We start from the raw sequence: 576716 nt of genomic DNA on the forward strand, positions 1-576716 counted from the left end.
AGGCGTTGAAGTTATCAGCTTCCTTAGAAGGGGCATGGGTCAGGGATATGAGAAGTTGCGTGTCGTCGGCGTAAGAGACAAGCTCTACGCCGAACGATTGCACCACTTCTGCCAGAGGGGCCATGTAGAGATTGAACAGGGTAGGACTCAGGGCAGAGCCCTGAGGAACCCCCTGTTCCAGCATCACCCTGTCGGAGAGGAAAGTCCCTCTTTGAACCTGGAAGGTCCTGTTAATCAGGAAAGATTTCAGCCAACCCAGTGCCTTGTTGGTGACACCCGCTTTATTTAGACACTGTAGCAAGATGGAGTGTGCTACAGTGTCAAAAGCGGCACTGAGATCAAGCATGATGAGGGCCATTGTCTTTCCCTTATCTGCTCCTTCACGTAAGGTTTCAGTGGCCCTCAGGAGAGCTGTCTCCGTAGAGAAGCCAGTTCTGAAACCCGACTGAGATTTATGGAAAACATTATGGTTCTCAAGGTGTTCCATAAGTTGACTGTTAGCGATTTTCTCTGCTAACTTGGCCACGTAAGGTAGCAGGGATATGGGTCGTAGGTTGTCCATTATGTCCAAGCTGATGTTTGATTTTTTCTTAATGGGTAATACTATTGCCTGTTTCCACTCCTCCGGAAGGCAGGAGGTAGTAAAGGAAGCGTGTAATAAGTGCCTGAAATGAGGCTCTAGTACATGAAAGGCTTCGGCTAAAATTTTCGGGGGTGCTGGATCCCTAGGGGATCCTGATTTAATTTTTTTGCACATTTTGGACAGGATTTCATAGGAAGGGACTGTAAAAGAGTTTAAACATACAGGTGTATTTACAAGTTTGTCATTTTCGATAAAATCCGTGGCCGAATCTGTCTGGTTAGAGAAACTAGAATAGATTTTATGTATTTTGCCTGCAAAATATTGTGCAATATTGTTGCACACTTCCACCGAGTCATAGTGCGCGGGGGAAGTCACGTCCACTATGGATATCTCTTTATATATCAGAAACAGTTCCTTGGAGGAATTGCCTGCTTCCATAATGCGGGTGTGATAATGCTCTGCTTTGGCCAAACGAACTGATTTATAATATTCTCTCTGTGTTGTTTTATATTGTGTTTTAATATCAGCACAGAGATTCTGGCGCCAAGCTCTCTCGAGTTTCTTACAAGCCGTTTTCATGGCTTGCAGTTCTTGGCTAAACCAAGGAGCAGTTTTCTTAGGTCTCCTGGCATTGGACAGGGTACGACTTGGGGCTGTGATGTCCAGGGCCTTGGTGACGATGTTGTTTAAGTTGTCATTAGCTGCCTCACAGTCGACCCCTTTGGGAGGGCCTTCGTCATGTACAATTTGCTTAAATGAATCAAGGGAGAAGTTCTTCCATTTCCTGCGTTTGTATCGCAGGGATTGATGCCGAACAATTTCCGTTCTGTCAAGCTGTAATGTGATGGGAATAATATAATGGTCCGACCAGGGTATGGGTATAGGATCAGAGGTATGCACTCCCTGCCAATTACTAAAAACGGGGTCTAGAAGGTGTCCTAATTGATGAGAAGGCTCATTATTTATTTGATCAAGCTGAATAGATTGCAATTCCATCCGGATATCATCAGCGTTTTTATCTAGATGATCTTCGAAATGAGCATTGAGATCCCCTAGCACTAACAGTCTGGATTTCCTCAGTGCTAGATGAGTGACCGCTTCCATTAGGGTCGATGTAAACTTATGTAGTGTACCTGGCGGTCGGTATATCAGAATGCCAGAGATCGAATGATTGGGGCCAGTGTTAATTGTGAAGGTGCCGGCTTCACTGTGATCAACCTGAGTGTGTACTAGGGAACAGACTAGAGGAGCTTTCGTGGCTATGGCGATGCCGCCTCCTCTGCCGTCCTGTCTGTCCAATCTAGCTAGGGAATAGCCGTCGGGCATGGCCTGGATGATGTCCGGATCCGAGTGATCATCTAGCCAGGTTTCAGTTAGAAAGAGGATCTGAAGATTTAGGTCTTCTAGTAAATGGTAGATTTCTAAAGCATGCTTCCGTAGGGATCTACAATTCAATAGTGCAGCTTTGATGATAGGGCCCGAGGTAGTGTCAGGGATTTGAGGAAGGGGTACAAAGTGGCACCTCGTGCATTCTGTAAGTGACTGGGCAGACATTGCGTGTTTGCAATCGATAGGTGTGTCTGGTTGTAGAGCAAGTAGTGCGTGTCTGCCATACCTTATGGTGTTTTGAGTTGAACTGCCAGGGGTTGTGGCCCCGAGCCCCGGACTGCCGCTGACGGGCGCAGACGGGCTGGACTTTGGCTCGACTTCGGCGCGCTTCCGGCGCGCCCGCTGCGCCAGCCCGCTGCGCCGTCTGGTTGGGTGACACATAATATGGGGAAGAGGAGGGTGGGAGGCCGGCCCGACTTGAGCGCTGACCTCGCCTTCCTCACCCAAGATGGCGCCCACCGCCGAGTGAAATCTCGAACAAAGCGGATTTAAGTTCAATATTAAGAGGCAAGGGTGTGTAGAGTGTCAGTGTGCCTGCTAATTCAATTCCCCATTCTAAAAGCAGCCCCCAGAATAAAAAGCGGTATAATGTTAAAAACGCTAAAAACGCTCTAAATTATTTTTTAAACAGCCTGTAAACAGTGCGCAAAGGTTAGCACTACCTCTTGTTTCTACTGCAGCTCGCAGCCCCAATAACCTCTCTAGGGAGAGCTACTGTAGGGCAGAGAGCACTGGGTAGGGCGCGCCTAAATACTGTGGGAGGGCGGGAGGCCGGCCCGACTTGAGCGCTGACCTCGCCTTCCTCACCCAAGATGGCGCCCACCGCCGAGTGAAATCTCGAACAAAGCGGATTTAAGTTCAATATTAAGAGGCAAGGGTGTGCAGAGTGTCAGTGTGCCTGCTAATTCAATTCCCCATTCTAAAAGCAGCCCCCAGAATAAAAAGCAGTATAATGTTAAAAACGCTAAAAACGCTCTAAATTATTTTTTAAACAGCCTGTAAACAGTGCGCAAAGGTTAGCACTACCTCTTGTTTCTACTGCAGCTCGCAGCCCCAATAACCTCTCTAGGGAGAGCTACTGTAGGGCAGAGAGCACTGGGTAGGGCGCGCCTAAATACTGTGGGAGGGCGGGAGGCCGGCCCGACTTGAGCGCTGACCTCGCCTTCCTCACCCAAGATGGCGCCCACCGCCGAGTGAAATCTCGAACAAAGCGGATTTAAGTTCAATATTAAGAGGCAAGGGTGTGTAGAGTGTCAGTGTGCCTGCTAATTCAATTCCCCATTCTAAAAGCAGCCCCCAGAATAAAAAGCGGTATAATGTTAAAAACGCTAAAAACGCTCTAAATTATTTTTTAAACAGCCTGTAAACAGTGCGCAAAGGTTAGCACTACCTCTTGTTTCTACTGCAGCTCGCAGCCCCAATAACCTCTCTAGGGAGAGCTACTGTAGGGATTACTGTGCAGGCTCTCGTTGGCTCAAGGCTAGACTACGCCAATGCCCTTTTTCTTGGCCTCCCTGATTACCTAGTCCAGCGCCTACAGGTGGTACAGAATTCGGCCGCCCGGGCTATTTTTGGCCTGCGTAGACGAGCCCGAGCCTCCGGGCTGCTACAGGCGTTACACTGGCTGCCCATCCGGAAGCGGATCCAGTTCAAATCCCTGACCCTGATGCACAAAGCCCTGCATGGATCAGGGGCTGGATACCTGCGGCGGAGACTCGCCTTCTATCGACCAGTCCGCTCATTGCGTTCAGAATCCCTTTATAAAGCGGTGGTCCCGCGGGTGAGGAAGGCTCGCGCGGGAGGGCGCTCTTTCAGCTGTAAAGCTCCCCAGCTGTGGAATTCGCTCCCTCTCACACTTCGCAGCACTGCCAATTTGTTCCAGTTCAGGAAGAGCCTGAAGACCTGGCTTTTTAATCTTTAGGCTGTTCTCACCGTTTTCTGTTTAGATCTTTTCTTGTATTTGCTGTGTTGTGTTATTTTTATCCTGAGCTGCTGGTGGAAAGCGCCGGGACACTCTTTTCGAGTAGCCGTGCGCTATACAAAAACGTTATAACATAACATAACAACATAACAGGTGAGTGCTGCAGCCCTAGAGGGACTGCAGAGGGGGCAGGGGGATACGTGTTGGTATAGTAGCTGAAGAGGACCTGGGATCCAGGGCTGGAGTCGCAGTAGTTTCAGATGGCAGTACTGGAGGGTTCATAAGTGACCCCGAGCAGTGTATAGAGCAGCAATAGTTGCATGACGGTTAGTCAGACAGCCCCGACTCAGGGCTGGCGCCCATTGGTAGTCCACAAGAGGTTGGAACACCCTTGGCAATGAAGCCTTATGTGGTGGGCAGCTTGACCAGCATTCTGCTGCGACTTTCCAATGTAGGGGGCATTGTTGACAATCCTCACAGATGGTGTGTCCTGAGAGTTGCCTGAGGAAGATATCTTGGTGAAGGTAAGGGGTTTGGTAGTTCTTTTTGAGAGGGGAAAACTGGTGCATGGGTCAGTGGTGTAAAATCCACCCCAGGTAACCCCTCACTCCAGGAATTGAGGGTGCATCTGCTTCAGCAACCCAGTAAACCTCACAGGTGGCAGTGGTAGGTTTCAGGCTTGCTCCAATGGTACAAGTGTCCCTTGGGACAGCAGAAGGTCAGACGTTTGTACTCAAGGAACTGGATTCAAGAGGTACTGATACCCACTTGCTTAGTATGGGGTTGGGTTCAGTTCAGTCCAAGCAGGATAAGATGGGTGTGAATGTGTCGTTAGAAATGGAAGAAAAGATTATGCAGTATGCATTTGTTGAGATATTTTATTTGATTTTAATGCCACCAATGGCAGATAAAACAAAACACTGTAAGGAATGCTCGCATTCTAGGGATTACTCACATACAACCACCGCAAGCCCAAGGTGGAGGACACTTTGACAAATTGAGTGAGAGGTTTTATGATTTTGCAGGCTTTATTGTTTGAGAAGTTTTCCTACTTGGGGCCACTAGAAATTTGGGGGCAGTTGTTGGTAGGAGTATGACAGGGGCATTATGTGGAAGAAGGTTTCATGACAGAGTTTATTTTGGGCTTGGTTGTGCTGTATGTTGCTGACAAAACTGGAGGGCTCCCCCATCAGCCCTTTCCACCTTCTCTGGGTGAGGAAGATGAAAGAGGCCTTCTAGGCATACAACTAAAACACATGAAGCAGTTCATCGCACATCTGCAAGCTCAAACACAATTGTTTGTTCTGTGGTTCGCTTTCCCATCCAGAATTTAAAAAGGGAGCGATAAGAGCCCTCAAAAGCAGTAAGGTGCATTTTCTCTTCAAGAAGGTTCCTTACCCAGGCTTTTAATGACCAGGCAGCGCAAGTGTTATATGATGGTTTTAGATTTGGCTTCAGTATTCCAGCCCAGGGTGCTGTTGGGGTACCAATTTGGAAAAAAACAGTTTCAAGGGAATTATACATGTGGAATCAGGGGTATAGTCCAAGGTTTGGAAGTGGTATAAGAGATTATTTCTGAAAACTGAGAGATCGTCTTAAAGTGTTAGTAGCAATGTCTAATATTGGTAAGTCTGATTGAGAATGATTGGGAGCAGAATTCGGAGTGGTCACTGTGATCGTCTAGATTCGGGGACTATCGTTGTCTTGATCGTCTAGTTCGAAATGACCAGGATAGCGATAGCTGCCAAATCTAGATGACCTATCCCCACTGACCACTCCCCTTCCTGGACCTTTTAGCTACTGGTAGGAAAGCCACCCTTGAGGGCACCACAACCTCCTTAGGCTATTTCTACACAGTTACAGAATTTGTGTAGCTTTATAAAATAACACTAGTATAAGTAAGAAACATTTTATAGTTCAAATTCTTTATTAAACATTAAGGCAAAATAAACTTTCTATAAAAGTAATAAATATAACAAACATAAGTAATGGCAATAACTTTTAACAAACTATATATTTAAATATACGTGTTTAAACAGTAAATTCAGCTCTTGCAGTGATTCATATTTAAATAATGTCATACCCTTTAATAAATCTTTAATACAGTTACTGTTATGGATGCTCTTAAATCATAAAATATTATTTAAAAAAAATAAAAAAATCATAAATAACAAAATGTTTCACAGTATGTTGTACAACATGTATAAGAATGAAATATTTTTTCATGTTAGAATACTTTTTCTTCTACTGGTAAAACAATATTGGAATCTTTCCTTTTCCTTTTAATTTTGCAGCAGTCAACGGATTGAGTGGAGGTGGGATATCAGCTTGAGAATACTAGTAAATTTGATGTTAATTTTGATCTAAAAAGAATATTAAGGTTTAGTGCTGGCTTTACTGTTATTTAGGGTGGTTCACTGTACCGTTAGTTATAAGCAGTTAGTCTGATTGAATATAAATTGTTGGATATTTGCATATTTTTGTTAGTGTTTGCTGGGGAGAGTGCTTGTTGTGCAATTGTTTTAATGTATGTTTTATGTATTTCCAACATTAGGTTTACCTACTTTAGACATTTTATTTGAAAACTGTATATGTTTTGGTGAAGTTGGGAATGCATTTGTTGCTTTTAATGGTAGTTTTTCTCTGGCATCCCCATTTTGATGTGTGAAATTAGTTTAAAGGAATTAGATACAATATTATATCGAACTATGCAAGTAATTCCTTTAATTGCGGTATACAGGATTTTTAATATATTTTTCATGTGTTCTTTACTGTAGGGGCAGCAAAGGTACATTAGGAAGGTTTCCCTTTTTGTGAGGTAGTCAAAAGGGTCTTTCTTAGGCATTTGCCCTGTAGCTAAAATGCTAATTGGGCAAAATAGGTCAATTTTATTTTTTAATGATTGTAATATATTTCTAATTGCTGCTTTTAGTATTTTGGATTTGATTATTAAAAGACGTATTCATTTTTAAATGATTTCCCAATCTTAAATCGCTACATATTTTATTTTTTGATATTTTTGGGGTATGGTTTCATACTGTAGATAGGAAATTGGATTATATTATATTTATAATATCTTTATATTTTGTACTTCAATATTTTGCTCATATAGATATGTAACATGACAATTTTTGAGTTTTTACTATTATTTGTAATGCACATAAATACCATTTAGACTCTATGGGCCCGATTCACAAAAGTAATCTGAGACAAAATCCTAACTTTACGACTTTCGTTATTCGCAAAAGGCATTTAGGAGTAGTAAAGTTAGGATTCCTATCTTTACTCTCCTAAAGTGAGACAAAATCCTAACTTTACGACTGTCGGTATTCACAAAAGGCATTTAGGAGTAGTAAAGTTAGGAATCCTAACTTTATTACTCCTAAATGCCTTTTGTGAATATCGAAAGTCATAAAGTTAGGATTTTGTCTCAGATTACTTTTTTGATTCGGGGCCTATATTTTGGTTATCTATGTTTTTGAGACAATTTCTATAATGATGTTTTTGTAGTCAGTATCCCACTATTAAACCATTTCAAGTCAATGATGGCTGGTGGAGGACCACCCAAGCAAACCAATCATTTGAAGAGGGCTAACTAAAATCGTACTCTAGGGGCGTTATTAATGAGAACCATGCATCACTTTTGCACCATGTAGAGTGGTACATGCATGACGTAGGGCTCTTATTTTAATTTATGAAGGCATGCAAAGCCACCTTGCGTAGCCTTGAGTGGCCTCATGATTCAGAAGTAGGGTGCCACAGTGCAAGTCCCTGCATCACCTTACTCTGCACCCAGGAGGTGTTCTCTGGGCATAGTGGTGAATTTTTCACGCAACACCCAGGGAATTTGATGCTGCCTAAGATTTACAAAGTAATGTGAACCTGGGGAAGTGCCAAATCCGTACGCCTCCCGAGATGAGCAGCAACGAGGAGAAATATTTTTATTTCTCCTTGCCTTTACCTCTTTCTATGCGTGCTGAATTCTGCAGCACACATAGAAAGAGGAAAACGCCGCTTAGGATTGGTTTTGTACAGGAAGATGCTAAAAAAAAAAACAACAATCCTGCATGCAACAGAGGCACCCTTGTACCATTGTGCTGTAGTGTAGTTCCTATATCCCTGATAGGCTCTGCGCATTGGAATAATATACACTATAGTTTTGACATAGGACTGAGGTCAGAATGTCTCTATCGAGTACATTAGACTTAATTACTTGTGTGCGCCGGCTAACTCAGAGGTCACTAGAAACTTTCTCGAATAAACAAGAAGGGATTCGTTTCTGACAGCCGCATAAACATGACAACTTTTTTTCCCTTAGAGTCGGAACAATATCTGCAGAGTCTTGGAAACAATAGATAACCATTTCACTCAATCATGCATGCTTCGTTTCTACAGAGTTGCACAGAAATTGATAGACGGGTGTTTCAATAAAAGGGTTTATTGAACAGTCTTATTTCTCATGCAAGAGATATGAACTGCTGCAATCGTAAGACAGAATGCGAAGTATAATGCATACATCATTAACAGTAATATAAAAAATACTGTAATAGCATGGTCTGTAGCAATGACATATATAAAAATACATACATAATAACACAGGCTAAAATACTCATCTGGTGCTTCTAAAAGAATCCTACCCCAGTGTACCTAACCTAAGTCTAGTACGAGTAGGTGCTGTTTTAGCTATAGTTTAGTTTAGTTTAGTTGTGCCAAGAATTGCCAAAGGTTTCTCTAGGTTCTAATCAGCTCTATACCTTAGAATGAGAGAGGTTGGTATCTCTTTCCCGGGACTCGATCTCCAAGGGGAGTCAGAAACACTGGAGCTGGCTTCTCGGTGAGAAAGATGACAGCGTCTGGTCAGCGCGTCAGTTGGGGAGTTGACTTCCTTCGGGACTTGCTGTAGCGAGCCGCAGGCCCGGACTGGCCGTTGTGGGCACCGGGCAATCCCCCGGTCGGCCGCAAGGTTGGGGGCCGGTTTTGGGCCCTGGGGGCCGTTTATGTTGCAGAGCCGTTTTTGCAGCATAGCTGCAAAATCGGCCCTGTAACAAAATCAGCTGAAAAGCGGCCCTGGCAAAGCGCTTGCCCCCCTCCCCCCAGGGGGCAGGGGGGCCGGCCGAGCACTTTGCCAGGGCCGGTTTTGGTTCCCAGTCCGGCCCTGGCGAGCCGCGTCGTGCATGTAGGTAGCCGCACTGCACGTGCCTTGCCATAGCAAGTGAAGGTATATTTATACCTTGAATATGTTCAGGAATGCCAGTATTGACGTAAAAGTCGGGCATAAGAATGTCATGAATGAACCACTAAGGAATAGATGTTCATGCATAATAAATGAGTTCTTGGAGAAATCAATTTTCAAGCAAGGGGAAGTCATAAAGGCTCAAGAGTCTGGTTTTCCAGGAACTCGTTGTGACGTAGATAAACGGATGTAAGTAGCCATGCCTGTATTTGGGTAGCATGGACTATGCCTAAATAAGGGCTGGATTTCTATGCCTAAATAAGGGCAAATGTGAATTGTAGCTATATAAAGGCATGAATCAAGAAATTCATACGGAATCTAAATTGATACACAACAGTGCAAGGGTGCCTACGTTGGTGCTAGGCTGCCAAAACAGTGTCAGCACAGGGAGAAAGTACAGGAATGCACTGTATTGCTTAAATACAGGGCATTCCTGCCCTTTTACTTTGCCTTGCTGTGCTGCCCTTTGCCAAAATCCCATAAATAAGCCCCTATGTGTATTACGCTCAAGAGTTTGTCTTTGCCATATCTAAAAAGGCACTTGCACAGAAGTGCAACAGTACTACAGTACTTGAAAAAGAGTGGTAGAGATGGAGGCCAAAAACTACTTTGATGGCAGGAGTATTGTGAGAAATAAACTAACTTATTTTTATTTCCATTAATTCACTTATAATTTTAAGTTTCTACGTTTCAAATTGCATTCAGCCTCACAGGTCCAAACATTTTCAACACAGTTGGCATTATACCTAGTGCTGTAATTAGGCGCAGTGCTCTCCATTTTGTCTGATTCGACCTCCTCTGTGCATGTCCCAGAGTGCTCCAGGGTCTAATTTTCTTGTCCTTTTCTCACCTTCTCTGATCTTCTGATTTGTAATGCTGTTCACGGTTTGTGCTCTGCCCATTCATGATTCAATCCATGATTCACCAGTCCCATCGAGGGATGCAAGAGATTTGCAGTGCAATATTTATGTTTTTGGAACAGCAAGAATCACTTTTATTTGAGAGTTCTGGAGCACTATAACTTGCTGTTAATAGTGAATTATTATGATAATCCAGAAGTCTTCAAACAAAAGCTATAACGTGAGATTGTTACTCCCAAAAGGACTGTTTGAGTGGCTAGTGGCTAGTAATTGTGTGTGTGGAAAATGTGTTATGTTGTTCATGGATTTTATAATAATATATTGTACCAATTCACAAAGATCTGTTCATCTTGCCCTTAATGCAAGGGCTGTACAAAAACAAAGACTTTGCACTAGATAGTTGCCATAAATAGGAGACGGATTGCCAAACTTGTTAAATTTCCGAACCTTCAGCTACAAAAGATATTTGAAGTAAAAAATATTTTTCACAGGATCATTTTCTTCTTAAAAGCTTGTTTTTGGAGGTTTCATCTGCTAAAAGTTTGTTTTTCGAGGAGTCTCTCTCGCAAACCAACCTTTTCTCCTATAATTTCTAGAAACGTTGCAAATTATGTGAAATTCATGAAAATTGTACGGTTTTATTAACATAATTACAGAGAAAAACCTTTATTCTTAGTTAATCTGAATGTCACCAATTGATAAAGGTTGCCAAGGAATGGGGTGGGATAACATGATCAATTCCAATAGGATGGCAGGAGAGAATGTGAGAAAGACAATCCCATGCAGTGAAACAAGCCTTACTGGCTAAATGATGTCCCAGAAAATGTTACCCATAGGTTATCTGTCGAAATCTCAGTTAAATATTACAATTTTGTAGAGTGAGTTTGGTACTGCTCAATGAATTATTTTTCGACCCATGCATTATTTTTGTTATGCGAGTATAATCTTCCATTGTTCCTGATTCCTGGGCTTCCTACGTGTCAGAAATGGGGTTGCCAATAACCCTGGGCGTAGTGGGCGTAGTGGGGCTCCGCGGAGCTACGTGAAGTGGGCGCACAACTACGCCCACCCACGCACTCCACGTAGCCCCACTCCGCGCCGCCCGCCTCCCTCCCGCCCTCACTAAATACATAAATAAATGAATAAAAAGCTTTTAAAAACACTTACCTTGTCTGCCGCGTTCCTCACGAGAAATGCGCATGCGCGGCCGCCCGCGCATGCGCATTAGGATCCGAAATGGCGGCGCGCATCGCGGGACGGCGAGAGGGAGTCCCGGGGACGCGGCAGACAAGGTAAGTGTTTTTAAAAGCTTTTTATTCATTTATTTATGTATTTAGGGAGGGCGGGAGGGAGGCGGGTGGCGGTCGGCTACGCACCGTGTGCGGAGCGCGCGTAGTGCCGCCTGGCTACGTCCGCTACGCAAAATGCGTAGGAGACGGCACTCTGTGCACTCCGTGCACGGAGCGTAGCTGGCCGCCCACCCTTAGTTGCCAATTCTACAGGGGGTAGCATGGAGCAGAGCGGGCAGGCCAAACTTCAGAGGACATGTGCAAAGCATCCATGCAGTACCCACAGACGACACACCAGGCACACCACAAAAGAGACACGACACTGCTTCTGGTTGGAAAAAGAATAAGTCTTGTATTATCTCCAAGCTGGAAAGGTAAAACACAACAAGAGCAGTAAGCACATGCGGGTGCCAACTGGCGCCAGAGCAAAGTATACCAGGGGGATTATTTACAAGGAAAAATGGGAGAAATAAGAAAAAGGGTTAAGGAAGTCCATTAGTGTCCAGCTGAAATATTATCATTGGCATGGAACCTTAGCAGAATACGTGAGGGAAAGGAATACTAATGCTGAAACCCAAGGTCAATACCGCAGGGCAAACTCAGGCCTTAATCCTTGGCCTCACCTAGACGTAAGCTGTAGGCGTAAACTAAAGCATTAGACATAAAATACACACTAGGTATGGAGGCACAGCCACACAACAGGGCCTGCATCCACGTCTCCTGTGAAAAGAAACAGGCGGCACCTGGCCTTAACAACTGGCATAGACATGCAAATGTAATATCAGGCCTGGGCTGGCATAATCACGCCCACCCTGGGGCACATACCTTTGGCACAGAACATATCAATAGTGGCCATAACACTAGGTATAACACAGCCGGCCTGGCCTTAGCACCTCCTGCAAGAAAAGAAACAATGGGTGCATAACATTGACATCGGGCCTACAACCTCAGTAGAGGGACCTCTGGGCGTCAGGCAGGAGCCTTATCCTTGGGCAGGAATCACAGTGCTCATAAGAATGGCAGAGCACACATCCACATTGGCTCAACTAATCGTGAGTAGGGGGCGTAGTGACCTAAGCACCCAGCCTTAACCGAATAGGGGCTCAAAAGCACCTCCCGGTGACATAAAAACACTAGGCACCCAAGACCGGCATTTCCCCCCCTCAACAGGGGTATCACACATGAGGCAGGACCATCTGCAGCTAAACTTCCATAGCCTGACTTTCCCTATTGGCCTGGAATCAGGCAACTCACTACTGCAGGCACAATCCAGGTCCCTGAACCACCCGTGGCCCACACCTCCGAGTCTCTGTCCTGGGTCTACTGGCCCAACGTTGCAGGTGCCCGCTGCCAGGTGGGGCACCTGGAGAACAATACTGTTCCTGGGGGTGGCAGTTTACCACGGAATGCTGGCACCGGGGGTTGGGCACCGACAGTATGCCCCGATACACCCCCAACACAGTCTGTTTGAGCCCCACACTCACCGGGCTCTTGGCAATGTCTCCACGCTTCTGCTCCTCGCTCTGGGCTTCCTGGGCAGTAGGGTGGGAGGCAGGCACCAACAATGTGCCTCGAGGCCTCACCAGACAGACGCAGACACTGCTCCCCGAGCGGAGGTGGGGTAGGCTCCTGCCCTATTTACAAGGCTGAGAGGCGGCAGGATCTGGCGCGGTAGTGCTTAGGAACACAAAAGCAGCCTCTTTCAGCTGCGCAGCGCTAGCCACCACACAACGCTTCTCCTCAGCCCAGCTCCTCATACAGCGCTTCTAGATCACAGTGCTTAGCAGGCAGCACTTATCCAGGGCCAGGCAGCCCTTCCAACAGTCCAGCGCTTGGTTGAAGCGGCGCTTTGCAGGCACACACAGCAGGCAGTACAGTTCAGGCACTTCAGGACTACCCAGGGCTTCTGCAGCACAGCGCTTCCAGGATTATAGCGCTTTGGCATGCAGCACCTCCTCCAGGCCCAGCACGTCCAGGAGCACAGCAAAAGGGGGGCGGACAGTCCCAGCAGCAGGCCCAGGGTAACACTCCACACCTCCTGGGTGGCGGGGTCCCAGATGCTCCTTCCCTTCTGGGTGCTTCTTTGTGCAGCGCTTGCGTAGAGCAGGGTCCCGGCAGCTCCAGGGACCTAGGGGCGCCCTCCTTCCTCAGGGGCCCGGGGAACAGAGCAGAAGGCACTACTGGGCCAGGTCAGCAGGTAGTGGGGGCATCATCAAAACAGGGTGGTAGGCTTTCACCATCCCCACTGCAGCGTGGCCCTCCTCCTACACAGCAGCCTGAACTCCTGAAGTGTGGCTTCACAAGCCCTGGGGACAGTAGGGGGGTCCTAGATGGGTGCAGGGCCCAGCAAACAGGCCCAAGTGGTCGTATCCCCTGACAGCAGGTCCCCTCACATTCCTGTCCCAGCTCTGTCTTTGCACATCACATCTCTACTGCTTTACCTATACCAGAAAGGCTGGATGCTTCTAGAAGGTCCCTCCAAATGCTGGGATTGCTGGGTACCAGACAACTGACCGCTAGCCCACCTCAGACAGGCAAACTAGTCCTAACTGGCTCGGGGGGGGGGGGAGTAGAGCACCCTGGGTGCCAGGCTTTCCCTCCAAATGCAGGGGTGGCTGGGTACCTAACAACTAGACTGCTAACCTCCTGCAGTCAGGTGACACAACGCACAGCCATGGCAGCCATTTCAAATGCAAAACACAAATGCAGCATTTTACCAGGGTACATGTTTACAATGAGGGAAAATAAATGTACACACCATTGCATGACAATATCACATTACACAGGGCATCTCATACCTCACATAGCCTATACACTTTATTCACCATGGGGGAGACATCCTACAATTAGGGGGGCGAAAGGTGAAAGATATTGGGAAAAGGGGCCAAGTCCAACACTACGACTTAGGAAATTTCCAGTTTTCTTTACGTTTGTGCGATCATGTTACTCTCACGGAAAAGCTGGCTTAAGGAGACATGCCTTGTGGGATATGTGTAAGAAACGTGTTATGTCACTCCCTGCGTGGTTGCAGAGGAGAGCTCTCTCCTGAAGGTGCTTTGTTCTCTGTGGACTGTTCTCTTTCTAATGTCTTTGTTTCTCCCCTGATATGTGTGGAATGCATAAAGCGCTGCATAAGGACCATTGGTGTTTTGGAGGATGTATAGATTGTGAGGTATTCAACAGTGAATTCGCAGGAAGGGGCACCTTCCTGCGCAAAAACAATCCTCAGACACATTTTCTTTTTTCTACGTGTGCTGCAAAATGCTGCACATATAGAAAGAGGAAATAACGAGGAGAAATTCACATATTTTCCCTCTTTACGCTTCTGTTGGAATTGCGTACAATTTGACGCAATCCGAGGTTTACTACCCTTGGTGCGTCTGCGATTGTGCCAGAATCCATGGGTGGTTGTGTGGGAATGCCTGCACTCCACTTATTGAATGACTTCCCAATGCAGAGTAAAGCAAGGTAGCGATTTGCGCTGCCTTGCATTACTCTGGATTTACTAAGCTACGCAGAGTCACTCAAGGTGCATTGAATGGCTTAGTAAATCTCACTGAAGCCCTGTGTTGCCTTATGCCACCCTGCGTGATGCAAGGGCTACATAAGTCTGGCTCTAGATATCCACTCTGAGTATGCAAAATCCACTCTCCACTGAGGGAAAAAAAAGAGTGTCTTGCACAAGCACGAGGGAACATACTAAAAAAAAAAAAAAATCTTCCAGTCATGCTCAGTCTTAGAGAGATAACTACCAGGAGTCAACTCTATGGTGAGCATAATCAGCACCAGGCACATATGGATGTTAGCCTCCTAGATTCTTCCAAACGTTTAGCATATCTCATACACCATCTTCTACTCTCCTACTCCATTGGGACACCATAGGACACTGTGGTGGTATGGTTTAGGAACTTTCTCAGCGAGGGATTACCCAGGGGTGTGGGTGGGGTTTTCAGTCGGGTATACTTGCCTCTGCAAGGCTGTTCTGGTCATGGGCTTTTCCTGGAGAGTGAAGGATGTAGTCTGACCTTCCTCACAGACCCAGGCCTGAACAGCATTAGATGCCATTGAAGATATTGTTGGTGACCCCTGAAGTAAACATTCTTAATGTGAGAGTGAGCAAAGAAAAGAATGGGACAATGGAAGTAGCACCAGTGTCATTTAAAAACCTACTGCCACTCAATGACATCAATGGTTTGGCTCCTTACCCAATCATCCATGAACAAAATATCTCCTTCCTTCTGTCAGGGTACCGGGAGGAGGGAAAGGCTAGCCAGGAGTACCCCGGGTGTTGTAGACCAAGGGAAACTACCAAAATATTACAAAATTCTTTAATTGGCTGCAAAGCAAAGAAGACCTGAGGAAACTGAACTGCACCCATGCCCTAAATACATGTAAGTGACCAACGCATTTATCTCTTCCAAGTCAGTTGTGCACAGAGAAATCTCAGACATGTATTTTGGTGCAACTTGAACTATTCAGTAAAATGCTCTAGAGAATGTCAAGATTTTGGTGGGATGCAGTGGAGTGCTGCAAATAAGTTAAATAGACAAAATATTCCCCAGTAGTACATAAAGGAAATTTACAACCCACCTCAGTGTTTCCTGACTTTACATAGCTATTGTGTGACTTGAATTATTCTTACAGAATGTTGTAGTCACTTATTTACCCCAAACAAACCTTGTTCATTGACCTACAATATATGGACAGATATCACTTGTACAACAAGATCTCTATTACAAGTGTGTGAAGTGGCAAAGCTAACAGCTTTTCAATTTTGGGAATGTTTGTTAAACAATTGATAGGTTTTGAGATGTACGCTGCTGGTAAAGTTGTAATAAAAGGAGAAAATAAGGACCCTGCCTGGAAGCAGGAATGTTTTGACTGCCAGTCGGGCCTATTCCCCATTTGTGAAATTCCCAAGATGCATCTGCAGACAGCTATCGGGAGCTGTTGTACTTCCGGTCTTAATTCAAACAGCAGTAAAAATAATTCCTTGCATCCTGATGTCCTACTGGATTTCAGGACTCATGAAATAGGATTATGATCCAACCGGCCCAGCAAACTACAACCCAACATCTACTTACCCTTTCTTGGTAAAGTATTTGAAAGAGTATTTTTTACTGAGCCTCCCAAGTTTACAGAGACAATAACTTGATCTCAGATTAAAAATCCAGCTTAAGACTAGCAAAGGCACAGTCCTCTTATCCTTTTGTGATGACTTAAAACTCACAGTAGACAAGAACAGATTGGCTACCCCATCATCTTGGAATACATGAAAATTCTCTAAAAATAATTTATTTTACATGAAAGACAGACAAAGCTTGGTATACTACCTTTCACATCAGCATCTCATATTCAGCACTGTGGCATCCCGTTGGAGCCCATCACATCTCCTTTATTATTCCTCTATTATTCAACATTTACCAAACCTTCTTACTGGTCCTGATTAGATTGTTCAACTTTACCAGTTAAAACTATGAAGATGATACACAAATTATTGTAAATATTGTAAATGTGGGTGTCCCGGATTTTTCAAATCAAAACTTGATGCCTCCTTTTGCATCATAAATGCATGGATGAGTAACCATCTAATACTCAACACCTCAAAGACGGAGATTTTATGTGAAAAGTGAAAAAACCACCAGCCAACCACTATATGGCCCAAGGAGTTGAGACCAATCATATGACATCAATAGAGGAAAGAAACCTAGGGGTAACTATTCATTTTGCCATATCCTCGATGTCACATGGTCACAAAGTCACAAAGAGGAATGACTAAACACTGTGACGCATTTTCCCTTACTTTAGATATCAAGTAAAACTACAAGCTATCCTCACACTTGTAATCCCCAAGCATGACTATGCCAACAGCCTATATCTGGGCAACCCCAGTCAAAGATAAACTACAAATAGTTCAAAACATTGCTGCAAGACTCATTCTTGCATGACTCCAATCACTCCACTGTCTTCTGCAGTTGGACAATCAATGTTCAAAGCACTCTGCATCATCCACAGAGCCTTCCAAAGAATATACTTGCAATTGAAATTCAAGCAATGCCATAAAATAGGACACTGTGCTCTCTGTTTATACAATGGGTCATCAGACAACATTACTAAATGAAAATCTTGGGAGGAAGAGCTTTCTCTGTACAAGCTGCCACGCTCTGCTACACACTACTGACCAATTCAGTAGCATTTACACTTCAGAAGAAAGTTTAACTTATTGCCATTTCCAAGATGTCTACATCATCCAATAACCCCGGGAACAATAACCTATCCTTCACGTATCCTCAGAAATGGAAACACCCAACCAGCACACAGCCAGCTATGTCCAGGTAAGTTATGAAGGGCTGACCTGCATCTAGCCTGTCTATTATATAGTAATATCAATTCTTTCTGGTTACTTTAATATAAAATAGATTTTCACTGCCAAGCATAATCTTTGTAGAGTGGACTTCTCTTTTTTGGTATGCAGGGAGGAACTGCTACAATTTTCTATAACGGTTCTCCCCATCAAAAATACAAATGCCAAAGTTTCACGTTCATTGTTTTATATCTCATTTAAGATAAAAAATTAAAGCATCTCATAAGGTTACATATATATTAACATTAATCCTGCAATTCATACATAAATCATTAGAAAGCACTTACACATTTTAAAAAGATCAAAACATACATATTTCTTTGGTGAAATCATAAAATTGATGAATTCATCTGGATTAGTTAGAATAAATTTTATATAGAACAGATTTTAAAAAGTTGGGAAAAAAGTGATTCTGCAATTACTGGTCAAACAAAAAGGACATCTCAAATCTTGTTTCCCACCCTGAAAGAGTTGACACAAAGTGCAATCGTTTTTGTGATCTACCCACTCACCTACATAGGCCTTCAATGTAAGTATGCCTGACGTTAGCAGTAGTATTAGTCTTCGGCACTATGCTCTAAAGAGAATATGCACCCCTATTTCAACCCATTTGCATCTTTGATATTATGCCTTTACTCCCATCCATCAGTACTTTGCACCAAGTAGATTTTTGCAGAACAATTATCTGTATTAAAACAATAAGAATCAGCAGCCATGCAACTGTAGCTCAAACAGGCTGTGTAGTAACATCCTTTTGTTGTTTGACCCTCTTACACTCTTATCTTGTACACACTCATAAGACCGAACACCCATGGGTCACTCACTGTACCTGTCCACAGCACCCATCACCAAATGAACAGAATTAATTGAACAAATCTGCTGCCTACCACTGGCCACAGAAAGATTCAAATTTATTCCATCAGTGTGGGTCGCCACAATCTAAATACTATGACTGCATCTTGACATCTTCCAATGATAATCATATAAAGATTAATACTGACAATGTCTATCCCATCAGATCTCTCCCCCATCTCTACATCAAACAATGCCTGCTCAGGACAAATAACTTTAAACTAAAATTCTTAGACTGGACTACCTAGCGGGGTGACCAGCTTAGTGGACTATGATCATAAGAAGTACCATAAAAGGACACGCAGATCTGTTCAAAGCTAACAGCTTGCTAAAAACCATACACTTTGTGCATGTCTCCCATATTTCACCGCTAAGTACAGTGTCTTCTAACACGATAACTGCACCATGGTGGTCATCATGCAGGACTGTGAATCACTTCCCACATAAGACCTAAAAAAGATAAATCACATCCAACCCAACCCACCACCTGGTGTGACATGCTCCTCATGAACGCAGTAGTAAGCGCTATATAAATTGAATAGTACAATACATTTTAAAAAGTCTCTGGCGAAGTGGAAAATATGAATGAAATGAAGGACTTCAACTGACCTCTCCAGATGGAGTTTGCATTTCACACACCTTAGTCTGTATGGATAAACACAGCTTAAGTTATTGTTGCAATAAATGTGCTGGCCCTTGTGCAGAAATGTTCCATTGTTGGAGGCACCAACAATTCTTTCTTTTTTCTTTACCACATGCACTTAAACCCTTTCCAGAGAGCTCTGGCACCCCACAGAGGCAGGCGTCAGCTGTGTAGAGGGAGCTCATTCTGGCGCCCAGAAGGGAGAGACAGGAATGGAAGAGCTGGCCACAGGAAGCCCAGCTACACGTGCAGCTGGGGCCATGCTAGAAATGGCTTCCCAGAATAGAACCATATCAAGATCGGCTGAAGGACAGGCCAGGAGGACCATCTGGGCCTTGGTTGTCCTCCAAGGCTGAGAATAGTGCTCTGTGTGTTTTATTGCTTCTCCCGAAATTTGGAATCATGAAGCGAAGCTGTTATAAGTTTATTTCAGTCTGAAGTACAATCTTTATTTTTGTTTTATGTCTCGGTTTCTTTTCATTACTGTGTGTTTGAAATGCTTGCCCCATAATCCCATTTTAATACCTCCATTTGGATGTGCCAAAGCATTGCTCAGTGTCCTGGAATGAACTTCGCCTCCTTAAAGGAAGAGAGCTCGTGAACACCTTCAGAAAACTGTGGTTCTTTTTTCGTTCACACCTATTCCCTCTTCTCTCTTCCAGCTTGTAGCAGACACGTTCCATATTCACCTCAAAGAACACCTTGTTTGCTGTTCCCAACATTTATGTCTCTTTAGAGTGAATTAAAAGGTAAGTGTCTTTTATTTAGCACCATGGTCACTGTCCAGGCACTGGTGCCCTTTTCCTGTGTTCAATGTAACACTTGACAGATTAGTAAGAGTGTAGCTGCTAGGTGTTTTCACTAGGACCTGAACTGAGAGAAACACTCAATTTCTTTGATTTGGTCCTCAAACAATACACACAAATACAAAAACATGTATACACCAACAAATGCCTCAAATCTGGAAAAGTTTCAAATGACAAATTTGGCTTTTTTTTGGTTATATATCATTTATTAATTTTAATTGATCAATTGTAATATTATTTAATTTTGTAAAACAGTTGTAGTTCCCCTAAAGAGGTCTCATGGACTCCCAGGGGTCCCCCGACCACAGGTAAAGAACCGCTGGCTTAGAATCAGTGCATGCTCATTTCCATATGTTGGGAGCTGACTCATCATTATAGTTGGAAGATGTGCAGACACGAAAAGACAGGCACACAGATGCTTTCAGTCAGAGGGGTGGATTACATTTTTAAAAGTACTGTAACATAGCCCCCCTCACCCCCCCACCCCCCCCCCCCCCCCCCCCGTAGCCTCTGCTGTGCGGAGTGCCTCTAGGTCCAGCCCCACCCAGCACAGTAACCTGGCCTGAGAGCTCTTGACTGACTCTGGAGGGAGGGCCGCCATGTGCTTTGCAGGGGGGCCCCCTCTACTTTCATGATGCTACTGCATTTTACAAAAGGACCACAACGTTGCCCAGCAACCAAAGTTGCTGCACTGTGTTCTGCTAGGAGGACAGCGCAGAGCCACATTGACTAAATATGGCTTGATACTGCTTTCTTTCTCTGCACTGGTGCACATCAGGCTACCCAGTACCCCGGGTAAACCTTTACAAAATAGTTCAAATGTGTGTTTGTTGTAAAGCATAGGTTTTGTATTGGAATAGCTCCATTCTGGTTCAGAGGTGTATGATTAGACCACTTTTTGTAATTTTTTCACACTTTGGATGTGTGATGTAGAGTGCAGCACACATTCATTGATCAAATGCTTTTAGAAATGTAAACATCTCGCCTACTTGACACCTGTTTTAAGGAGTTGTAATCATTTTTTTTTGTAATCAAAGCCAGGTGTGCAAGATCTGGCTTTGTGTCAAAAATCATGGGTGTTATCGTGAGAACACTGTAGTCCCACATATGGCACACCTAAACCCTACGCTCCAACCAAATGTGAGGACATGGAAGACCTTTCTGACTGCATGCCACCTGGGTCGGAAGTAAAGAGCCCTTCACCATCCTGTGGAAGCCATGACCATTTGGCATCTCCAGTGAGAGCCTCATGTCTGGAGCAAGAATCGACCCTCACAAACTCTTCCGCAGGGGAATGGCTCAGACAGATACCACGGGAGGGCAAACCCTGTACAATCGTAGCAGAATAAAGACTATGGCGCCTATTCTCAAGCCCCTATCGCCACAGGAACAACACTTTTTCTGATGTTCCTGTGGCGATAGGGTCAGCGCTTTATTCTCAGGGCAGCGTTAACCCACTTAACGTGGCTTTAAGCCACGTTAAGTGGCTTAAAGCTGCCTTGAGAATAAGGCCTCTTTCACGCTAAATTTAGTGTGAATGCGGTGTGCAGTGGCTGTTGCGGTGGGCATTCCACTGCAACACCCATTGTGATCGACGCCGCCACCTATTATCAAGGGCGGCGATAATAGGTGGCAGCACCGAACTTGAGACCAGGAAAACAATGGGCCCGATTCACAGAACTAACTTAAGACAAAATCCTAAACTTACTACCATTTTGGTATTCACAGAAGGTAATTACTCATTTTGGTATTCACAGAAGGCACTTAGGACCCGATTCACAGAACTAACTTAAGATAAAATCCTAAACTTACTACCATTTTGGTATTCACAGAAGACACTTACTCATTTTGGTATTCACAGAAGGCACTTACTCATTTCGGTATTCACAGAAGTTAGGAGTCCTAACTTTAGGACACCGAAATACCTTCTGTGAATACCGAAAGTCTTAAAGTTAGGATTTTTCTCAGTTTAAGGGTACTAAAGTTAGGACTCCTATGTTCAACTTATATTTATGTCTTCCTCAGTGGCGTAAATAGTCCCCACTGCCCCCGAACTTTAAAGGGCTCCCTCTGGCACTGTGCATGGGTGGCGACCCCTGGCCTGAGAGCTCCTGACTGGATCAGGGCAGGGGGGCCCCTCCATGTGCTTTGCTGGGGGCCCCTCAAATTTTGTGTCTTCCTGTTGAGCACAGGTGTTACATTTGGGGTCTCTAGTTGGCAGATGGCTTACTTGTGACAAATATGGACCCCTGCCTCTAGTCAGGGTAAGGTGGTACACTCCTAAAATAACCCCTGCTCAGCCCCTTGGTAGCTTGGCACAAGCAGACAGGCTTATCTCAGAGGCAGTGTGTAAAGCATTTGTGAAGACGTACAATAATCCAGTGACAACACTACAGATGGACACCACACCAGGTTTTGTATCAAAAATAAGTATTCTTTATATAAATTTAACAAAAGACCATAAACGACAAAAATCCACAATACTGTACTTAAAAATGGTAGTTTTAGCTTAGTTCAGTTCAGTTCTTAAGATGCGACACTTTGCGTCAATGTACCTTACGATGCGTTGCGGTTCCACAACTAGCAATGTTGCAGTGATGGAAATGCGGCAAAGTTCCGGTGCAAAGAAATAAAGACGTGAAGATCGTCCAGATGTGGCACGCTTCTCCGATGATGCGAGAAGTCTCGATTTGATGCGTCAGCTGCAGCAGTGACACCCTTGTTCCGCGATGCGACGGCAACAGCTTCGGCTGTGACACTCTTCTCCGACGTTGGGAGAAGCTTCTGCACAATGCGACAACTACAGCGGCGACATCCAAGATGCGACGGCAGCAGCTCCGATGGCGGCGCGCTTCTCCGGAGATGCGAGGTGCTTTTCTCTTTTTTTTATTTTTATTTATTTTTGCAAAATACATGAATTAGTCAGGAAAAGAGTCGTAATTTACAGAATACATATACACTATTAAAATTCATAACATACATATACATAAAACAGGAGCTAGATAGATAGAACACAAAAAAACAATAGCAGTGCATACATAAACATACATTAGAACAAAATATCAAGATTAACCATACAATAAAATAGTCAATTAATACAACTAATATCGGTACACTCAACATAGAAGAATAATTGATAAAGCCACCAATCAAATAACAGCTTCCAAACGGTTAGTGACTCTGCCCCAGATTTGTAAACCAAGCTTCTTTTTCCTATGCCCCTTGAGGGCATATAAACTATACTCCATATTATGAACTGCAAAGAAGCGTGCCCACCATAATTCGAAAGAAGGCGGTTCCTGTTGTAACCACCAGGAAGCTATTACAAGCCGATATACAGCTGGAACTAGAAATATTAATTTTACATGTTGTTGTAATAGCTCTGGCGCTAATGAACCCATTTCTACACCTAATAGTATCTGCGTAGCATTTAATTCTACTGGCCAACCCTAGATGACAGATAAATAATTCTCGATCTGAGATAATAAAGTTGTTAGTCGCGGGCACCCAAAAAAAATATGAAGGTCATCCGCAGATGGATATCCGCAACGAAAGCATTTCCCTGTAATATCACCCTACCATTTGGATATCTTATCGGGTGTGCAATATAAGTTAAAAATGGATTTATAATGCTGTGCAGATAGCTTTGCCGAAAGAAATAAATTCATAGCCATCTCCAGAGAAATTTCTATCCGTATATCCTGTCTCCCTAGTTTATTCCCCCATTTAAAATTTTGTTGATCTAAATCGTTTGGCTTAGTTCCTACCATTGCTCCCAAAGTTACTCAAAGGATTTAAGAGAACCATCTCTATAAAAATCCCCCAGCAACATTAATTCTTTTTTCTACCATACATACACCACCCGATCCCATAAGTCAATTGGCAAAAATATAGGAGATGTTAATGGTGTATACCAAGAAATTTTCTCTATACCAAACATTCTCCGTAGTGTTCTCCAAATCTTGTATGCAGCGATCATAACCTTAAAACGTGTACGTTTGTAGTAACTCCATTCCTGATATAAGAATAAACAATTTTTAGCCTTTACGCCTAATAACATCTGGTAAATTGACGGACTCTCTGCCAAATTCGAAGGACCTATCCCTGTTAACAAAACATTCATGCCTTGAAGCATATAGGCATAATAATATAAAGTGAAATCAGGAACCGACCAACCTCCTAAGGGCGATATGTATCAACATTCCAATGTGCGATTCCTAAATAGCGATTTTTAAGGAATCGCTATTTAGGAATCGCACAATGGTATGTATGTAGAAATCAGCTTCTTTTTAGCGATTTCTTAATATTCCTTAATTGCGATTAGCAAATTGCTAATCGCAAATAAGGAATAATTTCCCATTCATTTCTATGGGCCAGGAGGCCCATAGGAATGAAGGGGAAATGTGCGATTAGCAATTAGCTAATCGCAAATTGGGAATATTTTCAAGGGTGCAGGGGTGTCCAAAGGACACCCTGCTGCACCCCTGAAAATGACATGTGTGCGCATATGGCGCACATACATGCCCTAAGGGCATGTATGAGCGTCACATGGCACCTTTTGTTTTTAAATAAAATGCTTTTTAAAAGGAATTCGCAACTTACCACCAACTTGAAGTTGGTGGTAATTTGCGATTCCTTAGGAACAATTAGCAATATTTTATTGCATCATACATTGCATTTAAGGAATCGCACATTTTGCGATTCCTTAAATGCAATCGCAAAATAAGGAATCGCAAATTGTGCGATTCCTTATTTTGTACTACATTTGTGTCATACATACCATATTGAGAATTCGCATTCGCAAAGGCCAAAATTCTAAGAATTTCAGCCTTTGCGAATGCGAAAATGCTTGATACATATCGCCCTAAGTTTCTTGGTAAAATCATATAGCGGCCGGCACTGCGAGCCTTACCCCCAGCCCACATAAAACACATACAGAGAGAGTCTGCAGCTGTGCCAGGCTTGCTATAGAGATTTCTAAAGGAACACACCTGAAAAAATATAATATTTTGGCAATATCATCATTTTTAATAGACTACAGCGACCAAATAACGAAAGATGTAAGCATTCCGCCTGCTCTAACTGTTTCCGTACTCCTAATATTAAATCCTCCCAATTAGACTTAACCAAAGCCATTGGAGAGACCCTTAGCTTGATCCCCAAATAAATAACCTCTTTACAAACCCGCGAATCTGAGTATTTTGGCAGAGTAGCACATAATAGCTGGGTTTTGGCTGCATTCAACTTATAGCCAGCAACTGCCCCAAACTTCGCAGCTAAACATTCAATCTCCTGCATTGCAACTGCAGGGCATGGCGTGACGATTGCAACATCGTCCGCATAAGCTAGGACTTTTTAACAATAATTTTGTGTGACTACCGGAGAGATCCCAGGACTAAATTCCAGCATTCTTAAAAAGGGATCAATATATAATGAAAAGAGGGGAACAGGGACAACCTTGTCTGGTGTCCCTCTGTATTTGAACCAGATCAGACACGAGTCCCATTGTACTAATACGGGCAGTAGGTTGGAAATAAAGCGTCTGAAGTGATGTTATAAAATCAGGGCCAAACCCCCTTAGCCTCATTACGTCCCATAAAAAGCACCATGAGACCCGGTCAAAAGCCTTTTTGGCATCTAATAAAATAAACATAATGGCCCCTGAGTGACATTAACAAAATCGAATAAAGTAATCACCCGGCGGACATGATCCGCCGTTCCGCGCTGCGGGATAAACCCGTGCTGTGTGGTAGAGACTAAATTAGAAATCACACCGGACAGCCTATTCGCCAAGATCTTCGAGTAGATTTTCCCATCCGCATTCAAAAGGGAAATTGGGTGGTAGGATCCAGGGAGGTTCGCAGGTTTACCTTTTTTTATGAAAGACTAGTATACATGCCTCACTCCAGCTCCCCGGAGGTGCACCCGTTTGAGCAGATCTCATCGTTGCAAGGAGATCGGTTTTTAAAACAGAAAAACAAGTCTTATAAATTTCCAGGGGTAACTTATCTGGTCCTGCAGCCTTGCCGCTGGCTAATCCATTAACTGCCAATTCTAGTTCTTCTAATAAAATAGGTGCCTCTAGACTTTCTCTTTCATCATCAGATAGATCTGTCGTACAATATTGATCAATGAGAGTAGCAGCCCTATCCGTGTTATACTCATCTCCTTGATATAGTGATTCATAGAATTGCCTAAACACCTCTAGTATGCCAGTTTCGTTATCTACCAGATTCCCTCTTGCGTTTCTTATATTATATATCCGCTGTGTTACTTCCCTTAACCTTAATTTCTGGGCAAGGCATCTGCCACTTGCCTCCCCATACTCATACTGGATTTGTTGTTTAATGAGACATTTTTTTGCACTTTCCTGCAACCATTTCAGGTTAAGCATTGCCTTAAGTCTAGCCACTAACGTCATCTGATCCTCTATATCACCCCCAGAATGTATACCCACCGCCAATGATTCCTCAGCCTTTATTAACTCTTGATACAGCTCTTGTAGTTTTACCGCCTGTTGTTTTTGAATATATAAGCCAAAGCTCAGGGCCTCCAACCTAAATGCAGCTTTGAAACAGTCCCAAACATTGCCCACACTGCTAGTCCCCTGATTAATATTACATTTTTTTACAATCCACTGTTTCATATATTCAAGAAATTGCTGCTCCAATAATAACACCCTTGGTCTAATAGGAGTTATTATATCCGCTATGGAAAGAACCACCGGTCCATGGTCGGACGTAATTCTAGGATAAACCTGGATAATGGCGGATTTCAACAATGACTTAGGAGTTAGAAAATAGTCAAGCCGAACTAACTTACGATGGGGAAAAGAAAAAAATGTATACCCAGGAGCCTCACCCCTTAAAAAAGCGCATGCGTCCGTCACCCCATGTGCCATCATTAATGCCTGCAATGCCTTAAATACCCGTGGCTTCCGACCACTATACTTAAATTCTTTATTACATAGAATGTTCGGAGCTAAATTTATGTTTAAGTCTCCACAAAAAATCAGTGGTGTAGGCCAAGGGGCTAGTTCAACATTCAAAAACTCTAAAGTTAATGCTTCATCAAGATTTGCCCCATAAACATCACACACCGTAAAAGTTACCTGACCTACAACACACTCTGCGATTGCCCATCTTCCTAAATCGTCAGCTAAAATTTTACCTGTTTTGCCTATATGCCTCTTTCCCATAATTGCCACCCCTCTTGACGTACCTGAGTACTTAGTACAAGCAATAAGATTAAATCCCAACTCTTCAAGCAATCGGCGTTTTGACCATACAATATGGACACTTTCTGGCTCTATCGTGGACTCCACAAGCTGCTCAAGTTCAGTCAGGGCAGGTGCCCTGTTCCTTTCTCCTCCTGTCTGGCTGGCTTGTTTTTTAGATCAGTCATCTTCTGTTTGGTGATGCTCCTGATATCATACCGCCGCTTCTTGAGCACTTCATTGTCCCGGGGGGTCACTCCAATGACATTCACCTGTGTTTGGATTCCAAGCCAGATTTTTCTTTTTTCCGATTCAGCCACTTGCAGGGACTGCTTTCCAAACAACTTTGTATGCTGTTTTACTACCTCCTCCACAAGGACCTGTAGTTCCTTTTGACTGAATTTCTGTTTCCTCTTCCTCTCACCTCCTTCTCTTTCTGTGTCCTGGCTGGCCATTGTGCAAGATTTGCAGGTAAAGTTCAGGCAGTGGCTCTGTTGCTCTCCTCTACACTCCCAGCCTCTCCAGAAGGTTCTGATTGTGTGCACCTGCCTGGGTGTGGCCACTTCCTGGTTGGGAGGGGTGGTGGTTGCACAGGATTGGCTGATTCCTCAATTCCTGTTGTTTTGAATTTCCGATTCTGTATTTTCCAATTCGGTATTTACCGATTCGGTAATATTTACCGATTCGGTGTTTACCGATTCAGATATACCGATCGGTATTGTGGAATCGATAAATATTTACCGATTTTTACCAATTCAGTAAAATTTACCGAATTTTCAGGTACATCAGACATACCGATTTCTAAATACCGAATCGGTAAAATTCGATATTTAGGAATCGGTATTTCCAAGTTACCTACATATGGCCCTTAGTTCCTAAGTATTTCCTCTTTTGGAGGCACCAAGTGAAGTTGGTTCCATTGAACATATACCGATAACATAAGCAATTTAAGGGTAAAACCTCAGTTTTGGAAAAATTAAGTTTGTAATCAGAAACAGTGGAAAACGGAAAAAATGTCTTGTAAAAAATGGGGAAGAGAATTACATGGGTTGGACATATAAACCAGGATATCATCTGCGTATGCAGAGACTTTGATTTGATGACAATTGAGATTAAAACCAGTGATATCAGGGTTATGTCTAATATGCTCCAGAAAGGGTTCTAAACAAAGGAGAAAAAGTAATGGAGAAAGGGGAGTGCCTCTTTGCAAGTGGTAGTATGAGGAAAAAAGACCATTGACGAAAACACATGCACGAGGGGCAGTATAGAGTAACCTAATATGAGAAATGAACTTCTTTTTTTTTAGTTCAAGAAAAGTTTATTAATCATAATAGAAGGTAATAAAACAAAATACAATGAGATAATTATGAGGAAAGAGAGAAAAAAAAATAACATGGGGTGAAGAGGAGGGAAAGCATATAAGGAAAATCAGTATGCAATACAAGGATGGAGAATAAACAATGAACTCATTCTATGTATTAAGAAAAATAGTAAGAAGGGTACAATCATTAAACATAAACAGTAAATGCAAATGTGGTTATGCAGATAAGTATGTCGACAAAAGGAGTGGAATGAAAACAGGGCATCAAGGGGGTTTGGAAACTTCTTGCTGGGCAGGTCGTGGACGAAAGGAACGAGTCGTACAATTATCTAAATACATCGTAACAGGAAGCCACAAATCTGCACGTTTAGCTGCCATTTGGGCAGGAAAGACAAAATCAGTATCAAGCCTATGAATGTGACAAACATAATACCACCATGCTTGGAAAGTAATAGTGGAGGAAGATTTCCAATTAATAGTAATTTGTTGAAACGCAACTGCTAATAATAAATCAACAATACGAACAGAAGAATCAGTCACATCCCAGCAAGGTGAAAGACTTCCCAAAAAGACATGGGTGAGGGAAAAAGGAATACAGGTGTGAAAGATAACATAAATTTGTGCCCAAACCTGTAACCAAAAAGCATGTACATTTGTGCAAATAAATAACATATGAAATAGAGTAGCATTGGGTAAAGAGCAAGACCAACATAAGTCTGGAGTGGCAGGAAATCGCTTATGAAGAGTCGTAGGTGTCTGAAGCAGTCGATTGTAAATGAAAAATATAGATTGTGTCAAGGACACCGCTCTAGAAGTTTTACGAACTTTTATCCAAATCTTGTCCCATAAAGATTTCGGCCATGATGTAGAAAAATCATTTTCCCAGTGTTCCTCCACCTTGGATTTGGGTCTAGGGAGTGTATGCGCATGAAGGTGTTTGGAGAAATGAACTCCTGACCGAAGTCAAACCTTTTAAGAGTATTAAACATATAATGCCAATTATTCGATCAAAAGCTTTTTCAACATCAAGTGAGAGGGCAGCTAAGGGGAAGGAGTGCTTTTTTCCAAGGGCAAGACTATTAGAAAACATTCTAGCAATGTCAGAGGCGAGACAACCTTTAACAAAGCCAGCTTGATCTAGTTTAATAAGGAATCACCTTCTCAAGACGGGAAGCCAAAATCTTTGCAAACATTTTACAATCATAATTAATCAGTGAAATAGGTCAGACATTTTTACAAAAAGAGGAGTCTTTGCCCGGTTTGGGAATAACTCCTATAAGGGCTTCTAAAAAAGAGCCACTTGCTTTAGAGCTAGAAAGGAATGAGTTCAAAAGGTCTAGTAGTTTTGGGGCACAAATTGTGGAAAAAGTTAAGAAAAGTTCAATTTAAAAACCGTCCAGTCCCGGGGCTTTGGCCGTTTCTTAAGATTTAAGGGCATCAGTTATCTCTTGAAAGGAAATATCATTTTTTTCAAGAGATAAAAAAGTTTTAGGGAGGGAAGGACGTTTGGGAATCCCTTGCAAAAAAGTTTCGAGATCATTTTCAGATGAAGAAGTATCTTCTGTATATAAAAGTTCATAATATGATTTAAATGTATCTATAATGTCTGAATCAGAGAAAATAAGTTTATTGGTTGTTTCTGAGTGGATAGGGCCAATATTTTTGAGTTCAGATTACATTTTTGAATAGCTGACTAACATTTAAACTGCCTTTATTTATCCTCGGTGAAATTTAGATTTAATCTTAAGGAGAATGTTACATGCATCCACAGTAGCAATTTTGTTTAAGGTAGACTTAGCGTTGATCAGTTCTTGCAGGGTATAGGAGGATTTAGAGGAAAAATTATTTTGTTCCAGTGTTTTGATTATTTGAAGGGTGTCATGGTATTGAGAATTAAGTAATTTCTTTTCTTTGCAGAATGGTATAATCAGGTGAATCATTACCATACACCAATATAGAAACAGGCAAAGTCAATGAACAATAGTAACAATAGTAACAAAATAGTCCCAGTGGGTTAAAATAGATGGGTATAAGCACAATATATGATACACTTAAGAGCCTTCAAAAATTACCCCAATAAAAGAGGAGGAATCACCGCATCAGCAGAAGTCCAGCATCAGTAGGAGCAGAGTATGCCAAATCATGCAGTGAAAAAGAAGAAAAGTCTCCCTCCATACATAATATTGAACTGAAAGTAGCTGGTTGTGCAATTCAATACATTTCAGTAGACCCAAGAAGTTGTTAATTGATGAAACGTAAAAAAATCATGTTTCTACATATGGTACCCAGACATTACAGGTACAGAGCAAAGGATCTTTTAAAAATCAAGGTCCTATTAATAAGAAGAGGCTTCATGGTAGGAAATAATCTGTGAGAAGCTCAACCGTGAAGAAAAAACTGAGCGTGAGCGCTGCCATTCAAAATGGCAGGTGCTCCTTTTTCTGGTGAGAAGGAAATCACCGCCGCGGCTCCCTGGTTAAACAGAGATGCTGGAGGTCCCAGCCTGCAGACTCACCGCCACATTATTTTGATGGAGCCAGTGTCTGGGCTTGAGAAATTCCACGTTATGAGGCACTTATGGATGAAATGAGCTCCTCGTTCGAGCGCACCTTAGAGCAGGTCTGCCATCTTTCCTCGGTGTCTAAGCCTCGCCCCCCTAATTGGATATTTTTAAACCCTGTGATTGTCCAAATGTAAGTAGAGGACCTCTGGATAGCCGTAGATTTGTAGAAGCTTTCCAGCAAGGTGTTGCCGATAATTAAGCATTTTTTTATTAGCAACATATATTTTGGTTTCTGGTGATGACAGGGGACATTTCATTTGTTGGCATATACATAGGCCATCCTTAAGCCTCTTAGAGATAGAAAATGTATTGAGGCTCTCAGGCCAAGCCTTCAATTGTTTGAAGCAAAGGGAAGAAATTTAATGTGCTCCACTCTATGAATTTTTATAAAGGAATAGGTAGCAGAATGCACCTTTTCAATCACCATTCTATGAAAACCATGGATTCTACATACAGTCTTCCTTAATTAAAGAGACCTATAAGGATCTCACAGTTGAAGTGATAAGGTCTTTTGCCACTGTTTGCACCAACAGTAAGACCAGAAATTCATAGACCGGTTCAGGACAGGGGCAATTGTTTTAGCACCCTTCAACAACAGTTTCATTAGTGCTATCTTTCAATGGGAAAGAAATTAAAGAAATCACTCCCTGTGAGCAATTTATGAGTACTCAACTACAAAGTGGAATACAAGTGGAATACATCATTCAGGGAGGCTAATGATGCCAATGCTCTGGTGTTTAGGCCAACCTTGAAGGAGGCTTACGTGTCAACTGTAGTCTTTTTTCACTACCAGTCCCTTCTCAATTTATATTGGGAATGACACAAGTGGTAATTCTAGTGTTTCAGCTTCAGAGTAAAGATGACCCCATAGTTACTCATGAAGACCTGGAAGGCAGTAACTCCATGTGTCTGGGCCAAATGGATCTGGCCTAATACCTGCTTTGACAAATATCCATTCATCTCTGGATCCAGCTAATAGGCACCGTGGATCTTTTCTGATTTTTTGTTACATCACCTTTGAGATGATGGTATGCAACTTTCTCACACAGTAGGATTCCTCCATTTTGTGCGGAAACCAGAGTTGTGCTAAGAAAACAAACAGTAGATAAATATTTTATTTAACAGTTCTGTTTTTAGAACTGAATGTCTCCCAGGAGATTTAAGAGGATCATGACTTAGTTGGCATTATTGATAGAGGCACTATTTCCAGGTCAACATCACCCCAAGGCCCTTCAAAGGGGAAATATTGTCCACCCTCAAAGGTGGCTAAACATCTCTGGATCAAACCTCAAAGGAGTTTCAGTGATGAATCTTAAAGATGAAACCATGGAAAAGACACACTATTCACAGATCCAGACTGGATGTGGTCATAGGATATTATGCAAGCAGATCCATCTGGAATGCTATTCTGGATTCCTCAATTAACAGAAGGAGGTGGTCATGAAATGACAGTTACTGAAATGATCTAGCATAGCCAGTGTTAAAGGTGAAGATTTGTTCGACGAGAAAGAACTACATTCTCAATACATGCCGAACAACTGCTGCTCTCTTCACGGAAGGGATCAGAATCTTCAGGACAAAACAAAGATGTTTCTGAAAGAGAACCAGCTGGAGTGGACAGTGTAGGGGAGGAAGAAAAAGAACAAGGGGGGAATGGGAAGTCATGATGCATTAATCAATGGTAAAGAATGGTAAAATCGTAAACGTGTTATTACATATGATATCTCCCTCTGTATTGATAAAAGAGACTCAGGAATCAGATCATAATGGCAAACCACATCAAATTCAATGGCGAAGGAAAAATGTCACTAAATATGTATGAAATATGGTGGTTGTTTTACATGATCTTTATGTCATTGCTGGAATTTCAATATTCTACTTGACCCAGTACTTTCTGGTAGATTTAATGTTTTGGATTCTGTCCCATTCCCTCAGAATTGTTGTTGGCACCTTTATACTATTGAGTATAGAATTCAGAATGTTCATATGCATTACAGAATATTGACTTCAGGGGGGTTCTACATTGTCAGTTGAGTCTACAAGCTACCCTGGATGGTTGGTGTGACCTATGCATCATGCATGACATAAAGCATCTTGTGTTCATTATCTTGGATGGTGTCTTACTTAACACCAGTAGTGACTAGCTGCCTGGGAGGAGACAGGCATTGCCACCAACTTCTCCTTTTAGCTGCCCATGCATTTATAAGGATCACTGTATGCCAAGCAACCCCTTCATGGTACAGCAAAGGAATGAATGGTAATCGTGGCAGAATCATTGGGTAAATACTGGTGTGGTTTATTACAGATTGCTACAACAAGGCTTACCACAAGAAGAGAAAGGCATTATTGTTGCATGAGCATTTCTGTTCTTTGTAACAGCTGTGCATGCAAGCTAAAGCCGCCTTACAGCTGTGTGCGCGCGCGTGTCTCTTTCATCTGTTTCCTCTGTCAATACATTCTCGTCACAGTACGTGCCTGGGATCTGGCATGCTGTGCGTACACCGTCACACCTCCATTTTGTATTGGGTTGATAATACAACTATGGAGAATGCCACTGACCTGGATTTACATTAGGATACTACTTTAGATTAGATTTACACACAATTTGGGTAACGTGTATACACCAATTCCTGGAGCAACTTACATTTATAATATTGAGGTAACTTTGGTGTCTTACATGAAACCAGGGCAGCGGTTTTACTTGTGAAGAGTGGTGACTTGTAATAAAATAGTTTGCAAACTAACTTTTATAGTTCCAACTATGACAGCAAGCAAAATGTCACAGCCACCAGCTTTTCTTTCAGCGAAGGGAAAACCAGTTGTTCCTTAGAAGTGCTGGAATTCTTTTTTGATTCTTATCTGCTGGCAATTGGTGGTGGGAAATGTCGGGGGCTAGAAAACAAGTGGTACTACATAATTTAGGTGTGGAAGTAAGAGTAATTTATGAGAGTCTGGAAACCATAGCCATTGGTGAAGCAGGAGTTCCACGGGATATCAATGAGTTGTCCCTCATGATGTTGGCTAAGCCTTTTGATACCAGATTGACTGTAGTTTTCGAATGACACAAATATTTTGTACTGAGAATGTTGGAAATTACATTGCATGTTTGCGAACATGTGATTTTGGTATTTTAAATCACCCATTGATGAAGAGCTGTACCAACAGCAGGCATGTGCAAGAAAAATTGTTTAACAAAAAACCCAGATTTGAGAGAAGCCATTGTTATTGGACAAAATATGGAGAATACCAATAGCTGTTTACCAGAGATGAGTGAGGGTGGTTCATGTGATAGTTCAGTTGCTGAGGTTGCAGAGAGGATGAATGAACATGAGTCTATTCTCAAGGTAAATGTTGAGGGAAGAAAATCCTTAACCACAAAAGACAAGGACTGTAAGGATTCTAAATTGAAATGTTATCGTTGTGATAACCTGGGTAATTCTTCTTATAGTATAAAGTGTTATGCAAAAAATTCACCCTGCAGGAAGTGCGAGAAAAAAGGCCACTATGCACACGCCTGTAAGGGTGACAACTTCAGAAGCAGTGTCTGAGGGTGTGAGTGGGATGGTGTGCAATGGTAAACCTGGTGTATGTGCAGTTGATGAGGGTTCCATCAAAATGGATGAAGGTTACTTCAAATTGGATGATAAACCTATTAAGGTTCTAGTGGATTCAGATTCTCATATACAATGGGTGGGATAAGAATTGAGAAGATGAATTTGGGAATAATGGAATTTCTTTGTTGCCACCTGATGTCAATCCAGTGAGTTAGAGTGGTACCAAGATTGATGTTTAGGATAACTGTTATAAGGATAGAGTTTCAAGCAAAAGAAAGATTGGGAAGGTTTATGTTGCCAAGTGTGGTGACTTCATGCTGGGCTGGTGACCTCAAATGAATATGGGTATCATGTGGAAGCCAAATGCACCTCACCAAGTAATGTTAGTGAGTAATGATTTTGAACATCAGGATATTTATGAAAAATCGCTTATGGTTTTTTAACAACATTTTAGTTTTTTTAAAGGATTTGGAACATACAATCGTACTGAAAAAGAATGCCGCCCAATGCATTCACAAGGTTAGGAAAGTTCCCAACTAATGTTGAAGCCTCTCAAAAGTGAGCTCCTGCACAAGCAGGTGGAGACAGAGGTAATATAGGAAAGTGAGTCCATGGAATGGTTGGCACCGTTAGTGCTAGCCCCCAAGGACAGTGATAAACAGATTAGGATGTGTGTAGATCCCAGGGATTTTAATAAAAATATTTGGGTTCATCACCAACCATTGCCTACCATTTCTGAGGCCTTTTTGGTAAACTTGGTAGGGTGAAGTTTTTCAGTGTGATTGACCTTTCATCCGCCCATCATCAGGTTATGTTGCATGAGGTGTCCAGGCATCTGACATCCTTTGTAATGCCACTGGGAGCCTATCGTTTTTTATGAATGCTGTTTGGGTTAGCATCAGCGACAACCTACTTCCTGAGGATTATAAAGAAAGCGTTATGCAGAATCTTACAGATACTGTTCTTCCAAGAGGACATACTTGTTTTTGGAAGTGACATGGAAGAATACCATAACACTTTAAAGACGTGTTGAATATATTGGCTGTGTCTGGTCTTATGTTGAAGATGATGAAATGGAAATTTAGGGATACCACAGTCTCTTACCTGGGGCGTACTGTTTCAGGGGACGGTATTCGACTAGAGTTTGAATTGTTTGACTCTTTTGTCAGAGCACCAGAGCCACTGGTCGTTCTTTGTGTTGGCTGAATACTATTCGAAATTCATTGCCAATTTTTCAAGTGTGGTGCAACCTCTTTGACAATTACTCAAAACATATGTTTGTTTTAATTGGATGAGTCAATGTGCATCTGATTTTTCCTCTGTTAAAAACAGCACTGTTAGAAATGGGGGTCTCTAGTTGGCAATGGTTTGCACCTTTGTCCAAATAGGGACCCTTGCTTCTAGTCAGGGAAAGCGGGATACACTCATAAAATAACCCCTGCTCACCCCCTTGATTGCTTGACATGAGCAGACAGGCTTATCTCAGAGGCTGTGTTTAAAACATTTGTGAACACATACAGTAATACAGTGAAAACATTACAAATGGACACCAAACCAGTTTAGAAAAATAAGAAATCTTTATTAAACAAGACCAAATGCCAAAAAACCACAATTTAGTATCAAAAATATGGCTCAAGTGGTAGAACTAACTCACTTCAATGCAGATGGTAAATGCTACACGTTTCTCTCAAAGTACCTTGGATGCGTTTCGCAAAGCAAACAAAATGGTTGCTGGAAAGGTGATGCGCCATTCCTTACACTCAGGGAAGTGGATGCGTCGGTTCCTTACTGCAGCGCAGGGGAGGTGATGCTTCGCTTCCTTACTGTGTGGGGAGTTGATGTGTCTTTTTCTTACTGTGTTCCATTGACGATGCAACAAGATGGCGCCTCGATGCGATGCGACCATCTGGTGCGATGCGACAAGGATGGTATCGTAATGCTCTACGACGCCTCGTTGCGATAGGTGCATGCCCGATGGCCTTGCGTTGAATTCGGTGCGCCGGTCTTGGTCTAGGGGGATCGATGCACCCACTGTGTCGTGCAGCGACTTCTCACGCCGCGACAGGCGCTGCGACTCGCTTCTTCAGCGATGCTGCGGCAACAGCAGCTGCGGCGACATGCTTCCTTTGCGATGCGGCGGCAACAGCTGTGGGGGAGGCACACTTCTTCCTCGTTGCGTCGACTTTCCAGCTCCGAGCGACAGTCTCTAGAGGTCCTAAGCAGCAGCAGGCACCTCTCTGCAGGATAGAATTCCCAGCAAGGAAACTCAGGAGAGCTGGTAGGGAAGTCTTTGTGTCTATGAGACTTCAGAATAGGAGGTAAGCTCAGCTTCAAGCCCTTGGAGATCTTCCTCAAGATGACAAAGCAAACACAGCAAAGTCCTTTTCTCCTTTCCCTGGCAATGAAGTAGCCACTGCTGGCCAACCCCAACAGCAAACAGCACAGGGGCAGTAATCTTCCTTCAGCTTCTCTGGCTTCTTGATTTCCAAGAAGTGATCTAAAGTTCTGGGGGTCTGGTCCCCCTTTTTATACACACAAATTATTTGTTCTCAGAGAGTGTCTGTACCCAGCCAAAACCAGTTCTGTTCTCACTGTTGCAGCTTCCTGGCAGGAGGTGGAGACAGCATTGTTGAAAGCAGACCTAGCCCAGGCAGGTGAAAGGAAATCTCTTCCCCCTATTATAAATTCAATACAGGTCCCATTCAGCCCAGCCCTGACTCATCAGTCGGCGAAGCCGCAGCCCTCTTCATGCACATCTATTCTAGGGAATTCTAGTGAGGCGGGAGACTGCACTCACTACACCCCCGACGCTACACCGGGTGGTTCTTTTTCTCTACATTGCGCTGAAATTTTTAACAAAGCTTCTTTTAAAAATTGTAGTATTCCCTTTGTGTCCGACCCCTGATTATTTTATCCTGTGACTTGCACTTTAGACAGACTTTGCTCATTTTGCACTTACTTGGCACCACGCTCCTTGGAAACATTTATTGCCAACTTGCATACCTTATCCCCCACGATCCCCGGCGGCGCTGGGCAGAGCTGGTGAAGCCCCCGGGTCCCGGGCTCGTGACTTTCTGTGGCAGCCATCTTTGGTTGGGCCCCACGCGCTGAGCGCTCTAGTCGCCAGCATAAAAACGGACTACCATGCCTCCGCGCAGCGGACGCGGTCGGCGGACGCGCCAGAGCCGCGCCGGAGTCACGCCAGAGTCCAGCCCGTCTGCGCCCGTCCGCGCAGGGGCTGGGAACTCTGGCTGTAGTATTATCTACTCTCGGGACGACCTATGCCAACTCAATGGGGGAACACAGTCCCTAGATACAACGACACTAGCCATACTAGATGAGCTCTCCATTCGAAACCATCGTATAGGCAAGATGACTCCTCTTCCCCACATTCTAAAACTGGCTAGCCTAAACACAAGGTCTCTTTAATGTCACAGTCTTGAGGTTTTCACTTTGCTTCAAGATGAAGATATAGATATCCTCACTCTGACCGAGACCTGGCTTGGGGAAAACTCTTTACCTGACATTATAGCGGCTGTACCATCAAGTTATGACATACACTGGCATAATCGTGTTGGGAACACCCGAGGTGGAGGAGTGGCAATTCTATTTAAAAAAAACCCTAGCTATTACTAAAATCTTGGCAGAAACAGTGGACCTGGCCGACATGATCGCAGTAACAATCATGTTTGAAAACACATGCTTAATCATAGTCACTGTCTATCGTCCACCTAACTCCACTTCAGCCTTTAATGAGTTATTCATGGCCAGCACCTCCGACATATGCTCACGCTATAAGAACATTGTAGTCACGGGGGATTTTAACTTACACTGGGACAAGGAGAGAAAAGAGCCAGCAGCCAGCTCTCTGGAGATAACAATGACCTCCCTAGGCTTTAGACAACTGGTAAACTCCCCCACACATAGAAAGGGCCATACCCTTGACTTGATCTGGACCTTAGACCCCAAGGTCACTCTTACCAAAGTGCACCCTTGTATATGGTCTGACCACCACCTTATCTACTGCGAGGTCCCCATTAATGGCAAACCTCCACAACCATCATCAAACATTATAAAAACCCGTCAGTGGAAAAAGGTAGATTCACAAACACTGACTATGTCACTCAGTAAACTTATCCATCCTCAGGCCCTAGACACGGACATAGACCAGGAGTACAGGGAGATAACAGATAGCTTGTCGAGAGCAATCGACCAGATTGCACCAGTAAGAGTTCAAATAAAAAATGGTGATGGGAAAAGAGCCCCCTGGTTTACACCTGCCCTGAGAGACTATAGGAGAGAGCTACGTATCATCGAGAGAAACTGGAGGAATAAAAAAGATGAAGTATCCCGGGACCAATACAAGAAATCCCTTCGCATTTACAAAAGACATATACAGGAATCTAAAGCGTTATTTTATGAAACACGTATCAATAGAGCAGAAAATGTCCAGAAAGAGACCTTCAAAATTCTCACGGAACTTAGCAAGAGAACACAACACACGGACAACACAATTAGTTGCGATGCTTTCCTGACATATATATATATTTTTTTTTAAAGACCTTTATTGCACATTATCGTCAGGACACAGCTTAAGGCCTACAACCTCTGGGGCCGGCCGCGAGCATTCAGGTGTTAAATGTACAATGCAAAGAGTTACACAGCCGTTTAGCCGGCATCCCTGGGGCCCGGCGGCAAATATACATAGTGTGCTTTAAAGGAGCTGTTATTATTGTCTGAAGTTACTAAGGTCTGCTTTTTAAACTATAAAATCAACTGTTCATGAAAACAAGGGCACAGCTGTAGAAAAAACACAGAGCTATCCCAGAGGGTAAAGAAACATAGATCCTCAATTACGTTATCCGCAATATTAGGGATGCATTCCAGAACCATTTCCAGCACCTCCCTCTCCTGTAATGGTCTGGAGGTCTTCAAAGCTGCATGGCTCGCCACCACCCACAGCCACAGTTTAGTTGTAGTCCTCAATCCGACACACACTCATCTGAGTCCTCCCTCGGTGGTTCACAAATGTTTCCCCTATACCTGTACCACGCCCCCCAGATCAGTCCCCATTTCTTGGGGCAACCCCTCTGGACAAATACTGCCCTCTCAGCCACCATCGCGTCATCCATGTCGCTGCACCATTCTCTCAGTGTGGGTAACACAGGTGAACCCCACAGTTTAGCCACATTGCGCTTCGCGACCATCAGACCCAACATCACACAATCCTGCTGTCGATGGGTCAAGTCCGTTGCTTCCCATATGTTCAGTAAGCAGCCGCGCGGGTCGGGCAGCAGGGAGGTAGCCATAGTCTGAGAGATAGTACGCAGCACCGCCGTCCAATATCCCGCCAACCTCCCACAATCCCAAATGGTGTGATAGAACGTCCCCCGTTCTCCGCATCCACGGAGACAGTAATCGTGTTCAGCCTTCCCTATCTTGTGCAGGACCGTCCTGGTATAGTATGTACGGTGCAATATTTTCAGCTGTACCAGTTTAAGCCTGGAGGGAATCGCTGACTCGCGCGGTGACGAGAGAGCCTCCTGCCACTCCGAGTCGTCTAGGTCCCCTATATCCGCCACCCAAGTGGAACGCAGTTTGGACAACATGTCGGGGAGATTATTAACTAGTTTCCGGTATGTGTAAGAGGTGGCTTTTTGGGGCATGTGTTCAGTTAACAGTCTGTCTTCTAGGGGGGTAAATTCTTGCAAATTCGTTCCCTCCGGAACGGCTGCCCTCAGTGCATGCCTTATCTGCATGAACCTGTAATGTTCGGACATAGCCATACCGTAGTTGGTCTGTAAAAATTCAAAATCTACGACTTTGTGGTTCTTCCAGAGGTCCCCCACCACTGAAATGCCTATTGTGTCCCATGCCTTGAACCCCTTGGTATTGCCCATGTAACCCAACCTGTAGGAGTCCCACAGGGGCGTCATCTGTGTAACGGTGTTTGCACATTGAAGATGTCTGTGCGCTTTATACCAAATTTGGATTGTGTGACGAGTCGGGCCCAGTAGCTCAGTCGGGATGGTGCGGCTATAAAGGTTTCTCAGCAGGCCCCTGGGTTCGACATTCTGCCTGTCCGCCATGTAGGCTGGTTCCGTTTGTGAGGCGTGCAACCAGTAGTTGATCTGTTTAAGGTGGGCAGCCCAGTAATACAATTCAATACTAGGTAGCGCTATACCCCCATCGTACCAGTCTTTCACCAGCTTGTTCTGAGCAATACGAGCCGGTTTCCCGTCCCAAAGCAGATTAGAAACCGCCGCTGTGATGGCTTTCAAGTAAGAGGGGGGCACTGGAAACGGAGAGTTTTCAAGGAGGTACAAAAACCGGGGCAGTGCCATCATTTTAAACTGGGCGGCTTTGCCCAAAAGAGTGAGTGGAAGGGAGCGCCACACCTTGACATCCCTAATAAACCGGTCCAGGGGGGGTTTCAGGTACAGGACGTGGAATTCGTCCGGGCTAGGAGTGACGAACACCCCAAGATATTTAAAGGGGGTGGTAGTGTAATTTAACGGACAGTCCCTCGGCAGGGGAGGGGGGCGGCCAGCAAGTATGAAGAGAACTGACTTCGACCAGTTAATTCTATAGCCCGACACTCTCCCAAACTTCTCGCAAACATTGAGCAGTTCCGGGATAGATTTCTTAGGGGAGGTGAGATAAAGCAGGACATCATCCGCGTACAGTGATATCCGGTCTTCCCACGTCGGTGACCACCGGATACCCTTAATGGATGGTTCCCATCTGACCCAAATCGCCAGCGGCTCCAGGACTAGTGTAAACAGCAGAGGGGATAATGGGCAACCTTGCCTCGTCCCACGCCCAAGCGGGAAGTCCCTGGAGATGTGGCCATTAGCCGCCACCTGAGCCAGGGGGCCAGTGTAGAGCAGTCGGACCCATGCACAGAATCGGGGGCCGAAGCCCATGTGGCGAAGCACAGCGAATAGATAAGGCCACTCCACAGTGTCAAACGCCATAGTGGCGTCCAGGGAAAGCAATACCGCCGGTTCCTGTATACAGTCTCGGCGAGCCAGTACCGCTTGTAAACGTCGCAAGTTATGCGAGGTGCTACGATTCTGCATAAAGCCGAACTGATCCGGGTGTACCAGCGTGGCAAGGTGGGGGGCCAACCGCAGCGCCAACAATTTGGCAAGGATCTTTGGCTCCGCATTGAGCAGGGAGATGGGGCGGTAAGAAGTACACTCCTCCGCTGCCTTACCAGGTTTGTGGATCGGGATGATTGTGGCCAGACGTTGATCATTCGGTAGCATACCCACTTCCAGGCTGTCCCTGAACATGTTAAGTAGATGGGGGGCCGTCGTCTGGGCTGTTTGTTTGTACAGTTCCACCGGGAAACCGTTGGGTCCCAGTGCTTTTCCCGACGCCAGTGCCTCAGTCGCGTCCCTCACCTCCTCCACAGTAATATCGGCCTCCAGTGAAAGCGCTGTCTCAGGTGAGAGACAGGGGATCGTCAGATTTTTAATATAGTTGTAAGCCTCCTCCGCCGAGAACCTCGCCTGGGGAGAGTAGATCGCTTCGTAGTGATCAGCCAGCAAGTCAACTATGACGCCGGGGTCCGAGGTCGACCCTCCGCCAGGCAACGTCAATTGAGCAATGACCCTTCCCGCCCTTTCTTTTTTATCGAGCCAGGCCAGCATTTTTCCCGCCTTATCGCCTAGTTCATAAACCCTGTGTCGGGTGGCCTGAATCGAGGACCTAACCAATTCCTTCTGATATGCCATCCATTCTATTCGGCACAGCCGGACTGCCTGGGCAGCTCCCAGAGAAGGAGTGGAGTCCTGTCTAGAGATGGCCGTTGCAAGGGCCTCCTCCAGGGTGGCGAGTTCTTGCTGTTGCGTTCTCCTGTGGGCCGTTACCGACGCAATTGCTTGCCCCCGTAACACTGTTTTAAATGCTTCCCACAGGGTACTCCGGGAGTCCACTGAGCCTGCATTCTCACGGAAATAATGCTCAGTAGTAGCGGTGAGGGATTTTTCCAATGGGGCGTTCTGCAGATAAGTCGCATGAACCGGAAACATACGGCACTTATGAGAGCGGTGGTTCGTGTATGTGAGCAGTAGCGGGGAGTGGTCGGAGATTCCTCTGGGGCAGATTGTCACCTCTTCCACCCCCCGAAGTCCCTCCCCTGACATTAAGACGTGGTCAATCCGTGAGAGGCAATTATGTGTCGCTGAGTAATAGGTGTAGTGCCTGTCGTAGGGGTGTTTGTAGCGCCAGCAGTCTGTCAGTCCCAAGGCGTCCATCAGACCGGAGAGTCGCCTGCCTCCCCGCACCATCCCAGCCTGTGGGTGTCTATCAAGCGCAGAATCCACAACGTCATTGAAGTCGCCCCCTAAAACGAGTGTCGCCGTCGGTAGGGCAAGTAGAAAGGAAGCTAGGGCAGTGTGAGCCGCGGCATGCAGGCCAGGCGGGATGTAGACAGACACAAAGTTAAAGAGCTGGCCCTCCCACTGCACCGTCACTGCTGCAAAGCGGCCTTGAGGATCTATCTTAGTTTGCTGACATATCAATGGGAAGTTTTTCCGTATAAGGATCCCAGTCCCCCTAGAGCCGGAGGAAAAGTCCGCGTGAGTAATGAATTTGTATCCCCATCTGTCCATCGCTCTAGAGGCCGTGCCCACTAAATGGGTCTCCTGCAGCATGACTACCGCCGGTTTACAGCGCTTCAAATATTGCAGCACTAGGCCCCGCTTCACTCTATCGCCCAATCCCCGAACATTCCATGTGAGTGCCGTAAGTGTTGGTGAGCGGGAGGGGCGCGCCATGTGGAGCTCAGGTGTAACCATTGAGTGCGTCGCCATTAAGCTGGGTGTGGTATGTGTTCAGGAGGAACGATCCCAGCGGAGTATCGTCACCAATTAAAGTGTCACCCTCATGCAGTGCATTATATCCTGTGCTGTGCCATAAAATACTACAAGAAAACAAGAAAACCAGAACCAAAACAACCAGCAAACCCCCCCCCACCCCCCTCCCTGCCTCCCTGCTGCACCGGTCGAAAACCGCCCGCCTCCCCCAACTTAGCAGAGCGCTTTGTCCCATCCCAACCCATTGTACTTGCTTGTCGGGGTATGAAGCTCTGCAATCCGACGGCAGCTCCATGTGACCTCAGCCGCCCAGCTCAGAGCAGGGCCCAAGAGTTTTCAGTCAGTCTATGGCGCATGATCGCCGGCCCTCACTCCTCCGAATACTCTCTCTCCTCCTGACCCGGTTCTGCAAATAGGTCTTGGCTATGGCCTTGCGACGGCACCTGATCCGATTGATGCGTTGTTCCCCTCTCGCGTTGACTTCTGCCGTCCCATCTAGGTGCCTCCACACGTCTCCACCCGTCCAGCCAGTCCCTCGCCGCTTCTGGTGTGTCGAGGAACCATGCCTTGTGATTGTCTACAACTCTCAGTCTTGCCGGGAATAACATGAAGTATGGTATGTCCTTGGCCCTTGATGTCGACAAAAGTCTTTCGTCGTCGGGCCACCTCAGCTGTATAATCCGGGAAGAACGCTATAGTAGAGTTTAATACCTTAATAGGGGGGGAGATCCTGGCAGTTTGAAGTATGGCATCTCTATCTCTGAAATTAAAGAGTTTAGCCAACACCGGTCGTGGTGCCGCCCCTGGTTTCGGCGTCCCCCCGGGGACCCTATGCGCTCTCTCCACGGAAAAGAAACGGGAGAGCCCCTTTGGCTGCAACTTCGTCGTGATTAATTCTTCCACGTACAAGTCCATCGCGCGTTTGCCCTCCGATTCCGGTACGCCTAGGATGCGGACGTTGTTTCTTCGTGATCTTCCTTCTTGATCGTCCAGTCGTTCTTGCAGCTTCTTGGCTACCGCTTCCAGTCGTTCAGTGGCCAACTGCAGTTCAGAGGTGTCTTCCACCAGTGACTTAGTGACCACTTCCACCTGGGCCACACGCTCCGTCATTTTGTGGAAATCCGCTCTCAGTAGCCCAATATCGGTAGAGATTGCTCCCACTGTTGCCTGCACACTCGTAAGCATCTTCATTAAATCCTCCAATGTCACTCGTTTGGTGCCCTCACCTTCTGGACTCTTGCCCGCGGAGGGGCGACTCTCCGAGTGCTGTGTGGCAGTCTTGTCGAAGGCATATTTCTCCAGCTTCGCCTGCGCCGCTGCGTTCCTGGGACCTCTGTTTGCCATAGCTCCAGGTAGTCAGCACGTGGGGGGCCACTCCACAGTACAGACGTTAACAAGATGGCGCCGTTCGCCAAAGCTCCACCGCTCCACTAGGTGCGCAGATCAATAGCGCTGTCGGTCAGGGACCTGTGTGCAGTTCAACCTACACCTTCTCGTAATGGGCTCTGTCGGACCCCGAACCTCACGCTCCTGGGCAGCTCTTGGCGAACTTCCGTCTGCCGCTGTCGCTACTGCTTCACGCTGCGTACCGCTGGGCCCAGAGCAGAGCTGCAGCGGCCACGAAGGCTGTGGATGCGCTCCTAGATATGGGCGCTCGCCGGTTCCAGTGGCACATGGGCAAGTGCAGCCGCCTCTGCCCCCCGCACTCAGGGACCCCTGCACAATATTCGGGAACTCCGCCTCTGTCCGACGTGGGGGCCGGTGTCCACCACGCTCCGTCGTCCCCGCCAGTCAAAGGTGCCCTCCGCCCCCGGGCGCTTCACCTGGAGCCAAGCCGTCTTTTGCACGCGGGCCCTTAAAAGTGTTACTGCAATGTCCCAGTTCAGCCAGCAGTATCTTTATCCGTACAAGGCCACCAGGCAGAGCGAGTGTTCAGATTTCACCCTCTCCCTCCCGGCTCCGTATCGTCCGTGGAGCCGTGCACGGGCCGCTCGCGAGGTATCCCGATCTCAGGGCGGTGTGGGCGTGCAGCTATATCGTTCAGGGTGAGAATCTTCGGCCGTTATGACGCACCGCTGCCGGAGGGCAAAATCTACCGCTGGTGTGGTCCACCGCCGCCAGCGGTCCTTTCCGGTCCAGTCGTCCGGCCCCCGGTCACTTCCGGTCGGGCTGTAGAGATGCGGCAGGCCGGTGCTTGCACACGCGGCAGGGCCCTTCCCTGACCGTTTGATTTCCACCGGCTAGCTTCGCTCGATTTTGGCCGGGGATGCGTCAGCCGGCGCCGCTTGACTTCCTCTCTCAGGACCCACGTCTGATGGTTCACTAGTAGCGGATTAGCAGTCGGATCAATGACAAAGGAGCCGCCTCGGTGTCAGAGCACTCGCGCTACGCGGCCATTACGGTCGGCTCGTAGCCACGCCCCCCCTGACATATTTTTTAGAGAAAGTAGACATCATTCTGAAAGAAATAAAAAATACTGCCACTGATCCAACAGATCCACAACAAGTCAAAACCCCAGCAGGGATGTTTATGTCTAGCTTTCCGCTGATTGAACCACTAGACCTGGAACTCCTGATGAGGAATATTAAGTCAGGCTCCCCAGCGGACCCTTGCCCTCCGAGCGTGTTTCGCTTAGCCCGCCCCACTTTAGAAGATCACATCCTGTCCCTATTAAACAAATCCCTGGACATGGGGCAACTACCAGCTAGCTTCAAAGAAGCCCGTGTTAGGCCACTCATAAAGAAAGTGGGGTCAGACCCCAAAGTGCTAAAGAACTACCGACCAATATCCCAGCTGCCATTCCTGTCCAAAGTCTTGGAGCAGCACGTCCTGGAATCCAACCAGCTGCTTCACCAAATGCAAGCGGGGTTCCGTGCTCACCACAGTACCGAGCTGGTTATGCTCTCAGTACTGGACGACCTCAGAGGTATGGCTGACGGGAAACATCCAAGCGCCCTGATACTTTTAGATCTGTCAGCGGCGTTTGATACCGTCAGCCACACCCTACTCCTGGAAAGGCTGACAGGATTGGGGTTTCGGGATTCAGCTTATCTCTGGCTAGAATCATTCCTGTCCGGGAGAACGCAGAGGATCCAGCTGGGAGATGGGGTGTCAGGAGTGGGGGAACTCACATGTGGGGTACCGCAGGGCTCTGCCCTATCACCCCTCCTGTTCAACCTCTACCTACAACCACTTATAAGCGCCCTGGCAGAGATGGGTTGTCGCGTGTTCAACTACGCTGATGACACCGAACAGCTGTTGAGCATAGATGACACTGCACAGGCCCAGCTACAGGCGCAGAAAGTACTTAGGTATACTGTCAACTGGATGTCCAGGAATCTCCTGAAGATCAACCCGGAGAAAACCGAAGTGCTAATAGTGTCACATACTTGCTCCCCCTGGAGCGACCTATACTGGCCTCAGGAACTTGGCCCCACCCCCAACCCCGTCAACACGGTAAAAAGCCTGGGCATTAAGGTAGATAGTGCTCTTTCAATGGTGAGCCAGGTTTCCGCAGTGGTGGGAACTTGCAATGGGCTCATAAGACAACTGCGCAAACTAGCGCTGCTTCTTTCCCAGTCCATGCTCCGCACTGTAATTTCGGCCACCATACTGTCAAGGCTGGACTACGGAAACGCACTTTACCTAGGTCTACCAAAGGTACTAACGAACCGACTGCAAGTGGTATTAAACGATGTGGCACGACTTATTTTTAAACTTCCAAGAAGATCACGTGCATCCCCATTGCTGCAGAGCCTCCACTGGCTGCCAGTAACGCAGAGATCCATATTCAAAAGCCTCTGCATAGCCCACAAGGCCATCTATGGACAAGCCCCAGCCTACATTAAGAAAAAACTAGAGATCTACCGACCTGAAAGAAACCTGAGATCCTCGGAGGCCCAATTACTGGTATGCCCCCGATTTAGATTAGCAACAAAAGGTGGGAGATCTTTCTCGACCTTACTGCCAAAGATCTGGAATGAACTACCCGAAGCCTTACGTAAAGAAGGAAACCTGCTCCGCTTCAGAAAATCCCTTAAAACCATCTTATTTAGAGCAGCGGTAAATCATGTCTAGCTCCCCCACCGTTGTGTCACCGTCTAGGTTGTTGTGTCTGACAGTTCAAAAGCGCCCTGGGACCTGCAGGTGATTTGGCGCTATATAAGATGACTATAACAATAACAACAATAACAATAACATCGCAAACCTAGCAGAAGCACACTGGATGGTTAGGCAAGAAAATACCTACTTTCTAAAAGTGGTATTTTCAAACACAGAATGTTAAAATCACCCACACTAAAAGATGCATACTAAACTTTATTTTCCCATCTTGTTCCCTGGGTCAGTTATGTTTAGAAGACGTTATAAGCAAACTGCCAATTCTGGCCTATGGGAGCAGATAGCATTGCAATATTTAAAAACAAAATTGGCAGTATTTCAATATCAGGACATGCCGCACACATCAGGGCATGTCCTACCTTTCACATACAACGCACCCTGCCCACAGGGGTACCTTGGGCCTACCTTAGGGGTGTGCACTTGCCAAGTCGACATGGCAGTCCCAGACTGCACACAGGCTCTGCAACGGCAGGCATGCAACACATTTTACAAGCTGCTTCTGTGGGTGGCACAATTAGTGCTGCAAGCCCACCAGCGGCATTTGATTTATAGGCCCTGGGCGCACATTGTGAACTGTACTACTGTCTGACAAGTAAATCAAATAACAAATCATGGAATCGCTAATCCATACAACAATTTACAAAAGGGAGTATATGCAATTTAGCACTGAGCAGCAGTGGTAAAGTGCCCAGAGTCATAAAACCACCTACAACAGGTCAGAAAAAATACAGGAGGAAGGCAAAAAGTTCAGGGATGACCCTGCAAAAAGGGCCAACTCCAACAAACACCATTAGCATGCCTTTGATTTTTTTTAAAAGACAGTGTTAATTACTGATGCAGGTCTTAATATGTTGGGTACAGTGTTATCGTCAGTCATAGTACCCATGTGGCAATTGGAGGCAAATCCCTTGCTGATGAATAAACAAATTAAAGGTTTGTCATCAGTACATTCCAGGAAAAATAATATTCATATATAAAATCTGAAATATCTTGCAGCCTGGTAGCATGCAACATCTTCAGGATCCAACACATGATCATTTTTTATTTATCCTTTCAGTGACATCGATGCAAGTGCCATTGTTTTCTTGTTGCCCTCATGTGACGTGTGTTCGGATTGTCACGAGGTCCAGGTGCTAGCATCTGTTGTTAAAATAGAGTGCGTGTTCGCATAGTAATTACAAGGCTATGAGATTTTTTAAACTAAAAACCTAGAATAATGTTCTGCGAGGCCTGAGAATGACTTGAGTTCATACTTATCCTTTGGAGTAGGGTGCTTTCGTTAATGCTTCTACTTTGTCATTCTTTGACTTTACCCCATTTTCAACATGGTGTGCTCCAGGTAGGTGACAGATGCTACCCCTTTTTTCTACCTATCCACGTTCACCATTAGACCACAATCTCTTAGTCTTGTTGGTACACTTCACAAGGTACACTCAGGATTGTTATTGCTGATCTGTTTACTAGATAGTTGCCTATAATGAACAAACGATTGGGAAGGCCTTCCAATACATACCACTTGAGAAGCTGAGAAACTGCAGCTGCAGAAGCCAGTCCAAAAAGCATTCTACAGAACCTTTAAGATCCAATCAATGGAGTGTTGTGAAAGTGGTAAGATACTTTGGCTCAGCAAGGACCTTAGCCTGGTGGAAAGCCAAGAACAAATCAATTATACTAAAACAACCAGCATCTGCCAACAAGCTGAGAAAATCAATATTATAATTGGAGGGGGTGGGGGGGAAATGGGTCGCTATTCAGATATTGTGCAATCCCTTACATTCCCCCAGGAAGTAGAATCCCCCATCATCAAATGTTCTACCCAAACTTATGGGAGAAAACTTCTCTAGGGATGCTGTAGATTCAGTTACATCTTGTGCTTCCAACATGCACAGCTCAAAGTCATTAAATGTCATACAGGGCTTAGTTTGTTTATTGCACGGGCTACTTTTTCCTTCACATTGAATTTGGGCGGGAGGTTCTTCAAATAACCAAACTTATCCAAAAACACTCTAGGGAACTCTATGCATACATCCAATTTTGTGAGTTGTCTGTATGAATAGGAGATAAGCTACTTAATTTGGGTAAATGTAACTGCTAGTTATTTTTGACGTCTCAACCAAGTAGATTAAAACTCTGGCGGTATGGAGCTTTCACACAATGAATCTGCTGTTGGATAAAATGTGCATTCGAACCATCCAATACGAAGGATAGATTTCAGGGATAGCTAACATAGACTCATCCTAACCAAGCACTGCCTCAAAACCTCCACTTTCAAGTAAAACCTAGTTTGAGCATGAAAACCGCGGGGGTTTGACACACAATCAAATATAGTGACATTATTATTATTATTATTATTATTATTATACATTTAGAAAGCACATTGCTACCCTTAGGCATCCCAGCGCTAAACAACTGAGTAGAAAACCGATCAGTTTAAGAAGCTATTTGTTGGGATAGCCATGTTTTTAAAAGCTTCCGGAATGGTAGGATGTGCATTTCAGCATGGAGGTGTGATGGTAGCATGTTCCACAGTTTCGCCACATTATATGCAAAGGATCTTCCTCCGCTTCTTGTCCGTCAGATTTTGAGAACAACTGCAGGTTAAGGTTAAGTGATCGCAGATTCCTCCTGGGGCGATACGGAGTGATAAGAGGTTTGTTGATTGCCGGGCGTTTTCCCCACATATTCTTGTGGACAATGCACAGGGCCTTGAATTTTATTCTTTCGATGATTGGCAGCCAATAAAGGATTTTTAAAGCTGGTTTAGCTGACTGGGTTTTTGGGATTCCAAGTAGCATTCTTGCTGCACAATTGTGGCCTACTTGAATGGTGCCAAGTGTGCTCCCAAATAGAGGGAGTTACCATAGTCCAGGCGTGACAAAACCAACGCCTGGATGAGAATTCTACTTGCGGCCATTGGGAGCAGTGGGAGGACTTTCCGGAGAGATCTGAGAGTACCAACGCAGGCCCCTGTAACCTTTATTGCTTGATGATCAAACTTGAGCAAGTTGTCTAACCAAACGCCCAGACTCTTTATCTTGGTTTTGGGAGTAGGGTGCGGGCCTAAGCACTTCGGCCAGGTTTGGCTGGGGCCTACACTAGGGTGGTTACCTACGAACAGCAACTCAGTTTTGCCTCCATTGAGTCTGAGGCATGAGTGCTCCATCCACGAGGCGACTTCTCTACGCATAGTTCAAAGTCCGACGGGAGGTTGCTGGCTGTATTAAGCTTTATGACCAGCTGTGTATCATCCGCCTAGGTCACAATCTTAATTCTATGAGGCAGAATAATATCGGCCAGTGGCCGCATGTATACATTAAAGAGAGTAGGGCTAAACGAGGATCCCTGCGGGACTCCACAGTTGGGCTCGAGTCTCCGAGAGGTGGCGTCCACTGAACGTTTGTCCAGGAGATAGCACTATCTTGGATCCCCAGTCTCCTAAGTCTTCCTACTAGAATGGAGAGGTTAACCGTGTCAAAAGCAGAGCTTAGATCAAGGAGGATGATGGCAACTGCTCCTCCCTGATCCAGGATCTGCTTGGCGTCCTACATCACAGCAAGAAGGGCAGTCTCGGTACCACGGTTAGGACGAAACCCTGTCTGGGTAGCATGTAGAAGATCGTGGGTTTCTAAAAAATTGGAAAGCAGAGCGTTCACATATTTCTCCACAGTTTTTACAGTTACTGGCAGCAGTGAAATTGGGTGGTAGTTTCCTAGGTCACTGGGGACTATGCTAGGTTTTTTCAATAAGGCCTTGACCATCTCATGCTTCCAGGAACCTGGAACAGATCCTATGGACAAGGAAAGATTGATCATTTCCAGAATTCATAGCTGCAAATTCTTTAAGTATGTGCTCTGTATGGTATACGGCCGTCTCAGTGTCTGCGAGATCAAAAGGACAAGAGGGCTTAGGGAATGTGTTATAAAGCTTATCAACTTTTCCTTGGAAAAACTCTGCAAGTGCATTACACCGTTCTGGGGTGGCCTCAAGGGATATATCACTTGTTAGGAGCTCTAAGAGATCCTGTGCGACCCGGAACATTTCACCGGGAGTATTATTAGCTGATGTAATAATCTTTTCATAGTAGGTCACTTGCACTTTTTTATTTCTTTTGATAGATTTTTACAGCTTCTTTATATTTCCGTTTATTCATAACCTGGAAGTCCTTCCTCCATTCCCTCTCGAGTCTTTAACAAGTCTGTTTTAGTTCTCTCAATTCGGGAGAATACCATGTTTTTTTTTTGTCTCTGGCTTTATGGCTGGGTTAAGTTGGGATGACCGTGTCAATGAAGACTCAATCCATTGTGTAAAGTTTTCCGAAGCTTCAGGTTTGGGTTGGATTCGGATTTGAGAGTATTAAGTGCTAAGGTCCAGGATTTAATCGAAAGTTGAGCATAGGTTCGTACTTTCCTTTCCTTTTTTTTAATACTGGGAGTTTGCACTCCAGTTGTTATATGAAAATGGTTCAGAAAGTGGTCAGACCAAGGGATGGGTTTAAACTCGCTGACTAGTGTTCCAGGGTAGTTGCTAAAGATAGGATCTAAGCTATGGCCCTTTGTTTGTGTGAGGCGTGACACTTTTTGAGAAAGTTGGATCACCGAAAGATCATGAGCGAGCTCCACTGCGTCCACCTTATTGGGCTCATGAAAGTGTAGGTTGAAGTTCCCCATAAGAGTGGTGTTGGGGTAGGTGGCAAGTAATGTTGCAGCGACTTCCGGGATGGAATTTCTAAATTGCCCACACCCTCCTGGGCTGCGGTAAATAAGGACTCCACCAATGGAGTGGGTTAGGGAGAGTTCCATGTTGAACGAAAGGCTTTCACAATCCAAAATAATATTAGATTCCACATTGCACTTCGGTAAAGCCAATGGGCAAAGTTTGTACCAGGTCAGGTTCTGATGCACTGTGTAACCAGGTTTTCATCAGGAATAGTGCATCTGGATCCTCGTCTTCGAGGAGCATCCTGATCTCCAAAAAGTGTTTAGGCAAAGATCTACAACTGAGGAGTGTTAGGTTTGGGGGTCTCTAGTTGGCACAGGGAGGTACTTGTGACAAATAGGGACTCTTGCCTCTAGTCAGGGTAAGGGTTACACTCCTAAAATAACACCTGCTCACCCCCTTGGTAGCTTGACACTAGCAGACAGGCTTATCTCCGAGACAGTGTGTAAAGCATTTGTGACCACATACAGTAAACAACACTACAGATGGACATGACACAGTTATATATTAAAAATAAGTATTCTTTATGTAGATTTACCACAAGACCATAAACGACAAAAATACACACAGTACTATACTTAAGATGGTAGTTTTAGCTTAGTTCAGTTCAGTTCTTAAGATGCAACACTTTGCGTCAATGTACCTTATGATGTGTTGCGCTTCCACAACAAGCAATGTTGCAGCGATGGAAATGCCGCTAAGTTCCGGTGCAAAGAAATAAAGACGTGAAGATCTTCCAGATGCGGCACGCTTTTACGGGGATGTGAGAAGTCTCGGTTAGATGTGTCAGCTGCAGCGGCGACACCCTTATTCCATGATGCGACGGCAGCAGCTTCAACTGCCACACTCTTCTCCAACGTTTGCAAGAAGCTACCGCATGATGCGACAACAACAGCGCTCACATTCACGTTATGACGGCAGCAGCTCCGATGGCAGTGCGCTTCTCTGGGGGATGCGAGGAGCTTTCCTCGATGTGGTGAAATACGACAGCTACAGTGACGACATTCAAGATGCGATGGTAGCAGCAGCGACGGCGACACGTTTCTTCTTCGTTGCGAGACACTTCTCTCGATGCGGTGCAATACGTCAGCTACAGTGGCGACACCCTCCCTTGGAGTTGCGACGGCAGCAGCAGCAACAGCGACACGCTTCCTCTTCGTTGCGGGATGCTTCTCTCGATGCGGTGCAATACGACGAAGAGATACGCAAGGTCATGAACTCCATTCACTCAGGATCTCCGTCAGACCCCTGCCCACACCACTTGTTCAACAAAGCTGAAGCAACCATCGCACCCCAATTGCGGAAGATCATTAACATCTCCTTCGACACAGCGGCATTCCTGGAAAGCTGGAAACACGCCGAAATCAACGCCCTCCTCAAGAAGCCCAAGGCGGACCCCAAAGACCTCAAAAACTTCCGGCCCATCTCCCTGCTCCCCTTCCCGGCGAAGGTCATCTAAAAAATAGCCAACCTGAAGCTGACCCAACACCTCGAGGACAACAACATCCTAGACCCATCCCAGTCCGGATTCAGATGCAACCACAGCACCGAGACTGCCCTCATCGCCACCACCAATGACATCAGGCGCCAGCTAGACAACGACAAAACCTCAGCCCTCATCCTCCTGGACCTGTCTGCCGCCTTCGACACGGTATGCCACCGCACACTAAAAACATGCTTCCAAGAAGCCGGTATCCAGAAAAAGGCCCTGGACTGGACCACGTCCTTCCTCTCCGGCAGAACCCAGAGAGTCCGCCTCTCCCGCCCTTCCGCTCCGAAGCCACCGATATCATCTGCGGCGTACCCCAGGTATCATCCCTCAGCCCGACGCTGTTCAACGTCTACATGGCCCCCCTCGCACAAGTAGTCCGACAGCATGACCTGAACATCATTTACTACGTCGACGACACCCAGCTCATCCTCTCCTTCACCAAGGATCCACAAACCGCCAAAATCAACCTCCACGAGGGAATGAAGGCCGCCGCCGAGTGGATGAGGAGCAGCCATCTGAAGCTGAACTCGGACAAGACGAAGGTCCTCATCCTAGGCCCCACCCCCTCCGCGTGGGACGACTCCTGGTGGCCGACCACACTGGGAGCAGCTCCAACACCCACGGATCACGCACGCAACCTAGGATTCATCTTCGACCCCTCCCTCTCCATGTTTAAACAGATCAACGCCATCTCCTCCTCCTTCTTCAACACCCTGCGCATGCTCCGCAGGATCTACAAGTGGATTCCGACCGAAACAAGAAGAATGGTGACCCAGGCCCTCGTCAGCAGCAGACTGGACTAACACCTGCGACGACTACAACACATCCAGAACGCCTCAGCCCGGCTGATCCTCCACGTCCCCCGCCACAGCCACATCACCCCCCAACCAAGAGACCTGCACTGGCTCCCCGTCAACAAGAGGATCACCTTCAAACTCCTCACCCACACACACAAAGCACTCCACAACGCCGGACCAGCCTACCTGAACAACAGACTCAACTTCTACACCCCCGCCCGCCCGCCAGCTTTGCTCCGCCAGCCTCGCCCTCACCGCCGTCCCGCACATCCACGAACGACCTCCGGCGGCAGATCCTTCTCCTTCCTCGCCGCCAAGACCTGGAACACCCTCCCCACCCATCTACGACAGACCCAAGACCTGCTCACCTTCAGAAGGCTCCTCAAGACCTGGCTCTTCGAGCAGTAGCCGCACCCCCCCTCCCCCACAGCGCCTTGAGACCCTCACGGATAAGTAGCGTGCTTTACAAGTTCTCTGATTGATTGATTGACAAGTAAACCAAATCAGTCAATTATGGAATTACCAATTCATACCTTGATTTATGATAGGGAGATCACATGCACTTTAGCACTGATCAGCAGTAGTAAAGTGCTCAGAGTCATAAAACAGCCAACAACAGGTCAGAAAAAATAGAGGAGGAAGGCAAAAAGTTCAGGGATGACCCTGCAAAAAGGGCCAAGTCCAACAAGGAGGAACATTTTGAATGTCTGAGACTGCTGTACCTCAGAGCATAAGTCCAGGTGCGGATAGAAAGTAAATGAGCACCGGGGGCATTCTTGCTCTTTACTAACTGGAACCAGTAAGTTTTGGCAGCATTTGTTAGTGGGTGTCTTTAGCCCTAGAATCTCGTGTCTAGAGTAGATAATTATTCCTAATGCGGGAGGAGCAGGGGTTCTTGCCCCTGGTCCAGGCTGAGCACGTCCGGGCGCAAACAGCCTTGCCGTAGGTGCGCCTTTGGTGCGCCAGCAGCACGGCCGCGCAGCCATCCGGTCTAAGTAGCAGGAGACCCGGAAGCTTGTTGTGACTCCGCCTGCGACCCGCCTCCACACTCTCCACTCAATTGGAATAAACATGGTGGACCATGGAGCGAGAGGGTATGGTGTAGCAGTCCAGTAGCCGCTGTAAATTAGCAGTGAAATTACCGTTTTAAAAGCACAATGAACTCTCAACTGATTCCCAAAACTATAGCTCATCAATTTTTAAAAGGCACCGTAAACAATAAACACATATTTTAAAACTAAGGCTATTGCAGGTATCGGTGCGTGCGTTCTACTCAGCCGCAATCAAACTATATTCACACCTTCCTATAAAGTATCTTCATTATGTACCAGCTTACTTCTAGATTCCCCTCAAACCCTTGTGTAATGTTCCCTCTTTCTAAATTTCCTACAAGTAGAATGTTTGTCATAACAGAAAACACTATTGGCTAGATGATCATTATTTTTATCAGCAAGAAAAAATTACTTTATGACTTTCATAATAATTTCTTAATTTAATTATAATTCTTCCTTTTCATAACTACGTTTGTTCATGTACAGGATGTTCTACTGATGCCTTTAGTTCTTCAACACAGTGTCCAGTATGTTCAGTGCTTTTTGTAATCGCAATATCTTCCTTTAGATCAGGCTTGCGTGCTGCTACTATTTACTTGTACCAATTCCCAATGCCCTGTATGATGTTTTCATAGCTGAGACATTCATGCACAGGAAGAGGTTGATGATGGCAGTGATGTGCCCTGGACAGCTTTACAGGTCCTCGTCGCCAATGTAGTTATTCAGTATAGGCAGCTTTAAAGCCACATATTCAATGCACATTAAAGGCACACTCTTTAGCTATGATCATCAGAGTCTTTAAGGCAGAACAGAGAAAGTTCTACAAAATATACATCTGGGGGTACAGTGTAGAGGCAAGGAAAATGCTGTAATACATATGTGATAAAGTACCCCTGCTGTACATTATAAGGTTAGTGCAAGTCACTGGGGAGTTCCATGGCCATAAAGATGAAAGAGGCCAAAGCACAAGTTCATTTCTAAGGTTATGCAGCTCCAGGGTGACTTGCAATATACTTTTCATGTGTGGCATGGGTACTTTTATCCTTTTTAAATCCATTATTACACTTTCACCTTTCCCACAAACCACGTCCATCGTTGGTGCATAGCTTTTTCATATAAAAGATAGAATATGCTTGCAAACATGGAGAATATAAGTAGAATTGTTAGTGCAAAATTAAACACATCAAAAAAGCTGCTCGATATTTGTTACAAGACAAATATTAGAATCATTTTAATGCAAGTCAGCTTTAATTAAAAAAAATCACAGTTGCTCAGAATGTGCAGAAACCTGCAGAAAGATTCTATCTTTCCTATAATTAAAAATACACATGGTGCCATAAATATCTTCTTTTTGCTTGTCATTTTACAGGTAGAAAAACAGAGCAGAAGAGAAAAAAAATCCGCGTTTCATTTTCGCCCTGTCAACATCTGCTTTAACTAAGCTCCGTGACCTGACTTGCCTGCCTCTTGCAGTTTAGTTCTGGTGCAGTTTCTTTATAATAGGCAGCTGGGTCTCTAAAATGCAATTCAAACTTGACTCTTTTGACACTCTTGAAATCTGAAATACTTCAGCAATTGGATGTTAAAACTAGATGCTTCCAGCCATAAACATGCTGAGGGGTCAGGTGGAGATAAAGCTTTTAGAAACTCAGCTGAACAAACATAAATGCTTCAACATCACACATTCTGGGTTCAGACCCAACCACAGCATGGAAACTGCCTTCATCAGCTCCAATGATGAGGAGACACAGTGGCCCTCATCCTCCTGGGCATCTACACAACACTTGACGTGGTCTCCCACACCATCGTCATCCAGCGCCTACATGACATTGGAATCCAAGGAGACACACGCCAATGGGTCTGATCCCTACTGGCTGGATGGACCAAGTCAGTTAGGCTTGCATCACTCACCTCTAACTTCTGGGACCTCATCAGCAGAGATCCACAATGTTGTTCTGTAAGCCCAACCCACTTCAACATAATTTTTACCTCTAGCCAGGATCATCCTTTCTCGCAACATCAACATCCTCTCCCACGTCGACAGCACACTGTTCACTCTCTCTGTCAAGGACAAGACGTTTAGTACGCACATTAAGTTTAATGCCTGATTGACTGAAATCACACAGTGAAAGAAGAACACCAACAAGAACAAAATTGTGTTCTTCAGGAATAGCTTTTCACTTTATGACTCCACCTGGTGGCCAACTGAGCTATGACCGACATCCATCACCACCGCCACCACCACCACCCACAACAAGAACCTTGAGATCATCATTGTCATCGCCGTTGACAGCAAACTCGACATGACAGCCCAAGTTAATGTCATCACTTCCTCTAGCCTTCATACCCTGAAGCTGCTGGCTCCCGATTAACACCTGGAAAACAGTCACACACACCCTGGTTAAAAGCAAACTGGTCTACAGGAATACCCTCTATGCTGAGATCAACATAAAACTCACCTGGAGGCTGCGGACCATTCCAAATATGGCCGCTAGAATTACTCAGACCCTCCCACGCCACACTAAAATGATGCCACACCCGCAGGAGCTCCTCTGGATCCCCATGCACAAATCAGCACCTTTCAATCTCCTCACCCACACTTTCATGGCACTACATTACACTGGCTCAGCGTACCTCAACAATCGCATCTGCTTCAATAAACCTTCCAGACATCTCTGCTAGTCTGGACTCCTAGTTGAGCACATCCCACAAGTATGGAAAAGCATATCTGACAATCGTCTTTTCTTCTACATTGCTTCTAAAAAAGTGGAACCCCCTTCCGCTACACATAAAAGCCTCCTCCTCACTTCTTGATTGCCACAAAAAGCTGAAAACCTGGCTTCTCGAATAGTCCCATTAGGCCCTAGTGTTGGCTAGACTCACACCAGCTCAGTGCCAAAATGTGCTCTATAAATCTGCACAACATAACATACCATAATATATTTCTCCCCCTAAGTGGAAAGACACCAATTTGCTTTTCAGTGCCCTTTTGTGTTGAGTTGCTTTGCATTGAGACCAAGTACCTATAGTTATCAGCCATTGCTTTGGAACACCAAATATATCTCACAATAAATACTGGTATTTTTGAATCTTGTCTTCATGCTTGTACCTTTGTGATGCTAGTCATACTTGTTGTTGAGGTACGGAAAGTAAGAAGACCTGCATTAAAGATATGACTTCTGTTGTGCCATAAATTAGATTTTCTCAGCACATGGCCAAAAGAATCCCCATTGAACTGAGTTGTGTATTCTTTGAGACAGAGCTGTTCTGTGAAAACAAGGGGCCTCAATTACAAGCCCATTGCGCTCCCGTTGCATCACTTTTTTGATGTACCGCTGTGCAATGCGCTTGCCCATATTGACAGGGCCACATAAAATCACACAGTGTGACTTTTTATAGCCTAGTAAATATGGGCCCCTTTTATGCATTAGTCTGCGTGAAAGGGGTATTCCATGGGTTTTGCGGTGGGTGTTCCCACGCAACGTCCATGAACGTGACACATTCCCAGATTTACAACTTTCTGTAAAACTGGGAATGCGTCAGAATCCTATACCTCCCCTCCCCCGGGGAGGTGTTGGAGTGGCGCAACAAAGAGAAATACTTGTATTTCTCTTTGTTTTTTCCTCTTTCTATGCAGCATGCCATCAACGACCCATCCTGCACAAAAATAATCATCACCGCAGCGCAGGCACCATTGCAAAATTACTCAAGGGTGCCCTAGCTGGCGCATGGCAGCCAATTGTGGGCCAGCCCAGGGGGAAAGCACAGAGATGTGTTGTATTGCTTTGCTTCGAAAATGACACAGCTTGGTGCAGCAAAATGGCTTGTGACGCCCTGTTGCGTCATTGTCTTGTAAATGAGGCCTTAGGTGTGTTGTCTCATCATTTTTAGGTACCCGGTCAAAGGGGGGTTCAGCCTCATTTTCACCAACTCTACTTAAGGCCCATCCTACAGTCCAGGTGAAACATACTCTGCCGAACACATGGTGTCATGCTAAGTGAGTTGTTGGGGTGTATGTTTGGTGTCTGATGGCTTCTGAAGAGCATTTACCGGTTGCTTTGAAAAAGCCCAGACCTGGTGTTGCTGGATGTCTGGATGTTTGCATGTGGTGTGTCTTGGTGGCATTTGCAACTAAGAGCAAAGCAATAACTGATTAGAGTGCACAGGTGATGCTGGGATGCATGTGGGATGATGTTCTGCATAACATCCTGCGTCCTGTCGGTCTGAGTCGTCTGTGTGTGCATGTGCCTGATGTTTGAGTGTCTGGGGGCCATATTATCAAGAACGGGTGATACATTATCGCCGCTTTTATCGGCAGGAAACTGCCGCTAAAGCGGCGATAATGAGCTTGATAATATGCCCTTGTGAATTCCCATAGAAACCCAGGTTAACACCAGAACCTGGGCTTCTATGGGCATTCACAAGGGCATATTATCAAGCCCATTATCGCTGCTTTAGCGGCAGTTTCCTGCCGATAAAAGCAGCCATAATGTTTCGCCCTTTCTTGATAATATGGCCCTGGGTGTCTCCCATTGGACTCAGCAATTTAGTGCAGTTTCCTCGGCTGAAGCTTCAACGGAGAGCCCGATTTCAAAAGAAAGGAAAATGGAAACATTTTGCAGTACTTAAAAAGGAGGTTTAAATCCCTAACACTTGTTAATGCCCCCGCGTCTGCTTGGAACTTGCACGCTACGCTGGACTATTTCAGCATCGGCTCCTTTAAATCAAACCACAGCCCACATTTGAAATGCAAAGCAAACATGGTAATGAAAAGCTTTCATGATTTTGTTTTATGGTGGAAGATCTTAAAAATAAAGCAGGGACCAGGGAAGGCAAAGTTATTTTTTGGCCCCCTTGAAGCACAGCTGCTGAATTTAGCTCACACAAATCTTGAAAAGTTAGTTGGAAACATACCCGCAATTATAATTCTCAAGTCGCTAATCCTGTCAAGGAAAAGTCCATAAACTTCATTTATAATGTTCTTTCAAGCCAACCGATACCTTTGACATGTTTGTCTAGGGCAATGTTCCCCTGTCCAGTAAGTGCTGTGCAGATAACATTACTGGAAGTCTCACTGCTGCTGGAGTTATAAAAAGAGCAGTGCGAGCCTTGGAGGGTACAGGCCTGCTGAAAAAACAGAGCAGCCTTGACTCTCTGGGAAGTTTCACTGCCAGAGAGACTGGCCCCAACTAGCAACATGCATTAGCAAAGCCAATAAATCTCACCTATGCAAGAGCTACTGGGTTTATCAATATGTTATAGCCATGTTGGTCACCAGCTGCTATTCAGCATGGCTAAACGTTGATGGGTTAAAGGAGAGTGGTGTGGAGTGTTATGGAGTGGCGTGGAGTGATGTGGAGTTGAGTGACGTGGGGTGGAGTGAAGTAGAGCGTTGTGGGGTGGCATGGAGTGTTGTGGAGTGTTGTGGATGGAGTAGTGTCATTGAGATGAGGGTCATAGAGTGGAGTGGCATGGAGTGTCTTGGAGTGTTGTGGATGGAGTAGTGTCATTGAGATGAGGGTCATAGAGTGGAGTGGCATGGAGTGTCTTGGAGTGTTGTGGATGGAGTAGTGTCATTGAGATAAGGGTCGTAGAGTGGAGTGACATGGAGTGTCGTGGAGTGGTGTGCATGGTGTTGGATAGAGTGGAGTAGATTGTTGTAGAATAGAGTGGCGTAGGGCAGAGTAGATTGTTGTAGAGTGGAGTGGCATAGAGTGTCAGAAAGGAGTTGTGTAGAGGGGAGCAGGGGAGTGAAGTCGAGTGGAGTCGTGTTTCGTAGAAGAGTGGAGTAAAGTGGCATGGAGTGGCATGGCGAGAGTTGAGTAGAGCATTTTAGAATGGAGTAGTGCTGTAGAGTGGCATACGTTGGAGAAAAGTTTAATATAGTAGAGAGTCATAGAGTGGAGTATTATAGAGTGTAGTGTTGGTGGGTGGAGTGTCGCAGCGTGGAGTAGAGTGGCCTAGAGTGAAGTGGTGTAGCATACAGTTGTGCAGAGTAGATTGACGCAGAGTGCAGTGGCGTAGAGTTCAGTGATGTAAAGTAGAGTGGCATAGAGTGCAATGACATAGAGTAGATTGTTTTAGAGTAGGGTGAAGTGGGATATAGTGGAGTGGTTCAGGGTAGACTGGAGTGCTGTAGGGTAGAGTTCAGAGGTTTAGAGCAGAGTGGCATATATTGCAGTAGAGTGGAGTGTTATAGAGTGCAGTGGTGTGGAGTGCAATGGTGCAGAACAGAATACAGTGGCTTGAAGTGATGCAGTGTGTAGTGGCGTAAAGTGCATTGGTGTAGAATGCAGTAGAGTGGCGTGGAGTTGCCTGGTGCAGAGTAGAATGCAGCGGTGTAGAGTGCAGTGGCTTACAGTAGAGTGTCATAGAGTATATTGGTGTAGAGGGTGCAGAGTAGAGGGGTAGAGAGAGTAATGGTGTAGCGCACAGAGGTGTAGCGTTGAATAGAATTGGCATAGAGTGCAGTGACTTAGAGCACAATGATGTACAGTGACATAACATGTAGTGGCATAGCGTGAGTCATGTAGTGCATTGACAATGAGTTCAGTGGCTGAGAGTAGAGTGGCATAGAGTGCTGTGGCGTAGAGCAGAGTGGCATACAGTGGAGTGGCACAGAGTAGAACTGAGTGGCATTGAGTGCCGTGCTCTAGAGCGTAATGAGGCAGAAAGGCATAGCATGCAGTGGTGTAGAGTGCAGAAATGCAGAATAGAGTGGCATTGCGTTCAGTGGTGAAGGGTGCAGTCTTGAAGAGTGCAATGGCGTAAAATGTTGCACAGTAAAGTGGCAGAGAGTGCAGTGGCATAGACGACACTGTTTCAAAGGAGAGTGAAGTACTGCAGAGTGGAGGTGTGCAGGATACAGTGGTGCAGGCTACAGTGCAGTAGCATAGACTAGTGGCCTACAGAGCATTGCATACCATTACTTTGAAAGTGTTAATGTATACGAAGTAAAAAACTGCCTAGTAATAAAATGGTATGCGGAATAGCGTGTCATATTAAAAAAAGACATTCAACCCCTTTTTTAAAAAGTTTAAAATATAACACTACAATAAATAATACATAGAAATACACTAACCTACACATTTAAAAATGGAAAACACTACCAAAACACTGAAACACCCTACACTACCCTACACTAGTGAAACATCACTACCGTACCCTAAACCCTACATCACTACCCCCTGCAAGAACATACACATTCCCCCACTCGGGTTCCTACACTCATTCACGACCCATCACATCCTGACACTACACTAAACACTAAAACAGTAACCTTCACTACACTAACACCACAACACTACCCTAAACCCTAAAACACTACCCCAGGCACGACCCTGCCCTGTGCCCCAGTCCAGTCCGTACTCCCAAACACTACCCTGCAGGACCCCTGACACTACCCTAAACCCTAAAACACTACCCTACACTACACAACCACTACTACCCTATCCTTAACCCTAAAACACTACCCTAAGCACAACCCTGCCCCTACTCCCAGTCCTGCCCCTGATAGAGCAAGATTCCGCATCGCGACTTGCTCGATTCATGAACCTCGATTTGTCATAACCTCATAACAAACGTACGTTATTATTAAAATCTTTATTTTGGATATGCGTGAAAGGTAGCGAAGCTTGCCTATGTGTTCTACTAAAATAAGTAACCCCTGTGTCTAAAATGGCCGCTGCTTGCCTTTTCGTTTCTGCGCATGCGTAAGGCACAGTCACGTGTAGAGACGCAGTCACATTTTGAGAGGGAAAAGGGTGCGCATGCGTAATAGCTATAAGATGGCTGTGCATCTGATAACATGCTGAAGCTTTGTGCTGCTGCTCCTGTGATGTTATTCGTTGCACTTATTCACTAATGCATAGTATATTTTTATAATGATGAAACTAAAGTACGAACTTATAACATGTAATACCTTCATTTATTTTTATGTGCTAATTTGTTTTCGCTTACTTTTCATGTATCACGGGAAATGGGGGTCCAAATGGGTCGTGAGCCATTTTGAAGGTCCTTTCTGCGCATGCTCCAGATGCAAGGCCAGAGTCAACCATGGACCGTGGAATACAGCCAGCTGGCAGCCACAGTCAAGAGGCTCCTGAGAGCGCTACCTCTGACCCAGGAGGATGGAGCCAGTGTTCCTAGACTGATACAATTGTAGTCATTTGAATTGTATTCTGTGCGACTTTCTCATGGGAACCCCAATCTTGCTAGGCGGCACCTTAGAATGCTAAATAGGCCTTAGGATAGTCGGTTCTGATTGGTGTGTTAACCAAATCCTACCTTAGGACCAATCGAAATTGGGGATTCTGACACTTTGCAACATTTGGGGGGTGGTACCCTGTCCCAAAACAGTATATCTACCCTGGGTTCACCTAGGGAAATTGTCCGACTTGTCCGAATAGCTGACCTGTCACTGACCCAACGCACTCAATAGGTGACTGAAGATACAGAGCGCTGCGGAGCACTCTGTCCGAAATTGACCATAGACTAAGGTTTTACTAAACCTTAAAAGTGCTGGCGGAGCACTTTGCTGGGAGTTCGCTGACCCAATCGGGGTTCTGATCGATAGCTGCAGAGAGGGTGGAGCGCAGGCGTTGCTTCCGAACTGCGGGTGCTGGTCGTGTCCTGGTGGTCCTGTCCTGATCCTAATCTGAGGGTTTCCTGTCCTGTCCTGGGTGTCCATTCTGCACCTGCTGTCCATTGAGGGGTATCCTTCCTTGAGGGTTTCCTGTCCTTAACTGACCCGTGGCCAGGGTTGGTTTTCACACCAGTCTAGGTAAATATCGCTCTGAATCTCTTGAAACTGCACCTTTCTATTTTTCTGTCTTTGCTTCAATAAAGACATATCTTTGCACATGATAAGTTTTCCATGCTTTCCGCAACCATTGCATTCCATAAAAGTCACTTGCATTTAATTTTCATAGCGTGTTCCTATGTTACCCTATCTTTTAGAAATCATTTTCGCCATTGCAGTTTGCAACTTCCTGATATGGTCTCAAAATTTTCTCTCATAAATATCACTAAAGAAACTCTGAATTTAGCCCAGTAGCTCTCTTAGTTTGTTTCCTGTCACATTAGCCTTTAAAAATAAATGATTGCCCTTATAGTTCTTCTATGCAGCTATGTACTCTTTGCAAATTTGATTTTAGATGGTCTCCTTGTAGTGGAGTGTATGTTCTAGAATTTAACTTGAGATAAAATCTTTAAAACTTTCAGTTGTCCGTGGTCATTTCATGAAATAAAACCCAGGTTCACATGTTGGGTTTGTATTTTACTGCCTTTCCTTTTACAGCTAGCTCCCTGATCCATTGTGGTCATAGGTACCCGTAACAGTGGATGGTAAGTCAGGTACACTACAAAATAGAAAAGGAACTCACAATTATTGGTAGAAGATTGTGACGTCATCCGATCAATGTATATGGTGATTTGAAATATATGGGCCGGAAGTGGCGAAATTATTGGTCGGGTGACCCGCGATCTCTAGCAGTAATTTTCTGGTAGCATCGAGGATGGTTAGGGAATAGTTAACGGTTAGGTAGGACTAATTAGATTAGCTAAGTTGGATGCTGCTAGGTAGGAAACCTTATATGCTGCTACAAAAGTAGGTACTTCGGGTGATCTGATCACTCACCTGAAATGTTTGCTTTGAAAAATTATGAAATGTTTTAAACTGTTTTTCTTATTATTGTATTGATATATGTATTAACCCATTCGTTAGTTACTGTTAAATGTTTGTTGGGAATCCCCGGGGAATTGAATAGCGAGTGGTGAATAGAATCCATTCGTTTGAGGTCATTTGCTCTAAGGAAAGTTGGTGCAGGTTAAGCAGAACTGGAAGCACTGACTAGGGACTTTTCTGAATGCATGTTTGAATAAATGTTAGCAACGACGTTCATTGGCAAAATTCCTATTGTGGCGTAACCTAGTAAGGGTCACATCGGAAGAGTAGCAGGTTCATCGGAGCTTGGGTGAAGGCAAAGGGGTCCGCTGGGGAAACCTTAGACTCGGATATATCCCGGAAAAGTGGATGAGTCTGGGGGAGTAGCAGGTTCTTCAATGCTAGCGTGAAGGGTAGGCAGAGAAGATCTACCCGTAGTGTATGAAAAGTAAATGGAAGTAGTTTACTTGCAGTGAAGTTTTCTTTCCTGTCTAGACACTTGAGCACAGTGGCGAATGTGTATTCGTTGTAAAATAACCAAGCACTAAGCACTTTAGAAAGTAAGAAGGTTTCCGTTACCTTGTGAAGGGGGGAGTCAGTCGCGAAGCTGCTCTGACATCACTCCGTGCCGCGCTGGGATTGGTAGACGCAGCGGGCGGGTAGCGGGGCTGGTATTGTAAAGGAGGGGTGAGCGCCGAAGCGTGAGAACTGTCTCGCGAAAGGGCCGCGCACCCATTGGTCGAAAATATTTGAACTCGTGCATTTTATTGGCCGCACGAAAAATAAAAGACGCATTTGGATTGGGAGTGACTTGTAAACAAAGCCGCTTGCAGAAATCGTATGTGGCACACGTATACTCCAGAGACTAGACCCGATCCAAGATACCTAGGGTTTGGAAGAGATCAGTGGAAGACTATTAGATACGACATTATGTACGGAAATAAGAGAAAATTGTCCCTTGTAAATAAAGTAAAGAATTACTTCAAAAAAGAGAAACCGATTAAAACTAGAGAAGGTGTTGTCATTCCACCACCGAATACTCCCGCATCTTTCATGATGTTCGATAAAGGGTACAATACCTGTGTATGGTTGGAAAATTGGGCGGAATACACAAAAGATGACGGAATATTGGCTTTTCCGTTAGAGGGTACCTTTAACAGCAGGATTCTATTTAATTTGAGAACCCGAATGAATGATTTACATCCCAGACCTAGATTAACGCAGTACGAAGCACTAGAGGAATGGGAAATCGAGGCTTTCGAGAGGGATAAGCCACGAATGGATAAAGGGTTAACTAAATTTTATCCAAAATTGAAGCAGGAAGCTCGAGCCAAAAAGATGAAACAATGGAGACAGAATATGATTGTTGAGGGACTGTTTCCAATGATGCCGGCAGATGGTTCTCCTGGGGGGGGAAAGAGGACAGAGAAATCCAAACACTGGGAGCCCCCCGGAGAGTCGGATGATGAGTTGTTAGATGACATGTGTATGAGAAGTCTGCCTCCTTATAATGAAGGACACCGACCTTCCAGTGCAGGAGATATTTCCCAAAGACCTCCACCCCAGGAAGAGGTCAGGTCCGTCAGTGTAGGAGGGGGTTATCTGATCCCTCCCTATACTGAGAGTCTAGGACCCATAGAGACGGGAAATATTTATCCCAGAATGTCAGCTGGTGGGGAGACATGATATTCACGTGAGCGGGATTTATTTCCTCGATCTCCCTACGGAGGCGAGGTGAGATCCTTAAGTTCAGGAATGCCGTTATCACAGCCTCTATATGAAAAGGAACCAAGATCCCTAGGTACAGGAAGTTTGTCCCCAAGACCTAATTATGGCGAAGGACCAAGTGAAACCCATCCCACTGCCCCGAGTCATGCTCCCACTCTGACCCCGCAGATGTTACATGACAAAACCTTAGAGAGAATATTGGAAGAGAAGGAGCGGGAGGTCCTAGCAAAACAAAGAGCTGAGATCATTAAGAAAATCTCCCAGTTGAATACCAGTCCTGAAGCCTTGACAATCCCAGTAACTATCGGACCGGTGGTTCCGTTGTATGGGGACTGTCAAGGGAGTCCGAAAACTCCAGTCATTACTCCCGTCATAGCACAGCCAAGACCAGAGCCCTTAATTGTAGATGAACAGACAAGTGAGGGCGAATCTGAAGTCTCACTATTGGATCTGCCCATTAGGAATACAGGGAAAAGGATGCAGAAAAGACACAATCCTTTCAGCACGAGGGAGATTCAAATGGAATCAACTTCGGGTACTAAAAGTGTCACGTTGGTGACTCCGGCGGAAATCGAAAGATGGAGTCAAGAATTAGAAAACCAAATTCCGCAGACGAAACCCTTGAATCTCTACAAATTGAGAGTAGAAATAGAAGAACTAATGGCAGGAAACGTAGGATTAGACCGATTAAGTACTTACTCTGAAGAAGAGCTGTTGTTCATTTGCAAAAGTTTTACCCGAAATGCCCGAGTACTTCATGAGAAATTGACAGACACTGCTGCTAGCATGGGAATAGATATTTCTAAATCAAAACCGTTGCAGAAACCGAACAGAGCAGATTTCTCTGACAAAGATTTAGAAAACCTGAACATGTCAGGGAAAAAGGCACAGGTCAAAGAATTATTGACGGTATTGCAGAAATGGGGAGATATAGAACGATGGAAAGCCAGATGGGCTAGGAAAAAGGATGAGGCCAGGTCTAGGCAGGCAACTCCCGAATTTGTTCTAAAAGAAACTGACAAGCCAGAACAGTTATGCCCTATGCGCGAAGTGCCAGGTGGAAAATATGTACACGTTCCCTGGTCCAGACAGGATATTGTGTCCTTTACTAATGACTTCCCAAAATTACGTGAGAAGCCCGTGGATTGGTACCGCCAGGTAGAAAGGTTTGTAAAAGTACAAAAATGCCTGTGGAAGGACCTGGATGGGTTCTTCGACATAGTGGTCCCTGTAGATCTGTGGACCGAGTGTAAAATAGCCATAGCTTGGCCCAGTGAGGAATACGCGAGAGATGAAAAAACAGGAGAACCATCGAAGGAAGTAATGAGAAAATATGATCAGGTAATTCAGCATCTGAAGCTAAAAGTGCCCGCAAAGGAAACTGATTGGACCAAGATAGATAGAACCACGCAAGAAAGGGACGAGACTGTGCACTCCTTTTATGAAAGGCTGTTGCAGGTGTTCAAAACATACAGTGGTATAGACAACATCGAGATGAAGGACATGACACACTTCATTTACAGGTTTGTAAACGGTTTAAGACCCGAAATTTGTCAATGGATAAAAGATAATAAAATCTGTTGGCATACTAAAAAGATGGATGAGGTCCTACGGTACGCAAAGTACTGTGAGGACGAGATGGCAGAAAAGAAAAAGGCTCTCAAGGAGAAGGTGATGTGGGCTCAAGTAATGCTCGCAGAACAGCAGGAAAAGCAGTTAAGCAAGATGAACAAAACTACCCCGAACCAAAGCCCCGGGGGTGGGGGTGGAGGAAAGCCCAGAGCGAAAATGAGTAGAGAGGAAGCCAAAAAGAAATTTCCTTGCCATCAGTGCGGGGAAATTGGACACTGGAGAGACGAGTGTCCCTATTTACAAACTGATAATGCCGAAACCCCTGATTTAATTCCACAGACGCAGAATGAGAAACAAAGAAAACCCCAGCAGCAGGTAAAAACGATCCAAGTGCCCAGAGCGCCAAAACCGTTTTTTAAAGGAAAATCACCACAGGGTGATGACGTAGAAATCTGGGGAGGCAATGAAAATAGAAATACAGCAACTTCGCAGTATCTACTGAATGACACTTTCTTCTGTGACGACCAGTACTGACGGGCCTGAGAGGGGAGGACGAGGAGTGTGTACTTGGCGCCTCCTTGCCGGTGGACCAGTCGGGACCATACATTGAAGGAAAGGTTGATGGAAATGATGTCACCTTTCTGTTGGACACTGGTTGTACCCGTTCTACTGTAAGAACAGTGGACGTTCCAAACCTATCCCTCTCGGGAGAAGCAATCCAAGTAGTGGGTGTATCTAATCAACTGATTAGTACACCTGTTACCGAGCCCATGGAGATCTCAATTGGAAATTTTAAACAAATGCACAGATTTGTTGTCTGTGATACCAGTCCGGTAAACTTACTGGGACGTGATTTGCTGTGCAAAATGAATTGTACCATCTTTTGCACACCAAAGGGCGTGGAAATTCAAATCCCAGATGAAGACGGTATCTACAAGCTAATGTTAATTAGACCTGACTCAGAAATAAAACGAATGACTATACAGGACTTACCTGAAGAACTCCAACAGACAGTGAAACCAGAAGTGTGGGACTTTACAGGAAAGGATGTAGGATTAATGAAAAACGTAGACCCCATACAAATAGCCATGAGAGAGAATGCAGTGTACCCCAATACCAAGCCTTACAGAATGAGTGCAGAAGTGAGAGCAGGTGTTGCCATTGAAATACAGCAATTGCTAGAAGCAAACATAATACAGGAAGTGATGAGTAGCCCGTGTAACTCACCCATTATGGGCATCAAAAAGCCTAATGGTAAGTACAGAGTAGTTCAGGACCTAAGAAAGGTAAACAAGATAGTGGTTCCTTGCTGCCCTATTGTCCCGAACCCAGCAGTGATCCTGTATCAGATTCCCTGGGATGCTGAGTGGTTCACAGTGATAGACCTATGTCATGCATTCTTTTCGATTCCATTGCATCCAGACAGCAAATTTATTTTCTCATTTGCTTTCAACAGTCACGTGTATGTCTGGAATAGGGTCCCCCAGGGGTACACAGAAAGCCCCTCTATCTTTAATCAGATCTTGAAAAAATGCCTTGAATCTTTAGTCTTACCTGGAAAGTCCGTTTTGGTCCAGTACATTGACGACCTATTGGTGGCGTCTAAAAGTCATAGGGACTGCGTGGTTGACACCATTGCCCTACTGAATCACCTGAGTGAAAAGGGACATAAAGTGGCCCCTGAGAAATTACAGTTCTGTTCGAAATCAGTGAAATATCTGGGACACCAGATAGAGAAAGGCATCAGAAAAGTCACCTCAGAGAGAGTCAGAATAATTCAAAATATGCAGTTACCCCGTACTCAGAAAGAAATAAGAATGTTCCTGGGAGTTGTAGGTTACTGCAAGCAATGGATTGTGGGATTCGCAGTCCTTGCAAAACCTTTGATTCGAATGACAAAGAAAGGAGCAAAAGACCCAGTGGAATGGAATGACGAGAGCTTGACCGCTTTCACAAAATTGCGTAATTGTCTGTGTACAGCCCCTGCTTTGGGGATGCCTGATTACTCCAAGGAGTTTGGCCTATTCTGTGACACTCGTGACAATTATGCACTGTCAGTCCTGACTCAAGAGCATGGATTGACCAGAAGACCTGTGGCATATTTCTCTGCCACTTTGGATCCAGTGGCTGCTGGATTACCTGGATGTCTGAAAGCAGTAGCTGCAACTTGCACCAGTTTGGAACAAAGTGAATCTATTATCATGGGACATCCGGTAACTGTGTATGTTCCACATGCAGTTGTGATCCTATTGACTCGTACCAAAACTCAGTATCTCACCCCTAGTCGGCTGACTAAATATGAGAGGATTCTCATGGGTGCTGCAAACATTGTCATCACCAGATGCAATATTTTAAACCCCGCCACTCTACTCCCTGAATCAATGTTGATGGAAGATAAGGGAGATAATGAGCATGACTGCATTGATCTGACTGAGTTCAGTACTAAACCTCGCCCAGACATTAAAGAAACTCCTTTGCCTGTGCATGATGAGGAATGGTTCGTAGATGGTTCGTGCCTGAGGCATGAACTGGGGGGCCTAAGTGCTGCTTATGCTGTGGTCACATTAAACAAAATTGAGGAAGCATCTTATTTATTTGGAGTAAAGTCTGCACAAGTAGCCGAATTGATCGCCCCGATAAGAGCTTGCAAATTGGGAAAAGACAAGAGAATAACAGTGTATACTGACAGCCAGTACTGTTATGGGGTGGTGCATGACTTTGGCCAGTTATGGCTACAAAGAGAATTCCTGACTTCATCAGGTACCCCCATTCGAAATGGAAAAGTTGTTCAAGACCTTTTAGAGGCAATTCAATTACCAAAAGAATTGGCAGTGGTCAAGTGTATTGCTCATAAGAGGGGCCTTGACCCTGTATCTTTGGGAAACGATTTTGCTGATCGAGTGGCAAAACAATGCGCCATGGATCAGATGCGAATAAATCCGAAGCGGGGTGGGGCTGGAAACAGCTGCCAACTTAGAATGTTTGAAGAAGTGCCTACATGGGATGAAGTGAGAGAATGGCAGCATGTGACGCCCTGGGAGGAGAAAGAGAAGTGGAAGGAACAAGGTTGCAGACCGAGACGTGAGGATGGTGTCATTGTGGGCCCGAATGGTATGCCTGTGTTACCCAGACAACTACTTGCCCCAATGGCCAGACTGATACATGAAGGATCACACATTGGTAGGGATGACATGGTTCTGGTGTTTCAACAGACTTGGTATAACAAGAAGTTCAGGAAGGTAGCAGAGTCCCTTTGCCAGAGGTGCCTGACATGTCAGCAGTTCAACGCTGGCAAGAGAACAGTAGTTGAACTGATGAAAATTGGGAGATCAGGGGGTCCCTTTGTGAGAATACAAATAGATTTCATTACCATGCCTCGTTGTGAGGGAAAACGATATGTCCTTGTCATTGTCTGCCTGTTTTCAAAATGGGTGGAAGCCTGCCCGACCTCTCAATGTGATGCCATATCAGTAGCTAAAATGTTGCTAAGAGAATTGATACCGAGGTTCGGGGTTCCAGTCTTTATTGACTCAGATAGAGGCGGACATTTTCAGAATGAAATACTGGCTCAACTCTGTCAAGCATTTGGGATCACACAAAAGCTGCATTGTGCATATCATCCAGAGGCTTCTGGAGTAGTAGAGCAAATCAATGGCACTATCAAGAATAGATTGGCAAAAATATGTGATTCTACTGGCCTAAACTGGATAAAGGCCTTGCCTCTTGTTCTGATGGGACTCAGAGGCATTCCAGATCGGAGAACAGGCCTGAGCCCCCATGAGATCTTGATGGGAAGAGTGATGAGACAAGCATGGGTACCAGGATACAAACTGTTAAGCATTTCTGATGATTTGGTACTTGAATACTACAAGCAACTGGGTGACCAAGTGCGTTCTATCTCTCGCCAGATTGGGGCAGACGCCGTCGCCAACCCGACAACCCCAGTTCACAAATTGGTTCCTGGTGACTGGGTTAAAATAAAGAAGCACACTCGTTCGAGTTGCCTAGCACCGAGGTGGGGGAAAAAGCGGCAAGTAATCCTGGTAACGACGACAGCTGTGAAGTGCGCCGGCGTTCCCAAGTGGATCCATGCCAGCCATACCCAGAAGGTAATACCTGACGAGGAGCCTGGAGCAGACGGTTGTCCAGCTGAGGGGTCTGCAGACGTTGGTCCTGAAGTAGCTGACGACAGACGACCAAGCACCAGCCCAGCGGAGGGTCCCATAGACGTTGGCCCGGAGGTAGCTGATGACGCATGGCCAAGTACCAGTACTGCTGAACATCCAACGGAGGCTGGTCCAGAAGTAGCTGATGACGAGCTGCCGGGAATCTGGCCAGAGGATTTGATACCCATTGTCGAGCTCCCTGGAGACCCACTCAGAACAAGAGAGCGAATAAGAGAAGACAGAGAGTGGAATAGAGAGGTCGAGCAAGGCACAGGCGAAGACCCTCAGATCATTGAGATTCACATCAAGTCTGAGGACGAAGAAGAAGGTCAGACAGGGACAGATCAGGTGATTGACACACCTCCACTAACTCCTGAAATCGAAAAGGGACAGACTAGAAATAGTGTAATAGTTCGAGCAGAAGAAAATCAAGGGATCGAAGTGCTCGAACAGGATCAGTTAGAATTAGAAGAACGTGTTCAGGACAAAGAAATAGAGACATTCAAAAGCAAAAACAAAATTTCACCTGAACCAGGCCAGCTTAGTAACCAGGCAGAAAAAATAGATACAAGACCTGGGACTAGTCAGACAGGAAGGGAAGAAGCAGAAACCGAAGCGCCACAGACAAGTGAAAATAAAAGAGCATTAGAAGAAAGCTCAATCATAGTGCCAGCAAAAAGACTAAAGAAAAAGAAGCATATTGAGCCAAGGTACGTTAAGAGACTGAAATTAAGACTAAAAACAGTCCAAGAGAAACTTGCAGATATAAGAAGAAGTCCCCGAATTGCAGAAATACCTGAAGATAGCTCCAAGAGAAGGAGTGAGCGCATAAAAAGACAAAACGAAAAATATCAGGACCCTGAGTGGACCTACTTAATCTTGGAAAATTTTGAGGAACTTGATATCACTGACGAAAGCGACGGGGAACAAGTTGCTGAGTACTCTACAGAAGAGGAAGACGAGCTCACCTGAAGTTGCACAGAGTAAAATTTCTTCTGAGCCAAAATGTCTGAGTCAAGAACGAATGGAAGGCCTAGTCGCAGTTGTTGCAAAACATGCTGTAAAGTATGTATATGTAGTATAGTTATAGTCATATTAGTTTGGATAGGACTAACAGTTTTCATTCCCTTTATGGTTAGTAAAAATACTAATATTGACCCTACACAGATCACTGACACTGAAGAACTGACAACGCGAAGTGTAGAAAGACGTGAGAAAGCACTCAGACAAACAAAACGAGACTTAGACGCATCAGATGAGGAAGGACTACATTACCACGGAGTTAGGAATCAGACACACTCAAATGTTTTCGCAAACTTGTTGGTACACTATGTAGAGACTATGGAGATAGAGGATTGCTATGTCTGCATGAAGCTACCTACTTCTGTAGCTGAAGGCGTGACATACCATCACTTGCCCTTGACATATGGAATTTCCTGTAGTGTTTTAGCAAGCTTATTTTACAAAAGAGAACCGTTACAGTACTATTACTCTAACAGTGACGTGATTTTTTCCGAACTTCCTATACGGGGAAACTTGAATCCTGTACATACCAAAAGTGAGGTTACCCGTTATATGGGGGAATACTTCTTGACTATAGGTACTATAGACTTAAATGAAGCACACAGAGACAACTTGACCTGTTCATTACATGAACAAGAACAAGAAAAGGTATTTTTAAACATGGCAGAGAAAAGAAGGGAGAGTTTCCAAAGAAAGGCAAATGACAAAGGGCAGAAAACCCCTAAATGGGCTGAGAAAATGGAAAGCACCTCAACTGGCGGGGCAGCACCTGCTCTGTTGCTGGATTTCGAGAAGAAAGGGAAATTCTGTCTTCACCGCGAGAAGACTGATTATTATAATAACATTTTCATTGGTTCCAGTCAATGTGAGCACAATTACAAGGTAATTGGAGGTTGGGGATTCAAAAATGGGTCAGAGCCTGTGTTTCCTGGAATTTATTATATATGTGGAGACAAAGCTTATTTCAAATTGCCGGATCACTGGTATGGAAGCTGCTATTTTGGCATTGTTTTCCCAAAAATATACCATGTGAATGAAATTGCTGGAAGCAATGAAAACACTAATGGCTTAGTGCGTAGTAAAAGAGAAAGCGTAGGTGAAATAATGAGTAGTATTTTTAGTGCACTGATACCTGGAGTGGGAGTGGTTCTGAATTTGCAAATTGTCCACAATAGTGGATGTGCTGTCTACGGACACAGCTCATGGTTTTCTGCTGGTCAATACCGAAATGGTTGCGATCCGATCAATGGTTTTGCAGGACAGACTTGCTCTTGACACCTTATTAGCAAAAGAGGGCGGAGTCTGCCGGATGTTGAAGGCGCAACATTGTTGCACTTACATTCCGGACAAAAGCGTGCAGCTCAAAAGATATGTGAAAAACATTACTAATTTGGAAAGGGAACTCAAACCACTCGAGGTTGACAGTGCCTGGAAGAGACTAGTTGATGGTCTCTCAAATGTAGGTCACTGGTTTGCTAACTTAGGTAGAAGCTTATTGTTCAAAGTACTGATGCCAATTGGAATTATAGGTCTTATCCTATTTTTCATATTCGTCTGTTGCAAATGCCGAAGGCATACTAAGAAGTATCAGGTGAATGCAAGAGGAGTGAAACGGAATGCGGATGAGCTTGAATTGGAGGAAATAAATAATCAGATTTACAAAAGGGTGAAAAATTCTCACCCTACCAAACATGAGAAGGAAAAATTGAATCGCATGTTGGAAGAGATAGAGTTGTACAAAGTGTGAAAGAAAGTTGGCATCTGGTTCCATTTATGTGTGATGATAGTAAATATCATCAAAGAGGGGATTGATAGAGCAAGATTCCGCATCGCGACTTGCTCGATTCATGAACCTCGATTTGTCATAACCTCATAACAAACGTACGTTATTATTAAAATCTTTATTTTGGATATGCGTGAAAGGTAGCGAAGCTTGCCTATGTGTTCTACTAAAATAAGTAACCCCTGTGTCTAAAATGACCGCTGCTTGCCTTTTCGTTTCTGCGCATGCGTAAGGCACAGTCACGTATAGAGACGCAGTCACATTTTGAGAGGGAAAAGGGTGCGCATGCGTAATAGCTATAAGATGGCTGTGCATCTGATAACATGCTGAAGCTTTGTGCTGCTGCTCCTGTGATGTTATTCGTTGCACTTATTCACTAATGCATAGTATATTTTTATAATGATGAAACTAAAGTACGAACTTATAACATGTAATACCTTCATTTATTTTTATGTGCTAATTTGTTTTCGCTTACTTTTCATGTATCACGGGAAATGGGGGTCCGAATGGGTCGTGAGCCATTTTGAAGGTCCTTTCTGCGCATGCTCCAGATGCAAGGCCAGAGTCAACCATGGACCGTGGAATACAGCCAGCTGGCAGCCACAGTCAAGAGGCTCCTGAGAGCGCTACCTCTGACCCAGGAGGATGGAGCCAGTGTTCCTAGACTGATACAATTGTAGTCATTTGAATTGTATTCTGTGCGACTTTCTCATGGGAACCCCAATCTTGCTAGGCGGCACCTTAGAATGCTAAATAGGCCTTAGGATAGTCTGTTCTGATTGGTGTGTTAACCAAATCCTACCTTAGGACCAATCGAAATTGGGGATTCTGACACTTTGCAACATTTGGGGGGTGGTACCCTGTCCCAAAACAGTATATCTACCCTGGGTTCACCTAGGGAAATTGTCCGACTTGTCCGAATAGCTGACCTGTCACTGACCCAACGCACTCAATAGGTGACTGAAGATACAGAGCGCTGCGGAACACTCTGTCCGAAATTGACCATAGACTAAGGTTTTACTAAACCTTAAAAGTGCTGGCGGAGCACTTTGCTGGGAGTTCGCTGACCCAATCGGGGTTCTGATCGATAGCTGCAGAGAGGGTGGAGCGCAGGCGTTGCTTCCGAACTGCGGGTGCTGGTCGTGTCCTGGTGGTCCTGTCCTGATCCTAATCTGAGGGTTTCCTGTCCTGTCCTGGGTGTCCATTCTGCACCTGCTGTCCATTGAGGGGTATCCTTCCTTGAGGGTTTCCTGTCCTTAACTGACCCGTGGCCAGGGTTGGTTTTCACACCAGTCTAGGTTAATATCGCTCTGAATCTCTTGAAACTGCACCTTTCTATTTTTCTGTCAATGCTTCAATAAAGACATATCTTTGCACATGATAAGTTTTCCATGCTTTCCGCAACCATTGCATTCCATAAAAGTCACTTGCATTTAATTTTCATAGCGTGTTCCTATGTTACCCTATCTTTTAGAAATCATTTTCGCCATTGCAGTTTGCAACTTCCTGATATGGTCTCAAAATTTTCTCTCATAAATATCACTAAAGAAACTCTGAATTTAGCCCAGTAGCTCTCTTAGTTTGTTTCCTGTCACATTAGCCTTTAAAAATAAATGATTGCCCTTATAGTTCTTCTATGCAGCTATGTACTCTTTGCAAATTTGATTTTAGATGGTCTCCTTGTAGTGGAGTGTATGTTCTAAAGAATTTAACTTGAGATAAAATCTTTAAAACTTTCAGTTGTCCGTGGTCATTTCGTGAAATAAATCCCAGGTTCACATGTTGGGTTTGTATTTTACTGCCTTTCCTTTTACAGCTAGCTCCCTGATCCATTGTGGTCATAGGTACCCGTAACAGTGGATGGTAAGTCGGGTACACTAGAAAATAGAAAAGGAACTCACAATTATTGGTAGAAGATTGTGACGTCATCCGATCAATGTATATGGTGATTTGAAATACATGGGCCCGAAGCCGGAAGTGGCGAAATTATTGGTCGGGTGACCCGCGATCTCTAGCACCCCTACACGCAAACATTCCCTACATGACCTCCTAACACTACCTTAAACCCTATAACACTACACTACAGTACACAAACAATACAACACTACCCTAAACCCTTTTACAATAACCCAAGCACGTCCCTGCCTGTACCCCCAATCCGCTCCCTACAATTAAACACTACCCTGCACTACCCCCCGACATTACCCTACACTGCACAAACATCACAACACTATTCTAATCCACAAACACCACAACACTATTCTAATCCCTAAAACATAACCCCTGCACCCCTCCTCCATCCCCCACTCCTGTACCTACACACAAACACTACCCTACACAACCCACAACACTGCCCTTAAACTAAAAACACTACTCCTCAAACACAAACCCTTCAAAATTAAACAGTCCCCCTTACCTCTCTCTCCTCGGTGAGTGCCCGGAGCCCCTCGTGCCCCTGTTCGATGCTGTTGTCACCTGTTCTCCTTCCACCACGCCGTCTTTCTGGTCTCCTCCGCACTGCAATTCCGTGTGTGTGCCACCCTGACTCCGATCATCCAAACACACATTACCACACATGCGTTGTAACAGCACATGCGAAGAAATAACATGCGTAGTAAAGGCTACTCATTATTACAGCGCATGCGTTGTAATGCTTGCGTAGTAATGGTATGCGGTGTAATGATCGCGTACAAATGGATGTTTACTGTTCAAATGCATAGAATAAAATGGCATGGAGTAGACTGGTGCAAGGTAGATTGAAGTGGCATAGAGTGGAATGACACCGAGTGGGATTGAGTGGTGCAGAGTGCAGTGGCATAAAGTGATTTGATTCAGAGTAGAACGCAGTGGAATAGAGTAGATTGTTTCAGAGTAAAGTGCACTGGCATAGTGTGCAGTGGCATTGAGTGCAATGAAGTTTTGGAGAGTGCTGTGGTGCACAGTAGATTACAGTGGATTTGGGTAGAGTGCAGTGGCATAAAGTGTTGTGGCATACATTGCATTGGGATAGAGTCCTGTAGAGTGGCATAGAGTAGAGTGTTGCACAGTAGGTTGCAGCCCTATAGAGTGCAGTAGGGCTGAGAAGAGGGGCATAGAGTTCTGTGGCAGAGAGGGCAGTGTTGGAAAGTAGAGTGGCACAAAGTGAAGTGGTGCAGAGGAGAGTGGAATGGTACAGGGTAGAGTGCAGTGGCATAGTGTGGAGGGATGCAGAGTGTAGTGATTTAGAGTGTAGTGGCATAGAGTGGATTGGCGTACAGTGGTGTTGAGTTCAGTGATGCAGCCTAGAATGCAGTGACATAGAGTGCAGTGGCATACAATGCAATGTTGCAGAGTAAACTGTCAGAGAGGGCAGTGATGTATAGTAGAGTGGTGAAGAGGGCATTGGTGTGGAGTGGAGTGCAGTGGCATATTGTGGTGCAGAGTAGAGTGTCATAGAGAGCAGTGGCATAGAGTACAGTGGTGCACATTAGAATAGAGTATCATAGAGCGGAGTGGTGCTGAGTAGATTGTTTCAGGAAGAGTGTAGTTGTGCATGGTAGAGTACATTGGCATAGAATAGAGTGGCACAGAGTACCGAGCAGGCGAAGAGTGAAGTGGCATAGAGTGGAAGGGTGCAAAGTACGGTGCAGTGACGCAGTGTGGAGTGGCTCGGAGTGGCATAGTGTGGAGTGGTGCAGAGTAGAGCGGAGTGAGATCAAGGGGAGTATGCATGGTGTGGGAACGCACTGCCATTATTGACAACACATCTTTAATCAAGATGACCAGTACATTTGCACAGACACACAGTTTTAGATAAAAGTATACTGCCCACTAACAATAATGTGTGGAAATTTCATCAGTGTATTAGTTTGATTTGATCATATTAAACTATTTGTTTCCATCGGATGTATGATGTTACAACGCATACTTTTACCACGCATACCTTTACAACGCGGTTTTTACATCGCAAGCCTTTACAACGCATAGCGCTTAGAGGTGATGGATAGTGGTAAGTATAATTTTCTATTCCAACTCCAGTCCCCGTGGACACTAGGGAAGGTGCTGGATAGAAAATTAAACTTATTCCCTATCCTAGAGCGCCCCCCAGCGCAATGCGTTGTAATGGTTTGTGTTGTAATGCCTGCGTTGTAATGGTAGTGCGTGGTAAAAGTTTCGTTGTAAAGGCTGTATACCGTTTCCATCACACTTCAGAATGACCCAAAAATGTGCTTCATTTGTGCTTTTCTAATACTGATATATCCTGAAATATCTGCACAGTTCATTTACAGACATTTACATTTTATGCGGTAGAAAAACAAATAACACTGTACAGCCTTTCTCGAGTATACATCCAGTATCCAGAATGATTCTCACATAACTCCTCTCACTTTGAAGTCAGAGAAAGCAAAGTAAACACCAACTCCCTCAATGACAGAGCCTGACATCTGACCTATTTCTTTGAATACACAGCAAATGTGAAAAGATAAGAGCAAGATTTAAAGGCCTGTTTACAGAAATCCAGTACTGATACAAAAATACAGTAAATAGTGTTTGGCCAACTGAAGGGGGCTGAACTCAAGCTGGACAGCCTAGAACAAATAGAACTAGCACATAGAAAGCAAGCAAATGTGCGGTTTAATTTACAAAACCACAAAGCCAATGGTAAGAAACGGGCGGAATACATTCCCAGGGAAGCTTTCCAAATGTCCCCAAGATGCCGTTAGCAAACCAGACAGCTGCTTTGTCTGCTAGGCTTCGACCTAAAATGGAAGGGATGTGAAAGTAGGAAATGTATTAATTTGGAGGAGATTTCTAGAAGCACTAATGGAAATCTATAGCAGTCATAGATTACCAGGAGTTTGCACATTGTATATTATATATATATTTTTGTTGTTGTAATTTTCTCCACTAAGAAAATGTGACTCGCTCTAAAGAAAATCCTTTCCTTTGTTTCTCATTTTAACATGAGGATGCTAGCATCCTTTACCCTTCCAGGAAATGTTTGCGTTTTGCACCTGATGGTAAAAAAACTGCATGTTGGAGAAGTATTGCAGTGGAAAAGATTAAAGGGAGAGCTTAGTGTTGAAAGTTACTCAGATTGCTGTTTCCTTTGTTTATGTCTTAAAAAAAAGATTTTATTGGGTTTTACAGAAAACATAAGATCTGAATAGTGAATACATTTAGGGGCAGATTTACAAGCCCCTTGCGTCACTTTTGCGTCACTGTTGCATCTCTTTTGTGATGTGCGACGGCGCAAATAATGCGGCCAATTTACAACGTGAACCATCTAGAGAGATGCATCACGTTGTAAAGCCCTGCGTCACATTATACCTGCGTCAGGTATAATGTATGCAGGGTGAGCATTCCCACACAGGAAAGTCTTGTAGATGTGATGCAGTGAAATCTACCAGATTTCACTGCGTAACTTCTAGGATGCCACTGCGTCAAAACCTGACGCCTGCTTGAAGCAGGCGTAATGAGTGATGCCGTATAATGAGTATAGGCCTCGCCATGCATTGCTGGAGTTGCGTCAAACTTGCGACATGACTCCAGCAATGCGTGACTTTTGCGCCAACCGATGTTTCAGAATTTTTGACACATCCGTTAATCCTTGTGCCATTGTGCGCCGTATTCCAAATACAGTGCATCCATGGTGGGGCAAGGGTATCGCAGGATGGCGCAGGAAGACTGACGCATCTCTACATATACATCAGTTTCTTGTAAATCGAATATAAAGCCATGTGTCATGTATTGAAAGACAGTATCAAACATTGGGGTTACATTGTAACCAGGTATGAGCCAATATTGGGTGCGGAAGCATTGTGATATTCTACATAACATATCCATTCATATAGGAAACACCATTTAAACAACTGAACTGTAAATATAATTCTCCATGCCCCCACAGATGTGTGTATCGATAGAATATTGAGTAGAAAGGTGGGCCTCTCAAGCATCTTTAACAATTCCAAGTGTTGTGTGTAGTTACCCATGTTGTCGCAGTATGGGTGGGCGTTCATACTGTGGAAAAGTAAATTTTGCCATGTTATATGTGCCTACGTGTTCCCCATCCTATGTTATATGTGCATGATCGATATGCATGTATCCCCTTATGATCGATTAAAGACGCAATCATAGTTGTGTCCAACTCTAGTATGCCAGTTTCCAGTTCTCGTGAAAGCAACGAGTATTAGGCCTATGTTGCCACGTTTTACAGTGTGCACGTTAATTCATTGAATTGTCCCCGTTTCTAGGCCTCAAAAGGGCCCGGACACCAGATTCAAGCTCCAGTCTCCTGAATCCACTCCGAGGAGCGATGCAGCCCCCACCTGCATCCCTGACCCTTCACTTACTTCCTGACGCGCAGTGCCCGGCCCGGCCTGGCTCTGCCTGCCTGTCTGCCAAGAGTATGTTATGCTTCTAGTTATCAGTCCAGCCCTCCTTCTCTGCATTCCTAAGCTACTGAACCGCATCAACAGTTTCGGCTATGGTCTAGTCTTTCTGTCTCCATGTAAGAGAAATACTGTATTAATGTTCATAGAATATTCCTAGCACACGCAATACATGTAGAATAGATGCACGCACCAGCCTTAGTGTCAAGTAGCCTTTGCCCTGATAACATTTGGATTCTATCAACATGTACTCCAAACATCAGATACCAGATATGCTATAGGTACATGTCGTCCTGACACCGCAGACTTTAGTCTCCTCTTCTAGCGCAGAAGTCATAGCCCCAGTTCTCCCTGGTAACACGTCATTGCCCGTTTGCGCGCACCACTAGGTTAAAGGTCCCAGCTGCTCGAGTAGCCCCCTCCATGTTTCCGTCCCATTCATGACACCTCGGTGACGTTCACATCACATGTCTCAGTGCACGCCCTGTGCACGCCTTCTTTCTCCACCCATGCCTTCTTATCTTACGTTTGTCATAAGTTACGCCTACTGTATGTAATGTAATGTAATGTTTTACTATATATATGCTGCACTGTCGATGAAATGGTGCAGCTGCCTTCCTTCTTATTATATTTCAGGCTGTCCCGTTCCAGTCCCTTCCTTTTTGCCTGAATAAATCCTTTTGACTCGGACACATCGGATCCTGCCTCTTATTTATTGAGCTATCTGTTATTGTTAATGTAATTCAAAAATAGTCCCGGTATTATTTATTTATATACCACATAATGGCGCCCGAATAGGGACGAGCCCCTTCCTCACGCGCTGGCGATGCCACGCAGGCCCCCTGACCCTCTGCAGCCGTGACGGAACTCTACTGCGCACCGGCAGATATTTCTGCTTCAAGTCTCCCTCAGGCCCACGGAGGAAACGGAGACTGCGGTCCGACATCCAGACGAAGTGGTGTGGAATGCGGTTCGTCCCGACCAGAGCCCAAGCCGAGAGAGCAAGGTCCGAAGTATCCGGAGGCCCACCTGTAACCGAAGTTTCCGAAGTTCGTAGTCCGATGTCGTAGCAGTCCAGTCCAGTCCGAGGCCTTCCAGTTTCTGCTTCCCGGTGAGTACCGTCGCGGGGGAAGTATCTAGACAGGATCATTAGTTTGATCCTGGTCCGATGGGTTTGGGTACGCAGATCCAGTCCGAAGTATTCACCTAGGTGGATACGGGTCCTGACGTGTCTCTTTATGGGACCGGTATGTTCTGTACTGTTTTAGCAGTGCATCCAGTAATTCTAGTAAGTTTCGTTTTCGAGAAATTCATGTGTTCTGTTTTCAGTGTATCAGGTAGTATTCTGTTATCAATGTATTTTTATGTCGTGGTATGAGAGTTTTGTTTGCTATATTATTATTGTGATTATTGTGTATTGTGTTCCAAGTATATTCACGAAATGCCTTTATTCTCGAAATTACGGCAGTTAAAGACCAGAAAAGGGTTACTCGAAGAAGCAGTTCCTGTCCCTCCTAGGGACAGTCCAGGACATTTTATGTATCACAAGCATGGCTTAGATGCCATAATATATCTAGACTTATGGGCGGACTATACTAAGGAACTAGAAGAGAAATATAGATGGCCCGTATCAGGTACATGGGATGCCGAGTGCATCATGCGAGTAGAAGAAGCATTATGGAAAAAGAAAGCCAGACAGTCCCAGAAAGATGCCATCGAGTTACGGCGCAAAGAATCTCATAAAAGAACCGAAAAAGAATTCAGAAAAACAGAATTAAGTAGGGAATCCTCAGAAAAAGCCCAAGAAAGGGAATTAATCGAAGTAGGTGAACGAGTTAGAGCAGAACAGTCAGACAGACAGAGAAATGCCCTTATTAAGGGTATGTATCCTCTTCTTGCCGAGGGCTTGCCAAAAGCAACCCCGGAAGCACCCTGTAATTTCCCGCCGCCATTGATCCCGACTAAGCTACGTCATAAACCGACCGCAGCTGATATTTTTCTTTCGTCCTATTTGGACGACACAGTCCCAGAATATGCAAATCCTATTCCGCCTGCTCCCGTTAACAATGTAATTCCTGCTCTTCCAGCCGTTGGTCCCGTGGGTCCAGTTAATGTTACAGCACCTGTTACAGCACCCCCGGCCCAGCCCACAGTACATGTACCCGCTTTGCCAGTCGCTCTACCAGCACGTACAGTATACACCGACGATTCTAGTTTAGGAGCCGCGGGGGGAAGTTCTCCTCGTACCCCGCCTCAACCAAGACGTATGACACTACATGAACTAGCGTTACAGCGTACGCCAAAAGTGACTACATACAGAGATATCAAGCGAGCACTTACTGAATGTCGTTATGATCCAGTTCCAGGCGATGACCACATGGTCATATATTCATTACGTTTAAGACGGGTTGCCGGCTATTTGGACACCCTGCCCGATATGGGAGAACATCTAGACAGAATATATCGTTTTATCCGTACAGGAGTGAATCCAGAAAGTATTCACGAAGCCATGGTTCAAAGAAAGGTCGAGACTCAGCTCATGATTTTAAAGTTTTTGATTAACTGTTTAATAAGAGAGCAAGATTATCCAGAAAAAGATCAAGAAGAAATGAAAGTCCTGACTAGGTGGAGTGACAATATAGCTGAGGGAAAACACAAGACACAAAATTGTATAGAGAGTATGTACAAGAAAATTCGTAGGGAAATCATAACGATACACGAGAAACGAGAAGCAAAACAAGCAACCGAGAAAGAAGATGACTCTTCTACAGAAGAGGTAGACAACGAGAATCCCTCCAGAATAGCGTATGTAGGTAGAACTAGACTTTCCGACCGACATTCACGCCTAGATTACAAGAAAGCTGTTCCTCCTCCAGCACCAGAACAGTGTTCTCTTGAGCAAGTATTCCAAGCTACCGATCACATTCTGAAATTACGAATAGGTTATAGTGAGCTCAGTACAATGCATGAACAAGAACTAGCCCGATCAGCAGTCCGGTGGACTACTGATTCTACCACTTTTCCAGACGAAGTAGTGGCCCAAACGTTTCTGAAACTGCCCCCAGCCGAGCAGCGACTGGTGGGTATGTATATGATCCAACACCTCATTACACTGTATGAGGAACAACATTCTGATCCAGGTCCTTTACATGATATATTGAACGAGTTACTCCAGTACAGATGGAAAGGTCTAGGTACCGATTTAATTAGTGTCATTTTAGAACAGCGCCACAAATACCGAACGTTTCTGAATCCACATTTTGTTCACGTCTCACCCCCAGAAAGTAAATCATTCTACATAGACAGACAGAATCCGTTATGAGAAGTACATCCAGTCAAGAAAGAGGGTGGTGGTCTAGAACGAGTATTTGTTTACACCCCTATCACAAAGATGGAACTCTTAGAAATGAAGAAGTTAATTCCCTGTCACGACAAAGATCCAGCAGGGTTCCACCGTGAATTAAAGGACATGCTCCGTATGGGAGAATACACGTATCCTGATATCATTAACATGTTAAAGGTCCTGTTGCCTGCGGGTAAATATGAAAAACTCAAAGAAAAGGAATGGGAGGTGGGAGAGAAAAAGATAGATTGGACAGCTTTAGAAGCTGAAGATAATTCACGAGTACCAGGTACCGGTCTTGGGGATAAAGCTAAAGAATTGCCCGAGTTATTGATACAAGTTTTGCCAAGATTACTAGCCACGAAAAAGGAAGATTGGGATGCCATCTCAGCCTGTAAACAGAAACAAGACGAAGATACTAGTGATTTCTATTCTAGATTTGAAAAATGTTTTATTATTAATAGTGGTCTGAAAACTAGTAGTGAATCATACCCTCATCTTTTTGTTACTAAACTAGTCGAGAATTCAAGTCCACAAGTTAAAAATCGAGTCCTGAAAGTCGAAAGTACCTGGCAAGCTAATTCTCCGTCACAGATGCTCCAAATGCTCCAGTACCACCAGAACAGAATCAGGGAAGAGCAGGAACACGAAAGGAGACGTATGAAAGACACGAAAATGAAAGTACTAGTTGCACAATCTGTTCCACAAGACAGTCAGAAGAGGGGTCCGAATCAAGCCAGTCATCCTGCAGTTCCCGTTAAAGGGACATGCAATTACTGTAAACAGCCAGGTCATTTTATAAACGAATGTGCAGTTCTGAAACACAACATAGCTACTGGTAAAACTAAAGAGAGACCACGTCCGCCTAGACAAGAACAAGTTTCACAGACTTCTCAGCCACCACAGAATGCACAACAGACAGTTACAGCACCGCAGCCTATCGCTGCAACACAGCATGTTACACAGCAGATGTACCAGTATGCACAGTCAGAGTATCCAGATTATCAGCCATATTCATGAAACAGCCTAGAGAGGGAGGTAGGCTTGCCTCTCATCGAGATACCTGTAGATCAAGAGGGTCCCTATGTACATAGTCAAGTATTAGGGAAAGACAGAAAGTTTCTGATTGATACAGGGGCAAGTAGGACTACCATCAGTCATGACGAGGTTCCAGGGGCTCCGCTCTCAGGCTCTAGAAATGTTTCCCTTGGATTTTCAGGAAAGCCCATTGTTAATGAAATATCGAAACCAGTTACTCTAGAGGTTGGTCCATTGTCCCGAACTACAGATCTGTTACTCACTAAATCTTGCCCAGAAAATTTGTTAGGCATTAAGACATTGAAAGAATTAGGAGCAGTCATATGCTGCTCCCCAGAAGGGGTCCGTCTGTTCCTCCGTGATTTCAAAGGTCATTATGTATTACGTGATTTTGATCCAAGATTATTGAATGTACCACAGCATTTATGGGCGCAAGGTCCAACTGATGTAGGTTGTATGCATATCACACCCCACCGTGTGACTCTGAAGCAAGGTGTTGTTTTACCACGAATCAGACAGTACAAATTGCCACCTGAGGCTGTAGCAGCCTTATCCAAAATTATTGACGAACTTATTGTTCAAGGAGTGGTTGTAGAAACTGACTCCAATGTATGTAATTCTCCCATCATTCCAGTCCTGAAACGTACTGATCCAAATGCACCTCCAGTTTATCGATTAGTGATTGACCTTCGAGAACTTAATAAATGTATTATACCACAGTACCCAGTAGTCCCTGATATTTCATCCCTATTGACAGCCATTGATTCTGAAGCTACGTTCTTTACAGTTATCGATCTCAAGAACGCATTTTTCAGTGTCCCCATTCATCCAGACAGCCAGTTCCTTTTCGGATTCTGTTTAAATGGAAGAAGCTATAAATTCACACGAGCACCTCAAGGTTTCACAGAAAGTCCTAGCATTTACAGTCAAGCACTTAAGAGACAACTAGACAATATTCACATGCCAACTGACACTGCCCTGCTCCAGTATGTCGATGATCTACTGATCACAGCCCGTTCTGAACGTGACTGCGAACGTGCGTCACTTACAGTTCTGTATTTTCTGGCCGAGATGGGGCACAAGGTGTCCCCTTCCAAATTGCAATTCTGTGTCCAGCAAGTGGTCTACTTGGGACACTTACTGTCCAAGAGGGGTAGGCAGTTGACACCTGACCGCATCCAGTTAATAGCACGTCTTCCACAGCCCAAGACACAGAAGGAGGTGCGAGCTTTTATCGGCCTCACTTCTTACTGCAGACAATGGATTCCTCAGTATGCATATCTAGCCAAGCCACTGATACAGTTAACGACACAGGAGGCAGCCGTATCGACTGTCCTCCCTTGGACCCAGGAACATACACTTGTTTTTAACGAGTTAAAGAAAGCTTTATGTAATGCACCTGTTCTAGCAACACCGAACTACAGTAAGTCTTTTACACTTTTTGTAACAGAACGTGATGGTACTGCATTATCTGTTCTCACACAAGATCAAGCAGGACAATACAAGCCTTGTGCTTATTTTTCTAGCACATTAGATCCAGTGGCCCAGGCTCTGCCTGCGTGCCTCAAGTCAGTTGCAGCCACAGCTCTAGCTATCAGACAAAGTGATTCCATAGTGTTAGGACACTCCATGACAGTACAAGTTCCACACTCCGTGGAAGTTCTTTTAAACCGAACCCAGACTCAGCACTTGACAATTGCACGTTTAACAGGTTATGAACTGACACTATTTCAGCCACACATAGAAATCAGACGCTGCAACATTTTAAATCCAGCTACACTGTTACCGTCAGTTACTTCAAATCCTGCCACACATGACTGTGTGGAAGTTGTTAACACTATGACAAAGCCAAGACAAGACTTGACAGACATTGCATTACCTGATCCGGACCTGACACTTTATGTGGATGGTTCATGTATGAGAACAAGTACAGGAGAACTAGTAGCCGCGTATGCAGTGACTACTGACACCGAAGTTATAGAAACACATCGTATTGACACCCTGTCTGCTCAAGCAGCAGAGCTTGTCGCTCTGACCCAAGCCTGCATACGTGCCAAGAACCTGAAAGTAAACATATACACAGATTCACGTTACGCATTCGGAGTCGTACACGACTTTGGAGTGCTCTGGCAGGAGAGAGGTTTCATGACTTCTCATGGAACCAAGATTCAGCATGGTCTCCTCATTCAAGCTCTGTTACATGCAATACATTTACCGACAGCTATTGCTATCATGAAGTGCAAGGCACATACGAAAGTCACTGACATCATTTCCCAAGGTAACGATCTAGCAGATCGAACAGCCAAGCTTACAGCTCAGACTCCAGACATTCCAGTTAACACGACACTGACACTCATTCCAGAACAGACTACTTGTATGACAGTTAAGGACCCTACACAAGATGTCATAGATATACAGTTACATGCTACTCCCGATGAAATCAAGAAATGGTCCTAACAAGGAGGGGTCCAGACAGATCAAGGATGGTTGACGAAGGGAAAAGCCACATGGTTTCTCCCCGACTCTATGGTTCAAATCATTATTAACACCGCACATAGTCCAGCACATCTAGGAGAAAAAGCCATGTTAGACAGTATCCAGAACCTTTGGTTCAACAAGCATTTACGAGCAGCAGCCAAGCAGAAAGTCCGTACCTGTATGATATGTTGTCAGTTCAATCCAGGTAAAAGTGTCCCGGTGGAACAAGGTGGATTTCATCCTCCTGACCACCCTTTTGAAGTCCTCCAGATGGATTATATTCAGATGGAGCGATGTCGAGGTTTCAAGTATGTCCTCGTAGTTGTATGCGCTTTGTCCAGGTGGACAGAAGCATATCCAGTTCCAGATTACACAGCTGCGACCACTGCCAGGCAGTTGGTTCGTGAGTTCTTTCCCCGCTATGGATTACCTAGGGTCGTGTATTCAGATAACGGCCAGCCATTCTCATCCGAGCTCATGAAACAAGTTTCCCTTCTGTTAGGGTACCAGTGGAAGTTCCATTGTGTACGCCATCCTGAAGCAGCCGGTCTCGTAGAGAGACATAACCAGACCCTGAAAATCCGCATTGAGAAAGTGTGTGCAGAGAAAGGTGTAGATTGGATAGTAGCACTGCCAGTTGCCCTTTTCTATATGAGAATGGTCGCTCACTCCCGTTCAGGTCTATCTCCCTACGAGATAGTGTTCGGTCGCCCCCCTAACATGTGGGGTACACCTAGACCCCGTACCATTACCGATATTGACAGTAATATGCTGACAGATTACCTTGCCTCCTTGATGTCTGCACTACAATCTTGTCGTTCACAGGTTGCCGCTGCATTTCCAGACAACACCGAAGTGAAACCACATGAGGTCGTTCCAGGTGATATGGTCCTTATAAGGAACTTTGATCGTTCAAGTCCGCTGGAGCCCCGCTGGAAGGAACCCCGCCTCGTCCTTCTTACCACCCGGACTGCTGTGAAGGTGGAAAACAGGAAAGGGTGGCTACACGTGAGCCACGTCAAGAAATTCCATGGACTTAAACCTAAAACATTTCTCAAGGACTGCCCAGACAACGAATCTAAAATTCCCCTGTTAGAGAAAACTCTGCAGCAGGAGTATAAAGCAAAGTTGCGGTCTAGTAAGTCAGCCAGTTTAATTGTCTAAGTCCCTCTCGGGTGAAACGGTTAGACAGGTTCCTGACATGTATGAGATAGACCCACACAGTGAGAGAGTTAGTCAAAACTCTAAGAGATGTATTATCGTTCTGTTCTTTTTATTGGTCCTGAGCCTTATGGTTACATGCATAAGTTATGCTTTACATTTATGTTTTCCTATTTCACATGTACATATGTTTTCTAATGTTACAGTAGAGCACACATTTAGTGATCTGCCTCCTCATGAGTTATCCTATCGTCTTGCTATGCGTAACAATACTTTTATCCGAATGTTGCACTATTCACACCAGACCAGCAATGCCACTAATTGTTGGGTGTGTGGTCGACTCCCCCCTTTCCAGACACCGAAGGGAGTTCTGCCACTCTTTCCTTATCCGTTTTCACATAATGGTTCGTGTGGAGCATGGTCCACGTTAACGTCATCCTCAACTGATATGTCCCTTCTGAATCGTACATGTTTCCCAGACAAGCAAGGTCTTTCCCATAGAACAGGGTTAGATCTAGAAAATGAAGTATATGATTTAGGTAATTCTTCCTCAAATTTCATGGTTCTGAATGTTCAGTCCGATACTACTCCAGATTTGCCTGCTATTTCAGTTCTACCAGTCAAAGGCGAATTATGTGTCAGAAAGAATGGTTCCGCACATGTAGGACATAGTGATTGTACTATTGTGGTCGAGTATAGTGACAGTGGGAAATCTATTTTCAAAGCCTCACGTCATTCTTATTTTGTTTGTGGTCAGACCGCATATGTTCGTCTGCCCCTCGATTGGGATGGAACATGTTATATTGCCTTCCTACTGCCACCAGTTTTCCTAGCCCCATCTGATTATCACAGAAACACACATCTAGTACACATTAGACATAGAAGGGAGACTGAGTCCCCAATTATCGATCAAACTGAAACTGCTCTAGAACAATATCAAGACTTCAATAAAGGTTTCTTTTTCTTTATAGGTCCTGTCCAGAATAGTAAGTTAATACGTAGGTTAACCAGAACCCTTGAAGCAGTAGTGAATGAGACTACTTCCGCTCTAGGTAACTTAACTGAAGAGCAATCTGCTATGCGTTTTGTCGTGCTCCAAAATCGTCTCGTTCTTGACGTCATACTGGCCGATAGAGGAGCAGCATGTAGAGTCATCGGATCTAGTTGCTGCATTTTCATTCCTAATAACGTCTGTTTATTCAGCTATAACCAGACTTCATAAAATTGCCCATCAGTTACAGCAGAATCCAGGCACCTGGACATGGTCCGGTTGGCTCTGGAATATCATATCTGCCTGGGGATGGAAAGTATTGTCATTCCTAGGTTTAGCAGTAATGATCATATTCAGTTGCTGCCTCTGTTTACAATGTGGCCCTGCGATTTGCGGCATGTGTGCTACCTCTTGTATTCCTAGTCCTAAGTCCCGTTCTAAGACAATTCGAGACGAGCAAATGATGCTATATGAACAGATAGATGGTATCATGAATATTGATGTTTCCTGATGGAAACGTAGGGCACAAGGAGGGAATGTGGAAAAGTAAATTTTGCCATGTTATATGTGCCTACGTGTTCCCCATCCTATGTTATATGTGCATGATCGATATGCATGTATCCCCTTATGATCGATTAAAGACGCAATCATAGTTGTGTCCAACTCTAGTATGCCAGTTTCCAGTTCTCGTGAAAGCAACGAGTATTAGGCCTATGTTGCCACGTTTTACAGTGTGCACGTTAATTCATTGAATTGTCCCCGTTTCTAGGCCTCAAAAGGGCCCGGACACCAGATTCAAGCTCCAGTCTCCTGAATCCACTCCGAGGAGCGATGCAGCCCCCACCTGCATCCCTGACCCTTCACTTACTTCCTGACGCGCAGTGCCCGGCCCGGCCTGGCTCTGCCTGCCTGTCTGCCAAGAGTATGTTATGCTTCTAGTTATCAGTCCAGCCCTCCTTCTCTGCATTCCTAAGCTACTGAACCGCATCAACAGTTTCGGCTATGGTCTAGTCTTTCTGTCTCCATGTAAGAGAAATACTGTATTAATGTTCATAGAATATTCCTAGCACACGCAATACATGTAGAATAGATGCACGCACCAGCCTTAGTGTCAAGTAGCCTTTGCCCTGATAACATTTGGATTCTATCAACATGTACTCCAAACATCAGATACCAGATATGCTATAGGTACATGTCGTCCTGACACCGCAGACTTTAGTCTCCTCTTCTAGCGCAGAAGTCATAGCCCCAGTTCTCCCTGGTAACACGTCATTGCCCGTTTGCGCGCACCACTAGGTTAAAGGTCCCAGCTGCTCGAGTAGCCCCCTCCATGTTTCCGCCCCATTCATGACACTTCGGTGACGTTCACATCACATGTCTCAGTGCACGCCCTGTGCACGCCTTCTTTCTCCACCCATGCCTTCTTATCTTACGTTTGTCATAAGTTACGCCTACTGTATGTAATGTAATGTAATGTTTTACTATATATATGCTGCACTGTCGATGAAATGGTGCAGCTGCCTTCCTTCTTATTATATTTCAGGCTGTCCCGTTCCAGTCCCTTCCTTTTTGCCTGAATAAATCCTTTTGACTCGGACACATCGGATCCTGCCTCTTATTTATTGAGCTATCTGTTATTGTTAATGTAATTCAAAAATAGTCCCGGTATTATTTATTTATATACCACAATACAGTAACATTTTCCAGTTCTTATCCTCGTCTAGCGTTTCCGTGTACAACCAGTAGTGTTATAGTTACTTTCAATGTAGGTGCTTCTGTTAATTCCCATCCTCGTCTGCCATGGCTTTGTCCCTCTGGGAGTTAGTGGCAATGATTATGAGAGTGAACATATCTAAAGCTTTAAAAGATTCCATGAGGAGACCCAGCTCATAGCTGTAGCGTTTTTCTGTAGCCCACGATATTCTTCTCTGCGCAATGATCTGCTTTCTGCCAAACTCCATCGTACATCCTCTTCCTTTCAGGTGAGTAAAGCAGGTGGAGTTGCCGATTTCCACCTCCTGGTTATAATTCATTTCGCTAGGATGAGAGCAAAGTCTGTGAACTTTGCTTGCATATTATAACTGTTGTAAAATAGTTCTTCATGTAACATGGCTGACAGTGGTCGTTAGCCCTTCCTTTCTGTTCTTACCTCCTTAGCCTCACAGAATACCTTTGTGTGATCTAACTTGTACTGGAGTGTTCCACGCTTGTCAGTTGATGCTCTGGTCAGCTGGCGAGGTGTGCGCTCAGCTGTGTCCGTATATAAACTACATGTAATTTAACTAGAAATGTCCTGAGGTCTATCTACAACAATAACCTTTCGCCCGTGGGTGTAGGACTAGAAGGCAGCTTCCAGAGGTGTGCCATGTGTTCCCTCTGACCACCTCCCACAAGGCTGTGGTAATCTGCAAATAGTAGGTGGAGAGAGTAGTGCAGTCCCATAAATGTATTGTATTTATATAGCGCACTTCTACCCGGAGGCCTCGTAGTGCTGTATTCATACCACTGTGGAACCCATCCTGGCTTTCCTGTGAAATGTCCACTCCTGGGCACCCCCAAGGTGAAGCCAGGCATCCAAGCGCTGCTGGGGCCGTTGTGGAGATTAAGCAAGCTATTGCCCAGAGTCACAGAGTGGGACCCATGATTATACTAGGCACCGAGGCGAGAATTATCAGGTCCGGGGAAATTGTGTCCTAGAGCCGCCGAGGAGGGAATTAAACCCTGGTCCGGGCTAGACCTCTGCATCAGGGTCTGCCGCTCTAACCATTGAGCCACGCTTCTCCACATGTGCAACAAATCAGCGTCCTGTTCTGGACATCTTGTACATGCAGCTGCAACAGCAGGGAATATTAGATCGCTGTTTCCTATGTTCTCTCTTCTTATCCACCTACTCAACCCACCCACCTGCCTCCTTCAAAGGACCACACATCTCATAGTTAACCACGCTGCCCTTTATACCTTGAAGCACTGCTTTCCACACTGTCCACTGACATGTTCTCCTCCTGTCACATGGTGCTGCTGCTGCTGCTAAGCCAAACGCACATCTGACGACACAGCTTGTATTAGTAACTACAGTCGAGTGATAATTCAAGATAAATCCGTTTTTTGGGTCATGCAAATACATAACTCAGGAGCTCTCAACCTCCAAATCAAAGGAAGACAGTGTCAAAATGCTCAAATTCTCCAAGAATCTTAATTACTCACAAAAAACGGGACATGAAACTGCCCCTTCGGTGAGGGTGACGCGGGTATGATTCATGCGGTGGCTTTCTACAAAAAGAAAACGAAAAGAGAAGAGAGGAGGCGTGTATCAATCCACCCGAATCAGGAGAAGAAATAGCGTGGGATTGCCAGCGGTATGAAAAAGTGTTGGGAAGATCGAATAAAACTTACTTCTGCACTCGCGGCTCCCCGCCCGCAACCTACTTTCTGGTCAGGTCCCTCCCGGAAATGGTTGTTCTGCGGGGAAGGCAGGCCCGTACTCATAAGTCGGCCTGGGTGGTTCAGAGCACACCACGTGGGGTTGTGGAGTCACGTGGTGCGCTCCGTTGCTGGAGTTTTAAAGGGATCTCCCACTTCAATATATTTAAAGGGAAACAGGTTTTTTACAATAGCACTGTAGTGCGAGTTCGAGCCCCGGTGCCAACACTTACATCCATAATGTGCTGCAAATGTCAATATTATCGTAAAGCCCTAGTCAGTTAAATGCACTTACTTGGAAGAATTACCTCAAGTGGAAATGGGATCAGGATTGCATTGTTGGAACCGGTGTCATCCGGGTGTTTGCTCACGCATTAAGCGTGCTCTCAATATGAAATGACCAAGTCTTACGTTTTAAAGAAATAGCAAAGAAAAGACTAAAACTAAATCCCAGTAAGGCATTCACCAATTTCTCAACCCAGATCTCGTGTTGAGAGACGATGAATGTCCTATGTGTGTCTTAGTGTGGATGTTCACTGTTAGATGGGTAGGAGGTTACGTCATGGGCGACAAAGGACCTGGTGCGATCTCTTATCTTCGTAGGACACTCCCCCATGGTATATCATCATTGAGGCCGACCCTATTTGTTCCAAGACGATACACCCAACGTTGCTCTCGTTCAAAAAGTGACGCCTCAGACCCATATTCTTGATGTTCTAAAATGGTCCACTGTAAGTCATTAGGGGTATGACCAGCATGTAAGAAGTGCACGGTGAGTTTTGTGGTCGTTTTTTTACACCGTATGTTACTTCTGTGTTCACATATTCTGATTTTTGCACGCCGTGTTGTCATTCCCACGTATTGGAGACCACATCGACATGTTATAAGATACACCACATTGGTGGTGTTACAGTTGGTGTGGCTGCGTTGTTCCCAACGTGTGCCATCTATCAAATCCAGGTATTTGGTGTTAGAAGTCAGAAGGCCCACGTTGCAATTTCCACAAGAAAAATGGTCTTTCACCGGTGGGAAACCCCATACATTGAGAACGCTCGGTGTGGAATCAGTGGTCCTCTCGGTTCTAGGTCTTGTGTGGACCAAAGAGTCCTTCAGACTGGTTGCTCTCTTGTAGGAAAGTAAAGGTTTTTTCCAATCTGTTTTATTACTGGTTATTATCTTCCAGTTCTTCTTGATGCTTTTACTCACTGCGTTGGATAGTGAGCTGTAGGTAGTTACGCATGTAAGAGGAATTTCCTCCTTCTCTTTAGGGGGATTATCTTCCAACAAAGTGTCCCTCTGTTGGTTTCGAGCCCTCTTATGACTTTTATTGATTATCCTTTGAGGATAACCTCTGTTTTTTAGTTTGGTGGTCAATGCATTAGCTTGTAATTTGAAATCAGTGAGGTTGCTGCAGTTACGACGTATCCTTAAATATTGCCCATACGGGAGATTCTCCCGTAGGGCTCTCGGGTGGTAGCTGGTGAAATGCAGCAAATTGTTTTTGGCAGTGGGCTTGTAAAAGGTGGTTGTCTCAAGCCGATTGTCCTTTCTACTGATTTTGACGTCCAAAAAAGTCAATTGATCTCTGGAGTATTCGTGGGTGAATCTCAAATGATCATCACGCCTATTAAGCCATGCAAAGAAATTTAACAAAACCGCCTCATCGCCTTGCCAAATCAAAAAAATGTCATCTATGTAGCGCTGCCACATGATGATGTTGTTACCAAACGGGTTCTGGGCGCTCAGGATGTATTTTGCCTCAAAATCAAAGACGTATAGGCCCGCCACTGACGGGGCAAAAGTACTGCCCATCGAGGTCCCTGTGGCTTGTAGATAGATCTTGCCATCATGTTCGAAGAAATTACGTTTCAATGCAAGGGTAGCACATTCGGTTACAAATTTCATTTTCATTTCATTTTGGACATTTATAGAGCGCTTGGAAGTACGCCCACCGGCGTGTCCCCGCGCTGTGATAAGTGAGAAACTGAGGTTCCACCCACCCTCCCCGCCGTCTACCTGCTGAACAGAATGGTCTTGAGTTTTTTTCTGAAAATCAATTCTGATGGCTCCAAACGCAGGCTTAAAGGAAGAGCATTCCAGTGTTTGGCCGCCAGATGCCTAAAAGATCTACCCCCCATGCGGGCTTTCCTTACTCTTGGTATCGTTAAGAGCCCTGTGCAGGAGGATCGAAGGCTACGTGTGGGTTCATACACGGTCACCAAATTCCTGAGCAACGCAGGAGCCTTGCCATTCACAATACGATGGCATGTGGAGAGTGTTTTAAATTCAACCCGACTGGCAACTGGAAGCCAGTGAAGTGCGTGGAGCGCGGGTTTGGAGGGGGATCTCCTGGGGAGCCTCAACACCAAATGGGCAGCCGCATTTTGCAACACCTGAAGGCGCCCGATGACCCTGCTGGAGGCACCCAGATATAATAGGTTGCCATAATCGAGGCGGGAAGTCACCTGGGCATGCACCAACGTTCTGCGGGCCGCAAGGGGGAGAAGATCTAACACCTTTTTTAAGGTCCTCAGGACGCCGAAGCATACCCCAGCCACACGGCCCACATGTGTATCAAAGGTCAGGCCAGAGTCCAGCCAGACCCCTAAGTTCCTTGCCTCCTGGCAAGGAGCTGGCGCCTCGCCCAAGCAAGAAGGCCACCATGCCGACGACCAGGCATCCGGAGTCCCACCCACAATCAGTACCTCGGTCTTGCTACCGTTTAGCTTTAAACAGTTGGCGGACATCCAGGCTGCTAGATCTTTCATGCAGTTCCTGAAATTGTCCGCCGCAAGATCCGGGGTCCGTGAGAGGGAGATGGCCAGCTGCGTGTCGTCGGCATAGGACACAACACGCAGCCCGTATTTCTCCGCTATTCCCGCCAAAGGGGCAACATAGAGATTAAACAAGGTGGGGCTCAGGGAGGAGCCCTGAGGCACTCCCTGGCCCAACCTGATCTCTCTAGAGTAGCAATCGCCCAGATGGACCTGAAAGCGTCTGTCAGATAGAAAGGATCCTAGCCAACCCAGCGCTGCACCTGAGATACCCCCTTCCTCCAGACACTGTAGCAGAATGGAGTGTGCTACAGTGTCAAATGCAGCGCTGAGGTCTAGCAGGATTAAAGCCATGGTTTGGCCTTCATCCGCACCCTGACGCAAGGCTTCCACCGCCATTAGAAGAGCTGACTCCGTCGAATGACGGGGGCGGAAACCAAACTGAGAGTCGTGGAGCAGACAGGCATCATCCACGTACTTCATCAGCTGGAGATTGACAATCTTTTCCGCAACTTTAGCCATATAAGGCAGGAGAGAGATGGGACGTAGATTCTCAAATTTATCAAAGCTAATGTTGGCTTTTTTTTGCAGCGGGAGAACAATCGCTTGTTTCCATGCAGCAGGGACAGTCTGCGTCTCATAAGAGGTGTTGAGCAGAAGGCGGATGTGTGGTTCGATGTGGCATGCTCCCAAGGTGTTCTCTCCAGGGCTTCTTTCACAACCTTAATAGTCTCATCTTGCGGGATACAGGTGTATAAACTCTCAATGTCCATTGAGACAAGAAAGCATTGATCGTTAGGTAGGGTGACTGATCTCAGTAGTGACAGGAAGCTTTTCGTATCCTTCAGATAGGTACTCGTAGATTGTATGATGGGTCGTAAGAAAAAATCGCAGTATTTGGAAAGAGGTTCAAGCAATGATCCTAGACCAGAAACTATTGGTCTTCCAGGAGGGGGTAACCTTTGTTTATGAATTTTAGGTAGTATGTAAAAGTAGGGTACCCGACCTTCTGAAGTTGTTAGGAAGTCAGCCTCTTTCTTAGTGATGTAGCCATCCCTTTCAGCTGTCGACACCAATTCGCAAATTTCGTCTCGTAGATCATCTGTCAGATCCACCATTAGGGGGATGTAATTGGTGGCATTGTTCAACAGGCGTAGACATTCCACATCATAGTCATCTTTATTGAGGATCACGATGCCACCCCCCTTATCAGCTCCTTTGATAATGATCTTGTTGTTTTTCTTCAAAGTTTGAATCGCTTTGAACTCCTCTGCAGTTAGATTTTTAAAGGGCATTGGTTCCTTGTTGTCGCAGTATGGGTGGGCGTTCATACAGTAACATTTTCCAGTTGTTATCCTCTTCTAGCATTTCCGCGTGTAACCAGTAGTGTTATAGTTACTTTTAATGTAGGAGCTCCTGTTAATTCCCATCCTCGTCTGCCATGGCTTTTTCCCTCTGGGAGCTAGTGGCAATGATTATGAGAGTGAACATATCTAAAGCTTTGATGGATTCCATGAGACACCCCAGCTCATAGCTATAGGCTTTTTCCGTAGCCCTCGATATTCTCTGTGCAATGATCTGCTTTCTGCCAAACTCCATCGTTCTACCTCTTCCTTCCAGGTGAGTAAAGCAGGTGAAGTTGCCAATGGCCACCTCCAGGTTATAATTTGTTTTGCTAGGATGAGCGCCAGGTCTGCGAGCTTTGCTTGCACATGATAACCTTTCGGACTAGAGGGCAGCTTTCAGCCGCGTGCCATGTGTTCCGCCCGACCACCTCCCACAGAGCTGTGGTAATCTGCGCACAGCAGGTGGAGAGAGTAGGCCAGGCCCGTAACATGTGCAACAAATCAGCGTCCTGTTCAGGACATCTTGTACATGCAGCTGCTACGGCAGGGAATATTAGATCGCTGTTTCCTTTGTTCTCGCGTCTTATCCACCTACTCAACCCACCCACCTGCCTCCTTCAAAGGACCACACATCTCATAGTAAACCACGCTGCCCTTTTAGACCGTGAGGCACTGCTTTCCACACTGTCCACTGACATGTTCTTCTCCTGTCACATGGTGCTGCTGCTGCTAAGCCAAACACACAACTGACACAGCATGTAGGATAGTGACAAAGGGGTACATGGCAGCTGGCCCTGCTAAAGGGTCACTATGACCCACACATATGGTCACCTCATGGTGTTGTGGAAGCAGCGCTTGATTTGTGCGGGTGTTAACCGGTGCTGTCTGCCCGTTTTTGATCCAATGTCCAAGCAACCATTTCTTAGTACAGTATTGTAAACAGAATCCCAGAGGGCAAAAGAAAGAGAAAAGGAAAACACCACACTCCACACATTGCACACAAAAAATAGCTGTTCCAGGGATTTCTATTTGACCTAGACTTCCCCCAGAAAACCCCAATTCCAAAGGACCTTAAGAGACTCAGAGCCACTTGCAGAGGTTGGCGAATGTGGGGCATGGGTTTAAAACATGTGATGTCTCATCGTCCAACCTTGCTCTTTCTCCTCCCCAGTTAGAGGTGAGAACCAAAGAATTTCAGCCAGCGAACCCTCAGTAGACGCACCCTGCAATGTTGACCCGTCCGCCATTCTGCTGATGGTCACCATAACAGTTGTCCCACCCTATTTATGGGGGGGGACAACCATCATTAAATTTCCCTGTCTAGGGCCACCATGTTAGGCATGGCATTCCCAGACAAGAAACACAATGCCCCTGATGGACAGAAGGAAAACTCCCTACAAAGCTGGCCCATTGATTTTTTCAGTTTTGTGCTGAAACAAACTTTTCTTTAGAAGTGTGTTTGAGTAAAGAAACAAAATGAATGTGAAAGGCTTTAAAAACAAGGTGCCTGCTCAGCCCTCACCAGTGCCCCTGCAACTCTGATGGATGTGCTGCAAGCACGAAGATCCTGACAGGCTGGCAGGCTGCCCACCAAAGCTTTAAGAAGGCCCTGAGTCTCGGGCACAGTCCTGAACACAGTACACCTAATCTCAGTTTAAACTACTATAATACAAAGCAGTTGGCAGCACTACCATAAATTGACCTGATGTAACATTACATCCAACAGAAACAAAAACATAGAAAAATAAAAACCAGAGACGGCGCTATGAGAGCAGGAGTATCAGCAGGTAAGGAGGCGAGGGCAAAAGAAAGGAGACAATCAAAGCATAGAAAGCAGAGCAACTGCTAGAAGCAGGGGGTGAGGACCCCAATATGCAAAGATTCTTCTGAGAGATGCAATAGTTGTGGAAAGTAACAGCCTCACGAGCCACCATTAGACACTCTGAAGATGTAATTTCAGTAAAAGGGCAAGTCTAGGAAAAGGAAAGGTCCAGGAAAGAGACAGGCCCAAAAGGGCAGTCTGCAGTCTGGAGTGAGACACTAAACATGGGGCCTCATTTATGAAAAGTGACGCATCGCTGCATAAAAATAGCGATGCGTCATTTTTCATTGCACCCTCCTTGCAACATGATGGAGGCATTACTTTTACTGTATGACGCATCATGTCTTAAGGAATGACAGATAAGTCAGTTTTACTGACATATCTTTTGGCGTAAAAATGACGCATTGCTGGAGTTGTGTCGGAAGTGTGACGCAACTCCAGCAATGCAGGAGGGAGGGCTATGGATATAGCACTGCGTCACCCTTACACCTGCCATAAGGCAGGCGTGATGTTTTGATACATTTGCGTCCTAGAAGTGATGCAGTGAAATCTCATAGATTTCTCTACGTCACTTCTACGAGGCTTACTTGTGTGGGAACGCCCCCCCTGCATACATTATACTTGATACAGGTATAATGTAGCGCATGGGTTTACAAAGTGATGCATCTGCTTAATTGCACCACTTTGGAAATAGGGCGCAACAGGGGATATGTTTTACGCTACCGATGCGTCACAAAAAGTGACGCAATGGCAGCGCAAAACAGTCGAAAGGCCTCATAAAAAAGGCCCTTGATCTCTAGTAATGTTATGCTAGATTATTAGGTTTTCTAAAGTGCAGTGAATACCCAGAGGTGTGTTGGCGCTAGGTAGAAAGGCAGTGGAAGACACAGAGGAGACTGGAAAGCGAAAGAGTGTTGGAAAGCCAAGTTTTTAGCAGTTTCCTGAAGGCCAGTAGGTTGAGGGCATTCTTAATATTCAGGCATTTGTGGCTCCCAGCAAGAAACTCTTACCTCACCTGGCTGTTCGATTAACCCGGTCCGTGCTCCCGTCGGCCAACGACCGACAGGAGCACTCCCTCCCTGGTGCTGCGAAAGGCCAATGGCCGTCGCAGCCCCGCCCACTCATTAGAATGCCCGCACCTTGGCGAAACTTCTGCCACGGATTAAGGCGTTAAACCTGGGGACAACTATACGTTTAGCATTAGCTGAGCGTCAGGTCCTGCCTGGGGAAAACCAACTGAATCTATGTTGTAGAAATTTAGTGGTGAAGCCCTGTAGAGCTTTGTTTGCAATATATAGCGATTTGAAAGTAATCCTCTGTCCAATTGGGAGCTAGTGCTGTTTTCGTGTTGAGTTAAACACAGAATGATATTTCGGGGTCTTTAGAAGTAGCCTAGCTGTCTCATTCTGCAAGGTTTTCAATTTCTTTGAAATGTATTGATGAGCATTGAGGAAGAGGCTGTTACAGTAATCTAATTTGGCCAACTCATCTCAAACATCTTTCTACTACTCTTTCCAATGCACTACCCTATCTCTCATCCTATACATCTATCAATATATCCTCTACATCCACTCTCATTTATTAGGGATAGTGTCCTCATTGGTTGGGTATATGAGGGTTCTTCTGATTGGTTTTTGGGTCTTTGATTCAATCAATGTAGGGTTGGGACTAGGGCTAGGGTTAGGATTTCTATTGGAAGTAGGGACTAGGGCTTCCTATGTTATTGGTTGTTGGGAATAGGGTGGGACTAGGGCTAGGGTTAGACCTTTAATTGGAAGTAGCGATTAGGGCTTTTGGTGTGATTGGTTGATGGACTAGTTGTGGGACTAAGAGTAGGGTTAGGCTTTCTATTGGAAGTATGGACTAGGGCTTCCTGTGCCATTGGTTGCTTGGACTTGGGTTGGGACTATTGGTAGGGCTAGGGCCTCTATTGGATGTAGAGATCAGGGTTTTTGAACTGATTGGGTGCTTGGACTAGGGCTAACATTGGCTGTAATGTCCTGGTCTCCTATTGGTTCTAGATTTTAGGGCTAGTGTTGTGATTGGATAGTGTTAGGGCTAGGGTTCCCATTGGCTGAAGGGGTCACCTGATTACTAGGGCTATAAAAGGCCAGGGTTAGGGCGCCTCAGCTCAGGCGTTGAGGCTAAGGGCGGAGAGGAAAAGGGCAGTTGACTGTTTGAGCCCGTTATGGGCGGAGAGGACAAGGGCAGTTGCCTGTTTGAGCCTGTTATGGGCGGAGAGGACAAGGGCAATTGCCTGTTTGAGCCTGTTCGAGACTGGCCAGGTCCAGAAATGCTGCCCATTAACCTATTTAGCAATACCCAGCCCACACCATCCACATCCACATGCTACTTATGGATCTATATATTTATCCCTTTCTTCTAATTTAGCATTTCCAATGCACTACCCTATTCCTCAGCCTATACTTCGCTCAATATATCTTCTAGCCCAACCATCTGACTCATCTCAAACATCTTTCTACTACTCTTTCCAATGCACTACCCTATCTCTCATCCTATACATCTATCAATATATCATCTACATCCACTCTCATTTATCCCAAACTCCATACCACTATTATGATCCCCAAAATAACCGCTTCTAGACTCTCTCCTACATTACCCCTCCTTGCATCATCTGACACCTCTTTTACTATAACAATCCCCTAAAACAAACATTTCTAAACTCTTCCCTCTGACTCCTCCTCTCTAAAACTCCTTTGTACTCATCCGAAAGCCTCCTCCTACTGCTAAAAAAAATAAAAAAATCTTTCACTCTTTTTATCCCTACACTATCCTTTTCAATCAAAATTAACAGACTAAGGGCCCGATGTAGGTCGGTCGGTAACGGCCGAAAATCGGTATTTTCGGCCGTTACCAATCGGTATCGAGCCATCGGGATGTAGCAGTCCGAAAACCGCCCAAATCGGTGATAATACCGATTCGGAAAAGTTACCGAATCGTTAGAATACCGAATCGGAAAATACACAGATTCGGTAAATATACCGAATCGTTAACAAACCGAATCGGTAAAAATAGGGAATCTGAAAAATCACCGCAATCGGAAAAAAATACCGATTCGGTAAAGTCACCGATTCGGTAAAATTACCGATTCGTTGTAAATCCGATTCTGTGTGAAAAACTGAAGATTGAGATGTAGGAAAGGTCTAAAATACCGAATTAGCTTCAAATTCGGTATTTAAGAGTCTGTAGTTACGATAGATTGGAATCAGGTGGTAACCAGGTGCAACCTATAAAAATGGACCCAAAATGCAATTCTTCTTGCACCATGGCGGCATTTTATGTCATTGCAAGACGGCTACGGCTACAGCAGGAAGGAGAGAGGGAATGGCTGAGACAGGAGCAGGTGTATAGACAGCGGATCACCCTGTTCATGCTGACAGATGCAGAGATCCTACAGAGGTACAGGCTGGACCCAGAGACCATCTTAGAGCTCATTAGGGACCTCAAACCCCTGTTGCAGCACACCACCCCAAGGGCACACGCAATCCCAGTGCACGTGCAGGTGCTATGTAGCCTACACATGCTTGCGTCTGGCAGCTATCAAAGTGTAGTTGCTGTGGCAGGAGGGGTGACCCAGAGCTGCCTGTCAAGGTTCTTCCACAAGTTCCTTGACGCCATGATACAAAGGATGGACCAATACATTTCCTTCCCTGCAACCCATGCAGAACTGGTACAGACAAAAGCAGACTTCTACCAGATGGCAAGATTCCCCCACATCATTGGCTGCATAGATGGCACACACATTCCGATTTGCCCCCCTGCTGACACGGAATACGTATACCGCAATCGGAAGTCACGGCACACCATAAATATGCAGGTGATTTGTAATGCTAAGTGTGTCATCACTGACCTGGTTGCAAAATTTCCAGGGAGTACCCACGACTCCTACATCTTTCAAAATAGCGGAAGTTATGCACGGCTGACGGCAGGGGAATTCGGTGAAGGATACCTCCTAGGTAAGACACAGTGTCAGACCCCCATAACCTAAATAGCAGTGTGAAGTACATGTATGCATGTGAGTAATGTTACCCCTTTTCCTTCTAGGCGACAGTGCATATGCCCTCCGCTCATTCATTCTCACCCCCTACCTCAACCCCTCAACACCCAGCCAAAGGAGGTATAACCGTGCGCACAAAAGCACAAGGAATGTAGTAGAACGGACCTTCGGCATCTGGAAAAGCAGGTTCAGATGCTTGCACAAGAACGGAGGTGCAAGGCAATATACCCCCATCACCTGCTGCAAGATGATTGCTGTCTGTGCAATGTTGCACAACCTTGCGGTCAAGAAGGGCACAGAGGTAGAGTTGTCTGACTATGAGGACCCTGACGATGACATTGCTGTGCCACAAACACAACCTGCTGGAGTGTCTACACCAAGTGATGGCAGGTTCAGACGTGAGGAAATAACAGACAACTATTTCTGAGTGAGTACAGATGCACAGACACGTTATGGATGTGAAGAAATGACAAATTAAAATTTTTGGTAGAACGTTACAGCACTGATGTGCAACAAATGAAATTATTAACTACAATGTGGGGACAGGGAATGGGCCGGGTTGCCTCACCCACACTGGCAGTGTCATTTCCTGCTGCGCTTTGCAGACCCACTGGGATGCGGCTCCCCCCCTTCTGCATGTCCGGCTGCCTCTGCGGAGCGCCTGGAGCTCCGGCGCGGCTCGGACACTGCGCTGGCCGGACTGCTGCTGCTGTCCCCAGCCTCGGCCACGTCCAGGGCAGGATTCACCACTACGTTGGATAGGAGGAGTGTCTCCATGGCACTGGTGATGCGGGCCATGCCCCTGGTCACCTCCGCAGTGTTTTGAGTGGGGCACTGTTCCATATTTGACCCTCGGTGGCATAGCAGGGCTGTTGCTGCGGCAAGACGGTTAATTGCCCGGTTCTGTACACGGGCATCCCTGCGCCTTGTGTGCTCATTCTCCTCCATCTTGGCACACAGCTGTGTTATGGCAGTTGTTATGCGACCCATTCCTATTGCAATTGCCCGGTTACTTGCCACAAACTTAGCAAATCCCTTTGTCATTTCCCCCATCTGCAGGTTATGTTCACGCAATTGCCGGTGGCAAGCGAGGATGGACTTGGCCTGCATCCGCTGGATCCGCACCATGCTCCCCTCAAGCCCTTGGAAGACGGTGCCCTCCCGTGATGGAATTGCACTGCTGGAAGTGCGTGGGCGGCGGAGATTGGTGCTGGTCTGCTGGGTGGCCTGCTGTGCCACAGGTGTCACAGGTGTGGGTGCTGGTGCCTGACCCGCAGCTCCCTCCATGATGGTCAATGGGGCCACAATACTCCTCCTGGCTGGAGCTGTGGCAGGTGCTGGCGTGGACCGTGTGGGTGAGTTCTCTGGTAAGAACTGCAATGGTGGGGATTGTGACAATTGGGGGGAGTGGGAAATTAAGAGGGCAAGTCCTGAGTCATCCTCATTGGCCATGGCACTGCTGTCCTCCACCTCCTGCGAGGCATCCATGCTGCTTGGCCCTGCCACCGCACTGTCCGCTGTTGCTGGAGCTGACACTTGTGCAGCTGCTGCTCCACTACCTGATAGCGCCCCTAGGAATAAAGTAGCATTTGTCAACTGAGCGGAAATGTCTTACTGTCAACACAATAAATGCATTGCACATGTCATTTTCATTACTCTGATTCTTTCTTAAAGTGCATTGCAGTTTAATGTGCACTGTAAATAGTTCCTACATTGGCTGTCTACATATCCCATCATGCATTGCTCATGTATTTTGCTAGCAGTACTGGACTGGGGTTTGGCTGTACATTGGGGCCAATGGGGAGGTGTCTGGTAGGGTGTGTCATGCTGTGCATGCTTCTAACCTTTTGCTTTGGCTCTGGCTGAGCTGTCCATGTCCCCAACTCCAACCACACTCTCCGTCTCAATCGTTGTGGACACCAGTTCCTCCAGTTCAGTGAGGGGGGGCGCGGGGTACCTGCCTCCACCGGTCTGTCGTGCCTGCTTATGGAGCTCCGCCAATTTCTCTTGGTGAGGCTCCGGATATCATAAAACCTCTTCTTGAGGTCATCCATGCTCCTGGGGGTCACACCGACAGCATTGACCCTCTCACTGATGGCACTCCACAGTTTCCTCTTTGTAGACTCAGGGACTGTGAGGGACAGCCTCCCATACAGCTGCCTGTGGACCCTCACCACCTCCTCCACCAATACTTGCAGCTCCATGCTGCTGAACTTCACCTTGCGCTTTCTCTCAGCCTTCTGGCTCTCAGAGCTGCTTGCCATTTTCACTGTGTTCAAAAATCTCCAACCACTCTCTCTGCTGCTCACTCTCCCTGCTCAGCTCTGGCTGCCTCTCCAGAAAGTTCTGATGAGTTGCACCTGCCTGGGTTGCCACTCCCTGCTAGGGTGGGGGAGGGTGCTTCCACCTCATTGGCTGCTTTCGTTAGTTTCACTTTTCCTTGCTTGCCGATTCCGTGTTTACCGATTCGGTATTTACCGAATCGGTATTTATACCGATTCGGGAAATACCGATTCGGTAAATACCGAATCGGTTTTGCCAATGCATTCCTATGGGCCTTGTCATTACCGAATCGGTATCTACCGGTTCGGTCAATACCGATTCAGTAAGTGTCGAAACACTATACCAATGTTACCGAATCGGTATTTTGCCGATTTTTTTTATCTACATCTCATTTTCCGATTTCAGAATACCGATTCGGTAAAAATCGGTATTTTAAAATCGGTAAATGACTTTTACCTACATCGGGCCCTAAGATGTTCACTTCTCAAACACCATAATCAACTATACTAATTCACCACTAATCATTTATGGGTTTCGGAGTGGCGTGCTGCTCCACAGCAAAGCGCTTCAATACCCATCATGTAAATGTAATGTAAATGTCAAAGGTTCTTATATGGCGCCTTTTCACCACAAGGTCTCAAGGCGCTTGCTTTGGGAACCCGTCCTGGCTTTTTCCCTGTGAGATAACCCATACTGGGCATCCCCAAGGTGAAAGCCAGGCATCCCGCCACGGGGGGCGTAGTGGAGATTAAGCAAGCTATTGCCCAGAGTTGCAGAGTGTGAACCCGTGATTCGAGTAGGCACCGAAGCGATAATTATCGAGTTGGTGGACATTTTGGGCTCAAGACCCTGTCGCGTCGGGAATTGAACCCTGGTCCCGGGACTGACCTCTGCTTCAGGGTCTGCCTCCTCTAACCAGTGAGCCACACTTCTCCACATCAGGGGTAACAAGTGCTATATAAATGCAATTCTTTCTTCCCCTTTTATCCCTCCGCTATCCTTCTCACTCCAAATAACTGACTAATATCCACCACTGAAATTACTTCATATTTCACCATATTTATTCACCACTAATCCGTTATGGGCTTCCTGAATAGCGTGCGTCAACACCCATCAGGGGTAACAAGCACTATATAAATACAAACCTTTGTCCTCCTCTATCCTTCTGCTATCATTCCAAACACCTGACTAACCTATCCACCACTTAAAATGTACTTGCATGTTTCACTATACTAATTCAACACTAATCCTCTATGTGTCCCAGAGTAGCCTGCTACTCGCCGGAAAAGCGCTTCGACGCCTCGTCAGGGGTAGTAAGCGCTATATAAATGCAATTACAATACAATTACAATACAATACCTGTTGGGTGACAAGAGTTTTCTGAAGATTAATAGGAATGTAAGGAAGTATGTTTTTAGTATTCTGAGCGTGAAGAAGGCAGAGGAAATCATCACTTTGACTTATTCGATGTAGCTCAGCTTATAGTCAATGAGAAATCTGAGATTTTGGGCCTCGCTCACAGGTGTAGGCAAAGAGACCCTGTCCTGTGGCCAACAGTTCTTGGTCTAAAAGGAGGATTGGTCACCGAATATAATCCCTTGGTCTTACCTGATTTCGGGGCATATTACCAAGGGCCATTATTGCCGCTTTAGTGGGACTTTTTCCCGCTAAAGCGGCGATAATTTTAACGTCCTATTACCAAGCTGTAGCTAACACCAGTTAGCGAAAGCTTGTCGGCGATAGCGGGCATTTTGGTGCCCGCTTTGCATGTCAGCGATACTTATCGCTAATGACATGCAAAGTGGGCGTGCCAAAATGTCAGCGACTGAAAACAGTCGCTGCAATCGCTATCACCTATGATCAACACAGGCGTTGTTTTGGAAATATTCGTGCTAAGCGCGAATATCTCCAAAAGCTAACGCCTGCCCTGACCAGTTCTTAGCCATGTTATCCAATGGGAGGTGGATAACAAGGCTAAGAGCATTGTCACGGTAATGCCTGAATATCGCTGTATTGACAGCGATATTCACGCATTTCGCCTGTTTTTATCGCTCCTGAGATAAACCTTGCTAATAGCAAGGTATCTCAGCGATAAAAACAGGTGAAGGGCGGCGATAGAAATATTTCCGCTAAGCCAACTCAGCGATAATTATCGCTAGTTGTTGGTAATATGGCCCTTCATTTTTAAACAGTTCGTGTCGATCCAGCTCCTGACTGCCTGCATACATTCTCTGAATCTAGATCCTGCTCCTGAATCGTCGCGGGCTAGTGAGACAACAATTTGGGTGACAATTGCGTAAGTAGGTCAGGATTTATAGACATTCTGATGGAGGGAGGCTCCTCCAAGCTGAAAAGGAAAAACTGGGCCAGGCCAGTTCCTCCCATATCTCTTTCTATCTTTATTCTTTACAAAAATGATGAACTTTTACTATACTATTTTTATGAATTTGTTTTGACTTGAGCAATCTCCTTTTTGTAAAGGTTTTTATTAACTTGTACAATAAATATTTACTTACTTTCTTAAGTAGTTAAGGAGAAGCCGAAGGTTTGTATTAGATTGGCCAGAGGGGTGATGTAGATATTTACTAGTATCAGACTAAGGGAGGAACCCCCTGGCTCTATGGTTATCATCATGGTTCCCAGAGTTGGGGTAACTGCAGGGAATGAGTACAAAAAGGGGCTTGTATGAAAAATACAGTCTCAAAAGAGGAGCAAGGTTTACTCAGAGACACCTGCCTCTCCTACATTCGTTGGGGTCTCTCATGCTCTCTAATGGTGTCCAGGCTGCTTCTTTGTCACTGTGGTTTATTAATTGCATCCAGTCTGCCACTGTTGCAGTTTATTTCACGCTCGCCTGAAATAAACGACCCTAAAACATAAATAATGTAATTGAAAAATCTGAATACGAGGCTTCTCTATAAACGCCATTTAGAATTTATCAGCTGTCTCTAAAATTGTAATTTTTTCTGTAATCTTTTCACACACTCCAAAATGACAGCCGAAGCCACACGGTATGAAAACGTGGCGTTGCACACAGTGCCCATTCTCTTTAAATTATGGGGCTTGTACTTGTATTCTGGTGAGTGCATGTATTATGTTGTAGGTTGGGACAACGACATAAAGTCGGTGGTGGACACATGATAAGGTTTACACTGTCCTGACAGGTACTCAGTTACTCATCAGAGAATAGGTTTCCCCTTGATTATTGTAGATTAATTTCACATGACTGTTCAGAATTCTAAGAAAGGGAGGGACCACTGCATCCCTTGTCTCTCTAGTGAGAGGGAAGTCAGGCGAGAGGTAAATGAATAGATAAATGTTGCACACCTGTGCCTGAATTCTTACCTCAGACCAGATATATCTTTTTCTGCCCAGCTAGAACACATGCCATCTATACTGGGGAGGGACAGGGGGGTTATTAATTGGTATATGATGTAATTCACATGTTAATCACACCACGCTACAGCCATTAGTAGCCTGAACTGTAAATGATAGCTGGCAGGAGAGACATGCAGTGTCTCCAGGGCCTGCTGGCCTCCAGGTGTGAGATGCTCAGGGTCTGGGTTCCAGTCTGGGGGGACACTCACAGCAGTGCTCATTTGCTTCTACAAGTGACTCTTTGGGGAGACGCTGGTGGATGCAAGACGGTGTGGTTGGTTTCTGGTTAGAAGACGGTGTGGTTGGTTTCTGGTTAGAAGACGGTGTGGTTGGTATATGGTTAGAAGGCCAGTTGGTGGCCCATTTCCTGGTTCTCTGTACATTCAGGTAGAGCAGAGGCACTCAATCCTCCCTTTAAGAATAACTTCTTCCTCCCTCAGAACCAGCGCCCCCAGGACTCAGAAGGTGATGAGAGTGAATATGGGCGTCTGAGACACAAGTAGGGCTTCTAGCCGCTTCTGCCTGAAGGATGTGCTCGGTCTGCACAAGACCATGCCAGTCTGCTAGATTTAGAAACTGATCAGGAAGGCCAGCTGCAATTAATAGTCTCAATATCATCATCACCATCATCATAGTAATTTGTCCCTCCAAAGAATCCAGAGCACTGGGACACTCTTGAGTATCCGTGCGCGATATAAATGTTTAATAACATAACATAACATAACTTCAATGGCCCTTGGCTTTCCATCTGGCTCCTGAGTTATATATTCCCAAACACACTGCCTGTCTTCCATTGGCTGAGAAGGTGTGTGCTGCTGTCCGCCTCACTGATGGGGGGGGGGTCAAACAGCTAAACAAGCTGAGGAAGGCACTCCTGGCTGCCACCAGGTCTCCGGAAGACAGGTCAGACTAAAAGAAAAAGCGCTGCATGCATCATGCGAGTCACTAGGAACAGAACCAGATGCTTTTCTTCACAATTAAGATTTCACCTGTTGACTCTGTGAGAGCAATGTCCACCCATGGGCACCACCATGCCGCTGGACACAGGACGAAGCTGCCTGGCTGTGCCTGTTGTAAAACTACTAATGTGTCAGAAGTCTGACCGCAGCATTATCGTAAATATGTGCTTGTTTTAGCCATTAGACAGGTTAATTGTTAATGGAATTCATTCGTTTCAAGGACCTGGAAATCAGCTATTGCAACCCTGAAACATGCAGTGACTGACGCTGCTGCTAGGACCACAGGACAAGTTGTTTTTACTAAATAGTTGATTACTCTTACCTAACTTGTTAAGCAGTAAATTATGCCATGCGTGCAGCCACAATAGAACTGGTGAAATTGTATAAGTCTCGGTCTGCTCATTTCAGCCTAGCGATAATTGTAACCCTTTTATTGTGATTCTCTGTTTTTAAACAAAACCTAATCAATTGTATTTTACCTGCTTCCCTGCTACTCGCACTTTTCTCTTCCTGATCACTCCCACAACTCGGTCCACTGGGGGGTGCTGGCGTGTTTGACCTCTTGCCTCTCTGGTTGGTGGGGCTTGTAGCGGCAGAGCGTGGACGGTCAGTGACCAAGAGTCTGCTACCTATTTAAACCTGATGCCTTCCTTCCCGCGCAGCAGGCACACCACTGTCGTGCTACCGGCACGCCAAAGGCAAGCCCGTCTGCGCCCGTCCGTGCCTGACCGGGCCAGGGGCCACGACCCCGGGTCCAAACTGGATGGACAGACTTGTTCTTTGGTCAAGCCAATTAATGGCGTATCGCTCTCCCCCTCTCCACGACTGCACCTTATTACAATTAGAAATTAGGGAGGAAAAATGCCTATGCTGTGGTTTCTCATTTGATACAACCCAGAGACTCTCAACCACTCCAAAGGGCAACATAAGTGATACCTATCTGGACGCCCAAACTGCAAAGGAATTCTCCTTCCTCAGCACAAACTGTCGCTCTCGCCCGAAGCATAATGCTGACATTTTTGATCTTCTGATCAACGACCAACTAGACACCTTATTCCTGATGGAGACATGGCTGCATGAGAGCTCAGGCCCTGATCTTGCTGTCGCTTTGCCACCCAACTACGCTATAGTTAGGAAGGATAGGGGCCCTAAAACTGGAGGGGGTAGAGTCATCATTTTTAAAAAAGGGTTTTCAGTGTAAATTCGAGCCTCTAACATTCACAAACTGTGAAGCAGCATTTTTCATATTGGCCCTGACCCCGAAATTCACTCTTTCTGGAATAGTGGTATACCCTGCTCCCTGGGCCTCATCCTTTCCCAGCCTAATAACCCCTCTACTTAGGAGCACTGCCAATTTCCAAATTCTGGGCAATTTAAACATACACCTGGATGACCCAACAAGCAAAATCAGCACAAATCTAGCTACTGATTTGGCAGCCATAAACATAAACCTTCACAACTCTGGCCCTACGCACAAGGCAGGCCACTTAATGGATCCCATTTTTTCCAGCTTATCTTGCATTCACTGTTCCCCTGCGCTTCCATTAGGCTGGTCTGATCATTTTATAACCAGGTTCAGTCTTGTACACCCTGATAAATCTATGTCCACTATTCTCCAAACAAAAGGTGAATATGCTCTCTGACACCGTGCAAAAATGACTTCTCAAAGCCATAGACACCTGTCTTCCTCTTTCTAAAAAAAGGGTCAACAATCACCACTCCCTAGCGCCCTGGTTTACTGACACTCTAAAAACAGAGAAAGACAAGTGTAAAGCGCTGGAATGAAAATGGAGAAGGGATTACACCCAAAAATATTTATTAAAAGGCCAAAAAATGATATCACCATCTCTGCAAATCAGCCCGTGCTCACTATGTCTCAACAACCATCTCTGATGCTGTGAACGGCTCCAAAACACTTTTTGGTATAGTAAAGGAGCTTGCTGGTTCTGCTACCATATCTAGGCCCCCCACTCAATAAAGGTCAATGTGAGGACCTCGCTTCCTTCTTCGTCCAGAAAGTCGAGAAAATCTACTCGGATACTGCGAGCTCACGGTGTGACAGCCCCCTTCTCTACAATCTGCTAACTCCTTCCAACCAGCATCTGCACCACATATAGCGGATTACACCCACCCTGACCAGGACAAAGTGTTTTGTGCTCACTCAAACAACCTGGACACCTGGCCCCTACTCAAGGCAGCCTCCTTCAAAAATATCCTAGACAGTGTTAAATCTGGATCTCCTAAGGACCCTCTACCTATTTCTGTGCTCAAGCAGCTTGAGCCACCATCCCTGCTTGCTATTATGGACCTCTTAAATGCTTCCCTACTTGAAGCCACAGTTCCACCTGACTGGATCCCTACAAAAGTCCAACGCTGACCCGACTTACCCTCCAACTATCGGCCTATCTCTCTGCTGCCGGCCTTCTCAAAAATCTTGGAGAAACACATCCACTCTCAGCTCTCTAATTTTGTCGAAAACAAATCTTGCCTGGATCTTTGCAAGGTAGTACAAACATTGAGCTCATGCATTATTAGTGTGCCACACTCCTCCCCTCCAACCCATCAAGAACCCGGTCCATGCGAGACAAAATCAAAGAGAGAGTACTCCAACATTGATGCGGAAGTATTCGGCGAAATCAGTACACTTTTCAAAGAAAACAGCAGTTATAATAAAGCATACAAAATGGATGTTCTATGGCAAAGCATTACAGAAAGACAGTTACTTATGCCCTCGTCACCAGCCGCCTCTACGCCGGCATCTCCTCCTCAGAAGACTCCAGACCACACAGGACGCTACAGCCAGACTCATCCTGGTCCTACCCAAACAAACCCACATTTCCCCCCTGAGAGACCTCCACTGGCTCCCTATCCATAATGGATGCCTATTCCAGATCTCGCCTACATCAGCCATAGACTGAACTTCAACCAACCCTCAAGACACCTGCGCTCCGCTTCACTCGCCCTCGCACACACCCCGCATCCGCTTCAGCTGTGGGGGTGGACGCTCCTTCTCCTACATCGCTGCAAAGACTTGCCCCCCCAGCTCCATTCGGTCACCTCGCTGGCAGATTTCTGAAAGAGACTCTAGACCTAGCTCTTCGATGGAGCCTCTGCGCTCAGATACCCCTTGGGGTGACAGTGTTGTGCTTTGCAAATACTGTTTGATTGATACAGTATGGGTGTGCTGTATAGATTGATGCTTGTTGTACTGGTTAAGGACTGGTTAAGGGTCTGTGCGTGGAATCCCGACTCTACTCTGATGCATTGCATGTTCTTGAGCAGATGCACATATCTCCCTAGATTGAAGGCTTTTATGGTTGGTTTGCGTCATAACAGGTGCCAATTGAGGAATGTTGTGATACTAGCCCGATTGATTAATCTGTCTGTGTGTGTTCCAGAAGTGTGCATTTTTCCTCATCTGAATAATTGGATTTTTCCTGCGCTCTTGCCTAAGCCCCACCCAGATAAGTGTGCGCTCCTCATGAAGCCTCTGCTTCCAGGAGTGGTCCAGGAATGCACAAATCCTGCAACACCCACCTTTCGGATATTAGATAAACTCATAAACACGTCATCATTTTTGTGATAAAAGAAAGATCCACTTCCAGAGTGCTCATGAACATTCCAGCTGTTCTTGAGTGAAACATTTTGACAAGGTTCCAAAAATTGGAAACGATGACCTGTATCTGCCTGCTGAATATAGTAACAAATTTGGTCATTTCATTAAGTGTGACTGTGCACCAAAATGTTAACTGTCTATTGGCGCTATAGTTACAGACGCTTATTTTATGCACCGCGGATGGAAAACAGACCTCAGATGGCCGTGACAGCATGTTACACAAGCTCTACAGCAATTACCTAACCTACTAAGTTACATTAACAGCATTGAATAAGCACTAGAAAAGCAGGAAGATAGTGGAACCTTCTTAGTATCAGCACCTAACCCATAATTACTCTAATAATACAATTACCTTCCTATCAACATAGGGAAATGCATGCACACTGGTTGACACCCACCGTCACAGTGCTATTTCCAATAGGAACTCAACAATATAAACAAAAGCACGGGTGCACCACAGAATACCAACAGTAAAAATGATGATTTAAATCCAAATGATAACATGAGAGAGAAGGCTCCACAGTTTCGATTTCTTTATTCTGTTATACAGTAGAAAAAACACAGCTCAGCCGACGCGTTTCGTCCCAACTTGAAAAAGCACTCAGACGAAGGCTGGTCTGGCTGAAAAGGGCATCGGGCGTTTTGTAGGCCAGTTTATCACTGAGCTGGGAGTCACTGTGTTTTGCAAATTGTTATGGGTTTATATCTGGCAGTTTTCAGGCAACAATAAAAAAAGGTCAAGATAACTCTGGTGATTAATGTTCCTGCTGAAGAGGGATCAGAGTTTTGTATAGTTGCACTTTTGACTCATCTAAAGTAGTGCAGGGAGTTAACGTGCCTGCTGTAAAGAAAGTGCATCATGTAGACCACAGAACTGTGGGGCATATTATCAAGGGATTTATCTCCGCTTTTTTGGCTTTAAAAGCCAAGAAAGCGGAGATAAAAGTATCTCCCTATTACCTAGCTGTCGCTAACATCAGTTAGCGACAGCTAGTAGGAGATAGCGACCATCTTGGGCCCCGCTTTGCATGTCAGAGAAATTTATCACTAATGACATGCAAAGTGGGCGTGCCAAGATGTCAGCGACTGGAAACAGTCGCTAACATCGCTATCTCCTATTACCAACTTTTGCAGATATTCGCGGTAAGCGCGAATATCTCCAAAAGCTAACACCTGCCCTGAGCAGTTCTTAGCCATGTTATCCAATGGGAGGTGGATAACATGGCTAAGAGCATTTGCTCGGTAATGCATGGATATCGCTGACTTTTCAGCGATATTCATGCATTTCGGCTGATTATTATCGCTTAGGAGATAAACCTTGATAATATCAAGGCTCCTAAGCGATAAAAATCGTCGCTACAAGGCGATAAAATTATAGCCGCTAAGCCAACATAGCGATAATTATCGCTAGTTGTTGGTAATATGCCCCTGTATTTTATGTGCATAGCTCAGGGGGTTACTGCTTTTGTCATAGAGATCCTTTTGTTACTTGCAGTTCACAAGTTCCATTCCTAATATATCACAGTGAGTTATGAACTACCATCAAAGAGCTGGCTGCAAACTACATGATACAGGTTAGAAAGTTATATTTTCCCCCAGGCTTTCATGAGCTAATGCTGCTAAAAATGGTGTGGGTGGGTAAAAACAAGTTATTATTGCAAGACCAACCATAACCTCTTTGTTACATCTTGAAACCTGAGTTTTCACTTCTTCAGACGAAGCATTCTTGGAAACTGACCCCCAGTATGAATGACTTTTGAATCCTACACCTTGTAGTCACCTTTGTCTTATTTAACAATTTCTAAACACTGATTACCACACCTATGAGTCATTCTCTCTGTATGTGTGTGTGGTTAAAATCCTCCCACACCCTACACTGCTCTGAGAGGCACTATGAAACCAACAAAATACATGTGTTAGACTGGCTAAGGAGAGATGAGGGGCACAGGTTGGAGAGCGATGGTGAGGGAATCTATGGAGGAGGAGGTTGTGGTTCTGAAAAATCTAGATTCATAATAGTTCTGGACCCGAGAATAAAAACTTCGTCGAAATAGGACGATTTTGGTATCAAAAGACCGAGAATGACGAGTACATCAAGTACATGTATTTTCGGCATATTCGAGTGACGATTACACCTCGAAATCGTCATTTACCTTCTAAACCCTTAGCTGCATGTTGCCCTTTACATAGGCCTTAATCCAGTTGAATTTGATTCCACAAGGACACATACTCCTTAATCGACTTCTTCCTGACCCCAGTACAAGTTAGAACCATTGCCCCAGGCCGAACTCGTTAGGTCAGTTCCCTCCCAGTGGCCGAGCAAGATAGCATCTAGGCCCAACCAGCCATAAAACCATTTCAGCGTGCACACCTGCCATATCTCGCTCACATCTTTCTCCACTCCTTTTCTTCACTTGCTTTATGATGGGGAGGTGACCGTTTTTATTAGGGGTCCAGCGATATCTGATGAAATGTTGGGCCTTGCCGGATGATTTGTTATGGGCAGCACGACGTGAAATATGTACATGTCATCATGACTCTGCTTTTCTTTTTGTAATCAGTAACCATAAATGAAATACCACGAATCCAAGGAATGTTTTGCCCAAGGCTGAATATTGTGTACAAGAAGAGAAGCCTAACTTCGTGAAAGTGTGCAGTCTCCTGAATATACTCGAATTGTACTTCGAGGACCCTGTCACCTTGGTTGCAGCCAATAAACAAATCTTTGACTTCACCTAGAAGACTCTGAAGTTTCTGTAGGTCTGACTCAGGAGAACCCGAGGTCTCTGGGTGTTGATCCCCTGGCACCGCTGGGTTACCGGTTCTGTACCGGTTCTTAAAAACCCAGTACCTCAGTTGGCGCCCAGCGTTTGGGGCGATTCCAGTGGTACCAATCAGCCTGAAGATCGTGAGGAGCTTCGTGTGAAAATTCCGGAGGAGGGCCCACCACCTCATCGACCCCTGCATGTCGACGTGGTCCGAAGGTCTTTACTGCGAGGTTCCCCGCTTCCCGACGGCTACAAGGACTGCTGCCCTGGCTATCGCCCTGATGTTGGCCCCTTGAAATTTTCGGTAGAGCGAAACGCTGAGACGAGTCTTCTGGTGAAGCCATCGATATTTTCAGTTAAGTATAAGTGGAGCGTCTCCCAGTCCTTAGTTGGACTTACTTTGTGGTATCTTGGAGATACATAAGGTTTTTATTGGTTCTTGCAAGCACCATAACCGAAGGACTCGTGTTTTCACGAGAAATATCGTAATCGATAAATCCTTTGAAGTTTTGGAACTAGACTAGAGAGCGAGGATGCCTAGTCTTAGACTCGGGAATTGGTTTTGTCTTGGTAGTAACAATAGGGACTCCCGATTGGAGGACTCATGTCCGGTTCCTCCAGTTGGAACTCCGACTTACGAGCTATACGCTAAACATGGGGTAGGCCCCATCGTTTACAACGAGGTATGGATTAAATACACTAGGAAAGATGGTGTTTTAAAATGGCCCCAATATGGTAGCTTTGATTCTGAAATCTTAGACAACCTTGAAGTTAAACTCTTCAAAAAGAAAGCCCGGCCGGCGATGTTTGACTCTTTCCGCTTATGGCGCAAAGAAGCCAAACAAAAAGAAATTAAATTAGCTAAGAAAAATAAGAGAGAAGGGGGACTTTCAGTAATGCAAGCTGCCGTGCAGTTTAAAGATAATGAGGAAGAGCAGATAAATGAGCAGTTGCACAGGCAACGTAAAATGGCAATAGATAAATGTTATCCAGTTTTGCCGTCTCTTCAGCAAGGGACAGCAAAAGAGCGTGAAAAAGACCAATTAATGTCGCAATTATTAACTTCACCACCCCCCTATGCGCAGAATGCCACAGCACCCCCGCAACCTTTAGTTGCACAAGCTGCGCCTCTGACTCTTCCACAGCACCCACCAGCTGCTCTTCAGCTGGCTCCTACTTCTTCGGTGCAGCCTCCTCCAGGCCCACCGACCACTTCTGTTTCACCTGTGTTTTCTACGATTTTGCCTACAGTGTTTTCTACATCTCTTAATGCCCCCTCTATGATTTTGCCTAGTACCACATCCATTATTCCTGATACCTCTTCTGCCATCTCTACCCCCGCCTTACCTCACCATGTTTTTTCATCTGCTTGTCCTTCAGTTTCACCTTCCATTCGGCAGAAAATGGCCAGCACTGTTACTAATCTTCTTTTACCTCTTTTTGGGTCGCCTGCTACGACCCCTAACATAGGAAGAAGACAGTTGCGAAGTCAACTGCCTGATTATCAAGAGAGAGATTCCCTGAATAGTTTAGCTCAGAAATGGGTCCTGGACACTGCAAAATATGATGTACAGTCTGTCATGGAAGTCTTCCACCAATGGGAAGCAGCGACACAGAGATATGTGTTCGAACAGATGTGCGTCTTTCTTGGCGAAGATTTAGAAGACAATGATCAAGAATGCATCCCACAAGAGATGTGTCGTGTACGATTTAAATTTGGAGAGGGTATGATTGTAGGTCCCGATGTGGAAAAAGCAGTTGAGATGCTATTTTCATATCGAAGTAAGGGAAGCAGTTCTGGGTCACCACCGGAATCTAGTGCATCTGGTAGAAAAAAGGCACGACAATACCCTATGAGAGAAGTTCCCCCACAATGGAGAGAGGGTGACGCGACAGCTGTCCCACCTGTCCTGCCGCACTTTCACCGCGTATGGGTACATGTCCCATGGAAGCGAGCTGAAGTTTTAGCACTCAAACAAACACTACCAGATCCGCGTAAAAATCCTGCAGGGTACTATAAAGAATTGTCGCAAACTGCTGGGTCATGTATAATGAATTTGGCCGGTATCGATATGTTATTCGGGAACGTTGTTCCACAGCCGTTATGGGGAAAAATTCGTCATGTAGATCATGACCAGGAATTAGGTGACACGTGGGGTAATATTACTACTGCAGACGCACGACAAGTTGGTGGTGCCAAGCCTGAGCCTTTGATAGCGGAACTACCTGGTAGAATAGTAGATTACATGAAAACGATAATGCCTGCAATACGCGTAAATTGGGATAAGTTATCTGCATGCAAGCAAAAGAAAGAAGAAACTGTGTCAGATTTCTTCACCAGATTTGAAGAAACATTCATTGACCATAGCGGTCAAGATATGACCACAGAAGGTGGTCAGAGATTGTTTGTCGATAAATTTGTGCACAATCTACTTCCAGATTTGTGTAGGAAATTAAAAGATTCGGAAAGTTCTTGGGCAGTCTCATCTTCAGCCCAGATATTAGCTACCGCACAGTACTACGAGAATAGAGACAAAGATGAGAAAGATAAAGTAGAGAAGAAAACTAGAGAACTCAAAACGAAGGTTTTGCTACAGCAAGCCTATCCGCCACGTGGTGGTGGTAATAAAAATAATAATGGTCCAAATCACTACCAGAACACTTTTCAGCAGCCTCAGGGAAACTTGCAAAGATTCGATTACAATCAAAACCGCGTAGGTCCCAATCAGTGTTTATACTGCAAACAAGAGGGTCATTACAAATATGACTGTCCTGCCCTACCACAACGTGCAAATGGAATTTCTGGCGTAAGAGGTCGTGGTAGTCAGCAAGCGCCTAGAGGTAGAGGGCGTGGAAACGCCCCTCAGGACACACGTCCCCTTCCACCACAAAACTCTATGAACAGGTTTGACCAGCAAAATAACGTATGTGACAGGACAGCTCAATACTACATTGACGAGTATTACACAGAAAATGAGCAGTGGGAGAGTAATGATTGCTAGGACAGCCTAAGACAAGGAGAGGGAGTTGTTTCAGTTCCAGTAGATCAGAGTGGACCTTACGTTGAGGTGATCACATCGGGTGTGTCAGAACCTTTTCTGTTGGATACTGGTGCTACAAAGAGTTCTATTATGCACTCCAAACTCCCTGGCGCACCTTTGTCTGGCGAAATGAACGTTTCCGTAGGTTTTTCTGGCGCCCCGGTTAGAAATCCAATTTCTGACCCTTTATCTCTTTCTGTTGGTCCTTGTGAATTCGAAGCACCCCTTATTTTGACAACAGGTTGTGGTGAAAATCTGCTAGGATTAGATTTGCTAAAAAGATTATATGCGACTTTGTACTGTTCTCCCTCAGGAGTACAACTTACTTTAGGTAAGAAAGTGGTTTCTCCCATGTATTTGTCGAGAAATACACTTCCAGCAGAATTGGCACTTCTACCAGATATTCTTTGGGCTACTGGTCCGAATGATGTAGGTCTTTTAGAAATTCCACCGTATGTTGTAACATTGAAGCCGAATGTCAAAATGCCACGAATTCCCCAATACAGGATATCCAATGAGGGCGAAAAAGCTTTGCTAGCGATTGTTTGCGAGTTGATTGAAAAAGACGTAATTGAAGAAACACGAGGCAATGTTTGCAATAGTCCTGTTCTGCCTGTTTTAAAACGAACTGACCCTTCTCAGCCACCTGTGTATAGATTTGTGATTGATCTTAGGGAAGTAAATAAGATAGTGGTGCCACAATTCCCAGTTGTCCCCGACATTACAACATTATTGACTATGATTCCAGCATCTGCATCCTGGTTTTCGGTGATTGATCTGAAGAATGCTTTCTTCAGTATCCCGATTGCTGAGGAAAGCAGGGATATTTTTTCCTTTAGTTTAGGAGGTCGCAGTTTCCGCTTTAAACGCGCTCCTCAAGGCTACTGTGAAAGCCCCTCAATATATAGTCAAGCTCTGAAATGTCAGCTTGACACAATGGTTTTGCCCAAAGGTGCCACTCTCGTACAGTACGTGGACGATTTGCTCATCGCTGCGGATACTGAGAAAATATGTAAAATGGCCACGTTGACATTACTGCGTCATCTATGTGATCTGCATCACAAGGTGTCACTTTCCAAGCTTCAATATTGCCGACAAGAAGTGACCTACTTAGGTCATCTCTTATCGAAGGAGGGAAGGAAACTGACCCCAGAAAGAATTCAGGCAATAGCGAAATTGAATGTGCCAAGAACGCAGAGAGAAGTACGCGCTTTCTTGGGCATCACATCGTACTGTAGACAGTGGATTCCAAATTTTTCGTTATTAGCCAAACCCTTATTGGCACTAACGTGTACAAATACACCCAATCCCATTCCTTGGTCTGATGAGTGTCAGAAAAGTTTTCTCGAATTACGCACAGCATTATGTTCGGCCCCTGTGTTAGGCAACCCCAACTACAGTAAGCCTTTCACATTATACGTCCACGAGAAGGAGGTCTGTGCATTGTCTGTACTGACTCAGTTATACGGAGATAGACAGCGGCCATGCGCCTATTTTTCGTCAACTTTGGATCCGGTAGCACGAGCATTGCCAAGTTGTTTAAGGGCCACAGCAGCAGCAGCTGTTTCTATTCGACAGTCTGCAGGTCTAGTAATGAATAATACACTAATCGTGATGGTCCCGCATGCAGTAGACACGCTGTTAAATAGGACCAAGACACAGCACTTAACTAGTGCTCGACTGTCCAGTTATGAATTGACGCTACTAGCAAGCCATGTGCACATAAAAAGGTGCAGTACCTTGAACATAGCCACATTGTTACCAATTACAGAGGAATCGGATGCTTCAGAACAGCACGATTGTTTCCTCAGAACAGAGGAAGAGACGAAAGGGAGAGTTGATTTATTTGACACTCCTCTTGCTGAATGTGATGGTACATTGTGGGTGGATGGTTCCTGCTTTAAACTCCCAAATGGTAACGTGACTACAGCATATGCTGTCACAACTTTGCACACAATCATTGAAACTGCGCGAATACCACATGGTTCAGCTCAAGCCGCTGAACTCGTGGCACTGACGAGAGCATGTGTGTTATCTAAAGGAATGAAAGTGACTGTCTATACCGACAGCCAGTATGCTTTTGGAGTGGCTCACAGTTTTGGACGATTGTGGAGAGAACGTGGGTTCCTGACTTCGCATGGAGCCAAGATTCAGCATGGTCAGTTGGTGAATGAGCTTCTTGAATCACTGACGTTGCCCCTGAAAGTAGCGATCGTGAAATGTAGTGCACACAAGAAAGTGACTGATGATGTTGGTCGTGGAAATGCATTCGCTGATGAAACTGCTAAGGACACTGCAAAGAATATGATGAGCCGAATGTATGTTGCGAGCCCAGAAAGATGGACTGGTGATGTTGGAATATGTGAAGACACGATAGAAAGTGTGAAGTCCATCCAAACTGAGGCCACGGAGAAAGAGTTAAGCATGTGGAGAGAAAGTACAGGGAGAATGGATGCAAATGGTTGTTGGATTGAATCGACAGAGCAACAGAGATGGTTGTTACCCGATGCATATGTGCCTGCAGTGGTTACAATGGCTCATGGGATGGCCCATATCAGCGCGAAAGGGATTTGCGAGTTGTTGGCCCCAGTGTGGAAGAATTCAGGGATTCCCAAGTGTGCAGAGAATGTTGTCAAGAATTGCATGGTATGTCTGAAGCACAATCCTGGTAGGGGAACCCCAACTCCAGCTGGTCATTTTGCACCTCCTACGTATCCGTTCGAGGTTTTGCAGCTAGATTTCATACACATGGAGAGGTGCAACAACTTAAAATACGTGCTCGTGGTTGTTTGTGCCTTCTCAAGATGGGTAGAAGCCTATCCCCTAAGGGACAATACTGCCTTGTCCACAGCGAAAGCCCTTGTGAAAGAGTTCTTGCCCAGGTTCGGAATGCCTAGAATGGTCTGGTCCGACAACAGAAGTGAATTTGTGGGTTGTGTGATGAAAAGAGTGTGTGAAGGGCTAGGCATTAGGCAGAAGTTCCACGCTGCAAATCACCCCCAATCAGCTGGATTAGTGGAATGTTACAATGGCACGCTTAAACTTAAATTGGCCAAAATCCAAGCGAGCACAGGTCTTAAATGGCCTGACGCTCTACCCTTAGCACTCCTATCCACCAGAATGACTGTGCATTCGCGAATGAAACTCAGCCCCTATGAAGTAATCTTTGGTCGGCCAGCCAACATATGGGGAGTGCCTAGACCCACGAAGTTTAGCGAGCTGCAACACCCCATTTTGCTTGACTATTTGTATGAATTGACGGCTAAATTGCGTGTTTTATATCAACAGGTTCACAACACCTTGCCTCCGGTCTCTGAGACACCGGGTCACTCCATTGACCCCGGTTCCTGGGTGCTTGTCCGAAACTTCCAGAGGACAAGAAACGACCAGCCCAGATGGACCGGGCCTCACCTCGTCCTCCTGTCTACAAGGTCGACCGTTAGGGTGGAGGGGAAGACCAATTGGGTCCACGGGATCCATTGTAAGAAGATACCCTTCCCTCTGCCACATGACCAATGAGTCCGGAAAGGAGGCACTGACTCAGAGCGCACAACTGATGAACGTGTAAAAGAAGCTAAACGTGATTGTAAGAGTGAGAACATTTTCCAAGAAACTGTGCCACCACCAGAACAATTGAACTCTGTGGAACCTGAACTACTATTTCTGGACCAGACGGTACCCGGGAAAAGACGCTACAATTTACGACCAAGAAAAACAGACTAAAGTAAAAGTGATTTATTTTATGATCCGAGAGAAAAACCTGTGGACTAATAAAAAATGCGTATTTTCCAAATACTATTTTTGAAAGTGCAGATTCTCCCATCTAGGTAACTTGCTTATTTTTGTTTTTTTTGAACCGCCATCCGGGTTCCGCTGCTAGGGTCGCGGTTGATTAAAGACTTTTGGGTGCAGCTGACGACGATAGGTCGCTGGTTCCGGTTAGTCCAAGGGAGCTGCCCTAGACTGACGGAAGCATCCTTTAGCAGAAACAACCTACCGCCGCGGGCGGCACCTTAGAGAGGATGGAGTTTCCTGATGTGGAGAGGCCTGCCAAACAAATGAACTTTAAGCAGAGACTTTTGAAAACAATGACGAAGAAAAACTTTATAATAATGTGTATTTTTATGCTATTTAGCGTAATGGTCTTTTTGATAAGCTATGTTTTATTCTCTTTTCACGTGACATTTGCGCCCACTACATCACCCATACCTCCCCCTACTGTTTCCTCTCATTCTTTCCACCCTTTGCCTGACCACGAATCAAATAGGAGATTAGAGTTCATTAATAACTCCTTCGTTCAGTTATTACACCAACACCAACTTGTAATGAACACAACCAACTGTTGGGTGTGTGGTCTCATGCCCTACACCACGGATAGAGGTATCCCCTATTTGGTCCTGCCATTTAGTCGCAATGGGTCAGTATGGGCATATAGGACAATGTTCATATATGCACGAGAAATCCAACCCCTACGTTCTGTAAAAGACAACCTCAAGACTAGCGCCCTAGTCAAGGGTATAGTTGACATGATCAAGGAAGTAACTTCTTACGAAGATACCCCGGATGATGAGATACTTGCATATGTAGGTTGGAATGTGACCGGATATGGCACTACATTAAGTGAGAAACAGCAAGCCAAAAGATCGTCCCCTATCTGGATCGTACCCCATCAAGGTCACCTGTGTCTGCAAGGTATTGGCAGGAATCCCAGAGCTCAGCTAGGGAAGAGTGTCTGTACAGAAACGTATGTTTTTGGATCTCAGACTTCCCCTGCCTTTTTAGCGGCTAAGGGTACTTATTTCATCTGCCATGATAGAGCCTATACATGGTTGCCCCCTGACTTCTCGGGCTCATGTTTTGTTTCATTCCTGTTACCTCCCACCTACACAGCAGCGGCGGATTACCATCGGACAAGGGTAGTTAGAGGTGTTTTGAGTAAAGAAGACACTGCAGGTCAAGAATTTGGTGACTTTGCAATGGGTTTCCTGCCGTTCTGGGGAGCCATGGCTAACAGCAGAAACATAAGGCAATTGACAAGGGTAGTTGAATCCACCGTGATTGAAACTGCTGGTGCCCTTAGTAACCTGACTGCTGAGCTCCAGTCGGATCGACTGATGACCCTTCAGAACCGGGTCGCTTTGGATGTAATACTTGCGGACCGAGGTGGAGTATGCAAATTGATCCAGTCCAGTTGTTGCATTTTTATTCCAGATAATGCTCCGACAGTGTACGGGGCCATCTCCAAACTACATAAGATTTCCGAATCTATTCATGTGGATAAAGGAGATTGGTCGTTAATGGGATGGTTCTGGGAACTAATATCTGCCTGGGGATGGAAAATTCTGATGGTCATTGGGATGGTCTTAGCCATTCTTTTCCTGTTCTGTCTATGCATACAGTGTGCTCCTGCAATATGTGGCCTCTGTGTTACATCATGTGTAAGGAAGCCTGTGTCAAGACATGAGCTCAGCACTAGAATGATGTTGCAGCAACATCTCAATGACTTTAGGAATATAGATCTGGACTCAGATTAACATGAGGATAGATTAATTGCCTATGTAAGGGCAAAAGGAGGGTCTGTGGTTCTGAGAAATCTAGATTCATAATAGTTCTGGACCCGAGAATAAAAACTTCGTCGAAATAGGACGATTTTGGTATCAAAAGACCGAGAATGACGAGTACATCAAGTACATGTATTTTCGGCATATTCGAGTGACGATTTCACCTCGAAATCGTCATTTACCTTCTAAACCCTTAGCTGCATGTTGCCCTTTACATAGGCCTTAATCCAGTTGAATTTGATTCCACAAGGACACATACTCCTTAATCGACTTCTTCCTGACCCCAGTACAAGTTAGAACCATTGCCCCAGGCCGAACTCGTTAGGTCAGTTCCCTCCCAGTGGCCGAGCAAGATAGCATCTAGGCCCAACCAGCCATAAAACCATTTCAGCGCGCACACCTGCCATATCTCGCTCACATCTTTCTCCACTCCTTTTCTTCACTTGCTTTATGATGGGGAGGTGACCGTTTTTATTAGGGGTCCAGCGATATCTGATGAAATGTTGGGCCTTGCCGGATGATTTGTTATGGGCAGCACGACGTGAAATATGTACATGTCATCATGACTCTGCTTTTCTTTTTGTAATCAGTAACCATAAATGAAATACCACGAATCCAAGGAATGTTTTGCCCAAGGCTGAATATTGTGTATAAGAAGAGAAGCCTAACTTCGTGAAAGTGTGCAGTCTCCTGAATATACTCGAATTGTACTTCGAGGACCCTGTCACCTTGGTTGCAGCCAATAAACAAATCTTTGACTTCACCTAGAAGACTCTGAAGTTTCTGTAGGTCTGACTCAGGAGAACCCGAGGTCTCTGGGTGTTCATCCCCTGGCACCGCTGGGTTACCGGTTCTGTACCGGTTCTTAAAAACCCAGTACCTCAAGGTCCTTGGGCGGGAGGCCCCCAAAAATATTGTTGCACCGGGCGCCACCAGTACTAAAATGAGCCCTATTGCGTCACTTATTGGGGTGGAAGATGCTAGCATCCCTCAACATAGTAATTTATGGTGTTCTCGGTGTCTTGGCTAAGCATAACAGTGAATTTGTGCATTTATGTTATATTTAAATTCATGTTTCATGCAGGACATCTGATATTTAGGGGCCCAATAGGATGTCTGGCGGATCACCACCGCCATGCGGGCGGTGGCGATCCACAAGACATCCATACCCACCCGCCACCCATTTCCCCACCTCCATATTACTATGGCGGGGGGGGGGTGCGGCGGACGGAAAAACCGTCCGCCGCTTTTCTGCCCCGGTCGCCTTGGGGCCGGGGCGGAAAAGGTTTAATATGGTGGCGGTGTCTATTAGACACCGCCAGCCATATTAACATGGGCCAAAACAGATGTTTTTCCGTGGCGGCAATGCCGCCACGGAAAGGCATGCGGTCTTCACTTTGGGGGTCCCCTGCGGGCCCCCAGAGTGAAGGAGAGGTGGGGGTGCACACGGGAGGTATCTGTGGTACCCCCCTGCATTTGCATAAACAAAGTGACATGTAACGCGCGGTGCCTGCCGCTTGGTTTATGCAAATGCATAAGTTCATTCTTAGCATTGTGGCGGGCGGTGCTGACAGCACCGCCCGCCACAATGCTAAAAATGCACTTTGGCGGGCGCATCCTAATATCCCCCACGGGACCCCTGCCCTTATAGCGGACGGTTCCAATCCCCGTGAGGATGGCGGGCGGGCAAAGTCTGCCCACTAACCTAATGACCCCCGAAGTGTTCTCTGTCTGAATATGGGTATAACTCGGCATCATGGTGCATTGTAAGGTCACCATTTACTATGCTTTGAAAGCTAATACAATTGAATATAGAATACAAAATGAGTTGAAATTGCACCATTTTTGCCATTTCTTCCCAAACGTTCTTGCCCTTACGCTAGCTCGCTACACACTGTAGAGGGGCTGGTCTGACAAAATTTGCCTGGGCTACTTTGGGTTCCTAGTCCGGCTCTTACTCAGCCCGCCAGTAGGAGTGTTTTACGCTGTGATTGACTCGTAGTAGTACCAAAATCCATTTTGTAGTTACTTTAACAAATTTCAGCCAACTAATCGATTTCTCGTACAGAAAGGAGAGAGTAAAAAAGAATGTGAGTAACCACAGGTCTGATACCATTTGTGAAACAACACAAATCAATAGAGCCAAATCACATCTATTGCATTCACTCAGTGTGTTAATGAGATACAATCTAAATTTCAAATCAATCAATACACGGGAAGAGCTTTATCTACCTTTTGCGGTCTCAAAAATGAATTGGACAAATATGTGAATTATAAGATCAAAAATAAACTCTATACATTTTGAAAGAATGTTAATTGCAAACAACATATACTGACTCATTGGAAGCCTATTTGAACTCCCTTGCTTTGCATTCTGAATTTAATTATAATAAGTATTGTATTTAAAATACACTCACTGGTTTAAAATAAGATTGGGCCATAAGATGCCATCACAGACCAAATACTCGCTTATTTGTGTGAAAAGGGCCACTTTGTTGAAGACAGGTTCACATTTCATTAACCATAGAACCCCAGGCCTTTGCTCTTCAAAACTAGACCTCACTATACATAACTTCACCTAATTCCACCTACCACTAACACCAAAGTGTCAAGCCCCCTTAACATCTTTACCTTATGACTGTAATTGCTTAACCTGGCGTTGAACTGTTAACCTTTATGTCCATAACACTTAAACCTACATCTATGACCATCAAACTATCTAAGTATCCTAACTCTTAACTTTTAATTTGTTTCTTCCTCTACGTATAACTTATTACCACCCCCATTGTCCTGATATCACTATGTTCACAACTATAATCTAAATGTATGACCATGGCAACTGAAACTGCCACTGCCACTGAGAAAAGGCTTCCCCTTGACTTTTCTGACCTCCGACCCCCACCTCCCCCCACTCCGGCTGCCCCTCCGGGATCCTCCCTTTTCCCAGTTCCCTTTCAATGTTTTCTCAAGCACCTATTTTATTTCGTATCAGGTACAGCTCCGTTACATACTTGGGCAAATTAACCTCATCCCCTCTAAAGAATTCTGGTGCATTGTACATCAACTCTGGATGTTCCACCCGGCCAAACCTCTCCTCTCTGCAGAACACCGCATGTCCCTATTTATTTTGCGCCTGATCTCATCGATTAGGAGCATCTCAAAGCCATCTTCCTTGCTGCCTTGGGTTGAATTTCGTCCATATGATCAAAGTTCCTGACCACTGCCTCCTGATCTCCAGCACATCCCTCATCATTTCTTTTAACAAAGCCAATCCCTTGCATACCACCAAATCATTTTTGCCCAGGTGCCAAATAAGGATATCCGGACATTTGTGTCTCCTCACTAACTTAGTCAAACATTGTAACAACATTCCTCATTTCAGATCACCTTTTCCATGCCAAGTCACATTACATAGGCTTTCATCACGCCCGGGATTAGGACCTTTTCCCTTCTGAAGTTCATGCCTTTCCACCCATTTTATAAATAAATGTCCTACGGTCCATCTCGATAATCACTTGCCTCTGCCCCATCTATTGCACCTGAAAATAAAAAACATATATGAGGTACCACCAAAGGGACTTACTCTAACTTCCGATACCTCCATGTGTACATACCACTTAAAACACTCAGATGACCATCTACCCAACTGCATAATCCTGTTCCTACCCCACCCTTGCTGAATCGCACTGTGACCATACCGATCCTAAAATAATGTGTCTCATATTCCCCTGGCACCTCTCCCAGGCCAGACAAAGCTTTCAGCAATACCCATATCAGCTGACACGCCGTAACCAGAGCTTCATCCGCATTGCGTTAAGCCACTCCTAATGCTGCCCCAGTAACCACTTGCTACTGTATCCCCACTGCACGGGGCATCTCTTTGAGAGTGCCATTTGATCTACTACTATTCCAGAAAACCCTTGTTATATTTTATTCTCGAATCAAATTGATTGTAATTTTAATGAATTTTTGGATAAAATGTTATTTTGTATGTTATTTTTTTATATGTTTTTGTAATTATGATTGTTTTAAACAAAATATGTTTAATATGAAATAAATACATATATTTTTCATACAAAGTTTTTCTGTATATAAACATTTCTCTTGTTTGTTAGTACACTGAGGCTTATATGTATCAATTGTGTGTGCCAAACCTGATTTTCAACAGAGAGGTTATTGCCTAGGTATTATATTATGTAAAACTATTTACCACCTATACCACCGCCATATTGTCTAAATTGACGAACACACTTTTGTGAGCCAACTCCGGCCCTCAAACTGTCACTGCCACCACTAACGGAAACAATTCAAAGAATGCAATGCTACGGCCTCCGTGCTTCCACATCATGGGACACTCCTCTGTGCATCACCTGCAATGCCAGTACAGCCTGTACCTGCAGCTAACAGAAGCGTCAAAATATATCTGCACATCCCATTCTCAGTCCCTTTAAATTATGATTGGGATGCCATTGAACTCCTCCAAGAATATGTGCCACATACGCAGATCCTCTCTGGTGGAAGCAGATAACGCATGTTGTGATGGAGAAGTGACAAACCAGCCAACAACGTGCCAAGACCCCTACCAAAAGTCCTACCCATCCTGACTACTCTACACGCAAAAAATTTAAAAGGGCCTAGCAGGACCGGCACCTCCTTAATAGTCATGTTTGTTTTTTCCAACATTGCATCTAGCAGCAGCTGCATTTGTACCGTTTTTTCCATCGGGAGGCGCACCTCCATGGACACTGAGTCCAATTCAATGCCTAGAAATGCAAGTACCATTGCCGACCCCACAGTCTTTCTGGGATCCAGCAGCACCCCGATGTCACCAATGAGCTTTTGAAAACTTGCCAACTGCTGCTGGCAGTCGACAGAACTGGGTCAAGCGACAAAAAAGAAGTCACCAAGATAGTGCGTTACTGTCCTCTTCCCCGTATGCTACGTAAAAACCCACTGTAGGCAGAAATTGAACTGCTCAAACTGCGCGCATGATAAAGCACAACCCAAAGGTAGCGCCTTGTCAGTTCCATGTTTAAATATCGAAAACAAAAATATAGTCAACAAAAATATCGATGTAAAAATATCGATTACAAAAATATCGACTTTCTATACTTAAGCAGTTAAGTACAAAAATATTGACTCAAAAATATCGATGTAAAAAATATAGATGTAAAAAATATCAACTTTTTAAAATAACATAACTTAATTTAAATAAATTAAATAATATTATTAATATTAACAAATTACATTAAATGTAATATATATTTTAATTAATTATAACAAATAAACATAATTTAATAAATATAAACACAAAAGTGTACATATATATATTTACTTAAATACATTTTATTAACTATTATCTTTAATTAATTTATAAACTTTATTAATTATATAAAAATAAAATAAATACATATATAAATAATTTAAAATAAATAAAATATTCTATATTTAATTAACACATTAAAGTATTATAAAATAATACATACATTTAATAACAAAATAAAAACATTAGTAGTTAAAACATTGGATAGCGGGAGGGTAAAAATTACTATTCCTACTTTGGTGAGTGCAATAGTAGGGAAAGAGCTGGATAGCGTAGGGGTAAAAATTACTATTCCCACTCCAATGAGTGCAACAGTAGGGAAAGTGATGTATAGCGTAGGGGTAACATTTACTATTCCCACTCCAGTGAGTGCACAAGTAGGGAAAGAGCAAGATAGCGTAGGGGTAAAAATGACTATTCCCACTCCAGTGAGTGCAACAGTAGGGAAAGCGCTGGATAGCGTAGGGGTAAAAAATACTATTCCCACTCCAGTGAGTGCAACAGTAGGGTAAGCGCTGGATAGCGGAGGGGTACAATTTACTATTCCCACTCCAGTGAGTGCAACAGTAGGGAAAGCGCTGGATAGTGTAGGGGTAAAAATTACTTTTCCCACTCCAGTGAGTGCAACAGTAGGGAAAGCGCTGGATAGCGTATGGATAAAATTTACTATTCCCACTCCAGTGAGTGCAACAGTAGGGAAAGTGCTAGATCCCAAAACAATACAAAACAAAACTATCAACATTTTTATTGAATTTAATTTCCAATTTTAACACGATTAATATATAAATGTAAATATATTATTATTAACAAAGATAATAAAAAATAATTAATTACACATTATTTAGTACGATACTATCCACAACACACACCTACAATTAATTACACAATTACATTTAATATTTAGTAATTAATTAATTAATGGAAATTAATTTATAATAATTTATTAATTAATCAATAACAAATTAATTACTTACCGGCTTTCACACCATTTACACATATAAACACCACAACACACACCTTAAATTAATTAAACAATTAACATAATTAATTTATAATTGACTAATTGAAATTAATTACCAACTAATAATTACACTATTATTAATTAATAAATTAACACATTAATTAATCAATTAATTTTATATAATTAAATTACTTCCCACCCTATTCCCCTACAAACCCACAACCCGCTACGGAACTAATAACGCAAAATTAAACTTCAAATAAATGAATAACTAGAAAAGTTCTAAAACATATAATAAAATGACAAACAATTCTTATTAAACACTAAAATACATAACAGTATTAATAAATCGATATTTTTGTCAACTATATTTTTGTACATAATATTTATTACAACTATATTTTTGTAATCGATATTACTTACCTATCAGTCGATATTCTTGTCAACTATATTTTTGTTGTCGATATTTCTTCCAAACGATATTTCTGCGGCGATATTAATGTCCTACGATATTTCTCCGTCGATATTCCTACTCTGCACCGACTTGTCGACGTACCATTGGCCTTCAAACTGTATGCCTACATCTGAAAATCCTCTGGATGAACTGGTAGCAGCAGTAAAGCTGACTTAATGTTGTACTTTGCTATTAGTGTTTCCTTTCCGATCTGTTCCACCAGTGCCATTGGCACCTCCACCGAGGAATCTGATACCGAGGCTATTTCTCCTGGAGTGACATCATTTACTGAGCTCCCTTCTGGACATGACAAGTGTTGTATAGGGCAAAACTGTCCTTATTCCTTTTTTGGCACTACCCCAATTGGTGATATAATCAAATTGGGCATAGGCCATGACTGAATTGGCCAAGCCATTCTGACCTCCTGTACCTCATTCCATAGTTTTTCCCTCCCTACTTTTCTGTGTGACTGTACAGATTTCATGTTTTCTGCTTATCTCCCCTCTCTGTGGCCCTTGTACCCCAATCAGAACCCTTCCCGAAAACCATCTTGCAGCAACACTGCATCCCCTTTGTCATTATTAAAAATCAGCCAACCTTCCAGTCATTCTCCATTGATTGGCGTAGGAGGCTTTGCCCATATTCTAATGTACCCCACGGCCTCCTCTGCTTCCCGCTGCCTGAATTCCCTACTGCCTGATGTATGCCCCTTGGTGTGGATTCCATTGTCCTCCCTATTTGCCCTGTCCACTACCACCAACCCCATAGCACCGCACCAGGGGGCGTCTACCTGCGCACTTGGAACATTTGTGCTGGGACTTACAGTACTCTCTCTTACAAAAGCCTTTGTTGAAGTCCCAACATGAGCCGATGGCTGCTACCTATGTCTTTGCCACCACCCCACACCGCCTCAGGTGGGGCGGGGCTAAAAGGGTCAATATATTATCAGTAAGCCACTCGCCGTAAAAGCTATCTTGCCAAATTTCACTGAACCCATGGTCTATTGGTTTAGATCTGGATCCATTTTGCATTAGGATCCCACACTAGGCATGCCTGAAACTCCTTGTCATAATGTGCCCCGGCGTACCCCCCAAACATGATATGTGCTCTGCATATCCCAAACATATATTTGAATACAGAGACGGACGGCTTCAGATATTTTTCCGCAATAAATACTCGTGAAAATCAAAAACACCATCACCTTCTTCACAATTGTCGTAAGCTCCCTAGGCTTTTAGGACATTTCAAATTCCCCCTCCTTTGGTCCCTCCTTTTCCCTAAGTTCCCTGTGGTGTAGCTTGAGCATCTAGGCCTACTCCCCTTTCCATATCCTTTCTTTGGTTGCCTACATTAGGTTGGCTGCCAAAAGCTTAGTCATACCCATATATATGGCAACTTCTAAAATGTTTATTCCTTGCTCTCTTTCACTCCTGTATGCTTCCCTGTATTATCCTGACCCACCTGCTCCTCTCCTTTCCCCTATGGCATGCTCTGTGCTCCTTTTGACCCAGCGTGTGGAATCCCTGAACCTTGTGACTGCCCCCGAACTCTTTTGTCTGCACTTTACCCAACCCTACCTTCTTCTCCTCTGTACTTACTCAGGCATCTTTAACATACAAACCGCTCCTTAAATGCATGTGTTCACCACCCCCTCATCCCGGTGCTCACCCCCACTCTTCATTGCAGGGACAGTAAGAGAATCTACGCTCTCCATTAGAAGAACAGTAAGGGAGCCTGGACTCTCCATTACAAGGACAGTAAGGCAGTCTGGGCTTGTCATTGCAGGGACAGTACGAGAATGTTCACTTTTGATTGCAGAGACAGTAAGGTAGTCTGGACTCTCCAGTGGAAGGGTGCATGTGCCCTCCATTGCATGGACAGTAAGGGAGGCTCTCCAGTTCAAGGAGTGTAGGGAGTCTGGGCTTGTCAATGCAGGGACAGTAAGAGAATCTACACTCTCGATTGCAGGGACAGTAAGGGAGTCTGACTCTCCATTACAAGGACAGTAAGGTAGTCTGGGCTCTCCAGTGCAAGGACAGTAAAGTAGCCTGGGCATTCCATTGCAAGGACAGTAAGAGAGCCTGGGATGTCCATTACAAGGAGAGCAAGGGAGCCTGGCTCTCCATTACATGGCCATTAAGGGATTCTCTCCATTGCAAGGGCAGTAAAGTAGCCTGGGCTTTCCATTACTAGGTCAGTAACTGAGCCTGGGGTCTCCATTGCTAAGACAGAAGGAGAGCCTGGGCTCTCCATTTAAAGGACAGTAAGGGAGCCTAGACTCTCCATTGAACGGACAGTAAGAGAATATACGCTCTCCATTGCAGGGACAGTAAGGGAGTCTGGGCACTTCATTGCACGGACAGTAAGGGAGCCTGGCTCTCCATCAGTAGGACAGTAAGGGAGCCTGGCTCTCCATTGAAAGGACAGTAAGAGAATATACGCTCTCCATTGCAGGGACAGTAAGGGAGTTTGGACTCTTTGCATGGACAGTAAGGGAGTCTGGTCTCTCCAGTGCATGGAGTGTAAGGGACTCTGGGCTTGTCATTGCAGGGACAGTAAGGGAGCCTGGCTCTCCATTAGAAGGACAGTAAGGGAGCCTGGACTCTCCACTGCAAGGACAGTAACGGAGTCTGTGCTCTCCAGTGCATGGAGTGTAAGGGTGCATGTGTCCTCCATTGCATGGACAGTAAGGGAGGCTCTCCAGTGCAAGGAGTGTAAGGGAGTCTGCGCTCTTCATTGCATGGACAGTAAGAGAATCTAAGCTCTGGATTGCAGGTACAGTAAGGGAGTCTAGGCTCTTCATTGCAGACAGTAAGGGAGCCTGGGTCTCCATTAGAAAGACAGTAAGGGAGCCTGGACTCTCCACTGTAAAGACAGTAACGGAGTCTGGGCTCTCCAGTGCATGGAGTGTAAGGGAGTCTGGGCTCTCCATTGCATGGACAGTAAGGGAGTCTGGACTCTCCAATGCAAGGAGAGTAAGGGAGTCTGGACTCTCCAGTGCAAGGAGAGTAAGGGAGTCTGGGCTCTCCATTGCATGGACAGTAAGGGAGTCTGGGCTCTCCAGTGCAATGAGTGTAAGGGAGTCTGGGCTCTTCATTGCACAGACAGTAAGAGAATCTACACTGTCGATTGCAGGGACAGTAAGGGAGTCTGGACTCTTCATTGCAGACAGTAAGGGAGCCTGGCTCTCCATTAGAAGAACAGTGAGGGAGCCTGGACTCTCAATTACAAGGACAGTAAGGCAGTCTGGGCTTGTCATTGCAGGGACAGTAAGAGAATGTACACTCTTGATTGCAGGGACAGTAAGGGAGCCTGGCTCTCCATTAGAAGAACAGTGAGGGAGCCTGGACTCTCCACTGCAAGGACAGTAATGGAGTCTGTGCTCTCCAGTGCATGGAGTGTAAGGGTGTATGTGCCCTCCATTGCATGGACAGTAAGGGAGGCTCTCCAGTGCAAAGAATGTAAGGGAGTCTGGGCTCTTCATTCAGACAGTAAGGGAGCCTGGCTCTCCATTAGAAGGACAGTAAGGGAGCCTAGACTCTCAACTGCAAAGACAGTAACGGAGTCTGGGCTCTCCAGTGCATGGAGTGTAATGGAGTCTGGGCTCTCCATTGCATGGATAGTAACGGAGTTAGGGCTCTCCATTGCATGAACAGTAAGGGAGTCTGGACTCTCTAGTGCAAGGAGTGTAAGGGAGTCTGGGCGTTCCAGTGCATGGACAGTATGGGTGCATGTGCCCTCCATTGCATGGACAGCAAGGGAGGCTCTCCAGTGCAAGGAGTGTAAGGGAGTCTGGGCTCTTAATTGCACAGACAGTAAGAGAATCTACACTCTCGATTGCAGGGACAGTAAGGGAGCCTGGCTCTCCATTAGAAGAACAGTAAGGGAGAATGGACTCTCCACTGCAAAGACAGTAACGGAGTCTGGGCACTCCAGTGCATATAGTGTAAGGGAGTCTGGGCTCCACGTGCAGGGCCCTTGATAGATGGGCGTTTCAATTAGTGTCCCATTCCGAGTTCACCACCGGATCCCGGGGGGTGGGGATTCTGATACGTAAACAGTTTCCCCTCATCATCAATCGCACCTTTAATGATGACCAGGGCCAATTTTCAGCAATTTCGGTGCTATGGGAAGGACGTACGATCAATGTTGTATGTGTCTACATACCACCTGCGTTGCAAGCCCCCGCCCTTCAAGATCTGGGAAAATTTCTGCTAACGTTGCCAGGCGGAGATTTAGTAATAGAAGGAGATTTTAACATTACCGCAAATGACGCACTAGATCGTACACCGATTCGCCCACAGCATCGTGTCAGCTCACCTTTGGCCGACTTTTTAGACGCATATGGCCTGTTGGATGTGTGGAGGTTTCAAAACCCAAGTGAGAAGCAATACACATTTCACTCAGGCGCTCATAACAGCCTTTTCCATATAGATTACATATTCATAGCAATAGACAACTTGGGTAAGCTTGGCAGAGCCGCACATTTGCCCAGGGGAATCTCAGATCGCTCATCGATTACGGCAGATCTGTTGACACATTGTACTACTCAAAGCTGTATGTATCCTGTATACTCGGGGTTCCTCCTGAACTCTAAGATCAGGAAAGCCTTAATAAGGGCAACCACACACTATTTTCAAGATAACGAAGTGTCAGTCCCCTCCCCAGTTACGTTGTGGGAAGCATACAAGCCAGTGTATAGAGGTCATGCTATCTCGCATATTGAGGGACATAAGAAGTGGAAAAACAGGATATAGAGACCATAGAGCATGAGTTAGAGCAGTTGGAACAGCCACACACTACGCATTAAAAGAGAAGAATATCGTGAATATCTTCGGAATGATACCGTGTCTCGCATGACAGCCACCAACACCGGATCTATGAGTCCGGAGATAAAGCGGGCAAGCTCCTCGCATGGCTTGACAAAAAGGAAAAATGACATTGATGGATAGCGCAGATAAAAACGGATAAGGGCAAAATATGCATCTGACCCACAACTCATAGTGAATACTCTGGCACAGCAGTATGAGCGAGTTTACACTTCCACGAATACCACCACAATACAGGAAGAACTCGCTTTCCTTAAAGATATTCATATGCAGCGGCTCACACCCCAAGAAGCCGACAGGCTAGAAGCTAACATAACGGTGGACTCTGGACTCTCCACTACAAAGACAGTAACGGAGTCTGGGCTCTCCAGTGCATGGAGTGTAAGGGAGTCTTGGCTCCATTGCATGGATAGTAACGGAATTAGGCTCTCCAGTGCATGGAGTGTAAGGGAGTCTTGGCTCTCCATTGCATGGATAGTAACGGAGTTAGGGCTCTCCATTGCGTGGACAGCAAGGGAGTATGGACTCTCCAGTCCAAGGAGTGTAAGGGAGTCTGGGCTCTTCAGTGCATGGACAGTATGGGTGCATGTGCCCTCCATTGCATGGACAGCAAGGGAGGCTCTCCAGTGGAAGGAGTGGAAGGGAGCCTGGTTCTCCATTAGAAGGACAGTAAGGGAGCCTTGACTCTCCACTGCAAAGACAGTAACGGAATCTGTGCTCTACAGTGCATGGAGTGTAAGGGAGTCTGGGCTCTTCATTGCACAGACAGTAAGAGAATCTACACTGTCGATTGCAGGGACAGTAAGGGAGCCTGGACTCTACATTAGTAGAACATTAAGGGAGCCTGGACTCTCCTCTACAAGGACAGTAACTGAGTCTGGGCTCTCCAGTGCATGGAGTGTAAGGGAGGCTTTCCAGTGCAAGGAGTGTAAGGGAGTCTGGGATGTTTATTGCACTGACAGTAAGAGAGACTAGGATCTCCATTGCACGGACAGTAAGAGAATCTACTCTCTCAATTGCAAGGACAGTAAGAGAATCCACACTCTCGATTGCAGGGACAGTAAGGGAGTCTGGGCTCTTCATTGCACAGACAGTAAGGGAATCTACATTCTCGATTGCAGGGACAGTAAGAGAATCTACGCTCTCAATTGCAAGGACAGTAAGAGAATCTACGCTCTCGATTGCAGGGCCTGTAACGGAGTCTGGGCTTTCCAGTGCAAGGACATGAAGAGAGTCTGGGCTCTCCAGTACATGGAGTGTAAGGGAGTCTGGGCTCTCCAGTGCATGGACAGTAATGGGGTTTGAGACTCTCATGGGTGAGTAGTGCACTTTATAAATATTCCGATTGATTGATTGATTGATTGATTGATTGATTGAGTAAGGGTGCCTGTGCCCACCATTGCATGTACAGTAAGGGAGGCTCTCCAGTCAAGGAGTGTAAGGGAGTCTGGGCTCTCCAGTGTAAGGGAGTCTGGGCTCTCCAGTGTAAGGGAGTCTGGGCTCTCCATTGCAAGGACAGTAAGGGAGTCTGGCTCTCCAGTGTAAGGGAGTCTGGGCTCTCCATTGCATGGACAGTAAGGGTGCCTGTGCCCTCCTTTTCACTGGAGTCGGAATAGTAATTCTTACCCATACACTATCCAACACTTACGCTACTGTTGCCCTAAAAGTATTATGCGTTGTAATGGTATGCATTGTAATGGAATGTGTTGTAATGGTAGTTTTGAAAAACTGCGTTGTAAAAGCATGCGTTGTAATTGTTTGCGTTGTATCGTCATACATTTCAGCAGCAAGCATCCTTAAACAGTGATGAGCCTAGACAGTGTGAAATGGCCGATACTGCCCTGTCCTGCCCTCTGCAGCTGCACCTATGGAGAGCCGTGCCCTGCATCTCACAGAGCAGCTGTCCTGTGCCAAGCTCATTCTGGCAGTGAGCCCAACCTCCTGCGGATCATAAGGTTCCAGGTATGTCTGCATTTGCCACAGTCTACTGAGCCTGCCCGGAGGAGGAGAGCCGGACTCATTGGCTGGAGCTGGAATGGAACGGATTTTCTCCTGCAGACCATGCATTTTATCACGTAGTTAAACACTAAGGTGCTTGGCTGTGGTCCCCCCTGGCAGCAGCAGGCCTGTCATGTGCAGAGGAAAGTTACAACTCTTGGCTGCTGTGTGCAGCTGCAGACTCTGCTAGGAGGCCCCACTTTAAAGACAGCAGGTGCCCCTGAACCTTTCTTTTGCATCCCACCTGGTCCTCTCCTCCCCCCCTCTATCTTTCTAACTCCCTCTTCATCACGCTCGTTTGGGAAAGACGAATCTCCGGACTTGGCAGACGCAACATATTCGAGAAAAGTTCCACCCGGTGGTCTCCCGAACAGCAGGCAGACAAGTTCTTTTTCTCCACTAGATTGATGCTGCCATACGAACACTCGCCACAAGGTCGTAGAAATGTTGCTATAAACCTACTAGCAAAGCCATAGAATACGTGTCAGTCCGTCCGTTGTCTCAGAAGTTGTTTAACATTATAGTATTTCTGCAGATCCACCTTACTTTCATGCAGTATTTTCCCTACCTTTAAAGATAAAACTGATGCCCAATTTATAAAGCTTATTTTCAATCAAAACCAAAACTAAACATACACGTGGGTCCAGTGCTTGGCTGTTGTAGGGCTAGCAGTGGAGGTTTCCTTAATTTTTTTACATTTGTATAGCTTTATTGGTATTTTCTGTTTATGACATGACTATCATCACGACTTTATACAGAATGCTCAGATATGAAAAGCAAAAATATGAAACACATATGTAAAATAACATTTTCCATTGCAACAACATTAAAGTGACATTAATGTGCCAATCACAGATTCGTGCATCTTGCGAGCATGTGTCATGGGGTCACTTTGTGTCCTTACTCACACTTTTGCTACATCAAATATTACATATTACAATCATCACTGTCTCCATTTTACTTATGACATTTCCAGACTCGACTGTTATGGCAGGATCTTATTCTTATACATCTTGCATATTAAAAAGAAAAAACCTTGCCAGTCAGACCTGGTCGATCATGCACTGCGAAAGAGGAATGTATGCTAGGACGTAAAAAAAAATAAACACTGGAATGTACCAATAAGACATATATTTAAAAACACTCCAACCAAACTCAAACTTATAATATTAAAAAAAAGAGAATAATATGCCATCTCTAAAATTCGAACAAAACAATTGGGGCCTCATTTATGAGGCCTTGCGTCACTTTTAGGCCGCCGGTGCGTCACCAGTGGCATAAAAAAATGCGCCTAGTTGCGCCATATTTACAAAGTGACGCATCCAGGTAGATGCGTCACTTTGTAAACCCCTGCGCCACATTATACCTGCACCAGGTATAATGTATGCAAGGGGGGCGTATTTACACAAGAAAGGGTCGTAGAAGTGACGCAGTGAAATCTATGAGATATCACTGCGTCACTTCTAGGATGCTGTTGCGTCAAAATCTTGCGCCTGCCTCACAGCAGGCGTAAGACTGACGCAGGCCTTTTCACATGGGGCTTGCCCCATGTAAGAGGACGCATTGCTGGAGTTGCGTCACTTTTGTGACACACTCCAGCAATGTGCCACTTTTCCGCTTACAGATACGTCAGAAATACTGACGTATCTGTAACTCCTTGCGACATGATGCGTCATACGTTAAATATGACGCATCAGGTATGTCGCAAGGAGTGCGCACTGAGAAGTGACGCATCGCTGCTTTCACGCAGTGATGCGTCATTTCTCATAAATGAGGCCCCAGGTACGTAGCTGTATCATCAGTGCAGTGTCATTTGAACAACATCCCCGACCAAAGAGTGGAGCAGTGCTGATATTGAGATGCAGTTGCCAGAAAGCAAAGAGGTCTCTATACCTGAAAAAGCAGTGGAGGTTTCCTCATGACATGAGTCATCTGGTAAGCCGAGGTGACTGTAACCCTAAGGATTCAACCCTTGCCTCTAAGACGGCCAGGTGCTAACAACTAGCTCCATCTCACTACTACCAGGGTTACGAATCCCATGGCCTAGGACCCACCACAACTGGGCGTAACTCGCATAATTCCGTGTAGCGTAATCACATGGAATTATCCAACCGTTCCACACAATTACCAAGAATTATGCGAGAAAAGTAACTTTGCATTCGCAATATTTTCTTATCGCAAAATAGACGCAGGGTGCATTTTGGGCTAAGAAATAGGGCAAATGCAGCACAACATTAATAGCGAATGTGAGCAGCTGTTTGTGCTTGCTAAATGTGTACTTGGGTTAGGATTTACCCCCAACTTACTCGTGCATTTAACACTAGTTTCTTCGCAAAATGTACCCTTGCAAGCTTTTTAGCAAAATGCACCCTTACATTTAAAATGGTGCTAAATGCAACAGAATGTAAAAAGCAGTGCGAACAGCCCCTCACCGTCCCTAAATATGCTCTTGCACTAGTATTCCCCCCCCCCAGATTACTCTTAAATCCCTGAGTGGGCATAATCACGTTGTTGTCTGTAATGCCGCATCGCAGAGTAATGTGGAGTTACCGAATTATGGGGCCGATTATGATGGCGGACGAACCTGAGTCCATCTGCCACCATAGAGTGGAAGGGACCGTCCGCAGGGGCAGCGACGGTCCCTCCGTGCAAATTAGGATGTGACCGCCACCCTGGCGGTCACATCCTGTATTTTTATCATTGCGGCGGGTGCTGCTTGAAGCAGCACCCTCCGCAATGATAAAAATGTAAGTTGTGCATTTGCATGCACAAAGCGGCAGGCACCGCGCGGTGCCTGCCGCTTTGCGCAGGCAAATGCAGGGGGGTACCATAGGTACCCCCCATGTGCACCCCCCACCCCCTTTCACCCCTGGGGGCCCGCAACGGGCCCCCAAACAAAAATCCGTATGCCTTTGCACTGCGGAAATGCCGCCGTGTAAAGGCATGTTCCTCCAGACATCCTAATATGGCTGGCGGTGTCTGATAGACACCGCCAGCCATGTTAGTGCTTTTCCGCCGCGGACGGAAGGCGTCCGCGGCGGAAAAGCTGCGGACTGAAAAACGATCCCCCAGCCATCCTAATCTGGCGGGGGTCTTTTTCAGTCTGCTGCGGTTTTCCCGCATCCTCCGGGCCGGCGGTGGCTTCCGCCGGCCCGGAGGATGCAGGAAAACCGCCATCGTAATCGGGCCCTTACTCCGGTTACTCTGGCTTAATTGAAATTCTGCCCAGGCCTAAAGTGTGAACAGCTCTGAACCGGACTAATGCATTCACTCTATGGCCTGAGTTCAACCTCATGGTCACAGGTTCAAATCCCAAATGATCTACTCAGCCTTTCATCCTTGTGAGGTCGATAAAATGAGTACCGTTGAGTAACAATTAACATCTGTTATTCAGCGGCAAGATGCCTACGAGAGAACGTGTGCTTTACAAATAGAGATTATGTTATGACAGAATATGTGTGAACCACTCTGGTTCAAGGAAGCAAAGCTGCTCTAACACCATTAGAACTCTCTGTGGCTTTTGACACTGTTTCACCGAATATTCGATCGCTTCTTCAAAGCAGAAGAAAGGCAAATTAGATAACACATACTGACAACTTCATTGCTATGTAACTTCACTGATAATCTTATATTTAAGATGTTAATGACTGAGTGTTGGTAACCAAGTAACATTTCTGCTTGATACTTATCTTTTGCTTTTTTCTGAATATAAAGATTCGAGATGAAATATGCAATTATAGTGTATGTGTGTTTATACTAAGATTTAAATCCCGCAATATCCCTACTACATTTCTATTCTCATGTATGGTCTGATATGGCCATGGACATTATAAGTAGACCTGCAGTGCCAGTGATGCCATATCCTGCAAGACTGCTCAGCCGAGGTCGCTGGGTGGGTCTCTACTGCTGCATACTACCCCAGTAGTTTGCTTCGGTTAAACTAGGTGCGGATTAGAGCGATCAAAGTCACTGCAACAACTATCTGGGTCACTGCAACTCCCATTATGCAATGGTTTCTTTTTTACAATTTTTTTAAATACTAAATTTAAATGCACCATTTGCATCCAGGAGCTTGATTTAAATCTCGGATCTTGGCTGCTGGTCTAAATAAACAAACATTTGCAATGGTATAATTGAATGGCACAGTACTTGATTTAGTTGCTGGTAAGGTAAACATAAGGAACATTTTAGAAAAATGTGTTTCACCAAAAATTCTCCTCATATTTCCACTATGTGTGCAGTGGTGGCTAAAGAGAGGACACATGTGGCCTAAAAGGGGAGAAAGGTGAGGAAAATGTGCACAGTGTGGTTCCTTACCTTGCAGCTTCTCCACATATTTCCCCTTGCTTTATAATGAACCTGGTATGTCTTCCATGTAGGCCAGAGATGGTGGGATGGATTTACTAAGGGATTGCATTGCCCTTGCATGACGCAAGTCAACACAAGCCAACATGAGTCCTTTTGTGGAATTTACCAAACCACGCTAAGCCACCATGGTTTAGAAAATCCAATGTAACACAAGACAGCGCATTTTGCTGCCTTGTGTTAGCTTGCAGCAAAGAGGCGTTCCCTGGGTAAAGTATGGGTGTTCCCACACATCCACCCATGGTTGATGACACAATCCCAGATTTACAAAGGTCTGTAAACCTGGGATTGAACTATAATGGTGCACATCCCTAACATTGTCGTAATGAGGAGTAATAGCTGTATTGCTCTTCGTTACTTCTTCTTTATGTGTGCTGCCTTCACCAACACACGTACAAAGAGGAAAATTACCTTCAGGATTATTCTTGTGCAGGAAGGTGTCCCCTCCTGCACAAAAGCAATCCTGCTAGTAACACTGACACCCTTGCACCATGGCCCGTGTTGGCACTAGGCAGCCATAAATTTGCCAGAAATAGAAGACAGAAGAAATCTTAGTAGAGATGGCACATTTCTGCTCTCTCCTTTTCATGCAACTCTGGGCAGCAATTTCTCTTGCTAGTTTGGGTGGATATTATTTGAATCTGTCCCCCAGTTTATAAACTTCCAGCTTTTAAGTGGTGGTATATAAAGAAAAAATACTTTAGTGCACCATGTGCATTGGCAGGAGGACTCTTGGATTGGGTTTCAGAACCCTACCACAGCCTCCTCCCATCATGGATCACAGAGGCACAGCTATCTTTACTGAAGCAGGTGAAGTAGCATTAAGGAACAAGTGGGGTGGAGAGCCAACAGAAGTCTGCTTCTGGCACACAGCACAGAGATCCCACTTTAAGTAGTGCAGCAGGTGCAGTGGAACCATGATATAGACATAGTGAAGAGCCAATAGCAGCCCGCTTCCAACACCAAGCACAAGAGTGACTGCTACCAGTCGTGCAACAGTATTGATGTCATTTAGGCCCTTGTGACCACTGGCAATGCCTTTGAGACCACTTGTCTTAAGGTGATAAAATCAGTGTCAAGAGCACAGAGTGCTTTTGGGGGTAAATATTTACTTTATTTTGGACATATTATGAACGGCCAGCGATAATTATCGCTGGCCATACATAGCGATAGAAATATCATCGCTGGCAATCGCTGAATATTATCGCCATGATAACGCTATATTTACAACGCATATCGCTATGGCGATATTATTTCAGCGATAGCGGTGTTTTCAATGGAACATCGCTGGTTTTCCAGCGATGTTCCATTGAAAACAGCAATAACATTGCTGATACGACCCGGTGGTCATATCAGCATAATCCATCTCCCATTAAAAGTATGCCTTAGTCAGGAATTTAACAGACGGTAAATTCCTGAGTTAAGGCTGAGGTAGCCCGATTTTTTTATTGCTGCTCCTCCTTGTTAATATCGCGAAGCTGCCTTCACGATATTAACATGTGTTGTTTTCACAGCCACGCCTTCTCTGCATCTCATTAGCGATGCGAGGCGAGGCTGTGAATAAACGGGCTCTACATCAAGGAAACACGCGGTAGCGTGTCCTTGATGATATTGCGATATAATTATCACCACTTTTCGCCCAAAAACGGACGCTAAAGCGGCGATAATTATATCACCAGCCCTTGCTAATATGCCCCCATGTCACTATTAGTGTAATAAAAATGGAGCACTAAGAGTTGAAATGGAGCCTTTGGTGGCAGCTGAGGGAAGTAAAAAAAGTAGGTTTTTAAAGATTTGTTATGTGCATGCTTGCAGATAAGAATGTGTTTTTGTGAGAGATAGTGTGTATGGGTGAATTTTTGTTCCTGGTTGTGTGACCATCTGTGTTTGTGAGTGTCATTGAGTGAGAGGCGATAACAGCAGTGAGTAAGAATGAGTGAGATTGAGGGTCAGTATGTGTATATGGGCGAGTCTGAGTGAGGATTAGCTAGATGGAATAAGAGTGACTCCAAGTGTTTGAGTTTCGGGGAGTAAGAATGAATAAGAGTGAGTTAAGGAGTTTTAGAGAGTGTGAGTGAGAATCTGTCATTGAGTAAGAGCGTACAGCACTCTGCGTGTTTGTGGCTAGGCTTCGCTCTATCTCAATACCATATACATACCTGAGTGAAAATGAGTGAGTCAGAGTAAGTGAATATAAGTCAGAATGAGATAGTGCGAGCATGAATGAGAAAGCCCGACAACTTGGCCTCAATACTAATCAAGCCGGATCAAAGGTTAAGTGTCCCTTCCTGTACATAAATTATCATTCCCGTAACACAGGCACCCTTGCACTATAGTGCAAGGGTGCCTACTTTGGCGCTAAGCAGCTAAATTTAGCACCATCAATAGAGAAAACAGAGGGGTGCGCTGTATTGTAGTAAATATGACGCATCCCTGGGTTTTAAAAATGTCGTAGCATGGCACTGCCAAATTTGCTGAAAGCTCCACGCTTGGACATTTTGTTGTACATATGCTCATTAGAGTGCCAACAAAGCAGATTCTGCTGCACATGGGCACTTATGTTTGGATGCAAACAAAGAACGAATTGGAGACCACCAAGATTTTTCCTTTCTGGATTCTCAACACCGTCTGCTTTTAAAAATTCTGTATGAGCCTCTCATAGTAGGCAGTACAAAAGGGGGTGGTGATGGACGGAGCATCAGAACCAATCAAACACTCACACCCAGTCAACAGATCTGGGTTTAATCCATCACCGTTCTTTAGCCCAGTCTGCCACCCCAGTTCAGACATGGCCATATGCAAATCAGTCTGACCCTGTGCCTCATGGGAACAGTCCAGCCCAAACTGCCAAGCCATGCCTTCCCTGGACGGATTCAAGCTTCCTAGGACTGGTTTCTGGCATTTCAGCCGTCTTCAGCCAGGCTTGCTTGAATCCAGTGGCAAAGTGAGCAAGGGACTCATGTCTGAGCATACCCTGCCAACTTATGGCGAACAAAGCGGTACAAAAGGAGGTGGTGATGGACGGAGCATCTGAACCAATCAAACACTCACACCCAGTCAACAGATCTGGGTTTCAATCCATCACCATTCTTTAGCCCACTCTGCCACCCCAGTTCAGACATAGCCATATGCAAATCAGTCTGACCCTGTGCCTCATGGGAACAGTCCAGCCCGAACTGTCAAGCCATGCCTTCCCTGGACCGGAATCAAGCTTCCTAGGACCGGTTTCTGGCATTCCAGCCATCTTCAGCCAGGCTTGCTTGAATCCAGTGGCAAAGTGAGCAAGGGACTCAACGTCTGAGCATACCCTGCCAATTTATGGCGAACAAAGCGGTACAAAAGGACCCCAATTTTGTGTTTTGTCTATCTGGTACCTTCTAAGAGTCCAGGGCTGGTGCAGCACCACTTGGAGGGCTAGTACTTACTCAGGCTGGGATCAGGTGTGAGTCCAAAGTGTAGGGAGCATTTTGTGTCCCCAAAGACACAGATCACAATGCCTGCAAACTAGCCCTTTGGAGTTACTCCATGTGAGCCTGGGTTCAAATTGCAAGTCCAGTTCTTTTTCCCCAGGCAAGAAGGTAGCAAACCAGACAGGCAGCAGATCAGCAAGGCAGAAGCAGGTCAGCAGTCCGACAGAATAGTAGTTCTTTCAGCAGCACAGCTGTCCTTCTTCTTGTCAGAGTATTCACAGGTCCAAGTGTACTGAAGAGTGGTTTCTGAGGCCCTCTTTTTATACCCTAGTGCCGTCCTACTAGAAGATGGTTAGAACAGTGGGTGTGAAGTGCATCAAATTTCCTGACTCCCTTGCTCTGGCTCCAAACTGGCTGCAGGGGTAATGTGGAGGTGTTAGGTCCTTTCTGTGTAGGCATAGCACACCCTATTCTGTTGCTAGTGGCACTGTGCTCAGCCCCTATTCTGCTAGCAAATGGCCCGTCCAGGAACACCTAATCCCTCTATTGTGTGACTGTGTCGGAGGAATTCACAAAATCAAACTGTGAGTTACATCCAGTCATGTAACCCAGGTCAGGTTGCAGGCACAAAGGGGCTAAGGTAAAACAAAAATGGCAAGTTTCTAAAAGTGGCCATTTCAAAATTGTAATCAAAAGCCCAACTTAGCCATTAAATAGAGGTTTCCATTCTATTTCGAAAGACACCAAACATGACATGACCACCTGATCCCAATTAGAATTGGTTTATTAAATGTAATAAGGAATCTCCAATGTTATCCTATGGAAGGAGAAGACCACACAGCAGTGAAAAATGGATTTGGAAGTTTTCACTACCAGGATATGTAAAACAAAACATAAACGTACATGTCCACCCATTTAATTACAATGCACCTTGCCCTAAAGGCTCCTTAGGGCCTACCTTGGGGGTGGCTTGTATGTAGAAAAAGGGAGTTTAAAGCGTGGCAAGGGAGTTTTAATGCCAAGTCAACATGTCAGTTTAAAACTGAATTTATGCTGCAGTGGCAGGTCTGGGGCATGTTTAAAGGTGCTACTTAAGGCGGGTTGAGGGGGGCACAATAAGTGCTGAAAGTTCACTGGTATCATTTGGTTTAAAGGCCCTGGATATTTGGTATCCACTCTTCAAAGGACCAATAAGTTAATTAAATATGCCAATTGGGTGTAAGTCAATGTAACCTTGTCAGGCGATTGAGCACAAGCACTTTAGCACTGATAAGCAATCGTACAGTGTACAAAGACCTATGGCCAGCAAAAATAAGTTTAGCAAAATGGAGGAAAAGTATAAAGTTTAGGCAAAGACTACCCTAAGTCTCACAGGTCTAACAGCCACCCTTAATCAAAAGCTGCAAACACTTTATGGATTGAGCAGAACATCCCAGAACCTTAAGCCAGAAAAGGGTTAGGTAGAATTGGATGGGAAATATGATATACGTCCTAATAAATGCATGCTTTGCTTAAAGCATTATGATCAGATTTGTATTATGTTTTTATTAACATCAATGAAAAGATTTATAAAAAAACTGCAAACACTGCAACTCTTGGCAACTCACAAATTCAAAACCCATACCCATAGTTATATTCACACTCCTGAGATACTAGGATATTGGAACCCCTTCAGGAAAGCTGGAACTTGTACAATTCCAAAAGGGACCATTGAAGATTGAGAAGGTAGACTGGGTTGGTGCACATTTTAATTCTATCTGGGGTTAATGTATTTTAGACCTCCTGAGCCTGAGTTGAAACCATCCTCTACTGTCAGTTTTGACAGGGTACTTTGCTCCATGCAAATTCTGGTGCAAACTCCGATTCAGACAGCACCCTGAGGTGCATCTTTAGGCTGACATCAAAATTCAATACATTTCAGTAACATGAAGCACATTAGGGCCCACAAGGAAGACATCGTGAATGAGATTCAAATCATGAAGGCTTATTAAAAGAATTGCAAAGTTGAATTTCAAATCAACAGAATTAATTATGATTCATTAATCAATACATTAATTGATTTTTCAATACGTTCACAGCAGTTCGGATCAAACTGTTATTAAGTCTCAAATAGAATAGAACACATCATTTCTCCCATTAAGTGAGCATCCTACACTGCTAAGCTAGGGAACAATTGTGGAAATTGTGGGAAAGAGTCAGGTTAAAGGGATTCTGCCAGAAAGCCTTTTAAAGGTAATAGCAAGCATCTGCTCTACATAAGGCAAAAAAGGGAATCTGAATCTGCGTCTACGTGAGATTAATTTAAAACATAAATTTTCTAGCATTTCGCTACACCTACACCTACACATGTAGGTAATTAAAAAATATAAAATAAACTTACCTTCCCGGGTCCTGCAACGTCTCAGCTTCCGGCTGGGTCCTGCAGAACAGGAAGCGGACAGCCTCGCCCCCTTAAGCCAATCACCATGCTGCAATGGAAACGTTGTGATTGGCTGGGACACCGACCACACAGGCATCTATGGGGAGGCCATTTTCAACATGTAGGCTGCATGCAGCTAAATGGAGAAAATGTAGAGTGTGTATGACTGGGTTGGTCGGCCCTGGGTCCGACCAAACAGTCAGCGCCCTCAGAGTGGGTAAGCCACTCCTCCTCCTCCCCTGCCCTAGAGCAGGACCGTACCAACCAAACCCTTGTGCTTTCTCAGTGTGCACTGCGAGAAAGTGAAGTCATTTTGTGTATTTTTGCCAACATTACTAGGGCACATCCCTGGATATTGTCCGAGATTTAGGGCCTCATTTAGAATTTTACAGACGTCATACCCCGTCACAAATGGTGGCACCAGTTGCAAATACAAGTTCCACAGGCTATAATGGTGGATATCCCATCAGTAGTAATACAAGTTCCATATGCTATAATGGTTTCTTTGTTTTATTTTATTTTACGGAGTTTTATATAGCGAGAACTTGACCCGAAGGTATCGGGTATCCGAGAGCTTTACATAGCACCAGTTGCGTTACTTAAGGACACATTCATTTTTTTTGTTAGGCACCCAGATTCGAGGTTGACCGCCCTAGCCATTAGGCCAACTCCTCTACCCAATGGTTATCTCTTCAGCTGCAATACAAGTTCCATAGAATATAATTCACATGCAATACTGCGGACAACATAGCCAGCACGTTTCAGATGGAGTATCCTGTCCATCCAACTCTAAATAAGGCCTTTACTCCTTTTGAGGGCAGGAGTAAATGACTATCCAGGTGAGAAACACCTCTGAAATTTCCATAGCTCTAAAAGGGGTTTCTCTAAACAATTCTAGACCTGGAAAGTTGAAAACGAGAACAGTTTCCAGAAATATCAACGGATTTCTCTGTTAATTCTCCAAAATGTGAAAATTCCCTCCAAATGTAGATGTAAACCTATTTATTATGAAGAAATAGCTCCTTTGATGCGCGTGATGCGTGGGAACGTCGGGGAAGCCAGTAGACTCCAATTTTTGTGATCTTGGGCTAATGATCCAACGCTGGTCCTATACTTCTATAAAAGGTCCAGAATTGAAATAATACGAAATATTTTCAAAGGCATTCCCTTACTGGCTGTAAACCCAGAACTTCACGGCTGCTTTTCCTTTCCCAGAAAGAAAAGGAACTTTCAAACTAGAAGGGCCAATGAAACTAAACAAAATTCTTCCATAATCAAATTTAGTCTGGGAATGTGCAAGCGATCTCTTGTAAAACATGTCGGCCTCTTTCGTTTTTTTAATGGCTTAAATTTGAGATATTTTGAGGATTTTTATTGGTTTGCTCTTGCTAAAAATAAAAAAAAATCTGCTGACTTTGCAAGTGTATGGATTAGGGCACACTTACTGTTGGCGACAAGACTGCCTGTTGTTGATGTACCACGTCCAGGAAAAATATCAGATGTGTGCCTACCTGTCTAGGGAGGCCACGAGAAGCTGTTATGAAAGGAAGTGGCCCACGTGCAGCCTCTGGGTTCCTTGGTACCATACAAGCATGCAAGGAGAACGGTGAGCTAACCTACTGCTGCAATCACCTACTGAGCTAAGGCTCGGTCTGAAACCTTGTGTTCATGCTACCAAGCAAGTAATATATTTGTTTCATCCTTCACAGTGCCTGGAGCATCCCCAGTCTTTCTTCAGGAAACCTAGAAACGAACTAGAAATCATATAAGCAACAATAGACCTACAGCTTATAGGAGTGCACGTGTGTGAAATTGAAGCTTGCTATGATTTATTTTAATTTTTTTAAAGGGGAGATTTAGTGGAATTTTGCAGAGGAAATTGTTTCTGCAGCTTCAAAAATGGTAGAGTAGGATGGCAGGTGGTTCCCTCAGTTTGCTGTTACCCTTATCCTTCTCTTAGCCCCTGTCCTTGCCCTTTCAAGAATTTAGATGCTGCCCACTGCCTGAGCTCTGGCTCTTACCCAGGCACTAAGATGTGCATCGTTCATGCACCTAACAAATTCCAGCCCCCTCTGCTCTTTCCCGTGCTCCGCGGGAAAGAGCCATTGCAACACAGCTGTTACCACGCATAACCTTTACAACACGGCCATTACAATACAAGTACCGTTACCATGCATAACCATTACCGCGAAGGATATTACAACGCATATGCCTTTACCACACATGCCTTTACAATGAACTTTGTTGTAAAGGCGTGAATGATAAAGGCATACGCATTTTAAATGTAAGTATTAAGAGTTTATATATATATATATATATCTATATCTATGTTTAGATATAGCTTGCTTGTTTGGAGTTAACACCACCTCCTACTTCACAGCTTTTAATGCAAACTCAGCAATTTGAAAGGTCATTTCACATGTAGAATGGACCATGCCGTCTACGTCCTACAATGTGGCTCTGCGCTTAAGTACATAGGCAGCACTAAACTACAGGTTATGTACGTATATTACAGCATTTACGTGCAATTGTTAACTCGGACGTGCAATTGTTAACTCCGACCCAGCATACTCATTGGCACGACACTTTAAAAAAGAACACAACAACAATCTCGATAGTTTCTAGTATTTTGTGATCAACACTGTCCCTATTAATAAGAAAGGGGGGAACCATGAGAAAAAATTGAGGCAACTTGAATCAAGATATATAGTTGAGCTCAACACAAAATAACCCCGATGCCCGGTGGAGCTACCTGATAGCTAAAGAGGAGATGGGTTGTTGATTTCCCCCTCGGCCGTCACCTACCGAGCCGGACTTTGGGCAGACTCTCCTTCGTCTCTCAGTCGCATTCTCCCTCCTTCCCCTTCCCCCAATTGCTCTATTTATTTTGTCCCCTTTGCACTCTAAATGTTTTCCCGTTGAGAAATAGCTATTTGACCTATGACCGGTGGAGCTACCTGATAGCTATAGAGGGGATGGGCTGTGGACTTCCCCCTCGGCCGTCACCTACCCAGCCGGACTTTGGGCAGACTCTCCTTCGTCTCCTCATCCTATTTCCCTCCTACCCCTTTACCCTACACCCTTTCCCTCCTAAGTTCCACTTGTCTGGTCTTCCACATTCGTGAACTGTTTTTCTAGTAACTGATGTAACTTGTAACTTATGTAATTTTCTAACCTTGTGGAACCTTATTTAAAGCGCTCTGATACCTCTGGGTCTAGCCAGCGCGATATAAAACTCAAATAAATAAATGTAGGGGAGGATTTACATAATTACCTGTAAGTTACTAAATACAGTAGGCTGCCTGTACCCACTGTAGGCCTGGCATTCAACAGCATCAACTCCAACGAACGTTTACAAATAGTGGTTTCCCGTTTATGAATTTGTTAAGTAACAGGCCGTAGTCTCACTATGAATTTGTTTTAACTAGACTGCATCTGCATTTTCATGCCATGTTATGTATTGTTTTTAACCTTGCACGTTTGACGCTTTTTGCACCAAATATTGGTACATTGGTACCGCACATTATTGTAGATATTGGTTCAATATCCTGACACTAACATATGACTATAATGTAGTTTACATTGCAGTATTTGCACAGTTCTATTGTTGTAATTTGAGTCTGGTCAAATAATACACAGATTATATGTAACAATACAGGGCCCGATTCACAGAACTAACTTAAGACAAAATCCTAAACTTACTACTTTTGGTATTCACAGAAGTTAGGATTTTGTCTTAAGTTTGTCTTAAGACAGACTTAAGACAGACTTAAGACGGACTTAAGACAAAATCCTAAGTTAAGTCTGTCTTAAGTCTGTCTTAAGACAAAATCCTAACTTCTGTGAATACCAAAAGTAGTAAGTTTAGGATTTTGTCTTAAGTTAGTTCTGTGAATCGGGCCCCTAGTATTTAATATGGCGTTTTTTATTGTTCCGGTTGGTTTTACAATAATTTCATCTACAAATTTTAGCATTTGAATTAAGTACATTTGTGTGTTGTAATACATGCTTCATTTGATGCTATGTTTATGTTGATTCATAATACACCACACAAGGAATATTTAATACTAAATGGTTGCCGTGAAATTCGGAACATTAATGTGCCACTAAATTGTTGCTCCAGTGATATGCTTTGTCACACAAACAACGCAGAATTTCGTTTATTTCTATGCCTATAGTGCGGGTGGCCAGAGATCATGTGATCAACTGTCAACCAATAAATGTTTCATTATCACGTAAGGCGTACATGTGACCAACGCCACTGCGTTGGGCGAAACGCGTCTGTCTGACTTGCACCAAACTTGAAAAATAAAGCGCATCGTTAGCACCAAGCCTATTGAGTTGTCCGTATCGCTCTGTGTGTGCATGGCTGCATCTGCATGTTGGAGTTGCAATTGGATGTATATATATATATATATATATATATATATATATATATACAATATATATATTATATATATATATATATATATATATATATATATAATATATATATATATATATATATATATATATATATAGTATCCTCCATGATAATAGCGGACACCCACAACATCTGAAATGGAGTGTCCCATACGGACAAATGCTTTGCATCAAGAGGAACTGCTCGGAAGACAATGACATAAATAAAAATCTTGATGAAACTGGAACGAGATTCTTTGCAAGAGGCTGCCCCTTGAATGTGATTGAAGCAGCAAAAAATAAAGTGACCGAGAAATCGAGACCAGAATTACTGAATGAGATAACTGATGTGGAAGATGACGAAACAACTCGAATCATTTTGGATTTTAATGTGGAAAACAAAAGTTTACAACACATCTTGAAAAAGCATTGGAACATACTATTGCTTAATGAGTCACTAAAGAGGAAATTACCTCCAATTCCTAAGATAACGTACATGAAGACTGCATCGCTAGGCGACATCCTAACACAGAGCCACCTAGAAACATCAGGAAAAGAAAATGTAACTTGGCTAACAACTCCAGGATTTTGGAAACGCTCAAAATGTAAGGCCTGTAAACACGGAATGAATACACAATCATATGTATTGTCCAATGGAAAAAAGGAATGGATAACTGCACACATCACATGTGAATCTAAGAATGTGGTGTACGTCTTAGAATGTCCTTGTAAACAACTTTACGTTGGAAGCACCATCAATAAATTAAAACTACGTATTTTACAGAATCTTAGAGTGATCAAAAATAAAGACTTGGCGTATCCGATGGCCAAACATTTTTCCGAAAAACATCAAGGAAATGCTCAAGGTTTGAGATATTATGGAGCCAAGATGATAAAACTAAACGAAAGCGGGGATGATAGAACCCTGGAACTCAGAAGAGCAGAATCAAAGCTCATACTGGCACTGGGGACTGAAAAACCCTTTGGCCATAATCTGGACGCAGAACTACATGTCCATCTCTGAGTACCGACTCATCCATATTTCTTAGGACACATATCGGATTTTAGAAATGAACTGATGCTGAGAAAAAAAAAACATAATCCCATTAGGGTACATTCCTGGACTATTGAAACTTTGTAAAATTGGTGAATGGAACAATAAGGAACTCATAATGGCATTGTCGGGGACTCATTTGAATTAACGGAGAGAGCATCCAGGCCTGAATGCGACCAGGGAAAGCAATTGAAGTAATGCCCCCAAATAATATTACAGACAATCATGATAGAAGGAAGATGGAGTATGAGGAGAAAGAAACATCCCTTGTCCAAAGAAATTGCAAATTTGCACAATATGATTGCACAATGCACGTGTCACTTTAAATACTGGGTCTTAAAAGATAATGATATTGACAAACTACTTTAGTACAGGCTCTAAGATGTTAATTTGCACAATGTACTTTACAACCGCTATCTTATTCATCAATGAGTCAGCCTTAGTATGTAGCATATATCATGTAAAATTGATGGACTATCTCACCCATGACCCACAAATGCGCATTTTGCACTTTAGCAGATGACACTTTCTCTTTCTCCTATAATAGATGAAGATTGTTAATCGCAGTAATAATCAGGGGACAACTTCACGCATCAAAAGCCTCGGAAGGGAATTTGACCCTTAGATGTGTATGGAATCTTGATAATTTTTTTTACTTCAAGGAAAATACTTTGAGAATTTGGGTGTCACATACAGTACCTTACGTAGACAACTAAGACTTCCGATACCCAATTAGAGAGAAATATATGGAAATCTCAGAGATTTTTTATATAATGTGGTCTTATGAATTTTCCATCATTATCATATGATTATTTTTATGAATATTTTGTAAATACTTGTAAATATTTTATAAGTATTTTATAAATGCATTATTGTCCGTATATTATCAAAGTATTCAAATACCCCAACTTTTAAACAACTACAGATAGAACTCCATAGGACCTTAACATTTTACCATTCTACCACCTATGGACTATCATTTTCTTAGTTCTTAGTTTTAACCCATCGCCAATATATGTAAATATATACCTATGTGTGAATTAGAAAGCACAGGCCTGTTATAACAAAGATTACCATTTCATTAAGAGTACTTTACGGTGAAAATTGCCAACACCACTCTAAAATTTGACCATATGATTAAAATTGTACCGAATGCTCTTCATAAATGTTTTTTAAGATGGGTGAGTGGTCTAGTCTATTTATTTAGAAACAAACAAGGGATCAATCATACTTGTCACTTTAAATAGACTTCCTAGACGGTGGGACTCTATGGTCCAGTTGAAGGCATTAGCCAAAACGCATCGATCGTCCTTTGCGTGTTGCACATGGTGTGAGAGAAGGAAATAAAATTACCTTGAAGGAAAACTGCCATGCTGTGGACATTCTCTGTGCTGTGGATACTCCGTGGGGTTCTGCTGAGTTGTGCTGGCGGTCGCCAGTAGGTAGTTATAGTTAGGACCATCTTTCCATAGAAATAGCATTTTTTGACTTTCCTATAACTTTGCCGCCGGTCACGATTCTACACGAAATGTTCCCCCAAAAAGTATCAAGTTGGGTCTTGCTGCACATGAAAAGCTTTGGGGTGAGCCATTAAGCAGGGGCTGAAAAAAAGGAGTGTAAAATAATGGTGCATTTTCCATGTTATTCTAATAAGACCTTTAGTCAAATTTGTCAGAAAGGAAGATTTTCTAACTAGTCCACGCTTGCAGTTATTTGGTATGAATCTGTTCAGAAGCCTTGGGAAATCTAAGAAAATAAAGATTGTGATATCTGTGGCTACGGATATTTCACAACGGTTTTGTGATTAATCGTGAATGCATGCGTCAAGAGAAAAGCTGTGATTTGGTGGCCGCAACCTGAGGAGAGACTTGCAGCTGTCATTTCCTGTATTGAATGATGGTCCCCGGTGGCTGAGATTGAAAGCTGAGAAAGGTATAACGGGTCAAGGTAGATGTACGAATTCCCCATGTTTCAGATATAAGGGCTTTAATGAGACCAGCTATTCACCTAAATTCAGGGTTTTTTTCCACACGTGATACTTGCGAAGTCGCTGTGACTGTCTGCACGGGCCCCCCCATTTAACATTGTGTCAAATTCGCAAATATCAGCGGGAAAAAAAATCAGTGATTTATGCAAACACTACTGCATTCAATCACAAATGCAGTGAGAGACTTAAGCACCCACATAAGGACTTACTCAGTTGCTGATGCACCCACTCACATACCCACTCAAAGAATTAGACACCCAGTCACAGACGCAGCCAGAGACACATGGACTATTCACACATCCACTCACACATCCACTCAGATACTAATGCACCCAGTCACAAAGTCACTCAGACCCTGACGCACCCACTTACAGACCCACTGAGTGAAAAGTGCACCTACTCACAGACTTAATCAGATACTTATGCACCAACTCTCAGACCCACTCAGACACTGATGCACCCTTTCACAGACCCACTCACAGACTCAGACATCCATTCATAGACCCACTCAGATGCTGATCCATCTACTGACAGACCCACTGAAAGACTCAGACACTCAATCACAGACCCTGCTAGAGACTTATGCACCCACCTACACACTCATTCAGAGACTCATGCACCTAGTCACAGATCCAGTCGGAGACTGATAGACCCACTCACAGACCCACTCAGATACTCACACATCCATTCACAGACCCACTCAGACTAACACACCCACTCAAAGACTCACTCAGAGATTGAGATACCCACTTACAGATCCACTCAAACACTGATGCACCCACTAACAGACACACTCAGAGAGTCAGACATCCACTCACAGACCCACTCACACACTGATGCATCAAGTCACAGACCCATTCATAGAGTCAGAAATCCATTCACAGACCTACTCAGCGGTTCTTGCACCCATTGACATGCTCACTCAGACACTAATGCACCCTGTCACAGACCCAGTCAGAGACTGAGACACCCACTGACAGACCAACTAAGACAGTGATAAAGTTGAACTGGCAGGGCATGGGGGATGGGGTCCCCAGTGGCAAAATTGACCCAGGAAGCGGGGCCACTCAGCCCCCCTCCCCTGATTGGAAATAAAAATTAAAAAATAAAAATGCTGGTCACCGGTGGATGGGGTCCCCAGGGCTGATATCGGCCCGGGGAGGGGGGTCACATGGCCCCCTTTCCCTAATAAGATAAAAAATAAAAATAGGCTGTTGTGTTAATGTTATCACTTTACATAAAAATATAAACCCTTTTGTGTGTATGTACATACATATGTATACATAGACTATGTGATGTTACAACAAGTGGTATTACCATGTGATAGGTAACAACGCGGTCGTTACATCGTCCGTGTAGTTACCACGCATGGCATTACATTGCAACTCATATCAACGACTTTGCTAGATGGGTCCCCTGGACTTAGGAATAGTATAAATTACTATTCCTACTCTAGTTAGCACAACAGCAGGGAAGGTGTTTGGATTTAAAATCCAACACATTCCCTGGTGTTACACGCCACCTAGCGCAAGTCGTTGAAATGACATGTGATGTAATGCCATGTGTGGTAACAACACGGATGATGTAACGTCCGTGTTGTTATCAACCCGGGTGGTATTACCAGCGTTGTAAATGCTGTCTCCTGTATATATCTATCAATGTACCAATACGGACTACGAAGTCCAGCATGCTTTGCTCACAATCATCGTGAACCACGTGGCCCACTGTGGGCGAACAATAAAGGCAGCATGCAAGTTGGAAATCCAGAATACCACATTCTTAACAGAAACCCATGAGGAAGAGGTTGTGCCTCGAAACGCGTCGGGTTCAAGCTGAAATTAACCGAGAAACTGCTGTCAGCTTTCTACTGCAATCAATCCCGTAAGGGTCATCCGTGACTGGGAGTCCATTCTTGAAAGCTAAGGCTCTTGGACTAAATAATTAAACACGGTGGCCTTGCCGTGAAGAATTGCACCACCTTCCGTTGAAAACAAGAAAGGAAAGGGCTGCGCGGCATCAGAACCTTCTACAGCCGCGATCAGCACAGTCCGGGAGGAGAAAAAATGGCCAATATCCCTTTCTTGGACCTACTAAAGGTGTTTTAATACTTTAAATATATACTGTGCAAATACGAATGTGCAAGGAGCCCACTAAGGGCAACAATGTACCCATACGGACTACGAAGTCCAGCATGCTTTGCTCACAATCATCGTGAACCACGTGGCCCACTGTGGGCGAACAATAAAGGCAGCATGCAAGTTGGAAATCCAGAATGCCGCATTCTTAACAGAAACGCATGAGGAAGAGGCTGTGCCTCGAAACGCTTTGGGTTCAAGATGAAAGTAACCGAGAAACTGCTGTCGGCTTTCTACTGCAATCAATCCCGTAAGGGTCATCCGCGACTGGGAGTGCATTCTTGAAAGCTAAGGCTCTTGGACTAAATATATAGTGGAGAAGTGTGGCTCACTAGTTAGAGCAGCAGAGTGGAGCAGTGTGACTCACTGGTTAGAGCGGCAGAGTGGAGAAGTGTGGCTCACTGATTAGAGTGGCAGACTCTGATGCAGAGGTCTGGCCCGGGACCAGGGTTCAATTCCTTCGCGGCAGGGTATTGGGCTCAATGTCCTCGGACCCGATAATTCTCTCGCCTCGGTGCCTACTCTAATCATGGGTCCCACTCTGCAACTCTGGGCAATAGCTTGCTTAATCTCCACACCGGCCCTAATGCTAGGAAGCCTGGCTTCACCTTGGGGTGCCCAGGAGTGGGCACCTCACAGGAACAGGCCAGGACGGGTTCCTCAGCGGCACAGCGCGGACACACACTGGCTAGTGTAACCAAGCGCTTTATAAGCTCAGGATTATTATTATTATTATTATATATATATATGTTTATATTCACTGAAAAAACCATAGGTTTCACACCAGTTATAGTTAGGAATTAGCATTTAAAAATCCTATTAAATTCACTAAAAAAACTATAGGTTTCACACCAGTTATAGTCAGCTGGAAATTTTACTCGCATAAAACCATTGAAATTCCCACGTTATAGTTAGTTGGACTCACTATAACTTGCGCGTGCAATGCACTGCTGATGACGTCACATATTACATCACTCATGACATGGTCAGTGACATCACTCATGACATCACACACATATACACACTCATCCACCCATACAGTCCTGCACATATGCTGTCTTCAAAACAAAGAAATATATATATGGCGGTCGCCAGTAGGTATATATAGTTAGGATTTTTTCTCTATGGGATTTTTGAAAATTCTATGTGTAATAACTTTGGCGTTTGTGGACGGAATTGGCTGAAATTTTCAGGAAAATGGCACATTTTGTTTCTGAGCAGCCCTTGAAAATTTGGGGGGGGTTCGTCAAGGGGGGGCCGAGAAAAAAGGGGGGTCCCAAAACGTGTTTTTAACATTGAGTTTTCCATAGGGCGGTTGGCCTCACTTTTAGCCCGAACGGCTGAATGGATTTGCACGAAACTTGGCAAAATTGTAGGGACTGGTAGCCCGATGTGCCTTTTGTAGGTCTCAATATATGTGCTCCAGTGGATTTTGAGAAATTAACGTTTAAAAAAAGATATATATCTGTAACAGCGGTCCTGGCAGCGTCCCAGGACGCGTACTTTTCGCGCAACGGAGCTTTGTGAAGCGAAGCTGATTGGTTCTCCGGCGTCTGTCAACATTCCAAAAAGTCCGTAGCGGCCGCCATCTTGTCTCTCGGTAGGATCGAGAGACAAGAGGAGGTCAAAACAAAGGGGGAAATAACTATAAGGGGGCATAGTAGATCCTCGCTGACCCCCTAGGTTTGATGTGGAGGTTTTAAAAGGGCCCCGCGGGGCAAAAAAAAATAATAATAATAATAATCGAACGGCTGAATGGATTTGCACGAAACTTGGCAAAATATTAGGGACTGGTAGCCCGATGTGCCTTTGCTAGGTCTCAATATATGTGCTCCAGTGGATTTTGAGAAATTAACGTTCACAAAAAGATATATATCTGTAACAGCGCTCCGCTTCGCGTAACGGAGGTTTGCGAAGCTGATTGGTCATTCTGTCACTGGGCTATAGTTGGGCTACATCTGGCTGATATTTGGGCTACATTTGTTTTTTTGTGTGTCTGGCGGCCATCTTTGGGCTACATTGGGCTACATTGGGCTTCATTGGGCTACATTGGGCTACATTTGGGCTCCAACATATATATAGGCCAATGTAGCCCAATATATATTTTTCAAAGTTAATTTTCGTAAAAACCACTGGAGCATATATCTTGAGACATAGCAAAGGCACATCGGGCTACCAGTCCCTACAATTTTGCCAAGTTTCGTGGAAATCCATTCAGCCGTTCGAGCTAAATGTGAGTCCAACCGCCCTATGGAAATGAAGGAAATGAATGGGTAATTTGTAATTAGCAAATAGCTAATCGCAAACTAGGAATGGTAAAGAATCGCTATTTATTCCTTAAAGTTCGCTATTTAGGAAATGCAAAAAACTTTGATGATACATATGGCGGTTCATTTCTAACAAGATAAGAAGCATAGGGATACATTTATGATGACTGGCGCATCACCAGGGATGTGTTAGTCATTCTGTGCCGCTGTTCCGTCACCTATGGTGTGCTGCATTTACAATGCGGCGCATCATGGGGCAAAAACAGCACAGATGCGTGATGTATCTGTGCCGTAAAGGTGGCGCATTGCTGGAGTTGTATCGCAAGTGTGATGAAGCTCCAGCAAGGGTCGGGGGTGCCCCTGTCGCAGGGTTTCTGTTCTCACACAGAACTGTGGACAGAGGATTGGAACCTCGGCGAATTACGGTGTCCCAAAACTCACGTTAGTAATCAAAAACTCCTTAGCAAGCTAGGTACAGTGTCACATTGGATATAACAAACTCTCAATGTTTAGACAATCCAGAATATGAACTTATAGTACCTCAGGATACGTGGAACTCATGAACAGTCGGTCGTTATATATTTCTTAGAAACCAGAACATGGAGTTAAGAAGAACACATGTGTATTTGAAATGTTTATTTACTAATGCCGTCTTCTCAGGCGTAGTATCTTAGATAATACAAGTACACATATTATCAGTAGCAAAATTACCAGCATAGTTACTAGTACATAAAAAGCGAATGGTGATAGTATGTTAACATGCTGTAAATGAATAAGAGTTAGCAACACTTATAAGCAGCCGCGGGCCGTGGAGGGAGTTACGGTGAGGCAGGGAGGCGGGGAGGGGGAGAAGCAGGGTGGAGAATACAAGTACACATATTATCAGTAGCAAAATTACCAGAATAGTTACTAGTACATAAAAAGCGAATGGTGACAGTATGTTAACATGCTGTAAATGAATAAGAGTTAGCAACACTTATAAGCAGCCGCGGGCCGTGGAGGGAGTTACGGTGGGGCAGGGAGGCGGGGAGGGGGAGGGGCAAGGTAGAGAGGGCTCCACCCTGCTTCTCCCCCTCCCCGCCTCCCTGCCTCACCGTAACTCCCTCCACGGCCCGCGGCTGCTTATATCTCACCCTCCCTAATACACATATTATATTATTTGCTAAGAAGGTCTCTTTGTGTTGGTTTAGGGCGTGCCCATACTTTAGTGTCTTAGATTTGAAGGAATCACATCAGCATACACCAGCTCTCTCTTCATGTGAACCGCATCAACTGTTGTGTATGTGTGTTCGGCAAAGCAATATAAAACCCGCCTCATGCCCAGAATTGGCAGAAGTTGCACTTATGTTATGAGTATGAAGTCGTGGAGATCAGACCTCATAACAATTCTGTATCGTGTTGTTCTTGAAACTTTAGCACTCGCTGTACAGATATAGTTTAACAAGCAAAGCAGATAGTAGAGCAATAACATATTATTCTCATGTAAACCACGATGAACTACTAGGTGGAAAGCTAAAGCAACAACTAAGTGTTGTGTGCAGAAGTTGCAAAAAAGGAAAAATGGCGTTTAAACCGGTAATGAGCCCATGCTAACTTAACACGGTGTAAAGATATCCAGGATCTAGATGACACCTCCCCATGATCCGGAAACGAACTGAATAAGATAATAGAAGTGCCATCTCATGAGAGCAGATTGCAAGTTTATATGTGGACGGTCCGCAAGGTAAAGCATTAAAAACTAGGAAAATGTAATGCTAAAGAAAAATAAAACAGCCAAGTACTTTATCGAGTCTTAAGCCAATAGGCAAGGTAAATAATAAAAACTTGACAAATAAGTCAATGAATTGTCAATGAAATGCTAGTACTCAGCATATCAAACATGAAAAAGGTCTATGACATAACTGTGTATGCAAAATAAGCTGCAACAGCCTCCAATAGGAAGTCACCGTCTTCATCCGAAAACAGTTCAGCCATCCAATTTAAAAGCGGAAAAGAACATACGTGCTCTCCCAGCACCGGATCCTCTATCACCATCAGAGGACAGCTCGGTGGGTTTTCAAGAAAGCTCTGTTCCAAGAAAGACTGTGCTGCCGCCAGTAAATTCCAGGGACCAAGTAGTCCATGCATCAATGCCACAGCCATAATCCTTTCGCCAGGACAAACCAACTTGTGAGTAATGATAGGAGTCATCAGCTGATTAAAGTCGACGTCAGGAGAAACCGGTCCGCAGAGACACAAATCAATGGCCCAATCGAAATCACAGGTCAGGCAGTGAAATACAGGCTGGACACAGGTGAAGTAGGAGAATCGAAAAGATAATCCATATGCCGTGCTTAATATCGCCAACGGCATTGTGCCATAATATTCTAGCATGCGATTGCGGAACAGTGTCAGCAGCTGCAGGGCGGGAGCTTGCACAGGAGGGACATCCATATTTAAAAATGTAAAAAAGCACAAGAGCGTCCGCTGGTAATGCAAGTAAAAATGGGAATCCACGAAGCAGAGTGGAAAAAATAGAATGAAAGAAAGCAGGGATGACTCCAAAGATTTTCTCAAATGAAGTCACGAGACCACTGGTAACAACTTTAAAAAAGTGCGCCAGGGCCTTTGTGGAGGACGCGTTAAAGATAGTCCGAACCATCTTGCTGAAATGGAAAGGCAAATCTGTATTGAAAAGGGTCTGCACCTCTGTACGGGTGTTCGCTATGTGAAGCACGAAAGTTTCACGGGCCGAACTCAAGGCCACCTCTCTCTGAGACAAAAGAGCTCTTATTCTTGCCATGCCGTTGAAATCTGCTCCCAAGGTTGGTATTTGTGGCGAGATTGAAAACTCCCTATGTTCATGTGTGGGAGGAAATAGAACATTTCTGCAGCAAATAACCCGTTCACTTACTGTTACGATAAAAGGAATACTTTTAATTAACCCAGAACAATCTTCATTATTGAGCATCAAATAACTACCATTTTCCAACAACTTGAACGTGGGGATGATAGCAGGAACTGGCGTGCCTTGCAACACGCAAGCCATATTTGGTCGGTGTTTGTTGCATGAACCGTGTAACTGTATGTGCCTACACATTAGTGAATGATGTGGCGTCTCAGTGCATTCCTCTCCATTCAGATAAACTTCTTGATCATCTTTGAAACATCTGTATGTGTATGGAAGCGACCAGACCTCATGAAGAAAAGCACTACCTAAAGGTTCATAACGACCTATTGGTATATATTTCATACAATTTGAAAACTTATATAAAGCAAAAGTCAGCGTTATTAAACCGTGGATAAGGTACGTTGCCAAAAAACCCGCAATCCTCTGCTGATGATGTCACTGAGCATGTCATGAATGATGTAATATGTGACATCATCAGCAGTGGATTACGGGTAATAGTATCTCTAGTTTACTCCCTTATAGCTGTCTTTCTTTTAACATAAGTGTCTGTTTCCTTCCCTTATACTTACTGTTCTTTTTTAAAAAAAAAAATTTTGGTTCACTTCCGGTTCGCGTACCGGCGAGCGAACTGGGAAGCGAACTACGAGAAATAGAGGTTGGCACAGTTCCAAATATTGTACCAATTTTTTAATAACGGGGAGGTAGTTCTGAAAAGAACTTTTTTTTTTATTGTTTTTGTTGTTTTATATTTTTTTTATTATTATTTTGAACATTTTTTTACTTTTTTTGAATTTTTCTGAAGTTTTATATTTTTTGGGGTTTTTCTTGGAGGGGGCAATGAAAACGATTCATTGTAAAGGGCTCAACAGGAGCAACAAAACAAAAAAAAAGTATTTATTATTTTGGGCGTTTCGTACAAACTTGCATATGATAGTCAATAGCTCTGTTGATCAGAGTGATGCTTCTTTCTCCGTAGCAAATGAATCCATTGCAATGTACGCAGACGTGTTTTACTTCACCAAATCTCATTTGTATATTTGGCACCATCTCCCTGCCCTCTGGTCCCGTTACTTCCGGTACAACAGATCTTCTGGCCATAATAGGGAGATTATCTAGGTCGTTCCGAAACTGTGCAGCACTGTAGTTGTTAGTATGCCACCTAGTCATATGGCGATGCATTGTGTAGTTTCCGAAACTGTATTTTTTCTCTGTCCCTCTGGACAGTCTATCTTGACATATAAGGCAAGTTACGTATCTTGCATTTACTTTTTTCTGACCTTTGGGAATTTTAAAAAATTGCCAAATGAAGTTTTCTTTCCGGTGAGACGTCCTGGGCTCCTCAGGCAAAAACTGCCTCTCTTCGTGGTCGTCGTCCAGTTCCTCTTCTTCCTCTTCTTGTTGAATTATAACTTGAGCAGGTGGTCCACTCTTCCTTGGATGTGGTGGAGGTGGTGGGGAAGCACCAGCTGAAGCTACTAAAGAAGCCATTGCTCACTGGTAACAAAGGGTCTTTCTCTCACAATGATGAAAGTCAGAGTGAGGAAAGAAGGAGGGATTTTCATCATTTGGGAAAAACAAGAGTTCTCAACCAATGAAAAGTGTTCATTTTAGATTATATGACCTAGTCTTACATCATTAGGAAACCAAAAGTGAAATGAACCAATGAAAAGTGTTATTACCAAGTCACATGACCTGCTGTGTTTACGTTAAGCGCTTTGCAGGGCCTCCCGGTTTGCTTCCAGAAACCTGCGCTTTGCGACTCGCTTCGCGTACCAGTTCGCTAACGTAGCACGTCATATGACGTATCACGCGACAACGTGAAACGTCATGCGGACGGGAGGCGTCACGATGTTGTTTTCTAACGCGGCAGTTGCGGTAAAGAAACGTTTACCGGCTCGCGGTCTATTTCGCGGCATCAAGGTCAGCTAACGGGAAGCTTCCCGATTCGCGAAGCGGGAACGAAGAAAAAAAAATATTAAAAAAAAAAATTATTCATAAACATATAAAATATATTTTTGGATTTAAAGAAGAATACATTTTACAGCTACAGATATTAGCTGTTAAAAAACCAATGAAATTCACTGAAAAAACCATAGGTTATAGACCATATATAGTTAGGAATTAGCATTTACAAAACCTTGAAAATTCACTGAAAAAACCATAGGTTATAGACCATATATAGTTAGGAATTAGCATTTACAAAACCTTATTTTACTCACACAAAACCATTGAAATTCCATATATAGTTAGTTGCACTAACTATATATCGCGCACCCGCAATCCACTGCTGATGATGTCACATATTACATCATTCATGACATGGTCAGTGACATCACTGATGACATCACTGATGACATCTCAAATGACATCACTGATGACATCACTGATGACATCTCATTTGACATCAATGACCACATCACTGATGATATCATTCATGTGACAATACAATGCATCTCCTCACATTTTAATATAACCTCTGTTTCACCCAGTGTTAAATACAGAGTATAATTTTTGAAACCATTGACACACCAATACTAGTTACTACATACGCACTCACTGATTCCTATGTCTACACACACATTCACTCATTCACCCATACAATCATTCATACATACAATCACTCATCTTTACAACACTATCATATGCACTCATACACCTATACAGACACTCACAGTCTGCCACTCATCCATGGAGTTACTCACACACCTAGTCAGTCCTGTAAAGAATCAATGACACTTCCATTTTCTTGTCTATACAGTTAAACATAGAGCACCTTACATTTTCAAACATATACTAACACATACTTACCTTCTTATACAATCATTGATACAAGTACACATTGATCTGCACAGAGTCACACACCTCCCAGCCAGCCACACACACACTCAGTCTCCCATACAAATACTTGGACAATCAATCAGTAACCCATATAGTTAATCATATAGCTACTGATCAACACATGCAGCAGTTTACAGAACAACAGACATAATGATGCACAAATTAAGACAGTTTAGTCACTAACCCATGCACTCAGTGAGACACATTTAATCACTCACTCATACATTCAGTCATGCACCTACTAAATCCTTTGTCCAGACACTTATACTTCCACTCATTCTTCAATATGTAAGACACATTTTAACTTTACAGAAACATACAGTCACTGGATGTTGTCATCAGTGATGTCATCAGTGATGTCATTTGAGATGTCATCAGTGATGTCATCAGTGATGTCACTGACCATGTCATGAATGATGTAATATGTGACATCATCAGCAGTGGATTGCGGGTGCGCGATATATAGTTAGTGCAACTAACTATATATGGATTTTCAATGGTTTTGTGTGAGTAAAATAAGGTTTTGTAAATGCTAATTCCTAACTATATATGGTCTATAACCTATGGTTTTTTCAGTGAATTTTCAAGGTTTTGTAAATGCTAATTCCTAACTATATATGGTCTATAACCTATGGTTTTTTCAGTGAATATATATATATATATATGTGTATGTATGTATGTATATATATATATATATATATATATATATATATATATATACATACATATATATATATATATATATATATATATATAAAGGGTTTATACTTACCTTTAAAATACCAAAAACTTAGAATTTCTTGAAAAACCTTTTCCACACATATGGCTTTACCATTCATTCTTTTACAATGCACTTAGTGGTAAAGTCATATGCATTGTAAAGACATGTGTGGTAAAGTTTATGCATGCTAATGGCATTCGCGTTGTAACTGCCGCGGTGCAACGGCATGCATTACAACAAAATGCATGGTTCGTCATATATCCAAGCTCTGCACCATCACTGAGAGCCTGCCCGCGAACGCTTATGAACACAGTAGAGCTGCAGTGAGGGGCGCTTTGCTTATGTACCAAACAAGTTCTAGCCCCTTTGACTCACCGCACTTCGCTCCGTCCCTGACATACTCTCTGTAATCTCTCTTACCTGGTGGCCACAGTAGAGTAACAGGCTGTTCACAACCACAGCCATGCACCTCACAAGCTCCAGCTGCCTTAGCTCTCCACACAGTCCCTGAGCCCTCCCTGTAAACTGTCAGCAGGTGAACACAGTACTGCACAAGTAGGCCAGCTTTGCACATGCACCTAACAATTCCAGGTCCCCCTGACTCTGCACTCCCCAACGTCCTTGATGCCCTCTCTGTCATCTACATCTTGGAGACCACAATTTCCTACTTCGGCTGTTCTGCCCCTGGGATATGGTGCAGAAGAACATCATCAAAGCGAAAAGGACCAGGAATATATCAATGCTTCACTGTGGAGATGGAGGCAGGCAACTTTAAATGCCATTTTTCATTTTTATTTCATACTTCATAATGGGACAAGCCATTAAGTGCTCTAAAATTTGTGAGATGTAATAGCTGATACACTGGTAGACAAAGTGGTGCAGAGGATCAAGCAAATTGGTTGAGAAGGTAAGCTGGCACAAAGCTGAAATTGTTGTCACTATGGCACATCTCCTCTCTAGATACAGATATTATCAAAGTGCAATTTAAAGTTATTAAAGAAGTTTGGATGTATAGTGCAATAGACTGCGTTCTCACCATTTCTGGTACAGACAAAAGTGAACTTCATTGGTTGGATGCAGAAAAGTGTGGTTGAGCAGAGCTAGCATCCAACAACTTCTTCCCTGAAGCTGAGAGTGCTTGTTATCGACAAGAAGTACAAGTGTCAAAAGAAAAATCAAGGACTAGACTGTCCTGACTCTCTCCACCCTATTGAAAGATCGCTGCCTCCTTTGGGAAGATCTCTGTTGTAAAGAAAGCTGATTTTACTGCAGCTCCCTTCAAAGCACTGAGGGCTTCATTTACAACTTTTTGACACAGGGCAGCACCACAATGCTTCTTGCTACACTGTCCTGCGTCAAAAGGAAACGGCAGAAATGTACCGTATTAATGAAATACGGTGCATTTCCAATCGTTTCTGCCTCATCAGGCACCCAAATTGGTGCCAACGCAGGCACCCTGGCAGGGTGTCTGCATTGGTGGCACAATTGTTTTTTTGCAGGAAGGGACACCTTCCCGCACAAAAAAATAAATGGAGGTGTTTTCTTCTTTCTATGTGTGCTTGCAGCACACATGGGGGATATTAGCAAGAGAAGGCGATAATTATCGCTAACCGCAGTTAGCACACCTTTTCTTATTGCCGTCTATCGCTGGAAACAATTGCTGTATGAGCGGCGTATTACCAACACGCCGCAAACAGGCAATGTGAAATCCTGCGATAGACTGCGATAATGAACATTAGCTCGTGAAATCCTGCGATGATTTCACAGCACTAATGTCAGGCTTGGTAATAGGGGAGTGTGGACTTAACCTTACAATCCACCTCCCATAGGCATTAATGGTAAGTCAGGTTTCAATCAGGCGATAGAATATTGGGATGATGGGGGCCTAGCGCGACTTTTGTCATCGCAGGGCAGCTTTGCTAATAGAGCGAAGTTGTTTTAGCGACCTTTTCCGTGTGCTTTTTGAAGGGAATGCCTTCCTTGCATGTCATTAGCGATAATTATCGCTGGCATGCAAGGCGATAGGAAAACCGACAGATAACTCCGGAAAGCTGGCGCTAACGCATGTTAGCACTGGCTTGCTAATAGGGAGATAAATATATTGCCGCTTTATCGGCAAAAATGGCCGCTAAATCGGCGATAAGGCCCTTGCTCATGTGCCCCATAGAGAGAGGAAACAATGAGGAAAGAAAAAGTTATTTCTCCTTGTTACGTCTCCCCTGGGGAGGCGCACAGCTTTAGGGTACTCCCAGGTTTACAAATCCTTGTGAATCTGGGAATGTGTCAAAACCCACCCAAACACCCATGGAACGCCTCCTTGACGTGGAGCAAGGCTAGCCTTACTCCATATCTATGAGGTCATGCAAAGCCAGGCAGGGTGGAGTTGTCTCATAGATAGGAATGAGAGGCCTGCGTCACAGGAGCATCAGAAAAGTCATGCTCTGGTGACGCAGGCCTCTTGTAAATGAGGCTCTGAAGGCTTACTGAGTGGACCCCATGTTTAAAGTACCCAAACCCTTTTAGTATTGACAAAATAAACTCCCAAGGCAGGAGTTTGTTTTCTCAAATCAAAAAAATAAATGACACTGATGTGGTGGGAGTTTTCTCTGAGCTTGTGGCGGCAGTTCTACAATGTCCTTGCCTGAGTCCACCATGTCTCTCAGCAGCAGAGAGGGTGATGGGACGGCTGTCACTGTGACCTTTGAAGGACTTAGGGGCTTATTTACAAACTCCTTTCCCTGCCCGTTCGTCACTTTTAATATGAGAAAAGGTGACGTATTGGCGGCACAAGGGGCTTGTAAATCAGCTCCTTAAGGCCTTATTTACAAGAGAGGAACACAGGGCAGTGCCTCAAGCCATTTGACTGTGCCATACTGCGTTACTTTCAAGGCACGGGGATGCGTCATATTTATAATAATATGACGGATCCATGTGCGCTTCCATGTACTGGCGCACAATTGGCTGCCATGCGCCAAAGCAGGCACCCTTGCAACAAGGAGCAAGGGTGCCTACATTGTGGGGATGATTATTGTTGTGCAGGAAGGGATACTTTCCCGCACAAAAACAATCACAAGAGGTGTTTTCCTCTTTCCATGTGTGCTGCAGAAAGCAGCATGCTTAGAAAGAGAAGAAACGAAGAGAAATAAAATGATTTCTCTTTATTGCAGCTCCTTACGCCTCCCTTGGGGATGTGTAGGATTCTGGTTTATGAAATATTGTAAATCTGGGAATTTGAAAGAACCCATGGGTGTTGCATGGGAACACCCACAGCAACGCCATTGGCATGCCCCTTTCATACAAAGTGCTGCGTGAAAAGGGGCTGAATTTACAAGGCCACAAAAAGCCACAAAAAATAGGCAGTGAGCAGTTCTCCTTGGCTTTTTAATCATGCATCCACTGCAAGCCACCCATAAGAAGTATGAAAAGGTCCCTTACGAGTACTTGACATGTCAGAGTGATAGCCCATAATCCTGGGTCAGTCTCATCTCAGAGGCATCACTGGCACTCTTTTGTCCTTCTTAACCCCTCCCACGCTTGTGACGGAACCGCTCTGTCACGCCCCTCGGGTGGGCTGTGCTGGTGACGCAGCGGTTCCGTCACGGCCCGCTCACCGCGCCTGTGCGGCGCTGATTTCGCGCCTGCGCGGCTTCTTCTAATGAGCGGGCGGGGCCATGATGGAACCGCTCCATCACAAGCAAAGCCCACCCGAGGGACGCTCCGTCACAAGCGTCGGAGTGCCGCACTGCCCCCCCGCCCCTTAGCGCTGCGGCGGAATTGCCGCCGCAGCGAAAGGGTTAATGAACAGCTATCCGGCTCGCACCATCAAGAAACTGCAACAGGGACAATTCGGTCCATATGGCTCACTTCTTCAACCGCTAACCCTATCTACATGAAATCACAATCTTGGTGAAACCTCCCTAGTGTTGCAGACTTATGTTTTTAGCCCTTTCTGCACTGATTTTTAGTATAAGGAAAATAATTCCAATCAAAGGACAGATTTGCACAGCTAAAGCTACTGATATTTAAGTCATCAAGACTAGAGTTGCCTTATATGGTTATTAAATACAGCATTTTACTTTGCACCGTCAAGGATACTAATTATCGTTTTGTTTTTACCCTTTATATTTTTGTATAACAAGTCAAGATGTCTTTTCCACTTTTTAGTAGGCAGGTTATACTCTATCTGGCTATTTTGTTGTGATGTAGATACATTTCTCATTCAATTTTAACTTTGCCGCTTGTTGCTATTGTGTGTCTCTTGCCTAGAAATATTGTAAATTACAAGCCATTGATGCTGAGGGCGATGGCCATAATACATCTTTGAACCCTTCTTTGATGCTATGTATGAAAGCTACTTAGACAGCACACATTGAGGTTTATTTTTCATCTGTGTAGACTGCAATCTGGTATTAAGGATACTCAGGGTGGAAGTAATTTACTAATAAGGAAAGGTGTATAATGAAGGAAACGTTTATAAATGTTGTAAAGTTAACTAGAACGTGTCTTGATCTAATGTATTATATGTAATCAGGATGCTTGTGATTTGTCAATTTTATGATCAATTATTGTATGGTTTTGTTGCAAAGCTGAAAAAATAAACAAAAAACACAAGGAAACCATTCAAAGGACTTACTGTGAGAGAAGCGCCTCTAATTCTAAATGTATGTAGGTAGTCACCTAACAACCCTCATTTTATTCAAACTAAGTAATACTCTGCAAATAGAAAACATGTGGCAAAGATTGATCATGCAATTACCACTGAGGTCGACATGTTTCAGCACCCATGTCATCATCGGGTGATTTCATCAGGATCAGTTTTCCAGTGATGGCTCCAAAATCGAAGCTTTCGCAAGAACCATGAATCTTGGTCACAGTCCCTTTCCCCACTGTAATATCCAGCTTCCTACAAAGAGGAGCATGGATTCTGGCCCAAGGTTCTTCCTGACACTAACAGACCTAAATAGAGGATGCCCTTGTCTGTATTTGCTGTAAGCAGAGGTACCCAGGCTGTGGGACATCCGAGGGAACTGGCTGAAGTGGGAAAGCAGTTAAGAAGTTTCAGATGTCAGCAAGTGATCATATTTACTGTAGAGATGGATGCTGGGAAATGACGTCTGACATCTTCTTTTACTGATGGTTTTGGTAGGAAACTCGTGTTCCTGTAGAGATGGATGTCGTGATGCTGGGAATATTAATGTTTGAAATAAAGTTGTGATCTTTCAATCCTAATGTGTGTGATGGAAAAGTTATTGTATAACCTCTCTTGCCATCTAAACTTGTGGCTTCCATACTGTGTGGCATGTCTGCTTCTATCCTGGCACCGCTGATTTTAGAATCTTCATCCTTCTGCGTAGGAATTGGAAGATATATTACACACAAATATCCTGAGCTTGATTCCAAAGTATTAGAAATCCTGGTTAAATCAATGCAAAAGAACAAAAATCTTCATATCTCCATCATTTATTCATCTCAGAGAATGTCCAAACTTGATCCTAGCCAACACGTGTTTCGTCTTTAAAGGTGTCAACCTCAGACTTCATCAGGGCTATTGAGAATAATAGATTTGTGTTCTCGCACTAAATTAAGTTGTACTGTACACTAAAATACGTGTGTCCAATCTTCAATTATTTCTATGTGCCTTAATTGTAGAAAAGAGAATACGTTGTTTCCCACTGTGTTCTTCGGTAACCAAGTTATTAGCAGCCTCTATATCTAATAGCGTTTCTTCGTGTGGGAAAACCGGCGTTGGAAAATATATATTCTGTTTTGACACCAGGGTACCCATCTACACAAATGCACGAGCACTAAAGGCATCACACTCACTGGCTAAGCTCCCTAAACCTTTAACATTCTTCGGGAAATAAAGCTCTACAGTGTCATATAATTGTATGTTTGAAAATGTCCTTACTAGCTCTAACATTGTGGTTTATGAGAAAAACCATCACACTGTTTGTGTTGTCATTCTTGTGTGTTTGGCTTGGACTCAGTGCACGGATCTTGTTCATAATCAGGCCTGGGCATGGTAGGTGCTGTGTCATTAGGTAAACACTGAAGGAGGATGACAGATGTTTCTGAAAATGGAAAGAAATAAAATCTTCCTATATTGATTCTTGGCTTTGGGAAAGACGATTAAAAACGCTGCTGGAGATGGAGCCTTCAATGTCACTGCTGATTCTTTAAATGCCCACCTCGATCACTGGAGCCACATTTAAATGTTGGCGCAATCGTGCTGAATGGAAAACATGTTGAGTAACCAAGTTACCAGGCATGTTTTCATTTCAGCATTGTTTCTGTCAAGCCTTAGGGTAATTACCGCAAATGTCAACAGCAGCTACTGGCTGCCAGAGTCAGGGTGTGCAACTATCCAGCACTAACAATATTACAACCAGTGATACCCCAATGGTTACACATTACGGGCCCGATTCACAGAACTAATCTGAGACAAAATCCTAAACGTACTACTTTTGGGGGCAGATTTATGAGGCTCTTGCGCCTCCTTGCGCCACAATTGCGTCACGTAATGTGACGCAACGGCGGCGCAAACAATGCGCCCTATTTACAACGTGACTCATCTAGGAAATGCGTCACGTTGGAAACCCCTGCGCCATAAGGAGGCGTTCCTGCGCAGGGGGGGGCGTTCCTGCGCAGGAACGCCTCCTATAAGTGGCTGAGTGAAATCTATGAGATTTCACTCAGCCACTTACTACGTCAATTCCTTACGCCTGCTTGAAGCAGGCGTAAGGGTGACGCACAATGCATTCAAATTCAAAAAATCTTTATTTCGTTGCTTTGCAACATAAAAGATATACAATAATACAATGATAAAAATACATTATACAAGAAACCAGTAATCAATACTACGCGTCATCACTTTGGAACAGTCTATTATAGTTTAGGATTATCACGAAGTTAATAAATAGTTTAAAGTACATTGTTGCAGAATTTAAAAAACATTAAATAGAGTTTATAACAGCCAAGGCATAGGATTTAAAATTAGCAAGACAAAATAAAACAAAAAAAAAACAAAAAAAAACAAAAAAAATATAAAAAGAAAAAACTTAATCCGTGGTTTGATCAAATACACATGGTATACTGTTTAAAATGGAAGAGACATTTTCAATCTAATAAAATTTACAGCCAGAAGAAATCTACTAATTCCAAACACAAATACTTGGCTGGTATCCGTTTTTAAAATTCTACCAGCTTCCTTGTGAGATCTAAAGCCAATAATGCGACATAAGGGCACTATCCATTTTTTCCTAGCTTTACCATAACTGGGACAAAAAAACAATATGTGTAAAACGTCTTCCCTTATATTGTTAGAACATAAAGTGCAGTAGTCACTGTTTGTCTTCCCCCAGCTTTTCTCTATTGCCTTAGTTCTCAGTGTTCCGTATCTGTATTTTAAGTACAGGGTTTTGGCCAATGGCGGCTGAACCTCATCAAGAAATTGTTCAAAACAAGCCACGTTTTTAACCACTAAAAATTTTTCGGTCAAAGGGCCATGCGTTCTAACATACGCAGAATCATGGCTCACATAAGACCAAAAGGACAATTTAACAATTTTCTTGGAGGCCATGATTAGGGACTCCGGCTCACTCCAAAAGTGGGTTAGACCTAGTTTAGATAACCAAACTCTTACATGTCTTTAATTCCATAAATTTGGTTACCACTATCTAGGTCCAATACTTCTTTCAACCCATTTTTGTAGTCAGTCAATTCAGGGGTTGTCCATAGTCTAACCCATAATAATAATGGTCTCAACATAGCATGATGATCGGTATGCTTGATGTTTAGATCTAAAAATAATGGTACCAATGGGGTGTTGATGGGTACTTTTAATAATCCCCTAATAAACTTGTTCTCCAGTGTTTCAAAAGTTTTCCTACATACTGGTCCCCATAGTTCAGCCCCATACAGAACAGCTGATTGAACCTTGTACCTGAAGATCTCTATTGCTGGGGTAACTGCCTTGTTCACACATTTATCATATCTTTTTAATATTAGAAGACAATTTTGTTTGAACACTATTTTTGATTTTTCTAGCTGTGGTCTCCATCCCATTGACGAGTCTAATAATACCCCTAAATAAGTAAAGCTCTGTTCATAATCGAGCTTATGACCATTTAACATTAAAAAAAAAATTAATCTTTTATGCGGGTTTAGTGCCATATATTTGGTTTTTTTAAGTTAATTTCTAACCCTTTTAAAGTACAATATTGCTGGAACCTATCTAGTAAAATCTGAAGGCCCCCGAGGGGTTTGTGAAATGAGAATCGTGTCATCCGCAAAAAGGAGGGATGGTACACGTTCCCCTCCCAGTCGAGGCGAATCATTATCACAGTTCTCCATATAAGCCGCAATATCATTAACAAAGAGGGAAAAAAGTGTGGGAGCCAGTACGCATCCCTGGCGTACACCTCTTTTTATTGGGATTGGGTCTGTAAGTTCCCCTTTTGGGCCCCACCTAACCTTAGCATAGTTCTCCTGGTGCAGGCCCATCACCAGTTTTAGGAGTTCCCCAGGAAGTCCTTGCCTTTCCAAGGATTTCCAAAGTAAGTCACGAGGTATTAGGTCAAATGCTGCTCCTAAGTCCACAAAGGTCACATACAGGTGGCCTTTGCGGATGATGACATATTTCCAATACAAGCAGCATAACCTTAATACCTGGTCTATGCTCCCAGTTTTTTCCCTAATCCCCGCCTGGTATTTTGATAAAACGAGTTCTTCATCTAACCACGTGTTTATGCGATTTAATATATGCCTGGCGTATATCTTTTGAGTTATATCTAAAAGACTAATAGGGCGATAGTTAGCTGGGTCGCCTCTATCCCCCTTTTTAAAAATGGTGATAATTTCTGCTCCTTCCCAGGTGTCTGGGATTTGGTCACCAGCCGCAATAGCATTGAATAAATGATTTAAATATGGTGCCCAAACTTCAGTGTTATGCAAATAAAGATCGCCTGGGATTTTATCAAGTCTGGGTGCCTTCCCTTGTTTGACTGAAGCAAGTGCTTGCTCGGTTTCGTGTAAGTCAAAGACTACCAGTGGGTATGGATTCACTGGCTGGGTGGAAATCGGTTCTCCCAGAGAAGTAACCTCAGTGGTTTTAGCTGCATACAACATTGTAAAATGTTTTACCCATGTGGCCTCATCTAAAAAAACCTCTCTGGAGCCTTTCTCACGTTTGTTCCCCTTAGCCACTAATTCCCAGAAGTGCCTCTGGTCCTTAGTTTTAGCTGCTAGTAGCATGCTGGACCATAATTCCTCGTCCCAAGAAGCTTTTGCTTTTACCAATATTGTATTGTATGATTTCCTTTTGTCTTTAATTTCCTCAGGACCTTTTCTTTTGATTGCCTCAATCAAAGCAGTTTTGGCAGCACGGCATTCCTTGTTATACCAAGGTTTCCCGACTGGTTTTGCATTTGCTATGCCAGTCCCTTTTTTTGGTCTTTTTGTTAAAAGGTCTAACAATTGACTAAAGAGGAACTTATGTAACTTGATAAATTCCCCAGATTCACATCTTAGTGGACAATACGATTCAAATGTATTTGCAAAAGTATAATAAATATTGGATAGAAGGCCCTCTCTTTCCAATATGTATGCCCATTTGACAGCCCTTCGATTACTGCTAACTATGATGTTATCTAGTGTTGGTAACTGTGCTTGTGTGTCACCTCCCTCTATGTTTCCCAGCCCCTTCAGTAAGTTTATAAGAAAACTAGTTTCAAGGGGGTAGTGGTCACTGTCAAATCTCTCCTTGACTTTTAAATCAATTGTGTATGGCCACAGGTCAAAAGAAATGATAACATAATCTAGATTACTTTTGTAATCTCGCCTCTTGAAGGTGGGTGCTTTTGGGCTATCAGATGGCATACGCCCATTACAAGCCCTCAGACCATGGCTTGTTAACAGCCTAGTGATCTGAAGGGCTAATGTAGTCCCAGCTACAGTTCCGTTATCAATCAGGAGAGGTATCTTATTGGCCATATCCTCATCTTCATACAAATTGACCATACCCGTGATCGGTTCATAATTACAATTCATGTCCCCACATAGGATTACACTTGCATCTGGCTCTAGGGTGTCCATGAAAGTCTCCAATTTTTCAATGCATGGCGACACCTTGTGAGATGGATGAGGACTATTATACACGTTTATAAGGTTAATCACCCTTTTATCCTCAGTAGTTATTTCCAGACCAAGTATATCTAAAGAATCGGTATTTAGAATTTTTATAGCGATGTTAAAGGATACACTGATCCATATTAGTAGGCCTCCTGAGGCTCGTCCTCTTGTTGAAGGCACAGCCTCAATTTGATATGTTTTATATCCCACTCTATGGACCTGGTCCGTAGTCCATGTCTCCTGTAACATACAAATGTCAAAAGTGTTCACATAGTTATTCCAATCAGGATCACATATTTTTGCACGCACCCCCGCTATATTCCATGAAACTAATGTAACTAATGTAACGTTTGACCCACAATTGCCTCCTTGTGTAGGTGAAGACAGGCTGCTATTAACCCCAGCGCCAGTTGCAGTAACAATGTTTTCTGCCCTCAGGGATCTACTTCCTTCTTCCTCCTTGGCTCCATCAGTATTACAATTATTTGCACCTCCACTGTCTCCCTCCCTGTTCAATAAACTTCAATCACATTCATCCAGACCGCTGAATACATCAAACCTATTCGATATTTCCAGTGGCGTGAATGGTAGTAGGTGAGCCATTCTTCTGTATTCACTTGTGTTGTGTCTGGGGGGTATAGTATTCCACCCAGATAAAACAGGGTCTGGTGCTGGTTGATACATATGAACAGGGTTTCTAGCAAACTCCATGTTGGAAAAATGATTATCAAAGAGGGCTTTGCTAGTTACCAGTTGGTGTGGGAGTACTATGGATCTTGGGTAAAAATAGGTTAGAGGGCGCGGTGTAATACAGTTATTCACATTACCATGTGGCCAGGACAGTATGTATTGAACTGCATTTTTGTCTCTGAAATTCACCACAACCACATCTCCCCCTATGTCCTTTGGTCTTCCACCTAACCAAGGCAAACGTCGGACATAGACTATCTCGCCATTAATATTACTGGCTATTGGTCTGTGTGAAGATAGCCAGTGCATGATTTTGTTCTTGAGTTGGAAAAAGCCTTCCCGCTTATTTCCAGATAGTTCTGGTACCCCAGTAAGTACCACCACGTAAGGTACAGCTTCTGGCGGGAGTTCAGTAGGTGGTCTCCTGCCTTGGGCTCCTCTTGTGTGTCTAGCTTCATCCACCTCTAATCTCGACAGCCCATTAAATGAGTTACCCAATTCCCTTACTGAATTACTATCAACAGCAATGTCCAGAATGCGATTCAAGGTTGTAGCTAATATTGGTGTTGATTTTTTAGTCTGAATTGTTTTGGGCTTAGGGTGATATTTAGTTACAGATAATGTACTTGTAGGCTGGTTTTTAGTTGCAGCTGGTACGGCTGTTTTCAAATTGTTACAAGGGGTGGTAGTGAAAGATGTTGCCGCAACGACGTCTGATGAAAGAGTATGCGCCGATGTGGATGCTTGGCTGGGGATTGATGCTGTTGTTGGACCTTTGTTGCCTGTGGTCCTGGTGGAGATACTTTGTGTGGCCAAATCTGCCTCTATTCTCCCCAGTCTTGACTCCACTCCTTTTAATCTTTCAACTATAGCTAGCGTGTAACTCCTCACAATGAGTTCTATACTATCTAGTAAGTTACTTGTGGGGATAGATGGAGACCCTTCTACATTTGGAGCATATTCTGTGTTGCACTCAGTGACCAAATGAGAAGTTGATAATAGAAGTGCTGAAGAATTTAACACTGTTTCTGCAGCTTCCTTAGCAACTATGGTTCCTGTAGCTTCAATGCAGATAGAATTGGACTTCTTTCCAAACTCAGAATGACTCAACTTTGGCTTGGTTGGGTCCAATCTTTGGCTTCTCTTTTTAGTAGGCGGAGGACCATAGATTTTATATGGCAAAGGCCTCATTATTTTTCCTCTTACTACCTTCCCTGGCCTGGGTGTTGGTGAAATTATAATTTCTGATGCATTAAGGGTGCCAGAGGGATCAAGAGAGATGGTAGCTGATTCAGTTTGAATTGAACCGAAAGAAGGTGCTAAGCACTCCCTTAACAGTAAAGGCACACTGTCCCCCGTTGATGTAACGTCCATGGTATCGGCACACAAATCAGTATCTGCTGTGACATCAGGAATAGGCTCAGAAAGTGCCCTATTCTTGAATCGTTCAATAGAACGGCGGCGGTCAGCCCGGCGTTCTGCTATTAATAAGTCTTTTGTTCCTTCAAAGGTGGCTTTTCAAAAATAGTTATCTAGGGTGCCGTTCACCAGGCCCCCTACTTTATATGGGGCAGTAGTAGAGGGAGAACTATGCGCAATAGTAGACATTGGCAACAGTGCCATGAGACAAGAGTTTTACACAACTTACTTCAGAAAAGTCCCACGGCCAGGGGGTCTGGCCCAGTCCAGTCTCCTCTGGCCTCTGAGGGCCTAAGAGGGCCCGCCCTTTGCCCAGGCTTAGCCCGGCGCGTCCCGCGTGCGCGTTCACCAGCTCGTTCAAATAGTAGGAGGAGGCGGGGACGGGAAGAAGACCAGCTGCGGCAGATTAGCAGCGCACTGCCCGCTGGTCCTCGCAGTCCCGCTTCGGAATGTGTGTCAGCTCCCTTTAACAGTCACAGGAGACCCCCAGGCACGAGCGGCTCCCGCGAAGCGGGGGCCGCGAGATGTTGAGCAGAGCTCTGGGGGTCAAATGCAGGCAACGAGTATGGGTGCAAGCTCCGAGGGTCAGGTCCGCATGGAGAGCCCAGCGCTACAGTCCACAAGCGCTTCCAGGAGGAAAAGGAATCCAACGCTGTGAGATCCGCTGATGGGTTTCAAGGCAGCAGGGAGGCGGGGGCGGGAAGAGGACCAGCTGCGGCAGATTAGCAGCACACTGCCAGCTGGTCCTCGCAGTCCCGCTTCGGAATGTGTGTCAGCTCCCTTTAACAGTCACAGGAGACCCCCAGGCACGAGCGGCTCCCGCGAAGCGGGGGCTGCGAGATGTTGAGCAGAGCTCTGGGGGTCAAATGCAGGCAACGAGTATGGGTGCAAGCTCCGAGGGTCAGGTCCGCATGGAGAGCCCAGCGCTACAGTCCACAAGCGCTTTCAGGAGGAAAAGGAATCCCTGGTCCAGGGAAGGCATGGCTTGGCAGTTCGGGCTGGACTGTTCCCATGAGGCATAGGGTCAGACTGATTTGCATATTGCCCTGTCTGAACTGGGGTGGCAGAGTGGGCTAAAGAACGGGGATGGATTAAACCCAGATCTGTTGACTGGGTGTGTTTGATTGGTTCAGACGCTCTGTCCATCACCACCCCCTTTTGAACCCATCATTCCTCTTGCAGCCTGCCATTCTCCATAGATCCACCCCTACAGACTCAGCAGGAAAGGAAAAATAAAACAATGATAAAATGTGTTTATTATCGTTTTAATTTTCCTTCCTGCCGCTTTGAGGTAGCTGGCGGGGGATCATAGTAGAGGAGCCGCAACAGTGTAATCGCAATATTTAACAACTTAAGTAAATGATGGATAATACATTTTGCCATAATGTACCCAGTTACTATTGCATACACCGCTAGATTGAAATGAAGAAAGGATCTCCGTGTCTCTAAATTGAAATGAACACTTTATCTCATTTCATTTCCTTCAACATTGGGCACCGTTGTATCTTTCTCTTGGCACCAAACATCTCGGGTAAAGAAAGAAGTCCTGAAACTCGGCCAGCTATAAACATTTTATTATTGGTGTTGCGCTTTTTTTTCAATCAGATTGCCATACAATAGATTCATTTCCCATGAAGCAATTGGTGAAAACATTTGAACATGTTGAGAAGGGATTTCTCAAGGTGGAAGTTTCACACGGTGTTTGTGTTTTTTTATTTAAGGGACAGGCCGACTCAGCTCGTGTTTAATTATTTGCATCTCACATTTCGGCTATTCATTCTGAGAAAATATTAACACCATTGTGTACTTGTCCGGTAGGGCTGCCGCAGGCACCTAACTTGTTTGCAGCGTGTCACCTTGTACAAGCAGAAGAAAAGCAATCAAAGTCTGCACACGTCCTCGAGACAACTGGCACGCGCACAGCTCTGCGGTCAGCGCGCACTACTGTTGTGCGCACTTTCCCAAATACTGCCTGAACCAAGCTCAGAAGAGGATACTCATTATTTTTTTTTCAAATGGCAAATCTTTGTGATCTTTAAAATACAGCGGTGCCATATTTGGCCATGTTGTACACACTTTTCTTCCCTGCACTGTGTGTCTCTTCTGTGCCCGAACATGGAGGTTCCTGTGTGCCAACGTGCCAATGTCTACGTAGCTCTTATGATATTTATTATATGAAATACCAAGAGAGCTGCGCCTGGATTGGATGGACAAGGCAATGCAAAGAAATGGAGGGCTGCGTCATCTGGCCCACCCCTGCCTTCTAGGCAGTGCGGATTGACAAAGGAGAAGGCTGAAATTCACGATAAGCTGGCTGAGTCCAGAGACAGGTCTGTCTGTCGTGTCGTGTTTTTTTTTTTTTGTGGTCTTGACCTGAGAAAATCTACTATGTGTATATATATGTATATAGAGATAACTCTAATCACTAGTATATGCAGTAGACCTTTGTCTCTCGACCATTCCTATGTGACTCTTAGAGTATATCCATTTGTATCTCTTCCTTGAGTGACTTTACTACTTGTACATTTGCAATTTTTCTTTCCGTTTGTATCTCCTCCTTGTGTAACTTTACACCTTGTACATTTGCAATTTTTTCTGTTTGTATCTTTTATGTAACGCATGCAATCCTAAATCCTTATGTTTTGCAACTGGTTCTTATGTAAAGCGCTCTGACACCTTTGGGTAAAGTTCCCGCTATAGAAAATCGCATTAAATAAATAATTTTAAAAAGTAATTGCAGTCCACCTCTGACTCAGTATGAGGCCCAAATAAACAAGACTTTTTAAATGCACCAAAAATTTGAATTCACAGTTTAAGTCTATTATATTTTTATTCCCAGGTGGGTTGTGGATGAAAGCAGTGGGTCAACGCCCTTTCGCTCTTGAAGAGGAACCACGCTGTTGAGGAAATACTAAGAGGGACACTGAAGTTAGAGTTCATAAGTAGATACAACAAAGAAGAACTCCTTTTCCTGTGTAGAGAACCTGCTAGGCATACTTGTGAGGGTCAAGATGTTTTGGAAGGGATAGTGACAGAATACAGAGTTGATCTGTCCAATAGTCAAACCCCACAGAAGAGTTTTAGAATGCTCATAACTGAGGAGGCTCTTTCCAATGTAGACAGGATTGGAACTGCATTTGAGGGTAATGGTAGAAAGCATTCAGAAATTGAGTGACACTCAAAAGATCAAAGAGCGGTGTCGCTAACAAGTGAAGAAGAAGAGGAAGGACAGTGATGCTGGAGGGCTAGAAGGAGAGGCTAGCAAAAGTGACTCAGAGGTAAGAGACTAACCTTTGAGAGAAGTTCATAGGGGAGCAAATTTGCATGGGCACTGGAGTCGTGGTGATCTCTTCACATTTACAAATCAATTTCCCAAATTAAGAGAACATTCTGATTTGTGGTACACATAGTTTGCCTGATTTGTGAACATTTCTAGGTGCTTTGGAAAGATCTGGATACTTTCTTTGACATTGTTGTCACAAATGAGTGTAAGTTGTCCGTGCAGCGGCTGAACGCAGAGTCGCTGAGGGACTCTCAAATGTGTGCAACCTCCACTGTAGTTATAGAAAAGAAAAATCAGGTGATTAACGTTCCGGAAACAATGGTTCCCCAGAAAGAGCATGATTGGTTGAACATATCAGGGACTGCCCAGGAGTCACAGGAGCCGGTGCATGCCTATTATGAGCAACTCCGGCAGTTTTTTCGTCAACATAGGGGCATCAAAAATCCTGTGCGAGGAAGCCTGCTTAGCTTTGTGTCACAGTTAATTCTTGGGTTGCATTTGGAAACTAGCTCGCGCATCCAACAGATTATGATTTGTTGCCAATCAATGCCTTTAGATGAAATCCAGTAATATGCAAAGTACTATTGTGTTAATTTGGAAACAAGTAAAAAGAAAATCAAGAAATGTTGTTGGCTCAGACCAAATTAGAAAGCATTTCAAAATGTTCCGTACATGGCAGATCCTAGCTATGGTTCTAGCGATGGTACCAGAATGCAGTGAGTTGGATAGCAAGGAGGCTGTCATGTGATGCAGGGTGGGAATGGTGACTGACCAAGGCAGAGGGCGAGGCTGGGAGTGGATACAGCCATGTTAAAGAAAAATACGCTGTGTCATTATTGTAACAAATTGGACCATTGGAATTGCGAATGTAGATCTAATCAAATCAAATGCATTTTGATAGCTACATGCTTAGTGTGAATGTTATAGCAAATGTGCAAATACAAAGGTCACTCAAATCCCCCAATGCAGCACAACCGAAATACCCTAAGGTTTAATGCTAATCCGAATTCCAGAATTCAATAGAATCCCTTCCCGAGATCAGACACCTTCCAACAGTTTCTGGTCGCTGACACTTTTTACAATGTCATACATTCACCCTAGTACAGAGATCTGGGCCTAAATCCATCGTTTTTTTGCTCACCATGCCATTCCAGTTTGGACCCAGCCATATGCAAATCAGTCTTGACCCTGCGCCCAATGGGAACAGTCCAGCCCGAACTGCCAGACCAGGTCCTACTTGGACTGGAAACCGGCAGTTCAGGCTGGACTGTTCCCATGAGGCACAGGGTCAAGACTGATTTGCATATGGCCATGTCTGAACTGAGGGTCAAGTCAAGTCAAGTTAAGATTTGTATAGCGCACTACTCACCCAGAGGGTCTCAAGGCGCTTGAGGGAGGGGAGGTACGTTACTTATCGAATATCCAAGTTTTTAGTTGTTTTCTGAAGAAGAGGTGGTTCTGTGTAAGGCGGAGATGGGTGGGGAGAGAGTTCCAGGTCTTGGCCGCTAAGTAGGAGAAGGATCTTTCCCCCCATGGTGGTTCTTTGGATGCGTGGAATCGCGGCGAGGGCTTGATTGGACGATCGTAGTTGGCGGGTGGGGGTGTAAAAGGTCAGGCGCATGTTGAGGTATTCGGGTCCTAGGTAGTAAAGGGCTTTGTGTGCGTGTGTGAGGAGACGGAACGTTATTCTCTTGTTGACGGGGAGCCAGTGGAGGTCTTTCAGGTGACCGGAAATGTTAGCATGGCGGGGGATGTCTAGGATGATTCTGGCTGAGACGTTCTGGATGCGTTGGAGTTTTTTCTGTAGTTTGGCTGAGGTTCCGGCGTAAAGGGTGTTTCCGTAGTCCAGTCGGCTTGTGACCAGTGCGCGGGTGACCGTCTTTCTTGTTTCGGTGGGGATCCAGCGGAAGATTTTTTTGAGCATACGTAGGATGTTGAAGCATGATGATGAGACGGCGTTGACTTGTCTGTTCTTCGAGAGGGAGGAGTCCAGTATGAAGCCCAGGTTACGTGCGTGGTCCGTTGGTTTGGGTGCGTTTCCCAGGGCCGGTGGCCACCATGAGTCGTCCCAAGCGGAGGGGGATGATCCTAAGATGAGGACTTCCGTTTTGTCCGAGTTCAGTTTTAAACGGCTGTTCTTCATCCACTCGGCCACTTCTTTCATCCCATCGTGTAGGTTGTTTTTGGCGGTGTTTGGGTTTTTGGTGAGGGAGAGGATCAGTTGGGTGTCATCTGTGTAGGTAGGAGATGATGTTGAGGTTGTGTTGGCGCGCGATGGATGCGAGGGGGCTCATGTATACGTTGAAGAGGGTGGGACTGAGTGATGATCCTTGTGGAACACCGCAGATGACTTCAGTGGCTTCCGATTTGAAAGGGGGGAGGCGGACTCTCTGGGTTCTTCCGGTGAGGAATGAGATGATCCAGTTCAATGCTTTTCCTTGTATTCCGACGTTGCTGAGGCGTTGTATAAGGGTTCTATGACAGACTGTGTCGAAGGCTGCGGAGAGGTCAAGTAGGATGAGGGCCGCTGTTTCTCCGTTGTCCAGTAGAGTTCGAATGTCGTCTGTTGCTGCGATGAGGGCGGTCTCGGTGCTGTGTTTGGCTCGGAAGCCGGACTGAGATGGGTCGAGGGAGCGGTTGGATTCGAGAAAAGGCGGCGAGCTGACTGTTGACGGTTTTCTCAATGACTTTGGCAGGGAATGGGAGGAGCGAAATGGGGCGGTAGTTCTTAAGTTCAGTGGGGTCTGCTGTGGGTTTCTTCAGGAGGGCGCTGAGTTCTGCATGTTTCCAGCTTTCCGGGAAAGTAGTGGAGTTGAGGGAGCAGTTGATGACATCTCGGAGATGGGGTGCGATAATGGAGTCTGCTTTGTTGAAAATGTGGTGGGGACATGGGTCGGTTGGCGATCCTGAGTGGATGGAGTTCATCAAGCGGATGGTGTCTTCAGTGGTGATTGGGTTCCAGGCGTAAAGGTTGTTGGAGGGGGGTTTTGGTTCGGAGGTGGGTGGGGTGGACTGGTCGCCAAAGCTGTTATGTATGTCAGCGATTTTGTTGTGGAAGAACGAGGCTAGAGAGTTGCAGAGGTCTTGAGAGGGAGTGATGTCGTTGGTGCCGGTGGTGGGGTTGGTAAACTCTTTGACGATGTTGAATAGTTCTTTGCTGTTGTGGGCGTTGTTGGCGAGACGATCCTTGAATGCTGATTTTTTGGTGGATCTGATCCGTTGGTGGTGTTTGCGGGTGGCGTTCTTGAAGGTGGCCAGGTTGTCAGTGGTTGGGTTTTTTCGCAAGGCTTTCTCGAGGGTACGACAAATCTTCTTGGATTTCTTAAGGTCATCATTGAACCAGGGGGCTTTTTTGCTGCCTTTCTTGATGTGATGGGTTTTCAAGGGTGCTAATTCGTCAGCGCTGTGGGTGATCCATTGTGTGAGGTTGATGGCTGCTTGGTTTGGGTCCAATGATTTGGCAGGAGGGTTTTGGTGAAGGGATGTGAAGAGCTGGTCGGTGGTAATTTTGTTCCAGTTTCTGCGGGGAATTGGTTGTGGGTGGTTGTGGGTCGTGGTCTTTTTGTAGTTGAAGTGAACGCAGCTGTGGTCTGTCCAATGGAGTCCTGTGGCGTGATTGAAGGAGATGTGCTTGCTGGAGGAGAAGATTGGGTCGAGCGTGTGTCCGGCATAGTGGGTGGGGGTGTCTACAAGTTGTTTGAGTCCGAGATTGGCGAGGTTGTCCAGAAGGGTGGTGGTGTTGCTGTCGTTGTTCTTTTCCAGGTGGAAGTTGAGGTCTCCCAGTAGAATGTATTCCTCGGAGGGGAGGGCGTGTGGGCTGATGAAGTCAGTGATGTCTTCGCTGAATTGAGTGCGGGGTCCTGGTGACCTGTAGATGAGGGTGCCTCTGAGTGTGGTCTTGGGGTCGGTGTGGATCTGGAAGTGAAGGTGTTCGGCGGCTGCGAGGTTATCGTCAGAACTGGTCGTGATGCGGATGGTGTTCTTATGGACGATGGCAATGCCTCCTCCTGTTTGGTTGGTGCGGTCCTTTCGGATGATCTTGTAGTCGTCCGGGATCATCCAGGTTTCCGTAAGGAAGGCGACGTCCGGCGATGTGGTGTTTAGTAGGTTCCATAGTTCAGTTGCGTGTTTGTGAACCGAGCGGGTATTGAGCAGGATGCACTTCAGCTGGTTAGTTACGGAGGTCTGTTTGGCGTTTGTGGATTTGGTGTGGGTTCTGATGCAGTCGAACTTGCAGGAGTGGCAGGTGAAGGGTCCATGGGTGTGTCCTGGGGCGGCTTGGTAGCATTCTGGGAGACGGCCGGAGTTGAGTGCTGAGAGGGTTGCGGCGTCGTACGTTATGCGGGTGGAGTGGAATTTGCGGGGACCAGGGAGTTTGGCGCTGGGCGCGGTCCATGCGTGGACGGGCGTAGACGGGCTTACCTTTGGCGCGCCTTTGGCGCACAGGGCGCGTCCGCTGCGCGTGAACGCTGCGCGCTAGTGCATCTGACATAAGTGGAAAGTGGGGGGTGGGAGCGAGGGAGGGTCAGCTGGGAGGCGGGAGCGGGGTGGAGAGACGGGATGGGAGGCACAACAACAAAATGGCAGCAAAACAAAAGCGAAGCAGGACGAGATTGGGGCACAAGCAGCAATGTCGCTATGATGTGGGCAGAGGCACCGGCACAATCAGGCACAAATTCAATTAACAGGCAATGCGAACTTTGCACTAAAGCGCTACGACTTCAAGCAGGCACAAATGGAAATACACGCTATGTGGGCTATGCAAATATAGCGCTACGCTATTAATCGGCACTATTATAATTATAAGCAGTGAGAGCAGAGCAAATCAGATAATGCCAGCAATGAGCAGCAAAGCGCTACGATACCAGGACAGCAGGGAGCTTGGGGAGCGTGGGGAGCGACCGCTTCTGCACAAGTCAGGACGGTCACCTGTGGGTGGCATGGTGAGCAAAATAACAATGGATTAAACCCAGATCTGTGACTGGCGGTGAATATTTTGCCAATGTGCAACATCCGTCCATCCCCTTGTGTGTTTTGCTGTTCGCCCTATGTGGGAAGGGTATGCCCAGACGTGGGTCTAGTGCTCACTAAGCCACTGGAGTCAAGCTATCCTGGCTGATGACGGCTGATAGCCAGAAACCGGTCCTAGGATGCTTGAATCCGGTCCAGGGAAGACATGGCTTGGCAGTTTGGACTAGACTGTTCCCATGAGGCACATGGTCAAGACTTATTTGCATATGGTTATGTCTGAACTGGGGTGGCGTGGTGAGCAAAATAATGTGAATGTTTTGCCAATGTGCAACATTCCGTCCATCACCTTGTGTGTTTTGCTGACGCATTATAGCACAATTATGGGAATCACCAGCCTAACCCCTGATGGAACGACAGGGTGAGGACCTGGAGAGGTGTATGACTAATGAACATTTTATATATAAAGGGAGAGGATGCCCACAAAGTTCCGAAAGGTATGTGACCCATGGAGGGACCGCCGTGGCCTGCCATAATTAGAGATGTATTGTACATACTAAGCGTGGGCGTAAAATCCATTTCGTTCGTGGAATTTGCGGATTTTTGGCAAATTCGCGGTCTGCGAATCGCGCGAATTTGCCCAAAAATCCGCAAATTCGCAAGCTGCGGATTTTTTTGCTTGGTCGCGCTTGAAAAATACAATATCGCGCGTGCAGCGTTGACTTACCGTGATTCTGAGTCCGTCGAGTTGTTTTTCTCCCAGTTTGCGTGTGCTGCGCTATTTTGGATCTTGCAGCGTGATCGCGCGTGAGTTTTTCGACTGCAATTACGTCATCGTGGTCCGCCATCTTGCACAGCGAGAGTTTGACAATGTGAGTACGTCATAAGGGCCCGCGATCACGCATCGCGGGAGTAAACAATGCCGAACACGTAGATGCGGCGCGCAGATGACATCCGGCGGGAGATTTGAACAGCTCGCTTTCCCGAAATTGCAAAAATTGCAATTCTGCGCAAGAAATCCACCGCAGGCAGCATAAACCTTCTGAAAATCATGATTTTTATCAGAATAACTCCTCAGATTGAGATTTGAGTGCACTTTTTTGTGGAAGGAGTCCATTTTTGAGGGCGGTGGGAGGAAGGAAGTGCCACAGTCTCCAACTTCCTGTTCCTGTCCAGCAGACTCCTCCCAATGCTTTGTCCATCTCCTGGTCACTTTTCATTTGGGTCTGGAGCTGGAAGGATTACTTTTTGTGGCTGCTGCTGGATATTTGTATTTGAGGACTTTTTAGACTTTGGAGTTTTTGGATCACTTTTGGAATTGAGATTTTACCAGTAAGTTGGTGTTGTTTGTTTGGGGCATTGCAGTTGCTGCAACTACAATTTTAAACCTTTTCACAACTTTAAAAAAAATGTATGGTGGGTAGCCACAGTATCCAGTAGGCCCAGGGCCAATCATGGGTGCATGATACAACTGTTTCTGTGAGTTTTGTTGAACTTAAATCTCATTTATGTCATTGAATTTTAGCTCACTATATGTGGATTTTTATTTTTATTTTGTGGTGCCTGTAAAGCCTCACTAGTCAGTAGGCCCAGGGGTAGTGAGTGGTGCTTGGACCAAGTCTTTCTGTGGGGTGTCTTGAATTTAAACATCATTGAGGGCATGGATGGCATTGGATCGTGGTGATTTTTGTGTGTTTTTTGACTTTTTGGGGTGTTGTTGGGGCCTGGCCATGTAGGTGGGGGCAATTTTGAGGCCTGGTCCAGGCAGGGCCTGGCCATGCTGCAGGGGGACAAGGGGCCATTTTGAAGCCAGGCAGTGTGCTCAGGCCAGCACCCAGTTTGCCTTGCTTTCAACCATTATGCCCAGGGGTAGTCAGTAGTGCATGGACCTAGTCTTTCTGTGGGGTGTCTTGAATTTAAACATCATTGAGGGCATGGATGGCATTGGATTGTGGTGATTTTTGTGTGTTTTTCGACTATTTGGGGTGTTGTTGGGGCCTGGCCATGTGGGTGGGGACCATTTTGAGGCCTGGTCCAGGCAGGGCCTGGCCCAGTTGGCTGGGGGACAAGGGGCCATTTTGAAGCCAGGCAGTGTGTACAGGCCTGCACCCAGTTTGCCTTGCTTTCAACCATTATGCCCAGGGGTAGTGAGTGGTGCATGGACCAAGTCTTTCTGTGGGGTGTCTTGAATTTGAACATCATTGAGGGCATGGATGGCATTGGATTGTGGTGATTTTTGTGTGTTTTTCGACTTTTTGGGGTGTTGTTGGGGCATGGCCATGTGGGTGGGGGGCATTTTGAGGCCTGGTCCAGGCAAGGCATGGCCATGTGGCTGGGGGACAAGGGGCCATTTTGAAGCCAGGCAGTCTGCTCAGGCCTGCACCCAGTTTGCCTTGCTTTCAACCATTATGCCCAGGGGTAGTGAGTGGTGCATGGACCAAGTCTTTCTGTGGGGTGTCTTGAATTTGAACATCATTGAGGGCATGGATGGCATTGGATTGTGGTGATTTTTGTGTGTTTTTCGACTTTTTGGGGTGTTGTTGGGGCATGGCCATGTGGGTGGGGGGCATTTTGAGGCCTGGTCCAGGCAAGGCATGGCCATGTGGCTGGGGGACAAGGGGCCATTTTGAAGCCAGGCAGTCTGCTCAGGCCTGCACCCAGTTTGCCTTGCTTTCAGCCATTATGCCCAGGGGTAGTCAGTGGTGCATGGACCTAGTCTTTCTGTCGGGTGTCTTGAATTTAAACATCATTGAGGGCATGGATGGAATTGGATTGTGGTGATTTTTGTGTGTTTTTCGACTTTTTGGGGTGTTGTTGGGGCCTGGCCATGTGGGTGGGGGCCATTTTGAGGCCTGGTCCAGGCAGGGCCTGGCCATGTGGCTGGAGGACAAGGGGCTATTTTGAAGCCAGGCAGTGTGCTCAGGCCTGCACCCAGTTTGCCTTGCTTTCAACCATTATGCCCAGGGGTAGTCAGTGGTGCATGGACCTAGTCTTTCTGTGGGGTGTCTTGAATTTAAGCATCATTGAGGGCATGGATGACATTGGATTGTAGTGATTTTTGTGTGTTTTTTTACTTTTTGGGGTGTTGTTGGGGCCTGGCCATGTGGATGGGGGCCATTTTGAGGCCTGGTCCAGGCAGGGCCTGGCCATGTGGCTGGGGGACAAGGGGCCATTTTGAAGCCAGGCAGTGTGCTCAGGCCTGAACCCAGTTTGCCTTGCTTTCAACCATTATGCCCAGGGGTAGTGATTGGCGCATGGACCAAGTCTTTCTGTGGGGTGTCTTGAGTTTAAACATCACGGAGGGCATGGATGGCATTGGATTGTGGGTATTTGTGTGGTTTTTTTTTACTTTTTGGGGTGTTGTTGGGGCCTGGCCATGTGGGTGGGGGCCATTTTGAGGCCTGGTCCAGGCAGGGCCTGGCCATGTGGCTGGGGGACAAGGGGCCATTTTGAAACCAGGCAGTGTGCTCAGGCCTGCACCCAGTTTGCCTTGCTTTCAACCACTATGCCCAGGGGTAGTCAGTGGTGCATTGACCTAGTCTTTGTGTGGGGTGTCTTGTATTTAAACATCATTGAGGGCATGGATGGCATTGGATTGTGGTGATTTTTGTGTTTTTTTACGTTTTGGGGTGTTGTTGGGGCCTGGCCATATGGGTGGGGGCCATTTTGAGGCCTGGTCCAGGCAGGGCCTGGTCGCCATGTGGCTTATGGACAAGGGGCCATTTTGAAGCCAGGCAGTGTGCTGAGGCCTGCACCGAGTTTGCCTTGCTTTCAACCATTATGCCCAGGGGTAGTCAGTGGTGCATGGACCTAGTCTTTCTGTCGGGTGTCTTGAATTTAAACATCATTGAGGGCATGGATGGCATTGGATTGTGGTGATTTTTGTGTGTTTTTCGATATATTGGGTGTTGTTGGGGCATGGCCATGTGGGTGGGGGCCATTTTGAGGCCTGGTACAGGCAGGGCCTGGCCGCCATGTGGTGGGGGCCAAGGGGCCATTTTGAAGCCAGGCAGTGTGCTCAGCCCTGCACCCAGTTTGCCTTGCTTTCAACCATTATGCCCAGGGGTAGTCAGTGGTGCATGGACCTAGTCTTTCTGTCGGGTGTCTTGAATTTAAACATCATTGTGGGCATGGATGGCATTGGATTGTGGTGATTTGTGTGTGTTTTTCGACATTTTGTGGTGTTGTTGGGGCCTGGCCATGTGGGTGGGAGCCATTTTGAGGCCTGGTCCAGGCAGGGCCTGGCCATGTGGCTGGGGGACAAGGGGCCATTTTGAAGCAGGCAATGTGTTCAGGCCTGCACCCAGTTTGCCTCGCTTTCAACCATTATGCCCAGGGGTAGTGAGTGGTGCATGGACCTAGTCTTTCTGTGTGGTGTCTTGAATTTAAACATCATTGAGGGCATGGATGGCATTGGATTGTGGTGATTTTTGTGTGTTTTTTTGACTTTTTGGGGTGTTGTTGGGGCCTGGCCATGTGGGTGGGGCCATTTTGAGGCCTGGTCCAGGCAGGGCCTGGCCATGTGGCTGGGGGACAAAGGGCCATTTTGAAGCCAGGCAGTGTGCTCAGGCCTGCACCCAGTTTGCCTTGCTTTCAACCATTATGCCCAGGGGTAGTCAATGGTGCATGGACCTAGTCTTTCTGTGGGGTGTCTTGAATTTAAACATCATTGAGGGCATGGATGGCATTGGATTGTGGTGCTTTTTGTGTGTTTTTTTACTTTTTCGGGTGTTTTTGGGGCCTGGCCATGTGGGTGGGGGCCATTTTGAGGCCTGGTCCAGGCAGGGCCTGGCCACATGTGGCTGGGAGACAGGGGGCCATTTTGAAGCCAGGCAGTGTGCTCAGGCCTGCACCCTTTTTGCCTTGCTTTCAACCATCATGCCCAGGGGTAGTGAGTGGTGCATGGACCAAGTCTTTCTGTGGGGTGTCTTGAATTTAAACATCATTGAGGGCATGGGTGGCATTGGATTGTGGTGATTTTTGTGTGTTTTTCGACTTTTTGGGGTGTTGTTGGGGCCTGGCCATGTGGGTGGGGGCCATTTTGAGGCCTGGTCCAGGCAGGGCCTGGCCATGTGGCTGGGGGACAAGGGGCCATTTTGAAGCCAGGCAGTGTGCTCAGGCCTGCACCCAGTTTGCTTGCTTTCAACCATTATGCCCAGGGGTAGTCAGTGGTGCATTGACCAAGTCTTTCTGTGGGGTTTCATGAATTTAAACATCATTGAGGGCATGGATGGCATTGGATTGTGGTGATTTTTGTGTGTTTTTTTACTTTTTGGGGTGTTTAACTGATGTTCCTCTGGTTTCCATTGCTTTTAGGTGCACAAGAGAACAACCAGTGCCAGGATGAAGTCCTGCAGCGGTGTGCGCAGCACAAAGTCACGCGTGGCCATAGACAAGACAACTCTGCAACTCGTGCAACTGCGGCCTGCTCTTCTGACATCTGAAGAAGATGGGCCCAAAGAAACGTGGCCGTTGCGCCTCAGCGAAAAAAGTTGCCAGTGCCTCTGCCAGTAAGAAGGAGCAGAAGAAGCAAGTGGCACCACCTACCAAGGAGACTGGTTTGCCCACCGACACCTTTTTTGGGAAGAGAAAAAACTACGCCTGCAGCAGCAGCGGTGTTTGCCGGGGACCAAGCTGGAAGCAGCACCTCCGATTCATTTGGCTCAGTGCCACCACGCCAAGTTAGGTCCAAGACCATGAGTGCTGCTGCGGCAGCCACTTTGGTTGTTCATTCACTATCGACCAGTGATGTTGGCTCATCACAAGAAAGTACCAACCAATCAATGCCAGGTGTAACTCAGCTGACGAGTGTTCAACAACCACAGCCGCCACGACAACCACAGGTGCAACTAGTACATGCGCAAGTACATGCGCAAGTACATGCGCAAGGAGGGGCGCAAGGAGAGGCGCAAGGAGAGGCGCAAGGAGAGGTGCATGGAGAGGAGCATGGAGAGGTGCATGGAGAGGTGGAACTAGAGGTTCATGGAGCGGCACAACTGCCTACAACGTTTGTTCCTCCAGAAGTAGGGGCACATCAGGAAATTGATATTCAAGCGGAGGTATCATCCGAGGAAGCCACTCCTCCTGAGGATGATCCATTGTCTTCCAGATCCCCAGCAAGAAAAAGGTCAAGGAGGGCTACTACTACTACAAGTTCTTCTTCAAGCCCCCTTCATTCTGATGACCTGTATCCTGATTGGAACCCACAAATGCAGTCAGAGAGTGAGGCATGCAATGAGCCGACAAAGGTAGCAAAGCCTAAAAGGAAGGTTCCCGCAAGACTTCGACTTATGTGTGAAGACGACGAACAAGAAGTGGTGTCTTCTGCTGCTGATGAACAGTCTGACGATGACCCAGTCATCACAGACGTCACTCCAGCCCCAGCGGGCATGCAGCAGACAGACATTTTCACCTTATCCCGAATGGCTGCTGAGCTCTTCCATCTTTTTTAGTCAGAAGGGCCGGCACGGACCTCCATCCAGCTCGACCTCCATTACCTCAAGTAGTGGTGCTGTAAGTGCACAACGGAGTCAAATTCAGCTACGCCCATCCTCCACTTCATCTGGCATTGAAAGTAGCAACTCAACCACCAGCAGACTTCTTTAGTGTTAGCAAAAAGGCGGAAAACATGGTCGTTTGTTGGATTTGTAAAACTGTAGTTAGTCGGGGTAAGCTTGGTACCAACTATGGTACCGAAGGCCAGAGAGGCCATCTCCAAAAACACCACACTATCATTTGGGATGCGCACCTAAGGAAGATCGGGGAAGCCAAAAGTACAAATCCAAATGTATCCATTCATATTGCATCTGATGATGACGAGGGGCTGATCGTGCAGGGGGAAGTGAAGAACCGACCAACATTTTTTCTGGTACACCCAGTACCCCTGGCAGCAGCACTGCAGTGGTAGCGCCCACACCCTCTACCCCTGCAACATGTATGAGTCACACTAAGAGTCTGGGAGAGACACCAATGCGAAAAACTACATCAATGAGCCTAACTGGTTTGAAGTCTGCATCATCATCATCATCATCACGTAAAATGGCCCAGCCCACCATCAGAAGCATGTTTTGCTCGTATGCGCCATTTGAACGCAACCACCCAATGGTACGTCTGTATAACGCAAAGCTGGCTAAAATGCTAGTGCTGGACCCTCTCCCTTTTTCTTTCGTGGAAGGGGTGGGTTTTCTAGAATTTGTGGCAACAGTCTGCCCTAAATGGAAGGTTCCTAGCCAGTCCTATTTTGCCAGAGTTGCGGCTCCAGCACTACATCAAGAAGATGTGCTGGAGGTGATTGGGGCAGCTTTGCAGAAGAGTGCTGTTCACACTATTCACTTGACAACAGACATGTGGACCAGTTGCCAAGCCCTTGATTACATGTGCATCACTGCACACTGGGTCTCTTTTGCAGGGGTTAGAGACAAGACAAATCCAGGCGTTGACCCGGACACACTTTTTCAAGCTACTCGGAAACATGCAACATTAGCCATGTTTGCCATGGAGAAAACTCACACTGCACCTAACCTTTTGGACGAGTTTGATAGGAAGGTCTCTGAATGGCTGCATCCAAGAAATCGCATGGTTGGTTATGTTTCCGCGGATAATGGCAGTAATATAGTTAAGGCAATGCAGGATGGTGGCTATTTCAGAGTGCCGTGTTTGGCGCACCGTATTAACATTGTGGTGCAAGATTTCTTGAAAAATGAAAACACAGTCATCAAGTTACTGACCACCTGAGTGGAGGAGTGTGGCTCACTGATTAGAGTGGCAGACCCTGATGCAGAGGTCTGGCCCGGGACCAGGGTTCAATTCCCGACGCGGCAGTGTCCTGAGCCCAAAATGTCCACGGACTCGATAATTCTCGCCTCGGTGCCTATTCTAATCATGGGGTCCCACGCTGCAACTCTGGGCAATAGTTGCTTAATCTCCACTACGGCGGCCACCCGCTGCGGGATGCCTGGCCTTCACCCTGGGGATACCCAGTAGGGGGTTATCTCACAGGGAAAAGCCAGGACGGGTTCCCAAGGCAAGTAGCTGAAGTTCCCCCCAATACAATTACCTCCGCCCGCAATCTGGGTATCAAATTTGACCATCAGTTATCTTTTAAACCTCAGGCCGTGGCAGTAGCAGGCATGTGCTTTCAGATCATCAAAGCACTAAGGAAGTTTTTTGATCTTCTTCCGTTATCGGCGAGGAAAACAGTCGCCGTGGCCCTAATTAATTCTAGACTAGATTACTGCAATGGACTATATGTTGGAGCAAATAAAACTGTTCTCCATAAATTGCAAATGGTCCAAAATGCGGCGGCCCGTCTTGTACTACGTCTGCCCCGTAGGTCATCAGCCTCAGCAGCATTAAACACCCTTCACTGGCTGCCAATAGGCAAAAGAATCTTGTTTAAACTTCTCCTGATCACTTTTAGGGCATTTCACCAACGCGGCCCAACCTACTTATGTAATAGGTTTAAAAGATACTACCCAACTCGCTGTCTGAGATCCGAGCATCAGTGTTTACTCACCCCCCCCATTTTAAATTGGCCACAAAAGGTGGCAAATCCCTTTCAGTGTTGGGCACTAAAGCCTGGAATAAACTTCCTCTCTTATTGCGGTTGATTTCCCAGGAAGCCCCCTTCAGGAAAGCTTTAAAAACCTGGATTTTCTCTTTGTCTGATGCCACCTGTAGAACTTTGGTGTAGTGTGTGTAATACTTAAAGACATCTGCTGTTTTCCCCCAACTCCTCCATCTGAGTTGTGTTTGAGCGCCAAGATACTCCCTGGAGTGAAAGTTGCGCGGTAGAAATACCTTTTACATTACATTACATTACATTACATGCCTTCGGGTGATACGTGCGCTATATAAGTCGCAATACATTTACATTTTACACCTGCCGAAGAATCTGCACACATTTCAGCCATTCTTTTAAGGCCCGGAAGGAGCTGAGGAGCATTCAACATGAATGTAAACTGCCAGTCAAAGGACTAATCCAGGAGGTGGCAACACAATGGAACTCAACCTTTTACATGCTTTAGCGTCTGTCTGAGCAGTGGGGGGTATAAAATGAGTATGTCTATAAACTGGGTTCAACTATGAAAGACATGAGGCTAGAGTTGGAGGAATGGAACCTAGTTGCAAGCCTGACAGACATACCTAGTCCTTTTGAGGTCTTCACGCGTGAAGTCAGCAGGGAGGACTGTTCTTTGGGCAAAGCTATCCCACTGTTGCTCATGCTAGAGCACCAACTGAAGGAGGTGTCTTCAACGTTCCGAGATGATGCTGAAAAGCAAGACGCATAACATTTGGCAGAGAGGTTATTAAGCCGCCTAGTTGACAATCAAAGGCTTAAAAACATACATACAGAAAAACATTACATTTGTGCCACTATTCTGGATCCACGGTGTAAAAAGGCAGTGGCCAGCAAAGCATTCATTCCTTTTGATGAAGCATATGTTTCAAAGTACAAACATTGGCTAGCTGTGTCAGCCAGTCGGTTCGAAAAAGAGCGGCAGAAAATTCAAGGAGATGGCAGAAGTACAACTGAATCAGCAGGCCATCCGGCGTCAAGTTCCACTTCTGAATCTGTGGCCGAAGGGAGTCACTTTCCCTCACAGACATTAACGACACCAGCAGCAACAGTATCATCACCCTCACCTGCACCAGGCCGAGCCATAAAATGGTCGGAAGAGGATTGGCTAACTCATCAAGGGTTTGCTCGTTACAGTGCTGCAAAGGCCACAGATGGTACGCAAAGTGGAGCAACCGTGGAGAACCTTGAGTAGATGGTGCAGGCCTATCTGGATGACCCAACAGAGGTCTTTGTTAATAAGAACCCATTGCTGTATTGGTACAGGAAAATTATTTGGAAAAAGGGGACCCCTACCAATAGTCAAAATCACCGCTTTGCCTACCTCAAAAGATAATTGACCGATTTAATGTGATGCGTTTATATGTTTTTTTATGTTATGTATATATATATATGTTGTCCTATGCATGATCTTTGAATTAAAATGACGAATCAAAAAACAAAAAAAAAAGATAAGTGATAAAATGGTTATCATAAAACACAATATCAGTATTAAATAATAAATAAAATAAATTTTTCATATATACAAAGAATTTTGATTTTATATATATGGTCGCAAATTTGTTTTGATTTATGTGTAGAGGAGAAAGCGGGCAGTTAATAATTGAGGGTTTGCTTAATTTCTGTATTTTTTCAAAGATTGGTACAGGAAAATGCCTCTATGGCCACTGATCACCAACCTGGCTATACATTATTTGTCTTGCCCACTCGCAAGCATGTCTTCTGAACGTGTTTTCAGTGCTGCTGGTGCCATTGTAACTTCAAAAAGGACCCGGCTCTCGCCCAAAAATGTGGAGAAGTTAACACTGATCAAGATGAATCAGCACTTCATACCACCAGATTACAAAATACGTGAATGCACGCAGGAAGAAGAGGACACCGACTTAGGTGACGGAAGTTCTTCTCTGTTACCTGACCTACTCCCGTCTCAATTCATAGAGTTTGAAGACGAGCTCTACTTCCCTGGCACAGAGGCTTGAAAATGACTTCCTTTTTTCCGTCCTTATTCACTTTTATTCCTGTGTGTCTTTCTTTGTTTTGCAACTTTTACCACAACAAAGCTCTAATCACCTAATCACAACAAGTCCATCAGCAGCACTGTCTTCATCGTATTTTCCTTATTGATTTGAAGGTGCCGCAGTCTGCATTCCTGAGGGTCACAAGTTCACAACTCAATCATGCTCCTCTATACTCCTCCTCCAGACTCCCCCTATCCATTCCCCTCAAGGCAGATGGATGGATTACGACGAGTCCTCTCAAGTGGGACTGAAATTACTGACTGATTACATGCTTGCTGATTGCTGACAGAGTTACTTCTGATATTGACAGTAGAGGCTGCCCTGTGGGTCCTCACTTTCCGAAGAAGATGCGGACAAAAAGTAGAACAGGTAATGAATAATTTAGAAGATAGCATGCAGTGGACAGCAATGGCTGTCTGCCTCTGATGAAACCAATTGCTGTTTGTTTTTTGTGCATGAAATGATATATCATATGGATTGTCTTAGTTATTATTTAATCTTTTACACAGTTATTCTAACTCATGTCAACTACTCTGTTTTATTTTACCTTGTTTAATTCAAATTGTACTTCAAATGCAGGGGCCACTATGTTGCATTTTACAATATGCAAAATCTCCTTGGTGTGGACTCTCTTGCCAATATACCATGATGATTGATTAAATAATATATCTTTTTTCTTTACAGTCACTCACTTGGATGGATGGATCATCAGCGTCGGTTTACGGAAGAACTATGGCCAATTTGTGAGTGGCAAACAGGTAAACCAGTCTACAACAACTACTACAGCAGAACGACATGTCTGACTATTCGTGGTATGTAGTGGTCAAGGGCGAGGCAGTGTACTGTTGTTGTTATGCCATGTCTTCTTCTTCTTCTTCTTCAAAGAGCGCAGTGGTTCGATTTTGTTCTGCCTTGCTGAGATTCTTGGGAATCGCTGGAACAAGTGTCCAGGTAAGTTTCAAGAGGATCGAAGTAGTGTAAGTGCTGAAAACAGCAATTTTTTGTGAACAGCGCAATTTGCCATGTTTTGAATATACCAGTATTGCATGTTTTTGGGGGCTGTTAGGGGGGTTCTAGATTTGTGGGGGTGGGGTCTGGGGGTTTGGGGTCTGGGGGTTTGGGAGCACTGCTGGGATAGACTCATTTTGATTGCAAGTGATTTGAAGAAAATCCATGGTTGGAAAGGGGAGTTAGGGCATAGCTGCAGACCGCGCATGGAGTGATCTGGGAACTAGGCCGAAAATATTCTAAGTGAGATTTTGCATTTTTGCTTTTTGCCTGTTCGGGGGTGTTCTGCTTTTTTGCGGGTGGGTTCAGGAGTCTGGGGGCAATGCGGGGAAGGTCTAATATCGGAATCAAGTGGTTTGGGCAAAATCCATGTTGAAAAAGTTTTTCACTTTTCAGACTTTTCGCTCACTTTGGTTTTTTCGGGGGGCTGTTTGGGGGGTTCCTGGTGTTTGGGGTGGGGGTGGGGGGTCTTGGAGCAATGCTGGGCATGCCTAATTTTGGTTGCAAGTGGTTTGAAGAAAATCCATGGTTGGAAAGGGGAGTTAGGGCCTAGCTGCAGAGCACGCATGGAGTGATCTGGGAACTAGGCAAAAAATATTCTAAGGGTGAGAATTAGCATTTTTGCTTTTTGCCTGTTTGGGGGGGGGGGTTCTGCTTTTTTGCGGGTGGGTTCAGAGGTCTGGGGGCATTGCTGGGAAGGTCTAATATCGGGCGCAAGTGGTTTGGACGAAATCCATGGTGAAAAAGTTTTTCAGTTTTTGCTCACTTCCTTGTTTTTGGGGGGCTGTTTGGGGGGTTTCTAGGTTTTTGGGGGTGGGTTTTGGGGTCTGGGAGCACTGCTGGCACAGTCTAATTTTGTTTGCATTTGTTTTTAAGGAAATCCATGGTGGAAAAGGGGAGTTATGGCCTAGCTGCAGAGCGCGTTTGGACTGAATCGAAGGAAGGCCGAAAATATTCTAAGTGTGAGATTTAGCATTTTTGCCTGTTTGGGGGGGTTCTACTTTTTTGCGGGTGGTTTGGCGGGTCTGGGTGCATTGCTGAGAAGGTCCAATATCGGGCGCAAGTGGGTTGGACAAAATCCATGGTGAAAAAGGGGGGTTAGGGCCTAGGGTTAGAGTTAGGGTTAGGTTTAGGGTTAGGGTTAGGGTTCTAAAATCGCTGTTTACACTTTACACATAGCATGAGGGGAAAGATCCGCAAATTTCGCCCACACTTATTTATACTTGAAAAAGAGACTCAGAGTACGCACTTTCGAAATGATGCTTGTATGTTTTGTAATACTGTCGACTCTGAAACTGAAAGTGTTATTTTTGCACTACACTGCGTACCTTATATTTTTTTCTCCGTGGTGTTTTAATATCACTTCCTGTTTTTCCATCAACAATTACAGGCCGGCTTTTACCCTGTGCAATGACAAAAAGGATGACCTCAGGCTTAGCGCCCCGCAATTCAGCATCCGCCAGGCAGGCAGTAGACAAGGTGTCTTCTGGTCCCCAACATTGATCGGCAGAGCGTCAGATGGAATGGAGGAGTACCGCGAAAGAGGAATGGCTAGATGCATGCAACTTCCCAAATTCAACAGGACAACTACAACAACATACAGTTACAGTATTCATCTTCATTTCGACTTATCTTTTTTAAGTAATGTTATTGCTGTGAACTTCTGTGAGTGTGACACTGTGCATTTGTTTGCTCTCTGCTTCAATTCATCCCTCCAGCCATTGTATACTCTTTTCTTTGCTATTTTTTAAACTAATTTAATGTACTAAGTGGTTCTTCTCTCTGAGGGCAGATAGGCAAGTGAAATTGCGTAATTACTGCAGCCCTGTACTGTCACATTGTTGTTTCTTCATAGTACATTGTAGAAAGTACTACTTACTTTACAGTAACCTATCCATTTAGCAAACAACTTCATGCATGCAGTAGTGCAAGCACTTCCTTTATGTCCCTTAAAAGATTTATGAATAGCTTCGTATCCAAAGATTTGTTTATCTTCATTTGTTGTTTGCCATGCTGTGTTTTTTTTCCTCTCTCCACAAAAATTTACCCACAACCCCCATTCCCATCCAAGTTTCAAACCCTAACCCTCTTCCCCCGGGCTGTGTGGTTTTCATTGAGGTGTGAGTAAATTACAACAATAATTCCACACACTTGCTGGGGAGGATAAGCTCAAAGCAACAGAAAATCTGGTTGAAGGAATCTGAGGAGATATTCTTACTCAGCTTTACAGAGACCCAGGACTATTTGAAAATCAAATCTGATTTTCATGGCCGCCATCAACTGTATTGATCATCAAGAACATCCTCCTCCTACACGTGGTGAATGATTACGCTGCTGTGTCCTTCACCTTCAGTACTATTTCTTGTAGTAGCTAAAGCCAAACTCCACGCAACTAGTATACTTAGGAAACTAGTATTTGTTAGGCTAAATTATGGCACTGTTCTTGTGTACTATGCTATCTATCATACTGTGGTAATGATCCGCTCAGGCAACTCAAGGTTTAATTTTCTTTTTTTTCATATGCTGCTAAGTACTGCCACTGTGTGCCACCACTACTACCACCACAACGATACCATTTCATCCGCCCAGGCTTGCCAACCTTCATTGCCAGTTGCCATGCAGCCAGCCCTGTGCCTAGCCCTATTCTTAAACACGAATCACAGGTAAGATAAGCATTTGGGGGGAGGAAGAATAGTGGAGTAGTAGGAGAGAGGAGAGACTGACGGTAGTACTACTAAAGTAGAAGGACAATTGAATTCATTAACTTTGTGAATGGCACTTACTTTTGTAAACATTTGGCCGATTAATTAGACTATTTGAATCAAGCAGCCAGTTAAGTTTCAGGAAAACAAATGAACAGGTAACCCCCCGCCTCCCCCGCAAAACAGTAAAAATGCATATGCAATGTTTAAGTTGCAAGTAAATAATTATTTAAATCCATAACAAAAATAAACTATCCCGCCAGACCCGACCCGCCCCCCTCCCTAACCCCAAAGAATGTCCGTGAAAAAGTCCCCATAGTCCAAGAAAAAACCCAACTCCCAATTCCCACCCCTCCAAAAGTCTTTAAAAAAAGGCCAAGGGACAGTCTCTCCTCTACTGCCGACGGCGGTCTCCTTTGGCCAGGTTGGCCCGTTGCTCCCTGCTGAGGTTCTTGAGCAGGCTCTTCATTCTCTCCATCTCCTGCTCAAGGTTGGACACCCTGAGGGTTAGGCGTTGGATGCGGGCCTTGCACCTGCTGTGGGGGGCAGATGATTTTTTGGCTGCTTGGCGGTGGCGGGTGGCTGCGGTACCACGGCTCCGTACTACTGGAGGCTTGCGCTGACTGGCTGACCTAGGGAGGGCGGAGGAGGATGCAGCTGTTGTGGTGGATGTTGTTGTGGACTGCGACTGCGTGTCCACCACCTCCTGGGCCACCAGCCGCCGATATTCGGCGACAATCGCCTACAGCTTCATTTGCCGGGGCCGTCTAGCCAGCTCCTTCCGAGTCAGTTTGGAAGGAGCATCTATTCGAAGAAAGAAAAACATACTGTAACCAATGCTCTTTAAGATTAACACAAACTAATTCAGCAGAAAGTTGTGTCACAGTAGAACTAGCAACTTGCAAGCACAGTACATAACATTTGTGGCCTATATCTATCTAACCTCCCACTTCGTCAGCCTCTGCTTTAACATTAGTGGGAGTTTCAGGCATCAATTCTACGAGCACTATATGGACTCACTACATTCGACTAAGACAGTACACCAGTCTTATTCTTCTTCTTCTCTCTTGTTTAGCGAAATTGGTATGTAAACTTCTGGAAGCCGGCATAATGCCAGCGCAGTCAACTGGAACCCGAGAAAAACAGACGCAAGCCATGATGACACAGACTTGCGTTTCTGTACCAGTCCAGTACATGCAGGTGGTGAAGCTCTTACTTTTCTATTACGGGTGGCACTGAGAATACTCTGTTACAAGGGCTACTGCTTAATGAATTTAACTATCACCCTACAGTGCCAATGACTACTAGAAAAGGAAAATGACGAAGATAAATAATATGAGTATCTATCCCTTCACAGGATATTTGCTTACATATGGGAGACCTTTAGGTGCTTTGTTTTTTATTGAGTGAACACTGATAGGCCACACATGAATGACAGAGTAGTACTAAAATTATTAACAGAGGTAGTGAGTGGCTCCCGTAATCGCCGGATATATGCTGTGCTTGCAATACAAACTACTGCTACTATTCATGGTAGGATTCGGAAAAATTAGAACTTCTTTTCCTTGCCCTTTGCTACACTGGAACAGACGTGCGGGTGCGATGTTACATGCTCTTCAAAGTAACACTTACTTCATCCAGTGATCGTCTACTCTGTCTACATCCACATATGCTATCTATGAGTCAGATAGTACCATGATCCAGGCATCCTTCCATTCAAAGAAAATGTCAATCATTCTTCTTAATGTCTCAACTGGACAAACCTTAGTTTTTCTCACGGAAAAACAACATTTTCATTTTATTTTGGAAACCGCAAGCCATGCATCCGTGCTTGACTTGCATTTGAATTTGAACCAAAGGATATATTGCGCACACATACAGTTTCTGTTTCACCCACCCAGGCAGTCCTCTTCCCTTTCTCCTTCCACCCATCCTTGCTTCATCCTTCAACCGGCCATGAAACATATTCCCAGCCACCTCGGGCAGCATTCAAAAACACGTATCATTCTTTGCCAGTCATCATTACTTGTAACTCGCTCGTCCTTCCACACTTACTTAACACTTCATTCCCTTTTCGTTCATCCCATCCATCAAGTTCATCTCTGATCTGACTAGGTTTCTCGATAAAACTTTCACAGCTGAGTTGAATTCAATTTAGAGGAGGCTACTACCTGATTGATAAAAACGTAGTTCTAAATTTGTAAGTCTTCTTAACAGTAAAGTATACTTGTACTGTACAACATATACACCCGTGCAGAGAGCACACTCTGCAGTCTGTAATCTCAATAAGTAAGGAATATAATAGCTTACCACTGCCCGCCACTACCGTGGCACCCCCCACAGCAGTTCCGGATGTCTGTTCCACCGCCTCCGCCCCAGGAGTGCCCACCTCCGTGCTGGCCCCGGCACCGGTGGATGGCTGTGCCGATGTTCCGCCTAGAAAATACATTTCAGATTCTTAGATGCCATATACACGACTCCCTAGTATTTGTCTAGGAATGAAAAAATTTGAATCCGACTACACAAACAAATTTACTAATTTGTGACTCTCTAGTCTAAACTACAAATTGCCCTTTTTTCAGGGAAGGGTGTTTTTTAGTTATGCTTAGCCGTAACATGTCTTGCTACACTTTTTGGCACAACTGATGAATGCTTGCATTTTAACACGCGCCATTTTTCTCATAACAGACAGAAGCTTCCCTTCTAAGAACAAGAGCAAGATCATATCCTCATATCTTGGACGGAGTCAGCAACGATTCAGCACCACAAAGAAGACTTGAAGTTATAACCTGGTGAGGGCTCGCCCACAATTAATGTGTGAAATCACATTCAGCCAGATTCATGAAGGTGCCAATCTGCGATTAGCAAATTGCGAAAAATTACGATTCGCAATATGAAAATAGCAGAATGGCATTCATGTAGAAAAGCGATACAAATATGTGAATCACAATCGATCGCAATTGGCGATTGCGATCTTGCCACAATCGCTAATTAATCACAGATTCAGCATTTTTCCATGTAGAAATTGCGACCTTGCAATTAGCGATATCGCATTTTGCGATCTCGCTAACTGCGAGATCGCAAAAACGGGAAGTTGCATTTCGAGCCAACTGATGACATCACAACCAGGAAGTAGGCTTACCCCACCCACAAACAGAACACAGAGCCAGAGATTGGGAGCACGATACTGAAGAGCTGCAAACCTTAGACTGTGCTGCACCACAGCAGGAAAGAATTCACCAAGATGTCCCAGGATGCAGCAGGGAGCAGTGGGCAGGAGAGGAAGCGAAAACTAAAGTTTTCAGAAGCTGAACTGGAGCATCTGATTGAGGGGGTCACCAAGGACTATGCCCGGCTCTTTGGCAAAGACTCCCGGAGGGTGCCAGAACAAGATAAGCGCAGGATCTGGCAGCGCATCCGTGCTAAAGTCAATTCGGTTGGGGTGACCCAGCGGTCAATTGATGAGCTTAAAAAGCGCTGGTACGACCTGAGAGGTCGGTCTAAGGAGCGTATTGCCGAGAGGTTTGGGGAGCGACTGGCCACCGGTGGAGGGGAACCTGTAGCCACACCAAACACCCTATTGGAGGACCTGATAGAGGACACTATTGCACCAGCAGCCTGCGTGGGGGTCATGTAGCTGGACTCGTCTCGACCCAGCCAACAATCTGAAGGTAAGTGCCCTGCGACTGCGACCCTGTCCCCCAACAATGCCCATGACTCCTGAGCTAGCAATATGACATCCCCAACAATGCAGCCCATGCACACCTGAAATGCCCCAATGGATTGTGGTAGACGTAGTGAAATCATATACCCCCAGTCAGCTGAACACAGCCAGAGCTGTAAATTCAAAGTAAATCAAAAAGCCAGTCAGGGAAAGCAAGCCTGCATGCATGTATCAACATAACTTGTGCAAGATACATAACATTAATCATGCACCCTTTCACATTACAGGTGCAGTTGAGCAGCCCAGCACGGATAGCGAGGCCATGCACATTGCCGAGACACAGGACGACACTGAGGGTGAGGGCCAGTCCAACCAACGACCCGGCCCATCACAGCCACCAGCAGTTATTCCACCACCACCACCACCCCGTGCGGACAGGGCCACCCCTGCAGCCACAGGTGTGCAGCCCACACCCCAACAAACAGCCACAGCAGTGGTACAGGCCCCACCACCAGCGCCTAGGAGGCAGACGAGGGGCACAGCTGGAGCCAGATCACACACCAGCGCACTGAGGCGCCAGCAGCTTAAGGGCTCAGGAGGCACTGCCAGGGCGCTCCTACTGCCTGATCCTGGACAGCACATTGAACGCTGCATGCTGGCGGTGAACCGTACACAGGCGCGTCACTTGGCAGCAATTCACACCCAGCTGCAGAAGACAAGCGAAAATATTGCCCAGATGACCGCTCCTGTCAGAGAGAACAGCCAGCTGCTGGTAGCCCAGCAGGACATGACTCGCTGCCGCCACTGCCAACTACTTGCCCGCCTATCGGCCTACACCCGGTCAAACCATGTAGTTGGGAATGCTACATCACAGCTGGCACGCAAGTCACTTGCCATGCAGGGCCAGATGGTGCAGTGTTGCCAGGATGTGGCCAGGTCACTGGATCTGCTTACAGCAGCAGTGCTCGGCAGCCAGTCCACTGCCCATGGAGAAGCAGAGGGGCCTGACGACGTGAGCGAGGTAGCATCAACTAACAGCAGCGCATCCTTGCCACCGATGCCTGTACGACGCCGCAGCAGCAGGGCAACAGCACCAACTAGGACCAACACCGCCCCTCAGGACACAGATAGACGACTTGGGGCGTCTCGTCGTAACCAACACTGAAAGCTCAGACTCACTCAGGGAGGCCATGCAGTACACCCCTGCAAGCCCACTACCCCAGCATGGGGAGGTATGGAGTAATACTCTCTTCATGAGACACCAGTATAAGTAAAGGCCAATTTATTGTGCTTGAACAAGAAAGATTAATGGTCTGACTTGATTCACACTCATGTCATAATTACATTAGTCATGCATGAGTGCAGTGTTTTGTGAGGGGAATTGGTGCACTAGAAACAGTTAATAGTGATGTGGTTGCAGCACCTGTGTCCTTCAGCAGGATTTTCCCCGCGTGCATGACGCACATGTGGAGGCGGCGGTTGTCCCCTTCCGACTCACTGCCAGATATCTCCACTGGTATCCTGCGCTTGGTAGCAATGTTGTGGAGTATTGCACACACGGCCACGAGGCGGCAGCAGACCTCAGGTGTGTATTTGATGGCCCCACCAGTCTTGTGCAGTATGCGGAAGCGGCTCTTCAATAGGCCAAATGTCCTCTCAATGCAATTTCTAGTTCTTATGTGTGCTGCATTGTAACACCGTTCCTGTGGTGTGGCAGGGTTGAGGTATGGGGTGAGGAGGTACTCCCGTAGACCGTAGGCGCTGTCACCTGAGGGTGATAAGCACAGGGTGAGTGCCTGTTCTGTGCTGATACATGATCACAGTGTACTATATGGGGGCATGTGTACTTACCCAGTAGGTGTCCTTCGCCAAAGTCTCCCCTGGCCAGTCGTGTGTGAATGCCGCTGTGCCGGAAGATGAAGGAGTCATGTGTGCTGCCCGGATATTGTGCCACTATGTCCGTGATGTAATTTTTGGCGTTGCACACCATCTGGATATTGAGGGAGTGGTAGGACTTGCGGTTGCGGTACAAGTATTCCGTTTGCGCTGGTGGGCAGATGTGGATGTGGGTACAGTCAATGCATCCAATTACATGCGGGAAATGTGCAATGTTGTAGAATTGCAGCTTGGTGTCATTCAAGTCCTGTTGGCTGATGGGAATGATATGTAGTGTTGTAGCCGGGTCAGCATTGCATCCAGGAAGCTCCTAAGGCAGCGGGAAATGGTGGGCTGGGATATCCACCCTGCAACAGCAACTATCCCCTGGAAGCTTCTGGAGGCCAGTAGGTGCAGGCTGCACAATACCTGCACATGTGTGGGCACGGCATTGGTCCTCCTTGTTGGGTGCTGCATCAGGGGGTCCAGGTCCTGGATGAGCTTGATGATCATAGCCCCACTCAAGCGGTACTTTGCATAAAAGTGTTCCCTGATTTGGCCCAGGAGGGAGACCCGCTGGTGGAATATCCGCTCCTGGATCCTCCGTCTGTTCTGTGCTGTTGGTAGTTTGTTAACCGTTTTTTGAAAAAAAAATGTTTTCCTTACTGGGTACCACCTGATTTGTGTTCTTCTTATTTTGCGCATCGCAAATAGCGATTTCCAGGTATTTTGCAATTAGCGATTGTTCATGAATGTCGATTGCGAATGTTTTTTGACTTCGCAAATTAATTTGCAGATTCCATGGTTTCTCGCAATTTCAGGTTCGCTAATGCCCATCCTCCAGGATTCTGCAAATTTATTTGCGAAGTCGCTATTTATTTTTTTGCGATTTCGCTTTTTTGCACTTTTCTGTATCATGAATTCCTTTTCGTCAAATTGTGATGGCAATTGCGAATTCGCAGCAATTGCGATCACAATTTGGCTTCATGAATCTAGCTGTAAGCACTTTTCATTTTTCAATCCACCGTTTATGTTGTATGATGAACTTGATTTTAATAAATGTTTTTACTTTTAATAAAGCTTTAAAACTTACATAGACTCTGTGGTTTTTGGTCATGAGTGAGTGAGCAAAAGGGTTTGCAATTTGCAAGCATGAGGCTGTGGCTCTGAGAGGTCGGGACTCTGACTCCGTACTCTTATGTCCTGGGTTGTATAATCATTGGGATCAATCATCGATGAATTCAGGAGCTAAATGACTCTGACACACTGGCTAGTCAGTAAAGAGATTAGGGGTTTAAATTCTGTTATGACTGAGGTATGTGGAAAGTCTAACTGCGCCTATTATAATTGATAAACAATGCACTATTTCGTGTCCATAGTTCTGTTTGTGCAGAATAGTCCCTGCAACAGAAGTAGTATGGATTGTCCTCCTATCCAATCAAAAAGTAACCTAGTATCGTATTCCTTCTTGGTGGCCATTGACATTTTATTGTTGGGAATTGTCAAAGCATAAACATTTAGAAGACTTCCGAAGACATTATGGACAACCCAGAGGACTGCACTCAGTGCATAGAGCTATTGCTGAATTGAATGGGAGTTTTGGTTAACACATTTTGCCAACTGTGCAAGCTTAGTTAGCTACATCGACAGACTAATAATAATCTAGTAGTATCACAGGGAGTCATAGTAGAGGCAGGATAAGAATTTAGAAACAGTCTACAAGAAGATCAAAGACGATTTAGAAAAAATCGAATGAGGAACTTTAGGAAGTAATAGGTGCTCTAAAAGATTGGGAAGTATAATTATTAATATTAACAGGAAAACTTACTGGGGCCAGTAGAGGATCCCTCGCCGGACCGATCCTGGCCTTCCTGATCTTGTCCCTTCTCCGCCGGCGCCTCTTCTTCCTCCTGTGTCCCCTTGCCCCTGGGGGGGTGCTGATGTAAAACATGAAAGAAAGACACAAACATGGATGATTGTTGTCAACCAAATCAAACATTTCAAAAAAACAATAACAAATTATTTCGGGGAAATAGACAACAATTGCACTAAATGTATTGACCTATCTGATGTGGTCTACTATGATATTAGTATTGCTGGATTCGCGGACCGTCTACTTGGAAAGTTATGTAACTCACTTAAACAACTACAAAAAGGTTCGACTAGGACTGGCAGACAGCACTACCGAGCACGCGAAGTGACAGACACAATCCATCGTGATTGCAGACCGGTGAGAACACTAAAAAGTTTCCTACTAAATAACCAGCCATAATATACTCAAACTTTCAATCCACCACCACTATCTCAACTTAGTGGCAGGAGTACAAAGGAAGGAATGGACTTGAGTTTCTAGGGGCAGATTTACAAGCCCCTTGCGGCTCTTTTGCTCCGTCGTTGTGTGACTTTTGTGACACAGCGGCAGAGCAAAAGAGGGGCCATGGTGCGGGTATATTAACAACGTGACGCATCTGGGAGATGCATCACGTTGTAAAGCCCTGCGCCATCAGGGGGCGTTCCGGCGCAAGGGAGGGCGCCTCCTAAAAGTGGCTGAGTGAAATCTACAAGAAGTCACTTTTTGGCCAATACTGCGTCAAAACACTGCGCCTGCTTGAAGCAGACTACGGCTTGACGCAGCATTGGGGAGATAGGGCACCCCAGAGCATTGCTGGAGCTGTGTCGTGCTTGTGACGCAACTCCAGCAATGCGCCGCCTTTACGGCACAGATGCGTGACGCATCTGTTTCATTTTTACCCCATGGAGCGCCGCATTGTAAATGCGGTGCACCATGGGTAGTGGAGGCGTGGTGCACAATTACTGGCGCATCCCTGCTCATTTGCAGGGATGCGCCAGTAATTGTAAATCTGCCCATTAGTGTCTAGCATTACGCAGTTCTGTAAAGTACACTCATACATAATCACTCAGGCCAATATAATGAGCACAAAATCGAAAACAAGTAAGCATAGTAGCACCACCACTGAGCAGGCGAGCAGTGCACCAAGCAGGTCGTGTTCACGGTCCAGGATATCGGACCACCGGTGCGTGGCCTGGCTGTAGGTGCACCGGACACAAGACTGCTGATACATGGCCCGGCACACCTTCCCCCTCAGCTGCAGACGCTCCCGGAGCCCGTACCCTCGAGAGCCCGTACCCTCCAGCGATCCAGCCGCCTGCCGCGATGGTCTTGGGGAGGTGGCGCTGGACATAAAAAATCAGTGCGGCCACCTCCTCCACGCTAAAGATCTCCCGGGCCACGACTTTCTCCCCCTTCAATCGCCCGCATGGGAGCTGGGTGCGGGGTGCGGGACCCTTCCCCTTGCTATCCCTGGCTCCCTTTGGCTTGGTCTGGACAGCTGAAGAAAAAAAAATAGAAAAGAATAGGGAAAAAGTAAAGAAAAGAAAAGAGTTAAAAAATAGCTTTAAAAGTAACGAAAAGTTGAAAAAAACACAAAATATAGATGTAGAAAAATAGAGGGATAGATAATGAGTAAAAAAGATCAAAAACAAGTTAAAAGAAACAAAGGATTGGAGAGATTAGGAGAGGATAGGAAAAGCATGCCCAGAACCATACCAATGAATGGAAAACAAGATGGCCGAGCCCATTGAGGACCGCGTGGGTAAGTTTGTGCGATATTTCCCCGCGAGCACGCACAAACACACGCAAACTCGTAATAGCGCGCCGCACACAACGTGAGATTGCCAATAGCGCCCGGAAACGGAAATACGCAACGCGCACAAGATGGCCACGCCCATGTACGTCCGCATGGGTAACTTCGCGGTCGGTGTGCTGCAAGCGGCCCGCGAATACGCAAAAAACCCCACGAACTCGCCCCAAAAAAAATCCGCAAATTCTCACAAATTTGCAAATTTTGCGGATCGCGAATTCGATTTCGCACGAATTCGCAAATTTCGCCCATACTTAGTACATACTAGGTGACTGCATGTTACACCATGCTCTTGTTGGAGGGTATCCATGATTTATGTTATTGGACCACTTGTCTAATGATTTCAGGATTCCACCTGCGTACTGGGCATCATATTGTATGATGTTCCCAGCATTGTTTTTTTTTTTTTTTTTTTTTTTTTGAAGACCTTTATTTGCATCATTAGGATAAACATATGCAGGCCTACAACCAATCCGGCCGGCCACAAGTCAAAGACGATCAAAAATCAAAATAAGCGACACAAGACTAGTTGGCATGCAAGCAAACATGATTAAACATTGCTAAAAATGGGATAGGCGGCAATAACGGCCCAATATCAGGATCAATGAGGTCTATTTTATGATAAGGGGACAAGGCTCATGACTGACTCACAAATACGGGATAACCCAGAAACAGGAATACACCCATGCTGAAACAAGAAGAGGGGGGGGTTTTGAGGGGGGAAGGAGGATGTAAGGGCACGAGTCGATCGCAGCACAAAATAAACGTAAAGCACAGTGGAGCATACAAGTGCTACCAAGATCTTATGTCCCCCACCCAATAACACGCTAACAGAGGCAAGGGGAACGGATAAACTGTACGAACCGAACCCACTTCTAACAATACGAGCCTGGGGGAAAAAGGGGGGAGGGGGGTGGAGAAAAGGGGGGGGGAAGGGGATAGAGGAAGGAAAGGGGGAAAAAGAGGGGGGGAAACAGAGGAAAGAAACCAAAAAGGGAGGGGACAGAAAGGGGAGGGAAAGAAAGAGAAAGAACAAAATAAAGAAATATAAAAGGAGAAACACAATCGTGCAAGATGGGCGCCACCCCGGGCCAGGCAACCCGCGGCTAATAGCACAGAAGAAAGTGGAGAGCTGGCAAATAAAAGGTTATGGCAGTCGCTACGAAGCATCGAAACCGATAAAAGTGGCATAGCAACAGACCCCAACCCGCTCATGCCTGAGAAGCGAGGACAGATGCGGCACCGCTAAAAAGGGATAGAAAAGGGCCATAGAACCAAAAGAAAACATCTGAAAGACCCCGCCCACCCGTCCCACCCCGCACCCCTGCAGAAGGCTACGGCCTACCCTCCAAACAGCGTGCCTGTCGCCCTAATCCGAAACCCGAAATATAGGGAAAAAAGAAAGGAGAGAAAGAAGACAAAAAGAGAAGGAGAGGAAATACAAAACAAAAATAAATGTGAGGGAGGAGCCCAAGGATATGAGCAAACACATTCGGCCGCGACCCTCCCCCGACCAACGAATGAATAAGCATCGAGTCAATACTACATCTTCACATACAGCAAAAATCACAGGGAGGGAAGGAGGAAGAGAGTGTAACGATTCACTGTGTCAGGGAGTTCATACCTCAGTGCAACGGGCAGATAAACCAGCAAACTATCATGTCGTACAACTCACCCCCAACCCTTCCGAACCACGAAACCAACCCAGTAAAGGAGAATGTGGGGCGGACCACCCAGCACAAAATAATCATAATGTTGTCCAAAGTCACGGCAGTGAAATAAATCAGGGAGAGCCTTCGTACGGAGGGAACACAAATAGTCAATAAAGCAAGTCAATTGTAGTAGCAACGACAGGGCTAGCAAAGGCAAGCCGGAGTCCAGATGCGTAATTCGACAATACAAAGGTACACCTCCAGGACAAAAGTTCGAATCCAACGAAGCAGGATCAAACAGCGGCCCACCACAAGTCCCAGGCACCCGGGAAGGAGCAAATCTCCGCGGCGTGTGGAAGTCCTCAAAATCCAGGCGGTGAGGAGGCGGAGGGTCAAAAGTCACCGGTCCAGCAATCCGCCGAAGAATAACAACAGCAACTCCTGGCGCAGCTGAGGGGGGCGAAGCAATGGCGGCATCAGGACGATAGGGGTGCATGGAAGAGCGGCGGCCCAAAATGGCGGCGAGCCGCATGGGGTCGGCAGAGGCACCGGGGGACAAGACAGCGTACAAAGACATCAAGGAGTCCAGAACATCTCCGGGCGTGGGCGCTCGAGTACACGCCCAGGCCGCCGCACAATCCGGCCGGTAAGGAGCGCCGATGCAGAGCGGAGCATCCCCCGCGTTGTCGGTAGCCATCTTGTGAGTTTCGCCGCCCCACACTCCACCGTGGGCCCCCAAACAGTTCCCAAATGGAGGACTTTGCAGACCTCCGGAGGCTCCCAACAACGGCCCCACCGGCACAGGACGGGCGAGCGCCCGATGGGGGGAGGGGGGGGTTCCCCTCCGAACAGTGGCAGGCCCCACAGGCGAGAGCCAGGCACGGGGTTCAGGGCCGCCGGACAGGACAAAGGCGAAGGGACCCCTTCACACGGTCAGCCCCCAACACATCTCGTCTCCCTCCAGCCGCACGGCCCAGTCGTCAGGGCCGGTTCAGGATCTCTGGGGCACACGCATAATGGTTCCCACCAGTGGCTCACTTTCGCGGCCGGGGCCGGCAATCTCTTCTCCGCCGGTCGGGTCCCGCAGGCGAGGTCCCGGTCTCGGGCGCCCGGAGGCCTCAATTTCACCGAGGGCACAGCTGCGGACCCACAGCACACAGGAACCTCCGGACCAGACGGTGAGTAAGAGTGGATCTTTAAATTTCAAATTCTGTATGGAAGTATCGCAGCAGTGCAGGATATATTGCAGGATAGTCGAGGTTAGCCGGAGGGCCGACGGAGCCGAGCTAAAAGGCGGCCATTCCGTCCTCGAGCTAGGCTCCTCGTTCCCAGCATTGTTATATGCACCTAATAATCTAATAAAGATAACTGGAAAAAAATAAAATGGACTTGAGGTGCCCCTAACCAAACTGCAATAGTGTCAGAAAGAAGTCTTGTATCTAGAACACCACATTGAGTAAGGATCAAGAAAAGTATCTCAAGAAAGAATTTATGCATTATTGTAAATGAACACTTCCCAAACACAGAGACAGGTTGTTTCTGGGAAAGGTGGGCTAATGTTGTCAGTGGATTCCCAGCTTTTCCATGGTGGCAAAGGCTCTACAGAGGCTTACTCATAAAATGTGTCTGATCTGCTACTATCGGACAATGAGTGTGAAAAAGCTCTCCTTGAGCTGAGAGTAAGACTCTGTCGTGCCCTGGATCTAGGAATGCAAGATTATGAGAAGTTATTTATGCTGTATTGCTCTGAGAGGGAAGGGTGCTCCATGTCAGTAGTAATTGAAACACATGGAAATAGGAAAACAACCAGTTGCTTACTTTTCAGCCACTCTTGACCCAATATCCACAGAGTTACCAGGTTGCCTAAAGGCAGTGCCTACTGTTGGTGGCAGCATTATGCAATGTGAAGGAATAGTTATGGGCTATCTTCTTAAAGCCATGGTCCCTCACTCTGTCGAAATTCTAGTCCCCCGCACTCGAACCCAACATGGCCACTGTTAGCCGAGAGGAAGGTGGGGTTGAAGATATAAAGAAGCTTTATGATATCATCACAATGTTACAATATTTTTTTTATCATTTACTCACCTGATAAATACCATTGCTGTTATTTTATTTGTGTCTATAATAGCTACTATTCTTATTGCATTCATTAGAAGGGGATTTTGATTTGATATAAATCTTTAAAATATATTTCTGTTTTTCTAGTGTTATTGAGTGTGCCTTTTCATGAGGAAAGAGGGAGTGGGTTCCACTAACTATGCCTGTGATATCTTATAGAATTGATCGTTACCTAGTATTCCTCTCACTCAAGTGATGCTCAGCAATCTATCAGGTTTGTGTTTTGGGTTAGCATATTAATGCAGTCCCTGTTGTCGGAGGGTCTAGAAAACCCATTTCCAGACCGTGTTCTTGAAATAAATCTCAGCTCTCCCCTACCTTCCATTCCCATACACTGTCTCCGTGTTTTCTTGCACACAATAGTTACTGTGTTTTCATTTGGGTTTTGTTTTTTTGCTAGTATAGCAGCTCATCCCAGCCACACTCTACCCTCTACTGCTGCTTTTGAGAAAACGGCTTTATTACACAAAGATGAAAGAGTGCAGGAATATGGAAAGCAATTGCATCTTTACTGATGGGTAGACCTGACTTTGAGTTGTAGGACCTCTAATTGCTGCTGCCTTCGACACTACTTGACAAATCTGAAGGAAACTTTAGATCCCGGGGGCATATTTACAAGGAAGTGCCGCAGCACGGCAACGCAAGCCCTTAGGCTTCCCCACGCTGTGGCACTTCCAAAGCACAGGAATGCAACATATTTACAATAATATGTCACATTCTTGTGCTCTCCCCTGCACTGGCGCACAAACTGCTGTCATGCGCCGGCGCAGGCACCCTTGCACCATGGTGCAAGGATGACTGCGTCACGGGGAGATTGTTTTTGTGGAAGAAGGGGCACCTTCCTGCACAAAAACAATCACTACAGGCATTTTCCTCTCTCAATGCGTGCTGTAGAATGCAGCACGCATTGAAAGAGGAAAAAACGAGGAGAAATTAAAACATTTCACCTCGTTGCGCCTCGCTACGCCACCCCTAGGTTGGCGTAGCATTCAAACACATTTCCAGATTTACGATTCCTCGTAAATCTAGAAATGAGTCTTGTTCCATGGGGCCTGCATGGGAACACCCGTAGAAACACCCATGGAACGCCCCTTTCACGCAAAGTGCTGAGTGTAAAGGGGCCATATTTACAAGGACAGGAAAAGCCACGCAGGATGGCTTTTCCTGTCCTTGTAAATATGAAGCAGTAACATGCGTCACCAGTACGTCACAAAAAGTGACGTACTGGTGGCGCAGGGGGCTTGTAAATCTGCCCCCATGTATGTTAGAGTCTTGAAAGTTTTTTACTGATTGAAAAAAGGGGGCAATGTTGTTGGGAGCAGAGAGGTTGAAAAATATGATTACTTAGTTTTAACTCCAATATGAAGTTTTGACAACAGATATAGAAAAAATGCTGAATAAAATAACTCCAAATGTTGCATGTACAGTTTTTCTGCATGCTTTCACAAATTAGATGGAAATCTGTCTAGTCTTTTTCAATAGTATTAAAAATACAATTTGTAAATATCAGCGTGGAAAAGCGCCAACGTACATACCATTCCTAGACCTCACACATTTAAAATGGGCTGAACCTCATTGGCTGTTCAGAACTGAAAATGGTGCTTAATTTATAATTTTGTGATGTCACGTGATATCCTTGGATTGACACCGTTCTCGAAAAATATAGCTGTGGCCATAGGAGGGGAAGGATGGGCACACCTCACCATCCAGAAGAGCTACGGCAATTCTCAGAGGGAAAAGTAGTCTTCTGTAGCACAACAAGCATTGGCAAAGTCAACAGGTCAAGGCTATAAAAAGCTGAGTTATTGGCTTTGCCTCTGCTTGTTGACACTGGCATGCCACCGCATCCGTCAGAACAAATGCACACGCATAACCAGTAATTTGGGAAAAAAGGGGGAGAGAGCAAGACAACACATGCAGTCCCTTGGAGGGATCAATGCAAATAATTAAGAGTCCGCTAAGTATACTGTAGAAGGATACAACTACTCCAGTCAGAAAACTGTGAGACACATATACCCCTTGGCGGGGCATACACAAAAATGGGAGGAATCTAGCAGTCATCTGAGACAGACAACAATCCATCCAAAACTGAGCAACGGGCTGACCCAAAGTCCACTCTAAGCAAATTATATGTTTTGTAAATAGCAGGTCTGAGATAGCTAAAGCCGTATTTTGTAGAGAACAAAAACACCTGTATTGAAGCCACATAAATCAGCAGGCTCTATCGATTTTTCCCTTTAATCCTAATCCTAACACTGCACTAGTATCATTATGTAATTTGCATAAGGTCATGCTCTAACCCCATACTACTTGCTGTTTGTACATATTTTTATTGCATCCTACTGTACGCAAATCATTTATTGGATTGTTTTAACATGGGTCCTGTAAGACCAATCCACACAATGCTTTCGAGAAACAAAATGGACCCCCTTCAGCTTAAAACTAAAACCTTGCTTGCATATTAGTCAAAGTATCAGAAAGTTATGTGTAGTACCAAATCTTGCATTTTCTATGAAATTCCAGTAGGAACATATTCTGAAGTGGAGTGCCTATAACACTGACTTCCTCTTTCGAGACTTCCTCTCTGGTGAAACAGATGGTCTCTGGCACAATATTTATTTTGTCTGTTGAGGTCTTCATTTAAATTTCCCTGGACTCTTCATGGCAGGTGAAGGAGTTAGGGAAAATCCAGAGAAGGGTGTTGAGACCTCTTGGATATCTCAGATTCCTGCCATCGCTTTGGGTGCATGAACTTCTTGTAGGAGTTCGGAGGGACAGCTAATCTGAGGTCCAGCTGCTTTAGCCCACTAGAGCTAGAGAGCAAGGTTTCTGCAACTTTGAGCAATGGTTTTAGGCAAGATTATATGGGATATGTGCACTCTCAACTGAGTCCTCTTCTTTTCTGGAAAAGTGACAAATCAATCTAGTAATCAATAAGGGACTCGTATAGCGTGGCTACTCACCTGTGAGGGTCTGAAGGCGCTGGGGAAGGGGCTGCTGGTCGGACTGGTTGGAGGAACATTCAAAGAGCCAGGTCTTGAGGTCCTTCCTGAATTTGGTCAATGACGCAGATTGCCTGAGGTTCAGGGGCAGGGTGTTCTAGGTCGTGGCAGCGAGGTAAGAGAATGACCTTCCTCCTGTTCTGGTCTTGTGGATCCTGGGGACGGAGGCGAGGGTGAGTTGGGAGGATTGGAGTTGTCTGGCGGGTACATGGAATGTGTGTGTGAGAGAGAGAGAGAGAGATAATTGAGGCACAGGGATCCATCTGTGGATGGCAAATGTTCCCTCTTACCAAACTGTTTTACTGAAGTGGATTTAAGGGTCCACACAACACCAGTTTAATGACTAAATTGCTGATATCGTGGTAGAGACAATGACAAATGAATGCAGGAAGACCGCCCATTATAAGGGGTATAACGATGTGCCTTCCTCATCTTCCTCATTTTACATGTGTAACTGAGACTGATGTGGATGCTCACTATCCTTTAGAAGAGTGGTAGAAAAGGAATAATTGAGGATATGTGACACGAGAAATGTAATATCCTCTGGGTTGGTCTTCATCACTACATATAAAACACCACAATCCACCTCAGAGACTCACTCACAGGTCTTGCAAAAGGGAAGGATGTGGTTTCATAGGGAGCAGAAGGTCATGCAAAGACTGGCTAGCTTGTGCCTCATATCTAGAGCCATACTCTGAACTCCTAGAATCTGTTAAAATTGACACAACTGTGCACAGCTGGGTGAGTAAAGGCTCATTGGTAGGGGAGAATGAGGTTCTTCGTGATAAAATGGATGAGCAAACAAACTTTGGGGCATATTATCAAGGACCGGTGTTAAAATTATCGCTGTTTTATCGGCAGGAAACTGCAGATAAAACAGCAATAATGGGCTTGATAATACGTCCTTGTTAATTCCCACAGAAGCCCATGTTAACCTCAGAACATGGGCTTCTATGGGAATTACCAAGGGCGTATTAACAAGCCCATTATTGCCGTTTTATCAGTGATTTCCTGCCGATAAAACGGTGATAATTTTAACACCGGTCCTTGATAATATGCCCCAGAGTCCTGAGGAGTAGCATACTGATAGGGACTTTGCAATCCAAACCAATACAACATGTTTGCAGGCCAACTCCACAACCAGCTAACGTGGCACACGTCTAAAGCCTGTGTGCACTAGGGCGCCGGACCTGAGACCTGGGCTGGCAGTATGTTGCCTGGAAACCCTGTGCATGTGGTGCCCTCGATGACACACACTGAGTGGTGGAAGGCCACTCACAGTTCATGAGCACAAGAATTAGAACCAGGACATGGCTGGAGATCACATTTTGCACTTAATAGCCTCTGTGCATAAACATTGGTCATGTGCACAGACTTTGTGTAAACGAGGACTGATTGCAAGGTGTGGGCCCTGTGTCAATTTGCTAGTGCACACAGCAGAAGGCCATGAGAAGTGGGGTCGGGTAAGGAAGTCCTTTGAGAGGATAAGGGCTCAGGTATTGGCTGAATACCACTCCCTGAACCCGATGCTCATTGTGCAGGGACTTCAAGCCATGGATTTAAGCCACACCTTCGCCAAGTGGCTGCTGTGCAAAAGTAAGCACCATTGCATCTCTGTTTTTTGTGCTCTCATCTTCCTTGCCCCCAGAACCATGCTTAGATTTGATTAGATTTTGCGTCGGTGTTGGGTCACACTTTTGACGTAGCCTCAAAGCAAAGTCTATTCATGTACTTACTAAGTCACGCAAGGCCTGGTTTTCAGCACACATAGAAAGAGAAAAAAGCCTCAAAGAATAGGAAGTGTTCCTTCCTGCACAAAGACCATTCTGCTATAAAACTATATTGCATCATGGCTGCGTTGGTGCTAGGCAGCCAGAACTGCGCTAGTGCTACGAGAGAGCAGAACTGCGCTGCATCTCAATAGATACGGCACATTTCTGACCTCCCCCATCGACGCAATGGAGCACAGCTACTTCCCTTGCTGTGTTGCAAAGTTGAGCAAATCTGTCCCCAAGCATGCATGCCATTTGGAGCAGTGTCAGACTAGAGCACCATTCCATCACACAAAGTACATCGCCACAAAACCAGTTTTCTGCAATTGTAAATGTGCTTTAACATCTTGCATTAGAATTATGAATGTCTGAACTGAACATGTCAGTGAGGCATAAAAACGTGCTTGCTTTCATAGGTAAAAAAAAGTCCACCAGCCACACCTGAGGAAAGCAATTTCATATGCCTCGGATAGGAAAATTTGGAGCCCCAAACCAGATTTTTCTTTCCTGGTGAAAAACACTGTTTAATGTAATAGATTTGGAAGGGTTTTCTTTTTACGACTGAAAGGAATGTACACCTTTGACAAAATGCATTTTTCAGTTTTAACACGGGCACCAGCCCAGTTTAAGAACCCCAACTATGCTCCCTTCACAAAGAAGCATTGGTAAAGCCAATAGGTCTGGCATTGGTTGCCGGCCGTTTGGCAATTCTTATTTCAAATCTAAACAAACACATTGGCTAAAGGCTAAACATGTTGTCTTGGTCTTTAAAATAAATCTATTGCATTAGCACACCCTGGTACCTAAGAGAACTTCTTTGTGCGTTGATGTGCTCCTTGTGAAATGGCAGCAATCTGCAATTCATAGTGAAGTCAGCCATTGGCTGAAGTCAGCTGACACATTTCCCCTTGGTGCATGGTGGAGTGTGTGGAAGAAAAATGTGAATGATAGAACCACAGACTAATGGATGAAGTATGTCTTAAAACCCCAATAGTTAACTATTTTATTCATATAATTTTAGTAAAATCAAAAGAACTTGGCTTACACAGACTTAAAAAAGCCAATCAGTCTGGCATTGGCGGCCAGCCTGTTGTCTTTGGGAAAAAAAGAAAGAAACAAACAATAAAGAAAAGAAACAAAGAAACAAAGAGGGAGAAAAAAGAAAGAAAGAAAGAAAGAAAGAAAGAAAGAGGGATAAAAATGGCAAGAAAGAAAGAAATAAATAAAGAAAGAGAGAGAGAAAGAAAGAAAAAGGAAGAAAGACTCACTAACAGAGTCATATTTACTAATATTTAATGCAACTCAGGGAAGCAAGCAAAATTGATGCGTGAAAAGGAGAGAGCTGGAATGTGCCATATCTACTAAGTTACGGTGCACCTCTGCCCCTTCCTTGAGCTGGCACACCTGAGGTTGCCCAGAGCAAAATGCAGAAATCCTTGCACCTTACCGCGTAGCCGCCTGCAACACGAGCATGATTGTTTTTGTGGAGGAAGGGTATCGTAATGCACAAAAGCAATCCTTAAAGGCATTTTCCTTTTTCTATGTGTGATGAGAAATAAATATATTTCTCTTTGTTTCGTCTGGGTCTGGGTGGTGCACTATTGTTTGCACAATACCAGATTTACTGACCTTAGAGTATCTGGAATTGCATCAAAATCCATAGGTGGGTGCATGGGAAGGCCCAGGCTCTACCCATGTAACGCATTCCTGATGCAAAGCAATGCAAGGCAGCGATCTGCACTGCGTTGAGATACTTTCTATTTACTAAATCACACAAGTCCTTGCAAAGTGCCAGTTAAGGACTTGTGTTGCCTTGTGATGACTTGTGTCATACAAGGACAATGCTGGTCCTTAGTAAATCTGGGACCAAGGGTTGCAAAGATACAACACCATCATGAGCTTCTATTCAGAGTGCATGTGAGCTGTTGGTATGGTTTAAAAAGCAATAGTAAGATAAATAAACAAAGGCCACTTCAAAAAGTATTGCCAACAGAATTGGCAAGAGACAGGGACTGCTAAACCTGGAATATGCCCTATTCTCACTTCTGGTCGCTCTACAAACAAACGCAATACTAAATCTATATACGTAAAAATGTAAATGTTAGTTTGTTCAAAATCTCAAATCTCAGAAAGTTCTTCACCGATTGCTTTGAAATTTTGACACAACGTTGCATTCTAATAGGCAAGTGTTTTTATATACATAGATGTCACACCTGTGACGGGTAAAAGTCGCTGGAATGATTTTGCCATCTTCATATACAGGCAGTCCACGTCATATGCATGAGTACGCTCAAGAATGGAATTACGTATGTTCGTCACTACGGGCGTCCAGACCTATTCATTACATTCACATGCAATCCAGCTTGGGACGATATACAACAGCTCTTACTTCCTGGGCAATCGCGGGTGGATAGGTATGAAATCACAGCACGTGTTTTCAGACAGAAGCTGAAATCGCCGATGGATTTCAAGGTAAAACATGAAGTGTTTGGGTCTGTGCTCTGCTGGGTGTACTCAGTGGAATTGCAAAAGAGAGGATTGCCACACGCACATATACTAATCTGGCTCTATAACAAAATCACTTCAAACGAAATCGATGATGTAATATGCACTGAAATACCCGAGGCCGAGGTCGATAAGGATTTGCATGAAGTTGGGATGAAAAATATGATACATAAACCTTGCAGTACACTGAATCCAAAAATACCATGCATGATAGACTGAAAATGCTCTAAGCGATCTCCTTGAGCATTAGTATCCAGCACAGTTACAGGGAACGATGGATATCCTTTATACTAGGGGTGGGCGGAATTTGCGTAATCGCGTTATGCAAATCTCCGCTCAACGGTAAAAAATCTTCGCAAACATGCAGAAATATCGCGAACACACGGAATTGCTTGTTCACGATGCTTATTTACTGTTCGCAATCGCTGTTTGCGTGCTCGGGGGAAATATCTCGTGAACACGCATTTGAGAACGCGAACAAGCAAAAAATTTTGCGAAGTCGTGTTATGCAGAATTTTGGGCAATTTTGCGTTCTCCGCGGACCACGAAATTACCCAAATTCCGCAAATTCCACGAACGGAACGGAATTTACCACCCAGGCCTACTTTATACAGAAGAAGATCAGCAGAAGATGGCTGTACATTAGCAACCATACAAATGCGAAATGGTGACATGGAAGTACATAACTGGTGGGTTGATCCATATTCGTATTTGCTATCAAAAACATACAGAAGAAGTGATAGGAATGCGGTCGCGGTATGCAGAATTTTGGGCAATTTTGCGTTCTCCGCGGACCGCGAAATTACCCACATTCCGCAAATTCCACGAACGGAATGGAATTTACCACCCAGGCCTACTTTATACAGAAGAAGATCAGCAGAAGATGGCTGTGCATTAGCAACCATACAAATGCGAAATGGTGACATGGAAGTACATAACTGGTGGGTTGATCCATATTCGCATTTGCTATCAAAAACATACAGAAGAAGTGATAGGAATGCGGTCATACATATCGATGAAATCGCACAGTATTACAAAAAAAATTGTGAAATTAAACCTATCAGAAACGGGCGCTTTATCTTTTCTTTCTTTTTCAATTAACCAGACTGAGCCACAGCAACGCGTGGTCGGGTACAGCTAGTTAATAATAAAGTTAAACCAAAAACACTGGCACGGAAGGAGACTACCTTGTGTGTTGATGTGCTCCTTGTGACAGGGCTAAATGCAGGTGGATATCTGGGCAGCCATGGGACCCCCAATGATAGTGCACCACCTTTTTGTGGCATGCTGTCCGTGCGCGTCGTGACGATTTCTTTGCAATTGTGCCCATGTCCATAACATGGTGTGGGTGTACAGGAAAAGAGATTCCCTCATTTACATATGGCAATACCTCCATGAAATCGAGGAAATGCCTTCTCGAGATAGCACTGGCCCTACATGTGCACAGGCGCTATCAGTATTAGAGAAGGGGCTGCACAAGCGGTAACTAGTCACAATATCGACTAGTGCACCCGCCTCTAGTGGATATCTGTCCCCTCCCTAATGTACAAGCGGGTGCCTTTGCACAGTGAAAAATAGAGCAGCTGATTGAAACAGCTGCTCCGAATTTCACTGAATGCGCTTCCCTCAGGGCAGTTGTGGGTGTGCGGCTTCCCTGAAGGCAATGAACTCATTGTAATCTGGTGCACTGTTTGCAAATATGAACAGAGCGCCTGATATATAATACAGGCCCAGAAAGGGAACGGGTTCAGTTTTAACTGTGAAAGGCTTCATCTACCGGTGTCACAAGGGAAAAACAATTATACACCCCAGGACATCATTCAGATTTTTGTGCTTTCAGTGAAGCTGCTTTAATTGATGTGGGGGCTGCATAAGTGGTTGCATTTTCTTCTCATGAAAGGTGAATGTACCCATGTAACAATCCTTGGCAAAACCTATATGTGAAACCTATGGGTTTTGCTAATATTGTTTTTATGCTAGATTTTTAATTTTTTTTATAGAGTTTTATACGGACACTGCACTTGCATGGATAGGTTATCTTGTAACGAGAACGACAAATAATGTCATGACGTCATGACTACATGCTTCCCCACTCCTACGGAGTGACAGTATTTTAACTTTTTAAATTTACACTTACATTATGACCGATGGCATTTCAAAACGCTACATTTATAAAAAAAAAGTGTGCGCATTCAGTGCATTGGAGGAAAAATAAGTGCCCCGGTAGTAGTGTGCACGTGCTCGGCTCTTGAAAAAAGTAGCAATCATTGGCAAAGGCAATAGGTCTGCCCTGCACAGGTGTAATTGTAATTTTGTTTAATGCAAGCATCTGCCACATAATAAAATGAGAAAAAAACATGCAACTACCTAAACCTGGCTGCCATATGCTCGCAATAAAAAAATGTAATTAAACAGCATTCAATGAGGTGCCCTCTTTACTAGTGATATTTTTTAAATAGCAAGCTTTTCAGTAGTTCTTGATATTTTATTATTTTTATTTATGAAAGAGACAAGAATACATCACTATCAAACAAAACAATCAAATTGCCAGCATCTACAGTGTTACTGTGGCACTTAAACACTGTATTACAGCACTTAAAAAGGAGACAGAAAATAAACCATTGTCTAACTGTACAACTAAAATCAGAGTACAAATAAACAATCAGAGTAGAATTGCAGTATAAAAAAAGCTTTGTGTCAAAAGAGAAATAAACTATTTTCAGGCGGGTGTGAACAATGTTCACAGATTCTGTGCAGTCATTCAAAGTGGAGGGATCCCATGGGGGAAGTGAGCTGACCCACTGGTCCATGCGGTATGCTGCAAAAGAACAGCTGGAAAATGTGAATGACAGTTTAACAAACCAGTAGATAAAGGCCACTCACCAAAAGCCCCTCTCTGGATGTACAATATGTATGAATTGTTCTGTAAAATAATAGTGTGGCAAGACAACTAAAGCTTTCTCCAAGGCCTGTGCCTAGCAAAACAATTAAATACAAACAGCGTGGCGGGGGTGGGGGTGGAGGGGTATCAAACAAATATCAAAGCTGCAGCACGCAACTGCAGGCCCTCACAGGAAGCATAAGGAAGGTAGGGAAAAAGGAACAATAAAATAAATAGGGAACCGTTGGGACCAATGTACAGAGAAGAGAACAATCTAGCAGCAGTGTGCTTCTGCCAGACCTGCGCACAAGCAACATACATTTTTTTGTTATTAACCCCTTCCATGCTGATGACGGCCCCCAGCCGTCATGGCACACAGTGCTCGTGTACTGATGACGGCTGGGGGCCGTCATGACCACGCCCGCGATCGGAATGTCCAGCACAGGAGCGGAATTCCGGCCGCGAGCAAGGGTTTAAATGAAATAAAAGGTGGGGAGTGGTGGAGATGACTGTTTTTCTGTGAGCTGGGGTGAGAACTAGAGAAAGGAAAGTGATGCACTCCGATGGAGTGCGGAAACCCATCTGAAAACGTGGTCCCCTTAGCAATGGAAGGTTACAAGTCTTCTATTTAGAATTGATGTAAGAAGCTTAGCTTCAGGGTGAGAAAAACACAAGTAGATGGAGGAAGTTATTCAAATAAAGAGCAGGTTATTGGAATAGATGAGAAACCAATGAAGGGATCAAGGTATAAAATCATTCATAATTAAAAAATCACACAGTGTTATGCAGCCCGTCACCTTGCCGCACTGCGGGATAGGGATCGGGCAGGAATGCAGCACACATAGAAAGAGGAAAAAACAAGGAGAAATATTTCTACTCGTTATGCCTCACCTGGGAGGTGCAACATTTTGCCTCAATCCCAGGTGTACCAGTGTTGCTAAATCTTGGAATGCGCCACAATCCATGAGTGGATGCGTGGGAACAGGCTCCAACCATGAAACACCTCCCTGGGGCACAGTAATGCACGCAGCGATTTGAGATGCGTTTCGTTAATCTAGCCTTATCAAGCCACACAGGGCCACGCAAGGTGGCCTTGTGGGGGTTAACAAATCCCACTTAGTAGTTGCATCACCCTTGCGCCTATTGCATGGTTCAAGGCTGATGCAACTACTTGATAAATATGTCTCCAACAACATACCTCTGAACCTGTCTGTAGTTTGAGACTTGAATGTGACTTCCTCCATTCCAACAGGAAGGCCCCATCCAGTGGATGAAACCAGCCAGGCACCTTCTTCATAGGATCCACCTGGATGTTTCTCTGCTTATTAATAGGGTTTAACCAGGTGCCTTTGGCAGAACAGCAAATGTGCACCGGGAGGATGGCTGGGGGCGGAAAAATGAATAAGAAATAAATAAAAGAATAAATAAAAGGGTCCACATGACCACTCCACAAACACACACTTGAACCTTCTGTACAAAATGGAGGCCCTCCAATAATCTTTTCATGCATCGGCAGAACGATGATAAGATTTTGAAGTGTCTAATTCAATGGTTCTTAATCTGTGGTCCACAGACCCCTGGTGGTCCATCAAGCTTACTTAGTGGGTCAGAGTCTGTTTTAGAAAATAAATTATTATTGGCAGATTATTGAAGTATATATATCCATACAAAAGCAACATTTAACATTTTATAAAGAAGGAATTTGAAATTGGAGGCTAAATAACTATTGCACACTACATCTTGAATTAGACATGTCCCCAATATCTAACACACGTATGTTACTACCTGCACTGTACCTGCCAAGGTATAGACAATCAAACACATACGACGTTCATTCATTAGAACCCAGAGCACAGTCCATCAATGAGACACGTCCTGCTGCCTGCACCATGTTGTGGGGTTCGGCTGCCAGCCGAAGTTATAAGACCCTCACAGCTTTGTTGTGTTCACAATACTAGACCAGTCTTTGAGAGCCCATGTATAGAGAAACACATCAAGCAAACATGGCCCAGACTAACTGCTGGACTGACAGACCTACTGAACAAGAAAAGCATTCAACAGACGCTTTCATCTGTCGGCATTTCTGGTCAGACTAGTAAAATATTCAACTCCCTCAAAGTAAACTTGTAAAAATGTTCTACGTCGTAAGCACTTAATCAGTAAGACCCATAAAGCAATCCTATGCACGGTAATTCAAACTTTTTGTAGCAGTCTTTACAGCCTCTGCTTTCTAGAGCAAAGTGGATTTACTTACAGTCCCCTGTGAATTACAACTAACAACCCCCAAGTCTAATCCATAAGTACGACACCAAAGGAGGAGTATGAATCTTATTCCTCGATATTTTCACACTTAGGGCATCCTACTGGCTTCATCACATCTGTATCAAGTACAGAAGATAAATGACCACATCCTATCCATCCTGATGGAACACCACTGGCTCCCACGCCGCTCACACCATCTTCAAAACTAGCCGAATCATTTACAAAGCTATCACAGTCAACACCCTCGCATCTCTTGCAGATACACTCCCAGTCTCAGACAGCTCTCAGCACACCCGCAACCAAGACACCATCAGACACTGGAGACAAAGAACTTTAAAAAGCAACAAGCATTAGCATTGCCAGGAGGTCTGGCCTAAAAGTGATGAAAGTGTCTCTTCATTAACTAATGGGATTAGACAGTCAGGGGCCAATTCACAGAACTAACTTAAGACAACATCCTAAACTTACTGCTTTTGGTATTCACAGAAGGCATTTAGTAGTAGTAAAGTTAGGATTTTGTCTTTAGTTTGACTTAAGACAAACTTAAGACAGACTTAAGACAGACTTAAGACAGACGTAGGACAAACCTAAAACAGACTTAAGACAAACTTAAGACAAAATCCTAACTTAAGTCTGTCTTAAGTCTGTCTTAAGTCTGTCTCTTAAGACAAAATCCTAACTTTACTACTACTAAATGCCTTCTGTGAATTCCAAAAGTAGTAAGTTTAGGATTTTGACTTAAGTTCTACTTAAGACAAACTTAAGACAGGCTTAAGACAAACTTAAGAGAGACTTAAGCCAGCCTTAAGACAGACTTAAGACAAACTTAAGACAGACCTAAGACAAACTTAAGACAAAATCCTAACTTAAGTCCGTCTTAAGTCTCTCTTAAGTTTGTCTTAAGCCAAACGTAAGCCAAAATCCTAACTTTACTACTACTAAATGTGAATACCAAAAGTAGTAAGTTTAGGAAGTTAGTTCTGTGAATCGGGCCCTCAATAAGTCATCAGCCATGCACTATGATGCTAATTTTTTCACTCATATGGTCCATTCATCCACCCAGTTACTAATTTTTTCATTTACCCACTTACCGTTCCCTAATGAAACAGACACACAATCTCACAAAAGCATATGGAAAATAGATCAAAAGAATAAGAGTAACCTATTTGTGGCAGACATGCTTCCAATACAGAAATAAAATGAAACATAGTAGGATGTCGCCATCTTGTAATTAATGTTTTTGTACGTAGAGTATTATTGTTTTGAAGTTCCTGCCATATTTAATAGCAATGTGTTGGCCATCTTGGAGCAGTAAAAACAATGATACATATGCACAATACTATTCCAAGGTAGCCGATCAGTAAACAACTCACTGGGCAGATATCTGTGAATGCTAAAGTGATCTAAGCATGGGACCTGCAGGTTGCTAACAAAGGAGAAGAAACATGAAAGGGAACATACAGAAAGGGTAAATAGAAAACTAAAGCACTTGCCACCAGACGAGACACTGATGCACACTTATTTTCAGGCAGGCGTGCACGTTATCAGGCTAAATGCCACTACTCACAGGTCAATTGAGTCAATGGCAGACATGATAGCCCCATGCAGTATGCTGTCATGGAAAGAATCAAAATGAGAATGACACGTGAAACAGTTCGAAGTAGACATGCACAAAAATCTCTATGTAACTATGGGGCATGTTATCAAGAAGTGACATTATGGCCTGTGGACTAGCCTGCCCATGCTTTGCAAAAAAGGGGGGCTCCCTGGCCACCCTTCTGGAGCCGTTATTGGCTCTGGGGACTGTCACCCCACCAGTGGCAGGCTCCTGTTATATCCAGGATATAGCAGTTTGCTAGAGCTAGAGCTGTCAGTTCCCACCAAGCAAGAGCAAACATAACTCCGCCTCCCAGCAAGCGGGAACTGTCAAATTGCTGGCAGTAGAGTTTTCATCTCTTTTCCTGCCTGTATGCATGCGGGCAGGGAAAGTGATGAATCAATTTCTCTCACACACAGAGAGGTGCATTTCTGGCAGCTGACTGTGTGGGTGATAAATGCCAGCTCCTGCAGAAGGCGGAGAGCCGACTGCTACCGAGGGGGCCTTGAGACTCCTCCACAGTCCCGTAGCACACTGGGTGCCCTGGGCACCAAGGGAGACATGGGTGGGCCAGGGCACCAAGGGAGACATGGGTGGGCTCTGGGGATTGGGTACCTGAGGTCAAAATCAGCGCCTGGGGAAGGGGCCCCCCCTTAACACAATATGTTTTGGCCTTGCCCCAGGGAATGGGGCCCTAAGGCATAAATTGGCCCAGGGATGGGAGCAATGCAGCTCCTCTTCCCAGTGAGTCATGGCTGGGGATGGGGTCCCGGGGCTATTCTGGTCCTGATGCTCATTTCACAGAATTTAAACCTCAACAGGAAGCACTTACAAATATAAACATAGAAGGTGCCCCAGTTGAAGCTCCACCTCTGTAAAGGACTAATGAGTCTACCTCCTGGGTTGGCAGAGGCAAAGTGTTTTTTCTCTGCAATTCATATTGAAAGATGTTCTGAAATCCTTCTTGTACAATGCATTGTTGAGTTATTGGAGGCAATTTGTAGTGACTGTGCTGAAGGGTTTCTTTCCTATCTTCTCTCTGGTGAGAGCATAGTCCATGGTTATCCCTTTAAATTGCTATGAACATTCAAATATACAAATCACTTGAAATCTTCGCTGTTAGACCCCACCCATCTTAGTAGTATGCAAAGGTCTTTCTGCCTTTTGCCAGTAAAATGGACAGCTTAACAAGCCCCCCCATCATGTTTACCGCTGATTTTGGTGAGGCGTTGTTGATGCTGAGGTGTATGTGGACATCTCCACCAAACAAAGAAGCACTTGCTTCATATGGTAAAGAAGGCAGACCCTTATTTGGGGGAGATTTACCTTTTGTAGTCTTGTTGTCTTCTCTATAGGAGTATGTATGTTATCACATATTTCTGGATGAAGAATACCAGGAATTATCACACTGTCAAAATTCACAGAAGGTCACTGGTTACATTTTCTCACAATCCATTATGCAGCTGTAGTGCAGAATATGTACTGGATATTTACCCAAGGAGGTAGCACTCAGTAATTAACCAGTAGAAAGTACATCACTTAGGAAGATATTTTGTGCAAAACTGTGGAGTCTTGTTTGATTAAGTAACAGGTGCAGTTCCTTGTGGCCCAGTCATATACACAGCTACTAGCACACCCACACAGACACTTAGGGACACATTAGGATGGCGGGCGGGCTTTGTCCGCCCGCCATCCTGTTGTAACATCCTGTCCCTGCCACAGTGGCGGGGCATCCTGCATCCCTAACATTGTGGCGGGCGGTGCACTCAGCTCCGCCCGCCACAATGCCAGGGAGGCATGTTGTGCACTTCCATGCACAACATGGCAGGCACCGTGCGGTGCCTGCCATGTTGTGCATGGAACTGCAGGGGGTACCACAGGTACCCCCCCATGTGCACCGTCCACCCCCGGAGTCCCTGGGGGCCCCAAGCAGACTCCGCATGCCTTTCCGTGGCGGCAATGCCGCCAAGGAAAGGCCTCTGTAAAGATACATTCTAATATGGCTGGCGGTGTCTATTAGACACGGCCACCATATAGAACCCTTTTCCGCCCGGTCGACATGTCAACCGGGCGAAAAAGCGGCGGACGGCTTTCCGTCCGCCACGGACCCCCCAGCCATAATAATATGGCGGGGGTCTTTTGTACAGGGATAGCGGGCGGATTGCCCCTGCCGGGCCGGCGGTGACTACCGCCGGCCTGGCGGGGGCAATCCACCCGCCATCCTAATGGGACCCTTAGACACCCACTCATGCACTCACACACTCACTCACAAACCCACTCACACACCCATTCACAGACCTACTCAGACACTCTTTCACACACTCATAGACACACTCAGACACTCATGCACCCACTCACAGAAGCACTCAGACACTTTCACAGCCACTCTCAGGCCCACTGAGACACTCATGCACTTGCTCACAGACTGACTCACACACTCATGGAGGTGCTCGCAAACCCACTTACACACCAACTAAAAAACCTACTTCGGCACTTTAACACCTCCTCACAGACCCACTGAGACACTCATGCACTCACTCACACACTCCCCTCAAAGGTTACAGTTTACAGTCAGGAAATAACATTTAAAAACCCTTAGAAATTCACTAAAATAACAAAAGATACAGGGATGTGTTAGTTAGGAAATGGATTTTAAAAAACCTTAGAAATTGACTGAAAAAAACCAAAGGTTACAGGGACGATATAGTTAGGAATTACCAATAAAAAACAGAAATTCACTAAACAAACTAAAGGTTACAGGGATGTTATAGTTAGGAAATACAATTTAAAAAACCTTAGCAATTCACTGAAATAAACAAATGTTACAGTGACGTTATAATTAGGCTCAGATTTCCCTCATATATAACCATTGAAATTCAGCAGTATAGTTACCGAAGCTAACTGTAACTTATGCCACTGCAATGCACTGTTTATGTCCTCCCATAACATTTCACTCATAACATGTGCAGTGATATCACTGATGACTTCACTAATGATATCATCCACAGAACCACTCACACCCGTTTCCAACCTCATACACCCACCAAAAACACACACACAGCTACTCACATACCCATTCACAGGCCCATACTAGTACTCACACAACCACTCACTTCTCCATATAGCCACTTACACCACTCACCCATAATCAATCAATCAATCAGGTGGCTTATAGAGTGCGAGTACTCACCAGTAAGGGTCTCAAGACGCAGGGGGGATTGTGGGGGAAACTGCTAGTACTTCGTAGGCACTGTGGTTCAGTCAAAGAGCCAGGTCCTGAGGTCCTACCTGAATTGGAACAGTGACGGTGATTGCCTGTGGTGGAGTGGCGGGGTGTTACATGTCTTTGATATGAGGTAGGAGAAGGCTCTTCCTCTGGCCGTGGTCTTGGAGATTTGTGGGACGGTAGCCAGGGCCAGTTGGGGGGAGCGGAGGTGGGTGCATGGAATGTAAGGCGGTGGTTAAGGTTCACACGCCCAGTTTTGTGTAGGGTTTTGTAGGCATGTGTGAGGAGCTTGAAGATGATTCTTTTGTTGACTGGGCACCAGTGGAGGTCTCTCAGGTGGCCAGTGATGTGGCTGTGGCAGGGGATGTTGAGGATTAGTCTGGCATAGGAGTTCTGAAGTTTCTTGAGAAGTTTCTGGGTGATGCCAGCATAGAGTGTGTTGTCAATTCTGGTGCTGATGAGTGCATGTGTGACCGTCTTTCTGGACTTGATTGGGATCCATTTGAAGATTTTTTGGAGCAGGATGAAGAGATGACCTTGATCTGGTAGCTCATGGTGAGCGAGGAGTATAGGATGATGCCGAGTTTCCGTGCATGGTTTGTGGGTGTGGGGCATTCCAAGTGCTGCGGGCAACCGGGAGTCATACATGGCAGAGGGGTTGGAGCCCATGATGATGACTTCGGTCTCCTCTGAGATGAGCTTGAGGCAGCTGTTCTTCATCCAGGTGGCGACAGCCTTCCTCCCAACTGAAAGTTGTCCTTGGCAACTAAGGGTTCATTTGTGAGGGAGAGAATAAGCTGGGTGTCTTCAGCGTAGGAGAGGATGTTGAGTCCATGATTCCTGACAATAGCCTTAAGTGGGGCAATGTAGATATTGAAGAGAGTGGGGCTCATGGAGGAGCCCTGAAGCACTTTGCAGCTGATCTGTGTGTGTTCAGAGTGGAAAGGTGGTAGGCTGACTCTCTATATGCGGCCAGTGAGGAAAAGCGGAGCCATTCCAGGGTTTTGTTGTGGATAACGGTTTCGTGGAGTATTGTGCATAGTGTGCTGTGAGAAACAGATTTGGAGGCGGCCAAGAGTTCCAGGAGGATAACAGCCGCAGTTTAACCTCAGTTGCGGAGGGTGAGGGTGTCATCTGTGACGTTGATGAGGGCAGCCTCATGCTGTGGTAGCTTTGCAAGATAGACTGGGAGAGATCCAGGATGTGTTTCACTTCGATTAATTCTGAACATTGAGCATTAATGGCCTTCTTGATGACCTTGGCTGGGAAGGGTAGGAGGGAGATGGGTCTGAAGTTGTTGAGGTCCATAGGGTTGGCAGAGGGTTTCTTCAGCAAGGGGTTGATCTCTGCGTGTTTCCAGTCTTCCGGGAAGGTGGCGAAGTTCATGGAGCAGTTGATGGTGCAACATAGTTCAGAGGCAATGGTGGCGTCAGCTATGTTGAAGATATGGTACGGGCAGGAGTCCAAGGGAGCTCTGAAGTGGATGATGATCTTCATGATCTTGAGGGTGTTGTCAGCAGTGAGGAAAGTCCAGCTGAGTAGGCTCTGCTGGGGTCTGGTGTTGTTGGGTTCAGTGGTTGTATGTGGGTGGGAGGATTACGGTTATTGAGGCTGTCAAAGCTGTCATATATCTCCTTAATTTTGCGGTGGAAGAAGATGCTGAGGTTGTTGCAGAGGTCTTGGATGCATGAGATGTGCTGTCTCCGTGCTGGGTCTGGTGAATTCTTTGACCATGGCAAACATGTCTCTTTGCTACTGAGTGCGTTGGCATTGATTCTTTCTTACAGGGCAACTTTCTTTTGTTGTTCTAATGAGGTGGTGGGGTGCGGTGACAGAGGTCTTGAAGGCTGAGTGGTTTTCCTTTGTCTTGCTGCTCCTCCATCTCTTCTCGAGTCATGTACAGGTGTGTCTGGACTCATGAAGGGTGGGAGAGAACCAGCTGGCTTTCTTTGAGTGTTGCTTACGTGGGGCTTTCTTCATGGAAGCCAGAGTGTCGGCGCAGTTGGAGATCCATCAGTGGATGTCGGTAAGGGGCTTTGCAGAGGCAGCTGGTGAGCTGTTCTTCGGTGAACTAGTACCATCTTCTGCAAGGGTAGCGGTGGGCGTGCAGGTGTACGGTGGGTTTGGTGAAGGAGTGGACATAGCGTGGTCGGTCCACAAGAGCTCGGTGATGTGGCAGAAAGTGATGTTGTCGCTGGCGGAGAAGATGGGGTCGAGCGTGTGTCCTGCTGATTGGGTTGAAGATGTGACATGTTGTTGGAGTCCAACAGTGGTGAGGTACTCCAGCAGGGATGAGTTGCTTTTGTTGTTGAAGTTTACAGGTGAAAGTTAAGATCATCCAGGTTTCCGCGAGGAAGGCAATTTCACGTCAACGGAGTTGAGCAGGTCCCAAATCTCTATGGATCGTTTGTGAAGTGAACGTGCGTTAAGTAGCATGCAGTTGAAGGCGGTTGGGCCAGGTAATTGTCAGTCGTTCGGTGGGTGGGGCTGGTGTGTGGTGGCAAGCGAAGATGCAGCTAAAGGTGCAGCAACAAAAAGTGCCCTTGGTGTCATTCGGAGATGCCTGGTGGTAGGTGGTATGGCATCCGGTGTTGAGGACATGGAGGGTGCTGGTGTCGTAGCGATGGATGGTCTGAAAACCAGGGTCCATGGCTCAGGGTGCAATCCAGGTGTGGACGGGTGCAGACAAGGTAACCTTTGGTGCGCCAGCGGCACGTCCACTCAGAGTCTCCCATACGCAGTGCGAGGGGAGGGCTGGACAGCTGGGAGGCAGAATAGCAGGAAGCAGAGGTAAAGGGGAGCTTGGCCATGGGGGATGAGCAGAGGCAGGGACACAGAGGGAAAAGGCGCAAAAAGAGGAAAGAGTCATGAGAGGAGAAAAGTGAAAAAAGTGAAAAAAGGTAAAGAGAAAGCAAAGAAAAATGAAAAGAGGGAAAAAGAGATCAAAAGGCAGAGATACAGATGGCAGAGCAGCGGCACAGCAGAGAAGCTCCCCAGTGGACCACCATGGATGAGGTGCATCTGATGCCTGCGGGTGGAGACCAGCAAGAGTCAAAGACTGCAGCTACCTAGGCAGAGCTGTGCTAAAAGCGAAGTAGTACACTGACAAGGTCAGTGAGATTGCTCCATTCACTGCACAGTGGCCGCCATATGTAGTGTAAGGGGAAGGGCTGGACAGCTGGGATGCGGGAAAGTGGGAAGCGGCACTGGGGGGGTGGAGCCATGGGGGACAGGCAAGAATACAAAGGGAAAAGACACGAAAAGAGGAGAAATGGAAAAGAGGAGAAAAGTGGGAAAGAAGTGAAAAAAGTAAAGAAAAATGAAAGTAGGGAAAAACAGATCAGAAGGCAGAGAGACAGAGGGCAGAGCAGTGACAGAGAAGAGAAGCTTCCCACTGGATAACAAGGAATGAGGCACAGGTGAGTGCCTGCAGGTGGAGGAGGGCCTCAAACCCGGACCAGCAAGGATCAGGGGCAGAAGCTATCTAGGCGGAGCTGTGCTGGAAGGGAAGCAGTTCACTGACTAGTTCCATACAGCTACTTATACAATGAATCACTCACCCACAAAGCCACTCACACAGCCATACATTCACCCACACAGCTACTCACACACAACCATATTCACCTATACAACGACTCACATACCCACTCACTTATCCAAACAGCCTCTCAACACAGCCACTCACTCAACCATACAAGCACTTACACACTCACTCACACACCCACACAACAAATAACACACACATTCACACATCCATACAAGTACTCACACATCCGCTAACTCATCCATACAGCCATTCACACAGGCACCCACTCTTCAATACAGCCAATCACACACCGATTCACTTAGCCAAACACCCACTCAAATACTCACTGCCTCACCCATACAGCCACTTATTCACGCAGTTACTCACTCATACTGTCATTCAGACACCTGCTCACTCACTTATACAGTCACTCACACACCCATACAGTCACTTACACAGCCACTCACTCACCCACCCATACAGCCACTAACATACCCACCCACAAAGCTACTCACACACCCACGTATACATGCATAAAACCACTCACATACCGATACAGCCACACAGACATCCACTCACTCACACATGGATACACACATTCAGTTGTAGTAGCTTAGCATATATGTGTAACACTCATAAACTCTTAGAAAACAATTACATATATATATATATATATATATAGCATTGATGACATCATCCACAGAACCCCTCGCAAACCCACTCACTCGTCCATACAGCCTCTCAACACAGACACTCACTCATCCATACGACTACTCCCATACTCATTTACGCATACAATCACTCACACACCTGCTCACTCACCCATACAGCCACTCACAAAAGCACTCACTCACCCATACAGCTACTCACATAACCACTCACTCACTGATACATCCACTCACAAAGCTACACACTCACCCATACAGCTACTCACATACCTATATATTCACCCATACAGTCACTCACACACCCAATTACTCACACAGCCGCTCAACACAGACTCTCACTCACCCATATAACCACTCACACACACATGCAACTATTTACATACCCACTCACTCATCTGTAGAGCTTAAACTATGATTAAAAAACACAGAAAATCAATTAAATAAAACAAAGGAAAAATTGACTTTATAGTAATGCATTGTAATATATTATTAATTTATACTAAAAAAATCTGAAATTCACTGAAAAAAACAAAGGTTAATGCAACAATATAGTTGATGAGGAAATGTGATAGGAAGTAATGTTTAAAAATTGAAAATATACTGACATTTGCCAATTACAGTTTAGTGAGTTAACTATAACTTTAACACCCATTATGTCGTGCTTATCTCTTCACATATTACATCATTCATCACATGTTAAATGACATAATTGATTATATAACTGATGACATCTGAAATGACATCACTGATGAATTCTCAAACGGTATAAATCATGATTCTGCTATTAGTTTTGATCATAGAAAGGTTAAATAATAGTGAAGATTGGAGCAAACGTGTCCAGGGCTGATCCTAAATATTGTGTGCAGGCAGCAGTGGTTGAATAGATCTCCACCCTCAGCCCCTGCCACAGCGTTACTCCCAGATAATCTGAGACAGCTGTGATCCCTATATCTTCCACTGCCTCTTTCCACCCCTTTCCAGGCAGCAGTATATGTGAGTGTTTCTGAAGATGTAGCATTGCAGCAGGAGACTCTATGGATGTGCTCTCTCTTCTGATAGCAGCAGCACAGAGATTTCAGAGTGTTCCCAGTATTCCCATTCAGTCCCACACAACACGTTAGGGCCGTGTGAAGTGCTTAGCTGATTACATGTCAGCAACATAGCCCCCAGGTTAATGCCAGCCTCCTCTGCTCATCATCTGTCGACAGATACTCTATTAGTACCAGTTGCCTCAGAGTCACATACCTGGGTAGTGCAGTGTAGGTAGTGGTAGGGGACGTCCTAGGTCATTTGTTGATGGTGATGTTGTCACTTAGAGGCCTATTAGGTTGGCGTACGGACCAGCGTCCGTCCGCCACCCCCGAGGAGGAAGGACTGTCCGCAGGGGCAGCGGCTGTCCCTCCATACCAATTAGGATGTGACCGCCACCGTGGCGGTCACATCCCGTATGTTTAACCTTGCGGCGGGTGCCCATCGCAAGGTTAAAAATGCATGCTTTGCATTTACATGTACAAAGCGGCAGGCACCGTGCGGTGCCTGCCACTTTGTGCATGTAAATGCAGGGGGGTACCATAGGTAACCCCCATGTGCACCCCCCAGCCCCCAACACCCTGGGGGCCCCTCAACGGGCCCCCAAACACAAAAGACCACATGCTTTTCCACGGTGGAAAAGCCGCCGTGGAAAAGCATGTTTCAGCCTGCATCCTAATATGGCTGGCCGTGTCTTGCAGACACCGCCACCATATTTGCCTGCATACACCGCGGATCAGCGGCGGACGGACTTGCCATCCGCCGCTGATCCCACCGCCATCCTAATGTGGCGGTGGGTTTTTCCAATGTCCGCGGCGGTGAATCCGCATCCTCCAGGCCGGCAGTGACTTCCGCCGGCCCGGAGGATGCGGATTCACCGCCATCCTAATTGGCCCCTAAGAGACAGACTTGCAGTAGTCCTTCTTTCTTCTAGAGGCAGATATTTTTCATGAGGATTAAATAGATGTTAGGCAAGCCAGGGGCTGCTGTTTTCTGGTTTCTCTTTAGTTGCTTCTTTAAATTGTTATATTGTTTTATATATTTGTATATTGTTTTGTGGACTCAGACACATAAATCTGTGTATCCTCTTTGGACTTACCCCCTCGTGGGTAATCCAGGATGTATTCTGTTTGATCAATATGTTCTTTGTTGTCTTTCCTCTGACTTTTTTGAAATATGCCTTTCCAGGAGATTCTGGGATTTAATATTTGATTGACCATGTTTTATTGACTAGGCACCAGACATCTGCTCATTTTGCCACTTGAGTGAAATGCAACAAATCCAAGACACAAATTGTTGAATTCAGCCACTATCTGTTTCGCTGCAATTGTGACAGACTCACAGCAGAGTTTTGTGAGTCTACCACACTGATTTCCCTATTGACATACACCAGTGCCAATTGTTTCACATGATGCCCAAGTCAAATTTTATTAAACCATCGTTATCCAGAAGCAGAAATAAAGTAATTGACCATGCATTTTCAGGTGTGCAGCAATCAGTTTTGCAAAGCACAGAGCCTCCAAGATGCTTTGTAGAAACTTGTTATAAAAGGTGAATGTCAAAACCTTGGTTTCATCTCACGTGGATAAACTGTTGTGACATATTTGGGTGGTTTTGTAGCTCCTCATACACTCACTTACATAATTGGGAAAGATGATACTTATGAGAAAATGTACTAACTCAGACATAATGTCAGCTTTTTACTAGAGTTAATCCATACTTGTAATGGGACCTGCTAATGGGGTATATTTTGAATCTATAACACTCTCCTCTTTCCACCGAGGTTCTTGCCCTGATGCAGTCCTCTGATTTCACTAACAAGGCCAGTACTACTGTTTCGCACTCACGCGGTCAATTAGTGGATAGGATAGAGTTTCGGCCATCTACCTGACTAATTGAATGCATTCAAATCCCATTGCTGTTCAGAGACGTCTTTGGAGAACACTCTGCAAAATGTAGTCAGCTCTGCATTGAAAGGGTCTTCCCTAACAAAGGTCCTGGCTTCATTCTCCAGGACACAACTAACACACCTGGGAAGACAGTCAAGGACTACAGATGTCTTTTATCACCTGCAATACAGATCCAGCGTTGAGTGCAATTAGCAGGCCCATCAACACTGGGGCCACACAATAGCCTACATCTGATGTGATACAGTAAGAGCAGGGACACTGATACCCGCTGGGCTCCAGGAAGGGATCTCAGGAGAGATTACCACAGTATGGTTCCTCATTCTCTATTTCAGCTTCCATTATTCCCTTTTTTCGCTTTTCGGGGGCTTAAAGTGCTTTTCCTTTTCCTGAGGAAATCTACCCTGCTTGTATTCTTTTCAGCAGAAAGTTTGTTTCACAACAGGACTGTGCAAAGCTGTATGTGGGGTGGCAGTCCCAATGTGTGTCCTGTAGCAGGTGCCTTGTGCGTTGCAAGGCTCTGGTTTCAGCTCTCTCGGGCCCCTGCCTGCCTGCCTGCCTGGCGTCACACAGTTCAGCAGCCATTGTTCGATGAGGTAATAATGGTCTAGAAAATCCAAGAAAAACCATAGCACCAGTAGGAACTGGCCAACTGGTGCACAAAGAAGACATACATATAGATCTATGAATGCTGTGTGTTTGTTTTGCAAGTACTAACTAGTCCCAAGTCTTTGTGCACGCTGCACGGTGGAAATACTAATAAATATATTTATCGATCAGTGTAGCATTCCAATTGCTCCACAGGTAAACGACTCAACATGTATTCAGTATCTCAAAAAGAAATTGCATAGCATGTTTACATTAAGTGCTAGTCGCATCCACAAGTGTGCAAGCCTTAAATGTACAACAGGGCACCAACTCGTGTGCAATGAATCTCAGATAAATACGGCAGCATATTGACCAATGTGTCCAGAGGACTTACCCAGGCACAGTTTCCATCACCTCATGTGTGCTACTTGGAAATAGATGAGTGTGTGCAATAGCTTATGCCTTGGCATGATTACAATTGCCAGCAGAACAATGGTCATGCATCATTGTGTCTCTAGGGGGCTTATAGAGGGCGAACAACTCCAGACACAGTACTTAATTTGCTCCAGTGGTTGCCGGGGTGGCCCTCCGGGACTCATTTTTAGAGGCCAACACTAATTTTTCTCAGCAACAGAGGGAGGAAACAGGGTCCTGCAGGCGTGAGATAAAGGGGCAGTGAAGATCTGCTAGTGGATGGAAGAGCCATGAGGTTCGTTCAAGACTGAACATACTGGGTATTCGGAGCGCCGACGTTTAAATGCGCCGCTGTGGGCTTTGAGCACTGCCGCCAATTCTATTACAAATTGAGCACTGGCACATAGCTGGGTAGAAATGGAGCACTGAACAGTGGGCAGAACCCAGGTATATGATTCCAGATTGTTTACAATGAAGTAGGTAGTGCGCATGCTTGGGTGGCTCCTAGGGCGGGGAGGCATTGCCCTACAGATTGTCCTGACAGGGCAGTGTGTGAGCCATTTTTTGGTTGGTTATGTTTTATGGTCTGCTGGGTCTGTGTTTACTGTTGATTTCACAGAGATTAAAGCAAACATTGCCTGCAACAAGCTCAAAACAATGCAGTCTTCCATATTTTGCAAAACACACATTCAGCGTGTTCAAAACTGCCATGTTTTGCAAATGGTTGGCACTTTTGCTTTGGTACCAGCAGGGCCAGACTGGGAACCACAACCTGCCCTGGCAAAGTACTTGGCCAACCCCCACTCCCCGCTCGGGTGGTTGGAGGTGCCGCTGAGCTCTTTGCCGGGGCCGGTTTTTTAGGCCGATTTTGGTACAGGGCAGTTTTTGCAGCTATGCTGCTAAAAGGGCCCTGTAACAGAAACGGTCCCCAGGGTCCCAAAACCGGCCCCCACCCGTGCGGCGCACCGGGGGGTGTCCATCACAATGTTCCTCCATGAAGCAGGGCTTTGCAGGTAAACATCCATGAGGCATAGTCAGTGGTGGCTCCGCTTTTAAGCAGTGTAACTAAAGGAAAAATAAAATTATAATGACTCAATGTTATCATTTTATTTGTTCCTGCTGCTTTGCATACGGGGCGGGCGGGCTGCGCTGCTCTCAGACAAGGGCAGGGGAAGGGTGGTTTTCCCACTTCAAGAGCACATGAATGTTTGGCCGGCCCTATCAGGCCTGCCAAACATTTATTTACACTTTGCATGTACTCCACACTGGCTGCATTTTAGCCTGGGTGGAGAACATCACCATTTGAGCGCCGAACCACGAAGCTCAGATCAATCACAACGCTGCATTGCAGCATTGTAATTGGTCTGGGGAGCCTGGGTACTTCATGGGTGATTCCTGCTTTCTGTTCCGGCCTGAGCCCAGGGGGCGGCCTTAGGCATGTGCAAGCTGTGCACCTGCACAGGGCCGCCAAACTCCAGGGGCTGCCACGCCAATATATATCCTTAATATATTAATCCTCTGAGGATGGATACATATTTGCGTGGCGGCCCCGGGGCCCCCTACCTACGCTCCCTGCCCAGGGCGGCCATGAGCCTAGAGCTGCCGCGCCTGAGCCTGATGCAGAAGAGAGACGGAGAGATGCGGCGATAAGATACTTTTTTATTATTTTATTTTTTTACATTCCCCCACACTCACCCCCGCCCCCACACTCCCGATCCCTGCCGGCCACCTCTGTGCATAATTGATTTCAAATTCTTCATAATGTGGAAAAGTAAATTTTGCCATGTTCTGTGTCCCTACGTGTCATCCATCATATGTTATGTGTGCATGATTAAATATGCATATGCATTCCCCATGTCTGATTAATGACGCAATCACAGTTGTGTCCCCCTCTAGTATGCCAGTTTCCAGTCCTCGTGAATGTTATGTTATGTTATGTTATGTTATGTGGTTTTTATTAGGCGCACAGATGCTCCAGCTAAGGAGCGTCCTGGCGCCCGACAAGGCAGCTACACAACACAACTAAATAAAAACAGCACAGGCAAAATAACTAAGGGAATAAAAATGTTTTCACGGCGCGACGAAAAGAAAGCAAATCGCTCGTAGCGCGAATTGCCGGGGGTAAGGAGTTCCACAAAGCAGCGGCCCGCACTCGAAATGAGCGTCCACCGGCCCTGCCTCGCTTAAAGCGCGGTACCACGGCCAATTCGAGGTCTGCCGATCTTAAGGGTCGTGCTGGGATGTAGTTGGCCATGAGGGTCGTAAGGATCGTTGCCGGGGACCCCTTCAAGATCTTATAGGCGACGCAGAGGACCTTAAACTGAATCCGCTGCGCCACCGGGAGCCAATGCAGCGCTCGTATGGTGCTGGAGGTAGGACAGAATCTTGGAAGGCCTACCACCGCTCTCGCTGCTGCATTCTGGATCCGTTGCAGGCGCCCGATCTCAGCTACGTTCAACCCGGCCAGCAAAGAACTAGCATAATCCAGCCTGGAGATGACGGTAGCTTGGATCATGAGTTGCCGAGTGGGGGCATCGAAGAACTTTAGCACAGGACGGAGCCCACGCAAGATGCCGAAGCAACAAGCAGCCGTGCGTTTAGTGTGGCATGCAAACGTAAGGGAAGGGTCCAACCAGACCCCGAGGTTCTTAAGCTCGGCGACTGGGATGGGAGCAGGACCCAACTCCTCCGGCCACCATCTCTCTCCCCACAGTTCCGGTTGCCTACCAAATACCATCACCTCGGTCTTACTAGCGTTTAGCTGGAGACAATTGAGCGTCATCCAGCTAGCGACCGCCCTCAGTCCTTGTTGAAGCCTAGGAGCGTCGACTTCAGCATCCCCGCTGATCGTGACCGCTAGCTGGGTGTCATCGGCATATGACACCATGGTCATACCCCATTGTTTGACAACCTCAGCTAGCGGCCTTACGTACAGATTGAACAGCGTAGGACTCAGCGAGGAGCCTTGGGGGACGCCCAGGTTCAACGGAAGGAATTTTGACTGATAAGGTGGGACGGTCACGCTAAAGGCGTAGTAGAATACTACGAATATCAGGCCTATGTAAAGTTATGTTGCCACGTTTCTCAGTGTGCACGTTATTCTATTATAAAGTCCCCGTTTTTAGGCCTCAAAAGGGCCCGGACACCAGATTCAGCTCCTGTCTCCTGAAGCCTCGCTGAGGAGCGATACAGCCCCCACCTGTATCCTCGACCCTTCACTTACTTCCTGCCTCTCAGTGCCCGGTGCAGCCTGGCTCAGTCTCTGAGTCTGCCAAGAATATGTTATGATTCCAGTTATCAGTTCAGCCCTCCTTCCCTGCATTCCTAAACTACTGAATCGCATCAATAGTTTCCGTCATTGTCTAGCCTTCACGTCTCCACGTTAGAGAAATACTGCATTTAATGGTCATTTCATATTCTTCATCACGCACTACATGTAGAATAATGCATGGTCCAGTCTCAGAATCACGTTAGCCTTTCCCCTCCTGACTTCTAGTTCCTATCAACATGTTCTCTAAACATCAGATACTAGATAGGGTTTAGGTACATGTCGCTCCGACCCTCCAGACTTCAGTCTCTGCTCCTAGCACAGAGTTCATAGCCCCCAGCTTCTCCTAGTGATACGTCATTGCTAGTTTGCGCGCACCATCAGGTTAGAGGTCCCGGCTCCTCAGGTAGCCCCCTCCATGGTTTCCGCCCCATTCATGACATATTCTGTTACGTTTGCATCACATGTCTATGTATACGCCCTGTTACACCTCTTTTTACCCTTATCTTTCGCGACTGCTACGCGTCACACCTTCTGCTCCACCCACTGCTACGCCTACTGCAATGTAATGCTATGTGTCTGCGTTATGTATATATGCTCATGTATTGTTATTAAAAGTCAGCGCGCTCATCCCAGATCCAGCCCCAGCAGCTGCTGGGCCCTGTCATCCTATTCCTATGCAGGTTGTCCTGTTCCTGTCCTTATGCTGTATTAAACCTGCAAAACTCCTACTACCTCGAATCTTGACTCTTATTTATTGAGCTATCTGTTATGATATATGTCTAGTCAAAAAGAGAGGTATTATTTATTTATTTACCACATAATGGCGCCCGAACAGGGACTTGCCCTTTCCCCACGCGTCGGTGAAGCCACGCCGACCCCCTGACCCTCTGCAGTCGTGACGGAACTCTTCTGCGCAGTGGCAGATATTTCTGCTCAAGTATCCCTCAGGCCCACGGAGGAGACGGAGGAGGCGGTCCAGCATCCAGACGAGACGGTGGAGGAACGCGGCGAGTCCCGACCAGAGCCCAAGCCAAGAGTCCAAGGTCCGAGGTATCCGGAGGTCCACCCGTAACTGAAGTCCGAAGTCCGAAGTTCGTCGTCCGTCGTCGTAGCAGTCCAGTCCAGTCTGAGGCCTTCCGTTCTTGCTGCCCGGTGAGTACCGTTACTGGGGTGGTATCTAGACAGGGTCAATTTAAATTGACTCTGGTCTGTGGGTTGGTGGTACACAGTCCCACAAACGAAGTGCCCACTTCGGTGGATGCGGGTCCTGACGTGTCTCTTTATGAGACCGGTAAGTTTCGTACTGTTTCAGCAGTGCATCTAGTTTCTGTTCTAGTCAGTTTCTGTTCTCGAGAAAATTTATGTGTTCTGTTCTCAGTATTTCCAGGTAGTATTCTGTTCGAACTGATTATTTTAAATGTTTTTCATGTATTTTAATGTCGTGGTATGAATGGGGAATAAGTATCGTGTTCATTGTGTATTGTATTGTGTCTAGATTACAGTTCAGTCATGCCCATATTTTCCAAGTTACGTCAGTTAAAAACTAGAAAGGGTCTGCTGGAAGCAGCAGTTCCCGTCCCGCCCAGGGACAGTCCAGGTCACTTTATGTATCAGAAACATGGCATAAGTGCCATATTGTATCTAGACTTATGGGTAGAGTATACCAAACAGTTAGAAGAAAAGTATAGATGGCCCGTATCGGGTACATGGGATGCCGAATGCATCATGCGAGTAGAAGAAGCATTATGGAAAAAGAAAGCCAGACAGTCACAGAAAGATGCCATCGAGTTATGGCGTAAAGAAGCTCATAAAAGAACTGAAAAAGAAATCAGAAAGTCAGAATTAAGTAGAGAATCCTTAGAGCGAGCCCAAGAAAAAGAATTAATCGAGATAGGTGAACAAGTCAAAGCCGAACAGTCAGACAGACAGAGGCATGCCCTTATTAAGGGTATGTATCCTCTTCTTGCCGAGGGCTTGCCAAAAGCGACCCCGGAGGCATCCAGTAATTTCCCGCCACCACTAGTTCCGACCAAGCTACGTCACAAACCGACCGCAGCTGATATTTTTATTTCGTCCTATCTGGACGACACAGTCCCTGAATATGCAGATCCTGTTCGCGCTCCGCCAGTCCCCGTAAATCAGGCACTTCCCGCTTCTCCAGACCCCATGCAGTACCTGCTACGGTACCCCCGGTCCAGCCAGCATTTCAATTTCCCGCTCCGCCACGAAGAACATCAGTCGACGATTCTAGTCTAGGGGCCGCAGGAGGAGGTCCTCCTCAAACCCCGCCGCCACGCAAGCGTTTATCAGCACTCGAATTACATGCTCAAGCATCACAGCGTACTCCCAAGAGTAATAAGTCTGTTACAGAAATCAGGCAATCCCTTGGCGAATGTGCCTATGACCCAGTCCCAGGCGAGAATAATATGGTTTTATATTCAGTACGCGTAAGGAGGGTGACCGAGTATCTAGTCACCCTACCCAATATGAAAGAAGATCTAGACAGAATATATCGTTTCATCCGTACAGGGGATGATCCAGAAAGTATTAGTGATGCCATGTCTCAAAGGAAAGCTGAGATCCAGCGTATGATATTAAAGTTTTTAATTAACTGTCTAATAAGAGAACAAGATTACCCGTCTAAAGATCAGGCCGAAATGAAAATCCTGACAAAGTGGAGTGATAATATAGCCGAGGGTAAGCACAATACCATTGGTGCCATGGAGAGTATGTACAAGAAAATCCGTAGAGAAATAATAAAGATACACGAACAACGTAAAGCAGCACAAGTAAGCGAGAAACAAAGTAACTCTGATACTGAAGAGGTAGAGGACGAGAATACCGCCAGAATAGCGTATGTAGGAAAATCTAGATTTCCAGATCGCCATTTACGCCTAGAACACAAGACAATTTCTCATTCTCCAGCACCAGAACAAGGTTCCCTAGAACAAGTGTTCCAAGCTACCGATCCCATTCTAAAATCACGAATTGGTTACAGTGAGTTAAGTACCATGCATGAACAGGAACTAGTCCGATCAGCAGTCCGATGGATTACTGATTCTACCACTTTTCCAGACGAAATAGTGGCACAAATGTTTCTGAAATTGCCCCCAGCCGAGCAGCGACTGGTGGGTATGTATATGATCCAGCACCTCATTACTCTGTATGAGGGTCAGCACTCTGATCCAGGTCCGTTACATGATATCCTGAACGAGTTACTCCAGTATAGATGGAGAGGTCTAGGTACCGACTTAATTAGTGTCATTCTAGAACAGCGCCACAAATATAGAACGTTTCTGAACCCGCATTTTGTTCATGTCTCACCCCCAGAAAGTAAACCATTTTACATGGAAAGACAGAACCCGTTACGAGAAGTGCATCCAGTTAAGACAGAGGACGGTGAAATGCAACGAGTGTTTGTTTACACCCCGATTACAAAGATGGAACTCCTCGAAATGAAGAAATTAATTCCCTGTCATGACAAAGATCCAGCAGGGTTCCATAGAGAATTAAAAGACATGCTCCGTATGGGAGAATACACTTACCCAGATATCATTAAAATGTTAAAGGTCCTGTTGCCCGCAGGGGTGTATGAAAAGCTAAAGGAAAAAGAATGGGAGGTGGGAGAGAAAAAGATCGATTGGGCAGTTCTAGAAGCTGAAGACAAGGCACGAGTACCAGGTACCGGTCTAGGAGAGAAATGTAAAGAATTACCAGAATTATTGATTCAAGTTTTACCCAGATTATTGACAACTAGAAAAGAAGACTGGGATGCAATCTCAGCCTGTAAACAGAAACAAGAAGAAGATATTAGTGATTTTTATTCTAGGTTTGAAAAATGTTTTAGCATCAATAGTGGCCTCAAGACAAGTAGTGAGTCATACCCTCATCTTTTTGTTACTAAATTAGTCGAGAATTCAAGCCCACAAATTAAAAATCGAGTTTTGAAAGTCGAAAGTACCTGGCAAGCTAATACCCCGTCCCAGATGTTGCAAATGCTCCAGTACCACCAGAATAGAATCAGGGAAGAGCAAGAACACGAGAGAAAACGTATGAAAGACACGAAAATGAAAGTACTAGTTGCACAATCTGTTCCTCAAGACAGTCAGAAGAGGGGTCCGAATCAAGCCAGTCATCTTGCAGCTCCCGTTAAAGGGAACTGCAATTATTGTAAACAGCCAGGTCATTTTATAAATGAGTGTGCAGTTCTGAAACACAACATAGCTACTGGTAAGACTAAAGAAAGACCACGTCCGCCTAGACAAGAACAAGTTTCACAGACTCCTCAGCCACAGAATGCACAACAGACAGTTACAGCACCGCAGCCTATTGCTGCAACACAGCACGTTACATCGCAGATGTACCAGTATGCACAGTCTGAGTATCCAGAGTACCAGCAGTATTCATGAGACAGCCTAGAGAGGGAGGTAGGCTTGCCTCTCATCGAGATACCTGTAGATCAAGAAGGTCCCTATGTTCATAGTCAAGTATTAGGGAAAGACAGAAAGTTTTTGATTGATACAGGGGCAAGTAGGACCACAATTAGTCATGCCGAAGTTCCAGGGGCTCCGCTCTCAGGCTCAAGAAATGTTTCCCTTGGATTTTCAGGAAAACCTATCGTAAATGAGATATCAAAGCCAGTTACTCTAGAAGTAGGTCCATTGTCCCGCACTACTGATCTGTTACTTACTAAGTCATGTCCAGAAAATCTATTAGGTATTAAAACACTGAAAGAGTTAGGTGCAGTTATATGCTGTTCCCCAGAGGGAATACGTCTGTTCCTACGTGACTTTAAGGGTACACCTTTCTCATGTCAAACTTTTTAATGGACTGAAACCCGCCTTAAAGAACATTTCCCAGGATTCAAAGGATTGCCAGAATACTGTTCTCAAGGACTGTCCCGCAAAAGACATTGCTACAACCCCTCCCCTGTTAGAGAAAACTCCGCAGCAGGAGTATAAACAGAAACTACGGTCTAGTAAATTAAGTCAGCCAGTTTGATTGTCTAAGTCCTCCCCTAGGTGAAACGGTTAGACTGTTTCTGACATGTATAAAATAGACCCCCATAGTGAGAGAGTTAGTCAAAACTCAATTCGATGTATCGTTCTTCTATGTTTCATATTATTTCTCAGCATTATGATTTCCTGCACCAGTTATGCATTTTACCTATGTTTCCCAGTTTCACATGTAAATAAGTCTGCTAATGCTACAGCAGAGCACACGTTTAGTGATCTGCCCCCTCATGAACTGTCCTACCGCCTCGCTATGCGTAATAACTCATTTATCCGCATGTTACATTACTCACACCAGACCAGCAATGCCACTAATTGTTGGGTGTGTGGTCGACTCCCCCCTTTCCAGACCCCGAAGGGAGTTCTGCCACTTTTTCCTTATCCATTTTCACATAATGGTTCGTGTGGAGCATGGTCCACGTTAACGTCATCCTCAACAGATATGTCTTTTCTTAACAGTACATGTTTCCCAGACAAGCAAGGTCTCCCTCACCGAACAGGTTTAGATCTAGAAAATGAAGTGTATAATTTAGGTAATTATTCGTCGAATTTTATGGTCCTGAATGTTCAGTCTGATACTACTCCAGACTTACCTGCTATTTCAGTACTACCAGTCAAAGGCGAATTATGTGTCCGAAATAATGGTTCCGTACATGTAGGACATAGTGATTGTACTACTATTGTCAAGTATAGTGACAGTGGGAAATCTATCTTTAAAGCTTCACGTCATTCATATTTTATTTGTGGTCAAACCGCATATGTTCGTCTGCCCCTCGATTGGGAGGGAACCTGTTACATTGCCTTCCTACTACCACCAGTTTTCCTAGCCCCACCTGATTATCATAGAAATACACATCTAGTACACATTAGACATAAAAGGGAGTCCCCAATTGTCGATTATACTGAAACTGCTCTAGAACAATATACCGATTTCAATAAAGGTTTCTTCTTCTTTATAGGACCTGTCCAGAATAGTAAGTTAATCCGTAGATTAACCAGAACCCTTGAAGCTGTAGTAAATGAGACTGCCTCTGCTCTAGGTAACTTAACTGAAGAGCAATCTGCTATGAGATTTGTCGTTTTACAGAATCGTCTCGTCCTTGACGTCATACTGGCCGATAGGGGCGGGGCTTGTAGAGTCATCGGATCTAGTTGCTGCATTTTCATTCCAAATAACGCGCCGTCTGTTTATTTAGCTATAACCAGACTCCATAAAATTGCCCATCTGATACACCAAGATCCAGGCACCTGGACATGGTCCGGTTGGTTCTGGAATATAATTTCCGCCTGGGGATGGAAAATATTGTCCTTTCTAGGTATTGCAGTAGCGATCATATTCAGCTGCTGCCTCTGTATACAATGTGGCCCTGCGATTTGCGGCATTTGTGCTACCTCTTGTATTCCTAGTCCCAAGCCCCGTTCTAAATCCCGTTCCAGGATAATTCGAGACGAGCAAATGATACTGTATGAAATGATAGATGGTATCATGAATATTGATGTTTCCTGATGGAAACGTAGTGACAAGGAGGGAATGTGGAAAAGTAAATTTTGCCATGTTCTGTGTCCCTACGTGTCATCCATCATATGTTATGTGTGCATGATTAAATATGCATATGCATTCCCCATGTCTGATTAATGACGCAATCACAGTTGTGTCCCCCTCTAGTATGCCAGTTTCCAGTCCTCGTGAATACTACGAATATCAGGCCTATGTAAAGTTATGTTGCCACGTTTCTCAGTGTGCACGTTATTCTATTATAAAGTCCCCGTTTTTAGGCCTCAAAAGGGCCCGGACACCAGATTCAGCTCCTGTCTCCTGAAGCCTCGCTGAGGAGCGATACAGCCCCCACCTGTATCCTCGACCCTTCACTTACTTCCTGCCTCTCAGTGCCCGGTGCAGCCTGGCTCAGTCTCTGAGTCTGCCAAGAATATGTTATGATTCCAGTTATCAGTTCAGCCCTCCTTCCCTGCATTCCTAAACTACTGAATCGCATCAATAGTTTCCGTCATTGTCTAGCCTTCACGTCTCCACGTTAGAGAAATACTGCATTTAATGGTCATTTCATATTCTTCATCACGCACTACATGTAGAATAATGCATGGTCCAGTCTCAGAATCACGTTAGCCTTTCCCCTCCTGACTTCTAGTTCCTATCAACATGTTCTCTAAACATCAGATACTAGATAGGGTTTAGGTACATGTCGCTCCGACCCTCCAGACTTCAGTCTCTGCTCCTAGCACAGAGTTCATAGCCCCCAGCTTCTCCTAGTGATACGTCATTGCTAGTTTGCGCGCACCATCAGGTTAGAGGTCCCGGCTCCTCAGGTAGCCCCCTCCATGGTTTCCGCCCCATTCATGACATATTCTGTTACGTTTGCATCACATGTCTATGTATACGCCCTGTTACACCTCTTTTTACCCTTATCTTTCGCGACTGCTACGCGTCACACCTTCTGCTCCACCCACTGCTACGCCTACTGCAATGTAATGCTATGTGTCTGCGTTATGTATATATGCTCATGTATTGTTATTAAAAGTCAGCGCGTTCATCCCAGATCCAGCCCCAGCAGCTGCTGGGCCCTGTCATCCTATTCCTATGCAGGTTGTCCTGTTCCTGTCCTTATGCTGTATTAAACCTGCAAAACTCCTACTACCTCGAATCTTGACTCTTATTTATTGAGCTATCTGTTATGATATATGTCTAGTCAAAAAGAGAGGTATTATTTATTTATTTACCACAATTAGGTACTCAAGGTTTGAGCCTTGTTGATAAAAATAGGTAAAATAAATATAAAATGAAAGAGTTTTATTTACAAACGAATCAGAAAGGAATGTCAATATGTACATGCCTATTTTGCATTTTTAGAGACATCTGTACAGCATATGCCCGTAGGGAGGGAACACTTTGTGGGTAGAAACAGGATAACACAATAGCTTTATATAGCTTCTGGCCTCATCAATAAAGGTTCAAATATTTCTACATACAAAATGCACTTTGTAGGAACATATTTTTCAAGAATTAAAGTCAAAATAGTTAACTATCGCTTTTAATACTGCCTAAAGTGCTTCAGAACTCAGTGCTTAATTTGTAAAAAAATAAATAAATAACTGCCAGGGCTCTCGGCAGGAGGCCACTGCAGCATTCACCACACATTGCCCTTGCCGTGTTGCGAATGATAGTAACAGGACAACTACTAACTTTCACACTCCTGGAAGAGTGACAGTTGGGACTATATCAGGCCTCCAAAGCTCTAAGAATGGCTTGGGTGGCAGGTAATAGTAATGTTTAATATATATTGAATTAATAATTACTTGTTGTTGTGGTCATCTCTAAATTATTGAGACAGCTTCACCTTGTGGCAGACTTTCACAAGAGCTGGTGTTGACAAGTAATTGCCACTGCGAGGACCGGAAACCTCCGTCTCAAATTAAGCATTGCTTCCGATAAGGTGTCAGTGCGGTGAAAAATAGCAAGTACTTAAGTAATAGTCTGTTTTTAGGTTCTGGCTTCCATCCTAACTATTTTACAACCTATTGCTAAAAGTTCTTTAAAAGTTGGCTTTTGCTCTGCCCAAAAGAGTGTTTATCTATCATCTCGTGCTAGTCGTTGTGTTGTGTGTCATTTAATCTCCTATGGAGTATTTACACTGCAGTGAACAACGGCTTATTTTAATTCTCCAATAAACTCTGAATCATCATGCTTCAATACCTTTTGGCACGCGTGAATTGTATGGAAAAAGTTATTCATTTTTCTTTTCTTATGCAACATGCTTATTTTGCCTACTGGAGCGTTCTATATCACTCATAAACATACAATTGCAAAGACAACAGTTCTGGTTTTAATGTGATTTTAATGTGAAAACACAGGAATGCACAAAGGCGGTTTGCATACTTTCACACATTAAAGCCAGAGCTAGTGGCTTTTCCAATGCTTTTTTAAATTAGTACTATTGGTTAGTAATTGTTAGGCAAAATCGTGGTGTTACCCTTCTCTGTCCTAGAAAGAAATTGAAAAAGCATCTTGGGCTGCAATAATGTGGAAGTAATGTGGAAGTAGGGCTGCTTTTTAAATAGACTGCCCTTCTGGGTGTTAAACTGTTGGATCACTGACTAAATATCGAGGGACAAAATATAGACTACCCAAAATATAGATTCCAAAATATCGACAGACAAAATATCGAATTCCTATCTACAAACAGGTAAGTACCAAAATATCGACCACAAAATATCATTTATATATATATATACATTATAAAAATATCGAATTTCTTAAAATTAATGTAAAATTGAAAAAAATATTAAAAATAAATTGCTAAAATATACTCAAAAATACTTAAATCACCTTAAAATTATTAAATAACTAATGTTACCTATATAAAAAAATAAATACAATCATATCTGTTAAAACATATATAAATATTAACATAATATTAATAAAAAATACACAATATTATTACCGTGGGATAGCGGAGGTGTAGAAATTACTATTCCCACTCCTGGAAGTGCAACAGTAGGGAAAGCGTTGGATGGCGTAGGGGTAAAAATTACTATTCCCACTCCAAAGAGTGCAACAGTAGGGAAAGCGTTGGATAGCGTAGGGGTAAAAATTACTATTCCCCCTCCAGAGAGTGCAACAGTAGGGAAAGCGTTGGATAGCGCAGGGGTAAAAATTACTATTCCCACTCCAGAGAGTGCAACAGTAGGGAAAACATTGGATAGCGTAGGGGTAAAAATTACTATTCCCAATCCAGAGAGTGCAACAGTAGGGAAAGCGTTGGATAGCGTAGGGGTAAAAATTACTATTCTCACTCCAGAGAGTGCAACAGTTGGAAAGGGTTGGATAGCGCAGGGGTAAAAATTACTATTCCCACTCCAGAGAGTGCAACAGTAGGGAAAACGTGGGATAGCGTAGGGGTAACAATTACTATTCCCACTCCACAGAGTGCAACAGTGGGGAAAGCGTTGGATAGCGTAGGGGTAAACATTACTATTCCCACTCCAGAGAGTGTAACAGTAGGGAAAGCATTGGATAGCGTAGGGGTAAAAATTACTATTCCCACTCCAGAGAGTGAAACAGTAGGGAAAGCATTGGATAGCGTAGGGGTAAAATTTACTATTCCCACTCCAGAGAGTGCAACAGTAGGGACAGCGTTGGATAGCGAAGGGGTAAAAATTACTATTCCCACTCCAGAGAGTGCAACAGTAGGGAAAGCGTTGGATAGCGTAGGGGGTAAAAATTACTATTCCCACTCCAGAGAGTGCAACAGTAGGGAAAGCGTTGGATAGCGCAGGGGTAAAAATTACTATTTCCACTCCAGAGAGTGCAACAGTAGGGAAAGCGTTGGATAGCGTAGGGGTAAAATTTACTATTCCCACTCCAGAGAGTGCAACAGTAGGGAAAGCGTTGGATAGCGTAGGGGTAAAAATTACTATTCCTACTCCAGAGAGTGCAACAGTAGGGAAAGCGTTGGATAGCATAGGGGTAAATTTTACTATTCCCACTCTAGTGAAAATAAATTAATATAATTCACATAATTATCAATTAATCAATTAATAAAAATGAATTATCAGTTGAGAATTAATGAATTATCAATTAAAAATTAATTAACAATTTGTTCAAAATAAATACCAATAAATTAAATAACATATTTAATTATTCATAATTAAATTCCTTTCCACCCTTTTCCCCTATAAACCTACAACCCGCTCCAGAAAATAAATTAAGATTATTCACATAATTATCAATTATCAATTATTAAAAAATAATCATTTAAGAATTAATTAATTACCAATTAAAAATTAATTAACAATTTAATCAAAATAAATACCAATTAATTAACATATTTAAATAATTATAATTAAATTACTTCCCACCCTATTCCCCTATGAACCCAAAACCCACCATTAATTTAATTCACATAATTATCAATTAATCAATTAATAAAAAATAATTATCAATTAAGAATGAATTAATTACCAATTAAAAATGAATTAACAATTTATTCTAAATAAATACCAATTAATTAATTAACATATTTAATTAATTATAATTAAATTACTTCCCACCCTATTCCCCTATAAACCCACAACCCGCTACAGAATTAAATTACACAATAATTAAATAACATAAAATTAATTACTTAAAATAAATTACAAAAATATATACACTTTTCACACATATACTAACATAAAAAACACTTTAAAAAATTCAATATTATTAAAAATTCGATATTTATAATAAACTATATTATGTACTTCGATATTTTGACTGTCTATATTTTTAAAATCGATATTACATTACTTACCTTGAAAACGATATTTTTGATGTCTATATTCTGTCCATTCGATATTTTGTCCATTCTATATTTTGGACTCGATATTTTGGTTTGTCTATATTTTGGAATCGATATTTTGACCATTTACCGTTTCAACAAACAAGAGTATAACGCCATTAATCAGCAATTAAAATGTTGTCATGTCAGCAAAGTAAATACATCAAAGAACACACATTGGCTCATTTACAAGCTACTTATCGCATTAGCACATCTGCTGTCTTACAAAAGGAGTACATGATCAGCCAACACCAAAACCTACTGGTCAGATCGATGGGGCAATGTGCCCACTCTAGAACTACAATAGCCATGATGGACAACCCACCCAAGCAATGACAAGCCTTGATACATGAAAACCAAAGGCTAAAAGTGTCTGACGAAGTGCCTAATATCTGTATGTCTTATGATAATTTTCATGACACGAGGTCCAGCACATAACTAAAGAAATCTGTAGCTGGATCAAAAATATGGATGTTCATTCTGCAGAATGTTGTCATAATTCATCTTTAAAGACTTGTCTTCTCAGCAATCTAAGGTAGATCCTCTGATATTCCCAGTTTTTCTGTTAATAGGCAATGTGAGCCAGGGGCTATGTGATGTGTAGACATGTATTGAATCTTTACAGAACACATCCAGCTGCTAAGCAATGAAGTGCTGCCTTGAGATGCAGGTACAACGGACATTAGAGAAGGGATACGAGGTGTGATGATGACAAGGTGTGTCATTTAAATGGGGTCCATCTTCTCGAGAGTGGTTACACAAAGATGAGTTGTTGATTGAGGAGTAGGGCCTTCAATTGCTTCCTTATGGGGGAAGAGTAAATTTGTAAATGTAAATTGATACTTGTATAGCGCACTACTCACCCGCAAGGGTCTCAAGGCGCTTGTACGAATACCGCTGTGGAACCCATCCTGGCTTTCCCTGTGAGGTGTCCACTCCTGGGCACCCCCGAGGTGGATGCCAGGCATCCTTAGCGTTGTGGGGGCCGTTGTGGAGATTAAGCAAGCTATTGCCCAGAGTTGCAGAGTGGGACTCCATGATTGGAATAGGCACCGAGGCGAGAATTATCAGGTCCGTGGAATTTTTTAGCTCAAGACCCGCCGAGGCGGGGAATTGAACCCTGGTCCCGGGCTAGACCTCTGCATCAGGGTCTGCCGCTCTAACCATTGAGCCACTCTTCTCCACTTCGCCAAGAGTGGTGAAATCTACCTATCAATGTGGGGAGGTAGTTCCAATCCGTTGGGGTCTGCGGGAGGAGGCCTGACATTTTGCATTTGACATTCTGTTTTAAATCTGGTGATGCTGCTGTAGCAAGTATAACAGATTTTGTAAGTGAGGGTAGGTGGTAGAGGGGGACAATGGAGTTTTCTGGGGGAAGGCGAGACTGCCAAATTTCATAGGTTCCTTGACCATTTGGGTTGCAGTGTGTAGTACAGTCTTGGTGGAGGGAAGGTGTGGTCTAATTTGATTACGGAATGCCAATGTGATGATGGGATGAATATTGCCTTATTGGGGTGGGACAGGACCAAGGACATGGTGGCAGTTCTGATGTTTGCTTCAAGGAGTAAAGTTTTTACTTAGGAAGAGTGACGATTTGGAGCAAGTTGGCATGCATCCTTTTGCGATGTTCTGAAGCTGATGGTCCATGTTGAATCCTAGTGAATAATTGATATTCACAAATGATGGGGTGAAGCTGTTGATGTTCTGTGTTGATGATTATTAATGTATTTGTTTCCACCTATTGCTGCTGGCATGTCCTCCTTGTAGAAGATAAAGATTGGTGGGGTAGGGTGAAGTCTTGCGGTTCACCTTGAATCACAGGGATTGTGCTGGATCTGGAACAGCTAATTTGTGTGAGCTGGTATCTTTCCAACCACTAGACCACGATGCAAGAGCATAGTACAGAGATGGTTCTAAGTTCAGGTCTAGATTATTATTATGATTGTTGAGTTAAGTTGGTATTGGGTCCTAATATTATTAGATCTTTTATTGGCGTCAACCTTCTTTCATAACATACTTACCAGGACTCTAGACAATATGGGGATCTCTGGTCTAGGTCTGAAAAGGATAGCAACTTTGATGGATAGAAGAGAACAAAAATGTACTCTCTTCTCATTTTCATCAACATTAAGGATGTTGTCCTGTGCTGTCCCACAAAGATCAATGCTTTCAACTCTGCTGTTCAAACTGTGCATGAGGTACCTTGCAAAGATGCTTCTAAACTTGAGGCATGCAGTTTCCATATAAATGTGGTTGCCATGGTATAAGAGTCTGAATGGGTACACACAAAGCAACTTGCAGCCATGGCTACAGAGGGGCCAGAGTTGGTTGATTGGGCAGGTGTGCAATTACACAACATCTCTGGGAGACTACAGATTGATTGGTGGAAATCAAAATCCAGAGCCTGTAATAAGAAACAGTTTTTCTGGTGTAGCATAAATTTAGATGTTTGCATGGCTCTATCGTGGAGATAATTTCAGGGAAAATGTTCTTACTCCCATAGTCTGCGATGGTGGACCACTGATCACTCACAGAATATGTAGATGTAGCTATAACTGTAGGGCAAGTAGTTGCATATTTGACCCGATGAATGTAGAAGTACATAGGTGGCAGGCAACCATATGGATTCACGGCTGCAAAATAGGATGGGACCCTGAGCTATAGAAGCGGCAGTGGAAAGAGGAGATAGTATCACAACGTTTCCCTAAGGAAGAGTCCAAGTTTCAGAGTTTAGGCTTAAATGTATTATGATGTCATTTTCCGACAGCCTTTAACACCTTGAATGCTACAGCAATTCATCCATGGTGCTGAACTTCTTTGAATCCCATTGTTCATGACGAGCTCAGCTCGTCATGAGCACACAAGCAGTGTACTGCATGACGAGCTGAGCTCGTCATGAGCATGGAAGGGGACAAATGTCGGCTCTTCAAACATGGAAAGGCTGTTGAAAAACTACTTTGGGAGACACTAACAGGCCGTCCTTCCCCCCTGGCCCTCCGCTATAGAACCTGGGAGCACTTATGGAAACCCTCTAAACATCCCTGCAACATGTGGCAGTCAGTGTGAGGTGCCTGCCACATGGTCAGGTGTGTTTACAAACATCCATTTCACAATGGCAGATTGTGCTGCGGGCCTTTTACGCCATAATGAAATGGATGCTTCTGACCGCCCTATAGGCAGTTTCATGCAAATTGCGAGATCTGAACCGCGACCTATCGTCGGGCGGTACCAGAACGATACGTCGTCCGCGCCAACATCGTAATCAGACACATAGTGTCAAACACAGGAGGTGTAAAATGTACAAGTCCCTCAACAGTCAATGCAACAGTAGACAAATGTTGGATGTTGGAGGGGTAAAATTTACTATTCCCACTCCACTTAGTAGGGAAAGTGTTGAATTGCGGAGGGGAAAAATGTACTATTCCCACTCCAATCACTACAACAGCAGGGAAAGTGTTGGATTGCGAAGGAGTAAAATGAACTGTTTCCACTCTAATTAATGCAACTGTGGGGAAAGTGTTGAATAGCAGGGGGTAAAATTTACTATTCCCACTCCAGCCAATGCAACAGTAGGTAAAGTGTTGGATTTTGGAGGGGGGAAATTTACCAACCCCACTCCAATTAGTGCAACAGTAGAGGAAGTGTTGGATTGCGGGTAAAATGTATGATTCCCACTTCATGTATTATAACAGTAGGGAAAGTGTTGGATTGCAGAGGGATAACATTTAATATTTCCACTCCAATAAGTTCACAAGTAGGGAAAGTGTTGGATTGCGGAGAAAGAAAATTTACTATTCCCGCTCCATTGAGTGCAAAAGTAGGGAAAGTATTGGATTGCGGAGGAGTAAAATTAATATTCCTACTCCAGTCAGAGCAACAGGAGGGAAAGTGTTAGATTGCAGAGGAGCAAAATGTACTATTCCTACTCCAGTCAGTTCAACAGTAGGGAAAGGGATGAATAAAAGAAGGAAAAAAAAAATATTCCCACTGCAGTCAGTACAACATTAGAAACAAACACATTCTCTGCAAAACAAAATAAATATTTTAAAAACAAAATACAAAAATATATATATTTAAAAGAACAAATATATTTCATATAAAAAACTATTTAAAATAAATACATTTTATAATGTTAAACACATATCATAACTAATTACAAAAATTATTAAAATGTCAATCCTAAAAACATTTCCGTATAAAAAAATATATGTATTAACAAAAAATAATGTATTAAATAATTTTTATTTTAGTTACCATTTACCCATACAAAACTTACAATGCGTCACGCTGTGCAGAAATTTATTGGGGGGGGGGGTCCCCTCGGGTAACCCCTCGGGCCCAAACTAGAGGCCTCAAATGAAGGGGGCCCCAAAAGTCAGTTTCCGTCAGCCTTTCCTTATCGGGCACTCCAGGGGGGGGGGTAGGGTACCTCCTGGGCACTACCTGACCAATGGGGTAAAAGTTACCAGGGCCAACCGAGGCCACTTTTTCAGTAGTTCCTATTTGCTTTACTGCAAACCAGTCCAAAATGCCATGTGTAATGGAATTTTCAAGACATGGTAATATTAATTTCATATATGCCCCACTTTTAAATACCATGCACACTACCTTGTGGGATACAAGGTTTGCATGGGGGTGACTTACTAATATGAAAAAGGGAGGTTTTTACCTGTCAAAATGGGTTATTTTAATAGGTTGCACTGCAGGATTTGCACTGCAGCAGTCAGGCTATACAGGGTAGGTCTGAAGCCATGTTTTCTTTTGTCACACTGGTGGATGGCACAATAAGTGCTGCAGTTCACAGGTGACAGTTACTTTCTCATGCCATGTGTGTATTTCTGCACCATATACTATAGCCCTATAGAAAATTTAAATACACTAATCAGCGATTAACAAATGTAACCAAGTTTTGCAGGTCAGAGCACGTACCCCAGTGTGTAGAGTCTTAAAACCAGCAATAAAATAGTTAGCAAAATAGCAAAAGGAAAAAACGGGAAACATCCTTTACAACGCAACTTTTACCACGCAGTGCCTTTACGACGCAACTTTTACAACGCAAACCATTACAACGCATTGCGCTGGGGGGCGCTCTAGGATAGGGAATAGGTTTAATTTACTATCCAACACCTTCCCATCCATCCACGGGGACTGGAGTTGGAATAGTAAATTAAACTATTCACTATCCAGCGCCCCAAAGCACTATGCGTTGTAAAGGCATGCGTTGTAAAAACAGCGTTGTAAAGGCATGCGATGTAAAAGCATGCGTTGTAATGCCATACATCTGGAAAAAACATATGCGTGATCATGCAGAAAAGTCACATTTCTACACAAATGATATAAGAGAGTCAAACTGTTGTCACATTTAATACTAGCTTCACATCCATGACACACAAGGAGACATTTCTGTCCACCCATTCCAGAAAGCTAAACTGGATAAAACGTAGTTTTTTCACTTTTATTACATCCGACGTGGTGAATGCTTTGAAGTGCCTCTGCTTTCAAACAGTTCATAATAAGCAACTGTCTGGTATCCATGGGGCTCAGCTCATTTGCTAACTCCATCTCTATGAGGTCGGATGATAGTGACTCATGGTATCGCACATCAATCCTGGAGCACTCCAAATTGGGAGTCATCCGAAAGGAAAGCCAAGCTGCCACCCTCCCTCCCTGGAAAACAAAGAAATACAGGGTTGTTTCCTACATTCCATTTAGCCCACATAAGTGCTCTTTCTAACAGTAAGAAGGCAGATATACACCATCCATAATTGAAATTCCCTGTTTATGTTTGGTGTTTACACCCTTCTAAAAAATGTATTCTGTAGCAAATAGTTGGGCACAGATGCTTTGAGTCGACTACGGTGAGGTGTCTGTCGGATTTCACTCTGTACTTTTACACGCACACACAGACTAAAGTACAAAGACACGCACTCTCACTCGCTCTCATCTCTACCTTAAAACTTGGGGCATATTAGCAAGAGAACTATAGCCGGAAAAGCGGCGATTTTTCTATTGCACTATTAAGAAGGACTCGCTAACAAGCATTAGCGCTTGTTACCTTGAGTTAGCAGCAGTTTTGTTGCCACTTTGCATGTCAGCGATATTTATCACTAATGACATGCAAAGTGGGCGTTCCTTCACACAACTCCATAACAAACACTAGCTAAGACAGCTTCGGCATAATAACAAGGCTGCACCGGACCTGTGATGCGAGAATGAAAGCCGCGCTAAGCCCCCCTTATCGCAGGTTTTTAACTCCTGCTAAAAATACGACTTAACCATCTTTTATATGGGAGGTGGATTGCAAGGCTAAGTCCAAACCTGCCTATTAGCAAGTTTTACATTATCGCAGGAAAACGATCTCTTGTTTTCCGACGATAAAGCATGTTCTCACGGCTATGTCTGGATTTCATATTGCCTTGGAGCAAAGCGTTGTTAATACCGCGCTACCACGGCGATAAAATCCAGTGATAATAAAAAACACGCTAAGTACGCTCTGCGATAATTATTGCAGTCTGTTGATGATATGCCCCTTGGTTAGGATAAAAACTGTTGTGTTTTAAGTTCCCCTTAACAATCCACAGAGTTTCCTCTTTCAAATGGCTCTTAAGACCCTCTCCTAGCCTTCTTCTAATAATAATATTTTAGCAAGATATTCCAGCGTGACTGTTGGGAAATCTGAAGCTTACAACCGCCTCCCCCCATCAAACTGACCCAGCTAAGCACCTGGTTAAAAGCATGGCATTCCTGCTGGGAAAAGCTGATATTATTTCTTTAAAGGCACAAGCACCCTGTTGAGAGATGATGGGTTTGTCCCAATTAAAGTACCGGAACACTCCTGAGAAATGGTGGTACTGTTCCATTTAAAGTAAGACAATCTTGTTGAGACATGCTGGTTCTGCCTCATTTAAGGTATGACAGCTGTGCTGAGAGAGGCTTTGGTTGGGAAACAGTTGGAACACCGCAGTTTAAAGTGTTCTGACTCCGCAAGATAAACCACACTTGTCTTAACCATGCATATGTCTTAACCATGCACGTGTGTGGTTAAGGCAATGTGCGGTCTAGCTGCTGGCTGCATTGGACAGAAGCAGAAAGCAGGGAGAAATTCACTGTGAGGTAAGTGGGGCTGAGGGTAGTTTTGTGGGTTTGGGGTGGGTCGGGTAGTCTTCTAGGCTGTGGGGGGGTCAGGGTAGTTTTAAAGGCAGGGGTGGTTGAAGGTAGTTTTGTGGACTGGGGGTGGGTCGCAGTACTTTCGTGGACTTGAGGGTTGGGGTAGTTCTTTGGGATGGGGTGGGTCGCGGTAATTTTGTGGACTGTGTGTTCTGGGGTCGTTTTGTGGGTTGGGGTGGGTCGGGTTGTTTTGTGGGTTGGGTCAAGGTTGTTTTGTGGGATGGGGTGGGTCCGGGTAGTTTCTGGGCTGGGGTGGGACGGGGTGGTTTTATAGGCCAGGGGGGTCAGGGTAGTTTTCTGGGTTGGGACTGGGTCGGGGTAGTTTTCTGGGCTGGGGGTGGGACGGGGTGGTTTTGTAGGCTGGGGGCTCGGGTCATTTTCTGGGCTGGGTGTTGGGTATGGGGTAGTTTTCGGGGCTGGGGGTCAGTCGGGGGAAGTTGTCTTGGCTGGGAATTTTGGGGCTAGTTTTCAGGGCTGGGGCTAGATTTCAGGACTGGGCAGGTTGGGGTTGTTTTCAGGGCTGGGGGTCAGGGGTGGTTTTTAGTGCTGGGGGAGTGTTGGGGGAGATTTTTAAATTAGGTGTAGGGTATTAGGCCTTGGAGGCGATCGCATTGTAATAAGGTTGATGGGACTGCCGACAGCAAGTTGGGTGGTCCCATTGTCCAATAGGGTGGAGGGCAGACGTATTACTATGCTGCTTCCTCATAAAAACGTGTACACACACTTGTGCAGCTGTGTGGGCTCAGCAAGTGGGATTACTTTATAACTCAATGTGGTATTGGTGCGCAGGTAGCCTTTCACAGATGGGACCTTTAGCAAATTGAGTATGGCTTGTACATGCCTTATCATTTAATTGGCATCCAAAAAGATGTATTCCCTTTTTTTACTATAATGTGTGCATGTAGTACTTCACTGTAAGTCTGGAGTGCTTTACTATATTCATACTGTGGGTGGAAACTGTGCTAAAAATCAATGATGCACAGACTTGTCCTAGAGAAAAAAAAAATGAATGTCTGTTTCTAGAGGTTTGAATAAGGACCAAGTGCAAATATCACATTAATTTAGTTATATTCACACTCCTCCAAATATTTTGGGCATTGGAGTATTACATCAGCCCCTAATGAGATTCACACTTTGAACTACCCTGCTGGGCCAAGTTAATCATTTTGCTGGTCAGCAGCAAGTCTCCCCGGACAATAGGGCAATTTGCAAGGATTAGCCTGTTCCTCGAAGCAGTAGACGATGGGTTGTACTGATAGCCCTGGGCATGATCTTCATCATAGAAATAAGTGGAAGCAACCAGACCATTGCCACCACTCGCAGGAAGAGTCTCCTTTTGATGTTTTGGTGGGAGGGTGCCACCTTGAAGTTTCGGTTAGTGGTGGAACTAAAGTCTCTGGAGAAGCTCTGACTAGAGCTGGGCAGAACGTGCAGAGTTTTAATCTATGGAAATCTACAGAGTTACATAAAACTTCACGAGATACTTGTGCTGAGTGGCCCACCAACCAATGTCGCTGTTGTTCGCTGGTTATCGCTTTCGCATTCAGTCTGAGGCCCTGTGATCCACGAGGGTGGGGGAGAGAGCGAAGGAGGCATGCATGCTAATTGCAGTCTTCAGGCAGGATGAATGTGCATGCAGTATAATTATTAAAACTAATAAACTGCGAATGTGTTGTTCATTTCACTTTATCCCCAAAACAATCTTTTTGAAAGGGTTCCATCGTTGGTGCTTGCCCAGCTCTATTCTATGTTGCAGCTGGTGCCTGCCTTGGTCGATGCTATATTCCAGTCAGTAATTCATGAACAGAAAGCATCGACTCAACAGTTAGATGCTCTGACTGGCACTAAGAGGTGCTGGCACCAAAGGGTATGCACTAGAGCGAGTTGAAAATATCTTGCAAGGCATGTCAATCAGTCAAAGATGTAGACAATGATAATGTTCCAGGGGCGAGAGGACCGGCTTCTGCACAAAAGGGTGGGCAGTAAAGTCCGCCATGCAGAGGTTGGCGGAGCTTTTCCGAACTTCATCCTCCAAGCGGGGGCATAAAGGCAAAACTTAACGCACTCTGCTGGCAGAACAGAGTTTGCTGCCCACCCCTGGCTTTGACTGATCAAAAATTGAATAATCACATAGGAAAATTCCGTGCAGGAGTAAATTATGGTTGGAGAGATGATGCAGTGTCTTTAGACAGATACGCCCACCTTCTAAGAACACTCTACCTCCATTTGCAAACCTTTGCACAACAAAAGAACTCTGAGAACATTCCTGTCCTTGACCAGACTACACCTGGAGAAGAAGAAGAAGGTCCTGTAGAAACTGAAGACACCTGCTAAAGACAAGGGAGACATCTAGACTCCTTCTAAAGAGAAAAACATGGGTCAATAGCATCTTAATTACTGCTGGAAAAAGAGGACTCAAGGCTTTTTGACTTCTTCAGGCACACAAGGACTGAAGGTTGTCCCAGGACTAGAGGCACTGACATTCTCACTCCCTATGGGAACATAGTAAAGAGTGTATTTGATGGGGATCTGTCAGAAGAAGTTTTCACCTGGAATTCCTGTGGACTGGTCCTCAGGAGGGTACACCTAGGAACCCACCAAATTCATGCTGGACAAACATGAGCCCTGTAATTGGCCAGATGTCCAGGGGAATTGCAGCAAGGCAGGGTAGAGAATGGAGGAGAAATTAGCATTGGCTAATTAACCCATACATACTAACAAGCCTGGGCATGCCCTTTCGCGGATAAACAGAGGCAGGCAGGTCGACTTGTGGGCCATGGGTGCTATTGAGGAAGATCCTGAGCCTGGGAGATTACCAGATGGAAGAGCAGGTCCCACTTCCTCGAAAGAGACTTCTGGAGCTGTAAAGAAGTCGCAAGCTCCGGCTGAAGAGCATAGCAGTGAAGGCCTTAATGTTCTCCTCACTGGGAGAGCAGTTAAAAAAACTGTATCACAAAAGTAAAACATTTTGGAGGCAGGAGGACTAAAACAAACCAGAGAAAGCTGCATTTGTCTGGGCTGCTCACTGCTAGGCTGCCCAGATGTTCCCCAGAGTCGCTGGGCTGTGAAAAGCATCCCTCCCCTGAGAGGTTTTCATATTGTTGAACCACTTCTGAAGCTGTAGCTTTAGTCCAAAGGTTATGGGTCATTGACCTTTTGGTCTTCTGGTTGGTTTGGGGGCAGTTTAAAGGTGGAAAAAAGACCCACACACTGCATTTTAATGAGGTTTGAAAACTACATTAACATGCATATTATCGCAAAAACATCATTGCATATGTTGTTCTATATCATTGAAAAGCAGTACCTTCTTGAATCATCTTATATTTATTATTTCTGACTCAGATTCCTTACTATCAAGTTACATTGAGTGGGTCGCCAGATGGTAGAGCCCTGGTCCTGCTCTTGTTTTAGGGTACCGTTGATACATTCTGGGGGCATCAGACAGCTTTTGTTTCAATTCAAGTTTTAGGTTGACCGCCATTCGAGCACTCTAATCTCTAGCCCACCAGACCCTTTAAACTCAGGCCGTAATTCTAACATGGGACTACTCTCAACCTGGGTTGGACCGAAGGGTGCTCGGGAGTGTATGTCAGAGGTCCATACCACATATTACTATAGAGGTCCATGCCACATATTGCAATAGAGGTCCATGCCACATATTACAATAAAGTTCCATGCCACATATTGCTGTAGAGGTCCATGCCATGTGTTGCAATAGAGGTCCATGCCACGCATTGCAGTAGAGGTCCCTGCCACGTATTGCAATAGAGGTCCATGCCACGTATTGCAAAAGAGGTCCATGCCACGTATTGCATAGAGGTCCATGCCACGTGTTGCAATAGAGGTCCATGCCACGTATTGCAATGAAGGTCCATGCCACGTATTGGAATAGAGGTCCATGCCACGTACTGCAATAGAGGCTCTTTCATGAACCACAGTCAGAGAGATTTGACTACTGCTTTGTTGCATTAGCGAGGCTTTGTGGTTATATTGGGTACGAATACATTCACGTCTTATTTTATTTTTGTTTGAGTGGGATTATTTGTAGTCGGGGTGCGGGTAGCATGTTTCTCTGTTGTGCATGTTTGCTTGTAAGTGTGTTGTGATTAAGTCTGGGCAGTGAACTTCTCTCTGCTGGCGGAGTTTGAGGAGTTTTCTGCACTCCACATTATGCGGAGCTTGCGAGGGTTCCCAAACACTCTGCTTTGCATAACGGAGCAGAGTTTTTTCCTCGCTCGAGTTCGTCAAGTTGCAGAGCTCGAGCGAGGAAAATCCACTTCCCAGCGAGATTTTATCTCATTTGTGATCGTCATCATCAAGTTGGCAAACGCAAGCGTGGAAAATCAACATCCAAACGAGATCTCTCACGCAGGTAGCCAGATTTCTCATTGCGAGTGGTAACTTATGCTCACGAACGCAGCGTTGAGAAAGCTGCAGTTCAAGTAAAAATCTAATCGAGTGGCAGAAATGAAGCAGCGTCGCTTGCGCTGTGCATGGTGCCATTTGCGATGATTGCACAGTGCGGACAAGCAACTGGCACTGAAAATCATTGCACAAGGCATTTATCTAGCTCACTCCGCCGCTCGCGGAGCTCCGCGTAGAACAGCAGAGTTTTTTTGCACTTCACGCAACTCTGCAGACTCCACCCAGGCCTACTTGTGATGGGCATTGTTTTTTGTATGTAGCACAAAATCTTTAATTATGAAAACAAGCTAGGTCGTAACATGCAAATTAGATAAGTGGATGTGAATCAACTATTGTGTTACATGAGAGGATATATCTACGAATTAATACACATCCAGAGTGCAGCCAAGAACAATAGTGTGAAAATATATATTTTTTCAAATCTGGTTTTAATAGCGTCAGTCGTTAATAAATTGCATGTTCCATTCACGGTGCGATAAACCAAAAGCTGGTGCATGTGTGTGATGCTGAAAAAAATGGTTTCCTGTTGAAGGGTCTGATTTAGAGAAGGTATTACTGTATACTTTTCTGGAAAAAATGTTAAATGGAAAACAGTTACCTCCAAAATTAAAATGTCCAATGGAGGATTTCCTGCAGAGAATTTATCATCAGCAACCTGTCAACTTATTTGAAATAACAACAAGTAAATGGCGTAATCAGTGGACCCAGAGTTTGCAATGTGATTCCGAGATGTAGAGGTGTGGGGGCAAACACAGGTTTTTCGAAAGGGGGGATTCTGTTTCAAAAAGGGGTGCACAGTTCAGAGTTTTCAAGCAGTGACCAGGGGAGAGAAAATTTTCTAAACACTATGGGGATATTCTCCAGAACGTGTGATAATTACCGCAAAATTAGCTTAACCAATTCTCCAAATCACAGTCTATTGCGGGAAAATAATGCTGTGTTAACGTTGTATTCTAAGCATGGCAGGATCACGCGATAGGCTCCTGTTAATGCGTCAAATGACCGTGTTAAAACTAACGTGAGGCTGACAAAACGCAAAACACGAACGCAAAAATTGTAGCGATGAGGGCAATCGTGATACAAAAATCAGTGATAACCAGCAACAGGCCTGCAATTCCCACGCGTTATGCGGGAAAATACACCATAAAAGCAGCGTAAAAAAATGGTGAGATGACAATTTACGAGCACAACCTCACATCCGTGACATAGAACAAATGACCACAGTCCCGCATCAAATAGGCATCTCCACACAGTCACAATGTACATTGATATGCAGTCTGCATGTGAACTGCGTCAATGCGGAAACATACATGGAACACACTGTGAAACCGCATCTCCCCATCACATTGCAGAGGGACAATCAACACCTCCTGCAAACAGACGTGTCATGTCCATGATCAATCAATTATGAAAGCATGGATGAATGTAGGGGCAGTGACTACCACTTACATGCAGGTTGCACATGTTATGGGACTTGCATCACAGGGTGCATCCCTGCATCATGGTGGTACATATCTGACCCCAAAAGGAGCCCTGTTGTCACTTGTAGGTCACAAATGACAGCAACAATGGAATGATGTGGGACACATGTTAAAGGCTGAAAAGTGGGATTCCATACTAACTGTGACACACAGAACTGGCATGTCGAATACGTGACACCCTGAACAGCCTCCCAGCACAGAGATGACACACCCACCATCCATCAACAAATTATAAAATTGTTAGCACTACATGTCGCACTCACACTTGTCTGAGTGATGTGTTTGTACAGATGAGTGACATCTCAGGGATTGTGTTTTGGAATGCATTTATTTGCACATGCTGTGCCTGTGGTCATACTGTCCCATGATTGCTAAGGACTGTCACAGTCTGACGTCCTCATGTGAAGAAATTGTCAATGATGGTGTTTCTATGGGCTATTCCTGCTGCGGGGTGTGGTCCACCTGCCTCATCTTCCTCATCATCGTCCGGTGCATCTGTCACTTGTATCCATGGGGCATTGCTGCGTACACATATGTCGTGAAACACAAAACATGAAACAATCATCTTGCACGCGATGTCTTGGCTGTACAGGAGCCTTCCACCTGTAATGTCCAGGCACCTTTAATGTGACTCCAACATGCCAAATATGCATTCCACAATGCCCCTGGTGCGTTTGTGGGCCAAATTGTACTGCCTCTGGGCCAGTGTGTTTGGGGCTCAGAGAGGTGATATCATCCAAGCGCAGAGTGCATATCCTTGATCACCTGTGACAATGCAGAGAGACATGAGTCAATAGTAGGTTCTGCATGATGTGTTGACAGGCTCACTGGTTCATTGGTGAGTGATACGTGTGACAGTCACTAAGTGATTCCTGTATGACATGTACTGCTTGTTGCAAATGAGCGGCATCAATGTGTATTACATGGCCTCACTGCTGCTCCTCCCTCCCCCTGAGCCTATTCACTAGTGTGCGCAGCGCGGTTGCACTACTTGCACCCCTACGGCACACTATTGTTATGCCTGTCTGCGCATGTCCACATGCCTGATAACGACACAGTGACGTTGTGCATTGAAGGTTGTCGGCCACGTGTGTGTAGGGCTATGGCAAGGACAGGGCCGACACAGTGGCAGAGTTCATGCCTGGCTGAACTTGCCATGAGGTTGAGGGTAGACCTTTGGCTTATGCTGGGGAAATAGCGACACACACGGCAGTTGGCATGTATGATCCCGGACCCCAAGCGGGCTTGCGGTCCCTCATTTACCTTTCGGCCAACCCCGCACTCCGGGGGCATGCTACATAGCAACATTGTCCATTGCAGGATGGGTGGCGCAGACACTACAACAGAGACACACACATTAGTTACTTCCTTGACAAGGCCTAGACTTAACCACGCTCAGAGCCACATGTTGAATAACTACACTCCTAAGCGGTACCGCCGTACGCCGGTCCTCTCCGCTTACCCTCACAGGGGGGTACAACACAGCTACATATACCAGGTCTGCCCCACTGCCTGCGGTGACAAGGTTGCGCCCGCTGTACACAGCACAATGTAATGTTGTGTGGCCTGGGGCCCTCATGCATATATAATAACCACATGGACACACTTAGATAGTTTGTGGATCTGGCTATGGGGACGTGCACCCAGCACCTTTTATTGCCAGGGTCACACATGTCCAGTCACGCCTGTGCTGGATGGGTGTTGGGTAGTGTAAGCCACCCCTCAGGCATTGGTTGGTGCTGGCAATGACTACAACAGTGATCAGACAATCAGAAATTCAAAGTTCAAACAGCAAGAGTCCATGACTTGAGCTGCACAGAGTTAGTGGCCCTGGAAGCACTGGGGCCGGCACAGGCACACCATCAAGGGACGGTGACTCGCGATCCACTGAGGTAGGGTCACAAGAGCTGAGCGGGTCCTCGTTGATGTCCAAGGAGAATGTTGTGGAGTGTTACGGGGGACAATGGGAGGTGTCCTTCCAGGGCATGATGCAGAGGGTAGAACCAAGCAAAAATAGGCACATGGAGGAGTTGAATGCTACAGACTCCTTTTTACCACCATGTCAGTATCAGCTACATGATGAAGAAGACAACCCCCAGGCCATTGACTCAGACGCAACCCAAGTTCAACCAGAGCTGGAAGGGAATGCAGTCAGCGAGGAGGTCTGTACAATGATATGAACTCTGCCATGAAGAGATAAAGACTCAGTTTCAATTGTGTGACCTACTCGACCAAAGGGTGTGCCGGAAGCATCGGTCAGCAGTAGCCTACAACCACGTGTCGTCGGCTTGCGATGCACAGTTAGTGGCACAGTGCAGTTGTTGGTAGTGTTCGATCACCTCCGTAACGGAGATCCTTTTCTCCTCAAGACTAAACCGCGTCTTCCTCTTACTCCTCTACTTGCGTACTGTGATATGAACTCTGCCATGAAGAAATCAAGACTCAGTTCCAAATGTGTGACCTACTTGACCGCAGTGTAGGCCGGAGGCAGCGGTCAGCGCGGCTCAACCGCTGTTCAGCCAGCTCCTCCTGGATCTCTAACATATAATGTTGAAATGGCATGTGGAGATGATTTTCGGTTGACGGAGATAGAGGCACCAGAGCTGAACAAGTGTGCAGCCTGCGATGATGCTGTGTCCTGCCTGGTACGGACTGCATTGGATTGTGGTGGGGCTGCTGGACCGCAGCGTAGGCTGAATGCAGAAGTCTGCAAGGGCCCACAGACATGTGTGGTTGGAATGCTATGCACATAATTGGTGGAACCTCATGGAAGGGAACATAGTGATATAAACTCTGCCATGAAATATGTGCTCTTCCATAGTGTATTCAAGACTCAGTTCCAAATGTGTGACCTACTTGTCCGCTGTGTATGCCAGTGGAGTACGTCAATGAGAAAGGAGTACTGCAAGCCTTGCTCGCAGAGGCAGTGATGGTCTGAGGAGGCTGCCAAGCTCGAGGGCCTCGGGCTTGGAGCTTGCACCGGCACGTGGTGGGCCCTCTTTGACACACGCCGGTGTCGGCAGGTGAGCAGTGAGGCCTGCGTGCGCAGGGGCGGACAAGACGGGTTCGGGGACCTGCGGCCCGGGTTGCTGCAGACGCACAGGATCACATGGCATCACGTGGCATGCTGAGAGGCGCCGCCCTGGCAGACACGTTGGTCATTCCGGAAGAGAACCACAACCGGCGCTACGTGCTTTTTATTCACAGCCCTATGCTGGCCTGGAATACGCCGGGCCAGCCCACTCCGCTCACACTTACAGGGGGGACGTAGCAAGCTACATTTCCGCAATCTTCCCCACTGGCTGGGGTGACATGGTTGCTGTCCACTGCACTCCATACATCAGCGGTGTATGTCGACATGGATATGTGTGTGGTCTGCATACTGCAATCTGGCCATCAAATCCACGCCACACTTGGCATTGTCTACACTCTGATTCATGGGTCACTTGCCTCCTTCGCACATGCCTGGTTCCCACCTCTCCCCACAATCTGCTATTGTGTGGCTGGCTGATGTACATGGCTGGCCCAGGTTCCCACAGTAAGTTGTGCTGTTGTGTCTGGTGGGTGGGCATGTTGTTCGGTATGTTGTATATGAGTTTGTAACGTGTGCATTGGCAGAGTTGTGAGTTGCATGATTGTGGAGTTGAGGTGTGTGGTGTGTTCATTTGGTACTTACCAAGGAGCAGTGCATTTCTGTAGGTTCCATCCTGGAAGCGCTGGTTGATGATGGACTGTCGGAAGATGTAGGAATCATGCACACTGCCTGGGTAGTTGGAAAAACATTGGTGAAGAGTCCCCGATGGTCCACTGTAGCCTGCACATTTATGGAATGTTTGTGCTTTCTGTTGCGGTAATTGTGTGCAGTGTCGGCAGGGGGCACAAGTAGGACATGTATGCAGTCGATTGCCCCCAACACGCTGGGGAAGCCAGTTATGGCGTAGAAACCTTGGTTTGTTTCCAGCTGTTCCTGTGCAGTGTGAGGGAAGTATAGGTACTGAGGTACCAAGCTGATGAGGGCATCCAGGACAGGTGTGAGGAACTTGGATAGGGCTGGCTTGTGAGACTCCTCCGACTCTGGTGGTTGTTGGCTGGAAAGTACCAGAGGCCAACAGGTGCAGCAAAGCCAATAGCTTTGTCTGCGGTCGGATGTGGGTTGTCCGCTGTGTTGGTACCGTCAGCCTGTGGGAAATGAAGGTCAGGATGTGGAGGATGGTTGTACTTTTGAGCCTGTGGTGGGCAATTACATTCTCTGGTGTTTAGTCTGTGAGGCTGGTGCATTTCCTGAAGGTCCGCTGTCTTCGTCTGCGCTGCCTCTGTGGTGGTCCGGGGGTACTAGTGGAGGCCTGGGGGGCGGTGGCGGGCCTTGGGGTGGTGGCGGTGGGTGTTCTGGCCCGGTTGAGGCTCTAAGCTGCATGATCCGTAGCTCCATGGCATCTGTTGATCTTCAGATGTGGCTCTGGGCTGGGCTCCTTTTTCTGGTGCAGGTTGTCATCCGATTTTACACCAGGTCAGAGCAGGTGTTAATTTCCTGCTGCTACCGCGCCTTATCGCCTGTTTTGGGTTCTAATCGTTGATTTGGCTGCTCGTTGGGAATGTTGCGGTGTGGTGTTGTGGCCGTTTTTGGCACGGGAACACCTACTCTGCATCTCAATTGCGATAGCTGCCGAGGAGATCTGTGGTGATGTTTTCTGCGGATGCTATCGCAGGTAAACTTGTGATATGGCCTGTTAGCACCAGCTTGTGAATTGGGCGATAAATTTATCTCCACTTTGGCTGCGATAAGGTGCCGATAACTCGGAGATAAATCCTTGAGAATATGCCCCTAATACGCATTTTCAAAGCAATGAATCTGTGGCATTATGTCTGTTGTAGGCGCCGAAGCGTACTTTCTTTAAAAAAGAGGATGCTTTATTCAAGGTTTTCTAAACGATAAAATTACCATGAAGTGGACACTGGTCTCGGCTACGAAGAACGCATGATTATATTCACTGTGGTCGGTGTCACAAGCCGGGCTATGCGTTGACGGTCTGATACATAAGTATTTCCATTTATAAGCATTACAGAATGGAGTTGTTGAGTTCTCTACACCTATGCACGAGCACTGACCTTCATTCTTATAGCTCCTAGAAACACCTCCAATCATACTGTAGGAGGTATGGAAAGAGGCCTGCGTTCCTTTTAGCCCGAGGCTGAGAGGCCACCTTGTGCTCCCAGCACTGCATTTGATTGTATTTGCAAATGCTGCATTTGTTTATCCCAACCACTGCATGTTCGTAAACCCACCCATCCCTCCTGCAGCATACATTTTATTCGTGATAATTGCCCATAAGGAAAGGGTTATGTTTTAATCTCTAAACGATTTTCCGTTCTTTTGCTAGCTGCAAATGTGAAGAGTGTTTGTCCTTTGAAAGTATATATAGAACACAAGCAGGAAACAAATGTTTATTAACAGCCAGACTAATGTTGAAAAATACCAAGGGAGCATATTTGGTTTACTCACTTATATCTGTTTACACATGTTCTAACCAAGTTCACATGTCTGTCTAAAACATTGCTACTTTTGGCCATTTCCGAGCTCAGTTACTTTGATATAATGAAAATATATATGCAATTTAAAAAACATAAAACTCCCCCAAAAATATTTTCACATTTTTGATTATGTAAATATGAGGTGTTTTTTTGTAAAAGGCGCATTGACTTTTAAGTGAGGGTTATTATAAGGGCATGAAATCACTTCCTGTTGTGAGGTCATTTCCTATGATGTCATTGTAACTTGTATAAGATGATTATACATTAGTCCCCCCACTATTTTACTTAGCAGCCGTCCCCTGGTGGGAGGCAGGAGAACGCTCACACTTTGCTGGAAATAGTTGAGCAACCCCCTCTGCTTGGGCAGAGATGGCGTACCTGGCACGGATGAACGTTGTTACGACGCGTGGTATTACCACGTGTACCGTTACAACGCGTATTTCGCTGCAGGGGTGCGGACTTAGGAATAGTTTAATTTACTATTCCAACACCAGCCTACGTACAGTAGGGAAGGTGTTGGAATAGTAAATCTGCTATTCCTTGTCCTTTAGCGCCCTCCAGCGCAAGTCATGGTTACGACTTGCGTTCTAAAATACGCATTGTAACGGTACTGCGGGGTAACATCCGCATCGTAAAGGATGTTCCCCATCTGGCACTAGCATACCTTGGCTCATGCACAACACTCTGTGGTCACTGCATGTGCCCAACGCCTGAAAGGAGTCAGGACACTCAATCAATCAATCAATCATGTGGCTTGTAGCATGCAACTACTTACTCATAAGGGTCTTAAGACACTGGGGTTAGAGGGAAGGCTGTTGGTCCGTCGAAGGCGCTGTGGTTCAGTCAAAGAGCCAGGTCTTGAGGTCCTTTCTGAATTAAGGCAGGGATGGTGATTGCCAGAGGTGGAGAGGCGGGCGTTACAGGTCTTTGCCGAGAGATAGGAGAATGCTCTTCCTCCAGCTGTGGTCTTGGGGGTACGTGGGACGGTAGCCAGAGCCAGTTGGGCAGACTGGAAGTCACTGGTGGGTGCATGGAAAGCGAGGCAGTGGTTGAGGTACGCAGGTCTCGCTTTGATTAGGGCTTTGTCGGAATGTGTGGGGAGCTTGAAGGTGATTCTTTTGTTGACTGGGAGCCAGTAGAGGTCTCTCAGGTGGCCAGTGATGTGGCTACGGTGGGGGATGTTGAGGTTGAATCTATCGGAGGCATTCCTAATGTTCTGCAGTTTCTTGAGGTGTTTCTGGGTGATGCCGGTGTAGAGTGCATTGCCTTAGTCGATTCTGCTGCTGATAAATGCATTGGTGAGTGTCTTTCTAGAGTCGTGGGGATCTAATTGAATATCTTTTGGAGCAGGCGTAATGTGTGGAAGCAGGATTATGAGACAGCATTGATCTGGCTGTTAATGGTGAGTGACGAGTCCTGTATGATGCTGAGGTTTCGTGCAGGAGTCAGTAGGTGTTTGGGGGTTCCATGTGCTGCGGGCCACCAGGAGACATCCCAGGCAGAGGGGTTGGAGCCCATGATTGGAACTTTGGTCTTCTCTGAGTTGAGCTTGACGCAGGAGCTCTTCTGGCAGGTGGCAATAGCCTTCACCCATGGAAGTGTTCTTGGTGACTGTTGGCTTGTTGGTGAGGGAGAGAATCAGCTGGGTGTCATCGGTGTAGGAGACAATGTTGAGTCAGTGGTTCCTGAAGATGGCTATGAGCAGGCCATATTGAAATTGAAGAGAGTGGGGCTCAGGGAGGAGCCCATAGGCACTCTGCAGCTGATCTTTGTGGGTTCCGAGTGGAATGCTGGTAGTCTGACTGTCTGTGTTCGCCCGATGAGGGAGGGGCGGATCCATTCCAGCGCTTTGTCGCAGATGCTGGCGTCATGGAGTCTTGTGCGTAGGGTGCAGTGAAAGCCGGTATCGAAGGTGGCCGAGAGGCCCAGGAGGATGAGGGCTGCAGTTTTCCCTCAGCCGCGGATGGTGCTAATGTCGTCTTTGGCAGCGTGTAGGGCTGTCTCTGTGCTGAGGTTGGTTCGGAAGCCTGATTGGGAGAGATTCAGGATGTGGTTTGCTTGGATAAAATCTGAAAGTTGGGCGTTGATGGCCTTTTTGATGACCTTGCCTGGGAAGGGGGGAAGAGAGATGGGACTGAAGTACTTGAGGTCCGTCGGGTTGGAAGAGTGTTTCTTCAGCAAGAGGTTGATCTCTGCTTGTTTCCAGACTTCCGGGAAGGTGGGCGAGTTGATGGGGATATTGCTGGTGCAGCAGAGTTCAGGGGAGATGGTGGTGCCGGCTCTGTTGAAGATTTCGAGCGGGCAGGGTTCTGAGGGTGCGTCGTAGTGGTTGCGCTTCATGATCTTGAGATTGTTGTCAGCAGTGAGGGGATTCCAGCTGTATAGGATCTGTTGGGGTCCAGTGTTGAAGGGTGCAGTGACTGCTGATGCTGTGGGAGGGTCTTGGGTATTGAGGCTATCAAAGCTGTGGTATATCTCCTTAATCTTATGGTGGAAGTAGGTGCTGAGGTTGTTGCAGAGGTCTTGGGAGAGTGGGATGTCTGCTGTCTATGTGATGGGTCTGGCAAATTCTTTGACATGGTGATAAATTCTTTACTATTGAGCGTGTTGGTGTTGATCCTGTCTTGTAGCGTGGCCTTCTTTGTTGTTCTGATGAGGTGGGGGTGGGGGTGACAGAGGTCTTGAAGGCTGAGTGGTCTTCCGGAGTCTTGCTGCTCCTTCATCTCTTATCGAGCCGTCTACAGGTGTGCTTGTACTGATGGAAGTTGGGAGAGAACCAGCTGGCTTTCTAGGTGTGTTGCATGCTTGGGGATTTCTTCAGGGGAGCCAGAGTTTCAGCGCAGCCAGAGATCCAAAGGTGGGGGTTGCGTGCTGAGGTATACGCTTCCGTGGATGTCGGGACTCAGAGGATCATATAGTTAATCTGTGTCATTAAAACATCCACTTCCAGTCTGTCAGCTTTATGCGCTATTACAAGAACACTAAGCTGTCTCCAAATGGGGAAGACATTATTTACCACGCATCCATTTCAACGTGGTACTATTACATCATGGTTTTCACTACGCAAGTCGTTACACCGACTTGCACTGGAGTGCGCTGTTAACTAAGGAATAGTGTAAATTACTGTTTCCAACACCTTCCCTACTGTATGTAGACTGGAGTTGGAATAGTAATTCACACTATTCCTAAGTCCAGCGCGAGTCGATGTAACGACTTGCGTTGTGAAAAGCGCGATCTAACAGACCGTGTTGAAATGGCCCTCGTTGTATCGTCATACATCCCCAAATGGAGCCTGTGTGCAATTATAGTGTAAAGGCAGACTTCCTTCAGGAAAAACATTGGCATATTCCTTACATAGACGAGCTGTTCTAGAACAGACACACACAAGATATTTGCTAGTGCAGGATCCATTTACACGCTCAAATGGCTTGATTCAGAAAGTTCTCTGTGGCATTTGCAAGAACCCACTGGCTAAAATAACCCACAATACCCAAGTAAGTTGGATAGTGAAGAGATAGTTACTATAGGCCCTATTGCGTATAGAGCACACTCTCCCTGTTTGCTCAATGGCACCCATTCACGCAGGTGTACTGGGTGCAAACAGGGACTGTGCACCCTATTAGGTTGAAGTGTTTCTAAAGAGAGTGGTCCCTAGACAATCCAAATAATGTATTAAAAATAAATATAAGCTAAATAGTTTCTATATTCGTTATCCAGCCGGACAGGATTTAATGTAAAGTAAGTAGATTTGTAGTCAATTAAACATACAGATTCAAGTGGGACACAGCCTGTGTCCTGCTACCACACATAGAACTATTTTGACATACAAAAGGAGGGGTTCAGGCAAGGGCAACGTGGGGTCTGCATACAATGAAACCTTTTCGCAGACTGATAAAGTAAAAACACACTATTGCAATATGTTCTATAGTATAATCATACGCATATAGCGTGTGTATTGTGTCGACGCCATTTCGATCCCAGTTTAAAAATAAAGGGATCATCCTCAGGACATTAGATTCATGCCTGTATAACATTGCATTATTGACTACAGCCGAACCGTCAGAGCCGTGGTATTTCGTAAAGGGTTTAAGCGGGCGATAATGCACCCAGTGGCTATTTTGCAATCGGTACAAATAGCAGAAAACGAGTTAAAACTCTGGATAGGAATATGAACACGCAATTGCAGAACACGAGTTCAACCTCAGGGTAGGTATATGAACACTATGGATTGATGCAAGCAAAAATAATTAGCAGACCGGCGGCAAATCCTGATTGTGTGCTTCTTGAAGTGGAGCCGTAAGTGAGGTTCCATGCAGACAGTTGAGGCAGTGCTCAGGGTGACTGACAGTCACCCTGAATTATTTTTGCTTGCATCAATACGCATAAGCTTTCTGGATGCGTTGAAGCAGTTTCAGGAGTTTGGCCGAGGCTCCTACATAGAGGGTGTTTCCGTAGTCCAGCCTGCTGCTGACGAGGGCCTTGGTGACCATTCTTCTTGTTTCGGTGGGAATCTTGCAGAGCATACGGAGGGTGTTGAAGCAGGAGGAAGAGACGGCGTTGACCTGCTTTGTCATGGAGAGGGTGGAGTCAAGGATGACCTCTAGGTTGCGTGCGTAGTCGGTGGGTGTTGGAGCTGTTCCTATTGCGGTCGGCCACCAGGAGTCGTCCCAGGCCGAAGGGGTGGGTCCGAGGATGAGGACCGCCGTCTTGTTCAATTGCAGTCAGCTGTGTCTCATCCATTCGGCGACGGCCTTCATTCCTTCCTGGAGGTTGGTTTTGGCAGTGTGGGGGTCCTTGGTGAGGGAGAGGATCAGCTGGGTTTCATGGTGTAAGAGATGATGTTGAGGTCGTGCAGTCGGGCGACATGGGCGAGCGGTGCCATGTAGATTTCGAACAGCGTTGGGCTGAGAGATGAGCGCTTGGGTACGCCGCAGATGATCTCGGTGGGTTCGGAGCAGACGGGGGGAGGCGGAAGCTCTGTGTTCTTCCGTAGAGGAAAGAGGTTGTCCAGTTCAAGGCCTTCTCTTGGATACCGGCGTAGTGGAGGCGTGTGCGTAGTGTGCGGTGGCAGACTGTGTCGAAGGCAGCTGATCCAGGAGGATGAGGGAAGCGGTTTCTCCGTTGTCTAGAAGGGTCCTGATGTCATCGGTGGCGGCGATGAGGGCAGTTAATACCACACGATTGTGCACGGCGAAAACTTCAGTTGTTTCTTCAGCGATTATATGATTGGTGTTAAATGTGCTAATGCTTGTGAAGGGTCGTTGGGGGTGTGGCAGGATATTATCATATGATTTGCAGTACAGTGAGTTCTCATGGTTAATCCATGCGTGACTGGTGACTCCATTGCGCCGGTCGTGGCCGTGCCTGGACAACTTATTGAGGTATAGCCAAAAATTCAGCCTGTCTACTTGGAGTTAACAGACTGAAAATGTGCAACCATTGGGAGTCTTCCTTTTGCTTTTTAAGGTCCCACAAGTTTTTTCTGTGTATTTTCCTCGCTGTCAGCTAATTATAGAGTGTTCTGTCGTCTCGCTCATGCTTGTAGTTGCGATTGGCTTGTCTCAGACCCCACTTGCTTAGTTGGATTGTTTCGCACCAAGGTTGAAATTGGCAGCCCACCCTTTCTCTGTGGTCGGGCTGATGATTTGTTTTTTTGCCAAACAGAAGGCAATACAGCTCCGGTGCCAATTTTGTCCAATTCTCAGATATATTACCCTCAGTGAAATCATGAGCGAGTGTTGACCAGTTGTTTTTCCAGAGATCACTATGCAGGCAGGTGCAGTGGGTGAGCAAATGCACCCGCCTGCAAAGGGGTAGCGTGGGAGCATAGGACCTCGTTGTATCCCGCCAGAAGACTGCCACCAGGGAGCGTATTGGCAGTGTGCCACCATTTTGTGGCACACTGTCAGTGTGCCTCATGACAGCTTCTTCACCTCTGCGTCCATAATATGGCACAGGTGCAGATGTAAAAAGATTCCCTCATTTGCATGGGGTCACGCCCCCTGCAACTGAGGGAACACCCACTTGAGATATCCCTGGCACAACAAATGCGCCAGACCTTTCTATATTAAAAAAGGGGCTTCCCAAGAGTCAGCGGGCCCCTACTGTAATACCAAAGTGCCCCGGGAGCACACAAAGCAGGCACACATTTCCGTTGCTCCCCCGGGGCACTTCTGTAATATGTGCCCGGATGTTGTAACTTATGGATGGTTTCAAGCCATTCTGGAGATCTTTTGACCTAAATATCGTACATGGGGTGGCGGAATTGCAGTTTTTCTTCTGCATCCTTCTAACAACCCAGTAAGGAATTAGATGGAGGTGCCTTTTCATGGGTCTAAAGTAACAGAGGCAAGAAGAAGATGTCAATTTATTGGACTAAAGTGAATTTTCTGGGAAATATCAAGGTGTCTAAGGGGCATATGTATCAATATCCATGTTTGCGATTCTCAAATAGCGATTTTTTGAGAATCGCTATTTGAGAATCGCAAAACGGGATGTATTGAAAAAATCGCAGATATTTAGTGATTTCTTAGTATTTCTCAATCGCAATTAAGGAATACCTTCCCATTCCTTCCTATGGGCCAGGAGGCCCATAGGAAGGAATGGGAAGTCATTCTCAATTTGCGATTCATAATTTGAGAATCGCAAATTAAGAATAATTTCAAGGTTGCAAGGGTGTCATAAGGACACCCTGAAGCATCCCTGAAATGAGCATGTGTGCGCCACATGGCACTTTGAAAAATGCCAAAAAGTGCATTATTGAAAGAAATCGCAAATTACCACCAACTTAAAGTTGAAATCGCACAACTTGGGTGCTTTATACATAGCATTTAAGGAATCGCAATTTGCGATTCCTTAATGCTTATGCAAAATTAAGGCATCGCAAATTTTGCGATTCCTTAAAATTGCGATGCGATTTTGCTTATACATCGCGTTTTGCGAATTCTTAGTCGCAAACACAGTTTTTTGCGAATCGCAGCATTTGCGACTAAAATGTGTTTGATACATATGCCCCTGAATCCTTTAAAGCTTGGAGAAAGTTCCTCTTGAACCTACTGGCTTACCTAAGGCAGCACAGTGCACTGTGTTCCTGGGGCCAGTTTGTGTGCATCAGCTCTCTCTACGGGGCTGCTAATGGGAGCACAGCCATGCAAAACCCGGCTTCTTTTCCTTTTGGTGGTATTGATCAGTATTTTCAGGTGGGGAAATCAATGTGTGGAGAACAGTGTTTTCCAATCTGCTTCATTCTGAAAGTACAGTGAGAATGAGAACTGCTGTATAGCACTACCCTAGGATCTGAAAAATAATTGCTTTTGGATATTTGAATCCACTTAAATGATTTAATACTGGAAGCCATAGAATAAGGTGATAGTTATGATGTTCATATACAAAGAAGGCATAGCCCTGAAGAAGAAGCTGTTATAAATATATACAGCGAAACACAAGTTGGTTGTATCTTTTTGACTCGTAAGGACTTTGAAAGTTAATTCTGCCAAGGATGAAGTCATGCTCTTCTGATTCAAAATGAACTTTGGATGAGTTTGATGTGACAGCAACAATTTAATATGATTTTAAGCAAAATACAAATGTAATTTTAAAGAATTTGTTTGCAAATTAAAGATTGCAATAAGTGTTTAAAAAAAAGAAATAATAGCTTAGTGCTTGTAATAACTTTAAAAAAATAGTTTCTTGCTTTTGCCTTTTACTCATACTCTCTGCCGAATTGCTGGGTGCTCCTTGGGGTTCTGCTCAGAAACTGATGTTGAATACAAGAAGGTAGGGGTCTAGCCATCTGGGCGGTTTGTGTACCTGTAGGGCTACTTACTCCTATCTCCTTGAGTGTGTTTCGTTATTACATCTGGATGTGTGTTGTGCACTTCAGCACACATGATGTGTGTCTTTGAGAAATTAAATAATTTTCGGAGTCTTCCTTTTGCTTTTTAAGGTCCCATACGTTTTTCTGTGTATTTTCCTCGCTGTCACCCAATTTTGGAGTGTTCTGTTATCTCTCTCACACTTGTAGTTGCGATTGGCTTGTCTCAGACCCCACTTGCTTATTTGGATTGTTTCGCACCTAGGTTGAAATTGGCAGCACACCCTTTATGTGTGGTCGTGCCGATGATTTGGTTTGAACGAGTATTGACCAGTTGTTTTTCCAGAGATCACTTTTCAGGCAGGTGCAGTGAGTGAGCGAATGCACCCGCCTGCAAGGGGTAGCGGGGGAGCATAGGACCTCCTTGTATCCCTCCAGAAGACGGCCACCAGGGAGCGTACTAACAGTGTGTCACCGTTTTGTGGCACACTGTCAGTGTGCCTCATGACAGCTTCTTCACCTCTGTGTCCGCGTCCATAATATGGCACAGGTGCAGCGATAAAGGGATTCCCTCATTTGCATGGGGTCACACCCCCCTGCAAATAAGGGAAAACATCATTTACCACAAATGCATTACCACGCGTTACGTTTACAACGGGTCACTTAACACGCAAACGTCTTTTCACCGCGGGTGCATTCCACGAACGTTTTTACCACGCAACGCAAGCTTCATTCCTTCCAGTCTTCGTTCCTTCGTCCTGTGTGTATATCATTAGGAGAAAGGGACAATAAAAAGGGGGGTTGGGGGGGTCTCCCCCCCTAAAAAACAAGCGGAATTAAAAAAAAAGAAAACTTTAGAAGAAAAAACGCTATTCAGTACCAAAGGAGAGAAAGGAAAGAGCCTCAACAACGACGTGGCGTGTACGTCAACATAGAAGTCCTATCTCTATTTTGAAAGACGTGTTTTGACGCTGGTTACGATAGAAGTATCGTAACGTAAATATGGCGGTGTATAGTCGTGCGTGCTCAAATGCTTCGTGGTAAAGACACATGCGTAGTAAAATTCGCGTGATAAAGCCATGTGTGGTACAGGTAAGCGTTGTATAATCATATATTCGCAAATAAGGGAATACCCACTTGAGAATGCCTGTTTCAAGGAGACATTAGTTTTTGACGCAAGCCCGGTGAGGCTATCTTAGTAGATTAGGATTTGCGTCAAACTTATACGTGTTTCTACTGATCTGTCCAATAATGCCCATTAACAGTAAAACCCTTTGGCATCATTTTAATTGTAATTGCATGTATTTAGCTCATACTGCCGCTGATGAGCCATGAAGCGCTTTCTCGGTGAGTAGCATGCAACTCTGGAACCCAAAAAGGATAAGTGGTGAATTAGTTTGTGAATTTATTAAATTAATTTGAGCGGTGGACATGTAAGTTTGTTATATGGATTGAAAAAGGATAATGGAGGGATAGAATTATGCTTTACATCAATTACTGACTGCACAAAGGCTTCGGAAATCTTCAATTGATGACAGTGCACATCTGTTTCAAGTGCTGTGGGAAAAGGAGGCTGCTTTCTGGTACTGTTCGGGGTGGGGGTTATGCAGCATTGTTCCCAAAGGGCTGTAAATGTTTCTATCAGAGTTAGGTTAAAGGCAGGGCAAGCTAAAAGTCAGTTCTAGGAGGGCATGGCAAGACAGATGTCAAGTGTGGAAGGATTGTGTTTGACAGTAACACCAGAATAGAGTTTCCTTGACATACGAGTAAGGGTGTTCACACAGCTTGCTTAGGAGGGCATGGGCAAGTTATGGGCAAGCTTCAGTGGACTGGAGTTGTTGAATGTGGGGTTGGTGCAGAAAAAGATTCTGAAAACCCTTAGGCACTGGTAGAAACACTGAGATGCAGGTCCATAGCTCATTTTCACGGGCGAGTGAGTCTTTTATTAACATCCTGGAGGTTGCCTTCCAAAAGGATTACCAGCTCCCTTAGGGTTCCTTTGTGGAGTTGGGATGATGTGTAACTCTGTTACTTGTACCCTTTTCTCTCTGTGGCCTCTCTTGTCAGGTCTGGAATGACAGCTCAGCTGCCTGTAAGACCTATTGTTACTAGTTCTATTTATATAGAGTTGTCTTCGGCTCCACCCATTATGCAAATTACCCCCTCTCCTCATGCTATTGGTTGTTTTCTGTACCATTCCTTCTCCCAAGGACTGGTGGGACTCTTTTAGATCACAAAAACAGACTGAATCATCACACACGAAATTATTTCTGCACTGATTTTTTGTCGTCTTTCGTGCCACGGCAGCAGGCTTTTAAAAATATTTTAGTCAGGACTCAGAATGCAAGCCAGACTCATTAATGTTGACAATGCCTGTGTTTTGCGTGGCTGAAAGGGAGAGAGGTGTTGTGTCCTAAACCTGTGAGTCTCGCGCATGTGTTCCACTGATGTAGGAGTTCTTCGTTTTGCAGTTGAGGGTTGAACCTCCCACTTTCAAGAAGGAAAGATCGATGGCCCAATCCTTTTCAGGCAACGCAGTGAGAATCTGGTACTCACTTCCGCCTCAGCTCCGGACCACCACCTCCTCCCAGGCCTTCAAAACTGACCTCAAAGTTCTCCTCCTTCAAAGACACTTCCAAAGTTAATCCAAAGTTAATTCATGCCCTCTATTATCTGAAGGAAGACCTTTTAGTATGGAAAATTTCTATTCTCCTTGACTATGGAAGTGCCTTCCCAGTGTGTTCTTGTGGTTTGAGAGACAGTCATTTATTGCAGTACTACCCTTTTACCTGTGTTTGGTACTCTTTTGTAACATGCACACGTCACTTATCTATTGTAACACACTGTTTGCTACCTCTTACTTTTTGTTTGCTTTCGATACTTGCACAAGTGCCACCATTGCCTACGTAACATTTGTTCTTGTGCTTGAGTGTCCTCCATTTATTGCAGTATTATACCTCTACTTGTACTTTGTACGCTTTTGTAACCTGCACACATGTCACTTTTTCCTCCTGTAATGCACCGTTTGCTACCTCTTGTATTTTGTTCGCTCACGATTGTCACTTTTGCCTCATGTAATGTAACTTTTGCTTTTGTAATTTGTTCACTTGTAATGTTCTCTTGTATCAGTTCTGTTCCTTTGTGAAGCGCTCTGACACCTTTGGGTAAAGTCCGCGCTATATAAAAACGCATAAATAAATAAAGAAATGAATAAACGGTGAGGCCCAGGCCTTGGTTGATTCCCATCTTGGGCATACTTCCCCATATAAACTTGCAGTTTCATCCCCGCCTTCCCTTTTTTATTACAATTGGCTTTAAGCCCTGAAAAAGTCCTCTGCGCTGCCACACCCTGGCTGCTCCCCCTGTTTTCCATAAACAACTGGCCCATGTCTGTGGCTAAAAGAAAGCAGTTTAATTATATCATTGCATTATTGAGGGATTATTTCTTTTCCTATATGGTTTCTCAAGAGTGGCTATGAGTTACAGATCGGATTACTGTTTTTACTTTCCCTGAGCCAACTTTTAAATTCCTCTAAATGTTTTGCATTAGTATAATTCTCTCATTTTGACATCTTATCCAAAAGGATTTGCCACTACATTTTTAAGCTTTGTGTAATGTGCTTAATCTTTTTACATAGCTGCAAATTGTTGTCAGTCAATGTCACTGAGTTCCAAATGGGAACAGGAATACTGTGTTTTTATTAGTTGTGTGTAATTATTAGTTGTAATTCAATACCTTAATTACCCTGGAGGTTTGCAATCTCTCTTTTGTGAAGCTGAAAGTCATTGCCTCTCTGTTCAGAGATGTTCTTGCCTTGGCCTGTTCCAGGGTGAGTCGTCAGGAGACAGCAGGTGGGGCGGAGTCTGTCATTTAAGTAAGTAAGACCTTGTTTCTGGTCTTCCAGCCACAGGGTGCCACCATGTGTCACATGATCTTGGCCCTGTTCACACATTCTCCTGGGTAAGAGCTGATTTCAGATGATAGGAGACAACATAATCTGAATACCCCTACACAGAGTGGGTTTCCAGCTCGCATGTGTAGCCTGTACACAGTTGATGTCCATTGGTGTGTTTTGCAACCTCCCAAGGGAATCAGAGACAGTCACATATGATTTTGCTTCCCTTAGATGGAAGGGTAGAGTGGCACAAACCCCTCAGAAGCCCCTCCGTGGCAGGAGAGAGTAATGGGCTTAGTGGCACTCATCACTCCTCAAAGCATGTAAGTTGTTTTCCAAAGATGGCAGTTCTTCTCTATTGTAATTGGCATGCAGAAGATTATTAGCAGTAACACCAGTATTACAATCAGTAACACCAGAAAAACACTCCATAGAAAAAAAGGTCATACAAAGTTTAAATTGTAACAATAATTTTTCAGATATAAATAAATAACACGCTTTTGCAAATAATAAAAATTAAGTAAAAGTGATGTGCTGAGTGGTTGATTTAATGCAACCAGTACCAGTCAAAGCAAAGAATCCGGCTAACTACACACACACATATACGGGTGAAATAATGCTAAATAGTAATAACAGATAGTGCCCACTGCAATCTGTAAACATTTGCAAAGCATTTTAAAGACTACAAATAAAGAGCTCTGTACTTTGCAAATATTATGAAACTTTAAATGATGAAACTTTCCAACACCAAAAATATATATTTTTGGTTTACATAACGCCTTAATTATATCGGTTAATTATCTATGACAGGTGTTCTTTTAAGATATCTTTATAGTTGATTCTTTAGTGGAGTTGGGATGATGGGTTTTTGATTGCACTAGAATTAATACCATTATGTTGTTAAGGTAGGTATTTTACAATGGGTAGGCATGATCATGCCGTAAATGCCAACAATATTCCATGACTTACCACAGGACCAGCATAATATCAGGGGCCAACAGCAACATGTGTCATTATAGCCAAGAACATGTCGCGAGTCCACAATGTTGTGCTATGGCCCGGTGGAGGCAAAATGATTCAATGGATGCCCACAATATAAGAGTTGCCACCTTTCATGCTAGAGCCAGAAAGGATACCCAGGATGGACTCATCTTGTGGTGGATGCCCACAGTATGTCAAAATGATTACATTGTTGGAGGTCCAGAATTATATACGGGGTGGGCATTATCATGCTATATGTGGGCCAAATATGACAAGTATTACCATCATTATACCATTGGTAGGTACCACGACGCCACGCATTCATTGATCTATTGCACTCTGCTGGGTGGCCAGGATTTCAAACCCCGGAGAACTGTAGTGAATCAAAACTCCGAAGAATAAAAAGCTTTTTCGAAGCCAAGAGATCGCGAATTTGCCAATGCTTTTTTTGCAATAATGTGTGGGCATGCATTGGAATTTTAGAATGGCTTTTCTATAAAAGAAAACCCATTTCTAGATGGCCACTGGCATCACATCACTTGCGTAGAGAAATAAGAGGATGGGGCTTGAGGGAAGCAAGGTTGAGAGCGAGGGGGAGGGAGAAGTTGAAGGGGGAAGCATTGTAATTGCACAGTCTTGTAATCATCAATTATGTAATTTCAGATGTTGCAGTCATGTTATCAATTACGTCATAGATCATGTTATGAGTGATATAATATGTAGGGTAAATCGTAGTGCATAGAGAGGGCATGAGTTATAGTTAATTTAGGGCACGAATTACAGTTACTGTAGATAACTACACCTCGTGACTGTCAGGGTTTATGTAAAATAACATTTAATTACCATACGTAAAGCCAACCCCGTGCCACACACGTGTCTTCAGCAGTGCATGGTTGGCTGCAGGAACTGGTCTGCAGCCTGGCCCTTCATCCAGTCTCCAATGGCAGGCAAGCCCCTGCCACGCCTGTCCTCTGGCCGTGTGCGGCCCGGAGTTGGCCAAAGGGCCTGCATCCAACCCCCTCGGTCAGCACTCACACCGCTGCACACAGCCCTTGGCCGTGCCTGGCATGGGCCTAGCTGCAGGGCCTGGTTTATGGCCAGACCCAAGTCCAACCTTTCATGGGCAGCCAATCCCATGCTGCACTTGGCCTTCAGCCGTGTGTGGCATGTGTCGCTGGCAAGCAATCTCATGCCACTTATAGCATGCAGTTGGTCTCACAGTTCCTAGCTCCACTCAGGCAGACTTATCAAGTTTGTCAATGAGAGACATCAAAATAGAAAAAGAGGGCCTTTTGGCTTTATCAAGGTTTGAGCATATTAATATGCATAGAGCAGATCTATAATCTTTCTCCAAAAATCAACACAATTTTAAATTAAATATATGTTTCAGTAATTTACACAATGCAATTTTAAATAATAGTGGTTATTATAAAAATGTTGAATAAGGTTTTATAATAAAAAAAAATCAAGTTCTCTGTGAGATTTTTTGTGTGAAGGCCTTCTGGTGTTTTTTTATTATTACATTTTGTGGGATGAAAAATTTTAAAGAAAGACTCAGAGACATATTGGGGATTTTTGTAAATCAAACCAACATGTCTCTTTCCACATTTTTCAGCCCACAAAATGCAGTAATAAAAACAACCACGAAGAGGTCTTCCACACCAGATGAAGAGCATAGAGCTCCACTTAGAAGTGATTTTGAAAAAAGATCTCCTGGGTCATGGATTTAATGTTCCAGGAATTTTACTGTTTTTTTCAGGTTTTTTTAAGTTGCTTGAGGGCTGCTGCACTTTCTGCTGCCCCCACAACATGACAAAATGCAAGGTGATGTGTCTGTCCATTTTTGGGACATTATAAAGCTGCAAAAAATAAAATGTAAAGTGCCCTTGCTTGGCATTATGGGGTGCTCCTTTGCTGCTCATTTATTTACTTTGTAAACTTTGTAAATAGTTTTGTGGGTGTCCCAGTGCGTACCCGGAACACCTGCATTCTAAATTATGTTTATTTGCTAGTGGGGTAGCCTAGGGCCCCCACACCCTCAGCCCGTTCCTCAGCCGGCACCCATTTTCTTCCTTTAGTGGGTGCCCTGGTGCCTACCCAGGGCACCCAAAAGCTCCAATTTTTGTTGGTGACAACAGGGGGAGTCGCAGCACCCCGATGGCCCAGCAAGCTCCCCCAGAGAGAGCTAGACATTTTATTTAATTTGTGGTAGGTGTCCCATTCCCACTTACGGAACCTACAATGGTAGCCAGTTGGAAGCAGGGATGGAACCCTACGGCACCAGTGACCACCAGCTGGTTCCCCTGGAAGGAGCAGGCCTTTTTATTTTAAATAAAGGTGGGTGTCCCAGGGCCCACCCGAGGCACCCCGAAAAACAGCCAATTCAGGGCTGCAGAGGGAGCCCCAGGACACCACAGCCCCAGCCAGTTCCCCTGCCATCACCATAATGTATGCTGGTGGAGTTTGTTATTTTCTCCACCCAGCCTAGAGCAGCATTTTGTTACTACTTCAGCCAGACACGAGAAGAAAGCAGGCAGAGTATGCCCTCACTCTCCCAGGTAGGAACCAGAGTGTCCTGGGGTGGGCTCCTTGAGACACTGTACAGTATTGGGTCCTGGGGTATGGAGTCCCCGGTGCCAGGTAAGGCTTTCGGATGGGGGGCGGGCACCCCCTACCCTGTCATTACAATGCAGTCCTGAAGGATGGGTTCCTGGGATTTGAAAAGGCAATGCCTAGTCCCTTTTAATTATATTTTAGCTCAGGTGGTTGGGGTCCCTGGAGTGACTCAGAGAGAGGTAGAGAACTCCCCCTTCCCTTTAATTGTTATTTGATCCTGCGGGATGGGGTCCCCAGGGGGCCACTCTTCCCCATCTCCTTTTACTAATATGTCAGGCTCCGGGGGAATGATGTCCCTGGGGAGAGAATCAGCTCAGGGACGGCGGACGCATGCACACCTCTACCCAAAATATTCCTTTGTATTGAGCTCTGAAACCTGGCCCACCCTCTGGTCATATTATTATTTTTATTTAAATCGTGGTTGCCAATGCAGCACACATAGAAACAGCAAAAACTTGTTTTGCCAGGTTAAGACCAGGTTTTTTGTCTTAATTTTGGCACAGCCTCATATTTACGCCACCCTTGTACATAGGGGGCAGCATCAAAAAGCTATTGGTGTTGCTGTGGAACATCCACCACAACACCCATTGCCCTCCCCTTTCACGCTGAGTGCTACATGAAAGGGGCCTTATTCACACGGCATCATTAAGCTTTGTTAAGTGGCTTGATACCACCTTGTAATTAAGGTGAACAATTTGCCACCACAGGAACGCCATGAAAAGTAACGTTCTTGTGGCAATAAACTCTTGTGCCCCTAAGTCAATGGAGTCCCTGGAGTCCCAGGACACCCCCACGCCACACGGCCCTTCAGCTGTTGGCGCGCCCTTGCCCTGCGCCACAGGCTTGTCCCCGACCTTGGTGCCCCCTCGCTACCGCTCGTTCTTCCTCCTCGTTGTCCTCCGCATTTTGCGCCAGCTTGCCTCATACTATACTGTACTGTTCTTCTGTTCGCCAGTCTCTTAACCTGTAATTTCTTTTATTTCACTTGTGCCTTTCCTTGGATTGTACCCCTGTTGTGTGCCCCCTGCTCCCTCGTGGCCCGCCCCCTTTCCTTTGTGTAAACCTCATTGGCCCCCCGCTCCCGCCTCCCAGCTGCTCCACCCTCCCACTTCGCCTCATAAGGAGACCGCGGGGATGGGCAGCGGGCGCGCCGATTGTGTGCCGAAGGCGCGCCAAACGCAAGCCCGTCAGCACCCATCCGCGCCTGGACCGCGCCCAGCGCCAGGACCCCTGGTCCCCGACGACGCCAGACCTCACGACGAACCTACGACGCCGCCACCCTCAACGCACTCAACGCCGGCCGAACCCCCGCCTGCTACTGAGCCACCCCGACACACTCCCACGGACCCTTCACCTGCCAAGCCTGCAAATTCACCTGCCTCCGGACCTGCACAGCACCCGACAAGCCGAGCATCAGCAGCAACCACCTCAAGTGCATCCTGCTCAACACCCGCTCCGTTCACAGGCACGCCGTCGAACTCTGGAACCTGCTCGACACAACATCACCGGACGTCGCCTTCCTTACAGAAACCTGGATGAACGCCTCCTCAGCGCCTGACATCGCCATAGCCATCCCGGACGGATACAAAATCACCCGGAAGGACCGCGTCAACCAGACCGGAGGAGGCATCATCATCGTGCACAAGAACACCATCCACATCACGACCAACCCCGACGACACCTTACAGCGCCGCCGAACAACTCCACTTCCAGATACACACCGATCCCAAGACCACCCTCAGAGGCACCCTCATCTACAGACCCCCGGGACCACGCACACAATTCAGCGAAGACGTCGCAGACTTCATCAGCCCGTACGCCCTCCCCTCCGCTGACTACATCCTCCTAGGGGAACTCAACTTTCACCTGGAGAACAACAAGGACAGCAACACCACCACCCTACTGGACAACCTCGCCAACCTCGGACTCAAGCAACTGGTGAACACCCCCACCCACTACGCCGGCCGCACGCTTGATCCCATCTTCTCCTCCAGCAAGCACATCTCCTTCAGCCACTCCACCGGACTCCACTGGACTGACCACAGCTGCGTCCACTTCAGCTTCAGAAGAACAACGACCCACCACAACCCGCAACAGATTCCTCGCAGGAGCCGGAGCAAGATCACCACCGAGCAGCAAATCGCCTCCCTCCGCCAGAGCCCTCCCGCCAGCACAATGGACCCCAACGAAGCAGCTGGCAACCTCACACAGTGGCTCACCAACTGCGCAAATGACCTCGCACCACTGAAGAGCCCCCCCAGCAGACCCGGCAGCGAGAAGGCCCCCTGGTTCACCAACGAACTCAAGAACTCCAAGAAGAACTGCCGCACCCTCGAGAAAGCCTGGCGTCACGACCAGACCACGGACACATGACTGCCCTCAAGCACGCCACCCGCAAACAACACCAGCTGATCCGCACCACCAAGAAGACAGCATTCACAGAACGACGGAACAACAATGCCCACAACAGCAAGGAACTCTTCAACATCGTCAAAGAGCTCTCCAACCCCAGTGCCGGAAACAACAACATCACCCCCTCGCAAGACCTCTGCGACTCACTCGCCTCGTTCTTCCACCGCAAGATCGCCGATATACACAACAGCTTCGGCGCACCTACCACGCACCCAACCACCGAACCAATGCCCCCCACCACCACCATCTGCGCCTGGACCCCGATCAGCACTGAAGACACAACCCACACGATGAACACCATCCACTCCGGATCACCAACCGACCCCTGCCCCCACCACATCTTCAACAAGGCTGACTCCATCATCGCACCCCAACTCCGGGACATCATCAACACCTCCTTCAGCACCGCCAGCTTCCCGGAGATCTGGAAGCACGCCGAGCTCAGCGCCCTCCTGAAGAAACCAACAGCAGACTCCACCGAACTCAAGAACTACTGCCCCATCTCGCTCCTCCCTTTTATTGCCAAAGTCATCGAGAAGACCATCAACAGACAGCTTGCCGGCCGCCTTCCTCGAGACAAACGGATCCCTCGACCCCTCGCAGTCTGGTTTCCGAGCCAACCACAGCACCGAGACCGCCCTCATCGCTGCCACTGACGACATCAGATCCCTGCTCGACAACGGGGAAACAGCGGCCCTCATCCTCCTGGACCTCTCTGCAGTGTTCGACACTGTCTGCCACTGCACCCTAGTGCAGCGCCTCAGCAACATTGGAGACCAAGAGAAGGCACTGGAGTGGATCATCTCGTTCCTCGCCGGAAGAACCCAGAGAGTCCGGCTCCCCCCGTTCACATCCGAGGCCACCGAAGTCATCTGCGGCGTACCACAAGGATCATCACTCAGCCCAACCCTCTTTAATGTCTACACGAGCCCTCTCGAAGCCATCGCACGCAAACACAACCTCAACATCATCTCCTACGCCGACGACACCCAGCTGATCCTCTCCCTCACCAACGACCCCGCCACCGCCAGAACCAGCCTGCATGAAGGGATGAAAGACGTCGCCGAGTGGATGAAGAACAGCCGTCTGAAACTGAACTCAGACCAAACGGAAGTCCTCATCCTGGGATCATCGCCCCCCGCCTGGGACGACTCCTGGTGGCCGCCTGCCCTGGGCAGCGCACCCACACCTACGGACCATGCATGCAACCTGGGCGTCATCCTGGACTCCTCCCTCACGATGACCAAGCAAATCAACGCAGTCTCATCATCCTGCTTCAACACCCTGCGCATGCTCCGAAAGATCTTCCGATGGATCCCCACCGACACCAGGAAGACGGTCACCCAGGCCCTCGTCACCAGCCGTCTGGACTATGGGAACACCCTCTACGCTGGAACCACAGCCAAACTCCAGAAAAGACTCCAGCGCATCCAGAACGCCTCAGCACGACTCATCCTGGACCTCACGTGCCGCAGCCACATCTCCGCCCACCTGAGAGACCTGCACTGGCTCCCCGTCAAGAGGATCACGTTCAGACTCCTCACCCACGCACACAAGGCTCTCCACGACTTGGGCCCGAAGTGCCTCAACAGCCACCTCACTTTCTACACACCCACCAGCCAGCTCCGTTCCATCAGCCTCGCCTCCGTCCCAAGAATTCAGAAATCCACCGTCGGAGGAAGATCCTTCTCCTACCTGGCAGCCAAGACATGGAACTCCCTCCCCACTCACCTACGGCTGATCCAGGATCACCTCTCCTTCAGGGAATTACTCAAGACCTGGCTGTTTGAGCAGTAGTGACCCCCCACCCCCTCAGCGCCTTGAGACCCTTATGCGTGAGTAGCGCGGTTTACAAATGTTATGATTGATTGATTGATTGATTGAGTCCTATAATGACTGCTACAACATTTTCTATCATGTTGCAACAAGCCAATCAGAGCGCTCGCTCCCACAGGAGCGAGATGGCCCAAGGAAAAAAAGCCCCATTAGCAAATCAGTACACTCTATTTTTTGAAGTTGGGTTCACAGGACACTCAGGAGAATTCCTTGAATCCAACCCACAAATATTTCTGTACCTTAATTTCTCAAAAACACCTATATAGATTTACACCAATTCATAAAAAGTACGCTTTCTGGACAATAATCTAGCTCTCTGCCAAACTTGTTGCATAGAGATGTTGTGTTTCGGTACCCCCCTCCTTTCCTCACCGCAGCTTGCTTGATCACCCCAATTCTTTCAACGAAAGAGCTGAGGGAAAAAGACACATTTTTGGGACATTTTCGTGAAGATTCGTCAAATGGGACGAAGTTACTAGCAAAACAAAAAAGGCATTTCGTATGAAAACCCAGACCTAACTATAGCTACCCAGAGGTGAGCACCACTGGGTAATATTTATTTAAATGTAGAATTTATTTAATTAATTATTATATTTATTTAATGGATTTCTAAAACGCAGCACAGGTATCCTGGTATCCAGGTATCCTGGCGCTATACACTTTATCAAGACAGAAACAGCAGTAAGAGTAAGGCTGGAGACAGAGACAGCCAGCAGACTTACTTGGGGAAGAGCGTATTCAGAGCCTTCCTGAAGCAGAGTAAATCAGTATAGGTTCTGAGAGCACCTGGCAACATGTTCCAAAGTTGAGGAGCCTTAACTGTGAAGGCACGCCCGCCTTGTCTAGCCTTGCGAAACCTTGTGACACAAAGGAGATTGGCTGAGGCTGAGTGAAGACACCGCCAAGGAGTGTATTTATTTTTAGGCTCAGTTGCAAGGGCACAGGTCCAGAACCCTGCAGGGCCCTGACGACAATATATAGGGATTTAAAAGCCATCATTTGTTTCAGAGGGAGCCAATGTCGTGACATATTACCAAGGAATAGCGATATTTATCGTAAAATGCATTTTTTTTATCGCTGCCTATCGCTGGATATGTTAGCGGAGAAAACATGCTATTAGCAAACGTTTTTCTCCATTATGCTAAAATATCCAGCGATAGCGGCGAAATGCGTGAATATAGCTGAGAATAGAATACATCGATATTCACGCATTAGCGACGAAATGCTCTTAGCCATGTTAGTCACCTCCCATTGGATAACATGGCTAAGAACTGGTCTGGGCAGGTGTTAGTATTTGGAGATAATCGCGCTTAGCGCGAATATTTCCATCGCTACGCCTGCCTTGCTAATAGGCGATAGCGACGTTAGCTTTCAGTCGCTAACTGCTTGGGTACGCCCACTTTGCATGTCATTTCCGATAAACATCGCTGACATGCAAAGCGGGCCCCAAACCGCTCGCTATCGCCTAAAAGCTGTCGCTAACATCAGTTAGCGCCAGCTTGCTAATAGGGCGATAGAATTTTTGCCGCTTAGCGGCCGAAAATGGCCACTAAAGCGGCAATAATTGCCTATCGCTCTGCTTGATAATATGCCCCATAGTTCTTTCATTGCTTCAGAAGCAGATGCTCTATGAGGTATGCTTAATGCCATTTTGGCAGCGAAAGCCTGTACTCTATATAATCTATTAAGAAAGGGACTCAGATGTGCCAAGGAGCAGTGCATTACAAAAGTCCAACCTGCTCAAGATAACACTGCGCCCTATAAGGTGTTTAACCCAAGAAGGTAGTAGCGGAAAGAGCTTTTTGAGACCATGCAAAAGTGTGAAACATGGTCCAGTTACTATGTTTACATGTTGCTCCAGGGAAAGTTTAACCTTAAATGTCACCCCAAGATTACAAACCGTATCAGATAAAGGCAACTCTTGTTCAGTAGGTAGAGGCCAGACATTAACGGGCAGTGTCATGGGGATTTTATTTGCAGCACATATAGAAATTCTTTTCAACCCCCTTAAATTTAAGGAAGTTGGCATTTAGCCAGTTTACCATGTCTGACACGCAGTCAATGACATCCTGCGGTTTGTCACTTATAGAAAGGATCAACTCCGTATCATCAGCATAGTTTACTAGACTGATGTTATGCTTGTTAGTCAAGGTGATGAGTGGTCTCATGTAAACATTAAAAAGTATCGGACTAAGGGCTGATCCTTGATAAACTCCCTGTAGGACAGACTTACCGAGCGGTAGGGGGTCAGGGCAATCGCCTGTTGCCTATAAGATAGGTAAAAGCTCCTCCACTTCAATACGGTCTCACCAATTCTCATCATAGCAAGTTTGTTCAGAAGGATCAGGTGGTTGATCGTATTGAAGTAAGCTGATAGTTCGAGCATTATGAAGACTGTAGATTGACCTCTATCCACCCTTAACTGGAGGTCATCCATAGCCGTTAGTAGGGCAGTCTCTGACCAGATACTCAAGTATCTTAGCTGAAAACGGGAAAAGTGAGACTGGCCTGAAGTTGCTGATAACCGATGGATCTGCAATCGGCTTCTTCAGCAAAGGGGTGACTACGGCCCTCTTCCACTGCTGAGAAACCACACCTGAGTCCAGTGATTGATTAAACAATCAATGGTGTGGGGGGATCCACTCATCAGTCATCACTTTCCAGACCCTAAGTGGTCTAGGGTCCAGAGGGGAACCCGATGAGATAGACAGAGCCTCCACCAAGATCAGATCTTTTGAAGAAACCGTAGGGTGTGTGCGGATGTGAGGACAGGATAGTGTACAGGGTAGTGAGTTAAAATAAGTCTAGAGCTGTCCTACTATCAAATGTTTTATTCCTGCGGTAGCTCAGGCTTGATTAAAAATGAGAGAGCCATACACGGATATAATGTTCATATAGGGTTGGGGTGGTGTTGTCGGTCGACATGTTTCGTGCCCTATTTGCCCCTATCGGGTCTGGTGGAACTTCATCAGGACCAAGTAAAATAAAACAGTAAGTGGTGCACTACCGCTAGTCTGGTTCTCTAAATTGTATCTGATGACCAGGCAGCAGTAGGGTGGACCCTAGTAGACTTATACTAGGGTAAGAGACCTAGGGGGAAAAAAGGAAAAGGGGGGGAGAGAGAAAAACAAAAACAACCAAGGACGGTTAAAAACTAGAGAAACAAGTGAAAAAATACCTGTAGATTGGTACACCAATCTACAGGTAATTTTTCGCTTGTTGCGCTCATTTTTCCTTTTTTTCCTCTTGAATGGCCTTTCCTACTTGCGGTTCTCCACAAATTAGGCATACCCTACAAAATCCTAAATTTAAATCAACTGCTATTGTTCGGAGGAACGGCTGACTGTCAGTCCCCTTTCCAGTATGCAGGGACACAAGACAGGGTTACCCTCTCTGTCCTCCAAATAAGCATGTATTGTTGTCCATGTATGCTGTTCTTCATTAAAGACCCAAAGTTAAAACTCACACCAATCATAGAAGAGATAGGATGCTTTGGAGACCTCTTAGGCATACGCATTAACTGGTCTAAATCTAAAATGTTTCCACTCACCGCAGCCACCAGTCGACCAAAAATAGACTACCCTTTGCAGTGATGTGGCAACTCAGTCCACTATCTGGGGATTAAACCACACAGACATATACAGCAAATAATACTAGAGAAGTACAGCCCGTGCTTGCTAAACTAACAGAACAAACAGATATGGATAGCATTACCTCTATCTATGGCGGTATGAATCACATTGACTAAAATGATAGGCTCCCATTTTTTCCCCCGAATTTCCGTATACCCCTTAACCAACCGCTTTCTGCTAAACTAAAGTAATTTTTAATCAGACTGGTATGGGACAATGGAACCTGAGACTCCGCTGGGAGACACTGTCTCTGCTATACAACCAAGGAGTTTGGTTGTGGTGCCAGACCTGGAAAGATAGTATCATGCTGCACAGTCACACTACATCATCTACTGGTCCCAGACAGACACAACATGCTCAGCATGTCCCAATGGAGGATGCTCAGATGCTTCCAGTGGACCTTCAGACTTTTATTTCCACAAGACTCCTCAGACTGACCCAAGACATACAAACAATTCTCTGCACTAACTGGTTCACCTGCAAGGGCTGTTCTTGAATACATCTATAACCCCACCTGCCATTACTAGACAACCTTTGCCTCCCCTCGACATTTGATGCAGGGGTGAGGAGCAGACTGCAGAGTGCTGGTCTGCTGAAATTAGGACTGCTCTTTGTGAACAGCATGTTCATTGCCACAGACCGTTCAGAGCAGCCCGCAACACCACCGCTCTTGGCGTATTCTATTATAAACTCTTACAGAATGCGGCAACATCTGTCTGGCCTCCCTTTCCTAACACACCCCAGGGGGTCCCACCACTCACCAAGCTTCTCCAGAGACCTGACTGCTGAAGCTGGGTCCCTATACATACACAGAAATATTCACAACCACAGATTTCAGGGCTTTGGAGAAGTTGAATCCCAATCTTGCCTAAGATTTCACTATGGAGATTTGGAAATATCATTTTACTTGTCTTGATTGGCGATAAATGTAAGCTACTTCACTTCAAATTCATTCACAGATAATATTGCATACCACAATATCTGCATAAGTTGGACCCAGAGAAGATGGCATGATGCTCTTGCTGCCACTGCAGGTTTTTTCCACCTGGTGTGGGAATGTCCACCTATATGGCAGTGCTGGAGAGAGGTCTGCCACACCACAGCAAACATAGTAGATGTAAACATTGACTGCACCCTTCTAACTGCTTTGCTGTTGTACACGTCCTAAACCCGACTGGTGGGTGTGTTGTGGCTACTGATCAACAATTCTGTTGCTGGATGGCCTCCCTCCCACGCTCCCCACTCCTGAGAGCACCAATTGGCTGAAAGACACCAACCTATTTCAGAAACAGGCCAACAATTATACAGAGCTGTGACACCCCCTAGACGTGCCACAAGATATTTGGGAGCCCCTCAGGACAAACCTGACCTCACAAACTGAAACCAACACCACCTACATAGACCTAGAAGTTGCCACAACACATATTATTTATTTGGTGTCTGTACTTTCCACCGATTATCCATTTGATTGTATCATGGGCTGTCATTGGTGGTAGTAGTCAATCCATGTGGCCTACCCCATGATAGGGGAGTGGTTATGACGTGTTCTATTGTGTGATGCTGCACATGATACTGTGCTTTTCTCTCTAAAGATTATGCTATGTGCCCTGATGAAACAAAATGATTAAATATGTTCAAATAAGAAATGTTTCATTATGAGAGTGTTTAACCTTAAAATACATTTACATGTATTTAAATTATTAACTCTTTTAAATAATTTAATGTGATTCGACATTATTTCCTAAGGGGTTTTACTTTAAGTCCCTACCTCAATTGGAGGGTGTTGCATTGCCAGTGGTTGGCCGTGGGTGGTGCCATCTTTATTCTAGGTCAGAGCTGGTATGCATTTACTACTGTTTTGGCTTCTTTTGGCTCCTTTTTGGCTGTAGCAATTTTAGAAGTGCTATTTGCGAGTAGGAATGGGCTTACTCTTTTGTGGGTGGGTGCATGTCTCTCCCGAAATCCCTCCCTAACCCTCATTAACTCTTCCTTACTTACCCATAAAACTCACTTATTTTGTAGTGCTAATGCCCCATTTTTCAAACACAACCTCTGGTCCATCCATTATTTACTACTGACGGGCTGATTAGGATGTCGGTCGGAAAAACCACATATTTACAATGCAGGCAGTCAGAGTTAAAACCGGCCGGTCAGAGACCGTCTGGCTTCCGACGGGCCCAAGGAACCCGTCGGCCGGTTGGAGGTCACACATAATTACCTCGGACGGGGTTACCGCCGTCAGGATTATGTCTGTTTCTGACAGGCCTTTCATATCTGGTTTTCAGACATGAAACGCCTGTTAGAAAGCAATTTTGGGGAACCCTAGCAGGGCGCCCAGGCCTCTGTAGCCACCAGTAAATCCCTGCACCATGTGGCAGGCACCGTGAGGTGCATACCATGCAGTACTGGGATTTACAGAAGCTTCCATTTCTCAACGGGAGTTTGTGCTGCGGCCGGTTCCCGACCACTGAACAAGCTTTCCTTACTTGTTTGAGTTGGTTTTAGGACTCTGGGCACTTTACCACTGCTAATCAGTGCTACAGTGCATATGCTCTCTGTGTAAAGTATGTTATGGATTGGTGTTTCCATGATTGGCTGTTTGGTTTTCTTGTCAGTCCCTAGTGAAGTGCACTGAGTGTGCCAGGGCCTGGGAACCAAATGCTACGCGTGGGCCTGCAGCATGGATTGTGCCACCCCCGTGAGTAGCCCGGAAAAGGTACCTCAGACCTGCCATTGCAGAGTCTATGCACAGTTTGTAACTGTCATGTCGACTTGGCCCGTGCACACACGGGCCGGTCTCTAACCTTCCCTTTTCTCACATGTCAGGCACCCCTAAGGTAGGCCCAAAGTACCCCTGGGTAGGGTGCAGTGTATGTGAAAGTTAGGACATGCCCTGGTGTGTGTGGCATGTCCTGATAGTGAATTACAGCCCATTTCATGTTTCACTATTGCAAGCCTACCTGTTCCCCATATGACACAATGGAAAGTTTCTTTATAACTTAACTGGCCCTGGGAACTAGGTGTGAAAATAACATTTAGTATGCCTGAACTCAGAACATAACGTTGCTTCTTTTAGTAAAAGTGATTTTTACATTCTGTGTTTGAAAATACCACTTTTAGGAAGTAGGTACTTTCTTGCTCAGTCATCCCGTGTGCCTCTGCTGGAATGTAGATTGCCTGTCTGGATTTTGTTAGACAGATGGCTAGGAAGCAAGGGTGTCTCACGATAGTCTAGGTAGGCCAGGAAAGGGTTGAATAGGCCTGGGCTGCGATGGGTGAAGAGGGAGGAGACTTCCTTGCACCTCAAAGGGCTAGGTCTGCCTCTGACAATGCCGCCTCCTCCCCCTGCTGGGAAATCACACCAGAAAAGGCAGAACTGGTTCTGGCTGGTACTGGCTGGGCACAGATACCCTCTGCCTAGAGGATCAAAGGATTTTGGGATACAAATACTGGGTCCCAGACACCTGAACTTTACAACTCTTTTGGATCAAGAAGACTGCCAATAAGAAAAGCTGGAGAAGCTGTGAGGAGGGGCTACCACTTTGCTTTGTTGGTCTACAGTGGCTGCTTCTGTCTTGGTCAGTGAAAGGACTGGACTGAACTTTCTGCAATCTACTTTTGTGAGTTTCACCAAGGGCTTGAGGTAGAGCTTGCCCCCTGTTCAAGAGCTCTCAGCATCAGCAAAGACTTCAAGCTCTTCTGCCCTCAACACTAGGGACTTTGTTTTTTGTGCTGCAACAGAGGAAAAGCAACTCGATGACGTCTACAACGCTGCTGCCGACTCCATGTCCTGAAGGCACTGCAGAGGGCACCGCCGCACCACGACCCTTGTCTCCCGACGACACCGCCACCAAGCCACTGCTCGCACCACAACCTGTGGGCACTGCACTCCGCACTGCCTCTCTTCATGCCGATACCTGGGCACCGCAGAGAGCACCGCTGCAACGCCACACCGTGACCCTGGTCTCACCAACGACGCCTGCTGATGCCACCACCGAGCCGTAGCTCGCACTGTGACCTAGGGGCACCAAACTCCGCACCACCTCGCTTCACGGTGACACGTTGGGCTCCCCGATGCCACCGCTCCACGACGAAATTGATGCTGCTGCTTGCACCGGGTTTTGTGGGCACTGCTCATAAAGTTACATAATGCACTACCCTCATACCGCACCGCAGCCTTGGCCACGCTGGCACCATCGACTCCATTCAGCAGCCGACGACAGTGCTTCAGCAACGACGCGCCACTGCTTGCACCTTGACCTGCCAGCATCGTGACGAACACCACCTTCACCTCGCACCGTGAACCTGATCTCACCGACGACGCCATCTGACGCCGCCACCGCACGCCGCACCGCTGCACTTCACACCGCAGCACCTGATGCCTACCGACACCAGTGCTCCTGATCCCAACAGAAAGGAGCTAGACCTGCAAAGCGAGTGACTTCAAGGGCCTCGGCACCCTGCATCTCTAACAGGTACTGTTTGCGGGTCTTCCGGACGCCGTAGCTGGTCTGTGACGCCGCGACCAGCCTGAACTGTCTGGATTTGTTTGCTCACGACACCGTGATAGCCCCGGACGGAGCTATCAACATCAAGGAGCTGTTTTTAAAGAGTATTTTGACAGATGTAGATTTTTAAGTACTGTATTGTGGATTCTTATCGTTTTTAGTCTTGTATATCAAAATATTGGCTATTTTTCTAAACTGGTGTGGTGTCCTTTTGTAGTGCTTACACTGCAAGACTGTTGGTTATGTGCAAATGCTTTACACACTGCCTCTAAGATAAGCCGGCTCGTGCCAAGCTACCAAGGGGGAGAGCAGGGGTTATTTTAGAAGTGTAACTCCCTTATCTTAACTAGAGTGGTGGTTTCTGCCTGGCTTTGGCACATGCCCCTAGACTGCCAAAAATCCCATTTCTAACATTAGTTGTCAGCGGTGAGGATAGGACTTGCGCTTGCACTTATATTACAGTGATTGGTGTGCACTTCTACCATATCACAGACCATTACGTGCCAAATACTGGTTCTTTTTCTTTTTGGCCTATTTTTTTTATCTTACCAGTTTGAAGCTTGCTACTTCATCATGCCTGAATCAATTGCATCATCTGTTACATCCTTGGAAGTGACCCTTGAGGAGGAGAGGTTAGAAACCTTCAATGTGAAGGAATTGAAGGCGATCTGCAAAAACCTCAAACTCCAAATCAGGGGCCTCACCAGAAAAGAGGAGCTACAAAAGGCGCTGAGGGCCTGGGTAGCAGCCAGAAATGTTAGTGAGCTGTTTGGAGATCTTGGCCTGGAGGCAGAATAGCCTATTCCAAGGGTAGATGTGTTTTTGGTAGGGGGTGACACCCTCTAAACCAGGCAGCAGCAGTTTGTCCCCAGAGGAGGTGGAGGACAGGCAGGAAGCGAGGACATTTGAGTTGTAGAAACTCAGGATGGAAAGTGAGAGGGAAGAGAAAAGAATGGCCATGGAGGAAAGGAGGATGATGATGATGATGTTAGACCATGAGTTTAAAATGAGAGAGCTGGACTGGGAAGCCAGTGGGGCTAGGCCCAGCCCAGATGGTGGCAGCAAAAGTGTTAGGCCCAGTACTGAGGATGAGGTAGACACACACACAGCTTTGGGGCCTCGCCTAGCGACACCCAGGAACCAATGCAGATAGGCGGTGTCAGAGGGGCCCTAACCAGCCAACAGAGAGAAAGAAGGAGGAAACAGAACCAGTGCCTCTATTGCGGTAAGAGCGGTCACTTCGTCAGGGAGTGCCCGGTGAAACCCAGCCGCACACGGAACAAACGGCCTTTCGCCTTGCCCATCGACAAAGGAAACAAGGCGGGAAACGAGACAACCCAGTAGATATGGGGGTCCGTCCTCTGGGTTTTTCTTCCTGCACTACCGCGATCCCTGCAGTCTTCGATGGCAACCATCATATAGGCATGGAAGTGACCTTGCAGAACCAAATAGGCGTCTCTTGGAATGTCATCGCGATGCTTGATTCCGGAGCCACCGGCAACTTTATCGACACCGTCTATTCACAAACCCTGGGAATGAGCACGGTGCCTAAAAAACAACCAGAAACGGTAAAGGCCGTCGACGGTACGGATCTGACCTCCGGTCTCATCAGGCATCAGACCGAAGCCATGACAATGTGCTTCACGAACAATCATGCCGAAGCCATCAGCTTTGACGTTATAGACGCACCTCAGTTTAAGGTCATCCTGGGACTGCCTTGGCTGGTAAACCACAATCCCCGAATCGACTGGGTAACTCGGGTGATTAGTCTGGATTCCGAACACTGCGTAACACCTGCTACGAAGAGGACAACATGCATGGTATCCGTTCCATACAAGCTCGGTCGTTACCAGGACAAGGCATTGGAATAGTGTCTCAGGCCGAAGTACCAGAGGACTATCAGGATCTGGCAGAAGTGTTCGACAAAAAGGGAGCCAACACCTTACCACCGCATCGTTCCTTCGATTGTCGGATAGATCTGATCTCTACGTTGCCCTGTAGCAGGATCTATTCCCTTACCGAAAAGGAGAACGTCCATCTACGTTCCTATCTGGATGAATACTTGGAAAACGGGTTCATCCGCCATTCCAGGTCCCCAGTGTCATCTCCCCTTTTCTTCGTGTCGAAGAAGGAAGGGGACCTGAGGACCTGCATCGACTTCAGGGCGATGAACACAATTACGGTCAAAAACCGATACCCGCTTCCGCTCATCTCCAACCTCCTGGACCAAGTCAAGAACGCCTCAGTTTATACCAAACTGGATCTGCGGGGTGCCTGCCATCTGGTCAGGATCCGGAAGGGTGACGAATGGAAGACCGCCTTCCGGACCAAATTCGGCCTCTTTGAGTACCAGGTCATGCCTTTCGGACTCTGCAACGCCCCCGCAGCGTTCCAGTACTTCATAGATGAGGTATTGTGGGAGTTCCTCGACGTCTTCTGTATCGTGTACATAGACGATATCTTGATCTTCTCCCAGACCATCACCGAGCACGTACAGCACGTACGTTCGGTTCTACGACAACTAGGGAAACACCGACTATACGTGACACTGGAGAAAAGCGTATACCACGTTACCTCCGTGGAGTTCCTGGGACATGTCATCACCCCAGCCGGCATACAGATGGATGACAAGAAAGTAGAGGCCATCCTTCTTTGGCCCACGCCGGACTCCGTGAAAGGGGTGCAGCGGTTCTTGGGGTTTGCCAACTACTACTGCCGTTTTATCACTGGATTCTCCGGTATGGTGGCGCCTATCTCGCGCTTATTGCGCAAAGGACAGCGCTTTTGTTGGGACCAGACAGCAGACTACGCGTTCCAGGAACTAAAGAGGCGGTTCACTACAGCCCCGGTGCTGATACATCCAGACGCCGAACAGCCTTTTGTGGTAGAGGCAGACGCCTCGAAAGACGCCTTGGGAGGCGTGTTGTCACAGAGGGATGCCGACACCGGACAGCTACATGCGGTGGCCTTTTTTTCCAAGAAACTACAGCCGGCAGAAAGGAACTACACGGTGTCAGACAGGGAGCTCCTGGCAATCAAGACAGCGTTCGAGGAATGGCGTCATTACCTGAAGGACGCAAAACACACGGTCACCATCTACATGGACCACAGGAACTTGCAGTTCTTACGCTCAGCACGCGCCCGTACCGCCGGACAGCTACGATGGACCCTGTTCTTTAATGAATACAACTTCACCATCACCTACCGACCCGGTAAGGACAACGCCAAGGCGGATGCTCTCTCAAGATTGGACGAGTCCGAGGATGCCACCGAAAACACAGAACCGGTTCCCATCATCTCGGACGACCACTTCCAGGGAGTAGTGGCCTCCACGGACTTCATGACCCAGTTACGGAAGGACACGTACGGAATAGGTCCAGCGGCTCTAGTACATGGACACGAAGGCGTAGTTCGTGAAAACGGATTCCTGGTTAAAGGAAACAAGTTGTACCTGCCTAGGGAACCCTGTCAACAACGAGCGATCCAGATGTGTCATGACCATGTTACCTCTGGCCATCCGGGATACCACAAAACGCTTGATCTGATACAAAGACAGTTCTGGTGGCCAACAGTAGAAACCGACACAAGAAACCACGTCTCCCGTTGTACCATATGCCTACTTGGCAAGAACAGGTCTGAAACCCTAGTGGGCCATCTCCGTCCTATTCCGGTGCCACCGTATCCTTGGCACACCGTATCTATGGATTTCGTGGTGGAGCTTCCACTGACCAAAACCGGCCATACCACAGTGCTAACCGTGGTGGACCACCTCACCAAGATGGCTCATTTCGTACCTCTGCCCAAAATCCCCACCGCGGCAGAACTGGCATTGGTGTTCGTGAACAACGTGGTTCGCCTCCATGACGTTCCTAAGGTGGTGATAACGGACCGGGGGTCGCAATTCGTGTCCCGCTTCTGGAGGGCAGTGTGCAGACTCATGGAGATGGACGTTCGTCTCTCTTCTGCCTACCATCCCCAGACAGACGGGCAAGCGGAAAGAACCAACCACACCATGGAGCAAAACCTGCGCTGTTTGTTGCTCACGGTCGAGAGGGAATGGTCCGATGTGCTATGGATGGCAGAGTACGCTTACAACAACAGCAAACACTCCGCCATTGGGATGTTCCCTTTTTTCTGCCTACAAGGGAAACACCCCCGCACCTCAGCGTGGGACATTCCAGCGGAGAGTCCTTTGCCTACGGTTCGGGCTTATCACAAGACACTGTGTCAGCTCTGGCAACAAGCCAGGTTCGAGCTAGCCAAAGCAAAGGACGCCTACAAAGCACACGCAGATGCTCACAGGCAGAAAGAACCCGAGTATCGCACCGGCGACAAAGTGTGGCTCTCCATTCGACATCTGAACGTGCATGGTCCAAAGAAGTTGCTGCCTCGGTTCGTAGGTCCTTTTGTCGTTGAGAAGGTGATCAACCCCATGGCCATGAGACTGTCGCTCCCGCCTCACATGAAGATGCACCCGGTCTTCCATGTCTCTCTTTTGCGTGCGGTCCATCCTGACTGCACCATTTCCTCTCCTCCTTCTCCGGTGGTAGTGGAGGACCATGTGGAGTATGAGGTCAGGGCCATTCTGGGTTCCTGTCGTACCAGGGGGCGGTTGTTCTACCTTATTGACTGGAAGGGTTACGGTGCTGAGGAACGGTCCTGGGAACCTCGGTCCCATGTACGTCATGCCCCTGTTCTGGTCCGAGCCTTCCATCTGAGCCACCCTCTGAGCCCACGCCCTGCTTCCTTTCTCTGACTCCCAGGTGGAGGTTCTGTTATGAGGGGGGGGTACTGTCGTGTGGCGGCTTTCCGCTGTCCCGGGCGCCACAGGATGCATGCAGGCATCGGGATACTCACTTCCAGCCGAAGTGGTGTCCCGGTCTAGTCCTCCACCACAACGTCTTCAACAAGCACTTCCGGGGGAACACGCTTAAAATGTGTGAAGCCCGCCGGATCGGTGCTTCTGATACTTCCCTGCAGCCGCGCTTCAGCCCAGCAGACGTCGGAGGTCACTTCGAGTTACGGTAACGCTTCCTTTTCTCACGCGTTACGTGACTGCTTGCTGAGTTGTATTTTCGGATGTCAGCCGCGCAGGAGCGCTGCTGATAGCACATTTAGGAAGCAGCTGCGAAGGCACGCTGCTACGTTCCTGCCTTTGTTTGTTTGGTTAGCAGTGGCGCTGGAGCGCTACTACCTGTTTGCAGTAAGAAGCGCAGGTGCGCTTTAACTTTCAGCACCCTGGTTCCTCAGTTGTTTGGACCGTAGCGCAGGAGCGCTTTAACTTTGTACTTTGACATTCCTTTGCAGGAGCGCTACTGTTGGTTCCTACACGCCTAAAGCGTGGGAGCATTGTACATTTTGGGCCGCGCTATAGCGCTTACCCTGGAGTTCTTGTTCATGACTCCCTTTCAGCACAGAAACGCCCTCCTTTGAGTTCTTTTGGTTCTTTGGTGATCCTGGCGCAGAAGCGCCTTATTTTCGTTTTCCTTGCCACAGATGTAAGGCTCCTGGACGACACTTCACAGACCTCTTCATTGAGTCAACCCAAACAACGAGTTGTGGTGAGTGTCGGAAACAGGGGCTCCTGTCTGCATGTGTCTTGTGGGGTGTTTTCAGCACGAGCATAGTACCTAGTCCTAATCAGGCATTTCTTGTTCCCTCAGCTGTGCCAAGACCCTTCCCAACGTCCCTACCACCAAAGCCACTTCCCTGGTTCCTTTGGCCCCCATCCCTGGATCCATCTCATCCTTGTCGGGTGTTACTCCCCGCAGGGTTTTGTTGGGACCAGGGGCGGTGGTTTGTGTCGTCTCTGCGGGATTGCTTCATAAGCCCAGGTGAGTCTTGTGGGGTACCTGACAACGTCACCCTGAGTGGGATGGGTATGCTCAGATGTGAGTCCCGTGCTATCCATGCCACTGGAATCTAGCTATCCTGGCTCATGACGGCTGATAGCCAGAAACCGGTCCTAGGATGCTTGATTCCGTTCCAGGGAAGACATGGCTTGGCAGTTCGGGCTTGAATGTTCCCATGAGGCATAGGGTAAAGACTGATTTGCATATGGCCATGTCTGAACTGGGGTTGTGCGGTGAGCAAAATAACGATGGATTAAACCCAGATCTGTGACTGGGGTTGAATGTTTTGCCATTGTGCAACATTCTGTTCATTAATTGTTGTTTTTGCATTTGTCACCCCGAGTGGGACGGGTATGCTCAGACGTGATTCCCGTGCTCTCCATGCCACTGGAATCAAGCTATCCTGGCTGATGACGGCTGATAGCCAGACACCGGTCCTAGGATGCTTGATTCCAGTTCAGGGAAGACATGGCTTAGCAGTTCGGCCTGGACTGTTCCCATGAGGCACAGGTTCAAGACTGATTTGCATATGGCCATGTCTGAACTGGTGTGGTGTGGTGTTTGCGGATCTTCCCGACACCGTAGCTGTTCCGCGACGCCGCGACTAGCCTGATCTGTTTGGATTTGTTTGCTCACAACGCCGTGATAGCCCCGGACGGAGCTATCGACATCAAGGAACTGTTCTTAAAGCGTATTTTGATAACCGTAGATTTTTAAGTATTGTATTGTAGAATCTTATCATTTTTGGTCTTGTATATACAAATACTGGCTATTTTTCTAAACTGGTTTGGTGTCCTTTTGTAGTGCTTACACTGTATTACTGTTGCTTATGTGCAAATGCTCTACTCACTGCCTCTAAGGTAAGCCTGACTGCTCGTGCCAAGTTACCAAGGGGATGAACAGGGATTTTTTTAGGAGTGTAACTCCCTTATCCTGACTAGAGTGGTGGTGTCTGCCTGGCACATGCCCTAGCCAGCCAAAAATCCAATTTCTAACAGGAGTTTGCAACTGCACCATGTGGATTTGCATTGGAATATGGTGTTTCTGAACCGCCGACCTACCGTCAGTATTTTCCCACACCAAGACGGTGTCGGTCAGAGGCAACTCTAACCGACATTGTAAATAGGGCCTACGTAGTAAACCTAAATGTGTTAGGATCTTCCCACAGAAAAGAGAGAAGAGATAGAGATCAAGATTTGTACTTGTAAGTTTGTAGTAAAGATATTTTATCACTTTAGATGCTTAAAGTGCAGTGTGAGATCCAGGCCCATGAAAGTTGAATAGACCAATGAAGAAAAGATATTTGAAAGTGTAAGAGTAAACTTACATGTGTAGATTGACATACATGTAAGGTTATTTTTGTGAGTATGTCTCCAAGGCCCCTATGCGCTTAGATGTACCACTATTTTATCATGGAATTGCTCTTTCGTTTTCATATCAGCCTAAAGACCATTAAACTCCTAGTATACATGCCAAATTACATGCAGTTTTAATGCACTACAGCCATTTTATTTCATGTTGCAAAATTGTACAGTTTCTTCACTGTGTAGTATACATAGCCTCGTTCTGAAGACTGGAACTACGAAGCGAGAAATATAGAAAATAGTGGAATCAGCTGTATCAGTGTGTCAAGGTCTTCTTTCAATCTTTCTTAGGAGAAGATCTTGGAATCTGCTAGTTAGTAAATATCCATTTGTTTCATTCTCATTCTAGTGTCCCTACTTCCATTTGCCTGTATTGACAAAAATTGTATAAATACGGCAAACTAATGTATGGATTTTAACATCACACATTCCAACAGTTTAAGAACAGAAGCTCTGGTATGTTGAAATGGCAAATGTCTTGCATTATTTTGGGGTTAATCTCTGCTTTTTTCATCAAACTCATGTTTGACTTAATAGCTACCCCCAAAATGGTATGTTGTTTTTCTTTTACATACAATGACTCAATTCCTTTACAATATTTTGATTAATCTCACTGGATTGATACAAACAAGTGACACTTACAAACAAAGGGGGCGATTAGGATCGCGGACGGACTTGAGTCCGTCCGCGACCCCTGAGGAGGAGGGAGCGTCCGCAGGGGCTGCGGCGTTCCCTCCGAGCAGATTAGGATGTGACCACCAGGGTGGCGGTCACATCCTCTATCTTTAACATTGCGGCGGGTGCAGCTTCAAGCTGCACCCGCCTCAAGGTTAAAAATGCATGCATCGCATTTTCATGCACAAATCGGCAGGCACCACGCAGTGCCTGCTGCTTTGTGCACGCAAATGCAGGGGGGTACCATAGGTACCCCCCATGTGCACCCCCCACCCCCCTCTTCACCCAGGGGGCCCGCAATGGGCCCCCGAAGTAAAAGTCCGTATGCTTTTCCACGGCGGATAAGCCACCGCAGAAAAGCATCTTTTTACCACCATCCTAATATGCCTGGCGGTGTCTGATAGACACAGCCAGCCATGTTAGAGCTTTTACGCTGCGGTCGGAAGGCGACCGCGGTGGAAAAGACCCCCCAGCCATCCCAATCTGGCGGGGGGTCTTTGAAGGCTCCGCAGCAGTTTTTCCGCATTCTCCGGGCCGGCGGACACTTCCGCCGGCCCGGAGGATGCGGAAAAACCGCAATCCTAATCGGCCCCAAAGTGCCCATCTGCAAGGCTTAACTGGAAGTCACGATTTACGCACAGTTGGGGATATGCCATTATTACACTCCAATCGTCACTTGACAATTGTAATCCTCAGACAAAAGAAGCCACTAAGGACCACTAATCCTACCCTCCATTAATTGAACCCTCTTATAGTCGCCACTGAAAATATCAACACCAGTTCTTGGGCACCATGGAACGCATGGTAATATCACAGTTATTAAAAAGAGACAGAATACCATTACCAACCTCAATTCAACAAAGGTTTAGATTCTACTGAGTCACCTAAAGATCCTGGTCTTCCATAGCAGTGATACCTATATATCCTCGCACAGCCTCGATCCTAATTTACTCCTCCCATTAGCGATACCTCCACTGGCTTAAGAGAATGACTCATCTGAATCCAAAGTAAAAAATCAGTTTCTCTTAAGAATCCCACCCGGTAGAACTCTGGGGCATTTTGTGTAGAGGATTCACTCCCCTACTTACACAATACTCCTTGTTGCGTCTGCCATCTTCCAAACTGTAAGCAGTGGTGATGTTCATTAGTATGAGATAAGTCCTCATCTCCACATTGTTCTGTAAGGGTCTAGCAATTTAGTTGTTAGATACTAAATACTTAGGGGCTAATTACGACAGCGGGCGGATTGCCACCGCTGGCCCTGCGGTGGCAATCCGCCCGCTGTCGTGACCTGATTTAGCCATGCCAGATTACATTGGTGGGGGGTACCGCGGTGGACGTCAAGTCAGTCTGCCGCTTTTTCGCCGGTCGGCAATCGTTACGATTGCCGGCCAGGCGGAGCTGGGGCACATATATGGTGGCGGTGCATCCATATTATGATGTGTGCCATTTCATGCCTTTCCATGGCGGTGATGCCACCATGGAAAGGCTGACAGGGATTTGCTTTAGGGGCCTGTTGCGGGCCCCCAGGGGTGTGGGGGACTGCGCTTTGGGGGTACACCCCTACATTGCCATGCACAATGTGGCAGGCACCGTGCGGTGCCTGCCACATTGTGCATGGCAACACACAGCATGGTATTTCACCATTGCAGCGGGCGCTGCAGCCAGCAGCACCCGCCGCACTTTTGAAATGCCTGATGCAACTGCCGCGGTGGTGATCGCATCATAATTGGGGTGGCGGGACCGCCACATGGCAGGCGGGCAGTCCCGTTACCGCAAGCGTCCGCCCGCCATCCTAATCACCAACTAAGTCTTCATAACTTCAATACGTAGTGAAGCCTAGTGTGGAAGGCAAGGCTGACCATTACATATGTTCTCTTCATGAGTTACAGAAAGGAACTATAATGAGTAGGGGTAGGCGGAACTCACTGAGATTCACTCCGTAGAATTCTGCAGAGTTACATAAAAACTCCACGAATTTCCACGGAGTTCTATGAAAGGCAAAATTCTGCACATCTCACTGATTTTCAGCTCCGGGAGCTCCATGCTGTAAAATCAGCACTTTCTGCAACTCGACTAGATTTTCTACCCAAGGGGCAGCTTTCTCAACACGAACAGTCACAACGTGCCTTGACCGCTTGCAGTGAGAAATCTCACCCAGAGGTATTCTAGCACCCAAAAATCTTGCTAGGGGATGCAAATTCTTAGTTGCACTCACCAACTCAACATTGGCAATCTGTATGTGAGAAAAAACTCGCAGTTTTGCCAGAACTCTGTATTCCAAGCAGAAAGCGAAGAGGGTCAAACTCTGCAAACTCCGCCGGCAGAGAGTTATTTATTGAGTAGGAAAGTGCACAGCAATCAATAGATCCCTCTACCGTTGAGTTATAATTTTATTTAAACATTTTAAAAACTTAGGGCAGATGGTTGTACTGAAGACTGAGAACAGATACCAGATTGGAATATGGGAACAGAGACCCAACCCTGCCACTATATATTTTTTTCAAAACATTTGTCTTCACTATTCTTATGCTTGTAAAACATAGGAGCATATTAGCAAGGGACATATCGCCGCTTTAGCGGCACTTTTTGCCGCTAAAGCAGCAATATTTTTATCGCCCTATTAGCAAGCTGTCTCTAACAGCAGTTAGCGACAGCTTTTAGGCGATAGCGACCGGTTTGGGGCCCGCTTTACATGTCAGCGAGTATTTATCGCTAATGATCTGCAAAGTGGGCATACCCAAACTGTTAGCGACTGAAAGCAGTTGCTAACACAGCTATCACCTATTAGCAAGGCAAGCATAGCGATAAAAAAATTGCGCTAAGCGTGATTATCGCTATAATCTAACGCCTGCTAAAAACATGACTTTCCTGTTTATCCAATGGGAGGTGGATTTTCAGGTTAAGTCCCCATTGGCGTTAATGCGTGAATATCGCTGGATTTCCAGCGATATTCATGCATTTCGCCGCTATCGCTGGATATTTTAGCACAATGGAGTAAAACGTTGCCAATAGCAGGTTTTCGTCGCTAACATATCCAGCGATAGGCAGCGATAAAAAAAAATGCGCTAAGCGCATTTTGCGATAAATATCACTATTTCTTGCTAATATGCCCCATAGTTTTTCCAATTGTTTCAACAATTTTCAATGGACTTCTGTGTCCTTTAAAGATCTTAACACCTCATGCAAAGGGGCTTCTTTTTTTTTACTCAAAAGACAGTCAGTGCTATTCTGGAAGAGGTGTGGCGCTACGGCCAGGGCGACTGACGCTGGAATCTGGGGACCACGGTTCGATCCCCGGCTCCGGCGGCAGGTCAGCCCAGCACCATGTGACTCTGGGCAATAGCTCGCTTAATCTTCCCGACGGCCCCCCAGCGCCTAGAGACCCTTACGGGTGATTGTGCGCCTTACAAATGTGGACTGTACTTTACTTTACTATTCTGGCATGTTTGAGTGAATAGTTTTATGAATTCATGAAATATGTAAAGGTAAAAGATGTTCTCCATGAACAAACCTTTCACATAAAGTCTTTATTTTTAGGAGAATTCCTATGATAACACACATTATACGAATTCACTTTTTAATAAAATATGCGAAAAATCTAACTTGCTTTTTTGTATTTGAAAAATGTTCATTTTCTGACTTTTAACACCCCGAAAACGTATGTGTATGTAATTTTTCAAACTTATTTTTAAAACCACAAGCTCTGTAAATTTCACAAAGTACAGAAGGATCACAAAGTTATTCCAAAAACTTTGTAGAGTTTATAAGCCACTCCCTTTCACATTCCCCTACTTATACCAGGGATTAAAACACACATTTATTCAAAATGTGTGAATCTGAGCAGCTGGAGCTAGATATTGTAAAAACAAGATTAGACCCTGATTTATATCAGGAAACGGCCGATTTGACAGATCTGTGCGAATTTGGACAACATATTTAGGGTTTTATGCTTAGATTTGTATCACATTCATACATCTCAAGAATTCTGACGTCTTGCTTAATGTACACCGCCAGCAAAAGAGCCTGATTAATATCAGCACTCAGAGCACAGTGCTGAGTCAGTCTTCATCCTACACCCTGTGTCCTACAGCACCATAAATCGGTGCCACTCCTGAGAAACTCACACCGCCTGCAGATCCCATTGTATATATTGATGCTGGCACAGTGCAATGTTTCTCTCCTATCCTCACTTCACCTTTGCTGCTACAGAGAGAGTCTTAATAACAGTGCCACGGTTGGAACATTCACCATCACACCCCGAAGTGGCCCAGCTGATCCCTGGAGCACAAGAGATTATTTCAAAAACACACCATTGTGCAGGCAACTTGACCCCAGGCTCCTACTCTAGGTAGTAAAAGAAATATAGGTGTTAATGAAAGAGGATGTCTGTGCAAAGGAACACCTGATCTCAAGCAATGCATCTAAAAATGAATACTCTATGCCTCAGACCAGCACCTCTAAAATCATGTTATCTCTGGGGGAGTGTGAGGCACATAAATTGCAAGGGCCTAGCCCATGGAAGGTGCTGGGTTGGGAACCCTGTGGTCCGAGGACTCAGAGAGCACAGTAGGCTTCTTACACAGCACACCAGTGTGCATCATTCTTGATTAGCAGAGAGAAAAAAGAGTTCAGGCTATGCCCACTCATGCACATGGCAGCCTCATAAGATTGGCACCAAGTTCAGGTGTTGTGCCATCAAACCACCGATCCAGGCACACATCATACAGTTATCAGAACACAGATCCACTCATACATCATGCCTCATATATTTTTGTATATTTTTGTACATTGTGTAAGCTGTACCGTTTGCTACCTCATATATTTTTGTATATTTCTGTACATTGTGTAAGCTGCACCCATTTCACTGTTTATTTTTGGATTGCACAGATTGCTACCTCTATATTTTGGTTATTTTGTTACTCACTAATGTCACTTGTATCCCATGTAACTTACTGTTTGCATTGTTTTTTGCACATGTGTATCACTATCGTTCACCCTCCCATACCCAACTATACCGCCATCCCAACATGGAGCCCATCGGCAGGCACACATATAAAATCAACTACCCATCTAAACTCACCAAAAAAGCCGCTAAACGCTTTAAACACAACTTCCTGAGGTCCCACCCTGAAACCTCCTTTGTCGACACCTACTTCTCACCGGTCAATGGATCCCTGAACATCGATATCATCTTCCACACCACTCGCAGAGCTCAATGGAGAAAAACGTTCCTCACCTTACTCACTGTCTCCACCACCAGGAAATCCGCTCATGGCCTAACTCTCTCCATCACACCATCCCAACTCTTCCTAGGCAGAACCACCATTACTATCTACAATAACAGGATTGTCCTAATTCAATCTACAGACAGGAACCTGGAACTACTAGACAACCTGTTCCCCACTTTCAAAGAGCACCTCTCCAATCCTCGGACTTCCACTTACATCCCCTCCAGTAATATCACCCCTGACTTCACAGCCCCTACCCACAACCCTTCTAACCTAGCTCAGCACCAGAACGGCACGCTCCACGCCTCTTCCCCCATCACACTAGTCATTCACCCACCTGCTGTAACTGACTCCTCAATCACAGACACAAATCTCTCCCCCCATACACCAGCCGCCCCCCCACCTCCAACCCTGGGACCCCCACTCATACCACTCCCACTCCTCTCCCCCCTGACATCACAGCCCCACCCACAACCCCTCTAACCTAGTTCAGCACCAGAACGACACGCATAACGACAAATCCCACCCTTTATACCCCCCATTCTCAGTCCTCACTACCACCCTCTAACTAACCACGCAGAGCTCACTACATCTATTAACTTAACTCCCCCTCCCCACAACAGAACCATCACCAATCCCATTTCCCCTCCCACTCTCAGCCCCCACTACCCTATCTGCTCCCCCATCACCACTAACTTACACTCAACCTCCACCCGGCTCTTTCCGCCTGTCACCGACGCCCTCATTTGCACCACCAACCTACTCCCTACTTCATCCACACCCATCCCTCCAAAACCCTCCCTCCTCTCTAACACCAACCCGTACACCGACACCACGGAGCCCTGCTCGAACACCAACCCACCCCCCCACCCGCACGCGCATTTTCAGTTTAGTCACGCACCCTTGATGCCCATCCCCAACACCAAGGCTTATCCCACGCTGGACAAGATTATGTCCACCCTCCTCCAGCTCAAAGAAGACATTCACACCATCAAGGAAGACATGCACACCATCAAAGAACTTCTCTGCACACTCCCCAGACACCCCTCACTCACCACCACCCCCCTTCCCAACTTGCCCCCCACCCTTCCGGATGACTCTCCCACTCTACACCCCCCACACTGGACCGCGATCCCTATCCACAATCGCAACAACCGCCCCCATCGCTCACGCAACCCTCTTTCCGACCTCGACACACTCACCCTCCTCCGCTCCTACGACCCAGCTCCCCTAAACAACACAACCGCCAAACACCTCTCCATTCCCACGATACATTCAAATCCCCGTAGACTCCCCACACTAAACAACAGAATTTCCGTCCCTAATAACCTTAGAAAAGTCCCCCTCTCACTAGTACCCTCTACTTCCCTTGACACACCCCGTCTCAAATGCACTCTCCTCAACTGCAGATCGGCCTCTAGACACTCCTCCGCCATCGCTGATCTCATCCTAACATTGGACCTTGACCTAATCATTCTAACTGAAACCTGGCTATCCGAATCTTCTACCCCTATAATGGACATTCTGGTTCCCCCCAACTACCACATCACCAGACTTGACAGGTCTGGCAAGATAGGTGGTGGAATCGCATGCATATACAGGAACAACCTTTCTGTTCTGAAAATCACCGCACCTTCCCTACCCTCCCCAACCTCCTGTGAATACATCTGCCTCGATATTTTCAGTGAGGGCAGACCGATATGCTCTCTTCACGGCATTTACCACCCACCCAGGGACAACCTCACCTTCGCCCAACAAATCATGGATATGATCTCAACCAATTCCGGACGACAGCTCACCCAAATATACCTTGGGGACTTCAACCTACACTGGAACGACCACAATGATGCGGTGGTAAATAGTCTTAAAAATTTCCTCAACGCTCTTGACCTCAAACAATTATGCAACAGCCCGACCCACGAGAAAGGCTCTATCCTCGACCTTATCATCTCCAAAGAGGACACTATCCAACTTGAGTCTATCCAACCCTGTGACTGGTCAGATCATCATATTGTCACTTTCTTCATATATGAAAAGGTCAAGCTCAACACGGTGCACCCCTCCAAGCCTAAATTCTGGAAAAGAGACCTGAAAAAACTCAACCCAAACTCCCTACCCCCTAGCAGCTGCGAACTCCTACACCCTCCTACCGGCACCACGAACGTCCAATCCTTGACTGACCACTATCTCAACGCCATGACTTCAATAATTAATGAGGCTGCACCCTTGCAGCTAAAAAGAGCCTCTGTTAAAATCTCCAATCCATGGTACGACGGGAGTCTCAATGAGGATAGACGAGCCATGCGAATGGCAGAGCGCACCTGGAGATCAGCTCCCTCTGCACTGCACCTAAAAACCCTGAAGGAAAAGAGAAACGCCTACTTCAGGAAAATAAAGCGCTCAAAATCAGACTTCTTCAGCCTCCAGCTCGACCGAGCAAAAAACCGCCCGAGAAAACTGTTTGAGCTAATCAGAACTCAATCCAAGGAACAACCTCAACCACTCAGCACTAAGCGCGAGCACCCCCCTGTGAAGAATTCGCTGCTTTCTTTATCCAAAAAACTGACAACATAAAGAGTGATCTCCTCATTGACGCAAGCCTTTACTCCAAACCCCACTGCATAGCACCCAATGTGGGTCCGATCACTTAAGTAATGTGGAGTGGTGCAGACTAGAGTGGGGTGAATTAACAGAGCTGTTTTGGGGTCTTGTCACTTAAAGAAGGGCTGCTACAGGTCATGATTAATTAAGGAGCATTGGCAAAGCAATGTGCGGATCCGAATACTGGAATAGCAAAGGCATTGCAGGTTAGGATTGGGTGCCTCAGCAGAGCTGCGTGTGGGTCCCAGTACAGGAGCAGCAGCGGCGCTTGTTTTATTTATGATAAATTCTGTTGTTGCTTTGGGTGACAGAGCCAACGCTCTGGGCTGCGTTGGGCACTATGGGAAACGTAGTCATGCACAATAAGCGCACATCGAGACTAGCGCGAGAAACATGCTCTGAAGTACTACAGTTCCAGCAATGCAACACCACTACCCCTGGAAGACTGTACAATGGCAGGGATGTTTTTACCTCTACCTGGAAAAAGTTCATTGCATTGCGGTATTGGGTCTAGGCGATGAGATGCAAGGCACGCGTTAAATATCTGCATTTTACCTTTCTTATCTTAATATTGATATCTTAATATTGATGCTTTCACTGCGGTGACCGAGTGCAGGCTGCGCTGTAATTGGCGCCGGGGCTGGCAGTTAGCATGTCAGGGTCACCTGTTGCTGCAGCAACTGGCTTTCGTGTAGACTCAATACAGGTGGGCAGGTAGAATGTTAGTGGGGATCACGGCCATGCCGAACGGAAAGAACAAGAGGTCTGAGCTGTATCACTGGAAGATGTTCAAGGTGTCTCGTGTAGAGAACAAAGGTAAAGAAAGGATATGTCCCTCAGCATGAAATTCAGACATGTGGTAACAAGGAAGTGTAAACCAGAACTCAAACCATCCATAGGGATGTCGCGTAGCATGAAAACATACAACCATATAACCATGTCCCAAAGGCAAGACATTAATTCACTTGTCTGTCACTGAAAACAACCAGGCTGTCTTCTGGAAGAACACCATTTCATGTACCAGGCTGTCATCTGAAAAGTGTAGTGTTCGCGTCCAAGTTTCCTGGGCAGACGCGAATACTACACTCGAAACCAGCGAGCATAGATCTCCTATTTACATGGACTGAAACGTCCGTACGCTCGTGTCTCAAGTAATACTGAGACACCGGGGAAGGACCACCTGTAACCTTCCCGACTGTCCTTTCTTTCAATTAACCCGTGTCATTACCGGGTTGGAATTATCACTGGTACAGCGACAAGCTTTTGATTTTTGTCCCCATAGACTTTCGGGCCACTTTTTGCCACATTACAGCCCTGAAGAGTCACAACTGTACCATGTTGTGGCGAAACACGTGTCGGCTGGTTTTTCTTTCTGTATTGATCTGGATTGATATCAAAAATCCCCATTAAGATACTCCTGATGCCAACCTTCATAATTTCTGCAAGAACAGTTCTTTAATATTGATTTTCACACTAAAACCATCAACTTTATACGTGTGCACAGGACTTGGTTCTAGATGTGGGATCCTTGTTTGGTATAAGTGCAATTGAATGTGTGAAGGGAGCTGGGAGACATAGAGGTATAGTTATTAAAAAATCATGTAGCGCAGCAGGCAACCTTGCTGATCTGCGTGTTATAAAAAGAGGCAGGAATTCCCTGGGCCTCATTTATGAAAAGTGACGCATCGCTGCGGGAAAACAGCGATGTGTCACTTTTCACTTCGCCCTCCTTGCGACACCAATGATGCGTCATATTTACAGTATGACGCATCATGGCACAAGGAGTTACAGACACGTCAGTATTTCTGACGTATCTGTATGGCGCAAAAGTGACTCATTGCTGGAGTGTGTCACAAAAATGACGCAGCTCCAGCAATGTGTCCTTTCACATGGGGCAAGCCCCATGTGAAAGGGCCTGCATCAGTCTTACGCCTGCTGTGAGGCAGGCGTAAGAAATTGACGCATTTGTGTACTAGAAGTGATCAGTGAAATCTTATAGATTTCACTGCATCACTTCTATGACCCTTTCTTGCGTCAGAACACCCCCCCTGCATACATTATTCCTGGCATAGGTATAATGTAGCGCAGGGGATTACAAAGTGACGCATCTACCTAGATGGGTCACTTTGTAAATATGGTGCAACAAGGCACATTTTTTAAGCTGCTGGTGCGTCACAAAAAGTGACGCATCGGCGGCGTAAAAGTGACGTATGGCCTCATAAATGATGCCCCCTGTATTTAACATTATACAATGGGCTGCCTAGTGCCAATGCAGGGGGGCCTTCGTTGTAAGCAGGAATGTTTTTGTGCAGGAAGGTGCACCTTCCTGCACAAAAGCAATCTCCTGAGTCATTTTCCTCTTTCTATGTGTGCTGCAAAGTGCAGCACACGCAGACAGAGCAAAAAACAAGAAGATATTTCTCATTGTTACGCCTCAGCTGGGAAGGCTTTTCCTGCACAAAAGCAATCTCCTGAGTCATTTTCCTCTTTCTATGTGTGCTGCAAAGTGCAGCACACGCAGACAGATCAAAAAACAAGAAGATATTTCTCATTGTTACGTCTCAGCTGGGAAGGCTTAGCATCTGATGCATTCCCAGTATCTGTAATGGTAAGTGTGGGAGTACATCAAAATACATGGGTGGATGCGTGGGAACACCCACACTCCAACTATTGAACGCCTCCCTGGGGCAGAGTAATGCAACACAGCGATTCGCATTCTGTAGTGTCAATCAAGATTTATCAAGTCACTCAGGGCGGCTTGAAAAATGTAAATGAACAGTTGCATCGATCTTAAGAGAGATGCAACTCGTTGATAAATATGTCCCATAGTGCCTTCTGGTCTGTGTTTCACAATTCCTTATGTAAGGTGCTCACAAGTGGAGGGCTCGAGTGCAGTCACTGTAGCGGGTACCAGCAGCTGCATCACTTTTAGTAGTGTGTCCTCCTCCTGATTATGTGCAAAGGACATCAGGAGGTTCTTCTAGATCTCAAAGGTACAGCCTAGGTCTGCAAGCAAGTACTAAGCAGCACCCCAGAGGCTGAACTCTTTCTTCCTAACTTGGGTGGTTGGGTGCCTGGCTCTTTCTTTGTGGCGCTTTGGTGGGAAGTTAGTTAATCAAAAAGGGCCACCTCACATTGGGTGGGTGTATATCCGGATGTCATTGGAATACACCTTCTTTGTTAAAATACCCCTCACACACCAAAAGGGCCCTTGGTGTCATGCTTCATCATCGGGGTCTTCCCGTCCCGCTGCGGGGCGGGGCAGTGCTGCGACAAGCGACTACGCTGGAGCACCTTTAGGTGGAGGTGCTATGTGTTGGGAGTGAGTGTCAGTGGGGTCAGGAGTGATATAAAGTGTGAGTCGTTAAAAAATATCTGGCCTAGTGGAAAAAAGAAATTTTATTAAACACTGGCTGGTATTATTAAAAAGAAAAGTGAAGCGGAGAGATGGAGCAGATTAATGGGCTCTCTCTCCTATGTGGGTCAACATGTTTCGAGGCATGAGGCCTCTTCGTTAGGACCTAGGGGAAGATCCCCCTGTCACTCACTAGTGTTTCTCCACAGAGGTAGAAAAAAGTGTATATACAAGAAAAGTGAAATACGATTAACTATGTGTGTAACTACAATTAATAATTACGACACATTTTTGCTTTCACACTAATAATGTAGTATGCCTGCAAGATAAGAAAAACTTATTATAATTGCGCCGATCCCAAAGTGCGCTTAACTCTAAGTCACCTGTAAGGGAGGAAGAGACACACAAACATATATACCAGTTGGAATGTTGGGATCATGCATAAGCAGTGAAGGAGATTTAAGCACATTCTGAGAAAACATACACTCACACACAGAAATGTGGCACATAGGGGATGTTAATAGCCAGGAGTAGAGGTATTCAAATGCATACTTATCATAGGAGGAGTCAATGCCTCATGAGCCAGCTTAAGACAGAAGGGTAAAATGGGGTCCCAACTACAGAGGGAAGAGAGAGGGAATGCATTGAGTTTCTGTCCTATCAGATGTTTGCCAAGTATCAGATGGCAAGGGTCTAACTGAGACATAAGGTTCGTCCTGTTCAAACGGCTATGCCGTACTTACTGAGCCCCTCGCACACTCGTGCTTCCTCCTTCGTCTGCGGCTTCCGTGGATGTGAGGGAGGCAAAGGGCGGCGCGTTTTTATAGAGTAGAGTAATTGATTGATTGTCCAATTAAGTGAGGAAAGCGCGCCGAAGTAGCAGGAGCCCAAAGACTAGTAATGCAGGCGGCCATGTTAGAGTGGTAGGTGGCCACACCCCGCTCCTTTTGATACAGTCTCGGTCCTCGATCGTGGGTTATTAGATCGAGTGCCTGGATCCTGAAAGGCTTAGAACGATATCTACTATCAGCATAAATCCGTAGTAACTCACTACTCGTGAAACTATCAGTAGATTTAAATTCACCCGCTTGCGCGCTAAGGAACAGTGCATTCTACTCGTACACGGCGCATGCGCCGGATTGCTCGTTCTACACGCATGTGCGTAGGACTAACACTGTAAGGCTTTGGTGGGAAGACCAGAAAAAAGCTTGAAATCCTTTTACCTCAGTGACTGAAGGGACTCATAGTGCACTGCTAAATAACGTTGGCTATCACTGGAAGCGAATGTAGGTTGTGCAGAATGGAGGTACTGTTCGCTTGTCTGGTTGGCGCACCTGACTGACATACATAGACCATGTCAAGAATTTCTTACGGCTGACACATACATAGAATTAGAGAAAAAAAGCATAGCTAAGAATGTCTACCTTTATTCCATTTACTGTAAATACAGTATGTCAAACTAAATTGAATTATAGCTGTGAAAAGACATGAATCAGACTGCAACTGGCAGAAATCACTTAAAGACTCCAGATATCTTGGCACACTTGAGACACTTGGAGTCTATTCGTTGAGACTTGCTGTTGAGTGACTGGTTGTTCGTGGCTTTGTGACTGCTTTTGAAAATACCATTATGTCCCGAACTGAACCATTTACCCTTAATTCGTTCATTTCTTACCGTAAAATTCCATTTCCTCAGCAGCTTTTAGTTTTTTTAAAAAAATGTTTCACTTTGACGGAGCAAGGATTCAAGAAAACAAAACTTGCTCGGAGAAATCCCTCATTAACAATACTAATTATTAGAAATAGTAAAGAAAACTACATTAATATATGCACAACATTTACATATGGGAAGAACTCTTTATACATGCTTAAGTAACAAAGAATAAAATGCAATGCAACTAAAACCCGCTTTAAACTTGAAAACGCTTTTACGCATGTGCAAACTAGGATTGTGTAGATCACATGACTAACTCGTTTTGAGAGGGAAAACTCTCACGCATGTGCAATAACTATTAACATGAAGTCTTGAGGCACTGCATGCTCCGCATATGCTTGCCTGAGTATTAAGAGAGCTATTGCTGCTAATGCTTTTGCTTAAAGAAAGAGATAATAACATGGGATAGAGTAGAAGTGGATGCTGAACATTGAAAATCATATATTTGAGAAATGAACATTTGTTTATGATTCCTTTATTAATAGTGTTCATTTGGGCCTGCTGTTACACATAATAAAAAAAAGATGGCGGCAAAATGGAGGTAAGCTACGCATGCGCAGTGAAGTCACGCTGTGACCCATTGACCGTGTGGCTGAATGGCTGCCAAGATTCAAGGACAAGAATCGTGTGAAAGTTGTGACTGTGGAACTGCATTTTATAATTGTTATTTGATTTGCAACATTAGATATATGGGAATGAAGTAGAATTAAATTATGAATGAGCTAAAGGGGAAGGGCTTTGACAAACAAAAGAAGATTATTAAAAAGAAATATGTCAGCATGAGATGACGACAACTCCCCTGCCCCGGTCCAATAGGAGTCCGTATTCCATCGATATTTGCAACTTTTGAGGGTGGGACATGCAGAAATAAAGACTATAACTAGAGTGACTTAAAAGATTAGTTGTTGGATGGTAGGCATGTGAGCGAGCAAGTTATTCGAGATTGACATCGATGCTGATAAAGAAAAGATTCGAGAGAGCTCCTACTGCTGAGGAAAGAAGATAACAGACTGGGAAGATTCACATCTGAAAAGACAGGCTGAATTAGAATGAAGATTCCCGAAAAATCGTGGAGAAATGAAAACATTTCTTCTCGTTGCCCCTCGCTACGCCACCCCTAGGATGGCATAGCATTCAGACGCATTTCCAGATTTACGATTCCTCGTAAATCTGGAAATGTGTCGTGTTCCATGGTTGTTGCGTGGGAACACCCACAGATACACCCATGGAATGGCCCTTTCACTCAAAATGCTGCCTGTAAAGGGGGCCATATTTACAAGGACAGGAAAAGCCACGCACCAGTACGCCACAAAAAGTGATGTACTGGTGGCGCAGGGGGCTTGTAAATCTGCCCCTATATTTTCAGTTCGAATAAAACTACAAACCAGGCTCACGTATCAGCTTTAGATTTTGGAAATAAATATATCTTTATCCACACCCCCTTGTCATATATTTAAAAGTACAATTCTGTCCCCAGACATCAGGTTGACAGAATCTTAGAACTGGTGCTAATTCTAAGTATCAACTTGCCATTTTCTGTAAACATATGAATACCCCCGAATTCCAGCATTTCCATTTTTAATAAATCAACCGTTTCTTCCTACGAATCTGCTTATCATTTTCTCAAATCAAGTTTTTGGCCCGAAATGCATCAATCGTTTAAACCAGAAACACAGAGAAAGACAGAAAATCCATCACCAAAGGAGAAAGCAGAAACCTGCAAGAGTGCGACAACGGGGCAGGGAGTGCCTGGCAGAGAATTCAGGAGGCCTGAAGTGGGTTCACATTTTCTCTACTTGGACCCTGGGATTCCAGCTCCTTTACTGTGTGATTTTCCCTAATTACAAGGGGAATGGAGGAGGGGAAGCCACTGACATTTTCTGCCAGCTCAGAGCAGACAGAAAATGTCAGTAGGAAGGCAGGAAGGGGGTGTGGTGTGGGGATGGAGGGGTGGAGTTGCAGGGCAGGATTTGATGTATCTATGGGGAGCATTTTCTGCCCACCCAGGGACAGCTGCAGGGTTGAGCAGTGACTGGGCAACACAACTGTCCGTAGCCCCTGAAGCATATGAAAGGTGCCAGTGTCTCTCTATTTCACCCATACCCAACACATAGGGTGGATTTATATAATTATGCTTCGCCATGGTTCCAGAGATGATCCAGAAAGATAGGACTGGTGTACATTGAGCGGCCCAGCCAATGCTAATTCCGTGGGTCACAGTTCTGTAAAGAGGGACTTTGAGAGAAGGTTGTGATAACAACTTTAGACTAGAAGATATGTGAAAGGAAGGTGGTGAGAAAAGAGTGTATGAGATAGGATAGTGAGATGACTAGGAGAAAGAGTTAAGGAGAAGTTTGTGTGAGGATGGTATGCAAGATAAAGAAAGGAAGGCAGAGGGTTAACAAGAGAAAGTGTGAGGCTCTTGCAATTAAGAAAAAGAAGGGAGTGACGGATGAAAAAAGAATTCAAGAGAGTGGCTGTGAGAAGAGAGAACAGACACATGAAAGCACTTTTTGAAGAATAGAGTACTAATTGAACACGGAGGCTTCCACCAGCATTGGGTGTCAAATTTCCAGAACAAGCACTAACTTCAATGACATTTAAGTGGACAAGTCACCCCTTGTCTGGACAGACCACGCACTCATCTGACCTGCTTATCGCCAACCAACACTGAACAGCGCATATTACAACTGCCTTAAGAAACTTTTACACCCAGGTCGCCTACTGTGCCAACACCCTAGCCTTGCTTAAACCATAACCTCCACCAGGAAAAGGCCTCAAGCGAGCAGGTACATGGAAAAGCATACACTCATCAAATGCCACTGGACGCAACTTAAACACAGATTTACAAAGAGCCACAATTAAAGAGACCCACAATTAAAGAGACAAAAGCACCTACAAGTCAGCCTTCATGTACTACCACCAGCAAATCAGATCCGCCAAGCGGTCTTCCCTGCCCAAATACATCTAAAACAGCACAAACTATGTGAAAGAAATCATTGCAAAGGATTTAACCTCACCACCCATCAGCTCCACATTTATCATCCCATCTCAACTCATCAACTATTGCAGCCAAACGAACATCAACATCAAAAACAATTTTGACCCTCAGTCATTCCCATTCACCATCATAGCCCTACAGCCTGATGAGACGAACTCCTCAGATACCACCATGACCTCCTTAGTCCATCATCAACATAGCAGAAATTGCATCAACAATGTGACCAGTTCTCTCAGGAGCTCCGTTGGATCCCTGCCCACACTTTACCTTCACTAAAGGACTGGACCTCATCAGCACAGCCTTGACCTCAATTCTCAACAACTCCATCAACACAGCCTCATTCCCGGATGCTTGAAAACATGCTACCATACTTCCCCGTTTTAAAAAACCCTCTGGAGACCCTTAGACGCTGGCTAACTTTTGACCATTCTCCTTGCTGTTCTGTTTTGCCCAAAGTTCTGGAGAAAGTCATTAACAAATGATTGGCGGACCACCTGACTAACAACAACCTCCTCATCTCCACCCAATCTGGATGTCAGATCTGCTGCCTTCAACATCTTCCCTCACCTCATTCTCATTCACAATCCTAGAATATGAGGGCTCACTCTCCAGTGGATCTGCTCCTTCCTCACTGGACACACCCGGTCAGACAGCCTGACCCCCTACACCTCAACCGCCACCAACCTAATCTGCAGAGTACCCCTAAGGATCATCTCTCCAACCCATGCTGTTCAATGAATACATGTCATCGCTCGCCAACATCATCTGATCCCATGTAATGAGCATCATCTCCTATGGCGACGACACACAATCCTACTTTCCCTCTCTTCCAGCATCCAACACCGGTGCAAACTTCACCTCATGCGTGTCAAAAGGCACCAGCTAGATGAAGACCAACTTTTCAAAATTCAGCACAGATAAAAAAGAAGTGGTACTCCTCAGCAAGAAGACTTCTCTATTAAACTCTACTTAGATGGAAACAGATCTTGGACCACCACCATGCATGGGCAGTCAAGCCGAGAATCTTGGTATAGTAGTGGACAATCAACTCTTGATGACCAACCAAGTCAGCTCATCCTGTTATTACACCCTAAAGATCCTCAGAAAAATCTTCAGATGTCTTCAAGACATTGCTACTCCTAATAGAGTGTGCCAGTGCTGGGGGGTCAGAAGCAGACTGAAACGGCAGAGGACAGAAATTTAAAACAGCCAAGTCTTGAGATTGTTGTGCAGGTGAGGCTCTGACAGAAATTGCCTCAGCTACAGTGGAACGGAATTCCAGAGTTTAGCCGCAAAGAAGCGAAAAGATCTTCCACCGGTGTAAGCTTTCTTGATTCTGGGCACTTGCATGAGAAGTGCCTCTGAGGACCTAAGACATCGCCCCGGAGAGTAAGGATTAAGTAGAGAGTGGAGATACTTTGGACCATCCTTCCTATAATTCCTAAAACAGTAGCAGAGGGCTTTAAAAGAGAGGCGCTTATCCACTGGGAGCCAGTGCAGTTTCTGGAGTGCCGTGCCCACTTGGGGAGTTTGAGCAGCAGACGAGCCACTGAGTTTTGAACTCGCTGGACATTTTTTATCCTAGCCTGAGATGCTCCCAGATATAAGATGTTGCAATAGTCCACCCGAGAGACCACTAGAGCCTGGATGACAGTTTTATGGGGCGAGAGAGGAAGAAGATTAATAAAATGTTTGAGATTTTTAATGATGCAAAACAGATGCCCGCTAAGGCTTTGATTTGACTCTCAAAAGTATGTTTATCATCGAACCAGATCCCCAATTTGTTATCCTTAGGATTAGGCTGAGGAAAGGAATCCAGGGACTCTGGCCACCAAGCAGTAGACCAGATTATTGCTGCCTGTTGAGCATCAGGACCATCGTCTTACCTGCGTTCAACTTCAGGCAGTTAAGGTCCATCCAGTCTGACACTTCAGACAAACAAGTCCTCAACAGCAACAGCTGAGTTATGGGGCAAGGTAATGATGAGCTGAATATTGTCTGCTAAATATATAATTTCCATGCCACACAATAATGTCAGATAGGAGGCGAATAAAAAGAGTTCAATTATGAGCCCTGTGGAACTCCCTGAGTCAAAGGAATCACCTTGGAACAGAAATGATGTGAAAATATTACGACACTTTCTTTAAGCATTGAAACATAAGAAGGGTAAGAAAAGGTAAACAACACAATGACATACCCACACAAATTTATATTCATCTAGAATGGTGTGAAGACCAACCCTGGCCATGGGCTGGGATAAAGGACAGGACCCCTGATAGTTCAGGTGCCAACAGGACAGGACAGGTGTAGACCAGAATCAGGATAGATACGGACCAAATTGGATCAGGACAGGACCACCGCAGGTCAGGACCGGCACCCACAGCTAAAGTGCAACGCCAGCATCACAACCCTCTCTGCAGCTAAAAGTCAAAACCCCGATTGGGTTATGGAATCTCGTTCCCAAAACCCGATTGGGTTATCGATTCTTCTGACAGAGTGCTCCGCCAGCACCTCTGCTCTCGATTGCCTATTGAGTACGTTGGGTCAGTGACAGATCAGCTATTCGGACAAGTCGGACAATCTAACTAGCTAAGCATACCTTAGAGTTACTATTTTCCAGGGCAATGTACCACCCCCCAATGTTGCAAGTTCATGTGTTCCCTCAATTTGTTGGTCAAATTGCGAGGAGAGGTCATCACACCATACCAGTTATGAGATCATTTCATTCAAATATTAAAATGAATGTTACCTCCCATAATTTTATTTTCCCATGCACTTTTATTCCACCCGACAATGGATGTTTCAATAACAAATACAATGTATAACTTTTCGATACATCCGAGCTACCTTTTGAGAGGTCGAAGGGTGAAGTTCTCATGAGTTTCACAGGCAAGTCTGTTGCTGGCACCTGTTCAATGCCATGACTTGAGGACTCTTGGGTTCTTCTGCGCAGGCGCAGTTCTTTAAAATGGAGGGCAGCGAGGTAACATCAGGCCCAAATACGAGCTTGTAGCAAAGTCAAAGAGAAACAGTTTTAGAACAAAGAATAAATGAATGCACTGCATACCACTTATCTCTACTCTATTACCCTTACTTTATTTTAATTATAGCGGTAGTGATTAGGCAGAGCGAACAGGGTTTGGTACAAGCAGCAGTGCAAGCGATAGCATGTGAAATATAGAGCAGCCATCTTTAGTTCTAGTGCGCAGAAACAAAGTTTTCCCACCAAAGCAAGGAGTACGTCATGTCGCGTGAGTGTGACAGACGCATGCGCAGAAAAGTTCCCACATTGCGACGGCCATATTAGGTCACTCGAGTTATTGTTAGTAAAAGCACATTGACAAGCTTCCCCTGGATTCTAGAAATGTTGTGTGGTGCATTATTAGTAATACGAAACATGTTTATTAATGCATTATATGTTATTTCGGGAGGATTGAATCCGAGCAAGTCTCTTTACGTGCGAAACCTTGCTCCATCAATCCCCTCTTTGATGATATTTTATATGATAACAAATTACAGAAACAGATACCAACTTTCAACATTTACTCAGCTCTATTTCTTCAAACACCTTGTTTGGAATGTTCTCATTATTCATTTGGAGATTTTTCATCTTTTTATAGAGGTTCCCATTCAACACTTCTAACTCAATTTCATCAATATTTCTTTTCTTTCCTTTCTTATTTACTGTATATGTCTTTTTATGTTTGCGGCATTTACAACAAATTATTATCCCTAAAATCAGTAGGGCTACTCCCACCATTGGCATCAGTATTCTACCTACAAAACTATTTCCTATGTTAGAAAACCAACTATCTATGGAAGAGAGACCATTAATTAGTCTCTTCCATGCACTGTCAACCTCCAGTGGTTTCAATTCTTCACTCAAATGTGTAATGTTTCTTGCATATTTCCCAATTTCAACACTTTCGTCTGGAATGTAAATGCAACAATGTTGCATCTTCAGCATTCTACATACTCCGCCCTCCTTTGCCAATAATACATCAATAGCAAGTCGATTTTGTAAAACCATTGATCTTACTGCAACTAATTTGGTATTGATCATCAAAAATCCGCTAGCAGTGTCAGTCGATTAGCCAGAAACCGGTCCTAGGATGCTTGATTCTAGTACAGGGAAGACATGGCTTGGCAGTTCGGGCTGGACTGTTCCCATGAGGCACAGGGTCAAGACTGATTTGCATATGGCCGTGTCTGAACCGGGGTGCCGTGGTGAGCAAAATAACAATGGATTAAACCCAGATCTGTGACTGGGGGTAAATGTTTTGCCAATGTGCAACATTCCGTCGATCACCTTGTGTGTTTTGCTGTTCACCCTATGTGGGAAGGGTATGCCCAGACATTGGTCCTGTGCTCACTACGCCCCTGGAGTCAAGCAATCCAGGCTGATGATGGCTGATAGCCAGACACCGGTCCTAGGATGCTGGGTTCCGGTCCAGGGAAGACATGGCTTGGCAGTTCGGGCTGGACTGTTCCATGAGGCACAGGGTCAAGACTGATTTGCATATGGCCGTGTCTGAACTGGGGTGGCGTGGTGAGCAAAATAAGGATGGATTAAACCCAGATCTGTGACTGGGGGTGAATGTTTTGCCAATATGCAACATTCCGTCCATCATCTTGTGTGTTTTGCTGTTCACCCTATGTGGGAAGGGTATGTCCAGACATTGGTCCCGTGCTCACTACGCCCCTGGAGTCAAGCAATCCTGGCTGATGACGGCTGATAGCCAGACACCGGTCCTAGGATGCTTGGTTCCGGTCCAGGGAAGACATGGCTTGGCAGTTCGGGCTGGACTGTTCCATGAGGCACAGGGTCAAGACTGATTTGCATATGGCCGTGTCTGAACTGGGGTGGCGTGGTGAGCAAAATAAGGATGGATTAAACCCAGATCTGTGACTGGGGGTGAATGTTTTGCCAATGTGCAACATTCCGTCCATCATCTTGTGTGTTTTGCTGTTCCCCCTATGTGGGAAAGGTATGCCCAGACGTGGGTCCCGTGCTCACTACGCCATTGGAATCAAGCTATCCTGGCTGATGATGACTGATAGCCAGAAACCGGTCCTAGGATGCTTGATTCCGGTCCGGGGAAGACATGGCTTGGCCGGTCGGGCTGGACTATTCCCATGAGGCACAGGGTCAAGACTGATTTGCATATGGCCGTGTCTGAACTGGGGTGGCATGGTGAGTAAAATAACGATGGATTAAACCCAGATCTTTGACTGGTGGTGAATGTTTTGCCAATGTGCAACATTACGTCCATCATCTTGTGTGTTTTGCTGTTCACCCTATGTGGGAAGGGTATGCATGCCTAGACGTGGGTCCCGTGCTCACTACGCCACTGGAGTCAAGCTATCCTGGCTGATGATGGCTGATAGCCAGAAACTGGTCCTAGGATGCTCGATTCCGGTTCAGGGAAGACATGGCTTGGCTGTTCGGGCTGGACTGTTCCCATAAGGCACAGGGTCATGACTGATTTGCATATGGCCGTGTCTGAACTGGGGTGGCGTGGTGAGCAAAATAATGATGGATTAAACCCAGATCTGTGACTAGGGGTGAAAATTTTGCCAATGTTCAACATTGGGTTCATCATATTGTGTGTTTTGCTGTTCACCCTTTGTGGGAAGGGTATGCCCAGACGTGGGTCCCGTGCTCACTACGCCACTGGAGTCAAGCTATCCTGGCTGATGACAGCTGATAGCTAGAAACCGGTCCTAGGATAATTGATTCCGGTCCAGGGAAGACATGGCTTGACAGTTCGGGCTGGACTGTTCCCATGAGGCACAGGGTCAAGACTGATTTGCATATGGCGTGTCTGAACTGAGGTGGCGTGGTGAGCAAAATACCGATGGATTAAACCCAGACCTGTGACTGGGGGTGAATGTTTTGCCAATGTGGAACATTCCATCCATCAGCTTGTATGTTTTGCTGTTCACCCTATGTGGGAAGGGTATGCCCAGATGTGGGTCCCGTGCTCACTACGCCACTGGAGTAAAGCTATCCTGGCTGATGACGGCTGATAGCCAGAAACCGATCCTAGGATGCTTGATTCCGGTCCAGGAAAGACATGGCTTGCCAGTTCGGGCTGGACTGTTCCCATGAGGCACAGGGTCAAGACTGATTAGCATATGGCCGTGTCTGAACTGGGGTGGCATGGTGAGCAAAATAAGGATGGATTAAACACAGATCTGTGACTAGGGGTGAATGTTTTGCCAATGTTCAACATTCGGTTCATCATCTTGTGTGTTTTGCTGTTCACCCTATGTGGGAAGGGTATGCCCAGATGTGGGTCCCGTGCTCACTACGCCACTGGAGTCAAGCTATCCTTGCTGATGACGGCTGATAGCCAGAAACTGGTCCTAGGATGCTTGATTCCGGTTCAGGGAAGACATGGCTTGGCAGTTCGGGCTGGACTGTTCCCATAAGGCACAGGGTCATGACTGATTTGCATATGGCCATGTCTGAACTGGGGTGGTGTGGTGAGCAAAATAACGATGGATTAAACCCAGATCTGTGACTACAGGTGAATGTGTTGTCAATGTTCAACATTTGGTTCATCATCTTGTGTGTTTTGCTGTTCACCCTCTGTGGGAAGGGTATGCCCAGACGTGGGTCCCGTGCTCACTACGCCACTGGAGTCAAGCTATCCTGGCTGATGACGGCTGATAGCTAGAAACCGGTCCTAGGATGCTTGATTCCGGTCCAGGGAAGACATGGCTTGGCAGTTTGGGCTGGACTGTTCCCATGAGGCACAGGGTCAAGACTGATTTGCATATGGCGTGTCTGAACTGGGGTGGCGAGCAAAATAACCAATGGATTAAACCCAGACCTGTGACTGGGGGTGAATGTTTTGCCAATATGCAACATTCCATCCATCATCTTGTGTGTTTTGCTGTTCACCTTATGTGGGAAGCGTATGCCCAGACGTGGGTCCCATGCTCACTACGCAACTGGAGTCAAGCTATCCTGGCTGATGACAGTTGATAGCCAGAAACCGGTCCTAGGATGCTTGATTCCGGTCCAGGAAAGACATGGCTTGGCAGTTCGGGCTGGACTGTTCCCATGAGGCACAGGGTCAAGACTGATTAGCATATGGCCGTGTCTGAACTGGGGTGGCATGGTGAGCAAAATACGATGGATTAAACACAGATCTGTGACTGGGGTGAATGTTTTGCCAATGTGCAACATTCCGTCCATCATCTTGTGTGTTTTGCTGTTCACCCTATGTGGGAAGAGTATGCCCAGACGTGAGTCCGTGCTCACTACGCCACTGAAGTCAAGCTATCCTGGCTGATGACGGCTGATAGCCAGAAACCGGTCCTAGGATGCTTGATTTCAGTCCAGGGAAGACATGGCTTGGCAGTTCGGGCTGGACTGTGCCCATGAGGGACTGGGTCAAGACTGATTTGCATATGGCTGTGTCTGAACTGGGATGGCGTGGTGAGCAAAATAACGATGGATTAAACCCAGATCTGTGACTGGGGGTGAATGTTTTGCCAATATGCAACATTCCGTCCATCATCTTGTGTGTTTTCGTGCTCAGAGCTGAGCACTGGCAAGCACTCGGTCAGGTTGATGCTCTTCTTGCTGCTGCTGATGATGCTCACCTGCTGGGCCAGCAGTGAGTGGCCCACTGGGAAGGTTCCAACAAAGAATAGGTCTGCGGAGGTCACCGGCTCGCACAGGCGACTCTTGGACTGTGTCTCTAGCAGCATCAGCTCTCCATCGGGCCCGGCTTTGAGGTTTTCCGGGCCCACCTCCTCCTCCAGTCCCTACAGCTTGGTCCCGGCTCGAATTGCCATCCCCTCCGACAAGGGATGAGGTGTGCGAGACAGTAGGACTGGAGGCCATCTGCAAATATCAGATCCAGCAGTGAGATTGTCAATTATCAGTCTACTCTCTTGTTGGATACTCCTTTCAGGTGGCCCATCTGGCCCAGGGTTTGTAGCCCAGCAGCAATGGAGCACCAGTAGTGGGCCAACTGACACTGTTATTTACTTTACATTACTGCAATAAAACATCTGGCAGTCGCAGACATGTCCCTCGTGCAATGGAAGAAAACTCTCAGCACGTCAGGGACATTTTTATTATTCTTTTTTCAGAAATACATATCTGCGTTTGTGATTTCTTTCAGAACAAGTAAAACAAATCTCCATTAGAGTTTTGGGAGTTTAAAATAAGACAAGCTTGCTTCCCCTGGGCGGTGGAAGCCGGGCCTCCCCTGCTACAAGAACCTAGCAGTCAAGTTCTAAATCACTGCCAAAGACAGGCTCCATCAACAAGGTAGACAAAAAGGGGGGGGGGGGAGTTTACCCAAGAAAATCCACTAGGGACCTGGGTGCTGGGCGATATATAAAATGAGGGTCCCTGTGAACTGTGTACATATTCTTTACATTTATTTGAATCAATAATGACAAAACAGTAGACACATTGTAAGCTAATCACAATGAGCAATTATTACAAATTACAAGTTACAATATCAGTGCCCCAAAGAAAGGAGAGAAAGTGGGGTAGCGTGATGCTGTGAGACAGAAAAGAATAAGTAGGAATAATAGTATCCGTGACTAAAAGTTATATCAAAATCTTAAATTGGTTGAGTATTATATCAACAATGAATCGGCTTCAGATCCCTGAGCCAGAGCGAGGATTCATAAGTTATCCAATTACTTATCAAAAGAGTCTATGTTGACACTGGTATATAATATCCTAAACGTGCGGGCGGTGTCAACTGAGAAGAAGGGTAGGTAGCCGTCGACGTTTCGACCCCACGCTACAGCAGTAGGCGTACTTAAGGCCTCACATCGGGGTTTTCATCAGGACAAACGGGTGACGAAGGGTGCACTATAGTTTCATGGTACATGGAAGTGTTTCCATTCACTAATCAATAGCGGGATTGCACTTTCTCAAATTCATCAGTTTCTCAAAATACAAAATCAAAGTGTCTAATGAGTTGAGACCGGAGCGCAGTGTAAGGAGCCCAGACCTAATCAGGACGGGTACTACGTGCTTGAACCCAAATACTTGCGTCTTACTGGTTTCAAACATCCGCTTGCAATATTCCTAAAACGGCTCTTCGTGGCCTCGTATTTTGAAATCTCGCGTCTCTATAGATTCAAGCAACTGCTTTCAGAGTGCCTGAAAGGGCTCTCCGTGGCCTCGTATTGCCGATTCTCCGTGGCGGGAAGGGTGACGTAGAGGTCATTGTGATTAGCTTACAATGTGTCTACTGTTTTGTCATTATTGATTCAAATAAATGTAAAGAATATGTACACAGTTCACAGGGACCCTCATTTTATCCATCAACAAGGTGGCTAAGGATAGTTCAGCTTCTGATTAGGTTCCCTTACGCCTGAGTTGTGAATGCCTGTTTTAGGCATCACTGCATTAAGAAACTAAGGGGCATATTTACAAGGGAATGGCGAAGAGTGGCTTTAAGGAAACATTGCTAACAGCAGTCTCCCATTCTGAAAATGCAGAGATGCCCTGTATTCACAAAAATGCAGTACACCCCTGCATTTCCCTTGCACTGGTGCTGCATTTAGCTGCCCAGCGCCAACGCAGGCACCATTGCACCATAGTGCAAGTATACCTGTGTTGAGGGGAGTGATTGTTTATGTGCAGGAATGTGTCTCCTCCTCCACATAAACATTAGAGAATAGCAAATAGTAACTTGTATGTGTGCTGCGACATGCAGCACACATACAAGTTGCAAATCAACATTTTTTAGAGGTGTCCCTTCCTGCACATGAACAGTCATTCAATGGCTATTGGCTGTTTCTCTGTGTGCTGCACAACGTCCACACATAAAAACAGCAGAAACGAGGAGAAATTAATAATTTCTCCTCATTTCGCCATGTTAAGAACAGGTTCCCCTGGTCTTAATTTTGGCGCTGCCTCCTATTTACGCCACCCTTGTAATTTGGGGGCAGCTTCAAAATTAATGGGTGTTGGGGCGGAACGCCCACCGCAACATTCATTGAACGCCCCTTTCACACTAAGGGGCCGATTCCGATCCTGGTCGGAAGGGCACCGAACTACGAACCGAACGCATGTTTTCCGGCCGACTCGTATAGCTGTACGAGCGAGCAAGTACGATGAGAGCTACGTGATATTCACCGACCGAGTCAAGTTCAAGTTCAAGTTCAAAAGACCTTTATTCGAATTTCATAAAATTCATAAAAGTACCACATAAAAACAGTTCATTTACATAACATATTATTACGAAAATGTCAAGATTAAAAAAATATAATACAGTACAGTACAGTTTAATGAGGCTAATTTCAAGGATTTTCCATCATTGTACGCACTCGCGTTATCAGTCTCAGTAAAGTGCTAGTGCGAAAAATTAGTTCATCTGAATCCAGGGAAACCAACATCAAATAAGACTTCTCCAGCGAAAGGGGTCTGTATTTTCTAAAATATGGAGTTAAAAACCATTTGATATATCTTAAATAAAATTTACAGAAGAATAGGAAGTGCAAATCGTTCTGTGTACTGACACCATCACACGGGCATGGGTTAAAGTTAGTGCTATGTCGATAGCCCAAAGGGAAAGACAACAAAAATTTCACTGAGCCCGCTCTTAAATGAAACAAAAGTGATCTCTCCCAGTTGGTCATAGGTAGAGTAAGGTAGGGCGGAAGTGGATGCCTGCACAGTTAATTTCCCATATATTTTGCAACAGTTGATTTTGTTGATTCTCTTCCCATCCTTTCAGATTCCAAAAGTGCATACAGTGCATGTTTAACCTCGATTTTGTCCTTAAGCTCGATGTTGGTGGGGTCGGAGAAAAGATCACCTTTGTCCACGGCACTTAGTGTTTTGGATACTCCTGAGAGCCATGGGATCTCCATGCCACGGTCACAATTCAGGCAACCTTTTATAATATTTTGTGTGAGAGTGGCTGAATTGTTCCTCCAAACCTTAACCCAAAATAGAGCTGGTCTGGCTCTGATAAAATCACATACATAGGGGAGGTTTAGTTCATTATGACAAATAAAATCAGAAGATGAGATTGGGGCGCCCAGTATTTTTCTGCAAAAGCGGCTTTCTTCCCGCTGAATGCATGCGCTATCTCCCAACCCCCAAACCTCTGCTCCGTATGAAGCTACTGGTGAGCACTGTAATCTAAATATTTTTAAAATGGCTCTTGTGGCAACTATTTTCTTTGGGCGAGGCAAGCTCAAAATTGAATTGGTGGCTTTCGAGAACTTGCTCGTGGCGTGGGCCAAATGTCCACTCCACGAGCCGTTCGCAGCGAAAACCAACCCTTAATAAGGGAACGTAGGGACAGATTCGGGTTTATCAGTCCCTATGTGTATAGTATTGAGCTTCCGTTTCCCAGGGCCACATGACATGATAAAAGACTTTTTTAAATTTACACGCAGATCCAATCCCTCCATATGTTGGACAAAACTTTGAACAAGTAAGCGGAGGGCATTTGGTGTGCGGACCATAAGCACCGCGTCATCCGCGTATAATAAAACTGAAAGATGTTTCCCCTAGATTGTCGGTACATCGCTGGTGACTTGTTTGAGAGTTCCAGATAGGCCATTAATGTAGATGATAAACAACAGGGGTGCTAAAACGCACCCCTGTCTCACCCCCCTACCGATATCAATGGCTCCAGAGACCTCTCCACCCATCCCAATCGGACCTGTGCTTTTAGATCAGTGTGTAGGTAAGCCAGGAAATTAACGAGGGTCTCATCTAGCCCATAATTCAATAAGATGGTCCAGAGTTTGGATCTATTCACTAGATCAAAAGCGGAAGAGAGATCCATAAAAGCAAGGTAAACAGGAGATGATCGAGCAATGTTATACTTATCAATTATCAATTGTTAGAAGCGGCTGTCTCTAGTTGGCAGAGGTATACACTTCTGACAAATAGGGACACACCTTTTCTAGTCAGGGCAAGGAGATCACACACTTAGATAACCCCTGCTCACCCCCTTGGTAGCTTGGCAAAGCAGACAGGCTTATCTCAGAGGCAGTGCGTTAAGCATTTATGACCACATACAGTAATAAAGTGAATACACTACAAATGGACACGACACAGTAGTATTATAAAAATAAGTATTTTTATATAAGGTTTAGCACAAGACCAAATAACGACAAAAATATACCACAGTCTTAATAAATACTCTTGGAAGGAAAAATAATAGTTCAAGCACGGTTTCTTCTTAGCACAACAGTCTTTAGTATCAAAAGCAACTCTTCTTCTCTAAAACACAGTTCTTGGCAACAATGTAACCCACACGGGAGTCACACGACGTCGAGGCAAAGTTAATCCAAAGGTTCGGCGTCGACCGCGAGGAGTGCTACGTCGAGCCCGGAGTCGCACAGACCCCAACAACACAGTACCTTGGAAAAGTGAAGCACTCGATGATCAGCGGCGTCGAGATGTCCGGCGTCGCGTCTTCGGCGTCGATCGAGCCTCGGAGTCGGGGCGATCTGCAGCGGCGTCGACCGAAGTCAGGCGGGAGCAGCGCTCACGGGATGAAGCAGGATACGGCGTCGTCGATGTCGATGTTGCAAGAGTGAGCAGCGCTCACGGCGTCGAGAGGGCTCGAAGTCGATGCGATCAGCAGCGGTGCAGACACGGGGTCACTTGGAGCTGGAGCCGAACTCACTACTCACTGGCGTTGCTGCTGGCGTCGATCGGGCCCGGCGGCCGGCGTCGAGGAAGCGGGACACTGGAGCCGTTACTCACGATGTCGAGCTGGATTCGGCGGCGTCCGTCGGCGTCGAGATTGCTGGATTCTTTCAGAGGTGCTGGATTCACAAACTCCAGCAAATAGCACTTTAAGCAGATGAAGTCCTTTAGCCCTGTGACTTCAACAGGAGACTGGCACTCTTCCAGCCCTTGGAGATTTTCTCAGCAAAGAGTGAGAGTACACACAAAGTTCCTCTCTCCTGGTTCCTTGGCAAAAATAAAGAAGCAATGCAGGATTCCCCCAACAAACAGCACTCTGGCAGAAGGGGTAGGCAGTCCTTAGATCAGCAGGCTTCTTGTCCTTGGTTCAGGTTTCCTTGTCAGAAGTGATCTGATTTCTTGGTTCAGGGGTCCTTCTCTTATACCCCTTTTTGGCTTTGATCCCTTTGTCCATGCAGGGGAAATTCCCCCCATCCTGGGTTTGTTGTGGGTGTTGCCAGGCCAGAGCACCTGGCCTATTCACTGGGCAGGGCAGAGTCCTCAGCCGCTCAGCAGGAGCGGAGCCAGCATTGTTACTGGCAGGGGCAGGGCCATCAGCTGCCCGGCAGGAGGCGGGCCAGGAAAGTTCCAGGCAAGCACAGAGTCATCAGTCGCCTGGCAGGGGGGCGGAGCCAACATTGTATCAGGCAGGGCAGGCTATCAAGAGCTACTCTCCCCTACTCTCAATGCAAATGCCCCACTCATCCCACACTGACTCATTCAGACTCTCTGGAGCCACCCAGCTCCTGTCACACACACACCAGAACCAGCAGAGACCGGTAGACAGTTAGACAAGAAAATAGCTACTTTCTAAAAGTGCTATTTTCAAACACAGAGTCCAACAACCATCCACACAAACGGATGCATTATTAAACCCTGAGTTCAGGGATACCAAACTCGACATTACACCATGCTCCCCGAGCCCGCTAGGATTATAACATTAATAATCCTGGCAGCCCATTCTAACTGATGGAGAGCAGGCTACCTTACAATAGTGAAAAACGACTATGGATGTAATTCACTATTAGGACATGCCAACCTTGTCAGGCTTGTCCTACCTTATGCTTACAATGCACCCTGCCCGTGGGCCTACCATAGGGGTGACTAACATGAAGTTAAGGGAAGGTTTAGGGACTGGCAAGTAGGTGTACTTGCGCAGTCCTCGTGACAGTCAGACTGCACGTGGTCTGGCAATGGCAGACCTTCAGACATACTTTTACTAGGCCGCTCTTGTGGGTGGCACAACATGTGCTGCAAGCCCACTAGCAGCATTTGTATTTACAAGCCCTGGCACCCCTGGTGCACTCTACTAGGGACTGACAGTAAACCAAATAAGCCAAACATGGAAGTCAATCAATACAGCAATTTCACATAGGGAGCACTTGCACTGTGGCACTGATCAGCAGTGGCACAGTGCCCAAAGCATATACCAGCAAAAACATCGTAAACAGAAGAGGCAAACAGAAAAAATGGAGGAGAGACTCATGCCAATGATGCCAGGTCTAACATCAATTTTAAATTCAAGCATTGCTCTACTGTCCCCAATCCGCTCCTGAATCCCATCTGACACGGATCTAATAATTCTGTGTTTTCAGTCCATTCAATCACCCTGTTATAGATTACTCGTCCCAAAATTTTTAAGGTGTTATCCAGAAGGGAGATTGGACGGTAATTGACTGGATCCGACCTATCTCCCTTTTTAAAAATTGGGATGATGGTGCTAGTTGCCCAGGTGGTAGGCATGGGCACTGTTGGCAGACTGTTAAAAACATTGACAAGAATTGGTGCCCATAAATCTGGACTATACTTAATAATATCAATGGGCAAGCCGTCTGGGCCTGGAGCCTTGTTTCCAAGGCTCTCTTTTATAGCTGTTTCTACTTCATGGGCATCAATCTGTAGGCCACACAGCTGTCCTGGGCTGTAAGTCATCGACTCCTCAGGTCGGACAGCATAGATTTTTGAAAAGTGGGCCTCACAAACACTACCAGTTATATTACAGCTAATTGGAGTTAGCTTTTTACCCATTTCTCTTGTTTTCCTAACTGCAGACCAAACGGCCCACTGCCCCCCAGATTAGCGCTGGCGACCAGCGAGTCCCACTGTTCTGAGAGTTGTGCGGCCTTTCTACCAGTTATTGTAAGTTTATACTGTTTCCTGGCTGTTTGGGCAGCCGTTGTGCACCTGGGGTTAATGGAAAGTGCCCTTCATAAGTCCCTGTTTGCCCGTGAGCAAGCCGAGTCGAACCATCTTGGTTCTTTCTCTACCCTTGGTAAAGGAACTGACAAGAGAGTTATTATGGATAAACACAATTTTCCAAAGTCGGGAATTATCCTATGGTAATTACCGTCCATGGATAAGCAGGAGTTAATCAGATGGGGTGTTTGATTTGTACAGTATTCAAGATTGCCCCACTATCAACCCCCCTCCATTTTAATCTCAAACCATCAGCCGAGGGTGTAATATCCCTTGCGCCATTTAGGTTTGAGTAAACAGAGCTAGGTGCTAAATCTAGAGTTACTATTAATGGGTTGTGATCCCCAAACGATGTCTCCATCACTCTAGATTTGACTACACAATCTATTAAATGGGGCGTCATGAAGATGTAATCAATAGTGGAGCTGCTGTCCCTACCTCTAAACGTAGGAGCATAAGGAGCACTAGGATTGTGGCCTATTTCCATGGCATCACCAAGGTTGAACTCAGATAATATATTCGCTAATTCAGTGCCCCTTCGTTCCGCTTGGTCTGAGTGGGTCCTATCCTTAGTCCCAGAATCTTTTGGTATCTTTGCATTGAAGTCACCCCCAATCAAGATCCCTGACCCAACATCTGCTTGTAGGCTAAATTCCAAATTGTGTAAGGTCTTTGAAAGAGCCTCAAAGTTTTTATTTGGTACACAATTAAAATCGTTATTATCGGGGGCGCTAGAGGGCGCACGAGCAGCATGGCCGCACCTCTGTGAGGCTCCTGCAGCCTGTGCCAAACTCCGCTAATTATCCTGCATTAATCAACTCCAATGCCGCTACAACTTGGAGCGATTGTAGAATACCCTTGACCCGCCACTCGTTGCGAGTTTGAGGCGATTCGGACACCGGTGTGCGGAGATATCCCGATGGGAGTGTAGCACCGACATTGGAGGCGGAGCCTGCTGGATCTTGTGGTGGGACACTGTAACTACGAGACCCCGGGGCTTCCACGCGGTGTGTAGGCCGCGACCGTTGGAGGTAGGTATGAGAGGTACCCCTTAACAAGAGTCAAGGGAATTGGGGTTAGCTAACCAGTAAAACAGGATGTTCCCTTGAGTGTGGATAGATGAAGTGAGCCAAAGGGTCAAGAGAAAATAATTACAAATTAAGTCAAGAATTCTTACAATTTATTGAGAATACAAATATTTTTTTTTTAAACGAAGAGTGGACCAGAAGGATCCCACTCCACACAACTAAAACCATAAAAAAGTTTTTACATTCAATATTGGCCAGCAAGATTGAAACACAAAAGACAGAAAGGACTGTAAGACATAGAATAATGCAATACTGATTGTATATTCGGACCCGTTTGTAAACACCTAAGCTATGTACACCATCATTTTGTCTATCAGCAAAAGATGTCGAGATCATGAATTATACTTGGTGTAGCGTCGACGCGTTTCGGTGGTATTCCAAAGTTCTATCCACCTTTATCAAGACAATTTTTTGATTTCTGTCAGGGTTCAGGGGTCAATATAATTGCCCTAGAAAAATAAACATACAATAAATTACGATGCATATCAAGTAATTTATGATCGTTATTTTTAACGGTTTTATCTCTTTAGCCTGTAAAACATACAACATGGCAATACATTTATATAGACCCACTCTAAAATATCATGGTGGTATTGTAACTGATGTTTTTTTCACTACATCATACAAGTAGGTATACAGTCACTGTTGAACAGATTATGGTTCTTCTTACAAGTTTATACCAAGGGAATTAACAGTTATAATACATGTCTTTATGCAGGATAAATTGTTTACCCTCCTTTCACAGAGATAGAAAATTCAGTTTGTTAACCATTTATTAGTTTCTTTATATCACTCTCTTTGAGGAAAACCTGTTCTTATTTGAGTGGAAATTAACAAATACTGTGCATCATCCAAAAGGATGAAAAGCTGAAAGGCTTTTGAAATATACAAAATTGATACCATGTCTAACCATCTGTAAATTATTTCCTGCCTCTTTCTTCGAAGATAAACTATTATCTCAAGGGTATAGGTTACCAGATTTTATGAGGGAGAAAGACAATGCTTTTAAGAAATGCGACTGGTTTTTTATAGTAGATATCCATATGAGACCGTATACCAGATTAAGAAAGCCGGACAATTTAGTCTATTTTAAAGTGTTTATATAAAGTGAAAGATAAGTTTACCTAGGAGTCCGTTTTGGGAAGATATTTTCAGATTCTATGTTATTCGGTATTTGTGTAGAAATTGTTAAAACCGCAAAACAAGTTGAAGCTGCCTATAGAGTGCTCCTGTGGATCGAAAAAGGATATAGGATAATCATAAGGGGGGGAGAACTGTGCTCTAACGCTTTTTTAATTAAGAAGATGTAATATCCCAGGCGGTTAGCTTGACATGATTCGTGACAACTGGACCTACCTGATAATATAAGCTTTTGCGCATGGAGTATGGGCTATCCAGAATTGTTATGCTCCATGTTGTTTTGCTTCTTTTCTTTCTAATATTAAAACCCAGAGGCGCCGAAGTCTTGTCCTAGCAGTGTCAGCGTTAGTTTCGCTAAACAGTAGATGAAAGAAAAAGGGGCGATGCAGATATGGCAGATAAGGGCATTGCTTTTAACCTCATGGTGTTACATACTGCCCAAGTGTTGACTTGGCTTACCTATTTATCTGCAAAGGACTGCTCGCTTCTCTGTTTATATATAGCCTTAAGGTAGCAGAACCAGAGGCATACACTTCATGTCCTCCTGTTTAGTGATTCTTTTCCTAATAAAAAAGTAAGAGGAGAGCTCAGCGGTTGGATCTAACTTTGTCTTATTTGATAAAGTATCCCTCTGGATTCCTATTTGTCTAGTAGCGCTTACCTGGTGTATCACGTAGGACTGCCTGCTTCTCTGGTTCCACGAGAAATGCCAGAGAGAAAGAAGCCGCGTGTTTAAATACTAAGCTCGCTAGTGGTTGGTCAAAAATTAAACTAATCAGGTCCATGCTATTGGGAGCCACGAAATTTGCATATCCGGGCTTACCTTGCTTTGTCCTGATTGGCTAGTTCTGTGTTGGTGTAATCCAATGTGTTAGCGGCATCGCTCTATCTGTATCTAGAACTCAAGGGAAGTAAACGTGGCTTTGTATTATCGGCAATGGTGCTGAATAGCAATGTATAATTCACAGAAGAGGAATGTTTGGGTCATCGTCGCCACGTTATTAGTTGTAGACATTTTTTCAAATCCGCGACCGTTGGACAAATGAGCTTCCCGCGATCCCCTTTGAAGCAGACGCGGGGCAGCAGGAGCAGAACAGCATAGACTGCGGCAAGATCTGCGGTAAGAGGCGTCGGAGGCATCGACGAGCCCGGCGCCGGTGGACAGGCTTCGTGCTCCTGCCGGTGGTCTGCGGACCCCCCCCCATCCCTCCCATTGGTGCGAGCGAGGAAGTTTGCAGTGCGGCGCCATAGGGGGGAGTTGCAGGCGGGGGAATCCTCCTGCTGCTTGAGTGGCGGCGACCGCTGAGGGAAGAGTTTACCGTAAGCGGTGCTGAAACGGCCGTCACTTTGTGTTCAGCTGCTGCGACGGAGCTGGCTGGAGCGGTATGAGGTAGGCGAAGGGCGTCCTGCAAGTACATTCACTACTCGGCGGCCCCTTGGAGCAGTACCGACTGCGAAATTGACCGCGAATGAAGTGTATGTGACACGTTAGGATATTGAATGCTCATTTGGCCTACGCGTGTGCGCTCACGACTATTAAGGCTAGCGCTGTGATAAGGAGCACTGCAGGGATCACTGGCGCATACAGGAGACAGGCCTGTGCGAGGCCAAGACGAGATTATATAGTGAATCCTGCCGCCAGATTGACTGTGATTACTGGCTTCGCACATGGAACATGGCGGTATGACCTTCGCACTTGATTCATGCTGTTGCGGTGGAACTATGGCTACTTAGAGGCTGCACGTGGAGTTGGACAATAAAGGCTAGCGCGGTGCTGACGCAGCAGCGCAGAAAGGTGCGACTACCGCGCTCCTTGAAGGTTGTTGATGCTCCAGAAGGCGCTGCAGATCTTGGGTGCTGAGTCGGGGCAGTGCGTGACACCGGGGAGGCGGAGCTGATCCTTGTGCACTGAGTACCCACTGTCTTGGATATAACATACAGCGGTGGTGAGACACGCGAAGATAGAGCGAGGTTTGGTTTGCAGCAAGACGGATCTCCAGGAATCAGCAGCAGGGGTAGTGTGTGGCCAGACTCGTGGATACGGCTGGCGGATTTTCTGGTGGACGAGAGAACTGGACGCTGCAACCATAACAATACATGTACAGAGCCTCTAAATCGCCGCAAGGCGGGAACAATCGGACGTATTTGTTAACTGCAGAGAAGGCAGCGAGGGGTGCCGCCATGGGCCGACAAGATAATCGACAACCGAAAATATCCTTTGACTCGGCCCCGTCGTCGAAGAAGACTGTGAGGACGGGTCGGATTTGAATGGGGCTCAGAGCCCACCGACAGCGGGGCCTAGCTGCGGTGCGGCTGTACCGGACATGCATTTACTACTGCATGAAATGAAACAAGGGTTCGTGACGGTGGTGGATAAGGTGGATCGGTTATCCTCCAGGATGGACGCTATTGTACAGAAGATGGACGTTCACGAGGAACGTATCACGGAGGCGGAGAGAAGGATTACAGATAATGATCATACTACGGCGTCTCATGCAACTAGGCTGTCGCGAATGGATAACATCCTCAAAGTGATAGTCGCAAAGAAAGAGGAGTTGGAGGCGCGCAGTCGCCGCAATAATGTCCGCGTGGTAGGTGTGCCGGAGTCTACAAACACTGGGCGTATGGAGGAATATGTAGAACGGATTCTTCAGACGGCGATAGGAGCGGACGCTTTTTCTAAGCAGTTCATTGTTGAACGTGCACATCGTTCCCTTGGTCCTCAGCCCAAGCTAGGGGCTCCGCCTCGACCGATAATAGCTCACCTACTAACTTATCGGGATAGGGTCACTGCACTTCGAGCTGCAAGGAACGCTAAGCAATTGACATGTGATGGGGTTAATTTCTCACTATACCCGGACTTCACGCCTATTGTGCAGGAACAAAGGAGAAAGTTTCTGGATGTGAAGAAAAAACTGAGGGATCTACAAATAGACTATGCTCTACTATACCCGGCTAAGCTTAGGATCACACATCAGGCAAAACAGTACTTCTTCTTGAACCCGCAGCAGGTTGAGGATTTCCTAAAAACATTGAGACGCGAGCGTGGGAAACGTCCTGCGGAGGAGGAGGAGAATGAGGAGGACTGATCTGTGTGTGGGGATTGCTGAGGGCTCTTCTAGCCTGCTGTGACTTCAGGTTGGGATCGCGGTGCGTGCTGTTCTCATGACGCCGCACTCGAAACTCTGCTGAAGTACTGCAAATATGGACCACCGAGAGCGACGTAGACGGCATTGGACTATAGGTGGTAAAGTATGCCAGGCAACACCCCCCTCCCTTGACTTGCCCCACTAAGGGCGGTTCAGGTTTGGGGACGAGGAGCGGGGGGTGTCAAAGTGTGTACCTTAGATGACCCTACTAGGGTGTGCCCCTCTGACATTGTTCGTTACACTGCAGCTGGTTGGGTGTTTGCTAGCGGTGATGGGTGGGGGGGGTTATAAATGCTGGAGAATTAGGGATACTTCAGTGGGTGGGGGGAGGGGTAGGTCCAAAGTTGGAAACGTTGCTCGTAGGTTGTTTCAAGGTGGGTGGGGGGGGAATGGATGGGGTTATATCTGACCAAAGTCCTTGTTGGATGGAGATGTTGCAGACTACGAACAGTTGGACTCACCGGATTGGATGTGCTGGATGTGGTGGGTTACGTTCGATTGAAGGGGAGATTATTTGGATGATGATTGGCTGTTCGGGAAATGAGTGGGAAAGTGGTTTGGGATGGGGTGGGTGGGGTTAGGCCTGTGCTAGTTGGGGGGAGCCGTGAGGGAAGGGGGGTAGCGAGGGAGTTTGGTTGCACTGGACAGAGGATTCACACGAAATTGCAGATGCTTTGGAATGTATGGGCTGGCACGGATGGGTGGTGGGAGGTACAGGTGGGAGTACATATTGCTGCTGCTGATACCAATGATGATGGCTGATATAGCAGGGAGCAAATTGATGATAATGTCCTGGAACGTGCGGGGCATTAACGATTCTAGAAAAGGTAGAAATATACTTGCATATCTGGATAGGCATAATGTACATATAGCCTTGTTACAAGAGACACATTTCTGCCCTAGATCTGATCCTAAATATGCTAGTAAATGGGCCTCGGTCAGGAAGTTCTCCTCTTATTCCTCGTACTCTCGAGGTACTGCTGTACTAATCAAAAAATCACTTGCCTTCCAGTTGTTGGGAGAGATCCTTTATCCTGATGGACGCTTTGTGATATTGTGGGGTAGATTGGGCATGGATACTGTTGTTATAGTAAACTGCTACGCTCCAAATGTTGACACACCGGAATTTTGTACCACGATTTGGGGACATGTATTGGTAACGGGTGCTACACATATTATTTGGGGAGGGGACTTTAATGTTGCACTAATGCCAGGCATGGATAGATCAGATGGCTGTGGTCAGTATAACAGGCAAGCGAGGGATGTGCTACTGGGCGTCATTGAGGAAGCGGGGCTGGTGGATAGTTGGAGATACACGCATCATGCACATAGAGAGGGCACGCACTTTACATCATACGCTAATACATGGGCTAGACTAGATTACTGCTTTGTGTCGAGGGGGCTTTGTGCGGGTATAGATAGGGTCACACACTTGCCCAGAACATATTCAGATCACTGCCCAGTATTGTTGTCCCTGATGATTCCGGGTCATGATAGAATAAGACCTCCATGGAGATTGCTCCCAACTATGCTGCTAGACACAGTCTTTAAAACAGAGCTGGGTGACGAAATCGAGGAGTTCTTCCCCAGGAACAAGGACTCAGTTAATAGTGTAGAAACGGTGTGGGAGGCATTCAAGGTCACGGTCAGGGGAATTTGCATTTCCAAGGGCGGAGGGATATTGAGAGACATTCAGAGGACGTTAGGCAAGTTAGAGCGCAAGCTTAAGGAGCTTGAACTTGAGATGGCAAGAAGAGGGGACTCGGAACTGCATAAAACATTTAGAGAAAAACTTTCCGAGTTTGGGGAGGAAGCTGCGAGAGAAGTTAAGTACAAGGGAAAGTATTGGACAGCACGGCGGTATTGCGAAGGGGAACGGCCTGAGGTTCCGTGAACACGGTGATCGACCTAAAGAATGCTTTCTTTAGTATCCCGATTGCTGAGGAAAGCAGAGACCTATTCGGATTCTCATTAGGTGGTCGCAGTTTTAGACTGAAACGTGCACCACAGGGCTATTGTGAGAGTCCGTCGATCTACAGTCAAGCCCTTAAAAGTCAACTTGATTCATTTGTATTACCGGCAGGCGCAGCCTTGATTCAGTACGTTGACGACCTGTTGGTAGCTGCTGATACCGAAGATATTTGTAGAACTGCTACAGTATCGTTGTTGCGGCATTTATGCGACTTACATCACAAGGTGTCACCTTCCAAGCTGCAATATTGTTGCCAAGAAGTAACCTACTTAGGTCACTTATTGTCAAAAGAAGGGAGAAGGTTGACCCCAGAGAGAATTGCAGCGATTACCCAAATGACTGTGCCAAAAACTCAGAGAGATGTACGTGCCTTTCTAGGTATCACGTCATACTGCAGACAATGGATCCCAAATTTTTCACTATTGGCGAAACCATTGTTAGCGCTCACCTGCAAGGATGTTCCGACTCCTTTGCCATGGACTGAAGAGTGTCAAAAAGGTTTTTCTGAATTACGTGATGCGTTGTGTTCGGCTCCTGTGTTAGGTACTCCTGATTACAGTAAGCCATTTACACTGTACGTTCACGAGAGGGATGGTTGTGCGTTGAGTGTTCTGGCGCAACAATTTGGTGACAAACAGCGCCCATGCGCATATTTTTCTTCGACCTTAGACCCAGTAGCTAGAGCTTTGCAGAGTTGTTTAAGAGCAACAGCGGCAGCTGCGGCGTCCATTCGACAGTCCGCAGGTCTGGTCATGGATAATATGCTTACGGTGATGGTTCCGCATGCAGTTGACACTCTTTTGAACCGAACGAAAACTCAACATTTGACGAGCGCAAGGTTGTCTGGGTATGAGCTGACGTTACTGGCTAGTCACATACGGATAAAACGGTGTAATGTGTTGAATCCAGCAACATTATTGCCGATCAACACGGAGTCAAGTGATGTAGCACCACATGACTGTTATTTGAGAACTGAAGAAGAAACGAAGGGTCGTATTGACCTAAAAGATACTCCATTGGTAGATCCCGATGGTACTTTGTATGTTGATGGTTCCTATTTTAAGTTACCGAATGGTGATGTGACGACTGCGTATGCTATAGTGACGTTGAGTACGATTGTGGAAACTGCGAGATTGAGTCAGAACTCGGCTCAGGCAGCTGAGTTGATTGCCTTGACGAGAGCGTGTGTGTTGTCTAGAGGAAAACGGGTGAATGTGTTTACAGACAGTCAGTATGCTTTTGGTGTGGCACATAGTTTTGGGCGATTGTGGAAAGAAAGAGGATTTTTTACGTCGCATGGTACGAAGATTCAGCATGGACAGCTTGTGAATGACCTTTTAGATGCACTTACATTGCCTAAGCAGGTGGCCATAATTAAATGTAGTGCGCACCGAAAAGTGACAGATGATGTTGGTCATGGTAATGCGTTTGCAGACGAAACTGCTAAAGAGACAGCTAGAGATCTGACAAATCGAATGTACGTTGCGAATTCGGTAAGATGGCCAGCCGAGACTAGCATGTGTGAGGACACAGTTGAAAGTGTGAAGGAAATACAGAATGAGGCCACTGAAATGGAAAAGACTAAGTGGAAAGAAAGCACGGGAAAGTTAGACGAGAATGGATGTTGGGTTGATTTGTCAGAGAAACAGAGATGGATGTTACCGGATGCATATGTGCTTGCTGTTGTTACAATGGCCCATGGCACAGCACATATTAGCTCGAAGGGCATATGCAAGTTATTGTCTCCTGTATGGAAGAATGATGGGATTACTAAATGTGCAGAGAGAGTGGTTAAGAATTGCATGGTATGTTTGATGCATAATCCCGGTAAGGTCACCCCCACTCCACCTGGTCATTTTGCCCCTCCTACATGTCCTTTCGAAGTTATCCAATTGGACTTCATCCATATGGAGAGATGCAACAATTTGAAGTATGTTTTGGTCGTAGTATGCGCATTCTCCAGATGGATTGAGGCTTACCCTCTTAAGGATAATACTGCTCTATCCACAGCTAAAATTCTGCTCAAAGAGTATTTCCCCAGGTACGGCATGCCTCGGATTGTATGGTCGGACAACGGAAGTGAGTTTGTGGGAAGTGTGATGAAGAGTGTGTGTCGTGGTTTAGGAATATCCCAGAAATTTCATAGTGCTAATCATCCTCAGTCAGCAGGTTTGGTGGAAGGATATAATGGCACCCTGAAATTGAAGCTTGCTAAAATCCAGGCAACGACTGGTTTATCATGGCCCGACGCTTTGCCTCTAGCTCTCTTATCGACCAGGGCTACTGTACACTCTCGAGTAGGGCTTAGCCCATATGAGATTGTGTTCGGCTGTCCTGCGAACATTTGGGGGGTTCCGAGGCCTAAAGAGTTTAACAGACTTGAATATCCAATGTTGATTGATTATCTATATGATCTGACTGCTAAATTGAGTTTGATTCATCAACAGGTCTTTGAGGCTCTGCCGTCACAAACAGAGGGTCCTGGTCATCGGCTCCAACCAGGGGACTGGGTCCTCACCCGTAATTTAGGATGAAAACGTCACCTTGAGCCGAGATTTGTGGGACCCTTCCAGGTGCTACTAGCCACGTGGACGGCGGTTCGGCTGGAGGGACGAAAACACTGGGTGCATGCCACCCACACCAAGAAGGTTCCGCTTCCTCTGCCGGCAGACACATTGATACGTAAAGGTTTTTCCTCGTCTGAAACTGACGTTCCCCAGCGCTTTGTCCCATTTAGCGAAGCTCAGCCCATAGGGAACACTTCAGTTTTATCTGACACCCCTGTTGATTCCTCTCAAACAATTTCCTTTCCTTCATCATTGGAGAATTCAAGTACTGAACAATTGCCTGAACAATCGAACACTCTTTCGCCATCCAATCCACTGTTTGAAGATCAGACTCGACCCGGAAGAAACCGATACTTTCTTCGTACACGCAATAAAGATGAATAAATTTTTTTTATTATTTTGATTTCAAAATACCCCCTCACATTTTGCCTTGACCATTGTGGACATTTTATTATGTATGTATTTCTTTTCCAGAACAGCTAGGAGACGTATATAAAATTGATTATTTAACTGATTAAAACCTGCCATCTGGGTTGGCCGTAGGGCCGCGCGGGTACTTCTTTCTGTTTAGCAGTTATTGACATTAGGTCAATTTCTTTTGTCGATTTCTGGGAACTCCTGGGAATTGATAATCGCTACTCGGAACGAAGTGCGTCAAGAACGTTGCGGACGGTTGTTAGAGGATGGAGTTCTCCAAGCTGTCGAAGCTAGAGGAAAAGACGGCGCAAAGATCTAAATTGTGCAGCACATTTCGAACAAAATGTTTTTTATTACAGGTTTTCATGTTGTTCCTAACTGTTTCTATGCTGCTGGTGGGTGGAGTATATTTTGGTTTTCAATCATTACTGCCTTCTGCCTTACCTACCTCTCCTTCTCATGATCTAAATTTCGTCTCTACTGTTTCTCCACATTCTTTTCACCTACTGCCCCAACATGAGCAAGTCAGACGTGCGGAATTTAGAAACAATTCCTTTGTGCAACTTTTGCATCAGCATCAGTTGGTGGTAAATACTACAAATTGTTGGGTGTGTGGGCTAATGCCACATACCATGGACAGGGGTATCCCATATTTGGTTCTTCCGTACAGCCCCCAAGGGTCAGCTCGGGCATTCCAAATCATGTTCCGTAGTGCACTAGATTCCTACCCCCATCGAGAGCCACGCTCAGCAAGCTTTGGTCCTGGCCCGTACCATAAGTCTCTGGCGATAGCGATGGCTGATCTAGATAGAGAAATTTTTGATGCTTCGCTCATCCCAGAGGAGGAAGTGCAGGCCTATAAGTACCTTAGTGAGGCTGAGTATAGTATATCAGTGGGTGATAGGCAGCTTAAAAGCTCATCTCCGATCTGGATTGTACCTCACCTAGGCCACTTTTGTCTGCAAGGTCGTGGCCGAAATCCAAGAGCCCAGCTTGGGAAGAGTGCTTGTGTGGATACTTACGTTCTACCGATGCTCTTTTCCCCTGTCTTTCTGACTGCCAAGGGTACCTATTTTGTATGTTATGACCGAGCATATACGTGGTTACCTCATGACTTCTCAGGTACCTGCTATATTGCAAATCTCTTGCCCCCGACTTTCACTGTTGCTGCCGACTATCACAAAATCAGAGTTGTGAGAGGCGTCATTAGTAAAGAGGATACTTCCGGTCAAGAAGCAGGAGACTTCTTCAAGGGTTTTCTACCGTTTTGGGGCCCTATGGTCAATAGCAGAAATCTGAGACAGTTAACTCGTGTAGTAGAGTCAACCGCTAACATAACTGCAAGCGCCCTTGGTAATCTGACAGCAGAGCTTCAAGCGGATAGGCTTATGACGTTACAGAACCGTATGGTTCTAGACATTGTTCTAGCAGATAGAGGTGGTGTGTGCAAGGTCATCCATTCGAGCTGCTGTATATTCATACCGGATAACGCTCCAACGGTTTATCAAGCCATCTCCAAGTTGCACAAAATCTCGGAGTCCATACACGTGGACGAGGGAGATTGGACGCTTCTAGGATGGTTTTGGAATCTAAGGTCAACTTGGGGTTGGAAGATTCTCATGGTTATAGGGGTTGTTGTGACGTTTCTGTTCACGTGTTGTCTTTGTGTACAGTGTGGTCCTGCCTTATGTGGCCTTTGTGCTACAACGTGTATAAGAAGGCCATCTGTTACAAAAGAGGCATTGATGGATAGAATTATGTTCCAACAACATCTGAATGATCTGATGAGAATAGAGATTGACTCCGACTTCGACTAGTTCTTGCCTACATGAGGGCAAAAGGAGCGTCTGAGGATCCGTGAAAATCGTTACGACGTTTTGGGCATCGCCGAATATGGACGAGTGTGGTATCTATGAACCGTAAATGACGAATTTAGTAAGTGTACGCGGTATCGCCATGCTACTCAGAAGAGTTCGTCTCATTTACAGGTTTTTCCAATGAACCCTCGGGTTCCATTTTAGATACGGCATCCATTTTGTTTCTTGCCCTCACGTAGTCAGCGAACAGGCAACAGTCCGCATCGTGACCTTTTGTTCCCAAGCTTCACGGAAGAAGCATATGCCTTTTCATGCGTCTTTTATGAGTAGGGGGAGGACACTGCTAAAGCAGTTGCCTCCGCTCGAAGGTGATTCTGCCGTGCCGGTCTATTGTTTCAGCCTCGCACGTGCTGGGATCAAGCCCTTTTAAGCTACGATTACGCATCCAATATTATCCTCACACTCTCTCCTCCCTGTTGTCTGACTTCCCTGCAGCTGTTCTTGTCTCTTTCTCTTGCTTATTTACAACTCAAGTGGAATGTACCTAATGGTGGGAAGATGTGCTTTTACAGTTGGAACTGGTGATGTTAATGTAATTATGTTCCGGGGTTCTGAATACATGAAAGCGATCCTTTTGAATTTTACTGTGGGAACTGAGCTGTAACCTTTTGCTTACATATTGTGCAATGACAAGATCTTGTATAAAAGAGAGCGATCCACAAATGCAATTTGAAGCAGACTCTTGGAACCTACACTCTGTTGTACTTCTCATGACTTTTGCATCCCTGCAGTACTAAACGCTGATCTTTGACGCCGAAGGAAGTCTCCCGTGTCTCTGTCTTTAGTGCGCCAGAACAGGTATCCCACGAAGGTTTTAGGTGTTGTTCCCTGGCACCGCTGGGCCTTAAATAGTCCAGTCCTTCAGGCCTGGCAAAGTACTGGCAGCGATAACGAGAAAGCCACGCTTCAGTGCCACTATATTAGAAATTGTCCCAACAGAAGGCACACGCTGTCAGGCTACGAGAGGGATTCAGGAGGAATTTCTGTTACACTATAAACAGCTGTATACTTCTCAACAAACTGCCGAGGTAGATATGGGGAGCTTTCTTGATGATATTGCACTGTGCTGGCTCAGTGATGTGCATAGACAATTCCTTAGCGCACCATTGGAGACTGATGAGATACGCGACGCGATTATGTCGCTTGCTAATGGAAAGGCGGCGGGATTAGATGGACTAGCTGCGGAGTTTTATAAATGTTACATTGATATCATGGCACCGGTCCTTAAAGAAGTCTATGAGGAGTCGATGGAAGTTGGGGAATTGCCGGGATCGATGAGGGAGGTGGTTATTACCTCCTTGTTGAAACCGGGTAAGGAACTGACGGACACGGACTCATATAGACCGCTATCTCTCATCAATTGCGATGCGAAGATCCTTGCCAAGGTGCTTGCAACACGACTCTCGCTGATTATGCCTAAAATAGTTCTGCCGGATCAAGCGGGATTTGTGCTGGGCCGAGCAACTACCCATAATCTTAGAACATTGTTCTCTTTGATACAGACGATTGCCCCGGAACTTCCTGTCGCTGCTGTCTTTTTAGACGCGACGAAAGCGTTCGATTCGGTCGAGTGGACGTACCTATTTACTATATTACATAGGATGGGGTTCCCCAAACTGTTTGTTAACTGGATCGAGCTGTTATATACCAAACCGACTGCCGAAGTGGTAGTTAATGGATTACTGTCGGCCCCGATGCTGATAACGAGGGGCACCAGGCAGGGGTGCCCTCTCTCCCCTTTGCTCTTTGCTATAGCAATTGAGCCTCTGGCATGTCGAATCCGTCAGCTGCACAGAGACAGTGCCTTTCACTGCTTTCAACGTCAAATTGGGGTATCGCTGTACGCAGATGATATCACGCTTTATGTGAAACATCCTCAAACTAACCTTAATCCTATTTCACGGGAGTTCCTAGTCTTTGGTAGGCTGTCGGGGGTGCACGTGAATTGGAGGAAGTCCCAGTTTTTCCCGCTCACGAGTGCCGTTGCGAAATTCCAGCTGGACTACCCGCTTGAATGGTGTGATAAGGATCTTAGATACTTGGGTATAGTGATATCTCTGGACAAAGACGAGACACTCAGATCAAACTATGGAGCGGCCATCACGAAATTAGCTGATAATGTTACGCGCTGGAAGGCTTTGCCGTTGTCGATGGCGGGAAGGGCGTCGCTTATAAAGATGGTGGTACTACCGCAATTTTTATACCTATTCCAGAATGTACCATACTTCCCCGGCGCTTTTTTCTTTAAACAATTACGCTCGGAACTCCTTCGTCTCTTTTGGGGGGGCAAACAACCTAGGCTGCGTTGGACCATCATTACCCAGCCTTATGAGAAAGGAGGTTTTGATGTGCCAGACTTTGAACTCTATTATGCCGCTGCCCAAGCGCAATACGCCTATCATTGGTTGAAACCCACACCATGCATGCCACAAATCGCCGCAGAGAATTGGATTGCGCGCCCTCTTCCTCTTAATGGCCTCATACTGGGTACGGTCAAGGAAATAGAAACACCGATTACCACGGTGACCTGCACCATTGACGCGTGGAGTAGGATAACAAGGCTCGTCGGTGCCACGCAATTATATTCCCCGGTACTTCCTCTTACGTATCACCCTCGCATATCGCTCTTGCAGGAAACGGGATTTCAATTGATGTGTAGACGCACGAAAATTGCAATGTGGGGGGACTTGTTTGTCAACGGACGGTTCCGTACCAAGGACCAGCTGTTTAATGCAGTTACACCTACGCCTCTAGAGGTGTTTTATTACATCCGCCTTAGACAGGGCTTAAGGGAAGTGTTGCCCGACTTTCCAGAGGAACCGGACGTGGTTTTATCACTGCATGCCATGCTTTTGTCGGACGGCCGCCATCTTGTTTCTAGACTATATAATAACATTAGGATACAGCGCCAAGGACCTGAGAGCTCGGCACGACGACATTGCAGTGTGGACTTGGACCGGGCTATTACTGACGACCAATGGCATTATTGTTGTGCGATCACGGCTAATATTTCGGCTAGCAGTAGGCTAAAGATCATTCATTTCAAATTTTTACAACGTTTCTATTATACACCTGAGAGAAAACTACGTTTTCACTTGGCAGATACCGATAGATGTGATCGCTGCAATACAGCAGGAGCGGGATTCTTCCACTTAGCTTGGGAGTGCCCAGGAATTTATGACTATTGGTCGCAGGTGCAGGCTGCTCTACAGATTATGACGTCCGGGGCACTTGACAGAGACCCGTTAATTATGCTATTGGGATACACTCGAAATGTGCCCAAGCCTATTCGGAAATTCACGGATGTCACACTATTACTAGCTAAGAGACGGGTTGCGTGTCGTTGGGGACGGGGAAGGGCTCCTAAGTTTAAGGAATGGCTTGATGACCTGGTTTATTGTCAGGATCAGAATAATTTTTATGCCAAATTGACACCAGTACAGAGCAGGCCAAAAGATATTTGGGGACCACTGCAGATATATCTGTTACAAAATGCGGAAATATCCACGGACTCAGAGGACGGCAGTCGAGTGGTACGGCTATAACTATCACCTATACGAGACCCTCATCGGTGACACGTTAGGAGGCACACTAGTGTGAACTGATGCGTGAAGCTATGGGAAATAGATTGAGGGGAGGAAATGGCCCATACTAGACCCTAGCCTGAATGGGAGACTACTCGAGGCTCTACACACGCTACACTCTTCATGCCTTGATATTGTAAGGATCTGCTCTATTGAAATGACTCTGGAACGCTGTTTAACAGTTGTGTGACCGCTTGATACCCATGTTACATATCTATATGCATGCCAATTACTGTGTATTACTGTGAAGTGTTTGCTCCAATGTACTGAATAAGTTCTGCAAATTGACAGCTATTTGCCCGTGGTGCCCACTCGCCCATGTACTGTGCCTATATGATAGTCAAATGATTGCAATCTGTACCAGTGTGACCTATTTGGTTGTTTCATCTTTGTGCTGTTTGCCAAGGAAAAACTTAATAAATAAAGATAAAGATTTAAAAAAAAAAAAATTGTTATTATAAAAATTGATTAAATAAATCCTGGTCTTTGACTTGTATTCCAAAATTTGAATGTTCGGATTCCCTCTTGACAAATCTCTAATTGTGCCGCCACCCAATATCTTAATCCCTATAAATAAACTGCTCGGCCAAGACTAGGTTTGGGCGCTGTTACACTAAAACATTGATAGCCCTCAATGTGAAGGTTTCCGACAGCCCAAGTCTCCTGGAACATAACAATGTCCATGCCATCAATTGTCTTATCCCATTGAGAAACTAAAAGCCTGGCTTCTAACCCCGCTACATTCCAGCTAAGGATTTTCAAACCACAATAGCCGGGATGTCTAGTAGGCTTATTCCCAAGATTCCTCACTGTGTTCACATCCTGATCAGGCGATGTGGGGATTTTATATTCATGCGTGACTGTGGATATGGCGATATGCTTTGGTATTCCCAAGGCAGCATTGTCTGGTATTACTAATGAACATTCCTCGTTAGTGTTGCCAACTACTGTGTGACCACTATTGCCATCCATATCACCAAGTAGTCTTCCCTGAGTTGCAATTTCATCATCTATTAATTGACACCCCTTATAATCATTACTTGTAGCTATACTTCCAATGTTGTCACCTACCCTAATATCCAGTCAATCCAGGTCATCTAAATTTGAAAAGGCCTGTTCTAACCGATTATAGGTTGGGATGTTAAATAGTGGCCTTGTTTCATTTTGATACATAAACTGATTGGGAATAATTGTAGGGTATAATCTTTCCCTATGGTCATACTGGGGCATTATGGGAAGGTGGGTATGGTGTAGCTGATATGTTGACATTGGGGCCTGATGGCACAGTACGGGACCCTTCAGGGGATTAAGGTCTTGGTTCTGATGAAAAAGTGGAGACTTAATCCTAGTATTGAAATTTAAGTCCTGATAGGGCACCACAGAATTATTTGCCATATTTGGCTTAGGGGGAATCAGATGTCTATAAAAGTAACCCAGTGGGAGCAGAGTGGTGTTAAATTCCCATGGTGAAGGTAGTGGTGCACTAGCTAAGGTTTTTTCTGCCCATTGGGGGTTCTTAAAATTTACAATGATACAGTCCCCCTCAAACTTTTTCCTCAGTGGGCCTACCCATCCCACTCTCTGGGTGTGAATGATCTCCCTTGCCCCTTCCATTAAGAAATTACAGTGTGCAAATAACCAGTGTAGGGTCTTGTTTTTAAGGGATGTGGGGGTTTCTTCCTGGTCCTTCCTAAGTTTAGAAACATTAACTAGGACCAGCACATACGCTCCGCATTCAGGCGGCAGACTAATGCGTGGGGGAATCTGCCTCATATTAGTTGCCATGTTTTGGGCGGGTTGAACCCTTGGGGAATTTTGGGTGGAAGTCATTCGGGGGACCGAACCGCTCCGTACGTCTCGGACCTAAGCTCACCGTGGCGTGCAATGGATGGGATTTACGACCAAGCCAGTACGATGCACGCGTCGGACAGCTGGAGTGTCCGGCTCGCAAAACGTCTGGGACATTGCCTTTGGGGGTCCGCGTCGGACCCCCTGTCACCCGCAGCTCTATGACTCGGACACAGGGGGAGACCCATGGGTCTCCCCAACACAGGCATGTACGATGCGGATGGCACCGACGCGTACCCACTGTAGGGGGCGCACTTGTCTGCGACATACCCATTCAGTCAATGGGTGCCTATGTACGCTTTGTACGACCAGCCTCCATGTACTGCAATGGGAGTCCAACAGCTCACGGCCGCATCGTGCTCACACGGTCGGACTGCAGGAGTCCGGCTTGGTCGGAGTGCTTTCCGACCTGGATCGGAATCGGCCCCTAAGTGTAAAGTGAAAGGGGGCTTTATTCACAAGGCAGCATTAAGCCACTTTTAGTGGCTTAACGCCGCCTTGTAAAAAAGGCACAGGGTTTATTGCCACAGGAATGTCATAAAAAGTGGCGTTCCTGTGGCGATAAGGGCTCGCAAATATGCCCCAATGTATTGCAGACATCCACTCAGGGCTGCATGGAAGAAGAACAAGTATCACCACTAGGGGAAACAGTAAATCCCCTACCAGTTACTTGGAGGAAAGGGACAGGCCCACAAATTCCATCATTCATCCAATGTTGGAGCAAATGCAGAAACCGTCTCAGACTGATTATACCCAGTGATTTGCTCTTCTTTATTTGCTCTTCTTTATTTCCTCCGTGCTCCTTTGGTTAAAGGGCAACCAGATCGTAGTGAGGAACACAAAAGAGACGAAGCTGTGAATACATGTACATACACTGCAGAGAAAAAGCAGCATGTAAATGTAGTTGAGCTTATATAGCGCACAGCTACCCGCAGTGGGTTTCCCGGCGCTTGCTTAGGGAACCCTTCCTGGTATTCCCCTGTGAGATAGCAGGGTATCCACAAGGTGAAAGTCAGGCATCCCGCCGCGAGGGGCCGTTGTGGAGATTAAGCAAGCTATTGCCCAGAGTCGCAGAGTGTGAACCCATGAGTCGAGGAGGCACCGGGGCGAGAATTATCGAGTCGGTGGAATTTTTAGCCCAAGACCCGCCGAGGCGGGGAATTGAACCCTGGTCCAGGACCGATCTCAACTTCCGGGTCTGCTGCCTCTAACCCCTGAGCCACACTTATCCACAACATACATTCCACAGCATGGAATGTATGCTTCTTAAGGAACTCCAGGAAAATGACTTCTGTTCACCTTCGGAATATTGACTTCAATAGGTACCCTAGCCAGGAACAGCAAATGATCGGCTATAAAGAAGCCCACGGAAATAGGTAAAAATCCACCAACTTTATAAAAAATCAGAGATTATGATTCAGTGATGCTGATGCAGTGGGCTAATGCATCCCCTCCAGAGATCTCTATAGGGCATCATGGTTAAGGGTTCAATGTCAGGTGGGTCCACCCAACCGTTAATCTTCCTAAGGTAGATAAAATGAGTACATCGAGTTGAGGAACAATAAGGGGCATATTATCAAGAAAGGGCGTTACATTATCGCTGCTTTTATCGGCAGGAAACTGCTCTATGAATTCCAATCGAAGCCCATGTTAGATGTGAAGACATCTAACATGGGCTTCGATTGGAATTCATAGAGCATATTATCAAGCACCTTATAGCCGCTTTATCGGCAGTTTCCTTCCGATAAAAGCGGCGATAATGTAACGCCCATTCTAGATAATATGCCCCTAAGTTACTGCTATTAGCACCAGAAGATCTTTCTAGGTGAAAGTGTGTCACACCAATGATATTTGCTATGTTCTGAATGTGACCGGCCTCAGATCTAGCACTGGCTTCCTAGTGCCCATAGATTAAACTATGAGAAAAAAAGGCAGAACTAGGAAATGTAATAAGAAGGCGTCTCTTATTTCCCTATCATGTCACTGTTGCAGCACAAAAGCTGTACATGCCTTAAAAGAGAGATCATCTGGAAATGACAGCAAAAACACTGAAATGTGCACCACACACAATGAGAAACAAAACTGATACAGAAAAGGATTTAAGTGCCAGCACCGTAAAGGCATGCTTGATTAGGTAGACACAGTGAAATTAATCATATTATGAATTAAGGCCCTCAATGTATCGATTACTTTACATTCTAATACATTTGTTACGAAATACGACATTATAATGTGTAAAAACCCATAATTGATGCAATAGCTTGATTATTTGTGCTAGATGATTGAAACTTTCAGTATAGATGCTTAACAATATAAGAAATTATGTTTGGTGAAACGATTTTGCTATAATTATTTTTGGAAATAATTTGCATGTTGGTACTTTAAAAAAATTGTGGTAGTAGGCCTCAATTGAGAATAAGCGTTTCTATGTAAAACAAATACTGACAATTTAAGAAGAATATTCTATATATGAAATATTTCATTATGTTTTGAATCTATTTATGAGTTTATTTATTACATTAATCAAGAAGTGTAAAAGTCTATATTTTACTCAGTATGTCTTTATTTCCCCTTAGACTGTAGTATTTAATTGCTTAGTAATTGATTTTTGTTGTACTTTCTAAATGATGCTTTATTTGTTCCATTCATGTGACATTCCTTTCTCACCAAAGAGACTTTTTCTTTATCCTTCATTGTGTGGTTTGGTGGGAAGTTTACTTTTGCTCTATCTTCATGAAATGTTACAATAGTAACAAGTCCTTGACAAGCTAACTTGTGGAAACCAAATAGACAGGCCTTTGTCATGAGTCGTTTGGTAAAAGTACTCGATGTTGCAAACGTATGCATGACTAAACAAAGATGGAATGGTCACATGATGATTGGACCACTGTGGAGTGACTACAAATGACATCATTTCTGCACCTTAAGGTATTCTATCAACACTATGGAAGCAGACGATAGCACTTACCCCCACATTCCCTTCGAAGGTTTTGCAGTGAGCTTGTACTTTTGACACCTTTTGAGGACTGTGCAGAGACTCTCGAATTTGTCAGGAGCAGATTCACTGAGAATGTTCTTCCTTTCCTTGACTCAAATCCTTCCTACTGAACTTAATCTAAATGCCATTGCCTTTTTTCCATTGCAAATGATCTTGCCTATTGAATGATTTGGAGCAGTTTGGTGAGAGCCAGACTTGAACTTTTCTGATTTATGCTCCATTCTCTTAGACATGTTTATGGACTATTTCCCTAGAGGACTTTAACTTGACCCCTTTCCCATGCTTCCTGAACCATCCTTTTCTCTGCTCATGTTAGAACTCTTTAAGTTGTAGGAACCATCGATTATGGATATCTGTATTTAGAAATTGATGTATTCTGGCTAAATGTGTGGTTTTGTATTTCAAGCTGTTAGGTTTATGACCGATCTTCTTAAAATGTTAATTATGTACATTGATTTTGGATCATTCATACAATAGCAAAATATTTCTAACCCTGACTAGTGTTAAAGAAATTATATTACTGTTTGTGCTATTAATAGTTGTGTTGTTTTATGAGATTGTCTTAACCTTGAATATTGAACAGAAATGTACCATTCTTATTGTGTCTTAACATTCTTTCTACAGAAACTGTGCATATGATTCTTGATTTCTAGATGCCTTCTAGGAAATATCATAAATTATTCTCGTAACACCAGATTCTCTTGTTCTGTGTAGCTACAGCTGAGCTCTTAGCGTGCACAATACTAGTAAGACTAAACATTTTCAGGAGATTGGGTCTTCGAATTGCAATACTTTCTTTCTATAGAATTGTACTGAGAGTAGTTTATGTTTGTTTGTAACGCTTTATTTCGATCTCCAGGATCATAAAAGCATCATTTGTAAAAACAAGATACAATAATAGAAGTATATAAAACATTAAATCACCCCTACATTAACCTTTACATTTAAAACAAAGAACAGAAATTCACCACTTTGAAGCAAAGATAAGAACTTTCACACCAAGCACTTTGTAGATTTTAGGTGGATTCAGACCATACAGATCCAATTGCTGTAAAGTGCAAATCCAGTCTTTTGCCTTCAACAAAAATTAGACAGATACAGGCTCTAGTAGGCCTAAATATGAAGGCATGGCATACATATATCTATTAAGAAGAATTAAAAAACAGACAAAGCTATCAGCCGCGGTCGGTAGGGGAGTACCTGCCAGGGCGGTGACGTGGGGAGGGGGAGGGGCAGAGTGGGGGTTAGTAATGTATGGATAATGGAGGTTTGCAGGTAAGTAAACATATAAATAAATCAAACGAATTTTGTTGCGTGCACTGCATCCCCAAATGCAATGCAGTGCGCGCAACGAAATTCGTTCTGCTTCTCTTTGGAATGTTCCTTCAGTTGGTGGACAGAGTTTCTACAGCTGACTCCAACTGTCTGGAACCCGATGGTGGTTTAAGACTCAATAAACTTTACTCTTAATCTACACAGTGTTACGTCTTTTTAACATGTTATGTTATGTTAGAATATTTGTAAAGCGCATGGCTGTGCCGGCAATGGGGCGTCCAAGCACTAGTCTTAGAAAGGACAACAAGAGAATTAAACAGAGGATTAGGCAGAGAATAGCCAGATATTCATGGCTCTTCTGAAGGCCCAGTGATTCTGAATGCTCCTTATGGACAGAGGTGGTGCATTTTAGAGGGTAGTAGCTTTGCCACAAAAAGAGCACCCTCCTGCTCTCACTCTTCTGACATGAGGAACACAGGCAATCTAAAGGTTGCCTGAGCCCAGGGCGGGCAAGGGAACATATGGGTGGAGTAGATTAGAGAGAATGGAAGGCCCCTGCGAGTTAAGTATTTTATGAGCATTGCATAGAACCTTAAAATGAATTCTCTTGTCCACAGGGAGACAGTGCATCCTGTGGATGAAGCTGGAAACCGAGCAAAATGTGTGGAGGACAAATAGTAGCCGTGCCACATCATTTTGAGCCAGCTTTAGTCTTTTGGTTCCTAGATACAGCGCATTGCAATAATCCAGCCTAGAAAGTATAGTAGACTGGATAATGACCTGCCGAGTCTGGGAATCAAAAAATCCCAGAATGGGTTTTAACCCTTGTAGTAGTCCAGAGCACTTACCTACCACCGATTTTGCCTGCGCTTCAAAAGTTAAAGCACAATCGATCCAAACACCCACATTTTTAACCTCTACTTTAGGCTGGGGGGTGGCCCTAAAGTGGAGGGCCACCAGTGGTTGCCCCATTGTTGGATATTTCATCCTCGGAGAAGAATTTCCAATGTGCTTGAGTTTAACTGTAAACAATTGGCCGCCATCCACTCAGCGATAGCCACCATATCATCTTGGAATTTGGCCAGGTTCTGAGTAGACTGGTTAGAAAAGAAGACAGCTCAGAAACATTGGGGAGATCCTTACAGGCGCAACCGGCACAGGTAACAGTGGTGGGGTGGTGGCAGGGCGGGGTGTGGTTCTGAAAATCTGGACCCTGTTGTTATCCCGATATCGAGGTCCAATACCCGTGTCACAAAATATCAACGTACCATGACAAATTTGGTGTCAGCGAACCGATAATGATTAGGACATCATTCCCATACATTTGCGTCATAATCGAGGGTCGCCAACACCCCCAAATCATAGTTTCCGTCCCGACCCCTTAGACTCCATTTTGTGAACGACATCCATCTTACGTCTTGCCCTCATGATAAGTCAATTAAAGGTTGAGCTTGATCTAAAAGGACACGTCCTCCTTCCCTCCTTCCCCCTGACCTGTCCCAACTGACTCCATTGCCTTTAGCCAAACCTGTTTGGGCAGCCCCTCGCCCAGTGGCCAAATGCGATAGCATCGATACATAACATTCCTCAAACCATTCACTACATACAAACCATGCTTTCTACAAACACACACCTGTCCTGTTCCCTGTTTATGGCCAGTTTTATGACTAGGAGGTGCCTTCCTTTATTGGGGTTTCATCGATATCTGATGGGAGTTCCGGGCTTAGCAGGGTAATCTATCACGAATTGGACGTCTAAAATACGGGCTTGCCTACATGACTTCGCTCTTTTGTATTATTGTAGAAATATGTGTATAGCCATATCATAAACTCAGGAATTCTTGCTTGCAGCTATTATTTTTGTATATAAGGAGAAGGCTGGTTCTGTAAAAACGAACAGTCTCCTGAGAACACAAGACCCGTGTTTGTCCTGCTTCTAGGACACCTGTTACTTGGTAGCTGCCAATAAAACTTGATCTTTGACTGCGACTAGAAGACTCCGTGTTTCTGTGGTCCGGAACAGGGAGAACTCAGAGGTCTTCGGGTGTTATCCCCTGGCACCAAACGGGTTCCTAAAAACCCGTTACCTCAGTTGGCGCCCAACTCGGGGCGGTATCAAGCGGCGACGGTCCAAGCCAGATGTTCGTGAGGAGCTTCGTGTGAAAATTCCGGAGGACGGCCAGCCACTTCAGCGACCCCTGTATGTCGACGTGGTTCCGAAGGTCTTTGCTGCGAGGTTCCCCGCGTCCCGACGGCTACGAAGGACTGCTGCCCTGACTATCGCCTTGTTTTGGACCCAGTGATCCTTGGTAGAGCGAAACGATAGACGAGTCTTCTAGCGACGTCACCGATCTTCAAATACTTCAGTTAAGTATAAGTGGAGCGTCTCCCAGTCCTTAGTTGTCCTTAGTTTTTGGTATCCTTGAGATACGCCTTGATTTGGTTCTTGCAAGCCCCAAAGCCGAAGGACTTGTGTTTTCACGAGAAATATCGTAATCGATAATCCTTTGAAGTTTGAAGCTAGACTAGTGAGCAAAGATGCCTGGTTTTAGCAGACTTGGAAACTTGTTTTGTCTTGGTTATAGTAAGGACTCCTGATTAGAGGATTCCTGTCCGGTTCCTCCGATTGGAACTCCAACATACGAGCTCTACGTAAAGCACGGCGTAGGCCCTATCACATATAATGAAGTGTGGATAAAATACACCCGCAAGGATGGTGTTTTAAAATGTCCCCAATATGGTAGTTTCGACTCAGAAATATTAGATAACCTAGAGGTCAAATTATTTAAGAGAAAAGCCCGGCCGGCGATGTTTGACTCTTTCCGCTTATGGCGCAAAGAAGCCAAACAGAAAGAAATAAAGTTAGCAAAAAGGAATAAAAGAGGTATGTCAATGGTGCAAGCTGCCGTTGCATACAGGGATAACGAGGAAGAGCAAGAAAGCGAACAAATACTTAGGAGCAAGAAACTAGCAGTAGATAAATGCTACCCGATGTTACCAAATAAGGGACAAGGTCAAGAGGAAAGATCCGAGAAAGATCCATTAATGTCCCACTTATTAAGCTCACCTCCACCGTATGCGTTAGACGCTACTACAACGCCAAAGCGTTTTTCTATACCACGCCCCGGCGCATGAAACACAGCTCTTGCACACACGCCAGCTACTCTTCAGCTGGTTCCTACTTCTCCGGCGCAGCCTTCCCAAGGGCCGCCATCTTTGCCACCTACTCCATCTACTTCTACGACTTTGCCTACAGCTCCAGCTATTGTCTATGATACTACGTCTGCTACTACTTCAACTTCCTCTACTATTGCCTCTACTTCTTCTTTGCCTCAGCCTGTTTTTTCCGATGCACTTGCTCCTCCGCAAGCTTCTCCTTCTATTAGACAAAGAGTGACAGGTACTGTCACTGGTCTGCTTTCACCTTTCTTCGGGTCGCCTAGAACGACCACTAAAACAGAAGATAGACAGTTACGTAGTCAACTGCCTGATTACGATGAAAGACGAGTGCTGAATGAATTAGCACGCCAATGGATTACGGATACTGTTAGATATGATGTTCAGTCTGTTATGGAAGTTTTCCGTCAATGGAATGCACCCACTCAGAGATACGTATTCGAAGAAATGTGTGTATATTTGGGCGAAGATTTGGAGACAAATGATCCCACATACACAATGAACGAACTATGGCGTACACGCTTTAAGTTCCATGAAGGTATGATTATAGGCGCAGGGGAACGTCTCTAGATCATTGTACGAAGACGACGTATCTGGTAGGAAAAGAGCGAGACAGTACCCCATGAGAGAGGTTCCTCCGGTTTGGAGGGAAGGCGATGCGAATGTAGTACCGCCAATTCTGCCTCATTTCCAGCGTGTATGGGTACATGTCCCCTGGAAACGATCCGAAGTCTTAGCACTCAAGCAGACATTGCCTGATCCTCGTAAAAACCCGACTGGGTATTATAAGGAGTTATCGCAAACTGCAAGCTCATGTATAATGAATTTAGCGGACATAGACATGCTGTTTGGGAACGTTGTTCCACATCCTTTATGGAGCAAAATACGTCATACGAACCATGACCAAGAACTAGGTGACTCATGGACGAACATTGCCGCTATAGATGCTAGACAAATTGGTGGTTCTAAACCTGAGCCGTTAATAGCTGAACTTCACGGTAGAATTATCGCGTACATGAAAACAATAATGTCTGAAGTACGCGTAAACTGGGACAAGCTATCTGCGTGCAAGCAGAAGAAAGATGAGAATGTGTCTGACTTTTTCACAAGATTTGAGGAGACTTTCACCGATCATAGTGGTCAGGATATGGCTACCGAGGGTGGCCAAAGATTGTTTGTAGACAAGTTCGTACATAATTTAATCCCTGAACTGTGTAATAAACTGAAAGATTCAGAGAGTGCTTGGGCTGTCTCTACGTCAGCTCAAATTTTAGCTACAGCCCAGTACTATGAAAATAGGCGCAAAGACGAGCTAGATAAAGTAGACAAAAAGACAAAAGATTTAAAAACTAAAGTTCTTCTCCAGCAAGCTTATCCGCCTCGTACGGCTAGTCAGCCCAATTATCAACCACAACAGCAGTATTCGAGAAACACGCAAGGAAACGAGTTTTCCCATCAGCGTATTGCTTATGGCCCGAATCAATGTGCGTATTGCAAGGAAGAGGGTCATTTTAAGGGAAATTGTCCGGCTCTTGCGCGACGTTTAAACGGTTCTTCAGGTGTAAGGGGAAGAGGTGTTCAGCATGCCCCTAGAGGTAGGGGCCGTGGAAATCTCACTCAGAATACAACTTCTTTTCCGCCTCAGAATTCGATGAACAGCTTCGACCAACAGAATAATGCGTCGACCAGGTCAGCTCAGTACTATGCTGACGACTATTACACCGAACGCGAAAATGAGGGTAATGATTGCTAGGACAGCCATGGACAAAGAGAGGGAGTTGTTTCAGTTCCAGTAGATCAGAATGGACCTTATGTCGAGGTGATCGCCTCAGGAGTGTCAGAGCCATTTCTGCTGGATACTGGTGCTACAAAAAGTTCTATCATGCACTCGAAACTTCCTGGCGCACCTTTGTCTGGCGAAATGAACGTTTCAGTAGGTTTCTCTGGCGCCCCTGTTAGAAACCCGATCTCCAGTCCTGTATCTCTTTCTATTGGCCCATGCGAATTAGAGGCACCCCTCATTCTTACCACAGGTTGCGGTGAAAATTTGTTAGGCTTGGATTTGCTAAAAAGGTTATATGCGACTTTGTACTGTTCACCATTGGGAGTACAACTTACTTTAGGTAAGAAAATCGTTTCTCCAATGTATGTGTCAAAAGAAAATATTGCGACTGAATTGTCGGGTATCCCTGATGTACTCTGGGCAAATGGTTCTAATGATGTAGGTCGTTTGGAGATAGCACCATATGTCATAACATTGAAAGCCAACGTTAGGTTACCACGTATTCCCCAATACAAAATATCTAGCGAATGTGAAAAGGCGTTATTGACGATTGTTTATGACCTGATTGATAAGGACGTCATTGAAGAAACAACAGGAAATGTTTGTAACAGTCCAGTCTTGCCCGTCTTAAAACGTACTGATCCTTCACAACCGCCTGTGTATAGGTTCGTGATCGACCTCAGAGAAGTAAACAAGATAGTTATCCCACAGTTTCCAGTTGTCCCCGACATTACTGCTTTATTGACGATGGTTCCAGCTTCAGCAAATTGGTTCTCGGTGATTGACCTGAAGAACGCTTTCTTCAGTATCCCGATTGCTGAGGAGAGTAGAGATATTTTCGGATTTAATTTAGGAGGACGAAGTTTCCGCTTCAAGTGCGCTCCTCAAGGCTACTGCGAAAGCCCATCAATATTCAGTCAGGCCCTGAAAACACAACTAGACACGATTGTTCTACCAAATGGTTCAACTCTGATTCAGTACGTAGACGATCTGCTGATCGCTGCAGACACTGAAGAGATTTGCAAGAAAGCTACGTTATCATTGTTGCATCACTTATGTGACATGAAGCACAAAGTCTCTCTCTCCAAACTACAATTTTGCCGACAAGAAGTAACCTACCTAGGTCACATCTTGTCGAAGGAGGGAAGGAGACTGACACCAGAAAGAATACAGGCAATTGCAGAACTGAGTGCCCCAAGAACACAGAGAGAGGTTCGAGCCTTCTTGGGCATTACATCGTACTGTAGACAATGGATACCGAATTTCTCACTACTAGCTAAACCCTTGCTGGCGCTACTCTGTAAAGACACGCCAAATCCTATGCCTTGGTCTGAAGATTGTCAGACGAGTTTCCACGAGTTGCGTGATGCATTGTGTTCGGCTCCTGTGTTGGGAAACCCCAACTACAGTAAGCCTTTTACATTATATATCCATGAGAAAGAAGGTTGTGCCTTATCAGTTTTAACACAACATTTTGGGGACAGACAACGCCCATGCGCGTATTTTTCGGCAACTCTAGACCCTGTGGCTAAAGCCCTACCAAGTTGTCTGAGGGCCACCGCCGCAGCAGCTGTCTGCATCCGGCAATCCGCTGGATTAGTCATGAATAATACTCTGATCGTTATGGTTCCGCATGCAGTAGACATTTTACTAAACAGGACGAAGACACAACACCTTACTAGCGCTCGACTATCCAGTTACGAACTTACGCTGCTAGCAAGTCACATCCACATAAAGAGGTGCGGTACACTGAATCCCGCAACGTTATTACCCACTCCGACAGAAACAGACAAAATTGATAACCATGACTGCTGTTTTAGGACAGAAGAAGAGACAAAAGGGAGAGTAGACTTACAGGACACTCCCCTTCCTGAATGCAACAATACCTTATGGGTTGATGGTTCATGCTTCAAGTTGCCGAATGGTGATACGACTGCAGCATATGCCGTAACGACATTACACACCATTATAGAGACTGCGCGCATTTCCCATAATTCTGCACAAGCTGCAGAGCTAATTGCGCTTACCAGAGCATGTGTGTTAGCGAAAGGAAAGCGAGTGAATGTGTACACTGACAGCCAATACGCCTTTGGTGTGGCTCACAGTTTTGGGAGATTGTGGCGTGAACGTGGGTTTCTTACGTCACATGGTGCAAAGATACAACATGGTCAGCTAGTTAATGAGCTCCTCCAGTCACTGACCTCGCCACTACAAGTTGCCATTATAAAATGTAGTGCACACAAAAAGATTCAGGATGATGTTGGCCGCGGGAATGCATTTGCAGACGAGGTTGCGAAAGAGACTGCAAGGAACATAATGAGTCGGATGTATGTTGTAGGTCCCGCTAGATGGATTACTGATGTGGGAATGTGTGAGGACACCATTGAAAGCGTGAAATCTATACAAGCCGAGGCAACTGAGAAAGAGGTGAATGAATGGAGAGAAATTAAGGGTAGATTAGATACGAATGGTTGTTGGGTCGAATTGTCAGAACACCAGCGATGGTTATTGCCTAACGCCTATGTACTTGCAGTAGTAACAATGGCTCACGGATTTGCACACATCAGTTCAAGAGGAATCTGTAAAGTATTGGCCCCAGTATGGCAAAATAGCAATATCCCGAAATATGCAGAGAATGTGGTCAGAAACTGTATGGTGTGTTTGAAGTACAATCCCGGTAGGGGAACCCCAACCCCAGCTGGTCATTTTGCGCCTCCAACGTATCCGTTCGAGGTTTTGCAGCTCGATTTCATTCACATGGAGAGATGCAACAATCTGAAGTATGTGCTCGTTGTTGTTTGCGCTTTCTCCAGGTGGGTGGAAGCGTACCCCCTTAAAGACAATACTGCCTTGTCAACTGCCAAAGCCCTTGTCAAAGAGTTCTTCCCGAGATTTGGCATGCCTAGAATCGTCTGGAGTGATAATGGAAGTGAATTCGTAGGACGCGTGATGAAGAGAGTGTGTGAATGTTTAGGCATACAAAAAAAATTCCACTCTGCGAATCACCCCCAATCAGCTGGATTAGTAGAGTGCTACAATGGCACTTTAAAGCTCAAATTAGCCAAGATCCAAGCCTGTGCAGGTCTTAAATGGCCTGACGCCTTGCCCCTAGCACTCTTGTCAACCAGAACGACAGTCCATTCCAGATTAGGACTTAGCCCCCATGAGATAGTGTTTGGCCGCCCAGCCAACGTCTGGGGCGTGCCAAGGCCAAACAAACTTAGCGAAATAGAGCACCCCGTACTGCTTGACTATTTGTGCGAATTGACAACTAAATTGCGTGTTTTACACCAACAGGTTCACAGTTCCTCTCCACCAGCCTCTGACGATCCAGGTCACTCCATCACACCCGGCACGTGGATCTTGGTGCGGAATTTCCAGCGCACAAACAACGGACAGCCGAGGTGGACCGGACCTTACCTGGTACTTCTTTCCACGAGATCAGCGGTTCGGGTGGAAGGCAAAAAGAACTGGGTGCACGGGACCCATTGTAAACGGGTCCCTCTGCCCCTTCCATACGACCGGTGGGTCAACGAAGGAATTGCCGACTCCGAGACAGAATCCATACCTCGCTTCATCCCTTTTAGCGATGCACGTTTAAAAGAAACTGGTACCGAAAAGAAGAGTGATCGTATTTTACAAGGACTTGTGCCACCGTCTATGCAGTTGGACACTACCGAACCTGAGACATTGTTTGAAGACCACACCGTACCTGGGAAAGAACAGTATAATCTAAGGTCAAGACAAAGAGACTAATAAAAAAAAAAAAAAACGAATGTGATTTTCCCTTCCCCCAAGAACTATTTTTGATTTTTCAGCTCTCTCACTCTCAGGAAACTTGCTCATTTTTGATTTTCGAACCGCCATCCGGTTCTGCTGCTAGGGTCGCGGTTGAAGGCTGGGGAGTGCAACTGGGGACGTTTAGGTCAACGGTTCTGGTTGGTCCAAGGGAGTTACCCCGGACTGAACAGAGCGCACCCCCTGGCAGAACCAACCTACCACCGCGGGCAGCAACTAGAGGATGGAGTTTCCTAGGGTAAAGAGACCTATCACACTCACGAACGTTGAAAGACAATTATGCACTGTACTGACCAAAAGAAAGTTTTTGATAACATGTATTTTAATGTTGTGTAGCATAACGATGTTTTTGACTGGCTATACTCTATTCGTATTTCGAGTTACCTTTTCAAATGACACCCGGCCACAGCCTCCTCCTACTATCTCTCCACACTACTTTCACCCTCTACCTGAACACGAATCTGCCAGAAGACTCGAATTTGTAAATAACTCATTCATTCAACTCCTACACCAACACCAGTCCATCATGAACACATCGAACTGTTGGATATGTGGACTCATGCCACACACGACTGATAAGGGTATCCCATACTTCATCCTGCCATTCAGCTATTATGGTTCTCTGTGGGCTTTTCAGACCATGTTCCTGTTCGCCCTAGAACCATACCCAACACGTTCTACTGAAAGTGATTCCAGTAACAAGGCACTAATAGCAGGGATAAGAAATATGAGTAGAGAGTTCGACACCTATCTTACGATTCCCAAAGATGAACTCACTCCGTACACTCGTTGGAACGTAACTAAATATGGGGTTTACCTGAGTAAGAGCCAGACAGCAAAGAAATCCCGCCCAGTTTTGATAGTACCCAACGGAGGTCACTTATGTTTACAGGGTATCGGCAGGGATCCCAAAGCACAATTAGGAAAGAGTATATGCACGGAAACGTATGTGTTCGCTTCCCGAACTTCCCCTATACTATTAGCAGCCAAAGGCACGTATTTCGTCTGCCATGACCAAGCTTACACCTGGTTGCCCCCTGACTTCTCAGGTACATGCTTTATCGCATTTCTGCTGCCTCCCACCTACACGGCCAGAGCAGATTACCATCGGACAAGGACAGCTAGAGGTGTCGTGAGTAAAGACGACACCGCGGGTCAGGAATTTGCTGACTTCACAAAGGGTTTTCTGCCATTCTGGGGGCCTATGGTGAACAGCAGGAATATTCGCCAGTTATCGAGGATAGTTGAATCCGCCGTGATTACAACAGCCGGAGCTCTTGGAAATTTGACGACCGAACTTCAGTCGGATCGACTTATGACCCTTCAGAACCGAGTTGCCCTAGATATCATACTCGCCGATCGTGGTGGTGTGTGTAGAGTGATCCAATCTAGTTGTTGCATTTTCATCCCTGATAACGCACCGACAGTGTACCAAGCCATCTCTAAACTACACGAAATATCTAGTTCCCTCCACGTGGAAAAAGGAGATTGGTCCTTGCTAGGGTGGTTCTGGGGACTGATCGCTACATGGGGATGGAAAACATTGATCTTCATTGGGATGATCTTAGCACTTCTGTTTATGTTCTGCCTGTGTATACAGTGCGCTCCTGCACTCTGTGGCCTCTGTGCTATTTCATGTGTACGGAAGCCTGTGTCAAGGGACGAACTGAGCAACAGAATGATGTTACAGCAGCATCTCCACGAATTCCTTCATACGGATTTGGACTCAGATTAACATGAATTATTGCCTTACATAAGGGCAAAAGGAGGGTCTGTGGTTCTGAAAATCTGGACCCTGTTGTTATCCCGATATCGAGGTCCAATACCCGTGTCACAAAATATCAACGTACCATGACGAATTTGGTGTCAGCGAACCGATAATGATTAGGACATCATTCCCATACATTTGCGTCATAATCGAGGGTCGCCAACACCCCCAAATCATAGTTTCCGTCCCGACCCCTTAGACTCCATTTTGTGAACGACATCCATCTTACGTCTTGCCCTCATGATAAGTCAATTAAAGGTCGAGCTTGATCTAAAAGGACACGTCCTCCTTCCCTCCTTCCCCCTGACCTGTCCCAACTGACTCCATTGCCTTTAGCCAAACCTGTTTGGGCAGCCCCTCGCCCAGTGGCCAAATGCGATAGCATCGATACATAACATTCCTCAAACCATTCACTACATACAAACCATGCTTTCTACAAACACACACCTGTCCTGTTCCCTGTTTATGGCCAGTTTTATGACTAGGAGGTGCCTTCCTTTATTGGGGTTTCATCGATATCTGATGGGAGTCCTGGGCTTAGCAGGGTAATCTATCACGAATTGGACGTCTATAATACGGGCTTGCCTACATGACTTCGCTCTTTTGTATTATTGTAGAAATATGTGTATAGCCATATCATAAACTCAGGAATTCTTGCTTGCAGCTATTATTTTTGTATATAAGGAGAAGGCTGGTTCTGTAAAAACGAACAGTCTCCTGAGAACACATGACCCGTGTTTGTCGTGCTTCTAGGACACCTGTTACTTGGTAGCTGCCAATAAAACTTGATCTTTGACTGCGACTAGAAGACTCCGTGTTTCTGTGGTCCGGAACAGGGAGAACTCAGAGGTCTTCGGGTGTTATCCCCTGGCACCAAACGGGTTCCTAAAAACCAGTTACCTCAGGGGTGGGTGGGTTATGAGTGGATAGACGACGGGTTAGGGAAACTAAAATAAAAAAATTAATAAAATCACTTAATTGCACTCTCCGCATCACCTAGTCGGTGATGTAGGAAGCGCAAGGTAAGTGGTTCTATTTATTTATTTATTTTACTTTCCCTATCCCATCATCTATGGAGTAGTGTGGCTCACTGGTTAGAGGCGGCAGACCCGAGAGCAGAGGACGGCCTGGGACCAGGGTTCGATTCCCGACGCGGCAGGTTTCTGGACCAGGGTCAGCGGACTCGATAATTCTCTCGCCTCGGTGCCCACTCTGATCAGCGATCACACTCGGCAACTCTGGGCACTAGCTTGCCTCATCTTCACTAACGGCCCCACCAGACCGCCGGGGATGCCTGGTCTCACCCTGGAGATACCCATTAAGGGACCATCTCTCAGGGAAGCCAGGAAGGGTTTCGCAGCGGTCGAAGCGCGGAGGTACCCCTTCGGGAGTGATTCCAGCGCTATATAAGCACATAATTAAATTAAATTAAATTAAATCTGTCCACTTCATCGACCACCCACCCTGCTCCACCGCTCCACCAATGTTACCGGTGCCAGCCACGCCTGGATGCTCGCCTTTCCTTCCTGTCTCATCAGTCTCATCAGTACAGGACTATATTCTACCATAGTGGGTGGCCCATTCCTGTGGTTTGTTAAAAAACTTAAGATCCCTTTTGGAACATGTAGCACAATCTGAGGCAATTTCCTAAAAAAGTTCTGGTGTCCTTTGTTGACATTACCAAGTACAGATTTTCCCACATACTGCTTTCCCACTCTCCCTTTGCACTAGAGAGTGCTCTCTTATATATACTGCTCTGTATCTTGCCCAGTCTGACCAATACTTAGATTTCTCTGACCTCAACAAATCCCCTTTAGCTTCCCTACCAGATTTGTTGTACCAGGACCTAACATAAGGGGTGCCAACTCTTTTATCTTGGGCTAGGAGAATATTGATCTTGGTGTAAAAGCTTTCAGTGTTCTTCTGCAAATCTAATGGTCTCTGCTCTGGAAGGAGACAATGCAGTTTTTCAACTACCTGCTGGACCATTGTGAGGCTTTTTTCTAGGGCATCGGGGTGCTAGTTCACCCATTTCCACAGGATAGTTTTTCAATTATGTATCTGTAGGACATCCCCTACATGCTTGCTACCCTTACTCAATTACTTCACAGCCTCCTTAGCGAGACTGCCGTCTTTTAAGTAGGACAGTAATTGGCCTCGGGTGGTAGTGAGAAGGGGATTATGGAACTTGCAGTCCTCTGTGGCTGCTCCGGCAGCAGCTCACCACCCTGGTGTTCAGCTGGGTCCTGCAAGTTACATAGTGGGAGTCCCTCGGCGATGGTGGTCAGAAACCGGTAAGAGTATTGTCCCAACATCAGCAGCAAATAATTGGGATCACAGCAATGCATGTATTTGAATCTGATTTCAAATTTGTAAATTTGGCCACCAATTATTGGTCGTCCTTGGATGGCTGACAGCAGGACACCCTGATTGCTCTCAACCCTCACTATGACTGTAATAGATGAATCGGAGGAGCGATGCCTCTGACGTAAATAGAAAATGTGGGCATATACACAAAAATTAGGGCTTCCGCTGCAACATCACTAAGAGGAGTATTCTGCTCCATTACTGATGATTTTCCAGGAATGTATTCTGGATTAAAGAAGTCTCCACTAAGTGTATCACTTTTAAGCTATTCCCAATTTAGAGAAATTGCATTACCATCAGTATAAATGTGCTTGCTTCTCTTATGCTCGTACTTCCTTTTTCAATCAGGTCATATCACATTTCAGAGATACTGGGCATTTAATAAGTTCTTATTCTTAAAATTTACCTCTGTGCAAAAAATATTTTCATGTAACCATATTTTAGTTTTTTATTAATTTTCTCCACTCCTTGGAAGAGAATCCCTGTAGTCATCTGTAGACCCCCAGGGTGATTTGTTGTTCAGTACCTTTAAAAATCCCATTTAATGAAAGTGAAACCATATGAACCTTTGCTTGGGTACTAGCCTCATTGCACAGACCTTTAAATCATTCTTAGATCCTTTAGTCTTAAGAAAAAGGCAGATGACTTCACATTGACTGATGTAAGAATCAGCCTAGCAGACATGCTGGAGACACTAGATACAAGCAGGGTCAAAAGATGAAAGGGTTAGGGGAAACCTATTGTGGTTCTATGGAGAACATTTCAGTATATTCCAGTTTTATATCAAAACTGGTTTCTCGTGTCATCAGTATCTATAGCAACCTAGCCTATTGCCTGGGGCTGTACTCCAAACCACTGTAGTGAGCCTCTATTGTCTCAAAGAGTGTTTAACCCGTTGCTTGCTTCTGTCGGCCAACAGCCGTCATGGGCACTACCTCCGTAGTGCTGCGCACGTCCGTTGGCCGACGTGACCCCGCCCACTCATCAAAGCCGCCGCACAGCGGTGGAATTGCCGCTGCGGTAAAAGGGTTAATATGAAGTTTAGACCAACGTTCTAGGAGTGCAAAACTTTTAGAGCATTTCCACTACAGAGTCGAATCTTCAATATTTAACATGGTGAACCTGGAAAATAAACATTGGCATGTGAGAGCTGCTTCTCTGTCATAACCATAATTTGCCCTCTTCCGCTCCATTATATTCGACAGAAACTCAAATATTGTAGTATTATAACTAGTTGTGTAGATCAGGCCTAGCCAATCACTGTCTAGCCAGGAGACTCATAACTGCACCTGAGACAAGCCACATTACAGTATCACTCCACATATCGCTGCATCTTTCATTAGCAGATGTCTATGGAGACCACAGAGTTTATTTAGGTCACAACATTTGTTGGCACTAAGAGACATCCTGCTGGAGATGACAGCTTGAGAATGTAAATGTAAATGTAAATGTAAATGTAAATGTAAATGTAAATGTATTTCGATTTATATAGCGCACTAATCACCCAGGGGTCTCAAGGCGCTTGCTTAGGGAACCCGTCCTGGTATTCCTCTGTGAGATACCCCGGCAGGGTATCCACAAGGTGAAAGCCAGGCATCCCGCCGCGAGGGGCCGTAGTGGAGATTAAGCAAGCTATTGCCCAGAGTCGCAGAGTGTGACCCCGTGAGTCGAGTAGGCACCGGAGCAAGAATTGTCAAGTCTGTGGAATTTTTGAGCCCAAGACCCGCCGAGGTGGGGAATCGAACCCTGGTCCACAGCCGATCTCAGCTTCCGGGTCTGCCGCCTCTAACCACTGAGCCACGCTTCTCCACTAAATGGAGAAATCATTCACTTTCCTGTGCAGAAGGCTAAAGTGTACCTGAAAATGGTTCTCCTCTCTGCTGCTACAAGTTCCTGAAGTTTATGAGTCCCTGAAAACGTTCCTTTCCATGTGTGTTTTTATATATTTAAAATATTTCCAGTCTGTCAAAATTGTGTAATCCATGACTGTTTTCACTATTATAAAATAGTGGCCTCGTTTTGCCATCTGATTTACAATGTTTCTTTTTTTTTAATATGTTTTAATTGATTAACTTTTAATGTGATTGATTACAAGATATACACATCTCCATTTTCAATACAAAATAAAAAAAAAAAAAATTTTATTCATTCATTCATTCTAAACTTTATTTCGGTTTGTTTATGAACCATAAAAGTACAACAAGGAAAGAAAACACGTTTTAAGCAATAAAATAATACACATGTTACATCCTAATTCATATACACAGTCCATAAGTTTCCATATGGTTATGGAGTCCCATTAAAATACTTAAGACAATAATTTAAGTTAAAATACAATAGAAGCCCAAAGTTTTCCTGGGAAGGTTATCTAACAGCAAACCAGGGAGCTTTGTCACTTCCGAAACATTCTCCGTCTTGTTAACCACATAGAAAACAGGAACTTAGCAATGGCTGTAACTATTAGTGCATTGGTGTCAGATTTTAAAATTCTAAAAAACTCTAGATAATTCCTAACTCCCAGGTTCACACATAGCTGTACAATCCATTTCTTTCTACTGTTGCAGTGGGCGGGACAGAACAAGATCACATGCATTAGGGTCTCGTTAGGGCCTTCACAGCCTGGACAGGGGCGAGCTGGACCCTCTTTCCATTTGTCTGTGTATGAGTGCAGAGGCAGTGTGCCGTATCTAAACTGTAAATACAGTTTCTTTGCTAGAACCGGTTCAATCATATCTAATTCCTTCTCAAAGCTGTAAACATTCTTGAAATCTAAGAAACTATCGGTAAGACTGGAGGGCCTGGCTGATTGGAGAACTTCCTGTAGATTATGATGTTTTATGGTCTCAGCCAGGGTTTGTCTCGAAGTAGTTTGGCATGCGGCCTCCGGATTGGACCACAGGTTCTCCATGCCAATCCTGGACGCCTGCCCCCTTATGAATGATAACCACTGTATCCTGCCTACACCCTGACAGGCCATCACGATCTTCAGTTCTTCTCTATAGCTCTCAAGCTCCGGGACACTCCACAATCTTCGCCAATAGAGAAGTGGACGAGAGGCAATCGCTTCTGCAATTGGCCTCAAGTTTAGGTCCAGCCTTAGTGGAATTAACGGTGTATTTTTTGGTAGAGAAAGCAACTGTCTAATGAAGTTATTCTCAGTAACACTGATCTCGGTTGCTGGTCGTTGCCCCCAGAGTTCCGCCCCGTAAAGAGTGGAAGATCTGGCTTGAACCGTATATATTTCTAGCGGTGCACTCACTAGTTTGTGCACGCAAGTTTTCTGCACTCTTAAGATTCCCCCCGCGGACTGTGAAAGCCCTAAATTAGCCCTAGACATTTGGGTGTCCCACCCCATTTTGTCGTTCAGCGTCAAACCTAGGTAGACAAAGTTATTTACCCTTTCCAGGGGTCGTCCATCCATTTTCGGGTGAGGGCAATTAATTGTGCTGGCATTAAACACCATGTACTTTGTTTTATCTATGTTAATCACCAGATTCCTTTTCTTACAGAATTCGGTAAATTGGTCTAACACCCGCTGCATCCCCATTGGTGTTTTTGAAAGCAGCAGGGTGTCGTCCGCAAACATTAGTGCAGGAAATTTACCGCCAGCTAAATTGGGGGCATCAATATTATTTGCGCTGGTCAAATCATCTACGAGGCCATTTAAAAAGAGGGAAAATAGGGTAGGGGCAAGTACACACCCCTGCCTGACTCCCTTCTCGATTGGGAATGCTCTTGTCAACTGACCAGATTTACCATAGCGTACCTTCGCAAAGGTTCCTTCATGGAGTCTTTTAAATTGATGGCACAGGTAAGAAGGAATCCCCATATTGGTTAGTATACTCCACAGTTGGTTCCTATCCACCATATCAAAGGCGGATTTGAGGTCCACAAACGCAAGGTACAGGCTGCCCCCATCCAGGACCACATGCTTCCAGTAGAGTACCTGGAGACGTAGTAGTTGGTCAATGGTCGATGTTTTGGCTCTAAACCCTGCTTGCAGGTGGGAGAGAATATTGTTCTCTGTGATCCAATCCTGTAAGCGTTGTAAAAGGAGTCTGGCATAGATATTTTGTGTAACATCGATAAGGCTAATTGGCCTATAATTTGATGGTGCCAGCGGAGAGCCCTTTTTGTAAACCGGAATGATTTCGGCCCCCAGCCAAGTGCTAGGGAGTTCTTGTCCGTCCAAGATGGCGTTAAATAGGACAGTCAAGTAAGGAACCCATATCTTCAGCTCATCTCTGTAGAGATCGCCAGGAATCCTATCCAACCCCGGAGCCTTATTAGGTTTCAGTGCTAGTACCGCTAATGTCACTTCCGACAAAGTAAATAAAGGAGGGTGCCAACTTGGATCCAGCCTCAAGGAAAAACTTGGTAAATCAATGGTTAGGGAAGCGGGACTAGAATAAAGATCTCTAAAGTAAGCACACCAAGCTTCCTCAGCAATGTTAGGATCGATCTTGGACTTGCCTTCTACCTTCCCAGTGTGGACCAGATTCCAAAAGGTTCGGGCATCTTTCGCAATTAATGCCTGTTTGATTGCATACCATCTCTCAGTTTCCCATTCAGATTTTGCATGGAACAGGAGATCCTTATAAGCCTTCCTTGCAGTCATAATGGAAGTCCTACTGCCTGTTTTGAGAGCAGATACTAGAGTAGTTTTCGCCTTCCTACATGACTGGTTGTACCAGGGATTAGAGTCCCGTGGCTGCCGTTGGCTCTGCTTGGAGGGTTTGTAAAAACAGCCCGCCAAGGCCGACATTAATTAATATTTTTTTTACATGTGTTTTATCATTTCCACACAAAAATACCCATGAAGCCAGGTGCAGATTCAAGCAGTGGGATGAAATATCTGACAAATGCAAGTGGGAAAAGTAAAAGGTAAAAATAAATGTCCAGACAGCATCTTATTCATTGTTACCCATCAGAGCACATACCTATTTGTTTTGAATACGGAACTTGGCAGCAAATAGTTTTCTGCACCTCAAAAATGTCTACTCACATTCACTTAAATGGAACAATTAAACAACAATGTGTACCAACGTTTTTCTATTTTAAAATTCAGGAAAGTAGATGCTGGGTTTAAGTAGGGATCTCTCTCATTAATTAGTCTCAGCCTTTTAAATATGTTATGCCGTAATTGTCTAGAAATTCTTACTTTCCACATGTGTTCGGCAGGTGGTCTTTTACCTATGCTGATACTTCAGTGCTTATTTATTTCTTTGTGCTCAATAGGAAAAAGTATAAATACAAGATCTCCAATTCCAGCCAAATTGCATTCAGGAGTGCCTCAGGTTTGCCTTGAATATACTGGCACATGCATCAACATTGGAGTTTGCGATTCCTTAATTGCGAAAAATAAGGAATCGCAATTAAGAAATCGCAAACTGCAATGCATCAAGAAATCGCTAAATAAATTGCGATTTCTTAAAACTCCTTAATTGCGATTCTCAATTTAAGAATCGCAATTAAAAAATCCCTTCCCATTCATTCCTATGGGCCTAGAGGCCAAAACGAATGAATGGGAAGACATTCTCATTTTACGAATCGCAAATAAGGTATTGCAAAATGAGAATGCAATTTCAAGGGTGCAGGGGGGGTCCAAAGGACACCCTGTTGCACCCCTGAAATTTGCCATTAAGTACATTTTTCACACACACATGCCCTTAGGGCATGTGTGTGTGTAAAATGGCACTTTGAAAAATGCACTTTTGTGCATTTTTCAAAGTTTTCTCAAATTACCATGAAGGTCAACTTCATGGTAATTTGCACCCCTTATTTGCGAATTCGCAAATTTTAAAAGTTCGATGCATTGCATTTAAGGAATCTCAATTTGAGATTCCTTAAATGCAATCGCAATTTAAGAAATCGCAATTTTGAGATTTCTTAAATTGCGAGAACAACAAAATGCATAATGCATCCCAAAAATGGAAATTGCATTCGCACACGGCCGAATTTTGCGATTCGCACCATTTGCGAATGCAATTTCCTTTGATGCATGTGCCCGATAGAATGTTAGCGCTCTAGCTGTTCATTAGAACTCTCTGGTGACGCTGAAGTAGAAAACTGGGGAATCAACTGACAGACTGCTCCTGCTGTTAGAAGTACATGTGCTGCTCCTTATGCCAGATGCTTTTCTAAAATGGAAATGGAAGATCATTAAGAATCTATATAAGTGTCCTCTTATTGGCTTCCTAAACAGTGACAAATATTTATATGTCAAAATGACACCCCTCATCTTGTTCAGATATTGCAATCTCCTCCAGCGGGAATTATTACATTTCTGTACCTCCGATTCAAGGAACATGGTGTTTACATTTCTGCACCTCCTATTCAAGGAACATTGTGTTCAGGTGTGCCTGAATATATAATGTTAACATTTTTGTTTTTCACTAGAATTCCTTAGTGAAGCTGCAATAGAACACTTGGGAATAAACTGCAGACTGTTACTGCTGTTGGAAGTACATATTTTACTCAGCATGTCAGACTTTTTCTTTTCACATACCTGAGGAAGATATCTGTGATTTTATAATAATGTGTTCCCACTTTAGCATCTGGTGCATTTACCATAACTATCCATGAGAAATTCATGAGAGGAAACAATTTTTTTTAAACAAGTTTGATCAAATCCCAGCAGAAGTTTGAAATTTTTCACAGAAAAGGATCCCTTGGAATTTACCACAATTCTTGAAAATAACACTCTACCACAACAAATAATATAGCCTTATAGCCCGCCGTAGAGGGCTATACCGGCTATTAAAGGCCCTCTCCAGCGTGAAAGGCCCCGAGCCGAAGGCGAGGGCCTTTAACAAGGGAGAGGGACTTTAATAGCCGGTATAGCCCAGCTACGAAGGGCTATAAGGCTATTAGAACATTCTGCCACTAGAGGGCAGAATGTTCCAACAAAAAAAAACAAAGCCTTCAGTGAGCGCGAGGGGATTGAAATCCCCTCAGGGTCCTTGAAGCCTTTGTTCACAGCCAGAGCTGTGAACAAAGAATCATTGGAATGTTGGAGCTCCAGGCTTATACCAGCCATTATAAGCCCGGAGCACCCCATTGTTTTCAATGGAGCTCCCAACATTCCAATGTTCTAATATATATTGTGACTCAAATTGTTTGTCACCCTCTTTGTATGCTCCTTTTCGTGCTCCTCAAGCTCAGAAATTTACTTAAATGCATTTGAATGGCCGGGTCTTACCATGAAAAAACAAGTATGTTTCTTGTAATCATCCATCTAAACTGTCCCCTGAAAAAAACGCCATCTAGCATATATTAATTGGGACTTTCACCCTAACATTTAGGGGAAGATTCAAAATACCATTATTATTCAAGGACTAAGGCACTGCCAGTAAGTTATGGATGAAGTACTACACCCCGGTCCACCGCTCACTGGGAGCCCCTTGCGACACTATTGCTTAATTAATTTAATATGTAATGTATTTATTTCAATGCTTCTCTGTTGTGCAATGTCTAGGAACCCACGTGCTGAGTATGATTTCAATCAAAATGATTTGATAACGTAAAGTTGAGTTTCTTTAATTGTAGTGATGGTGAAATGTGGCAAAGGGGAGTCATACTTTTAGGAGACTGGTAGACAATTAATTATGGTAACATGTATTAAAAATCATCAAACACAGTGCCCTCCACCTCACCCTCCACCTCAAGCATATGGATGCCATATCTGGATTGATGGTGCCCATGACTGGCATAATTGTACCTCCTGCATCACGGTTGTAATCTGTTCTATTATTGAGTATATTGAAGGCATAATGCTTCCCTGGTACAACAATGGCATTTTCTGGCATATTGTGGCCTTCATCCTCCGGCGCCTACTAAATAAGACAATCCATGGCATAACATAGGCATCCTTGGCATTGCAAATCCAATCCCTGTCACAATGGTGGTCATTCTTGGCATATTGAATGTATTCTTTGTATGATGGCTTTCACAATTGGCACAATGCTGAGCATTCACAGTATCAATTGAGCATGCCTTTAGGCATTACTAAGAACAGAAACAAGGAGTCAAATGGATTTTGAAGAGAGGTGGTATTATTCACCAAGGACAAGGGGCATTCAATGTACATTTACAGTTTGAGACAGCACTGTAAAGATTAGATCTTGTGACAACCCAGTGGCACTTGGTGCAAGGTGCTATATACAGTTAAAGTGAAGTGAAAGTGCAAGTGCTTTAAAAACAGCATTGGTGGCGCATGGAATATAGTATATACATCAATTACAGCTTCAATTACAAAACAAGTTACAATCACTTGGAAAAAGGTTATTTTCTTGTAAGAGCTTAAAGTGTCATATGCGTCATTTAGTTCAGGCTGTGTGGTCGACGGCGTTTCGATCCCCTTTGGTCGGGATCGTCATCAGGACGGGGTTGTCGGTAAGTACAGTGAGGAAGCCAAGCAGGGATGCGTGGCTTGCGGCATTCGGGGGAACTGTGCGCCGGTTGCTGGTAGCGACTTGTCCTGGGACTGCTCACGTAGTAAGAAATGGAGGGCGCAGAAGGCAAGAGCTCGTCTGGCGTGGCTGTTCAGCAATTAATGCAGTTGCTGCTACTGCATTAATTGCTGAACAGCCACGCCAGACGAGCTCTTGCCTTCTGCGCCCTCCATTTCTTCAGACGCTGCCCAACTACGTGAGCAGTCCCAGGACAAGTCGCTACCAGCAACCGGCGCACAGTTCCCCCGAATGCCGCAAGCCACGCATCCCTGCTTGGCTTCCTCACTGTACTTACCGACAACCCCGTCCTGATGACGATCCCGACCAAAGGGGATCGAAACGCCGTCGACCACACAGCCTGAACTAAATGACGCATATGACACTTTAAGCTCTTACAAGAAAATAACCTTTTTCCAAGTGATTGTAACTTGTTTTGTAATTGAAGCTGTAATTGATGTATATACTATATTCCATGCGCCACCAATGCTGTTTTTAAAGCACTTGCACTTTCACTTCACTTTAACTGTATATAGCACCTTGCACCAAGTGCCACTGGGTTGTCACAAGATCTAATCTTTACAGTGCTGTCTCAAACTGTAAATGTACATTGAATGCCCCTTGTCCTTGGTGAATAATACCACCTCTCTTCAAAATCCATTTGACTCCTTGTTTCTGTTCTTAGTAATGCCTAAAGGCATGCTCAATTGAAACTGTCTCTTAATAATACCTGTTGGGAATTGTTTTTTGCTTACATAATATACCCATCCCAACGTGGTTTATGGGTTTCCTCCTGTTTTTTCCTATAATGAGCATTCACAGTATGGCATATGTGTGGCTTAATTTCAAATATATAACCTATATATAACCTATTTCTTATGGGCAGCCTGGGAATGCTGGTATATATTCTTGACATAGAGTGGGGCTCCTTCACTTAACTGTAGCCATCTCTGGCATAGTGGCAGCTCTCTTGCTACAGGATGAATATTTCTTGTATTTGACGGAGATGGCAACTGAGTAACAAGTACTCTCATATGCAGTTGTATGAGTGAGTACTTGGTGAAATCTTCAACTCCCCCGCCCTACAACCTGCCCTCCCACCCCCATTAAGTAGCACTGCCACTGTACAACATTATGATTGTTATTCCTTGAGCGACTTTACAACTTGTACATTTGCAATTTCCTCTGTTTGTATCGCTTCCTTGTGTGACTTTACAACTTGTACATTTGCAATTTTCTGTTTGTATCTCTTCCTTGTGTGACTTTACAACTTGTACATTTGCAATTTTCTCTGTTTGTATCTCTTCCTTGTGTGACTTTACAACTTGTACATTTGCAATTTTTTCTGTTTTTATCTTTTAGGTAACTCATGTAATCCTAAATCCTTATGTATCGCAACTTGTTTTTTTTGTAAAGTGCTCTGACACCTTCGGGTAATGTTTGCGCTATATAAAATCATATTAAATAAAATAAAAATTAAAAAAACATCTGTCTAGATCTGCTATCTAACGGCTGACATTGTGAGATATGTTTAACCAATATTCTTTCCAGTCCCGCCTCCTAGGTGGTATACCATATGAATGAGAATTTACTTGGGAGGGACAGAAGGAAACAGGAAAAGAAGGTTGATTGTAGTGGTGAAAGTGTGAAATATATCTAGTGATACAGAGAAAAGAAGACTGGGTGGAATTATACCAAATTTGATATAAAGTTAGAACTTGACTCAAGGAAGAGCCTTTTTTCAGTTAGTGTAAATCTATTCAGTAGTTTGAGAAATTTGTGGTGGCCAGGCCTTGCAGCCAACCCAGAGGCTACGGCAGCAGTTGCACATCTCTGGTAAAATGGCTGCAGGGGCTTGCTCATAAATTAGCTGCATGTCCAACTCATCTGTGCACAGCCAAAGGCCTGTGCAGTGGGGGTTGGCTGGCTGCAGAGGGTGAAAAATAAATGTAGTACTTGTATAGCGCACGTATCACCGCAAGGGTATCAAGGCACTTGTACGCATACTGCTGTGGAACCCTTCTTGGCTTTTCCCTGTGAAGTGTCCACTCCTGGGCACCCCCAAGGTGAAGCCAGGCATCCTAGCGCTGTTGGGGCCATTGTGGAAATTAAGCAAGCTATTGCCCATTGTTGCAAAGTGGGACCCATGATTGGAATAGGCACCGAGGCGAGAGAAATATCAGGTCCGAGGGAATTATTGCGCCCAAGACCCGCCGAGGTGGGAATTGAGCCCTGGTCCCGGACCAGACCTCTGCATCAGGGTTTGCCACTCTAATCATTGAGCCACACTTCTCCACAGCGGTGGGATTCTGGGTCTTCCCAAGGGCCAGGTCCTGTAGCAAACCTCTGCTGCACATACCCGAAACAGTACACGGCCTGGGCTTCAACCTCTACTGCACTCAGCCAAATGGGGTTCGCCATCTGCAGGCGGATGGATGCAGGGACTCTTGGAATATGTTATAATATATTAACCTATGACAAAAAATGAGAAATTCACCTAAAGACACAATTGAAGTGCAGTTATGATTACCAATGATAAACTAAAAATGAAAACCACTGAAATCAGCAAGATATGGTCAGGATCAAACAATAACTGTGATGTATGACAGACATGCAAACCATAACTCACACAGCAACTGTAAAATTAAGTAAATAATTAGGAGGCTAGCACTGCAACCACAATCAGTCCATAATTATGTGTTAAACTCTTCAGCCACAGGATCACATACATCTACTCTCTCTTGAGGTTCCGTAAAAATTATTACAACGTGCTGGGCATTACCGAATATGGACGAGTTTAGTATCTATGAACCGTAAATAACGAGTTCAATAAGTGTATGCATTTTCGCTACACTACCTGTAAGGGTTCGCCTAATATTACGGGTTCTTCATCTAAACCCTCGGGTTCCATTTTAGATACGGCATCCATTTTGTTTCTTGCCCTCACGTAGTCAGCGAGCAGGTAACTGTTCGCTCCCTGACCCTCTAGTTCCCAAGCCTTGCGGAAGACGCATATTCCTTTCATGCGTCTTTATGGCCGGAGGAATGACACAGCAGAGGCAGATGGCTCAGCTTGAGGATAATCTGGCCGTGCCGGCCTATTGTGACAGCCGTGCAGGAGATGGGATCCAACTCTTTGATCCTACGATCATGCTTCCGATATTACCCCCACACTCTTTTCTCTACACGTGTCTGACTTCCTTGCAGCTGCCCTTGTCTCTTCTTCTTTGTCATTTACAACTCTAATGGGTATGCCTAATGGTGGGAAGATGTACTTTTACAGTTGGGAACCGGCATTGCTACTGTAATTATGTTCCGGGATTCTGAACACATGAAAGCGACCCTTTTGAAGTTTACTGTGAGAACTGAATTGTAATCTTTTTTTCGCATGTTGTGCAATGGCAACATTTTTGTATAAAAGAGGGCGACCTACATATGCAATTCGAAGCAGACTCGCAGAACCTACATGCCTATGTACTTCTAATGACTCTTGTTTCCCTGCAGTAATAAACGCTGGTCTTTGACGCCGAAGGAAGTGTCCCGTGTCTCTGTAGTTGTGCGCCGAAACAGGTATCCCATGAAGGTTATAGGTGTTGTTCCCTGGCACCGCTGGTTCTGTTAAAAGTCCAGTCCTTCAGTTGGCGCCCAACGTTGGGCGACTTCAGCGGTACCGGTCCAAAGCCTGATGATCGTGAGGAACTTCGTGTGAAATCTCCGAGGGAAGGTGCACCCCGCTTCATCGATCCTGTTGTCGAAATAAGTGGCCCGAAGATTTTCCCTGCGAAGATTCCCGCCTCCTGACGGCTGCGACGGACCGATGCCCTGACTGTCGACCTGTCTTCGACGCCCGGCGCAGACCTTACGTACAAGCGAGACGATAGACGGGCCTTCCTGGTGACGCCATTGAAGTTCTAAGTTAAGTATTTGTGGGTCGCTCCCAGACCTTAGTGGTTGTTCTAGCTTCTCGAAAGCTTTGTTGTAGCTTTTTAAGGTTTCGTTGTAATAGCTCACTCAGCTTTGTTGTAGCCTCCTCAGGCTTTGTTGTTAGCTCTCCGAGCTTTGTGGTAGCCTTAAGGCTCTGTTGTATTGCATGGTTCCATTGCATTTGTGGTTCTTAGTATTGGTTCTTAGTATTATTTGACGGTTGCAATTGCCAAAAACCGAGGGTTTTGACTTACACGAGGTTTAACTACTTCGGTAATCCTTGAAGTTTGATACTAGGTTAGTGTGCACGATGCCTAGCCATAGTAGTTTGTTTCGTATTTTCAAATGTTGCGCAATGGATTCCCGGTTGGAGGACTCGTGTCCGATACCTCCAGTTGGAACTCCGATACATAATCTTTATAGTCGACATGGGGTGGGTCCTATAATATATAATGATTACTGGGTCCGCTATACAAAGAAAGACGGTGACCTTAGATGGCCACCACATGGAACTTTTGAACTTTCGATTTTAGACAACCTTGAGGCTAAATTATTTTTAAAGAAAGCTAGGCCAGCTATGTTTGATTCCTTTCGGATATGGCGTAAAGAGGCCAAGCAGAAAGAAATCAAACAACTTAAAAAGGATCAAAAACAAGGGTTCGTTCCGATAATGCAAACTATACGAGAATGTAAACAGGAAAAAGAAGAAAAGGAAATGGAAATTTCTACTAGATTGCATCACATGAAAATAGATAAATGTTATCCGGTTTTACCGACTAGTCTGGATAAGAAAGGAGAAGATTCGAAGGAGGATTCCTTGTTATCGTATTTAATGAAATCACCACCTCCTTATGTACAGGGTGCTACTGCTCCTGTAGCTCCTCCTGTAGCTCCTCTTGTTGCTCCAGCTGCTGCGGGTCAGCCCGTTGTTAACCCTACGTTTGTTCCACCACCTGTCCTTGTTCCTACTGCCCCTGTACCTGTGCCTTCGCAGACTGTTGTTTCTGCTACTCCGACTACCTTGTCCGTTCCTACTATGCCTTCCTTCACCTCCAGTGTTGTTGCCCCTGTTTTTCTTTCTCCTTCTGTTCGTAAGCGTGTTCCTAACTCTGTTGCTACCCTTTATTCACCACTTTCTGGTCCGTTATTCCCGTCTGATTTATCTGAAACTCCTCAGAGACGGAGTCAGATCCCTAGTGGTAGGGAGAAAGAGACGTTAGTAACCATGGCACATAGGTGGATAAGACATCCTGCTAACTACACTCCTCGTGTGGTCTTTGACACGTTTTCTCAGTTTAATGAGCCTACGCAGAGATTCGTGTTTGAAGAGATGTGTAACTTTTTGAGGGAAGAATGGTATAACGATGATGTAGATAATGTACCACCCGATATAATTGAACTCCAGAGTCACTTTTCGAATGGTATGATTGTAGGTGGAGATGTACGACGTGCCTTGGAACGTTTGTTAGCAGTCAGATCCACAGCGCATTCTCGGGTGTCATTAGATGATACCACTGAGAATTGGAAAGCGGCTCCTGGTCAGTATCCCATGAGAGAGGTTCCGCCACTTTGGGTGCCTGGTGATCCTAATGCAAACCCTGTGGTTCTACCGCATTTTCGAAGGGTGTGGATACACCTACCATGGAAACGATCGGAAGTTTTGCAAGTGAAGCAATCCTTGCCTGATCCGCGTAAGAATCCGGCTGGTTATTATAAGGAACTGTCCCAATTGGTGGAAGCTTCCGTTATGAACATGGCCGATATCGACATGTTGTTCGGTAATGTTGTACCGCAACCAGTTTGGGCGAAAATTCGTCAAGCCAACCACGCAAATGAGTTAGGTGGTGATTGGGCTGCACTGATAGCGGCTGATGCATTACAAGTTGGAGGGGCTAAGCCTGAACAGCTGATCTTGGATTTGCCTCAGAAAATCATTACGCTCATGAAAACTCTCATGCCAGCGATGAAGGTGAACTGGGATAAGTTATCAGCTTGTAAGCAAAAGAAAGACGAGAGTGTCTCGGATTTCTTCACAAGGTTTGAGGAAGCGTTTGTCGACCACAGCGGCCAGGACATGGGCGCTGAGGGAGGCCAGCGGTTATTTGTTGACAAGTTCGTGTCGAATTTGTTGCCTGAGCTAAGCAACAAATTGAAGAATTCAGAAAGTGCGTGAGCGGTTTAAACCACTGCACAGATATTAGCAACGGCCCAATACTATGAGAATAGGGAAAAGGAAGAAAGTGATCGTGTAGAAAAGAAAACGAAGGAGCTCAAAACGAAGGTTTTGTTGCAGCAAGCATATCCTCCACGATCAAACCAAAATGATTCACAACAGCAGTATCGACCACGAGCACAGCCCGATAGGATGCAGCCGCGCTCTGATAACTTTGATTATAGACCTTCACTTGGGTATAATCAGTGCGCATATTGTAGGAGAGAGGGACACATAAAATATGATTGTCCTGCCTTACGGGACCGTTTGAATGGTGTGTCAACACGAGGAAACCGTGGTGGTGGTCCTCAACAGGCATCACGAGGTAGAGGTCGTGGTGCATCCCAAAATCAGATTGATCGCCATCAAAATCAATCGGATGCGAATAATTGCTTTGACCAGCGAAATACGGGGTCAGTTCGATCTGCACAATATAATGTGGACGATTATTACATAGAACATGAGACTGTTGCAAACGACCATTACTAGGACAGCCAACGGCAAAGAGAGGGAGTAGTATCAGTTCCGGTCGATCAGAGTGGGCCTTACGTTGCAGTGGCTACATCGGGCGTAGTTGAGCCTTTTCTGTTAGACACTGGTGCGACGAAAAGTTCCATCATGCATTCGAAACTCCCTGGCGCACCTTTGTCTGGCTTAACAAACGTTTCCGTTGGATTCTCCGGCGCCCCTGTTAGCAACCCAGTCTCTAGTCCTCTGCCCCTTATAATTGGACCTCGTGAGCTAACGGCTCCACTGATTCTATCTACAGGTTGTGGTGAGAATCTTTTGGGCCTGGATTTGTTGAAACGACTATATGCAACTTTGTATTGTTCCCCCGAAGGAGTAGAGTTTACCTTAGGGCGGAGAGTGATCTCTCCCATGTATTTATCGGTCGATAAATTCCCACCGGAATTAGGTTCCCTCCCTGCGTCCCTATGGGCCACAGGTCCCAATGATGTGGGCCTGTTAGACATTCCACCTTATGTGATTCAATTGAAACCGAACGTGCGATTACCACGTTTACCTCAATATCGTATCTCTCTTGATGGCGAACGAGCGCTGTTAGCGATTGTTCATGATCTAATTGGAAAGGGTGTTGTTGAAGAAACTCGTGGAAACGTGTGTAATAGCCCTGTATTGCCTATTCTGAAACGAACTGACCCAACTAAACCTCCTGTGTATCGTTTCGTAATAGATTTGAGAGAGGTAAATAAAATAGTGGTTCCACAATTTCCTGTGGTTCCCGATATCACGGCCTTACTAACAATGATTCCGGCATCTGCCTCCTGGTTCACGGTGATCGATCTAAAGAATGCTTGCTTTAGCATCCCGATTGCAGAGGAAAGCAGAGACCTATTCGGATTCTCATTAGGTGGTCGCAGTTTTGGGCTAAAACGCGCTCCACAGGGCTACTGTGAGAGTCCGTCAATCTACAGCCAAGCACTTAAAGGTCAGCTTGATGCCTTTGTTTTACCGACGGGGGCGACTTTGATTCAATAAGTTGACGATCTTTTAGTGGCAGCTGACACAGAAGCTATTTGCAAAACGGCTACGGTATCATTATTGCACTATCTACATGACTTACACCACAAGGTATCGCCTTCCAAGCTACAGTATTGTTGTCAAGAAGTTACCTATCTAGGTCACTTATTGTCAAAAGAAGGAAGAAGGTTGACCCCAGAGAGAATCGCAGCGATTTCCCGAATGACTGTGCCAAAAACCCAAAGAGATGTTCGCGCCTTTTTAGGTATTACGTCCTATTGCAGACAATGGATTCCAAATTTTTCATTGTTGGCGAAACCATTGATAGCCCTTACGCGCAAGGATGTTTCATCCCCATTGCCTTGGACTGAAGAGTGTCAGAAAGGTTTTTCTGAATTGCGTGATGCGTTGTGTTCGGCCCCTGTGTTGGGTACTCCTGACTACAGTAAGCCGTTTACACTATACGTTCACGAGAGGGATGGTTGTGCGTTGAGTGTGCTGGCACAACCTTTTGGAGGCAAGCAACGCCCATGCGCCTATTTTTCTTCGACTTTAGACCCAGTAGCTAGAGCCTTGCCGAGTTGTTTGAGGGTAACAGCGGCAGCTGCTGCGTCCATTCGACAGTCCGCAGGTCTAGTCATGGATAATATGCTTACGGTAATGGTTCCGCATGCAGTTGACACTCTATTGAATCGAACGAAAACTCAACATTTGACGAGCGCAAGATTGTCTGGATATGAGTTGATGTTACTGGCCAGTCATATACGGATAAAACGATGTAATGTGTTGAATCCAGCAACATTGCTGCCGATCGCCACGGAGTCAAGTGGTGAAGCACTACATGATTGTTATCTCAGAACTGAAGAGGAAAGTAAGGGTCGTATTGACCTAAAAGATACTCCATTGGCAGATCCCGATGGTACTTTATATGTGGATGGTTCCTGTTTTAAGTTACCGAATGGTGATGTGACGACTGCGTATGCTGTAGTAACATTGAGTACGATTGTGGAAAGCGCAAGATTGAGTCAGAATTCGGCTCAGGCTGCTGAGCTGATCGCATTGACGAGAGCGTGTGTATTGTCCAAAGATAAACGGGTGAATGTGTTTACAGATAGCCAGTATGCTTTTGGTGTGGCACATAGTTTTGGGCGACTGTGGAGAGAGAGAGGATTCCTCACGTCGCATGGCACGAAGATTCAGCATGGTCAGCTTGTAAATGACCTTTTGGATGCACTCACATTGCCTAAACAGGTGGCTGTAGTTAAATGTAGTGCACATCAGAAAGTAACGGATGATGTGGGTCGTGGTAATGCGTTTGCGGATGAGACGGCTAAAGAGACAGCTAAAGATTTGACGAACAGAATGTATGTTACGAGTTCAGTGAGATGGCCAACAGAGACTGGTATGTGTGAAGACACGATTGAGAGTGTGAAGGGAATACAGAATGAAGCCACAGAGACGGAAAGGACTAAATGGAAAGAGAGCACGGGAAGATTGGATGAGAATGGATGTTGGGTTGATTTGTCAGAAAAGCAGAGATGGATGTTACCGGATGCGTATGTGCTCGCTGTCGTTACAATGGCTCATGGTACGGCGCACATCAACACGAAAGGTATATGCAAGTTGTTGTCTCATGTATGCAAGAATGATGGGATCACTAAGTGTGCAGAGAGAGTGGTTAAGAATTGTATGGTGTGTTTAATGCACAATCCTGGTAAGGGCACCCCCACTCCACCTGGCCATTTTGCCCCTCCTACGTACCCTTTCGAAGTTATTCAGTTGGACTTTATCCACATGGAGAGATGTAATAATTTGAAGTTCGTTTTGGTGGTGGTGTGTGCATTCTCTAGATGGATTGAGGCCTACCCCCTTAAGGATAATACGGCCTTATCCACGGCAAAAATTTTGCTCAAAGAGTATTTTCCCCGCTACGGAATGCCTCGGGTCGTATGGTCGGACAACGGAAGTGAGTTTGTTGGGAGTGTGATGAAGAGTGTGTGTCGTGGCTTAGGGATAATACAAAAATTCCATAGTGCAAACCATCCACAATCAGCAGGCTTGGTGGAAGGATATAATGGCACCCTAAAACTAAAATTGGCCAAAATTCAGGCGACAACTGGTCTATCATGGCCCGACGCTCTGCCTCTAGCTCTCCTGTCGACCAGGGCAACTGTACACTCTCGAGTAGGGCTCAGCCCATACGAGATTGTGTTCGGCCGTCCTGCCAATGTATGGGGAGTCCCAAGGCCTAAGGAGTTTGATAGAGTCGAATATCCTATGTTGATTGATTATCTCTATGATCTGACTGCTAAATTGAGTTTGATTCATCAACAGGTCTTTGAGGCTTTGCCATCACAAACAGAGGGTCCTGGTCATCGGCTCTAACCCGGAGATTGGCTTCTCGTCCGAAACTTCGGACGAAAACGGAATCTTGAACCGAGATTCGTGGGACCGTTCCAAGTACAGCTAGCTACGAGGACGGCGGTTCGACTGCAGGGACGCAAAAATTGGGTACACGCTACCCACACCAAAAAAGTCCCGCTTCCTTTGCCGTCGGACACCTGGATAAGAAGAGGTTTTTCCTCATGTGAAACAGACACTCCACAACACTTTGTTCCATTCAGCGAAGCTCAGTCCATAACTGACACCCCTCGAACAATTTCTTTGTCATCGCCATTGGAGAACTCTGAAAAATTGCCTGAACAATTGAACACTCATTTGCCGCCCAATCCACAGTTTGAAGATCAGACTCGCCTTGGAAGTAGCCGGTACTTTCTTCGTCCACGAACAAGCCACAAATAAAAAGATTTTTTTTGTTTTTAGGTTCTACATTTGCCCTGAACGTAGTGGACATTGTATATTGTGTATTTTTTTCCCTTTTTCGTACAGCCAAGAACATTATTTCGCTAGATCCTACCATCCAGGTGGGCCGTAGGGCCGTGCGGGTACTTCCTTCTGTTTAGCAGCTATCGACACAAGGTCGGTTTCTTTTATCGATTTCTGGGAACTCCTGGGAATTGGTAATCGCTACTCAGAACGAAGTGCGTCAAGAACGTCGCGGACGGTCGTTAGGGGATGGAATCATCATTATCTGAACTGTCGAAAAGAGAGGAAATGTTGGCGCAAAGATCTGCATTGCATAAAATGTTTCATACGAAATGGTTTTTCTTACAGGTGGTCATACTGTTCCTGACTATATCTATGTTACTGGTGGGGGGAGTATATTATGGGTCCCAATTCTTATTGTCTTCTGCTACGCCTACTCTCCCATCTCGTGATCTGTATTTCGTTTCAACTGTCTCTCCACATTCCTTTTATCTTCTGCCACAACACGAACAAGTCAGACGTGCGGAATTCAGAAACAACTCTTTTATTCAACTCTTGCATCAGCATCAGTTAGTGGTAAACACTACCAATTGTTGGGTATGTGGGTTAATGCCACATACCATGGATAAGGGTATTCCGTACTTAGTTCTGCCTTATAGTGCCCAAGGGTCAGCTCGAGCATTGCAAATCATGTTCTGTAGCGCACTAGATTCCCACCCCCATCGAGAACCACGCTCAGCAAACTTTGGTCCTGGCCCGTACCACAAGACTCTGGCGAGAGCTATTGCAGACTTAGATAGAGATATTTTTGACGCATCGCTCATCCCAGAGGAAGAGGTGCGAGCATATAAAGAACTAAGTGAGGCTGAGTACAGCTTATCAGTGGGTGAGAGGCAGCTTAAAAGCTCGTCACCGATATGGATTGTACCTCACCTAGGTAATTTCTGCTTGAAAGGTCTTGGTCGAAATCCGAGAGCTCAGTTTGGGGAGAGCGCGTGTACTGAGACATATGTCTTACCAACACTCTCCTCCCCTGTCTTCCTGCCTGCCAAGGGTACTTACTTTGTATGTTATGATCGAGCCTATACATGGTTACCTCATGATTTCTTGGGTACCTGCTATATTGCGAATCTTTTGCCCCCGACTTTCACTGTGGCCTCTGATTATCACAAAACTAGAATTTTGAGAGGTGTGGTTAGCAAAGAAGATACTGCCGGACAAGAAGCGGGAGACTTCTTTAAGGGTTTCCTACCGTTCTGGGGACCGATGGTTAATAGCAGGAACCTGAGGCAGTTAACTCGTGTAGTAGAATCAACTGCCAACATAACTGCAAGTGCCCTTGGTAATTTGACAGCCGAACTTCAGGCGGATAGACTAATGACGTTGCAGAACCGTATGGTTCTAGATATTGTTCTAGCATATAGAGGTGGGGTTTGTAAAGTCATCCATTCGAGCTGCTGCGTATTCATACCTGATAACGCCCCAACGCTTTATCAAGCCATCTCTAAGTTGCACAAAATTTCGGAGTCCATACACGTGGACGAAGGGAATTGGACGCTTCTGGGATGGTTTTGGGGTCTGATATCGACTTGGGGTTGGAAGTTTCTGATGATCATGGGGGTTGTTGTGACGTTTCTGTTCACATGTTGTCTTTGTGTGCAATGTGGTCCTGCCTTATGTAGCCTTTGTGCTACGACGTGTATAAGACAGCCCGTTGTCACCAAAGAGGCATTGAAGGATAGAATAATGTATCAGCAACATCTCAATGATCTGATGAGTATCGAAATCGATTATGATTCCGACTAGTGCTTGCCTACATGAGGGCAAAAGGACCGTCTGAGGTCCCGTAAAAATTATTACAACGTGCTGGGCATTACCGAATATGGACGAGTTTAGTATCTATGAACCGTAAATAACGAGTTCGATAAGTGTATGCATTTTCGCTACACTACCTGTAAGGGTTCGCCTAATATTACGGGTTCTTCATCTAAACCCTCGGGTTCCATTTTAGATACGGCATCCATTTTGTTTCTTGCCCTCACGTAGTCAGCGAGCAGGTAACTGTTCGCTCCCTGACCCTCTAGTTCCCAAGCCTTGCGGAAGACGCATATTCCTTTCATGCGTCTTTATGGCCGGAGGAATGACACAGCAGAGGCAGATGGCTCAGCTTGAGGATAATCTGGCCGTGCCGGCCTATTGTGACAGCCGTGCAGGAGATGGGATCCAACTCTTTGATCCTACGATCATGCTTCCGATATTACCCCCACACTCTTTTCTCTACACGTGTCTGACTTCCTTGCAGCTGCCCTTGTCTCTTCTTCTTTGTCATTTACAACTCTAATGGGTATGCCTAATGGTGGGAAGATGTACTTTTACAGTTGGGAACCGGCATTGCTACTGTAATTATGTTCCGGGATTCTGAACACATGAAAGCGACCCTTTTGAAGTTTACTGTGAGAACTGAATTGTAATCTTTTTTTCGCATGTTGTGCAATGGCAACATTTTTGTATAAAAGAGGGCGACCTACATATGCAATTCGAAGCAGACTTGCAGAACCTACATGCCTATGTACTTCTAATGACTCTTGTTTCCCTGCAGTAATAAACGCTGGTCTTTGACGCCGAAGGAAGTGCCCCGTGTCTCTGTAGTTGTGCGCCGAAACAGGTATCCCATGAAGGTTATAGGTGTTGTTCCCTGGCACCGCTGGTTCTGTTAAAAGTCCAGTCCTTCACTCTCCCCCACCATTTTCCATTACTATGTCACCAACTTGATCATGACATGTACACCTAAACATTCTAAACATTCTAATGCCAAGCACTACCAATTGTTAGCTGTACATTGAAGGAAATACTTGGTAGGAAAAGTGTAAAATTGTCAAATATTTCAACCTGGGTTCTGGTGGTAATGAGAGAGAGGGAGAATGAAACAGAGAAAGGTTTATTGCATGAGGTTGAAAAAGAGAGGGTGTGGTGTTACCATCAGAGCTGTCGACTTTGGAACTGAGAACCAGGTTTGGGTCTTGGCTTCGGATCAACATCCTGTGATTCTGGGCAAATCACTTAATCTCCCCTTCCCAATAAACAACAAATGTGATCTTGTGTAATGTAACTGGTGCTCATATAAAGTGCTCCAATACCTCTGGGTCAGGTTCACGCTATATAAAACTGCAAATAAAATTTAAAAAACAGGGAGAGATAAAAATTGAGCAGCGGGAAGGGATTATAGAGACAGAAAAGAGAGAGTATGTGGTTAAAGAAATAGAGAAGAGAAAGTAAAGAGAAAGAAACGCATATGCAAGGGGTAGGGAAATAGGCGGAAGAGGAACAGTTTTATTTTGCCAAGAGAGAAAACCATTACATTTGGAAGCATTGAAATAAATTGCTTATTTCTTGCACTTTGCTCATAAAACATCAATATTCTCAGGATCAGAAGCAGAGGCTAGAGAACTTTGCAAGTGATGATGCTTAAATGCTATTGCCATCATGCAATTTTGAGCAGGAATAGTTTTACCCACACTCTCCATCTGGGTTCAACCGTGATGAGCATATTTAAAGAGAAGGAAGGGCTAAGTAGTGTCACTTACAGTACAATTTTCCAATTATACTGATCCAAAATATAGATTTATAGGCGGTTCCTAAAAGGAACTCGTGCCAAGTCAAATAATTCACAAATGATCCCAGTACATAGGAGCACTGTTTCTCTACAGCAGCTCTTTACATCAGGACAAGTGAGGAAATCCATTTTAATGGTGTATCTACGATAATTTAGTTGATTTTTGAACTTTGGATAACTGTTTTATCTCTAGGAATTAAGGGGCAGATTTACAAGCCCCTTGCGCCTCATTTGCGCCGCCGCTGCGTCACTTTTGTGACGCAGCGGCAGCACAAATCCTGCTCCATGGTGCAGGGGTACTTACAACGTGACGTATCTGGGAGATGCGTCACGTTGTAATGCCCTGCGCCACATGTAGGCGTTCCTGTGCAGGATGGGCGTTCCGGCGCAGGAACGCCTCCTAAAAGTGGCTGAGTGAAATCTACAAGATTTCACTCAGTCACTTTTAGGCCCATTCTGCATCAAAACCCTGCGCCTGCCTGAAGCAGGCGTAAGGATTGACGCAGCATTAACTAAATAGGGCCCCCAGAGCATTGCTGGAGCTGCGTCGCGCTTGCGACGCAACTCCAGCAATGCGCCACTTTTACGGCACAGATGCGTCACGCATCTGTGCCGTTTTTGCACCATGGTGCGCCGCATTGTAAATGCGGCACATCCATGATGGCGGAGCTGTGGCGCACAATAACTGGCGCATCCCTGCTGATTTGCTTGATTGTAAATATGCCCCTAAGACTTTTTTGTAAGTCGAGTTGTAAGGTGGATCGGTGCAGCAGAGCGTATGAAATTCAAATTCCATGTGTGGGTCACAAAGATAACTTTATCAGCTCACCTTTGGCGAAACCCTTGCACCATGGGCTTGGCAACTATGGTGCAGCTGCTTAGACAAGGCGTGGAGATCTTTCATGTTAACAAAACAGCGGTTGCACTTTAGATTCAAAACTGCAGGCGGTCCAGGTCCAGTGTTTAATTTATTCGACCCTATGTCCAATCCCTCAATTTCAGCAACTACTGGGTTGCTCTTATGCCATCGATCCTGTCCCCCAGAGCACTGACCAAAGGAAACACAAGGAGATGATGGACGGAGCGCTGACATTATTCAGACAGATTTGAGTTGAATCCATCATTGTTCTTTAGCTCACTTTGCCACCCCAGTTCAGACCCAGCTATATGCAAATCAGCCTTTACCCCGTCTCTCATGGGAACAGTCCATCCCGAACTGCCACGCCCTGCCATGACCCCATACCTAAGCAATGCATTTAATTCACAGCACCCACCTCATCTTGGTTAGGACATGATTGCAGGCAATTGCCATGATATCTTACCCCCTTCCCTCACCCCTCAACTCTGCATAAACTATCCTAAAAATCCCTCAAATAATTCACCACTTTTCTTCAAACACAATCTACTCAGACAACTTTCAGAAAGACTAATAGCTGATACCAACGACAGAGCTAGCAATGGCAAACTGACTTCATCTTCTATTCCAAACGTCTGGCAAAATGGAGAAACACTTTCCTTCTCTAGCTACATGTCACAAAAACAATTAAAACTCAATTTATTTATTTATTTATTTTTTACATTTGTATGGCGCACAGCTACCCAACAAGGGTTTCCCGGCGCAGATGACAAACCGAAGCGTAGGAGAAAAGGTGAACACAGGACAGTGTGGTTATTTCTGGAAAAGCCAGGTCTTCAGGTTCTTTCTAAAACTAGCATCGCTGTCTTCTTTGCGAATATGGAGAGGGTGTATGTTCCAAAGAGTGGGCCCTAGGACAGAGAAGGATCTCCCTCCCATTCTCGCAAGTTTGAACCTCGGGGTCGTAAAATTTGCAGAGTTCTGGGAGCGCAATTCTCTTGTCGGGATATAAGGGGGTTGCAAGGGATTGTAGATACTTAGGTGCGGTGCCGGATTTAATCCTAAACATATAGCTCAGGGCTTTGAACCTGATGCGGTTATCTACCCTGAGCCAATGTAGGTCTTTCAGATGTTTCAACACACTGGATGTTTTTGGAATGTTGCAAAGTAGTCTTGCCGCTGAGTTCTGGACCAGTTGTAGACGTTTAATGACGGTTTGGTTTGCGCCCAGGTAAAGAATGTTGCCGTAGTCAAGACGGGATGTAATGAGTGCATTGACTACGGACTTTTGAGTGACTTTTTAGTTCCATATGGAACTAAACTCACATCCACCCACTGGAACGGAAGCATACTAATCCAAGCATCAGAACAGCACCTCACCATCTTTGTTCGACAGTTCTCATCACTTCTTGCTGCATTAACACAAGCTGGTCCTACTCCCAACCCTCCCTGCCTCCCTTGCCAGTCAGCCATCAAACCATTCCCCCTCAGGACTACTCAGCCACTCAATCCACTGCTCCTTCCTCCCACATCACACGCCTTAGTCCAGTAAGCATCAGTCCTAATCCCTCTGCATACCCCCCACATTTGATCACAATGCAAAATAGCCCCTATACATGCCCTTCAGACAAATTAGCGCCAGCTTAACTTCTAGTCCTCACACTACCGAGCCCCTATTGAAATCAACCCTGACTTTCCATATATTACCCACCCAACCCATCCCAACACAATCAAACCCTCTTTTCCACTCACATTGATGACACTGCCCTTCCCTCTGATGATGATCTCCTGTCCACCTCTGAGTAGGGACCCTCCTCTTGCCTACATATGCACAAAACCGAAAGCCTCTTCGATAATCTCACCCTGTGCTTGAGCCGAATAGAACAAGAATTGACACTCTAGCCAAAGACAGCTCTCATGTGAAAAACAACCTCACAATCGAGGCTAGGGCAACACAGTACTCGGCCCCAAAAATAGGGAAGCACTGTCCCCCAAAAATATCTCCAGGTGACAGCTGACACTACCGCCTGTCCTCTATTCCCTCAAGCAGATGGTCCCCCTGAGCTCCCAACTTACTATCTCAAATGGAAGCAGAATCACTTATCGAACCCTACAGCACAAACTCCCTACATGCAGACTGTAGGAAGGTAGGATCCTTCTATCGTGGTTATTCCCACTTTTTGCCTGGTGTCAGTGTGTTTTTGACTAGTCTGGCTGGGGTCCTGCAAATCAGGACCCCAGCCACTATGCTTCCTCCCTAAATTGGACTATGTTAAGTACTTTGGTAACTACCTAATTGGCTATTGGTGTACCCTTCTAAATCCCTAGTATATGGTACCAAGGAAGAGTCCAGAGCACACAATAAGAGTAAACAGACTGGTTTGTCTGAGAGTGGTAATAGTAGGGATAGACCGGACAAAGCGTATAGTTTTCAAAGGTTTTATTCACCCACAGTGTTCCCAACCTGGGAATCACTGTCAAACACAAATCCAGCCGACACGTGTTTCGTCACAACATGTGGCTGTGACTCTTCAGGGCTGATGTGAATGATCGAGGACGTGGTCGGGGAACCGGTGATAATTCCAACCCGGTCCTAATCGAGTGATGTAAGACGTAAACGGGCGGCACCATTCGGGTTGCCGGTGCCGCTCTGTAAGTGACAGGACTTGTTGTATCTACAAGTTCTGGAAGCTGTGGCCGTGTTTCGCCAGACTGGTTGCGTCGACCTCAATCGGTTTCCAAGTGCGGGAAGTTCCCGCACAGAACTTGTAGATACAACAAGTCCTGTCACTTACAGAGCGGCACCGGCAACCCGAATGGTGCCGCCGGTTTAAGTCTTACACCACCCGATTAGGACCGGGTTGGAATTATCACCGGTTCCCCGACCACGTCCTCGATCATTCACATCAGCCCTGAAGAGTCACAGCCACATGTTGTGATGAAACACGTGTCGGCTGTATTTGTGTTTGACAGTGATTCCCAGGTTGGGAACACTGTGGGTGAATAAAACCTTTGAAAACTATACTCTTTGTCCAGTCTATCCCTACTATTACCACTCGCTATGTGTACCCTACACAAAGCCTTTCACCACCTTGGTCCTGCAATTTTACAGCCCTTGATCACCCCCTATGTTCCGTCACATTCCCTTCGATCCAGCACCCTCCAGCTGGCCTCCTCCATTAGAGTGAGGAAAGCCCGCTGGGGAGGCCGTTCCTTTTCATATACCGCGGCTAAGCTCTGGAACACCCTTCCCCTATCCCTCAGAGGAACTACCAATCATCTCTCCTTCAGAAAAGCCCTGAAAACTCACCTGTTTGCCAAATCCTGTTGATCTGCCCGAGCCCGCACTAAGTAATTTTTTAGTCATAAGCGCTACGAGGCCTCCGGGTAGATAGCGCTATACAAGTGTAGTTTCAATTCAATTCAATTCAGACAAACCAGTCTGTTTACTCTTATTGTGTGCTCTGGACTCTTGCTTAATTCACAGAAAAGGAGGTCCCTGTCCTTCTTTCTTTACAGAGGTTAAGGTTTTCCTCTGACCAAGAAGCACCAACCAAAATAACCTTTTGAGAACTCATTGAGTATTACCCTACCGTAACAAGTTGAGCGCCACTTTTCTGAACACTCTAAAAACCGACTCGCAGAACTCTCACATATGGTACCAAGGGACTAAGTGCATAGGCACACCAGGGGTCGTCCATGTGCTGCAGCATGCATTATTCCACCATTGAAAGACCACTCAAATTGAGATTACAGGCCTGCAATTGCAGTATGTGTGAGCTGGTACTAACACCACCCACAACAGAAATACGTTTCCTTTATACATGAGGTCACTACATGTAAAACCTATAAGTCACCCCTAAGGTAGGCCTTTCAATCCTGAAGGGAGGGTGTTAGGCTATAAGTGTGAGGGTGCCCTGCATGAGCCAATTCTCCAGGCTTTGTCAGTGCAGTCAGCCATTTTATGCATGTCTAACTATATATTGTCTGCACTGAGACCGGTCATGTTTGATAGCAAACATGCTCAAATCCTACCCCAACACCGATTTCGATGTTGGATGTAGGATCCCATGTACTAGGGGGTTCCCATGTATTCCTGGTACCAGCACTTCAGGGTCTAAAAGCAAGTTAGTGCTGCTGCTGACCACAGACATGATTTTGCCATCCTGCTGCTGAGCCAGGCTCAAGCAGGGGAAGGCAGAACAGTAGGTTTCCTGTTGCAGGGAGGTGTAACCACCGCCAGGCAGGACTAAGTGTATTGCGCTGAGTTGGGGGCACTTGCCAGCAACACCAGACTGCTTTGAAGGACACATTTGGTGCCTTCCTTGCATACTTCAGTTGAAACCAGTTCAAGGAGCCGTTAGCTCCCTCTCTGGCACAACACTGGGCAAAGGACATGGTAGTATCTTCCCATCAGTCCAGCCACTCCCCTGGGAGGGATCCCTGATTCGCCCTCACCCTTTCCTTAGGGTACTTAAGGGCTTACCTGTGGGTGGCTCTTCAGATTCATTGTGAGAAAAGATCCAAAACCACTTCATATTCACCCATCTAAGCACTTTGTACTACATTGGACTTCCCTTTAGGAACCGAGACTGCATCTGGAAGACTCCTGCTGCTCCTGGTCTCGTCATCCTGCTAGTCTTCTGGTTTTCTACTGGTCTGTGGATATCAAAGACACCCATAGGAATCTCCATTAGAGTGAAGGAGTCACTTTCCTGCATCTGCAGTAGGCCTGGGTGGAAAGTTTCGTTCCGCTCGCGGAATTTGGGTAATTTCATGCTCCATGGAGAACGCAGAATTGCCAAAAATTCCGCAATGCGCAGCTTCGCAGAATTTTTTGCTTATTTGAACTTTCAAAATGCATGTTCGCAAGATATTTCTCCTCGAGCACGCAAACAGCGTTCGCTAACAGGAAAAAAGCATCACGAATGGGCGGAACAAGCAATTACGTGTACCCGCTGATCTTTTGCGTGCTCGCGGAGATTTTTTACCATTTCGCAGAGCTTTGCGTAGCGCGACTACGCAAATTCCGCCCACCCCTAATCAGCAGGCATTGCAAAAAAGCTGACCGATCTGCTACTCCTGAGCTTCCATGGCCTCCCAAAGGTTCAGCAACACAGGTGGTAGTTCTACAACTGTCTTGAGACCTGCACTGTCTTCTCAGGAACTTCGAAGCCAGCATCCCTTGTCAGGACAGCTGGAGCAGTACCCTTGTGCACCTTGTTGACTTGCCGTGCCCAGAGCTTGTTGACTTTCTTCTCCAGAGATCTTCGGGCTCCAATAAGCCCCAGCCTCCAGAAACTCTTGCTACCAAGATCTTTGTCCTCACCGCATCCTCTGCCCCATGGGCCTGCATCCTTGGTCGGTTGGTCAAGGTCCTCTAGCGCCTCCCGTGCCGTTGGCCTGTTGGTCCTCTTGAGGGTCTTCTTTGGCTCCAGTGGGCCCTTCTGCTTGCTCGGGGCTTGTTCCGACACTCTTATACTGCACCTTTTTCATTTTCCTTGTCTGTTACTGCTGGCAAGGCTTGTTGTTGCTGCCGCCGGACACCGACCACCTGGTTCTCGACTTCTGACATGGAACAGCTCGTGAACGGATCTTGGTCTTCCACAGCATTGCCTGGTCCTCACAGCTGAAGTGACAAGATCACCGTCAACTCTCCTGCATCTTCCGTCATCGGTGGTTATTGATCTTCTGTGCCGCCTGGTCACTCCTGAGTGGCATAGACTCTGTCCCTTCTGCTTGCAGGTACTCCTCTTCAAGAACACACCCTTGGATTCCACCGGACTCTTTCACCTTCTTCGCCAGCAGCATCCTCACTGAAGTCCTCCATTGTGGTCTACCGTGGTTTCCGACTTCCCTTCACACCTATGCACCTGCCTTCCCTGGTATAGGTATCCTGGTTCCTGGGGTATCCACTGGTGGGGTGACTCTGCAATCTTCCATATTCCATGTGATTTCTACGGGGTCCTCTGTGAAGGGTCCTTCTTCGTGAAAACTGCAAGTGCGACTTCCCCATTGACTTGCATTGAGTACTCAGCTGTGCTTCTACTCTGCACATGGCCTCCGTGGGGTTCCTAGGTACTTACCTTCAGTGGTTTCTTGGGACCCCAGTTCTTCTAAGACTTCTGGGTCAAATCTCTACTTTGGTCGCAGTACGCATTCCACTTTTTAAGTATATGTTTTGGTCTCCCATGGAGACCACTGTGTATTTGGGCTACTTACCTATTCTACTCTTGAAATATTGTGTGCATTGGGTAAGAGATATGCCAATGAGTGGTGAGTGTTTATAATAAACAACTATTTTTATAACTACACTGTGTTATTGTTATTCACTTTTTGATTAGTTCTGGTAAAACAAGCTGCTTAACATTCAATCTGGACTAATCTGGACTAAGCCGGAAGGCTGTTGTCCACACCATATACTAAGCCAGCCTCCTACACAGACCCTAAACCTCTCTCCAGAATCCCAGTAATCCTGGGCAGATAACAAATCCATAGAGCAACACATCACCCAGACCACCCGCTCAATAAAGCACCATCCAGACAGCACACTCCACTAATAATAGTCCTTATCCTGTTTTCTCCTTAACTGCTTATAAGCAGTGAGACACACCAATGAACTAGCTGAAACTATACTTGAAGATGGAATTGACATTGCATTTCTTATGAAAACCTGGCTCAACAAACACTCTACCCAGTTTCTAGACTTGCTCACTCTGCCACGCTATTCTATCATTAGTCGGGATAGACCAGGACAAACTGGGGGCAGGCTATTGATCGTCCACAAAAAAGATATTCAGCTGAATGCAATAGAACCAGCAAATCTTTTGATCTTTGAACACCTTGGAGTCATGCTCACAACCAAAGCCACTACTCCCATCAAACTCCATACCATCTACCACCCTCCTGGTGATCACAAAATGTTTACTGAAGAACTATCAGACTTTATCACACAGCACTCCCTCACTGACTTCAATGACATATTTAATGGCAACTTCATCTGAACTGGAATGACAACAAAGGCACCACAGTTCATAATTTAACTAACCCTTCTTGATATCAACAACCTCAAGCAATTATGCAACAAACCAACCCACAACGAAGGCTCTACTCTTGATGCTATAAATCCCAGAAAAAGCTTATCTCCCTCCAATTTATCATGCCCATTGACTGGTCTGACCCCCATCTCATACTGTTCAATTTCAATGCCCGACCTGCACCTGCTAACAGACCCACGCACTGGACAAGGAACATCAAACAAACCCTACTATTGAAACTGGAATCCAGGGTCCGCACCAAACTTTACTCTAAACCTCTCCTTCACACAGTTGATGACTTTACTGCCCACTATTGCTCAGTTATGACTGATGTGCTCGACCAAGTACCACCGCTTAAACTTAAGTGATCTAGAAAAATTCAATCCAGATACTGGTTCAACTCTGACCTCAACATTGAGAGGAGACAACTTAGACAAACTGAAAGGCTCTGGAGACAAAACCTCTCACTGCCTTATCTCATACTCCTAAGATCTGAACATCTCTCCTACAAGAAACAGATCTTTAGAGAAAAAGCAATCTTCTTTCGCAATCAACTGGATCATGAGAAAAGCCAACCTAAGGAGCTCTTTAACATAATTAAACATCAAACTATACCACTACCGTCCAACCTTATACACCAGTCACTATTGAACGTTGTGAAGAAAAAACAAACTACCTCACTGAAAAAGTTGCAAAAATCAAACAATCTCTTATCCACTATGCCATTCTCACATCCCTGCCCTCCTATGTCATTGACCTCCTCAGTCACAACTGAAACCCCCTACCAAGGTTTAATCAAAGAGCAGTATGACCCACAAAAACCCCAAATAAACCATGATTGTCTACAATTGAAAAACAAGTCTTAGTGGACAGACTTAAAACCCATGACTGAAAGCAAAGTCTTCCTAATACAGTGACCCTGATGCCCATAGCCAAGATTTCGGATCCACTGCTCTCCACCCTAGTACAGAACCTCAAACATATCATCTGCCTGTTTTGGACCAAAATAGTCAACACCACTCTCTCTTCAGGCTATGTTCCTTATTCCCTCCAAATAGGCCAAGTCACACCCATTCCCAAAAGCCAGGAGGGAATCCCAACGACTTCAACCATCCTTGCCTTCCCAGCCAAAAGGCTGGAGAAGTGCGTCCTCATTCAAACTAACCGACACATAGAGAAATTAAACCTCCAGAACATTTTCCAATTAGGTTTCAGGAAAGGCTGTTGCACTGAAACTGCTATTCTCAATATTAGCAGTGACATTCACAGATCCTTAGATGAAGGCAACGCCTGCCTCTTAACCCTACTTGACTTGTGTGTGACATGTAATACAGTAAATCATCCAGCTCTACTTGAAACTCTTAAACACCGCACGGGAGTCAATGGCACAGTCCTGAAATGGTTTAAGTTCTATCTGCAACACGGCTGTCAGCAAATAAAAATCAACAACTGTCTCTCCAAACCTTTTCCTGTGGCATCCGACATCTGAACACTATAGTAGTTAAGAAACAGGATGGCTAAAAACTAACCCCTTAAACTAAACCCAAAAAAGACAAAACTACTAATCTTCTCCCCCAAATACAATCATTTACCTAACCAGGAATAGATCAAGAATATGGACGTCCTTATCTGCTCTCTTTCTCTTTCTAACTGCGCCAAAACCTTGGGTATCACATTTGGCAAATATATGTCATTAAAGGAGCACATCAAGAAATAAGCCAAAGGAGCGCTCTGCACACTCAGGCATCTCAAGAAAATAAAAACGTTTATTCCCCATACGATCATAAGATGGTAGTGCAAACTTTTGTCAACTCAAAACTTGACTTTGACAGTGCCCTCCTCACAGGTACTCCAAAGTGTAACCTTGCATCCCTGAAAGCAGCTCCCAACGCTGCTGCCAGACTCCTCACAGGAATTACAATATTTTATCTTATCTCTCCTGCCTTCAACAATCTTAACCAACGTCTCATCTAAGGAAGATGCATCTTCAAGACAGCCTGTATCACCCACAAAGCCATTCACACAAATAACCCCAAATACATAGATACCCACAGCATTCCTCCCAACCTAGAGAAGAAATCTTCTAAGGCACGCTCCTTTTCATGCAATGCTCCCAAGATCTGGAACTCACTTCCCAAGGATCTCCGCTGTAACCCCTCTTTTCACTCCTTCAACTGTACCTTAAATCTCTACTCCCCAACAACTTTTCAAAACACAAGCTATCTGCTCTTTGTTTCCCCCATTGATTGGCCCCTTCAAAAAGGACACATGAGTCTTTTAGTATCCCACTCTATCATATATGACACTTCGCAATGCTTCCTTGTATTATATCTTAGTACCTTTATAACCACTTAATGCTGTATTGTTCCTCAATACTTCCTTGTATTGTTCTTCGACCTTGACTCTTAAGAATCTCCATATGGACTTCTTCTAAACATAGTCACATTATTATACAAGCATTTGCAATGCAATAGGGCTCGCATTTGCAGGAGTTTGAGTTATTGGCATTGTAAATGACAATGCATTGTATTTCTGTGTTTTGAAAACCTGGAAGCGGTGTGTAAACACGCACTTTAAACTTATAGTCCTTGCTTACGAGAAGCAAGGCTGGCAGTAAAAGAGGTACAGTTACTGCCAGCCTAGCTTCTCCTAATCAGCGACTATATGTGCAAAGTGTGTGTTTACGCACCTCTTGCAGGTTTGCAATACACATACATAAAAGGTCTTGTCATTTACAATGCCAATAGTTCACATTTTCGCATATGCGAGACCTATTGAATTTCAAATGCTGTTATATACGTCACAAGCAAGACTATTTTCTATAGCATTAGAAAACATCCATGTAGCTTCTTAGTGGGCATGGTGTAAAACCACGATCCACATTTTTTGTATACTGACTGCTAGGTTATTTCTTTACTACCACATCTCACCCCATGCTAGTTTAGAAGCATCCGTAATGCAACCGGGATAACGGTTTTTCTCCTCATTAAAAAAGGAACACTGCCTTTCAGTAATGTAGTGACAGGTACAGCAGATTGATGTGTGTGCCTCCTAAATGATTTATAAATTTAAACAACAAAACAATCTATAGGTGTGTCGTTGGTATGCTTATGTTATGAGCATTACCTGGATTTGTTGGTATTTTCAGAGCCCCGGGCTTTGCTGTTAGTGCTCCCTCTGCCTTAGCAACAGTATGTGTGAAGCCTGAGTTGAATCTTAGCACCTACTTAAGGCAGCACCATAAAACAACTACCTACTATTGCTTTAATGTGCCACATCGATTACCAGGAACAGGGTAAGGATTTTTAGCACTGCAGGCAGCACAGAAATTTCTAGAGCACTTCCCAAAAACTTGGAAATGGCAATTTGTTTGTCTTTTGTATCACATTACTATCGGCAATAGGTGGTGCCTTAAGGTTGTTTCTTAACCTTTTGTTATCGAAGCACCAACCATGTAATCTCCTTGCTATGTGCCATTCCTGTCCGATGCTGTGGCCCTTACAGTTATTTTAAGGAAGTAGACGAGTGTGTTTGAAAATCGAAGCCTGTGAAACTGAGGAGAGGGATGCAGGAGTGGGGAATGGAAAGAAGCAGGCTCTGCCATGTACAGTTTAGCAGCCATGCTCGTAAAGAGATTACAGAGATCCGTTGCAGCAGGAGCTGCATCACAGAAAGGAATGTCGGTAACAAGCCAGCCGGTAGAATGAAATAAGTGAGCATGGTGGAGTACGGGATGAGAAGAAATCACAGGACAATTTGGAGGGAAGGGGGTGGGGAATCAAACTTTCCACTGACAAAGCCCCTGCTAAGGTCCATATTGTTACGTCTGAAACCTGATCAGCATGGGTGTCCACTCCACTCTGATCCCCGGCTGAGAATATACGTTAAGCCTGTCTCCTTGCTACATAAAAAAATGGAATCGTTTCTAGAAGTTATTTCCCAACGGAATGTACTCGCTTTATCAGCCTCAGAAAGATGAGAGTCATCACCAGGATTTGCAACTAGGAAATCGCTAAACAGACCCCATGAAGCTGCAGTAGTTGTCCGCTTAGCTGTTATAACTGCACTGCGGTGCCGTCCTGGATGGACTGAGAGACGAGTGCCACACTCATCTTGGCTGCCCGGTTGGCAATGGCAGTGCCGTATTTCTCTCTTGACGAGAACTGTTGCCACACTGCTCTGGGATGTCCGGGGGCACCTGCTCTGGGGGTCTAGATGTGCGTTGTCATTTTTGTGGGGCTCGGGTCTACAAACTCAATCAGAGCCCTAGAGAACTGTTTCAAACGTTAAATAACTGGTCTGCAATGAAAGAGAAAACTCATCAGATACTACATCTGGCTCAGGCTAGTAGTGTTAGCTGCTTTAGCTTCCTCGTCATTACTAAAAAATGTTTGTGAATAGGGCTGCCACTATCTTACTGGTGTGCATTTAAAAGTGCAGACCAGGCGAGTACAAAAAAAAAAAAAAACAAACACGTAGGTTCACTTTGACTCTCGCACACACTTGGTAATAACGTGCGATAAAAGTTCAGCTTGCAGTTTCCGACTACCTCTTAAAAAAGTATACGTAGTAATTGTCTTAACTTACACGGGAGCATAATAAATAAATAAAAAAGGTAGTACAGCTACTCACTTAGCGACGAGGAGCTTGAAAAGCCGTCTCCGGCAATGAGGAGCAGAGAGTTGAAAAGCGGTGCTCTGCAGGACAGCACCTACTTCCGGTTTGGCCGGCAATGCTTCCGGGTCGCCGCAGGCAGCGCGGCGGCCCGCCCTGCACGGGGAAGGGAGGCAGCTTTCGAGGAGGACAGCACCTGGCCGCGAGCGCGTTCTCGTGCGCGTGCCCTTAACAAATCGCCGCGCGCGGCCAGTGCTGTCCTCCTGGAAAGCTGAGCCGCTAACTATAGGTCTCTGGCGAGAGCGAGCTTCGCTCGCTTCTAGCCGAGACCTAATAAAGTGCTCTGATACCTTCGGGTCTAGCCAGCACAATATAAAACTTAACATAAAAAATAATAAATTGTGTAGGAGGGCACCACCAGCACTTATTGTTTAGAGCTGTGACTTATTCAGCAGTGGTGACTGGTTGAATTTGAAAGGCACGTGAAAGTTAATTATGACTTTTATGTAGCGAGCAAAGTGAGCAAGCTGAATGGACAAATGTGGGGTCCGAGGTTGTTCTCCTTCTGAGAAACAAAATAAAAAAGATTGGCAAATGGTGCATTTTAAACAAATTAGTTAAGTGAGAAAGCAACATTTATAAAGCAGTGAGAACGTATAGTCTTGAAATATCAAACACATTAAAAACTGCCCCGTATCTAACTGCAGTATTATGTTTAACAATTATTGTCATGTGCAAATTGTATAGCAAGGCAACTTCAGGCCCTTTAAAGTGTGTGCTGGCCTTGTGTCTTGCACTGCATGAAGTATCAACTTTGGAAGAACATCCTCTAATCTGGTTTCGGAAAGCAATCGCAGCTGCTGTCTGCAATCAGTCATATTGAATTGTGTGCAGACAAGTCTTTAAGTGGGGTGAAAAAAATAGGAGCTTTCTAAAAGGGAACACATTCCTGTGATTCCCATAGCGTGACACCTGACCAGTATTTTTTGGTTTCTCTCTGAGATGTTATTGCATTCAGCTTCATAAAACAACAATTGACATACATCTAAAGCTTGTCAGCACTTTTGGCTTTGTCAATGGCTGCTAGCTATTTAAGATAAATGAGTAACAACAATGATTTTATATAAATAAATAACATTGGAAATGTTTATTCTGTAATTGTGAAATTGTGAATTAAATATTATGGTCTGTGGAAAGAGTGTAGGCCTTCAGTTCTTTGCGCTTCATGATAGATATGTACACCCATTTTCTCTGCATTTCTCATCCATCTACACATCTTCAATCTCATATTTTTACTTTTCACTCTCCACAGAATGCTCTTCCTTGCATCTCCCTTACTTCCCCACCCCAAACATACACTGCACTCACATTTAAGCACTTTATTTTTTTTTTGTCTTGTGAATAGTCTGACATCTGTGTACTCCATTCACACACATTTACCCAGAATTTCAATTCCAACTGCAATACATGACTATTTGGGTTGTTGGTTGACTGGAGTGTAAGCCATGGTCCAGCAACAACAACAGTCCTAGTCTGGGCGAAGCACAAGCCAACCCTAAATTTACCTGTGCTCACCCTCTGGTAGCTTGACACAGAACCTGAAACAGTGATGCTGATAGCATCACTGGCCTACAGCGAATACCACCATACACTGCAATGCCAATATGGGCTTTAGAAAGGTAAGCTCTTTGTCATGAGTCACATTGCAGAAAGTTGATTTACTTCCTGGCTTCCGTCTCCTGCTCCAGAGTGAGGCTGTGCAGGCAGCTTGGGCCAGACAGCCAGACTTAAATACATTGATTTGTTAGAGATACAATTGTAGCTCTCAATAAATCAATCTATTTAATATTTTGTGAGATAAACATGTAGGAATTTCAAAGGAGCATTCCCCCTAGCCCCAATGGTTTAACCGCCCCTGTCTTTCAGTGTCTTCCATGGGCATCTTCATGCCCTTACAAGCCTGCCCAGACCAAGGCTGTCAGACTACACCATTGGTAGCCCTGGTTCGAGACAGAGAAAGGAATAAGAAGGTGGATAAACTGGAGAGGGGTGAGAACATTGTAGGGGACAATTGTGTATGGACAGAGGGAGAGTAGAACTGCCAAAGAGGAAGCGACTTTAGTTAGATTGTAGGGGAAGGAAACACAAAGTTGCAAGAGAAAGTAAAATGGACATGGAGAATTACAGGAGCACTGATAAGACAGAGAAGAGCATCTACTATGAATTCCATCAGACCATGGGCAGAAGTAGCACGTTGGTCTGCCATTTATTATTTCAATTGAGAGGTGCATCACAGCTGCACTCTACCAGGTGTCAGCAGAAGGGTTTTACGTATTTAGTATCTTGGGTTACATAGATTGCTAATGGTTAACCTGTAATGAAAAAATTCCTAGCTATCGTAAAGGAAAGTTTCAATTCTATTAAGGACTCGGAGACGAGGATTAGGCTGTATTTTCTCCCCTTTTATTTTTCCAGCAGCCACTAAAACATCTTACAAATAACTACATTTCCCATGAGAGCCAGGGAAAACAACACAACATCAACATCAGCAATGTCCAATCATGATGCAGGCTCTCCAACGACTTCCCCTGAGTACTATCTATCCCCCTCATTCTTCCCGCAACCATAACCCAACTGACCCACCTGGCTATAGTTGGGGATGAGACCGCTTTGTGGGTTTAGAGAGGGCAATTAATAACTGATTGACCTTGTGAGGTCGAAGTTTGCCCGTAACCACTTAATAGGCCTTGAGGGTTCTTACCACACACAACTTTGGGACATCTGGGAATGCCGGGTAGGACACCAATCTCGAATTACACTTAGTCCTTCTTGATATGTGAAAAGTGACCCCCTCTGGAGTATATACCCAACCTCTAAGGTCCAAAGCTCTGTAATCCAAAATCCTGCGACAGGAAATTAGACATAAGAGTGTCGCCAGTTTGCAGATAGTTGTGTCCTGGACAAGTACTTCTTAGAAGGCCATGACTTGAAGAGATTAAGAACCTTGTTAACATCCCAAAGAACAGAATATCTGGACTCTGGAGGAAAAGAAAGCCAAATACCTCTCAAAAGTTTGCAAACAAACGGATGTTCCCCGACTGGACGGCCATCCACCTAGATGTGGCCTGCCGACATGGCCAACCTAAATGTGTTGACTGATCTGTAAGCTAGCCCTTCCATAGCCAGAGACGCTAAAAAATTCAAAATGTGGACAAGGTCTCCCCCACCAGATCCACCTGTCTCTGAGAACACAAACTCCCCCATCTGGACCAGGGCGAGTGGTATCTTCTGTTAGTACTTTCGGCCCAAGATCTGGCGAACAGGGAGACAGCTTCTGAATAAAGTCTGGCACTTTCCAGCGTTCCCTGAAATCCGCCATGCCATTAGATGCATGGCCCAGAGAGAAGCAGATTGTGAGGATTCCTTTGGGGATCCTGAAGGAGATCCCGAAATATGGGTAAAAGTATTGGAAAATCCTAGGAAAGTTCCAACAGCACTGGAAACCAAGCTTGAGATCTCCAAACTGGAGTAATCACCACCAGGTCCGCGTGTTGCCTCCGAATGGAAGGTTTGAGGGAACAGCTGTGAACCGATCGGGTTGTTGGCAATGTGCAAGAGTGATTAGGCAACTCTGTATGCAAAAAGAAAAGTGCCGTAGACTGAGTCATGTATTGAGCACCATGCAGGAACACCAGATGGGGCTATTTTTTAAGTTGTTGTTGCCAGCAGATTGAGACTTGTATCCGCTTTAGCGGTGACCCTCTATGTCAGCAGGGGCTGCAGTGGTGTGGGCGATTGCACCGGAGGAGTCTGTGACTAGGCTGGAAAGTACAGCTGCAATCTGTACGCCAGAAGGGGCCGCCAATACCAACAATGTAAGAAGTTTGACCCATTGCCTGGAAGATTACGGCTGTGACCAACAGGTTGAGCCCGCACACCAAGACCTACTCTTGGCTGACCCCCTGAGGATGGTAATGGATGCAGCAGAAGATGTTGCACCCTCACTAGCTCTGGTAGGGAGCTGGAGGATCAAATTCACCCCCTGTGTGAGGAAGATTGACTTACCTCGTCTTCACAGTTTGGGAGCATCTCCGATCACTGGCAAAAGCTGGCAGAGCGGCTAAAGGGAAAGAACCTGCTCCTGGCAGGCACTCCAACGTGTACCACAAGCAGCCCATATTCTCCAAACAGGATCAGAACTTGTGAAAGGCTGCGAATAGTGCATTCACTGCACCTCTGAATGCTTCAGTAGTTCAGGAGTGGTTAAGAGTTGAACTGAATCTGTGAGGCCCCAGGAAACTCGTTGCTGATGGTGCCATAGACACTTTGACTAATTCCTAAAGAGTCAAATGGGAACTCTTGAGTACGGCCTACTTGCGAGCATTCCTGGATGCGGCCACCAGTGAATTAAAAATAACCCCAACCAAGTTACAAGGAAGAGGGTGGGACAGGGATTTGCCGAACAAATGCTAGAGCCCCAACCTCAATGGAATTGTGTTATTGCTTACAAATGTTATTATTCCTTTGACTGTGTAGAGTTAAAAATAAAATACTTTTTTCTTATAAATGCAAGTATTTGACTGAACATTGATTTATTGTGGAACTGTGTGCACTTTGAGTTATGAGTTATGAATCGTGTTCACTCATGTGTATCTACACGTACACCAGAGGGAAGCTTTGACTGCTCATTCACAGCTTCCACTGAGAGTCAAGTGCAGGAAATCAGGAGTAAAAGGCCACAACCACCACGGTTGGGCCCAGTATCTACTGCATGCATTGTGGCCCTCTCAAAGGGGTTTTAACAATATGAATTACATCATATGAAGGAAAGAATTGTCCAGGGAAATAAATCTTAATGGTGATGTGGTTCAATATCAAGAGAGGCATATGAGTATTATCACAAGGGGATCATTTATCAAGGAGAACTGTTGGTTGCTCCCATTAGTTTCAGAGAGAGGATGTATTATATCTGGCCAGTAGTGGTCACTAGGCTATGAGTGGGATGAAATATATTTATTGGGACATTTGTAAAGCGCTGCGTTACGCACACCGGCGTGTCCACGCGCTGAAAGTGAGAGAGGCAGCAACAGGGAGCACAGTAGCTTAATAGTCAATTACTTCGCATAGAGGTGGGTTTTCAATTTCGCTCGAAACCTCGCTTCTTCAGGTTCCAGACGCAAATCCACTGGAAGTTTATTCCAGTAGTTTGCCGCTAGACACCTGAAAGATCTGCCTCCCATGCGCGCTTTCTTCACCCTGGGGACCCTAAGCAGACCCACATCGGCGGATCTGAGCGCTCGAGCGGGTATATAAGCTTCAACCAGTTTCCTCAGTGGTCGAGGAGCCCTATCATGCAAGATACGGTGACACGTGCAGAGGGCTTTATATTCAACTCTGCGCCTCACCGGAAGCCAATGTAGCTTCTGCAGTGCCGCCTTCGAAGGCGCCCTTTTGGGCAGCCTGAGGATCAGACGAGCTGCCGCATTTTGCAGCACTTGGAGGCGAGCCATGCTCTTCTCTGGCACCCCCAGGTAAAGCAAATTCCCGTAATCCATCCTGGCGGTTACCAAAGCATGTACCAGGGTTTGGCGAGCTTCCATCGGCAGTAGGTCCAGGACTTTCCTCAATCTTTTCAGTACCCCAAAACATACGCCAACCACACGGTTGATCTGGGGCCCGAAAGTGAGACCTGCATCAAACCATACCCCTAGATTTTTTGCCTCCTGGCAAGGGGTGGGGGTTGGTCCTAAACAGGGTGGCCACCATGCCGATGACCATGCAGACTGGGCTCTCCCTACTACCAACACCTCTGTCTTGTTGCCATTGAGTTTCAAACAATTGATGGCCATCCAGTCGGCAAGTTCTTTCATGCACGACCGGAAGCCATCTACAGCAAGACAGGGTGAGTGCGACAGGGAGATGACCAGTTGCGTATCATCGGCATATGATACCAATTGGAGACCATAGTTCTCCACAATGGAGGCTACCGGCGCTACATATAAATTAAAAAGGGTTGGACTCAGGGACGAGCCCTGAGGCACGCCCTGGCCCAAAGGTACCCCTTTTGAATAGGAGTCGCCTTGCCTCACTTGAAAGCTTCTTCCCGTGAGGAAGGCCTGGATCCACCTCAGCGCGGTATTGGTGATACCACCTCTGTTCAGACACTGTAGCAAGGTGGTATGTGCTACAGTGTCGAACGCCGCGCTGAGGTCTAACAGGATCAAGGCCATCGTTTGCCCCTTATCTACGCCCTGTCTCAGATGTTCCGTTGCCATGAGAAGGGCGGACTCGGTAGAATGGCGCGGTCTAAAGCCAAACTGCGTGGCATGAAGCAATCCCACCTCCTCCACATGTTTCATGATTTGTGTGTTAACCACCTTTTCCGCCACTTTGGACAGAAAAGGCAGGAGAGAAATGGGCCTCAGATTTTCCAACACCTCAAAACCAATGTGGGATTTCTTCCGGAGAGGGAGTACCACAGCCTGTTTCCACCCTTCAGGTAACATACCCGATTTGAAGGAGGTATCCAGGACATGCCTTATGTAAGGCTCCAACACTTCCAGGCTGTCCCCCAAACATTTAGGGGACACCGGGTCCAGGGGGGAGCCCGATTTGACAGAAAGGCATACCCTGACTAGCTCTTCAGGAGGGGGGGTGCTAAAGTTCGTGAGGGACCCCTCTGTCTCCATGCCCTCCGATGTTGCCACAAACTCAACCCCTACAGGGGGAGGATTAGGAAAAGTCGAATAAATTTTCTCGACTTTGGTGGAGAAATATTCGGCTATTCGATCGCAAGTTTCGGGCGAACAACTCTCTGGGTCTGGCGATGAGTCTAGAGTAGTCAAAGACTTATAGATACTAAAAAGTTCTTTGGCCGAGTCTTTTGCCCCTAAAATTTGTCCTGCATAGCAGGCTGCCTTAGACTTTTTAATCAGCCTATGATGCTGCCGCCTTTTTTCTAGGAACAGTTCCCTAGCCTGGGTATCATATGACACCCTCCACACTCTTTCGGCTCGCCTGCATTCCGCCTTTGTTTGCCTCAGCTCTCCACTAAACCATGGGGCAGATCTTTCTTTACGGCCGGATGCAAATGTTCGGCAGAGTGGAGCGGTCTGGATATAGAATTAGGTATGAGTTTTGGTGGCCAAGAGTTGATAGATATGCTAAAGGAGAAGATGACGCTTGCATCGTTGTGCTTGGAGTAATAAAGCCTAGAAGACAACAAGCTTAAAAGTGCCGGAGGAAAAAATACCGTTGGATATTTCAGGACAATTTCACCTTGATGGCCTGAGTGTCATCTATGCATTAGTGGCTGTCAACTGTTTTTGGGAAGTGCCAGGAAACAAGTTTCTCAATCCGGCTACAATGTCTGAAGTGAAGAAGTTTCTGACTGAAATATTTTCTAGGGAAGGAGTAACAAGGCAATTATTTACTTACAATTGGGGACACCTATTTTTTAATTACATTTTGTAATGTTGTAAGAACATGGCACTTGGTACATTCATAGTTTCATATATTGGAATCAGAGCATTGGAAACATTGAAAAATATAACAGAGGTCAATTGTCAGCAAATGCAGAAAGTGACCGGCAGAGAGCAGTGACAAAATGTATTTTAGTGTACCTTACTACACCAAGAAGTGTCTGAGAAAATTCATCATTTGGAAAGATGAGGGGAAGACAGCTGTGCACATATCACAAAGGGAGAGATGGATTTACACCACATCGCACCCTCCAGGGTTACCACAGCGATCACAAAAAGAATGCTATGATGAGCTCTGTAATGCTAAGACTGGGCATTCAGCAAGTGCCTATATCAGAGATATCTGTTGTCATGCTTTAATTTAGTTTTATTTTGGTGATTTTTTTGTTTTTGTTTTTGTTTGTGCTATTTCTTGTAGGTATAAATCGGGGATGATATGTTGTACTCCCTTATGATGCATTCATGTGCCCTGTGATTGAATTGGGCTGTGTTGGACTTGGCCCGCGGGGCTGGTTCACCCCTGAACTTTTTGCCTTATGTGTGACCCTGTGTCAGTGATTTTTGGGTCTCTGCGCACTTTTCCCTGGGTCCCAGAGTGAAAGTGCGTGCGTGTAGCATGGCTGGCCTGCCCTCCCATAGGAATGCATGGGGAATGTGTGCGTCCCTAGTAGTTCCTGATGCGTGGGGAGTGCAGGCTAGAGTTTAGTATGTGTAAACTCGTGAGAGTGAATGCTGCGAGATGGTGTCTGCGGCAGGTATGTGTCTAGTTGGGAAGTACTACTTCTGGACATTGAGATATGTGTGCAGTGAGGGTGCTGGGGCGTGATTGACTGGAGCTGGCTGGCATGCCAGGCTCCAGGAAGTCTGGATGGGTCTGCCCGGTGGTGAGTGTGAGATTAGCATGAGTGATGTGTGGGAGGAGTGTACCTGTGTCCTGGATGGGCTGAGTTTTCCCCACACAATGCTGGCTCCGCCCCCCTGTGGTGTGTCTAACGACCCTAGCCTCCCCAGTGAAAGAAATGGGTGGTTGGGCCATCAAGAGTGCTCCAAAGCCAGCTGTAACTGGTTTTCCCCCCACCCTGCACCTTGAAACAAAGGATTTGTTGGTATAAGAAGGGGCTGTGTCCCCTTAGAAAGTGTTCTCTTTTCTGATCCTGCCAGATGGGGCTGTTGCTGCTGCTGGGGCCAGGAGGACCGCCACTTGGGGTGTCTCCCTGCCTGGAGACCCAGTGTGCTGGCTCTGGCCCAGCCTTGCCCCCTGCCTGCCTCCAGCCCCTGCTGGAGCTGGTGCTGTGCCTGCAGCTCTGAGAGCACTGCTCTCTGCCCTTCAGCGCTGGGGAGCGCTGAAATCTCCTACCTAGCGCTTGGAAGCGCTTTATTTTGGCCATAGCGCTGTGAGCGCTGTGTTTTGTCCTGTAGGCGCTTGGGAGCGCCTGCCCTTCGTTGCTAGCGCTGCTAGCGCTTGGTGTGCACAGCCGGTGCCCACCCTGCATCTGATCGCCCCGTGTGGCGATTTGGCGGCGCGGGTGCCACCCCGCTCATTGCCGCTTTGTTTTGCCCGTTTTTGTGATTTGATCCACGAGGGAGCCCACTCCTCGGATCATGGGAGCCCGCCTGCCTGCCTAAGAAGCGAGCCGCCGCACTGCCCGCGGCGACCCGGAAGTGGTTGAGGGTCCGACCAATCACAGCGCGGTCCAGGGGAGGCCGACCGGAAGTCCCGCCTCCGCAGCCGAGCCGGTAAGGGAGAAGCTGCCGGCCGGGTCCCCGAGGCTCCCCGAGTGGAGAGGAGAGCCCCGGGACGAGAGAAAAGGAGCCCCGCCGCCCAGGAAGAGTCCTGGATCTTACAACAGCCGGTGAGTGAAAGCCGGCTAGGGGAGAGGTGCAAGGTCGCGCACCTTCCCCCCCCCCTTGCCTCTACTCGAGCGGCCCCACTTGACAGCGGGCCGCTCCACCAGGGCGCACCTTTGCTTCGCGAGTCCCCCAGAGGGGGGGACTCCCCCTAGAAGCGCCCCCCGTGTTCGAGGGTCCCCCGGGAGGGGCCCCGCCGCCCACCTCAGTGTGGAGGAGCCCAGAGAGGCTCCTGGGGGCCATTTGTTCGATTGAGCCCCGAGAGGCTCTCCAGTTGTGCCTGGGTCCCCCGTGAGGGACCCCCCCCCGCCCAGGGAGGCAGAGTCCATTGTCTGCGAGCCCAGAGAGGCTCTGAGGGTTCCATTCCCTCCTTCTGGAGCCCAGTGAGGCTCCAGCCCTTTTGCTTTACGAGCCCTGAGAGAGGCTCGAGCGCCCCCCCTTGTTTGAGAGCCAGAGAGGCTCTGGGGCCCAGTGGTTCTGGAAGGAAGAGCCTGAGAGAGGGTCAGGGCGCCATTTCTTGTCCAGGAGCCCAGAGAGGCCCCGCAGTGCCACAGTGGTGGTTCTTGAGCCAGAGAGGCTCCAACGTTGCCCTAACTTTCCCTGCACCAGTTGCCCAGCACTTTGTGGGCAACTGCCACGTTTAGGCCCTGACATTGGGACACAGGGACAGTCACAGGTGGTGACTTGTGAATTTGGCGCCATTGCAATTGTACTTTTCTTGCACCTCTGAATGAGTAGTTTATTCATCATGTGTGGTGCTTTTACACCTCTGAATGTATTGTGATGCATCATGTGTTTCCTTCCTTAGACCCCTACAGGTATAGCGATACTTAGGTGGTTTCCTTGTTGTTAGTACAGGTGGTACTAGCGAGGCCCAGGTTCCTTGTGTGATCTCCTAAGATAGTGAGGATTGCATAGGTGGTGCTCACCTGGTACCAGTAGTGACTGGTTGTGTGTTACAAGTTCTATTTTTGTGCTACAGTCATTTTATTCTATGATCTAAGAAGTGCTAAGTTCTAAAAGTGCTGATACCCCTGACAGTGGTCCAAGTGGCCCTGCCCTGTACAATATCCCTTGTAAATTCTGCCCGTGCCTGTTGGCACAGTGTAACAATGTGTGTGGTTTTATCTGATGAATTTTTATTATAATACAAAGGCTATTTTTCCATAACCTTGTGTGGAGTTTACTTTGTGGTGGGCCTTGGGAGTTATTGCTGGGGTGCGTGCACAAATACTTAACTTACATCGCCTCCAAGTTTAGCCTTGCTGCTCGCGCCACGTTACCTAGAGGGTGAGTAGGGGTTATCTTGGCGTGTAACTCCCTTGCCCTGACTTGGGAGTGGTGGTCTCTGACTGACTTTGGCGAAAGCCCTGGCCAGCCAGGGATCCCATTTCCAACATTGGCGGCAAGCGGTGAGGATAAGGATTTGTGTTTGTGTTGTACCACAGTAGGGGCTGGCCGCACTTCAAAGCTCTACATTTTTAGATAACCACATTTTGGGGATTATTGTTTTTGGTAAAATTCCATTGTTTCTTCTCCTGAAGAGTGTCATTGTATAATTGTGTTCAGTGCATTTGTCCCCCGCCCTGCTTCCAGAGTTTGGTACCTGTGTCACGTGTGGTCAGGTTGAGAAGTCAGGGGTGGTAGAAACTGCCTTACCGATCCGAGGGGAGGGTGTGTGTGGATGAATGGTGTGTTTTCCTGGACGCATGAGTGAGTTCTTTTTTAAGGAGAGTGTGGAAGTTTTGGAATTGTGTACTCCTACTTCAGATTGCTAGATCCCTTGTGTTGGATGTGTCTGTGAGCATCCTGTCAAGATGGAATCTCCTTTTAACCTCTGTGGCCTGTTTAAGTACAGTGTGCATGAGTTGGTACGGTTTTGTGAGGAGAGAGACATCCCAGTGAGTGAGTCAGACACCCACTCCAAGCTTAGGGATAACATGATCCTGTGGCAGAAGAGTGACTGGGACCGTGAGCACAGTGAGAGAGAGAGGGCCCGGGCCACACACCATGAGGGTGGTGGGTCTGAGAGGAGCCCTGAAGAGTCTGATGTGGAGAGTGAGTTTGACAGTGAATGGGCGCCAGCAGAGAGCGAGTACCCCCTAGATAGGGAGTCCCTTGCTGGGTCCAGTGTCAGATGTAGCACCCCATCCCTTTCCCTGTCCCCAGAGGTGTGGTTGGATAGGAGAGAAGAGAGGGAGCACCAGCTGGCCATGGAGAGGCTCAGGTTAGAGCATGCCAGAGAGATGGCGCAGCTGTGTGTGAATGAGCGGACTGCAGAGGCTGAGAGGGCCTTGGCCAGGGAGAAGATAGCCCTAGAGTGTAGGTTATCCCCTGACCGCAGTCATAATTTTCTGGATCCCCCAGGGAGGGTTGAGTCCAGTGGGGGCAGCTATTTAGATTCCAGTATAGGGAATCCCAGTCCCAGTTCCCCCAGTCTGGTACCTGTTTCCCCAGAGGAGGAGTTAAGGTTGAAGTTCAGGGACAGTAGGAAACTGTCTCACCAGTCTTGGGAGGAATTTGAGGATGAATGTTGTGATACACTGTGGGCTTGGGTGCAAGTTCACACGAAAGATGATATTGATGTCTTGTTTGAGCTGATTGTCAAAGAGCACCTGCTCAGTCGTTGTTCACCAGGGTTGCGCCAACACCTGTTGGGGTGTGGATTGTCTGAGGCATGTGAGCTTGCAGATGAAGCAGACCGCTGGGAAGGTACCAGGGGTTCTGTAGAGTCATTAGGGAGTGACTCCAAAAGTAGTGGGTCAGGGATCTTCCAGCCCAGCGTGGTGGAAGAGGCTCAGTGTAGCCCAGCTAGGTCCCAGTATAGTGAGAAGGGTGGAGGGGCGGACTACCTGGCTCAGTGGAGCAGGAGTCAGTGGGTGGCTGAGAGCCCCCAGAGGCCCGAAGCCCTGTCTCAGAACCCTTGGTGGTTTCTTGAGGGAACACCAGGTTGGGGACCTAGGCTGTCCTGTTAGCCCATTTGAGGAGGATCTCCTAGTGAGTAGAGGACCTGGAGCGTCTGTAACCAGAGCTCCTGTGGTTCTAGAGGCTGGCAGTACCGCTCCGGTATGGAGGGTACAGGAGTCCAGCGTGAGGAGTGATTGGGGGATGAGTTTCCCAGTGGATGCACCAGTGGACCAGAGACTAGCCAGTTGGGCTAGATCTTCTTGGAGGGACCCGGGTGGCACCACTTCTGGTCTGGGGGATCGTCACGCACTGTCAGGTGGACAGAGGGCGGGGGATCTGCGCCAGACAGACAGTCACACAACAGATGTGTCATTTGTTAGCCTCAGGGGGTTTGTGTGTGAGTCCCCAGAAGTCCTGGAGTGCCAGGCAATTGTTCCACCAAAGGTTTTAGACCGGAGGTTGGAAGGCCAGGTTCAGGATCAGCCTGACCTGAAGGGTAGGATGACTGTAACCAGTGTCCTGACCGGTTCTTCTTCCAGAGGAACTTCTCCAGGTGGGAGAGGGCAGACCTCTGGAAGGGGGTGCAGAGGGTGGGAGAGCCCAACTCTGACCCCGGTGCAACCTGAGGGGTTAAACCCTGGGTTGGAATGGCGTTCTAGGTTTCCCCCTCGCACGGGGAGGAGGAACCCTAAAATAAGAGGTAAGGGGAGGAGAGCCTTCCCCGAGACTCCTGGTCCAACTGAGGTTGTAGGCCCTAGGCTGGAGAACCAGTGGCAGTCTAGTCCTGTCTTGCAGACAGGAAAAGTGGAGAGTGGCTACTATGTGCCAGGGGTTACTACCCCCCGCTTCGTGAGTAGGCAGGAACCAGTGGCACCTGGGTGGCCTAGGGCCTGGTCCTGGCCGCGGACAGCTGAGGAGTACCAGTGGGGTAGCCCAGCTGGTCCTTACAATAGCTTTAGAAGGAACCCTAGGGGTTCACCGTGGCATAGAACAGGAGGGTGTCCCGGCAGTGGCGGGCCTGCGTCCGTGTTCTATCGCCCCAAGCAGGGAAGTCCATCACGGTGGTGATTGTTCTCCCCTGCGTTTTGGCTGGAAGGGGGTTGTGTTGGACTTGGCCCGCGGGGCTGGTTCACCCCTGAACTTTTTGCCTTATGTGTGACCCTGTGTCAGTGATTTTTGGGTCTCTGCGCACTTTTCCCTGGGTCCCAGAGTGAAAGTGCGTGCGTGTAGCATGGCTGGCCTGCCCTCCCATAGGAATGCATGGGGAATGTGTGCGTCCCTAGTAGTTCCTGATGCGTGGGGAGTGCAGGCTCGAGTTTAGTATGTGTAAACTCGTGAGAGTGAATGCTGCGAGATGGTGTCTGCGGCATGTATGTGTCTAGTTGGGAAGTACTACTTCTGGACATTGAGATATGTGTGCAGTGAGGGTGCTGGGGCGTGATTGACTGGTGCTGGCTGGCATGCCAGGCTCCAGGAAGTCTGGATGGGTCTGCCCGGTGGTGAGTGTGAGATTAGCATGAGTGATGTGTGGGAGGAGTGCACCTGTGTCCTGGATGGGCTGGGTTTTCCCCACACAATGCTGGCTCCGCCCCCCTGTGGTGTGTCTAAAGACCCTAGCCTCCCCAGTGAAAGAAATGGGTGGTTGGGCCATCAAGAGTGCTCCAAAGCCAGCTGTAACTGGTTTTCCCCCCACCCTGCACCTTGAAACAAAGGATTTGTTGGTATAAGAAGGGGCTGTGTCCCCTTAGAAAGTGTTCTCTTTTCTGATCCTGCCAGAGGGGGCTGTTGCTGCTGCTGGGGCCAGGAGGACCGCCACTTGGGGTGTCTCCCTGCCTGGAGACCCAGTGTGCTGGCTCTGGCCCAGCCTTGCCCCCCTGCCTGCCTCCAGCCCCTGCTGGAGCTGGTGCTGTGCCTGCAGCTCTGAGAGCGCTGCTCTCTGCCCTTCAGCACTGGGGAGCGCTGAAATCTCCTACCTAGCGCTTGGAAGCGCTTTATTTTGGCCATAGCGCTGTGAGCGCTGTGTTTTGTCCTGTAGGCGCTTGGGAGCGCCTGCCCTTCGTTGCTAGCGCTGCTAGCGCTTGGTGTGCACAGCCGGTGCCCACCCGGCATCTGATCGCCCCGTGTGGCGATTTGGCGGCGCGGGTGCCACCCCGCTCATTGCCGCTTTGTTTTGCCCGTTTTTGTGATTTGATCCACGAGGGAGCCCACTCCTCAGGTCATGGGAGCCCGCCTGCCTGCCTAAGAAGCGAGCCGCCGCGCTGCCCGCGGCGACCCGGAAGTGGTTGGGGGTCCGACCAATCACAGCGCGGCCCAGGGGAGGCCGACCGGAAGTCCCGCCTCCGCAGCCGAGCCGGGAAGGGAGAAGCTGCCGGCCGGGTCCCCGAGGCTCCCCGAGTGGAGAGGAGAGCCCCGGGACGAGAGAAAAGGAGCCCCGCCGCCCAGGAAGAGTCCTGGATCTTCCAACAGCCGGTGAGTGAAAGCCGCTAGGGGAGAGGTGCGAGGTCGCGCACCTTCCCCCCCCTTGCCTCTACTCGAGCGGCCCCACTTGACAGCGGGCCGCTCCACCAGGGCGCACCTTTGCTTCGCGAGTCCCCCAGAGGGGGGGACTCCCCCTAGAAGCGCCCCCCGTGTTCGAGGGTCCCCCGGGAGGGGCCCCGCCGCCCACCTCAGTGTGGAGGAGCCCAGAGAGGCTCCTGGGGGCCATTTGTTCGATTGAGCCCCGAGAGGCTCTCCAGTCGTGCCTGGGTCCCCCGTGAGGGACCCCCCCCTGCCCAGGGAGGCAGAGTCCGTTGTCTGCGAGCCCAGAGAGGCTCTGAGGGTGCCATTCCCTCCTTCTGGAGCCCAGTGAGGCTCCAGCCCTTTTGCTTTACGAGCCCTGAGAGAGGCTCGAGCGCCCCCCCCTTGTTTGAGAGCCAGAGAGGCTCTTGGGCCCAGTGGTTATGGAAGGAAGAGCCTGAGAGAGGCTCAGGGCGCCATTTCTTGTCCAGGAGCCCAGAGAGGCCCCGCAGTGCCACAGTGGTGGTTCTTGAGCCAGAGAGGCTCCAACGTTGCCCTAACTTTCCCTGCACCAGTTGCCCAGCACTTTGTGGGCAACTGCCACGTTTAGGCCCTGACATTGGGACACAGGGACAGTCACAGGTGGTGACTTGTGAATTTGGCGCCATTGCAATTGTACTTTTCTTACACCTCTGAATGAGTAGTTTATTCATCATGTGTGGTGCTTTTACGCCTCTGAATGTATTGTGATGCATCATGTGTTTCCTTCCTTAGACCCCTACAGGTATAGCGATACTTAGGTGGTTTCCTTCTTGTTAGTACAGGTGGTACTAGCGAGGCCCAGGTTCCTTGTGTGATCTCCTAAGATAGTGAGGATTGCATAGGTGGTGCTCACCTGGTACCAGTAGTGACTGGTTGTGTGTTACAAGTTCTATTTTTGTGCTACAGTAATTTTATTCTATGATCTAAGAAGTGCTAAGTTCTAAAAGTGCTGATACCCCTGAGAGTGGTCCAAGTGGCCCTGTCCTGTACAATATCCCTTGTAAATTCTGCCCGTGCCTGTTGGCACAGTGTAACAATGTGTGTGGTTTTATCTGATGTATATTTATTATAATACAAAGGCTATTTTTCCATAACCTTGTGTGGAGTTTACTTTGTGGTGGGCCTTGGGAGTTGTTGCTGGGGTGCGTGCGCAAATACTTAACTTACATCGCCTCCAAGTTTAGCCTTGCTGCTCGCGCCACGTTACCTAGAGGGTGAGTAGGGGTTATCTTGGCGTGTAACTCCCTTGCCCTGACTTGGGAGTGGTGGTCTCTGACTGACTTTGGCGAAAGCCCTGGCCAGCCAGGGATCCCATTTCCAACAGGCTGCGTCTGCGTTCAGGAAAAGATTGTTTATGTACAGGAAGGTACCCCCTCCTGCACATTAACAATCTTTAAATGCTGCTTTTTAACTTCTTAATGCAGCACGCACAGAAGTTCCAAAACGCCTTTTTAAAAAAAGATTGTTTATGTACAGGAAGGGGGACCTTTTTGTACATAAACAATCAATTAACTTTTGCTGTTTGCACAACACAGCACACATGAAAACAGCAAAAATGAGAAGTGTAACAGTTCTCCTTGTTGCACCACGGTAAGACCAGGTTTTCCCTGGTCTTAATTCTGCCAATACCTCCTATTTACGACTCCTTTGTAAATAAGAGGCATCGTCAGGAACAATGAGTGTCGCGGTAGAATGCGCACAGCAACACCCATTGCCCTCCCCTTTCACGCTAAGCATAGCCTGAAAGGGGGTCTTATTCACAAGGCAGCGTTAAGCCACGTTAATTGGCTTATTGCTGCACTGTAAATAAGGCGAAGCCCCTATTGCCACAGGAATGACCTAAAGAGTTACGTTCCTGTGGCGATACAGGCTTGTACATATACCCCTGTGTCTTTTAGGGGAGCGATTATTATCACGAAGAAATCCCAATAATGCTATGAAGTCGATTAAAATCCCACAATGATCCGAGGTCAAAGGTATGGCCAAACCAGCAGGTGGAAGATGTGTGCAACCCTAGAGCTCCTATGTTCTTGTAGTAATCCTAGGCTATGACATGCTGACAGCTGTCACTCTAACTACAGCTCTACAGTCTTGCAAGCAGCAGTTCTTGACTGCTCATAGAATATTGGGGTGTGGGGAGGTGGAGTAAAGTCTACTGCAAAAAAGAAAAAAAAACGCTCCCCGCTAAGAAGCTCTGCAAAGCATCAGCAGAGCAGAGGAAATGAAAGCAGACTGAGGACTGGTCAGCATGGTAAGGGGGCACCAGGAAGTGAGATTTGATTGCACCCTTCCAGAGACCTGAAGGGAGGTCAGCAGAGGTGTAGTGATTTTCTTACAGAGCCGGAGGAGTCAAAAAACAACTCACAAGCTCACTGGCTGAGTCCTGCCCCAAGCTCCAGCTGATCCACCAAACCCCACGACCTGCCACACATGCTCGCGACTGGCTGCACCATCATGGGAGCACCCCTTTAATATTGAGACAACGTCCTTATTCAGAGTTTGATGGACGGGGACTCTGGCACCAGGGTGTCAGATGTATTGTTGGTCTTACTACATGTGTCATTGATTATATCCAATCCAATCCAAAAATTCTTTATTTCGGTCATATAGACCATAAAAGAGACAGTAAAAAACATCACATACATTAAAATACACAATATATTTAAGAAAAATACATATTATAAGAATACTCATTCTAAAACTCCATCCCTGGCGTGAGGATAATTAAAACACTAAAAGTTCAAGAGAGTTCAGCAGATCCTTTTTTTTTTCCTGATCAACCATGTGGCCATAAGAAATTTCGAGACGGCAAACACAGTGTGACCCAAGGTACTGGTTTTCAGAATCCTATATGCCTGTGCATACTCTCTGAACCCTAGGTTTTTACAAAGTGGTGCTATCCAGCGTTTCCTAGGCCTTTGGTAGGCGAGGCACACAAACAAAATGTGAAGATCGTCTTCCAAGTGGGTTTTACAGCATGGGCAGAATTTATCGGCCGTGTTAGACCACTTGGATGTAAAGGTTTTAGTAGGCAGTGTGCCAAGCCTCCATTGGACAAAGAGTTTTCTCGCCAGGATGGGAAAAATAAAATCCATAAAAGGTTCAAAAATATATGAATTTTTGGATTCTAAAAATCGCAAAGTAAGGGTGCCACTGTGTTGCGCATTTACCAAAAGTGCAAGTGACCTGTCCTTAAAAATTTTTGACAGAGCTTTGCGCGAGATTGCTTGGCAGCCTCGCGCTGGGTCCTCCCAAAGGTCACGGAGATTCATTGAAGTCAGTTGATTTTTCACAGAGGCAAGCCAAGGAATTTTTCCACCACAATTAAGACTCATGACATGGGTGAGGTCCTCCCTATAATGGTGCAGTTCGTTCGTGGACCAAAGCCTGTGCCAAAACTTCACTGGTTTGGACACAAGCTCATCTGCAATAGGGGGTAGCCCCACGTCCATTCTCAAGGGCAGAAGTGGCGTTGCACGCGGAAGAGTCAATAAACGCCTTAGGAAACTATTTTCAACTGTAGACAAATCCCTCGCCGCTTTATGCCCCCAAAGTTCACAGCCATAAGTGGCCGCTGCCTTGGCCTGGGACCTATAGGTTTCGAGGGCCGGGCTCACGGGCTTAAAGGACGAAGAATTAGCCACCTTCAGAATTGCACCAGACAGTTGAGACAGTTTTACCCTTGAGCGTGCTATCTGGTGGTCCCAAGATAAGTGTTCCTGTATTGTTACCCCCAAATATATGAAGGTGGACACCCTCTCGAGACTGGCCGTCCCCAGGGTAGGATTAGGTCTTGTTTTAGTTGGTGGATTAAAAATCATGTACTTTGTCTTCTCTGTGTTTATCTCCAACCCAACTCATTGATTATAATGCACTTGTATTACAGTGGAGGCGACATCCACCTCATGTGGGACGGTGTACCCTGTCCGCAAAAAATCCAAATAAGGCCCATCGATCAATGAATCAGTAGATTTGTAGAGCACTACTTGTTACCTGTGAGGGTATCCTCCCGCCCATGGTGTTTGGGTGGGAGTTCAAGTGACTAGAAGCAATAAAACATCACATTTTACAACCACTATAGGCAACAGAGTGATAAACTGGTCTAACAAACCTATGTGGCCTACAGTGGTGTATCATTAACTGTGGGAACTCTTAAATACATAGTGGCAGATTTACAAGCCCCTTGCGCTACTTTTGCGTCATTTTTAACATGGGAAAAGTGGCGGAAGGGGCTTGTAAATAAGCCCCATAGTCTTAGGAATCTCCCAGAGCTATAGTTTGAGATGTAGCTAATTCAGGCCCTCAAATATTTCCCTTGACTTAAACGTTTTTTCCAAAGTTTGAATGATGTGTAAGGTAGCCACAAGCAACATACAGGAGTTTTGAGACACTGGGCGCCCCCCATAGAGCTCCTTGCTCTTGAGCCAAGAAGGGCAGAAGAGATTACTAATTTTGTAACATCCTCTTGTCTACTTTGTTGGCAACCTCTGGGTTTTTTCCTTTCATTTTCGTGACTCAGTGCAGCCTGCAGAACGTGAAAGAGTTGCATCAGCAGAAAGGACAGACTTCAAAGCCACAGAGGACGAGGATCAAAGGCGCCTTCCTGCTTCGAACACTGTGTTCCTGGACACAAATCTGAAGCCCAGAAATCAGAGCATCCTTTTCAAAGACAGTGTCCTGGGCCATGGCTCTGACTCTTCCACTTCCCTTAGGACATGTCCCAGGTCATTAATACACTTCAATCAAGTTTGTTGGAAAAGTGCTGAAAAGATATGCAATCACAGAAATATTTGGGTAAAAGAGGAAAGACACGGGCCCAGATGCATGAAGCTAAAAACCGCTCGCAAAGGGGCGGATTCTCAGAATCTGCCCCTTTGCGACCGGTATTTTTGCATTTGGGATGCATCATCCCAAATGGAAAAATCGCAAATTGAGAATTCGCTAAATTGTGATTACTTGCATTTAAGGAATCTCAAATTGAGATTCCTTAAATGCAATGCATTAAAGTTTAAAAAATAGCGATTTCACTAATAGGGCTCACAAATTACCATGAAGTACAAGTTCATGGTAATTTGCAAAAACTTTGAAAAATGCACTTTGTTTCATTATGCGCACACACATGCCCTGAGGGCATGTGTGTGCGCAACATATGTGCACAGATCAATTTCAGGGGTGCAACAGGGTGTCCTTTGGACACCCCTGCACCCTTGAAATCGCATTCTCATTTTGCGATTCGCTAATTGCGATTCGCAAATTGAAAATTCTTCCCATTCATTCCTATGGGCCTCTAGGCCCATAGGAATGAATGGGGAGGTATTTCTTAATTGCGACTCGCAATTTGCGAATCGCAATTAAGGAATTTTAAGAAATCGCTATTTTTAAAGTGATTTCTTCTTGCATACCATTTTGCTATTCCTTATTAGCGATTCCTTATTTTTCGCTAATAAGGAATCGCAAAATGGATGATTGATGCATCTGATGGACGGTAATCACGATATATACAGAGACACGCCAAATAGATTATTCTGCAGATAGAAACATGAGTTCATGATTCAGTCCTCTTTAATTAAAACACACTTCCTGCTATGGCTTTTTGCCCAATAAACTGGTCTTTGCAAGGTGTGCTAGCGTCCACTTCCCAACCATCTTTTCTCAGATATTGATATATTATTGATTCCACTGGCTTGGGTGAGGACATAGCTTCCTAAATATAGAAATGATGGCGTCTAACTTTTTCTTCACTCACAAAGCTGAATTTTTCGGCAGAGAAATGAATATCAGATTTGCTGGTAAACCACCTCCTAGGACACCTCCAGGGAAAGCGACTAATCAATCAAACATTTATAGGGCGCAGCAAATCACCTCCAAGGGTCTCGAGGCGCTGGAGCTGTTTGCTGCAGCTCCAGCCATTCAATCAATCAATTAGGATTTATGAAGCGCGTCAAATCATGCGAGGTTCTCAAGGCACTGGAGCTGCTCACTGCTTCGTCGTGACCTGATCCGTTGTAATGAGGGAAAACCAAGGAGAAATTAGGGAAAACCAGGAAAAAGCAAGGAGAAGGCACTCAAAAAACATGGGAAAAATCGAGGGGAAAAGATTGAAAACTCGGAAAAAGTAAGGAGAAGGCACTCATAGTGAAAAGGCAAGAGCAAGCTCTAAATAATGAGGTAGAAGTAAGGAAAGGGCTTTAAAAAAACAAGGGAAAAAGTAGGTCAAAACAGTCAAAATCGAGGGAAAAGCAAGGAGAAAGCACTCAAAAACAGGGGAAAAGGCAAGAAGAAAGTAGTGAATATGAGGGAAAAGCAAGGAGAAGTGTTGTAATGGAAGTCAAGTAGCTGAAGTGTAGTTTTCGATTATACTTTATTTGTCCAGTTGGCAGGTAAGTACTTAGCTTGGTCCATGGTTGCCCCTGGAACAGCCCCAAGAGGAGCCTCCCTAGCAACAATGCGGGGCCGCAGCTTGTCCCGAAGAGTACTCACGTACCGCTACATAACAATGAGGAGACGCGGACGCGGTGTGGAGACGCGCGAGCCCACTGGGCTTGCACTACAGGCTTGCGCTCACAATTCAAACAAAGCTATCCAAGGTAACAGCTTTCCTGAGTTCATCTGAGGCCAGGCAAAGTCCAATTTACCCATATCAATTACTGATATTGGGCCACATCCGGTCGCCGGCTCTGCGCTGCTCTAATAACCAATCCAAAGTAGACGCATTGATGATGTCTTTATTGCCCGCCATAAAACTGATATCACTCACTGGGACTATATAATCCTTGTAAACCCCGCCAATTCCAGTCAAACTCTGCCGGTATTATCCACTTAAATGATGACAAGCCCATCAATCCATCAGGTTGCTGCTGTAAATGCTCTTAGCATGAAATTTAAGTCATGTAAACAACTGATGCACGCCCTGGCTAGGGCCGTCCGATGTGAAGGACACTGGTGAGTCTGCCAGGCGTTTTGTTGTTTATTTCAGACTCTACATTTTCCTTTAGTAGTTTATTCAAGTAATTCCTTCAAATTTTAGCTCACATGAAGTTTCTGTAATCCATGCTCCAAATCATCACCAAAATGTTGGAACGAAAGTCAGGTAGCCAGGGTGTTTACTTATTTATTTATTTATTTTATTGGATTTATAAGGCACTCAGCTACCCAACAAGGGTTTCCCGGCGCCATAGCGGACTGAGCACAAAAAGACATGCAGCATAAATTGTGGTTATTGGTCAAAAAGCCAGGTCTTAAGGCTTCTGCGAAAGTGGATATAGTCAGTTTCATTGCGGATGTTCAAAGGCAGGGTATTCCAGAGGGAAGGGCCTAGGTAGGAAAAGGATTTACCCCCAATTCTGGAGAGTTTAACCCTGGGTACAACAAAGTAACCCTGGTTTCTTGATCTAAGATAACGAGAAGGAACATGAGGACGGACAAGAGCTTGGAGATATTGGGGGGCAGTACCTGCCTTGATTTTGAACATATAGCTCAGGGCTTTGAACTTAACACGGTTCTCCACCCTGAGCCAAGGTAGGTTCTGAAGATGTCCAGAAACCGGAGAGGTCCTGGCGATTCTGCAGAGGGGTCTAACTGCAGAGTTCTGAACTAACTGAAGTCTGCGAGTTACGGCTTTATTAGAGCCCAGGTAGAGGATGTTGCCGTAATCCAGCCGTGATGTAACGAGGGCATGAACCACTATTTTTTGAGTGGAAACAGGTAGCATCCATATTATTTTCCTCAGCCATTTTAGGGTAGGTGTAGTTTTAGATGATAATTTCTTTGTCTAGGTTGCAGGTAAGTACATCCATAGCTTGGTCCAGAGTTGCACCTAGAACAGTTCCACCAGGAGCAAAATACCTGCTGCCCAGCCCCTACTCTCATCATCTCACAGTCCATTGCATCATCATAACTCCACCATTCCACACAGCACATTCACACTGACTGAACAGCAAAGGAGAGCAACAGGGAAGAAGCATAGAGAAATACACCAGATATAACTAAAAGACTCTCAAAAGATGGAGGACAAAGCAGGGAAAAGCAGTGAAAAGCATGGAGAAGGTACTCAAAAAATGGGTGAAAAGCAAGAAGAAGACAGGAGCAAGAGCAATCTAGCAGCATGGAGAGAGTTTGTCCTGGGGCCTGCTTAATGTAGGTCATGCTTTGCCTCCATTAAGTAGGTCCTGGGAGGCAGTGGGCGGGGCACGGTGGAAAAAAGCAGGCGGGAGGAGTAATTTGGGAAAGCAAGCGAATAGCAAGAAAAAGACACTCAAAAGGCATGGGAAAAGCAAGGAGCAAGCAGTGAAAACGAAGGAAAAGCATGGAGAATGTATAAATGCTAGAATATAGCGAGAAGACAGGAGCAAGAGCAATACAGCTGCACAGGGAGAGCTGGGCTTGGGGCCGTTAAGGAAAGAGAGAGAGCCTTAGCTCTACTGACTGGTGGTAAGATGACAAAATGATGTACACACATGGATCAATGCTGATTGGTTGAAAGGCATCCACACAGACTGGTTTCAACAACAGTATGTTTCAGGAATTCTGCTTGGCCACCTTTTCACTAATACGAATTGATCTTCTACCCATTCATAATTCAAAGCCGCTGCGCAGAAAATCTGGAGCTGCACACCTTCCTAAACAATCTTCATTCAGAACTGATGACTTGTCCTGCACAGGGTGACAGGGGCAGCAAGACACAGTGACCCTAGCTACAGTCAGATTCCTTGGTAGGTTTGATAAACAAATTCATGGCAAAGTAATTAGATATGAAAAATTGCATATTCTTTTAGGTATTCTACTTTTTTTGTAAAGCATTTATACCAATGTGACCCACATTCAAACTCGCTGAGTATGGGTTTCTAGTCTTTCAGTACAATCCCAGTCATTGGGTGTAGATCTCATGGCTGGTCTCATCCATTCTGTGGGGCTCTACATCTTGGTGAATAGTTTCACTCAGTCACCGGATTTGAGTCATCCTTCTTGGAGCAGAGTCTTGGCCATTCTCAATGATCCGAATAACTTTAATAAAGTCATGCACCGAAGAGTTTACTAAAAAAGTCTTTCTCCCAAGGACTCTTGGCCCTGAGTTATCTGCTTAGGTATTGCAGCGATTAAGTGGGTTTTCCTGTGGTGTGAGAAAGTGGGAAGGAGGCAAGCAACCTTATGGATCTTAACTCAAAATATGTCAATTCTACCTAGAAATGTACATGACCATGCTTTCTGATGGAGCTCTGCTTCAGGGGTGGGACATGTTGCTAACAATCAGACAGAGGAGCAAGAAGCAATAGGGACAGTATCGGTTTTAGGGAGGTAGAATTAATAGGGACAGTAGGTGCAGACAAGAGAGAAGAACGAGAAGAGATGGCGGGGTAAAAGAGGGAAGGAGTATTGAACGTCTGGAGTTCAACAGCAGTGCCGATACAGAGATGCAGTAAAGGCATTGAAAAGTCAGTTTGCGACAGGTGTCACATCCTGGTGGCCACAATGTGCAATGAGCAGCAGAGACAGCCCTGTATAGATTGCAGTAAGGTGTGATGTTGTGGGATAGATGTGGAAGGGGGAAGGCAGAAGGGGACAGACATTCAAGCCATGACCTCCGAAACAACATGATGTAAGTGGGTGGACTGCAGAAGCAACCTCAGTAGAAGGTGAGGTTAACACCGAACAGATGAGGAGAGTGACTGGGTGCCTAAAGAAAAAGTGAGTGCCTGCATGGATGGTTTGGTGGGCGAGTGAGTTAATGCATAAATAGTTGAAAGCGGAAAAGATACTGGGCCCGATTCACAGAACTAACTTAAGACAAAATCCTAAACCTACTACCATTTTGGTATTCACAGAAGGCACTTACTCATTTTGGTATTCACAGAAGGCACTTACTCATTTCGGTATTCACAAAAGTTAGGAGTCCTAACTTTAGGACTCCTAAATGCCTTCTGTGAATACCGAAAGTCTTAAAATTGGGATTTTTCTCAGTTTAGTATTAGTAAAGTTAGGACTCCTAACTTTAGGACTCCTAAATGCCTTCTGTGAATACCGAAAGTCTTTAAGTTAGGATTTTTCTCAGTTCAGTAGTAGTAAAGTTAGGACTCCTAACTTTTAAGAGTCCTAAATGCCTTCTGTGAATACCAAAAGTCTTAAAATTAGGATTTTTTCAGTTTAGTAGTAGTGAAGTTAGAAAAATCTTAATTTTAAGACTTTCAGTATTCACAGAAGGCATTTAGGAGTTCTAAAGTTAGGACTCCTAACTTCTGTGAATACCGAAATGAGTATGTGCCTTCTGTGAATACCGAAATGAGTATGTGCCTTCTGTGAATACCAAAATGGTAGTAAGTTTAGGATTTTGTCTTAAGTTAGTTCTGTGAATCGGGCCCACTGTGGTTGCAATGGCAGTGTGGTCAAACTGAGTCACAAAGGCAACAGTTCATGTGTTAGGGACCAGGAGTGAGTGAGGTATTGAGCACATGGATGGAAAAGTGAGTGCATGAAAGTGTCCTCATTTTGAGGGCATGGATGTGACTGGCTTCATGGGTGGAAGGTTGAAAAGAATTGAAAGTAGATGATGCACATACTGGCTAGGTCATGCTTTGTACCACAGGACACCTCACAGAGCACTATGCATAATGTTGTGCTTGAGCTGATACCCTCTCTAGGAGGTCATGGGCAGGTCATAGGAAGGTAGACATAGCACAACATTCAGTCTCAGACTCCGCTTTACAAAGGGGTGCCTACTGCTACCTGCTGGTAGCCCGCCCAAGCTTAGATTTGCATTTGTGAGTCCTCTTGCTTGAGAGTCAACAAGCATACCAACGCCAAGGTCCAGCACCCGCCGCACTCCACACCTGCAATTGGTATCTGGACTTGGCAGCTGAAAGTAATCCAGAGCAAGAGGGCTGGTATCAGATGCTTAGCAAAGGTCAGGAAAGGAGCCTTATGTAAAGACTGCATCCCCCAAGACTAGAGGCACTGCAGCAGCGATAGCATCGCCACTTAGGACCATGATTATGAACTTGTGCCACTGGCCAAGGATTTTAGGTCACAGTCACTAGACAGCAACTCTACTATTCCAGCAGCCATTGACATTCCTGCTTACTTTCACTGTCTGCTGTGCAACCTCCCATGCTGCGTCTTGCCCCTGTCCAGGAAAGGAGCAGAAAGAAATAAAGAAGATGGATGAGACCGCCTAAGTTGGTTTGGCTGCCTGCTTTTTGCACACCGCACATGTATTCGCTGCCTGCTCGCAACCAAGCAGAGCAAAGCAGCAGGTAAACCTGGACTGGAGAGGCAGAGGAGATTACAATTGTAGTTGCATTACGTTTATGTAGCGCTTGCTACCATTGACAAGGTGTTGAAGTGCTTTACACTGGGCAGCACACTGCTCTAGAACCCCAGGTTAGGGCACAGTCCAGTGTAATTTGTTATGGTCAGTTATTGGCATTAGTCATGCAAGCTCAGCAAATATTCATTGCATTAATTTCAATTTCTTTGTGACAACATTAAAACGAGTTAGGTGTGATCATAAGTGGAGCGGTTATCTCAGTTCATGTACATGGCTGGTGGGGTTAGTAGATGCTTGTGAAAAGATTACATATTGTTACGTGGCAGGGGTATGACTTTAAATGAAGGAGAGGTTGTGATCTTTCATATGAGCTGTGGGCAGTTTTCAGAAATACAGTCAGAGATTAAGGCAAACATGCATTTGACTGTGAGGAGGTTATGCTCAGAGAGAGGAGGCATGCAGAGGGTGGAAGGGGAGGGGATAATTGAAAGTGAAGAAAGGGGTCAAATAGAATTTTCTTCATAAAAATCAGTTTTCATGCTGGATATAAAAATATTGAAGTTGATTTTGAGACAGAATGCAATTCAAGAAAGCAAGACTGTAGAAAGTATCAAGATAATGTGTATGCAAAGCTATTGACATATTCTGTTCTTCTGATAGACTCTAGACGATTCAACAGGAGACGTACTCAAACACCCGGCTGAGAGAAAGCAGCTCTGGGATTCTTACCGTATGAGTGACAAAGAAGGGGGTCACCGGTATGCCACAGTCGGGCATCCAAACGGTTACATGTATGAGAAATACAAGCAGTGTGGTGAACTGACCCTCGCCCTGACGAAATTGCCACTATTTTAAAGGCAATGAAACATGTTGGCCCTCTAAGGAGTTAGAAGGCAACACAGTGTCTTTTAAAGTGAGCAACCCCACAGCAAGGAATAAAGAGGTATAGCTAGTGGTGGTATAGCTCGTTTTTAATTAAAAAGAAAGTGGTCCTAAAGCCACAGGCCCACCTTATTTTGGGTCAGTACGGAGTTGTATTAGGGAGACACTTATCCACAGTACAAGCCTATTTACCAGTGGTACACACCTTTCCCTCACCATCACTATATATATATTCATTTTCTTCTTTCTTTAATTCTTGGTTTTGATGTGGTGGCGCCAATGATGAGAACCTGAGCCCACTGGTGAGAACCAACCAGTGGACTCCCATGGTGTTACTCCAGTGAGGTACTCCACATCTTTTCTCACATTTTTTCTCACACTTTTGGTGATTCCTTTCTTCTCTTTTTTTAGCTATGAACTACACTACATAGTAGGATACATGGGATAAAGGGAACAGAATATTAAATTGGAACAGGGATTCATGATAAAGGGACAGAGTATATTAACTGCCCTGGTAGTACGCCATGGGGTGGGTGCTATTACAGATATTGAAATCCACATAGAACTGTTCAAAAGCAGCGTCAGGTCATACAGTTGTGTTGAATCAGTGAGTGGGGGCTTGACCTGACCACTATAGTACCCCTATAGCTCCTTGTTGAAATTAATATTAATTAAAAGAAACAAAGCTGGATATCTTTAGATGCCCCCGGATGTAGCATGGACAACATACCGACCCGGGAACTGTATTGCCTTCATTACTGGAGGGTGGAAATCAAGACACCTGGGCGAGGCCATGGTGACTGGGTTCCCTTTAGAAATTAAGGGGCCGATTATGATTGTGGTGAATCCGCATCCCCGGGCCGGCGGAATTCACCGCCGGCCCGGAGGATGCCGATTCACCGCTGCAGTGTTTGTAAAACCCCCCCCCCCGCCAGATTAGGATGGCTGGGGGGGTCATCGGCGGACGGGGAGACCTAATATGGTGGCGGTGTCTATCAGACAACGCCAGCCATATTAGGATTAGCCTTGGGACATGCCTTTCCGCGGCGGCAATGCTGCCACGAAAAGGCATACGGTCATTTCTTTGGGGGCCTGTTGCGGGCCCCCAGGGTAAAGGGGGGGTGTGGGTGCACATGGGGGGTACCTATGGTACCCCCCTGCATTTGCATGCACGAAGCGGCAGGCACCGCGCGGTGCCTGCCGATTTGTGCATGCAAATGCACTGCATGCAGTTTTAACATTGCGGCGGGTTCTGCTTCAAGCAACACCCGCCGCAATGTTAAAAATACAGGATGGCGGTCACATCCTAATTCGCACCGAGGGACCGCCGCTGCCCCTGCGTAGGTCCCTCCACCTCTGGGGTGGCGGACGGACGCAGGTCCGTCCGCCATCCTAATAGGCCCCTAAGTGACGACATTGAAGCAAGGGGCTGCTGATTCGACTCCCTAAAAATATGCCCTTTGGTGAATGGTAGTGGTTTGTTCGTACTGCAGACTGTATTGAACAAGGTGAAAGGTGTCTCTTTAGGCGTGGCCCAACCCTCAATCACTCAATCAATCAGGGGGATTATAAGCGCGCTACTCACCCGTGAGGGTTTAAAGGTGCCGGGGAGAGGGGTGAAAACCTTTTGTCTTTCTTGAACATGGGTCGAATGCAGAGATCTCACACCTCTTTGCACATGATCCAGGCTGGAGACTTTGCTGCTGTGAGAGGCATCACTATACAAGGGCTGTGCCTGAAGAACAACCAGGGAAGGACATGTATATTCTTTTCAAATACAAACAAACCTGAGACACTTTTATCCTTAGCGAGATGGTGTCACACATGCTTGGTACAGAAGCTTGCAATTCAATGCACTTTGTGAGGATATTAATATTGTGCACCTGATGATCATGCAGCCTCCTATGGAACACTACAATGCGCAGTCCATAGGTAAGGTGAAAGGGTACTACACCTGTGTAAGCTTTTCACAGACTTAAATGTGTCAATCCCAATGACCACTGGGATGTGCTGTTCCCCAGTGGTTAATTTGTGTGAAAATAAGTGTGGAGTCTCTCAGCGCCGCCTATAACAGAACCAACACAACTACTAGCCATGATACCCTACAAGTGTGACATTATAGACTATTTCAGGCCCCCAAAGCTGTAGCAATGGTTTGGAAGGCAGGAAATTGCCATTTTACGATCTATTGAATTAATAACCAACTGTATTTGTCTCTATCTTAGACAAATAGCGACGTCTAAAAATAGCGTGTCATAAGTGCCGGTGCTGACGATTAACTGCCAGTGCCAAGCACCGGAAAGGAAAGGGGGGGCTGCTCGGCCCCCACGCACACATGGCTGGGCCCGGCCCCCCCTCACCCGCCCTGATTGGTCCGCGGGTCCCGCCATTGACCCGGAAGCAGTTTTTCACTTCCGGGTCAAGGAGGCGGGACCTCTAGCAAAGGGGGGGTTTAAGAGCCTGGGGAGCGTGGGAAGCGTCCTCTTTGTGCCCGCGCTTCCCAGGCTCGCTCCTCGCCCCGCTGTGGGGCTTGTAATTTTCTGTTGTTTATTTTCCAGGTTTTTAGCGTAGTTGGAGCGGCGTTCGCATCGGGAGGAACAGGATTGCTGTGGCGTTGCAGGCGGTCGGAGACTGCGGTAGGAGCCTGGGGGAGTCTGAAGTTCTCAGAGCAGCAGTGTCCGAGGGTCTTTAGCGCAGCAGTGCCGAGTTCCGGCGGACGGGCCACGAGGGTATTGCGGTCTCAGAGAGTGAGGGTTCGCTTAATCGGGTTAGCGAGTGCAAGGTACGTGGCGGGCTCTTAGGGGAGGCCGCGAACCGAGGATCGGCAACGGAGAGCGTGCGATCTAAAGATACGTGGGGAGAAGGTAGGCATCACGTGCGAAGCAGGGTCGGCCTCGGCAGGAGTGTAATGCGAGACTGGTTCGGGGTTTTTGCAAAGTGAAACTGATTGATGTACCGGGAGGTGAGAGCTGACTGCTGCGAGTCTGTGGGAAAGCATGACCAGACGTTTTAAGGAAGCAGGGCATTTCTGAATAAGGTCTGAGCGGTCAAATCACTTAAATCTCATTGAATAAGGCTGATTGTGGTCAAATCACTTAATCTCATTGTGCCTAACAAAAATAAGGTGTCCGCAAGTAACGAATTGGTGCTAAGGGAAGCGCTTTTATTAGCTGATTCAGGTCAAGTTGCGCTATATAAAACTTTTGCTGGATAGCTGGTTCTTGCCACCTGCATACTGTTTAGCCCAACTACAGCTATTCATCAAGTGATCAGTAAAAGGGTATTGTGGGTTGAATTCAGACTGTGTTAATGTATTAACAATGGATGCTAATTATTTGTGAATTCTTGCACAGTTTGGAGCGTAATATAGTAGTAAGGGGACTGGGTCAAATAGGGGTAAGGTAGTAGTGGCTATCTGTTAAGGAACACCCCCTAAGCCCCCCGTAATTTCATTTCCATAGCCAAGATTTCGGTTTTAACATTTCTTTCATTTTAGGCATTACAAGTCAAGGGCCGCTGCAGAGCGGGTAGCTGGGGAGCTCACGGTGGACGGCGGGATCCGAGGACACGAGCAGGCCTGCATTTCACTGCTTCTGGCGGGCCGCTGGGCTAGAGTTCGCTCGCCCAAACACCCCAGGCTAGCTGGGGTGTACGGTCACAGTTGCGTGGTGCCTACGGCCAGCCTGTGAGCCTCCAACTTGGACAGGTACAAGGCACATTGTGCCAATAAATAACGCACTGTGCAGTGTAGGTATAAGAGCAGTATGCCTGCCAGACGGGGTGCAGGGAGTTCGAACGTGGAGCTAATGTTTCAAACAATGATGCACTGAATGTCAGCAATGGACAAGAGATTGGGGAAAGTGGATAAATTGGGTAAGACTGACGTTGAATTGGGAGCGCGGATTGATGCACAGGCAGGACCGACGGGAAGGCCTAAACGGACCATAGTGCCACCCAAAACAAGGGGAGAGTTCGAGACGCCACCGAAACGTTCCAGAACTAGGAAGGTTGGTGGTCGCCCCCCGCGACTGTAGCGCCTGTTGCATCTGCGTCACCAACTCCTGCCCCACAACCTCCAGTAAGCGTGCCAACTCCCACCCCGCAACCTCCAGTAAGCGTGCCAATAGCACCAGTTATGCCGCCCATTAACCCGCCAGTTATGCCACCCATTAACCCGGACCCTGTTGTTATCCCGCTGCCAGTCGCGCCAGCGATTAACTCAGTGCTGGTGATTGTCCTGCCGGCCATTCCAACAAGTCCGGGTCAAGTGCCACCAGAACTGGCGGCACAGATAGCAGCAGTGCTTCCATGGTTGGGGATCGGGGGAATGTTACCTCCCGCAGCAGACCCCTCAGCAGAAGCCCAGAGAATGGTTGCTTAAATCTTGGTGGCTAGGGGCGAAAGTAGCACGCCGGGTGCACCGATTTCTCCCCAAACAGGTCCAGCGAGTAATGGGGGCACAGTCAAGACCGTGGAACCAACGCAACTCGCCGAAAGTGGTAAGGGCGTTGCCCTGCCGGTACTGGGCGAAGGCGCGATTCCCTCCAGGGGGAAGAGTTTGGCACAGCATGTATCTCAGAGTGTGAAGGAATTGATTTGGGCAGACAAATATATTATTTTCTCATTGCTCATTGAGAACAGGGAGTGGGAATATGCGAAGTCACAGAAGGAGATGATGTTGCCTAGTGAATGGTGATCTCAGTTGTACAAATTTAGGGTAGAGGAGACCCTCATCAACTGGATCAGGGCTTTTTCTGTTTTTATTGGTGAACGTTTCCCCGGTATGCAAGCTGAGATGGCTTGCTATCAGAGTAGGATTACAATGTTTAATGAAAATCATGGGGGGGACTCATGGAAAGAATATGACATAGCTTTCAGGAAGTCGAGGGAGTTTAACAGATCCTTAGCCTGGGACAAAGTTCTCAGTTTGAGAGGGGGCAATCTGCAGGTACTAGCACTACCTGGAACAAAGGATATTTCCCCAAGCCCCAGCAGCCATTTCAGCAGCCCCTTCAGCCAGCGCAAGGCGGGGAAATGGCCAATAAGGCCAGAGGTAATACGGGTGGGAAAGGAGTCTGCTGAGATTTCAATAGGCGAACTTGCAACAGGGCACTGGGCACTTGCAAATTCAGGCACGCGTGTAACATATGCGGCCACCCTTCCCACCCAGAGGCGACATGTCGGTCAAAGGGCAGTGCGTCAGGTAACCGAGGGAGGAGGAAACCAGAATAGCAGAGTCCACCCCCTTATTGCGCATTCACCTATTTTAGTGGCAGCTATGATCCCTTGGCTCAATAGATACCCTAACCATACTTCCGCAAGGATGCTTCAAGAGGGTTTCACACATGGTTTCCGTATTCCAGCTGGGGGTTATACTGGGACATCACAGTGTAGGAACCAGTTGTCAGTTAAGAACAATCCCGGGGTAGTAGCAAACAAAATTGAGAAGGAACTGCGCCTAGGTAGGGTAGCGGGGCCTTTCCCTAACATCCCTGTACAGAATTTTGTCTGCTCGCCTTTAGGAGTGGTCCCAAAGAAGGACCACTTAGCGCCGAGATGCCCACGGGCCTTCGTTCGCGCTCTATAAATGCTTTTAATAAATAAATAAATAAGAAGGAAAAGGGCGAGTATAGGCTCATACACAATTTGTCCGCACCGAAGGGCTTAGCCTTGAATGATGCAATTGATGAGTCTATTTGTAGTGTGAAATATGCGTCTTTTGACCAGGCAGTCGAAATGTTGAGAGTTTTGGGTCATGGGGCACTGATGGCGAAATCAGATATTGAGTCAGCTTTTAGACTACTCCCAGTGCATCCAGCAGACCAACACTTGCTGGGTTTTTCCTTCGAAGGCAAATACTACATCGACAAGTGCATGCCCATGGGTTGCTCTATTTCATGTGTTTACTTTGAAACATTCAGCTCTTTCCTTGAGAGGGTTCTGAGACAATCTACGGGCCACCAGTATGTCATGCATTACTTAGACGATTTTCTTTTCCTGGGTCTGGCGGGCTCACAGGAGTGCGCTTGGGCACTGCAGGAATTTTGCGTGCTCATGCGTGCTTCTGGGGTCCAGCTTGCGCAGGGAAAAACAGTAGGGCCATTGACATGTCTGGAAGTCTTGGGAATTGAATTGGATTCCGTGGAAGGCTGTTTCAAGTTACCAAAATAAAAAATCGAGAAATTCAGAGCAACCCTTGAACTATGTTTGCGAAAGAAGAAAGTCACTTTACAGTTGGCCAGCTACATTTTGCCTTGATAGTCATCCCCATGGCACGCCCATTTTCCCGCTCAATTGCGCAAGCCATGAAGGGCTTGCGGGAAAAGCATCATCGCAGACGACTGTCAGTCGAGGTTCACCAGGACATGCGGATATGGATTGCATTTCTGGAGGATTTCAATGGCAGAGTACTGTGGGGTGCCCCCACGCTGACCTCAGCAGAGTTAGGACTATGGACTGACGCTGCAGGCGGTGTGGGATTTGGCGCCATACTTGGCAAGAAGTGGGTGGCACAAAGATGGCCCGGCTGGTGGGAAGAGAGCGTGTTGACTGCAAACATTGGGTTCCTGGAACTGTTCCCAATCTGGGTTGCGTTAAATGTCTGGCCCGAACAATTGGCCAATCGGTCGGTTATTTTCTGGTCAGATAACATAAAGTCCACATTTGTAAAGCGCACAATCACCCGTAAGGGTCTCTAGGCGCTGGGGGCCGTCGGGAAGATTAAGCGAGCTATTGCCCAGAGTCACATGGTGCTGGGCTAACCTGCCGCCGGAGCCGGGGATCGAACCGTGGTCCCCAGATTCCAGCGTCAGTCGCCCTGGCCTGGCCGCGGCGCCACACCTCTTCCATGACCGTGGTGGAATGCATCAATCAACAGGCAGCCCGTTGTCAGTTCATACTGCGCCTGTTAAAGGAGATTGTTCTGAGATGCATGAAATTGAATGTACATTTCAGGGCCAAACATGTTCCAGGGGTCTTTAATAACGCAGCTGACGCCCTTTCTTGCTTTAAGATGCAGGTATTCAGGGAACACCTACCAGCTGCAGAGGCCTCCCCAGCTCACTTCCCATCGACTCTTTGGCAGATTGGTTCCCCCAACTACACAACCTCGTGGCAGCCAGCCTAGCTCCCAGGACCAGGACAGCTTACAAAGGGGCGTTCAGGTCTTACGGTAACTTTCTGGGACAGGATTGGGAAATCAAGTGGGATCAGGAGGCTAGTTTTAATGGGTACATGGACACATTACACAAGGAAGGGCGCGCACCGGCGACAGCTAGCAGACATAAGGCAGCTGTTTCCTTTTTCGCACGCGTAAAGGGAGCCAGGGACCCTACGAACAGTTTCTTAATACAAAAAGCTTTGAAAGGATAGCGGCGCTTACAGGTAACCACCGCCGATGGCAGAAAGCCGATAGGTTTAGAACGGTTGGCAGTAGTGTTCCTCGCCCTGCCGGACACGTGCAGTTCTTCGGTAGAGGTGAGATTATTAAGCTGCTTTTTCCCTGGCCTTTTACGAGACGTTCCAGGTAGGTGAATTAGTGGCAGGCAATAAACTAGATAGGGGAGGTGGCCTTCAACTGCGTGATATCAGTATACGGGACGACACAATGCGGGTTACCATCCGGAAATCCAAGACTGATCAGGAGGCTAGGAGACAAAATTTAGTACTACATCGGGCACCGAATAACCCGTGCTGCCCGGTGTCACATGTAGAAGCGTTAATCAAACAACGGGTGGGTGAGCCAAGTGGAGCATTGCTAATGCATACGGATGGTACCCCTTTGACCAGGTTTCAGTTCCAAAGAGTCTTAGCCATGAGTATTGCCAAAGCAGGTTTAAACCCCAAAGAATTTGGGACACATTCTTTCAGGATAGGGGCAGCCACTGAGGCCACTGCAAGGGGATTGAATGTCAATAGTGTGAAGAGGATTGGGAGATGGTCTTCCAATGCCTATAAGCGTTATGTACGGTTGCACATGTTGTAAGGGTCAGTCGCCGCCCCTCTGACGCCTGCTTTGTCTTGTTTATCTCTAGTTTCTCGGGCCTGTGACGGAGGGCGGAAACTACTACAGGATCATCAAAGCCAACCATCAACATCTCGGTAGCTGCAGGAAGACAAACGGAGGACATATGTAGTATGGGTAGTCGGTCATTCTTATGTGAAACGTGCTAAACCAATTTTCCTTGCAGGAGCGGGTAGACGGAGGGCGGAGTGCGGGGGTTTCAATGTTTCCTTCCATGGCAGAGGGGAGCTTCGCCTCAGTCAGCTTAGGGGTTACATGTCAGATCTACTCGAAAGACACACCTCACCGCCCTCAGTGGTCATCTTGCCCCTGGGGGGGAATGATTTAGTAGACTTGGGCAGAAGGGTCCTGTTGGAAGAAATCATCTCAGCGGCAAGTTGGCTGGCGAAACTGTTACCGGATTGCACTATAGTGTGGTCACAGTTGATACCGAGGCTGCAGTGGAGGGGGGGTGAATCAGTCAGGGCGTTGAATCACTCGGTAAAGAGGGTCAACAATAAAATAGACATGCTATTTCGAACTCATTACCTACAGAGCATACCTCATGGTTGCATCTGGGGGGAACAGTTCTACGTGCGGGATGGGGTCCATTTGACAGAGTCAGGGAATGCCCTATTCATAAGGAACATCTTAGCATGGGTAGAAGGTTTTGCGAGGAGGATATGACCTTTCAGTGTAGACTTTTTGTGGGGGGGGCCAGATAGTCTGTCAACTATGCTGGCCTGTGGCGGTAAGGTCATAATCGGTGAGCAGCAATTTAAGGTCCTTAGGGGGCGGCACCATTCATCGAATGGGGTCGCCCAGGGGGAGGGGCCATTGGTCTCTCCCAGAACTTCAGGGGCAGGATATCTGTCGCTTGGAAAGGTGCGGGGGAGGGAGTCACACTTTCCTCAGGCTGGTATCCACCCCTCACATACACTATGACGTCATCAAATGGCGCGAGTGTAAGGGCCCTCCTGTTATGGTTAAATGGAGTTCACGGAGCGTACGAGGGCAACCAGGAGAGGGACGTACTCTCCCGGTAACCGGGTCCTTGTTGCGCATGCCCATCTCGGACGTGAGAGCGTAGCTGGGTAAAAGGATCTGACACCGGTTAGCGACCTTGCCGTAGGACCAGAAATTATTAGAATGCAAAATTGATATGAGAATGTTAGATTCGGTTAGGAACACGCTGTATTAGACATTTGTTAAGGTTAGCCCATCATACCTGTCTAAACTTGATGTAAATCTAATGTCTGAATTTTGCATTTTATAATTATGTAAATAATGTTATTTTATTCAATTTTAATTTTGTTTTCATATTTTAATAAATACGGCCGGGGGGTCACGAGACCCCCTGCCTTCCAAAGAATTCTGTTGTTGGTCTGATATGTTTTGATAACTATAGTTTGCATGATAAGGGGGCGTGGCCGGCAGTCCCAGACCATGAGCACTGGTTCAAATTAAGCACTCCTGTTCCCTGATTGGAAGATGGAAGAGGAAAAAGAAACAAAAAAGGATGGGAATGTTTGTGCACAGGAGAGCACAACAAAGCACAACAAAGCAACACATTGCATCTACAAATAATTCAAACCTCAATTTGCAGCACAGAACAAGGCATATGTTTATTAGAATGAAAACGTTGATGTAGAGAAGAAGAGGTGCCGAGTTACACCTTTAGTGATCTACCAACAGAGACATGACATGGAGAAAGGAAAGAGAGGGCCATTAATAAAGTAGAGAGGCGACAACTGACAATCAGGATAACGTAGCTGAAGACCGGTGTCAAGAGGGTGAGAAGGTGAGTACATCAGTGGAAGAGGCCTACACTCTTGCTTTAAGGGTGCATCTTGCTAAACAACTCTCGGTTGTGTTGCTGAGACTTTCAGTGCTGTTTTGCACTTCTGATGTTTGATTATTTTGCTGTGCAGAGACTGCTTTCTCCATTCTGTGATGCCAGAGAAAGGTGTGTTGTTAGTGCTGAATGTGGCAGGGAGCTTGAAACGATGCCATTCCGTGGTATTCGCCGCATCAGGACCAGGGCATCTTCAAGAGCTAGGTGGGTGGCTTATGACCGAGCAGCCGGCGGCCTTCCTTCCTGGAGTACCTGAAGGCATGCCTTGAGCCTGGGGCACAGATTACAGCCCCGCATCCTTTGCGCCTTCTGGCACATTTGAGAAAAGGATGCCGGTACTCAGTCCTGCAATTTTAGAGAACAGAGAGGAGCAGGTAGGACGGTAAAAAGTCAGCCCAGACTTCCATGACCTGTTCACAAGGTCAACGAACCACTTGCTGTCTTTTCACAGCCCCATTAAACTCCGTAAGGGAAACGGTTGTAACTTGTCACAACAGTGATTCACAACTCCACTCAAGGACATGAAGAAAGAGCCCAAACGAGAGTCTGACCCAGCACAAAATACAAATGGAGGCCTTCTGCGCGCTTTCCGGCCGCAGTTTACAAGCCTCAGATGAGACGCGCCGGAAACATCGGGGGTCAGGAAAGGATACCGGGGCTGCAGTTAAACCTCCCCGCCCAGCAGCTGGGTGATAAATCTGGGGCCAGGTTCCTGGAACACTTAAAGAGGATACTGCAGCCCCAGGACTTGCAAATCGATCACTATCAACAGAGCTGGTTTCGCTTCTCTCCTCGCACAGCTGGGCATGGCTGCAAGACCCAGCCTCGGGCCCACGCTGCACTCTGCTGTGGTCAGTGCTTTACTGCAGGGTGCGTGGGTACCATAGAGGCTTCATTCAGGTCTACCCGGGTCCAGTCCAGTTCTGCTGGACTAGACTGAAGGATGGAATGGGGACAGGGAGGGTGGTCCAGCCCTGTTCCCTCTTAAAGTCCCCAAATGAAATGGCCAGCACAAACAGCCATGTATACTGTCCCACATACACACAACACTTGCACAATGTATTATGCATAGCAGCCCCAGCCCCCCTCTCCCAAGAATGCCCCTGCCCTAACCCTTAGTTCCAGAATTATAAGAGAAAAGAAAGTGGAATTTGCCAATGGAAACATTTTCTGATTCTGTGAATTGCACTCAGTAAATGTCTGACCAGTGTTTGTTTGTGTGCATGAGCGTCTGTGAATTGGATTAATTTGAGGGTTGATAAGTGATTGCAGGCAGTCGGTTTCTACAGCTGAGAGCAGTGAACTCTGGGAAGTGGAGAATTGAATGGCTGCGGTGTGATTGGACGCAGGGAGGCAGAAGCCATGGGGCATATTACCAACAAGTAGCGATAATTATCGCTAAATAGGCTTAGCGACGATTCTTTTATCGCTGCCTATCGCTGGATATGTTAGCGGAAAAAACTTGCTATTAGCAATGTTTTTCTCCATTGTGCTAAAATATCCAGCGATATCGGCGAAATGCGTGAATATCGCTGAGAATACAGCGATGTTCACGCATTAGCGATGAAATGCTCTTAGCCATGTTATCCACCTCCCATTGGATAACATGGCTAAGAACTGTATTGGGCAGGTATTAGTATTTGGGGATATTTCCTTCGCTACGCCTGCCTTGCTAATAGGCAATAGCGACGTAAGCGACTGCTTTCAGTCGCTAACTGGTTGGGTACGCCCACTTTGCATGTCATTAGCGATAAACATCGCAGAAATGCAAAGCGGGCCACAAACCGCTCGCTATCGCCTAAAAGCTGTCGCTAACATCAGTTAGCGACAGCTTGCTAATAGGGTGATAGAATTATCGCCGCTATGCGGCCGAAAACGGCCACTAAAGCGGCGATAATTGGCTATCGCCCTGCTTGATAATATGCCCCTCTGTCTCTCATGACGTCCAACTCCCTCAGCTGTGTGTGTGGCAGGGTTGGAGGTCACTCGAGGAGGCAGGGCCTGAACACAGGCAAAGTTTTGCAGCCAAACCCCCTCTAGCCCAAATCTGCGCATGGCTGCCCATTCCATCAATCATAGCTGTTGTACTGTAATAGGACCCCTCCCGTACAAAAAGTATGCTTTAATGCTCCTCCACTCGGTGCATGTGATCAGTGGCAGCTCTTCCACTAAGGCGGAGGAGCGTCGCCCCATTGATTTAAAGCAGTGCAATGCAAAAAATAAAATGATAAAAACTTTCATTATTATAATTTTATTTTTCTGAATTCCGGTTGCGCCAGGTTAGGGCATGGCAGGGCTAGGGTCCTGTGATGTCAGGGAGGAGGAGAGACTGGTGTTGCATATAAAGTGCACATGACTGTTCGGCTGGCCATCTCGGACCAGCCAAACAGTCATGCGCACTTTGCATGTTCTCCACCTACGCTGCATTACAGCCTGGGTGGAGAACATGTGCAGTCTCCCTTTCCCTCTCTGAGCACCGAACTACGACCCTCTGACCAATCACAAGACTGCTATTAGCAGCATCGTAATTGGTCAGGGAGTCTGGAAGCCTGGGTGCTTCCTGTTCCTGCGAGGAGAGGCGGCGGCTGGTGACGGCAATGGCGATAGTGACCAGCAGGTATGTTTTCTTTTTTGTATATTCTAAACCCCCCCACCCTCCACCGTCCCCTACGAGCCGCCATGCATGTGATGTAAAATGCGCCACATACGCAAAGTTGAAAAAATGTAGTGAGCTTTAAAACGTACTCCACATTTAGTCCTGCATCGAGGATGCATACGTTTCTGGCACAGATCCCACTCTACCAACATTAGTATGCAGGTATTTGTTAAAACCCATGGAAATGGCCATGCACCACCTGTAGAACACTATCTTAACACACAATAGTGGTAAGTAGCACACAATGCTACTTTGCATTACTTTGTTCAACTTTCCAATGCAAATTTTGATTTATGTTGAAAAGTAAACACAACCGCAATGTTTTATGCTGGGCCTATGTTATGAAAGTACCACAAAGCCTGTTAAAGTGTTGGTAAATTAGGGGTTTTTGCTGTGTACATTTCAAAACATTGCGCCAAAGAATACTACATCTGCTCATTAAAATATACTAGCACAATTTAACATTACGACAGAGACCTGACAAACAATGTGTATTTTTTTTTCTAACCAACACAGGTGGTTTTAACAAGAACATTTGTTTTATTGTTTTAATGAAAAATTTACTTAATAAGTTTTTTTAGGGATTTAACTAAAAATAACAAGAAAGTAAGTCATCTGAATTTAGATCGATAAATTAAAACAAATATATATTTTTCTTGCGTTTGCATTCTGAGCAACCAGCAATTGGTTTCGAGTTGCTGTACTCTATTCTCCAACACATACATTTTTGCACATTTTGGTGCATATAAAGATGAGGTGCATACAGCTTGGGTGAGGGCGCGAACAGTTTCATCAAGATGAGCATCACAAAGCTGAGAGTTTGGAGTCGAGCAGAAGATGCTGAGTATCCCTAATCCTCGGGATGTCTCCTCTTGGCCGCATTGTATTGAGTGGTGTGCCAAGCATCTAGTTGCTTGATCATAACTAATGTTCCAACTACATAATGTTTTCCAGCAACCCTGGAAAAGTCTCAGTGGCAGACGGCGGAAGTATCCACCATAGCTGAGACTTTCTTCTCATCTAGAGGGATTGAAAAGAAGTACCAAACTATGATTTGTGAAGACATCCTTGAACCCGCTGTTCTGCCTTGGACTCCACGGGTACTGCACAGTCTTCTCCGGATGCCAATTTATCAGTTGTAGCTAAATCCTCAAAAAATAAGAAAAACACTCCTGTGCCCCTCGCCAATAACAGTATTTGGGTGGGATTTCCTTCAAAATGCGTCAGTAAATTGGCACTAGCCAATGAAATTTAGTTTCACTGAGTCACAGATAGCGCTGTACGATTTTCTGTTCGTGTGGTAACTCCTTGAATCAGGCAACGCCCATGGTACGCCTTCCCAGGGCAAAGTAAGGGAACATAGCTACTTGCACGGTGCTGCGATACACTGGATTTATGGAGACACTCAGGGCTACGCAGAGTGGCCTTGCGTGGTTACATAAATCTCATCTAAGGTTTGCGTCGGTCTTGCACCACTTTGTGTAGTGCAAGAGCGATGAAAACCGGCTCATGAAAAGGCCCCAGGACTTTTGCCTAATCATGTACCACCAACATTCCTCTTGCTTTCTTGGCAGACACTCTTGGAGCAAAAATTATTTCGTATGCGGATGACACCCACTGTCTTTTTTCCTGGGGTAGGGAGGAAGTGTTCCCTGCAAAAAACTGATATTTTGAGCAAAACATAAGAAAACACATGCCATGAAAAGATGTGTAAATATTAAGGACAAAAGTTCCTGAGGAGATGATGTGTACACATCATCTCCTCAGGAACTTTTGTCCTTAATAAGTGACATTTCTCAATTTTTGTTATGGAGTCACTTTAACATATATTTTGGAGTTGATGTCTTTGTTGTGACTTGATTTGTTTAATATATTTACGCATCTTTTCATGATATGTGTTTGCTTATGTTTTGCTCAAAATATCCCCAATGATCAAATCTTGAGAAATTGAATACAGATGATATATTTTCATATAAAAAGGATTTTGTGTGCTTATTTTCTATCTTTATTTTGACCCTTGAATTCAATTCACTGTTGTAGCTCTGTGAGCACTTTGCTGTTTGATTATCTGGCAAACACCTCGACTTAGGTTTAAATAGCTACCAAAGTGTTCAACAAACAAAATCCCTTGTAGACAATTTCCCTTGATATTATTGACTGCCCAAGCCTACAAGGGTTTATTGGGTTACCCAAACTTTTTTAACGTTCCTACCATTGTGCCACAATGGTAGGAATGCTGAATGCGCCCGCCACTGTGGCGGGTGCATCCTAATGCCATGCACGGGACCCCTGCCCTTATGTCGGGCGGTCCCTAGTACCGCGAGGATGGCGGGTGGGCAAAGTCCACCCACCATCCTAATGGGGGCCATATAGTCTATCGGAAGGCGCCTTATAAGTAGCCAATGCATACATGTCAATCTTTTGTCTCCAAATTGTGGGTTGTGTGAGGTGTGTAAGAGGGTGAACCCACTAATCTATATATTGATTACACACATTTTCCAAAGGTCGAAGGTTTAAAAAGTGGGTGACTTCTTTAAAGCCTATTGAGACATTTTGTTAGTTTGCTGAGGGAACATCAGGTAAATGAGGTTGACATCCACCAACTGTGGTTTGAGTGCCAGCTATGAAGCCTGTCCTGCATGATTCTTTAGATTATGGTGATTATCAATTATTTGCTTTTAACATTGCGGCCACATATGTAGGTTATTGAATTACTACCAAAGCCTGTCACACACTGTCCCAGTCGCTGGATGATGTCATCACTGATGTTATCAATGATGTCATTTACCATGTCATGAGTGATGTTTACGGTAAGAGAGTTTACTTGTGATAAGCTAGTTTTCGCCTTGTAAATGTAATAGAGCATGATGGTGACACAACTACAACTCACTTGAGAACTGGCTATGCTCACTTCTTTGTACACAGGACTTCCACAATTTTCTTATATTTTTTATATTTTTACTTGTTTGTGCTGTGCCTTGGTTGTATACTTGGTAGCACGCCCATCTTTCATTCTTCTAATGCTCTGGCACTTCATGAATCGGGTGTTTGGTGTTTGTCTATTTTCCATGATCATCGAGATCTTAATTTTTTTCATGGGGTATGGTCTGGAACAGTGTTGGTCGTACATGAGTTTGTCCGTCTAGGACTTAACTCTTGCTGTTTTAGTTCATTTCTTGTTTAACTATGTGATTTAACATTTTTGTACGTCATTTACAGCCTTGAAAAAGTCCACAAGAAGAAACATGTGTTGGCTTCCAAATTGTACCACACTGAAGTGAATCAGGCAATAAAAAGGAAGGAAGATTTGGAATGGACTACTTTTGCTTATTGCTATGGTCATTGACCCATATACGTTATGGACTTCTTCTTGCGTGCCTTGGTATTTGTGTATCTACCCTATGCTACTCTAATCTACTCCGCTTCATGCCACTCCACTCTACTCAATGCCGCTGTGGTAGTCTACTCCACTCTGTTACACGCTACTCTATGTCATGCTGCACCACTCTATGCTACTCCATGCCACTCTACGCCATTCTACACAGCACCACTCCACTGTATGCTACTCTACTCTATACCACTCTAAGCCACTCCACTCCACTCGATGGCACTCCACTCTTTACCAATCCACTCTACCTCACTCATATGCCACTGCAGTCCAAGCCACTCTACTTAATGCCACTCTACTTTACACCAATCAACACCACTCCACTCTACTCTATGCTACTCCATGCCACAAAATGCCATTTTCAACAGCACTCTATGCCACTTTACTCCATGCCAATCTGTGACACTCTACGCCACTCTATTCCATGCCTTTTTACTCTATGCCGCTATATAACACTCAGCTTTTATGCCACTCTACTTTACTCTTCGTCATGCTACTTTACGCCACTCAATTAAATCCCACTCCACTCTGAGCCACTCTACTCCACGTCGCCTCCTTCCACACCAGTCTACTGCAGAGCACCCCACTCTACGTCATTCTAGTCTATGCCACTCTACTCTATGTCACTGCCCTCTATGCCATTCCACTTTACGCCACTCTACACCACTCCAATCTATGCCACTCCAATCTATGCCACAGCACTCTACTCTACACCAATCCACTCTACTCTAAGCCACTCTACTCTAAGCCACTCCACTCAATGCCAGTCCACTCTACTCTTCTCTACTGTACTCTAAACCACTCCACTGGTTGCCACCTAACTTTATATGAACTCTACTCTATGCCACTCTGTTCTTTGCCACTTTCCTCTATTCCAGTATACACCACTCAACTCTACACTACTGTATGCCATTCCATTCCACTCTACGTCACTCCACTTTAAACCACACTACTCAATGCTACTCATGCCACTGCACTTCACTCTACTCCACTCAATGCCTATGTACACCACTCTACTCTATGCCACTCCACTCTACTCTGTGTTGCTACTCTACGCCACTCCACACCACTCCACTCTACATCACTCTACTCTAAGGCTTTGTTACAGATCAATTTAAGTTTGAAAACTAGGTATCAGGCTCGGCTCCCCTCTTCCTCGGGGCTGTGATGTGAGTCCTAATCCCGGCCCCCCCTGAACAACCTCAGTGCTCCGAGACTAAAACACGAACAACTAAGGCGATACAGCGGGGCGCGGGAAAGGAAGGGAACAGCAGGGAGGGAGATCTGCAACGACAAAGAACACGCTATTAGAACACCCTACCTCCCTGACCTACAACAGTGTTCTACTTTTCTCAACCCACAACCCTTCCACTGCCCCCACTCTTTACCTGTAAAGGAAAATACACAATGCCTTAATCCAATGGCGACAGGGGTAAGGTAAGAATTGCAGAACTGTGCCCAACTGTGAAAACAAATATAAACAAGATTCAATTCTCTCTGGTGCAGAGTGTTTGTACAGACTTGTGTTGTGCGCTATAGTGGTTGCACACCTACCATGAACAAATGTTTGTAAGTCTTTATCATGGGTGTTACCACAGTTCCCTGTTTTGGCTTCCACTACCCCTCCTGCCTCCTGTTATAGCGGGATAAAGAAAACAAGTATGAACACTGCCATTCAAAGATGCTCTTCAGTAAGACTCAATGGCAGAACAATCTTCACAGCTGGCACACAGAGTTAACTCACTCTGTAACGCTCTCTTCTTTAGTTAGCACTCACAGAATATAAGAGGAAAAGTACTGTGTGAGGGCTCACAGTAACGAGGCGCAATATGGTTCAGGTGAGTCCTATCGTCACTGTGCCTGATTGCACGTATTTACAATATGCACAAAGTTACTAGGTTTGTTTCAGTATGGCTCACACAAGCCGCTGGACTTATTCCCAAAACGACCATACATAAATCATCCTAGTCGAAAACACTGTTTTGAAGTCCTTGAACTTCCGAGTAACACTCCTCCGAGTGAAAACTCCCAGGAACCAAGCAGGCTGTGGGTGCGTCGTTGGGATCGGAACTACCAACGCCACACACCTCACAGCTCCTGACTACTCACGGTTCTGGCGTACTAGAGCACCTCAGCCGCCCGTACCGCTACCAGCCTCGAAATCCAGGAAAACGCCACCGCATATAAGGAATTATCGGCGTCTCACCGCCGTCCGACTCTGTCCTTTATTTCCTGGCATGCGCGCGCCGCTCACGTTCATGCGTGACGTACGCACTGCATGCCGGGAAGTGTAGTTCGTGGCGGGCCGTACTCGTCCTGCGCCTCGGAACATGACACTAGGCGCTTCATGTCCAAATAAGGTCTCATGGTAGGTACATGGCAGGCATAATGAGTCCAAAATGTTGTATTCCCCCCCCACTGATCAGCTCTTCAGTTGTCAGCTGTACATGTCTTACATGCATAGGTTAACGTAGAGAGAGGCAGTGTTTTTAACAAATATCTAATAGTCAAATGCTCTAAGATGCATTCAAGCACACTGGCATTGATAAAGTTTTGTTAGCATCTCTTGTTCCATGTGTTTGAAACAGTAAAACATGCATTGCACGCACAATCATGCACTTAGAAATTAAGTTTCCATGGCATGGATTTTGGCCAAGTATTTTGCCCCACCAAATTACCAATACCAGGGCATTAATAACTCGTGGGGATACCCCCGGATAACTTTTGCACCTTGAGAGTGCCAGAAGAAAAGCGTACCTAACATGGAAATCAGAAATACTACACCTAGTAATGCCCCCTTTTCCCTTGAGTTTTATTTGGGTATTTCAGCAACTTTCGGACCACACCAGATCCACCAAGTTAGCAAAGACCTTGTCATCTCAATGGATCAGGTAACTCTTGCAGATTTGCTGCTAGTTATGCAAATATGTGTGGAGCCTCCTTCGAGCAACATGGATCTCTCCTCTGCCATTATACTTGTAGCCCCTCCCTGCATGTTACCATAGCCGCCATCTTTGCTCTCCTAACCTTGTCTTCACATCTAGTTGCGTCGCCGCGGGCCTTGCGGAGACTGTCATTGTAATGGAAACTGTGGTCTTGAGAACAATGTGGTGGGATTGCAAGCACGCATTGTGTCGAATTACCAATTCCCTATTGGGCTGGCCTGGCACCAAAACCTTAATTCCACCAAATTAGTGGTAGACCACGAGAAATCAAAGCTGAGTAAAACATTTCAGTCATCAGATGCAAGAGGCATGTGAGCAAAATGTAATCCTGGCTGCCTTAGGATCACAACAGATGGCCATCAAATCACCTACTTCAGACATATGCAGGGCGGGGAACATCACTTACAACGAATTTTTTACAACGCACTACCATTACATCGCAACCATTACAACGCAAACCATTACAACGCAATGCGCTGGGGGGCGCTCTAGGATAGGGAATGTATTTAATATACTATCCAACACCTTCCCTGCTATCCACGGGGACTGGAGTTGGAATAGTAAATTAAATAATTCACTATCCAGCGCCTAAAAGCATTATGCGTTGTAATGGTATGCGATGTAAAAACCGCGTTGTAAAGGCATGCGATGTAAAAGCATGCGTTGTAGTGACACCAATCCTGCAGGGCCACTGGGACCCCAGTGTAAATTATGGGTGGAAAACCACCCTTTTATTTATGCAAGTTACTTTCTCATATTTTTGCACCTGACTCCAGATTGGTCAAAAGATGGTGAGTGATGCGTGTAAACCATTTTGCACGTGTTATTTTTGGATTCGTTTTATTTTGCTCAAGCACTACCACCAGCTAAAAGCTACTGGTAAAAGCCTGAGCAAAATGAAAACGGAGTACTTTGCAAACAACAACTAATTAGTGCTTGTGCTTACAAGGGTGCATATACTGCTTTATTGGACTTAATGATCTCAAACAGAAGTGGTGATTTACTAACATTTTGCACTGGTTTTGCATCAAAAAAGTGACGCAATCCAGCGCTTAATGTTGTTTTTTATTATTTACTTTCCAGTGCAAAATTTATTTTGCACTGGAAATTTACTAAAAGTAATGCAAAGCAGCGTAAAGCACTACTTTAATTAACTTAGCGTCAAGAGGGTGTTACATGAGCATTCCCATACATTTTGTTGCAAAACCCTATTTACAAAAAATGTGGGCCAGGGTATTGCATAAAAAAATAACGTCTTTTAAAACCAGGTGTTAAAAGAAGACATGCTGTAATTTCTCCCTTCTTTTCCAACACTGGACAGCAGACATACAAAGTAGGAACATTTTTAAATGTTGTCTAGGCATAGTGGGGCATATTTATGAGCCCCTTGCACTGCCGTAGCAGCACTTTTTGTGACTCTCAGGCGGCGCAAATCACGAAATCATATTTATGAGGTCACGCAAAGCTGCTTTGCGTGGCTGAATAGGTTCATAGATATGGAGCAAGGCAAGACAGCGCAAATCGATTTGTTGCCTTACTAAGGAGGCGTTCCATGGGTGTTGTGGTGGGTGTAAACCTGGGGATGCACCAAAACCTTAAGCCTCCCAGGGGAGGCGCAACAAGGATAAATAACTTTCCTTGTTTTGTCCTCTTTCCATGTGTGCTGCTGCCTTTCAGGATTTTTTTTTTTTTGCGGGAAGGTGGCCCTTCCAGCACAAAAACAATCCTGCAGGGGGGAGGAGCCTAGCCTGCAGCCATGATGGCCGCCTAATCCTTCGGCTCCGCCGACCTTCTCGCTTCCCTCCCGCCCCGCGACCTATCCTGGCATTGGTCCTGATCCTGCGTGCTGTTTTCGGGCGCGGGAGGTGACCCCGACTCCGCTGGTGTGTTTCTTCCGTCGCTCCATGCGGCAACAGCGGCTGGGCGCCCTCGCCTTCTCTCGGACGCTGCCTGGTGTGGACGGGTCTTTGTTCTCCGGGTGCGGCCGCCATCGCATGCAACAACAGCGGCCGCTGTACTTGGCACCGGACCAGCCGACGGAGTGCAGTGGCTGCATTCCGTGTTTTCCATCTCACCGCTCTGCCCCTTTATGCGAAGGGGATACATTGGCGGCGATTGCGACAATGTTACACCGCCCGGGCTCCTGTAAGCCTTTGTGCGCCTCTGATCTCGTTAAGTGATGCAGAGGGAGCCATTTTGAAGTCGGAGCTATCGGATCTCGTTTTTCATGGTCCCGGGCTATAGTTGGTGACATGGCTGCTACAGTCGCCGCGCTTACGCCTGCTTGGTGTGACATGGGCGGTGAGCCCCTCGTCCCCCCGGACCGATGGTTTTCTGCAGTGTGTGGGCGTGGTGCACAGTGTGGGGATGGTACCATGGACGGCCAGTCTTGTGGGCGGCTCCAGGTTTCCGAGCCCCGTGTGAGTAGCTCTGTTGCATCCTTCCCTCCGGAGGCGCCAGTGCAGATTACGGACATTCTGAGTGCCCTGGATGATCTTCATACTGCTTTGTGTACCACGGCCTGTGACCTAGGGCGCAGTCTGGATGCTGTTCTCTCTATTGTGACTTTGCCTGCCCACGCACATTTGCGACTGCGTGGCTCTGGGCCTCATCCTGTACCTGACTCCTGTGGACTGCCCGCCCAGATGTGCACGGGGGTGCCGGTGGTCTGCGCTCTCGATGCCCCCTTGATGCGGCCCGCAACGGGGGGTCCGCGGTCTGATGTCGGGGTGCTTGCTCAGTGTGTGGGGCCTCGTCCACGGACGCCATCTTTGGACACTCCATTCTTGGTGATTAGAGGCACTTCCTATGCTCTTCTGCGGCTGCTGGTGCCGCCCGGGCCGGGCGGGCTGTTCCAGGGTGGTGTTAACCTTTTTATCGCTGGTGCACGTAAGACATTGTTTTGGACAGACTTTATTGGATGGCGCTCTGATTTACTGGGATCGCACGGTTTGTTTGTTCCGCTCAAGATGACTCTGGTGCTGCTGGACCACGTCGACGCTTTGGATCGCAGGGGACAGGGCTGAACTTTCCCTCTCAATCACCGTGATGCCGTAAAACTGTTGGGACTTGAGATGGTGAACGGTACTGTGAAGCTGGACTTGGTCGTAATGCCGGGCGGCGGGGGGTGGGGTGGGGGTGTCTCCTCATGTGCTTATACTGTTGTTGCTCGTGCCGCTGGGGTGTTGATTGATAGCCGGGGATGTGATGCATTCTGTTTGTGTTGACGATGGGGTCTAGGGTTGGGCGGCCTGAGTATTGAATTCCGAGAGTGGGTTCGTTTCTCTCCTCCTCCATTCTTTTATATAATCTTTTATATAAATTTCCCTACTGTGGGGCAGTTCCGGGGCGACAGGCACGCTGTTAGTGGGTTAGGCCGTAGCCATTACAGGGGTGCAGGGTGGTGGGTGTGGGGGGGGTTTGTTATTTTAGTTTGTTTTGTTCTATGGTCCCTATCGCTCTTTTCCGGCTTTGGGAGGGTTCTTTCCTCTTAGTGGGGTAGGCTGTTTCGGGTCCTTACAACCTTTGTTTTCTTATGTTTCATCGGATCTTTGCTTCTTGTCCCTGGGATGGGCTTCCTGGGCTTACGCTCCCCACTGTTGTTGTGTGAATTGCTGCCTATTGCTCCTGTATAGTTTTTGCATGTATAGCCCACCACTATTTATGTATGGGGCACGCCCCTCTTGCCGCGTTTCTTTTGGGGCTCTAAATGTACGGTGTCTACTCCTTCCTGTTGCAGCCCCCTCGCTCCCTTTTGCTTTAAAAATGTAAAACCTCCTCTCCTGAGTTGCGCGCCCCACTGTCGTTTTTGGCGTCCTTTTCAATATCCTGATTGTATATTGATATGTGGTTCTCTATTATTCTCGTCTATTTTTGCGGCCGGCCATGATGGTTGTGGGCCTGCGCATGTATCTCCTGTTTTTTGTCTCAATAAAGGTTTTAAAAAAGAAAAAAAAAAAAAAAAAAAAAACAATCCTGCTGACACCACAAGCACCCTAGCAACGCGGTGCAAGGGTACCTGCATTGGCACTAGTCTGCTGAATCGGTGCTAGTGCTCTTGGAAAGGACAGGAATGAACCGACTTAGATATATAAAGAACATTCCTACCCTTTCACTTTGATGTAGGACAGCGCAGCAAGGTGATTTGCTCTGATGCCCTATGCCAAATCCCCATAAATGTGGTCCAGTATTATAAACTGGAAGGGAATCCTTCCAGTACAAACCCTATGCTAGACTAACGCACACACCCTTGACCTATCGCGTAAAGGTGTGTGCAAGGCAGAAACATTCTGCACTGGCGCTAGGGATAGGGGATGAGAGAACCATTGTGCTTATTTACAAGGAGCTTGCTTCGCAGTTGTGCAATTTTCTATATTTCCAAGGTGACGTATTGAAAGGGCGAGATTTTGATCGATACCTTATATCTATTGATCCAAACCTCGATCTGGTCGACTGAACCTTTATTGCCTGTCTGTAAGGAAAGAAAGTGCACCTATTTCCAAGTTAGTTCACCCAAGAAAGGACTCTACTCCCAAAGATCACGGACAACTTCTAGTTTTCAAAGTTTATTGTAAAGATATAATGAGCTGCAAATACAAGCATCTCAGAATGAGATTCACGAGATACACAGGTCCAATTACATACATGTGCTCTCGAAAAGCCCTCAGACGAGCAACAGAAATCACTAACACAAGTTCTAAGAATAGTAAAGCTATCAGCATAGACGCATATCTCTCCTTCATTTAGGTTGGAGGAAAACAAACACAGGTTAGGCGTCCCTACCCTGTTCTAGATGGTATCCCTACTTAACCAAATCCCAACCTAACAAAGGTGTCAGCAGTGAATGACCCCCAAGGGAAGTCACTCACTCTAAGTCTCTTGGTGAAAACCTAAAGTTCTCCAGTCATGACCCCTCACTGCCTACCCATCCGCTCTCTAAAGGGTCCTCAGGTATCTGCTCTAACTCCACCCAGGGGTACTGTCCCTAATACAAAACAGTCAACAACATTTGAGACGCCCCTTGCGGAACGCCCCTCACGTGGTGCAACTTCTGGCTTTTTCCATGATGCTTTGTCTTGGGCCTCATACGTTAGAGTTGACCTTGCTTCTCAGGCTCTTCTCCGGCCCGCTGATACCCCTTAAACATTCCAAAACCCTCCTCCATGTCTGGGCCGTCTACTGAACAGACCTCTATTCATTCATTTATAATTGGATCCCCCCTTTCCTGTTGCAGACAGATATCTGTAGCCAAGAACCCAACTCTCATATACTTCTAAAAAGAAAAAGGCTTGCAACATTTCTCAGCCCAGACATGTACGTGTAAATCAATGCTAAAACATTTCAGGCCTACAATATTTCTCATTATGATTATAGCATTCAACTTCTTCATTTAATTAAAGCATGTTAATACTCTTATTCTATTATTAAGTAAACATTTCTATAAATCATGGCCTATTTAATGCAATGACCAAAAACCTTAATGCAATCTGTGTCGTGAAAAGAACCACCTTCCCTTTCCCTCCAGCTCTGGCTCTGAGGCCTACCACGTTCTGCGTTTAACCACATACCATCTTATGTTTAGCAGCTTCACGACATAGATTCAAAATAAACACATCTAATAAAGTCATATAATGTCACACATTTCTGTATTAGTTCCACTTCTACTTAAATCTCTACATTAGCTATACATTCAGAATATATTTGCAGATACTATTAGCACTCATGGCATTTCTCTTCATGATTTGTGCTTACTACAGGTAAGTGTGATGTACTCATACATTTAAGTCAGTTTGCGCTCTCTCAGTTCCCCCCTTTGATGACCTCTCGGGGTCATCACTAACATTTAAACTGCAGTTATTGCTGGCATTCTCTGCGCTTCCAGAGCCCTCAGACTCCTGTACTGATTATCTTGTATGGCAGCCAATCTCTGCAGCTGCTCTCTTTGGGCCCTTTCTGACTTTCTTGCTCTGTACCATTTGAATACCCTCACCAATCCCCACAATATTATCCCACAGATCAATATTATGATGATAGGCTTTAGGATATACCATACAAAGCTTTTGCCTAAGGTGGAAAACCACCCACCAACTGTACTCATTCCGTGGCCCACCTTTTCCCAGACATTTTCTCTACTCAAGTCTTCGATCTCTTTGTGAATATTAGTTATGTTCTTAATAACTTTCTCAAGGGGCTTCGAATTGTCTGGAATGTAAGTGCAACATTCCTGGACCTTCAAAGCCTTACAGACTCCGCCCTCTTTTGCTAATAGGACATCTAATGCAAGACGATTTTGAAGAACCATAGCCCTTATCGATTGCATCTCTCCTTCTACCAGCATTAAGGACTGAGCAGTGCTGGCAGACAACCTGTCGACAACTGTTGCCAGTCGTCTAATTTTAACATCATTAAGGATTATTCCCAAAAGAGGAAACATAGCTCCAAAGACATCTCCAACCATTTCGGCATCACCTACATCTCTCCTTCCCCTCGAGGATGTCTGACCCTCAATGATCACTAAGTCTTGTGCATGATATATTTTGGGGAAGACAATTGCCAAGTAACATGATCCATACCAGTTGTCAGGTAGTCTCACGTAGGCATTTCTTCCACATACAAAATACACATTTGGAATCACTTGCATTCCCTTCAGGAAATCCTTAGTGTAGTACTCTAAATTAAAAGCATGTTCACAGTCAACTTCACCCACGTATACATTTTCATAATACGTTTTGGCTCGGTGCAGACATAACTTTCCTCTCTGTGCTTTATCTAAAGCTATTGGACCACTACTACCCTTTCTCTTATGTGACTTCTCTTCCTCGGTCCAATCTATTTTCCCTTGTCCTGATTTTTTCAAAATCTTTTGTCTCCTGTAACGATCATCCACCTGCCCTATGAACTTCTTCTCGACTTCTGACACCTTACATGTCAGGTTATTTCTACGGGCATGTGAAGTATCTAAGGTAATCCAAGGAATGAAGAACTTGGCCAATCTGTCTTCACTCTTCCAGTAATCCCATTTGTTCATCTGTTTATAATTTGGGACTTCCGGCAACACTGAATCATAATTAGAGAAATAGTATTCAAAACTATCTCTCTCATAAAATATACTAAGCAATAAGCTACATGTAATGCCATATGTCAGAGGGAGGTGATGGTATCTAATACCCTCGTCTACAGATGCCGGCAACTGCATGCAGACATAGCAATCCTTAACCTCCATGGCATCCACGTATTCATATAAAAGTTTAGCATAAGCATTTGACCTAAAGTCTCCTTGGGACTCGTCCACATGTAACCTGCGGGCTTCTGCAGCCAATAACGCTTTCTCTTGAGTGTTTTCCCTTTTCTCACCAGCAACAATGGGTGTAAGCGTTACTACAGAATTCGCATCAGTTACCTTTACCTCTTCTTCATTTCCCTTTACATAAGAAATTGTTACCACTAAAGCTATTAATATTATCACTCCTACTATTAGTGTACCTATTATACATTTAGCTCTGCGGTTCGGGGTGCCGGCCTCCATTTCGTCAGACAATCTGGTTCTCTCTTATCTTTAGCAAAAAGTTCTTTTCCCCTCGTTCCTTTACAGTCTCTTTTCAATCCTTTTGTCTTTAGAATCCACACAACTGGAGGCTGACAACCTTCTTCGCAAAAGTTCTTTAACAGTTCAAAAAGACAACCCTAGCCCTTCTCCATCCACTCAAGGAAGTTCCCTAAAATTCACTGCTTCCTGGGCGCTAGGTAATCTTCTTTTTCTGCTTGTTTTATTTACAAAGTCCTTTAACAGTCTACTATCAGATTTGTGGTTGCTGCTTCAATAGCATAGTTCAGTATTTCCAAGCGAAGATTGTGCTCTTCATGTGCTGTTATCGTTGTACCAAAGTCGGGGAATTGCAATTCTGAAAGGAACATGTGTTTTAACTTGCTGAGGCGGGGAGGTCTGGGGAGCACGAATGTTAGCGACCCTTCTTGTTCGACCCCGGGTACCAACAGTCGTATTTCCACGGTGATAATGGGCTCAGAACTGGACACCACCACCGCTCGGATCCTCCCTGTCTCCGGTTTCACAGACATTTGTCGCCAGATATGTCCACTCAGGTGTGGAGTATCTTCTGTTAGGCACACGCACTCTTCTTGACCTTCTTCGGTCCGGTGCTTCAGCGCCCTGAGCACCTTCTTCTGGGTCTGAGTCTTCTGATATCGGAGGAAGGGTTGCTTCTGGAGTTGACCTCAGGCTAGAGCTCCGTCTTTGCGGCCAATTAGCTTCTCCACGTGCCCTTCTACTCCTTCTCCTTCTGGTCTGTTCTCGCTCTCTCTCAGACCTGTCAGGGTCTGACTCGTACTCCCAGCTGCTTTCTCCTTCTGTAGCGTCTTCTGTTTCGCTGTTGTACTGACCGTCCTCAGCTGGGTCAGACTCGTTCCCTGCTTCCGCTGGCACCTCTACAGCTTGGCTAGCCCCCTCTATGGCTTCTCGGTCCTCTGCTGGACGTCTATCCGAGAGAGGAGCTGTTTCCAGAGGTGCTGGAACCCTTTTCGTATGTGACGCGTGGATCCAATTGGGCAGGCCTCCCACCTTTACAGCTGTGTTTGTGATCAGGATGACCTGGAAGGGCCCACGCCAACGAATATCCAAGCAGCTTCTTCTCACATGTTTCTTCACCAGGACCCAGTCCCCAGGATACAGGTCATGGCAAGGGCCCTGGCACGCTGGAACCTCGGCAGCCTGTACCTGAAGAGACACAGAACGCATTGCGTCAGACAGCCCCTTACAATAGTCCAGGATCATATCATCTGTGATATTTAACAGTGCAGTAGCTGGAATAGATGGCAGCCTCATTGCTCTCCCCATTAACACCTCATGCGGTGACAACCCTGTTCTTCTGTCTGGGGTACTACGAAGGCTCATGAGGACTAATGGCAGGGCATCAGGCCAACTCAGGGTCGTTGAGGAACAAACTTTTGCTATCCTGCACTTGATCGTTCCATTGATCTGTTCCACAATTCCTGAGGCTTCTGGTCGGTAACTGCAATGCAGCTTTTGGTCAATATTTAACGCTACACAGATCATCTTCACAAGCTCGCTGTTAAAATGTGTTCCCCTATCTGATTCCAAAAAGGCCGGCACCCCGAAGCGAGGAATGAGTTCTCTAAGCAATAACTTGGCCACTGTAAGGGTGTCGCACCTACGTGTAGGGTATGCCTCAACCCATCTGGAGAACACACAAACAACCACCAAAACATAGCGGAGGCGGTTGCACCTTGGCATTTCAATGAAATCTATCTGCATTCGATTGAATGGACCTCCAGACCTTCCTATGTGACTTAGTGCAACTGGTGTTCTTTTCCCTACGTTCAGCTGCTGGCAGGTCACACAACGCTGGCACACTGCTTCTGCTGCTATTCTAAACTTTGGATTGTACCAAGTCTGTCTAAACACTCTCAGCATAGCATCTCTCCCTAAGTGTACGGGACCATGTATGAGCCTAGCCATTGGACTCACCATCTCATTGGGCAACACTGCTCTGCCGTCTGCTGAGACCCAAAAATGGGTCTCACCCATTACACATCCTGCCTTTTCCCATGTTTCTTTTTCAGAATCAGGAGCATTTTCTTGCATGGTTGACAGTTCATCCCAAGTATCAACAGTTTCCAGTATCATGGCTAATTCAGTTCTTACATTTATTCCACCCACATCCACCTCTGTGAAAGAGTAACCTTGTTCCGCGCAATACCGCGCAACTTCATCAGCATATCTATTGCCTTTCGAAACAAAGTCCTCATTGCTGGTATGTGCGGTGCACTTTACAACTGCGATACTTGCTGGGCATTGCAATGCCTCTAACAACAGGCGCACAAACTCTCCATTGCGAATGGGAGAGCCTGAAGAAGTCATGAACCCTCTTTGAGACCATAACTGCCCGTAATCATGAACTACCCCAAACCCATACTGGCTGTCGGTGTATATGGTGACTCGAATTTGATTGCCTGCTAAGCAAGCACGTGTCAGGGCAATAATCTCGGCTACCTGAGCGGAGTGTACTCCTTCCAGGCACCCAGCTTCCACAACTCCTTCAATTGTACAAACAGCATAAGCTGCTCTCAACTGCCCAACTTCGTCTCTTACACATGAGCCATCGACAAAGAAAACTTCGTCTGGGTCGGTCAGTGGCTCATCCACGATGTCGGGTCTGGGTTTGGTGCATAGTTCAGTCACATCGAGACAGTCATGGTCTGTATATTCATCATCATCCTCAATATCATTTGGAAGCGGCATCAATGTAGCAGGGTTCAAAACAGAGCATCTCTTGAGGGTCACGTTCTCTGCAGCAAGAATAACTTGCTCATAGCGCGTGAGCCTGCTATTGGTCAGATGCTGTGTTTTGGTCCTGGTCATCAACAGTTCAACAGAATGTGGCACGCACACCTCTAACGGGTGCCCCATGACAATATTTTCACATCTTTCAATACTGACACCCGTTGCAGCAACGGATTTGAGACATCCGGGCAACGCTGCGGCTACTGGGTCTAAAGTAGCCGAGAAATAAGCAACTGGTCTACGGGCATTCCCATGGATTTGGACCAACACAGACAACGCACAACCTTCTCTCTCACAACAGTAAAGAAAAAATTGTTTATTGTAATCAGGCATTCCCAATGCCGGAGCACGACACAGGTCCTCTCGCAGCTGTAGGAACGCCATCAAACAGTCTTTGTCCCATGGTACCGGATCACTCACCTCTTTGTGCGTCAGTTTTTGCAAGGGCTTTGCTTTCAGTGAAAAGTTCACGATCCACTGTCGGCAATAACCCACCATCCCTAGGAACATCCTGACCTCTCTCTGTGTCTTAGGCGCATTCATTTTCATGATCGCCTCTATCCTGTCTGGTGACACTTTTCGTTTGCCTTTCTCAATTCTGTGTCCCAAGTACTGCACTTCTGTCAGGCAGTACTGCAATTTTCCCGGGGACACCTTATGCCCATTAGCAGCTAGGTGATTTAACAAAGCAATGGAGTCTTCCCTGCAAGCTTCTTCTGTTTCTGACGCCACAAGGAGGTCGTCTATGTACTGGACCAGAACTGACTTCTGGGGCAGCACTAGACTTTCAAGATTTCTCTTCAAAAGCTGGTTAAAGATCGATGGGCTCTCTGTATACCCCTGAGGGATACGACACCATGTTAGGACGCGATTTTCCAGCTTAAATGCGAAAAGAAAATGGCTTTCCTCGTCCAGAGGGATCGAAAAGAAAGCCTGGCAAAGATCGATCACAGTGAACCACTCAGCTTGGAATGGAATCTGAAACAGTATCACTGATGGATTCGGTACCACTGGACAACATGAAACGACTATGTTATTAATCTTTCGCAGGTCCTGTACTATCCGAAATTTCCCATTTGGTTTCTGCAGACCCATAATCGGGGAGTTACATGGACTACCCACGATTTCTTTCAGTATTCCCTGTTTAATCATGGACTCGATCACGGGTTTTATGCCTGCAATCGTTTCTGGAGTCAATTTATATTGGGGTGTTCTTGGGAACTCAGCATGCGGTTTCACTACAATTTTCACTGGGTCCACCCCTTTGACCAATCCAATCTCTTCCCCAGTGAAATCCCATACTTCTGATGCCACTGTCTCTCTCAAGTCCCAGGGGAGCTCATCTACTGTCAAAGTAGGGTACAGTTCCACGCATATCCTAGAGTTTGCAACTTTAAAGTCTGCATCATCATCATTGGTCAATACCTCCACTCCCTGAGGTGTACAGTATATAGTACAATTCAATTTACATAACAGGTCTCTTCCTAGCAGACACACAGGACTTGAATCGCAAACCACAAACTGGTGCTCATCACTGTACTTCCCTATTTTCACCTGCACCGGTTCTGTCAATTGGCTAGTTATTCTCCTGTTTGCGACCCCTACCACCTGTATGGTCTCTCCAGACATGGGCAGGTCTGGAACTGCAGCTGATCTGATCGTGGATCTAGTGGCTCCTGTGTCCACCAGAAATGTCGTAGGGCACCCTGCTACTTCTGCTTCAACATAGGGTCCCCTCTGATCTACCTCCAAGGCTGCCCCGAGGGTGCAGTCTTCTCTTTCCACTCTCTGTCCGGTTAATGGGTCCACATAATAGCACTCTTCCCCTTCCACAAACAGGGGCATTTGTCTATAGGTCTTACCCATACTCCCTACTCGAGGAGGTTGCGGGAACTGGGCTCGGGGAGGAGCCCCCCCCCCTTTGAGCACCTTTCCTTGGTATGGCGTTACCCCTCTTGTAGGCGCGCTCTGGACCTCTTCCTCCTCTATCTCTTGTTCTCCTATCTCTACATTGTAGGGGCACTCGCGTTTCCAATGCCCCACCTCGTTGCACTGGTGGCACCTAGTCGTTTTCTTCAAGGCAGCTATATCTATTCTGGGTCTAAAGGTGGAACTCTCCTCATTGCCCTTGTTCTGACTGTACTGCTTCTTTCCTCCTGTACCTGTTCCTTGCTGCTGTTGCTGTTGTCCCCCCTTTCCTGCTGCCTGCATCTGTACCACCATCAACTTTTCTTTTAGTTTCTTAGCCTTAGAGTCTATCTCATCACAGCAGTACCTGGCATATCTCAGTATTTCATCAAGGGGTTTAGTTTGCCAACAAATCGAGTGTTGCTGAATCATTAAACTAATATCCGGTCTCAGTCCCAGGACGAACTTGGACACAAATTGCCCTATATCTTTTGGATCCATTACATCCAAGCCGCTATACTGTTTAAACGCCTTCAGCAATCTCTCGTAATACTCGTGGACTGTCTCTTTGGGTTCCTGTCTTGTTCGGTCTATTCTGACCCAATCTATGTCTTGCATTGGCACTTTCTCTTTCAGCCAAGTCATCACTCTTTCGTATTTTGCCATCACAATCTCGGACGGCCCATTAGTCTTGGCATCTCTCTCTGGCTCCGTTGTGGGCCACTCAGCGCTAACCTTGCATGCTGTCCACAGATCGCCTGGTACTACAATGTCAAACAGCGTGTTCAGATCTATCCAAAGGACCTTTGAGATTTTTACAAATCTCTCCACTTGCTTGTACCACTCCACTGGGCTCTCACGTAATTTGGGGAAAGAGGTGGTAAAAGCAGCTAAATCTCCCCTACTCCAAGGGACATGTACATAGTTCCCATTTGCCACTTCACGCAAAGGGTATGCTTCTATTCCCTGCTGTCCTGGTGTCATACCAATCATGCTTCTCCTGCCGGTCCCTTTCTTGGACCACCTCTCTTCCCACTTATCTAGTGCCCTCCATGTCCTTATTCCAGTAATCAGTTCCCTTATGTGTGTTTTCAGCCCAATCGTTCTCCTCTCATCTAGGTCTCGATCTGAGTAATGTAGCCTGTGGTTACCCTGTAATGCTTTGGTTCTTGACAAGTCCACCATATATTTGCCTGCTAGTTCGACTAACTTCTCATGGACTGCTCTCGCTTTTCGAGTAATGTCTTTTGCCATATACAGTATTTCATCCTGTTCATACATTTCCATTCTTTCTAAAGGCAGGGTACCATCTACCATGTCATCCAGGTCTGACCTTAAACTGGAGACATCGAGTCTCTTGGCTTTTATCTCAGCTCGCAATATGTCTTTCGAAGGGGGCTCACTGGTCTCCCTACCATCCCAACTTCGAGCTCTGCGTTTGGGCTCGGGAGAGTTAATGGGTGGTCTCCCTCGCTCCCATCTCTCCAGGTCCCATGCTCGGCCATCCGATCTAGGAAGGTGATGGAACACGGGCCTGTTACCCCTACTCTCTCTCTGCCCACTCTCTTCTTCTTCTCTCCTCTCACCGCACATCTCTCTGTTATTTTCCCTCTGGTCGCTACACTCCCTTTGCCTCGTATCGCTCAGTATCCGATACGATCCTTCCTGGTTCCCCATATTCCCTGGGCTGCGCTCATTGCCGTCATCACAGGGACTATGGTGCGACCTCTCACAACTCCCATTCAGTTCTCTGGTGCCGGGCACACAGTGTGGACATTTAAAGCTGTTTCTGTACTCTTGTGCTCTTCTCTCCCCTTCACTGAGTATTGGGCGCGCCACCCCTTCACTCCCGGGGCCCCCGTTTTCCAGGTCAGTTCTACCTCCACTCCGGGCCCAATGGATGACTCCCCTACTCCCTCTACAGTCCCACTCCGGGCTACTCTCCCCAGCCCCGCAGTGAGTCCGTGCTCTGCTGTCCTGACTTTCCCTTTCTGCTTCTGCAGCATTGATGCTCTTTTGAGCCTTCACTGCCTCATCCCATTGCTTCATGTACTCATTTAGCTCCTGAAAGGATTTTCGTCCAGATCCCCTCAGATCCATTGGCCATCTAGGGCCCCCAGGATCTCCTCCCGGGTCCCCTGCTGTGTGCATCGGTGTACTCCACTCTCTGGGTATCGGCATCTGACTTGGGGAATTAGTGGTATCGTTCCTCCTTGCCTTCTCTGCTCTTTCTCTGTCTTTCCGTACCCGTTCTTCCCCTCTTGCTCTCTCCTGGTCATATATCGATATTATAGGACCTATGGTGACAGGTACCTGTAGTGCATCTGGTAATGGGTAGGATGTGGCGCTTTCCGTTTCCGGCGCTCTTTGTACCACAAACCTCCCGACTACCTGTTGCACCTGATTAGGCTGGGACAGCTCTTTCTTTGGCTCAGGATCCCACTCTGAACTGGGAAGCGGTCTGTGCTCTCCTGCATTGCCCCCCTTTGCTCCTTCAGTATTCTCGACCTCTCCCCCTGCTCTATTATACGGGGGTGGCCTGTCTGTCAGTAATCTGTTTATCAGGCTGTCCTCTGTTTCGCTCTCATCATCTTCTTCCAGGGGACTTTTATTTACTGGCGCCTCTAACACTGGGTACAGTTTATTTATTTCCAAATTATGCACTCTCCATCTTTTAGCATCCGCATCCCACCTGGCATCCTGTACTGCCCTTACCGATCGTTTCACCCTTTCTTGTCGTCTGTTCATGTTCTTTTCATGCGCTGCCCTAAGCCATGCATCAAGAGCTTCAAACTGGGTTGGTCTAGGCAAGGGTCTCATTGAGGTCATGACTGATTTTAATCGATGTAACACCTCTAATCTGAACGTCCCGTACTTCGGGAACGTCAGTTCCTCATTTCCTTCAGTAATCTTACTCCACTCTGATATCCAAAGGATCGTATGCAGCCCAACATTTACTGCCATGTAACGAGCTGGCGTACCCTCCGGCGGGGCTTCTTCCCCTTCATACGATCCCCGCTTCTCTTTTTTAAACACCGCTTTCAGCCATTTAAAACACTTCATAATTATGCGCAAAATATCCAGCCTCGCTATTCTGTTTACTTCCTGATGACAATCCACCAATCCTGTCGCGGCTTTGCTAGCTTGGCCTATCACAGCGCGGTCTTTCTCCTGTCGGCCAATCACGTCGCGACCCTGTTCTGACGTCTTCGCTAGCTGGCCTATCACAGCGCGGTCTTTCTCCGGTCGGCCAATCACTGCGCGACACCACCTGACGTCACTTTTCTCCGCTTCGCAGCAGCACCCCTCCTTTCTCAACTCGTCTCCCGGTTATGCATGCGTCCCATTCATACACCGAAAAATGACTACTTCCGACCAAGCGGTCACTTCTCTCGACTGTACGTCCACAGTCTATCTGTAATTGTCAACACAACTGACGAGATGTCTATCGTCTCTCTGATAGGTTGCTTACACACACAGTAACTTCCGACCAGCGCCTGTTACTCACGCACTCACTCTTACGTTCCCCCTATCACGGTCTCTCGGGTGATCAATGGTACCTCATGACCCCCTTCACACTAGTTGACAATTACTCTGGGTGTCCGATACACCCGAACCACTTAAGCTCTCCTTGAACTTAAGATTTCCACCGGTTGCGCGCGCTCACAACCTGTTCCACAGTCACTCTACAGACATTCAACTCCGCCAGACATTACAACATAGATACAATACAAAACACCGCAATCTAACACGCATAACCCTTTATACTCACTCTCGACCGATACTGCTGCTTTTTCTGTCTCACGTCATCCGGATCTTCTCCAGCGGGCTGTTCTTCCGATCATCGATCTCTAGGGGCCTTGGGGTAAGCTAACCTGGCCTAGGTCACCGTCCTCAAGAAGGCAACCATCCTCTATAGCTACCAACTGAAAGGGCGAGATTTTGATCGATACCTTATATCTATTGATCCAAACCTCGATCTGGTCGACTGAACCTTTATTGCCTGTCTGTAAGGAAAGAAAGTGCACCTATTTCCAAGTTAGTTCACCCAAGAAAGGACTCTACTCCCAAAGATCACGGACAACTTCTAGTTTTCAAAGTTTATTGTAAAGATATAATGAGCTGCAAATACAAGCATCTCAGAATGAGATTCACGAGATACACAGGTCCAATTACATACATGTGCTCTCGAAAAGCCCTCAGACGAGCAACAGAAATCACTAACACAAGTTCTAAGAATAGTAAAGCTATCAGCATAGACGCATATCTCTCCTTCATTTAGGTTGGAGGAAAACAAACACAGGTTAGGCGTCCCTACCCTGTTCTAGATGGTATCCCTACTTAACCAAATCCCAACCTAACAAAGGTGTCAGCAGTGAATGACCCCCAAGGGAAGTCACTCACTCTAAGTCTCTTGGTGAAAACCTAAAGTTCTCCAGTCATGACCCCTCACTGCCTACCCATCCGCTCTCTAAAGGGTCCTCAGGTATCTGCTCTAACTCCACCCAGGGGTACTGTCCCTAATACAAAACAGTCAACAACATTTGAGACGCCCCTTGCGGAACGCCCCTCACGTGGTGCAACTTCTGGCTTTTTCCATGATGCTTTGTCTTGGGCCTCATACGTTAGAGTTGACCTTGCTTCTCAGGCTCTTCTCCGGCCCGCTGATACCCCTTAAACATTCCAAAACCCTCCTCCATGTCTGGGCCGTCTACTGAACAGACCTCTATTCATTCATTTATAATTGGATCCCCCCTTTCCTGTTGCAGACAGATATCTGTAGCCAAGAACCCAACTCTCATATACTTCTAAAAAGAAAAAGGCTTGCAACATTTCTCAGCCCAGACATGTACGTGTAAATCAATGCTAAAACATTTCAGGCCTACAATATTTCTCATTATGATTATAGCATTCAACTTCTTCATTTAATTAAAGCATGTTAATACTCTTATTCTATTATTAAGTAAACATTTCTATAAATCATGGCCTATTTAATGCAATGACCAAAAACCTTAATGCAATCTGTGTCGTGAAAAGAACCACCTTCCCTTTCCCTCCAGCTCTGGCTCTGAGGCCTACCACGTTCTGCGTTTAACCACATACCATCTTATGTTTAGCAGCTTCACGACATAGATTCAAAATAAACACATCTAATAAAGTCATATAATGTCACACATTTCTGTATTAGTTCCACTTCTACTTAAATCTCTACATTAGCTATACATTCAGAATATATTTGCAGATACTATTAGCACTCATGGCATTTCTCTTCATGATTTGTGCTTACTACAGGTAAGTGTGATGTACTCATACATTTAAGTCAGTTTGCGCTCTCTCAGTATCAAGGCCGATGTGTCACTTCTCAAATGCCGGCGTTAGTTTTTACCTTCATCGGAATCAGCTGCGTCGTGTTACAATTAATATATGCAAGGTAGGCGTTCCCACATAAAATCTCTCGTAGAACTGACACAGTGGACATTTTTTACTTTTTGAAAAAGTGATGCATCATCAGGAAGGAGGCTGCTGCACTTGCAAAGCATTAAAATCCCTACACCTCTAAAAGAGGCGTAGGAATAACGTATTAGCTGTTGCAGAGGAATTTGAACAGCTGAAGTGACTTGAAACGGTGTAATCTGCACGGAGGGATACATAAGTACACCATGCCCCGTTGTATGTGTGACATCCAGGACCAATGTAATAGAGTGCAAGGTGAGTTTTTCACCTTTTGAAACTCCATTACATTGGTCCCCATACCTTAGGCTACTTGCACCAGTCAAACCTCTTTTTTTATACATAGCTATAGTTGAGAAGGTCTTATGACCAACTACAGCAATGTACCACTTTTGCTTTGAGGCATCCTTCCCACGCATATGTATATAATTTCTGACGCGTCCTTGGCACCTTGAGCCATGGAGCCCTGTATTGTAAATACGGTGCATCCATGGCATCATAAGGATCTTTCACTCAGGGGCCAGATATCTTGATGCATCAGTGCCTTGGTGCAGCGATGCATAATTTTTTTTGTAAATAAGGCTCTATATCTCTGTAGATATGACACTCTCCTGCTCCCTCCCTGTCACGCAATGAAGCACAGCATTTTTGGCTGCTGCACTGCTTTGGATGGCACATTAGTAAATCTGAGTCTCATGGTCATATTCCTTTCAGTTTCTGTGTCATAACGTCAATCATCAGCGCCTTGAGACCCTTGAGGGTGAGTAGTGCACTTCACAAATCCCTGATTTATTGATTGATTGATTGATTGATTGATTGATTGATCATGCGCCACACCATTCCATGACTCCACAAACAATCACAAACAATGGTAGAGCCATGCAGAATTGTAATTCCTCCATCGAATATGCTTGGAATTATTTTTAAATCATTCATCTGTACAAGCTCTATTTTATTTGAAAATTCAAGATATTTTTATCAGCACAATAAGTGATTTTTTAAAAATGTTCCTTCCAAAAGTCAGTCTTTTCACTCACATATCCTTTTGTTGCAGTTATTCTCCTTTAGCTCTTTGAGAAAAGTTTGGTAATTTCATGTAATTTGAGACTTCTTTAAATTAATTACTTGAAATTTACAAGTACAGAGCCCACAATTTTGCACATACCTACTTAATGGTTTATTAGACCAGAGTGATGAGTGGCGCATGCATAAAAGTGTATTTGAATTGAGGGCTTTAGTGTGTGTAAGCAACTACTGAAATAGACTAGAGGGGTCTAACCTATGTCAAAGGAAGTGTTGTGTGGAGAAAAGGTATGGGCACATTTCCAAAGGTAAAAAATATAATAAACAAATTAAGGATAAAATGGAGCCCTGCACTGCAGAGGAAATGTTCCTGCTGCATTGCAGGGCTAAGAGCTGCTTACCATGTTTACTCAGCAGGACCACGTCCAATCTCCTTCCCTTAGTGCTGCCATAGTCCCCATCAACCGGGGTGGACCTCTTAATGCTTACACTGTCAGGTATAATTCTGCTTTAAAGATCTATACTCAGGGGGCGTGGCTTGGACGGCAATGTGGATACTTGCCTAAATCCGTTGTTCCGTCACACCCTGGGAGCGAGCGAAGAAATGCTTAGTCAAGCGCCATACTAAAAGTAAAGAGAAACACCCCAAGGACATCGCAAAGACCTGGCAAGATCGACAGTGAAAAAAGCGCAGCAAGGAAAAAGTGAGTAAAGCCCAAAAAAAACATCCAAGGAAAATACGAGGGCAGAGGATCCCCAAGATGGCACCCAGGACCTGAGGAGATTGCTGCGGGGGTTCGGAAAGTGCTTCGGAACATCGGAGCGCACAGACCACTCTGTGCAACTAACAAACAGGTCAGCGCGGAGAACGACCACTGTGACCCCCCCACGACACCCCCTGGGCACGTAGTGAAGAGAGGAGGTTTGGGCCTACCCCGGGGAAGAAGAGGAAAGTGAAACTGCAACCGCTTAGTGGGGGCCACCATCTTAGGAGCGGAACAGAAAGCAGTGCGTCTCCGCTAGAAGAACAGAAAGGGTGCTGATCTTGCTAAGAAGCAGTGCATGGGTCCGGAGAAAACAGGTGACAAATATCGGGCCAGGCCAGGTTGCCTCTGATAAGGATAAATCCCGAAGACGACCCCCTCCTGAGACTCGCCGGGGCAGAGAGAAGAAGTGAAACTGAAAGCGACCAGCGAGGGCCGCCATATTATAAAAGCAGAAAGGAGAGGTGCATGGAAAGCAGCGCAATACCACATAAGGGAGACGAGACCAAGGGTGCAGATCCTGCTGTGCGGGCAAATAAGAGGCAGACCAGCAGGAGAAGAGGCAATTAGGGAGGCCCAAAGGACAAGTGGAGCGGCACAAGAACAAAGTACACAAACTGAAAGAGGCAAATAAGACGCTGCTCACACACAAATACAAAGAGGAAAACTAACGGGGTCATGAATTGAAAATCACAAACGAGCAAAGGAAGCCAATAATCTCAGCACACCGCCACCAAGAGACCGCGAAGTGGATGCACATGGACACACAGACCAGCCAGGGGGCCGGGAAGCAAGGCCGCCAATAATCACAAACAGAGCTAAAGAACCCCCTAGAGACATACAAAGCACGGCAAAACGAGTAGACAGATCGGACACGAAGGCCTACAACTAAGGAACCAAATCCAACCTACAGAGCGGCAGACCAGGTGAGGCGAAATAGAGGCAACTAAGCGGGGGAGGCAGCGAGAGTACTCCTAGCGTGGTCGCCCGGCCCGCAGGGCCCAAATCAGTAACACCAACGGGAAGGGAAGGCACACGGTGCTGGTCCAACAACAACAAGCAACCCCCATAGAAGCAAGGAAGCACGCAAGTGATGACAACCACCGCTTTTGATGCAACCACTACAAAACACGATTGATCAGAAAGACAGCCCGTGGCAGGGGGTGGAGGAGCATGGCCCACGAGCAAGGTCCACGGCAGTGGCGGAACTCCGCAAGACAGGTAACCGCAACAAACCGAAGCTCTTGAAAGTTCAGTCTGCAAAACACATAACTGGACAAAAGGGGCAGGTATCCCAACGAAGGCAAGGTCTCACCGGCAGTGGGTTGGTGGTCAGATACTGCAAAAAGAAGGGGTGGCGTCAACAAAAACTTGACGTAGACAACAAGAACAAGAGAAGGCCCAAAATACACCAGAACCAAACCAAGGGAGCCCCACAAAGCAACAAGGTAGAGCCATACAACAACCAGCGCTGAGATATCAACCCATAGCACAGAATGGGGCATAAGATTCGAGCTCCAACAAGCAAAAAGAGGCCTGGCAACCATGGCCGGGAACAAAGGGAAAATCCAGCAGCAGCAACAAAGGGAGACACACAAACAGACTCCCCCATCAAACAAAGACAAGATATTAATAGCACACTGGACATGATCCTGCACTGGCTCCCCGTCAGCAAGAGAATCACTTTCAGACTCCTGACCCACGCACACAAGGCTCTCCACGACCTGGGCCCCAAGTACCTCAACGACCGCATGACCTTCTACACGCCCACCCGCCAGCTACGATCAACCAACCACGCCCTCGCCACCGTACCACGCATCCGCAGAGCCACCGTCGGAGGAAGATCCTTCTCCTACCTGGCAGCCAAGACCTGGAACTCCCTCCCCACCCACCTTCGGCGAACCCAGGACCATCTCTCCTTCAGGAAACAGCTGTTTCGAGCAGTAGCACCCCCCCCAGCGCGTAGCGCACTTTATAAATGCCGTGATTGATTGATTGATTGATTGATCCTCAGGAAACTGGCAGAGGTCCATGACCTGGCCAAAACAACAAAACAAACTGCAGATGCAATTCAACTGGGACTAGCAGCGGTCAGAGCGGATATCCATGCAGCAAACAACAGACTGTCGGTGGTGGAACAGAGGATTAGCGACATAGAAGACGGAGGCCAACAAACAAATAAAACCCTTATAACACTAACCAAGACAACGGCTATACTACAAAGGCAGACGGCGGAACTGGACGACAGAAACAGAAGGGGGAACATAAGAATCCTAGGTGTCCCGGAGGGCGAGGAAGACAAAGTAGGGTGTTGCATGGCCCTTATTGAAGAAATGATCCCCAAAATTACGAGCATCAAATTCGACCACCTGCTCGAGATTGACAAAACATACAGAGTACCAGCCTTCAAACCTACGAATAGGGCGGGTCCACGCCCAATATTAGGCAAGCCACTCCGATCACAACATACAGAAACAATTTTCGGTGTGGTAAGGAAAAGCCAAAATAAGCAATGGAACGGACATAAGATAATCCTTACACAGGACTACTCCAAGCCCACAGTGGACATAAGAAAGGGGTTCCTGGCCCTAAGAGACAAACTAAGGAAGGAGAACAACATATTTTCGTTTGTGGGCCCTACAAGATTCAGAATTAGCGAAAAAGGGAAAACGCTTGTCTTGGAAGATCCAAAAGAGCTGTCCAGATACCTACAAGGGCCGTTGCAACAAGAGATGGAAACTTCACAAGCAGGATCAAGCATCGCCGGAGTTAAGAGTGGAGTAATGCAGGAGGAAATGAAAATACCCAGAGTGCACAGCCAGCAACCGCTGCTACCTCAGAACATAAGAGCCTACCTCAGACCTAAACAAAAAGACCCAACGCATCTACCTCAGACCAAAGTCTTGTTTGCCAAAGAAACCACAACAGTATCTACCTCATGATGCCGAGTGGAAGACAGAGACAAGGGCGAGTTGATCACCTCGAGAGACAAGTGAGTCTATAACTGACAGAATATCATTTTCTTTTTGGGACACAGTTACGGTCACCTGGAGGGTGGGCACGGGGGAGAAGGAACAAGGGGAATGCAACAAACAGAGATAAAGCAAGCCAGAGCGCACATATGCTCTGTAGAGTCACAAGGGAGCAGGGATGTAATGGGGGGAGGAGGAACAGTATTGTTAACACTACCATAAAGAGTTAAGTCTCCCAGGGGGGACGGAATTGGGATCTTGCCGTCGAACGTCCATAGTGCGATGGTTTGAATCAGGGGGAGTGGGGCGGGAGGGGGGAAGGGTGGGGGGTGTCCTTTTTGTCTGTATTGTCTGTCTCGCATATTATATGCACATATTCTATCCATTGTCTTCTTTCCTATCTTATTCCTACTCACTACAATCCTTCATTCAAGAAGTAACACGGAACCAGGACCGGGGGGAGGGGGAATAGAGCTAACAGGGGAGTCGTAGAGCTCACCCACTGAAGTGGCTGGTAACCCGAGTAAGAACGAGGGGCGCGAACACACCACAAGAGGGGATAAGTGAGAAAGGCAAGCACACACTGTAACCAAACAGCACAAAATAACATAAACTCCTTGGGGCTAACCTAAAGATAGTGTCCCTGAATGTCAAAGGCTTCAACCACCCAGTCAAGAGAAAAAAGATCCTAGACTACTTGGCGAAGACCAAAGGGGACATGTTCCTGCTGCAGGAGACCAGGCTAGCACTGGATGATGCAGAACAAGTAAGAGCAAGGTGGATCCGTCAGGTGGCCTGCTCCCCCCAACAGGGGAAAAGCAGGGGGTGATCACTCTGGTAAATTAGAATTCCAACATAACAATAGAGGACCAACAATGCGATGATGCAGGGAGGATACTGGTAACACAACTGAAAAGAGGTGAGGATAGCATACATATAGTGAACATTTATGGCCCTAATACAGACGACACCGAATTATGGGCGGGTATCTTGAAGAGACTGGAGGCAATTCAACAAAATGACTTAACAGTGATGGCAGGCAACTTTAATATAGCACTAGACTACACACTGGACAGACAATCACAATGCCACTCACTACCTCCAAAAGCGCACAGCGTACTAAAGAACATATGCACCAGATTCAACCTCAAAGATCCTTTGCGGCTACAATACCCTGATACTAGAGACTACACCTTCTACTCCAACCCGCACAACTCATACAGTTGGATAGACTACATACTAATCTCAGGCACACACACTCACCTAAGAACACACTGACATTGCGACGAGAACTATCTCAGACCACTCGTGCATCAGCCTACTGCTGTGTGGACGACATAACGACGACCTCCCACGTAGATTGAGGTTCAATAGCGACGTCTTGGAGGATCAGGCTAACAAAAACAAAATAGAAGAAACCACTAAAGAATACTTTAGACTTAACGATACACCCCAAGACCATATGGGATGCACTCAAGGCAACAATCAGGGGCACAATAATAGAAATGAAGGCCAAAATGAACAAAAATGTGAAGGCACATTTGGCCCAACTAGAAAAGGACATTAAAAGGTTAGAGTCAACCCACATCACAGACTCAAAGAACAGTACCGCCTTAACAGAGCTTACAAAGAAAAAAACGAATACAACAAAATCTTGAGCAAGAGGGCCGGATTGTGGGTAAACAAAAATAAGGCAATTAACCTCTGCGAGGTGAACAAAGCAGGGACGATCCTAGCCTCTTACCTGAAACACATACAAAGGTAGCACAACATCTCATCAATCACTGATTCACAATACAACGCACGCACTAGACACAAGGAGATCCTACGAACTTTCAGTGACTTCTATCAAGAACTCTACAGAAAGGACTAATCTCTGGACGAGGATGGCTGTACAGTATACCTGGACAGACTAAAACTCCCAAAGATAACGTGTGAAGAAGCACAGATACTGTGACGGGAGATAAGCTCAGCAGAAATTAAGATGGCGGTTAAGTTCCTTAAAGACTTTCTATAAAACGTTCTTAACCCACCTGCGCCCAAATATGAAAAAAGTGTTTAACCACTGCGAGGGGGCAGGTGTGGTCTCACAGTCCATGGCGGAGGCAAACATAATAGTTATCATGAAGGAAGGCAAAGACACACAGTTGCCCCAAAATTACAGACCCATCTCACTAATCAATTTTGACTGCAAGATTTACGCCAAAATCCTGGCCTCTAGACTAAACATGGTACTACCACAATTGATAAGCAACGCATAGGTAGGATTTCTAAAGAGACGCATGTCACATGCTAACACCCGACTCCTGTGCCACATACTGGAATGGGCCACCAATGTTGACGAACCAGCGGTGACTATCACACTAGATGCCGAAAAAGCGTTTGACAGTGTATTCTGGCACTTCCTGGAGCAGTGCATGCGGGCATACAACTTGGGAGATTCAAATACACGGAAAGTAATGGCTTTATACGAAAACCCCATTGCTCGAATTCTAGTCAATGGGGCAGTCTCAGAACCCTTCACCCTACAACGAGGGACAAGACAGGGCTGCCCCTGGTCCCCCTCCTTGTTTCTGCTCGCCTTGGAACCTCTGATCAGGGATATCGGGGACAATAAGGAGATGAGAGGGATCGCCATCAATGAGGTCACAGTCAAACTAGCCGTGTACGCTGATGACATTCTCATAGTTACAGAGAGAAAAAAGTCCTCCATCAATACCATCACGGAGACCATTGAAAAGTATTCCACCCACTCTGGCTACAAGCTGAATAAAGATAAGTCGGAATGCAAAAAAAATAATCCACAAGCAACACTACGGAGAAAGAATAAAATTGGTTATCCGTGTTGTTTGTGGTTTGTATGTTTTTTTGACATTATGTATGTCATTTGTCTATCTACACTGCACGTTTGTCACAAACACATTCTTTGTTTGTTTATTTGGACACAATTACTTTCGAGCTTGATGGCACCAATGATGAGAACAGGGCAATCCTGGTGAGTACCTGCCAGGTTCCCGTTGGTGGTGCGCCCGTGAGGTGCCATCTCGCTCACGCACACTTTTTTTCCTTTGTCTGAATGTGACACCAGGGTGTGTGTTTTTTGTAGTCTTATAACTGTGATTTTACAAATAGGGACTGGGCGAGTTTTAAATACGGCACAATATGGATGTATCTCCTACCCCAGTGAATTGAAATAGGGGAGGTTAGTTGTAATGTTTTGCGACACTTGATACACCATCAAATATAAAATTATATGGTGCCTAGGGTCTAGGTTCTTTTTTTGTAAAATTATAATTGAGGGAGCCAAACTAAACAACTTTGAGCCAATAGCTCTCCTCACAGCCAACAAACAAACACAGGCCGCAAACCCAATACTCAAAAACACAAGAAATGCCCTGCTTAAAATAGACCAAAAAATGGAACACAGCGTAAAAAACTCAAGGTCCGAATCACGGTGGGCAAACACAAAGATAAAATACAGGCGGAAACCGCTTTCCATAGAAACATGGAAAAGACTGGGAAATCTCCTACCCAGCTCAGGTAGAAGAGGAGGAAACCCTTCCACCTTCAGCATGCTAAAAGCAAAGCACAATTTACCAGACATAGAACTGTACAACTTCCTTAAAATCAGAACAGCCCTAGCCAAAGCAAAGCTCACTAGGCACAAGTTCTCAATCATGCAATACACGATGAACCTTAACAAAATAGGCCGTCAGGTATCACACCTATACAGACTACTACGACCCAGCTCCACAAAACGAAATGACAAAATAATCACATATTGGGAGAAACAACTCGGTTCCACACTTAGCGCGAAAGAACTCCACCTCCTATGGACCTTCCCCACACAAAACAAAATCTCCCCGGTATTAGCACAGACAAAATTCTGGCTCCTACACAAAATTGACTGGACCCCGGCTCGCCTGGCGACTCTGGGCCTGAGGGATAATAACCATTACTGGAATTGCGACAAGGAAAAGGGAAACCTGGCACACCTTATCTACCACTGTCCCAAAGTTAAAAAAATTTGGGAGAAGATTTTCACCTTCATAAACAAAACGCTAGATTGTACACTAAAAGCAGAATTTGCCACCTTACCACCGCATTTATGACTACAGAGTTAGACTCACAACAGGACAGAGACCTACTGGATGTCTTGCTAACAGCGGCAGTTAAAATAGTACTCACCAAATAGAAAAACACCTCCAAGGCAACCTTCAAGGGCTGGCTCAACTGGGTGACGTACCTCTGAGGCGCTGACACATTTGCCCTACGAAACTCACCATGGAGACAACCCTGCAGGGGAATGTGGGCGTCCTTGGACACGTTCCTAGACACATACGATCCGCCTTGAACAGTACTAACAAAACAAAAAACTGCTTGAAAACACATCCCCTCTGGACCAAGACACGATCGAGAAGAAAGCAAACTTCTTGTATGCTAGCACTTTTTCTCTCTACCTTAATTCCTACCCCTTCTGCTTTCACTCGTTCCCTTCCTCTTACTGTGACAGTGGATAGGGGGACAGCCAAGCATATATAATCTGTAACTGTTCCACCACTATCTCAGCCAGTTTGGGCTGCCACCCTGTAAAAACAAAGCATTGACGATTACATGTTATATGTTTGTATGTTGTTAAAAAACAATAAAAATTATATTGAAATTAAAAAAAGATCTATACTCCCAGTGATCCTGAGAAAGGATTTACAGCTCGTCCTCGGAATACAGTCTATTTTTTTTGCAAATGGTACAGGTTGTTAGGAAAATATCTTTATTGGTCCAAATTGCGACCAGTATTTTACAATCAGTATATAGTAAATCTGGCCCATAGTTTCTACTTGACTACTGCAAACTGAATGCATAATACATCAACACCATGCTGCTATTCCCTATAGGTATCAATATACATGAATAGTGGAATGTTAATGCCTTATACAGTGGTCCACTAATTTCAATGTTTAGTATTGACGAGTAGCGTGCTACTCACGGAAAAAGCTCTTGGACGCCTCATCAGGGGTAGTAATGCAACTACAATGCAATAAACATGTGAAATGTCCTTTTAGATCCAGTGCTATTCTTTTACAGGAAATTTAGCAGAACAAATGAACCCAAAGATCAGAGTTCAAACAAATATTCAAAAATTATTTAAAGTTCATTTACAAATCACACTTCAGGATACCTCTCTGAGAGCCAAAACATTCAGAATCTGTCATAAATCAAACACTTAGGTAGCTAAAGGCCTTAATGCTTGAAAACCAACATCCGTGTACGAGTTCTCTCTGCAGCAACATTCTGGGAGAAATTATATTGCATGAACAGTTTGCGATATGAACCAATTTATACCTGAATATACAAGATGGCTGCCATCTCTGTAGACAAATGATCAGATGGGAAACGTAGTTCACCACTGATACTCTACCGTGGTGGTACTCTTTGACCACGCACCTTGAATTCAGTCAGCGACTATATTCTGTACTGACCACAAGCCTTTTCATTACTAAAAGTCCTCAGTGTGAATGATCACAGGGTACTGTGCCCTCACACATGAACATGATATGGCAGTTAGCAGACGTTTTAGCTCTGCATCTTGATAGCTTGATGGTGGCCACTCTTTGTATGATGATGGAAAGACTTCAAATTTGGATGGCAATACAAAACATCTAGGGCCTCATTTATATGAAATGACGCATCGCTGCGTGAAAGCAGCGATGCTTCACTTCTCAGTGCACCCTCCTTGCGACATACCTGATGTGTCATATTTACTGTATGACGCATCATGACGCAAGGAGTTACAGATACGCCAGTATTTGTGACGTAACTGTAAGCCCAAAAGTGATGCATTGCTGGAGTGTGTCACAAAAGCCCCATGTGAAAGGGCCTGCGTCAGTCTTACGCCTGCTGTGAGGCAGGCGCAAGATTTTGACGCAACGGCGTCCTAGAAGTGACGCAGTGAAATCTTATAGATTTCACTGCATCACTTCTATGAGGCTTTTTGCGTGGGAACACTCCCCTGCTTACAGTGGAGAAGTGTGGCTCACTGGTTAGAGGAGGCAGATCTGGAAGCAGAGGTTAGCCCGGGACCAGGGTTCAATTCCCGGCTCGGCGGGGTCTTGAGTCCTAAAATGTCCATGGACTCGACAATTCTCGCTCCGGTGCCTACTCGATTCACGGGTTCAAACTCTGCAACTCTGGGCAATAGCTTGCCTAATCTCCACAACGGCCCCTCGCGGCGGGATGCCTGGCTTTCACCTTGCGGATACCCTGCCGGGTTATCTCACAGGGGAATACCAGGACGGGTTCCCTAAGCAAGCGCTTAGAAACCGCTTGGTGATTTGCGCTATATAAATTCCTGTACATTTACATTTACATTATACCTGAGGCAGGTATAATGTAGCGCATGAGTTTAATGCGTCACTTTGTAAATAGTGTGCATCAGAAGGCATGTTTTACACCGCCAATGCGTCACAAAAAATGACGCATCGGAAGTGCAAAACTGACGTAAGGCCTCATAAATGAGGCCCCTAGGGTCTCAGGTCTCATTTATGAGGCCCCTTGCGCTGTCAGAACTTCACTTTTTGTGATGTTCCGTGGTGCAGGAGCCTGCCCCATATTTATGAGAGAGCACTAAGTCACTTTTTTTGGCTTCATGCTGCCTTGTAAATATGGTCCACTTTAACGCATTAAAAGGGGCTACAAATGGTTGTTGCTGGGGGCGTTCCCAGCAACATGCATGGCATTTTGACACTGCCTGAGATTTACGAGAAATTGGAAATCTGAGGCAGCGCCAAAAACATTCACCTCCCATGGGGAGGTGTAAAGGAGGCACAGTGTGGAGAAATATCTTTATTTCTCCTCGTTTTTCCTTCTTCTATGTGTGCTGCATTCTGCTGTGCTGCCCTACAGCAAAAACACATAAATGAGGCTCAGAGTGGCCATCCATTGCACTGCATGAGGATACACTGGCGTGTAAGGATGGACCTGAGAATGTGTGGCTGTACAAGGGAATATCAGACAGTATATTCTAATGTTGGGCAGCAGAAAATAAGACTATATGTGGAAAATTACTAAGTTATGGGAGCAGCAATATTGTAAGTGATAAAATAAAAAGCTAGTGTTTGAGGGCTAAATACTGCAGTTTTCAGAAAATGACAAGCTGATGACTAAAAATACAAATGTGGTATGGGAAGGTATTTTTTAGTGGAAATTTACCGAAAATGTGTTTATTCATGAGAAAAACGTACAAAATGGCATTTAAAGAAAACGTCAATGTATATTCTCAAAACGGCAAGATGATGTTTAAAATGAAAGGAATGTGTTTGCAAAAGATAAAAATCTGACATTTTGAGTAGTAAAATAATCTTATGGTTGTGTATCATGTTTTAGCGTCCCTTCATCACAAACAGCAAATTTGATCAAAAACTCAATTTCCTTCGTAGTTTATGTAATTCACTATATCTGTGCATGAGAAAGGGATATATATGGCATTTTCGGATCCGTTGCTTGTCTACCAATTCCTTACAGCTTTCTCTTCATTTACCATTTCCTCAGCTCAGCCCTTTTTGTGGTCTGGCTTGACAGCACAGCTGTCACCACTTAATTATGTGAGCATCACTAGAGAGTGGCTTTGGCTCTGTCCACATTTTGGGAGCAAAGAATGCACCATTTGATAGGACAAACATTTTGTTTATTACTCCAGCTGCCTGAGCTTGAATTTTCAGGGGCACACACATGACATTGCACTGCTATTAAAGTGTCTTAGATAACTAGATAATGTGTGCTTTTTTTCTGGCAGCAGCACAGAAAGGAGGAGGGCAGTCATTGACCTACATGGATGTTTAGGTCTGGCTTGACAGTGCAAAGGTCACCAGACCTTTCAACTTACACCAATATTATTCTACAGTGCTATGCTTCCACGCAAATACATATCCATCCCCATACTGTTTACAAGTAATGCTTCACATTACCATACAGAATTCCTTTAACGTCAGACCTATTGGGCAATTCAATGCTTGTTTAACCCCTTGCATGCGCGGCGAATTTTTGCGCTGTGCGGCCGTTTTAAAGAGTGGGCGGAATCATGATGGCCCCCAGCCGTCATCAGCACACGCCCACCGTGGTGCATGACGGACGGGGGCCGTCATCAGCATGGAAGGGGTTAATATTTAATCATCACCATCTTATCATTTTTGTATTTACCTTGTAAATGTTACCTTACATACAAAAGGCGAAAGACCGGCACTCATGCAAGCTGTACAATCATGCAGTTTACTCATAACTTACACCAAGGATCAATTTCACAGCATTTCGACCAGAAACGCCCAATTTACACAGCCGAAACACAAAGCGCGTTGATATTGATCCTTGGCTTGGATATGAGTAAACCGCAGGACTGCTTAGCTTTCATGAGTGCCTGTCTCTTCTGTGTTTGAGAAGATGTGGGTGATTATTCGAGGCATGGAGGTGGACATGCCATTTACTGAGCACGACAGCTGTATTTGGATGCACACCGATACACAGCAACAACGGAGTGTGTATTTTAAAGAAGTGAACATTTGATGACTTAGAACAATGTGTATTTCCAAAATAGTTTTAAGACTGACACCTATTGTTGATATTGTGCCCTAATTTCCTTGGTAGCACATGTCACTTACTTGCTGCTATACTTATGTTGAGTATTTCATCATTGATACTATAACTGATGTTTGAGCCTGTAAGATGCTTGCTTTCTGAACCTTCATCCTTGATATAACCTGTGTGCGTCTGTGGGGTCTTTCTAACCTGATGAACAACTCCGCTAAAGCTTAGAATTATTGCATCAGAATATCAAGTCTTTATTATCGTCTACCCAAATTTGTGGCCAAATGTTGAATACTACAATATGGTGAAGGCAAGTATATATTAATATAGATTTATATATCTTCACAGGATGCAATGTAATGTAATGTAATGTAATGGGGTTCTTGTATAGCGCATCATATCGCTCCAAGGAGCATCTTGTCGCTTTGAGAAAACTCGGCAGGGATGGAAAAAACCAATCCAGATGTGGAGTTAAGAATAATAGATCTTTAAATACCTACATATACTTACCTTCACAATATTGTGGTACCCAATATTTAGGCAGAACAAAATTTCTCCTCAATATTTCAATGTGCAACAAGCCTGTGGTTCACCCTGACAATGATTGTGTTAATTATTGGATGGGGCTTCCACCCGTCTTCTAGGAACCTAAGTGCTTACTTTTATTAATGTATTTATTCTGAAGTATATGGGCGCAGTACACATTGAACAACAAATTACATGTAACAGTAGCAGTAATAATAAAAGCAATTAAACAGATAACATAACTCAAATGAGTATCAGGGAGAGGGAATGAATACTGAAGAAAAACAGCAGTATCATCTGATTAGATGAGTTAAGAAACAAAATGTGTATATATGAATTTGGATAAGGATCCTACTTAAAAGATATTCTGAAAAGATGAGTTTTTAGTTCTCTGCACAAGGACGTTGGCTAGAATTTAGTCTTAAATTGCTATGTAGTTAATGCCAGAAGGTGGTAGCCACAGGCCATAATGAATGACTTTGAGCATGTGATGTTCTGATAGGAAAGCATTCCGAGAGTAATTCATTCTTACCCTGCTGATCTCCTTTACCTCAGGAGATTTTGAGCAAGACAGTGAGGTAGGATAGCGTGTTAAGATACAGCATTTTGTACTTCGACCACGGGAACACCCTCTGCATAGGGATCACCAAGCAACTCACCAGTAGACTAGGATGTATGATGATACATAGCAAACACTCACAACGCATGCCTTTACATTGCAATTAATACATCGCCTTACATCGTGAGTAATCACATCGCATACCATTACGTCGCATTCGTATAGGCATGCATGTAAAATCCAGTTACATCGCATACAGACACCCCGCATGTTATTACATAGCAATTTTTTGCCGTATGCGCATTTCCCTTCGCCCGACCCTAAACCCTAATCCTTGAACCATGAAACAGTACCCTACAATATGGCACGCTAACCCTTCCCTAAACCCTAAGCCCTAAACAGTAAATCAAGCCTACACTACGACCTCAACCCTAAACCCTAATCCCCAAAGGTCAAAACAGTCCCTATACTGCAAGTAGCCCTAAGCCCTACGGAAACCCCAAAACAGCACCAATATTACACGAAGCCCTAAGCCCTAATCCAACCCCAAAACAGCACCCATTCTCTAAGTAGCCCTAGTAGCCCTAACGCAACCCCAAAAGAGCACCCATTCAAAAAGTAGTACTAGGAGCCCTAACGCAACCCCTAAACAGCACCCATTCTATAAGTAGCCCTAGTAGCCCTAACGCAACCCCAAAACAGCACCCATTCTATAAGTAGCCCTAGGAGCCCTAACGCAACCCCATAACAGCACCCATTCTATAAGTAGCCCTAGTAACCCTAACGCAACCCCAAAACAGCACCCATTCTACAAGTAGCCCTAATCCGCCACAAAACAGCACCTATACTGCAACTAGCCCTAAGCCCTAACGCAACCCCAAAACAGCACCTCTTACCTGTCTCGTCGTTGTTCCAGCGTTGTCTCCCTGTCGTCTGTGTCCCACAGAGGCCGTCTCAGCACACGTCCATTACATCCCATGCGTTGGGAATGCATGCGTTCTAAATGCGCATGCGATGTAATGGCGTGCGTAGACAACGCACGTGTCATACCGTCGCGTGCTTTGTAAGTTCACGCGATGTCAACGCATGCGTCGTAACGCATGCGTTGAGATGGTTGTTTCCCGTAGACTACAAACCTTCTGGAACTAAAAAACCAGGCTCATCCTCAACCTCCCACACAGAACTCACATCATATCACACCTCCATTGTGGTGTGAGGTGTGTTCTGTGTGGGCGGTCATTTACAAACAGAAAGGAGGCCTTTGCTACTTGCATGTGCTGACTATTTGACTTTGATGCTAATTTCCAAGGGAAAATGTAAAAATAAAAGGAAGAGTGAGGTTGCATTGTTCTTTCACTTGCATAGCATGCATATTTCTAATATAAGCTACAGGTTTACTATGCTATATGAGGGCGAGGGTCCCTGAGAGTATAGGCCATTCTGATCCTATGAACCCCTGATTCCCATTTCACCATCTGGTCTCCTGTACAAATTAGCTTACATGGTTTTCCATAGTTGCAATGTCCTATCAGTCAAGAGGCAAAAGTATGCGAGGCGTGAAATCATGTACACAAGGTCGAGTGTAGCACCAAGGTATGTCCATTTTTGTGTCCGTTCATTTAATCTAATAATGTGGGGAACAATGCTGGTATGGTACAAGCAACACACATTCTGTATCTCAGTTTCACCACGAAATTTCTGCTCAATTCACTCTCCCACAAGCGCAATCTATGCAGGCAGATGAAGTGGAAAACAGGATGTTATGCAAGCTAGAGATAGCCCAGAGATTGGGGTTTATGCAAGATTAAATTTGTGTAATAAAAACTATGCACAGGCTATAAAACATCCATCTGGGCCATTCTGACTTTAAGGGTCGCGTGTGTCGCACCCCTTGGTTTTTTTTTCACCTGGAGTCGCGCCTCAATCCGTGATGAACACACCTCTCTCACTGGTGAGGATCAATCTTAACTGAAATAAATTCTTCTAGTATCTTGATCAAAATGCTGGCTACCGGTCAGCCGTGTTTTATCGAGACAAATTGTTCTTGCGGTCCTCTGCTGCAACTGCCAGCGTGTTCCAGTGAGAGAGGTGGGTTCATCACGGATTGAGCGCGACTCCAGGCGCAAAAAATCCAGGGGTGCGACACACGTAACCCTTAAAGGAGTTCATGATCATTGTTACATTGCCCTCATCCTGAGGGGGCCAAGAAGAATCCAAAGGCTGAAACACGTCCACATCAATATTTCTTCGGAGGAGTCCTTATAAAATCAGCAATGAGTGATCTATAACTTTTTATGCCACAAGAGAGCCATAGGGTAAGAGGCACTTTTGCCTCAGTGCACATCTTGACTATCTCTGAGTGGATCACCCAGAATAAATGGGTGAACACTAGCTATAGAAATACTTTTGGGGATTGGTAACGTAGAGTTGATTCCATTATTGTATGTTTTGTAAATATTTTATATGTATTTTTGTATCTCCATGTGTAATTTATTGTCATTAGGTTCGTTCTAAGATCGGTCCCATTGTGCGGTAAATCAATTCAGGCAATATATTTTTGTATGACTGAAGACTGAAGTTAGGGTAATTGAATGTTCCCTACAATGAAATAAAAGTTATATATTAATTCCTCCGTATCTATCCTTTTTGTACATGTTTGTGTCCCATACCCAGGTATTGGAGGGGGATTTGGGTACACCCCGTGCATATATACATATCATTGCCAAATATGTCCTGTTTTAAAGCACAAATCGCTGTGTCAGAATGCAGTGTACAAAGTGGTTCAGTGAGATCACATAGTGTGTTGCAGCAGAAGATTCATAGGGTTCTATCAGGCCAAATCAGATTTGCATGAGATCTAGCATATTTTCCAAGTATAGAGAAGCCATGCCAACCTACAGATGGGCACTGAGATTTAGAAAGTGTTGATTAACTTAAAATTAATCTGCATGACAATTGTGTGCATAGTAAATAGATAATTTGAAAAAGTGGCATTGATCAGGTACCCATCGACCAATGTGGGTCAACTCTATTAGGCACTCAAGAACAGTCCCTAGTGACTTCCAAAATATAATGTTGTAGATGTGAGTCATAGATCTGAATCATATAACCATGCCAACTCCTTGTCACCCTGTGTACACTCTTTTCTCCATTACAGTGCTATATGGCCAGACCGTGGAGTCATCCCAGTCTAACAAGGGCTATGTGTGTCATTCTCAATCTCCAGTGGAGCAGTCCAAGTTTTTTGCAATTAAGAGATGGTTTCTTATATCTCTCTAATCACTTCTCTTGCAAGGCTTCTCTTCACCTCCCACCACCCCGTCTTTAATTGTTTGCAGGACTGTTTCCATTCGGTTTACTTTTCCATTTTCAGGACCAACCTTGCAATATAAATAATCTAATCTTAACTGTAGTTTGGTTTTCTGCTTCACAGGAGTTACAAGGCTCTGAGGTTTTGAGAAATAACAACATGATTGCTTCCAAATTTTCCACCCAGAGGGCATCGAGTCTGCTGAAAAATCTCATTATATCCTGATAGAGTGTGGAAGGAGGTCGATGCAAGCCAGATTTGCGAAATGCGATTCCCGGTCACCAGAGTCATCTTTTATTTCAAGAGTGGAATGCATTATTTTAAACTTTAAGATTCATGACTCAAAAAACATTGTACTTCCAAATATTGTGTGATGCTGGAGGACATAATTGTTTGCTTGTGGGTAGAACAGAGATTTTGTTATGAGTCATGTGTTTAGTTCAATGGTACTCTGTTATGTTATGTTATGTTATGTTATGTTATGTTATGTTATAGGAGGTTTTATAAAGCGCACAGCTACTCGACAGAGTATCCCGGCGCTGAGATAGAAAAAAAGTTGCTGAAGCAAAATAGGGGAAAAACATCGACCCTAAGAGTGGAGCGCTCAGCCTGCTTGTTGGAACAACCAGGTTTTCAGTTTCTTTCTAAAAGCCAGAATATTTGTAGTTTGCCTAAGCGGTAGAAGGAGCTTACTCCAAAATCTAGCCACCAGCACCTGGAAAGAGCGGGCACCACAGCGGGCTTTAAGACACTTTAAGACATAAGGTGTTGGTGAGCTGACCTGAGAGATCTGCCAGGGATATAGTATGAAATTCTTCTGCTGGTGTAGAGTGCCCCCGTGCCATGCAGAGCTTTGAAGGCCAGTACCAGAGCTTTGAAGAGTATTCTGCCGTGGACCGGTAACCAGTGCAGTTTCTTCAGGTGATGCGAAATCCGGTCTCTAGGGCCGAGGCTCAGTACTGCCCTCGCTGCAGCATTCTGCACGGCCTGCAGTCTGCTGAGCAAAAAAAGTCCCAGATAAAGGATGTTAGCATAATCCAGCCTGGAAGTGATGAGAGCCTGTACTACTATCTTTCTGTGTGACATAGGTGGTAAAAATAAGAACCTGCAGAGCATTTTCAGAAGACCAAAACAAGTGCCTACTACCGACTGTACTTGTGATGTCATGGATAAGGTCTCGTCCATCTTCACACCCAGATTCTTTACGATCTTAACTGGTGATTGAGGGGGGGACATATCAGGGGGCCACCATTGTTTCCAGGCATCCAAGAGGGGTTTGCCGAAAAAGATGATTTCAGACTTCTCTGAAATGCATTTGAGATGGTTAAGTCTGAACCAGGCAAAGGTATCTCTCAGGCACTTATTGATCTTCTCCCTGTTAAATTCCTCTCCCTTCCTACACGTAAACATCAGTTGGGTGTCGTCGGCGTATGATATAATTACAACCTCACCTGCTTCAAATAGTGAGGCCAAGGGAGCCATATACAGGTTAAAGAGCACAGGGCTCAAAAGGGATCCCTGAGGCACACCAACACTCAGGAGGTAGACCAGCTGAGAATGTAGGTGACTGTCTTGCCTCCAAAAAGGAGGATACCACTTAAACACCGTGCCCCCAAACCCGCACTCCGCAATCTCAGCAGAAGGTGATCATGGGGCACGGTGTTGAACGCCGCAGAGAGGTCAAGTAAGACCAGAACCGCTTTCCGCCTTTATCAAGGGTCTCCTTGATGGAGTCAGAGATCTCCAACAACGCTGTCTCAGTGCTAAGGTTCTGATGAAAACCGGATTGGCTCGAGTGGAACAGGTTGTTAGTTTCAGCAAAATTGCTTATCACCGAGTGGACATATTTCTCGATTGTCTTAGCAAAGAAAGACAGCAGAGAAATAGGTCTAAAGTTGGTTAAGACCATGGGATCAGCCATCGTTTTTTTTAATAAGGGAATCATTTTAGCGCTCTTCCAGCCGGCCGGGACCTGACCACTAAGAAGCAACGCGTTCACCACTCTGTTTACTGTGGGATTCAAAATCTCTGCCATTTATTTCTACTAGAAATTTGGCCGGGCACGGGTCTACAGGAGATCCCTATTTAAGACCCTTCATGATTACCACGGACGTTTCAAGGGGCAAAGGGGGAAAGGTGAAAAGGATAGCCTTGTCCTTATCACTCTGGGGAGCTATCCGAGGGGAGACCATTGGATCTTTCTCATCCTGGGCATCAAAAAAGATTGAATTGTTCTGATCTTCATGTAGAAGAAATTGGCTAGTTTATCAATCCATTCAGAGGAGGGATGGGAGGACCTTGTCACAACCCTAGGCGAGGAGAAGCTTTTAACTATACTGAAAATTTCTTTGCTCTTATTTCCTGCGGACTCAATTTTGGATGCAAAATAGCTCTTTTTAGCTAACTGTATCTCTTTGGGGTAGAGTCTGATGGCCTCTTTATAGCTCTTTTTATCTTTAGTATCAAAATCCTTCCTCCAGACTCGCTCCTGGCGTTTGCAATCCTTTCGACATTATCGCAGGGTATCATTAAATCAGGGGGGCTGAGTATCTGGTGTTTTTGGTGAGGCTAAGTGTCGGTGGAGCTAGGGCAGAAGTTCCTTGCGCGATCCATTTTACAAGGGCCTCTGCATCCTCGTCAACATTGCCCGATAATAGCGGGTGATGATCAAGTTCATTTTTGAGGGCGGTAGGAGTGATCTTGTTAAAGGGTATGGAAGTGAAGACTGGTTGCTTAGCCTGGGCCAAGGGCGTTTTTAATATTTTTAACAATTTAAAACCCACCAAATAGTGGTCTGACCAAGGGAGTGGTAGGGGTAACTCCGTCTGGATTATACAATTAGCAAATATTTGGTCAAGAGTATGACCTCTTACATGAGATGGGGCAAAGACCTGCGGTGCGAGTTTGAGTGCATCCAGGCCTTCGCCCAGCAGGATGGACTCCAAAGTCTCCTGTTGGTCCATGTGTACATTAAAATCACTTAATACCACAAAATGTTGGAATCTGGAGGCAACCGGTGCAATAGCCTCACTCAGGGGCTTCAGGAAGACCCATGCATGTCCAGGCTGTCTATATACTAGGACTCCTGCTAGACATTGATGGGGAGACAGAATAGCCTGGAAAGAGAGACATTACGCCCCTACAATTCCATGTAAAGGAATACAGGTGATCGCTATGTCCGCTTTACTTATAATAGCAACTCCCCCTCCCCTACTTCCTACACGGTCTTTCCTTAGGATTGAATAGCCAGGGGGGAGTGCTGTGGCAATGTTTGGATTAGATGTATCCATCAGCCATGTTTCTGTCAAAAATAGAAAGTCAGGCCGAGACTCGTATAGCATGTCATATATATGTAGATCATTTTTATTTAGCGAGGGACATATTAACAATAAGGCTTTGATATATTTTTGATTCATTGGCCTTGAGTCCTGCTGCGGCTCAACCTTATCCTGGCTGTTGGAGGCAGGGCATCTATTCAGGGAATGGCTAGCAGCTTCCCAGCTGCAGTCCTGACAACACAGGACTCCCTTATGCGTCCCTAAGTCTGTCCTGTTTTTGCATTTGAGAGTGTGGCTCAGTCCCAGAGTATCTCCTTGTCATAGGTTGTTATCTTTTTCGGCTGCCATGCAAAACCGGCAAAGTTTCCAGCCCCAGTCGCCTCCGGGTCACGTACGGGCGCAGACGGGTGCAGACGGGCTTGCCTTCGGCGCGCCTACTACGCGCGTCCGCTGTGCGGCAGGGCCCCCATCTAGTTAAAAGGCCATCTCATGACCGGAAATGGCATAGGCATGGGGAGGAGCCACGTCCCTCCACAACAACCGGTCGCTAAGAGACCTTTGTGGACCGGGCACCGGCTTAAGAGTGCCAACAAAAGCAATATGCAAAATAAGGAAGTGAAATAAAGCAGGTAAAAACACCTTCCACTGATTCAGAACAGTGCAAATTAAAAGAAAAAGGTCCCTCGCGCTAACAGCAGCAATTAGGAGGTGTAACTGACGAGCAGCTTGCTGTCTCAGCACGGCCGGGCCTCTGACTCGCTAAAAAAGAATCCCGATCGGAAATGGCATAGGCAGGGGGAGGAGCTGCGTCCCTCCACAACAATCCGTTGCTAAGAGAACATGGTGGACCAGGGACCAGATTGAGAGTGCCAACAAAAGCAATGTGCAAAATGAGCAAGTGAAATAAAGCAGGTAAAGCACCTTCCACTGATTCAGAACAGTGCAAATTAAAAGAAAAAGGTCCCTCGCGCTAACAGCAACAATTAGGAGGTGTAACTGACGAGCAGCTTGCTGTTTAGTATAAACTAAAGGGATGTTAGCAACGGTGGATTTTACAAACAACAAATTGGAATTTCAGCAGTGTTCCTACAAGAGGATGGCAATTTCCCCTATTAAAAAGGCTTTAACAGCTTCCCACTTATAGATTGGTATAGAAATATAGCCTTTACCTCACCTGATGAAAACCTTTCTCAAATCAAAATACATTGCAACAACCTCTTGTGGTGCTCAATGCCTACCCACCCAACCTGGATGCCCTATCAGCTATTCATAGCACAGAGTGTTCCCACACAGGACACATGATTAGTCTCTTTTTACAGCTCTCTGAGTTCTACATGTGCTATCAGGATCAACACTATGGTGTTTTGCCGTCATTCATGTTCAATTTCCCAAACACGAGACCACTGTGTGACATTTGAACTGGCTGTAACTAAAAGACATGGCGGCATTTTTGTTATTGAATACATGGATTGCTACAATGGCATGAATGAGTTTTGTGTACTTGAAAGACATAACAGCAGAAGCAAATAAGTGTACATAACAAGTTCTGTGAGAATAAATGTGTTCTAGTGTTTGGATCCTGCATTGCTCAAGAAGCTGATCTAGATTTTGTTGGGGAGAGTACTCTATCACAACTGCAATGGAGTGAGTTGTCTCTCCTCCAACCTGAAGATCCTCCTGTCTCATTTAGTTTCTGGTGGGTCTTAAGTATATCAGCGGGGGAGACTACTGCTTCTCCATCTCTTTGGACAGCCAAAAAAAGTAAGGGCTGTCAGAAGTTTGGCCATTTGACCACCTAATTTAGAATAGATGGTCGAATAAACAGTTTTTACTATCTCTTACTGCTGTGAAAAACCTTGTAATAAAGGATAGTAAAAACATTTAAATGACCCCAACACCAGCGGCGTGGTCATTAGTTTTTGTTTATTCAAAAATAAAAACCCACTTTTAGATTTTGTTTTTGAAAAAATAAAAACAAGTTAAAAGTTTGATGGATGATGATGTCATTTTGGTGGTACTATCCATCAGCCTTTTATCTCCATGACAGGAACTGCCATGATGATTGTCCCTGTCAATGACACTATGCTGGGGAACATCTCTAAATTCAGAACGCAGGTAATCCGTCAGGTCGATGGATTATTTTATTCTACTGTCTATATTCCCTACTGTAACTCAGGCTTTAAATGTAGACATGTTGTTCACAAATTCAAGGGATTCCCATTTATGAGTGTTAGTGGTTCAAAATTCCAGTGTGGGGACGATGAGACAAAACTGTAGAGAACTTAGGCTTCAGACTAAGACTGTCTACTGTGAGTCTTTTACAATCTGCTGCACTATAAATATAAAATAACTTTTTATAATTCCTCTAATTCAAAAGTTGAAGTGTGATAATGCTCATATTTGGTAAGAAATGTTTGGAATACTGTTCTGTATAATCAAGAAATTTGTTATACATTTTTTAAAATTTCGGCACTAATGTGTGAAGCTATTCTATTGTTGATAAGCCCTGATTCATAAAATCAAAGTCTCTCTCTCCGCAAAATGTCATTTTTTAATTCGCCAAATCCAGTTTGCGATTCAGTAAAATGTTACCGAATTTTATTGAATCGTCAATAGGTTTTGGGAATAAGTACTGATTCGGTATTTGGGAGAGGTGTGTTAAGAGTGTCTCTTCCAGATATTTATTCTTTAAGATATCTAATATTGATTTGCTATCGAAATGAGGTCGTAAAACATTAATATTTTACCAATTCCTCAAAGGAGTTTCAAGTTTATTATTATTTGCATAGTTACTAAAAGCCATTGCAACATTTCTAAAATAGGCAATAGGACTGATATTGTACACCATCAAAATCAATAAAACGCGTGCTAAAAATGCTGTACAGTGGTACAGTGGCAGTGGCAGTGTCGATGTGTGCATTTACAAGACTCATTGGTTCACAGAGTAAAGTGCAGTGTGGTGGCTTGATGCGTTACTGAGACCAGAAATACCCGCAGGAAAGTGCTGTATAGTGCATATTATTTGGTAGTGAGAGCTTGTGCGTTGGTACCTGCAAGAGTTTATAAAATAAAAAGGTGCTCTTTCCTTATTTCGATGAAGAGATGCAGCGACCAGCTTATGGGCCAATAGCTCCACAGGCGGCTTATTGCTTATGTGGCCAAGGTTGGGTTGCTATTTTAGGCATTCTTTGTTCGACTAGCGTGAGAAATGTTAACGTTCTGCAGTTCAGTTCAGTTGCGTGGCCCCGGGGTCAAAGCATGCCAGCACCACTTGCCTCCTGGTGCTGATACCTGTCTGCTAAAAGGGGGCCTTAAGCAGCTGTGACCATTCTTGCTGCAGTTCCTTGCATGTGCAGATTGAATGCAGAATGTCTTCTTGTTCGGTTTGCACAGTCTGCAAGTGCTTTGGGTTGTTGCCCTCAGCCAAGGTGGAAGGTGCTGAGTGCATGGTAGAATGCCCAGTCTGTACCTTATAATTCATTTTTATCGCCTTCATTGAAATATTTTTAGTGTTTTGTAGGAATTTAGGGCCATCCAGGCGTGAGATCTGGTTGAAATCTTGCCTTGACCTCCATCAGTGAGACTTGTTTTACACATTTGAAAACCAATTTATTTTTTAAGTTAAATGATAAAGTTGTGTTTGGTGAGCCTGGTAGTTTCCAGAGATGTCTGTAGGTAACTTCTTGTGTGAGAAGTTTCCCTGTACTGGTGTTCTTGCCACAGCAGTTGATTTGAGTTGTTTGAGCTGGCAGTTCTGATCTTGTGCCAGCAGATATTGTAAGATCTCTGCCTGGCCAGGGATTGTTGTAATAAGCCGAACTCCAGGCGTATTTGAGCTGGTAAGGTGTAGTGCGGAAGGCAACACATAGTTCTGCATGCTTTGACCAGCGTGCTATCTAATAAGTTGGCATCTCTCCCCCGCATTGCTTCGCTGCTGTAGGTTATCATAGGTAGTAGTTTGGCTTGAACTACCTTCAGGAATAGGCTCAATGGCGGCCCGTCCATTTATTTGCAAGATTTTTCATTGAAAATGCTATTAGCAACTGTCTCCTTCTTATGTCTTCTTTTTGGCGAGCGAAGGCCCCTTCTCTGTCAATGATAACTCCTGGGTGCTTGTATTCGTGTTATGGTTCAAGCTGTGTGCCTCCCAAGTACCATCTCCTCTGCTGATTTCTTTTGTTATTTATTGTTATTGACTATGTCTTACTAAGGTTAATTTTTAAGTTGTTCTCTGTGGCCTAGTTCTGCATTTCCGTTAGTAGATGTTGGAGACCAACGTAGGTATGGTTGATAAGCACTACATCATCTGCATGCAGAAGATTGGTCAGTGTTTTGCCTCCTAACTTAGGTGCATGTGAGTTACAGGTATCGAGTGCCTGTGGAAAGTTAGCCATGAATAGGATGAACAGGGTGGGTGCAAGCACGCAACCCTGCTTCAATCCTTTGGTTGTAGGGACTTTTGAGGAGAGGTGAGTTCCGCCGCCCAGTTTCACCTGAACCCAGGTGTCTGTATGGAGAAGTAGCAAGATGTTTAGGATTGCCTGTGGGATTCCCCAGCACGCCAGCTTCCCCCACAATCTACCCCTCTCAACGTTATCAAATACAGCGCAGAAGTCGATGAAGCATAGATGTAGTGGAAGGTTGGCTGTTTTTGCTGCGTCGATGAGTAAGGAGTTTGCGAGAATGTTGGTTGTTGTGCCAGCCGTTTTGCGAAAGCGGGTCTGATTAAGATGTATTATCTTATTTTCCTCTTCCCAGGTTGTGAGATCCTCTTAGACAGTGCCCGCAAAGTATTTTGCTTAATTTTCGATCAGAGCAACTAGCCGATAGTTGCTCAGCACGGCCTTGTCGTCTTTTGTGTGGATTGGAACGATTGTCGAGCCCTTCTATGATTCTGGTAGTCTGCTTAGTAGCCTAACCTCCAGGAAAAGAGGAAGCAGGATGTCTCCCCAGTTACCCGACTTGACTTTGAACAGTGAAGGTGGGATGCCATTTGGTCCCAGAGCCCCTTCTTTCCTCCCTTTTGCGATTTGCTTTTTTATTAGGAGTGGCAGTGAGCTGCTTGCTTCGCAGGCTAGTATAGCATCTATGTCTAGCATGTTTGCTCCCGAATGCTCTTCTATTGGCCAATCTATTTGAATCTTGTGTTCCGACCCCTCCCGTTTGGTTGTTAAAGTGCTTAGTTAGGAATTGAACCCAGATTTCTTCGGAAATATGTGACAAAATTCCCTCATGATGAGGGTGGATTGTGTAACTCACAGTGTTCCAGAAGCGGGTGCTGTCATTGTGATTTAGGTCATGAAGACCCTTTGCCTAAGTTGCGTTTTCTTGGTCTTTGTTAATTTACAATTTTAGTTTTTGGAGTGAAGTCCTTTGATTCCTCAAAAGTGAGCACATGCTTGAGTCCCCTGGGTGTCTTCTCAGCATGCTTAATGTGCTGTTTATTGATTTTTGAGGAGCTTGAGGCAATTTCTTTGTGTTTTCAGGATCTTGTTTCTCCTGCTTGAGGCCTGGGAGTTATCTTTTTTAATGAAGGGAGCAGCCTGGTGCTCTAGAAGTGTGGCTGTAAACTGTTCCCATTGGGCTATTTGATCTTTTGAGCTTGCGATTTAAAGAGTTCGATTGCAGCTTCTGCCTGGGATTCTGCGTTAGTTACTGTGGGTTTGATCCTCCTTAGGCTTGAGGTGTAGATGGGCCCTAGGGTTAGATCTCTCTGGATAGAGCTAGGTACAGTGGCTGTTAGCAGCTATTCTTGTGGGCGGTGGTCACTCTCCCCCTTGTCACTCATTCTGTTGTAAGTCTGTTTTATTTTCAAACGGCAGGGCTCGTAATAGATGCAATTGGAACACAGCGTTAAGCCTACAACCCTGGGCAGGGCCGGCCACGTAGATGTAGTCCAGCAATAGGGCTTAAATGCCCACATGAGAAGGCCTATTTAACACAGCGTTTTGCCTACAACCACCTCGGGCCGGCCGCGAATAATGCTATAGATAGTGGCTGGCAATTATCAGTTTCGCAGATAGTTCCTGTGATAAGTGCATTCATAACAGATAACCCAGTAACTAGTCCATCATGTAAAGGGTAGCCCAACGGGGTCCCAGGTTATATACAGAATTGAGTGTCTAAGAAAAAAGCGAGAGGAGAGGAAGGATAAGTATTAGGGAAGGAAGGAACAGAAAGTATAGTAGAGGAGAGTGGGACGTGCACCAGGGAGAGAAGTCTACGGGTACAGGGCCGCAGCGCGACGCCAATGCTATCAGAGGTGTCTAGGGTAGCAATCTAGCGGGGTTGGGCGGGGCCACCGCATCGTCAAAGAGGCGCAGGGTCCTTAGCCTGGTGGGCATGTGTCGCGCGTGCTCTATATTGCAAAGGTAGCTAATCAGGGGGATGTATGTCATTACAATGCATGCCTTTACAACGCATGCCATTACGACATAGGTTTTACAACACAAGTCGTTACAATGACTTGCGTTGGGGGGCGCTGGATAGTGAATAGTTTAATTTACTATTCCAACTCCAGTCCCCGTGGATAGTAGGGAAGGTGTTGGATAGTAATAAAACTATTCCCTATCTTAGAGCGCCCTCCAGCGCAATTCATTGTAATGTCTTGCGTTGTAAAAGTTGTGTCGTAATGGTAGTGTTTTGTAAAAGTTGCGTTGTAAAGGATGTTTCCCATTCAGGGGATTCCAGACAGCCCCAAAGCGTGTGTCGCGTGCTTGCAGTCGCGCTGTGAGAAATTGTCACTCATTCTGAACCCCAGGATATGTGGAAACAGTGAAAGGCTTGCAAACATATAGTTCAATATGGAGCTAGTTGTTGGGGAGTAGTATGATTGAACAGGAGGTGAGTCATCGGGAATCTGCCATTGAGCGCTCTGAAGTTTAGGTGTTCTAAGTTTTCCAGGAGGCGGCTTTTCTTGAGGCTCTTGCTTCGGGATATTATAAATTGCAGATTGTATGCAAACCTCCTTGCCGCCTGATGTACCAAAGAGGTATTGGTTTAGTTCCCCTGACAGGATAAACTTTGAGATTTTCATCTTGGTTACATACTTTGTTACTTGGTCAGTTAGCCTTTTTGAGTCTTTACCTTTTTGTTTTGGGTGGATGTATGTGTTGATTAAACCCACCTCGGTTTCTTCGCCCTGGAGGGAGATGGTGATTTTGACTGCTATAGTAGCAGCTGAAGTGGAGCCCACGAGCGCTGCCATTGTTATGCTCGTCGTAGATACAAAAGTTGCAAGCCCCCTCAGACTGCTGTCCAAATTGCCTCCCTTTGTGGCTGATGTGGCGAAGCACATGAAACCCTGGATGTAGTGTGGATCGGTGAGCCAAGTTTCCTGCAGCATGATTATATCAAAGGCATTGACATACCGCAAGATGTCCACGTCCTTAATTTTAGTGGATAACCACGAGTATAAGCGAAGTGGGGTCTCCTGTGCTCTTCTACCACCTTTGTTCTGTGTGAAGGGTCAATATCCCTCAGTGGAGGTGGTTATGGTCTGGATAATTGTCCCATTATGTGAAGATTGGCTCTGATGAACTGGTGCTGTTCGAAAACTTTCTTGTAATTCCGGAGATCTGTTGGGTCTCTGTTGTGGAGATCTTCCCAGTGCCCCTCTGAGCACGGAATTTGTGCATGTGTGTTGTATTGTTGGTGCTGGACTTGGGTTGCACGCTAAGAGGGATTGGGAGTACTCAGGTTTTTGGTATGGAGTGATGTCAATGCCCCAGGCTTGAAAAATGCCCTGTTATGCTAGAATTTTCTCCGCGATTTTTGTTGATTTACATGTGGCCTTGGTGGCCTCTGGCCTTGAAGGGTTTGCAGTACGGATGAACTCTATAGAGGGTAGGTCAGTTGAACTCAGGCCAGCGAGAGTTGGAATTAGCCTTATGATGTTGCCTCTGTTGAGAGTATCCTGATGGCTTTTGGAAATGTTCAAGGGGTGAAAAAAGCACGGCCGGTTTTTCTTGCTGCGTGGTTCTTGGTTGTTGTAATGCTAGTGATTGGTTAATAACTATGGCCATTGTTTCAGATTGGTGTATAAGGCTAATTGCTTCCTTTGGCAGGGTTTCCGCTCCTTTGGTTGTTACTCTTGACGTTACGTTCCATGGCTTTGTGTTGATTGTTGTTGGTCCAGAGCATGCCTGCTTTGAGGCTGGCACGCTGTTCTGTACCTCCCGGCCTGTGTTCCGCCAGCTGGAGTAGTCATTGGTCAGTGAGGCCTGATTTCCCTAGTTGAGCTGTTTGTCCCAATTCGGACTAGTTTTTTTATCTGTGTATTCTCTTCCATGCCCTTTGCTTAAGTTCTTGCTTGTTGCTTTTCCCTTTGTAGCTACCGGCACTCCCCCCCCAAGTATTCCTCCGTTATGTTTGGCTGTCAGGGATGTTCAGGGATTATGAGTGTTGCGGTGCCCTCCAGTAGGAACCTGGCTATGCGGCTGCTGTTGGCAGCTGCCCTGACTGGGCTTTTGAGTAGAGACTTAGCTGTCTTCCCTTGTCCCTTTTCTTTCCCATTTCCCAGGTATATTCAGTCTGCGTTCAGCTTGGGTAAGGTTCCTCCCTGTTTCGGAAGTTTGTTAGAGCTGTTGGGAGGCCATGGAGCCTGGTTTTGTGGGCTTAATTCGCCTGACTTTGTGTTTTGACCTGAAAGGATGGGGAAGTAGGCTGTTGAATTTGAGGTGGACTTCTAATAGCGCCCTTTTTTTCTGTTGGCAAAGTTGTTTGGAGTTGAGCTACGGGGCTTGTGCTCCTTCTAGGTGATCTTTCCTCAGTTCGCTGTGGGTTCCTTCATTCCCAGGCGCTGTTGTGATGTCAGGACACTCTTGTTGGTTGCAATGAAGTGACTTGCTGTTTGTCAGGTTTGCTTGTTGACTATTGACTGTGCCCCGTGTGGTGTGGAGATTGTCTGGCCGCTTACTTGCGGATACAGAGGTTGCGTTCATTATCTTTATATCCTTTAGCATGTGATTTGGCATTGAGGAAAGGGTGGATAGTTTTTCGATAATGTGGCTGCAACTGCAGCTAAGGTGGGCATTGGATTGAGCTCTCCTGATTAGGCCGCTTAGGTCTCCTAGTTTCTCATCAATGCCAGCCGTAAAGAGTACCAAGGTGTTCAGTAATGTAAGCTGGATGTCCATATTTTCAGACTGGTATTGGAGTGCTTCGACGGCCAGTTGTATAGAGTTTAGGAGAGAGGCCCAGGTGCTGCCGGCTTAGTCATTGTGATTCTTGCCCGCCTTGGGCTTGTTTTTGGTCAAGTCCCTGGGTGGCGGGTCCAGTTTGAACTCTTTGGAAGGGTGCTCCCTTCATGACTGGTCTGGCGAGTAGGTGGCGAGCATGTCCTCCCATTATTGTGTGTCCTCTTGCTGGGTTCGGTCAGGGGTAACCCTGGGTGAAGTTCCCATAGCCGTGCTACACGAGGCTACGCGAAGCAGCACAAAAACTCCTCAATGCTACGTGGAGTTACGTGAGCATGCGGAGTTGCTACTTTGTGCATTCTCGCGTATGCTTGCAAGATGTTTTTCAGTTCAGCAACGCAGATGACGTGTTCGGGGGAAATATCACGCAAAGTTCACCACGCGGTCACCAATGGGCAAGGGCATCTTGCTTTCCAATTCTTAGCATGGTACTGGGGCCTGTTTTTCAATCCCTCTCCAATCTTTTCAACCATTTATTTTTTACACTGTTTTTCGTATCTTTTTTATTTATTATCTACCCCTCTCTGTCCCTAAGTCTATATTTTGCATTTAATTTCTACCTTTACTGCGTTTTTTAAAAACTTTTTGCTACTCTTTTAAATTACTACCCATTTTACCCTCCTACTTCTTCCCCTGACTTTATTTTTACTGCTACATTTTCTTTTCCGCCCCGCCCATCCCAGAATCATGGCTAAGGGTGCCGTATCCATGGGCAATGCGCCAGCGCCCTCGAAGAGCCGCCTTCCTTGCGGCAGACTGCTCCCATAAGGGGTGCATGCCCAGTCCCTTTTTAGAGGGGCGGAGGTGGCCGCCCTTATTTCTTTATGCATCTCCACCTCCCCTTGACCACGGCTGCCAGCGGCAGGCCTTGGTCCAGGTACGCTACCCAGTAGCATCACCACCGGTGTGCGAGAGTGCACCGGGCAGTGTTTTGCTGCTCTGGGGTCCGGCACACCAATGGCCAGCTGACCCACCGGTGGTCAGAAATCTTGGACCGGGAGCAGGACCTGCTGGACCTGCTAAGTGTTGAGGTCCTGGGGCTTGGTAAGTAGCTAATACTAGTAGTTAGTGGGTGTTCTCTAGGCTGTGTTACTGTCATTGTTGCAAATATAATTTTTTTCCTAATACCAAGAATGCTGCTGCTTACATTGCAGATAAATTATGTAAAAAAATCTTCTGTGATTGTTATTCTTCTGGACACAGGTGCTCGGCATAACTAATCTTACTTCTTTGCAACTTTGCACTCACTTGGGCTGATTGTGTAAGAGAGTTTACTTTAGAGAACTTAAGTTAGGTAATGCTAGCGAGACTCTAGTCCTTCCTTTGTCCTCCTGTCCTGCCACTAAGATACTGATGGATTGATAGGTAGTTTAGTTACTTAGTATTAGTTGGTAATTCTTTAGCGGTCTGTGTGACGCATCATCTGTCACGTTACGTGCTGCTGAGTGCCGTTTACTCCAATCCTTAGTAGAGCGTACATCAGTAGTAACCAACCAACAATTAGGTGTATGCAAAAATTTGGTGCACACTTAGTGAAAAATTGGCCTGTCTGGAATAGGTGGGCTAGGTCAGATGGTACTTAGGCTGAGGATTCCAGAATCAGAATGGAACACTGGATTAGTGTTCATAAATAATAACTAGATGGTCCGCGAATCCCGCAATACTACTAGCCGATCAAATTAGATAGGTCAAATTTATTGCAATTGTTGTTTCAAATTTTTTATGGGGGGGAGCGTTTTTAAAAATATTTTATTTGTTTCACATCAATCATCAATGTTTGTCTGTTTCTTTATATATCTTCCATGATCAGCACCCAGGGGCAAGAAGACAGGGTCAGAGTCAGTGGGAGCAGCTGGACAACAACAAGATGTTTTCCCAATCCCAGGGCCAGTACCGCTCCTCGGCTGCTGGCCCCAGTAAGTCCTCCAGTTGTTAATATTAATAATTATAATTCCCTAACTTTTACTGCACCTTATTTTTTCTGAACTATTATTTCCTTTTCCTAATTCTATTTGTTACCAAATCTTCTTTGATCTAGACTATCTGTTTCTAAATTCTTGTTATCCCTTCCTCTAACTGCCTCTGCTCTGATTCTCTGTACTACTACTATATTAATCTGTCTGTAGCTAAGCTTGCCCAGTTGGCGACTCTTTATTTTTATTTAAATGTTTTAAAACTCAGATTCACCAATAGCTCTAGCCACTGAGTCCAGTCCTTTGGTTTGTTCTCTTCTAGTCTTCTTAATCTTGAGTGGCTTTTCAACAATTCCCACCAACAAACTGCCCAACCGGATATTTTACTAGTTTTGATAGGATAGGACATACTCCTACTAGTGTCTACTCTACTCTAGTACCCGATTTGTACTAGTGATGTATGTGGAATACATATATATTGTAACTTTTTTTTTCAATCTTGCTAGTGAAAAAGAATAAATAGGGGGAGGTGTATATGGCATCTAGAAAATGTGTAATGTTTCTTCTTGGCGACCGACCACCTGTGCCGGGGCCAGCGGTGGGGCAGGCGATGCCAGCCAGTAGGGAGCAGTGGACGCGGCAGCTGCCACAGGGGTGGGTGAGCCAGCAGCAGTGGCGGGCGGTGGTAAGTTGTACTAATTTTCCTTACTTATTGACAATAGTTACACACTCGCTGCAAGGATTTACACTGTATGTTGAGAGAGACTTAGTTGTTGTGAGCAACGGTTAAAGAAGACACCCTTTACTTAGCATTAGAGCAATAGCATTAGGAGTAGTAGTTGAGTGACTAATGGCCTTTTCTATCTGACTTCAATTCAGCTGGGAAAGTTTTATGAAGAAGACTGATGACCTTGATGGATGGGCTGAACGAAAAGGGAAAGAACGATGGACGGAGGAAGGACGGGCGAGATGTAATATATATGACTGGTGTTGAAAAGTCAGCCCATAACGCACCGGATGCCCAGGCTGCTGGTGCAGGGCGACTCTTAGTTCTCATCTTGAATAATTACCAAATAAAGAGACGGGCGCTGAAGGCAGGAAAACAAGAACAGAGTTTATTACTCATGAGGAGAGCATGTCATTTGGGACACTCGCATAGTGTCTTCGGGAGGTGCTCTAACAAGTTTCTCTGAGGCTTCGTCTTTTATACACAGGTTTAAGGCACACACACATCCTTCATTACAATCAAGACATTGTGAAGTATGAAGATATTCCAACACGTGGCTACAGTAGGGCCCCTTATCCTTCATGCAATAGGAGGGGGCTGTCACGCAGCTGAGTGTTCTGCTGATTCCATTGGAATGTGTGTGCCTGATCGAATCTCAGGGGTGGGGTGGCCATGATCAATAGTGGCTTCTTTTAAGAGAGACGAGTGCATACAGTAGTGGGCAATAAACTGTATCCTCGGGCTAAGGGATGACCAGCGGTCTGTGCAAACAATTAGGTTCAGAGGAAGAGGTCATCAAAGGAGAGATATTCATGAAAGAAAAGGTCAGTGTGGAAAATCGAGCGTAGAGAAAGGGTTTATCCAAAGAGGGGTATTCATGAAAGGAAAGGAGGTGTTGGTCAGGCGCGGGGTGTGATCCCTAGAGACAGAGTCATGCGGGAGGGGAGGTGCTCATGACTTGTACATGTGAGAGCGGGGGCGGTCAGGGTGCATGGGGGAAGCTTGCAGGGTCAGGGAAGTGTGACGATGATCGATCGTGAACAAGGAGACCATGATACCTAAAATGGCTGTCGTGTACGTGTGTGCATGGGTCTATGCTAGCGGGATGACACAGTCAGTGTTTTAGCGATATCCGTTCTGCTTACAACAAGGGGTACAGTGAACACAAAATGAACGCCGCTTATGTACATACACATTGCCATTTTCAACAGTCGCCGCTTTTTTACATAAGCAAGTTCAGTTTCTACATAGTTAATGCGATAGGCAGAATGCACTACATGTTAATTTACATTTGTTGGGTTCTTCATACAATCCTAGAGATCGGCATAATACTTTTTCTCCGATGACATTAATTAAGAGTAATCTGATACCTTCGGGTCTTATCAGTACTTTGGAAAGCTAGCTACATGGGTGACCGGTGAAACATTTTTGTAAGCAATAAAAATTGAGGGAGGAATGCAATTCGATGTAAACAACTAGTCAAGGGGTGGGTAGAAAGTTCAGGAAGGGGGGGTCTTAGTGAAAATGTCTTTTTCAACGACGAGCCACCACTGGTAGACTCTGGTAGTCCGTTTTCTTTTCGTTGGCGCTTTTGAGCACCGGCGGTGGAGCTATAAGTCCAGCTCGGAATCATCCTTATGCGTTGCAGGGTGCGATCAGTCCTCTGCTGTTAGATCACAGTCCTGTTTCCTAACTCATTTTCTTAGGGGTGCCTCATGCTGGGCACCTGCGTGTCTTTCTTTTTCCGTGGCAAAATCCCATTCCATAGTCAAAAGTTTATATGAAAGAGTTTGTTGAATAATCGAGGGAAGAGAGGGCGGAGTGGGGCCAGATCTTCGAACACACCAAGAGACCAAGGGAGCAAAGGACAATGAGCAGGCAGGCCCATCAGTCGGACTCAAAAAGGGGACGGGGACTTCAGGCACGAGTGGGTCAGCAAGTCGAGGGCTTCAAGGTAGCCCTTCATTCTTTCATCTGCCGAGTTTGAGAGTTGTGCCTCGTCCCGCGTCTCGTTGCTCTGCGGCTCCACCTTTGGTTGCGGTCACATGTGCTTCATGATCTGTGGCCAGGCTGTGCGTCACGTCCAGCTCCTCTCCTCCGGTTATTATATCTTTAAATAAGTAGAAAACAAGTTTTTAGAAAAACTGGCAGGAGAAGACATTTATACATCTCAATTCCGTCCCCAATCCTATGTAGGTGGGGGATAAGTTCATCGGTCACAGTCAGAAGTCGTCATTTATGGAGTCTGTAGGAGTGCATTGCTATGGAATTCATAACCCTGTTCGGCGCTCATTCGTGACGTACGTGGAGAGAAATTGGACCTTTATACACAGTGTATTATATCAAACTCAAAGTCGAGTCCTTATGTAGAGACTCGCCCTTCCCTTTAACCCAAGCATCGACAATCTTACATCTCCCTTCGGGGTCGGCTAACTCTTGTAAGTGGGGCGTTAACGTCTAGATACATGGGGGAGGGGGTGGACGTAAAACATGCTCTTCTTGGGGAGTGAACGTTAATCAAGGTCATCAATTTCGCTTTTGAGGGTAGATGACATGAAGCTGGGGTTAATCGGGGGAAACGGGGACGCTTTGGACAGGGAGCTTGGGTCGATCGGGAGAAGTGGGGTACTCTGGACATTCGTACTCAAGGGCAGAGGAGCGAAGTAATTTGTGCATTGGGAATTGCATTTTTAGCGAACTGAGAAACAGAAGGCCATTGACGTTATAGTCCCCCCATAGAAGGCCAGATTAGGGGACATCCGTCGTCTTACCTATCCTTTCCTTCATTACCAACTCGGGTTCTATCGCTTTACAGGAAAGGGGAGGTAGTAATATGGCGAGTCACAATCGTTTAGTTCAGGTCAATTTTTCCAAACACCTTTGTGTTCGAGGAGACCCAATTAGGTGTTGTGCCGGGAGGGGCACAACGTTACCATACAAGGAAGGAGGGAACAGGGGGGCTTTTAGAGAGAGAGAGAGAGAGAGAGAGAGAGAGAGAGAGAGAGAGACCGTACTCTAAGTGGTCCATTCAGTACACGTGTGACATGGAGAGAGAGAGAGAGGGGGAGAGAGAGAGAGAGAGTGAGACGTGTACAATAATGGACCATTCAGTGCACGCACAACATAGAACAACGGGCGTTAAGTAATACGGAAACACAAACGGAGGGATGACGTAGATCCATACATCACGTACACACAAACTCAGACGGGGAAGACAGTACATGTATTATACACAAAAATCCAAGACAAAACATAAAACAGTTATTGGCCAAAATTATCCTTTTCTGTATGCTGTGCATCTTTGTCATCCCAAGCTCTTTTTTTTACCTTTTTCTTCTCTTTTATTTGTCGGCTGCCCTTACTGGTGGCTTTGATTGTACACACTTACGCCGTTGGCAATTGGTCATGAACTGACCTGGTCGGGCTAATGCTCACGGCCGTATTTTCGAGTCATTTTAGCAAATGTGTTTCCAGGCTGAGACAACAGTTGGTGTCAATTGGAGAACAATGGGGCAGCTTTTAGTTACTTGTCTATGAGGATGCGAAAAGGAGGTAGTAGGTCTTTAAGTGTCGGCAATATCCCTAGTCCTCCCGTCGGAGGGTACTTGTGTAATCCTTCCCTCGGAATTTTCCTTAAACTTTCCCTATTTAGTTAAGTGTGGGGTGCTTATTCATTAGCGCACGTCATTTTAGTTGTACTATTCGGGGTGCCAAGCGAAGTTATATTTTGTGGTTTCCCCTTTAGGCTGCTCTCCCAGGCGCTAAGTTCAGAGAGAGAAAATAGTCATGGTTTGCTTGTTGCGGTTAGGTACCATAATCAAACCCTTTTTCCCGTCTCTTCGTCAGTTAGATCACCATTTTCTTTTTCCCTATTTTTAACCGATGTTCCAAAGTGACCTGCAGAAAAGAGGGAAAAAGAAGGGGGCGGGGGCAGCATTTAAGAATACATCAGCGCGCATAAACCCGAAAAGGCTTTTACTTACTACATACGCGGTCTATCTCCCCGGAACTTCTTCTTGCCAATTCGGCATTTAAGCCTACATGAACCTTTTAGTGTGCGAGAGATGATTATCGGAAGCCGGTGGATAGCATAGGTCACCCAAGTGTGGTATTACGGATCGTATGTAGGGAGGCCAGATGGCACTCCTTTGGAGCGACTTAGGGGCATTTTAGCACAATTTTCTGATACAGGTAGCATATAAAGTATAGGCTGAATTCCAGGCTCTTTTAGCGGTTGCTTTAAGCTGTACAAAAATGTGCAAAGTACATACAACAAAAACCTGTACCATTCATTTTTGCAGTATCTCTGCGTACTATACTTTTTAATCCTTAAACAGTGGTCATTTATTCGAAACTTACTAATTCACACGTGACAACTACGTTTGCTTTTTCCAAAAATCTTTAATAAGAATGTCGGTGCATAAATATGGGCCTACAACCCCGTGGGCCGGCCACGGAGCAGGCTGGAACTGTAGATGTGGGGATACTTTATTAGGGGGAAACTTAATGGAGTCGGTGGTCGTTAATTTCATAAAAAGTGCGCCAAGGGCAATAAAAATCATATCGAATCTTTAGTGTGAGCGAGTATCATAAGCATCGAAATTTCGAACTTTCAATAATCATGATGCGCCAAACTCAACAACAATTCATTGTCCGAATGTTCAATCGGTACCCATCTCATGTCAATTCATTGTCCTTCATTGTCCGAACACATAATCAGTACACATCCTATATCAATCTATATGTTTAAAAAAACTTCATACATATCCTATGACACCAAGGCTGAGCAATCGGGGTACAATAAGGAGTTGAGAGTTTCATTTGCATCGGCGCCATTTTGGGTGCGGTCAGGCAGAACCAGGCATAGTCTAAATCTCTACTAACTCGTAGTTGGCCCAGAGCTTCTTTTGGCAGTCCAAAAGTTCCGTTAAAGGGTAAAAGAAAGGATCGGTGGTCTGAACCATCAATCAAAAGGGGAGGGAGGCAACAATGGTCGTACCGGGTCATACTGTGCTTTCACCGGAACTGATCCGAACTGTAGTCTGCAGGATTCTAGTCATTTCAACTGAGGCTGGCGACAGCATGGGAGCGCCGGCGTCCTGCGGCTACATTTCCGTCGTTCCGAGGGCAATCATGGCAGTCATTCCCCATCGGGGGTATCTGCGGGGGTCAGGGACTCCCGCGGCTCCTCTAGAATCTTCAAGGTCGTGGAGAACTATGACGGTGGAGTCAACAAGTGACCGGGCCATTCCTTCATGCTGGGCCCGCTCTTGTAAAGTAGACCGCCATTTTGAGAGTTCGGCAGCTACCGGCGATCGCGGGGTCAAATGAGCGGACGGGCTCCACCCTGCCGGGCGAGGCGTTGCAGCATCGCCACAGTGGAAGAACCCTTTTCCGGGCGCCTGGAGCGCTGAGGGTGCAGCTGGGAAGCCTCCACCTGGGGAGGCGGGAGAGGCTTGTTCGCACCGCCTCTCCCTCCCAGTGCACCCCACGGCGTCTCGCTTGACATTTGTTATGGCCGGACCAGGCGATGAGGACGAGGGGGGGGTCGGAGGCATGTGCAAGACACCCCCCCCCCCAGTGTTGTCGCTGCCATTATGGAAGAAAAAAGAAAGAAGTGGCGCCGGGCATGTTTTCGAGTCGGGCCTCCGGTTGATGGCGGCTGGACGCTCTTCGCCCTGGCCCCAGGAACGGGTCCCTTAGTCCATCCTTGGGACAGACCTTGGCGCGTGGCGCCTCTCCTGGGCCTTTCGTGTAGTGGCCTCTCCACTCCCAGGCCCTCCATGGATGCTGGTCCAGACTGGGAGAGAGAGGGGAGGGTCGAGGACATAGACATTCCCCCCCCTGCAACTCTCCAGGGTTGTCGTAGCAGTCCCCTAGGCCGGGTCCCTTCGGCCTCGGCCTCTCCTCCGGCTACCCCATATGTGATGATCTCCAGCCGACGGTTGGCAGCAGGACCCGCCCTATATGTGTTGCTTCCGGCTGGGCGTAGCCGCAACCCTGTTGCACTTTGGAAGTTTCCAGAATGGGGGCGGATGTCTGTTGCTTTGTATCTTTCTCAGGTTGCCGTTATTGGGCGTGGCAGGCGGTGGGACAGACATGTTTGGGGCAGTGAGGGGCGATGAAGCCTCGTTGCCTTGTGGCCGTCGCAATGTCACGCTTGGTTTCTCTTACTGTTTTCAGGTTTCTTATTACGGGCTTATTTCTAACGTTTCTTGCTTCTAGGACACTAATAGGTTTTATCATTAAGTATTGTTATCGTTTCCTTGTTCGTTTATTTAATAAAAAGTTCATCAGTGGCCTACTGATTTCGTTTTCCTATTCCTTTCTTTCCAGGTTGTTTCATGCTAAAGTTTCTGTTAACAGGATACAGTGATCACTTCGTTATTATTGCATATGTCCTTTTCACTAGGGGTGCTCTCTGGTCGGGCCAGATGACCTACCTCTAGTAAATGGTCCGGGTGAAACTGGCGTATCCATCAGTGGGGAGTAGATAGGCATGACAGATTACAACGGGGGACAAAGGTCCGCATTACCTACCCTTTCACTACTTGCAAAGATTTTCCTACGTTTATTTGCAAACAGGGAATACCTCCAAAAAGAACCAATTCCCAAACAGTCAATGTTCGGGCAAACAATCAATCAATGAGGAACGAAATAGGCACGACGTGTTAAAGGTTTGCGTTACCTACCCTTCACTATCTGCAAAGGGAGAGAGAATATTCCTATTCTTCCCCGATTGCAGGCAGAGAAGATCCTTAAGAGAACCAACTTCGAACAATTCAATGCTCGATTCAAACAATCAATCAATGGGGAGAAAAATAGGTATGACGGATTACAATGGGGACAAAAGTCTGCATTACCTATCCTTCACTATCTGCAAAGACTAAACAGAGTATGGCGACTCTGTGCTTGTTTGCAAATAGAGAATCTCTCAGAGACAATAAAGTGAGTAATACTAGTATTTTCAAACAATCAATCAATCAATTTCGCAATTTGTCGTGTGTCACGACCTTACCCGGACCGGACCATGTGGACAGTTCTTCGCCTTCCTTTTTCCAGCGCCCAATCGTTCTCTTTCTCCATGTTTTTACCGCAGCATTCTAGTGGGATTCCAGTCAGGACAATAGGTCACTTGAGAGAGGTCCGTTCGGAATCGGTGAAGTTCATTTCAATCGGCAGCCGGACGAGGGCCCTCTCAAGGCAGGTATACTCCAATCATTTAGATGTTCACCCCATCGTCTGGACCTCTCTTACTGGACCTTATGTCGCTGATGGACCCCGCGTTGGGACGCCAATTGTTGAAAAGTCAGCCCATAACGCACCGGATGCCCAGGCTGCTGGTGCAGGGCGACTCTTAGTTCTCATCTTGAATAATTACCAAATAAAGAGACGGGCGCTGAAGGCAGGAAAACAAGAACAGAGTTTATTACTCATGAGGAGAGCATGTCATTTGGGACACTCGCATAGTGTCTTCGGGAGGTGCTCTAACAAGTTTCTCTGAGGCTTCGTCTTTTATACACAGGTTTAAGGCACACACACATCCTTCATTACAATCAAGACATTGTGAAGTATGAAGATATTCCAACACGTGGCTACAGTAGGGGCCCTTATCCTTCATGCAATAGGAGGGGGCTGTCACGCAGCTGAGTGTTCTGCTGATTCCATTGGAATGTGTGTGCCTGATCGAATCTCAGGGGTGGGGTGGCCATGATCAATAGTGGCTTCTTTTAAGAGAGACGAGTGCATACAGTAGTGGGCAATAAACTGTATCCTCGGGCTAAGGGATGACCAGCAGTCCGTGCAAACAATTAGGTTCAGAGGAAGAGGTCATCAAAGGAGAGATATTCATGAAAGAAAAGGTCAGTGTGGAAAATCGAGCGTAGAGAAAGGGTTTATCCAAAGAGGGGTATTCATGAAAGGAAAGGAGGTGTTGGTCAGGTGCGGGGTGTGATCCCTAGAGACAGAGTCATGCGGGAGGGGAGGTGCTCATGACTTGTACATGTGAGAGCGGGGGCGGTCAGGGTGCATGGGGGAAGCTTGCAGGGTCAGGGAAGTGTGACGATGATCGATCGTGAACAAGGAGACCATGATACCTAAAATGGCTGTCGTGTACGTGTGTGCATGGGTCTATGCTAGCGGGATGACACAGTCAGTATTTTAGCGATATCCGTTCTGCTTACAACAAGGGGTACAGTGAACACAAAATGAACGCCGCTTATGTACATACACATTGCCATTTTCAACACTGGCAGAGAAGGATATGTGGGATGCATGCATAGGTGGCTGATAGGGATCAGACGCAAGGGTGGTTGAAGGATGGGTGGAAGGTGAATGAAAAGATGCCTGCCTGGGTGGGTGAAACTGTATGGGTGATAGAAAGAATCCTCCGGAGTGTTTCATTTGTCAAACTCAAAGGCAAGCAAGGAAGGAAGGACGCATAGGTGGTGGTTTAAAAGAATTTCTAAATGTTTGTTGTTGTTGAAACAAACTAAGGTTTGTTGAGAGGTTAAGAAGAATGATAGACATGTTTACTTTGAATGGATGGATGCCTGGATGGTATTCATTATAGCAAAGTTGGAGACTGTCACTGGATAAAGACTAGTCTTTGAAGAGAATGTAAAAGAAAGTAAACAGCGCCAGAGTAGCAAAGCCAAGGAGAATAGAAGTTGTATTTTCAGAATACTTCCTTGACTCACAGTAGTTTGCAAGCACAGCACATATTGTGTATGTATTTTGTTATCAAGCGCCTCCCTCGTACTCCGAGGCCCACTCACTACCTATGTTAATTTATTTTCTACTGTGTCAGCCTGCCAAGGGTGGCCTATCGGCTGCATGGTTACACAATCAATCAAAGAAAAGTACCTCATGTAGTCCGGTATATAAGCAATGATCATTTGGATCAGATATCATCTGCCTTGTTGTAGTAGTCAGGGCAAGTTGAAAGTGAAATTGAGCAGTTGCCCTTGATTTAACAGAGTATGGCCAGTACCACCCATAGAAGAAAAAATAAGATGATTGTGTAGTCAGCTTCCCCACCTGCAGACAGTAGTAAATAAAAATAACGTGAGTCTGTGTCATGAGTATGTTTGTCTTGGGTGCAAGCTGACTGAGCTGGCATGCCTCCCACAACAAGGTTACTTAATTTAGCTTAGGAAGAGAGAAGAAGAAAAATGGTGTACTCGAGTCCGTAGATACCACACGTTATGTTATGTTATGTTATGTTATGTTATAGTGGCTTTTATAGAGCGCACGGCTACTCAAAAAGAGTGTCCCGGCGCTTTTAATTAACAAGGCTGCAGTGAAACTAACATAACACATTAAAAAAGAGAATAACAGATACACAATAAAAAAATAAAACACAGAGGACCTACTGGGAGAATAACCATACTGTGCTTGCTAGTGCTACTGTATCACTATGTGTAGGATTAATTTTGTGTTACTGTTTTGCTAACAGTATTGGTTACAATAGTCTTTTTTCTTTTTTGATATAGCTACTCCTTCCCAACCAAAAGCAAAACCAGACAGGAAGGAGTTGGCAGCCATGGCCCAGCCCTAGACGCTTGAGGCCATCCACACTGAATATCGACAGCTGGTGGCTCTGGCGGAAGAGGAGGAAGCGGCAACAGCTCCGCCCACCGCACTTCATCATCCAGCAGTGCTGCCCCCCGTGGATGCAATTGTCGAGCTTTTAAGCATCACATGCTCCTCCGAATGACGCGCCTAGAGGAGCAGGTAAAAGAGGCTACCAAATCTCGTGGCACACGTGAACAGATAGGAAATCTCATCAGGGAATGCAGGGATCCCGGTAAGTTGCTACCACACACACCAAAACGCATTTTGAAAGTGCGAACAAGAAAAAAAAACAGCTCCGCTGCGGAGCGCTGAGTTTTCGGTAACTCAGCGTTCTACGCGGAACGCGGAGCTGCAAAAGATTCGCAAAGTCCGTGAGCGGATTTTAACGCTCAAGGTTAGTCGGGGGTCCCTCCAAGTGGCCCTCCTGGGTGTAGTAGCGGCCAAGCTTGAGCAGACAGTGGTGAAATGGTTGGTGAGTGGTTGCTGGCTATGTTGTCGATGCGGGAATGCTATTCGTACTGTTCATCATGTTCGGCATGGGGCTGAGATTGATGTCCAGAACTTGTTCCTCAAACATACCGCTCCCTGTGCCTCCGATGGCATCACTCTCACCTTTGGTCGTGGTGGCGCTGGCCTCTGTGCTGAGCCCTGGCAGTCCGATCTGCATGTTCCTTTTGTGATCAGGATCTTCATGTGAGGGGTCCTCCTGTGAGATTGTGGCTGATTGCTTTTGAGAGAGGCACCGGGCACCCTGCCCCCACCTGAAGCCGGAGGGGATGTTAGTGCTACTGCTGGTTCTGAAGCTGAATTAATTAGGGCTCGAGGCTTAATTTGGGCTTTTAGCCATGCCTGTTGTTGTTGTTATTGTTCGGGCAGAATAGAGTTTCCTGGGTGCCCTGGTAGTGTGATGTATTTACTATGGGTACTGTATCGATCCCCCTATTTCTGACCCTTGTCTGGTTAATAATTAACTAGTAGCCACACAACGGCACAGAAGCCCGTTATCTGATTAGGTCACAGCGCATGCCATCTCATTAGGCAAGCACTATTTCTCCAGCCCCCTACTAGGCATACGGTGTTCTCAAAACAAATCAAACCTACCACGACCTGGGAAATCCCCACAGCCATTGTTTTGATTTAGCCGAGAACTTCAGTAAAGAATGTGCGAACGATCAGTTTGTATGACATCCTTATTGACGTATTTATGTCCATCCTTACGTCAATCTCAGCACCTTTCAGGTATAAATAATACCGACATTGCCTTAAGCAAACACACGAGGTGGTGACAAGATTGGAGCAGCGAGACTTGCCGAGGAGCCCAGCTGACAGCGAAGCCCACAGACGCTGCCCCTCCTTTCTGACGCGCTGAGAGAGAGACGCTGTCTTTTCTCCTGCCGAGAAATCCAGCTCCGGCGCTTCCAAGCCGCCCTCGCAGGCAGCTGGAATATCAAGACCTGAGATAGAGATACCAACCCTCCAGCCTTCTAAATCCCAGGTACTGAACTGAATAACCCTTTGTAGAGAATTCTTGAAGCAGACTCTTGGCAAAGCAAACTTAACTTAAACTGCTACTTATCTACTCCCGCCCACGTATTAGGCTTAGGTCAGGTACATTGGGGTAGGCGTAGTTAGAAGCACCAGTTGAGTACGATTAGTCAATGTATATATGTATGTATCTATTTTATCCATTTTAAGTATCATATGGCTAAGAAACCATATCAGTGCTTTTATAGTATTATTTTATAATTCTGTTATTACTGTATGCACTTTACTTAACAATAAGTATTGCAATAACAGCGATTCATTTCTCTTGTATGAGAAAAGAGACTGATCAATAAATAACATCTTTTTATTGAACACGCCCGTCTCTTCCTTTTCTCTACAATCTGGTGAAACTAAGAATGCACTGAACTGACTGATTTAAATAAGTTGTCTTTTGTTTTCACACGACTCTAGAGATACACTCTTGATTAGGGGAGAGCAAAGTTGTCATGTTCTATGGTTGTCAGAAACTAAATCCCTTCTTGTCTATCCAGAGAGGTTAAACTCCTCCTTGTCTATTCGAGAAAGTTTCTAGTGAACTCTGAGCTAGCTGGCAAACATTAAACTTTAAGTCTAATATCGACAGTAGAAGACCTAGTTAACCTCTGTCCTACGTCTATACTATTGAAGATATTATTCCAATGCGCAGAGCCTATTGGGATAATAGGAACTACACTACATGGCGCCCAACTGTTTGGATAGGCGATAAATCTAACGTAAGACATTAGAGTAACTCAGTTGTGCTTTTTCACACTGACCCCTTTTCCCCATAATACTCCAAAGACGTCTGGAGTGGGTGAAAGGTTAAATCCGCCAAACTTAGTAGGAGGAGACTCCTATGTATGGTTCTTGGTATATTCAACGTTGAAGGATACACTGTTCCAAAATATTGTGCATCTAATCTTTGTTTCCATAGAAACCTGATCTGCAAACAAATAAAATAACTTTCTTGACATTAGAATGTCACAAGCTGAAGAAGAAGAAAGGGAGACAGCTAGAATAGCAGCTCAACTCCTAGCGGCTGACAATAGTCTCCTACAGCAAGACCCGGAGGCAATACTCATCCCGGTCAACATAAGGAAATCTATAACTTTAAAACTTACAGAAAATGGGCTGACACCGAGAGGTGGTACAGTCATATTCGTAATTGAGGCACACGAATATCGGCAGACAGAGGTATTCTATTCATGGATAAACTTTCCAGCAGCAAACGCTGTAACAAAGGACTTCCACTATTACAAAATAGAGGAACCTCCTAATGAGTACACTCCTTTCGAGGAGGTGGAAATACCACTCAAATACCAAGAGCACCTGCTCTGGTTTAATGGCGCCCTAAAACATAACAATCACATCACCAGGCTCGGTCCACTAGGTAGACCAGGAGCAACGTGGCCGGTCCTAGCCGGATACACACCACATCCAGACATTGAAGAAATGTCTGCACCAGATCTTTTAGCACAGCTAAAACAATTAATTAAAATACATAGACAATTAGTCCAATATGTAATGCGGACTTCAACAGTCCTACCAGCTATTAAAATTCCACAGCTGATCCCTCACCAGGGGAACACAAATAAAATTACACCACAGAACATACAGTCCTGTCTAGGTAAAGTCCCGGCAAAACGGGAACAAATTCCATTCTGGTTAGCACAAAAAATCACTCAAATAGAGGCGGTATTTCCAGATACCACCCCGGTTGAGAAACACAGGATTCTGACTATCTGTCTTCCAATGGGAATCGCACCACATGTGGAGGACTGTGACACTTGGGGTACAGTCTTTGCTTCCATTTACACAAAAACACATGGGGTTCCATCCATGTCAGTAATACCAGACGTGCTAAAACAAATTCAAGATGAATACGGTCCAGAACCTGCTTTCACTCTTGGTATGAAACTACTAAAAGACTTCAAACAGGTCTCAGCAATATTATTAGCCAATATAAAGGGAGAAGCAGCAAATGTGGCGATCCGCCAGAGGTTGAAGGAGACAGATATAGCAGACCAACCTTTTGAAATTGCCAGAATCATAGAAAAATCCTATGAAGAACTAGGAAGAGATAGTTTGGGTGGAAAACCGGTGAAACCCCAACTTATTGAAAAACCTGAAAAAGTATTTATTAAAAATAATCAAAACACTCACAAAAAGAGCTGGGATGGAAATAAACAATCCACTCCTAAAGAAAAAAGATTCCAGTCCAGAGGAAGGTCTCCTCGGCGGAGAGAAAGATCTCCGGACCAAGGACACAAGTCTCCCCAAAGGGAGCCCTCTGAGAAAAAATACAACCTTAGAAATAGGGATAATCTGAAAAAACCTGATAGATATCAAGATATTGATACACGTCCCTCTCAATCTTTTCAGACTTCCTCGCAGAAATCGGAAAGAAGAGGACAGTCAGAACACAGGGAAGAGCACGTCAAGTCCAAAGACAAGGAACCTGCTTATCAAAATAAAAAATTACAGTTTCCAAAAAAGAAGGTAGCCAGTATTAAAGTAATCAACCATGCCGAGAATACTGAGGACACAGCTGAAAAACGGAGAATGGGCTCAGACAATGCTAGACAGCGCAGCAGAAGTGAGCCTAGCTCGCAAGATCCTTATGAATCATCTGGAGACAGTGGACACGAATGAATACATTCAGGTGGAAACTGCAGATACCAGAGTTAGCAAACCTCATAAAATATATGAAATAACATTGCGTATAGAGGGGGATAAGACTAGGAAAATAAGGGGTCTCTTTTGGGATAATCTCTCCAAGGGCTATGACATCCTTCTAGCTGAAAGGACTGGCCACCAGAGTTTGTCAGGGAGTGCCCTCATGGCGAAGAAATAATTATGCCTGCCTTCTCAAATCATATTCCAATTCATAAAAAATATACACTTGCAAGAAAGTGGGCAGTAGCCCAAGCTGCTGCATTATATAAAAACCATGTGGGATGGGATGAGGACTCTCCTCCTCACAAAATCCAGTTAAAATCACAACCTACTGCTCAGAGGCAGTACCCAATTAAGCAAGAAGCAAAAAAACGGGTAAAAGAGATCCTAGATCAACTTGAATACCAGGGGGTGATTGAAACTTGCACCTCACAAATAAATAATCCTTTGTTTCCTGTCTCCAAACCAGACAATTCATATCGTCTTGTTTTGGACTACAGACACCTTAACTCATGTTGCAAAACCTTTGCAGTACAAAATTCGCCTAGTGCTGCACTAATGAATAACATAGTGCGTAAAAAATACAAAACAACATTAGACATCTCTAATGGATTCTTCTGTCAAAATATAGCACCAGAGAGCAGATATTTGACCGCGTTCTCAATAAATGGCGCGCAAAAAAATTTCTGTCGTTTGGCCCCAGGGGTTCAAGAACAGCCCAGGATTATTCTCAGCAAGAGTAACAGAGTTACTACAAATATATGATGATGAGGCATTATCTTATGTCGATGACATCTATCTAACAGATGATGACTTGGATACTCACTTGAAGAGAGTGAACACCATAATACTTGGGTTCGCAGCAGAGGGTTACAAATTCAACTTTAAAAAGTCAAGAATTGCCCATCTAACTGTCCTGTTTCTAGGATATGAACTATCAAGTGAAGGCAAAAGCCTGGCTGACAATTTCCTAGAGAAATGTGCTGTAATCCAAGCACCTAGAACACTAAAAAACTTACAATCAATTCTAGGTTTCCTAAATTTCGGAAGAACTTACATTATAAATTATGCAGAGAGAGTTAAACCTCTCTATGATCTTATAAAACCAGATTTTAAAAGAATCAATTGGACTCAAAAACACACAGAAATGTTTAGATCTTTACAAACAGATATGTTAGTTAAAACAAAATTACAAACACGTGACAACACACGCAACCTTGTGATTCGAGTTATCCCAGGAAGATGCGGATTCACATACCTGACCTCTAATGAAGGAGAGAAGGTACCAAGAGCATACAAATCACATTTGTACACAGATGCTGAAAAAAGGTTCAGCATTAAGGAAAACATTGTTCATGCGGTTCAAACAGCTGTAGCAAAAGAAAAATACCAAGCAGACGGTAGACAGGTTACAGTCAGAACAGCAGAATCAGCTTTTGAGGCATTAACAACACCATGTAATTTACCGACAACTGCACTGAATCCAGAATGGATACAATGGGTAAATTCTGTTGCTACAGACAAAGTAAAATACTATTTTGACCCAGAAATGAAAGAATTAAAATATGTAGAATATGAGAAAGAATACCCTCTGCCAATCGACATTCTGCCTTTACGACAGTACGCCTGTGTAATATATACAGACGGTCATGCTCAACCCTCAGTTTGGGGAGAGCTGGCTTACAACGCCACATGCGAAATTATAAAAGAAGTGTGGCGCGGAGGTAAATTAAGACCTCTACTTACAAAAACACACTCAGTGGAAAATAATTCAGATCAACAAACTGAAATAATAGCGTTAAAAATGGCGCTAGATAATGCCGATTGCGAATTCCCGACACTTATAGTGTGCGATTCGTATTACTGCGTCAAATCATACAATAACGATTTACAGAAATGGATTCAAAACGGTTACAAAGATGACACAGGTGCAACAATAAAGCAAAAAGTGCTTTGGGAACAAGTAGTTCTTTTACAGAAAGAACTACCAAAAACTCACGTGATACATTCACTGAGTCATCAGCGTGATGGCGTTCACGTTGCAGGGAATTCATTGGCTGAGACAGCCACAGCGGTAGCAACTAAATCGGCTTCCGTAGCTACAAAAAAGCGTACAGTAAAATACATTGACGGAGAAACTGTACTAGCAGTGAAAACGTCATCAAAAGGCGACTGCTCAGCGCTACCGATCAATTACCCACTCAATTATACATACATAATCGATGCAAACACAGTCCCTTTTGCTCGAATCCCTGGAGTGGGGGATAGAGTAATTCCAAACACGGACAGGAGAGGCTTGTTAATAGCAGACGCACATATGGGCGAGGGTCTCAGACACCTTAAGCTAAAAGATTCTCTGGAAGAATTACAATCAGTGTACTGGTGGCCAGGCATGAGCCTGCATCATCACATTTTTGTAAAAAACTGCCCAGACTGCAATAGAGATCGCAGTGGCGAGAGAAACGGTTTAATACCATGGCGTTTCACTCCAGAATGTATCAAATCAACAAAAAAATAAAACCCAGTATGAATAATGCGTCACATTAACATGTAAAGACTATTTTCACTTATAATGTAGGCCCCAACTTTCGGCTGACGTCGGAACTGTTATACAAAGATTTGCGAGTCTAGAATGGCATATACGCTAGAAGCATGTTATTTTCTGACCAAAATCTTTCCTTCAGCTCTAAAAACAGCTTATGGGGGGTGCCTGGCCAGAATGAACATTGCATTGCGGGACTCTTCTCACTTCCTTCCTGAGGGAAACGGAATGGCGTAAAGAAAAAACCAAGGCATAAAGCAATCTATAACAGCAAAGATATTAGGTTTGGGAGCTGGGTGGGTCAAACATTTAATAAGTGTCCAACGTAGTCTAAATAACCTGCCAAGAAATTCTCTGAAAAGACTCAGCCCGTACGAACTATTGTTTGGGACTAGAATGTTAATCCAGGACTTAGATAGTCAGACTTCAGTGGTTAAAGAAAAATGCTTTGATATCAAAGATCGCTTGGCTATTTTACAGGACTTAAATGAAACAAGAAAAGACCTGAGCAACATAAAGTTGAAACAGCAGCCAACAACCACTGAAGAAAAACCACCTGTCCCAGCAAGGCCTGTCTGGATTCCAAAAGTCGGGGATCTGGTCAGAGAGAAGATCGCGGTAAAGAATGAATTTGGTCCTTCTTCCAGAAAAGCAGTTCCTGTCTTGTCTATCAACGGGACAAGATCAGTAGTACTACCGCCCCTTGCTGGTAAAAAGGAGAACCGAGTCATATCCATCGACCTGGTTAAACCACAATCATGTGGTCGATAACAAATAGTAGGCCAGGTGGACTCCCAAGAAGTAGCAGAACACCAAAGTTTGCTACATCGACAGAGGTTCAAACTGAAAGACTGATCACATTTGGAAAATCGACGGTGAAACAACAAGGACTATGCAACAAAGCAATGGAACTTGAACCTCTTAAAACCCAAATAAAAGCTTTTCATCAAGAAACAACAACCTACGATGATGTAACTACAGACTTTTCTAATGAAACAAAGCAAAAGCCAAAAGCAAAAAGTAATCCAGAAGCAATTGGAACAACTGACAGAATGGCATCCGGCTACTTCATCAACTTCGATGATTCTTCAGAAGAACAAAGTGAACCAGAAGTAAAGCCATCAACAAAAACTTTTAAAGACAAAGCAAAGGAACTTTTTCATCAAATAAAGAGAACCGATCTGACTTCTCCATGGATTAAAATTTGGGTGACATTAGGTGCATTTATCTTCATACTTTGGCTCATCATGGTACTATGCTTGGGACATTTCATTGAGGGAAAATATGCTAAAATGGACACAGCAAGCCAGAAAATCAACTTGGTCCTTAAACCACACACATCTTCACACGTCAAGAAAAGAGAACTTTCTCCAGTGAACTTCACAGCTAATCCTATACCAGGCGGTGTAGCATGGGACAATACTGATTATGAAATCTATGGCCCGGTTGAAATCCTGAAGTATCCACACCAATTTAAGATCTCGTTAAGTGACTTTGTAAAGCCAAGCACATTTGCTGATGATTGGGACTTTGAAAGTATTAGTGATATGATGTCTGACCTAGTAATGTCTGCTAAATTTACAGAACATGATTATTTGCAGGGTTCGTCTAATTATGATCAGATGTTCTGCTATAACCACTATGGTAACCATTATCTCCATAAATCTGCACAAACTAGAAATGTTTTAAATTATAACCAATGGGAACATTGTGCTACTCCTCCAAAGGGTAGTTCTAAAACATTTTATGATAAATATTCATACTTTTCAGGGTTTAACACAAGTAATGCAGAAACATTTTATTTTAAATTGTCAAATAAGACAGGTATGAAGACCATGCTTACAAACACAAAATTGATATATTCAGATTCATTTTTTGAGCAAATGAATACATTTGGTTTTGAATTCTGGAATAATAACATTGAAGCAAAAACTGTTTGGGGTACAAAAGATTGGCAGGTACAAGGTATAGAATCATTGTTCAGAGCCTGCATGATCCCAGAACAAATTATATTTTTGAATGACACTATTCAACAAACTACCTGTCTTGGCTTAGCCAAAATCAAAGACTTAAACAAACCGTCTATTCCAAAGCCAACAACGAACAGTAATAGCTCTATAGATGTTGAGATAGACGTGAACCATATTTTAAACCAAAACAGAACACATCCTGATTGGAAACAATGGTTGATCTGGCCCACAGACACTAATAACTGTCAAGACAGATTCCTGAACAAAATACAGGGGTTCAAATTGACCAGGCCAGACCCTAGATATTCCCAAAGACAACAGCCAGGGATAGTAACTACTTACAGTGTGGGCAAGCTCTGCCTTCAATGGCTACAAACATCCACACTGGCAGAAATTAAGCAACACCTAACTTTACTTCAAGAAGGTGCTGACTTGCGTGATTTCATTATGGGACCACGCAAACAGCGTCAAAAACGTTTCATAGCGGCCTCTATATATGCAGCTTACAACGAAGCTTGGAAAGTAACTCAAATTGAGACAGCAGAAAAAATACGGGAAATTGACCGTATTAATTTGGAAAAATCACTTTCTGTTGTGGACAATGGGTTTATGACTCTGTCCTCCAGAATATATTCACTGGACAGTATTGTGTCTTCAGCAATCGATATAATATCGCAAGACTTACTGATGTTACAACACGGTCAGTCCCAATTGCGTTCCATTGTACAACTTGGCTGGACGTTACAAAATCTGCGTTCAGGCTATGTGCCTTGGCGTTTAATCAACACAACGTCACTATTTAATATCTTTAACCTTACTGATAAACAAATCAGTTTGGCACAGAAGGGTGCTGACTATACAATTCTGAGCATTGAAAAACTTGAGAGATTACCATTGACAATGTCAGAACGACCTGTCATTGAATGGATAATACATGGGATAATAAATATTCCGATAACAACTTTCCAGTTTCAATACTGCCAAAAATATATACAGGCAGGCCAGTATGAAAGATTGGGTAAAGGATACATTAAGTCAACATGGAACTTGCCCTATACACACGCATGTGTTAGTAATAAAGGACAAAGTGTGTTCCTTAGTGGCAATAATTGTGAAAGGTCACTAAGCGGTACACTTTTATGTCAGGGTATTAGTTTGCATGGAGCATGTGAAGGGACTTCAAATAACCTTTCATGTCACCAGCTAGGCACACCTGCAACACAAATAGAACCATTCTTTAGGAGACTCTCGAACGGGAGTTACATTCTAATTGTAGATCGCAGATGTTGCAGTCTGCTGCCCGGAAAACCTTATCTCATAACCGTGACTACGAAGGTCATGTGCTGTGAACGAGTATTGTTCCCAAACGATGCCCAAGACAGGGAGGCAAGGTTATGGCCCAGTTTGAAAATTTCTTCTATTCGAATTGATACTTTAAGCAGAATGAAGACTGTGCTCCTACAGACGCCAACCCAGTTAACGTCATCAAAAGAAACGTATGATCTCCAAGTTGCAAGGACAACTGCTGAGATTCATTCACTGTTATCAACCAATTCCCCCATACATTTCGCAGAAATACTGAGCGAAATCTTAAATATTTCTTATACAAGTGGAATCGCGAGTGAATTTAAGACAGTGTTTTCGGGAGCTTTAACCCCATTCAAAGCCATCCTGGGTATTTTTCCTGATTTTGTCCATTCCATCTTTGGCGGACTTCCTCTCCTTTTGGGACTAGTGGCAGGCATCCTATTTTTGATCCTGTTACTTCGCTATGGCAAACCACGTCACAGACAAGACACCAGCGATAATGGAAGAAACAATCCGAGCTATTGGCTACCGGGACCGCATAACTAAAGTCCTTGGACTAGCACGGCTACGAGATTTAAACATGACTTGGTTTCTTTCATTTAGACCGATGTGGCAAAGTTGTGTTATGCCTGTATTAAGGTGCTTGCTATGCGGCGAAGAATGCGTGTTGGACACCTGTCTGACACTACAATCGGATGTGCCAATGGACGCAGAGACTTTGTTGGGTCCGGTAACGGCTCATGCATTGTGCTGTCCCCAGCGGCTACCAATCCTGATGACGGCATTCGTGGAGACTTCACCACTACGATTGAAGAGTTGTGAAGTACAAGATGAAAGCAGCATCGATCAGGTACGACCTTCTGTCAGCTATGCTGATCGAAACATCAATGAAGGCAATCATGCTCATGAATGCATGTAACAAAAAATTTCCGAGTTAGTGGAACTTTCACAAGAAGCAGTTGACAGTTTTTTCGAAAGTCTCAACAATATGATGTTTTCACCAGAGCAGAAAGAATGACTTTGAACAAACTAGCACACGGCGTTCCATACACCCTGTATTTGGCCTTCAACTTTGAAAATAAAGCAATAAGAAATTTTCTCACCAGTTTTTACAGAGAGCGAGACATTTTTTCCCCATCCATTTCCAAAAATATTTACGATTTTTTGTGACACTTATCTTCTGCTTAAAGTAAAACTATTCTTAGAGAACAAAATTTCTATTTTTAGCTACTCTAGAGACATTAGCTACCCTCTAGCATGTTCACAAGTATTATGATTTTTGTGATGAGATGGTCTCGAACTTTTTTCTTCTGTATTAAGAGCCATTTCATGTGTAATTTCCGCATTTCGTTCATGCTGATTTCAAAATATGCGTTTAGATTTAGCATTATTATACTGCTTGAAGTGCATATAGTAACTATATTCATCTTTTCGTGTATTTCGCATTTTCCAAATTTCAAAATGCATTTGATTGTATTTTGGGGTGGTTCGGTATACACATGCACTACTAGTTTTGTTTACTATGCCTAGATTTGTAAATATGGACATAGATTACGTGGAGTGGGTGTGATGTATTTACTATGGGTACTGTATCGATCCCCCTATTTCTGACCCTTGTCTGGTTAATAATTAACTAGTAGCCACACAACGGCACAGAAGCCCGTTATCTGATTAGGTCATAGCGCATGCCATCTCATTAGGCAAGCACTATTTCTCCAGCCCCCTAATAGGCATACGGTGTTCTCAAAACAAATCAAACCTACCACGACCTGGGAAATCCCCACAGCCATTGTTTTGATTTAGCCGAGAACTTCAGTAAAGAATGTGCGAACGATCAGTTCGTATGACATCCTTATTGACGTATTTATGTCCATCCTTACGTCAATCTCGGCACCTTTCAGGTATAAATAATACCGACATTGCCTTAAGCAAACACAGGAGGTGGTGACAAGATTGGAGCAGCGAGACTTGCCGAGGAGCCCAGCTGACAGCGAAGCCCACAGACGCTGCCCCTCCTTTCTGACGCGCTGAGAGAGAGACGCTGTCTTTTCTCCTGCCGAGAAATCCAGCTCCGGCGCTTCCAAGCCGCCCTCGCAGGCAGCTGGAATATCAAGACCTGAGATAGAGATACCAACCCTCCAGCCTTCTAAATCCCAGGTACTGAACTGAATAACCCTTTGTAGAGAATTCTTGAACCAGACTCTTGGCAAAGCAAACTTAACTTAAACTGCTACTTATCTACTCCCACCCATGTATTAGGCTTAGGTCAGGTACATTGGGGTAGGCGTAGTTAGAAGCACCAGTTGAGTACGATTAGTCAATGTATATATGTATGTATTTATTTTATCCATTTTAAGTATCATATGGCTAAGAAACCATATCAATGCTTTTACAGTATTATTTTATAATTCTGTTATTACTGTATGCACTTTACTTAACAATATGTATTGCAATAACAGCGATTCATTTCTCTTGTATGAGAAAAGAGACTGATCAATAAATAACATCTTTTTATTGAACACGCCCGTCTCTTCCTTTTCTCTACAATCTGGTGAAACTAAGAATGCACTGAACTGACTGAGTAAAATAAGTTGTCTTTTGTTTTCACACGACTCTAGAGATACACTCTTGATTAGGGGAGAGCAAAGTTGTCATGTTCTATGGTTATCAGAAACTAAATCCCTTCTTGTCTATCCAGGGAGGTTAAACTCCTCCTTGTCAATTCGAGAACGTTTCTAGTGAACTCTGAGCTAGCTGGCAAACATTAAACTTTAAGTCTAATATCGACAGTAGAAGACCTAGTTAACCTCTGTCCTACGTCTATACTATTGAAGATATTATTCCAATGCGCAGAGCCTATTGGGATAATAGGAACTACACTACAGTAGCAGGGTTGGGAACAGATTTTTTCCCACAATGGTAGAAAAGTCTCTTAGGCTTCCTGGCTGTTCATAGCAAGCCATGCACGTAGACCTCCTGGTGCCACCTGACTCTTGAGCTGTTAGGCAGAGTGTTAAGGTGGGCTTGGTTACTGTTCCGTTTGCCGTTACATTACTGTGCACTTGTGTGCTCTTTAAATCAATAGTGCCCTAGCTGGGATCCTATGGTGGCAATGTGAGTGGAGCAGCCAGCTGCAACTGTAGGGGTAGCAGCGGGGTCTGCAGACCTTCGATCCTGCATCTCTTAGAAAACTGAATTTTGTGTACATTTTTGGCTGGTTTGAATAAGTTGCATGCATTGAGCCACTTGAGTTGCCGTTTGTTTTGGTTCCTGGTCTGTTGCTATTACTTGCAGTTCGGCGCTATGCAGAGCTCGTGAGTGTTGTCTCTTTCTTTTTCTCCCCCCTGGCCTGGGGGGATGGCCACCCTGGTTCTTCCTGAACTCATCTCTGTAGGTGCGTAGTGCTAAAGGTTGCTGGTGATTGCTGGCAGTAGGTGCCGCAGAGGTCTGGGCCTGAGCCTCAATGACTCAGCGCCTCGATGCCAAGGACTTAAAAACTCTTGGTAGGGTTTTTGCAGGCTTGCGGGTTTACAGAGCCGGGGCTGTGATTGGGAGGTGGATAGCCCAGCTTTTGTTATATTGATTAGTTAGGCACATTCCTTGTTCCCCCTTGATCCCCCTCGAGGGACCTTGTTTTCTTTTTCTGTTTTTCTTTTCCCTCTCTACATCCGGCCAGACGGCCAGACAGCCCTGGCTCAGCTGTTGAAGCGCGATGTCTGGATAGCCAGGCTGGTCAGGTAGTTGACCAAGGGGCTGGTGAGCTGAGAGCTGGGGCAGCAACCTGTCGGTCTGTGTGGTTGGGGGGCTGTGGTTGAGGCTGTGCTGTGCTGCTGGTGTCCCAAAGAGGCCCGGCCCTAGTCAGATGCCAGTCCTAGGGTAAGGCTGGGACTTGTTAGCCGACCCTTGAGTAGGAGGCTGGTGTAGGAACTCAAGTGTGGGGAGCTGTCCCCCCCCTTCTCCTCGCACCCCCCTCACCTGTTGCTCCGCATTCTCCTTTGGGAACTGGGCTGGACCGGGCACTGTGCACTGTGCTGTAATGGGCCTTTTAGCCACCAGTGGCTGGGTGCCATTATTGGACAGTGTCTGTCAGTAAAACAGCTTCTCAGGGGGGAGAGGGGAAGTTGGGAGCCCGAGCGGGAGCGCTCGGGATCACCGCAAGCAGCGTACAGCCTAGCTGGCCCCCTTCCGGGGGAATCCCGGGCTCGCTCTTCCATCCGCCACTTCCTGCTAACGCATTTTGGTGTTTTTGGCTTTTCCTCTGCAGCAACAGCCAGTGGCGTAACAAACCTTCAGGGGTCCCCTGCAGGGTACGTGAAGGGGCCCCCTCTGGACTCAATCCTAAGATCCCCAGCGGTGCTGACGGGACCCCCTGGAGGGTGAGGGCCCCCTGCACCGCGGGGCTGCAGGGGCCTTTGTTACGCCCCTGGCCACAGCACCGCAGCGGGTTTCGCTCATTCGCTCACTTGCTGAGTTTCCGATTCTCAGCTCAGCTATGATTCCTCAAAGGTGGTTGTAAGACATTCTCAAATGAGAAGAAGTCCCCATGGGACCCCTTCCCGTTTGTTAATGTTCTCAAAAAAAAATTGTATGAGCAGGTAGTGGTCAATAAGACCACTGCCTGCCCATAAAAACGGTTTGTGTAAATGTTTTTATTTCACTGCATTTATTAACAAGCATTTACAATGCAATGGTTTTGCCTTTGTTAAAGTTAGAGCTATTGGCATTGCTCTTGACATTATTTTTATTTATGTTTTTTTTAACATAAATAAATGGCATTGTCATTTACAATGCCACTAGCTTTATCTCTCGCAAATGACACACAAACACCCACAGAGCCCCCCCACACACACACCGAGCCCCCCACACACACACCCACACCGAGCCCCCCACACACACAGCCACACAAAGCACCCCCACACAGAGCCCCCCACACACTGCGAGCCCCCCACACACTGCGAGCCCTCCCCCCACACACACACTGCGAGCCCCCCCACACACACTGCGAGCCCCCCCACACACACTGCGAGCCCCCCACACACTGCGAGCCCTCCCCCCACACACACACTGCGAGCCCCCCCACACACACTGCGAGCCCCCCACACACACTGCGAGCCCCCCCACACACACTGCGAGCCCCCCCACACACACTGCGAGCCCCCCCACACACACTGCGAGCCCCCCCACACACACTGCGAGCCCCCCCCACACACACTGCGAGCCCCCCCACACACACACACACTGCGAGCCCCCCCCACACACACTGCGAGCCCCCCCACACACACTGCGAGCCCCCCCACACACACTGCGAGCCCCCCCACACACACTGCGAGCCCCCCCCACACACACTGCGAGCCCCCCCACACACACACACTGCGAGCCCCCCCCCACACACACTGCGAGCCCCCCCACACACACTGCGAGCCCCCCCCACACACACTGCGAGAGCCCCCCACACACTGCGAGCCACCCCCCACACACACTGCGAGCCCCCCCCACACACACTGCGAGAGCCCCCCACACACTGCGAGCCACCCCCCACACACACTGCGAGCCCCAGACACTGCGGCAGGCGAAACCTAAAAAGAAGTGCCAGGGCTCCTGCAACATGACATCCAACCATGCATACATCTACCTATTTCAGGTTTCCATTGGACACGCCCTCTGCTGGCATCGTCGCCTTCGACCTCACTGACACATTCAAAAGTCTGCCTAGGATGACCGGATGACTCCATGTCACGAGGACATAGCTTGCCTGATAACAATATGTACAGACAAGGTCCAGAAGGGGTACCTCAGTGACTGCTCTGATGCCTCCCTGAAGCCCCCCTCCCCGCTCTTCCAACCTTGCTCCCTCTGCCAGTCTGATCACACAACTAGATTCTGTTATGCCAAGAAGAAGCTTATGCCGAGAGCCCTGGCGTGTCCCAGATCCAAGTGTGAGGATCTCGCCTGTCTGAATTCGGCACTTTTGTGATGCATTTAGGGGCCTGTAGAAATTAAGGCCACGGCGTCGCTGTCCACCTCGATCAGCTCCTGCGGCACAGGGGAGGAAAAGAAAACAAAAAGAAACTTTAAAAGTTGTGGGGCGAGGCCTGCCTCTCCCCTGTCCCTCGCAGCACAGTGACGCTACTGGCCCCCTGCGCGCCCTGCCCCCTCCCTGAGGGGTTCTCGTTACCTCACCCCAGATGGAATGCACACCTCACGCTCTCAGCAGAGGGAGACGTGACTGCCCCTGTCATGTTGAACCTGTCTCGGAGGCCCCCGCCCCAGGCCCCCAGCGGTGGCCGTGATGCCGCACTACAGGGGCGCTGTGCAAGTTTTAACACTAGTAAAATAAAGTTGTTTCACTGCCACAGTGCAACACATAATTCTGAATGTTGTAGGACGAGAGACCTTGTATTTGTACTACTGTAGTACAGTCATGGCCACTGCATTTAAGCGGCAATAGGGGACAAAATGACGCGGCTGTGTTCACTAAATTGCGTGGCTAAACCAAATTATGTGGCTCATTCTCTGGAAATATTTCACTATTTGGTCATTTTGCACCACAACAATACTGTCTCGGAAAATGTAAAATAAAAGGTGACCAGCCAACCTTAGCAAAACGCGCAGGCTCGTGTTTTTAGTAACTTTTGAGCTGGTTAACCTAGAAATAATTATTGTTGTTGAAACTGTCAAGTGTGGTAAATACATCATATGGGTAAAATGCCAGAGGCGCAGAATTGGACAAGTTGAGTAGGCGTCAGTAAAGGGCAGTACATAAACTGTGAGGCCCAGTTAAGTGTCTTTACACCGCCTACGCTGCACATTTCCTTAGGGAATTGCATAAACTGTGAGGTCCAGTTAAATGTCTTGACTCCATAGTTAAGCGAGCACAAGGATTGGTCCTTGAGGCGCGAGGCAGGGGGTGTCATTAATGCATCAGTGAAAGGTGCCCGAGGTACCTTTCATCACAGGAGGGGGGATGCGCCAGTGCAATAGTCCAGATCCGACAACGCAGTCCCACCCACGCCCCAGACAGGAGGATGGCGAAGCATCGGTAAAACATTCATCGAGCCCTCCCTCCAGGAAGAGCGGCGCTCTCTGCTCCTGTGCGAGACTGTCGCCTTGTTGGACAGATTCCCAGCGAAAGAGGAGCAAAGGTCACATCCTTCTAGGTGGGGGCTGTTGCTGCATCAATAAAATACAGATCCGAAGCCCACCCTGGCGTCCTTCGGTGGGAGTGGGGGTAAACAACACTCTGAGGTGAGGGTGCGGGACACTGTATTCTACAGAAATAAAGAGAGGATGTTTAAATGGAGCCCCCTCCCCGCAGGATGGGGGCGGGACGCCTGCAGTGAGTTCTACGTGAAGAACGGGGCTGCATAAACTGAACACCTCAATCGGAAAAGGGGCGGATATTGGGCTCCAGAGGGAGGAGAAATGAGTGCCTTAGAGGGAGACGCCCGACGCCCGCCCACCGACGGACAGACAGGAGGCTGGGGCGTTAGGTTCAACAGAGGGGAAAGGACGCATTATCAGAACACTAGAAGACTAGAAGGGGGGTGGAGCAGAGCATTCTACCGAGAGGATGAGCGGGAACAGAGCATTCTACCGAGAGGATGAGCGGGAACAGACATAAGGCAAAAAAAACAAAGCACTCACGCAAGCAGGAAGGCGGGTGCCGGTCAATGCCGGAACAGATTCGGGGGCGTTCCCGGCTTTCGGCTGACGTCGCGTGACGTCGGCAAAAGCCAAAGAATCTCGGGAACGCCCCCGAATCTGGTCCGGCATTGACGGACAGGCCCCTCGTCCAATGGCTAGGCTCCATTTATGGAGCCAGCCAATGAATGACGAGGGCCGACCCAAAGCCACACTACAGTTCTCATCAGGATTTCGCCTGCGCGAAAAAGATGCGCAGAGCGCATCTTTTCGCCAGGCAAAACCTAAAAAGGTTGCTTTATTTACAAGTAATCACAGACATGATAGTCTGCTGACCCCAGTGGCCCACCATGCCTTCATTTTAGCCAATCATAGTGGGTGTCAATTTACAACCTACCTCACGCATATTAATGAGGTTGGTCTAATTGTGACCCACTACAAATCTGTATTTTGATAACCACCCTAATAATACGTCAGTCAGTTTTCCAAATACCATGGACTTGTTAGAAGTCGGTGCACAAATTGTGACCACTTCTAACAAATCAATTTCTGTACATTTTTATTTCCTGAATCGCAATTTGCGATTTGTTGCTTGACACAATTTACAATTCCTTAAATCGAGTCTTTGTAAAAGTGGTCTTTGGCACTGTGTCCAGGGGCCCTGAGAAAAACAACTGATGCCTGACATAATCATGGTTTTTATGTTGCATTAATTTTTTGATGATTGATTTTATGACTCGACAACGCATGAAATTGTGGATAAGTAATAACTGATACATTTGATAAATTATGTTTAATCCTTCATTATGATAATTTGAAAGTTTATATGATTTATGTATATGTTAATAAAATGTGAATCTTCTATCAGTGACAGCAAAGAATGTTCAAAAGAACGAAAACGTAAAGATATGAATTTCAATGGGGTTTAATCGCCACTGACTGGCATATGTGTCCCAGTGCACCCCAGTGCATCATGGTGAATGTAGTGAAAAGCTACCATTTTCTCTCTGTGCTCATGATGGAACTTGATAGTACCAGCACAACCAGTGCTGTATATCCCTTCTATACACTTACACATCATACTACTAGGCTCCATCATTAGGGAAACCTTGTGCTTAGTGAACTAGCACCAGCATGGGCAATTAGCAGGCAATTGTATCAAATGGTGCTGCACCATTACCTCCCAAAAGCATCTGGCAAGTGTAGTGAAAATAGTGTGTTCTTGAAAACACAGCTCTTCTGTATATCCATTGCTCTAGGGGTACTCTTCATAATGTCCACAGAGTTGTACACAATGAACTGGATTATTGAAATTCAAAAGAAAAATCAACAAGAGGAGACTATTCGACAGAATTTACTATCCTACAAGCATTTATGGGCTAGAGTACATGTTGCACAGTAGCACAAAATATTATAATCAGGGCCACTGGAATTATGCGGTAGGGGCACATTATGTGGCAGGGGTGCACCAAATTATGAGGAAAGAAAAGGCAAATGATGCGGCATAATGCAGCACATTCATTTTTTACAACACTCAGATGCTCCTAGTTGGATTGCTTTGAAATAATGATCATTAAAATAGCAACAAATCTTTGTATAGTCTACATGGTCTCTCAGCTCCTCTTTTGGTTTTAATGAGTGTGAACACTGCAATCTTTGAGTGTGAGAACAGAGACTACTAGGGCCCTGCATTGGTCTAGATATGTTGTCTGGTTCTCGTGGTTGGAGAAATATGTACCCTCACCAGTAGATCCAAATGGATGCCTCCCTACCCCTCTAAGTTCCCACTGCTCCCTATCTCACTAGGATAAAAGATTAGACACCAAGGACTTGCCCCAGGGGAAGAGAACCAGACAGTACTGATCCAATTCAATGCAATCCAATCAATAAAGCCCAAGAGGCTCTGAATCTTTTATCTAGCATTGTTGTGGCGTTCCTGGCGGCCATTTTTGATTTGCCATACGCAGACGGAGGTCAGCGCTCCACTCATTGCACGCCGCCCGATCCCTGCCTGACTTGACGCGCAGGGGTTACGTGCAGCGGTCGTGCCAATGTCGCGACGAAGGCGCGACAAAGGCAAGACCGTCTGCGACCGTCCGAGACCAACCGGGACCAGGGGCCAGAACTTATGCCCAAAAAGCCCTCTCCCATATATCTATTCTACAATACTCCTCAGATTAGCTGCTTCGATTGCGAGGTAGGGGGAGCACGGAGTGTAGTTTATTAAAGCCTGCACAGGCTAATTCCATGTGTAGTGGTTGTAACTACAGTTTTAATAGTTATAGTCTGAATATGGACACTTGTCCTACTATTGTAGGTCCTAGTGATCAGGCATTGCCTGAAAATTCCCCTTGTAATAACAAAAGTTTGAATTTTTGGAGTATAAATTGTCGCTTCCTCCCTAAACATAAGGAGGACATCTTTAATTTGCTAAATAGCGAAAAACCTTATGCTATTTTTTTTAACTGAAACTTGGCTGAACGATAGCTCAGGTCCGGATGTGGCGACCGCTCTTCCTGATAATTACACTATAATAAGGAGAGATAGAATCCTTAGGAAAGGTGGAGGGATTGCGATTATTTTTAAAAGAAGGCATTCCTGTAAACTGGAGGATTTTCCTCTGGCAGACTGTGTGGCTACCCTTTTTAAACTTACTCTTTCCCCCAGTTTACTCTATCTGGGGTACTGGTCTGTCGCCCTCCAAGACCGGCCTGTTTGTGGGTGTCGCTACTCCCAGACTTGATAGCCCCATGGCTATTGAAATTGGCTAATTTTACAGTTTTGGGTGATTTAAACTTTCACTGTTCGGCAAGTAGGGCACTGATCACAGATTTTTCTGCGTTGAATCTACTCCTCTGTAATAAGGGTCCTACTCACATAGCTGGTCATTTATTGGACCCTATTTTCTCTAATTTATCCGATATTAATTGACCTCCTGCACTGCCTCTCTGCTGGTCCGCTCATTTCGCGCTTAAGTTTCAATTTAGAATTCCAACAACATCGACTCGATTGTTATCGGTACATTGAGTCATGCCAGGAATTGGGGAAAACTGGACATAGAAAAATTCAACCAATTACTGTTAAGTAATGTTCCTTGTCTTAATTTGATATCACTCTCTTCTTTGGACAGTATTTATAACAGGATTAATATTGCTTCCAATACATGTCTCTCTCCATCGGTGAAAAAACTTAATAATCACCGTCCTTCTGCCCCATGGCTCACAGAGCAGCTAAAATCTGAAAAAAGTAAGTGCAAAGCTATGGAAAGAAGTTGGCGAAGAAATTACTCCTCTTAATCTAAAAGTAAATATAAAGCTATGTTGAAAAAATATCACGCTTTATGTAAAACAGCACAAGTGGAGTATGTCTCCTCCACGATTTTGGGGGCAAAGAACTGTCCTCGTACTTTATTTTCAATGGTTAAGAAGTAAGCTGGTTCAGGCACTCAACCCAGCCCGCCTGTTCTTGATGAATTACAATGTAATGCTCTCGCTAACTTCTTCTTAAATAAAGTAGAAATAATTTCTCAGACATTAGGAGGAACCTGTGCGCTGACCCCTCCTCCAATTAGTCCTGCGTCAGTTCCCAATGTGGTAGCCAAACCTTTGGCTAAATTGAAGAAGTGGTTACCATTGGACATGGATTCGTTTTGAAGCATCCTGGTGAGTATTAAATCAGGCTCTCCCTGCAATCCTCTCCCGGCCTCGGTGTTCCTGCAAATGGAACAGCCCGCTTTGAGAGTTGTTATGGAGTTACTTAATGCCTCTCTTAATGAGGGAGTGGTGCCATCAGTCTGGAAGCATGCGATGGTCGTGCCATTACTGAAAAAGTCAAGTGCGGACCCCTCTCAGCCAACTAATTTTAGACCTATTTCCCTGCTCCCAGTTTTTTCCAAAGTTTTGGAAAAACATGTGAACGCCCAACTGTCTACGCTTGTGGAATCCGCCAACTTCTTGCTCCCCTCCCAGTCGGGCTTTAGAGCAGGGTGCTCTACTAAGACTACCCTGTTGGGTGTCACAGAAATGTTGCCTGAGCGTTTGGATGCAGGGGAGACCGGGGCCCTTATATTGTTAGATCTAAGTGCCGCATTTGATACGGTTTCTCATACGTATTAATAGAGTCTTTACATGCCATGGGCATTTCTGGATCGGCACTTGACTGGCTGTCCTTCTTTCTATCGGAGCGAACATTTCAGGTTTTCTCTTCTAGGGCCACTTCTAAGTCTTTTACCTTCCCGTACGGGGTGCCTCAGGACTCAATTTTGAGACCGCTCTTTTTTAACATCTATGTGCAACCTTTGGCAGCGATTGCTGAAAAAGCAGGGCTGGCGATTTTCTCGTACGCCGGCTGACAAGAAAGTGGGTCCTTCGACCCTACAAGTGGGCTTGCGTAGTATTGCATCGTGGATGCAATCTAACTTGCTCAAACTTAATGGGGAAAAGACGGAGGTGGTCATTTTCGGTAAAAATGTAGAACACTGGGGCCCTCAACATTGGCCTGCCGAAATGGGACCGTTACCTATGCCCTCCCCCCAGGTCCGCAATCTTGGCTTCAATATCGACAATAAACAACAGGCAGTACAATCTGCTGCCACCTGCTTTACCATCCTCAAATGGTTAAAGAAAATCATTTGGATGCTCCCTGTTGCTACCTAGAGGACAGTAGTCCAGGTACTTGTAACATCTCGCCTGGACTATGTAAACATCTTGTTTCTGGGTTCAAACAGGGACGTGCTGCGCAAGCTTCAGGTGGTGCAGAACTCTGCAGCCAGATTGTTGTGTAGACTCCCTCGAATGGCTAGTATGTCTAACGCCCTGAGAGAATTGCATTGGCTCAGGGTGGAAAGCCGTGCTAGATTCAAAGCTCTGTGATATATGTTCAGAATCAAGCATGGCTCCGAACCCAAATTTTTGCAAGACCTGGTGCGTCCATAGCACCCCGCCCGCCAGCTACGCTCTTCCACAGAAGAGAAATTTGAAATTCCCAGGTTTAAAATGGTGAGAATGGGAGGGCGCTCCTTCTCTTTTCTCGGTCCAACCCTGTGGAACTCCTTACCTGACTCGATGCGGAAAGAGAACTTGTACTCCAACTTTCGCAGGCAATTCAAAACTTGGCTTTTTAACCAATAGTCCTAATTTAGGTTTTCAGAATTTCTTTCAGTATCTGCGCTGGGAAACCCTTGTTGGGTAGCTGTGCGCACTAGAAAATTAAATTAACATAACATAACATAACACAGCTGCTTTCAGAGAAGCGTCCTGGCACTGAAGTCCACACCAGAGTGAGTTGCACCATGGAGATAGAGCATGCCTTCCGGAGGTATCTAGTTTCCTTTATGGTGTTGGTGTATCCTGAAATCCCTTACTGTGCAGACTACCACTCCTACCTCAATGGCCGCTGTCTACATTGTGCTTTTACACTCTCAGTCTTGCCGTAAATCAATCCCGACTTGCCTTCAAAGCAAGGTGGATGCTCACAAGCTCTAGCAACATCTGCACATTTTCAGGAATTTCGGAAGTTTTCAGCATCTATTCAAAGTATCATCTAGAAAAAATGTGTATTCTTAAGCGCCTGTGCAGTGCCATTGTTTCATAAAGTACCTTGTAGGCAGTTGCCTTCCACGTCAGCTTAAAAGACTGCAAGAAGATTCCAGCTTCCAAAAAATGGCAATAGAAATATACTAACAGAACTGGAGAACTAAATGGCAAAATATAATTTTGTCTTTGCCTCTAAAAGCTATTACATCAGAGCTGAACATTTGGGAGCCATGAAGAAAAGACACTGGAATGACTCTGCTTGAAATTGTCATCCAATGGCATATACAGAAGGTTAGACCTGGCATCCCTGGGGGGGTATCTCACTAACTTTTTGGTTTCTACCCTCCTGTTTTGCTGTTTTCGTTTTTGCTGGCTTTAGGACTCCGCACCCTTTACCATTAATATCAAAGGCTAAAGTGCTTGTGCTCTCTCCTTAAAACATGGTAGCATTGACTTATACCCAATTGTCATAGTTACTTTATTTGTAAGTTCCAAGTCAAGTGCCACTACCTGTGTCCAGGGCCTGTAAATTAATGGTACTAGTTGGCTTATAGCACTGATTGTGCCACCCACTTAAGTTGCACTATAAACATGTCTCAGGTTTCGCATTGCAGCCTGTGTGTGTAGTTTTAAACTGCCATTTTAGGTTGTATGATAGAACCACGAGTGGATAAACCAAGCGTGCCTCTACCACGCAACCTAAACAACCAATGGGTCTTAACCAAGCATTTCTTTTCCACGCATGACTTTACAACATCATTTCATGTTAAAGGCATGAATGGTAAAGGGGTATGTGTGGCTAAGGTCGCGAACCCATCTCTCCCCCCTAAGATACAAAACTCCCCCATGCCCCCTCTCCTCCCTGAGGTTCAAATACCCCCACCTCCTCCCAATCCTCATGTTGTCGCTAACCCTTAGCCACTATCTTGACCCCCTCCAACCCCTTTGCGCTGTCCCTCCAACTTCCCCAACTTTAGGCAAACCCCTATTTTAAAAAACTACCCGATCCCCCCAACCTACCCTAAAACCCACCCGCACTCCCCTAAGCCCTGAAAAGGACCCCAACTACCCATTCCCCTCCCTCTGCCCTGTGGACTGAAACCCTGTCCCTTAAACCTGTCCCTAAACCTGACCCAGCCTACCCCTGACCCAGCCATAAAAATTACCCCACCTTCCCCTAAGCCCTAAAAACAACCCAGACTACCCATTCCCCTTCTCCTGCCCTGAGGCCTAATACACTAACCCCTAATAAAAGAAATGACCCAACACCCCCAGCCCTAAAAACTACCCCTGGCCGCCCAGCTGTGAAAACTACCTACTCCAGCCCTGGAAACTACTCCCATCCGCCCCAGCCCTGAAAACTAGCCCCGAACCAAATGACAGGGTGTAGCTGAGAGTTGGGCTTTGTGTATTCCTCATAGACAGCCACACACAATAGAGAGCTTAGGTGTGCCTGGATGGGCCATCACTAGCAGGATGAGAGGGCTGAACTGGACAAAGCCCTACTTATACTTGAATAGGATGTGTTCTGCCTCCACACACAGGGTTCTCATACACCAACTCTTCAATACACTTCTGGACCTGTGGGCACTCTACCAGGAAGAAGGACTGCTGTGCTGCAGAAAGCACTGCCACTCTTCTGGACTGCTGCTCTTTAGGGTGACTAAACTGCTGTGTTGACCTGGTGCCTGCTGTCCTCTTGCCTGAGTGAGAAGCGCTGGGACTACATCTGTTGAACCAAGGTCCCCAAAGTAACTTCAAGGGCAATTCAGCTGGCCTAACTAGAGCCTCAGGGACAGAAGGCTTTAACAACCTTGAACCCAGCACCTGGACTCTGCAATCCACAAGTCTTTCCCTGCCAAGCAGAGCCACCCAGGTTCTGGACCCTTTGAAGTGTACCTGACAGTGATGTGCCAGGCCATCGGTGGATGCAGCAGAACCAACCCATCTCATCTGCTGCACGGTGCAAACTCGAGTAAAACCAATGCATCGCCTCTGCTGTGAAGATGTTCTCAATGCTAGGACTCTACATTGACCTCACAGCCTTCATCAGAACCACCTCTGTGCGAATCTTCACCGATGCAAGCTCTCGCATCACAAATCCCTCATCGACAGCAGCGTCTATGAGGATGCAGGTTTAGCATTGCAGCCTTGCAGCTCTTCGGAACTGGTGCATCGCCTCTGTTGTGCAACACATTTGCATTACAAGCCCTCAAAGATGGGTCCCTCGATGATGGGATCCTCGACAATGACACAGGACCTCGCATTGCAGCTTTTCAGGTCCTCAGAGTCAGAGCCAATGCATTGCCTCAGCTGCACAATGCATCATCGATGCAAGACCTCACGACACTCCGCAACCAGGAATTAAGGTACTCTTATTCAGCAGGCCTAACTGGGTCTCTATAGCCAGCCCACACTCCATCGTGGTCTGCTTGAACTTGTGACTTTATCCCAATCCGGCGCGACCAGATATCAACAACTGGCACTCTATGCTTTTTGGCTCTATATTTACTGGAATCTTTAAACCTGCATATCTCTAGTTCTACTGATTGGATTTTTGTTGTTTTGGTCTTAGTTTATTTATTAATATTGGCTGTGTTTTTCTAAATTGATTCCAAATTTTTCTTGAGATCTGTTTTTACTTTATTACTGTTTAAAATACTGCATAAAAACTTTACTCATTACCTCCAAGTTGAGCCTCTCTGCTCAGTGCCAAGATACCAGAAGGTTGAGAACAGGTTAATTTGGGGTTTGCTTGTGTCTCACGCTGATAAGGATTGTGGTTGCTACTTGACAAGGGTTTCACTCTCCTCAACCAGTGACCCAATTTCTCACAAAGAAATTAAGATAAAAATGTGGCAACAATCTTTATGTTTGTAGGCTTCAGTACCAGGAGTAGGCGAAATATTCCACTCCACCAGTGGCGTTTAGAGAGTTTTGGCAACGTGGAGTCCCAGCCAAATTCTGTCAACCAATTCGTGGCCGAGTTTTTTCTTGGACACAGCTCGCCAATGGTAGGAGGGTGAATGCGAGTGAGAATTGGCATCCCCTGCCGTTATTTTCGGAAGCTAGGGTGGCATTTGGGGGAAACATCCTTTACAATGCAACCATTACACCACACTACACTTACAACGCAGTCATTACATCACAACAATCTTTACAACGCATGTCACTACAATGCAGGCATTACAACGCATGACACTACATTGCATGACACTACATCGCATGTCACTACAATGCAGGCATTACAACACATATCATTACAACGCATACCATTACAATGCATAGTACCCCTACACTATCCAAAACTGACCCTACTGTTGCACCCCCTGGTGTCAGAATACTAATTTTTACCGCTACACTATCCAACACTTACCCTACTGTTGCACCCCCTGGAGTTAGAATAGTAAATTTTACCCCAATACTATCCAATGCTTACCTTAAATGCAATGTAATGGTATGCGTTGTAATGGTATGCTTTGTAAAGGTATAATGCGATGTAATGGAATGCGTTCTAAAGGTAGTTTCTAAAAATGCGATTTAGTGTCATGCGATGTAATGGAGTGCGTTGTAAAGGATGTTGCGATGTAAAAACTGCGTTGTAAAGGCATGCATTGTAAATGTATGTGTTGTAACGTCATACATTCGGCATTTGGTGAGATTTTCCCCAATGTGGGCGGTCACAGGAGGTCGAGACTATTTGCGGTGAAAAAACTGCCACTAGGATAGAAAATCTACTAGAGTGACAGCAAAACTAACTCAAGAAGCAATGCCCTCTGGCACGCCGTGTGGTGATGTTCATGCTGATTTTTCAGCATGGAACATGCTCATGGTTTTAAAAATCAGTGTAAGCAGCGCGACGTGCCAATTTCTGCCCATACATGCAACTCCACTGAATCTCACTGAATTTTCATTTAACTCCACCGCATTCTGCAGAGTGAAACTCTACAAGTTCCACCCACCCCTAATCATTACTTATCCTGCTGTATTTTGACGGTTTATTTGTGGCTTCAGTGACTGGACAGGTATAGAATCTGATAGAAAATATTAGAGGTTTTGTGCATTTATGTTTTTGTGCCTCATCAACAATGTGCAGAATGTAGTCTAACTCTTGATTGTACATGTACATACTGATATAGTACTGATTCCCTTGAAACTAATTTCCTATGACATATAGAGGTTTGTTATCCTAACCCTTGTTAATTCGGTCTCAATTTGGGCCTGGTAGCCATCTGTTCTGCAGATGTTATTTCTGCAGAACACAGTCAAGCAGAATCATGCTTTTTTGTTATTAGCATTGCCAATGTTCTTGCTGTTCTCACAGAACACTTTTCTAACTTGCTCACAATACTGTAAAATTTCCAAGGACCTTACACTAGCTCACTGTGCCCTGTTCATTCATAATAGCTTGCTGTTGTTCATGCAACTACCTTGTCCTACTTTGTACCTCTCCGGATTACATTAGCATAGGTTGGGCAGAATGAATATTCATGTAGGGGGATAGTTCTAGGTGCTAAGGCAATATGACATTTAATAATACTGTGCTGTGATTTGCAAAGAGAATATCACACTTTTGATTGTACCAAGATGATTAAGCAGTTTTTGTGATTTGATATGCAAAAATAGTTTATATATACCATTTATTTTGGGGGTGAGCCAAACCTTCCTCAAGAATATTCCAATGTTGCTAGCAATACTGTCCATTTCTATTTTGATTTTGCCCTCCACTTGGGACTTACATACTTTCTGATTTTGGGCTACTCTGAAATGCTGCATATTCTGAAAGCCTTCATGGTAATGACTTTGTGCACTTGCATTTACTATCTCTGTACTGCACCACCATTTGATTTTTTTGTAATAAAACCTTTAAATGTATCATCTAGAACTCAATTATTGAGTGGGTCCATATTTAATGAAAAGTATTGTGATGTGATAAGTGGTGCCTCACCTTGGGGATAGATTGCCTCATGAAATAGGCCTGGGCGTAGCTCGCGGAGTTTTGCTGCGCGAAACTCAGCGAAGTTACAAAAAAACTCAGCGAAGTTCCGCAAGTGGCGGAGTGCAGTGCGAACTGCAGTTTGTGCTGGTATTCCTGCTGCTCGGGTAGAAACTCTACCGGAGCAGCAGCTCGCGCTTGTGAACAGTACGCAAACTTACCATTCGCGATCACGAGCGGGGAAACAACTCCGCTGCACTACGCGAAGCAGAGTTTTCTGCACTCCTCAAGCTCCACGGAGCGCAGAGTGCAGAAAACTCTGCAAACTCCGCGAACGGAGCGGAGTTCACAGCCCAGGCCTAGTTAACACCATCTCCGATTCATCAACCAGTGGACGCTCTATTGAGGAACTATTTTGGGGTGTGAAATTGGGGTGTTTGGCATTCCCTGCACCAACACAAACTATTCAGACACAGTTTTGACAAAGAAATGTAATCATCCACCATTATTCACACCTGTAAATATAAATACAGGTGGCAGGCGTTGCTTTTTGTCTAACATACGGATTGTTATGCATCATAGCTTCAAACAAAACAGAGACAGAGGCATTTGCATTGCTCAAGTATAAGTCTGCTGTGCTAAAAGTGGAACAATTTAAATAATGTATTAACAGCAAAAGTCAAGTTCACACAATATTTCTTTAAAATCTGTCATGTCTCCAAAATAGTAGAAATGTATACTTTTTATGTAGTGCTTGATGCCGCATTTCAGTTGTTTTTAAGTGCTGCAAATATCATATGTTGCTATAAGCTGATTTAATTCCATTGATCTACAAAACAAGGAACATAATCAGAATTGTGACAAACATATACAGGGCACCACAACTCTAGTTGTATACAGAGCCAGGTTGTTTGAAAGCTATGATGGATTGGGATGGTTCTTGATTGATGCTGGGAACAACCGCCAACATAGCATTGATTGTTCACAAAGGTCCGTTGGATACTTGGAAGCCACATGGAGCCATTTTGTCATACCACTGAAATGCCCTGCCATCCTCCCCAACTTTCAACAGTCATCTTGATGCTACCACATTGCCTTCCTTGCAAGTCTGTACAAAAGGGGTGGTGATGGACAGAGCATCTGAACCAATCAAACACTCACACCCAGTCAACAGATCTGGGTTTAATCCATCACCGTTCTTTAGACCACTCTGCCACCCCAGTTCAGGCATGGCCATATGCAAATCAGTCTGACCCTGTGCCTCATGGGAACAGTCCAGCCTGAACTGCCAAGCCATGCCTTCCCTGGACCAGAAATAAGCTTCCTAGGACCGGTTTCTGGCATTCCAGCCGTCTTCAGCCAGACTTGCTTGAATCCAGTGGAAGAGTGAGCAAGGGACTCACGTCTGAGCATACCCTGCCAACCTATGGCGAACAAAGCGGTCCTTGCAAGTCTGGCCGCGAATGCCAAGTCTCACAGCACATCCATAAGGATGCACATATTTGCTCAGAGGTGCCCCGCAAAATGCTGTCCAAGGCAAGATAAGACTTCAGCGATAACAACGACCTTGATCTGGCACCAAATTCCAACCATTTAGGTTACAAATACAATTAATTCAAAGCTTTATGTGTAACATTACAGCTCGCCAATGGTAGGAGGGTGAATGCTAGTGAGAATTGGCATCCCCTGCCGTGATTTTCGGAAGCTAGGGTGGCATTTGGGGGAAACATCCTTTACAATGCAACCATTACACCACACTACACTTACAACGCAGTCATTACATCACAACAATCTTTACAACGCATGTCACTACAATGCAGGCATTACAACGCATGACACTACATTGCATGACACTACATCGCATGTCACTACAATGCAGGCATTACAACACATACCATTACAACGCATACCATTACAATGCATAGTACCCCTACACTATCCAAAACTGACCCTACTGTTGCACCCCCTGGAGTTAGAATACGAATTTTTACCGCTACACTATCCAACACTTTACCCTACTGTTGCACCCCCTGGAGTTAGAATAGTAAATTTTACCCCAATACTATCCAATGCTTACCTTAAATGCAATGTAATGGTATGCGTTGTAATGGTATGCTTTGTAAAGGTATAATGCGATGTTTTGGAATGCGTTCTAAAGGTAGTTTCTAAAAACGCAATTTAGTGTCATGCGATGTAATGGAGTGCGTTGTAAAGGATGTTGCGATGTAAAAACTGCGTTGTAAAGGCATGCATTGTAAATGTATGTGTTGTAACGTCATACATTCGGCATTTGGTGAGATTTTCCCAATGTGGGCGGTCACAGGAGGTCGAGACTATTCGCGGTGAAAAAACTGCCACTAGAGTAGAAAATCTACTAGATTGACAGCAAAACTAACTCAAGAAGCAATGCCCTCTGGCACGCCGTGTGGTGATGTTCATGCTGATTTTTCAGCATGGAACATGCTCATGGTTTTAAAAATCAGTGTAAGCAGCGCGACGTGCCAATTTCTGCCCATACATGCAACTCCACTGAATCTCACTGAATTTTCATTTAACTCCACCGCATTCTGTAGAGTGAAACTCTACAAGTTCCACCCACCCTTAATCATTACTTATCCTGCTGTATTTTGACGGTTTATTTGTGGCTTCAGTGACTGGACAGGTATAGAACCTGATAGAAAATATTAGAGGTTTTGTGCATTTATGTTTTTGTGCCTCATCAACAATGTGCAGAATGTAGTCTAACTCTTGATTGTACATGTACATACTGATATAGTACTGATTCCCTTGAAACTAATTTCCTATGACATATAGAAGTTTGTTATCCTAACCCTTGTTAATTAGGTCTCAATTTGGGCCTGGTAGCCATCTGTTCTGCAGATGTTATTTCTGCAGAACACAGTCAAGCAGAATCATGCTTTTTTGTTATTAGCATTGCCAATGTTCTTGCTGTTCTCACAGAACACTTTTCTAACTTGCTCACAATACTGTAAAATTTCCAAGGACCTTACACTAGCTCACTGTGCCCTATTCATTCATAATAGCTTGCTGTTGTTCATGCAACTACCTTGTCCTACTTTGTACCTCTCCGGATTACATTAGCATAGGTTGGGCAGAATCAATATTCATGTAGGGGGATAGTTCTAGGTGCTAAGGCAATATGACATTTAATAATACTGTGCTGTGATTTGCAAAGAGAATATCACACTTTTGATTGTACCAAGATGATTAAGCAGTTTTTGTGATTTGATATGCAAAAATAGTTTATATATACCATTTATTTTGGGGGTGAGCCAAACCTTCCTCAAGAACATTCCAATGTTGCTAGCAATACTGTCCATTTCTATTTTGATTTTGCCCTCCACTTGGGACTTAGATACTTTCTGATTTTGGGCTACTCTGAAATGCTGTATATTCTGAAAGCCTTCATGGTAATGACTTTGTGCACTTGCATTTACTATCTCTGTACTGCACCATCATTTGATTTTTTTGTAATAAAACCTTTAAATGTATCATCTAGAACTCAATTATTGAGTGGGTCCATATTTAATGAAAAGTATTGTGATGTGATAAGTGGTGCCTCACCTTGGGGATAGATTGCCTCATGAAATAGGCCTCGGCGTAGCTCGCGGAGTTTTGCTGCGCGAAACTCAGCGAAGTTACAAAAAAACTCAGCGAAGTTCCGCAAGTGGCGGAGTGCAGTGCGAACTGCAGTTTGTGCTGGTATTCCTGCTGCTCGGGTAGAAACTCTACCGGAGCAGCAGCTCGCGCTTGTGAACAGTACGCAAACTTACCATTCGCGATCACGAGCGGGGAAACAACTCCGCTGCACTACGCGAAGCAGAGTTTTCTGCACTCCTCAAGCTCCACGGAGTGCAGAGTGCAGAAAACTCTGCAAACTCCGCGAACGGAGCGGAGTTCACAGCCCAGGCCTAGTTAACACCATCTCCGATTCATCAACCAGTGGACGCTCTATTGAGGAACTATTTTGGGGTGTGAAATTGGGGTGTTTGGCATTCCCTGCACCAACACAAACTATTCAGACACAGTTTTGACAAAGAAATGTAATCATCCACCATTATTCACACCTGTAAATATAAATACAGGTGGCAGGTGTTGCTTTTTGTCTAACATACGGATTGGGTATGCATCATAGCTTCAAACAAAACAAAGACAGAGGCATGTGCATTGCTCAAGTATAAGTCTGCTGTGCTAAAAGTGGAACAATTTAAATAATGTATTAACAGCAAAAGTCAAGTTCACACAATATTTCTTTAAAATCTGTCATGTCTCCAAAATAGTAGTAATGTATACTTTTTATGTAGTGCTTGATGCCGCATTTCAGTTGTTTTTAAGTGCTGCAAATATCATATGTTGCTATAAGCTGATTTAATTCCATTGATCTACAAAACAAGGAACAGAATCAGAATTGTGACAAACATATACAGGGCACCACAACACTAGTTGTATACAGAGCCAGGTTGTTTGAAAGCTATGATGGATTGGGATGGTTCTTGATTGATGCTGGGAACAACCGCCAACATAGCATTGATTGTTCACAAAGGTCCGTTGGATACTTGGAAGCCAAATGGAGCCATTTTGTCATACCACTGAAATGCCCTGCCATCCTCCCCAACTTTCAACAGTCACCTTGATGCTACCACATTGCCTTCCTTGCAAGTCTGTACAAAAGGGGTGGTGATGGGCAGAGCATCTGAACCAATCAAACACTCACACCCAGTCAACAGATCTGGGTTTAATCCATCACCGTTCTTTAGACCACTCTGCCACCCCAGTTCAGGCATGGCCATATGCAAATCAGTCTGACCCTGTGCCTCATGGGAACAGTCCAGCCTAAACTGCCAAGCCATACCTTCCCTGGACCGGAAATAAGCTTCCTAGGACCGGTTTCTGGCATTCCAGCTGTCTTCAGCCAGACTTGCTTGAATCCAGTGGCAGAGTGAGCAAGGGACTCACGTCTGAGCATACCCTGCCAACCTATGGCGAACAAAGCGGTCCTTGCAAGTCTGGCCACGAATGCCAAGTCTCACAGCACATCCATAAGGATGCACATATTTGCTCAGAGGTGCCCCGCAAAATGCTGTCCAAGGCAAGATAAGACTTCAGCGATAACAACAGCCTTGATCTGGCACCAAATTCCAACCATTTAGGTTACAAATACAATTAATTCAAAGCTTTATATGTAACATTACAAGGTGCATGTGTCGATTGCATCTCAGATCACACCTGAAGGGAGTCCGCTTACCTCTAAGCAAAATGTACTTGCCTGCTCCACTACTTCACTTCTCTAGTACAGAACTCCATTACTTTATAGCTAGACTATAGTAGAAGAGAAATGTACCCCACTTAGTATACCTGACACCATTCTTCTCACATATCTAGATGACTGTTGCCCCCTGATATTGCTGGACCTCTCATGTGACTTCAATCTCTTGAATGGAATTCTCTGGCCTTTCTAACTGACACCAGGGAGTTCACATAGGCAGCTCCAGGTCCTGGAATATCCCTGTCACGCGTAGAGTACCCCAGGGTTACATCTTAGAGTCCCCCAAAATTCCAACCTGTCCCCTGCCATCTTCATCCTTTACATGTAGCCCTCACAGGCTCTACTAGTGAGCAACAGCATCATAATTCATCAATACACCAACAATACACACCTCTACTTTCCTCTGCGCCAGATATCCAACACCTCAAACACTGCCTACATATCATACAGACTTGGATATCTACCACCTACCTATAGCTGAGCTCAACCAAGACAGAATTCCTGTTATTTGTCACGAACAATAAGAACTATTTTGATTTTGCCCTCCACTTGGGACTTAGATACTTTCTGATTTTGGGCTAACCTGGTTCAGTAGCATGAACCTTGATGGATTTAAACCTTAACTTTCACTCAATACTAAGACACTTGACTTCATCCAGGACACCAACCTTAACCTCAAGGAACACAACTTCAAGAAAACATAGATGTTGTAATACTCTACTAAGAAAGTGAAAACGTTCCTCACAGAAAATGACTTCGCTAGTGGACTTCAACCACTGGTACTCTTGCTTCTGGATGGTGTATATACCCTGCTCTCAAATTCCACGCTGGCCCCTTGTCATCGCATCCCGCACACTCTAACATGGCTTTAACTAAAGGAAGAGAGTTGGTTGGCAAGAATACTGTCAATAATGTTGGCAATTGTAGGGCAATTGTTACGATTGGATGATAATTGCACCAAGTAGATCCAGAAGATGCAATCAAATAGTGAGGTATAGATTAGTCAATGGATGGCCCTGCTCAAATTGGAAATATTTTTGTGATGAATTGGAATAGGATTACATAGTCACTGTATTTACATTTCATAATAAATTCCTGCAATTAGCCATGCATGGGGATTTGAATAGTTTCAGACACTGGCAGGCATAAAATTAACTCAAATTTGTTGGTCATGGTTTATGGGGAAACAGAATACTAAGAGGGCCTAGGTGTAAAATTTAGCCCTGCTCGCGGAGTTTGCGGAATTCGGCTACTCTGCGCTCTGCAGAGAAACACGGAGTCCCGGGGAGAAGTGTGGCGCCGCGGCCAGGGCGACTGACGCTGGAATCTGGGGATCACGGTTCGATCCCCAGCACCGGTGGCATGTTGGCTCAGCACCATGTGACTCTGGGCAATAGCTTGCTTAATCTTCCCAACGGCCCCCAGCGCCTGGAGACCCTTACGGGTGATTGTTCGCGCTTTACAAATACTGGATTATCCCAGAATTCCGCTTTTTGGGAGTGAAGTGTGGAAAAGTAAATTTTGCCATGTTATATGTGCCTACGTGTTCCCCATCTTATGCTATGTGTGCATGATCGATATGCATGTATCCCCCTTTGATCGATTAAAGACGCAATTATAGTTGTGTCCAACTCTAGTATGCCAGTTTCCAGTTCTCGTGAAAACAACGAGTATTAGGCCTATGTAAACCTATGTTGCCACATTTTACAGTGTGCACGTTAAATTCATTGAATTGTCCCCGTTTCTAGGCCTCAAAAGGGCCCGGACATCAGATTCAGCTCTTGTCTTCTGAACCCTCTCCGAGGAGCGATACAGCCCCCACCTGCATCCCTGACCCTTCACTTACTTCCTGCCTCACAGTGCCCGGCCCAGCCTGGCTCTGCCTGCCAGTCTGCCAAGAGTATGTTATGCTTCCAGTTATCAGTCCAGCCCTCCTTCTCTGCATTCCTAAGCTACTGAATCGCATCAATAGTTTCAGCCATGGTCTAGCCTTTATGTCTCCATGTAAGAGAAATACTGTATTAATATTCATAGAATATTCCTAGCACACGCAATACATGTAGAATTATGCACGCACCAGTCTTAGTGTCTAGTAGCCTTTGCCCTGATAACTTTTTGGATCCTATCAATATGTACTCCAAACACCAGATACTAGATATGCTTTAGGTACATGTCGCTCTGACACTCCAGACTTTAGTCTCCTCTTCTAGCGCAGAAGTCATAGCCCCCAGTTCCTTGGTAACACGTCACTGCCCGTTTGCGCGCACCACTAGGTTAAAGGTCCCGGCTGCTCAGGTAGCCCCCTCCATGTTTCCGCCCCATTTATGACATTTCTGTTACGTTTACATCACATGTCTATGTATACGCCCTGTACACGCCTTCTTGTTACATCATTTTGCCCTTATCTTTCGCGACTGCTACGAGAAACGCCTACTGCTACGCCTACTGTATTGAATGTAATGTGTTTGTTTAAATATATATACTGTGCACCCATGTTAAAAGTCAGCCTTACTCCCATTTTCCCTGGCAGCTGCCATCATTCTCGTGCAGGCTGTCCTGTTCCTGTCCCTTATGCCTGATTAAAGCCTGTAGACTCAAGATACCTCGAATCCTGTCTCTTATTTATTGAGCTATCTGTTTTATTCATTGTATTCAAAAATAGAACCGGTAATTAGTTATTTATTTACCACATAATGGCGCCCGAATAGGGACTTGCCCTTTCCCCACGCGCCGGCGAAGCCACGCAGGCCCCCTGATCCTCTGCAGCCATGACGGAACCATACCGTGCACGTGCAGATATTTCTGCTTCAAGTATCCCTCAGGCCTACGGAGGAGACGGAGGTTGCGGTCCAGCATCCAGACGAGGCGGTGAGGAACGCGGCGAGTCCCGACCAGAGCCCAAGCCGAGAGTCCAAGGTCCGAGGTATCCGGAGGCCCACCTGTAACTGAAGTCCGAAGTTCGTAGTCCGTCGTCGTAGCAGTCCAGTCCAGTCCGAGGCCTTCCGTTCTTGCTGCCCGGTGAGTACCGTTGCTGGGGTAGTATCTAGACAGGGTCAATTAATTTGTCTCTGGTCCGTGGGTTTGGGTACACAGATCCAACACGAAGTGTCCACCTAGGTGGATGCGGGTCCGACGTGTCTCTTTATGGGACCGGTAAGTTTCGTACTGTTTAGCAGTGCATCCAGTCATTCTAGTAAGTTTCGTTCTCGAGAGATTCATGTGTCCTGTTCTCAGTATACCAGGTAATATTCTGTCCGAACTGTTATTTTAGATGTCATTTAATGTGTTTTCAATGTCGTGGTATGAGTGAGTTGTTTTTCCAGTCATTACTGTGTTTATCGTGTATTGCATTGTGTTCAGATTCACGTTTAGAATGCCTCTATTCTCTAAGTTACGTCAGTTAAAAACCCGAAAAGGGTTGCTCGAGGAAGCAGTTCCTGTCCCGCCTAGGGACAGTCCAGGTCATTTTATGTATCACAAGCATGGCTTAAGTGCCATATTATATCTAGACTTATGGGTGGATTATACCAAGGAGTTAGAAGAGAAGTATAGATGGCCCATGTCAGGTACATGGGATGCCGAGTGCATCATGCGAGTAGAAGAAGCATTATGGAAAAAGAAAGCCAGACAGTCCCAGAAAGATGCCATCGAGTTATGGCGCAAAGAATCTCATAAAAGAACAGAAAAAGAAATCAGAAAAACAGAATTAAGTAGGGAATCCTCAGAAAGAGCCCAAGAAAGGGAATTAATCGAAGTAGGTGAACGAGTTAAAGCAGAACAGTCAGACAGACAGAGAAATGCCCTTATTAAGGGTATGTATCCTCTTCTTGCCGAAGGCTTGCCAAAAGCAACCCCAGAAGCACCATGTAATTTTCCGCCGCCCTTGGTTCCGATTAAGCTACGTCACAAACCGACCGCAGCTGATATTTTTCTCTCGTCCTATTTGGACGATACAGTCCCGGAATATGCAAATCCTGTTCCGCCTGCTCCCGTAAATAATGTAATTCCTGTTCCTCCAGCCACCGGGGCACCCGTTGCAGCACCTGTTACGGCACCCCCGGTCCAGCCTACAGTACATGTACCCGCTACATCAGTCACTCTGCCAGCACGTACAGTACACACCGACGATTCTAGTTTAGGAGCCGCGGGGGAAAGTCCTCCTGGAACCCCGCCTCAACACAGACGTATGACGATACTTGAGCTACATGAACGAGCGTTACAGCGTTCGCCAAAAATTCAGACATTTACAGATATCAAGCGAGCACTTACCGAATGCCGTTATGATCCAGTTTCAGGCGATGGTAATATGGTCATATATTCATTGCGTGTAAGACGGGTGACCGAATATTTGGACACCCTGCCCAATATGAAAGAATATCTAGACAGAATATATCGTTTCATCCGTACAGGAGTAGATCCAGAAAGTGTTCGCGACGCCATGATTCAAAGAAAAGTCGAGATCCAGCTCATGCTTTTAAAGTTTTTAATAAATTGTTTAATAAGAGAACAAGATTATCCAGATAAAGATCCGGAAGAAATGAAGGTCCTGACTAGGTGGAGTGACCATATAGCCGAGGGAAGACACAAGACACAGAACTGTATAGAGAGTATGTACAAGAAAATCCGTAGGGAAATAATAAAGTTACACGAGAAACGAGAAGCAGCACAAGTAACTGAGAAAGAGGACAACTCTGATACCGAAGAGGTAGACGACGAGAATCCCTCCAGAATAGCGTATGTAGGTAGAACTAGACTTCCCGACCGACATTCACGCCTGGATCACAAGAAAGTTTTCCCTCCTCCAGCACCAGAACAGGGTTCTCTTGAGCAAGTATTCCAAGCCACCGATCACATTCTGAAATCACGAATCGGTTATAGTGAACTTAGTACAATGCATGAACAAGAACTAGCCCGATCAGCAGTCCGATGGACTACTGATTCTACCACTTTTCCAGATGAAATAGTGGCACAAATGTTTCTGAAACTGCCCCCAGCCGAGCAGCGACTGGTGGGTATGTACATGATTCAGCACCTCATTACACTGTATGAGGGACAGCATTCTGATCCAGGTCCGTTACATGATGTATTGAACGAGTTACTCCAGTACAGATGGAGAGGTCTAGGTACTGATTTAATTAGTGTCATCCTAGAACAGCGCCACAAATATCGAACGTTTCTGAATCCGCATTTTGTTCATGTCTCACCTCCAGAAAGTAAATCATTTTACATAGATAGACAGCATCCGTTACGAGAAGTACACCCAGTTAGAGGAACGGGTGGTGATCTAGAACGAGTATTTGTTTACACCCCTATCACAAAGATGGAACTCTTAGAGATGAAAAAGTTAATTCCCTGTCACGACAAAGATCCAGCAGGGTTCCACCGTGAATTAAAAGACATGCTCCGTATGGGAGAATACACGTATCCTGATATCATTAAAATGTTAAAGGTTCTGTTGCCCGCAGGGGTATATGAAAAACTCAAGGAAAAAGAATGGGAGGTGGGAGAGAAAAAGATTGATTGGACAGCTCTAGAAGCTGAAGATAGTTTACGAGTACCAGGTACCGGTCTTGGGGAGAAATGTAAAGATTTGCCCGAGTTATTGATACAAGTTTTGCCAAGATTACTAGCCACGAAAAAGGAAGATTGGGATGCAATCTCAGCCTGTAAACAGAAACAAGATGAAGACACTAGTGATTTTTATTCTAGATTTGAAAAATGTTTTATTATTAACAGTGGTCTGAAAACAAGTAGTGAATCTTTCCCTCATCTTTTTGTTACCAAACTAGTCGAGAATTCTTTACCACAAGTTAAAAATCGAGTATTGAAAGTCGAAAGTACCTGGCAAGCTAATACTCCGTCACAAATGTTACAAATGCTCCAGTATCACCAGAACAGAATCAGGGAAGAGCAAGAACACGAAAGGAGACGTATGAAAGACACGAAAATGAAAGTATTAGTTGCACAAACTGTTCCACAAGACAATCAGAAGAGGGGTCCGAATCAAGCCAGTCATCCTGCAGCTCCCGTTAAAGGGACTTGCAATTATTGTAAACAGCCAGGTCATTTTATAAACGAGTGTGCAGTTCTGAAACACAACATAGCTACTGGTAAAACTAAAGAAAGACCACGTCCGCCTAGACAAGAACAAGTTTCACAGACTTCTCAGTCACCACAGAATGCACAACAGACAGTTACGGCACCGCAGCCTATCGCTGCAACACAGCATGTTACACAGCAGATGTACCAGTATGCCCAGACAGAGTATCCAGATTATCAGCCGTATTCATGAAACAGCCTAGAGAGGGAGGTAGGCTTGCCTCTCATCGAGATACCTGTAGATCAAGAGGGTCCCTATGTACACAGTCAAGTATTAGGGAAAGACCGAAAGTTTTTGATTGATACAGGGGCAAGTAGGACTACCATCAGTCATGACGAGGTTCCAGGGGCTCCGCTCTCAGGCTCTAAAAATGTTTCCCTTGGATTTTCAGGAAAGCCGATTGTTAATGAAATTTCGAAACCAGTTACTCTAGAAGTTGGTCCATTGTCCCGAACTACTGATTTGTTACTTACGAAATCATGTCCAGAAAATTTGTTAGGCATTAAGACATTAAAAGAATTAGGAGCAGTAATTTGCTGCTCCCCAGAAGGGGTCCGATTGTTTTTGAGAGACTTCAAAGGTCATTATGTATTACGTGATTTTGATCCAAGATTATTGAATGTACCACAGCATTTATGGGCGCAAGGTCCAACTGATGTAGGTTGTATGCATATCACACCCCATCGTGTGACTCTAAAGCAAGGTATAGTTTTGCCACGAATCAGACAGTACAAATTGCCACCTGAGGCTGTAGCAGCCTTATCCAAAATTATTGACGAGCTTATTGCTCAAGGAGTAGTTGTAGAAACTGACTCCAATGTATGTAATTCTCCTATCATTCCAGTCCTGAAACGTACTGATCCAAATGCACCTCCAGTATATCGATTAGTGATTGACCTTCGAGAACTTAATAAATGTATCATACCCCAGTACCCAGTAGTCCCAGATATTTCATCACTTTTGACCGCCATTGATTCTGAAGCTACGTTCTTCACAGTTATCGATCTCAAGAACGCATTTTTCAGTGTCCCCATTCATCCAGACAGCCAGTACCTTTTCGGTTTTTGTTTAATGGAAGAAGCTATAAATTCACATGAGCTCCTCAAGGTTTTACAGAAAGTCCTAGTATTTACAGTCAAGCACTTAAGAGACAACTAGACAATATTCACATGCCAACTGACACTGCCCTGCTCCAGTATGTCGATGATCTACTGATCACAGCCCGTTCTGAACGTGACTGCGAGCGTGCGTCACTTACAGTTCTGTATTTTCTAGCCGACCAGGGGCACAAGGTGTCCCCTTCCAAATTACAATTCTGTGTCCAGCAAGTGGTATACTTGGGACACTTGCTGTCCAAGTGGGGTAGGCAGTTGACACCTGATCGTATCCAGTTAATAGCGAGTCTTCCACAGCCCAAGACACAGAAGGAGGTACGAGCTTTTATCGGCCTTACTTCTTACTGCAGACAATGGATTCCTCAGTATGCATTTCTAGCCAAGCCACTAATACAGTTAACGACACAGGAGGCAGCCGTATCGACTGTCCTCCCTTGGACCCAGGAACATACACTTGTTTTTAATGAGTTAAAGAAAGCCTTATGTCAAGCACCTGTTCTAGCAACACCGAACTACAGTAAGCCTTTTACACTTTTTGTCACAGAACGTGATGGTACTGCATTATCTGTTCTCACACAAGACCAAGCAGGACAATACAATCCCTGTGCTTATTTCTCGAGCACATTAGATCCAGTGGCCCAGGCTCTGCCTGCGTGCCTCAAGTCAGTTGCAGCCACAGCTCTAGCTATCAGACAAAGTGATTCCATAGTGTTAGGACACTCCCTGACAGTACAAGTCCCACATTCCGTGGAAGTTCTTTTAAACAGAACCCAGACTCAGCACTTGACAATTGCACGTTTAACAGGTTATGAACTGACACTGTTCCAGCCACACATAGAAATCAGACGCTGCAACATTCTAAATCCTGCTACACTGTTACCGTCAGTTACTTCCAATCCTGCCACACATGACTGTGTGGAAGTTGTTAACACTATGACTAAGCCAAGACAAGATCTGACAGACATTGCATTACCTAATCCCGACCTGACACTTTATGTGGATGGTTCATGTATGAGGACATGTACAGGAGAACTAGTAGCCGCGTATGCAGTGACTACTGAAACCGAAGTTATAGAAACACATCGTATTGACACCCTGTCTGCTCAAGCAGCAGAGCTAGTCGCTCTGACCCAAGCCTGCATACGTGCCAAGAACCTGAAAGTAAACATATACACAGATTCACGTTACGCATTCGGAGTCGTACACGACTTTGGAGTGCTCTGGCAGGAGAGAGGTTTCATGACTTCTCATGGAACCAAAATTCAGCATGGTCTTCTCATTCAAGCTCTGTTAGATGCAATACATTTACCAACAGCTATCGCTATCATGAAGTGCAAGGCACATACGAAAGTCACTGACATCATTTCCCAAGGTAACGATCTAGCAGATCGAACAGCCAAGCTTACAGCTCAGGCTCCAGACATTCCAGTTAACACGACACAGACACTCACTCCAGATCAGACTACTTGTATGACAGTTAAGGACCCTACACAAGATGTCATAGACATACAGTTCCATGCTACTCCCGAAGAAATCAAGAAATGGTCCGAACAAGGAGGGGTCCAGACAGGTCAGGGATGGTTGACGAAGGGAAAAGCCACATGGTTTCTCCCTGACTCTATGGTTCAAGTCATTATTAATACCGCACATAGCCCAGCACATCTAGGAGAAAAAGCTATGTTAGACAGTATTCAGAACCTTTGGTTCAACAAGCATTTACGAGCTGCAGCTAAGCAGAAAGTCCGTACCTGTATGATATGTTGTCAGTTCAATCCAGGTAAAAGTGTCCCGGTGGAACAAGGTGGATTCCAACCTCCCGACCACCTTTTTGAAGTCCTCCAGATGGATTATATTCAGATGGAGCGATGTCGAGGTTTCAAGTATGTCCTCGTAGTTGTATGTGCTTTGTCCAGGTGGACAGAAGCATATCCAGTTCCAGATTACACAGCTGCGACCACTGCCAGGCAGTTGGTTCGTGAGTTCTTTCCCCGCTATGGACTCCCTAGGGTCGTGTATTCAGATAATGGCCAGCCATTCTCATCCGAGCTCATGAAACATGTTTCCCTTCTGTTAGGGTACCAGTGGAAGTTCCATTGTGTGCGCCATCCTGAAGCAGCCGGTCTCGTAGAGAGACATAATCAGACTTTGAAAATCCGCATTGCTAAAGTTTGTAGAGAAAAAGGTGTAGACTGGTTAGTTGCCCTGCCAGTTGCTTTATTCTATATGAGGATGGTTGCGCATTCCAGATCAGGTCTGTCACCGTATGAGGTCGTATTCGGCCGCCCTCCAAACATGTGGGGCACACCTAGACCCCGTAGTATTACAGATGTTTCCAGTAATATGCTGACAGATTACCTAGCTTCATTGATGTCTGCCCTACACTCTTGTCGTTCACAGGTTGCTGCCGCATTTCCCGACAACACCGAGGTGAAACCGCATGAGGTCGTTCCTGGTGAACACGTATTGGTCCGGAATTTTGACCGTTCAAGTCCGCTGGAGCCCCGTTGGAAGGAGCCTCGCATGGTGTTGTTAACAACAAGGACCGCCGTGAAACTTGAAGGCAGGAAGGGGTGGGTCCACCTCAGCCATATTAAAAAGTTCCATGGATTACGAGAAAAGACATTTGTCAAGGACTGCCTTATTCCTAAAGACTGCCTAAAAACAGACTCTGAACTCAAGCCTCCACTGTTAGAGAAAACTCTGCAGCAGGAGTATAAAGCCAAGTTAAGGTCTAGTAAAATAAGTCAGCCAGTTTAATTGTCTAAGTCCCTCTCGGGTGAAATGGTTAGACAGGTTCCTGACATGTATAAGACAGACCCACACAGTGAGAGAGTTAGTCAAAACTCTAAAAGATGTATTATTGTTCTATTCTTCTTGTTATTTTTGAGTCTTATGGTTACCTGCATAAGTTATGCTTTACATTTATGTTTTCCAATTTCACATGTACATATGTTTTCTAATGCTACAGTAGAGCACACATTTAGTGATCTGCCTCCTCACGAGCTATCCTATCGTCTTGCTATGCGTAATAATACATTCATCCGAATGTTACATTATTCACACCAGACCAGCAATGCCACTAATTGTTGGGTGTGTGGTCGACTCCCCCCTTTCCAGACACCGAAGGGAGTTCTGCCACTCTTTCCTTATCCGTTTTCACATAATGGTTCGTGTGGAGCATGGTCCACGTTAACGTCATCCTCAACTGATATGTCCCTTCTGAATCGAACATGTTTCCCAGACAAGCAAGGTCTTTCCCATAGAACAGGGTTAGATCTAGAAAATGAAGTGTATGATTTAGGTAATTATTCTTTGAATTTCATGGTCCTGAATGTTCAGTCCGATACTACTCCAGATTTGCCTGCTATTTCAGTACTGCCAGTCAAAGGCGAATTATGTGTCAGAAAGAATGGTTCCGCACATGTAGGACATAGTGATTGTACTACTATTGTCGAGTATAGTGACAGTGGGAAATCTATTTTCAAAGCCTCACGTCATTCTTATTTTGTTTGTGGTCAGACCGCATATGTTCGTCTGCCCCTCGATTGGGATGGAACATGTTACATTGCCTTCCTACTGCCACCAGTTTTTCTAGCCCCATCCGATTATCACAGAAATACACATCTAGTACACATTAGACATAGAAGGGAGATCGAGTCCCCAATTGTCGATCAAACTGAAACTACTCTAGAACAATATCAAGACTTTAATAAAGGTTTCTTCTTCTTTATAGGACCTGTCCAGAATAGTAAGTTAATACGTAGGTTAACCAGAACCCTTGAAGCAGTAGTGAATGAGACTACTTCTGCTCTAGGTAACTTAACTGAAGAGCAATCTGCTATGAGATTTGTCGTGCTCCAAAATCGTCTCGTTCTTGACGTCATACTGGCCGATAGAGGAGGAGCATGTAGAGTCATCGGATCTAGTTGCTGCATTTTCATTCCTAATAACGCGCCGTCTGTTTATTCAGCTATAACCAGACTCCATAAAATTGCCCATCAGTTACACCAGAATCCAGGCACCTGGACATGGTCCGGTTGGGTCTGGAGTATCATATCTGCCTGGGGATGGAAAGTATTGTCATTCCTAGGTATTGCAGTAATGATCATATTCTGTTGCTGCCTCTGTATACAATGTGGCCCTGCGATTTGCGGCATGTGTGCTACCTCTTGTATTCCTAGTCCTAAATCCCGTTCCAAGACAATTCGAGACGAGCAAATGATACTATATGAAATGATAGATGGTATCATGAATATTGATGTTTCCTGATGGAAACGTAGGGCACAAGGAGGGAATGTGGAAAAGTAAATTTTGCCATGTTATATGTGCCTACGTGTTCCCCATCTTATGCTATGTGTGCATGATCGATATGCATGTATCCCCCTTTGATCGATTAAAGACGCAATTATAGTTGTGTCCAACTCTAGTATGCCAGTTTCCAGTTCTCGTGAAAACAACGAGTATTAGGCCTATGTAAACCTATGTTGCCACATTTTACAGTGTGCACGTTAAATTCATTGAATTGTCCCCGTTTCTAGGCCTCAAAAGGGCCCGGACATCAGATTCAGCTCTTGTCTTCTGAACCCTCTCCGAGGAGCGATACAGCCCCCACCTGCATCCCTGACCCTTCACTTACTTCTTGCCTCACAGTGCCCGGCCCGGCCTGGCTCTGCCTGCCAGTCTGCCAAGAGTATGTTATGCTTCCAGTTATCAGTCCAGCCCTCCTTCTCTGCATTCCTAAGCTACTGAATCGCATCAATAGTTTCAGCCATGGTCTAGCCTTTATGTCTCCATGTAAGAGAAATACTGTATTAATATTCATAGAATATTCCTAGCACACGCAATACATGTAGAATTATGCACGCACCAGTCTTAGTGTCTAGTAGCCTTTGCCCTGATAACTTTTTGGATCCTATCAATATGTACTCCAAACACCAGATACTAGATATGCTTTAGGTACATGTCGCTCTGACACTCCAGACTTTAGTCTCCTCTTCTAGCGCAGAAGTCATAGCCCCCAGTTCCTTGGTAACACGTCATTGCCCGTTTGCGCGCACCACTAGGTTAAAGGTCCCGGCTGCTCAGGTAGCCCCCTCCATGTTTCCGCCCCATTTATGACATTTCTGTTACGTTTACATCACATGTCTATGTATACGCCCTGTACACGCCTTCTTGTTACATCATTTTGCCCTTATCTTTCGCGACTGCTACGAGAAACGCCTACTGCTACGCCTACTGTATTGAATGTAATGTGTTTGTTTAAATATATATACTGTGCACCCATGTTAAAAGTCAGCCTTACTCCCATTTTCCCTGGCAGCTGCCATCATTCTCGTGCAGGCTGTCCTGTTCCTGTCCCTTATGCCTGATTAAAGCCTGTAGACTCAAGATACCTCGAATCCTGTCTCTTATTTATTGAGCTATCTGTTTTATTCATTGTATTCAAAAATAGAACCGGTAATTAATTATTTATTTACCACAGAAGATGAGTTTTTTTCCATTCTCACACTCGAGTTTAATTTTGACACTCACTTGTGAGATCCAAGTTACGCTTGGCCGCTTGAGAGCACGCACAAGACTTCTGGCACCACTAGCAAGCTCCCGCGGGACTTCGCAACTGTAGTGCCAACTGCAAATGGAACAATCAAGCAGCTTTTGTGCTCAAGATGCAGCTGAGAGGCTTTTCAAGTGGATTTTATTCTTCAACTGGCCATTGTAGTTGATTGTTTGTGCGAGAAGCCTTTTTTTTCCAACTGGAAGGAAGTGCCCCAGAGAACCCTACTTCCTGCTCCTGTCTAGCAGGCTCCCCCCAGTGCTTTGCCCATCTCCTGGTAACTTTTCATTTGAATTTGGAGCTGGAAGGAGAATTCTCCTTGTCTGCTGCATATCTACCGTTGGATTTAAGGACTTTATATTTGAGATTTCACAAGTAAGTTCAAAAACTTGTATATAAGGGTGTTGTTTGATTGATTGGGGGCATGCACCAAGATTTATTGATACTATTATTCAATATTTAAAATGTATTGTTGTGGGTGGCCTGCAGTTTCAGTAGGGGTCTGGTTATTTTTTTTAAGGTAATTTTTCTTGTTTTGTAAAGAAACAATGTTGCTTTTACATTACATTTTTTCCATGTTTTTGTAATAAATTTGCAATACATATTTAATTCACTGTTTGGCCTAGTCTGCTAATGGGCCTTTCAGCCAGCAGGGCAGGTGCTAGTCATGGGTGCATGAAACAACTGTTTCTGTGGGGTCTGTTAAATTGAAACATTCCCCTGTGCAACACCCTAGGAATAAGAAAATGCTCCCTGGCATATAGGATTGCCAGAACTAATACCCTACAAATTGTTGTATTCAGTAGCAGCAGATTTCTTCTCTCAGTTTATTTTGCTAGAAAGAAGATCGGCCAACCGTTCTGAGCAGTTAAATCATGTGCATATTTTCCTAAATAAATTGGTGCATGATTCCTTCCCTCGCTATTAGATGTAAATGGTGACAAAACTTTGTGCTTGTGCATATACGTGTTTTTTTTTTTTTGTTTTTTTTTAAATTGAAGATGGTTTTAATGAATTTTGTAAATTACGGATATATTTTAATTTGCATTAAGTAACATAAGTGTAAAATGAAATGTTGTGTGTTTTGTATGTATCTTTTATGGCTGAATCAGTCGAAATAAAGATCAATTGAATTGAAACATTGATTAGGCAATGGATTGTATTAAATTAAGCACTGTGTTTTTGGCAGGTAATTCAAGATTATTTCTGCAAACAGTGTGTCGACGGGGTAATATATTTGATGTCTTTGGAGGATGTGTGTTGTTGTGAAATTGTTTAGCACAGTACATTACATTTTTTGGCATTTCTGAATTAATGCTGTTTTCCGGCCAGTGTGTAAGTTTGTTGGCCATAGGTCATAATTTGTCTTTGTTGCCCATTTCAGGTAGCCAGGGGCCATTTTGTATAGTCAATGCACACAGACCTGCATGTGTTCTTTGTTTGTGGCCATGCCTTCTTGCTCCCTGTTTGACGATGTGGTTGGCAGCCATTGTGTGCATCCAGCCAGTGTGCCTTTGCCATAGGCTTGAATAGATAAATGAGATATAAGTTTTATAAATTATATGCCCAAGGAGAATTTCACTCATTTATTAAAAAATATATTGTTTAATTTTTTAATTTTAGTTATTGAATTTTCTTAAATTTCAATGTTATTATTTATTTGATTAATTTTTTTTATTTTAGTTTTATTTATTTTATTGTTTTAATTTTAATTTTATTTTAATTTTTAAATGTTTTTTATTTTGTGTTTACTTTCTTTACAATTTTATTATTTTATTTTTCCCATTTTCCTAACATCCAACATCAACCTCATGTCTGCTGTAGGAGGACAACGGCATTCATTGTCTAAGGATTATTCCAATATCACCGGCACCACCCTGAGTGCCACATCCCAACTTGATGCACATAAAGTAAACAGTTACATCCGTATGTTGTCATTGCTCTTTCTTATCCTTCCTGAGTCTACAGCAAGAATGTTTATGTTGGTGTGATTTTACGAATTGATACACTGTACTCTTAAATATTTATAATAACATAAGTTACCACACTAAATGATATTGTATGTTTGCACTACTAATTGAGCTGCAACAATGTCATGTTTCACTGATGTTATTCATGCTTGTTTGCTTTTAGGTGCAGAAGAGAAGAGACATCATCCACAGCAATGCCAGACAGAAGGCATGTGCACGGCGTGATGCGTGACTGACTACACAACACAGACATCTCTTTAGCTAGTAAATCTAAGTGCCACTGTCAACTGACAGCTTCAAGATGGCCCCATAGAAAGTTACTTCCACCACTGTTGTGCAGACCATAAACTTTTTCTGCAAACTTCAACCTCCAGGGAGCAAGCTGAGAGCAGCACTCCTGCATCAACACCATCACCAAATATAAGCCCAGGACCATTTCTGTCAGCGAGGTAGCCACTGCAATCATGTCGACGCTGAAGAGAAGTGACATTGAATTTGATTTGTCTCTTTCAAAAAGTAGTACACAATCGTATCAGGAAACAGAGCAAAGTAGACAGCAGCTGTAGCCAGCAATAGTACATTTGTCTCAATTTAGAGCAGAACAGGAGGTTGAGCTTCTTTCAGAGCAAGAAACTCGTCTTTTAGTATCATTGGCTCCAAGATCTCCAGCAAGGAAAAGGAAGGGTACTCCTCCACCACCTTTATCATCATAATCATCATCATTCTGATGTTGATGATAGGGGCATGTAGTAGACTCCAGCAGAGTCCAGCAGAGTCCAGGATACAACAGAGAGGCAAGGAGAAGAAAAGTTCAGGAAAGACATATACTTATGGAAGAAGATGATGACGACGATGATGCAGTCATTGTATAAGGTGACACAGAGGAGTCTGACATTGCTATTCAACCTGCTCCAAGGGAGGTGACACAGGTAGCACTGTCACCAGCTCCCATATTTGCAAAGTCCCAGATGACACCTGCACCAATCCTTACCTCAAAACAGAAGCAGAGAGACAATCTAAAACATGCCAACCTACCTCCAGTTTTTCTTCAGGCATTGGCAGTGGCACAGTATAAATTTACTCCATGCCAGTTTGGGTCTTTTGTATGATTACCTAAGAAGGGGAGCACATCACAGTATGTAGCATTTGCGACACAAATGTTTGTGGAGGTAAGCCTGTTACACATTAATGTATTGGAGGACAAGCAACCCATATGAAGAAGCCCCACACAATCAAGTGGGAGGTGCACATAAAAAAATTCTGAACGTGGTTGTGATGGTGAGGAGAGCCAGGGAACATCATTTACAAGTCCAATTATGGTGGAAGGTAATGATGAGGAAGAAGAGGGTGACATCTCCATGCAAATCAGACCTGTCCCCAGTAGTGCACCAGCAGATTCACCTACCTCTGAGACCTCACAATAACAAAAGATTACGAGTGAGATGTAGACACCACAGCATATACTGACTGCCCGACCACAACGCACATTGAGTCTACCACCACCATCTACTTCTCGAAAGACCCATATGTCAGTTGCCCCAGAAAAGAAGAAAAGATAAAATTACAGGCTACTATTAGGGGCATGTACAGGCAGGAGGGGCCCTATGAGCAAAAACACCAGCTTCACTTTTTTTTACAATGGGTAGATAATCAAAAAGGAGTGGGATTTTTTGAATTTGTGGCAGCTATCTGCCCAATTGGAAGGTACCAAGTCGGACCTATTTGGCCAGAATTGCTATTCCAGTGCTGCATCAGAATGTGCTGCAGTTGGTTGGACAAGCTTTGCAACAAAGTGCTGTTCATAATATCCAGTTGTTCATCACAGCACACTGGATCTCTTTTGCTGTGGTAAAGCAAAAGATATCTGCAGGTCTTGGCCCTGTAGGAAGTTATAAGAGCGTTCAGCGGCATGCAACAGTGGCCATGCTCACCATGGAGAAATCACATACAGCTTGGACGAATTTAATAAGTATGGGTGAAATTTGCGTTTTCGCGGTCCGCGAATGCATGCGAAATTGCAAAAAAACTCAGCGAGTTTGCGAATTTTCCTGCGAACTCGTGCATTTTTGTGCCAGTTGCACAAATATGTGACCACGTGTGCCTGTAACTTTGCCAGCGCGCCAGAAGGCGCCGAGGTCCCTTGAGTGAGCTGCCCATTATAGTGGGGACGGGCCGGAAAATGTTTCATACCGCTAGTGTGTGGTTGATGGGGCCAAACGGGCGGGGTTTCTATGCGAGTTCACTTGCATCTTGTTTATAAAGGGTCAGAGACCTGTTGAAAATGACAATGTCTATGTACATAAGCGGCGTTCATTTGTGTTCACTGTACCCCTTGTTGTAAGCAGAACGAATAATTGCGAAACACTGACTGTGTTATCCCGCCAGCATAGACCCATGCACACACGTACACGACAGCCATTTTAGGCACCATGGCCTCTCTGACCGTTTGCTAAACCCCCGGCACCCCTCCCTGCGCGCACTGCTCGTGCATCGGCCACAAGACCCTCTCCCTATGCGTGACCCTGCTCTAAAAGTAGCACTCCTGCTTGACCCACACCCCCCATTTCCTCCCAAGAACACCCTTCCCCTCAGCTGACAACCCCGCCCCCGGATGCACTTGGCCTCTCGACCCGGTCCCAAGTCCTAAGACCAAGCCTCGTGGATGTACATCCCCCTTTTCCCTGCCCAGCATAACAAAACCGTGATACACCAACCGAAGTGTCCGACCTTATCATCTGACCAACCTTTGACCTGATCATCCCCTCCTGCCCTCGTGTCCTGTAGGAATTTCCAGCTGAGAGATCACAATCTCTTGTTACATTCAGGAGGGGAGGATGACATCTGAGCGACTGGTATGGGAATAGGCCTGAAGCTGGGATTCCAAGCATGCCTTTTTCTACTTCAAAGCGTCTTTATTGTAATAAGGAATGTTTGTGCATCATAAACATGTGTATAAAAGACGAAGCCTCAGAGAACTTGTTAGAGCACCTCCGGAAGACACCATGCGAGTGTCCGAAATGACAGGCTCTCCTCATGAGAAATAAAACTCTATTCTTGTCTTCCTGCTTCCAGCGCCCGTCTCTTTATTTGGTAATTGTTCAAGATGGGAACTAAGAGGCGTCCTGCGCCAGCAGTCTGGGCATCAGGTGCGATATGGGCTGACTTTTCCTCAATTGGCGCCCCAACGTGGGGTCCATCAGCGACATAAAGGTCCGGTAAGAGAGGTCCAGACGATGGGGTGAACATCTAAACGATTGGAGTATACCTGCCTTGAGAGGGCCCTCGTCCGGCTGCCGATTGAATGAACTTCACTGATTCTGAACGGACCTCTCTCAAGTGACCTACTGTCCTGACTGGAATCCCACAGGAATGCTGCGGTAAAAACATGGAGAAAAGAGAACGATGGGGCGCTGGAAAAAGGAAGGCGAAGAATTGCCCACATGGTCCGGTCCGGGTAAGGTTAAGTAGGACGTCTTTACGTCCGATTGGTAGGATGGCTTTATCCATCTGATTGATTGATTGATTGATTGATTGTTTTGGAATCAGTATTTAAAATACTGGTATTGTTCATTGATTGGTTCATTTAGCCTCGGTTGCTACTTGAAGTATTGGTTCTCTTTGAGACATTCTCTGTTTGCAAACAGCGACGAATAGGAACGTTCCTCTCTCTTTGCAAATAGTGAAGGATAGGTAATGCGGACTTTTGTCCCCCGTTGTAATCCGTCATGCCTATTTTTCTCCCCACTGATTTTATTTATTTTTTTTTATTTTTCAAAAACCTTTATTTAGAGTCTCAAGTTGTACACCGCTATTTAGCCAACAACCCGGAGGCAGGCAGCATATTCTTCATCCATCAATTATTAATTTAGCAAGACGTGTACATTATGCACTCAAGTAGTTTAGTATGTAGAAACAACAACTAACATAAACACATGTGAGAAATCGTCACAGAGCAGCCCAATCAGTATCCATCAATTGTACCCTAGTCTCCCCGCCGGCAGCCCCTAGTAGTCTGCACAAAGCCATTTCCCTCCCCACCCCTCCTCCTCTCCTGTAGGTCTCCACAGTATTGTCCTCAGTCACTCTCTTCCCCTCCCGAGTGGGCCAGCCAGTCCACCATAAGCTGCCAAATATCGGCAGGCCTCGAGCGGAGTGGCATCATTTCCCAATACGTCGACAACTGGTCCTTACAGTACAATGCAGATTTTAGCCAACCAAATATCGTAGGTGGGGATGTTTGTTTCCATTTAAGCGCTAGCTGCCGTTTGGCAAGCAGGAGCAACATCGCCACCAGCTTTCTGGACGCGCTCGGCACTGGTAGCACAAAACCCAGCAGACCTAACAACGGATCTGGACCCAAGGGTATATGCACCATTAGACCTATAATGCTAAACACGTTCTGCCAGTATGCACACACCGGGCCACACACCCAAGACAAATGAAAAAATGTGGCCTCCCTCTCACCACATCTCCAACAGGAGGCGTCAGTTGTCAGTCCCATTCTCACCAGTTGCAAGGGTGTACGGTACGTTTTGTGGAGATAATTGAAGTGTATGAGCCTGAGTCTGTAGTTTGGGGATAAGTGTTCTAGTTGCGTGTAACAAAACGTCCATTGTTTTTCCGATATTTGTATACCCGCCTCCCGCTCCAAGGCCATCCTTGAGTCAGTGTGTAGGACAGGTGTCGTGTTCTGCGTGGCTCTGTATATCCTCGTTATCAATTTGTGTGAGGAGGCATTCGAGAGGACATCCTCCAATGCCGCTAGTGTCGGCGGTGCCTCCGGGAAGCCTGGGTATCTACGCTTGCACGCAGCCCTCAGTTGGTAATACAGTAAGAGCTCCGTAGCCGTCGGGGTCGTAGTGACAGTCATGTCTTGTAGCTCTATAAAATTGTCATCCGGGTACAGATCCCCAGCCACCCTCAGACCTCTCTCACCCGCTCTGCGGACCACTGCAGCGTCCGTGAGTGGCTCCAGCAGGGGGTTGCCGTCCAGTGGCATACTCGGAGCATACATGCTTCCCACGCCCGCGCGTTTGGCTATACCCGCCCATGCCCAACGCACCATCTCCACTGTGTCGACGTCCTCATGCGTTCTCTTATATTTTTTGTATACCGCCGTCTTGATGGGGCATGGGGACGCCACATCTATTTCTATAGCTACGTGAGGTTGGTACGGGATCGGGTGGTGCCAGTAGTAAAGGTACTGGGCTTGTGCACTATGCGCATACAGCTCAAAATCTGGCGCCGCCAATCCACCCTGCCGGAATGGGAGTGTCAGGAGGTTCCAGGCCACTCTGGGTTGCCGACCCGCCCAAACCAATTCAATGACCGCAGATCGGAGCCTGTGGAAAAACGCCTTCGTTAATGGCAGAGGTATGTTTATGAATAAATATAGGAATTTGGGGACCACCACCATTTTGGCAATAGCTATGCGGCCCGTCAGCGAAAGCGGAAGCGTCTTCCACTTCTTCACTTTGCCCTCCAGCCAGTCAATCGCCACCCCAAAATTTGAGAGCCAGATGTCATGGACGGTGCGGCTCACTCTAATTCCTAAGTACTTGACTTCGTCCACGGCCCAGTCAATCTGGAATTCAGTGTGGCACTTCACCGTGCTGTCCGTTAGTGGCAGCATGGTCGACTTCGACCAATTAATATTAATCCCAGTGAGGCCGCTATATCTGAGCATCTCCCTCATCAGCGGATTGAAATTCGACTCTGGGTCCATCATGTAAATCGTGACGTCGTCCGCATATAGGGATATAAGTAGACCGCGCGACGTGAAGCCGATGCTCCTCTGGGTATGGTGCTGCCGCATATGTGCCGCAAGCGGCTCCGTAGCTATGGCAAACAGTAAGGGAGAGCGGGCATCCCTGCCTCGTCCCTCTCGTGATCTTTATAGAGTCCGAAGTCAGCCCGTTAACACGTACTCTGGCAGTCGGTCGATTATACAAAACGCCAATGCGTCTAGCAAACAGCGGGCTGAACCCCATTCTAGTAAAGAGTGCGTAAAGGAACTTCCACTCCAGGGAGTCAAATGCCTTAGTCGCGTCAAGTAGCGCAGCAGCAGCCTTCGACTTGGGGTCCAGGTAGTGGAGTAACCCGAATAGAACTCTCAGGTTGTGCGATGTGGATCTCTCCATGACAAAGCCCGACTGGTCTGATAGTGCTATGTGCGGGAGCATATATTTAAGCCGATCTGCCAGCAGTTTCGCATAGATCTTGGCGTCTACGTTGATGAGTGAGAGGGGTCGGTAAGAATCTGGTTCAAGCGGGTCCTTGCCGGGCTTGAGTAAGGTGATGATCAGTGCCTCACGCATTGATTGAGGAAGTATCCCCGAAACGACCGCCTCCTCGAAGACCCTGTGCAGTCTAGGAACCAGAAGATCTGCAAATTCCTTGTAAAACTCTGATGTTAAACCGTCTGGCCCTGGCGCTTTGCCAGGCGGCATGCCCATTATTATTGCCCGTATGTCCTCCTGCGAGAACGGTAGGTCCATGTATTGTCTGGTCCCATTGTTAAACCAGGCCAGGGCAATTGTGTCCAGATAGTCTGTGATAGTTTGGTCGTCAGGTGTAATCTTGGTCATGTAAAGTGCGCGGTGGTATTCTGTCATGACCCCGAGGACGGCCTGGGGCTCCCTCACTACATCCCCTCCTTCCTCTCTGAGCTCTAATACATAGGCTGCCCCCCTGGGAGTCCTAAGCATGTTGGCCAGCGTCCTGCCCGCTCTGTCCCCCTCCCCGTATCGTCGGGCCTGCCCATCCTTTGCTAGATAGGACACCTCTCTGTCTGCCCCTTCTTGGTATTCCGTGAGCTTCGCTCGAAATTCAGCCCTCACTCTGTCCGTAGGTGTCTCTCGAATTTGTGTCTCTAGCGCTGCCAATTCAGTTTCCAGCGTGTGCAAGGTGCCCCTGATGGAGCGGAGTACCCCAGTCTTCAGTGACATGCAGCATCCCCTTATCACCACCTTACAGGCTTCCCACAGCGTGCCCGGGGATTCCACCGAACCCTCATTCAGTTCGAAGTATTCCTCCAGTTTTTCCCTCAATTCCTGGTTGAAGACCTGATCACGAAGCGCCCTCGAAGGGAATCTCCAGCTGAAAGGCTGAATGTATTGTGATGGGGTGGATAGGGTAAGACAGACTGGTGCATGGTCAGACAGTGAACGTGGTAGGTGTGTCACATCTGTCGTGAGTGTGTGGACATCCCCTGATAGTAGCCAGTAGTCGAGTCTAGACCACGTGGCTCGATGTATTGTTAAACATGTGCCCTCTCGGGCTTCCGGGTGTAAAACCCTCCAGGAGTCTATCAGTCGAGCTTCCGAGATGATATCCCAGAGGGTAGCCGCCGCTTTGGGGTGGTGTTCTCTAGCTGCTCCCTGCCTGTCCGTCGTGTCCGAGAGCACCACATTGTAATCACCTCCCCACACAACCCCTGCCTGCCCATGAGCCTGTACTTTGTACCAAAGGTCGTTATAAAACTCAGGGTTGTCATCATTAGGACCATACACATTCACCAAAATCATTCTCATGCCAAAGAGACTTCCTACCACTATTATGTACCTCCCCTCAGTGTCCAATGTCACCCCTGTCGTTGTCCATCGGAGACCCCTCCTAATGAGTATCGCCACCCCCCGGGAGTAGTTGGAATAGTGTGCATGCAGAGTTTCACCCCATCTATTACTACGGAGCAATGCAGCGGCATTTGCAGTCATGTGGGTCTCTTGCAGAAAACATATGTCTATATTCTTACGCAGCAAGTAGGCTTGAACCAGCCGGGCCTTACGTCTATCATTCAAACCGCGCACATTCCAGGTTAACAGTTTAATGTGAGCCATAGCTGAAAGTGTGGGTGTGCAGTGTCACTTCCTCCTGCATCGTGTGCATCAGGATACAATACAATCTATCATGATCAGTCTCCATGCAATGCTGGATATCAGTTGATCTCTGGGGTCTACCTCGTACAAATGTGTAGGTGGTGGCTGTCTGTGTCTCTAGATTCTCAACATACCAAAAAGCAACAGTGCTCAACATTCCCAAACACCCCCAGCCCCCTCCCGCTCCAACCCCCCAATCAGGTTGTGCAAGTCTGTCCCACCCCCCCCATCCAAATTTCAAACACCCTTTAAGGCATCTCAACAGTTCAAGTCCAATGGGAGTCATCCTTCGGGGAACGCAGGTCGTACGCTCTCTAACCCTGTACTTTTGCCAGGGCGACCGAGCGCCAGCCTGACAGTGCACCCATGTGGACCTCCCCCCGTACTCAACATGTAACTTTATATTCCAACTTATCTCAACATGGAGGATCTGTAGTGTCCCCAGCCGTCTGCTGGCCCCTCCGACTTCTGCATCTTCTAGTGATAACACTGGTAGTACGAAGTTCACTTCTCTGTCACTCTATGTCACTTAGGGCAGCCCTCGCTTCCGGTTCTTCAGGAGACGGTTGATTCTTCTGGTCTCGTGACAGTTGCTTCGCGTATTTCAACGCTGCCTTGGCGTCCACAAAAAATGAAGGTTTGCCCGGGCCCTGTACTCTCAGCTTGGCGGGGTAAATTAGCGAATATTTAGTTCCAATTTGCTGGAATATTTTCTTGGCCGGGACGAATTCCCTCCTTGCTGCCTGAACCTGCATGGTGAAGTCCGGGAAGATCGAGATGTGATTACCCTGGTATTGGAGGTCTTTAATATCTCTCGCCATGCGCAAAATGGTGTCTCGGTCTCTGTAGTTCAGAACACGCGCTATTATTGCTCTCGGCGGAGCACCCGGTTGAGGCTGGGGGCCCAATGTTCTGTGTGCCCTTTCAATCAGGAACATCTGGGAGAGGCCTGTCCCAAACAGTTCCGACATCATGGTCTCCACATACACTTCCATTTTTGCTATGTTGGTCGTTTCCGCCACACCCGTTATGCGGACGTTGTTGCGCCTCGAGCGGGCCTCCAAGTCCTCGTTCTTCTGCTGGATCAGCGTCAGGACCTTATCCATGCCTCGAAGTTTCCTGTCCATGGCAGTATGACTCTCTTCCGTTTCAGTCACTCGCGTTTCCAACACGTCCACACGACCATCCTGCTTGTCCATACGCCTGGTCAGACTGTCCATGCGAGCCGCCAAGTCGTCCATCTTGTGATCTATCCCCTGGAGACTTGTTTTAAGTTCCTGAAACATAGACTTAATCTCAGATGTTTGCGCGCCCCCATTATCATTCTTGGCTGCCTCGTCTTCAGACTGCTCCTGGCCAGCCGTCCTCGGTTTGGTCCTGTCGAAGGTGATCTTCGGTTGTCTCGTGTCCGGTTTCCCCATCTTGCCTGGCGATCTCGACGTTGGGAGCTTAGGGTTCCCTGTGATACGTGTGCTCCGTCTAGTGAGGGCTGCAGCCCGGGGTTCCACGTTCAGCCGAGACTTCTCCAGCACCCCTGCAGGTTGTTATGCTTGTGCATTTCTGCGCCTTCCACGGTTCGGGGCCAGAACATCGACTGGTGCGCCCTCTGCTAGCAAGTCGCGTCTGTGGATCAGCCCTCTCAGGGTCCGGCAGCACAAAATGGCGTCTCGCGCCAAAATATCAAGTACCTCCCCGCTTCAATGTCCGGACCAGCCTAGCCCAGGGTCAAGGTTTCAAGTGTTTTTCACCCGCAGTAGTGGTCAGTGGCCCTAGGGGGCAGTGTGCGAGACGATGGCTTAGGCAGGGAAGGGTCCGCAGTAGGATCGCTCTCACCAGGTGCGTCCGTCCGCCCCATCACACAGTTTGGCGATGTTCTGGGTCTGCAGCACAGGGAAGGCACCCCCGTACCTGACAGGATCCTGACCCGCCGTCAGCCTCCCCCGCTGTGCTCCTCACCGGGCCGGCCTCCAGTCGGGGCGTCAGCGCAGCTTTCCGACCTCTCCGCCGCACAGTGCCGCACCGCCTCGAGCCAGCCGCACACGTTGCCGCTTCTCCGAACCCACGGAGTGTCCGGTTTCCCTCCTCAAGTTCCACCGCAGCTGCGTCCGCGATGGTGCAGCGCCCTCCCCGGCTCCTGTCGCGCAGGCTGTGTAGCTCCGGATTCCTCACCGCCCTCTTCCGGATCACGCGAGGCCCCGGCTTCCGTCTCGCCGCAGGCCGTCACTCCGCTCACAGGCAGTCCGCAGCGGCACGGGACAGGCAAAGCTCCCGCGTCGATTTTTTTTTTCTGCCAGCAAGTGACCCCCGTCACTCAGCAGGCCCCCTGAGTGGGAAAGGTCCAGGGTCCACGTCAGATTAATGAAGAAATGACGGATTTATTAGCTCGGTCGGCGGAGCTGCGGGTTTAAGCAGCCATTCCGCCTCGCGTCCAAGCCACGCCCCTTTTCTCCCCACTGATTGATTGGTTGCTCTGTTGCTCTTTGAGACATTCGCTGTCTACAAACGGGGAAGAATAGGAATATTCTGTCTCCCTTTGCAGATAGTGAAGGGTAGGTAATGCAGACTTTTGTCCCCGTTGTAATCCGTCATGCTTATCTTTCTCCCCATTGATTGTTTGTTATCGATTTTTATCGAATATTGCTCTTTGAGATATTCCCTGTCTACAAACAGGGAGGAATAGAAATATTCTGCCACCCCCTTTGCAGATAGTGAAGGATAGGTAATGCAGACTTTTGTCCCCGTTGTAATCCGTCATGCCTGTTTTTCTCCCCACTGATTGATTGATTGTCTGGACATTTATTGTTCAAGGAATAGTTCTTTTTGAGGCATTCTCTGTTTGCAAATAACGTGGAATAGAAATGTTCTGTCTAGTCTTTGCAAGTAATGAAGGGTAGGTAATGCGGACCTTTGTCCCCCGTTGTAATCTGTCATGCCTATCTACTCCCCACTGATTGGTAAACTAATTCCACCCGGACCATTTATTAGAGGTAGGTCATCTGGCTCGGCCAGGAGGGCACCCCTAATACAAAAGGACAAATATAAAGAAAAAATGCGGAATAGCCGCTGTATCGTGCTAGCAAGTAAAAAAGAGAAAAAATATATATAAAAATCGTTAGGGAAAAGAAAAGGAATCGAGTGAAATCAGTAGGCCGCTGATGAGATCTCTTTTCAACCTCGCTGAAATGGAAACATAGGGAACAACCCCTCAGGAAATATGAAACTGGTGAGGAAAGCCGAACTCAACGCTATGACTTCGAGACAGCTTGGCTCCACCACCCACCCCGCCCAATTAACGACAAACCTTAGGCGAATAATAGAAAATATACAACACTATAGCGAAGTAACAGGTGAACACGTTTTATTTTTTAACAAACAAACAAAAAAACATTTAAGCAACTATTTACATGACAAAAGGCTGCAACGGCAAACGAAACCCACAATGCATTTCGCCGTCTGCCTGACGCCGTTCCAGTCCTTCCTTCCCCAAAGTAGCAATGTTGGGCTACTTTGGGCTACTTTCTAGTAGTTTTTGGGCGTTTTAAAGTCTACAAAAACCGTCAGGGGCGGTGGGGTGGAAGGACCACTACGCGAATAGCCCGAAGGCGGCACCACGCGCCAAGGCCTGTCCCCCGGATGAACCAAGGGACCCGTTCCTGGGGCCAGGGCGAAAAAGCGTCCGGCCGCCATCGGCTGTAGGCCCGGCCCGAAACGTGCCAGGCGTCCCCACTTCTTCAATAATGGCTGCGACAACACTGGGGGGGGGATGTCTTGCACATGCCTCCGACCCCCCCCCTTGTCCTCATCGCCTGGTCCGGCCATAACAAATGACAAGCGAGACGCCGTGGGGTGCACCGGGAGGGAGAGGCGGCGCAAACGAGCCTCTCCCACCTCCCCAGGTGAAGGCTCCCCAGCTGCACCCCCAACGCTCCTCGCACCCGGCAAAGGGTTCGTCCACTCTTACGGTGCAGCGACGCTCCACTCACCCAGCAGGGTCTCGTCCACTGTGGCGGTGCTGCGACGCCTCGTCCGACAGGTTGGAGCCCGTCTGCTCATTTGACCCCGCGATTGCCGGTAGCTGCCGAACTCTCAAAATGGCGGTCAACCCTGCAAGAGCAGGCCCAGCATGAAGGAATGGCCCGGTTGCTTGTTGATTAAGAAACGAGTCCCACCATCATAAAAATTCTCCTCGACCTTGAAGATTCTATAGGAGCCGCGGGGGCCTCCGACCCCCCGCAGACACCCCCGATGGGGAATGGCTGCCATGATTGCCCGCGGAACAATGAAAATGTAGCCGCGGGATGT

The sequence above is a fragment of the Lissotriton helveticus genome, chromosome 3_1, assembly GCF_964261635.1.
Source record: "Lissotriton helveticus chromosome 3_1, aLisHel1.1, whole genome shotgun sequence".
NCBI classification, from domain to species: Eukaryota; Metazoa; Chordata; class Amphibia; order Caudata; family Salamandridae; genus Lissotriton; species Lissotriton helveticus.